At 41.7% G+C, this 576716-nt stretch overlaps 4 protein-coding genes across 20 annotated transcripts; 2 read left to right on the top strand and 2 right to left on the bottom strand.

The window, feature by feature from the left end:
- Positions 1–116462: 116462 nt before the first annotated feature.
- On the bottom strand, positions 116463–161545 carry Arl6ip6 (ADP ribosylation factor like GTPase 6 interacting protein 6). The gene is made up of 4 exons (XM_041631553.1): positions 160787–161545; positions 159493–159546; positions 145728–145860; positions 116463–117616 (listed from the first exon to the last, which is right to left on the bottom strand). The coding sequence occupies exons 1-4, from the start codon at positions 161184–161186 to the stop codon at positions 117523–117525; spliced, it is 681 nt and encodes a 226-aa protein (XP_041487487.1). The 5' UTR covers positions 161187–161545; the 3' UTR covers positions 116463–117522.
- A 502-nt stretch (positions 161546–162047) lies between these two features.
- Prpf40a (pre-mRNA processing factor 40 homolog A) lies at positions 162048–201722 on the top strand. Of its 8 annotated transcripts, none has more exons than XM_041631432.1 (26): positions 162048–162192; positions 163216–163347; positions 174675–174755; positions 175610–175640; positions 176781–176797; positions 184195–184305; positions 185191–185311; positions 185548–185601; positions 186902–186926; positions 187700–188053; positions 189889–189997; positions 190426–190490; positions 190846–191010; positions 191464–191572; positions 192144–192294; positions 193384–193517; positions 194132–194246; positions 194419–194510; positions 194601–194717; positions 194976–195113; positions 195514–195609; positions 197946–198032; positions 198113–198209; positions 198312–198373; positions 199335–199466; positions 200580–201722. In XM_041631432.1, exons 1-26 carry the CDS (start codon positions 162109–162111, stop codon positions 200670–200672), a joined length of 2772 nt encoding a protein of 923 aa, XP_041487366.1. In that variant the 5' UTR covers positions 162048–162108; the 3' UTR covers positions 200673–201722. The 8 variants fall into 8 exon arrangements, with proteins under 8 accessions (XP_041487366.1, XP_041487365.1, XP_041487368.1 ...); XM_041631431.1 differs by having other exon boundaries at positions 194407–194510; XM_041631427.1 differs by having other exon boundaries at positions 162070–162318; positions 194407–194510.
- Positions 201723–206038: 4316 nt separating this feature from the next.
- Positions 206039–453467, bottom strand: Fmnl2 (formin like 2). 10 transcript variants are annotated; one of them, XM_041631532.1, is made up of 28 exons: positions 452985–453467; positions 307082–307165; positions 287494–287574; positions 281627–281703; positions 272807–272890; positions 268940–269092; positions 256123–256231; positions 254339–254415; positions 252448–252541; positions 240026–240100; positions 237314–237424; positions 235037–235186; positions 232930–233031; positions 230747–231059; positions 229933–230142; positions 226266–226286; positions 224503–224627; positions 223799–224001; positions 221985–222219; positions 221037–221105; positions 220858–220938; positions 219501–219630; positions 217730–217893; positions 216794–216895; positions 213768–213866; positions 212835–212958; positions 209228–209274; positions 206039–207948 (listed from the first exon to the last, which is right to left on the bottom strand). In XM_041631532.1, the coding sequence occupies exons 1-28, from the start codon at positions 453099–453101 to the stop codon at positions 207910–207912; spliced, it is 3276 nt and encodes a 1091-aa protein (XP_041487466.1). In that variant the 5' UTR covers positions 453102–453467; the 3' UTR covers positions 206039–207909. The 10 variants fall into 10 exon arrangements, with proteins under 10 accessions (XP_041487466.1, XP_041487462.1, XP_041487469.1 ...); XM_041631529.1 differs by having other exon boundaries at positions 207815–207948; positions 209181–209274; XM_041631530.1 differs by lacking the exon at positions 209228–209274 and adding an exon at positions 210764–210889 and having other exon boundaries at positions 207819–207948.
- Positions 453468–526897: 73430 nt separating this feature from the next.
- Positions 526898–574677, top strand: Stam2 (signal transducing adaptor molecule 2). The gene is made up of 14 exons (XM_041631556.1): positions 526898–527269; positions 544884–544968; positions 545751–545826; positions 545930–546028; positions 547155–547301; positions 548966–549035; positions 549926–550112; positions 555801–555895; positions 558249–558331; positions 558450–558537; positions 560059–560113; positions 563134–563284; positions 566415–566584; positions 569181–574677. Exons 1-14 carry the CDS (start codon positions 527230–527232, stop codon positions 569407–569409), a joined length of 1575 nt encoding a protein of 524 aa, XP_041487490.1. The 5' UTR covers positions 526898–527229; the 3' UTR covers positions 569410–574677.
- Positions 574678–576716: the final 2039 nt, after the last annotated feature.

The raw sequence follows: 576716 nt of genomic DNA, 5'->3' as shown, positions 1-576716 counted from the left end.
AAATTACTTACTGCGTGGCCAGGAATATTGAAAAGGTGCTGAAGGAACTGGAATCCCCCTATCCTCTCAAGATCATGTACCCAATAACCTAAAGATCTCCCACTGGACCTGACCTCCTACTGGTTCTGACAAGCATTAATGGCACCAACCTGAGGAACAGTCTTGGCAGCCACAGCCAGTTTTCATTCGCAGCATTGAAATTCCCTGGCCGATCCTAGGCAAAATGCTTTAGAACAGAAGTACTTCAGACAAACCGAGATGCTCTTAGGATTATTCTGGCAACAGCTACCTTTCAGTTCATTTGTTATTTTTCTAACTATTGTTCATAGTAATTAATGATAATTTTTATGCTTTGTAGTTTAGCAGCTTCTGAGTGTGGCTCTGATTCTAGCCCGTGGAAAATTCTAGCCCTCACACTTCATTTTAAAAGCTTTTTTTAAGCACAATGTTGTTTCACGGAGACAACTTTGAAAATTCTGAAACCCTAATTATCTGGTCCATGTAATCTTGCTTTTGTGTTGAATCTCTTTGCACCTGTGGATTTGCTTTTAATTAGATGAAAAAGTTAAATTATATAAACTCGAAACTCCATGTCATCTAGAGGCTTCTGAGATGAAGCCCTGCTTGTTTACCACACGGAAATGCTCAGTGGGATGTGTATTCATTCATGGGCGACTGCCTAGATTACAGCCAAATTTCTCCTCAACAACATTATTCTATAGAACCCCTTTTAAATATAAACCCTTAGCTTTCATAGTCTACAGAGCCTGGCATTTGTTTTTCCTCTTCATTACTGAAGATCGAAATTATATGAAGACTACAGTTTGAAGGGGAGGGAAGAGTAAGCAAAAAAAAAAAAAAAGGTTTTCTTTTTCTAACTTACTTCAAATCCTATACTTTAACCTATCACTCAGTGGAACATTATATATAAATAAAAAAATTTAAGGAGTAGGCAACTCTGTAGGTAAATCCTAATAACATAAAAAATTGAGTTAGAGAGTAAATCTTGAATATTATATACCACATCTTTATATAAAGCTAAAACAACTGTAACTACGATATATCATTTTTAGAATTAGTCATATAAGCAGATATAGTAAAAAACTACACAAAAGGGGCCAAACATAGACTCAAGGCTGCTAACAACCATTTATGAGAAGGAGCTTGAAGATAGAATAGTAAGAGAACTTCATTATTAGGTAGAAGTTATTGCCAATGACCTGGAGTCAGAGAATAATTACAAGGATGCTTCTTACATTACAACAAAATTTAAAATAACTGTATCAGTCCAGATATCAGCCAGAATAAATTCATAATAAAGCAGAGGGAGACTGGAGAGATGCTTCAACAGGTAAGTGCTGTGGTACAGTCCTTTCATAAATTCCAAACAGGCATGGCCACCCACATGCAATCCCAACACTTGAAACATGACAAGGAATACCCAGAACAAGCTGGCTATTTCTGGCTGGTCAACTAAGTGAGCTCTGGGTTCAAGTGGGAGACTCTACCTGTCTTAGTTAGGGTTTCTTTTGCTGTGAAGAGACATCATGACCATAGCAACTAAAGGAAAATATGTAATTGAGGCTGGCTTACAGTTTCACAGGTTTAGTCCATTATCATCATGATGGGACATGGTAGCATGCAGGCAGATGGTGCTGGAGAAGAAGCTGAGAGTTCTACATCTTGAACCTCAGGCAGCAGAAGGAGACTGTGTGTCATACTGGATTTAGTGTTAGCATATGTGAGAACTCAAAGCCCACCTCCACAGTGGCACCTCCTCCGACAAGGGCACACCTACTCCAACAAAGCCACACCCCCTAATAGTGCCATTCCCTATGGGTCAAGCACTACCTTGACCTAGCTGCTACTCAGTTGGAAACTTTACCCCCTAGAGAATAAGACTCACAGTGCTGGAAGGTTCTACACATGCTATCGAAGGAGAAAACTAATCACCAATCTTGCCTAGCTAGGAAGCTTACAGGCTACAATAACAACCTTCCTGCGATATATGCCCACTTGTACAGTAGTAGCGTGAATGTTGAAGGAGTACCTGACCACTCTTTGATTTTAAGGCTCACTCCATGAGATGCAACCCATACCTGACACTGTTAAAGTGGCCAAGAACCTGAGATGAGATAAATCACGGGCCTAAGGGAAGCCTATTATGACTAATCTGCCAAATGACCATAGCAGCGATGATTCCTAATGACAAATTGCTATGCTCACAGATCAGTGCACCACTCACCCTTTGCCAGAGAAATTTCTTCTTTCACAGACAGTAATTAACACAGGCCCCCCACAATGGCACCATATCCAGAGAGTGAGAGACTTTACAGCACTCTAAATGGGATGCCTTTAATCACATCCTTCCTGTCAAGGATTGGGAATCTATGTGGAAGAGGGGGAAGAAAGATTATAAGAGTCCAAAGTGGCACAAAACTTCAAGAAAATAGCATTTTCCAGACATATGCAAATGCACGTAGGAATGTACAGACTCTGCTGGCAGCATGTACAAGACCTGCACAAGGTGAAGCCAAACAAAATCCCACATAGCGGAGGGTAAGTGGATGCAAAGTCCCACCCCTAGCCAAGGAGCTATTTGCAATTGACAGCTTCCGGGCAGTGGGGGAACCAATTGTCTTCAATGGAGTGACATTGAGTTTATCAACTACCCTCCAGGAAATGCCACATGCTCATGAGTACTTGGTCAACACAAGTTGGACTTCATAGTGTTTGTGTGTATACATGTACGTGTATTTTGTTAGTTTTGTCATTTTATTTTCATTTTACACACCAATCCCAGTTCCCCATCCCTCACCTTTTCCCACTCCCCCATCCACTCCTCAGAAGAGGTAAAGCCTTCCTTGGAGAGTTAATAAAATTCAAGCATACCAAGTTGAGACAAGACCAAGCCCCTTCTGCCTGTATCAAGGCTGAGCAAGGTATCCTATCACAAGGAATGGGCTCCAAGAATCAGTTCATGCACCTGGGATAAGCTCTGGTGTCACTGCCAGTCTCCTCCCACCCCACCCAACAAATCAAGCCATACACCCACATTCAAAGGGTCTATTTGGTCCCGTGCAGGTTTCCCAGCTGTCACTCCAGAGTCTGTGAGCTCCTACTTGCTCAGGTCAGCTGTCTCTGTGGTTTTCCCCATCATGATCTTGAACCTCCCTTGCTCGTGTGATTTCTCCTCCCTCTCTTCAACTGAACTCCAGGGACTCAGCCCAGTGCTTGGCTGTGAGTCATTGCATCTGCTTCCAGTTGAAGAGAGAGAGGAGGGATCACATGAGCAAGGAGCATCAAGATCATGAAATTTTATTTTTAGGAAACAGAAAGAACACAAGGTTTGTGGGTAGAGAGGTAGATCTGAGAGGAATTGGGAGAGGGAAAAGAATATGATCTATATATTGTATTACATTCTAAAAACTTTCAAAATATTTTTAAAAGTAGAAGAGAGCTGAGCACAGGCAAGCATGCCCACACTTACTCTTTCTCTGCTTTTGATGTGAGTGTGACAAGCTGCTTCACGTTTCCACTGCCTTGACTTCCCTGCGATGACATACACTACCCTGGACTTGTAGCCAAAATAACCCCTTTCTAATCTAAATTGCTTGTGTCGGGGTCTTTTTATCATGGTAACGAGAAGCAAGACGGAGATATTCCTACCGTCGCCAGAGCAGGAGAAAGGGTATTGCAGAATAACACAGCTGCTTTTCAACACATTTCCTCATACATGACACATCCTGCTACAAACCTGACTACTTCAAAGATGGAGGACAAACTGCCACTTTTTCAAGAATAGAAACTGGAGAGAAGGTAGGGACAGGAGTGATGCAAATTCCATCCTCGTGCATGGACTTCTCAAAAAATCCTAAAATTAAAAGAAAATGATCGAGATTTCCAAAGGAAATGAAAAATATGTGACATTAGAATCACATATTTTTAGTCAGACTAAGTCATGTGACTATGTCGAATTTCCAAGGGTGAAATGAAGGGAAGTCCAGCCATATACACAGAAGGCCAAACTACAGAAATGCTTGATGATAGACATCTTTACCAACTAAACAAATTAAGACAATTCTCTCATGAATGAGCAATCAAAATGTGTCAAAAACCCCAAATTACAATTAAGCCCATTCTGGGTACCTGGCACATAAAATAAAATCTACTGCAACATTGTGTCATGCTAAACCTAATGTTCCATGAGAGTCAGCACCCAAGAGAATTTAATGACTAAGGGTGCATGCCTGAAACATTACCTTTAACATCATGTAGCCACAGAAAACTCGCTGTTGATAAGTTTAAATAAAGCAACGTGTACAATGTGTGAGAGGCGGGTCCTGCGCATGAAAATGTCTCAATTATAATACAAGTCCTTTTGACGTGGCTATGAGTGAGGTCAGTGATTCTTACAGGTTTAACTTTGAAGTACCGCGTGCTACTGGTTGGCAGTGACTGGAAGATGGTGGTGGGGCATCCATCCTCCACATGCAACACCCTGAAGAGTGGTTCTAAGGTACTTCATGGGTCTCTGAAAAGGCCATGCTTTCGGAGAGGTTGCAGTCAGTAAATGTGTTGTAGCGCCTTTACCTTTGATGAGTCAGGACTCCCATTAGAAGCTCCACGTCTCTCTTCTGCCTGGCCATATTACTGAGGCACAGATCAGCATTGTATTTTCTAAAACTTTGCAGCTGAGCCTATATCCTTGAAGTACTCAGATACACAGACTAGAAGACGTTATATCCCTGCCAGACTTGCTAAAACAGGTCTCTTAGAAGAAGGAGGAAAACGTGGAAGGGCTTTCAATTCTCCATCCCTTCTGCTCCTCCAGCAGCATAAAATAGTAAGGCAATCTGGATTGGTTGACTTCAGGCATTGTGTTTATTAGCACAGTACCTGCTAATATACAATCAATCCAAACCCTTGCAGTGTGCTAGCGCATCTCAAAATGGGTCTCACCCAAGCAAGCTAAAACTATTAAATCCCAATCATAAGTCTGAAAACAGACGTGAGAAGTTTGTACACAAGGAGAGAAGCTGCAACAGCAGAGGGATGCTGACGCATCCTAGCAACTCCCAACCCCATCTCTAAAAATGCCAGGCCACTGTCATTCTCCGGCTCCTGTAGGAATATGCATTTTATGTAGCAATCCTACGGCATTATCTTTCTAAATAATTACCTTTTGGAACATTAGATGTTTCTCTGGTGCTACATTATTCAGGCATCTGGAAATGGTGGGCTGCAGAAACCTATTTCAAAGTTGCAGAGGAGGAAAGGTCCAGTTTGACTCATAAGAGAAAGTTTCTGGCAAGACTGGTACACAAGTCCAACAAAACAGTAGGAGGAATCTGACCTTCCACTTCTCATACCTGTTCTGCTTTATCTGACTTCATACTCAAATGGAAGTTTCCAGAGTGATAGAAAAAAAGGTACCAGAAGCTCTAGCTCCATCCTACCTAGCCAGGAGCCCCAGCAGAAAACCCCAAAGCTCTTTCCAGCAAGGGTAGGGTAGCAAGACCTTGTGGCCAAATCCTGAAACATCTTTAAAGACAAAGTTATGATCAGGATTGACCATAACACCTAGAATGAGGGTGATAAAGAAGATGAAAAAAAACCTAAGAAACTGATACAAAAGAAAAATAAAATAAAATGGGTCTACTATAGAAATGGTGGCTCCAAGCTGCAGTCAGCCTGAAGGTCTTCAAATAATGTCCAGTCAGTCTCTGAGAACCATTCAACAACACAAAATCGCAGTAAAAATCGTGACTATACAGCAAGATATTCATGCTCTGCCTTTTAATATAATAGAAGAAATGATGAAGGGATGATGGGATGAAAATGGGGAAGAAAATAGAGAAGGACAAACATGTGGGTCAACTTATGAGCTAAATGAAATAGATTCCAGGGGCTAGGAATGAAGAGACTATGCCACAACATGATAAAGGCTGTCTATGCCAAGTTGGTGGACAATTAAGGCTAAAGGAGGAAAACCTGAAATAATTCCTAAGAGCAGGAACAGAACAAGGATGTCTAAGTGTTTGTAGTCTTATCTGCAACAATAATACAGAAGAAGGAAACAAAAGGGATAGAAATATAAAAAGAAGCTAAAGTAATCCTGTTTGCAGATCTTCTGTACATAAAATACCCTAAAGACTCCAACAAAACAAAACAAACAACTTACAGCTGACAAATGCTTTCAGCCAAGTGGCAGGATATAAAATTAACACACAAAAATCAATAAATCTTTCTTATTTACCCATGAAAAACATACTGAAAAAAAATGAAGTCAGGGAAACAAATCTATTCACAATTATCACAAAAAAAAACATGGGATTAACCTAAGCAAAGAAATAAAAGAACTCTATAATGTAAACTTTTAGACACTGGAGAGAGAAACTGAGGAAGATACTAGATGAGAAGACCTCCAATATCCACGGATCAGAAGAATTATTATTTCAAAAGTGGCCATCCTACCTAAAACAATTCACAAACTCACTGGCATCTCAATTAAAATTCCAGGACCATTCTTCAGTTAAATAGAAAAGAAGAATCTTAAAATGTATAAGACAACAGAAAAGACAAGGAAAACTAAGGCAATCCTGAACAACAACAGCAAAAACACTGTGAAGGGTCATCAGTGTAACTTATTTCACACTGTGTCCCAGAGTCATTGTAATAAAAATAGCTTGATACTGGCACAAAGACAGGCACAAAAAAAAATCAATGTAATAAAAGAGAGGCTCTGGCTATAAGTCCATAAAACTTCCACCACTTTAATTTTTTTTCAAAGATGCCAAAAATAAAATACAAACTGGAGAAAAGATACCATTTTCAGCAAATGGAGCTAGGGAAACTTGATATCAAGTTTAGAAGAATTAAACTATATTCTTATCTCTCACTCTGCATAAAACCCAAACCAAATGGGTCTATAATGTCAACATAAGACCTGATATTCTAAAGCTACTGCAGGAAACATGATGTGGGATGCCCCTCTGTATGTTGTGAATGGTTAGTTACCATTAGTTAATACAGAAGCTGATTTGACAAATAGCCAGGCAGAATAGAGACAGGCAGGAAATCCAAGCAGAGAAAGTGGGGAAAAAGAAGGCCAGGAGCTACCGGAGAAGCAAGATGTGAGGTAGCAAGCCACAAGACTCACAGTAAAATTCAGAATACTGTAACTTGGTTAATTTAAGTTGTAAGAGCTACCTAATAATAAGCCTGAGATAATAGGCCAAACAGTTTTTCATTAATATTAAGCCTCAGAGTGATTATTCAGGAAATAGGAACTGGCAGGCAGGAAAAAAATCACCAGTTACAGAAAATATAGAGAGCTAATACTTCAGTTTATAAGCATTGATAAAAACTTTTAGAACAGAACTCAGATACCGCAAAAAATAAGACCAGCAATCAATAAATGTGCCTTGTGAATTTAAAAAGCCTTTTTACAGCAAAAGAAAATGTCAACTTAATGAAGAGGCAGTCTACAGAATGTGAGAAAAGTCATTGTCAGTTGTTTGTCTAACAAAGGATTAGTATTCAGTATATATAAAAAACTGAAAAAACTAAAACCTCGCTCTCCCCAAGGGTATAGAAGTAGTAAAGACAGTTGCTAGGTTTACAAGCTACCCAACCAGCATGGAGACCTGATCTCTCGGCCGCCAGGAGAGCCAACATTGGGGTGAGTTTCTGACCCGGCAGCACCAGCCCGGGACGGGGAACTAAGAGGTTCCTCGACCCCCTATCCTTCTTGGAATCTCTGCAGGGCCTCTGCTCCCTGCATGCTGCCTCGCTGCCTCTTTCTTCCTATCCCACCCAGCTTGCATCCTAAACCCTCCCCACTTCGGCCCCACTGTCCTCTTTTGACTCAAAACATCACTCAGCCCAGCCTGTCTGGGCACTGAGTCGGAGTCCTCGGGGCACCCAAGCAGGCGGGAATTCCTTTGTTTCTATAGCCTGCCTGCACCAAGCAAGGCAGGCGCTTTGTTTACGAGCTACCCAACCAGCACAGAGACCTGATCTGGGTGCCAGGAGAGCCAGCATTGGGGAGAGCCATCATTGGGCACGAAGATCTGATCTCGGCACCAGGAGAGCCATCACTGGGGAGAGCCAGCACTGGGAAGGTACATCAGTAGGCAAGGAGACCTGATCCTGTAAAAGAAGATCCATAAGGGAGCATTTGGAAGAAGAGATGGGCAGACACAAAGGCAAGAATTCACCCAACAAGCTGAAAAGCAACATGAAGCCACCAGAAACCAGTGACCTCACAACGGGAGGACATGAATACCTTAATCAAGAAGAAGTAGAAAAGACTGACTTCATGAAAGTGATTGACACCCTTAAACAGCATGTAAAAAATGCCCTTATAGAAATGGATGAGAAATATACCAGAAAGTTTGAAGAATTGAATAAATCAGTGAATGATACCCTAGAAAACCAAGGAAAAACAATCAAACAGATAATGGAAAAAGTTCAAGACTTGAAAACTGAAATGGAGGCAAAGAAGAAAACACAAACAGAGAGCCGGCTGGACATGGAAAATTTAAGTAAACAAACAGAGTCTACAGAAACAAGCATAATCAACAGAATACAAGAGTTAGAAGAAAAAAATCTCAGATACTGAAGATGCCATAGATAAACACAATGATCAAAGAAAACAGCAAGTCCAACAAACTCTCATCACAAAACATTCAGGAAATATGGGACACAATAAAAAGACCAAACCTAAGAATAATTGGAGTAGAAGAAGGAGAAGAAGTACAGCTCAATGGTCCAGAAAATATATTTAATAAAATTATAGAAGAAAACTTTCCCAACCTAAAGAAAGATATACCTATGAAGGTTCAAGAAGCATACAGAACACCGAATAGGCTGGATCAAAAACAAACATCCCCTCGCCATATAATTACCAAAACACAAAGCATACAGAATAAGGAAAGAATTTTAAGAGCTGCAAAGGAAAAAGGCCAAGTCACTTATAAAGGTAAACCTATCAGACTTACACCTGACTTCTCCATGGAAACCATGAAAGCCAGAAGGTCCTGGATAGATGTACTGCAGAAACTGAGAGGCCATGGATGCAAGCCCAGACTACTATACCCAGCCAAGCTTTCATTCACTATAAATGGAGAAAATGAAATTTTTCAAGATAAAAACAAATTTAAACAATACGCAGCCATAAATCCAGCCTTACAGAAAGTAATAGAAGGAAAATCACTAACCAAGGAGTCCAACAATGACCACAATAGCTCAGACATCTAGAGACCCTTCACCAACACAAATCAAAGAAGGGAAACACACAAACTCTACGACTAAAAAAGTGACCGGAGTTAACAACCACTGGTCATTAATATCACTTAATGTCAATGGACTCAACTCACCTATAAAAAGGCACAGGCTAAGAGATTGGATAAGAAAACAGGATCCAACATTCTGCTGTTTACAAGAAACACACCTCAACCACAAAGACAGGCACCTACTCAGAGTAAAGGGCTGGGGAAAGGCTTATCAAGCAAATGGACCTAAGAAACAAGCAGGTGTGGCCATACTAATTTCTAACAAAGTTGACTTCAAACTTAAATCAATCAGAAAAGATAGAGAGGGACATTTTATACTCATAACAGGAACAATCCATCAGGATGAAGTCTCAATCCTGAACATCTATGCCCCTAATATAAAAGCACCCATGTACATAAAAGAAACATTGCTAAAACTCAAGGCAGTCATCAAACCGCACACGCTAATAGTAGGAGACTTCAACACTCCTCTCTCACCAATGGACAGGTCAATCAGACAGAAACCTAACAGAGAAATAAGAGAATTAATGGAGGTAATGAAGCAAATGGACTAAACAGACATCTATAGAACATTCCACCCAAATAGGAAAGAATATACTTTCTTCTCTGCAGCTCATGGAACCTTCTCGAAAATCGACCACATAATCGGTAACAAAGCAAACACCCACAGTTACAAAAAAAAATTAGTAACCACCTGTGTCTTATCAGATCACCATGGATTAAAGTTAGAAATCAAAAACAATGTTAACCCCAGAAAGCCTACAAACTCATGGAAACTGAACAGTCAACTACTGAACCATACCTGGATTAAGGAAGAAATAAAGAAAGAAATTAAAGTCTTCCTGGAATTCAATGAAAATAAAGAAACAACATACTCAAACTTATGGGACACTATGAAAGCAGTCCTAAGAGGAAAGTTCATAGCACTAAGTGTCCACTTAAAGAAAACAGAGAAAGCACACATTGGAGACTTAACAGCCCACCTGAAAGCTCTAGAAAAAAAAGAAGCAGACTCATCTAGGAGGAGTAGAAGACTGGAAATAATCAAACTGAGGGCTGAAATCAACAAAATAGAAACACAGAAAACAATCCAAAGAATCAATGAAACAAAAAGCTGGTTCCTGGAGAAAATCAACAAGATTGACAAACCCCTATCCAAACTAATCAAACGGCAGAGAGAGAATTTGCAAATTAATAGGATCAGAAATGAAAAGGGGGACATAACCACAGACACAGAGGAAATTCAGAGAATCATTAGATCTTACTACAAAAGCCTATATGCCACAAAATTGGAAAATGTAAAGGAAATGGACACTTTTTTAGATAAATACATATACCAAAGTTAAACCAGGACCAGGTGAACAATCTAAATAGACCTGTTAGTCGCGAAGAATTAGAAGTGGTTATCAAAAACCTCCCTACCAAAAAAAGCCCAGGACCAGATGGTTTCAATGCGGAATTCTACCAGAACTTCCAAGAAGACCTAATACCTATACTCCTTAATGTATTCCACAATATAGAAACAGAAGGGTCATTACCAAATTCCTTTTATGAAGCCACAATTACTCTGATACCAAAACCACTCAAAGACTCAACCAGGAAAGAGAACTACAGGCCAATCTCACTCATGAATATCGACGCAAAAATCCTCAACAAAATACTGGCAAATCGAATCCAAGAACACATTAGAAAAATTATCCATTATGATCAAGAAGGCTTCATCCCAGAGATGCAGGGCTGGTTCAACATACAAAAATCTATCAATGTAATCCATCATATAAATAAACTGAAAGAAAAAACCATATGATCATTTCATTAGATGCTGAAAAAGCATTTGACAAAATTCAACATGCCTTTATGATAAAAGTATTGGAGAGATTAGGGATACAAGGGTCATACCTAAATATAATAAAAGCTATATACAGCAAGCCGACAGCTAACATCAAATTAAACAGAGAGAAACTCAAAGCCATCCCACTAAACTCAGGAACATGACAAGGCTGCCCACTCTCGCCATACCTCTTCAATATAGTGCTTGAAGTTCTAGCAATAGCAATAAGACAACATAATGGGATCAAGGGGATTCGAATTGGAAAGGAAGAAGTGAAACTTTCATTATTTGCAGATGATATGATAGTGTACATAAGCGACCCCAAAAACTCCACCAAAGAACTTTTACAGCTGATAAACACCTTTAGTAATGTGGCAGGATCCAAGATCAACTCCAAAAAATCAGTCGCCCTCTTATACACAAAGGATATGGAAGCAGAGAGGGAAATTAGAGACGCTTCACCTTTCACGATAGCCACAAACAGCATAAAATATCTTGGGGTAACTCTAACCGAGGAAGTGAAAGATCTATTTGACAAGAACTTTAAGGCATTGAAGAAAGAAATTGAGGAGGATACCAGAAAATGGAAGGACCTCCCTTGCTCTTGGATTAGAAGGATCAACATAGTAAAAATGGCAATTCTACCAAAGGCAATTTATAGATTCAATGCAATCCCCATCAAGGTCCCGTCAAAATTCTTCACAGATCTTGAGAGGACAATAATCAACTTTATATGGAAAAACAAAAAAACCCAGGATAGCCAAAACAATCCTATACAATAAAAGATCTTCTGGAGACATTACCATCCCTGACTTCAAACTCTATTACAGAGCTACAGTGATGAAAACAGTGTGATACTGGCACAAAAACAGAGAAGTCGACCAATGGAATCGTATAGAAGACCCGAATTTTAACCCACAAACCTATGAACACCTTATTTTTGATAAAGGAGCCAAAAGTATACAATGGAAGAAAGAAAGCATCTTCAACAAATGGTGCTGGCATAACTGGATGTCAACTTGTAGAAGAATGATAATAGACCCATATCTATCACCATGCACAAAACTCAAATCCAAATGGATTAAAGACCTCAATATCAGTCAGAACACATTGAACCTGATAGAAGAGAAAGTAGGAAGTACCCTACAATAGATGGGCACAGGAGATCGCTTCCTATGTGTAACCCCAGCAGCACAGACATTAGGGGCAACATTGAATAAATGGGACCTACTAAAACTGAGAAGCTTCTGTAAAGTAAAGGACACTGTCACTAAGACAAAAAGGCAACCTACTGACTGGGAGAAGATCTTCACCAACCCCGCAACAGACAAATGTCTGATCTCCAAAATATATAGAGAACTCAGGAAACTAGACTTTAAAATGCTAATTAACCCAATTAAAAAATGGGGCACTGAACTGAACAGAGAATTATCAAAAGAAGAAGTACAAAAGGCTAAAAGACTCTTAAGGTCATGCTCAACCTCCTTAGCGATCAGGGAAATGCAAATCAAAACAACTTTGAGATATCATCTTACACCTGTCAGAATGGCTAAAATAAAAAACACCAATGACGATAGCTTTTGCTGGAGAGGCTGTGGAGAATGCAATCTTGTGCAACCACTTTGGAAATCAGTGTTTCGGTTTCTCAGGAAATTCGGGATCAACCTACCCCTGGACCCAGCAATACCACTCCTGGGAATATACCCAAGAGATGCCCTATCATATGACAAGAGCATTTGTTCAACTATGTTAATAGCAGTATTATTTGTAATAGCCAGAACCTGGAAACAACCTAGATGCCCTTCAATGGAAGAATGGATGAAGAAAGTGTGGAATATATACACATTAGAGTACTACGTGGCGGTAAAAAACAATGACTTCTCAAATTTTGCATGCAAATGGATGGAAATAGAAAACACTATACTGAGTGAGGTAACCCAGACCCCAAAAATGAACATGGGATGTACTCACTCATAATTGGTTTCTAGCCATAAATAAGGGTCACAGAGTCTACAATGGTGAACCTAAAGAAGCTAAGTAAGAAGATGAACCTAAGGAAAAACATATAGTTATCCTCTTGGCTATGGGAAGTACACAAAATTGGCGGGGAGAAAATTGGGATCTTGGGGGTGGGGTGGGATGGGGGTAAGGGGAGATGGGGAGAGAAAAGGGAGAAGGGGAGGATGGGGGAAACTTGGGGAAAAAGGATGATTGGGATAAAGGAAGGTTTTATAGGGGAGCACGGAAGCACAATTCTTAGTTAAGGGAGCCACCCTGGGGTTGGTAAGAGACTTGAACCTAGAGTGGCTCCCAGGAGCCCAAGGCGATGTCCCCAGTTAGTTCCTTGGGCAGCTGAGGATAGGGAACCTGAAATGATCCTATCCTATAGCAATACTGACGAATATCTTGCATATCACCATAGAACCTTCATCTGGTGATGGATGGAGATAGAGACAGAGACCCACACTGGAGCACTGGACTGAGCTCCCAAGGTCCCAATGAGGAGCAGAAGGAGGGAGAACATGAGCAGAGAAGTCGGGACCGTGAGGGGTGCACCCACCCACTGAGACAGTGGAGCTGATCTATTGGGAGCTCACCAAGGCCAGCTGAACTGTGACTGAAAAAGCATGGGATAAAACTGGACTCTCTGAGCATGGCGAACAATGAGGGCTGATGAGAAGCCAAGGACAATATCACGGGGTTTTGTTCCTACTACATGTTCTGGCTTTGTGGGAGCCTAGCCAGTTTGGATGTTCACCTTCCTAGATATGGACGGAGGGGGGAGGACCTAGGACTTACCACAGGGCAGGGAACCCTGACTGCTCTTTGGACTGGAGAGGGAGGGGGAGAGGAGTAGGGGGAGGGGGAGAAGTGTGGGAGGAGGGGGATGGTAATGGGAGGCTGGGAGGAGGCAGAAACTTGGTTTTTTTTTTTCCTTTTCTCAATAAAAAAAAAGAAAAGAAAAAAAACTAAAACCTCAAGAAAACAGTTGAAAATTAGATTATGGAGGCTATATAGTGAGTTCTCAGAACTACAAATAGATAAGGAACTTTTTAAGTGTCCATTGTTCTTATCCACCAAGGAAATGCAAATAAGTTAATTGCATTTTTAAATGCAAATTAAATATTATACTTCACCCAAGTCAGAATGATCATCACTAAGAATATATATGCCAATGAATGTTGATGTGGATATGGAGAGAGAAAAGAAAACTTTTGCATGTTGTTAGTAAAGAGTAAAAACCAGTCCAATCACACTGGACTCAATATGTAGGTTTATCAATTAACTAGAACTAGAACTATCATATAGCCCAGGTATACTATTCAAAGGCATATACCAAATGGACTCTACATCCCCCTACAGAGACACTTGTACATCCATATTTATTGCTTCTTTATTCACAGTAGCTGGGAAATGGAATCACCATGGCTATCTATTAACTGATGATCAGATAATAAAAATTATCTGATATGGGTACATATACACAATGATAATTTATTTTGATATATAATTTGTAATTATAAAATTTTCAGGAAATGGATAAAACTGGAAAACATACAGAGTGAGTGATTAAGGCCCAGAAGTCAAATGTCACCTCTTGTCTCTCACATGGATCATAACTTTTGCTATTTAGATTCATTTAATCCCAAATGTCTGTAAGGATCTGGAAGTGGCAATAATGGTATAACTGCTATAGTAACCAGTTGATTTCTCTTTGAATCCAAGGCCAGGAGTTTGTGTATTGTACTATGGACCCAATCAAAGGCCCATGACAGAGGTCAAAGGTATCAGGCCCAATCTGCTAATTTTCTTTTCCTAATTGGACATGTCAAACTGTTGCTTAAATACTGATGTTCACACTCATATAATGTGTACACATTCTTGATCAAAGAAGCTCTTTGCAGCAATGGTTATATCAGAGATTCATGGCAGGTTAAGGAGGTGAGAACAAATAATTTTTGAGTGCTCAGCATTAAATGAGACACCTATATTACTCCCTACAAGGCTTAGAGAAAACCACAGTAAAACAGAAAGAAAGAACACAGGATTCACATGTGGAAGATCTATGTCTTACGGACATTATGTGACTGTGATATACATGAACTCACAGCAGCCGTGGTTTCCTGGATAGGTCCTGCACAACCTGAGCTCATATTCAGCTATAGATGTGGGAGGGGATCATGGGGTCCCACCCAATGAAACTGAGTTCAGAGAAAAGAAGTCACTGTCTTACATATTACAGCCATAGTGAGTTATAGAAGTTCTTGTGGATAACCCCACACCCATGTACCCTACAAATGGGCCTGGTTAAACCCAGTGCATTACAAGGCAAACAAAAGCAAATGAAATGACATGGAAGTGGAATGGGGTGAACGGGGGAGAATGAGAAGGTGACAAGAAAGGGTAGAGGGGTGCGTATAGCTAGAACACATTCTACCACTGTGTGGATCTGTCAAAAGCAAATTAATTCTTAAACTAAGTAAATAAAACCTGAAAAGCAAAAAATATGCAATATGAACTAGATTTTCAAAACAGAAAAAAATTATACAAAACCTAGAATTTTTTTGAAAAATATAATTTTGTGGTACCCTGGGAAACAGAAATGCCACAGTGTTCCACACTGGTGGCTAGAAAGCCATGTTGCAGAATGCTTTACCCAAATAGTGTATATACAACATTTTCCATGCTCAATTTTCTAGTGCATGTTAAGACAGGAACCACAATGTGCTCAAAGGAACTGATCACCCCACCTCTCCTCTACACATTTTTCTTAAAAATAAAATACTTTGTTGTAAATAGGAAAATTACATGCTTTGTTAAATGACTGAATTTACTGAAGACATTCCAATCACCATTCAAATTTACAAAATATATGCCATGTCTAATGAGTTTCAAACTTGAGAAACTAAAAGTAGCAATGTCAAACGTGCTATTCAGTTCATCTGACTTTGGCTTTAAGAGATGAAGCTTGAAGTCTGTAAAGACTGGAGAGTAAAGGCAGCAAAACAGAAATGAAGAAAGAATTCTTTGGATGGGCTTACTAGTGGACATGGTATAGATGATAAGAGCAACCATGACATGTGGTGTTTAGATAGAAACTTACCAAATTTCAAAGCAATGAAAAGAAAAAAGAGCACCGAAGAGCTATGGGACAGCTACAGAAGTGTGGTGCTCTTATAATGGGACTATCAGAAGATGAGAGAGAGAAAATATGGAATGGAAGAAACATTTGAAATGATAATGACTGTCAATATCCCAAAATTAATGTTAGATATGAAAACACAGATCCAGAACACAGAATGGATAAATGCCAGAAAACTACACCATGGCCTATCAGTATCAAAGAACAGAAAAATCAAAGTCCTGAAAGAAAATAGGTCTTGGAGTGCTATCCTACAGAGCATCAAAGATAAGCATTACATCCCACTACTACGAAACCATGGGAGCAAGAACAGAATACAGTAGGCAGTTTAAGTATTGAGCTAGAAAAGCAACTTAGGATGCTGTGACTGTGGCATCATCCTTCAAAAGTGAAAGAGAAAATCCTCCTCAGGTAAACAAAACTGAGTGACCTGAGTATATATCAGTATACCAGACTTGGAAGTGTCCTCTTTCTAAAGAAAATGTGTCAAAAGGTCAAATTTTAAAAATGAGGGTGGGTGCAGGCAAACACATATAAACACAGCTGAGGACTTGAGTTTTAATTTTAAAAGGCTCTACTTTAGAGACTAAGGAGGTAGGTCCATAGGTAAAGTGCCAAGCAAGCATGAGGAGTTGAATGTAGATACCCTACACTTGTGTAAGTAGCTGAGTGTGTGTTGTCGCGCAGGTCTGTAACCCTAGTGAGGAGAGGGGAGGGGATGATGGAGACAGGCGGCCAGTCCTTAGAATCAGAGCTTGCTGACTAGCCATCTAGTCAACTGATGCGTGTCAGATCCACTAAGAGACTTTGTCTCAAAAGACACCAGACATTCAACTTCTGACTGCTACATGTACACACATGCACTCACATAAACACACACACACACACTTAAAAATTTTAAGTAGCCACATACGTGTCAGGTATGGTGATCTCACACCTTTAATCCTATCACTTAGACAGAGACAGACTGATCTCTGTAAGTTCAAGGTCAGCCTTGTCTGCATAACAAATGTAGACATAGACTAAGAAATATTAGAATTAGTACATAGGGATATAGAACAAAGTTATGGATATTATATTCTGGACAAGGCAAAATATTCTTGAGGGTTTGGGGGATCATATCAATTTGTTAATTTCATATTCTATTCTCTTGGGTTGATGTTAACTTTATGTGTATTTTCAAAGAGGTGACAGTAAGGCAACAGCTAAAGAGATAAAAATAAATTGGTTAAATTTACAACAATTTAAATCTCACAAAAATGGGTGATTTCATGCTTAGGTTGATATCTTGAATAATATGCATGAGAAACTTGTATAAAATATGATATGTTGCCAAAAGCATTCTTATCACTCAGTGAACCATTTACACATGAAATTGAAACAAGCCAAAAAGGAAGTGAAGGGGATTTTGGCATGAATACATTTTAACACTGATGGAACTGAAAGAAATGAAATGGCATATTCGGTGTCAAATTTGATTTTCAGTTACAACATTAAATACAAAATTGACAAACGCCATCTCTGTCCCGGCATAAACATCACCACACTCTAAATCTTCAGAACACTTCAGGTTCAATTATTCACATAATGTTTTCAAAATGCCAAGTCGATAATATAAATATTTTATTTTTACATCACATATTCCACATTTTAAAAGTAGAATTGTCAACCCAATGCTTTGTTTCTGCCTGTTCTTATGGGAAAAGAAGACAGGATAGCTTACTTATTCCCAATCTTAAAAAAGTAGATTTTCCTAACATGAATCTCCAGATCTGAAAAGACCAGTCTTACAAAGAATTTGTAAACAGTTTTAGTAATGATGCATAGCACACCATTGTCTTAGAGATTCACAAGAAACATTAAACTTCAAAACCCTTTCAAGTCTAACAGGAGACACTCCTGCCTGATTCTGTGATATACTTCATTCTTGAGTTACTTTAGTATAAAGGTCACATTGTTTAAGGTTTATTGGTAGTATAAAGAATGGCTGCTTTTTTCAGAGCACATCATCAATGTTGCATCAAAGAAAACTCCATGGCTATCATGAAAATAATGGGGGAGACAAAAACCCAGGCGGATATCTCTTGACACAGAATACAGCTTACCAGGAATGAGTTACATCTAATTGAGTTGTTGGCCATATGGATCCTATGAGAATCCCCAAATAACCCACGCTGTTGCCAAGACAATAGGTGGTGCTTCACAAACTGAAGGCAAGGCTCCATTGATTACACAACTCATTGAACAGAAAATGAAAACTGGTCCCTACATAGAGCCTTCACTCCTACTTGATAGTGTCTTCGGTACAGGAAGATACTCTGCTTGCTACCAAAGGAGAAACGTAAACATCAACCCAGTCACAAGCCATCTGATCTACAATGCTGGGCTGCTGGCAAGATACATTAGTGCAATGGTGACCCAAAGCTTGTGGGAGTCACCACCAGGATCTGATTTGACTTAAAGCCCATCCCACAAGATGGAATTCACACCCAATACTGCATAGGTGACAAAGGACCTGAGACTAGATAGCCCAGGGACCTGGGTTAAAACCAAATACTACTATTCAATTAAAAGAACATAATAATAAAATGACATTCTGTACTCACAGACCAGTGCCATGTTCAATCATCTTCAGAGAAGTTCTCTCCAACAGCAGATGGGGACAGATACAGTGATCCACAGCCAGGCAATATGCAGAGGGTGAAAATCCTTGGAGCGCTCAGCCATAAACAGGATGTCTCCAGCCAAATCTCTCCCCCCAGGGCTCAGGGAACCCTGCAGAAAAGGAGGCAGAAACAGTGTAAGAGACAGAGAGGATGAAGGACACCAAAATACAAGGCTCTCTAAATCAACAGGACTGGTGCACATAACAACTCATAAGGACTGAGGCGGCACACACAGGGCCTGCACCAGGCAGACCAGATGGCTCCTAGAGCTGAAAAGAGAAGTGGACACATGTCCCCATCCCTAACCCACAAGTTATCTCCAACTGATAACCACTTACAAACGAAAATTTAGTTTTCTCCAAGGGAATCTCCCTGAGGAAACAAAGCACTCTAAAGGACGGGCTGCATGCCCAGCAGAAGACAACCGATAGAAAACTAACTCAACCATGACTTTGGAGGCTCCCAAAAGACAAGCTCATTGTCCTCAAGGCCTCAAATCCACTTGGAGATTTTGTGGGACAGTGCCGTCCGTGAGTGACAGCTCAGCAGTAATGAGGAAGTCCATTATTCGCCCTCACTGCTCCAGTCTTAACAGAAACTCTAGCTAAGCCTGGAACGCACTGCATTCCTAATAACAAAGAGCAGTCCTAACCGAGGAGTCAGCCTGCCCTAATGCAGTGGGAGGGAGCACATGGAGGGAGCACCTAGAGGCTGGGCAGAAGAAAACAGGAGGACGGTGGGGAAACCTTGGGAAAATCAGGATTCTGGTATCAGATCTCTGGAATGGTAGATGGCAGTCAGGCCTTCACCGGCTAGGGACTGACCCCATCACCTGAACTAAGTGCAAGATCTGGTAGCTCCAATCCTGAGGCCATGGGTTTCTCAACTCCTGGAACCATCTATTTCCTATGAGAGTGACTGCTGGCATTCCTGAGAACTCTGCAATTACTTGAGGATGCTTAACTCATACAACCTCTTTACTCCAGAATAGCAATTTTTTTTAACATTGAACAGGTTCTTTTTGGTTTTTGTTTCTAATTTATTTATATCCCAACTGCAGTTTGAACAGGTTCTTTTTGGTTTTTGTTTCTAATTTATTTATATCCAACTGCAGTTTGAACAGGTTTTTAATAGCAAGGACAGTAGATCTTATATACATATTTCAGGAATCAGTTTACTTCATCCACTCAAAAAACCAAAATATATATATATATATATATATATATATATATATATATATATATAAAATAAGCCGCCAGCCTAAGATATTTTGTTATAGGCATTTTATCAAACTGAAATAACTCTTAAGGATGATGGAGTTGTCAAAACAGAGACAACAAATACTAACTGAACTGAAACAGATTGAATTCAAACAGTATGCTTATTATGACAAATTCTAAAGGCAGGTGAGCCAGTCTGCTACCAATTTGGTTCATAGGAGATAGTAAGAAGAGGGATTCCGTCACGGGGTGGGAGGTTATGAATTCAGAAATTGTGTTGTTTGATCCCATTAGTTCCAGGCAGAAGCAGCTGTAAGCGTGGAGGAAAAGTACACCAGAAAGGAAAAGCATCTCATCTTGGTGACTTCACAGGCGGAAGCACTGTCGTCTATTAGTTCACAGAAGCCTCTGCACCTGGGACTCCTTTCCCTATGAAGTGACCTCCAGCCGTGAAAATGCTCTCCTGCCTGTGGTCGGAGCTCTGATCTCGGTTGTGCTGTGCCCACACAAGCAAACCAGCACGTCCCTCCTATTTTGTTTGAGAGTTTTGACTCTTCCCATGAGACAGTCCCCAGCTGCTGTGTCTGCAGACACCATTACTGCTTCTGTTAATGCCCTGGTTTACAGAATTACATTGGTTTTGAATATTCTCCCTAACTTCTGTTTTCTCCCGAGACTTGTTATTTTTAGTACATCATTTTTAAAAGAGATGTTTTCTAGGAACATAAACTTCATGTCCTATCAAAATCCCTACAGTTGCCAATTAATCCCTTTATAGAATAAATCAGAGGTGTGCGTGCCACGATGGTGCAGCTTGTTGCTTCTCTAACCCCAAGGACAGTGGAAGGATGAAGAGAATTAGGAGTTGGCTACTTAGTTATATCATGTAAACTATTTCCGTATCCGACTCGCTTGCTTTCATCTGGCTTTTTAAAGGTCTATTTCTAGAAAGTACCAAATTCATTCACATCTTAGGGTCTGCACAGATATTTTACATTTTATCTTTCAAATTTCAGCTTCAGGAAAAGGTTGCCTGGCCACTTTTCCTGAAACTTTTACTAAACTCCACTAAATTAGTTATTCGTGCCTTGCTGTGAACAAAATAAAATCATGGGCATGCTGTAACCAAAATAGAAGTAGAAAGAAAATAAAAAACCAAGATTTATTTCAGTTTCTAGGTTCAAAGGGCTTGGTTCATGATTGCCTGAGTCCATGCACTTGAGCAGAACATCTCAGTGGCAGGGACATGTGTAAGGGGACAGTTGTTTACACTGTAGCACACGGAGTGACTGACAGTGGCCATGCATAACACAGCCCCAGTCATTCCCCCGAGTGACATTCCTCCATCTACACCCTTCCTCCAGAACTTCCCAGAACCTCCCCAAATAGTGCTGCCCTCTGTGGACTAAGCACTCAAGTTACGTGTCAGTGAGGGGTACTTGGGCGTGACGATTTTTTTTATTGTTTCTAGACTTATTTTGTGTGTGCACTCACCTGTATGTGTGCACAGTGTACATCACTGCACATGTGTGGAGGTCAGAGGACACCTTACAGGAGAATTGGTTCTGTCCTTCCACCTTTACACGGGTTCCAGGGATCCAACACAGACCATCAGGCTTGGCAGCAAGTACCTGGACCAACCGAGCCATCTTGCTAGTCCCAAACCACATCTCCCACAGTTATTTTCTAGCATTTTATGTTTTTTTCAATTTTTCCTTTTGGTAGTACCTCATCTCTTTGTGAATGAAAGGCCAGCAAAGCATGGACCAGAACGCTATCAATAGAGTGAAGTGCATGAAGCAGAGATCTGCCACGATGGACACATCCTAACCACCACGATGGGCACACCCTAACCACCACAATGGGCACACCCTAACCACCACGATGGGCACACCCTAACCACTACGATGGGCACACCCTAACCACCACGATGGGCACACCCTAACCACCACGATGGACACACCCTAACCACTACGATGGGCACACCCTAACCACCACGATGGACACACCCTAACTACCACGATGGGCACACCCTAACCACCTATACAGTCAGCCTTTCACTAACACTGCTTTCTCTAGCAGACTACTGAAATAACCCTCACAATTACTTTTCTAAAATAGGAGAAACAGGGGCTGGAGAGATGGCTCAGAGGTTAAGAGCATTGCTTGCTCTTCCAAAGGTCCTGAGTTCAATTCCCAGCAACCATGTGGTGGCTCACAACTATCTCAGGCACATACACAGACAGAATATTGTATACATAATAAATAAATAAATAAGTATTTTTTAAAAAAATAGGAGAAACAATCAACAATCAACATTGCCTGATCTCAGTCCATCTCTTATCTCACCTAGATCATTGATTAAATTTCCAGAGTTTAGAATAAGTCCTGGCATCTAAAAGGAACTATAAAGAGTAATTCTTTGATATGACTTCATAAGAAAAGAACTAAGTGACAAATTAGTAGTCTTTACCTGGCCACTTAAAATGAACGAATAGCTAGGTATAGCTAGGTATATAGGAATAGCTGAAGCTCTCATCTCCCTTTATTGCTTTGTATTCATTGCCTTTCAGTAATACAGACACACAACCTATCACAGTTTCCAGGTCTGTTTGTTCTCTCTGACAGCCATCTCCAACTGTTTTTATCCTGTTAGCCTCAGTGTTTTATTTTTTAAGTATCATGTAAATATGATAGAGTTGGGCCTCTGGAAGCCTAAAACACTGTTTGATCACAATGTGTTTGAGAAAAAATACTGACTTTGAAAGCAATAATAGAGTTCACTATAGCCACTTTCAGAGCTGGTGTGCGGGCTGCCTCATTTGACCCCATATAATTAAAAATAAATTTTTCGCTGTGATTATCACAAAGGTGGTGTTGTTGTTGTTGTTTATAATGTGTTGTTTTGCTTTTCTCTTGATTCAAGATGCAATTTTTAACAATGGTTCTTTAGGGAAGAGAATGATCACTTATACTGTGTCTGAAAAATCAAAACTGGAGTTAGAAGTGACATTTGGATTGTTTTACCATTATATTTTAAGCATATTAGGTGTCATGCAGCTGCCATTATAGTGGTAGGTAGAAGCAGTGGTTGGGTATGGTTACTGCTGTTGACCATTCATCCAACTTCACTGAAGAATTTGAGTCAAAGATTAGAATGCCCAATTTAAAACATATGACTATTTCTGTTTTACTGATATCCAAAAATTCAGGCACATGGCACACTATTTGAAATCAACAGGGTTTTCCTACCCACAAACTCACACAGCTACAAAGTTGTCAGATTTTAATGGCACTATAAAGTTATCGCCATGATCATTGCCTCACACTCGGAAAGATACTTCTGTTCCTTTTTCACATAGTGTATAAACAATACCGTTAGAGGAAAACTCTGAGCTTAAGGTAGTTGTGAATAAAAACAAAACAACAAAAAGAAAACTAGGAAACTCAACGTTCTCACTAGGATAACAAATAACTCATTATAGAGGAAGCATTTTGCTATTAACTGGTATCATGGGAACTAGGCAGCTTGTCCGTCAAGAGATTTCCCATGGGGTTGTTAGGCACAAATCAGTCCATTGCTAATGAATCTCATCCTATTTACCTCACTTCTAAAACTATCACATGAATTTGTTCAATTCTGTGTGGAGGATTAGAGCAGTTAACAAGCTAAAGAGGAAAACCAAAAAGAGAGCTTGGTGCTTCCCCATGCTGGCAGGCAGACCCACGTAGAGACATATTTACCAGACTAGCTGCATAAAAATAAGTTAACACATGGTTGTTACTATTCTATTAGTATTCTTCTTTGATGGTGGTAATAGGTAGCAATTACAGAGCTGCCAGGATTTGTTCTACTCAGTGTGGATGCTGGCTCGATCTCATTAGACTCCAGCATTTTAATGAGTCAAAGAAAACAGAAAACTACACCTTAGAGAAGTTGGAGTTTAGAGCAATTAACTAACTCCTCAAGAAACTAGGAAACAACAGACCCTAGACTCCCTGTTCCAATCAAGTCTATCATCTCAAATACCATAAATCTGTAAGATTTCGTGGTTAAAATTTAAAATTCAACAGAGTCAAAAAGTAAGTCTCCTTCCAGCAATGCTGGGGCACGTACTCTCTGCTCTTCAATGACTCAGTCTCTGGAGCAGCCTGAGAAACAAGTTGTCTAAACATCTTAAGTTGCTTAAACTTTACATTTTACATAAATTGTGTGTTTTCTCTCAGAAGCGTGAAGTTTCAATGATCTCTGCAGCCCTTGCTTGTTCCCAAACTCTTCCTGTTGTTCATTGCAAGTGTGTTTTGCTATTAAAAAAAAAAAAATCAGTTCCTTCCACCAAGTCAGAAACAGAGAGCCTGCTCAGGAAAGTTTCAAAATCTATTAAAAATAATAACAGACCACCATTGTGCAAACTGGGTCATATCCTAAGCATCTTCTAAAAACACAGGTATTTTGATTCTCTTATGTTTTGTAAGGTATCCATATCTCCTTGTGAGTTTTCAAAACCCATGAGTCAAACTATAAGGCAAAACCTGGCCATTAACAAAGCCTGTATAAGGACCTGTAGGAAAGCCCAAAAAAGTTAGATATGGCCATGGGTCCCAAGAGTCATAGTTGTGGCCGAAGTCAAAGGTCTGTGACTACTGATCCATGAATATAAAAATTTTAGAAGGATTGTTTACAGAATGTTATCAAAGATTCTATGACACTGTGAACCAGATGTATCTTTAATAAATACTTTAAATCCAATAAATATTCAATTGTCACAGTGTTACTTCTTAGCTGAAAACCAATTACTCAATGTAATGCGGGCGTCTCACTTGGTCTCATTTACCTTGAAACATGGGGAGTTCACAAAGTCAGGATCAAGGAGATAAGACAAGCCTTTTCATTCTCTGTAGACGATAAGATTTTTAAAATGTGTCATATCTTTTTTTCTTATAGTCCAGTAAGTCCAGTTAGTACTGCCCATATGTGCCCATTTGTGGGTGTGGGACCATCCAATGGAACATGGAACACTTACCAGGGACCACACCCTCCATCTAGAATTAGTCTTCCTTCCTCAGAAACTATCCACCACCAATAGATCCTCAGTAAGGGATGTATCTTAGAGATTACTGTCCCTGACTGCAATGCTCATGTAATGACCCATCACTTCTAGAGCAAGATTTCTGGATATAGTCTTTTTAAATAATAATGATGACCATGTGGGAAAAAATTGAGGAAAGACACCCAATGTCAACCACTGGCCTCCATGCATACATGGCACAAACAAATATGCACGCATACACTCACAGACACACACACTCACATACACACACACACACACACACACGAACATGTACAGACATGTACATATGCAAAGTAGAGCTATGTACACATGGTGTATATTTTTTGTGTGTCTGTTTTCTTTTACTCAGCACTATGTTTAAGATTCACCCATGTTTATTTCTTTTCTTCCTCTGAGGCAACATCGTCATACAAGTCTTTGTTGAGTGATAAATGGGAAGGGGATGGATGAGCTACCGCACAGGAATGTGTTCAATGACAGAATATCCTGCTAAACGGTTCCCCTCTGTGTCTACACCAATCAGAATCTTACCAGCAACATATGAGTTCCAGTTGCATCATACATTTGACCATCTTATTGATTTTATGACTGGCTTGAAACAAAGACTTTTCTCAAAACTGCCAGTGTCCTGTATGTAAATTGCTAATTCCTCAAGTCCGATTACTGTCTTTGTTTCCCAGAATTAAAACAATGAGAAATGTTCAGACAGTTATTCTGAACATCAATGGACTCTTTTTTAAAATCAAATATTAATATTTTTTTTCTAACAGCAAATGTTCACTGGAGAGAAAAAAATCAAGACTTCTGTTGGATGCTCATACGCGAGCTTTACAGCGGCTTCTCTCAACAAAGTCTGTGTGTTTGAATAGGCTGGCTGCCAGCGGCTTTCAGCAGGAATTAAGCAATTAGATGATTCTATTTTTTCCTTGCAACAAATTTGCCTTTAGCCAACACAGTAGGGAGCGAGATGAGAGCTCCTCCTCCCCAAAGCACAGCCCCTCTCTTTCCCATCCGTCTTCATTAGCTGTCACAGAGAATAAGAAAGTTCCACTTTCAGCAATTTATTCTTGAACCAATTTGATTATGAAGCTTATGTATGAAAAGCCCATTAGTCACAAATCTAAAATGCACACGGTCGGGAGCACGATCTTGTGTAGGGAGTAGATAAATAATATATCCCTTGAAATTAACATAGGGACATCCATACAGTTCTCGCACTCATTTCAGACTGAACACAGAATGCCTTTCTCTAACCTTCTTACCAAAATGCTTTATTTCTCCTGACATGTCATAGATACAACAATCTGTGCATTATTTCCTTGTGAACATATTTTACCCTAGGCCATAACTAAATACTCTTTCTTGGGCAAGATTTTTGTGCTTAAAAAAAAAATAATGTACAATCTCACTCCCCATTCTCTTAGATGATGAGATGGCTCCTCAGGAACCTTCTTTATCTAGTGCCAATCTCAAAGAAAGTCCTTGTTGCTGAAAGGTCAAATATAACCTCATTAAGTTAGCAAAATATTCTCATGGACATGTGAACTTCCTCCCCTGAACCTCGTGAAAGCATCCACTTATAAAAATGCATTTTCAGGAAAGAATATGAAGTCGAGTGGATAGGACGGGAGGTATCTAGGAGTTGAGGGAACAGAAAGAAAATGACTAAAGTATATTGTGTGAAATATATTAATATATAAGTAAATATATAAATTCAAAAATACTCAGGAATTGGTTTTTATCCATCCAAAACCCTTTATCTTCTGTGATGAGAAAGCAAAGAAACCCATGGCTCTCTTTCCTCATCATCTTAGAACACTAAATTTTTAGCTTTTAATGTCAGGGTGTTTTCCCAGGCCTCTCTGCTCCATAATCCAGAGTTTGGGATCTATTTTCATAGCATGCTATCTAATTTCCCCACCTGTTACAGTATCTTTTCAGTTCTCATTTAAATATGCTAGTGAAAAAAATCATCTTTTTGGCAAAATAATTTAATAACTTGATCCCATCCTACAAAACCTCCTCATGGCCCTCTTTCTCAAAGAGTTGCTGGATTGTGTTTCTCACATCCTAGTCACCTCTCGAAGTTTCTATCCAATACATACATAGTAAATAAATAAAAGTTCCTAAAATAATGAAGTCAATTTCTACTATTTACTGTTGTCCTTCTAGAAACAGATTACCAGGCCCAACTGGAAATGTTGTTCAGCTTAGCAGGCACAAGACCCTGGACTCAGTCCTCAATGCTGCAAGCAGGGCAGGGGGAGGGAAGGGGCAGAAGCTGATCACTTCCCTCCCCTCTTCCATAGATTACTTGTTTAATTCCATTAAAAATAGAAAATACCAATACTTAATTTCTAAATAGCCATACCTTGAACATAAGGCCTACTCATCAAGAGGGAACTCATGCCTGATACTGTAACGCCAACCAATGACCCGTTCCTAGAGAAGTCAAAGGCCCCCAAAGAGAATCTACTACTGCCACTTTCCTAAACCAACATGACTTCTATTTTCAAAAGATGTATTCTTTTACCTACAGATAAATGTGGTTATCATACCTCGTCAAAGACGTTTGTTTTTCAATAGGCCGAGACTCTTACAGAGAATCACAGCTCATCAGAATACAGAGAATAAATGACTGTGGGGTAGCCAACTTCAACTGATAAATATGCAATGCAAACCTTATAACTAAGGCTCAGGGAAATCCAGAGGAGATGAAGCAGAAGGAGGACCAGGGTCTAATACTGCTGTTAGATTGTATCCCCTATGTATGACAGGAAGAACACACTCATGAACATGCAACAATATGATTGCATGAACAAGACCAATACAATGAAATACCAGTACATGCTGATGTAGACAGAAGACTTCTACATGGTCCCACTCTAGATGAAGAGCCACAGGAGGTCAATGCATGCTGTGAGAAGGAGGCTCAGTTGCGTCTAGGGGCAGGCTCCCACACAGATTCTCCAAACTCAATTGGTAAAGCCCCGGACATATGTGCAGATGAGCAAACCTAAATGGATTCAGTAGGTCTCTCTCTCTCTCTCTCTCTCTCTCTCTCCCTCTCTCTCTCTCCCTCTCTCTCTTCCCCCCCCCCTGTGTGTGTGTGTGTATCCATGTGTCTATGTATGGAATAATAATTAGAGGGAGAGGGGCAGACAGAAATGGTAGAGACGTGATCATTGCTCATATAGGACGTTCTCAAAAAACAATAAATATATGTTTAAAATGGCAAACTCTAAAACTGGGTGGTCGTTGTGCATGCCTTTAATCCCAGCACTTGGGAGACAGAGGCAGACGGATCTCTGTGAGTTCAAGGCCAGCCTAGTCTACAAAGAGAGTTCCTAGACAACCAGGGCTACACAAAGAAACCCTGTCTCTAACCCCCATCCCAAGATGGCAAAGTCCATACCTTATGAATGTCACTACAAACTGTAAAAAAGATGAGAAAGTTTATGTGGCTAAAAAATGTTTGTGATCTAATAGGCAGCAAGATAAAGTCCCAACCAGCAGAAAACACCACTAATTTTGTTTATATTATGGGAAGGTTTGATATAAAATAGAAAATGGTTATAAATTTATGAAATGGACATGTCAACAGAGATGATGAAAGTAGAGACAATCTACAGAATCTAAAAACAATTAGGGACTAACATACATATCAAGACATGTAAAGAATATGAGTAACACATGTTGTCTAGAGGAAAGGGAATGGTAGGGGATGTAGACAGACGAGAAATATGGTATGTCCCAATCGTGTTTGGGACCTGATCCCAAGGAAAGCACTGTATGCAGGTTGAACAAGCAACCATGTGTATCTTGAGCACGAGTGTTACTATTGGAGTTTCAGGAACAATTTCCACTCAGTGGGTGCAGACTAGATCAGGACACCAGAAGGGTAAAAGTCCCCACACTTTATCAAATCCAGTGAAAAACTCAATAGAAAGTTTACTTCTGAGAAAGAAAACAGAAATGTGGAGAATGGAGAATGTTCTAGATAGGAAGAAATCGAGCAGCATGGCCTCCACCCTTGAGGAGCTTCTCCTATCGTAACAAAGCAGAATGTGTGATAGAGATGTAAACTACCATGTGACCATGGGAATACAGAGTGAGAAAACAAGCAGCATCACCATGGTGACGCCGTTCTTATATCAGTTTGTGCTTTGCACTGTCAGAGCCAAACACCTCACGCATCAGTTGAAGGGAAGTGACAAAATTTCTGGGCACAATAGAAAAGAATTTCTACAATGCTGCAAATAAACAGGTTGTCTCTGGCTGAAAAAGAGGGAAATGGTCAAGAGACTGATCCACATAAACAGAGGTACAGAACCCCACACACCCACACACCCACACACCCACACACCTACACACCCACACCCCTCACACTCATGGTCACATACTCCCACACACCCATACACCCTTACAGCCACATACACACACACCCACACACCTACACACCCCTCACACTCACGGTCACACACTCCACACACACACACACACACACACACACACACACACACCTACACAGAGAGAGAGAGGGAAAGAGAAAGAAGTCAGGAGTAGATGCTTGCTTGGAAAAAAAATACATGTGTGTAGTTTTTTTACAGATTGAAGTTTAACTTTCCAGTGGGACACTCAGATAACATTTTACAAAAGGAAAGTGGAAATTCATACTAAACACCTAGAGTTATACTATTTAAAAACAAGCAAACAAATATTGATGTTGTTATTGGGCGCAAGAAATAGAAAAGTTGGAGAGTGACATGGGCCCTTTCTTGACTGCTCAAAGATACATCAGACATGATAAAACCTGGTGCTGGGAAGGAAAAACACTAAAGCTTCACAGTCTACTTGATATTTTTAAATGATCATGTGTCATGTGATTATAAAGACTGGAGATACTTGGGAGAGTAAGACAGGAAGATAACAACTTTCAGGTTATCCAGATAGAAATTCCCAAATTCTATTTTAAAGAAAACAAAGCTTTGGCACTATACACACAGAGATGTCTTGTCATGAAGATGATAAAGATGTGGATGAGAATACAGTTATACATTGGTACAATATAAAAAGCAAAATGGGGGTTAAAAGATTAAGCCTGAAACTTTCTTAGAAAATGAGCATTAAAAAACTCACTTAGGGGCTGGAGAGTTGGCTTGGCCGTTAAGAGAACTTGCCTGAATTCAGTTCCCAGTACCCATATTGGGTTGCTCACAAGCCCCTGTAACCCCAGCTCCAAGAGATCCAATGTCCTCTTTTGGCTTCGTAGGACCACATGTGACATACACTCACAAAGAAATAAAAAACATACATTCATACACATAAAAAAGTAAAAATAAGTCTTTGAAAAAGTCATTCTAAAACCTGAATTTATTTAATGACAAAAGGAGGAAATATTTGCCCAGTAGTATCTTATAAATACTATTCATAATTATATTTACAAATATAATACAAATATAATTAGACAAAGTATGCTAGCCAAAGACTTTAGAATTAAAGGGTGGGAAAGTCTGGAAAGGTAGGTATGGCTCTATCAGCAAGGGCATGCTGTGCAAGCGTGAGAACCTGAATTTGGGTCACCTGCACCCATGTAAAAGTCAGATGTGCTAGCACACACCTGGCACAAAAGGCAAAGACAGGCTGATCCTGGGGATGGCTGGCCAGGCAGTCTAGTCAAAATGGTTCTCTTCAGTGAGACACCCTCTCTCAATACATAAAGTGGAGACGTGATCAAGGAAGACATCCTGGCTTCGACCTCAGGCCTCTGCAGGTGCCAGCATTGGTGAGCACACTTCTAAACACCCACAAAACACAGGCACACCCAGTTTGTCTTTAAATAATAATAAAGTAGAAAGCTGTTGAGGAAGGCAATTCAGTATCAGTGTCTGTCTTCCACACAGGTAAGTGCGCTCATACTAAGATACATGCAAGCACACACACACACTTGCAAGCGCCATAAAAGGAACAGAATGCAGAGAGATAAGCCCTCAAAACGCCCATATACAGGAAAGTCAGGCCGGCCAGATGACAGAAAGAATGAATCTTGTTGTATTGCATCTGGTGGTTTATCTTTCATGTGGTTTATATCATCGGGAAGACAAAAGAAGGGTGTGCACAGTGCTGGGCTGGGTGAAAGCTTGAGAAGCTCAGACCTGTCCTGCTCTCATGGTCTCTACACAGGGAGGCTGTGAGGCTTTAGGATTGCAGCCCCTTCCCTAAACCCCGGAGGGAGCCTGCAAATACAGTCTCCAGAACACACCGTCCGGGTAACACTGGAAGGGAAAGACCTGTTGTGTTTGGTTAAGACTGTTGTCTCCTCTCTAATTCGCTGTCACCACAGATCTCTTCACATAGGGTGGGCCTGGAGACTGTCTGTGGGATCAGCTATGCAAAACTGAATCAATAATCTGTCTAGATCAATCGTTTAAATTCACCAGATCCATGTCTGGGACTCAGAATCATGTCAGCATGCCAAGCTCAAAGGTAAAAGTGGCATCAGAGATGCACACTGCTCCCTGTGCTGGTTAACTTAGCAAAGGCACAACATCCAGACCGCTGCTGAGGTCTCATTGTGAATGTTCCCTTAGATGTCTGGACTGAAGAATGAGGTAGTGGAAAAGCATATTTCTAATGTACAGCCAGGAATGAGCCTGCGGAAGAGGCTTCCTGTTACAGATGTGTGAAGCTGTAACAAGCTTAGCTGTCAATCCTACTGCCTTAGAAATATATTCCATAAAATATTACCTATAGTCATAACTATAATACATATATGTATATGTTTAGACTTTTATTATAGACATGCGAATGTTTGGTGGGAACCTTATAAAAAGAGTTATTCTGTTTTTATGATTCAAGCCAATAGCAGACTAAAACATATATGTTTTGACTTTTATTATAGACATGCAAATGTTTGGTGGGAACCTTATAAAAAGAGTTATGCTGTTTTTAGGGTTCAAGCCAATAGCACACTAAAACCAACAGTATTTTATGTTTGAATCAGATATTATATATACCAATAAAAAATTAAAAAGTCAAGCTTCCATTGATCACACATCCTAGGAAAAGTAATTGCCATTCTATCTCCCTACGGAAAACTTACTATGGAGTCACCAGGTCAATATCCTGCCTGATCCTTGCTCTGGAGGGAAAAAGGATCTACGCCATCCCAACTGTTTCTGGGTAGAGAGATACAAATATCTTCTATAGTACTTTGCTATACAAACATACTTGGAAGACAGTTCAAAACCAAGTTAGGACCTATGATCTTTAGACTTAAGAACCACAGCAAAGCCTTGGAAATATATCTCCTAGTATAGAAAGGAAATGGGGAGGAGGAGGGAAACTCTGTTCATGCGAAAAGATCAAAACATGGCTACCACATTGCATACAAGCTGAACCTTGCTTAAATCGTATTTCCTTCTGCTGCAGTTTTTTCTCAAGACCAGGAAGTTAGGGCTTCAGGCTTCTTCAGCTTCCAGGTTCTGCCTCCTTGGTTCCTACATTCATCCTTACCTATAAGGTCCAGGCTTTTGCAGGCCTCCTGTTTATTTCCTCTTTGTTTACAGTTGTAGAGCATGCACTTTCTGACTATAGAAAAGCCGTTCGCTCCTCCCAGAATCCTGGCAGTCATAAGACTCCCTTCTGCTTTCTGTTCATTTGAATATTAAATAACCCCCCAACTGTATTCTTTGGCTTTGGGAAGACTCATTTCATGGAAACCCAAAACTCACATGAGATTCTGTTTCTCTGAGAATTAAAATAATGGACTGGTGCTGAGTTATGTATGCGATTTCTTCATGCACCGAACGACTAAAAAAAAAACTGATAGAATTGATAAGATTCACAAAGAGAAAGCTTTATTATAAAATTGAAAAAAATATATAAAGCCTCCTAGCAGCTTTGATCACACAAGTCATTAAAAGTTCTTCACAGCAACTAAATTTACTTTTAATAGGTGTTCTCAAATAAGATCATAACTTTACAGGCCACAGCAGCACAACACAAGATAATCCCTAAAGTAAGAGTTGAGTCTCAAATCCATATTTAATGTGCCTCGTGAAAATGTTTGGATGTTCATAATCTTCTGGTCCAAAGAACAAAATGGTCCTCATATCTAAAATAATAACAGTGGATTTGTACATTTGTGCCTACTCAGTTTTACTGATACATAATTGACAAATAAAAGTTATATGGATAATGTTAAGGTATATGATGAATGAAGGTTTAATACAATCACATATTGTAAAGTAATTTTCACTATCAAGTTAATTCAATATTCATCACCTCACAGAATGCGGCCTCTTGTGCATGCTTTGAGAAAATCTGCAATCTTTTCTCAGCGATTTTAAATTATTCAATACAGTCTTCTTAACTATAGGAGAGCAACCGCACTTCTCATCTAAAAAGACACTGTCAACTCCTATTATCTTTTCTGCCCTTTGGAGAGAAGCTAAGAATGAAAAGTAAGCTTCTCTCTCCCCTTGAGGTAAGGGCAATCTCCTTCTACTGCAAGGCAATACTAATGGCTCCTGCCTACTGCACTAACCAGGTGCTGGACAATGCTCTAAGCACTTTGGATGCATTCGTCCCGCCTTTCAATAATCCCTGAAGCTATATCCAATTAGTTTCCTGTTTTAAAATTCTATAAAGGGCCTTGGAGAGGTGGCTCAATGATTAAGAGAATGAACTGCTCTTCCAGAGGACTCAAGTTCAGTTCCCAGAACCCAGGTCAGGCATCCAACAACTGCCTGTAACTCCAGCTCTAGATTAGATACCCTTTTTTTAGCCTTTGAAAGAGCCTATTCACACGCAACATACGTTTATATAAATATACATGCATACACATAAATAAATATGCATAAACTGAGGCAGAGAGGTAAACCAATGTGCCTAAAACCCCACAGCTAGTAGAACTGCATTCAGACTGGTCCTAATGTGTCTGTGCTTTGCAAGGACAATCCTAATAAGACTGACATTTGTTGAATACATACACTATTCTAATCACTGGGATAATGGTTTGCTGTACTTTGACTAATTGAAACCTGAAAACAACCCTGCTGTTGCCCTATTTCGAACTAAAAAACTAAGCCCTCAAGAGGTTGGCATGGATCATTTTCCTAGTAAATTGTAGAAGTCACATGGCTGTCACAACAAAGCCAAAAGCTGCTTCTCAGAACTAAGGTGATATGTACAAAGATGAGTGTGGGCTTCATAGGAAATGAGGACAGCTGCACTTGTGCCTGAGACCATTCCCACTCGAAACACAATTCTCTTTCTCTTGCCTCCACATTCTCATTCATGGGTCCTTTGGCAACTTAACAAAGTAGCAGAGTGAGGACATGATAGGCTTTTCCTCTGTGACTCAGGGGAACAGTGGCAATCCAAAAATCAAGCAGCAAGGCACTGTGAGAGAGGTGGGTAGAAAGGAGAAGGAGGAGGAAGAGAAGGGAGGAAAAAGAAGAGGAGGTAGTACCATGGAGAAATGAATGGATAGAGGCTCTGAAAGGAGAAATTCTTCTACTCTTCCTCAAAAGCCATTAGGGGTGATCGGGTAATGAAGGGGTTGCAGCTCTGACAGTTTTCACACTGGTCCCACATTATCCTTGGGTCAACCATCATCTAAAGCCATGGTTCTCAACTTTCCTAATGCTGCGACCCTTTATTATTTCTCATGTGTGGTGACCCCTAAACATGAAGGAATTTTCATTGCTATTTCATAACTATTATTTTCTACTGTTTAGAATCATAATGCAAATATCTGTGTTTTCTGATGGTCTTAGACCACATCTGTGAAAGGGCTATTTGATCCCCAAATTGGGTTGCAACTCACAGGTTGAGAACCACTGATCTAGAGGCTCGAGGACATATGTATTCCTGACCGAAACTGTGATCCTCTTAGCCATTTCTCTCTGAAGGGAGAGAGCCCTGAGTTAGAGAGTTAATGGATTCACCTCTCCACCCAGTCCAAATGTAAGTGTTTGCAAACACACACACACACACACACACACACACACACACACACACACAGAGCACACTGCCCCAGTTCTGAGACAGACCCACATATCCTCTCTATCTTGAGAATAGTCTATATTACCTGTGACTATGCCTGAGAGACACATACATATTCTCAGCTCATGTAAGTATGTGTGAATGTGTGTGTGCATGTGCATGTGTGCCTGTGTGTGTGTGTGTGTGTGTGTCTGTGTGTCTGTGTGTGTGTGCGTGTGTGTCCTGGAGGAAATGGAATCAGTGTTAGTGAGTCATGATGTTTAGTTTCATTGCGTCTTTTGAATTCCAATACTACCTCTGAGTCTCCTCTGCCAGGCAAGGGTCTACATCCCCTGCCTAAAAACTACATCAGTGTTTCCACTTCCGATAGTTCCACTCTCCAAACTTTTGACTCAGCCTATTTTCTCCATGTCCTGCTTCCACAAATATTCCATCCTCTTGGGTACCGGCCTCTTTTGAACTGGCCCACAGCTTCTTGATTCCTGTCCAGAAGGTTGTTCCTCTTCTCTTTCAAGCAGAGAGAGCAGATGCCTTCCCCTCACCATGAAGGTCCCCAAAGAGCCCATGGAAAAGTGCTGGCTGAAGTGACCATAACAGGAGCTGGGTGGTGTAGCATAGCCTGACTCATTGGCCCTTCCCCAGAATGGGAAATCTTTGCATTCGCTGGGCTGGGGTTAAGAAGAGGTAGAGGAAGAGAAAGAACAAGGCACTTACCAACAGCACACAATACGACTATTAACCTCTAAGGATGTGGATGGAAGACACTGCTCCGGGAGCCTCTCAAAGGTGGGTCGTTCTCTGACTCTACAGTGTCATATACAGATCTGTAGACTGCAAAGGGTCACGTGGTACAAAAAAGGTGGTGCCAATTAACAGACCTGTGGAAATGGCTTAAATAGCTCTGTGCAAGGAGGACTATAAGAAAAGATTCTGATTCTATAAAAGATAACAGTAATAAAACAAAACATCTTACCTATGGAGTGGGACCATGTCTCTAAAGTCACCCTGCTGTTTAGAAAAGACAAGGGAGTAGACAAAGGGGATGGCAGGCTACTGGGGGTAGATGTTGAAAGAGGGACTAGGACATCTAGGTTCTCAGGAGTCTCCCAACCCTCTATAGTAACCCAAAGTTTGTGTGTCTCACTATTTATAAAATCCCTGGAGTTAAACATGCTACTAAAATGTGGTTGCTGGTATAAAAAAACATCTTTTTTCTGGCACTCACACTTACGATTTTTCCAATCAACAACTGAGCCATCTGTACAAATTGCTGCTAGGCATTGGACCCCTCATCAGAGATGTAACTAGCTTGGCTTTCAGAAAGTAGGAGCCTCTACTGAGGAGCCGACACTGCAGCCTCTGGAAAAGTTTTGGGGTCCCGAATGTCCAATAGGAGCCAAAGCTAGATACCAGAGGAGAGCCTTGGTTTTCAAAGTCTCTAGTTCTTGATCAAAAAGGAGACCTTGCAAAGCTAGCCAAGGGTTGACGGTGATTCCAGGTTCTGAATTATTGGTAGGAAAAATGAGCAGCTGCAGACAGAGTTACTTCTGTAACTAGAGATTCTCCCATAGAGAAGCTCATTCATCATCATCATCTAGAAGGGACTATTGCTAAATTGTTCCTAGACAGCACCAAACACAGGTTCCTGGGTGTCTCTGTACACATTGCAAAGAATATTATTGCTTCTCAAATGACTCCGGTTTGGCCAGACTCTGTAATCTCCCTCGCAGCTAGGTTATAAGGCATTCCACCATTATGATTCATTAAAGTAAAGTCGTGGAATATGTATCCCTCATGTCCAGGTTCTGTTCCATTTTCTCCTCTACCTGGGGTTGACCACCATCATGTGGTACATAAGGTCAGAGATAAACTAGAGGGTCTCCATGATTAGCAAGAGCATCTCAGAATCGAACTTCAGCTGTCTCTACATCTGTTGCTCTAGAATCATAAAGTTGATGCTACAAGAAGCACAGCCCCAAACTATTTCTACCAAGCATGGCGAAAATGTTATGGAGGGGAAGAAAACAAATGACTAAATGTAGGAGATGAGCAACTCCTGGCAATTGCAACATAGTATAATAGGTACGTTCAGACTGGGTATGGAATGCCACAAGCATAGATGGAAGGCTCCTGACAGAATTTGAGGTGCTAAAGAAGTCTTACAGAAGTCATAGGGAACTTTGTAGAGAAGCAAGGTCTAGACACAAAGCTCTAGCTCCAATGAACTAAGGGGAAGTTGTTTCACACTGCAGAAAGGGCATGCACAAAGATTCTAGTGCTAGTAACCATCAATACACGAATGAGTAAAGAAATTGTGGCAGATATGCACAATAAGATATAATTTAGCCATAAAGAAGAATAAAGAGCCGGGCGGTGGTGGCGCACGCCTTTAATCCCAGCACTCGGGAGGCAGAGGCAGGCGGATCTCTGTGAGTTCGAGGCCAGCCTGGTCTACAAGAGCTAGTTCCAGGACAGGAACCAAAAGCTACGGAGAAACCCTGACTCGAAAAATCAAAAAAAAAAAAAAAGAAGAAGAATAAAGATCTGTCATCGGCAATGAGTCAATGGAACTGAAAGATACTATGATGGATAAAAATAAGCAAGACAGAAGAAGGCAAGCATTAAGCATTCTGTCTTGTATGTAATATGTAACCTCAACGTAGTATAGTGACGTCTAGAAACTATAAAGAGGGCATGAATAAGTACTGAATTTTATCAGCACATACCACACATATCTCCCTAAACCTTTCTGATATATGCAATTGTTACAAACTCATCAAAAATAAAATATTTTCAGTATGGGTGAGTCAGTTGAGTCAGGGTTCATGATGAAGAACACTCGATGACGTGTCAAGCTTTGAGAGGTTACAGATTGGGAAAGACCTTGCTGATCACCTAAAGGCACTGACATTGAATATCCTGAAACTACTGCTGAACTTTATGCAAAAGAACAACGTGGTTGGTGGAGGAGCACTCAGGTTACATTCTGACAACTACTTTCTGGATGGGCAATGATAAGACAGTTGCAGAAATTCAGTCAAGGAGGCAAGTGGCAGAAACTAGCAAAAAGTGGGAGGATTCAAAAGTGAATCCCAACATATTTAGACATTTCCAGGACTTGGTAATTGGTGGCACTGTCAGAGGAGGAAGCAGATGTCTAGCTTGGAAATCTATTCAAAGAGGAAGGAAATGAAAAAAAAAACAGTACATCTAACTGGAAAAAAAATAATTTACTTCAGTTCAGTTATTGAGCTGAGTGTTGTTCATAAGACATCTAGGGGGCAAGTAGCTTAATTAGTTACTAAATTGGAGCTAGAGTAGACCTGAGGCAAAGAAAACAGTCATTGGTAAATAGTAGCTCAGTGCTAGACCTGATAAAGGTCACCCAGAGTGAATGGAGCAAGCAGAAAGGTAAGTCTGAGTAAGAATTCATCTTTAGAGAACAAAAACCGAAAACTCAACTAGAACCTGAGTCCAGTCCCCAGCACCCATGTAAAAGACAAGCCTGTAGTCCCAGTGCTGGGGAGGTAGAGACAGAAAGTCTTGCCTGGCAGGCTCCAGATCTAATAAAAGACTCTGTCTTAAAACCTAATGTGGAGAAAAGAAGATAGCCAATGATGACCTGTGAACCTCTGGAGCTCCACATAGACACAAAGAAACGTGCATATTCACATACACACACATGAAATAAAAACTAAAACAGACAAATAAGTAAATAACAAGAAAACCTGTCCTGAGAGAAGAGATGAAAGCAAAGTGTGGGCATTCCTGGAGCCAGAAGAGAAGATCAAGAAGGAAATAGCCCTCATGTCTATTAGAAAAAAAACTTGGAACAAACTCTGCCAAACCCTAATCAAGGCTCTATGCTAAAACTTCAGCTCCTTCCTCCTCACTGCCATTGCTGAACTCAGTTGCCCACTGTTACCCATATCTGGATAGCTGGGATAGGGATATTTCTGAAGATAAAATGGTCTTGTCTAGACAAACTATTCCAGAAAGTATAGGCTTGTATGTAGTTCCAGAAGTTGCATTCGACTTTCTATTTCTATCTACCAACCTGCACAAAACTCAAGTTCAAGTGGATCAAAGACCTCAACATAAAACCAAACACACTGAATCTTATAGAAGAAAAAAATTGGGAATAGCCTTGAATATGTTGACGTGGGAGACAACTTCCAAACAGAACACCAATAGCACAGGCACTAAAATAAACAACTAAAAATGGGACCTCATGAAACTAAAGAGACTTCTGTAAGGCAAAGGTCAGGATTTGAATCCCTGCCATGTACCAGGCCTTCAACAAAGTTCTCAACATCTACATTTTACTTGACCTGTCAAAGGTTACCCAAAAATAACAATCACTTCAAATTTCATATGGAAAACCTCTGAACCCCAACAGTGGACCAGTTTAAGATATAAGTATACATGTCTACCAAACAAATGTATGTAGAAAACATGAGAATTAGTGTGTACCATGGGAATACAAAGAGAATATATTCTGATTTGGGAGGGGCAGAGACTCAGGATTGGGAAAGTGGAGGAAAGCTAGAGAGAGTGCCTGCTCTTTGAGCTGGATATTAAAGAAAGAGTTCCCCCATGAAGATAAAAGGGCAAAACTTCCAGGTAAGGAAGGACTCAGGGATTGACCTACTCATTCACTGGGGGCTGACAAAAGAGGTGAGCCTATGGTTTGTGTCAAAGGTATGACACTGGGTGACAAGATGCTCAATGGGTAAATGCACTTACTACCAAACCCGACAACCCTGAGTTTGATTCCCAGAGCACACAAGTTGGGAGGAGAAAATCAATAGGGTTCTATTGCTGTGAAAAGACACCATGACCACAGCAACTCTTACAGAGGAAATCATTTCATTGGAGCTGACTTACAAATTCAGAGGTTCAGTCCATTATCATCATGATAGGAAGCACGGTGGCATGCAGGCAGATATGGTGTTGGAGAAGGATCTGAGAGTTCTATATCTGAATCAGTGGGAAGTAGGAAGAAAGAGAGACACTGGGCCTGTCTTGAGCATCGGAAACATGAAAGCCTACACCCAGGGACAAACTTCCTCCAACAAAGCCACATTTATTCCAATAATGTCACATCTCCTAATAGTGCCACTTCCTGTTGATCGACATTCAAATTCATTCAAATCTGTGAGTCCATGGGGGTCGTTATTATTCAAACCACCACAAAAAGTGAAAGTAAAAAGATATGACAATAATAACAAGAACAGAAAAATTAACCACAAGAGAAGAAATCTCTGAAGAACTTGCAGAGGTTTCGCCTGAAAAAGGTCACAGTCAGGGGCACATGATTTCCATCTTTTAACATTTGAAGGAATGTCATAGAGCAAAGGGGTTAGTTCTTGTGTTTGACCCTAGACAGCAAAACACAGCCCCAGTTGGAGATTTGCAGAAGGCAGATTGTTTAACACAATGAGCTTTTTGCTAACAGTCTGAAAATGGCACAGGTTGACTCAAGAAGGCAATGTCCCAAAAAGTTAGTTCAACATGAAGCTGGGTAAGCATGGTAGTCAGGCAACCTGTGCAAGGATGCTGATCTGGGTTCTGACTCCAGCATTCTGGGGTTCTAAGTCAGCATCCTGCTAGGAGTTCAGTTTAGGGGAGTGGTTTTTTGTTTTGAGGATTTTTGTGGTTTGGAGGGTTGTATTTTATAAGCTTCGTTATTTAAAAATTTACAAATAAATAAAAACATCATCACACATTAGAACAGTACAATAATTTATATAAAATATACTTGATGTTGAGAGTGTAATATTTAATGTGAAACTCCATGCCTACTCCGACTGTATAGGAGTTCGTTGTGTTGCAAAGACTTTGGGCCTAGATTTTGGTGTGTGAATTTTGTTTGGGGGATTTTATAGCTCAACTTTGATCACTTCTGATTGATTTTTTTAAACTGACATGGAACTTATATACTTAGCTTTTTAGAAAAATAATCCATGTTATTCTACAAAAGTATTGTGAGGGGAAATCACATTCTGATACTAAAAGAGACTGTCACAAGTAGAAGGATACATTCACTGCCACTAACTATGTGCTCGAGGAAGAAGGGTTCTGAATATATTTGGCCTGGCATGCATTTTGAAATAATAAGTCCACATTCTTTTTGAAATCTTTTACAGCTCAGCCTTTTTCCTAGTCTTTAGTTATCCCACATTCCCTTGAGCCCTTTGCTTACAATCTCCCTTCATCTGTTCTGCATGACAGGAGGCCGGTCCACAGCATCTGTTTCCTGGGGTCCTTCAGTGATTGGCTTCTTGTTAGGTTTGGTCAATAGGAAGCAATAAAAGAGATTGGAAAATGAAAATTTTGAAGAGTGGCAAGGAGGATACATACACACACACACTGATTTAGATGGCATTTGCAGTAGCAGCTTGTCTCCTCCTAACAGATGACCTTTTCCATGGTCACAGCTCTCACCAGGCTGCCCAGTCCCAGAGTCCCATGCCACTATCCCTCCCCTTGTCCTACAGCCATAGGGCAAGGAGGGTGCAATTTCAGTTCATCCTAATCTCCAAGTTATCTTTCTGTCCATCATCCCTCCTCCTCCCCTTCTCTCCTCTTCTTCCCCTGCCCATTTAAAATATGCAAAACATAACCACATCCTCATTCTTTAGCTTCTCCAATATCTCTTTGGCTCTATACTTCTGAATGTCCCTGACTCATGGTACCCTATCCTCTAACTTAACTGAGGGTTTACTCAGTTCTAAACTGTGAGTTCAAAAAGGGAATAAAAATCACCAAAAGAAGCCACATTAATTTAAAGAAAAGCTGTCCTGCCCCTTGCTCTAAATCTTAAGTGACAGCTTTTATAGCCTCTTTCTGTGTTCCCTGAAATCTACTTTAAAGTCCCTCTCCACAATAAAAGAGAGGCCATTGCATCATCTGATACTTGAACGCTCATTACACCTTCAAGTGTTAGAGATTTCATCTTCAATTCTCTTATTAGATGCTAAATCCAATTGAATTAATACAAATCCTTCAATAACAAAATCTATTTTAAAAATCACTCACAGGAATCCCTTTATCTCTTATATTTTATTTTCTATCCTTGTTTTTTTTTTCTTCCTGCCTATTGCCTTTTTCTCTTTCCCCCACGGAAATAAAAAGCATGATCAGAGCAACATTTAAACAGCCCACCAACATGACCTCTATCTTCCTTCCTATCATTAAGAGGGAGAAGTTGCCATGGCAACACAGAAACAGACATTCCTGACTTCCCAGGCTGCAATCTCAGAAAGATCTAAGATATTATCTATCCTCAGGTGTGAGACCTCATATTGTTTTATATAGAATTTCTTCCTATAATGTGAGACATACATTTAAAGGAGAATGATGATAGTTAGTCCCCAAGCTATCAGCAATTTCAGGTGGTCACGATTTACCTCCAGAGTAATTTGTACTCAAGTGCATCTTGTGCTAATTCTAGGCTTGTCCTCCGGCCTGAAATGTGAGTTTTGACAGTCATCAGCTAGAAGCTTTGGATGAATAAAGCAATAGTAGAGAAGCCATCAAAGCCCTTCCCTCTAAATAGATGGTTCCTCCGGCAGGTCCCTTCTCTCTGACCACTGGTTCCTCTCTGTCTATGTCTCCCCCTTATATATCTTCTTAATACTAGGCTCACATCTTCCTATATTCAACTCTGACCTGAATTCATTCATCTGCTCCCAAATTGAGCACAGCTCGTGCAGTGAAAAGGACAGGAAACACTGAAGCCAAAGATTATCGGCACTTAAAGTCAGAGAAATCAAGAAGAGGTGATAACCCAGGTCCTGAAAGACAGTCACAGCATCTTCTGTACTGCATGTAGCTTACCCTTCCTTCATGAGTGCTATTTAAAGATCTGGAGATGATCAAGGAGAAGACAGTCACTCTAATGCAGCCCCAATTTTGTGTTGGCCTCCTCTAACAGTTAAAAATCACTCATGTCACACCTGATAAGCCTACCTCCCACTCCCTGTTTCACTTCTATTCTGGCTTCTCATTGTCCCCCTAGCTCTAAACTGGCAGGCAAGAGATATTAGTAATGTAGCCAGCATTGCTGAGTCCTTTGTGTACATTTTGCTCACTCATCTTCATGAAAGCCTGTTGACAGAGGTTTCTGTCCCGCCTGGTCCCACAGCCATTTGTTCTAAAGAAATACACAGAGGCTTAAATTAATTATAAACTGGTTGGTTGGCCTAGTAGCTCAGGCTTTCTTATTAACTGATTCTTACATCTTGAATTAGCCCATAATTCTTTTCTGTGTTAGCCACGTGCCTTGGTACCTTTTATCAGTGAGGCATTTTCATCTTGCTTCCTTTGTGTCTAGGTGATGACTGAAGATTGAATCTTTCCCTTCCCAGAATTCTCTAGTTCTCATTGCCCCGCCTCTACTTCCTACCTGGTTTCCTCACCTATAGTTCCTGCCTAGCTACTTGGCCAATCAGTGTTTTATTCAAATACAAGTAACAAATCTTTACAGGGTACAAGATCATTGTCCCACAGCAAAAGTCTTGTTATATAGACAGTCATCTCTGCTACAGGTATACTAATGAATTCAGTAACTTGCCCAAGGGCCCTCAGCTAAAAAAACCACAAAGGCAGGTTTGTAACTGAGCCTAAGGCTCTTCATGGGTACCATATTAAATCCCAGTGGGAAAATCTCAGAAGCTCAGCATGGGAGGAGTTTGCCCCGAGTTTCCTCCTAACAATGGGCATGAAGGAACAATTATGTGTTCACCTCCCTATCCCACAGGCTTCACACATCTTCCGTATTCGACTAGAACTTGGTGGAGGATGAATGAATTTATTAATTAATGTCCACCTCTCTCCTTTATCCTGTACTTATGTTACTACCAAAGCATTCACTGTGGCCTTTTTCTCCTGCTCTTGGTCACCTCTAATCAAGCTTTCATAGCCTATTAACTGGTCAATTTGACACTATTTCTTTACACTTGCCCAGTCATCCCCATTCAAGGATAAAATGCAAATTCCTCTTCCCTCACTTGTCCTTAAAATTTGGTCTTTCCCCCTCTACCTCGCATTATAAAACCTACCCCTCCAGTGCTTTGTTGAATTGCTAAGGAAGTATGATTGACTGGCAGCTTCCCAAGAATAACAAAGTTTCTTAACCCTTTGGTTATTTGTGTATGCAATTCCCTCCACCAAGAAGCCTTTATTTCCCCCATCTCAGGCAGAAATACATAGAAATGTACGCACTCACACACACACACACACACACACACACACACACACACAAAACACACCTTCTCCTCCTCCCCTGCATTTCCCAGCAAACACCTGTTCTGGATGGAAAATCATCTCAGGCAGTACATACTGGAGCCGTGGATTTCCACTGAAGAACCCAGCACTTGTGCTCCACCACAGAAACCACCCTTTTACCAATCTCACCACCTACCTCTCTACCACTCCATGAATGTCTGCTTCCACCTCCATCTCACCAGTTCTCACAGTAAAGATGTGCCACATCCAGCAATTGAATTGTCAAACTAACGGTACCGTTGAAAGGAGGGTTTTATCAGATGTTTAGACTCTGTGTGCTCGTCCTTCACAGTGCACTAATACTATTATCTACACAGCAAGCATTTTCACAGGAGTGGATGGCTACAGAGCATCTTTACCTTCCTGGACTCCCTCTTGCTCTCTTATAGGGTCTTTTCACAATGTGAATGCTCCCACCAGACACTGACATTCTGTATTAAAATTGTCCATCTGTGGCATTCTGTTATAGTAATAGAAAATGGACTACCATAGCTTGCTAAAGACAAAAACCATGTTTTTTCACCTTTGCACCCAGTACTTTGCTGTCTCTGGGACTATTTAACCTAATCAAAACAATACTTGATGGCAACCAGATCAGGAAGAAAATAAGAGAGGTATCTAGGTAGTTAGGAAGATTTTATGGTATGCTCTGTGATTGCAAGTTGTTCTTTGAGGCAAGGATAAGGAAGTTGTGGGCTTTGCCTAATATCTACTATGTAGGCATAGTAATAAGGGAGGAGAAAGTCTAAGCAGGGAAGTAACATCAAAGCAAAATTTCATTAATAAATGTTTTACCTATATCAGGTAAGTGATTTATCTCCTAGCCAAATAGTATGTCAACTCTTATGAAATCACTAAGTTTGTTTTGTAAGTTTCTTTAGAAATTCAAGTATTTTGAGTTATAAAATGATGTCTATTGCTAAACTGATGCTGACTTGTTACTATCTTCTCCTGTTACTAGTCAAGAGCTCAAGTACTAATTTCTTTGGGCCTGAAGTGTAAAATTTATTAGATTTAAAAAAGACATAAATGTAAAATGTTTACACTCTCTGGTTCTAGGTAAGAGGCACTAAATTTTGCCAGTTCTAAAAGGCTTGATTTCTTCTTGGCCTTTGGACTAAGATAAAGTAAATGAAAGTCCTGACCTATATTGTACTGTCTTCTATTTGTAGGTCTGAAAGGTTGAGACAAAACAGAATGTACATAACAGCATAAATCTTGTATTATCGAGTGAATAAAGGACAATTCATGTATAACTGATAAATACAGAAAAGATTTTTTCTTCATTCTTTGAGAATTTTGTACAATGTTTTTGATAAGATTCACCACTTCCCCCAGCTCCTCCCAAACACCATCTCTCCCAACCACCCAATTTTGTGTCCTCTTTTTCCTTTAGTATATCAATTACAATTGATGGTGCTCATGTACTATGTCATGTACTATGAGATATATAGTCTTCCACTGAAGTGTGGCCATCCTTCCTAGGGGCCCCACCCTTAAAGACAACTGACTCTTGCTGGGCATGGTGGCACATGCATTTAATTGGCAGAGGTAAGCAGATCTCTGAGTTTAAGGCCAGCCTGGTCTACAAAGTGAGTTTCAGGACAGCTAGGGCTTTTTCTTTTCTTGAAACAAACAAACAAACAGAATTTTAAAAAAGACAAACGACTCTTCCTCTCCAACCAGCTATCAAATGCCAATAGTTCCTTAGGTAAGGATGACCCTATGTTGGGATTTTATCTGGAATTAGCTTGTACAAGTCTTTTGCATGCTGCCTCAATGCTGTGAACCTGGATATGCAGCTACCCTGCTCTGTCCAGAAGATTCTGTTTCCTTATAGTCATCCCTGTCTCTGGCTCTTCAAATCTTCCTGCCTCATCTTCTGCAATGATCACTGGGCCTTGGGGAAAACTTTTTCTGGCTACTTTTAAAACTACTACTAAAGTGTAGAAAATATAATAAATATCCATTCCTCAACTCAACAGAATAGAGAAATAATATTGTCGTGGAGGACTTAGTAATAATTTATTAATTGCATAATAAATAACCTTTGGTTTTTATCAGTGTTATACTTTTGACCTTGTCACATGGTGACTGTATTTGCAGTTCAGTTAGAACCAGGCTTTCCTTAGTCTTCATTTTCTGGCCTTTTTGGATTCCCTTCAGAAAAGGGAAAGTGACCAGAGTATTGGTACAGCAAAGGGTATAGCTGATGGCTCAGTGATAATGACACTCATATACCAAGAATCTATGATATGTTTTTCCAATACTATTTCGGATCACTTAAAAGGAAATACCATCACTTCCTCTACACTAAAGCTAAAGTGTCAAATTTTAGTCGGATTAAGTCCTAGGAATCAGAGTAAAGCTTGGGACTCAGTGCTTTTAATGCTACACTGCTACACTCTGCGCTTGCCGCTGACACAGCCCTCTGCGATACTGTCGCTGCTCTGCACAGGGTGCAGGAGAATGTGATGTCTCCTTCACAAATACTTTTGAGAGAGAATCCCTTTTAGTCAAAGAATTGAGCTGGAGAATCCCATGTTGCAAATCCAAACAAGAATTTAAGAAGGAAAAAGCAGTGGTGTTAAGGTAAACTCCACTACCTTGTATTTCTAGAAAATGGACAAAACAATAATAAAGTAAGAAAAATATCCCATGAGACTGAACAAAATCAACAACCTTTTGTAGTAGATGGACAGGAAGCATGGGCAGGAAGAGTTGGTACCTTGGCTGCCTGAAAAACCAAAACTGAATTCTTTGTGTGTGTTTTTGTGAAGTGTAAGTTTGGGTAGGTTCCAGCCCTGTTTTACCTGGGGATTTCTGGGAAGAAATTCTGTAACGATGATTAAAGTCCGTAATTAATTTAAGCAGGAGAGATTATCCTTGATAATTTGAGTGGGCCTGATTTAATCACGTGAAAAGTTATTTCAGCAGTACTGTGGCTTCCCTGAGTCGTACCAGTAAAGAGTCACTTTAGCCTGTGCCAGGGAGTGCCAGCCTGTGCCAGGGAGTGCCAGCCTGTGCTATGGAGTGCCAGCCTGTGGCTTCCTAAGCACCTGTCCCACAAACTCAGACTTGGAAGATTCCACAAACACACAAAATACCTTCCTACAAGTAATCTCCAAAATAGGGATATAAACAGATATAGAAAGATAGAAAGAAAGAGAGGGGGAGAGAGAGAGAGAGGTCCTACCAGTCTACTTCTCTGTACCTTGAGTGACACAAGAAAGCTGGAAATTAGGACACAGCAAACTTGCCCATAAACAGAAATTATGTTTTAAAGTAATCACTTATTTGGTCATCCATAGCTCTTAAGCCCTTTGTGGCATGTAAAGAAGAGATTCTTCAAAGAGTCTACATGGCCAAGTGTCATTACACCATAATGTCCAATGGATTAAAAGTCAATGTCAGGCCAAAATTTGTCATGTTGTAAGTTTTAATTATACAGCCCTGATGAGTACACAGGTACACAGCAATTTCCTGACTATGCTGTTTGCATGATGAAGCCGCAGCTCCTTCAGCCATCAGCCTGCATGAGAGTTCATCAGAGACCCTGTGGCCACACTCTAATGAGAGGCTCCTGTCTACCCTGAGGCAATGCCCGGACATAGACTATTTATGAGCTGTGCCCAAGAATTCGAGGCTTGGAAGTTTACAATTGCTTTCTCTTATGGCAGTAGCACTTGTCTCTGAAGTATTTCACCCAAGCTACACAACCTAAACGCTACTAATTTCACCAATGAAGAACTCACTGTTAAATCCACCTGCTTTTCAATGGTGTGATAAAACCACGTGACCAAGGCAACTAATAAAAGAAAAAATTCAATTGGGCTTACAGTTCCAGAGGGTTGGGGCTGATGATGACAGAGCAAAGGCATGGCGGCAAGGGCCTGAAGTAGCAGCTGAGAGTACACATCTCAAGCCTCAACCAGGAGGCAGGGAAAGCTAATTCCAAAGGACTTTTGAGACCCCCCAAAGTCCACCCACAGTGGTACACTTCCTCTCATGCTAATCCTCCCAAACAACCACCAACTGGGGGCCAAATATTCAAATGACCAGGATTCATGTGAGACAGCAGTCACCCAAACCACAACACTGGTCCCCTCTTCATTTACCCTTCGAAAACTGACTTCTAAGCAGCATAATGCTGGTTAGTAAAATGTCATGTTGACTAGAAGTAGCCACCACTGGAGAGTGGCCACTCTCACCATTCCTACCCTAGAGCAGAACACCGACTAATAACCCCCACTCAGTGTTGTCTTGCTGGTGACAAAGAAACTTCTGAGGCAAGCGTTGTAAGTAAGGTTTCCTGAGCTATTAAGGTTCAAGTAGATTAGTGATGTGTCCCTGGTTCCCCAGCATGGTTCTACCATGATGTTTCAGATTAGTGATATGTCCCTGGTCCCTGAGCATGGTTCTACCATGATGTTTCAATTGTGTTTCAGACTGTAAAACCCACCAATAGCCTGAAAACTGGGCATATTTGGTTAAGCCTATATTGACATTTTTTTAAAGAGGAAAATTACTACATTGGGACCTTAGCTGACTAAGTATGGGTATCACATGAACCTGCTAAACAAGTTCAGACTGCCATTTTGTTACTAAAACTTGTAAGAATTTAATTTAGACATTTTTAGAGAAAGAAACCCTTAAAATAGTTTTCATACAGGAAAATGGAACCTATTAAATTAGGCCTCTCAGAGTCTTCAGGAAAATTGCTCCAAACATGTGGTTAACATGATGGTGAAGGGTCATAAAAATATAGCCATCTAGAGAAAAGGTAAGAAGTATGGAGGTGTCTTTCTCGCATTTTTTTTAATATGAAAAGGAGAAAGGAGAAGAACAAAGCTAGTCTGTAGTGGATATTGGCAGTTTTTGCCAAAATTCTCCTTCAAATGCCTCATTTGCTGTCTTTTCCAAAAGCAACCCTCCGCAAGTGGAGAGTGCTGTAATCCATCAAGCTTAGAGGACAGAATGTGGTTTGTTTGGGACAAATGTTCACAAATCATAATGTTAAATTATGAGCTTGGGTGCCAGGGAGCCAGACAGCTGTTCCTCCGCGCGCTCTTTTCACTGGTCATCAAACATTAAGTATGGATCTCTCCCCGGGAGAACAGCCCTGGCGCTGGCGGCCATTCCTTTCTCCGGGCTCAGGCGGCACAGTCAGAATGTTTTGGGCAAATATGCCACGGCTCTGAAGATTTGTTTGCTGGCTTATTTAATTAACATGTATTGAGCATATGCTATTTGGCAAAGTCAAGACTAATAGGTCGTAGCTCAAACATTTGTAAGACTAATTCTAGCTCATTCTAGCTTGAGGATTCCACAGTCAATTAGGGAAGATAAACGCAAAATGACATTAAATGAAACACATAACCACATGTGTCCCGGCACAAAGATATGTTTGACATGTAGGCAAAACAACCTAGAAACAAGTCATAACAGCTTCGTTATTTTGAGTATTATATCCCAACATATCTGGATTTGACGCCCAACAATCTGTAAAACACCCTTTTCTGTTATTAATTCGTCTTCACAGTTACCCTTTCTACTTCACATCAAACGTGCAATGCCATAAGACAATTTCTCTGACTTTCCAAGGTATTAACCCACTAAATTCCAATATTGCTTTAGAATTCCCATGGTCTTAGGAAAATTGATATCTATTAGGACAAATCTTAGATCAGCCCTTGTCATAGGGTAAGTTAGTGATATGGCCTGCTCGTATTTCCAGGAGATGAGGAACCTATAGCAGAAGCTCATGCCTTCAGATGCTCACTGAGGATATATTCAAGGTTACTCCATCTAGTCACCTATAGTAAGAGCTTATAATAAAACATGTATCAGACGACTATCATTCATCTTTTCTCAAAGTATGACACATTTTTATAGATGTATGCTCAATATTTCATACAACTATTTCCAGTTTCATGTGGAAATTTTCTATTATAATAGTTGCCTGTTCACATGTATGTGCTTGCTTCTGCAGCTACTTCTATGTTGAACGTGGTGCTAGCTTTGTGCCTTAGGAAAATAAGTATGAGCAACTGAATATATAAGTGGACAGCGTCTGACCACATATGGGAACAAAACCTCTGACCCACATTGCCAGCTCTGTCACCAACCCACTATTTCAGGTTACTTACAATGTAAAGCAACCTGTTGTCTACAGTCAGACTTACCGGAAGCTGGAGCACTGCCTCTATCGGTCATTCCCTTCAGCTTTTGTAAACAAGGGTCCCAAAGCTGCTGGGACTTGATTAATATCTGGGGTGGCTTGAAATAAAATGTCCCCCAAAGGGAGTGGCACTATTAGGAGGTGTGGCCTTGTTGGAGGAAGTGTGTCACTATGGAGGAAGGCCCTGAGGTCTCATATATGCTCAAGATACCATCCAGTGTCTCAGAGCCCTTCCTGTTACCTGAGCAAGATGTAGAACTCTCAGCTAGCTCTCCAGTGCTATGTCTGCCTGCATGACACCATGTTCCACCATGATATTAACAGACTAAACCTCTGAAAATGTAGGTCATCCCAATTAAATGTTTTCCTTTATAACAGTTGCCATGGTCATGGTGTCTCTTAACAGCAACAGAAACCCTAAGACAATATCTAACAGTTTCTCCAAGTTTTGTATTTACTTCCAGCTTGAGACCAAAGTTGAACCAAATTTGGCTTGATGGTATTCTTTCCTAAGTAATCGCATGGGGTTCTCCTCTATTTGATCAGCCTCCAGTTTCTCCGTTGCCAGTAGTCTCTTCTCAGTAGCATCTTAAGCTTCCCTTGTTTTTAGTTTTGTCTTCAGGGGTAGGCCTTGAGCCCAGAGTTGGGCACATGACAGACAGGCATTCTACCACTAAGCTATGTCTGCAGCCTACCTTCCTTATTTTCAATATTAGTTTGCTCTTGGGTGGGTGGGGTCAATGACATGATATTGTAAATTGGGTAAGCTTCAAAGAAAAGAGGTTTGTTTTTGCAAGTTCCAAAGGTTGACGATCAAAAACTGCATCTAATAATTGCCTGCCTGATGACAGAGCCCTGAGGTGATACAGACATCACTTACCCAAAGGCAGGGAGTGCAGGTGTGTGCCAGTGTTTCTCCTCTGAGCACTCACCCCTTTATAAAGCCATCAGGATCCAACCATGGGGCTCCATTCTGTTGGTGTTACACAATCCTAGGCTCCTCCCAAAAGCTCCAGTTCTAACTGCATAGACATATTGAGTTTCTACCCTCTTAATACTTCACAGTGAAACATTAAACTAAATTCATGAAGTACTGGGGATACTAAAGCCACACTCAAATCAAAGCAGCAGTCATTGGTTTCCACAAAACAAAACTCATTATCAAATGCATGTTCTTCTGGTTTATTTGTTTTTATTTTATATTATTTTATTCTATTATTTTTAGATGCCTGTTTTATTCTACTTGGAGAGAGAAAGACAGGGTATATCTCTGGGTGGGTGAGGAGGATCTGTGATGAATTGGGAGAGAGACTATAAACAGAATATATTGTATGGAAAATGTATTTTCAATTAAAACTACATGTGTTTAAAAGAAGAAATTAACTCATATAAATATAATTAAATAATAGTATAAATGATATGAAGATGTTATAAAAATTATCCCAGTGATACACAAATAAGTGCAGTTTGCAAATGTTGCATTCTGCACCGGGCCTATGCTAACTGTTGAGCTATGCCCAGGAACCTGAAGGAAACCCGGTGAGAGAATGAATGCAATGCCCATCCTCCTCCTTAGGCCTTTGTACTAGCTGCTTTCTCTGTTTGGCATGATTCTTCACATACCCACAAGACTCTCACCTTTCCCTCATCAATACGTGCTTAACTGCCTTTTCCAGGCCTCAGACAATCCTGTTTCCCAAAGTGACCGCCTGTCTCCCTCCTACACAAGCACAGCTCTTCCTGTCTTCTCTGTGTGAGTTTCATCACAACATTTAATCGTCTCGCAATTTATCTCTCACGTCTCTGTTTACGAGATATCTTCTTCCCTCCTCCTGAAATTACAGAGACTCCCCTAAAAGCAGGGGCAGGGACGTCCTTCAAGTTTTTCTTAACCTTTTAATACTGAATCTTTAATATCTGAAACAGGACCTTTCCATAAGAAGATAATAAATATTTATTTGTTCAAGAAATAAAGAGAGGGAGGGAGGGAAGTCGTCATCCTTGGAATCAGCTGACCCTGAGTTCACTTTCACCTGTCACTAGCTGAAATAGACACGGAGATGTGTCGCCAGAGCCTCTTCGGGGAGTGACATGCTGCCCCAACTGTCACCTACTCAGAGTTTGTCCCAGCTGCAGTCACTCAAGGATCTGAAAAGGTAGCTAAAAGCCAAGACTCACTGAGGTAGACGCCTAAAGGCGCTGCGATGGCAGCCCTACCTGACAGTGATGTAAATCGCTCTAGAGCTCCCCCTGCTGTAATCGTAGTCCAATAGCGCTTATAATAAATTCCACCTTTTCGTTCTCTCTGCCCAATCTAGCCTGCTTCTTGACTCCTCTTCTCCACCAATGTTAATAATTAATTAATAATTAATAATTGTACATGAAATTCCCTCCTGAGAGTCGTGAAAAAGCCACCCTGCGATGCTAGTAGAAATCGGTCTAACCTGCAACCTCAACGAAAACTCCAACTTTCCTAGGCTTCCTCCTTCCCCTAAACATTAGGACCCAGCTTGTTACTAGCGGTGAGTCCAGGAGCAATTTGTGCCTCCCAGCCAATTTACAAACTCCAGCAAATCTGTGTTTAGCCTGAGCCCAAGAGTCATCCTCCTGAGATAAGGTCTCACGGGATCCCGAGTTCTGCCTGATTGGCCTGGTTTTGCTGTCACCGCAGTGAAATACGGGGTCATTGTCCTCCTGGTCTCTATCTTCCTTCTCAGTCACCTCACACTGGATGAAAATGTTTGCTTTTATTCACAATGTCACCCTTCAAGGTATAATCACCAGAGGTGCCCTCATGACTTTATCCCTAAAGCTCGGAGAATGATTCAGGATGCTTTAATTACGCTATGTGGAATTAATAATTATTGTTACAGCAACTAACCATTACTTTCCATAGATCTCAGCCATTAGGAATGCGATAGGCAACGGGTTGCTATAGTGCTGTGTTCATTTCCTTTAGTTAGCTATACTAGGAAGCAAAGAATTGATGAGACAAACACATACTCAGGACTAAGTTCAAACAGGTTCAGCCAAGTGCCCTAAGCTAAGAAACCTAATACGCAATTAATGAATCTTATCATGTAAAAACGCATTATAAAAAGAGTATCTTTCATTGGCTATGTCGGTGTACACCTGTAATTACAACTCTGGGGTGGTTGAGGTATGACCACACATTCAAGGCTAGCCTGGGCTACACAGCAAGATATTATTTCCATACAAGGCATGAAAGAAAGAAAAAAAAAGAAGAAAGGGCATCGTTTAGACTTTAAAATATGTGCACCAAGCAGAAAAGAACAAGATAGTAGATGAGGGAGGAAAAACTGTGATCAGAATATATCATATAAAAAATACTTTCAATAAAAAAAAGAAAAGGGAAGCGTGCTTTTTAATTAAAGCCAGGTGGTTTGACTGATGCTCTCCAGATAGATCGGTCAGTGGAAGGTTATGACCGTTCCCTTGGCCATAAATTGAGAAAGCATCTGAATAAACCACAAGGGTCCAAACAAATTGGCCTCACAATGGAAATGGGACTTCAGGCAGATAAGGCAAAGGGTAAGATGCCTGATGACCTGAGTTCAGATCTCTGCTCCTCCTGTAAAAATCACAAGAACTGCAGTACACATTATGTGTAGTTCCAGCCCTCCTGTTGGGATATGGGAGATAGAGAGAGAAGGATCCCCTGGAAACTTGCAGAACCCTGCCTGGAGTAAGTTGGGAGGCAAAGACCAGCTACCAAGATTGTCCTCTGACCTCCATACATGTACCTGGGCATTTAAGTACCTATGCATACATTTTTTTTAAAAAAATAGAATAAAGGGGGATCCAAATTAACTATGAATAAATACTATATCCCCCGGCTTGGCAGAGTCCCTTGAGCTACTATTGGTAAGTTTCCAGAACCTCTCATTGGGTTAGCCATGATGTTAAATATCCTATGAATAAGAAGCTGGGCACAGCTTCTTGTCTCAATGCTCAAGGGCAGATACCTCTGTGCCCAGTGAGGAACTCTCCAATAACAATTAATCTGTTGACATTCATGAGCAGAATCGTGTTCCCTTTATGTTGTCATTATTTATGTTTCATGAGATCTTCCATTGTCTACTTCTGTCCCTGAGACCAGAAACCTCCCTTTTAGAATCAATCTGAGATGCTGGAGAAATGGCTTAGTGGTTAAGAGCACTGACTGCCGCTGCTCCAAAGGACCTGGGTTGGACTCCCAGCACCCACCTGGCATCTCACAACTGTCTGTAACTCCCCTTCCAGGTGATCCAACACACACATAGTTTACAGACACACGTAGACAGAAAATTCATTCACATAAAATAAAGGTTAAAATTTTTTCAAAATTAGCCGGGCGGTGGTAGTGCACGCCTTTAATCCCAGCACTTGAGAGGCAGAGGCAGGTGAATCTCTGTGAGTTTAAAACAAGCTTGGTCTACAAGAACTATAGGAACTAGTTCCAGCACAGGCTCCAAAGCTGTAGAGAAACTCTGTCTTGAAAAACAAAACCAACAAAAAAAGAGAAAATTTAAAATTGATACAATCTAGCAAGTTTGTACCCAAAGTTATTAACTAGAAAGTCATGGCATTCCAAGACAAGTGTTTCTCTTACCTTCGAGACTGAAGTGGGCAGAATGACACAGAACAGCATGGGAACAAAAGACTTAAGGGGACCACAGTGCTGTCAAAACAAAACTAAGTGTCTATCTCGATAACTGCTTACTTCTGAGAGGTAAATGAGAGGAACGAATCGTCCTGTTGAAAGTGCTTCTTAGAAGGAAAATAGCTGGCTCTTAGTGTAGAAGAAGCCAAGGTCACCTTCTAAATGCTGAGTTGAGATGGGCTGAAGAAAGAGAGCCTGCGTTCTGGGGACAGGGAAACAGATGACTGGATTCTCCTTCAGTCCCCATCCCCCACGGGGCACCAGTCATTTCCATTTTGGAGAGAGAGCCACTGTACTTCTGAAATGGAATACATTTTATTTTTGATTCCCAGTACTTAGGCTTTTCAAAGCGAAGATTTCAACCCATTAGTGAGTCATGAAATCAATTTAGCATATTCTAATGAAAACACAATAGAATAAAACAGAATAGCTCAGGAAGCATCGCACATGGCACAATTTCATTTGTGCACGTTGTTTCCATGATAAGTATGCATATCTGAGTGAAGTCTGCGGCTGTGTCTGTATATGGAGATGTGGGTGTTGAGGAATAGCGTAAAGAGTATTTCATGGGCCTGATTTTTTTTATAAGTTTGAAAGTCCCTGCTCTAAATTAAGTAAGAGACACTACTAGCCCTCACGCTTACAATCCCACACACATATCAGAACTTAGGCTTCAGAATGATAACTCTCACAGGCACAGGCACAGGCACAGGCACAGGCATCAGGAGACTTACAGAGAGCCCTGTGTCTGCACAACTCCTCGGAAAGAAGGGTCGTGACAAAGCCACTAGCTAATATGGCTTCTCACACTTCTTTTTTTTTAATTTTTTTAATTATTTATTTATTAAAGATTTCTGTCTCTTCCCCGCCACCGCCTCCCATTTCCCTCCCCCTCCCCCGATCAAGTCCCCCTCCCTCATCAGCCTGAAGAGCAATCAAGGTTCCCTGACCTGTGGGAAGTCCAAGGACCACCCACCTCCATCCAGGTCTAGTAAGGTGAGCATCCAAACTGCCTAATATTTGGTTTCCAGCCATAAATAAAGGACATTGAGCCTATAATTCGCCATCCTAGAGAAGCTAAATAAGAAGGTGAACCCAAAGAAAAACATATAGGCATCCTCCTGAATATTAACCTTCATCAGGCGATGAAAGGAGACAGAGACAGAGACCCACATTGGAGCACCGGACAGAAATCTCAAGGTCCAAATCAGGAGCAGAAGGAGATCTGAGAGCAAGGGCTTCTCACACTTCTGTCCCCTGGATTCAAACAGAAGTGAAGATAATTCTCCAAGGTCCAGGTACTCTCTGACACACCTGGAACTGAGGCAATGATCAAGAGTCCGTAAAGGTGGTCAGGGTTTGAACCGTGGATTCCTGCGCAGACGAAAAGGACTCCACTTCTGCACTGTGATGGGAGGAAAACCACTTCACCTTCAAAAGTGCACAGCTCATGGCCTTGCCTCAGGACAGAAGGAGTTACATCTTTATTTGCATGGATGTCTGATAAATTATTTAGCATGTGCCTCTACTATGTAGGACACAAATTTTCACAAAAATAGAACTTTGTCAACATCAGGAATTATCAGAACAAAACTCACAGCTATTTCATAGTACATTAGAGTTACTGTGACTATCTAGAAGTGTTATTTCCTTGTAATAGTGCTTCAAAATAAGGAACATATTATTATTATTATTTAATGTGCTAATGGAGATATAAATTATAATTTTTATTTTTTACCTAACTTTTGATTTAAAGTGCTTTTCAAGAAAGCTTAGTGATGGAGGAAGGTCATTGGCTAATAAAGGAACTGCCCTGGCCCATTTTATTGGTTAGAGGATAGGTGGGAGGAGTAAACAGAACAAAATGCTGGGAGGAAGAGGAAGTGAGCTCAGAGTCTCGACAGCTTTCCTCTCGGGAGCAGACGCCTGAGAGAGACGCCATGCTCCTGGCTCCTGGGCAGACGCACGCTATGAAGCTCCGACCCAGGATGGACATAGGCTAGAATCTTCCTGGTAAGCGCACCTTGGGGTGCCATACACAGATGATTAGAAATGGGCTAAATTAATATGTGAGAATTAGCCTAGAAGAGAATGGGCCAAGCAGTGTTTAAATGAATACAGTTTGTGTGTTGTTATTTCGGGGCATAAGCTAAGCTAGCCGTGTGGGCGGCTGGGGTGCTGGGGATGCAGCCCCGCCGCCCTTATTACTACAGTTGGCGCCCAACGTGGGGCAGCCTAAACCCACTTAAAAAACCTGAGAAGGCTTAAAAATAAGGGAGCGAGAGTTTAACACAGATTTTTGTTGTTTGTTGGTGGTGTGCTGTAGAGAGATTTCCTGATTCGGCAACAGTAGCAGAAAAAATGCTGTGTCATTTTAAAGAGCGACTTCCTGGGGCTGTGCCATTGCGATCTCTGTCTGGCTCCTGCGTGAGACAGAGCTTTTGAATAGAGCATTTGGAGTAAAGTGCTACGATTTGTTTGATGGCAACTAGACTCGCTGTGTTCTCAGGTCTGCTCTGCTTGTTAGAGGCAAGCAAGCGCCTCATCTAAGAGAGGCTTCCTGACTCAGCTTTAGCTGCAAAAGCCTGCAGCTCATTAAGAGGTCCTGCCACGAAACACTTAAACGGTGTTGAAGAAAAGCTGAATGCATGCTTTTCAGTTTTCAGCCTTAGCAGGAAAAAAGCTGCGCCGTTTAAAAATGCCGGCTTTCTGGGCTGTCCTGCCAGGACAAACTCTGACTCTTACGCAGGCGGTTTGTGCGGTTTGCAAACACAGGCTGCTGAAGCTCGCTTGCTGGCTACAGCCAGTACCTCAGCCATGAGGCTGGAAAGCTAAGGAATGGGCTGGATCCAGCCGGCAAAGCCACGCCTTTAATCCTACTGATATTGCTTGGTAAATTAAAGATTCATGTGGTCAGAAAAAGAGAGATATACAGTAAAGAGAGATTCAGAGACAAAGAAAATTTTTAAATGGTTTACAGTGTGTTAAAAATATATGCAGACTAAAAGTTGAAGTTCTTAAAGTAAAAAACAAAAAAAGGAAGAGAGTTGTTGTGTGTGGTAGCACACGCCTTTAATCCCAGTGCCTAGAAGGCAGAGACAAACAGTTCTCTGTGAGTTCAAGGTGTCTTAGCATACACCTTTAATCCCGAATGCCTGGGAGGCAGAGACAGGCGGATCTCTGAGAGTTCAAAGACAGCCTGGTCTACAGAGTTACTTCAGGTCAAAGATACAGAGAACCTATCTCAAAAAGCAAAAAGTTAAAAGTAAAAATAAATAAAATAGAGGTTAAAACAAAGCTACACAAAGATGGAAAATACACAGAGAATTTTGATACTGTATGCTATTATGCTCTCTTTAAATTATTTAAATGCTGAAGAAGGAGCAACAGCTGCTAAAAGATATTTGTTTATAAATGCTGCTGAACTAATCCAACATAGATACTTTGAAAATGCCTTAAATTTGAAATTTGGATCTAAAGACATGATACTTTGGAAAGGAGTTTCTTATTTTGTTTTCACAGAGGATGAGACGCTGTTCATTTCTTCTATTCCGATTTGGTATGATGGACCACGCCCTCCTGAAGGGTTGATATGAACGCCTTCAAAAAATTGCTTCGCTCAACTGCCAACTGAGATGAAACTAGCACACAGGTTATACCATGAAAGACCTAATTAACGACGCCCCCATTCAGCAGGAAGCAGTTTGGAGAGAAATAACTGCGCCCATATTCCCAAATAATGTTTATAAATGTTCTTTTACATTTAAAGGGGGATATGATATAGATATGAATAATTTGCATTAGTATAGATTTTGCTTTATTGATTGAGATTTAAGGTCAATTTTGTTAAATGTATATGTATTTCTGATCTTTATTAAGGTATTGTGATTGTGTAGTTCATTTAAAAATGTAATGTATATAGGTAGTTAATAGATAATCATAATAGTCAAGTTTGTAGTCATGTTAGTTAATATTTTCTAGATATATAGAGATATATTTTAGATAGACATTCTTCATGTCTTTCAAAAATTACAGAATAGGACATTTAATATTTTAATAACTGAGGACTTTTCATGACAATGAGACACTCTGCTCCTGGCAGCACCAATCTACTTCAAGAGGAAGATGGGCATCGAAGAGGATCCTTATGGAGTTTGATAGCCATTTGGGCAAGAAACTGCTCTTGCCTGGACTACTGCATAAACTGGACACAGAGAACCCGCAGAGAGAGGACTACTGAACTTGCCTAAGGTGAGATGATCTTTCGGGGTTCCTGATTCATGAAAGAGTCTGTGAGACATTCTGCAGGACACAACAGATAGTGACTGAACTGACTTTGAATTTTCCTGCTTTATGGAAATGTCTGCTGGATACCATGGGCCTGAAGGCTGAAGATGGATGCCCCAATGGTACAGAGGAACATTGGGTGACTGTCCAGGCAGCGAGATATCTCTGTCATTTCTAGAGTTTTAAAAGTTGCTTTTTTCTTGTTTGCTTAGGTAGTATTGTATCTTTCTGGAGTCTTTGATGGAGTTAAGAATAGTTAGTTATAGTTATAGTTTTCCTTAGTTATGATAAAGATTATTGTAACTTATACTTGATAACTGTTTTGTTATATGTAATTTTGCTATGTTAAAGTTAAAGCCTTTTTTTTTTGTTTAAACCAAAAAAGGGGAAATGATGGAGGAAGGTCATTGGCTAATAAAGGAACTGCCCTGGCCCATTTTATTGGTTAGAGGATAGGTGGGAGGAGTAAACAGAACAAAATGCTGGGAGGAAGAGGAAGTGAGCTCAGAGTCTCGACAGCTTTCCTCTCGGGAGCAGACGCCTGAGAGAGACGCCATGCTCCTGGCTCCTGGGCAGACGCACGCTATGAAGCTCCGACCCAGGATGGACATAGGCTAGAATCTTCCTGGTAAGCGCACCTTGGGGTGCCATACACAGATGATTAGAAATGGGCTAAATTAATATGTGAGAATTAGCCTAGAAGAGAATGGGCCAAGCAGTGTTTAAATGAATACAGTTTGTGTGTTGTTATTTCGGGGCATAAGCTAAGCTAGCCGTGTGGGCGGCTGGGGTGCTGGGGATGCAGCCCCGCCGCCCTTATTACTACAGCTTAGGGTGGTTTATGTATTTCGTAGCATACTCGGGAATCTACAGTTTTTCCAGATATGAAAGTGGTACAGGATATTCATGATGACTAAAGGGATTTCTTAGAAGGAACAAGACACAAAGTATAATTAGTCAACGTAATCAGCCACGGAGGATGATTGGAGCAAATTATGAGTTATTGAGTCTGTGTACACCGTAAGTACCTGGCCTACAGAGAGATTCTTAAGAAAATTTTCAACTGTCCCTCTAGTAAGGCTAACGGCACAGCACAGAGAAGAGACGAGTGTTTAAAGTCACTTTAACTACCTGAGACACAGGTCCTGGCACTATGCTTTCCATCCTGATTCTTTCCATTGCTACTAATTTTCTGCATGCCCAGATCAAAGGGGACATAAAGAGAAGCCCTAGCCAAGCTGTAAACTATAGCTGACACTAAAGTCCGTCTGGGGCACATATGGGCACCGTGTCTGCGCTCGGTGCGCTGGCACCCAGTTCGCGAGCTTCGGGCAAGGGGGCTGGAGGTTAAAATACACAGACACACACAGACAAAGAGACAGTGACACGGGTCATCCTTGAATTCCCCAAGAATGCCCCCTTTATTGTGTTCAGGGGCTAAAGAGATAGCCACGCCCCAGCCAAACCCACCAGAAATCATTCTACTGCCATCAGGAACCCCTGAGGGTCTCGTGCTCAGAGCAGCTGTAGGCACTCAGATCAGGGGAAAACAAGTTGTTTACAAGAAATTCAGAATCTGAGGTCTCACTGCTCCCAACAGGCACTGGCAGGGACTCAAGGTGCTCCTCAGCCATGTGGCAGACCCTGGGTTTCATGAGGGTTAGCATTCTATACTATAAAGGAAGACACCATGGTTACAGTTTTTATTGTTCGATGTATGGAGCGTATGTGTGTTTATATGGGTGTGTGAACAGGTAAGGGTGCATGCAGAAACAAGGGGCAGACAGTGGATGCCTCTCTCAGTCACCCTCCACCTTATATTTTCTGAAGTAGAGTCTCTCACGGAAGCTGGAGCTCGTTGATTGCTATGTCTATTGGCCAATGAGTTTCAGCTGCCGACCTGTCCCTAGCCCCACCCCAGCACGTATCCATACCCAGCTTCATGAGCTCTAGGGATAAAAATTGAGTTCCTCCTGGTTGTATGGCAGACACTTTACTGACTGAGCCATCTCTCCAGCTCTGTTTCATATGTTTTTTTAACAAACTTAGAGTTGGGAAGGTGATTTACTCTCTTCAGGAGTAGACTCAGACATGGATGCAGCCTATTCCCTACGCTCTGACAAAGTGACATCAAATCTTGTTGAATAAAACTGCCTACTTGTATCATGTGACTAAAGGCATCTTAATTATATTTTCCAAAATTCTTGTAGATGAAAGCTCAACTAAGTAAATATTATCTGGGAGGAACTGTAGGCGGTATTATCTTCTGGTCCTACAATTAAATCAACTTGGTTTCTACATCTAGACTTTCTCTTCCATGGAGACGAGTGACTTTAGAGAGAAAGGGTAGGAAAACAACCATATTCTGAGTAGTGTTCTGTCCCAGGGTGTATTGGGCGATGAGTACTGCTCCCATAATCCTTTCCACCATTTCCACAACAGCATCCATGATCTACACACAGACACTGCTGAGGAATGATGGCGGTGGTGGTCGGAAGAACTCCTGGGGATGTTCACTGCCCGGGGCCTCCTGAACTCTTAGCTCTATTTCCTCACCTTGTGGTGTCTGGCAAGCTCTACTTGGCTTCTCCCTCTCCGACCTACAGATTGGAAAATCAGCACAGCCAATTCAGGCAACTTCATGGCCTACATTTCCATCCTTTAGGAATTCTGCTCTGTCATGCCCGATGACATATCTCACAAACTGTTATCTCATATATTGGTACAGTTTACTATCAGTGGAAAAATTAACATTTACTCAAATTTTTGATCAAGTATCTTGTTAGATATATGCCACTAAAATCAGTGTCTTGTAATTTTACTATATTCTTTAGTGAGGTGAATTTTTTAGTTAGAACTAATAAAGCTACTTCTTTAGCAAGGTTGTTTTATTTTTTTATTCATTTTACATACCAATCACAGTTCCCCTCCCCTCCCCTTCCCTCCCTCCTTCTCCATCCACTCTTCAGAAAGGATAAGGGCTCCCATTGGGTTGTCAACAAACCCTGGCACATAAAATTGAGGCAGGACCAAGTCCCTTCTCCCTGCATCAAGGCTGAGCAAGGCATCCCACCATAGAGAATGGCCTCCAAAAAGCCAACTCATGCACCAGGGATAGATCCTGGTCCCAATGCCAGGTGCCCCACAAACAGACTAAGCCATACAACTGTCATCCACACGCAGAGGGCCTAGTTCACCCCATCCAGGATCCCCAGCTGTCAGTCTAGAGTCCATGAGCTCCCAGGAATTCCGGTCACCTAACTCTGTGGGTTTCCCCATCATGATCTTGACCTCCCTTGCTCATATCATCCCTCCTCCTTCTCTTCAACTGAACTCTCAGAGCTCTGCCTGGAACTTGGCTGTGGATCTCTGCATCTGCATCCATCAGTTACTGGATGAAGGTTTTATGATGACAATCAGGGTAGTCACCATTCCGATTACAGGGGAAGGCTAGTCCAGGCATCCTCACCACTATTACTTGGAGTCTTAGCTGGAGTCATCCTTATGGATTTCTGGGCATTTCTCTGAGTCACCAGGTTTTTCCCTTAACCCATAATAGCACCCTCTGTCAAGATACCTCATTCATTGCTCTCCCACTCCAACCCTCCACCAGCTCAATCATCCCATTACCTCATTAAGCCTCCATTGCCCAAAACAACCTAAGAGAATATTCAACAGAGAGGAAATGAAAAAGCATAGGTAGGCTGATAAAACCAACACTAACTCCAGGAGGAATACTTGGAATACTGTAGAGCTCATGCGACAAGCACATGCTGAGTCACACAGTCCTCTCTCTTCCTTCCAAGTCACTGCTGTCCTTCAGAACAGCTACAGCTGCTTAACGGGGACACCGAGAAGATAAATCTGGATCAATTAGTCCCATTGATGCTCTTGCTACATTATGAAAATTACCCCCAAATCCACGCTAATGATGTGCTGTGGAATTCAGAAGATGAGAGTGTCAACAAACAATATAAAAACGAGGGGTGCTTTTTTTACAAAATGTATCTCATTCAATTATTCTGTCAGGCAAAGTTGGATTCCTCTTATGTAGGACAGAGTGTTTTGTGGCATGATAGCAAAGCATATATTTTATGGGCAGCAATAAAGTCTTATTGGTATACAGTCTCATTACAGCAAATGATACTTAATGTCTCTTGAATCTGGTGACATTTCCATGCTTTGGGAAAGCCATAAGGGAGATGGATTGATCAAGTAAAGAGAATTCAAAGGGATGAGTCACGTCATCAGACTCTGCCTGGTGCCCAGTATCTATAGCCACCGTCCTCAGAGTCAGGGTCATCAGACCCTTGGCTTCAAGTCTCGTTACCGTTAAATCCAAACTCAGAAACTACAAATGCAAAGGAATTTTATCTGTGGCCTGATCATTGCAATTCAGGAAAATATCAATTCAGACAGCATTGAATGAGTATTCCAAAGAAGCTAGTTTGCTGGCTAGCTAATCAACAAGGCCCAGAGCAAAACAAAAGGGCAGTCCGATTCCCGGTGGAAGTCTCCCTTTCCTATGTGCCCATTTTCCCAGCATCTGGTAAAAAGGTTACCCTCAATGGTTTGCAGCCTACACATCAAAAAGCAATTAATCCAGATCAAAGGTAGCGGGAAGGCCTTCATTCAATAGCCCAGCCAAACCTCTGTAACATTGCCAACCCAAGAAACAGACTCTAATAGCTTCACTTACCCAAAATACTCTTCAGAACCAGCACACTGGATCCTGCTGGGATGCACAACAACAAAAGGCCCTGATCCCGCTTCTTCTTCCCCCTGCTTATACACCTGTGTGGCAAAGGTAGTGATAGCTATTGGGTGATAGAGAGTTTTTAGCAAGAATCTATAAATTGTTGTCGTTAGGATTTCAAGGCTATGATGAAACACCATTACCAAAAGCAACTTAATGAGGAAAGGGTTTATTTAGCTTACACTTCCACATCACTGTTCATCATCCAAGGAAATCAAGACAGGAACTCAAACGGGAAGGAACCCGAAGGTAAAAGCTGATGGAAGGGCCATTGAGGACTGCTGTTTAGTGACTGATTTCCCCTGGCTTCCCCAGCCTGCTTTCTTTTAGAATCCAGGACTACCAGCCCAGGGAAGGCACCACCCACGATGGGATGGACCCTCCCCCAGCAATCACAATCACTTATTAAGAAAATGCCCTCAGGCTTGCGTGAGACCCATATGGAGGCATTTTCTCTATTTGGGCTCCTTCCTCCCCAGTAACTTGTGCCACATGTCTCCTTGGCATAAAACTAGCCAACACAAAGAGGGAGGGAAGAAGTGAGAAGTGTGGTTTGCCATGGGCTAAGGCACCAGTCCTCAGAGCATGTTTTCTTGTCTTCTAAACCTTCACTTACAAAACACAACCTCAAACTTTACAATTTAAGAAATTCAAGAAGCTACTCGAGCATTAAATCCCTGCTGCACCACTATTTCTTAAGCTCCTCGATGCCACTAAACCCCTGAGACCAAACAGAAATGGAAACACAATACACCTAAACCTTTGGGACATTACAAGAAGGAGCTCTAAGAGGTGGTTTATGGTGACAAATGCTTACTTTCAAAAAGGAAGAAAGATCTCAAATGAACAACCAAAAGTTACTCCTCAAGAAATAAAAAGAACACACTAAACTTAAAATTACCAGAAGGGAGGAAATATAGCGATAAGAGCAGAAACATATTAAAGAGAGAATAAAGTTATTTTTTAAGCAGCAAAACTAACAATTGGGTTTTTTATATAAAATGAACGAAACGGACAAACCTTTAGCTATGTGACCTAAGAGAAAGGTTCCAAACAAATGAAATCAGAAATAAAAGTGAAGCCATTACAATGGATGCCTCAGAAAAGAACACTATCTATCATAAGGGACTGTTACAAACAATTATATGCCAACAAATTGGATAACCCACAGGAAATGAGTAAATTGCTAGAAGCACATAATCTACGAAGATTGAATTGGGAAGGCTAGAAAGGCTGAATAGATCAATATCAAATAAAGACACTGAGGTAGTAATTAAAAATCTTTTGACAAACAAAATGTCAGTACCAGGTGCCTTTGTGGAATTAATACCAGCGAATCCCTTTAAAATACTTATAAAAAATAGAATTATAAAGAATATGTGCAGTTTGTTGTAGTGGCAAATAACAGTCTAATACCAAAGCCAGAAAACAACACAACACAATGGAAAACTACAGGCCAGTATTTCTGATGTTGACGCAAAAATCTTCAGTAAAGTACTACTATATCAAATTCAACAACACAGAAAAAGCTGACCTATCACAGCCAACAAGATTTGTTCCTGAGATAAAAGGTTGATTTTATATTTACAAATCAGTTCGTGAATTACACAACATTAACAGGATGAGCAAAAAAGAACTTTGACATAATCACCTCAATATCTGCAGCAAAGCCTTTGTCAAAGTGGAATACATTTTCATGATTTAAAAAGAGAAAAGAACCTAGTGAGATGGCTAGGAGATGGCTAGGTGGGATCTCAATGAACAAGAGCGCTTTCTGTGCAAGCATGAGGACCTGAGTTCAAATCCCCAGCATCCGCATAAAGGGCAGGCATGACTATACATGCCTTGTAACACCAACATTGTGGGGCACAAACAAGTAGATCCAGGAGCTTGTTGGTCAGTCAGCCTAGTCAAAATGGTGAGGGATCCTGTCCCAAGGCATTAAGGCAGCAAACTTAAAGAAAAACACTTTTTTGTTTGTTTGTTTTATTTGTTTTTGTTTTTTGAGACAGGGTTTCTCTGTATAGTTTTGATGCCTGTCCTGGAACTAGCTCTTGTAAACCAGGCTGACCTTGAACTCTCAGAGAACCGCCTGCCTCTGCTTCCCAAATTCTGGGATTAAAGGTGTGCATCACCACCACCACCCAGCAGAGGAAAACACTCTTAGTACGATGCTATGGCCTCCAGGTATGCACACAAAGGGCTCATATACTCACATACTTAAGTGCATGCACCTTACACACTCACACACACACACACACACACACACACACTCACCACTCTCATACTCCCCCACCCTGACTACACACACACACAGAAGAAATCTTTTAACATACCAGGTGTTGAAAGAAATTTCTTCCACGCCATGAAAACCCAAGTATTTAGAACTGGCAATTAACATCACAATTGAAGGAGATAATTACATGCTTTTCCTGTGACCTAGAGCACAAGACAAGGTTGTCATTCTTCCACTTCTAATCAGCCTAGAACTTGAAGCGTGCAAGAGAATTCACACAAGAAAAGGAAAGAGAAGGCACCCAAATGCTAAATATTCCCCAAACAGAACAAATTCAAAAACAGAAAAACTGTCTGAAGCAGCGATTGAATTCAGTAAAGTTACAGGATTAAACAAAAAGCTACCACATACAAAAATAAATCGCAATTTTAACACCAGTAATTACCTTCCTGAAGAAAATGGTCTCATTTACAACAGTAATGAAACATAAACACAATACTTAAGAATAAACTTATTAGAGAAGTGAAAGATCACTGAAAGCAAAATACATCTAAATGAAAGAAACTGAAGAAGACAGAAATAGGTGAAAAGACATCTTATGTTCGTGAATTAGAAGAGTCAACATTATTAAGGAATCCATTCTACCCAACATAATATATACGCTCAGTATAATTCCTGCCAAAATGCTAATGACTACTTTCCCAGAAAACAAAAATAGCAATTCTGAAACATGTAATGGAGAGGCAGAGCAATCCTGATGTGGGAAGAAAAAGACAAAAACAATAATACTACAAAGCTATAGTAATCAAAACAATGTGGTACCAGAATAACAGCATACATTTAGACCAATAGAGCAGAAGAGAGAACCCATACATCAATTCAAACATAGACCAACAAAAGGCACCAAGAAGAAACAATGGAAGAAGGATGATCTTTAGTACACAGTCCTGGGGGAATTGGATATCTGAATGTAATGAAATTGAACTTGTACCTTCCATACAAAGCAACTAAAATTGAATTAAAAGCAGAAACATAAGACAGGAAGCCATAGAACTACTAGAAGAAAATGGAGTAAAGGATCTTTGCCATTGGTCTTTGTGATGATGAGTTTAGACAGAACTCCAAAACACAGATCATGAAATGAAAAAGATTGTGTCAAACTTAAAAGCTATTTTGTAGCAAAGGAAATCATTAAATTAAAAGGCACCTGATAAACTGGAACAAAATGTGTGTTATCTACATCTCTGAGAGGGTGTAGCTGGAAGTCTTTTCTCTGTCCCATCCAGCCCCCCTGGACCAGTTAACTCCCACCTGCCAGTCCCCGCAGCCACTTATGAAATAATCATTCAGAGGATTAATATTAATTATAATTGTTTGGCCAGTGGCTCAGGCTTCTTACTGGCTAGTTCTACATATAAATTTACCCATTTCTATTAATCTGCGTATTGACACATGCCCCTTGGCTAATTTTACTCCTCCAGTAGCTGCTGGCGTCTCCTTTGATTCTGCCTTCTTTCTCCCTGTATTCAGCCTGACTTCACTGGCTAGCTATATTCTGCCCTGCCATAGGCCAAAACGGCTTCTTTATTAACTAATGACAATAAAACATATTCACAGCATACAGAGGAGCATCCCACATCAAGAAGGATTAGATATAAAGTATACCAGTAATTGGCTGAATTCAATACAAAACATGAATAACCTCAGTTTTAAAATGGGTGAGTTACTTGAGTGGATATTTCTCCAAAGAAAATCATAAAAACACCCAACAGTTGTTCAACAAGGTATTTGTATCACTAATCATTGAAATGCTAAAGAAAAGCATAGATCTTGCCTCATACCTGTTACAATGGCTTTTATCTAAAGTACAGCAATATTAAGGGTTGGGGAAAGTGTAGAGGATAAGAAAATGCTTGTATATAGTTGGTAGGAATTCAGATGGGTGCAGCTACAGAGGGTAATAGTATAGCCGTGCCTACAGACATTAAATATAGATCTATAATGTGATCCAGGAATCCCCTTGGGGAACTGTGCCTAAAAGAAACAAAGTGACTACATTATAAAGAGATTCAGTGGAACCAGAAGAGTAAAAGGGGACCACTGGCATGACTGGGAGGTGGGAGGGCCTTTTATCATCTGATTCTTTCTGACGCTCTCTGCGTGTTTAATCCTGCTTCCCCCATGATTCCCTGTGCTCCTGTGTTTTTACTTCTCACAGAATCTGTAAATAACATAAGTCCTTCCTTGAAACTTTGATGCTATTGAAATAATCTTTAAAGACCATACACGGGGATTCTACTCATTTTCGACATAATTTTCTTCTACAAACTTTTCCACCCCCATGTTTTGCTTTGGTCTCTTCTATTTTGCTAGTAATCTGTTCTGCCTAGTTTTAAGTCAGCTTTACACACACTAAAGTCATCTGAGTGACGGGAACATCAACTGAGAAAAAGAAAATCACCATAAGATCAGGCTGTAGGCAAGCCTGTAGGGCCCAGTCCATTGTGGGCGGTGCCTTGCCTGGGCTGGTGGTCCTGGGTGTTATAAAGAAGCAGTCTGAGGAAACCATGTGGCACAAGCCACTAAGCAGAATTCTTCCATGGTCTCTGAATCAGCTCCTGCCTCCAGCATCCTGCCATGCTTGAGTCACTGCCCCGACTTCCTTCATTGATGAACTGTGACAGAGAAGAGCAAGTCAAATAAGCCCTTTCCTCTCCAGCTTGCTTTGAGTCATGGTGTTTTGTGACAGTGATAGAAACCCTAATATATAAATCATCTATTTTTTTCTAACTTATTAAAGATGGGATCTCTATAAAGCTCTGGCTGTCCTGAAACTCATTATTTAGACCAGGCTGCCCTCAAACTCATAGAGATCCACCTGCCTGCGCATTCCTAGTGCTGGGATTAAAGGCGTGAACCACCAAGCCTAGGTAAATTTTTTGAAAGTTCCTCTTGTCTAATAATTACACCACCAACCATAGTCATCATCTATGTTTTTCCTTTATTCTTGCATAGAGATCGCCTTCTTAATTGGATTATTCATGTGAGTAAACTATTATTTACTGGTTGTTATGTGTTACTGAAGGCTTAGAGCATTATTAAGCTTTTCTTATATTCTTTTATTTTAGTTTGGGTGTTGCTGAGTTAGATTTGAGTTCAGTGTTTTTGCTTTCTGGGTTTTTAATGTGTTTGTTTGTTTATTTTTGATTTGTTGTTGATGGTAGTGGTTAGTATGTTTTCTTTCCTTTTATCATTTTATAATTCATTAAAGTAAATATTAAGTTCCTTGTCCTCTAGTATTTCTTTTTTAATACCAAATATCATTAAATTCACATATATTTTACTGTGTTCTATTATTTAGACTTGCACATCATTATTTTCTTTCCAGTTTTTATATGCTCTATAATCAGAGACTAACTTATGAAGAAATTTTCAATTAAATTTGCAATAGTATCAAAAAGAAAAGAATACTTTCAATAAATTTGTCCAAGAAATTGCAGTATTTATATACTTTCAAAATATCACTGAACGTAATTCAGTGAGACAAACAAATGGAAAAACATTATTCTTCATTGGTTAAAGATCTTAACATTGTTGAGATGATAATACTCCTGAAGGTAATTAACAATCCCCTGTAATCTCTAGGAAAAATCTATTGACCCCTTTTGTAAGAGTAGAAAAGTAGATCCTTAAATGCATATGGAGTTTCGAGCAATTCTCAAATAATAAAAACAATAAAGTTGGGGGACTCATGCTTTTGGGTTTGAAAACATTACAAATATGCAACAATCAAAGCAGCATGATGCTGACATAATTATGGATATGTATATCACTGGAATAACATCCATACATAATCCCATACAACAGTGGTGAATTGATTTTCAACAGCAATGTCAAGAACATACTGTTAGTATTCAAGCATCTGTACTGTCCTGACCTTGGTGTAAATGTCCTCAGCTGTAGCCACTAAGAGCATTCACTCTGTTCCCTTTTAAAAGGGCCCTTCCAACCCCCCCTCTCTCCCTCTTTCTCCCTCTTTCTTTCTTTCTCTTTTCTCTCTCCTCTCTTATTTCTCCTTTCTCCTGTCTCCTTTCTTGCCTCTTCTCTTCTGTCCCCAGAGGCCAGTCTCCCCTCTCCCCTCCCCTTTTCCCATTCAGTTCCCCCATAAAAAAAAAAAAACTTCCACCTGAGCTCTTTCTCATGGCATCTTTCTCGCACTGCTTTCTCTAAATTACAACACATACAACTGGAAAAAAATAGTCTCTTCAAGAGGAAAATATATAGAAAAAATATTCATGTTCAATTTGGCAATGGATTCGTGTCTAGAGAGGACACCAAAAGCACAGGCATAAAAACCAAATATAGATAATGTAGCTTTGATAAAATTTAAAATACTCATTCAGTGATACTAAAACATAGGAAATGAAACTACAACCACCAAATGAGAGAAAATATTTACAAATAGTATGTCTCATAAGAAGCTACTGTGCAACAAGGGGAACCTTAAGAAAAACATATATAGATCCCCCTGGAAAGGAGAAATAGACAAGATCGCCTGACAAAATCGAGATCATGGGGCTGGGGAAAGAAGGGAAGGTGGAAGGGAAAGAGAAGGGGAGAACTGGGGGAGGAGAACTTGAGGGAACAGGAAAGTAGAGATAAAGGAAGGACAGAGATGAGAGCAAGGAAAGAGAAATTTTCATTGAGGGAACCATTATGGGGCTAGCAAGAAACCTGACACTAAAGAAATTCCCAGGAATCCACAAAGATGACCCCAGCAAAGACCCTAAACAATAAGAGGAAAGGGTGCCCAAACTGGCCTTGCCCTGTAGTCAAATTGGTGACTATCTTAAATGTCACCATCCAGCAACTGATGGAAACAGAGGCAGAGACCCACATCAGAGAACTGGACTGAGCTCCCAAAGTCCAGTTGAAGAGTGGGAGGTGTGAGAATATGGGCAAAGAGGTCAAGAGCATGATGGGTACACCCACTAAAACAGTTTACCTGAGCTAATGGGAGCTCACCATCAGAGAGCAGTGCAGCAAGGTGGGGGAAGCTTCATATAGGCCTAAGATACTATACAGATCTGATGATAATCTTTAGCTTTTGTGTAGATAAATATATTCATATACATATCCATACATGTATGTGTGTGAATGTATATATACACAGCCATATTTTGTGACATCATCCAGTTCTTGGAAACCACCTGCCTTGCTTTCTCTTTTCAAACTATTTCCCAATGTCCTGAGATGAGTGTGGCTAATCCCAACAGAGGAAATTATTATATTAACTTTCTCCTCTATTTAGGGAGACACTGTTCGGCAGCACAAGGTCAGAGCCATTCTGTCTTTCCTCCTGTGTGTTACAACTGCCTCTGCGCCCAGATGGTCTGAGTTACGGCCTTCTTCACCACACATGTTCTGTGCTGCTTCTTCTGGCTCTTTTGTTCCTTAAGAGTGCAAGTCACAAGATAAGTGACAATTTCTTAAAGGGTAATTAAGAACCTTTCTGCCTATGTCCTACTTAATTAGCTTCTGCCAACCTTAATTATACTCAAACTTTTAAAATTGCACTCCATTCGTATTTATTATACGTAAAACAAATATCATGAAATAACAGAGGACAGCTACTGTTCTGTGATCATCCAGACAATGACTGCTATATAGTAAGAAAGAAATTATGAAAATAACCTAAAAGCTAAGCCAGAGCCCTTTAATGTGTTTCTGCTGATGAGCTCTCACGGCTGTTGTGCATGCTTAAGGGCAAGAAGATAATTTTTCTTTGACATAACAATTTCCAGTGAGGTTATTTTTTTTAAGCGAAAGTGTCCAATGAGCAGAAAATCATATTAAATTTTAATAATTTCCATTCTGGGATGTACATAACGCACATGCGCAGCTTATAGAGATGCTGATTGCTGGTCCCACCTGTACCAGCACAACTTTTATTTTCATCCCCTGTCATGCAGAAAGACAGAATTAGGTCTACATTAAAGGTATTTGGGAGGTTAAGTAGACTGAGGACAACAAAAGAATCTTGGCACAATATCACATATGCAATGATGCATAGTTTCAAGAGTTTGATTCAGTGAATCTAGTCCCAAGCCTGAAATACAAATATTAAGAACAAGACACAATACAGATGAGTGGGGACAATCAGTGTTTGTCTTTCTAAGCCTGGGTCACCTCACTTGGTGAACGGAGGGATCTAGTAAAGATGATACTAGCAAAGTTCATGATTTCATTTTTCTTTACAGCTGAATAGCATTTCATAGTGGAAATGTACCACAATGTACCACATTTTCATTATCCATGCACCTATTAAAGGACATTTAGGTTGTTTACATTTCCTAACTATTGTGAATGGGGCAGCAATGAACATGGATGAGCAAGTATCTGTGAAATATGATGTCAAATCCATTGGGCATACACCAAGAAGAGGTATGACTGGTCTAGCAGTATAGTAGATTTACTTTTTGTCTTTTGAGACGTCTCCACACTAATTTCTTGGGTGACTGCAACCATTTGTATTTGCACCAATAGTGAATAAGGAATTCACAGCCTCATTCTATATTTCTAATCCATGCAAGAAATATGCATATTATTAGATAATCAAAAAATGACAGTATTAGCAGCATGAGTGTTAGTCAAAAGTCCTACACTAAGCACTTATTCTGTCAGTCCTTATGTAACAGTGAAGAACATTAGGTAGGATCTCTCACCTAACAACATGGGGAGGAAAGATATTCAAGAGTTTTAAGTTCAAACATACTAAGCCCAGAAGACTAACGCCGTAATCCTGTCTCCTTCAGAATGCAGAGTGGGCAGAATGACACATGTTGTGTGCTGTTCTAAGTCAATTTAAACAAGCAAGTGCACACATTAAATAAAATAGTTTCAAATTAGCCAAATGCGGTGCAATGAAGCATAGAATGAGGTTAGGTCTGGAAAAGTGGGACATCGTCATTGGTGAAGGGTGTTTTTACGGCGATCCAAGCTATATGTCTGAAAGTCTCAAGAAGTTGGAGCGATCTGTCCAAATCCTTCAGGCAGCAGCCAAAGAACAGGTACCTGAGAATGCAGATTAGCCAGCATAGCCACTTGAGATGGGGCTGGAGAGTGAAGCAGACAACAGGTCAGATGCGGCTCTGAGAAAAATTTGGGCATTCATCTGAGTTCCGTCAACAGTCTCTAAAGAGTTCTAAGCAGGGGAATTATGTGTCTGACTGCAGAGCTGAAGACCTTCCTGGCTCCAGCAACTGCAATTATATCAGAATAAACCAGATAAGCCGCCTTTCCTTCTCTTACTGATTTTATTATATTTTTGTTTATTTATCCTACAGTTTTCTGCCCTTTGTAAATTAGTGATGTAGCCTGAACCCTGGGACGCATAGCTGGAGGCCTTCTGAAGCCCATGGTCTTGAGATAGGTCTGAAATCAAATCATGCCATAATTCAATCTTTGTTCCCAGTAAGGTGCGCTACTTTGAAAGACTGTTTAGAAGCAATTCTAATCAAACATTAAAGTCACTAGAATTAGAGTTATATTCCTATTTCAAACCATGTAGTAAAGGCAGCTGGGAATCTGGGAAGCAACATTAATGGCTTATGGAGTAGAGAAAAAAACAACCTGATTGTTGACATCAACACTGGAAACTGTTATAGCATTCCAAAGGGCTATGGATCACCACTTGCCTGCAGCTCCCAGCTATATAGTCTATACCTCCACAATGTTCATTTGTTCCAATCCTAATCCCCAACAGACTGACTTTGGGAGGTGAGTAGACCATGAAAGGAGAGCTTTCATGAATGGGGGTCATGTCCTTATGAATGAGGCACAGAGAATTCTCTCATCCTTTCCTCCACTTGGGAACTCAGACAGCAGCTAATGGCCTACAATGAAAAAAGAGGGCCCTCAATAAACTCCAACCATGCTGGCACCCCAACTTCTAGTCTCCATAACTGAAAATATAAATACCTGCCTTTCAAACTATTTGAGTTATTTTATTCTATTTTAATTTAAGTATACCACGATCTTTTAAAAATATTTTATTATATCGTGTGTGTATATGTTTGTAGTGTGTGTGTGTGTGTGTGTGTGTGTGTGTGTGTGTGCCCTCAAAGATCAGAAAACAACTTTCAGTAGTCAGTTTCTCTCTCCTTCTACCTGTGGGTCCTGGAGATTGAACTCAGGTCACCAGGCTTGGTGGGAAAGAACCTTTACCCACTGAGCCTTCTCACCTGCTAACCAGACTAAGATCTTTAGAAAAGGGTTCCCTATCTTGCTTGGGTTCTACCAATGAGTGTCGGTTGCTTCTTCATACACAATTGTTCCTGCATAAACATTGAGCATGGGCCTCTCAGAATAATATAACTCACTCTGGGGAGCTGAGAAGATGGTTTAGAGGGTATAGTATACTTGTCTTGCAAACATGAGCACCTGAATTTGAACTGCAAGAACCCAGGGAAAGTCAGATAACACAGAACATATCCATGATCTTACTGCTCCCCCCAGAGGTAAGAGACACCCAGAAGCTATGCTGACACATGCAGCTAAGAACAACAAAAAGAAACCCTGTCTCAAAAGTAGAAGGCAAAAATCAGTGCCTGAGTTTTCCTCTGACCTCCACATTCAGACCAGGATACAAAGTTTTCCTGCAGTTACACACACACACACACACACACACACACACAGCCTCCACTCTATTCACCTTGATCATAGACACACCTTTTGGAATGGTGACAGTGAGCAAAGGCCCTCTAGCTACACACTGCCCAACCCCTTCTCTGGGCAGCCCTTCCAATAAATGCCGCATCCCATCATCTGGAGTCCTGTACATATACTCTGAAAAAAATGCCTGATGATTTAGCAACCCCCATCTTCCCAAAACAGGCACATTGCTGCAGTTTCTTCATACACAGGAAAAGTTGTGACTCCCGTGATTCTACTATGTCAGAATTCATCAGATCCCAAATGGACACCAATCTCTGGCTCATACATATCTTTAAATTGCAGATTAATGTCAAACATCCCCTCTTCTCCATAGTAGGAAAAAGGCTAAAAATGATGTTCCATCCACTCGCTGTCAACTTGGCTATGATGGAAGGATGTTCACAGACCCCTGCAATTATAGATACATAAACACCACACAGCCCCTTCCCCCTCAATGTCACGTTCAGAAGGCAGGAAAACAGAGTGACTATTTATCATATGTATACATATTCCTAGCTCTGTGTACAATATGCTTAAAGGACTGTCCCCAAACAGATGCAACAATATTCCATTGCCTTTCTGTTCAGAGGCAGGAAGTGCAATCTTCCTCTAGGAAGCTGAAAGCAGCCACTCAGCTTCCTTGGCATCATAAGCCGAACAGTCCATTCCAAACAGTGAAAGCCCTTGAGCATCCAGTGTATGTATGCACTCTTCATACATAAAAGGTAATCCCTGGGTATTTCTGGCCTATCTATACATCTTGAGCAACATTTGGAAATTTTCTCATGTTCATAATGCTAATTAACAAAGACAACTGAAGTCAATGTTGCCCTAGGGGAGTGAACAACTCATTAGTCATTCGAATGTTAACTGCTTTAGAAATATGTACTCCCAGGAAGGTACTTCAAATATTAACTAGCCACTCATAATGTCTGTGCATTAAAACTAATTAATAAGCATATATCATACTCTGTCAAGAAGAATATTAAATTAATTTTCAGATAGAGTAATGAGACAAGTTAGTCAGCTTTCCATTACTATAATAAATAACTGAGATAATCACCATACTAATAGTGAGGGCTTATTTATGCTAATGACTTTGCAAGTTTGTTTGTGGTCATGGGACCCCAATGCATCTCTTTATAATCTCCTCAGCTTGTTGCCATGTAATGGAAAACTCTTTCTTTAAACCTTTGCTACTGACATGATGTTTCTTATGAAATTCTGAGGCCTTCAACATACTTCCAATCAATAATTGATCATTTTCTGCATTACCTTGTACTAGAGGACCTGGCAGACCTGTCTGGTATTGGATATGTGCTATGTATATGGGACAGAGCCTATTCCTGATTATATCTTGAACCTGTATGAATAATGAAGTCAATTATGTATCATCTTGCATAAATTTAGTGGTTTCAATATGCAAAACAACTTTCTGCATATTGTGAACCAGTAACTATATTAAGAGGTTCTTTAAAATCCCTTAGTACCATGAAAATAGCTTATAATTCTGCCTTTTGGACAGAATTATAAGGGCTTTGTTCCACCTTACTTAAATCTTCTGATTTGTAACCTGCCTTTCCTGATTTATTTGCATCAGTATAGAATATATGGGTTCCAGTTATTGGTATGTCCCATACAATGCAGGGAAGGATCCAAGCAGTTCTCTTTATAAGGTTAATTCTATCACTTTTGGGATAATTGCTATTAATCTCTCCAAAATAAATTAGCACAAGCTCTTTGCCAAGGTTCGTTGTCTTTCTATAAGTTTTTAATTTCATCAAAAGTAAAAGGCACTATAATCTTTGCTGTGTCTATACCTGCTAATTTTTTTATTTTCCTGGTGAGACGTGTCCTCCACAATGACTGGGAATGACTGGACCACTTTTGACTTGGGGGCCTGCAAGAGGCCCCCCCCCAAAGAGTTTTGCAATGATATCAGGTTGCCTTGTCTATCTTTTGTTGATCTGCATTCATTGGTCCAATGGATCCTGCATACAAAGAACATTGAGACATTTGACTATAATACTGAATCTTGGGTAGGAGAAGCAATTTCCAAAGGTATGAGGAGACATCAAAATGTCAAATATTTTAATTGTGGTAGAATAGGATATTTGATAAAGGATTATAGGCAAGGAATTCCTAGGAATAATATCTCCTCTGGGAATGACAAGAATAAGAGGACTCTGCCTTCAGGTATATGTGGAAAGTGTGTCAAAGGCTGGTGGGCAGAATTCCTACAACAGCAACCTGAGACGGTCCTACTTACAGTGCCCCCCTTCACTCTCCTAGTACCTCAGTTTGAGAAAAAACCGTAAACATCCTATAGACCACTCTATGTTCACAGTTGTTCTCTGGCCATACAATTCAGAAGACATTAAATCATGACTGTATGGTTCATCACCCACTCTGTGGAGAGTAAAATGACAACCAGCATCTGATGCATGGAGGCTAGCCTCAGCTAGCACAAGGGATTCTCTTGGAGACCTATCTACTGGCTCAGAGGTGAAAGAACACTGCTCTCTCAGAAGGAAAGCAGTTCCCTAAAACCACATACCTTGATCCCTTGTGCCCTGCTTGAACTACATTGGAGGATCTGCCAGGTTTCTGCTGATTCTGTGTACAGCCCCTTGAAGCAGGACTGTCGGGAGACTCACCCGAATGTCTGGCCGCCTAGGCAGTCTTTCTTTCATCAGCTCCTGCCCACACTTTCCCAGAACACTGGGAAATGGAAATTGGATGCAATTTAGTTTCCAATTTGGCTTACAAACACTTTAGCCTCCAAATTTCAAGCAGGCATTCCAACTCAGTAGACTGCACCCTTATTTTATTCCTGGATTCCTTGTACCTGCTCCCAAAGAATAATTATTTAGAGGGATGAAGAATATGTCTCCAAAACATTGTTAAAATGCAGGTTTACAACCACACTTCTTCTCACCATTGGGGGTGAGTGTCATGTCCTCTTACTTTAAACAGTAGATATCTGATCAAAAGTGTGGTGGGGAAAATGCGGGCTTTGGTACGTATTCTTTTGTGTATCTTACCTGTGGTGGTAGTGGTATGAGGGATAGATTCACAGAGGCAGCTGGGTCATGGGGTTTAATCCCATCTATAAGGGCAACTGAGACCATCACAGGTGTGCCTCATTGGTCTGGCCAGTTTCCTTATACAGTCTCCAACATTGCATGTATTCATCTCTCTAGCCTCAGGCTCCCCGGCTACTGTTGTTATTCTGACTACTTTCCATCTGTATTTTTGAGCTGGGTGTTCAGCTTCATTAGACTGGAACATTTTAGTGATAGAAAGAACTATCTAGGTCATACGTTTAACTATGTCATTGAAGAAGTTCTGCGATATTTGGATGAAAGAATCAGGATCTCACATAGGAAAACTTGTATTCAAATCCCTATTAACCAGTGAGTCAGACCAAGATCTGAAGCAAGAAACTCCATCTCTCTGGATTGCCTCTTTAAACACTGAGTAACACCATCCAGAGCTGTTTGAAGGGATGGCTTAAGAAGCTGGAGAGATGGTTCGGTGTTTTAAAAGCACTTGCTGCTTTTGCAGAGGCCCCAGGTTTGGTTGCTTGCACCCAGATGGTATCTTAATAACCATCTCTAAGGCCAGTTCCAGAGAATCTGTCATCCCCTTCTGGCCTCCTCAGGTACTGCATGCACATGGTGCAGATCTATACATAAAGGCAACACACTAAAACACAGAAAATACATCCTAAGATAGTTTGTCTTTTTTTAAAAGCAAACAACAAATACATTTCTCATATGATTAAATGCTGGCACAAAGAACCTACATAAGTTATTCAATATTACACCTATTCAGGAAAGATATTCAGGAATTCTCGCTAAACTAGTGATAACTAGCATTGATTAATTACTGATAATGATTCAAGTATTGACCTATGCACCTTTAGTTTCATTTACTCTTAAAATTAATCTTAACACTGTTAGTAATCTACTCACTTCCTTGATGAATATACTATTAACCATCTTGAGATAGTTAATACGGTGGTCATCCCCACATGTGCAATATCAAAGGCAACCAAACCTATGCTTGCCTAACTAGAAAAACTAAGTTCTTTGGTTTTTTATTGATTTTTATTGAGGTCTACATTTTTCTCTGCTCCCCTCCCTGCCTCTCCCCTACCACCTTCAACCTTCCCCCAAGGTCCTTATGCTCCCAATTTACTCAGGAGATCTTGTCTTTTTCAACTTTCTACTTCCCATGTAGATTAGATCTATGTAAGTCTCTCTTAGTGTCCTCATTGTTCTCTAAGCTCTCTGGGATTGTGGTTTGTAGGCTGATTTTCTTTGCTTTATGAAAAACTAAGTTCTTATAAAGATGTCAGTTTTGTAGTAAGAAATGTATGGAGTGGGAAATCAAATTTTAAGTTCCATCCATAAGAGCAATTGGTTTCATTTAAAACAGAAATGCTTAACAAAGAAACTTGGACAGCCTGGTTTATTGTTACTGGTTTCTTAAATATGGCCGCTCAGGTATAGTATCTGGGTCCCCAAGGATGGGAATGAGAAGGACTGCAGGCAGGGATCAAGTGCGTGTCCAGTTTAGTGAGAGGTGGATCACCTAGCAAATGCAGCCGTTTTTTAGGTGGTGGGGATGGGTAGGCAGCAGCCATCCTCAAATATTTCTCACTAAGGAAAAGTTAACCTTTCTAAATTTCCATGCTGATATAAACACAGTAAGAGGTCTCAATTCTTATTTCAGCCTAATTTCTCCCCCTATGCCAAAATAAGTGAGAGGTTGGTAGGAGACCTATAACTCCAAACTCCCTCACAACACCGCATGCTGTCTCTGAATATCTGTTAGATTGCCCAGTACATGGTCTGCAGCCATCTGTAAGCTCCTTGCTCTATAGTACGGAGTGAAAGAAATTTAATAAACCCATTTCACAATAATGTGAATAATCCAAATAAAAGGACCGCTGCTCTGGAAATAGATTTAATTAACTGAGGGAATGGGTACTACAGTGTTCCACTTTCTATCTCAGGATAGAAGCATTTTCTTGCTCTACACTTGAAAAGACTGGTGACACAGTACACCCAAGATGCACTTCCTCGTGTGAGTCGTTGCCACTGACTACGTGTGGGAATTTCAGCTAGATATACACTATGCCCCCGGAATAACGCAACCAGGGATTTCCAGGGAAGGGGTATGGGGGGAGTGTTGTGACATGATGTCCTCTAGATCTGACCTGGCCCTTTCACTAAATATCCTACCAGCTATGCTTCCCTGCAAAAGAAGTTTTTTAATTTTTAAAATTGAGATGGTTTACTTACAGTTTCAGAGGTTCAGTCCATTATCCTCAGGATGGGGAGCATGGTGGTGTGCAGCCAGATGTGGTGCTGGAACTGAGAGTACTACATCTTGCACTGGGAAAGAGACTGACTGATGAACTGAGGGAAGCTTGAGCAAAATAGACCTCAAAGTCTGTCCCCTACAGTGACACAGTTCCTCCATCAAGGCCACAGCTCGTCATAGTGCCATGCCCTTTGGGGGCCGTTTTCTTTCAAAGCCCCACAGAGACCCTCTTTTACAAGAGTACGAACACAATCCATGATTGCTTGAGGCCCTCACGGCCTAACAATCTTCTAAACCTTGCCTCTTAACACCATCACATTAAGTTAGACTTCAGTGTACAAATTTCAGAGTACACATACAACCAGACCATCTTTTTCAGGAAATCCTTTTCTGGCTATGCCAATCCATGCTGATTATTCCTTGCTCTGACCTTCTACTGCATACTTAATATTCACCAATTTAGTCTTTTATTGATTTGTATTGACTTGCACTTTTAATTTGTCTTGGCACATGGACTGCAAAGACATCGAAGCAAGGATGTATTATCTTACAGCGTGTAGCATCTTTCCAAGAATTCAGGAATTGCATGATGATTTGCTTGGTTGACTGAAGGTATACCATGAAATCTTCCAATTATCCAAGAAGGAAGGGGACCTTCATAATTCTACATAAAATGTGATCTCTCAGGGAGAGTAAACAGACAGCTCTGTACTTCTTATAATGCGATCAGCCATGTGAGAATAGAAAAGCAGCAGCCATGCAGACCAAATCCTCAGTGCAAACACGGGCAAAAGCCCTACTTCCCGACCTCCCTGCAGAGAAGACAATCAGACTGAAAATGATTGATTAGTAAGGAACTAATTAGAGGAGAAGCTTCTTTAACATGCTCACTAAGCAAAGAATATGTTTAATTAGGGTGGGAAGATTTAGCATGCCATTGAAATAGATGTCCTGGTCACTCATTCTAACTAATTGGGTATAGAGCAAATTTTGTTTCCTGAGTGATGTTAAAGGACACATTTCAAAAGAAATCACTGTAATTGTGACTTTACACTGATTAAAAGGCGACCTCATAGTGAAAATTTTCTTTGGAGCTAAGAGTGTAGGTCAGAGATTGTGCACTTGTCCAGTATATACAAAGTCTTGGATTTGATCCTCAACACAGCAAAGGAAAAAAATATCCATTATCTTTAGCTCATTATTGAGATAAGAAAAAGATATTGCCATCATTCAAAGAATCCAGAAGAACAAATATAGTTATAGATAAGGCATCTAAGAACAACCTTAAAAATGGAGTCAAAGATGACTGAGTTTGTCAAGGGAAAGACAGTCCATGGAGTCTCTCAAGCAGAAATGTGTGTGCGGGACAAGCATTATTAGACTGATGGCAGTCACTCGTCCATTTCAGAGTTGTAAAATGGCTCCCATCATCCCAGAATTGACAGTGTTATAAACTCCCGGCAATTTACAAGGATTATCCTGCCCAAAGGGCCAATTGTCTTGTCATGGCTGGCCACTTATTCCTGACTTCTTTTCCTCGTTGACCTCTCTGTTACTGTGATTAAAAAGAAACCATACCAGAAGCACTTAGGGAGGCAAGGGATTATTCCGTCTCACAGGTTAGAGTCCATCATCCCAGGAGCCAGGGCAGACACTCGGCAGCAAAGGTAGAGGCTAAGCAGACAAGAGGGAAGGCCAAGCAAGCAAAAAGTGAGTGTTCTTCCCTCTGCCATGGGCTTCAGATATGGACTGCTACCAGAAAGCGCTCCCCATGCTCGGTGGATCTTCCCACCTCAGTCAAGGCAGTCAGGACTGTTCTGAAGAGCTGGGGTCAGCTGGTGAGGATCCCAACCCAGGTGATTCTAATTTGTGACAAGGTAACATTAAAACCAACCGGCGCTTCTCTTTCTGTCAGTTACGCATTACGGGCCCCTGGGAACTACAGTAAAACCTACCGAAGTGCTGGCTCTCTTCCCAGAGGGCCTACTGGTTATAATAGCTCATAATTGTCTCATAATAAACTCTTGCATACTTATAACCCATTTGATTTATGTCCATCTCAAATGTTGACAATTCGATCATTTGATGAGTTATGTCTATGAATATTTTCTTAGCATTTGTTTTGTCCCACTTTCTGGCATTTATTGTTACACTTTCTTTGCATTTTGAATTTTACTTACACTGTAAACATGACAAACTTTCTCTTCTGTTTTATTATGTCTTCAGATGTTTTATATTCTAACAAAATCCTTTAGCCTACTTCCTTATGATAATGTTGAAATGTCACTTTTTTTAGGTTTTCTTTCTTAGACAAATGTCTATATTCTATTTTGTATGTATATAGTCGCAATTCTTAGATACACTTTTAATGTTACGTACATTCAGTTTCCATTGTCATTCAGTTGCACTATCTTAAATATAACTCTTTATAAAATATTAGAAACTAAAACTGTCAACGGGAAAAAACTGAGAGATGCAGAAACCTAGCAAGTATGATAGTTTGAATGTAATTACCCCTATAAGTTTATAGGGAATGTCACTATTAGGTGTAGCTTTGTTGAAGTAGATAAGATGTTGTTGGAAAAAAGTTTGTCACTGTGGAGGCTGACTTTGAGGTCTCGTATATGTTCAAGTCATACCCAGTACCTCAGTTCATTTCCTGTCACCTTTGAATCAAAATGTAAACAGCACCATGTCTGCCTGTATGCCACCATGTCCTGCCATGGTGATAATGGACTAAACCTCTGAAAACGTAAGCCACTACAATTAAATATTTTTTCTTTGTAAGAGTTGCCATGTTCATAGTGTCTCTTCAGAGCAATAGAAACCCTAACTAAGACACATGTTTTGATAAATTTTTTGTGATGTTATTTATCATTGATCAGATCTTAGATTTAGCTGATTGGCTCTGAAAACCAAAGTCAATTTAAAGATGGGAGGGTAAATTAAGATTTTAGTCCAGGGAGAGAAGAAACCCTTGCTTTTTTTTTTTAATAAGATGATTTCTTCTATTTCCACTCCTATGTTTTGGCTGTTGTATTTTGATTTGCTGCCCAGGTTAAGGAGAGTCACCAGAGCTTAAGTGACCTTACTATCCAGCAATTCAGCACTCTTGAATAATCAATTGCTTCTTCCTCTCAGAAACCATGGCACAGAAGCTAAATAAGAAGGTGAATCCAAAGACAAACACATAGGCATCCTCCTGAATATTAACCTTCATCAGGCGATGAAAGGAGAACAAAGACAGAGACCCACATTGGAGCACCGGACAGAAATCTCAAGGTCCAAATCAGGAGCAGAAGGAGAGGGAGCACGAGCAAGGAACTCAGGACCGCGAGGGGTGCACCCACACACTGAGACAATGGGGATGTTCTATCGGGAACTCACAAAGGCCAGCTGGCCTGGGTCTGAAAAAGCATGGGATAAAACCGGACTAGCTGAACATAGCGGACAATGAGGAATACTGAGAACTCAAGAACAATGGCAGTGGGTTTTTGATCCTACTGCACATACTGGCTTTGTGGGAGCTTAGGCAGTTTGGATGCTCACCTTACTAGACCTGGATAGAGGTGGGCGGTCCTTGGGCTTCCCACAGGTCAGGGAACCCTGATTGCTCTTTGAGCAGATGAGGGAGGGGGACTTGATCGGGGGAGGGGGAGGGAAATGGGAGGCGGTGGCGGGGAGGAGGCAGAAATCCTTAATAAATAAATAAATTAAAAAAAAAAAGAAACCATGGCACAGTGTTGGCTTCAGCAGTACATGTATTAACGAGGGAATGATACAAAAAAAGATTAGCATAGTGCTTGCTCAAGAATGACATGCAAATTTGCAAGGCATTCATATCCCATACTTTTCAGTCCACTGGGAAAAAGGCATTTTATAGCCAGATATGGATTTTCATGTCATTCTCATAAAGCCTAAACTTTAACTAGAATAGAACCTTTTAATTATCATGTGAAGATACTGATTGAAAATTTTCTGGTTGATGATAAATACAGCTTCTATGCCTAGGAGTCAGGAACCCAAAAGATCTGAAAAGCCCCAAAGTTTCACATCTTAAGTCATGGCAGTGACTGAAGCTGGCATATGGAATTAGGGATGAGTTGTGGTTTCTGCTTCTGCCTCTGGCCTTACCTAAGTGTGAAACCTTTGAGACGACAGCCCCTTCATCTTCTATGAATTCAGTCTAATGAGTTCCAGATCTAGAAGCCTTCATCTGAAGTTGGCTCCCAACTTGCTCCTGAAAACTGACCAACATCATTTTTTAAGGAGCCAGACAGAACTCAACAAAATTTCCTTACAAGGGGAAATGGTTTCGTGATCTGTGCATGATAATTTAAGTGTTCAAATTATTGCTCCACTGTTTCACCCTTACCTCCCCATATTCCCCTGGCTACCAGCAGGCTTCTCATTAGCCATTATCCTGGAGATGGCAGCATTGCCGCAGACAAACCACTTCTTGAATGGCTGTCATACTTACTACAGATGCATTTACTTGCACAACATTTGAGCTATTGGGTTCAATGAACTGTACCAATTATTGAAACAGATTAAGTGAATGAATGGGCCATTACTGTTATGAGTGGCCTGAGTTAGTCATTAAGACTAAGTGGTTAAAAACTCAAGAGGCCTAATGTAAAATTGAGGAACAATTTTAAGACATTTAATGTACGGTGATATATCCATCATAAAAGATTAACTAACCAGAATCCTCGATAAATTTATTAGAAATTATGAAGACGGTAGAGATATGCTAAAATTAGTCAAAATACTTACACATTACAGGTCCGATGTAGTGCTTACCACTCTAAAAAGTACAAGGTGTGTAAATTATGATTCTTATATTTAACTTGCTTATAATTTAGTTGTAAGACAAAAATTATGTTTACAGCCGGGCGGTGGTGGCGCACGCCTTTAATCCCAGCACTCGGGAGGCAGAGGCAGGCGGATCTCTGTGAGTTCGAGGCCAGCCTGGTCTACAAGAGCTAGTTCCAGGACAGGAACCAAAAGCTACGGAGAAACCCTGTCTCGAAAAATCAAAAAAAAAAAAAGAATACTGTTTGTAACACAAGCATGACCAAAGAAATGCACTTCCTTTTTATTGATTTTTATTTTAGTACTGTTTTGGGGGATTTCATACATAAACACGGTATCTATACTACTTCTTCCCCTCCTTTCCCCCCTTAAACTCCTCCTATATGCCCCCTCCGATATGACCTTTTCTTTAATTATTACTGTTTCATATATATATAGAGAGAGAGAGAGGGGGGGGGGGGAGGGAGAGAGAGAGAGAGAGAGACTGCTCATTCATTTCCCAGCCACCCAGACCTGAATAATCACAAAGAAACTTTATTAGTTATAACACTGAACACTGTTTGACCAATAGCTTAGTCATATTTCTAGCTACCTCTAAAATCTTAAATTAACCCATTACTATTAATCTACAGATCACCACGAGACTGTGGCCTACCAGTAAGGTTCTGGCAGCTTCTCTCTCCTTCAGCAGCTACATGGTATCTCTTTGATTCTGCCTTCTCTCTCTCTCTCTCTCTCTCTCTATATATATATATATATATATATATATATATATGTGTGTGTGTGTGTGTGTGTGTGTGTGTGTGTGTGTGTGTATGTTTGGATTCCTCGCCTGTCTTTACCCTTCTAAGCCACTGGCTGAAACAGTTTTATTCATTATCTAATAAAAGCAATACATATGCAGAAGGACATCCCACATCACATATATATGTGTGTATGTGTATGTATATGTACATGCATACATAACCTTCTGCAACCATTTAGCAAACCACTAAGCAGTACCCCTCCATGGCCTCTACATCAGCTCCTGCCTCCAGGATCCTGCCATGCTTGAGTTCCTGTCCTGACTTTCTTCAATGATGAACAGCAACACTGATTGTAAGCCAAATAAACCCTTTCCTCACCAACTGGTTTTTTAGTCACAGTGTTTTGGCACAGAAATAGAAACTCTAAGACACTTACCAAACCAGTCATTGTGGATTTACAGTCGTTGTAGGCTATATAGCTGGATAGAACTACTGATTGCCTTTCTCTCTTAGCAGCCTTCATAGCACGTTTGGCTACTATGAGAATTAGTTCTCGGTGAGGAGTCTTTCAGATCAGATCCAGTTTCATTCCTTCAAGTCCTGTGTCCAAAGTGTGTGCTTTTTCCAGACATAGGTCTTACCCTCATGTTCTGGGAACTTTCGCCCAGAAATTATTTTTTTATTTTTTTTATTGAAAAAAAAAATTTCTGCCTCCTCCCAGCCTCCCATTTCCCTCCCCCTCCTCCCCCTCCTCTCCCCTCTCCTCACTCCTCTCCCCCTCCCTCTCCAATCTGAAGAGCAGTCAGGGTTCCCTGCCCTGTGGAAAGTCCAAAGTCCACCCCCCTCCATCCTGGTCTAGGAAGGTGAACATCCAAACTTTGCCCAGAAATTTTTGACTAATAGAAATGTTGATGTTATGGGTTCAATAATGATTTGGTGTTATTATTGTTTCATCTTATGCTAAAAGGTTTGGTTTTTGTAACAGGTGGAGACTACTACCAAGATCTACTACTGATCAAAATACAGAGAATTGACCATGGGGTGCCCATCTCCAGTTGGAATATTTATAATGCAACCCCTATATCTGAAGCTCAGACATGATTGCAGAAATAGTGCAGGTGAGCAGATCCTGAAGTTGTGAGTGTGGGAAAGGTAATCCCACATGTCCTGCAGTGTAGTTGGGAGAGAGATGCCCCTCCTTGCCCACCACCCCTTATTGTCTATAGCATTCAAGAGAACAGACCCTGAACCCCACCTGGGCACCATAGTAATGCCAGTCCTGCCGGTCGGGACACAGGTGAGTCTGCCATGAGTTTTTGTGAGTAGGACAGCTCGCCCTACACCCTTTGTCTGCCATGTGATGATGAGGAAGAGGGAAAGATGCCCTCCCACTCCATGACACTTGCAGCAAATGAGAGAGACAGAATTAGGGAGAGTGAGCCTTGCACCTTGCCTGGGAAACACAGTAGAGCTGACTCCATTGATGGAAGTGTGGGTGAGCTGGCCTCAAGAATATGAATGTGAGAGACCAAGCTCCTCCCCTCATCTACTATATGGTGGTATGGGCAAGGGAGAGAAGACCACCTCATGCCCATCAAGGCCTATGGTAGGTGAAAGAGCCATCTTTGTTGTCACTAGAGTGAGAGCTAGCCCTACCTCTCACCAACTAGGCAGAATGCCCTCTACATCTCTACAACACGGTAGGGCTGGCTCTAATGGTGTAGGTGTGGGCAAGCTGACCCTGAGGGCATGAAAGTAGGATAATTGGCCCCACCCCTTTTTGCTCACTATATAGGGTGAACTAGCCCGGGAAGTACTGGAGAGTTCACCCTGGTATTGAGAATGGAGAGCTGATGGACTGACAACCCGAGCTACCAGAGCTATGAGTTGTCCCATCCCATTATCTACCCCATCTGCTGGAGCACATGAAAGGGGCTGGTCCTGTAGACCCAAAGTTACAGCATCTCCATGACACAGGACAACAACAAGATATCCAAGAGGAGCCCCAGTGAGGGTCCAATGTTGATAATGTAGCAAAAACCAGAGCCCTAAAACCAGACCAATGACTCAATGTAATGAATACTTGCAAGTAACAAAATATAGACTATAAGACTGTGTGACACTATGTCACCCTACAGCTTCCACAATAAAATTTTTCTTTTTTTTCTTTTATTTTATTTTTATTCCTTTTCTCTTAAATTTTATCTTGTTTTATCCTGGGAGGAGAGCTGCAAGGGTAGAGGGCAGATGGTAAGAGAAGGGGAGATAAAAGAGATTGAAATGCATAATGTGAAATTCACAAAAAAATCAAAAAAATAAATTTGAAAAATAATAAAATGTAAATATAGTAAGTTCAACATAATTTCATTAATTCTGTAGTATCAATGTCAAGTAGACATTATTCTAGACACCCTAGGTAGATCATCCGTAGAAATTGTATCAATGACTTCTAAGCAAAGATAATAGATTACATAAATACATGTACTTTTGCTACCTCCCAAAACATCTTTACAGTAATAGCAAATAGGATTTTGTTTAGGGTTTTCTAATGGATTTATCTAGAAGAGAGAGGGAGAGGCATTGTAATAAAATTATGGAAACTGGGATGCTAACAGACAGGTAGTAGCCATCAAAGCATCCTGGAGACAGGTGATTTTAATAGAGAGTCAAAAGGGCACCCAGTTTTTATAACCGACCTTGAAGCACCTTAGGGCCGAGGCATCGGGAATTCCTAAGTGTGAGATGAAAGTGGAGCTAAGGTCAAGGCAATGCAGATCCTGTTTTAGAATAGCTCTCACCAGCTGTACAACTTTCCCTTGGATTGGAGCCTGGAGGCTCCCTCAGTGAGAAAGGAAAGAAAGCTTTGGACAGGTAATGCCAGGCAGAGTCAACGAAGGTTACAGAAGAGAAACCAAAAGGAATGACTTGAAGTTATAGCTTAATGTTTCTGGTTCTCTTCTCTCATTTAGATCTAGAATAATGGCAAACAAGTCTACCCACAGATCAGAGAACTTGAATAATTGGCAGAGATCAAAAAATACTTATATCACTTATATTGGAATTTTTCTAAATAACTAGTCCAGGCAGATTACACTACAGTGAGCTTACAATTAACAACACACACACACACACACACACACACACACACACACACACACACATCATTTACAATGTTGTACCACTCCTGCCAGAAGATTCAAATCTAAGGAATTTGCTTCACTGTGAAAATAAACCTGTACCTACTAGCCATCATGCTTTCGTGTTCTCTTGGAACTAATGATCTACTCTGAGTCTCTGGATTTGCCTAGTCTGGATGTGTACAATTGTTTAAGCAGTCATATTCTCTTCCACCTGGCTTCTTTTATGTAAGACAAGCATTTTTAAGGCAATGCACATTGTAGTATATACAAGCACTACTCCCCCTTTTCGTTTTTTTCAGATTAAATTTTATAACATTTCCCACTTCCTTTTCCTTCCTCCAAACTCCCCCAAACTCCATCAAATACCCATCCTTGCTCTCTCTTAATTTCAGGCTCTCTTTTCATTCGTTGTTATTGCATGCATATAAGTACACATATACATTCCTAAATGTAATTCTGCTCAGTCTGCATAGTGTTACTTGTAGAAATATTTTCAAGGCTGACATTTTAATATTAGATAACAAATTGGTATTCTTTTCCCTAGGGAAGACTATTCCTCCTAGTCTCAACATTCCTTACTTGCCAGTAATTTTTTGCGTATGGTTGAGGCTCTTCGTATTCTGTTATGTAGGTGTGCAGTGTGGTGTTTACCCATTAATCAGTTGATAGACAGCTGAGTTGTGTCTCTGTTTTGCTTATTACTAATAACACTGAACATCTGTGCAGAAGTCTTCGCATGGATTTACATTTTCCTTTTTCTTGATCATATACTCTAGGTAGCTTTTTAGTTACATTTTCTTTCTTTTGTGATATATACCGCCTTATTATCCCATATGAAGAGGAAAACACTATTACCCACTATGGGGGAAAGGCTCTAACAGAAAAGAGCAGGAACAAGCAAAGTTCAAAGCAGTTTTCATAAAACCATACTGCCCAACACAAAAGAAAAGAAACTCAAGACAGATGGAAACAGAGGCAGAGACCCACATTGGAGCACTGGACTGAGCTCCCAAGGCCCAGTTGAAGGGAAGAAGGAATGAGAATATGAGCAAAGAGGTCAAGACCATGAATGGTTCATCCACTGAAACAGTTTACCTGAGCTAATGAGAGTTCGCCAACTCCAGCTGGGCTGGGGAGGAATGAGCATAGGACCAGACTAGTCCCTCTGAATGTGGCTGACATTTGTATGGCTGGGGCAGACTGAAAGGCCACTAGCAGTGGCACTGGCTTTTGGGGATCCTGTTCTCTTTGGATGTATACCTTGCTTGGCCTGGATGTAGTGGGGGTGGGGAGGCTTGGATTTTTCACAGGGCAGAGTGCCTTGCCCTCTCTTAGGATTGGAGAGGGTGGGGTGGGAGGATGTGTGGAAGGAATGGGTGGAGGGGTGGGAGTGGGAATTTGGATTGGTTTTTTTTTTTAAACAAAACTAATTTAAAAAAGAAAAGAAAAGAAACTCTTACAGGGAGAAAGAATGAAGCAGCTTAAGAATGCAATGTTATTTGGAAAAGAAACATTTAAATCATTCTAACTTGAAACTTTTCAACACAACAGGGAAAGGTGAAAACCCTGTCCAGAACTTTGACAGATAAGTTGACAGTATCTTCTGAAATATAAGACAAAAAGACAAAGATGATAAACCAACCCATGTGTCCACTCATAGACCATGTTAAATGTATGCATGTACACAAATAAATAAATAAATAAATAAATAAATAAAATCCAATTAAAAACTTAAAACAATTATCATTGCATGTGGCCCTGTATCACACAAGGACATTTTCCTACAAGTATATATTGTATGTTAGGTGTGTTCCCCATTCTTCCCATCCATCTTCCCTCAACCAGTCCCTGGCAGTTTTGGATCTACTTTCTTTCCATATATTCTTAGATGATTTCATGCATCTGCATAAAATATATTGACCACGAATTAGAAGAATCTAGAAATCACAGATACCATGCAAAAATGTTGTTTGTCTTTCTAAAACAGTCTTACTCTGCTTAATATCTGCAGCTGCAAATGCTTTCCTGAAAACACTGTAACTTTCTTCCACAATAAAATTCCACATGTGTTGTTGGACTCATGAGCTGCTTCCATAGCATAACCACGTGTACAGTGCTGCAACAGTGACGTGCAAGTACGTCTGTGATACATTGCCTTGGAGTCCTTAGGGTGAAGGCCCTGGAGTGGTACATCTGGGCCATATGGCAGATACATTTTTAGCTTTTGAGAAACCTCCATCCTTCTTTCTGTAGTGTTCAGAACGCTTTACACCTCCACTAGTAGTGTTATTTTGTCTCTATCAGATGGGCAGGTGCTGGTCAAGGGATGAATCGTAGGAATTCCCCCACTCTGTGAGTCCCAGAGATGAACTCAGGTCATTAGGTTTGGCAGCAGTCTTTACCCGCTGAGAACTCTCAAGACCTTCTACAGTGAGAATTTAAGACAAAATTTTATGAGAGGAAAAACCTGGCTTAGCACTCAATTGGGTCATTCAGAATTCTCAGCAGTGTGGACTTCCTCAGAAAATAATCTTCTGAGGAGAGAAGTATGTCTTTCTTAGAACTAAGGAAAGTTTTTTTTTAATGCAAGACAAATTAAATCTGTTAATACATTTTATAACACAAATTGATTGAATGAAAGCATCTTGGGGAATACATGGAATCATCTGATAAATCTTGATTTCTGTTTATCAAAACATTCACATTCGCACAGCAGGAAAAGAATGCTTCCCAAAACTGGGAAAGAGTCCTCTGAAAAGCCACCATGAATGCCGCATAAATGATAAAATGTTGAAATATTAATGTCAGACTTATACAAGGGATATGGGATGTCCTTTTGTACGCATGTTGCTTTTATTAGTTGATGAATAAAGCTGTTTCAGCCAATGGCTTAACATAGTAAAGCCAGGTGGGAAGTTCAAAGACACAGAGAGAGGGGGGGAGAAAGAGAGAGAGAGAGAGAGAGAGAGAAGAAAGAGTACAGACAGTCATACATTAAAAGAATAAAGATAATAAAATGAATATTAAACCATAATAGAGTTTAAAAAGATACACTAAGATGGAAAATACACAGAGAGTATGGATTATGTATATTATTGTCTTTTAATTTTTTTTGTCTTTTAATTTTTTGACTGCAGAGACGCATTTGATTCTGGGAACTGATAAACTAAACCAATATATATATATATATTAAAGATATCTTGACTTCAAAATTTGAGTCTAAGCATATGTTACTTTAGAAAAGAGGTTCTGTTTTTGTTTCTGTAGAGGATGAAAACCTGTGGATTCCTTCCAGGCTAATGTGTTTTGATCAAACAAGACCTCTGAAGCAAAGGTCCAGGTGATACAACATCTAGAACAGCTGAGATGATACAGCCTTTAGATTATTACAACCAGGATTTGGCCATTTTCTGAGTTTTCTCAGGATCCCCATGGGATTGACAGCACCCCCAGTCATCAGGAAGTAGTCTAGAGAACTATGTCCAAATTCCCAAATATTGTTTATGAATGTTTGTTTTCATTTAAAAGGTGTTGGTTATAAATGGTTAATGGTCATAGTCAATTTCTTTCTCAAGAAAAAAAGATATATGATATAGAAATGGATACATTAGTATGGATTTTGGTTTATTAATACAAATTTAAGATGTTTATACTATATATATTTCTACTCTTGTATAAAGTATTATGTTTATACAGTTTATTTAAAATATAATATATAATTAAAAATTAAAGATTAATAGAGTCATTTATAATAGTCAAACTTGTACTTATGTTGTTAGGTTTTCTAGATATCCAGAGATATATTTCAGATGGATAGGTATTTTTCAAAACTTTCTGTCAGAAGCATTTATTATGAGCTATTGTGGGCCATGACGCAATTACAGCTTATAGCAATTGATAATTCAGATGTCAACCCACACAAAAAATTATTCAGATGGAGGAACCCTACCTGGCAAAAACCAGCAGGGCCACTGACTCTGAAAACTGTTGCTTTCATCTATAATTTTGCTTGTGCAATAACAGCTATGATATCTCCCCTTTACCATGCATTTTCATGTAATGTGTACATGTAATCTCATGATTACATCTCAATCTTATGGGCACACATATTTGTAGGTGGTCAAAAGGATGACTTCACTCTCTACTATGTTCTCCACATTATGGTGAGACACTTAGAAGCCTGCCCTCTATCATTAGCCTTACTGACAGAGCAAGTTGAGCAGACATGTATGCTTCTGGACAGATCATAAACGGAACTTTCACAAATTTTACTTATAAAATTGCAGACATCTGGTCTTGTAGGATCTAAGCCCTATGGAGGATTTATGATGAGTTAGGGTGGTAATGCAGGTATCTGTTCTTGTTCTATATTAGTCTTTCAAGAGACCAACAGCACCTAACTATGTCCAGATATTAATTACACTTTAAAATGTAAAATAACGTATTATTCTTTGCCTTATCCTTAGATCTCTCAATGACTTAGTTTTCCCCCTCTGTAACCTGTAGTGCCCCCTTTAAAAGGCTGCCAGGACCTCCTCACAGATGCAGCTGTGGTTAGCTACTAACTAGCCACTAAGTTTTGCCACATATCTTCACAGAATGCCTGTGTCCCTAAGAATTTTCTTTGTAGCTTTTTTTTATTACTAACAAGTTGCAAATGAATAGATATGTGTATATGTTTGGGAATTTGTAATGACAGAAGAAGTAGAATAAGAATATAGAGATGGAAATAAAAAATGTAGAAGGAATAGATTGAGAAAAAATAAGATGGAGAAGTAAAAGAAGAAAGAATATAGAGTAATTAGAACAAGAACAAATTAGAACAGAGCATTGTTGTAACAGGAGCATGGGTCCTTTGTTCTGTCCCAGCCACCTGGCTAGCTTACACCCAAAATAATCATACAGAAATTGTATTAATTAAAACACTGCTTGGCCATTAGCTCTAGCCTCCGATTGGCTAACTCTCACATCTTGATTTAACCCATTTTTATTAATCTGTGTTCACCAGGAGGTCATAGCTTACCAGGAAAGATTCAGCATGTCTGCCCTGGCAGCTCCATGGTGGCTCTGTCTCTGACTCTGCTTACTTCCTCCCAGAATTCAGTTCTGTCTTCTCCACCTACCTAAGTTCTACCCTATCAGGCCAAGCAGTTTCTTTATTAACCAATGAAAGCAACACAAATACAGAAGGACCTCCTACACCAGAAAACTGGAATTATAATTGGGACAGAGAATTAAAGCAAAGAAACTATAAACAATTAAGACAAAAGAATTATGACAGAGGTAGTAGAATAAACAGAAAAAAAAATAAAGAGCACATGAAGACAAAGAACATGTGAGAGAATATTCTTTTCCTAAAGTCATCAGCCTTTAGTTCCTGTGTTCACTGTGGCTTCTCTTTCTGAACCCTGAGTGCAAGTAATCAATGCAGACCCTTCCTTGAAGGTTTTCAATACCTTTAAAAGACCTTCAGAATATGGCAATGTTCTGTTAACTTAGGGCCTTTCATGACAATGAGACATATTTGCTCCTGGCAGCACCAATTCCTTTAAGAGGATGATTAGCATCAAAGAGTCTCCTTATGGGGTTTGCTAGCCATTTGGGCAGGAAACTGTTCTTGTCTGAATTGTTTGACAGTATGCTGTATAAACTTGGCATGCAGGACCCACAGAAATATAACTGCTGATCTTACCAAAAGAAGGTGGGATTGTCATTCAGGGTACCTTCTTCAGGAAAGACTCTGCCAGACACTCTGCAGGATACAGAAGAAAGTGACTGACAAATTGCTAGTATAGAGGCAGTCTTTCAAATTACCTGACTCACTGAATGTCTGTCAGATTCTCTTGTCCTGTAGACTGAAAATTGACGCCCCACCATTACAAAAGAACTTTGGGTGACTGTCCAGGCAGCTAGATGTCTCTGTCAATTCCAGAGTTTTAAAAGTTGCTTACAATGCATTTCCTGCTTTCTTGGGTACATCCTTCTGGGGTCTTCAACAAAATTAAAGACAGATGGTTATAGCTATAATTTTCCTTAATTGTGATAAAAGATAAGTTAGATATAAAACTTTAGACTTGGAAAGATAGAATAGATGATAGAGTATTTTTAATTTTGCCAAATTTAAATAGACTAAATATTATAACTGTAATTCTTGCTTAATAACTGTTTTGGTATATGTAATTTTACTATGTTAAAGCTAAAACCTTTCTTTTTATTTAAACAGAAAAGGGGAGATGATTTGGAATGTCCTTCTGTATACATGTTGTTTTTATTGGTTGATGAATTAAGCTGTTTAGGCTAATGGCTTAGCAGAGTAAAGTTAGGTGGCAAGTTCAAACAAAGACACAGAGAAAAAGTAGGTAGAGTCGAGGAGATGCCATGTAGCTGTCCAAGAGGCAAGATGTGAGGTAACAAGACACAAGCCTCATGGTAAAATATAAACTATAGAAATGGGTTAATTCAAAGTTAGAGCTAGACAGTAAAAAATTTAAGACATTGACCAAACAATTGTAACTGATATTAAACCTCAGAGTGGTTATTTCATAAACGGCTTCAGGAACAGTCAGGCAGAGAGAAAAAGGGTAGGGGACCAGTGGAACAGAGAAAACTTTCAGCCACGCACAAGGATGCTTGTCTTCACCAATACCTAGTATGGGAGTCACTACAAAATGAGGAACTCTATTACAGGATCACAGCATTAGAAAGGTTGAGAACCACTGTTTTATTACTTAAACTGGCAGAGTGGCCTAGCGAATCTGGTCAGTTTCATAACTGTAATTTGCCACTATTGTGAATCATAATGTAAATATCTGATATACAGGATACATGATATGGGACCCCTGTAAAAGCTCATTCGACCCACTGCAATAAATATAGCAAAGAAGATTCAGTCATGTCAGGCTGCAAAGAAGACTCTGAGACAAAACCAGCAGCCTAGAAGAAGCAGAAAGCAGCAGAGCTGCCTGGAAGAGGTTTAAACCAACTGAGGCATTTGGAAAGGACGCAACCTGTTGAGATGCCTCTTGCAGGCTGTGCAGTGTGCTCCAGGTTCCCACCTTTGTAGCCTGTCACCCATGCTGGGGTGGGCTTTAGTGATATAACTTTAAGTCATTTCTGTTCCTGTACATAACCCCTCAGGCAAATTTTTATGCCCATATTATGGAACCCAAATCACCACCACGAGACCAACTCAAACACGAAAACAAAGTCTTTATTTGCAAGTTAACTGAGGTCCCTCCGTTTTTCTGAAGTGGCAGCAGCAACAGCAGCAGCAGCAATGTTGATAGCAGCAGCAACAGCAGGAACAGCACAAGAGCGAGGCCCTGAGCAGCAAAAAAAATAGGGGCTTATATAGGGGCAGAGGCTCAGGGAATTCCAAGCCTCAGGGCTTGTGATTGGCTGGCCCCTAGTGGCATAAGGGGGAATTCCAGACTTCTAGGTTTGAGTTAGATTACCTCTAATGAGGTAAAAGGGCTTTCCAGGCCTGAGGGAAACCCAAACTGCCAGTAACTGCTTGAGGCTCTGATTGGTCCATGTTCTCTGCTTGGGGATTGGCTGGTTTTAGGTCACAAGCAGAAATGACTCCATTTCTGGGGCCAAACTGTGTTTCTTTAACTAGTTCTTTCTACCTTTTTAACCCTAACTTTGGGACCAAGGCAAATATCTTTGGTATATCCTGAATCTAGGGACTTAGTACCTTCTTTTGGTCCTAGTTTCAGGGTTTGGGGCTTTTCTCCTGCTCCAGGTTTGGGGACAAAATGTCAATTCCTGAGGTTCCTGTCACATTTTCAGGTTGAGTTTCTTTCCCTGGATTGGGGCTTGGATCGTAGCCATTTGGGGTCTCTGTGGGGACTATGGAACAGGGATTTTCTAGGGCCTGGGTCTCTCAAGATGTCTATGAGTTTGAGGCCAGCCTGCTTTACAGAATGAGTTTTAGGACAGTTAGGGTTACACTGGGAAATCCTGCCTCAAAAACAGAAAAACAAAACAAAACAAAAAACAAACATAAGAAAAAAATCATTGCTGGTATGGTGTGGAACAATGGTCTGTACTCTGCCAATTGTATTTTAATAAAATGCTAATTGGCCAGTATCCAAGCAGGAAGTATAGACGAAACAACCAGACAGGAAGTAGAGGTGGGTCAATGAGAACAGGAGAATTTGGGGAAGAGGAAAGCCCATTCCTCTGTAGTCGGGACTTAACGACTGTGGGAACCGGGCTGGACAGAAACCTCTGACAACACTGGTACTTCAGTATTTTTCAATGTTTTTCATTTATCCCTATTCTTGTCTCTCAAAATATCAGTAATGATAGTCCCATAAATGCTTTATAAGATAGAAGAGTAAATCTGTGGAGACCAATCACATAAGGGAAGTATTTACAATAAACAAATATACAACTAAATAATACAGTTTCACTAGTGAAATTCTGATTCTGATTTTGATGACTATAGTAATTCTACATAAGTAGAACCTTAGGGATGAGTTTCTTGAATTGGTTCAATGTTTTCTAGAATTGATTCTTTAATCTAATTTTATTTAAAGCACTAAAGAAGTTTTCAGTGATAACAGTGTACTTGTGGCCCATAGTGTGAAGTGGCAATAAAGAGATATATGTAAAATACCACCATTTAATATTCTTAATCAAATGCCTATAGAGTGTGGAGTTCTTGATAGCTATGCATTCAATACCTTGAACATTTCAGTTAAACTAAAATATTTCATGAGATTCTTCCTATATTTACTTAAGAAAGCATGGAATGAAAAGGATGAGTCCTGGGTTCAATTCCCAGTTTAAGTTCAGCAAAAGTGGCCTGAAAGTCTCAATACCTATCAGGATGAGATGTTGAAAATGGAACCTAGGGTTTTATTCTCCTGAATAAAAAGAAAACTAAATTTTAACCCCACTGGGCAGAAATGGGATTCTAATAGAATGGTGACATTTGGGGAGATCACAGTGAGGTTAAAGACTTTGAATTCCCAGGTTGAGCAATTAAAGGATCTTATCTATCTCTTGACTTGTAGAAATCAATCCTGCTTTGTCTGATGTTCCTATAATATATTCCTGAAGTAGTTGCCTTTCAACAGTTTGCTGATTCACTTTGGGAGCTACCAATCATTGACTTTTAGACTTGAATTTAAATTCAAGTCTCAGAAAGCTTTAACAAGTAGCCTGAAGTGCAACTCAAGTGTTTTTTTTTTTTTGCTTTTTATGGATTCTTTATGAATTTCATAGCATGCACCCCAATTCCATTCATTTCCCCATCCCTCTATATCTGCTTCTGCCCTTCCAACTTCCTCTAAAGCAAACAAAAAATAAAAATAATAAATTAAAATTTAAAAAAATAAAAATACAAATTAAAGAAAAAAATCTCACAGTGGAAGTTTCAGTGTGTCACCCCGTTTACCCTTTTTCCCAGACAGCTTGAATTGCAAATGTTGCTGGCTTCTGCCACACTATCAATACTGGAGCCACACTGGGACCCCTCTCCGATATCTTGTTGGTGCCCTGTGTCACGGAGAGCCTGTAGTTTTGGTTCTTCAATGCCAGTGCTTCACATGCTCCAGCAGTTCTTAGACGGCGTGGATGCTGGGGTGGATGCTGGGGTGGATGCTGGGGTGGACCAACTCAAAGCCCTGGATATGGGCCTGGCTGGGAGATGAGTTGGTGAGTCTGCCTGCTATCATATGCCTATGCCACCAGGACCAGCTCCCCCACTTTGTTCAGGTGAAGGACAGGGCCAGTTCTCCCACACTGCACAGACAAGGGAAGGGGCCAGTTCTCCGGTGCCCACACCTTTGGGGCTGGCTCAACAGTGACCACGCCACCAGAATCATCTCTACTGTACTGCCCAGGTGATGTGAGGGGCCTAAACAATGGTTATTCTGTTCAGTAAAAGAATCAAACAGTCTTCTTTTCTCCAGTTTTCTATTTTCATCCGATTTCCCAACTTATGAAGACATAAATCTCAAGAGCATGTGTGAGAATGGGTAGTAAACGTGAAACAGTAAAAGACTGACTGGGGAGATGGCTCAGTGGGTAATGCCTGCTGGGCAAGCATGAGGACCTGCATTCAGAGTACCAGCAACCGAGGAAGAAGAAGGTGTAGCAGGCATGCACCAAAAGGATGACCAGGGCTTGTTAGCCAGCCAGTCTAGCCCATCAGTGAGATCCTGCATCAGTGAGTAAGCATGTCTCAAAAAACAAGGTGGAGGACAATAGAGGAAGACATCCAGTGTTGACCTCTGACCTCCACATGCATATGGATATCCCACTCCCATGACATATCTGAAAACACACACATACACACATGGTAATTGTAGGAGAATATAAAGTTGAAAAGTTGGATTACCCCAAATTTGTTGATACTGATCTACAGGCAGAAACTTCAGACCCAGTAGCTTCAGTAGCAAAATACCTAACAGTTTGTTTTATTGACTGAAATGTGGACAACATTTCTTATACTAAACAGAGTGAAGTGCCAGAACTGTAGTGAAAGGCATCAAAAGGCTTAATAAGAGTAAGATATTAGAGTGTATTTGTCTTGTAAGACCTGCTCACCAAGACTGGAAATATGCAGAGGAGAATTTTAATAACTCAGAGGGCAAAATAAATCATAGTTACCAACAAGTCACTTTCCCCAGGCACTAGTGCTATTGCCCAATTAGATCATAAACAGTGTCCATTCTGTTCGGGATAGGGATTAGCTTCCATTCAGCAAGGCTGACCTGGCTATGGCAATTGCTGAGCGCTCAATCGCCAAGCAGTAGAGACTAGCCCTAAGTCCTTTTAATAGGATACCACTCCCTGCTGTGATCAGCCAGCCCCACAGTGGCAGAGTGACACGTCGTGTTACTTCCATCATTGAAGGGACAGTGTTCTGTTCAATTTTGAATAGACATTCACTTTGGATTTGCCTTCCCAGCACAGAGTTTGGCTTCTAGCAAAGCTATTCTCCCTGGGCTTCCGGTACACCTTACTCACCATTGTGGCATTGTTTGGTATCAAGGAACTCATTGCACAGAAAGAAAACAAAGACGTGTGACAGTGGGTCTGTGCTCATAGAATTCACCCGTCTTACGTCGTTGTCTGTCAATGTGAAGCAGCTGGGTTGACAACATGATGGAACGGCTAGTTGAAGACACTTGTAACACAAGTTTGGATATCATTCCTTGAAGGTATGATGACACCATTTCCAAAGACGCCGATGTGAGCTCCAAGTCAGTGTCTACAAATATGGTTCTTCTACAATCAAGCATCATGGATCCCAGAATTGAGGGTTTAAGTGGAAGTTAATAATTCACTACTGCTCTGGTAAGTCAGTAGCAAAGTATTTACCTCCTAGTCCCACAAGTGTTTCTCAGCCAGACTAAAAGTATTAGGTATAAAAGAAGATATTAAATGCCTAATTACTTAAGATCTTATTGCCTTTTACTGTATAAAAGTATAAAAAGGCCCTGGGGATTCAGCTGTTTCCACATTTATACTCACTGTTCTGTGTGAAGTGCTAAGTTTTTAAATATAGCACACACGTTCACACCACTTCCACAGTTTAAAAATGTAATAAGTTGCAAAGACTTTGTAAGCATTCTAATGATAAACTCCACAGTATTTTAATACAGTTTTAATCTACTATCTGGAAGTCAGAGTCCTATCCATCTCAAAGATGGTCCACTAATTAACCATCTCCCCAGTGATTGACACATCTATTTTTAGTCCTCTTTGACCAGCCTCAGCCAGCATCTACCACTAACAGAACCTGATGCCTGAAAGAAAGTTAGTGAACGGGTGCCTCTTGTTTCACAGCACTGGCCTTGGGTACGGCGCCATAAACGGGACAAACCAGTTCTATTTCACACTGTCCAACGCTGCCTGAAGACCACTTCCTGTTTCTCAGACAGTGCTGACACTCCAGCGCCACACAAGGGTTAAGAAATCAATTCTTGATTGGGGGAGGGGGAGGGAAATGGGAGGCAGTGGCAGGGAGGAGGCAGAAATCATAAATAAATAAATAAATAAATAAATAAATAAATAAAATCAATTCTGTCCCAGCATTTCCAAAGGACTCCAAAGATTTCATTGCTCCTGGAAAGTAATTTCCCTTTACCCACAAAAGAGGAGGAAATAGTCATCCCAAAGTTAATAGAAGAGTTTAGTTATGAACAGGACTCCAAATGACAAACAGCAGGAGACAGTTTGTGAGAATTTTCCTTCTATGTGGTTCCCTTATTGAATAAAATGAGTGTCCCTTAGCAAGAGAAACACTGTGTCTCTTTTGAAAAACAAAACTTCAGGAAAAAATTATATATATACTGATGTTGAGATGTTTTGATTAGCTTTCCCTATGCATCTTCTCTCCCTTGGGCTATGACTCTCTGCAGCAGTGTTAACCTTGCCTGCCCACTGGAGCAACTGAAGGGCCTTTAACACATGTCTGCCTTGTCTTTGTTTCTCCACAGGGATTCCAATTCCACTGGTCCTAGGTCTTTGAACTCTTCTGAAGCTCCCCAGAGGGTTTGAATCTAAAGCCAAGACCCTTCTTCACAAAGAGAAGATGAAATGGCACAGCCAGACCTTGGAGGGTTGCCTGCCTACCTTCAGAAAAGGTGGGAGTCAGATGAACTTTCAAAGAAACAGCTAGAAGGAGCATGAAATTATATATAATACATACATACATGCATGCATACATACATACATACATACGTGTGTGCATACATGTAAATCTAATGAAGGAGGGAGCAAATGGAGTAAAGCATAACACAGCTTTCCACCAAACCTGGATAGTTTCCCAGGCTCAAACCAGGATGAGTTTGACTGAAATAAAAGAGCCCTCTTTTCCTCCCCTCCTCTTCCCTCCCCTCCCCTCCTCTCCTCTCCCATCCTTTTCTCTCCTCTCCTCTCCTTTTCCCTCCCCTCCCGTCTCCTCTCCTCTTCTTTCCTCTCATCTTCTTTTTCTACTTCTTTTGTGAGGACTAAAGTTGAGTTTTAACTACTGTGTTTAAGAGACCTATAAAACAAAAATGCCTCTAACCTGTAAGCCCCATTTGCCCAAGGACAGATGACTTCTTAGAACACTAGGGGCTCTTCGTGTAGGATAACAAGCCACGTGTTTTCATTGCTGTAAACACAGTTGTTTGCCACAACTTCACAGCTTGTGCTTGATCACATGGAGGCAGGAGGTACATAGGCAGGAAGTATGTCGGGATGTGAGCTTGAGCTTATTGGATGAAGAAGGGAAGTATGTAGCCTTGTGGGTTTTGCCTGACCAACTGGCAGCCATTCTCTGGGAGTCCTGGGTATGGAGCTGGCCAGTGTCCATCCTCTTAACCACTATTTAATAAAGCTTGTTTCAAATTTGGCTCAGAACTTTGGTGGTGGTTTTATTCTTGCCTGGTGGGATTAACACTTTCTTCTCCTTCTCTACTCCTTCCTCCTATGCCTTCCCCTCCCCCTCATTCTCTACCCACTCCTCTCTCTTTCCCCAACCCAATCTTCTCTCTCTGCAATGAGAATAAGTACTTATAACTGTGAATCTTAGAATCACAACCTGTCCTAAAACTATATCATTTTTTCCTCAGGCAGCTGATTCCCATTAAGCGATCTTGAGCTCTCCAGCAGACCTCATAACAAGGTCACACTATTTGTGCTGCTCCTAGGTAATGACAAAGTGTGTGTTTAATCCAGACCATGGCTGCCCTATACAGGACTCTTCAAGAACTCATCTTTGCTCAGGACTGTCCCAATGTTGAAGTTTTTGTTAGCCTGATTCTCCACACACCTTACCTCTCAGAGGTCTCACAGCCTTTGTCTTTTTAGCTCTGCTCCCCCACCTTTACCTTTCTAATGCATTTCTCCTGCTTTTTTTTTTAACTTCAAAGTCGGTGTTATCTTCTGCTTCTCAGGATGAACCCAGATGAGATTTCAAAGAACCACCTAGTCTCAAATAAATTTCATCTTAGCTTGAAAAGCTAACATTGAAATGATTTACTGAAGGTCACATGGCAAGAAGTGAGAGGTCAGGATTAGCAAGAGGTTTCACAATCCATAGCCTGACGCTTTTCCTACTCATACAGAAAAGATTCCAAATAAAGATGGCTTCATTAGAAAACAAAAAAACTTAATATGATCAACATACATAGCATGATATTTTCAAGGAATTAAAGAAAACATTTTTAAAAACTAAGAACAGGTTAACAATAATAATATAAATAAAAATTTATGTAAATTGTACTGGGTAAGAGCACTGAAAAGATTAATGAGTTTCTTTAATTTTTTTTAAAGAAAACAAACTAGCTTTTTTCATTATACATACCAATCCAAGTTCCCACTCCCTCCTCTCCTCCCATCCCCTTCACTCCACCCCTATCCACTCTTCAGAGAGCGTAAGGCATGTTGCTTTGTGGAAGGTCCAAGGCCCTCCACATCATGGTCTTGACCTCTTTGCTCATATTCTCATTCCTCCTACTCTTCAACTGGACTTTTGGAGCTCAGTCCAGTATTCTGATGTGGGTCTCTGCCTCTGTTTCCATCAGTTGCTGAATGAAGGCTCTCTGGTGATATTTAAGTTATTCATCAGTCTGACCACAGGGGAAGGCCAATTCAGGCACCCTCTCCTCTATTGCTTAGGGTCTTAGCCAGGGTCATCCTTGTGGATTCCTGGTAATTTCTCTAGAGCCAGGTTTCTTGTTAACCCCATGATGGCTCCCTCAACCAAGATATCTCTTTCCTTGCTGTCATCTCTGTTTTTCCTCCATCCCGACTATCCCATTCCCTCAAGTTCTCCTCGCCCCTCCCCTTTCTCCTCCTCTTCTCCTTCTACCCTCCCTTCTCTCCTCACCCCTATATTCCCATTTTTTTCATGTGATCTTGTCTATTTCAACTTTCCAGGTAGAGGTATATAAGTTTTTCTTAGAGTTCACCTTGGTATTTAGCTTCTCTAGGATTATGAACTACAGATACAGTATCCTTTGTTTATGGCTAGTATCCACTTATGAGTGAGTACATACCATATTCATCTTTTGGGGTCTGTGTCACCCCACTCAGGATGGTGTTTTCTAGTTCCATCCATTTGCAAGCAAAATTCAAGATGTCAGTGGGTTTTTTTTTTTTGTTTTTTTTGTTTTGTTTTGTTTTTTACCACTGAGCAGTACTCTAATGTGTAAATATGCCACATTTTCTTTATCCATTCTTCCATTGAGGGACATCTAGGTTGTTTCCAGGTTCTGGCTATTACAAATAATGCTGCTATGGACATAGTTGAACAAATGCTTTTGTAGTATGATTAAGCGTCTTTTGGGTATATTCTCAAGAGTTGGTATTGCTGGATCCTGGGGTAGGTTGATTCCCAATTTTTTGAGAAATCACCATACTGATTTCCAAAGTGGTAAATTTCAAAGTTTGCATTCACATGAGCAATGAATGAGGGTTCCCCTTTCTCCACATCCTCTCCAGCATAAGCTATCATTGGTGTTTTTGATCTTAGCCATTCTGAATTCTGACAGGTGTAATATGGTATCTCGGAGTTGTTTTGATTTACATTTCCCTGATGCCTAAGAATGTTGAACATTTCATTAAGTGTCTTTCAGCTATTGGAGATTCTTCTGTTGAGAATTCTCTGTTTAGTTGTGTACCCCATTTTTAAAAATTGGGTTATTTAGAATTTTGATGTCTAATTTCTTGAGTTTTTCATAGATTTTGGAGATCAGTTCTTTTTCTGATGTGGGGTTGATGAAGATCTTTTCCCATTCAGTGGGCTGCCTTTTTGTCTTATTGACTGTGTCTTTTTCATTGCAGAAGCTTCTCATTTTCAGGAGATCCCATTTATTTATTGTTGCTCTCAGTGCCTGTGCTACTGGGGTTATATTTAGGAAGTGGTCGGCTGTGCCCGTGTATTGAAGACTACTTCTCACTTTCTCTTTTATCAGGTTCAGTGTGGTCAGATTTATATTGAGGTCTTTAATCTAATTGGACTTGAGTGAGATATGGATAGATATGGATCTACTTTTATTCTTCTACATGTTGACATCCAGTTATGCCAGAATCATTTTGTTGAAGATGCTTTTTATTTTCCACTGTATAATTTTAGTGTCTTTGCCAAAAATCAGGTTTTCTTGGGTGTGTGGATTAATATCCGGGTCTTCGATTCGATTCCACTGGTTAACCTCTTTGTTTTTATGACAGTACCATGCTGTTTTCATTACCGTCGCGCTGCAAGAGCTTGTCAGGGATGATGATGCCTCTGGAAGTTTATTTTTATTGTACAGGATTGTTTTAGCTATCCTGGGTTTTTGTTTTTCCATATTAAGTTGATTATTGTTCTTTCAAGGTCTGTGAAGAATTATGTTGGGATTTTGATGAGGATTGCATTCAATCTTTTGATTGCTTTTGGTAGGCTTGCCATTTTTATTATGTTGATCCTACCTATCCAAGAGCATGGAAGAGCTTTCCATTTTCTGGTATCTTCTTTAATTTCTTTATTCAAAGACAAAGTTCTTATCCAATATGTCTTTCACTTCTTTGGTTAGTGTTAACCCAAGATATTTTATGTTACTTGTGGCTATTGTGAAAGATGTTTCTCTGATTTCTTTCTTAGCTTCTATATCATTTGTATGTAGAAGGGCTACTGGTTCTTCCAGAGAACTGGAATTCAGCTCCCAGTAATGATGTCAGATGCTCATAACTGTCAACAATTCTAGCTCCAGGGGATCTGGTACCCTGTTTTGTAGTCCACATATACCCATAAACACATGGCATACACTCATAGACAACGCACACAAACAAACACACATGTAAATAAGAATAAAATAAATTGAGGCAGGGAGACACACAAAGAGCATATTGTAGTAACAGGCATAGGTTGCAATGATGCGTCGTACAGAAATTCAAGAAGAATTCTCCCCATGAATGCTTGCAGGAACATGGTCATGCTAGGCATTCGATAGTCACTTATTCACTGTATTTTTGCAGTTTTCAGACCACAGGTGTGGATCATTGTAAAAAGAAACTTCAAAAAAAAAAAAAGAAAGAAAGAAATTTCTTTGGTGAAGGCTGGGGCTATACTTACCTGTAGATATAAGGATAAGTAGAATATACTTAGAAGTTATTCTGATTTAGGAAGATGGTAGGAGTAGGTTTTCCTCTATGTCTCACCAGCCTCAGGTAACTGGTTAAGTTTACAGTTCAGTACAAGGTATGAATTCCCTCCTATTCAGTAGGTCTTAAATCCACTTACATGGCTGTTGGTTATCCCCATGATATAAGTGTCACTACTATACCCATGGGAGTAACTTGCTATGCCGGTCATTGTGATTTGTAGACTTTACAACTGGGTAGGTTTTTAATTTCTTTTCTCTCTTGGCAGCTGGCACAGCTCCTTGGGCAACTATGAAAATTAATTTTCAGAAAGGAAGTTTCAAGGTCAGTTCCAGTTCTAGCTCATCCCAGCATCCAGCATTTTGTTGCAATTTTCTTGATCTTAGCTGTTCTGATGAAAACTCAAAGCACTTTTACTTTGCACTTCCCTAATTGCTAAAGATGGTGAACACTTTCTAAGACACTTCTTAGCTACTTTTATTTCTTCTTTTGAGAACTCTGTTCTGAGATGTAGCTTTATTTTTTTAAATTGGATCTTTTTTCTTGGTTCTTTTTTTCCTTGGTATATTCAGATACTAATCTCCTATTGGATGTGTCCCTGGCAAAGAGTCCCCTAGTCCAACTTCCTCTTCTCTTTCCTTTGTTGTACAGAGTGTTTTAACTTTATAAGATCCCATTCATCAGTTATTAGCCTTGATACCTGAGTCGATGGAGTCTTACTCAGAAAGTTCTCTGCTCTACCTGTATCTTGTAGGGTACTGTTTATGTTCTCTGCTCTACCTGTATCTTGTAGAGTACTGTTTATGTTTTCTGCTCTACCTGTATCTTGTAGCGTACTGTTTATGTTTTCTGCTCTACCTGTATCTTGTAGGGTACTGTTTATGTTCTCTGCTCTACCTGTATCTTGTAGGGTACTGTTTATGTTTTCTTGTATCAGTTTCAGAGATTCAGGATACACATTGAGGTCTGTAATGGTCTGAAATAAAATGGACCCTAAAGGGAGTGGCACTATTAGGAGGCGTGGTCTTGTTGGAGGAAGTACATCACTGGAGGAGGGAGGGCTTTGATGTCTCATATATGCTCAAGAAACTGCCTGCGCACCTCCTAGTCACACCATGGTGATAATGGACTAAAACTGTGAGTCTCCCCTTAAATGTTTTCCTTTATAAGAGTTGCTGTGGTCATGATGTCTCTTCACAGAAATAATCATAAGACAAAGTCTTTGATCCACTTGGAGATATATAGTGGCATTTCAATTGTATTTTAATAAATAAACCCTGCCTGAAGAGCTTAGAGTAAAACTGGTCAGCCTTACAGACTAGGTAATACCTTTAATCCTAGTAGCCATACTAGTTTGCCATAGAAACTGGCACCGTGGTGCACGCCTTTAATCCCAGCCCTAGAGAGGATTATAAAACGGGAAGAAACAGCTCTCAAACACAGTCTCATTCTGATGTTCCTAAGGCAAAATCAGGTTGACATTTTCGAACTGGGGTTGAGGTAAGAGCTAGTGGCTGGCTGCTTTACTTGTAGGGTCTTCAGGTTGAATCCCAATTAATCATGCTTCAGAGTTATTTTCGTGCAGGGTGGTATTTTATCCTACCTTTGTTTTGACAAAACCAGAATTAAACAATGCATTACTTAACAACCACACCTTCGCTTAAAGCTATGTCCTAGTATTTTCATTTTTAATAGCTTTCAGACTTAACTCATTCTTCTTAATGATCACCTAATAATTCTATTGTGTAAATGAATAAAATATGTCTACTTAATCCTCAGTTGTCATACTAGCATGCTCCTTGCTATTAAGATAATTGTTCAGTGAATATCCCTGGAAGCATGGATAGGAAGAGGACTTGACTCTATGCATCATGCAACAATTTTTGTTATTATTGTTTAACAATAATGAAAGCAACTGGGATTGCTAGATGCAAACCAAACATCTCTAAATTATTTATTAAAAAAATCTAGTAAATGCTACAGAATTTTTATGTAACTCTCACAGTATCTGTTACATAGATAACTATTATTTCTATTTTCTTTAAATATATATTTTACATTTAAGAAAAATGTGCATTTATGGAAAATTTAAAAAATGTGAGAATCAATAAATAACACTTAAAATTTAACTGCTCAGAGAAAACTTCTATTTTAACAATTTGCCTTAATAACTTCTTTCTATGCAGCTATTTTACAATTCTTTAAACTAGCTTTTAATTTAAGTTTTTTGGAGACCAGTTCTTGCTTCACAGCTCAGGCTAGCCTTGAACTTGCAAAGTAGCCAAGACTGTCCTTACAGTCTAAATCCTATCTCAGCCTCCCACTGATGGAATGATAAGCATGAGTCATCAGCACTGTTTTATATTTAATATTCTATTCTATTCCTTCTGTTCTCCCTCCAGATAACCACTCCCTAAAATTCTGCATAATAGGCCTTTGCAGCTTGTACCATGTCATTGCTCTTTTGGTTTGCTGTCATTATTTCCTACCACAACTGTGCATTAAAAGGTTCTGAGATCTTGTGTACTTGGTATCAGGACTTCTTATTACACATGTTGCACTCGTGACCTTTTTTTGCCCGAGAAATTTCTAGACCATAGTATGTAGGTATATAAAACCAATATGAAAACCAAACGTTTTCTGATAATAAATTACAAAAATAAATTTAAAAGAATTTTTTGCTGTACATACAATTTTACTATTTACTAAAGATGAAAATCAACTTGCACAAAAATAAGATGGATACTCCTGTTTTTTTTTCCACATAAGAATTAGATCATCTGAATATTTGATACTTCAGTATGTTGAGAAGGTTCAATGTTTGTCATAGTCGGTTAATATTTTGATCAGTTGTGACTAAACTATCCTGTCTAAACACATAGTACAAAATGATGGAAATATGGCAATTCCAGAATTGTTCGAGTGCTGTTTGAAACCCAAGCCAAAATTCTTTTCTTTTTCATGAAATGCAAGTCAACAAATGAGTGCCTGGCTGTTTTTTAAATCAAACATCCCAACACAACAAAGTCCAAAGATGCATTAATTTAATACTTACTTGTTGAGAAATGATGCTAGGAAAATAAATATTAAGTCTTGGTTTTCCACAATTAAACCAACGTCTCTGTAGCCATAGAAAACTGTATACACGGTAAAAACACTGCAGTTCACAAAGTACATCATACCCTCAAATTTGAGTCAAGATGCTCTGGGTGGCTGTTAGCGCAGCATAGCATGAAGGCATGCCCAGTACAGAACGTGCGTGCTGTGCATTCATAGCAGAAATTGCTTGGTGCAACATGAGATCCAGACACTTCTTAGATTTGTCACATGCCTTATTTGAATTAATATTGGGTTGTTAAGTGTTCAGAAGCTTGTTCCCAATTTTATTTTTGCTACCCCTACATTTACTTATGGGGCAGGTTGAGAAGCTTTGTTTCATGTTACTTCTTTAGGATACATCCAAAGAAGTCAACAAAGGAGGTCAACAAACTGAATTCCATTAGTGACTTCCTGAACTTCTGCTGGGTCATCGGCTGCTGGGTCAAGAAACTCCATATTCTAAACTATAATCTTAATACACTTTAAGTTCTTTAGTTTGATAGTGGTGACGTCAAATTACTATGGAAGTTTTCCTTTTCATATATTATCAGAATTTTTTTTTTCTAGACAGGATCTCACTATGCAGCTTGGACTGTGGTGGAACGCACCATGTAGACCAGTGTGATGGCTATTTTTGATTGTCAACTTGACTATATCTGGAATGAACTATAATCCAGAAATGAAGGACACATTTGTGATTTGGATCTTGAGGCAAGATGACAATGTGCCTTTAATCTAGACTTTGAGGCAAGAAGACACCCTTTACTACTTCTACTGAAAGGACAATGGAATCAGGAAGAGGATGTGTTCGTCTTTTGCCTGCTTACCCCCGGATTTTCAGCACATGCATTTCTTCACTGGCATTGGAGCCTACTTCTTCAGAATACCAACATGTACAGAAGAACAGCTGAGACAACCAACCTCATGGGGCTGAGTAATTACTGGATTCTTGGACTTTCTATTCACAGTTTACCATTGTTGGTGTCTTAGTTAGGGTTTCTGTTGTTGTGAAAAACACCATGATGAAAAAGCAAGTTGGGGAGGAAAGGGTTTATTAGGTTTACACTTCAGCATTGTTGTTCATTACTGAAGGAAGTCAGGACAGGAACTCAAACAGGGCAGGATCACAGAGGCAGGAGCCAATGCAGAGGCCCTGGAGGGGAGCTGCTTACTGGCTTGTTTCCCATGGTTTGCTCAACCCACCTTCTTAAAGAACCCAGGAACAGCAACCCAGGTATGGCACCACCCACCATGGGCTGGGCCCTCCCCCATTGATTACTAAATGAGAAAATGTCTTACAGTTTGATCTCAAGGAGGCATTTCCTCAACTGAGACTCCTTCCTCTGATGACTCTAACTTCTGTCAAGGTGACACACAAAATCAGCCAGTACAGTTGGACTGTAGCCTATAAGTCATTCCAACAAATATTGGAATGGTGGTGGCAGTGGTGGCTCATGGCTTTAATCCTTGAGAGGCAGAGGCAGGAGGATCTCTGGATTCAAGACCAGCTTGGTCTACAAAGCAAGTTTCAGAAAAGCCAGGATTATACAGAGAAACCCTGTCCCAAAAAAACAAAACAAAACAAAAAAAAATGACAACAAACATATCACTACACCTAGTGATGTGGGATGTCCTTCTGTATATGTGTTGCATTTATTGGATAATGGATAAAGCTGTTTCAGCTAATGGCTTAGCAGAGTAAAGCCAGGTGGGAAATTTGAACAGAGATATATATAGAGAGAGAGAGTAGGTGGAGTCAAAGAGATGCCATATAGCTGCCAAAGGAGACTTATTAGTTTGCTACCGGAAACTTACTTGTAGGCCATAGCCTCGTGGTGATACACAGATTGATAATAATGGGTTAATTTAAGAGCTAGCTAGAAAAATGCCTGAACTATTGACCAAACAATGCTGCAATTAATTTAGTTTCTGTGTGATTATTCAGGTCCGGGAGACTGGGAAACAAACAAGCAGTTTCTGGCTACAACTTAGCTCAGAGAATTTTTTTTTAAAAAAAAAAAAACAGGTCTATGGGACAAGCTCCCTGCCACTGCCCTTAGTTGCTGGGTCCTGCTTGGCACCTGGCTGTAATTAAGTTAAACTTACTTCAGTTCATAGGTGACTCCTGTGTTCATATACTTGTCCCTGTGGGATTGCTCATTGGATGCTGTCCAGACAGGAAGGAAGATGAACAGCTAACTGCCTTCTGGAATAAGAGTGTGCTCTTTCAAAGGGAACTGAGGCCCAAGAAAGAAATAACTGGGAAGTAAAGACTGACTAAACCACAGAATGTTCACATTTTAAAAGCTATCGGAGAAATAAAAACATGTTTTTTTAAATTTTTTTTAAAAAAGTCAGGACTGTATGAGTAAAGACAATTATACAAAAAGTTTGCTATAATTACTTTTAAATTGACCTTTTGTTTTTCTGTTCATATTCATTTAGGAGAATATTTAAGATAAATTAATGTGTATCATTAATATAACATTATGGAGATGGGATGTTAATATATGAATGTATTCTATGTAATATATTGATACATTATATATTAAAAGAATTACAATGAATTGTAACTTACCTACAAAATGACAAATGTGTGTGTATATACACACAAACAAATATATATGTATACAAAACAGAATTCTAGCTCTTACTGGCAAACAGATAAACATGAACTATCAATGATCTCAGTTTACAAAATGAACTTCCAAAGCTGTCCTTCAGTCCTTTGCCATGACATGGAGTATAAAACTTTGTTTTCAATAAAACCTTTTAAAAAAAAACTTTCTGAGATTCCTCCTTGGTCTTTGAATTTAAAGAAATTTCTTGCATCAATTATATAAATTTCTTATTGGTGGCCTTTATGATACTCACTCACTCCGTCTCTCCCAACTTGAATACAAATGGAAATTTGTTCAATCTGAAAGAATGATTTGATGTAAAATTGATGTAGATTAAATGCCATGCTCTATATATTTTATATCAATATGAAACTCATAAAATCCAACACTGCAGGCACTAACTAAATGTAATGCCAAATAGAAAATGATACTGTCATTATGGTTTCAAATTCCACATGTTGACTTTCACCTTAGGCAGATTTATTCAGCATTAAGAATTATCATGGGTTATAACTTGCCTAGAGGCAGCAATAACTTTCTCAGTATTTAATACAAATAGACAAAGTCTTACATTTTTACAATGTGAGTTGTGCTGACAGGTTTTTTGTTTGTTTGTTTTTGATTTTTCAAGACAGGGTTTCTCTGTAGCTTTGGAGCCTGTCCTGGAACTAGCTCTTGTAGACCAGGCTGGCCTTGAACTCACAGAGATCCGCCTGCCTCTGCCTCCCCAGTGCTGGGATTAAAGGCGTGCGCCACCACCACCCGGCTGTGCTGACAGGTTTTTAACAAGGTAGCTTTCTAAGAGATTAAAATTCTAGCAGAGTCAACACCTATGAGAGAGTCCAGTTGGCCAGAATTCTGTTTATAATTTCAGTGTTTTCAGAAAGTCCTCTTTCCTCTGGCCTATCACAATGGATTGACTGTCACATCCACTGTGGAGCTCACCCCAAGCCTCCAACTTCTTAGGAGACAAAAGCTATGAGTGGTTTGAGTCTACAGTGGGATCATCTCAGCACTTATGTCTACATTAACAAGTGTAAAACAAAGATGCCTTCCGGGAATGGGAGAGGAGAGAGTGCTGTGCTGGTTGAGGTGCCAAGGAAATGGTGTTATTAAGTTTCATTGGACAGAAAAGGCTGCCAGGGAACACTGAAAGCTAAATAGTTCATCCAGTTCCATACTCTTTCACCAGTAATACAAAACAAATCTTCATTACTTTCCACGGCTCTGTCTGCCTAAAATGAATTGTCTCTCTGAAGCATCACCCCCTTAAGACTGCAGCATCTGTCTTTCATGGCAATACAAACTTTCATCAATGCTTTAGACTTAGCACAGAGTAGCTTCAGGTAGAAGCCCTATCTTATAAATTTGTAACTTACTGAGAAGTTTTAAGTCTAAGATCACCATTTCACTATAAGGAACCTTTATTATTCTTATGCTGAGAACTTGCACAAGACATTTTAATCCTATTCATTTTCTTTGCTCTTTCTTAAACCAGAGTGACTACGTTCCCTATATTTGATGCATACTTCCTGCAATATAATATGATGTGGGAATCCCCTCTGTATGCTGTGAATACCATTGGTTAATAAAGAAACTGGCTTGGCCTGATAGGGTAGAACTTAGCTAGGTAGGGAAAACTAAACTGAATGCTGGAAGAAAGGAGGCAGAGACAGAGAGAAGCCATGGAACCACCAGAGACAGACACGCTGAAACTTTGTTAGTAGGCCAGGACTTCATGGTGATGCACAGATGAATGGAGATGGGTTAAATTAAGATGTAAGCGATAGCCAGAAATATGCTTAAGCTATTGGCCAAACAGTATTGCAAATAATACAGTTTCTGAGTGACTATTTCTGGAATGTGGGTGGCCGGAAAACAAATAAGCAGTCTCCTTACAACAATAATGTTTTTGTTCTTCTATGAGGATTTCACACTCAGTGCCTTCTCTTACATTTTCAAACCAAGAATTTGTACTCAATAGAAGTCTAACTTTTTAGCATGGGTTTGGAGTGTTTCTTTTTCTTAAGGAGTAGTCGGGACTTTAGATCAAAGTGTGATTTGAATGTTTTTAGGGATCCTATGTACATAAGGAGTAGTCGGGACTTTAGATCAAAGTGTGACCTGGATTTGAATGTTTTTAGGGATCCTATGTACATATGTTGGATTTTCCCGTGTTATCATCTTTGTACTGTCAAACATCCGATATTTTTTCTACCAACTCTATGGCTTTCTGGGACATTAATATAAATTATTTTCAAATCCCAATATCTAGGAGAGTTTAATGGCATTTCATCTGGATTTTGATGAAATTTCTCACATTGTTGGATTCTTCTTTATACAGAGGAAGTGACTTTTTGTTTTGTATAATGTATGTCTTTACATCTTTGTATAAATTCTAAATAAAACTAAAATGCTTTTATTATGGATACTTGTTCTAAAATATTAATTTATAAATATAGAAAAAAATCACATTCTCTTTTCACTGATCTGCTCAGCCCAATGGCACTGCAAATGGTCAGATCCAAACATAAAGCAGGTTTTGTTCAAAATGCATACTTATTACACGTTACCTTTACCTTTCTGTATTTTAGGTTTATTTTATTCATTTATTTTATAAACCAACCAATCCAGTTTCTATTCCCTCTCCTCCTCCCATTCCTTCTACCTTCTCTCTCACCCCATCCCCATCCATTCACAGAGAAGGCAAGGCAAATTGCTCCAAGGAAGGACCAATGCCCTCCCCACTATATTCAGGTTGAGCAAGGTAGCCATCCAAAGAGAATGGGTTCCAAAAAGCCAGTACAAGCAGCAGGGACAAATCCTGATGCAACCACTACTGGCCCTACAATCTGCCCCAGCTATATACAACTGTCACCCACATCCAAAGGGTCTAGCTTGGTCCTGTACTAGTTCCTTCCCTGTCTGACTGGAGTTGGTGAGCGCCCATTGGCTCAGGTAAGCTGTTTCAGTGGGTGTCCCCATCATGGTCTTGACCTCTTTGCTCATATTCTCACTCCTCAGTTGAGAGACTTTTAATGACTGCTTCTATTTCATTTAAATTGTTTATCTGGTTTTGACTTAATTTTGGTATGTGGTACCTATCCAGAAAATTGTCCATTTCTTTTAAGTTTTCCAATTTTTTTGGAGTAGAGGTGTTTGAAGTATGACCTGATGATTCTCTGGGTTTTCTCGGTGTCTCTTACGTCCTCCTTTTCATTTCTTTTTCTAATTTGGGCATTATCTCTTTTGGTTAGTTTGGATAAGAGTTTGTCTTAATTTTCTCAAAGAGCCAACTCTTTGTTACATTGATTCTTTGTATTTTTCTTTTTGCTTCAGCTCTTTAGCCTTAAATTTGATTATTTCCTGCCATCTACTTCTCCTGGGTGAGTTTGCTTCTTTTTGTTCTAGAGTTCTCAGGTGTGCTGTTAACTCCCTAGTGTGAGACTTCTCCAAGCTCTTTATGTGTAGACATTTAGTGCTATGAACTAAGTACTTACTTCTCTTAGTACTGCTTTCATAGTATCCCATTATTTTGGGTATGTTATACATTCATTTTCATTGGATTCTAGGAAGTTTATTTCTTCCTTGCATTTTTCTTTTAGGGATTTGTGTTTTGTCTTTTGGTTTCTTTTCTCTCTGGTGTTCTGCACTAAATGGACAAGGGTTCTGGTAACTGAGTCTTCAAGCCCAGTAGGGTATTCTCTCTGGGATTTGGGGTGCCTAGAGTACCTAGATCTAGCATGGCCTCTCATAAAGGCTGTCTACAACTTCAGAAAAAGGCAAAATATATTATACAAAAAAGAGCCAATATGCAATAGAATCATTGTAATAGCCATAACTGATGGAACACTTAAGTCAAGGGATTGGGACGTAGTAAGACCCTATGTTCCCCTTCACCTCTTATTTTGCTTTTATTCATTCATTTATTTTATTTATTTATTTTTCTTGAGACAAGGTTTCTCTAGCTTTGGAGCCTGTGCTGGAACTTGCTCTGTAGACCAGGCTGGCCTTGAATTCACAGAGATCCACCTGTCTGCCTCCCGGGTGCTGGGATTAAAGGGGTACATCACCACCACCTGGCTCATTTTAAATTGGGATATTATGAGTCATTTCTAATTAAATGAAAATGACTTTTCCTATTCTTTTCCTCTTGAGAATACAGGGAGAATGTGACTATGAAAACAACAACAAAAATCTTGACATGACAAAATACTTAAGCACAAAAGTTATAAAAGTATATATATTACAATATACATATTAAATTTTAATTATATATACATGTACAGAATATCAAAATACCTTTTCTACTTTGCCAACTATATTTTTGAGATTAAAAATAAAACAGTTCAAACATTTCTACATAAAAAACATTCTGGTTTTCAATTACTAAATACAAAATAGTACAAGTTTTGCTGCCTTAATATATACATCAAAATAAATACTTTTAATCATGGAAAATAGAAATGGCCAACAGTCTCAAATTTCTTAACATTATGACAAATAGTTTACCCTGAATTTTCAGTATCTTTTTTTTAAAAAAAAAATACATTTATTTAACCTTAAAATTAAATCAATGTGCTTTAACACATTAAAAAAAATACTTAGTAAAGGACAAGTTGACACCAACTAAAAAACAAAATTTACAGTCATATAGGTATAAAATGTAACCATTTAAAAAACATAAATTTAATATTATGTAAATATATAAAACTCCTAGGTATACTCCATAAAAATTATAAATGTACATTTGCATTCTACTGATTATCAAAAACTCTGACGTAGTTGCTATAAAATGTTAAAGATAAAAGGCATTGTTTTCTTTCTTTTTTTTAAAATGGTCTCACTATGTAGCTAGAGGCTGGCTTCCAACCCATGGAACCTGGTTTAGCAGGTCAGCATTGTTTTCTTAATGTAATATAAAAATAAGAAACACTTCTATCTCAATCAGTAATATCAACATTTGTTAGCAAAAAAATGGATTATACATAGAAAGGTAGACATTATCCTGTATTCAAGTTTCCAAGTTTGATTTCCATTAAAATATTTTTTGGAACTGATAAATTTACATAAGCAAAAGTAAAAAGATGAGGTAAACATCTTTTCCTTTTAAGAAAGCATTTGAAAGTACTCAAACATTCCCATTGCCTAGTTTTTGAAACGATGCTCTATAAGGTCTTCCATAATAATGATGATAATGATATGTATCTGAACCACATTCCATAGTCTTCTGAGTAGGTAATGTTCGTCTCTGTTATTTTCAAACAATCAGGCCTTTTACTAACCATACTGCTCTATTGTGGGTTTACATGAGGCACCATGCCACAGTAAGAGCAGCTACAATGCCATTCAAAATTGCCATGCTATAGCCCATGTGGAAAGAATGTCCAGTCAGTTTCCTAGAGAAAAAAACAGAAACACAAATCAAATAAATAACATGTAATTTGGTATGATAAACTAGTAAGATCTTACTAAAAATGCTTAAGACATCACAATGAGTTTTCTTAAGGTTTTACAAATTAATGTATAAGATAAAAAAAATACTGGGCACTTGTAGGACTAGTACAGCATCATCAGTTTTAAATTCTTTTTCAAAAGTCCTCCTAAAAGACTCAAGAGATGGCTGGCTCAGTGGTTAAAAATACTGTCTGCTCTTCCAGTGAACTGCCCAGCACCCATATTGGGTGGCTCATTATTACCTGTAACACCAGCTCCAGGGGATCCTATACCCTTGCACCCAGGGGCACCAAAACAAAAGGCACAAAAGGAACATGTGCGGACACACACACACACACACACACTGAGGGGGAGAGAAAGAGATAAAAATATTTTTAAAAAATTAAAGCCAACAAACAAATAAGCAAAACTGTCCTGATTTGCTGGTGGTTATCTAGTTTGTACAAATAAAGCTTGCCTGAAGATCAGAGGGCAGAGCTAGCCACTAGCTAACTATAGAGGTCTGTAGGTCTGTACAGACAGAAAGGAAGTGATATGGCTGGGCAGAGAGAGGAAAAGATAAACTGGGAGAAAATAGGACCTAAGTCTCATTTCAGCTGGGAAGTTGAGAGGTAAAGCGGCCGTGGTTTTGCTCCTTCATCTCTCTGATCTCTCAGCATTTTCCCCCAATATCTGATTCTGGGCTTTTATTAATACCTACTAGAACTCATGGTACATATTGGTGCTCAACATGGGGCAGGAATTCACAAAAAGCTGCTTGCCTTTGGCTTTGCAGCCACCGGGATAGGCCAGAGATACACAGAACTCCAGCTGAAGCTGGAGTCAATGCCATACCTGGCTAGGTTTTCTTTTCTCCCTAAGCCTCTAAGATTTTGTTGTTGTTGCAGCCTCTCTGCAACAAATTCCACAGGCATCTGGGCTCCAAATACCATAGGACTTACCTACTGCCCTAGAATGGCTGGCTCTGCCTTCATGCAGCCCCCACCACGTGTGCTTTTTCCATACAATCCCTTATACTCTTTCCAGACAGCTGGCTCTAACTCTCCACGGTGGATTGTGGGCTTTCCCTATTCCACCTCTCCAAGGATAAAGACTATTTTACATAGACAGGTCATCTTCAGACACTTCAGAGATCTACAGGATATGGCATTTAATATGTTTTCATAACATAGGTTCTTTTCTTTTTTATGACGAGACATAAAAATTATCATGAATAAAGTCATTTCCTTAATGACAAGTTTTGATTTGTCAAACTTAAAGACATGGCAAGATTTAAAATAAAAAAGAGGTAATATGGTGTATAAAGTACAGAACCAGAAGTATAACTCTCTTAAGATTCATGTTTATTTCCTTCCAGCCTTTCTTTCTGGCCTATCTCATGAGTGCTCCAATGTATCTCATTCCCTGAACATTGTCTAGTTGTGTGTGTCTGTCATTTCCCACATACTACAAGAAGCAGCTACAGGGATAAGTCCTGCCCCTTAGGGGGCGTGTTCGCCTCCGGCTAACGTTGGCCTATAGATTTGGCAAGCATGCTCCCAGCCCCCAGCCGTCCCTTTCTGCTTTCCTGGTCTCCACGGGAACAGTGGTTCTGTAAGTCTATTTCGCCATTAAAGCTATATATATTTTTACAATCTGTCTGCATTCGTTTACGCCGTTACATTTTGGCGTCCAACGTGGGCTATTTTGCCCCTGACTCAAGCGGGTAGCCCGCTAGATAACACAGCACCCTCCCGGGTGCTGTTTTTTAGTTCGTGACTCTGGCCCCAGTGCCGAGCCAGAGACATACTCGACCACACAGGCCCATTCTGCCTGCCTTGGCTAAGTTTGCAGCGGAACCCCACTGCCTGAATTAGCAGAAGCTCAAGTACCGGTGGTTTTGCAACAAAAGCTGCCACAGCAGCAGATTTGGTCTGATACAAAGTGACTTGGCCGGGCAGTGGTGGCGCAACCCTTTGATACCAGCACTTGGGAGGCAAAGGCAGGCGGATCTTTGTGAGTTTGAGGCCGGCCAGGCAGTGGTAGTGCAAGCCTTTAATCCCAGCACTTGGGAAGCAGAGGCAGGCGGATCACTGTGAGTTTGAGGCCGGCCAGGCAGTGGTAGCGTAGCGCATGCCTTTAATCCCAGCACTTGGGAAGCAGAGGCGGGCGGATCTCTGTGAGTTTTAGGCCAGCCAGGCGGTGGTAGCGCAAGCCTTTAATCCCAGCACTTGGGAGGCAGAGACAGGCAGATCTCTGTGAGTTCGAGGCCAGACTGGTCTACAAGAGCTAGTTCCAGGACAGGCTCCAAAAACACAGAGACCATCACTGGCAGGAACAGATCATTGCAGGTAAAAAATTTTTTCTTTTATAAATAAAATGTCTGAACACGTTAGTATTCAAGAATTTAACAGTTTTTTTAATTGTACCATGTGGGAGATTTTACAAGAGGTGTCTATCACCCCACATCTATGGATCCTTCTGGGATTCGTAGTTTTCATTGGCACTAAATGGTTTGATAATAGAAATATGATAAAGTCTTTATTAGACGAATCCAGGATTCTTGAGGCAGAGATTGAACGCTTAAAAACAATTGAGAATCAGTTTGAAGTTCTCCAGGCTGATGTTAAGGAGAAATTCACTACTATGGAAGAGGGAACAGCTGATCTGGATTGTACACTTCAGTCTCTTTCTGTAGGAAATGAAACATTAACTGAGAGAATCAAAACTGCTGAATGTGACAATTGGATTTTGTCTAAAGCTTATGAGAGATTGACGGAAAGATTGTCAATACAAGAAGGCACGGTTTACGCCATAAAAATTATGTCCAAAGATGAGATGTTATCTCTAACGGACAAACTTCATACTTTAGAATCCTCAGTGAAGGCTTTGGAACATAATTCTGGACAGGAGATTCAGACATTGCAGAAGGCAATGGTGAATAGAATTGAAAAGATTGAGGAATTTCTAAATTCTGATGAAGAAGAGCAAAAGGTAGAAAGGCAAATTTTAACTACATCTATGGGTAAATCTCTCCGGGACAATTTCCACAAAGCTCTACCTACAGCTCTACCTGCCTTTCCAGTAATAACAACAGAGACAGTGATTGGTTCCAGAAACCCTAGGGTCATCAAGGAGGATACATGGGAGCCTGTCCGTATGAATGATATCAAGGAAATAAAACAGGCTGTCATGACTTTTGGGATGCAAGCCTCTTTTGTTAAAGAGATGCTAAGATCTTGGGCCACGACAAGCAGAGCAACCCCCTCAGACTGGCTCCGGCTGAGCTCTGCGGTACTCGAGAGTGGACCGCAATTGAAACGGAAATGCTTATTTAGGCAAGAGGCTAGACTTTTAGAACAGCAGGAAAAAGCAAAGGGAATTGACATTACCCTAGATAAAATTCTAGGTGAAGGGCTCTTTTCCGACCCTCAGGAACTAATTTGGATGAAAACACACTCTCCATGTGTACTACAGCAGCCTTAAGGGCTTGGGACAGGGTACAAGACCCAGGACAGAGAATGGAATCATTTGTCAGAGTTAAACAGGGTCAGAGAGAACCCTTTAGTGACTTTTTACAAAGATTAACTAAGGCTGTACAAATAGGGATATCTGACCCAGAAGCAAGACGTATAATGATTGAGTCTTTGGCTTATGAAAATGCAAATGTGGAATGCAAAAGGATTTTGGGGCCTTTAAAGCTCAGATCAGCGCCCTTGGAAGAATGGGTCTTGCATACACTCAATGTTGATACATTTGATTATGGCACTGAAGCATGGGTAGAAGAAGCAATTTCCAATGGTAAAAGGAGACACCAGAATACCAAATATTTTAATTGTGGCAAAATAGGTCATATGAAAAGGAATTGTAGACAACGGATTTTCAGAAATAATAATAATAATGCATCTTTCAGAAATAATAATAATAATGCATCTTCTAGAAATAACAGAAATAGGAGGACTCAGCTTTCAGGTTTATGTAGAAGATATGGAAAAGGCAGACATTGGACGAATGAATGCAGGTCTACAAGAGATAGACAAGGCAACCTGATACAGTCGGGAAACGTGAGGGGGGGGGGCCTCACAGGCCCCCATGGCAAACAAGGTTCAGTCATTTCCAGTTTCTGCAGAGAACGTGCCTCATCAGGACAATTAGGAAGCCCCATGCCTACTGTTACAAGCAATAATGATCAGAAAGATAAGTTACGTGTGTTTTGGCAAACCTCTATAAATGATCAAAGACCTAAACTGAGAGTGTGTGTAAATGGCATTTTTATTACTGGCCTGCTGGACACAGGTGCTGATGTAAGTATCATTACCCCAGAATCTTGGCATCCGTATTGGCCTCTTCAGAATGTAAATGTTCAGCTCCTGGGAATTGGAACCCTATCTCGAGTAAGGCAGAGCACGAGATGGGTTGAATGTATAGATAGGGCCAGAGGGACAAATAGGAAAATTAAAGCCATATGTAGCCAATATCGCAATGAATTTATAGGGTCGTGACCTATTACAACAATGGAATACAGAAATTAACATTCCTGCTACTTCTAGAGCCTATATTTCTGAGAATAATATTAAAAGATATTACAAACAGAGAAAACCGGCCATTCGGGCTGTACAAGAACAAGCAATTGATGTCCCTTCAAAGATACCAACAGCCTTGCCTCTAAAATCGTTGACTGAGAAACCAATATGGAGAAAGCAATGGCCTTTAGCTGAGGAAAATTACAGGCTTTAGAACAGCTGGTACAAGAACAATTAGATGCTAGACATATAGAAGAATCTACCATCCCTTGGAATTCTCCTGTATTTGTGGTTAAGAAAAAATCAGGTAAATGGAGAATGGTAACAGATCTCAGGGCCATCAACAAGGTTATTCAACCTATGGGCCCTCTGCAATCTGGAATTCCTTTGCCCTCTTTATTACCAAAAGGATGGCCTCTCATAGTTATTGATTTAAAGGATTGTTTTTTCACTATACCTTTGCAAAAAGAAAATAGAGAAAAATTTGACTTCACAGTGCCTACTTATAAGAATTGTTATAACAATTCTCAACCTTCGAGGAGGTACCACTGGACCGTTCTCCCCCAGGGTATGTTAAATAGCCCCTCCCTGTGCCAATATTTTGTGAACCAACCACTGCAAATAATACGCAAGAAATTTCCCAAGTCTATACTATACCATTACATGGACGACATTTTGTTATCCGATTCAAACATGGATACCTTGAACAGACTGTTTGAAGAAATAAAGATACTTTTACCTAAATGGGGATCGCAAATCGCTCCTGAAAAGATTCAGAAGGGAGATTATGTTAATTATTTAGGTTATAAAATAGGTTTGCAAAAAATTAAGACACAAAAAGCACAAATTAGGAGAGATCGCCTACGGACTCTTAATGACTTTCAAAGACTGTTTGTTAGGAGACATTTCCAGTCTACAACCAGCTATTGGAATAACACCTGATCTAATAATTCATTTGAACAAAACCTTGGATGGTGATAAAGATTTAAACAGTCCCAGAGAATTAACAGCTGAAGCAGAAAAGGAACTGACAATGATTGAGGAAAAATTACAACAGGCACATGTGGACAGGGTGAATCCAGAACTCGATTGTATTCTCGTCATACTACCATCAAAAATTTCTCCTACAGGAATTTTAATGCAGAGAGATGATATTATTTTGGAATGGATCTTTTTACCACATAAACCAAGTAAGAAACTGAAAACTTATGTGGAGAAAGTCTCTGAGTTAATTATAAAAGGCAAGCTGAGACTTCGTCAACTAGCAGGCATAGACCCAGCAGAAATTATAGTCCCTTTCACTGCTGATGAACTAAAGAAATTATGGGAAGATAATGAACCATGGCAAAGAGCTTGTGCTAATTTTTTTGGGAGACATTAATAACAACTATCCAAAAAGCAAGAGGCTTAATTTCATAAAGAGAACTTCTTGGATTCTTCCTCGAATCGTCCGTGATGCTCCAATAACTGGAGCCCGTACATTCTATACTGATGCCAATAAATCAGGGAAGGCAGGTTACAAATCAGAAGACTTGGGTAAGGTGGAACAAAGTCCAGCCGGGCGGTGGTGGCGCACGCCTTTAATCCCAGCACTCGGGAGGCAGAGGCAGGCAGATCTCTGTGAGTTCGAGACCAGCCTGGTCTACAAGAGCTAGATCCAGGACAGGCTCCAAAACCACAGAGAAACCCTGTCTCGAAAAACCAAAAAAAAAAAAAGAAAAAACAAAGTCCGTATAATTCTGTCCAGAAGGCAGAATTATATGCCATTCTTATGGTGCTAAGGGATTTTAAAGAACCTATTAATATAGTCACTGATTCACAATACGCAGAGTTATTTTACATATTGAAACTGCTGAATTTATACCTGATGATACAGAACTAACCTCACTGTTTCTCCAGGTTCAAGATTTGATCAGGAACAGGCTTTGCCCTATGTACATAACACACATCCGATCCCATACGGGTCTGCCAGGTCCTCTAGCACAAGGTAATGCAGAAATTGATCAATTATTGATTGGCAGTGTGCTACAAGCCTCTGAATTTCATAAAAAACATCATGTTAATAGCAAAGGTTTGAAGAAAGAATTTTCAATTACATGGCAACAAGCTAAGGAGATTGTAAAGAAATGCCCTACTTGCTCTTTCTATAACCAAATGCCACTGCCTGCAGGGGCTAATCCAAAGAGCACCCAAAGTAATGAAATTTGGCAGATGGATGTGTTCCACTTTGCAGAATTTGGCAAATTAAAATATGTTCATCACACCATTGACACTTATTCAGGCTTTCAGTGGGCAACTGCTTTAAGTTCAGAAAAAGCTGATTCAGTAATCACTCATTTATTAGAAGTCATGGCTATCATGGGTATACCTACACAAATAAAGACGGATAATGGTCCTGCTTATGTCTCTAGGAAAATGAAACGGTTTTTTGATTATTACAATATCAAGCATGTTACAGGTATACCATACAATCCTACAGGTCAAACAGTCATAGAAAGATGAAATCGAACTATAAAGGATATGTTGAACAAACAGAAAGGGGTGGAAAACACCCCCAGAAATAGGTTACATAATGCTTTGTTAACCTTGAATTTTCTCAACGCTAATGAGAAGGGAACAACGGCTGCAGAAAGACATTGGATAATGGAAAAGTCTACTGAACTAAATCAACCAGTTTATTTCAAGGATGTGCTGACCTCACAATGGAAGCCAGGAGATGTGCTACGTTGGGGAAGGGGTTTTGCTCTTATCTCCACAGGTGAGGAAAAATTGTGGATACCATCAAAATTAATAAAGGTTCGGTTTGAAGAAGAGAAGCCACTTGGAAAAGATAAATAACAATTCTATCATAAGAATGGTGAACATACTGGTGGTAAGAAATACAGATAGGTTGGAGGCAGGGTTCTTTTCTTATCTCCACAGGAAAATACTTGATGGAGGAAGGTCATTGGCTAATAAAGGAACTGCCTTGGCCCATTTTATTGGTTAGAAGATAGGTGGGAGGAGTAAACAGAACAGAACGCTGGGAGGAAGAGGACGTGAGCTCAGACTCGACAGCTCTCCTCTCGGGAGCAGACGCCTCAGAGAGACACCATGCTCTTGGCTCCTGGGCAGATGCACACTATGAAGCTCCGACCCAGGATGGACATAGGCTAGAATCTTCCCGGTAAGCGCACCTAGGGGCGCAACACAGATGATTAGAAATGGGTTAAATTAATATGTGAGAATTAGCCTAGAAGAGGCTAGATAGAAATGGGCCAAGCAGTGATTAAATGAATACAGTTTGTGTGTTGTTATTTCGGAGCATAAGCTAGCCGAGCAGGCGGCCGGGGTACTGGGAACGCAGCCCCGCCGCTCTTATTACTACAAATACTCATCTTCAAAGAAATTGAGGGACCCTGAATATTTAATTACTGATGGATGGACACATTTTGTAAGTATTAATTTATATATATATATATATATATATATATATGTCTTATTAAACATTTCTTTATAAATATATAGAGCTGGTTTTGAAGTTAGACTCTGGCTCAGTCCCTCTCCAATTCCAAGCTTGTTAGTAAGAGAAAAATCCAGAGTTTCTGGAGTTTCTGTCTCATGTCAAGAGCCATGATATGGGACAGAAAGAAATATGAGTTCAGAAAACATCTTTGCTTTTCTTCATATCTATCATACTTTTCATTGAATATATCTATCATGCCTTTCATTGAATATATATATGTATGTCTATATATGTCTATATGATTAATGTTTAAGTTTTTCACAATGAACAATGAGTTTTTCCTGAAGTGACATTTGAAGTTTCCAGGAAGAAGATGGGGCCCCACAACAACAACTCCACCTGGTTGATATGACGTCATGATACTGATAGCGCTACTACAAGACCTGTTTTGAATACCAGCTGCACAAGACGATCCCAACTTGGTTAGCTGAAATGGTGCACATCTTGTACAACATTCTGGCCAGACCTCCACAAAATACTCAGAGACTATTTGCAATTTTAATAGACATTGATCTTGAAATTTAACCATCATTTTACTTTCACAGGATCCCCCAGAAAGAACGTCGCCCCCATGACAGCTGGAAGTAATTCTAGAGGACGACGTCCCCTCTCCCAGTAAAGTTTACCACTGGGTTAGGGACATCATTTAGGGGTTGGGAGGTTGGGGGAGGAATTTTATAAGCTCAGGGATCATTTTGAAAAAAAAAAAAGAGGGAATGATGGGATAATAGATTTATAATTGTGAGTTACTGCTTTTAGACAAATATATTGGTATCGATTCTTGTATATTGATACAAAGTTAAATTATATTTACTATTGTATGCATGCATGTTTCTATGTCTGTTTAAAACATTTTTATGTATTGACATATATTGTATTGATATATATATTGTATATATTTACCATATTGCAGTGTACATTTCTACCTCTGATTAAGATACTTATATAATGTTTGTGTATTGATATATATTTGCCATATTGCAATGTATATTTGTACAGTGTTTATATTTGGAGGTCATTATCCTTATTTGTTACACAGTTGTTTATTGTCTTAGTCTTTAAGTTAGATAGATATTGAGAATTATATAGATAAATAGTCATCTTAGTTTGTCATTTATAATTAGACTAATCAGGTTCTCTAGATATATAGAGATTATACTCAGTATAGATAGATAATCTTCGACCTCTTCAAAGAGCTGTAGAAAATGGCCTTTAATCTAACTCAGAGTTTCGTGATAGTGAGACACTATTGCTCCTGGCAACACCGCTCTATTCCCGAGAGAATGTTGAGCACCAAAGACACTCCATCTGGAGCCTTTCTATTTGGCAGCACTGGCCTTTGGGCAAAGAAATGCCCATACCTCAACCACTGACAGAGATACAGAGCGTGCATCAATGGATAAAACAGGACTGTCATATCCTGCCAAGACAGGGTAAGATAGTTTTGAAAAGTTCCTTGCTTTTAATAATGGTATGTCAGTTATGTTAGGCCTTAGCCAAAATTGGTTGACTCAACGTTGCAAACGAGACTTTGGGTGATTGCCCAGGTAGTCAGTTGTCTCTGTCAATTGTTGCACATTTTGGATATATCTCGTTTGTTGAGTAGTGTTTATTCCCTTCTCAGATCTTTGATGGAGTTGAAGATTATATAATTGTAGTTACTCTCTACATTATTTGGACTCCTTGAGATAGAATGTTTAGCAAAGCTTTTGTTCTCAATATTGTTTGTTATATTTATTATTTGTTGTTATTGTATATAGTTGTATTTGGTTTAGTTCTGTCTTATTTAGACAAAAAAGAGAGATGTAGGGATAAATCCCGCCCCTTAGGGGGCGTGTTCGCCTCGGGCTAATGTTGGCCTATAAATTTGGCAAGCGTGCTCCCAGCCGTACCTTTCTGCTTTCCTGGTCTCCGCGGGAACGGTGGTTCTGTAAGTCTATTTCGCCATTAAAGCTATATATATTTTTACAATCTGTCTGCATTCGTTTACGCCGTTACAAGCAGCTTGTAAGGCTGAGGGATATTATAATCTATGAGTATGGCAGTATAGTTTTAGGAGTCATTTTATTGTTTCTGTAGCAGAATAGTAGTATGCTTCCCCTAGGCTCTTGACTTATCTAGACTCAAATTCTTGACCACTTTAACAGAGAGACATTGGAGCACTCATCCTTAAATGGGTTATCTTTATCAAAACCCTCAAAGCTTATGGATCTACACAGAAGAGAAGGCATTGAGATTTTAATAGATAACTCTATGGAACCTCATCTTACATAGAGACACAATAGGACTGATACAAATATGAACTCAGAGACTGTGAAAATACATACTCAAGACCCACACATGTTCAAACCACACAAAATTTCAGCACTGAGAAGAAATGGATACAAAGTCCCACTTCTAATTAAAAGATACCTACTACTGATACTGCTGACAAAGAGAAAAATCTGTTTTCTTCAATACCATCACTGGGTATGCTGGCTAGTTTTATGTGAACTTGACATGATAGAGTCATCTGATACGAAGGAACCTCAACTGAGAAAATACCTTCTAAGATCAGGCTGGAGGTAAGCCTGCAGGGCATTTTCTTAATTTGTGATTGATGGGGGAAAGTGCAGCCCATTGCAGGTGGTGACACAATTAGGCTGGTCGTCCTAGGCAAACTGAATAAGCTATTAAGTAGCACTCCTCCATGGCCTCTGCATCAGTTCCTGCCTCCAGGTTACTGTTAGGTTTGAGTTCTTGCCTTGGCTTCTGTCAATGAACTGTGATTCAGGATATGTAAGCCAAAAAACAAACAAAAAAAACTACTTTACTCCTGTATTACTTAGGGTTCTTTAGAGAAACAACTTATATTATTTTCTCTCTCTCTCTCTCTCTCTCTCTCTCTCTCTCTCTCTGTCTCTCTCCCTCTCTCTCTTTCTCTCTCTCTCTAACACACACACACATACACAATTAAAATGGTTTACAGACTGTGATCCAGCTAGTTCAATAATGGCTTTCTGTCAAGAAAAGGTGTTCATTCCACGAGGATGGATATCTCAGTTGGTCTTCAGTTTATGCTAGAATTCTAAAGCAGTAAGTGCTAATGCCAGTGAAGGAATGGATTTACCAGGGAGAGCAAACAGGCAAATAGAAAGCACGCATCCTTCTTCCATGTCCTTTATTTAGGCTGCCAACAGGTGTAGTCCATATTAAAGGTGGCTCTTCCCATTTCAGGTGATTTAACTAAAAAAATCTCTTACAGGTGAACCCATACACTTGGATTCTAGTCAGTTTTAGATGTAGTCACGTTGACAGTCAAGAATAGTCATCACAACTCCCTAAGTTGCTGTTGGTCATGGTATTCCATCATAGAAGTAAAAAATAACTAAGACACTGGGTGTAACAACCACACTCCAGGACAGACCCCATGATGAGGAATAGTTGGGCAACACAAAATGGATTCCATGTTTTCCCTTCACTTTGTATACTTTTGGTCTTTTTTTTTTTTAAGTTTTGTTTGTTTTTCTTTAGAGACAGAGAGAGATAAAGAGTTTTAAGAAGATGGGTGGTAGGGTACAGGGGAGGATCTGGGAGTTGTTTGGGGAGGAGAAAGAAAAAGATCAAAATATACTGCATGAAAAATTTTCAGATAAAAAATTTAAAAAGACTACAGTTATCAAGTAGAAGACATATCTTAGAAATTTTATGAATTTAGGATTCCTTCTAATTGTAAATTTCTATGACTATTTCAGACAGAATAAGAAAATACTTCAAAGTTACATACTTGTGTAGTTTTTTTCCCTACCAATTAAGAGGTTACTTACTAATATCTGTACTTAAAGTAAAACAATGTTATAGGGACAGTTAACTACATAATTTATTTGCAAAAAGTCAATCAAGGAAATTCAATAATAAAAATTACTGAATAAGTTAATTTACTAGTTAAAAATCTTCACATGATGGTTCATTTGACTATATAATGAGACAGAATAGGAAATTTAATGACAGAAGCAGATTGTTTCTAAAGTTAGGATCCAAAATGTGCATTCTATCAGGCTTAAATATATTTTCCACTACATTTCTGAAATAAAAATGGAAATAAGTGGGAAATGTTGTTCAATAAGAATAAAATGACTGAACATAGTTATAAAGATAGGACAACTTCCATGTTAGAGGACGAGTTGTAGAAGAGAAGCCATCTTAGTCTAGTTTCAAAACGTTTTACAACAATAAAGACACATACAATGAAGTGCTTATGTGATTCCCACCAGTGGTATGAGTCAAGCTCTAGGATTAGACATGGGTTTGAGCAACTCTTACAAGGGGTATACAGATAGAAACGTTGTTTGATCTCTTTGGCCTTTAATTTCTTCTATAAAATTGATGACAAATTTACCCTTATAAAGGTGCTGTGAGGACTACATATCTGTTGCATAACAAATAAATGTTAGTTATATAGCTTGGGAGGAAAAAACTCATTTACTGTACTGGCTGATTTTGTGTGTCAGCTTGACACAAGTTAGAGTCATCAGAGAGGAAGGAGCCTCAGCTGAGGAAGTGCCGCCTTGAAATCCAGTTGTAAGGCATTTTCTCTTTAGTGATCATTGGGGGACGGCCCAGCCCTTGGTGGGTGATGCCTTCCCTGAGCTGCTGGTCCTGGGTTCTATAAGAAAACAAGCTAAATAAGCCATGGGAAGTGAACAGCTACCTTCCATGGCCTCTGCATCAGCTCCTGCCTCTAAGGATCCTGCCCTGCTTTAAATTTCTGTTCTGACTTCTTTCAGTGATGAATAGCAATGCTGAAGTGTAAACCAAATAAACCCTTTCCTCCCCAAATAAACTTTTAGTCACAGTGTTTTGTCACAGCAATAGAAACCTAGCCAAGATACTTACAGAAGATGTTTTTTTTCTAACTTTACTTCTTCCTTCCTTTTAAGCAAACACCTAAACCTAAAGCACCACAGCCTAGATATCATATAAATAAGCCCAGGAGGTAGACTAGAGTACACTGGAGTCATTAGCCTATAAACATATATGTGATTTTGCTTAGCATTCTGGTCCTGCTTGTTCAAAATTACTTTTTTTCATTAAAATATACTACAGAGCTAGTGGCATGGACTGCCACCAAGCCTGACAACTCAAATTCAAATCAGTCCTACATGAAGCAGGGAGAGAACAGGTTTCTCCAAGTTGTCTGTGGACCTACAATTACATACACATAATGCAGGCATACACACAAATGAAATATAATAAAATTTACTAGTGAGCATATATTTCCACTGAAATTTTATACTGAAAGTAATTTCTAGTAAAACATTTCTATTAATGTTTAATAATAATGTGTAAAGTAAATATAGAATTATCTTTGTTATTTTCCACAAATGGAAAACATTTAAAATTCAGTAACTGGCAATTTAAGGGACTGTATTCTTACTTCTGAACCAGAAATCAGGGCACTGAATATTTATGCTATTTGAGCTTTGGCTGGAGTAACTACAGGAAGTACAAATTCCTACTTCAAAGACTTAAAATTTAAAAGAAAACACTGAATAACATTTCAATTATAATAGGTCTTTTATATCCCCACACCATCCTTTTATGTTATTGATCTTCAGATCAAAATATCTGGTGGGAGGGAAATGTCTCTATTTGACAAATAGACATTTTTCTCTTATCATCGTTCCTTAAACAATATAGCATTTAAATTTCAACATGCATTCTATGTGACCTAAAGTTGATTTAAACTATGAAGGAGAACATGCTTTGTGCAGCACCTAGAATTAGCAGACTCAAGAAGAAAGTAAAAGTATCAACCATTATCGCTGGTAATTTGATTGACAGGAATTGCTGATAAACAGTACTTTAAGGGAAAATGCCATTTCTCTCACTTGAGTTATTAGCCAAATAAACTATCCTTTACTAATAGGGAGTCACATTATTGGAGGTGCAGCCTTGGAGGAAGTGTGACTTTGTTGGAGGAAGTCTGTCACTGGTGGTGGGCTTTGAGGCTTCAGAAGCTCAAGCCAGGCCCAGTGTCACTGTCTTCCTGCTACCTGCTATCCAGATGCAGAACTCTCAGTTACTTTTCCAGTACCATATCTGTGTGCCACATTGCTTCCCACCATGTTAACTGATCAAACCTCTGATCTGAAAGCCAGCCCAAATTAAATGCTTTCCTTTATAAATTAGAGTGGTCATGGTGTCTCTTCACAACATAGAAACCTGACTAAGACAACTGCTGAACATACAAAAGGGGGTTCGAATGGTGTCTCTCAGTATTCTTGGTGCTGTCTGCACTATTTTAAACAACTCACAAATAACACAATAGCAGCACGAAAGTATAACAGCAAACAAGTGCAAAGCAAGCAATCAGCTATGAAACCATGTCATGAAAACAAGAAAACCAAGAATGAATGCTGACATCATTTCTTACAGGATTTTGTTTCATCTATACATATCTTTCACTCAGGAGTAATGGAATATATTTTATAAGGCACACGTGTATTTTAGCCTTAGTCTTCTAGAAGCCACATCTGCTACCACCAATATAGTTGTTAATATATTCATTGCAAGTCCCTAGTTAATGAATCTTCATGACACCAGATATCAAAGCCAAGCCCAAGATCTATTTCTTTTGTCAGTAGCTTTTCTCTACTACTGCAATTAGCCATCTGACATCTGTTTCATTAGTTCATGATAATAATGAATCTGATTCAACAAGAGGAAGCTTTCCAAAATCTGTATGAAAGATAAGAGTTAATTCATTGTAATCAATGTTACAGCTAGTGTACTTGGAAAAGAAACTTCTAATTTAAATATTACATCAACTTTTCTTGATCTACAAGGTTTATATTAATGCCCAAGATAATCCATAGCATGTTCCTACAATGCTGTACTACTCTACTCAACCTGTACTTTCTTAACTACAGTGTAAAGAGCAATGAGAAGCTGCAGAATAATGCTAGTAACACATTTAAAACAAACAAGGTTTCAAGGCAATATAAAAAGTACCATAACAAAGTAATGCCAACCCTAAAATCCAAAATTCTCCAGTAAATTTATTTTCAGTATTTTATTTTTTTCTACTGCATCCTATAACAAAAAGTAAAATAACACTGATCCACAAATTCCATGAAAATTCAACTGTCTCAGCATCTACTTACATACAGAATGTTTTCTCAAAGTAAAACATGTAAAAACATCACATGATTACAAAAATTATCAAAATAGTAAGTAGTTAAAAAAACAAACACAACCTTATAAAAACCTATTCTTTTCAAACTCCCAATTGTGTAGATTATAAGTAACATCTAGGGCGTATTTTAAAATACGAGGCATGTACGCTAAATTTAATAAAATTGAAAATGTACTTTCTGAAATTAAATCCTCACCAACTCAACATCTGATAGAGGACTGATTTGCAAAATAAAGAACTCAAGAAGCTAAACATCACAATACCAAATAATCCAATTTAAAAATGGGGGGGGGGAGGGTACAGAATTTCATCCAATTCTCAATACTTAACCATTTAGTTATGTATGTGAACTCTCCTTTCTTAATTCGGGAATGTAGCATTATATAGAATATTGTTCAATTTAATTTTAGGCCTTTTTAACATTACCTTTTTTTTTTTTCTTTTTTTTTTTTTTTTTTTGGTAAGCCAAGTGATCTACCTTTCAGCAGTTGTCTGGTTTTGATTCTCGAAACTGTGATTTTTATTTTAATTTTTACCCAACTGTTGTTAAGTATTTTGTTTCCTGGAATTTTGTTTTGAAACAAAAGTAAAGGCTGTGTTAAATGATAAAGAAAAAATGGGGTACAGATTTAAACAGAGAATTCTCAACAGAAGAATTTCAAATGACCAAAGACACTTAAGGAATTGCTCAACATCTTTAGCTGCCAGGGAAACGCAAAACAAAACAACTCTGAGATATCGTCTTATACCTGTTAGAATGGCTAAGATCAAAAACACTGATGACAGCTTATGCTGGAGAGGATGTGGAGTAAGGGGAACACTCCTGCATTGCTGGTGGAAGTGCAAACTTGTACTCTGAAAATCAGTATGGCAGTTTTTCAGAATATTGTGAATCAATCTACCTCAAGACCCAGCAATAGCACTCTTGGGCATATACCCAAAGGATGCACACTCATACACAAGGACATTTGCTTAACTATGTGCACAGCATTATTTGGAACAACCAAAACCTGGAAACAACCTAGATGCCCCTCAATCAAAGAATGGTGGTACATTTACCCAATGGAGTATTACTCAGCAGTAAAAAAATGACACCCCAAAATTTGCAGGGAAATGGATGTAACTAGAAAAAAAAAACCATCCTGAGTGAGGTAAACCAGAACCAGAAAGACAAACATGGTATGTACTCACTCATCAGTGGATATTAGATGTAAAGCAAAGAATAACTAGCCAAGAAGTCCACAACCCCAGAGAAGCTAGGTAACAAGCAGGACCCAAGAGAGAAACACATGGATCCCCCTGGGAAGGTGAAATAGACATGCTCTCCTCTGTAAATTGGGAGGGGGGGGGGACAGGGGAGGGTGGCAAAGGAGGAAGAAGGGAAAAGGGAAAGGAAAAAACATGAGGGAATAGGTGGTTGAATTGGAGGAAGGAAAGAGGAGGAGAACAAGGAAAGAGATGTCTTGATAGAGGGAACCATTATGGGGTTAGTGAGAAACCTGGCACTAGGGAAATTCCCAGGATTCCACAAAGATGACCAGCTAAGACCCTAAGCAATAGTGGAGAAGGTGCCTGAACTGGCCTGCATTATTATGGGAAATAAATATATTCAAGATGCATCTGAGGCACAAATTTGAGTCAGGTTATAAGAAGGCAATATGTTTTCTTGGTTTAGATAACTCCAAATAGTTTCAAAATTTGAGGGATGGCATTAGCACAAACTTAAAAGCAATCTACGAACATTTAAAACAAGCCTTTCTTTTTCTAAAAAATCAAATTTATTTATTTATTTTATATCCCAGCCACAGTTTCCCTTCCCTCCTTTCCCCCCAGTCTCCCCAACCACCTACCTCTGTTCAAACTGCAGGAAGACTAAGCATCTCCCCATTTACTAAGGCTGGGCAACGCTACTCAGTATAAGGAGTAGAGTCACAAAAGCCAGTAAAAAGAGTTGAAGACAATCCCTGTTCCCACTGTAATTCTTTTTCTTTTTAACAAATGTACATATTGTAAACAAAGATATTCAAGGTTATTAAACAGCATAAGGAAGAGATAATTTTTAGCATCAGGATCTCTAGTTCCAGACTCCCCTAGAATTTACTATGTAACCCAGGTTAACTTTGAACTCTCATTGGCAGGCCTCCTGCCTTTGCCTTGCAAATAGGCAAATTGTTAGTTGTGAAACTCAAGTTGAGCTATTATTACAAAAGGTGACTAAAGATTTATTTCTAAGAGTTGAAGTAATCTCCACACCTGCAATGCTTTTGACTACAGCCTGTCATTTCTTCAGTGTTACTCAACAGAAGCAGAAATCTATTTAAAATCACTTTCTTAGTTAAGTTATTCAACAATCTAAGCTTTAGATTCAATTACGCAATACACCAGAAATCTTAAACTTTTTAAACTATATTTATTTGGCTGGGGAGAAGTATACCATGGAATAAAAGTGAAGACAGAGGACAACCTGTGAGAGCTGATTCTCTCCTTCTAGGGAGTCAAACTCGGGTCACCCAGTTTGGCAGCAAGCACATTTACATGCTGAGCCACCTTGCTAGCCAAAAATAAATAATCTTTGATCAGCTTAAGCTTGAAAATTAGAAATCTCTAGCAGCACTTGATTTCCACAGTAGAGCTCTCCTATTGTAATTCCCTCGGAAATAAATCTTGATGTATAATCATAGTATAAAATAATTCATCTTTCTGACATAAGATACTTCCTTATAGCTGGGAATAGAGCTCAATGGTAGAATGCTTGCTAAGCAAGTGAAAGCCCTAGACTCAATGCCCAGCACTGGATGAAGAATAAAAAAAAAAAGGATTTTTAGTACAACTCGTAACAATGTTTAGGGCTAATTAACTATGAACCACCAGACCTATGTTTAGGCTATACAAATTGGTTATTTTGGTTTTATAACCCTACAAAGGTTATAGAAATAAAAGCTGTTAAATTTGACTTCTTACCTAAACAATGGACATTTTTTTCAAGTTAGCAACAAGATTTTATTTTTAAATTTTCCACTAAATTTATTACTAGTCTACAAAGTAATGTTTGTATTAAAGGTGAGATTGCTGGTAATTAAGTGGTTTTATCTTTAGCACGTGAAACATCTGCAAACCTGTAAACAGACCATTTACAACTAGATGGTGCCTGTACAGAGCTAATATAAAATGTGTGCAGTTTAAATCAGAAAGTGTCACTGACTTAGAGAAAACACAGAGGATGAGGATAGATGTTAAAAAAAAAAAAGTTGTTACTCTACTTAGTAACACTGCAGAACAAAACTGCCATATTACAAAAGCTCAGAGTTCCTTGTCAACAAAGTGACAATTAGTAAAGCTTCTATTGGTTTATTTTATAATGCAGAAGTCAGGGAGTTTATAGGACAAACTGAAAGCAGTCATATGCACTATGTTACATGTAATGAGTTGGCAAGTTGCTTCAGTTCTTGGGACTCGGTTTCTTCAGGTTATAAAACGGAAGAACAACACTAATGCTAATACCTATGGGTGGCTTAGAAACTTGGCTTCTCTAAGATCTTTATTTGGAACTCCTAAGACATTTCTTGTACCAAGACACTGGTTTAAAAGTACTTTTTGGGAAAATTCAACTTCAAGCTAGCTATCCTACCTAACTCTTCTCTAGTCATAAAACTTTGAGCTGGAGATAGTGATGAAATGATGGAGGAAGGTCATTGGCTAATAAAGGAACTGCCCTGGCCCATTTTATTGGTTAGAAGATAGGTGGGAGGAGAAAACAGAATAGGACGCTGGGAGGAAGAGGAAGTGAGCTCAGAGACTCCACAGCTCTGCTCTCCGGAGCAGATGCCTGAGAGAGACGCCATGCCCCGCCATGCCCGCTCCGGGCATGAAGCTCCGACCCAGGATGGACTAGGCTAGAATCTTCCCGGTAAGACCGGTTCTCACAGATTATTAGAGATGGGTTGATCGGGATGTGAGAATTAGCCTGTAAGTGCTAGAGCTAAAGGGCCAAGCAGTGCTTAAAAGAATACAGTGTCTGTGTAATTATTTTGGGGCATAAGCTAGCTGAGCTGGCGGCTGGGGTGCTGGGGAAGCGGCCCCGCCGCCCTTATTACTACATATGGCGCCCAACGTGGGGCTAAATCCACTTAAAAAACCTGAGATGGCTTAAAAATAAGGGAGAGAGAGTTTAACACAGATTTTTGCTGTTTGTTGGTGGCGTGCTGTAGAGAGATTTCCTGATTCGGCAACAGTAGCAGAAAAAAATGCTGTGTCATTTTAAAGCGCGACTTCCTGGGGCTGTGCCACCATTGTGATCTCTGTCTGGCTCCTGCAGGAGACAGAGCTTTTGAATAGAGCATTTGGAGTAAAGTGCTACAATTTGTTTGATGGCAACTAGACTCGCTGTGTTCTCGGGTCTGCTCTGCTTGTTAGAGGCAAGCAAGCGCCTCATCTAAGAGAGGCTTCCTGACTCAGCTTTAGCTGCAAAGCCTGCAGCTCATTAAGAGGTCCTGCCATGAAACACTTAAATGGTGTTGACGAAAAGCTGAACGCATGCTTTTCGGTTTTCAGCCGTAGCAGGAAAAAAGCTGCGCCGTTTAAAAATGCCGGCTTTCTGGGCTGTCCTGCCAGGGCAAACTCTGACTCTTTTACGCAGGCGGTTTGTGCGGTTTGCTAGCACAGGCTGCTGAAGCTCGCTTGCTGGCTACAGCCAGTACCTCAGCCATGAGGCTGGAAAGCTAAGGAATGGACTGGATCTAGCTGGCAAAGCCACGCCTTTAATCCTACTGACATTGCTTGGTAAATTAAAGACTCGTGTGGTCAGAAAAAGAGAGATATACAGTAAAGAGAGATTCAAAGACAAACAAAATTTCTAAATGGTTTAAAGTGTGTTAAAAATATATGCAGACTAAAAGTTGAAGTTCTTAAAGTAAAAAACATAAAAAAAGGAAGAGAGTTGTTGTGTGTGGTAGCACACGCCTTTAATCCCAGTGCCTAGAAGGCAGAGACAAACAGATCTCTGTGAGTTCAAGGTATAGTAGTATACACCTTTAATCCCGAATGCCTGGGAGGCAGAGACAGGCAGATCTCTGAGAGTTCAAAGACAGCCTGGTCTACAGAGTTACTTCAGGTCAAAGATACAGAGAACCTGCCTCAAAAAGCAAAGAGTTAAAAGTAAAAATAAACAAAATAGAGGTTAAAACACAGCTGCACAAAGATGGAAAATACACAGAGAATTTTGATACTGTATGCTATTATGCTCTCTTTGAATTGTTTGAATGCTGAGGAAGGACAAACAACTGCTAAAAGATATTTGTTTATAAATGCTGCTGAACTAATCCAACATAGATACTTTGAAAATGCCTTAAATTTGAAATTTGGATCTAAGGACATGATACTTTGGAAAGGAGTTTCTTATTTTGTTTTCACAGAGGATGAGACGCTGTTCATTTCTTCTACTCCGATTTGGTATGATGGACCACGCCCTCCTGAAGGGTTGGTGTGAACACCTTCAGAAAATTGCTTCGCTCAACTGCCAACTGAGATGAAACTAGCACACAGGTTATACCATGAAAGACCTAATTAACGACGCCCCCATTCAGCAGGAAGCAGTTTGGAGAGAAAAAACTGCGCCCATGTTCCCAAATATGGTTTATAAACGTTCTTTTACATTTAAAGGGGGATATGATATAGATATGAATAATTTGCATTAGTATAGATTTTGCTTTATTGATAGAGATTTAAGGTCAATTTTGTTATATGTATAAGTGTTTCTGATTTTGATTAAGGTATTGTGATTGTGTAGTTCATTTAAATATGTACTGTATAATTAAGAAATATAGGTTGTTAATGGATAATCATCGATAATAGTAAAGCTTGTAGTCATGTTAGTTAGATTTTCTAGATATATAGAGATATATTTTAGATAGACATTCTTCATGTCTTTCAAAGATTACAGAATAGAACATTTAATGTTTTAATAACTGAGGACTTTTCATGACAATGAGACACTCTGCTCCTGGCAGCACCAATGTACTTCAAGAGGAAGATGGGCATCGAAGAGGCTCGTTATGGAGTTTGATAGCCATTTGGGCAAGAAGCTGCTCTTGCCTAGACTATTGCATAAACTGGACACAGAGAACCCGCAGAGAGAGGACTACTGAACTTGCCTAAGGTGAGATGATCTTTCGGGGTTCCTGATTCATTTTGAAAGAGTCTGCAAGACATTCCGCAGGACACAACAGATAGTGACTGAACTGACTTTGAATTTTCCTGCTTTATGGAAAGTTCTGCTGGATACCATGGGCCTGAAGGCTGAAGTTGGATGCCCCAACGATACAGAGGAACTTTGGGTGACTGTCCAGGCAGCGAGATGTCTCTGTCATTTCTAGAGTTTTAAAAGTTGCTTTTTTCTTGTTTGCAGTAGTGTATCCTTCTGGAGTCTTTGATGGAGTTAAGAATAGTTAGTTATAGTTATAGTTTTCCTTAGTTATGATAAAGATTATTGTAACTTTTACTTGATAACTGTTTTGTTATATGTAATTTTGCTATGTTAAAGCCTTTTTTTTTTTGTTTAAACCGAAAAAGGGGAAATGATGGAGGAAGGTCATTGGCTAATAAAAGAACTGCCCTGGCCCATTTTATTGGTTAGAAGATAGGTGGGAGGAGAAAACAGAATAGGACGCTGGGAGGAAGAGGAAGTGAGCTCAGAGACTCCACAGCTCTGCTCTCCGGAGCAGATGCCTGAGAGAGACGCCATGCCCCGCCATGCCCGCTGCGGGCATGAAGCTCCGACCCAGGATGGACTAGGCTAGAATCTTCCCGGTAAGACCGGTTCTCACAGATTATTAGAGATGGGTTGATCGGGATGTGAGAATTAGCCTGTAAGTGCTAGAGCTAAAGGGCCAAGCAGTGCTTAAAAGAATACAGTGTCTGTGTAATTATTTTGGGGCATAAGCTAGCTGAGCTGGCGGCTGGGGTGCTGGGGAAGCGGCCCCGCCGCCCTTATTACTACAATGAAACACTGTGAGGGAAGAAGAGTGCGTTATACAAGATTGTTATATGAAACTGTAACCTGATGACAACTAAGGAATGCTGTTGATATTTTACAAAATCCAAACTTCTGCTTTGTTTTTAACAATGCAAATTCCAAGTAGCTAAGACATAGTTCTCCATGTAACTATTTTATAAGTTTATTAGAGCAAAATTTTCACTTTTACATAAGTACTGCTAGAAATAAAAGATAAAGGTACATCCCCCCCCCCCCTTGTTTGTTTGTTCGTGACAGGGTTTCTCTGTATAATAGTTCTGGCTGTCCTGGAATTCAATTTTTAGATCAGGCTGGCCTTGAACTCACTGATATCTGCCTGTCTCTGCTTCTCAAGTGCTGCTACTAAAGGCATGTGCCACCACCACAAGGCTTAAAGGTACATTTTCTTTTTTTTTTTTAATTTTTTAATTTATTTATTTATTAAAGATTTCTGTCTCTTCCCCGCCACCACCTCCCATTTCCCTCCCCCTCCCCCAACTAAGTCCCCCCCCCCCGCCCCTCAGCCCGAAAAGCAATCAGGATTCCCTGTCCTGTGGGAAGTCCAAGGAATCCCCACCTCCATCCAGGTCTAGTAAGTTGAGCATCCAAACTGCCTAGGCTCCCACAAAGCCAGTGCGTGCAGTAGGATCAGAAACCCATTGCCATTGTTCTTGAGTTCTCAGTAGTCCTCATTGTCTGCTATGTTCAGAGAGTCCGGTTTTATCCCAGGCTTTTCCAGACCCAGGCCAGCTGGTCTTGGTGAGTTCCCAGTAGATCATCCCCGTTGTCTCAGTGTGTGGGTGCACCCCTCGCGGTCCTGAGTTCCTTGCTCATGCTCTGTCTCCTTCTGCTCCTGATTTGGACCTTGAGATTTCAGTCCCGTGCTCCAATGTGGGTCTCTGTCTCTGTCTCCTTTCATCGCTTGCTGAAGGTTAATATTCAGGAGGATGCCTATATGTTTTTCTTTGGGTTCTCCTTATTTAGCTTCTCTAGGATCATTATAGGCTCAATGTCCTTGGTTTATGGCTAGAAACCAAATATGAGTGAGTACATCCCATGTTCCTCTTTTTGGGTCTGGCTTACCTCACTCAGGATAGTGTTTTCTATTTCTATCCATTTGTATGCAAAATTCAAGAAGTCCTTGTTTTTTACTGATGAGTAATACTCTAATATGTATATATTCCATACTTTCTTCATCTATTCTTCCGTTGAAGGGCATCTAGGTTGTTTCCAGGTTCTGGCTATTACAAACAATGCTGCTATGAACATAGTTGAGCATATACTTTTGTTGTATGATAGGGCCTCTCTTGGGTATATTCCCAAGAGTGGTATTGCTGGATCCAGGGGTAGGTTGATCCTGAATTTCCTGAGAAACCGCCACACTGCTTTCCAGAGTGGTTGCACAAGTTTGCATTCCCACCAGCAATGGATGAGTGTGTACCCCTTTCTCCACAACCTCTCCAGCAAAGGCTATCATTGGTGTTTTTGATTTTAGCCATTCTGACAGGTGTAAGATGGTATCTTAAAGTTGTCTTGATTTGCATTTCCCTGATCGCTAAGGAAGTTGAGCATGACCTTAAGTGTCTTTTGGCCATTTGAAGTTCTTCTGTTGAGAATTCTCTGTTCAGCTCAATGCCCCATTTTATAATTGGGTTGGTAAGCCTTTTACGGTCTAGTTTCTTGAGATCTTTATATATTTTGGAGATCAGACCTTTGTCAGTTGCGGGGTTGGTGAAGATCTTCTCCCAGTTAGTGGGTTGCCTTTGTGTCTTAGCAACAGTGTCTTAAAGGTACATTTTCAAAAAGATACTTAATGGACTTTGACAGGAAGACGGCTCCGTGTATTTGTATACTTAGCTAAATTAAAAGATATGTTGGTAGAGGGCAAGCTAGTTCAGCAGGTAAACATACTTTTGGTCAAGCTTGGAAGTCCTGAATTCAATCCTAGAACCCACATGGTGGAAGGCCAGAACTGACTCCTCTAAGTGGTCCTCCGACCTTCACATATGTGCTATGACATATGTGCATGCAGGAGCAGCATTTAATACAATTAAATAAAATGTAATAAAAATTTTGTTAAATAAAAATAAGTGACAAGAAAATTATTTCTTTTTTAGTATCAATCTAAACCAGTTAGTCAGATTGCTAATTTCATTAAATGTTTCACCTCATATTTACTGAATAGCAATAAACGTTACTTCATTTCATTGAGAAATTTGTTTCAGTAAAATGCAAGTTATAAAATAGTCTTGATTTTTTTCCCTTGAAATTATTTATTCTATCTTGTGACAAGGTCTCATGTATCCCAGGCTGGCTTCAAACTTGAATGGCCTTGAACTAGCTGGGATTACACACATGCACCACTATGTACTGTCCAGTGCCAGGCATGAAACCCAGGGCCACATGCACACTAAGTAAGCATGCTAGCAACTGAGGTACATTTATAAGGCCATTTTAGAATCTTTCAACAAAGAATCAGAATTAAGCAAGCAAGAAAAATGCTTATATTAACTTATTTTAGCAATGTAACATATAACATTATTATAAAATTATTTTTATTAAATCATTATATTATCCATTAAGGAAATATATCTGATTTCTAAGAAAACAGTCTGAAGAGTTCAACATTTTCATAAAGAGTCTATTTTCCTGTGCAAGGACTCACTCTACTGGTTACACAGAGAATATATTCTTAGACAATGTGAAGTAATTATTTTAATGAACACTAGAGGGCAATATTTTCATTTCTAAACTAAATATCACTTTGTGTGTTTATGTGTATACTTGAATGTATTCTTAGGTTTCACTTGAATAAACATACAATTTTGTATTTTAAATTTTGTATGAATACAGCATATTAAAATATATTTTATAAGTACTTTAAAACTTAAGATTAGACCACCAAGTATACAAAGTATGTGATTGAAAACTATTATTTTAATGACAAACATTCAACAATAAGGGTTCCTTATTTCTACTTACAATTTAATAAAAAGATTACTATATTAAAGCAATACAATATATTTAATTAAGAGATCTTTAAGAGAACACTAAAACTCTTTAATCCTCAAAACTCTTAGTTGCCAAAATAGCTGGAAATTCAAAATTAGCAATCAGGGAAGAAATCAAATATAAGTGAAAGAAAAATGAACACATTACACAAAATTTACAGTCTCTGTTTAAAGATACTGGTGTTAACAGGCAGCAAAATAATATAAATTTGAACTCTTTTTAATGTCTTAGCCAAATAAATTTTCTGACTAAATACTACCAAGTAATCTATAGTATGGTATTTAACTCTTAGATATAACTCTTAGAATATTTAATTATGAATTAAATTAAATATAACTATGCTGTGGGACAATGGTCTTGTATTGGTTTAATAAAATGCTGATTGGCCCGTAGTCAGGCAGGAAGCATAGGCAGTGCAATGAGAACAGAATTCTGGGAAGAGGAATGACTCAATTTGCAGTCCAGACACAGAGGAAGCAAGATGAGAATGTCTCACTGATAAAAGCTGCCAAGCCACGTGCCTAACAGACAAGAATTATAAGCTAATTTAAAGTATAAGAATTAGTTAGTAAGAAGCCTGAGCTGATAGGCCAACCAGTTTATAATTACTGTAGACCTCTGTGTATTTCTTTGGAACTGAATGGCTGTGGGACCAGGTGAGACAGAAACCAATGTCAACAAATGGCACCAACGTGGATAACTGCATCCACCATAAAACCTGAGTGAGCTTGAGAACTAATTCTAGACACAAAAGAACAGAGTTAAGCATGGCTTATTGATAGCAGCACTTTCTCAGGTGGGTTCTGTTTGCTAGAGGCAAGTACTACTCTCTTTTAAGAGAGGCTTCCTGACTCAGCTTTAGCTCAAAACCTTGCAGCTCTTTTAAGGTGTTTTTGAAATGCTGACAGCATGTTTCTTGGTGGTGCCAGGGACTTTGAAACTCCATAGAGTTGTGGCAATAAACACAGCTCCCACCAGTAACTCTGCCATAACACTAGACTCTCAGAAAGCAAAGGAATGGGGTGGATCCAGCTGTTAAAGCCTTGGCTTTAATCCTAGCCATATCGCTTACCAAACTGAAAATTCATGTGGCCAGAAAAACAGAGCTATACAGTAAAGATAGATTCAGATGAAGAAAACCTCTAATGGTTGACGATGTATTTAAAAATGTATGTAGACTTGGGAGAGAAAAGAAAAAGGATAAAGTCCTTAAAATGAAAGAGTAGCTGGAGGTGGTGGCACATACCTTTAATTTCAACACTTGGGAGGCAGAAGCAGGTGGCTGTCTGTGAGTTCAAGGACAACCTGGCCTATAGCATGAGAGCTAGGACAGCCAAAGATACACAGAGAAACCTAGTCTCAAAAAACCAAATATTAAAAATAAAAAAAAACAGAGTTTAATACAAAGCCACATAAAGATGGAAAATACATAGAGAATCTGGGTACTTATGTTGTTCTGTTGTCTTTGAATGGTTTGATGGCTGAGGAAGGAACAACAGCTGCCAAAAGACATCTGGTTATAAATGCTGCAGGATTAATACAACATATATATTTTGAAAATGCCTTGACTTCATAAATTTAAGTCAAAAGATATGTTACTTCAGAAAAAAGGTTTTGCTTTTTTTCCACAGGAAATGAGAGGCTGTGGATTAATTCTGGGTTAAGAAAAATCAGGTTTGATCAAAGACCCCCTGAGAAATTTCTGATAGAAGTGGATGGTCCAGATGTCTAAGTTCTACATCCAGAATAGTTTCAAGACACGGCTGAGATGATCAAGCCTCAGAGAAAACTCTAGTCAGGACTTGATCATAATTCTCATTTTTCTCTAGGTCCCCATAAGATTATCAGTACCCCTTATCAGCAGGAAGTAGTCTAGAAAACTACATCCACATTCCCAAAAAATGGATTATAGATGTTTGTCTTTGTTTAGAGTGTTAGTTACAAATTGTTATGAACAATGGTCAGGGATAAAGCTAAACAAAGGAAATTGGATTCAGAGTTCTTGTTTTGAAAAAAAGGGGGGGAGGGATTGCTATAGGACAACGGTCTTGTATTGGTTTAATAAAATGCTGATTGGCCAGTAGCCAGGCAGGAATAGGCAGGAAGTATAGGTGGGGCAACGAGAACAGCAGAATTCTGGGAAGAGGAACGACTCAGTTTGCAGTCCAGACACAGAGGAAGCAAGACGAGAATGTCTCACTGATAAAAGCTACCAAGCCACGTGGCTAACAGACAAGAATTATGGGCTAATTTAAGATGTAAGAATTAGTAAGAAGCCTGAGCTAATAGGCCAACCAGTTTATAATTACTGTAGACCTCTGAGTATGTCTTTGGGACTGAATGGCTGCAGGACCAGATGGGACAGAAACCCATGTCAACATAACTAAATTAAATATCTATCCATATCAAATGTAAATCTGAAGGCATACAAATACCATTTTCAATATTTTTTAAAATTACATTATTTAGATATGGAATTTAAAGTATTATTCTCCAGTTACCTAAAGGTGAGACCCAGATGCTGAAAAATCTTGTCTTTTTTTTTTTTTTTTTTTGGTTTTTCGAGACAGGGTTTCTCTGTGGTTTTGGAGCCTGTCCTGGAACTAGCTCTTGTAGACCAGGCTGGTCTCGAACTCACAGAGATCCGCCTGCCTCTGCCTCCCGAGTGCTGGGATTAAAGGCGTGCGCCACCACTGCCCGGCTTCATTTTTGTTTTAATATAGAAATCTAGAGCTTCAAAATGTAACAGTTTATTGATCCTTACTTTTGTGTGTTTAACAGAACTCAGATTTACACACACACCCAACACCTCAAACAAAAAAAAACAAACAAACTCAGAAGTACTTACTTGAACCTAGCAGGTGAAAGAGGAGTAGGTGGAAACATTCCTGGTTCAAAAGAATCAAAGTAAGTCACTGTCCAAGAGAAGCTGCAGCAGGAGAATCCAGCAGTTAGAGATAGTGTCAGCAGAGACCAGAACCCTTAATGGGAAGAAAGGAAAAAAATTATTAAAATAATTTAAACTAGATTCTTCATGTCCAGATGCTGATATAAATTTTATTGTGTTTAGCACATGCTAACTCACATAAAGAAAAAAATGAGAATGCAGTTAGGTTATTTCATTAACTATTTTAATGAAATTATTACATGTACAAGCAAAGACAAATTCTACCTAAAATTAGAAAAAAAAATGATTTATGACATTCAACTACAGCAAAAATAGTCAAAGCAATTTACTCTTAGCATGTCTTTAACAGTTCTCATTTAAATTCATGAGCAGTAGCTGGCATTTGCTATTGTTTTGTACTAAGTGCCTTCTTTCATTCCAAGACAAGAACTTTTTACATCAATCAATTGTACAATACCTCTTTATAACCTTCCTATGAAAATGAAATACTGATTCTTCATCCTTATTCAGTATATAAACTAAAGATGACTCCCAACTTACCAAGGAGTTGGGAACTCAAATTGGTCAAGTGAGAACTTTTTTTCTCACAGGAATCAAATCAAAAGTGTGGTATTATAGTGAACCACAGTTGAGGGATAAGGGTTAGGAAGCACTAGAAAGACATAAAGAAAAGTGACAGAACAGAGGAATAAACTGATCTGAAGATTTTTGGATTCTATTCAACTCATTAAGGATATTAAAGGAATAATGAGCTGTCTTTAATCTCATTCTCTTTAGTAGTACAGTTACATTTCTTAAAATTTTTTTCATTTCATGCATATGAAGGTTTTACCTGCATATATTTATGCATATCATATGTGTGTCTGGTACCTGCAAAGGTCAGAAGAGGTGTCAGCTCCTCTGGAACTGGAGTGAGAAACAGTTGTAAACGGCCACATGGGTGTTGGGCAACAAACCTCACTCCTTTGCAAGAGCAGCACAGAAAGTGCTTCTAACTACTGGGCCATCTCTCCAGTTCTCAGTTTTGTTGTTTTTGGGTTTTTTTTTTTATTTAAGATTTCTGCCTCCTCCCCTCCACTGCCTCCCATATCCCTCCCCCTCCCCCAATCAAGTCCCCCCCCCCCCATCAGCCCGCAGAGCAGTCAGTTTTATTTTAACTTCAAGGTTTTTTTTTTTTTTTCTTTTTGGTTTTTCAAGACAGAGTATCTCTGTGGCTTTGGTGCCTGTACTGAAACTACTAGCTCTGCAGACCAGGTTGGCCTCAAACTAACAGCGATTTAACTGTCTCTGACTTCCGAGTGCTGGGATTAAAGGTGCATACGACCACCGTGTGGCTTAAGTTCAAGTTTTGAATAAGTCTTTCATAAATTTAATTCATTACATCTACTCAGCAAAATACCTGTATTTGGTACAGTGCTAAGCAATGGGAACAAAACAGAAAATACATTGTCTTCACTGAGTAATTCTGGTGAGAAGAAAATAAGAGTATAAATAAATTAGTAGCTATAGATTGAGAAACATGTTTTTGAATAAATTTTACATAACCTAAGATCTCTGGGGAGATAACATCAGAATCTGATTGAGGCTGTGATTCTTGAAAGATGTTAATTCTAAGATTTATATATTAGACAATAATGTTCAACAGCAGACAACTACCAAATACTGAGTGCTACAGGACCTTGTATTTAAGAATTAATATGAACATATGGACCCAGAGGAATGAAATACAACATTTAGAAGAAAAGCCAAGTAAGTTAGCTTGCAACAGAGCAAGATCTCATAGTAAAAATCAAATAAATAAAAATGTTAATACAGGCTAGGAATGTAGTCCATTGGTAAAATCGTTGCATAGCAGATAGAGGACCCTAACTTTAGTTACTAGCAATTCCCCTAGCTAAAAAATATTTCAACACTATCTAGAATATGGAAAACTGGTTGAATCATATTCCACACTATATACAATAAATTCTAAAATGTATCAATAAACAAGGCATAAAAGGGTATGGTGATATAGACCTGTGATTTCGGGTTTTCAGAGACTAAGTCAGCAGGATCATGAGCCTGAAGCAGTCTTCACCTCAGCTACACAGGATAACCCGCTTACAAATTAAATCGAATATGGAGATGCATGTACTATATAAGGGCATATCCAAATAGAGTAAATCTATGTCCACTGTATATGGACTATATAAGAATGAATATATATTTAGATATTGATAAATAAAAAATCCCAGAGAAGATTGAGAATTTATCACTGGCTGTCCATAGGGAGAAAAAATGTTGAAGGAGAAGACTATTATGGGTATACTTCATAACTATTTTAAATTTTGATTCATGTGATTTGGGGGAGTGGTGAGACAGCGTCTTATCATTATAGTTCTCACTGTCCTGAAACTCACTACAAAGACCAGGCTGCTTTAGAACTCAGACATCCATGTGCCTCTGTATCTCTACTACTAGGATTAAAGGCATATGCCACCATGCCTGGACTCATGTGATTCTTTTAATCTATTAAAAAAATTTTGAGAAGAAATACAGCTGGGAATATAGTTTAGTTAGCACACTGCCTGTGTATCATACATGGGTCCATCCACAGTGATGGGGGCGCCTGTAATCCTAGCATTGGGGAGGCAAAAACAGAAGAATTTGAAGTTCAAGGTCATTCTTCCACATAGGGGAGTTCAGGGTCAGCCTGGGCTATACGAAACCCTATCTCAAAAATTTAAAAATTAAACCCAGGTTCCAAAATTATTTCTCTAGTAAGACAGTCTTTTCTAAACAGAAGGACAGAGAAATTATGCAATAATGCATGTTTCAACCTATTCTGACTGCTTTTTTGTTTGTTTTTTGAGACAGGGTTTTTCCCTGCAGCCCTGGCTGTCCTAGAACTCTCTAGACCAGGCTGGCCTCAAACTCAGAGATCAGCGCCTCCTGAGTGCTGCGATTCATGTGCTACCACACCAAGCTATTTATTTATTTGTTTGTTTTCGAGACAGGGTTCTCTGTGTAGCTTTGGCTGTGCTGAAACTCTCTCTAAAGACCAGGATGATCTCCAACTCAGAGATTCACCCACATGCCCAGCTCTGACTGCTTCTTGATAAGAGAAGTTCACCAAGGTGTATTCTTACTAAAAGCTTACGAGATGCTTTCAGAGTCCCGGAAAGAAAGACAAAGATCATCAAAGGATAACAAGAATTAACAATTTCCTGGCTACCCAAAAACGACTTAGGGAATATTTTACCAAAAAGCAGGTAAGAAATATGTGCGCTGAGCTGTTTATATATCATATGAAATTAATAACACTGACAACAATGCTGACATGTAGAGAGTAAGAAATGAAACAGTAAGAAAGTGTAGAAGTGTTTTAAAAGACTGGCCTGGCAGTGGTGGGACACACCTTTAATTATAGCACTGAGGAGGCAGAGACAGGCAAATCTCTGTGAGTTCTGGTTTACAGAGTTAGTTCCAGGACAGCCAAGGCTACACAAAAAAACCCTGTCATAAAAAACACACACACAAAGAAAAAGATTAACCTAAATGCTGATGGTTCCTCTTTTCCTGCCCCACCCCACCCCCCTTTTTAAAGTTACCCCATAAGAAGTCTGTGGCAAGGCAGAAAGGAGAAATACCTTATCTCTGACTTTTATGTTATATATAAAATTACAAAGCTAGTATACAGATATAATCAGTGATGGAAGGGTAAACAAACTTCTAGAAGAGAAAAAAAATAATGAACGTTTTGGAATACAGATGACTTGTTTATGTGGCGCACACAGAAAGATGTTCTACTTGGAATAAATGTGCTTGTGTTCGCACCAAACCTGAGATATAAAGACAGAAGAGTGCTGCTGGGCTTCCTGGCACAGCCATCCAGAAAAGGCGATACACTAGAAAGGAAGGTGGTTTTGTACCTGTTGGCAAATGGCTCAAAGATCACTCTACAGATACCTCTAAGTGGGGCACAGAAATAGCAGTGGTCCTATGATTTAAGTGCTACATCTAAAAGGACATCCTAAACAGAATGCAAGATGTTTCAACAGTAACTCACTTCAGCAAATGCCGTCAGAATTCACCTCAATTTCAAAACTCTGGCACAGTAACCAGGCTCTAGGATCTTAGCCCAACCTGGGACCAAGAATCACAATAAAGGCTGAGATTCAACCTTCTTGTTACCTAGTGAGAACATGGCAAAAATCACAAAATTTGTGAACTTCAATTTTGCAATGTTTCTACTGGCAAGTAAGTGTCATTTGCTACTTAAATATCTCCAAAGAGAGGTAAACATAACAAGAAAGTTTACTCCAAGATTAGTATAATTTACATAGTCTCTAAAATAAATGTAAAGAAAATCAATTATTACAAACTGTTATAACATGATGAAACTTATACATATCTAAAAAGGGCAAGGAAGGAACTATCATTTAAAACTCAGTATCTTGCTACTTAAACCAACCAGGCTTTTCTATCTCAGAGCTTTCAGAGCAAACCTGTCAAATTGACTAAAACTATTCTTGTGAGTAGGCATATCATTTTTCTCTACCTATTATTTATAAGTGACTTTTTCATGAATAGAGCTGTTATTCACACATGCAAAAAATATTCGACATTGCCCATTCTGATTATTATTGTACAATGTCATCAACAGACATTTAAATTATTTTATATTCATTCTGAAATAATAAAAAGCTGCATGACGAGGAAGTCATGTCATAATAATAAGGCTAAGGCTGCACTGCTATTGTAGTCTGTCAGTGCCTATGGTTCTGAAAATTATAAAACTCATCTACAAATAAGTAGGGGAAAAAAGCCAGAAAAGTAAAGCTCCAAAATGAAAGCTCAGTTAACATCATTAGTATGCCATCCCTACAGCTAACAACTCGGAGCTTGCTGGGATCTCTGTGCAAGCAAACAGACACAGGAAACATAACACACAAAGTCCTCGGCTGAAGTTATTTTCTCAATATATTGCCCAGAAGTAAGATTCTCACTTTGCTTTTGCATGGAGCAGTCTTTGTTGAAGGCTCTTATCAGTACACACAGTTACAGTCTTATCACTATTTCAACAATGTTGCAAATGACATAGCACAATATATAGACATATGTTCAAGACTTTCAGTGTGAACTAAGTACACACACCTATCTTCTCTTAAGCTCAACTTTTTAGTTGATATAATGATGATGAAACTTCATCTTTTCCACCAACCGAAACTTGGTGGACTCAGTGTTTTCAACTAACGCAATGGCGGGGGAGAGTACACATTTCCTACTCAAATCTTTTTGTTAGTGCATTTTTCACATTAGTTTCAGGGTATGGTTACTTTTCAAATAAATATTAGCAACTGTCTGAATTTCTATAAACTTTTTGCATTAAAGTTAAGAGGAAAGTATGATGAACTCATATGTGTGTTATTACTCAGCTTCAAACAACTAATGGCCAACTCTGTTCACTCTATGTTCTTTGTACCTGCTTCTTCAATATACAAAAGCAAACAGTCTCATTCATTTTTGGGGAACTAACATTTTGATGGACATAAAGTGGTTTAAATAAATTAGTATTTTTGGGATATTCAAGGTATGAAGGTTAAAACTTAAGAATGTATACTGTAAAATATACAATTTTAAGTCAATTTGAATTTGTGCTTTTTTTGTCTTATAGCTACAGGTTTTATAGACCAGGTTGGCCTTGATACTACTATGTAGCTGATGATAACCTTGAACTTATGATTCTCCTGTCTGCCTCCCAGCATGCATTACCAGGCCTCGCTAAAGTTTTTCTTTTTAAAGTATTTTTCTGCTTGATACATTTGATACGAATATTATTAAAAATCAGAAAAACAATCCATAATCCAAAACCCAGATAAACTGTCATTTTTGCTCCATCCTTCCAGTCTGTTTACTTTTCTTTTCCCTAGTTATTCTTTAATGAGGTTATACAAGTTTTTAAAGAGGGTACTGTAACAGATATAACTTATTAGTGATATTTATGTGAGATAATTTGTATTACCCCATATAGGTACAAAAAAACTGTATTTTTCCATATAGTTTGTGGGTTTAATTAAAATACACTGGAAATATCAAATTCTGAGTTTAGGTAATTTTTCACTCTAAGGAAAAACTGAGCTTTTCCTAATATCTATTTTACTCCGTGTCAGCTTCAGAACTTTGGCTTTTCTTTAAAAATTTAACCATATTTCTAAAATTTTGTATCGTAAAGTCATGATGGAAGGAGCCTCATTTATTCCTCTGAAAAAGAAAGTTGAAATTTTCAGTGATTTCACTTAAGTCTGAACCCAGTATTTGTCAATTATTTCTTCCCTGAACATGGGCAAAGATGTGGAAATTTGTTATGTATACAAACTATACAAGTAACTCAAAAACAAGAATAACTTGTTACTGAAAAGTCAATCTGGTCTTGGCCACACAAGGAAATTAATGTTAAATACCAAATGTTAAGGAATGATGGGCATGCATACACCACATGCATACAGACACATAAAATCATGTTTAGAAGCTGTGTATGTGTGTATGCATGTATATATGTGTATGTATGGGTCAGTTGATTGGTTTTATTCTGTTCTAGGACTCTTCCTATGTTGCCCAGGCTGGCCTCGAGCTCCTGAACTCAAGCAAACCATCATCAGCCTAAGCAGCTGAAGTAGTTATAAGGAACACAACAGACCCAATCCAGAAGCTTCTTTAGTCACTAAAAGCTGTCCATCAAGTCTCACAATAAAATTTTTGTATAAGCTATGCCATGCATATAAAAATACTAGCCCTACATATTTTAGATGAAGTATTTTCTGCTAAAGGCAATTCCAAGTACTTCCTTAAGTATTTTTCCAAGTTTGTATAAACTGAAAGGTTTTCACGCTACATGCTGGGAAACATTAAAGACTGCTGGAAATACCACAATGTTAGAAACAAGACTAAGTTGTCAAATGTGAGAAAATGTGGAAAACTAACAAGCAAAATGATATAACAAAATTTATGTGTTTAGCACAATCAACCTGGCCCGAGAACAACCTTTAAAGAGGATTGAGTGGCATGCGTATTAAATAAGTAAGTTTATTAACCTCCCTGGAAAAGCAAGTTCAAAGGGATGATTTGCAGAATTATTAAAAGGAGAGCCCAACATCTATAAAGTCTGCAGTGTGATCAATACCATCCAATACCCTGCCTGATTATGTCTGTAATACAGTTGTGCTATATTAATGCTATGATGTTAGTCAATCAGATCAACTAACTCTCCCAAATGCTTGCCTCTGAATTTGAGGCCAGCCTAGTCTACAGAGATTTCTAGGACAGCCAGGGCTACACAAGGAAACTCTGTCTCAAAAACCAAACAAAACAAAAACTGTCCTAACAAACCTTTTCATTAAAAAACAAAAGAGGCATACAATCACAATAACAAAATACAAATCTGTATACAAGCTTCCCATGAAGAATTTTTTCAGAGAAAAAAAGATGACTAAATCAACTTCAGAAGTAAGATTTCCTAACAGGTATTAGGGCTTACACTGCTCATTAATCTGTTACAAGTTACCTTTCAGAACTTTTTTCAGATCTTCTTTACATTGTTGATTATTTGTCTGAATATACGTTATGCACCATGTGCATGCCTAGTGTCTTTAGGTCAGTAAGAAAGCAGTGGATGCTCTGGAACTGAGTTATGGATTGTTGTGAGCCACTATGTGGGTGCTAAGAACTGAATCTAGTTCCTCTGAAAGAGCAGCAAGTGCTCCTAACTACTGAGTCATTTCTCTAGACCACCCAGTGTATGAGTGTTCTGTTGCCATGTGTATATGTGTATCAGTTGTGTGCCTGAAGAAAACAGAGGTCAGGTTACATTCCTTGACACTAGAGTAATGGACGATTTTGAGTCACGATATGGGTGCTGGGAACAGAACTGGTGCCCTCTGTAAGAGTAGCAAGCGCTTTTTTAGCCCCTACTTTCAAGGTTTAATACATTTTTTAAAAAATGAGCTTAGAAAGAAAAGTGGGGGAGGGGGGCACATGACATGGTCCTTTGAGTATCTGCTAAAAAAAAAATCTTTGGATCCAACCTTAGGCTGAATCATAATCCAAAGGCACTAAGAAAAAAAATGTGTATCAGATTGTTTCTTTCTTTCTTTCTTTTTTTTTTTTTTTTTTTTTTTTTTGGTTTTTTGAGACAGGGTTTTTCTGTAGCTTTGAAGTCTGTCCTGGAACTCACAGAGATCCGCCTGCCTCTGCTTCCCACTGTGATTAAAGACATGTGCCACCGCCACCTGGCTGCCAGACTGCGTCTTAGCCATGTCAAAACAGAAATGCTACTAATGCTGCTACATTCTTACCATACTGAGCTTTATCCCAGCACTAGATTAGGATTCAAAAATATCTACGGTACTCAAAATTTTTAAGTCTATAGGAAGAGAACTCTTCTCATGGTAGAGTACTTACTGTGTTCAAATTACTTTTCTAGGAAAACAAAATAAATCAACCTACTATCAAACCATTGAGGCAGTTTTATGATAAACTTTACATGTGTCTCAGTGAAATATTAAGTAGCAGATCTAATAGCAATACTTACTTACACTAAAAGACTAGTAATAAGAATACCTATAAATAATGTGAAATGATTAAATTATTCTCACATGAATGGCGCCCAGACGTGTGGATAACTGAATCCACTGAAAGCCTGAGAAAGCTTGGGAAAGAGTAAAGCGTGTTTTCTTGGTAGCTGCAATTTCTCGGGTCTGCTCTGCTTGCTAGAGGCAAGCAAGCGCTCTCATCTAAGAGAGGCTTCCTAACTCAGCTTCAGCTGCAAAACCCTGCAGCTCTTAAGAGGTCCTGCCACGAAACACCTAAACGGTGTTGACGAAAAGCTGAACGCATGCTTTTCGGTTTTCAGCAATAGCAGGAAAAAAAGCTGCGCTGTTTAAAAATGCCAGCTTTCTGGGCTGTCCTGCCAGGGCAAACTCTGACTCTTTTACGCAGGCTGTTCGTGCGGTTTGCAAGCACAGGCTGCTGCAACTTACTCACTGGCAGGAACCTTGAAATGACATAGAGTTGTGGCAGTAAACATGGCTACAGCCAGTACCTCAGCCATGAGGCTGGAAAGCTAAGGAATGGACTGGATCTAGCTGGCAAAGCCACGGCTTTAGTCCTACTGAGATTGCTTGGTAAATTAAAGACTCATGTGGTTAGAAAAAGAGAGATATACAGTAAAGAGAGATTCAAAGACAAAGAAAATTTCTAAATGGTTTACAGTGTGTTAAAAATATATGCAAGCTAAAAGTTGAAGTTCTTAAAGTAAAAAAAAAAAGGAAGAGAGTTGTTGTGTGTGGTAGAACACACCTTTAATCCCAACACTTGGAAAGCAGAGGGAGATTGACCTCTGTGACTTCAAGGTGTGGTAGCACACACCTTTAATCCCAGTGCCTAAGAAGGCAGAGAAAAACAGATCTCTGTGAGTTCAAGGTGTAGTAGCATACGCCTTTAATCCCGAATGCCTGGGAGGCAGAGTCAGGCGGATCTCTGAGAGTTCAAGGACAGCCTGGTCCACAGAGTTATTCCAGGTCAAAGATATACAGAGAATATAAAATAGAAGTAAAAAGAAATGAAATAGAGATTAAAATAAAGCCGCACGATGATGGAAAATACACAGAGACTTTTGATACTGTATGCTATTATGCTCTCTTTGAATTGTTTGAATGCTGAGGAAAGAGCAAAAGCTACTAAAAGATACTTATTTATAAATGCTGCTGAACTAATCCAACATAGATATTTTGAAAATGCCTTGACTTTGAAATTTGATTCTAAGGACATGATGCTTTGGAAAGGAGTTTCTTATTTTGTTTTCACAGAGGATGAGACCCTGTTCATTTCTTCTATTCCGATATGGTATGATGGACCACGTCCTCTTGAAGGGTTGCTGTGAACATCTTCAGAAAATTGCTTCGCTCAACTGCCAACTGAGATGAAACTAGCACACAGGTTATACCATGAAAGACCTAATTAATGACGCCCCCATTCAGCAGGAAGCAGTTTGGAGAGAAAAAACTGCGCCCATGCTCCCAAATATGGTTTATAAACGTTCTTTTACATTTAAAGGGGGATATGATATAAGTATGAATAATTTGCATTAGTATAGATTTTGCTTTATTGATAGAGATTTAAGGTCAATTTTGTTATATGTATATGTGTTTCTGATCTTGATTAAGGTACTGTGATTGTGTAGTTCATTTAAAAATGTAATGTAATAGATAATCATAATAGTCAAGTTTGTAGTCATGTTAGTTAGATTTTCTAGATATAGAGATATATATTACAGCTTAGATGGGCATTCTTCATATCTTTCAAAGACTACGGAATATGCTATTAAATATTTTAATAACTTAGGACTTTTCATGACAATGAGACATGTCTGCTCCTGGCAGCACCAATCTACTTCAAGAAGAAGATGGGCATCGAAGAGGCACTTTATGGAGTTTGATAGCCATTTGGGCAAGAAACTGTTTTTGCCTGGACTATTGCATATACAGGACACAGAGAACCCACAGAGAGAGGACTACTGAACTTGCCTAAAGGTGAGATGATCTTTCGGGGTTCCTGATTCATGAAAGAGTCTGTGAGACATTCTGCCGAACACAAAAGATAGTGACTGAACTGACTTTGAAATGTCCTGCTTTATGGAAATGTCTCTGGATACAATGGGCCTGTAGGCCGAAGATGGATGCCCCAACGGTACAGAGGAACTTTGGGTGACTGTCCAGGCAGCGACATGTCTCTGTCATTTCTAGAGTTTTAAAAGTTGCCTTTTTCTTGTTTGCTTAGGTAATATTGTATCTTTCTGGAGTCTTTGATGGTGTTAAGAATACTTAGTTATAGTTATAGTTTTCCTTAATTATGATAAAGATTATTTTAATTTTTACTTGATAACTGTTTTGTTATATGTAATTTTGCTATGTTAAAGTTAAAGCCTTCCTTTCTTTTTGTTTAAACAGAAAAAGGGGAAGTGATGGAGGAAGGTCATTGGTTAAAAAAAATAAAGAAACTGCTTGGCTCTCATAGGTTAAAACATAGGTGGGTGGAGTAAACAGAACAGAATGCGGGGAGACAGAAGCTGAGTAAGGAGTCGCCATGATTCTCCCACTCCAGGCAGATGCAGGTTAAGATCATTCCTGGTAAGCCAGCTCGTGGGCTACAGCAGATTATTAGAAATGGGCTAGTCCAGGTGCGAGAGCTAGCCTAGAAGAGGCTAGATAGAAATGGGCCAAGCGGTGTTTAAAAGGATACAGTTTCCGTGTAATTATTTCGGGTAAAGCTAGCCGTGCAGGCGGCCGGGTGCCGGGGACGCAGCCCCGCCGCTTCTATTACTACACATGTGGATTAGGTGTGTCACTGGAGGTGGGTTTTGAGGTCTCACATGCTCAAGCCAAAAGCCAATTCCAGGGCCCCACTCTCTTCCTGCTGTCCGCTGATCTAGATGTAGAACTCTCAGCTACCTCTCCAGCACCAGGTCTGCAGCATGCTGCCATGTTTCCCACCATGATAATGAACTTAACCTCTGAACAGTAAGCCAGCACAAATTAAATGTTTTTCTGTATAGGGGTTGCCATGATACTGGTGCTTCTTCACAGCAATAGAAAATCTAAAACAGTACACAACATTTTTCTTTTAATCTAGTTGAAAATTTCAACAACTTTATTAAATATTTACCCTGCTTCTTCACGTCTTCATTTCAAACTTTTATATCAATTATAAAATGGTTAAGGATATAATTCCCTAGGTGCTTCCTTATGGTAAGATAATAAATCATTTTTTTCTTGGTATCTTAATTTATCACCAATTTGAGGAAAATTTAATAGAGTTGGTCTATCCTTTTAACCATCCACTATCTCAGCAGTTTACTCAGAGGTCTACTATCAGTTCTGCAGGACCTGCTGTGCATTTATTCTCAAAGAGATTAACAAGTCAAGCTCAGAGTAATATAAGGACAAGCATTACCACAATAGCCTCAATTATCAAGAACTTAATAAATAACCTTTGCGGTGCTGCTCTGAAACAGGTGTTTGTTTATTTTGGTGGTGCTAGAGATGAGAATATGAGCATGCTAAGGAAACCACTACCACCCTGAAACAGATTTCTGATGGAGGAAGGTCATTGGTTAATTATAATAAAGAAAATGCTGGGAGGAAGAGGAAGTGAGCTCAGACTCGACAGCTCTGCTCTCTGGAGCAGATGCCATGCTCCCCTCTCCCAGGCACATGCGATGAAGCTCCGACCCAGAATGGACGTGGGCTAGAATCTTCCCGGTAAGCGCAACTTGGGGTGCTACAAACATTATTAGAAATGGGCTAGTCCAGGTGCGAAAGTTAGCCGAGAAGGGGCTAGATATAATGGGCCAAGCAGTGTTTAAAAGAATACAGTGTCCGTGTAATTATTTAGGGGCATAAGCTAGCGAGCGGCTGGGGTGCTGGGGACGCAGCCCCACCGCTCCTATTACTACAGATTTCTTTAAAGAATTATTTTTTTTGGGGGGGGGGGGAATTATGTGCCCATATACTACAGTAGATATACTTTCTACAAGTCAAACTATGCCTACTTGGTCCCCATGAATCTGATAGAATTAACCTATTACTCTATTTACTCTCCTCTTGATCAGAGGCTCAGAGGTTTCTGTCTTGGCATAGTTGTTTCTGCTGTTAAAATAATTGTTTTCCTCAGTCCTGATTTTTAATAATAAAATACGCCAAGTAGATAAACTCCTCAAAGCCATCTGTGAGAGAGACAGGTATCATAATAGCCCTCCCCACTGGAAAGCCATAAACTACATAAAGTATGACATTTTGGACACTAGAAACTTACCTGGACATTAATGGCAAATAATTCTTACTTTAAAATTTTTATCTCAAAAGAAACTGCTTACAAAAACATGTGAACATTAAATTCTTCTGAAGTCTGTTTCAGATACTATTTATGTTGGCTAAATCTGTGATCAAGTTTCTAGTTCTAAATTCCTGAAGAAGAATCGGAAGCCTCTCCCAAAGCATAATTAGAAACTACTTAATGATTTGCCAGATTTAAGTAACGCACAGTAATGTTGAATCCTGTACACACATGATGTGGGAGTCTGCTGTGTGCTGTGATTAACATTAATGAATAATCAAACTGTCTTGGCCTACTGATAGGACAGAACTTCGATAGGCAGAGAGACTGGACTGAATGCTGGGAGAGAGAAGGGCGGAGTCAGAGAGATGCCATGGATTCACTGGAGACAGATGCTGGGAATTTTACCTGGTAAGCCACTGCCATGTGGCGATACACAGATAAATAGAAATGGGTTAAATTAATATGAGTTAGCAAGTAAGAAACTAGAGCTAATGGGCCAAGCAGTGACTTAATTAATACAGTTTCTGTGTGCTGTGGTTATTTTGGGGATAAGCTAGCCGGGCCAGGACGAATAAGCGCCTGGCTCTCCTTGTCTCACACACATACACATTAGTGACCCATTATAAAATTATGGAAAGTATCTAAATGTCTATCTAAAAAGGAAGTCTAATAACATTTATAACAATGATATATATGAAAAATGCTAATGAATCACTTCCACATGGTATATATAAACGATTTTATCCCAAAGCATGTATAACTTAAATATAATTTAGGAAAACAAAAAATAAGTGATCGGATGAACAGGATGAACAGAATGAACAGTTCATACCTAACAGCCCAGTATCTACATCATCTTCATTTTTCGAATTTTCTGCATGCAGTTCTGTAAATACAAAAAGAGGTTTAGGTAGCAGAGTAGTACTTCTTCAAGACACGAATATCCAAAGGCTCTGAAGACACTGTTCAACTGTCAAAGGTAGCCTGAAGTCAGAGTGAACTTCGACTTCTGGTTTACCACCTTCAGCAAGCAAATACCTTTACAAGAATAATTGTTTATTTACAAGAATAACGTTTATCCCCTGGGTTGTGTTGAAGACCGTTTGTAAAAAAGAAACTTAAGAGCACAGTAGACTCTGACTTTAGTTCCTTGCTCCAGTCTCCAAAATACCAATGGCCTCTGTGATAAACTTGTACTTATGAGCATATAATTTTATATTGCAAAAGACAAACTGTGGGCACTTCAGGGTTGAAGTGAAAAAAAAACCGGTCAAAGGTGTTGACAGAGATTTGAAGCAATGGCAGTCAAACTTTTAAGACCCACAGTTAACAGCCCAATAACATACTATGAAGAAGTAATCTGTCTGTCTTCCTAACAAAAATCCCATCAAACAATGGTAACCTGTCAAAGGGCTACCTGCATCCCGTTAGGGGCTGGGAGAAAATAAATCAAAACTGGGATTAAATAGATTTAATTTTCAGTAGTAAATGTGACAAAGTGTTGAATCCTTTCAATACAAGATACTGTTTTGAGGTTTCTATTTAGCAATAAATTGGCAAAGTCAAGACTATCAGCTCTAAATTCAAATCTCTTTCCAGTATAATAAACACTAACCACACAAACTCAAATAGGGGAAGGGCTGAAGAGTGTCTTTGGGAGCGTTCCTATTTGGCAGAACAAACTCTGCCCTGCAACTACTCTACCTCGTTACAAACACAGAAAAGCTATTGTCTATAAAAGTAGACATTTGGGATGCGGAGAAGAAAGCCTTGTCCTTTGATTTCTCTACGGTCATTTGTGAATCAGCTTTAGAACACATACAGTCTATTTTTTCATGAAAAAAAAACACAGACTCTGATCAAATAGACGTGCTAACGTTTCAACTCAAGTGTTCAATGCCTCTACATTTCTTTAGAGTGTGGATTTAGTGAATGAAATCCTTTCGAAATGGCTCTCATTATGGAGCAGGGCTGTCCAGCTAGGGAGAGAAGACAAAAGGAGAAAAGAGCGAAGAAAGGTAGTTTCGAGGGAAAGCTTTGGGGGAAAAGTATTGAATGGGGGCGAGTGCTGTACTGGCTCGACTTGACCCTGGACAGACTTCCAAGGCCTGGGCTTCGGTTAGTACCTTTAACGATCAGGTAGGCGATGGCGAGAAGAAAGGCAAGGAGGCCGGCGAAGAGCAGCGAACAGAGAATGGAAAGGACCTGGACGGGCCACCGCCGAGGCTGGCTTCTGGCGGCCGCAGTCGCCGGGAAAATGCCATTGCGCTTCTCGGGCAGGACGGGAGACCCGTCCCCGAGCCGCTGGAGAGGCGGGGCCCTCCTGGGCTCCGACAACGCCCCGGCTGAGAACTCTGCCCGCAAATCGCGGGCCACTTGGTCGCACCCCTCGTCCTCGTCGACATCGCCCTCACCCCAGCCATCCCCCCGAGTGAAGTTGGAATTCCCCCGCCGAGTCACGGGGCCGGGGGTGACCTGGCGGCGCCGTCGCGCGGACGCGGACACCGCACGCTCCATAAACGACATGGCGGGAAAGACGGAGAGACCCGAGGAGGTCGAACGTTCGCCGCAGCCCCGCCCCGTCCCGGCAACGGCCAATCAGCGACGGCTGCCGTCGGGCGAGACCAACGCGCGCGGGGCCGCGGGGGCCGGCGCCTCTTCCGGAGGGGCTCCTGTGGAGCGCGCGCCCGCGGCCCGCTCCCGCACACAGCCGAACTTCCTCGGCCCTTTCGGGTCCCGTCGGCGCGCACCGCCCGTCCCCCATAACAGCAGCTCCCCGGGCTGGGCTCGGCTCGGCCGCGTCCTAACTGCCAATCGCTTTCTCCCTCCGGCTGGCCATCTCCGCCCCTAGAGCTCCCCGCCAGCGACGCGGCGCGCGCCGCCTCCCTCCGCCCGGGCGCGCGCTCAGCCGCGGGCAGGCGGGCGGGCGCGCGCAGAGCTCGAGCTCCTCCCCCCCCCCCCGGAGCACAGGACCCCTCCCCACGCACGCGCGCGCGCACTAGGCCGATAACGCTGGGTGCCGCTTCCCCCGCCCCCACCCCACCCTCGGTGGCCTCAGGTTTGTGGGGCGAACGTAACTAGGGCGGGGGGGTGGCGAAGGTGGCAGGACGCCACTGCCGCACCCCCAGCGGGGTGCGGTGGTTCGAGCCCCGGAAGCCGGGTCCCGGCCGTGTCCCCTTTCCTGGGGGAAGTTGGTGGAGTTTTCCCAGCTCAGCCCTCGACGCAGAAACTTCCTCCGTCCCCCTCCCCCCTCTCCATGCAGGCGACGCCGTGCGAGGCCGAGGCCGGGGGCGAATCGCCGCAGAGCTGCGTGTCGGCCGCGCGCTCTGATTGGACAGCAGGGAAGCCTGTCAGTTTATTGGCCCCGCTGATCCCGCCCCGTAGCTCAGGGCAGCCTTTACCCTTTGGCCCCAGCGGGCGCCAGCCACTCAGATCGCTGCTTGTTGGTATGTGCAGCGGCAGTGGCCGCCGACGGAGCAGTCTGAGCCCGACGATGAGGCCGGGGACTGGAGCCGAGCGTGGAGGCCTCATGGTGAGTGAAATGGAGAGCCAACCTCCCTCGCGGGGTCCCGGGGACGGGGAGCGGAGATTGTCCGGCTCAAACCTGTGCTCCAGTTCTTGGGTCTCTGCTGACGGCTTCCTGAGGAGACGGCCCTCGGTAAGGGATCGGCGGGGTAGGGGAAAGCGGCACAATGAAAAACCGAGTCTGAGAAACAGGAAGCTTTCTCCGAAAGGAGGAGAGTGTACCAGGAAGAGCTGCAGATGGTGGGCTGCGTCCCAGGAGAGAGGGCTGGAGGGCGGGAATGCACAAAGACGGACGTGGGACCTGGGACATTCCAGGGGTCTGGGCCTACACAGACACCTTCGGAAGGTGCCGTGGCAGAGCCCTAGGCCTGTTTTACCGTCGGGTGCCTTAAGTCCCTGGGACTTGAGAGAGAAGCTGCCATAGTTTCTTTTCGCCGGGAGTAGTGGTGGGGGATTCTGTTGGGAGAATTGACAGCGGGTGTTTAGTTTCGGGCGAGGAACAATGGACATATGTCTGTATGTGTACGTACATATATATATATATCATCAGAAGTTTACGAAACGGGTCAGTTTGTTATTTGCATTTAGTTTCTGGGACAGAATGACAGTCTTGATATTTTACCTGTATTAACAGATTTGACTTCGGAACTAGTATATTTATCTCTAAATGAAGTTACTCTTGGGTACCCACATTCTGTTTTATGTCAAAACCTTATCCAAATTAATATAATTTTAAGTAATATAAGGTGACTATATGTATAAAGGGGACAAAGTTGTGTTCTTAAGTTGGAATTCCATAGCCACCAAGGCTAGGCCGTCATTTAACATTGAGCAGATGAGGGGGCTGTAATCCGATAATGGATTTACTTTGTTAACTTTCAGATTCCTTAAAATAACCACTATAGTTTATTTTAAGATTAATATTAGTATATGCTAATATAATAACTTAACTTGATATTGTGCCATATAGGTCATTGATTTAAAAAAAAAACATTTACTCAGTGTCTTTTCATGTTTTCATATTTTTCAGATGGGGCATCCTGGCATGCATTACGCACCAATGGGGATGCACCCTATGGGTCAGAGAGCAAACATGCCTCCCGTACCTCATGGAATGATGCCACAGATGATGCCCCCTATGGGAGGACCTCCAATGGGACAAGTAAGAATATGTTCTTTATTTAGTTTTGTTCATTTCTGTTTTATTGTGTGGAGATTTTAAAATGTAGTTCAGTGCTGGACTTTAGCTATTGAAGGGTTAGTTTATAGCCACATGTTTTCAGACAAGTCATGTTGAGCATCACTGTGACCAAATTTTGAATGTAGTAATACTGTACAAAAAAATTATTTTCCTCAACAAAATTAAGATCTAAAGAATCTTAAGTTGGATGTGGTGGCACACACCCACACGCGCCTTTAATCCTAGCACTTGGGGAGGCAGTGGCAGGAGGGTCTCTTGTGTTCAAGGCCAGACTGGTCTACAGAGTGAGTTCCCCAGGACAGCCAAGGAAACACAGAGAAACCCTGTCTTGAAAATCAAAATCTTTAAAGGGACATTATATGTGTAGGCTCCTTGATTTAGTGACTTTCTAGGTTGATTGTTAATGGTCTAGGAGTAAATATATATGTATATATTTTATATATATCAAATGATTTTGGTGAACCATGTAAATGCGTAGCATCAGAAAAATAGCAATTACTCAGGATTTTCATTTAGAATGAATTTTATTCTTGGAATATCTTCCTTTTGTTGGGTGTGGAGGGATTTTATGCTCTATTACTAATTCTTCCCTGGACAGTGCGAGATAGGTAGCTCATTTTCTACCTGATTTTTAAAATGATACTGCTTCTGCACTCCTAATTGTGAGTTGCCCCTTGTGTCTCTAGCACAAATTGAAAATGGACATTCTGTGGGAGTGATTTGGATTGAAAGATTGTAGCTGAGTCAGTGACACTGGTAGACAGAATTTCTATTTCTAATTTAGAAGTGTTGAATGAAGAAAGGCCAGAGTTTCAGTTCCATGAGCAGTTGTGTCCTATGGAAGGTTCTATAGTACACAGATCCTTGGGCAGGCTGGGTCATCCCATTTGAATGTCTTGATAAGTCATGAAAAATTTTGGTTAACAAAATATTATGGAAAACCAGTTGTATATTTTCTTTTGCTAATGAGTACTGTTGACTTTGATAATGGTCTAGGCAATGAAGACTAAAGTTATTGGTGAAATTGCAGTGGAAACAGGAGCTTGTGTTTTCTGTTTTTATTTAAAGTAGAATGGCTCAGTGTCAAGTATATATTTTTTTTTATATTTGGAATATAGCCCTTAATTTTGTATAAATTTCTTATTCAGAGGCACCAGACTAAAAAGGTTCTTCCTGCAGGAGTTCCTTATGTAAAAGATTCCTTTGCTCTGTTACTCTAGAATATCAGTACCTGAAGCTCCCTAGAAGATGCAGAGACAGCTCTGATCCTCTTCTGTACCTTTCCATCTCTAAGCAGCACAAAGCCCTTCTTGTTTTCTTGGTAGAGCTGCTCTAACTAGATAATGAGCTTTTAAAAGATATTTATTCTTTAAATGCTCTGGTTCTTATTTAAAATTAGTTTCTTTCCACAGAAAGATAAAATAAAACAATTTGCTACTGCCAGATGCTTCTCTCTTTTCTGGGGCCTTCTGTTTCCATTGGGCCAGTCAAGGTAAGTTTTGCAAGGGGTTGACCTGCTTACCCTTGCTGTAATGGTGCTGTTGCACTAGCAAACCTGAGATGCCAGTTAGTCATTTTCACTACAATGCTGACTTTATTTTTGAAGTAATTGGCATAAACTGGTCACAGTTTGTTTTATGGCCCCTTCTCTTTAGCTGTGCCAGTGACTGCCTTCCTAACAAGTTTACTTGCTACTCAGATACTTCAGATATTCTGAAGTTTGCTTCATGGTCTTATACTCCTTTTTTTTCTAGTCCAGTATGTTTATGCACCATTAAGTACACCTGACTATTTAAATGTTTAGAATTCTTTCTCCCTCTGTTGGTTCCCTGTGAGGATAATGAATACTTTAGGATATTAGCTCTGAAAGTCTCCAGAGAATAGCCATTATTTCATTTTCTAGTACTCATCCCCCCACCAACAAATTTGAGTCCTAACTTTTGGTAAAGCTAACTTTTTTTCAGCTTTATGATACTAGGAAGGCATGATAAGTTGAATGAATCCTTAAGGAATCTAGGATTCTTTCTCAAAGCTTTGTGAACTTTCTCCTAATGATGAACTGATCATTTTCCTATATCATTTCTTCTATTTGCATATGCTCAGAATTATTAATAAATAGTAGTCACAATGCAGATATTTGAGAAGAAGTAGGGTGTATGGTTCATGGTGGTGAATATATGGTCTTGCCATACATCTTTTTAAAAGTTTACTTAAAACTTTTTAGATTTTGGGAATGAAGGCTATATAATTTTCAAAAATAGTTGACTGTAGCTATAGGGTTCTTCATCCATTGTTTGAACTAACTATAGAACTCGAAAAATACATTTTTCCAGAACACAGACTTTGCTTTGTTGTATTCCCTATTCAATATATAAAACAACTATATAGTTACCTATGTATAGAGCGTGTATATCATATTAGTTATTACAAGTAATCTAGAGATAATTTCAATTTACAAGATGTCCATAGGTTATATGCATGTATTGCGACTTTTTTTTATGCAAGGGACTTAAGCATCTGGATTCTGATATGTACCAAGGTCCTGGAACAGGTCAGTCTTCTGTCAAGAGATCTGCTTTGTTGACCACGTCTAAGTTATCTTTTCTTAGACCAACCAAAGACTAAAATAGAAAGCAGTCTGTATTGCTGAATGGTTATGGTCTTTGAATGTTACTCAATATGACAAATTTAAAGCTTGTTTATAAAATAGTATGCAGACTAGACGGTAGTGATCTTGGGTAAAACTGGGGTTGCAAAATTGAAATGCAGCCGGGCGGTGGTGGCGCACGCCTTTAATCCCAGCACTCGGGAGGCAGAGGCAGGCGGATCTCTGTGAGTTCGAGACCAGCCTGGTCTACAAGAGCTAGTTCCAGGACAGGCTCCAAAGCTACAAAAAAAGCCTGTCTCGAAAAACAAACAAAAAAAAAAAAATGAAATGCAGCTAGTCACTTCAAAAAGGGTTTTGTTCAGGGTTTTCTTCACTTAGTTTATAAGATAAGCTGGAATTCCATTTTCTCCATTTCAGGTTATTAGTGAATACCTAGAAATAGCAAATGTAATTTAATTGTAATATCTTTTAAATTTTATCTCAGTTGCTTATCATGTAGATTAAATTATCTCCTAATGCACCCAACTTTTTGGGAAAGTCATACTATACTTGTCAGTTCTAAAATTCGAAGATTGTGAAGAGCCTTAGTAATAATTGAACTTTAAATAGTATGCAAGCTTTTGGAGGGGTCTCTCTTAAAAAAAAAAAAAGTATAGCCGGGCGGTGGTGGCGCACGCCTTTAATCCCAGCACTTGGGAGGCAGAGGCAGGCAGATCTCTGTGAGTTAGAGACCAGCCTGGTCTACAAGAGCTAGTTCCAGGACAGGAACCAAAACCACAGAGAAACCCTGTCTCGAAAAAAAAAAAAACAAAAAAAACAAAAAGCTATTTACTAAATTTTATTTTTCCTTAGTAACCATATTAAATACTTTCCAGAAGAAACTTCTGTCAATATGATCGTGTATAAGGCTGCCTTCCTCCATATCCATTCAGAATAAAACATATTCTGTCTTTAAGATGTTTTCTTGTTCTCTTTTTCTTTTTGTATGTGCTTTTTAACAAGAACATTAAATTCTGTTGTCTTTATCAACTGAGTTTTGCCTTTGCCCAACAGAGTTCTATTAGCTGGCTCATTCTTAAGTGTTTATTTTACTCTTATTTTAATAAAAAAAAATATTTAATGAATTAAGGCTTGAGCTCCCTTCCAGGTTTAACAACTTATGGTATCTACTTTCTTTCATTGATACAGAAATAAAATTCTTCCTAATTAATTATTATGCTTTTGGGGGGTGAATTTTTGATAGTACATCAGTGAGTGATTACATTTTATAGCTGAATTTAATTATCTTATTTTAATACTGAGTAAGACAGACTCACAGATCTTTAACAGCCCAGGTTGTGTGCCGTTCCCATCTAGGAAGCTCATATGTTTTTGAACTGGTTTTCTTCAAGACTTCAATCTATCAAAAAATGAAAAGTAAAATATATTTCTTTGCTCAATAATCTCCTTTATTTTTCTCTGTGGTCTAGTATTTAAATTCCACAGCTTAAGTTTGAAAGATCATCTCTAATACATGCCAAAACCATAAGTGATGCATGTTCTCTTACTAATCTTTTCATGGTGCTTTAAATGGTTATATTAGTTCTTTACTTTAAGCTTATGCTGCTGTCTTTGACCTCTTGATTTCATGATCACTGTCACCATGACATCTTTGCTTGCCTAAATTATTTCCTCAGAAATAATTTTGAACAATGTTGACTTCCTCTTTAAGTAATTTAATACCTATTTGATATGCTTGGAATTTTTACTGTTTTATTTTGGCACTTAGTGACATTTTCTTTATTTTTTTCCTTACTTTTTTCTGATTTCCTACGTTCCTAATAAATAAAAGAATATAAGCTCTTACAGAGCAAGAACCAAGTTGTTCTTGTTAATAATTTTGTAGGTGCTGAGCACAATTCTTGGTGCATTGTGGGTGCTGAGTAATACTTGTTGAATGAATGAAACAAATAGATACTATTTGCTACAATGTAAGGTAGAAAGTAACTCATCCCTGTGTGTCTCCAGGTTACTTGTGACTTTACATTGTTACTGTGTTTAGTATCTGAATCATTGCCTTTTCATTTAGCAAAAACAGATAAAATCAAGTAGATAAGGGGTTTCTTTTTCTTCTTTCCTTTTATTTTCAAGGAAAGAAATCTGAGTACTTATTTCATTCAGGCTGCGTCATGTCCTTGAGAATGAAATTTTTACATATACGACTATAACATACAAGGTGATTGGTAATAGAGTTTTCCTGAGTTACCTTACTGAAATACTTTGTTTTTATTTTTAATGTTAGCCAGTCTTAAAAGCGGCACATAATAAATTCTCAAATCTAGGTAATATCTGTGTATTTACGTTTCTCAAGCAAATACTTTTCTTTATAAAGAATAGTAGCCTAGAACAAATGTTATCTTCACTTTTATACTGTGGTTAGATTTTGACATTTTTTACTAAGACTACAGATGTGCTTATTTCAGCTACATTTAGATGATAACATTTAAATGTGAATGCATTCAAAGCTTGAAATACAGTAATGTTTTGAAGTGTTTAATGTTTGGAGTGATCTAAGAAAACTATCTCATTTCAAAAGAATGGCTCTCTCCCTCTTTGAGATGCACACAATGCTGTTATTGGGAAGTCTTGCAGGCAGGAACCTTTTTTTTTTTTTTTTTTTTTTTTTTGGTTTTTCGAGACAGGGTTTCTCTGTGGCTTTGGAGCCTGTCCTGGAACTCGCTCTGTAGACCAGGCTGGTCTCGAACTCACAGAGATCCGCCTACCTCTGCCTCCCGAGTGCTGGGATTAAAGGCGTGCGCCACCACCGCCCGGCAGGCAGGAACCTTTTAAAACAGACGCTAAGTGTCTTTCCCACCACCTTCCACTAGGAGCTTCTTATTCATAAGAAATACTGCTAGCACTTGGTGAACATTCTAATACACAAGTGTACTAGCGGATTGCTCCCCCTCGTTGATGCTGTTCATAGTTTTTCATTTGGTTACCTTATACCTCCATATTTATTTTTGTCAGACATTTATGTCTCTTAAGAATGTTAATATAAATGTATGATGTGTAGATGGCTTTTAAAAGCCTCCATCGTGTGGAGTGGCTGGCAATACTGAGCGTTCCAGACTATTCCTGGAAAGGTTATAGATACGTCTTTGATTTTATTTTTTTTCATTAGTCAACTTAGCATCTGTTACTTTTCATCTATTTCAAGCAGTGGTTACTTCTAATTAATAGAGACATGATCATTTGCTTTGGTGGGCTTAAATCCATTGTTTCTTAGTGTGCTCAAAGTAGAAACTGACTTCTCTTAAAAATCTATAATGCCAGGGCTGGAGAGATGGCTCAGAGGTTAAGAGCACTGACTGTTCTTCCAAAGGTCCTGAGTTCAGTTCCCAGCAACCATATGGTGGCTCACAACCATCTGTAATGGGGTCTGGTGCCCTCTTCTGGCCTGCAGACATACATGGAAGGAATGCTGTATACATAATAAATAAATAAATATTTTTAAAAAAATCTATAATGCCAGAAATTCAGAACTGTTGGAGGTTGAAATACAGTTTGTTGTATCTAAGGCTCTCATTTTTCATTTAAACAAAATTTTATATGATTTGTCTTAAACTTTGGTTTTTTCAAATAAAAATTATTATTGTAAAAATAGGGTCATATTCATTAGGTCCTGATCTTCAGAACCTTAAGCTCCTTTTGACAATGGGTTTGGAATGGTGTATTTCATCATGTAGTCTAGGAAAGTTGCTGTCTCTGTAAATGAGACTTGATTAATTTCTGTGTGCTACATAATAATGTTTCAGTTAGCTTATGGCTGACTGCATGCATGATAGTAGTCTCATAAGATGAGAGTGGACCTGAAAATTTATGATTTACTATATTTTTTTACTATATACTTTTCCTTTATTTAGATAAGCAAATACTTGTATTACAGTTTCCTGTAGTATTCAGTACAGTAATGGCCCAGTGACATAGCTGTTTTGTGGTCATAGGAGAAAACACTGCTCATGTGTTTATGGTAATATTTTACGGTACCAGTCATAATAAAGACAAGTCATCTATAATACATAATACTTAAGTTAGTAATGATATTAATAGACTTGCTGATTTATATGTTTACTATGATATCTTTTTTTATTGGTTTAGAATGTGCTTCACTTACAAAAACAAATATCAGCTAGGATTGTGTAACAGCAAAATTATGTGTTGTATTTATCAGTGAGTCTGTCTCTACATGATGTATTTAATGTTAATAGATTACCCTTTGATACTAACAAAGTATAAAGATGCAGATAGGTGTATTATTGGTTATAGCTTGAAGAACGTGAAAAGGAGATTATAATGGTCTTCTGTCCCACCGGCTTTAAGTTATATTTTTTAGTATAAAATTTAAAACCCTTAATTTTGTAAGACTTAAGCACCACTATTTTCTGTTTCTCTAATTGAATTTAGAACTATCTTTAAAAAATACAATGGTATTCATTTTTATTCAGCTACATTTCTTAATTTATGTTGCCTGTTGTAAAGGATTATAAATTCTGTCTTCATGTCTATATAAACTTTGAGAAATTCATAATCCTTATTGAATTTAATCTCCCTTTCTGAAAACTAAATTGCCTATTAGTCAAGGGTACATTTGGTAGCTGGATGGTCTAGAGAGTTAAATGAATTGTACACTAACACTGCGGAGCCAGCATTAAATTTGATACTAAATCTGGGATGACTTCTTATTACATGTACTATTGATTTCTATTCAAGGTTATAAAAGAGTTCATGCTGTTTGCTAGATACCTTTAATGAAGAATATGAACAAAGCAAATGAGAAATAGAGAAGGAATGGCTGAGGAAAAAGTTAAATGAAAAGTTCATTCATTGTGAAAGGTTAAGAGTTAAAATAAAATATTGTTGGTTGATCTTTCATGTTTTTAGGTGCTGGTGCATGTAGATTAACCATTGACCATTCAAAAATATTTAGAGAAAGATTTGTGTCTATACTGAATGTGTTCTGGCATTTTTACAATTTAAAAACTATGTAGCGTTTGATATTTATTAGGTAATATAAGAAATCTAGATATTTGAAATTTACCAGGATTATGCATAGATTTTTATATAAATACGGTGCCATTTTATATGAGTTAAACATTTGGAGATTTTGTTAGCGATTATTAGGTAGTACTAGAACCGTGAATACTGTGAGGAAACTCTAGTGGCTGTTATATCTTAGCACTAATTTTAATTGCCTTACATTCATTTTTGCAATTGGTGGCTTAAAATAAGTCCTATCAGGTAATATTTTTGCTGTTGATGAGAAATTGAGGTCCAGAGAGGTCAGTGTCAAAGTGGTCCAAGTTCCCAAAGCTGTTAAGTAGTCAAATTAAGATAGGAATTTTGCTAGTCTGACTTAATAGCTGTGCAAGGCTGCTTCTCTGTGTAAAATTGTAAGATGTAATCAATTCAGTTAATCTCAGAGCATGAAGGGTAGATATAAAGTGTTTCTCTTATTAGGTATATGTGTTCCAAGATTTCCTGTGGATTCCTGAAACTGAACCTTATACATGTTTACTGTTTATTTTTATGGTTTGGGGCCATTATTAAGTAAAATGAGGTTTATTTGAAGTTGTACACACACACACAGTGTTGCTAAGCCTAAAGTTTTATGTAATATTTTCAGACCTACATTGATCATAGGTTACTGAATATGGGATGTGAAACACAGATTAGAGATGGAAAGAACTACTTTACTTACTTTAGAATTTCTAAGTTCCATAGGTTGTATTTAATAAACAAAACTAGGTATGTGAAATTGTCTTAGTAAATGTTTTCTTCGTGTTAACAAATTATAAAAACACCATTTACCTTTTTTTATTTAGATATTTAACAGAAATGTACTGTCTTTATTGTACTGTTTTTTAATTTGTTTTTGTTATTTTGATATGGGGACATCAGATCCCCTGTGTCTGTAGTTACAGATGATTGTGAGCCTCAATGTAGATGCTGGTTATTAAACCAGGGTTCTGGAAGAGTGGTCAGTGCTCTTAACTGCTGGGCCATCTCTCCAGACCTTGTTCAATTTCTGTGGCATTTATACTGCTTTTATTACTGTTCTTTTTTTTAAGTATGTAAAGTGGTAAATAAAACACATATCTACAACGAGAAACTATCTGGGATGCTAAAAGCAATTGAGTAGGTTGTATGTGGGCCTTTGTTTTACTCATTTATTTATTGTCCTCAAACTTGTGCTGCTTCTGAATATCTTATTCTCCTAGTACTGGTCACTGATTGCAAGACCTCGTGCATACTAGACAAGTGCTCTACTATTAATCTCACGTCTGCAGTCGTACTTTTATTTTTAGGGAATATTCTGTTGGGGAGATTGCCCATACTGATTATGAACTTTTGGTTTTCCTTCTTTGGCCAGTAGTGTAGTAACAGGAATTTATTTAGAGGGGTTATCCACAATACCTGGCTTGAATACATACTGATAATTGGCTTTAAAACTTTCTCCACTCCAGGGCTGGAGAGATAGTTAAGAGCATTGGCTGTTGCTTCTTGGTGTTCACTTTTCCTCAAACACTCTGTCTCTGGTCTTAATAACTAAAACTTATGGTTATTATAGTACTTTATATATTGGCCAAAGTACTAGAAATAGAAAAAGCAACATGTTTTGATTTTATAAAATGTATTATAATACATTTCATGTTAAGCTAATGTGAATGTCCATTTGTACTTAGAAAGTGGTGTGTTTCCTGAAATTGTTATGATACTATCATAGCAACTAAACTAAGAGTTTTTCCTTTTTTAGTAAACATTAACAATGGGAGGTGGTGGTCCCAAATAGGAAATCTAAAAGACTTTACAGTTAGAGCTAGGTAAACCACCCTCCATGTGAAGCAATATGTATGAGATACAGTATCTTATATATTGATGTTCTTCAGTTTCATATTCATACCATCACTTTTAGAATATTTATTTACATAAAATAAAAGCTCACAGATAGCTTTGTCAGGTAAAACAAATGTAACTAGACTCTGCCTGCCAGGACTTAAGAACTACAGGACTGTAGCTCTGTATTTCCTATCGGTCTTATTTTCTAGCCATAATTGATTTCCACACTCGTGAATAATGTTTTAAATTGTGAGAAATAGGAAGGACAGTGGGATTTTGTCTTTATGTTATAATCAATAGTTAACTGAAGTTATATTAGTTTGCTCAGTCTATTGATACTATGAATGGTCTCTTAAGTTAGTGAAGATTTTTCTTCTTACTCTACTTTTTAAAGTACTTTTTCCTCCTTAGAAAGTACTATTTTTCTTTGTAGGTTTTTAAACTTCCACTTCTAAAATTATCTTAGGGTTTTAGTTCAGAATGTAGTTTTTTATTTGTTTTATATATATATATGCCATTTTAAACTTTTCTGCTGTGCTTTTGAAGTGCTTCTCATGACAAGTTATCTGTTGAGTTCGCTGTTGTTTTCTAAAGCATGGTGGTGAGCATCTCTGAAGGGTAGATGGTTTTGGAAGCAAGCATAACTCTTCCATGTTTGCTGCTGCTTTTTTCATAAGATATGTTATTTCTTTAATCTCTTAGTTAGGTTTTGAAGATGTCCGTGCTTGTTTTCAAATTCTATGCTTTTTATAAAATATTATTTTGACCATATGTTCCAAGAATCATCACGTTCTTCTGCTTATAATTTCTGTCCAGTAGATAATTTTTATCTCTTTTTTTCAATCAGTTAACCCCATGCAAGCCTACAGGTGTTACAACCTGTTTCACTTTTAATTTTAACAAGTAATAAAACTACACATAGAAATTCTTCCCTAATTTTATATTTTTAGATTGACCAATGTGCTTATACTTTTCCTATTTTATAATTTATTCATTTAACTTGAAGCTTGAATAACCAGTTTCCTTCTTTAATACTCATGGTTATTACAATTTTTGTCCTCCAAGTTTCTTAGATCCTTTGATACTCTATGTATTAATGTCAAATTCTAATATAGGACTATATATTTTATTTTTTGTAATATAGATGAATACTGAGTCAAATTGTTTAGAAAAGAAACAATCTGATTTTTATTCATGCTTAGTATGTATTCAGATTTTAGTTCCAGTCATTAGTAGATAAAATTAAATTCTCACAAACTAGTATATGTTCAGGTATTTACGTACTTTTCTGTACTTAGGATTATTCTGTACTTAGGGTTTTTATTTATATATTATTTAAATCAGTGTTTAAATTTTAAGCACCAAAGATCTAAGATTATGAAAATGACCAGATTACTATCAAATTTATTTAGTACAGATAAGAATAAGAGGTGAAAATTATGAAAAATTTTTGTCTTATAGTCTCTTGTTTCAAAGAAAGGAGAATCAGTGTTCAATTGAATTGAATAGTCTCAATTTTAAGTTAGACTAATATAGTCTGTCTTCTTAATACTTATTTAAATTAACTAAGTAAATTAAATTACTTAAATATTGTTACCATACAAATGAATTATGACGTAAGTATTAGAGCAGTATCAGTATAGCATTCTTCATTCATTCAACAAGCACTTACTAAGCAAGCATATTATTCGTTTCATAAAGTAGCATAGTTTCAGTGGTTACATTGTTTCTTAAATTATACTTGCAATCCTGTAAAGTGTTTTGTTCCTACATGGTAACCATTTTTTAACTTTTATTTTAGATGCCTGGAATGATGTCTTCAGTAATGTCAGGAATGATGATGTCTCATATGTCTCAGGCTTCCATGCAACCTGCCTTACCGGTTGGTAATCTTGTGAAAATAATTCTTTTCTGAGTTCTGATTGCTTTCATATGTGAGTAATAATGTGCATGTAGTTTGTAGGACACCTTAAAACTAAAATATAACATGGAAATCATAATTGAGCATTACATTGCAACATATGTACATGTTCAATGATTAAATTAATTCTGTAAGAAACAAGGCACTTAAATTGTGAGAGAAAACCACTGTGGTAGTCTGTATTTTCAAAGGTGACATTTATTAAATGCTAGTAAAAATTGATATTCAACTTAAAAATGAGAACACTTAATTTGAAATCCCCCTTTTATTGAAACTTCAGCTATTACAATTTAACTTGGTATGATCTTGAATAGACTTAATTGTTATACTTAGGTAATATTTTGGTATATAAATATGATATTAGTATAAACTCCTGAGAGCTTACTGGTTTTAATTAATAGGTATGACATACTTAATTGGAATAGTAAGATTTTGGTGTTTTAATCAAATTATTGACATTTTTAAGATTTGCATATATTTACATTACAAAAATATCCTGTGGAGTCTTTGCCCCTATTTCTGATATGTTAGTATTGATAAGTTTCATTGACTAATTAATAAGATTTGGTTTTCAGAGCTTTGTAGATTTCAGAATTGAGAGGGAAGGCCTGTGGTTCTCTGTACAATTAATAACCATGTAGTATCTTAAAATGCTTTGAAACGTATAGCAAGCCTGAGAGTTGACCACTAGAAATTTTATGGTTGTTGAGTTAGTGGCTTATAGATTACACATGGAATTGATTCATTGTACCATATTTCTATAAAATGTAGTTTAAATAATTTGAATGGTAGTAATTTAATGTCTCTTCTTGCAGCCTGGAGTAAACAGTATGGATGTAGCTGCAGGTATGTCTACAGTGTATGTTGGACTCCATATTAGAACAACGAATGACAGTGGTTATCTGGGGCTGAAGGGTTCAGCACTTGCTATTTTTTCAGAGGACTTGGCATCCTTTCCCCATTCTCACATGGTTAACAACCATTTGAAATTCCTGTTCCAAGAGAATCTGATGCCTTCTTCTGGTCTCCTTGGGCACCAGGCGTAATGTACTGTACATCCATATATTCTGACAAACCACTCATATAAAATTAGTTTTTAAAATGATCTTTATGATTGGTTTGTATTTTTGCAGTTTTTGACGATAGACAGATGGCATTTATAATTGCATTCTTAAGTCATAACAACAAAAATGACTGTTACCTCATTGGTCTTTGTAGTCAACCTACTTTTCCAATGCTTTGGCTCTATTGTTGATATTTCTAGTCAGTTGAATGCTTTCCATATATGTGAGCCTTTGTTTTGTTTTACAGTCTTTGTTTTCTCTTTTACTTAAAATTTTAAGTTGCCTAGTTTCTAAAGTTAGAAATTAATTATTTATATGAGCTTTGTCACTAATAAACACCTGAAAATCCCTTATGCCATAAAGCTTTGTGTGGGGGGTAGTGTAGGACACTAACAAAACTTTCTGCAATGGTAGAAATATACTATAACCTATAATTGTTGTCATATAGTTGTTACTAGCTACATGTAATTGAGTTTGAAATGTGGCTGGTACAATTGAAGAAGTTATTTCATTGTAATTTAAATTTTAAGTGTGATATCTCATGAGTATGGTGCTATATGACAGCACAGGCATAAGATTAAAGTAACTGAGTTTGACAAAAGTTAGAGAATAGAGAGGCATTATTGTATTTTAATAACATATATAAGAAAGAAAGGAATTTAAGTGAGAGTGACAGATAGCCAAAGAGCAAGATGAATGTTTCTCATTTTGGCAGCTGACAGTTAACTTTGGAGATTGAAAACTCGAGTTTTAAAAATGCTTTATGCTATAGATGTTTCATTTGTTTTCTTTGTTGAATGGGAAGCAAGTAAACAGGAAATAAAGGACAACTCATGAGCTTTAATAAGAATAGAAAGGAAGAAATAAGTATTGGACCTACTGAGGAGCGTGTCATTTACCGCTTAAATGTTTTGTCTTTTAGGTGCCGCATCTGGTGCAGTAAGTACTATTGAAACCCGTTGCTTGTTCCTTACATTTTTTAAACATGTTACATTGATCCTTGTTTTCTAAAGATTATGTGCTAAACCGGTCCTCAGTTTTTCATGCCAAATGTTAAAGCTTTATTTTAGAATCTTTATTTTAGAGAGTTGGGAGAGATTATTTGTGTTTTATGTCACTATCTCAAAATACCAAGGCCAATTACTTTTATAAAGAAAACAGGTTTTTGGCTTTCCAGTTGCCCACCTGTGGTGGAACACTACCAACATACAGATTTTCATAAAGACCCTTATGGGGAAGACCATCACCCTTGAGGTTGAACCCTCAGATGCTATAGAAAAATGTAAAATCCAGGTTTAGGAAGGAATTCCTCCTGATTGGCTAAGGCTGCTCCTTGCTGGTAAGCAGCTGGAAGATGCCATACTTTGACTACAGCATTCAAAAGGCGTCTACCCTTCATCCTGTGTTGGGACTTCATGGTGGTGCCAAGAAAAGGAAAAAGTCTTACAGCATTCTCAAGAAGACTTAAGCAAATGAAAAAGGTTAAGTTGGCTGTGCTGAAACACACATTGAAATATTGTGAAAAAATAAGGTGGATGAAAATGCAAAATGAGCTGCCTTTGAGATTATCCTGAAGAATACGGTTGTTGTCTGAGGTTTCTGTCCTGCCCGGTTCCTGCAGTCATTAAGTCCCAAAGAAATCACACAGAGGTCTACATTAGTTATAAACTGATTTGATATGAATTGATTTGCCTAGTAGCTGAGACTTCTTATTAACTCTTATAACTTATATTAGCTCATTATTCTTCTCTATGTTAGCCATGTGTCTGGTACCTTGTTCGGCGAGACAGTCACATCTTGCTTCTTCTGTGGCTGGGTCACTACTGCCAGACTCCTCTTCCCAGAATTCTCCTGTTCTCATTGCCCTGTCTCTACTTACTGCATGGTCGCCCTGCCTATACTTCCTACCTGGCTACTGGCCAATCAGCATTTTATTAAACAAGTACAAGAAACAAATGTTTACAGGGTAAAACCATTGTCCCACAGCATGCGGTGCTGGAGATTGCATGGCCAGTCACTTTGACAGACATTACTGTGGCAAGTCGTGTCTGACTTAACTTCTTCAACAACCCAGAAGACAAGGAGTTGTGCGTGAGTTAATAAAAAGACAGGAATTGGGGGCTGGGGGGCGAAAAATGTTTGGAGCTGGAGAGATGGCTCTGTAGGTAAAAGTGTTTGCTCTACAAGCATAAGAACCTGATTTTAAATCTTTATTTTCAACGTACATTCCTATAATCGGAGCATTGGGGGCCATGACAAGAGAGTCCCAAGAGCTAACTGGCTAGCTGAACTAAACAAAATAGTAAACTTGATGTTTCCCTATGAGAGTAAAGCAGAGAGTGATAGACTTCAAAGTCCTTCTCTGGCCTGTATCTGCATTTGCAAAAATGGTGTGTTTATAATGTGCTCCTACCCCCATCTTCCAAAGGCAAGAAAAGAAATGTATATTTCATAAAGTTTTGAATACTGAATAATATAAGGTCTGATGATTATTTGTTTGACCTGTGGTTAGTGCCACTGAGCTATTTAATAGCATGACCAAAGACATTACCTTGCTGTACATGCAAGAAAAAATCAACATGGTCAGGGAGTAAGAAAGAGGTGAAGCCAAGGAAGGTTGAAGTAGAATTTTTACTGTTTTAGGCAGAATGTTATGTAATTCCTATAATGTCTCAGAAGCTCATATACTTTCCTAGAAGTGTTTATGCAAATCTTTGTTAGATTTTTCCAAAATAAACTTGTTGAATTGTACATATTCTAAGTCCTTTTAGGAGTCTCATACTTTTTAAAAAGTTGTGTTAACTTCTAGGAAAATTGCTTTTAATTTGTTTTCATGTTTTTAATAGTAGACATTAATATAGCAAGTTTCGTAACACTTAACTTGCATTATCTTGTGAAGAAAACTTTTCAACTGTCAGTATTTGACTTACTGATTTAAACTATTCATCTTACTGTAAACAGACAGAATATTAAAACTTTCTCCTTAAAATACTAGATTGGACAAAATCAAGAAAATGTATTTTTATTTTCATTAAATAATGGGTTTCATTATGATATATTTAGGTATGCATATAATAAACTTAGAATATATTTATCCTCCTTTGGTTTGTCCCTTTTTAAATAAGTCACTATTTTTATTTTATAAAAGTTCTCCAATATTTATAGGAACCCAGAATGATGCAAAACTTGTCTGTCTTGGAGGGTGTCGTTTTTAAATGTGAGTGTGCAGCACTCGCTTGTGCTTTGACTTGATTCCTTCAGAAATATAACTGAGAAGTGGTATAGTGAGTCCTAGTTTAGTTTTTTGAAGAGCAACAGTAGATGAGGATTCCTGTCTCCAACCTTGACAACATTTGTAGTTTGATGGTATTTTTTCTTTTCTTGATAATTCCAGTTTTGACTGCCAGGAGTTAGAACTTCTTTCTATTTCCCTCCTAGTTAAGGATATTGAGTTATTTTCTTATATATTTATGAGTCTTTTGTCATTAAGAATTGTCTGCTTTCTGGGTATGGTGGCCACATGCATATACAAACACTTGGGAGCCCAAGGCAGGTGGATCTCTGAGGTAGAAGCTAGGCTAGCCTGGTCTACATAGCTAGTTCTAGGACAGCCAGGGCTTCACAGAGAGACCCAGTTTCAAAAAGCAGCAAAATATTTGCTCAGTTCACTTATCCACATGTTGTTGGTGCTTAATTTTGGGTTCTTAATTTGGGGTATTTCTCATCTGTGAGATGAACAGCTGGCAAAGATTTTCTGCCATTCTTAGTCTCTCTACCCTGTTGCTTCTTTTGTTGTGCATAAGTTTTTAATCTGATAAATTCCTGCTTGTCACTTTTTGTATGATTTTCTGAAGTAGAGTCCTACTCAGAAAGTAATTGTCACTATCCTGAAGTGTTTCTTTTATTAATTACAGTAGTTCAGGTCTTGCAATAAGTTCACTTTGAGGACTTTTATGAAGTAAGAAAAAATGACCCAGTTTCATTCTCAGTGACTCACTACCCACCTAGTTTTCCAGGCATAATTTATCAAAGCTGTCAATTTACAATTTATTTTGTTAGGCCTACTTGTCAATCCAAATGCCTGTATACTCATGAGGGTTTCTTTGTTGCTTTCATCTTTTTTTTTTCTTTTTCTGTAACCTGTTCCCTCGGTTGTGATTGTCATTGTAAACTGAGCTTTATGGAGACTCGTGTAGAAAGATCGATGAGGTGTATTTCTGGGGGTGTCTGGGTAAGGCAGGAGGGTCTCTTGAGTTTGAGCCTAGCCTAGTTGACAGACTGTTTTAGGAAGCCAGGGATACATAGTGAAACCCTGTCTCAAAAAAATGAAAATAATTTATTCCCATTGTGTGAAAAGTCCTTCCAGATTCAGTAGAACTCTTGGAATGCATTTTCCCCGTGTTGCTGATTGTAGAAGTGTGTATTCCCTACAAAAAGCTGTCAGCATGTTTGAAGTAGTTAAGTTGGCCAAGTGATCAGATACTAGATAATGAACTTAACAACTCTTCATTCAGTTTTCAAAGTGTTGATTATATCATATGTTGTTAAACATTTTGGGGAAGGGTTGAGACCTTTCTGTTAATCATATCTAGCTGCAGGCTTTTGAGTATTTTAGTACAGCTATAAAAACTGCTCATCAGTATAGTGAACACACCTCTCAGATACAGTGGGTTCATAAAGCTGTAGTAGATCAGATTTACCAAACAGTGAACAGGACCATTTTTTGATGGAAACTTGACATTCAAAAGTACTTTGGAACTTCTGAGTCCAACCACTGAGCTGGTCGTTGCTGACTGTCATATATAAGCCCATTTGTTATAGCACATCATAATCTATTTAAGAAATGATTTCTTGGTTGTTGCATACAATAGGAGGAAATGGAGATTCTGGTTTTTTTTTAATTTTTGGTTAGTTCATGAGGTACCCCACCCACTTAAAAATCAAACTTTTTCAGGCCAGGTGGTGGTAGCACACATCTTTAATCCCAGCACTTGGGAGGCAGAGGCAGGTGGATCTCTGAGTTTGAGTCCAACCTGGTCTACAAGCTCCAAAGCTACCGAGAAAAACCCTGTCTCGAAATCAAAAATAATCAATTCCAATTTTCTTCAAATACCAAATGACTACTGAATATTCCATACTGAACTCTTTGGTCACTTTTTAACAAATGATCATCATGGATGCTTGCGCTCACTTGATCTTTATTAGCTTTGGATATCCAAGCCCCCTAGCTTCTCATCTTCAAGATTCTCCTCTCCTTTGCAGACTTCTCAGTTCTCCCCTGTCTTATTTGTATTTTTTTTTAGCAGTTCCTGAAACAAATGTAATGTTGATGTTTATTAGAGTTCTGTTTGCTGCTTTATCAACACTTGAAATTCAATTAAGAAAATTTACATTTTGTCTAACATTTCCATGGTATAAAGTATGAGTAATATTAGCAAAAAATGTGAGGATGCGTATTAAAACATTAATCACTTGTGTTAAGAATGTATTTGAGATCCTTGTGCGTAATGAAGTTGTCTCTTTTGATATCTTTTTTTTTAAAACATCACTTAAACTTTTCTAGGCTGCCGGCTGTGTGCTTCGAAGGTGCTGATTTGATGTATTTTCATTATCATTTGTCTGAATTTGTTATATTTTTCTCTGGTTATTTGGATGACTGATTATTCATTTAAGAAAGCATTGTTTACTCTCCAAATATTTGTTTCTTTGTCTCTCTCTCTCTCTCTCTCTCGCTCTCGCTCTTCATGCGTCCTGATGCTTCTTTGTCTCTTGATTGGAGTATTAGTTTATCCATAATATATTTTAGCTATGAGATTTCATTGTTTGTTCATAATTTGGAAGTCCTTTCTAAATGTGGGAGCGTAGTTGAAAACCCCCACTATTTGTTAGGACCTGTGTAGTCTTATCTTTTGGTGTTTGTTTCGTGGTATTGGGCTCTACTCCAGTATTGGTCCATAAATGTCTACAGTTATGGGAAATCCCACACTAGCTCAGAATTGAGAAATAGATGGTTATTTATTTAGGGGTAAACTCACAAATCAGAATTCTCTGCTTGAACAGAGAATAGAAACTGAACCGGAAAGAGAGCGCAGATGCATGCTCTACATTAGCCCCAGTGTGCGGGTAACCACTGGCCATAATACTTCCTATAGCACACAGTTATTAATCTTTGAATTATTTTCTCTATTAATATGTAGTGCCCTGATATGAAAATTCTTGGTTGTCAACTATATCTGATAAAGAAACAAAAAAACAAAACTAAAACTAAGCAGCTAGGTGTACTTGGTAGGAATTAATTAAATCATTTGAAGTGGAAAGAACTATCCTAAATCCAGATCTTAGGGTGGGAAGATCCATCTTAAATCTGGGTCACACCTTCTGGAGGTAGCCTATATAAAGGATATGGAAGAAAGATGTTCTCACTCTTTGCCTATTTGCCCTCATCCTGACTGACAAGTTCCTCTTTCACTGGTATCAGAGCTTACTTTTTGATGCTGGCATATACTTTGGAGCATTGGTGACATCCGGCCTCCTGGACTGAACAGCTGCTTGATTCTTGGACTTTCTGTTGACAGACAGCCATTGTTTACTAGCTGTACCACAAATCTAAAAGCCACTGTTTCCCTATTTGTTCTGTAACTTTCAAGAACCCAGACTAATATATTCTCTTTTTATTGCTCCTAATTAGCTTTGGCTTGAAGTTTATTTTGTTTGATACAAGGATAGCTCTGCCTGCTTATTTACATGGTAGTTTTTTACTTTTGATAGTAAATTTTTTGATCTTTGCTAGCTAAAACAATTGGCTCATCCAAAACACAGACTACAGATAATAATTAAGGAATAGGGAAGGAATTAATTGAAATCAAAACAAAAATATTCAAAATTGAGGAAGCAAAGCTGTATCTTTGAAAAAGTTACCAAGATTGACAAACCTTTAGCCAGTTTGACATAAAGAAAAGGGGAGCCCAGTGTGGTGACAGAGGCAGGAGGATCTCTGACTTTGTGGCCAACCTGGTATACACAGAAAGGAAATCTAGGACAGCTAGGCCTACATTAACAGACTGACTCAAAACAGCAGCAAAAAAAAAGGAAGGAGGAATAAGAAGAAGCCGCAGTTTTAAAAAGAAAACACTATTAGACATTACTGTGAAAATGAATAATCTGAAAAACAGGATAGCCCAGAAGAAACGGAACAATTTCAAAATCTGTATCACCTACTAAAATTAAATTCCAAAAATGTGAGTAACTTAAAGCAGCCTATTACAAGCAATGATATTAAAGCTGTGATTAAAAGTCTCCCCTTGAAGAAAAGCCTAGATAGGACCAGACTGAGTCGCTGTGAATTCTGTCAAACTCTCTAGAAAGAGCTCATTCCCATTCTTCATTTGTGCCATAAGATAAAAAGTGAAGGAGCAGTACATAGAAATTTATTCCATAAAGCCAGTATTATTTTCATACCAAAATCAGATAAAAACAGAAGAATGAAAGAAAAATTAGGAACAAGACAAGGATACCCACTCTCCCCCTTATTTGTTTGTTTTTTGAGACATGGTTTGTCTGTGTAACAGTCTGTAAACAAGTAGGTGATATCAGTTGTGTTTTATTTCTACTTAAGTGATGTGCATAGTAATCTATTTGAAAAAATAGAGTGTAGATTATTTTTAGCATCTCTACATAGAACATGGCTAAATTTGTTACCACTTAAAAAGCTGATGCCTATAAAAGAAGAACTTGTAAAACTCAAACAACTTAAATATCATACCTGAGGACTCATTTTCAAATTCAATAGACTATTGAATTGTTTGGGTAGATCCTTGATTGGAAATAGATTTATATTTATTATCACAGAAAAATCTTCCCCCCTTTTTCATCTTGGTAGTGCTTTTTGCAATAAACCATCTTTGCTTTTTCTTGTTTTACAAACTGTGTCTTTATAGGGGATTGATTTAGAAAATTGTCTGAGTCCTTGTTTGGCTTTTTTTAAAATTAGACTAGATAAATGCATTATTTATACACCTTTATATATTTATTATGTCTGTATTTACTTTGTGTATGTTGGCCATAGGGATAGGTTTATATTGCTAGAGGGTTATCTTGTTATGCAGAAAATACAATGCTGCTATTCTTCTGGGGCAGTCATATGTATAACGCTACCTTTGAATGATTTTTAAAATGTTCTGTCTCTACGTCCATTAACAAGTGAGTTCAGGTGATTTGAACTGTTAAAAAATTATTTTATGCTTAAAAGTGGTGTTTTCGTATGCTTGCTGCCTTGTAACTCATGTGAATATCCACTGTTGGATATTTTATACTTGAGTAATTTTTTTTTCCTTTAGAAATCAATGTGGACAGAACATAAATCACCCGATGGAAGGACTTATTATTATAATACTGAAACAAAACAGTCTACCTGGGAAAAACCAGATGATCTTAAAACACCTGCTGAGGTAAATGTTTGAAGACTGAGAGTCAGGATTGTTAGATAGCTTGAGTATAGTCCATAGAATTTTAAATTAAGCTATCCGAAGAACAGTTCTTACATGTGACAAAGAGTTAATAAAAAACTTTTGGTTTACTATTGTCTTATGTTCAAATATGTCTTGAAGAATAAATTGAAGGGGAAAGCAGTTTTTCTCAATGGAAATGTGTTTGGTTTTTAAAAATTATGTGAACAGTTCCAGTTGACCGTGGGGTATGATGTAATGCAATGAAACTGCCTATAAAATACTGTCTTGTCTTAGAGATAATATTTTCTCTTTGTGAAAATGCCTATGAAAGGGTATTTATTTTGTGTTATACATTTGACCATTAAAAATAGATAAACTATGACGAAGTTAAGTTTGAAGCATTAAAGCAAGCAGTATTGCATGTTTAGAAGTCAGCATGCTTAGGAACAGGTAATGTTTTTCACCGAAGAGTGTAAGTTTTACCCAGCCAGTGGTATTCCGTTTTTAGCTTAAATAAAGAACTTACGACAGTAACTGTATTTTCCCTGCACCCCCAAGTCATCTAAAGTACACATGGCTTGAGAAGGAAGGTTGTTAGAGAGCATTTTATTCCCTGTTTATTTCTTGTTCATATGCACACATGCTCACAATGTGTCTTATAAGTATATTTCTTACCTTTGACAAGTTACTTTCTCTTCAGGTAATATTGATTAATGGAGAAAATCTAAATTCTGTAGAGTTACTATAAAGGTTAAATGGTGTATTAATTTAATTGACAACTTTGGTATTTAGAGTTACACAGGTAGACAATGTTCAGTGAAAATGAGTGGATAGTCAGCAGTCCTGAACATGTTATTCTTTGCTGAATGTTTTCCCCTTCTTTAGCAACTCTTGTCTAAATGCCCGTGGAAAGAGTACAAATCTGATTCTGGGAAGCCTTATTACTATAATTCTCAGACAAAAGAGTCCCGCTGGGCCAAACCCAAGGAACTTGAGGATCTTGAAGGTAAGATGGGAAAACAACTCTATTGGGAATTGTTGCCTATATGCCAGTCACTTAGAAACAGCCCTTCCTGAATAGGGATATTTAAACTAAGGCCTTATTCAAATTGGAAAAAAAAAATTGTCTGCACATTTTAAATGATGTAACAGTTTTTTGGGCTCTTTATTTTCTTGTTGCTCTAGATCTCAGTTCTATAGATTTTAAATAGACTTTATTTGATTTGATTCCATTGAAACTAGGATACCAGAATACCATTGTTGCTGGAGGTCTTATTACAAAATCAAACCTGCATGGTGAGCTGCTTTGATAATTCATTTTCTGTTATATTTAACATTTAAAGTTTGTCACTAATTTTCACTAACCTTGAATGGATGAATCTGCAGTGAAAGACATTAATTCAAACAATCACTTTTATTTAAGAGTTATATTATAAATGAGCTTTGAAGTTACACTTTGTGTTGAACAAGTTGACATACAAACTCATTATCCTTTTGAATGTTGGTGCATACATGGAACATGTGATTAAGCTTAATAATGATAGTGGGTAGTAGTTGATCTTTAATAGCAATTATTTTGTTCATACATTATCAGTATACATATAAAATACTGATTTTGTTTTAATTATGAAATGTAATATTAATATGCTTTTTATCTAAAAGTTAGGGTAAATAAATATTTCATTTAGGGAAGGATAGTTTTAAACATTGTCAACTATTCACTACCTTTCAAAATTTAGAAAAGATTGTTATCTAGCGTAATACTCGGAATAAAATAGCGGACATTGTAATTAAGAACTCTTCTTAAAATACGATCTTTTATCATAAACTGATGTAGATTAGCTAAGCAGAAGGTTATGTGGGGGATTTTTGCATTTAGTTAAAATTTCAGAAATATTTTAATGAGTGATAACGTTTTTTAAATTATGTTTATAAATTTAAGCTTATCATTGCTTACATGGAGCGCCTCATTCCTAGTGATAAGAAATTAAAGTATGTGTCTTACCACCAAATTTAAAGTTTACCAGAGCCTAGAATGAAAACAGATATTGAGTGCTCAGATCTTTAAAGCTCTATCTAAACTGTCTGAGCATGAGTTAATAATGTTATCAATAGTATCCCAAATTGCTCACTTAGTGTCAAGCTCATTTCTGATATGACTACAAATTGTTGGTTTGCATAGCTGCTAATCTGCTTGTAAGTGCTAGTATGAAAAATGGGAAAAAAAAGAAAAATGGGCTCGAGTTTCATGAGTATGATACCAATTTACATTTTTATCTTTTAAAAAATAGTCTTATTCCTGGAGGCAATACTATTGTATTCCAAAATGCTGAGTATTTTTAGAGTGATTGCAAGGCCAGAAGCCTTTGAAGTATCAGCACTAGGAAAGATTGCTGAACTCTTGCTATTGGCAAGTTTTCATTGCTGTAATGAGGCCTTGAGGAAACGAAAGCAAACACTTGCTCTTTAAAGTGAGTTTTAAATTGTTTTTCAGGTGATAAATTCTATGAGATTATGGTACTTTCTCCTTTTAGAGTTTTGTTTTCAGTGGTTTTATTTAAAAACTAGTTTATGACTCTTCTTTTTTCTTTAATAGCAATGATCAAAGCTGAAGAAAGCAGGTAAGCGATTTTGAAAAACACTAGGGTTTAAAAATTTGGGCCTTTTCCATGACATTCTTATTTTAGTTGTCCTCTTTAAAAAAACTTATTTAACAGGATCAGGCTGATGGTTTGATGTGTTTGGAAGATTATGAGTGGGATAATATAAATGTGTGTGTGTGTGTCCTCCATTACACTAAATTTATTTTATGGTCTTGAGGAATAGACCCAAGGTTTTGTGCATGTTCGCCCTCAAATACTGAGCTACACAGCCCCAGCCCACAAAGTTTTCCTTTAATTTTTAAATATAGATTTAAAGTTCTTATTTTTGATATATGTCAAAGAAGATATTATGCAAAAGAACAGATTGAGATTTTCATGAAATAATTGAATGTTAGGAAATTAATTTGTATGGGCACTTATTTCATGTTACTGTGCAGGTATGCTAAATCAAATAATGGTAGAAGCTGGAAGTGATAACATATATAATACTAATTCCAGCTCTACTCAAGAAGGTCAGAGCCACATGCATCTGAGCCCAGCATAGGCATCATGGCAAGATAGTCTCTAAAACAAACATAAAATTAATATTATCTTTTTTGTGATATTTTTGGGTGATTTTTTTAGTTTACTATCAATGAATTTGTTTAGCCCTTTATTATTCCTTTAGTGTTATTATTTTAAGATTGGCTTTAGTTAATTTTACTGTTATTGAAATGACCATTTCTCTCTCTTCCTCCCCACTTCCATACCTTGTATTCACTCGCTTGCTGTTTCTCTATTTTACTGTGTAGCAAGCAAGAAGAATGTACTACAACATCCATAGCCCCAGTTCCTACAACAGAAATTCCTACCACTATGAGCACCATGGCTGCTGCAGAAGCAGCAGCTGCTGTTGTTGCAGCTGCTGCAGCAGCTGCTAATGCCAATACTTCCACCACACCTACTAATACTGTCGGAAGTGTTCCAGTTGCTCCTGAGCCTGAAGTTACTTCCATTGTTGCTACTGTTGTCGATAATGAAAATTCAGTCACTATAGCCAATGAAGAACAAGCACAGATTGCTAATACCACGGCTATTCAAGATCTAAGTGGTGACATGTCCAGTAGTGCTGGAGAAGAACCTTCTAAACAAGAAACTGTAACCGAGTAAGTTTTATAACTCAAGAGTTCTGAAAGTCAGTGCCTGACTTAACTATAAGAACTTGTTAATTTAGTCAATGAAATAAAAATCAAGGCAAAAATGAAAAAAAAAATCAGTTTACAAACTTCCAGTATTTTAAATAAAGGCTTGGAGTAAGCCCTGGTTAGTTTGCTCTTTAGAGGAATGTGTCTGTTTTCCTTCTCTGATTTATATGCTCTGTTCCCAGTGCTAAAGAAATAGTATAGATTTCTGTTGAGCACAGATGAGTTTTGGAAGGTGAAAAGCTCTGCCAAATAGAACAGAATTAAATTTGATTTCATTCCTTTTTGGTTATTGGTGGTGCTTGTTTTTAAGCTTATTGTAAATAAATTGAAAAATACAAACAGCTTTGTTGAAAAATGCCTCAGATAAGAGAAGGCACTCTATAGAAGAGTCACCAAAAGACACTCCTTGTAATGATTGCAAAACTGCCTTTTTCTACCATATGAGCCAAGATATACAAAAAAGGTAAAAATGGATGAAAAATCTGACCAAACACTATTATCCAGTTAATATTTAGTCATATTGCCTCCATCTTTACTCCTGTCCGTGTTATTTCTCTCCTGTTAATTTCACCAATAGCTGCATAATGTTTTAATACTGAGATAATTAAAAGGAAATGAAATGGTACATTAGGAGGCAATTAAGAGTAGAGGCAACATTTTCTTTTATTCTTTTTACCTTAACTATGCATAAATTTTAAGCATTTTGTGTGGGCGTGTACATGTGTGCATTTATACACATGTATATAAGATATTTTCTGTATCCATAAAGGTTAAATGATAGGACATAAGCTTCGGAAATATCATTCTACATTTTATTATTGAAATTTTTGAGCACCAAAATACTCAGATGCTCAAAATACCTTCTGCAACTTGGTATGATAAGTACATGTAATTATTTCAAATATATATATATATATATATATATACATATATATATATTTGAGTTACTTTTAATGCATAGTCTGTTGTATGTTGCGTAATCAAATTGCTTACAAATGATGAGCGATTTCTGTGATCATCACAGACGTTTTATATGATTACTTTTATTCTTTTTTTATGAATATGGAAGGCAGGTTAATTGATTTTTCATGGTTTTAAAAAGTTTTTTCCTAATAAACATTCCACTATAACTCTTGAATTATAATCTTTTAATGATTTTAATTAATTTCTATGTAAAGGACACTTAAAGAATGATATAGTGCATACATATTACATTCTTATAGCCATATTTATTGCCGTGTCATTTCCATTGTTTAAATTATTTTCAGTTCAGTGGACCCCAAACAAGTTGTTGCTAATTCTGTATTACATTAATTCTTTCTGAAATCAGAATTTAGCAGTCTTATGCACAACTTGTCAAATAATATTTAAGGTCTTCTGGTTTATAAACAATGATTTGGTGCTTGTGTCATAGTACAAAATCAGCCAAAAAGAAGACATAGAATTATTGCTAATTGCTATATTCTCTTAATACTATGTTTAAAAAATTAACTAAGCTGACTTTTGCTAATTGATCACGTAGATTGTTCTGTATACCCTTTTTAGCTTTCTGTGTACATGCAAAAATAACAGGTTTATTAGAGCACTAATATGAAACATGTGAATAAATATAATGAGTCATTTATTACCCTGGAGACTAGTGACACAGGTCAACTTAGTGTCTTCAGATAGTTGTATTTTCAGGGTTCATATAAGAAACTTTCTTCCAAAAATTGGCAAGTTTTAGGTCACAAACAGTTAAATGATTTTCTAAGCAGAAAATTATGAATAGCATGTTTAAATTTCTCTCTCTCTAGTTTTACTCCTAAAAAAGAAGAGGAAGAGAGCCAACCTGCAAAAAAAACATATACTTGGAATACAAAGGAGGAGGCAAAGCAAGCATTTAAAGAATTATTGAAAGAAAAGGTATTACAGACTTTTTAAGTAACCCTTAATAATTACTAATAAATGTTCATTTTGGTGCCTTTATTTAAAATACTAATCTGAACTTTTGTAACTGAAAACAAACTAAATTTGTTGTGTTTTTATTAAAGAATGCTTTTGGAAATTCAACAAGGTATTAGTTCACAGTCATATTTTTTGCCTTGATAAATAAGACTTTTTTATTTAAATTATTGCTTATCTTTTAGTTGGTGGTGATGCAAAAAATACTGTTTGAATTTCAGTGTGAACTTTCTTTCAGTCAATAACTGTATCACAAATTTGCTTCATTGCAAATTTTAGACTAAAAAAATCTGCAAAGGGGGGTGCTTGATACTTACAGTGAGTGTTAAACTTGCTATCCTATAATACCATTCTCTCTGAAAATTTTTTTTTTTTTAAATAATTTTCAGCGGGTACCCTCCAATGCTTCATGGGAACAAGCTATGAAAATGATCATTAATGATCCTCGGTACAGGTAATACAGCAATTTTTAAATTAACTTTACATTAATCTTAGGACATTTAAAATTGTGTAAGAGAGTATAACTTTGTAATAAACAGCTGTTCATAGCTATGTAATTAGCATAAATAGAAGTATTTTATGTGTGCTATGGCCTAAAGTCCAAAAGGCTTATCCTATAATTATAGCACCTTGTTCCAAATGAAATTAGAATATTTTAACACTAGAACTTGCTCTTTAGAATAATTTTGTATCTTTAATAAATTACAGACCCTTTCTTAATATATGCATCACTTTTTTTTAAAGCACTAACTAGCATTTGATTCTCCAGTCTTTATGTTTATTCTTGTATGATATTTTCTATTATTTAGTGCGTTAGCAAAGCTGAGTGAAAAAAAGCAGGCTTTTAATGCCTATAAAGTTCAGACTGAGAAAGAGGAAAAAGAAGAAGCAAGATCAAAATACAAAGAAGCTAAGGAATCTTTTCAGCGTTTTCTAGAAAATCATGAGAAAATGACTTCCACAACCAGATACAAGTAAGGTTTTTAATGATGTAGGCCCTGTTGTTCCTGTCATGCTTCTTGCTGTCTCATCCAAAATAGATGCTAATGAAAACAGCTGTGTAAATGAGGATGTAGCAATTTTATAAGATACCAAAAAATCATTAACTTACAGGCTTACTGAAAGTATTAATTAGGGAATGAACATAGTACATTAATGGTTACCTGTTTTATAGTCTGCAGAAAGTGGTGTTGGGGATAAGGGCTATTTACAATACAAAGCCTTACCTAATATGAATTGTTCTAAGAGAAAATAGAGGCTTTTGCTCTTTTTTAAATATTTTATTGAGTGTTATAAAGTTATCCTGAGTACTGTATTTGTGAGCTTATAGTGGAGAGAATGTCCATTGCCTGTCTTTGAGAAAAAAAAAAAGGTCTAAAATTATAGTGATACAGTAAGCTAGTAACACTTGATTTCATAATCTTTAGAAAAGCCGAGCAAATGTTTGGGGAGATGGAAGTTTGGAATGCTATTTCAGAACGTGATCGGCTTGAAATCTATGAAGACGTTTTGTTCTTCCTTTCAAAAAAAGAAAAGGTGCGTTTTAAATTACCAATGTTTCAACATTCTGCGTAAGATTTTTTCCTTATTTAAATTAGTAAAAGTTATAACACCAGTTTCTTTAATTTCTTACGTTGTATTTGTATGTTGTATATCATATTGATTCATTAGAAGCTATGTTAAGAGATATTAGTTACACATACTAATAAGTGATTAAATCATGGTGGTGCTGATTTATTCAATATTTATCTGTTAAGTTGTTTTGCATCTAGTATTGAAGGACACATAGATGAAAGTGCATGTGTCACTGAAAGTTGAGCATAGCTGAATTTCCATGTTGTGAGTGTAACCGTAGCACTCATGGATTGTATCTGTACTGCATGCTGGTAAGGACGTGTGTTTATGGAATGAGGATAGAAAAGCAATACAGGTTTTTGGATTCCATCTTCAAAGAGTGATGGAAAACTGAAGGTAAGGACTCTACTACACATTAAGAAAGAACAATAAGAAAATGAAGCATGTTACATTTATGTTAGAATATCTTAAGTAATTATAATTCAGATCCCTTGTTTGAATGTTAAAGGAATTATTCAAACATTTCTTGTAGGAACAAGCAAAGCAGTTACGAAAGAGAAATTGGGAAGCCTTAAAAAACATACTTGACAATATGGCTAATGTTACGTACTCTACTACTTGGTCTGAAGCCCAGCAGTATCTAATGGATAACCCAACGTTTGCAGAGGATGAAGAGTTACAGAGTAAGAACAATGCCTACATAAGGAAAATAGTGAGAAGCAGTACCCCTCAGTGGAACTGCTCTGACTTTTTATGCAGTTGCCAGCTCAGTTTTACACAGGATTTGTATTTTTGGGAAAAAATACTTTATTTTATAATGGGTTGTTTCAAATTGAATTTTGCTTTAGGGAAAAATACTTTTCTAGAGATCCAAGTTACCTTTAACAGATAATTATTGAAATATGTAATAAGTCAACCGTTTGTAGGTTACTGGTGTCTTCTAAACAAAGTAAAGCAGCTACACATAGGAATTCAACAGTGACTGTGGCAGCAATCACATCTGCATAAGGCAAATCGCAGCATGGAGATGGGTGTTGGCTGCAGTTTGCGTAGCTGTAGAATGTTAGCAACTACTGATGGCTGCTGGAGAGGGAGGCAGTTTTTTTCTGAAATATAGCTCCTGATAAATTTGACCACCCTTAAGTGGAAGACCCTCTATCCCAAGACATTGTTCTTTTTTTTTAATATTTATTTATTATATATACAATATTTTGTGTACATGGATGCCTGCAGGCCAGAAGAGGGCACCAGACCTCATTACAGATGGTTGTGAACCACCATATGGTTGCTGGGAATTGAACTCAGGACCTTTGGAAGAGCAGGCAATGCTCTTAACTGCTGAGCCATCTCTCCAGCCCCGAAGACATTGTTCTTGACTGGTTTAAATAAGTGTGGAGTGGTAGGGACCACAAAGTTAGCTGAGTAAGTGGAGAGTTTATCTGTGAAGAGGCAGAGGGATGAATATCATCAGAATACACACAAAACTCTTAGAACTAATAAAAATTTGTATCAGTAAAATAATGAAAATCTATTTGGGATTAAGTATAACATTGTTCTGTTAGTTCATTTTGTCATGTACATGTGCGCTTCCCTTTATTCTTTGTAGTGTTTGAAGTCTTAAAATTTGTATCATTACAAGATCATGTCTTAAGTTCAAATGCAAGTATTTTTGAGCACTGAATTTGAACTTGTAGAGTTTAATGCAAATCATTAAACTGCTGTCTTTGTTAATATTTCAAATTTATTTCTTTTTTATATGAAAAATACTTCAGACATGGATAAAGAAGATGCATTAATATGCTTTGAGGAACATATCCGGGCTTTAGAAAAGGAAGAAGAAGAAGAAAAACAGAAGACTTTATTGAGAGAAAGGAGGCGGCAGCGTAAAAATAGGGAATCTTTCCAGGTAATAGAAAAATGCCTTTTTGAGTTTAGTTCTGTAATATAGTTATTGAATTTCAACAAGGATCAAAACAGCTTTGAGATCCTTGTTTCCAGTAGACTTTGCTTTGAACCATATATGTCAAACTCTTGAATTTCTATATTTTAGAAATTGTTCTTGGATATTTGAGACAAGGCTATAGCAAACATTATTCTACTTGAAAATAAGATTTTAGCTGAGAAAAATAGCATGAGGGAAAAAGATGAATAATGAATATATGATTTCCAAAGAACATGCTATAGTACAGTTTAGGAGTGTAACAATTAAGCTCTTATGGGAGTTTAAACACTTTGAAAGTAGTGTATTTTTATGTCTAATTTTAGATTTATTATATATATGAGTTTACTTCCTACATGTGTGTATGTACCATGTACTTGCCTGATGTTCAGATCCCCTGGGACTGGAGTTAGAAGTGATTTTGAGTGTGGATGTTAAAAACAGAACCTAGGTCCTCTGCCTTTGTACCTAAAAATGTTGGATAGCACTAATAGAAGCATTTGTGATTTTATTAACAGGTTTTAACATGTTTCTGTATATTTCTAAGGATTTTTCAAATGTATTTATTTCCTCTTATACAGATATTTTTAGATGAATTACATGAGCATGGACAACTACATTCTATGTCCTCTTGGATGGAACTGTATCCAACTATTAGTTCTGACATTAGATTCACTAATATGCTTGGTCAGCCGGGTGAGATTCTTTTCTTTCCATACCTAAGCTGGTAGTTGGAGTGGAGTGGAGGGTGAGGGGCAGCGGTTGGTGGGGTAGGTGTGTGCCTTATTTTATGTTTGTTTTACAAACAAAAAGTAATTGCAGCTCTTGGTTAGAGCTAGCTTTTTGACTTCTTTAGTTTTTTCATTAGGATCAACTGCACTTGATCTTTTCAAGTTTTATGTTGAAGATCTTAAAGCACGTTATCATGATGAAAAAAAGATAATAAAAGACATTCTTAAGGTAAATAAGACACTTGTTCTTACCTATTTGAAAACTTTGATTCATTCCTTGGAGTTTTGTGTTACTTATAATAAGATTTCTGGTTTTTAGGATAAAGGATTTGTAGTTGAAGTAAATACTACTTTTGAAGATTTTGTGGCAATAATCAGTTCAACAAAAAGATCAACTACTTTGGATGCGGGAAATATCAAGTTGGCTTTCAATAGTGTAAGTTTGATTATCACACATCTAGATTATTCACCTAAAAATTACTTAAAGTTATAGGCTAGTGGGATAAGATACTGTGAATGGATGTATAAGGTAAAGTCAAACAAAATTTATAAAAATGATGGCTGTCTTACCTTTTATTGTTATAGGTCAAGTTGAAACATTTATAAATGATACTGCGATACTGCTTTTCAGAACAATGAATATTTGAAACAGGACTTACACTATCATAACTTATTAGATATGATTTTTTGATAGTTACTAGAAAAGGCAGAAGCCCGTGAGCGTGAAAGAGAAAAAGAGGAAGCACGGAAAATGAAAAGAAAAGAGTCTGCATTTAAGAGTATGTTGAAACAGGCTGCTCCTCCGATAGAGCTGGATGCTGTTTGGGAAGATGTATGTATACTAATAAATTGTCTGTAATGGGGGCTGTGCCTTGCAGTTGAAATACACTAAAATTATTCATAAACCATACTAGATATATCAAAGTCTTCTGTGATTTGAATTTTAGAGAGGGTTAAAAATTGTTTGAACAACCGCCACCACCTGGGGTCAGGGATTCTTTGGGGTAGCACCTGCTGTCTTGGGACTCTGTAGGTCAGGATGGCCTTGATCTCAGAGGTCTTCCTGATACTGCCTCCAGACATGCACTACCCTGACCTGCTAGAATTTTTTTGAAAGACAAAATACACACTTTAGGGCTTATCACAGTTTTACCTATAGCTCAGATACCTTTTAGTCGTGATAAGATTTTCTTGGCATTATCATATATTCATTCCATGTCATTGCTTTTCAGATCCGAGAGAGATTTGTAAAAGAACCAGCATTTGAGGACATAACTCTAGAATCTGAAAGAAAAAGAATATTTAAAGATTTCATGCATGTGCTTGAGGTAATTCTTAGTTTATTGTGACATAAAAGGTGAAACTTTGAATTTAAAATGGTCAAGTATATTTCTTAACATGCACTGCTATTTTATAATTCTGATCAAGGAGAGTGAGTGTTTTCTTTCTGTAGAATTGTTTCAAATGAAAAACAGATTTGCATGGCCTATATGAAAGCTAGCATCAGATTTGCTGTTTGTTTGTCAGCCACATAATAAGTTAGTAGCTAACAATGAGCCTGGGAATATCCTAACGTTTTCTTGGAAAACAACTAAAAATAAAACTGTTTCAGAAGCTGTGCTCTTATTAGATGTGTGAACTAAGTTCTCACAACAAGTCAGTGATGGTACAAATAAGCCAGCTGTGACAACTTGAAGTAACTTGCAGGAAAGGGTTTTCTAGCTGTGCTATTTGACTCAATTGGAGTTAAGGAGACAATTAAACAGGCATACTCATTCCCTGCAAGTGTAAGAACTGGAGTTCATGTGCCCCAACATGCATAAATTCAGGGAGGATATGATAGAATGCCTGTTATCCTAGTGGTATGGCTAGCTATAATATCAGAATCTTCTGTTTCTGGGTTCCAATGAGCTATATACCTTGCCTCGGTATGAGGTGGAGAGCAATCAGTGTAAACTTGTGAATTCCATGTATAGGCATGTCCGTTTGCACACACGTGCACCCACACAAACTGAGACCACACACGTGTAGACACGTTTTTTTTTAAAGTTCACTATGAAGTCAGTTCTAGACAACTAATGACTTTTAAGCCAAAAGATAGCATGCATTTATCATAGTATTGGTGTGATAGCACATGAGTAATAAAATTATTATCTATTTTTGACTTTGTTCTTGATTAACATCAATGTTAACAAATTGCTCTGTTACCATGAAGCCATATGACCGCTATGACTGGTCCTTGTTGGCCTTCAGTTGTTTATATACCTTAGACCAATAACATTTGTATTATATAGGATCCTCACAGAAATATAGAACCTCAGGCTCAATTCACATAAATCTTGCATCAGTTTTAATCATGCCCAGATTCTGAAACATTTGACTGTATTTGGAATTTTGAGATAGTGTGCACTAGAGAGTGTATTACCTATCTTTTCTTAATTCAGGAAACTTCCAGGTGCTGAAGAGATGGTTCGGTGGGTAAGAGTGCTTGCTGTGGAAGTATTAAAAACAGTTTAAATCCCCAGCACCCACTAAAAAGTAAAGCATGCATGGCTGTGTGTGCCTATAACCCAAGCACAGGGGATGGCCAAAAGTAAATCTTAGGTGCTTCGCAGCCAGCCACCATAGTCAGAACAAGGGATTTCTGATATAGTGAGAAACATGTCTCAGGAGAAAAGTTAAAGAAGATGCCTGTGTCCTCATCTGTCCTCTGCATGAGTCCACGTCCTCATATTCTCATGTATACATCACACACATAGGATCTTCAGCTGTGTGATTTTGGTGATTATGAACTAGAGCTAATGTAGTGAGGTGGTAAATGAAGCTAAAGATGATAGCATAGAAACGAGCTGAACACTTCCAGATTTTGAGACCAGTTAAATTAGGCCTTGAGACAGCATTCAGTGCGATAAAGTAAAGATGGGTTCCTTCTTAATCATATTTTCCATTTCTATTTGACCAAAGGTGGTGTTTTCTGATACATGGGTATAAGCATTAGGAATAAGCAGCTTTTACTGTAGCACCTCTCCTTTCTAAGTAACCTCATAAATATTTTATGATTGTGTATGCACATGTGTAAGTCACAATGTGCATTTGGAAGTCAGAAGTTCTCTCCTGCTACCGTCAGGGTGCGAGAGCTAGAACGTGTGTCTTGGTCTTAGTGGCAAGCACCTTCACATACTGAACTGTTTTGTAACTGTCCCCATGCCCACAAGTTGTTCATTGTTACGAACACAATTACATAAGTATTCCCTGTCTGAATAAGTAGGAAATGCTTCTCAGGATAAAAGAAAGAGAAATAGGTTTTGTAAATCTCATTAAGGATGCCTGTGAGGTTTTACCTTATATCAGTGCTTAGCTTACTAAACAAAATGCCTAAATGTATTATTACATCTAATCATTATGGAAAGAAGTTATACCTTTCTAGGATATAATACTTTTCCTTACCAACCTTTGACAAAAAGCACCTCATTTTGTAAAATATCTAAGGTGTAGAATAGCTAATAAGAATAAGAAAAACAATGATTTCTTATAGTCATTGGGCACCTTGTCCTAACAAGGTATTATTTTTTTTAAGATCTCATGTGTTGAACTTGTAACATTTTTGTGTGATTGGCTATGTAAAACAAGTGCAGTTCTTTAAAATTTTCTTTTGCCACTCTAGCATGAATGCCAACATCATCATTCAAAGAACAAGAAACATTCTAAGAAATCCAAAAAACACCATAGGAAACGCTCCCGTTCTCGATCGGTAAGGATGTAAATTGACTGTGACATTTTACCAAAATATTTGTGAGCATTATTATGAATGAATTTATGTGTATTGTTTAGGGATCAGAATCAGATGATGATGACAGCCATTCAAAGAAAAAAAGACAGCGATCAGAGTCCCATTCTGCTTCAGAACATTCTTCTAGTGCTGAGTCCGGTGAGTTTTTTGGGTCTTTTGTTTTGTTTTGTTTTTTAACTAAACCGTGACATTTTGATTTCCTCATTTTCTTACCTTTTTTTTTCTTTCTGTGCTCTACAGAGAGAAGTTATAAGAAATCAAAAAAGCATAAGAAGAAAAGCAAAAAGAGGAGACATAAATCTGTAAGAAAGTTTCTATTTCTTAACAATTGCTAGGCTTTGATCTAGAAAGGATTCATAGGGCCTCTCATCTAATTCTTTATAACCATTTAGCTTGGCACACAAGAACAGAATGTATAGGTCTTTTGCCTTAATCCTCATTAAAATCACAAGCTTCAATCAAAAGACATACACCAGCTCTAGATGTATATTAGGTTTACACAGGAGTCTTTCAAAAATGTTAGTGCTTGAGTCCTACCACAGGTGTATGCAATTAGATTGGCTGTTTTTGTTTTTTCTGCTGCCCACTAATACTTGCCCCAGTCTAACACAGAACTTTTATTTAAGCACTAATGTTTTAAATAACTTGTCTTTTTGTAATAATTTTGATGAAGAATTATGCCCCTGTCAAACTTGTACATGACCTAGTGAGCAGCTTTGTTAGCCTTGTACATAGCTGTATACATAAACCATAGTTAAATTTGCTTGATGGAAAATGCACATGAGCTGAGGGTGCATCTTATCGGGGTTGTTGGTTGGGAGGGGTGCCTGGATTCTAAGGAATAAGTAGTTACACTGTAGTTATTCTTACCCTGTACTTACACTATGATATAATCTGCTAGTGAGGCTTTTCATGGTGTTTACCCTATCCAAATGTAATCCTTCCTACTGGAAACACTGCTTCTAACTCTTTCCCATGACAATGGAGAAATTCAATCAAATCTCGGGTTCAAAGTGCCATATGGTGGCACCCACCTTTAATCCCAGCACTCAGAGGCAAATCGAGGCAGATCTCTCAGAGTTTGAGGACAGCCAGGGCTACACAAGGAAACCCTGTCTCAAAAAAACTTTAAAAACAAATTACATTTTACCTCTCTAAATACACCTAACCTAATAAATGTGAAATTCTCAAATATTGCCTACATAAATCTATTTTTAACAGAATGTTATCAAAATTCTGATACGTTCATTTTTATTTACATAGGATTCTCCAGAATCAGATACTGAACGAGAGAAGGATAAAAAAGATAAAGATCGGGAAAGCGAAAAAGACAGAAGTAGACAGAGATCAGAGTCAAAACACAAATCACCTAAGAAAAAGACTGGAAAGGATTCTGTAAGTACTTTGAATTATGTGTTTCCTGTATGCACAAAAATGAAAGAAATGCTGTTTAAAACAGAATTGTTTAAAGAACAGGCTCTTTGTCTTGGGTCTGCTAACATTGAAGAAAGGATGAAATTCTCTTCACTGCTCCTCATGAGCTACCATCTATTTGAGTCTTTTAGATTTATATTTCTTAAAAAAGAAAGTTAACAGCACAAAATATTTTTCGCTTTAACCCAGAAAGAAAGATGTGGTCTGAATGGTGCAGTACCACTAAGAAGTACATTGTGCACTTTGTCCTAGGTTTTCAAATTATCAGGGTTTCTCTGTGTAGCCCTGGCTATCTTGGATCTCAGAGATCTACTTGCCTCTGCCTGTTGAGTGCTGGAACTGAAGATGTGTGCAACTGTGCCTTGCCTTCTCCCTGTAAGATTTAGAAGGCTCAAATCAGGGTCCACAGTCATCTTGTTCATAACTCAATAATTTTCTACAATGTAATTTGATTATATCCAACACTTTTCATCAGCTCTTCCCAGATCTACCCCATTTTTTTTAAATCTTTTGAATGAATCTGTCATGACCTCCATAAAGAGTGACTTATTCTCTGTACTTACTTCTTCTGTGGCAGTCGTTTAAACAAAACATCTTACAGGTGCACTCCACTTTTCAAAGGGCGTATCTCAGAAATGATGCAGTATTAATCTTGTTTATTTAAATCTTTCCTGCTTATTTGCGCGTAAGATTGCAAGTGTTTACCCAAAATCTCTTTAAAATTATCAAAGAACATACTGCCTAGGAAGTGAGCATCTGGCTTCCATTAATTAGGATTGTTTCATATTTAATTGTGTGTAAGGAAAGAAACTAGTATATACAATTTTTCCTTGATTACAAATTTTAGCATAAACTGAAGTAGTACCATATATAATCCCAGTCTTTGAATTTTTCTCTAATGAGATCCAAGGAATACTTAATAACCCATTGTTGGGCTCTGGAGTTTTAAAACCCTGTGAAATGTGTTTAAGTGAATGAAACTCGATGTCTACTTTGAAATGTTTGTAGTTAATTTTTTTTTCTTAATATTTTCAGGGTTAACTTTAACTATAATTATGCTGAATGTCTTTGCAGGGTAACTGGGATACTTCTGGCAGCGAACTGAGTGAAGGGGAATTAGAAAAGCGCAGAAGAACACTTTTGGAGCAACTGGATGATGATCAATAAATTATACCAAATATATGTTTATAGTATGATTTAAAGTCTAATTCAGACCAGGGATTATTTTAAGTTCAATTTACAAAATAACACTGGGTTTTAATTGTGTCACAGGAAAAAAAGTGCATTTATGTATTGTTATTGTGGACTTTATAAAAGCAAAGGAAATTGAAAATAACTTGATTCTGTATCAAGAATCATATTTTCCTACAGTCATAACTGTCTTTCTGTGACCCTTTCCTAGGGCACTGCAGGATGGATTAAAAGTGGCAATTTACTGATAGCTGCAGACGTCTCTACTTTGTTCTAAGTCATGAGGTGATTTGATTTACTTTATAGAAGTTGGATTTTGACAATATAATGAACATTTTTTTTGATAATGTAGTACAAAAAAAGCACCAGCAACCCATGATTAGACTGCTTTTTTGTGCACTACTAAACTGGTTAAAGCCAACGTTATCTTTTATGGTGAGCTCTTAAAAAATGGGTGTTTTTGCTGGAAACTTGGTAGACCTTTACCTGGTGGTGCTAATGAGCACTGCTGTAATAAAGCCACCATTATTTTTTATGAAACATCTGAATACATTTTAAAAAAGGCTATGAGGGCATTATTTTGAGCATCTATTTTGAGGTGATGTTTTAAAATAGCTAACATCAAATCAAATTGTAAATTACTTTAAATATATTGCCTTAAGGACCTACTAAAGAATGTGCCACCGAACTTTTGAGTGATAGTTGAAATATCCTTGTTAGGGGGGAGAAAAATCAATGTTGACTGAAACATTTTCTTTGAATTTTTAATCCAATCTTTCTCTTTCACTTTTTTTTAATTCCATTGAGGAGGTTGTAAATTGCCTTCCTTATTCACTGAGAAGTATTGAATCCATGGTACACAGTCTAAAACATTTCTGATTTCAATATTTTTGTACATTTTTATCTATTATTAAACCTTCTCTTATAGTGTGCACTAGTGTTTATTTCTACACAAACTACTCAGCGTTAAGGAAATTGTATGATCATTTACAAGATAATAAATCCCTGAAATTTTGTTTCATCCTTCCCATGGTAGCAATATTACTTTTCTTTTTTAATATTTATGAACATGAATTAGTGCATTTCAGGTCCTTAAAAGTGTTTTCATCTATAAATTTCCTATGGGATATTTTAGAAAGGCAATGGCTTAAAGATAGAATACTCTGTACGTGCTAACTTTTGAAGGTTAGTAATGTCGTTTATACTATTTTCCTTCAGTGCAGGAGGGTGTTTTTGTGTGTGTGTGTATGGTTTTTTGTTTTTGTTTAAGTGTAATTTAGCACTTAGTCTTCTCTTTCATCTTAGGTGTTATCTTTGTTCTTTTCATTTGATCTCACTGAGATTGTCTCTTTCAAGCTGAGATTTAGATAAAACAAATTGTTTCATTAATTTAAGTGAGTTGGGACAGATCAGTACAACTATTTTTCCATCCTGTCCAGTGTTTTAATTAAATCTAGTGGCCACTCTTAAAAAACTCAAAAAAGGGAGATTCTTTGTTTCTAACCTTCTCCTTGCCATGTCATTTTCTGTTGTGAAGTAAGACATGACTTTGAGTAAGATCACTATCTTTGAGAAAACGTTAAATAATCAGATTTCTTGCTTGAGTTTAGTCCTTCCTCCATTGTATGTTACTCAAAATACCTAAGTTTGGCAACAGAATTTCCTTGGATTTAATTTTCAGAGGTGCCAGGTTAGCAATAGTCAAGATTGCTAATGAGTCTGAGCACCTGATGTGGAGGTCAGAGGTAGTCTTTAAATCATGCATATGATATTGGAGGGAAACCTATAATGTTTCACAAGCGAAATTAGAATCTGTAAAACTTGCTTTTAAAGTACAACCTTAAGTTTTTAATAAATTTGAATAAAAAGCTATTGATGTGTTTTAGCATGTCCTCAAAATAGATTTCTGTATTTATAATTTCAAATTTTCAGATCCCTATAAAGCATTATAAATTGCAAAATATCCCTGCATTAACCTATGCAAACCAGACATAGCAAAAAAAAGTGATTATCTTGATTAAACAGATTTTTAAAGGCAGTTCTTGTAAATATTACTGTGAACAGATCAATATCATAACAGAACCCTGTTGATTTAAATAGAAGTTTTATATCAGTGTACTGAATTTTTACTGTAGGAAACTGGAAATGTAATATCATTGCTATAAAATATGTAAATCAAGTCTATTCCATTGTCTTCTTTTAATTGTCCCATTAAACAACTTTAGTTGTTAGAAAAACTTAGTGTGAAGGTACTAAATCTTTGGATATTTTAAATCCAGAAGATCATGTTTCTAAATCTTAAATTTGGTAAGATATGATATATCTTTGAATACTTGTTCTTCTAGAATTGAATCTGACTTATTCAAATGGGGAAGCATTTAATTTGTTTATACATTTCAGTTATGACTAGGACTCTAATGTTGAGACCTTATTTTTCTCAGCATCACTATTAAGCTTGCTTAAAAATTAATATTGGGCAAAATCGTGGTCTCAGAATATTTAATATTCTTATTTTCTCCTATTCCATCAATTTTATGTTGGGAAGATTTGTAAGAGAAGTTAGTATGGCCAGTTCAGCATGGGGATCATTGCAGTCTTCCCAAATGAATTTAAATATGTGACTAAACTATGGATCTCATTTTCTTGCAATGTTACTATTTTTTTTTCAACATGTAAAGCTTTCTGTGCCTTCTGGTAAGTTTGATAAATGACTAGTTAAAATCACTTCATCTTTTCGATTTTTCTTAAGTGGGATCTGATGTTGAATAGCTATGAAATGAAAGAGGATGGTCCTAGAGTAAGGCAATCCATTTTGAGTGGTAATAGCAACTATCAAGTCTGTATATGGTTTTCTGTGAACTGTGTGTGGTCTCAGACTGTAGTTGACGGCTTTCACTCATTTCTATGCTTTACTAAGCATTTGCTGAATGCGCCTGCTTTTACTCCATGCTTAAAAGTTGATATGTACTCATTAGACATTTTGCATCCAGAAGAGAAAATTTGGATTCACATTTTATGTAAGCATTCTAATCAGATAATACTTAGGGAAGAGTTATGAAGAATGACTTTAAGATTGTAGAATTTTACCAAACATAATTTTTAAAGTTTTAAAAACAATCTAGAAATCAAAACAAACTAGACTAATTCCTTAAATATATTTATATATAATATTAAATATAATTTTCTTTTGAAGAATCTCTTAAGTACCAGATAGATTTTTAATTGAATGCGCCTTTCTCCTCTAGGTTAAACTATACTTGATTATTTACAAAAAGGGAAAGAAAAATAATGTTGTGGGGTTTTTTTTTGTTGTTGTTTTTGTGGAACTATGAGAGGCTTATGTTTTCTGCTGATGACATATCCCAGGCTAACAATGGTTATTCTGTTTAATTCATCATTTATTCTGATACCACTGGTAGTCACACAAATTCCTTACCTGGGATATATCTCTTAATTAGGACTGCACCTGGCGCATAGTAGGTACTTAACAAATGTGGCACATGTACTCATATTAAAAGGCTTAAACAGGCATCATTGCAGTTAAACCATAAACTCAGAACTGATGCCTCATTCAAAACTTAAAAATAAGCCTAGCGACTATGACTTAGAAAGTGCCCAAAGCTTAATGAGAACATCAAATGCTGACTTATAAGGTGCAAACATTTTAGGGTGTCTATAAAGAGGATGAGTCCTGGTAACATAGCACTCCGGTTACTGGATCTCACCTCAGATTAATAATAAAAGGTGCCACATTCTTTGCTTAGCTATCCTCCATTTTAGCTTGTTTTTCTGCTCTAATTTCCTTAATAAGATGCTATCCTTAACCCTGCTGTACTCACAGCTGCAATTGAGTGGATTGTAATTCAAGGTCATCTTCTGTAATTGATCTTTGACAGTGATTACCCTAGTGCAATTAATGTTTACATTTCAGAGAAACAGGCCAGCCCACAGCCCTGCTCTTCTGTCTGGGGTATGGAGCAGATCACAATCAAGCTAAGCCATTTTTTGATACTATGCTGTGATTGTTACTAGAATATCTATTTGTTACTGATAATTTTTTGTTTTTTTGATCCTGACTATTAACATTTTGGGTAGGTGTTAGTCTGCTCGCCTTCCTCTACAACTGAACAGAGGACTTACTCAAAAAGGTGAGTAATTGGGAAAAAGTTTCTCTTTTCTATGCAATCACCAGATTTTTACTTCTGTTTATATATTTTCTTGATGTAAAGGACCTCATAGCTTTAATAGTAGACCTTTTGTAAATAGAAAAATGGCATATTTTATTAAAAGTTGGATTTGTGTTGCCGTTTTTAAGTCTGCCCATAGCAGTTCTTTGCTGTGGGTTGAAATGCCCACAACTCTTAGTGCAATGCTCACTTTACATAAAAAGTTAAACCTTACTCTCCCCAAAAATCTATCAACACAACCTCGTGCTGGTTCTTTCTTCAAGTCTTTCTTTAAATCTTCACATCGAGAAAATGGATTCCAACAACTTTAAAGAGATGGAAAATGAATCCTGTATTTTACATTTGTATATCTAATAAAAACTAGAGTGAAAGCCAGGTGTGGTGGCCCACACCTTTAATCCCAGCACTCAGGAGGCAGAGCCAGGCAGATCTCCCAAATTTGAGGTCAACCTGGTCTACAAAGCAAGTCCCAGGACAGCGAGATCTACACAGAGAAACCCTGTCTTGGGGGGAAGACAAGATCCAAAACAGAAAGAACAGAATTTTATCATATACTGAATAGACTAGCATTCTAAAAGTATTCATCTGCTATTGCAAATTTTGCTAATTCTGCAGGAATTACCCAATTTTACAAAATGTATGTTGAACACCAAAAGCAAAGTTAGCAACCAGATACTTGTTTACATTTGTGTCCAGTAGAAATTGACTCAGATGGGTCATGGCATTACATTGATTTGTGTTTGTTTGTTCATGAACACTGGGTGAAAGCATACTTAATTCTGAGTTAGAAGTAGAGCATTTGCCTAACATGTGGGCCTTGGTTACATCCCCAACAAAAACCACTGATAACAAAATGCTCTAAATCTAACCAAATCTTTCCTGCCATAGTTAAGATGTGTTAACATTCTAAATGTGTGGAATGGTTAAGATATTTTAAAAATATTAACAGTATCCCACAGTCCTTTGACCACAGCATGTGGGAAACTGTATGAGAGGCTCATGTTCTCAGCTGGATGTAGAACGTTGTATTAAAGTAATAAAGCATATGAAGGAGTAGTTTTTCTAAATATAAAACAATCAGTTTTTAAAGATGATTAAAGTCTATCAAAAAAGTCAAAAAACACAATTCAAGGATTACTGCATATGACAGAATAGTAGTGTAAATAGTTTATTTGCTCAAATGGCATGAAAAGACCAGAAAAGTAACATGAATTGCTTTCATAAAACATTTCTAATATTGCTAAGAAGCAGGACCATTAATAGACAAAAGAATATGCCAACATTACTGTCCATTTTGCACTGGGAAATGATCAATTTTTAAGCAAATGCACACCTTTGGAAAACAGCTGCTTTATTTGATAAAATGTCCAATATTCTTATGATCAAATTAATAGTCATCAAAATGAATGTTGACTCAACAAAAAGACAACAATTTTGGCATGTTCTTTTAAAACTATACATTTATGAATGTGCCGGTGGGTGACAGTTTAAAGGGGTCTGTAAATAGGCATACTACTGTGAAATGTGGTAGCTGACTCTTAAAATGTCCTTGTAGTTAAATATATATATATATATTTAAAAAAACTATAAGTTAAAAGTAACATTCAGATTGTGTAGCATAGTCAGATGAGCATTTTTAAACAATATTTACAATATTACCCAGGGGCTTAGGTAGGAATTAAAGAGAAGTGTAAAAACCATAAAAAACTGCACCAATCTTATAGCAAAATATCTGTACATTTTAAAAGATCATATAACTACACATCCATGAAAAAGGGGACTTTCACCAAGGGGTTCACATGAACACAAGAAATTCAGTGGTTAAATACTATACAATAATTTTTACAATTAATATACTGATGTACCAACAAGATAAGCCAGAAGCAGAATATGTATTATGGGATAGTACAAATTTAGCTTCAGTCCAGTCTTTGACTTTGGAATGGATCAAAATGCCTTGCCAGTGAAGAAGTAAAAATAAGTGACTTAACCACTTAACTCTATCAATATAATTTAAACTTAATGTGAATTTTCTACAGTCTAATTGGAAATTCTCATATGTGAGAAATATACAAAGCAGTTCAGCCTTGAAAACTCAATACAGCTGTATTGAGTTTACAAAAGGAAAAAAGACCTTTCAATTGTCAGAAGAGAAAAAGGCCAGGTTCAAACATTACACTAACATGTAATCTTGAATGCTTAGAGCTTGTGGTAAATTCTCCCTGACTAACAAGGCACCAATTTCTATTTTAAGGATTGACCCATAATGGTAATTTTAGTGCTACTTAATATATTTGTGTTACTAAAAGCTGCCTCTAGCTCAAGAACAGTTTCTGCAATTAAGTCTTATACAATGTTTATGCCATCTTGCAGTCATACAAGTGAATGCCATTGTGCATGGTACCCTTGCACAGAAACAACATGAGACAAGACAGACTTCTAGTAACACTGCAGTTGCATCCGGTTTGTACTTTGCTGGGGCCAAATGATAGGACATCATCCTGTGACAGTTTCCTTCTCCCGTGTTACAAGTCCTTCAAAGTACAGTTGATGAGTATGGCTCGAGCACACAATTTCTTAGACTTCTCAGCAAAGGAAGCCCATAGCAGACACATCCCTGTTATTTACAAATTACAAAGAAACCAGGGTGGGTCATAAGGAACAATCACAATAGCAAATAATGAATTTAATATGAAATTTACATTTTGGTTAAAAAACAGTAACATACTGATGTAAAAAGATTTAAGTCAAATTCTATTGCTTTGATTAATCTGAGCAAGTTATTTCCAATTTTAGGCACTTGTTAACAGGGGTTAAAAGGAAATTCCTATGTGTTTACTAAATCTGAGCCCTTAAGGAAATTTCAGCTGTATTGAAGGCTGCAGCTAAATGGTAGCACATAAAGTTCACATCGGCAGTTTCATGTACACCCTCTCATGAAGGCTATTCTTGGGGTCACATTGTTATTTCTGCACCATTAATGGAACGCAGGTTCTGATCATCAAAGCGCCGCCTCACACTTCGTCTCACCGCATCGGCTCGTCTGTATGGTTGGTTTCTAAGATCTGTAAAGAGGAAAATGCCAATGAAAGAACAGCAGCTTCAAATATGTCTTAGCAAGACAAAGCCAGTTGGCAGCCAGTCAAAGCAGCTTGAGGAGAGTCAACTAATGGGCCCTTCAAACCAAAGACATTTGCCTTTAGTATTTACAGTTTAAATAAGATGTAATACTGGTAGGATTCTGAGATTTAGAGATTTTCTATCATAGTCAATATCTCAGCTGGTTGAAGTGTTTCTGAGATCAGAAGCAACTACTCAACCTTCATGAGGATCTTAAATATCAAGAATGATTGCAATAACTCTACTATAAAACTCAGAAATCAGACTGGTTTAAATTTGTAGTTTTGACAAATATGCCAGGAAGAACAGCAGAAACGGGTTCCGTTGTTTGCTTGGTAACTGAGAACAGGTTTTTATGAATTAAAATAATATCTCACTCCCTTATTAGTCTTTCCTGTCACCTATTATGTTTGTGCTCCAATCAACAGGGAAAATGGGCCCTAGACCGAGTCTATTGCTAATACAAGGCAGAATGCATGACATTTAAAAAGATAGCTATGAAGGAGTAAATGAAGCTAGTGCATTCTGGTTGAAAGAGACAGGGCTTTAGTGGGATGAAATGAAGTAACATGAATTTTAGGTTTACGCACTCTTAGTATGAAGGCATGCTTTCATGAATAAGGCTAGTCTAGCATGTAGCCTTTGATGAAGTGAAGACATGACAAAACAAAAAAGCAGGTTTTTAATAATTAATTAAAGGGAGAATTAACATTGTAGACATACTAGACCACATTCTATACTTATCTTTTAAAATAATCAACCTTTAAAAAATCTTAATGGTTTACATAGAAAACAATATGTAAACATTTCGAGATTGTGGCCCTTTCCCTATTCCCTCTCACTCTAACCAGTACATTCTAGTCCTTTCAAGGCCCGGTGGTTTGGGGATCCTCAGGTCAATTATTTGTAAAATTCCTAATCTTTCAAAATCTGTAGATCATCTTCCCTGGCCAATAGCCCCCACTGTACCCATTCAAATAAAACTATAGAATTACTGATTAACTTTAAGACCAATCAACTATTTTGCCAAGTCATCACAAAAGAATGAGAAAGCCACACGATATTAATGTGAGGCACAAAGACTGGTCAGAGTCTCACCAGTATTACCCTTAACCATAAATAAAAACCATTGAACTGCATATAGAAAGGAGGAAGCTAAGTAAAAAGTGATGCTTGCCAGCTCTGTGTATCCTCCACCACCGGTGTGCTAGAAGAAATCCTTACCCTCGAGTGAACATTTGGAAATTTAGTGATATTATTCTTCTTTAAGGCTAAACAGAAAACAAAAAACACAAAATGATGGTTAAGTAAAAATGGGATGAAAACAGAAAGCAACTCAACTTAGTGTTTAACATTGCTGGGCATGTTAGCTAACAGAGGGCATGGGTTTTACTACAGGTTGTGTTAGGTAAAACAAGGGAAGAATGAGTGTCTTTCTACCCAGCCCTGACCACCTAGTTTCAAGCTGCTTTGAAGATTGGCTCCAGAAAGATATGTAGTCCAGCAGCAAACAGCCAAGCAGATAACAGTTTGGTTTGTTAATTAGCACTGGTGGGTAAGTACACTGGAGAGCAAGGCAACGACAGTGACATCTTTTGATTCAAAAACAAGCACATCTAGAAAATTCACAAAACATACCCAGTTCCATGTCAATCTCGGCACAGAAGACAATGACTATTGACAATGGTACTATGTAAGCAACTATGCATAGACATATCTTTGTTTCTTTTTAAATGTAAACACTAAGCTCAGGAAATTACTTGGACAAATCTTACACCTTTCCCATTTTCAAGTGCAATGACAAGTTTTCCAATAGTGAGTGTGCCACCACTCTCTGGCTATGGCCTCATCACAAAAAAAGTACTCTGATTTGACATGGAACGGAGTTACCAATGAAGGGACACGAGAAAGACGGTAGGGAGCTATTTACTCTTTGCTTATACCTCCTGCCTTGCATCTGCTGCAATAGGACATGACAGTGAATAGAGGCCACCTGCCCGGGTCAGAGTTGTTAGGTTGTCAATTGCTGATGTCAGTGTTTAGAAGATTTTATGCTGAAAGGCTCCCCATCGTAAAGCTAATATCGAGTTACAGCATACCTAGGATTATATAAAACACCCGAGAAAGGCCTAATTTGAAGCTACATAAGTGTAGCTTTAGAACCTTTCTCGTTTTCATACATAGTATGAATGATTTGATTACCTTAGGGCGGGGGGAGCAATACGTGCCATGGTTCAGGTATGGAGGTCAGTGGACCATTTGCCAGAATTGGTTCTTTTCTTTCATCATGTGTGTATTGGGGCTCAGTCTTAGCAGTCAGGCTTTGTGGCAGGCATCATAACTCATGAAGCCATCTCATTGTTCCCTGCCTCTCATTTTTCTGACCACTTCTTTATGGAATATTTCATTACCATGTTAGCTCAGCATAAGGGTTGTGGTGTCTGTAAGCTTGTTAGGGCACAGTAAATACTCAGTAAACACTGACCTAGGTAGTTACTGCTTTGTCATTTTGCATTCCAAATATTAACCCCAGCAAGTGGTTCTATTAATTGTCACTCACATCCATATCATTGCAAGAATGTGGTATATACATATACTGCAAGTGGCAGTGAGTGTTTAGTAATGACAAACACAAACCATGCAGCATGAAGACAACACATGTAAAATGAAGACGATGGCATTCCATGCTAGCATTTGGTTGGTCCTAAGACACAAGGGCTTGGGGTGGAATAAAAGGTTTAAAAAAAAATCTATAGCAACCTTTTAATAGCATCAGTTGACAAAGACCAATAGTTTAGTAATGGTATTCCTCAGTGAGAACAGGTTCGCAGAAAAACCGAGACCCTCGCTTGGCGGTGCGAGCAGTAAAGGGCACAGTCTTCAGCACTGCATTGAGAATAACAGCCAGACAAGAAATGAGAGTAAAAAGCCAGGGTGTGTTGCATTAGTACATGGTTAGTGTGAGAGGAAAGATAAGCGAGAAGCCAGTATGTATTCCAGTTCACTAAACTCTAGAAGGAAATCTGGAACCTGAAGGGTGAGGAAGCAGGAAGTGAAAAATGTTCCAAGGCAAAACTCTTCTGGGATACAGACAAATACCAGATATGTGGCTCGTTTTTAGGTAAGGTGGGGGACATTTTGGTTCTTTTTGTTCTTGAGGCAGGATTTGAAACTCATTCTAGTCAACGATGGCCTTGGCCTCCTAATCTTCCTTCCTCCAGCCCCCTAAGTACTATGATTGCAGGCAGCCTATGTCCTGAGTTCTTACTGTATAAAGTTGGATGCTTCCCTAGTCTCAATTAAGCTTGCAGTGGCACTCAGGTATTTACCTTGATTGGACATCCATCCACTCCTACTCTTGCAGAGTAGAGCTTCCCCCACTGCAAAGGAGACAGGGGTGCCCTACAAGGGGTATTCGGCAAGCGACTAAGTACGGCATGCTGACACAAATACATGTGTATGTACACTGAGAACAGACTGCCATTTCTACTAGTCACTCGTGCTTTAATAACAGGCAAGGAATTCTTTATTGCTTTAAAAATCTAATCTACATATTTACTTGATTTCCCTATGTTTAAGATGGTCAAAATTCTGTGGTTTAGTTGGGCGGTGGTGGCGCACGCCTTTAATCCCAGCACTCGGGAGGCAGAGGCAGGCGGATCTCTGTGAGTTTGAGGCCAGCCTGGTCTACAAGAGCTAGTTCCAGTACAGTCAGAACTGTTACACAGAAAAACCCTGTCTCGAAAAAACAACAACAAAAAAAAAATCTGTAGTTGGTTTTTAGAAACTTGACATGCCTATTCACAATGCTGAGTAAGCTAAAAGAAAATTCAAGGGATTATATTTCTGAAAAACTAGAATTTGGGAAATACATTTAATAGTAAGAAATTGTTTAGTTATGTGTATGCTTAAAATGCAATGTGGTTATATTTTGGCTTTGTTTTTAAAAGGTGTAATTTTTCCAAATGAAGTTATAGTTATGGGAAATGCCTGAAAAAGACCCAGCGATTATATCCTAAGGTTAGCATGTACATGCAACAAGACTGATCGGTCACAGTTTACTGTTGAGGTGTATGAGGAACACCTGGACATATATCATACGACTGTCTACACTTTAACATATTTTTAAACCTTACCATATGAGCAAAATGCTTTAATTATCTTAGCTGATAAATAGCATTCATGTGCAAATGAAACTGAAGAGAAATCACTTACTGCCACTGCTAAGCAGGCCAGTGGCCTAAGTATGATGGTCAGTAAGAGGCTGTGTGAAACCCTGGAGAACTGATTCCAAGAGAAAACATGAAGCTAGAAAAAAAACTCAAAACTAGATTAGCTGAGAGCAGTCCTCAGTTCTGAGCTAGAACCCCATGGATACATCCAAACAAGAGTACAACTTCCTTTTCGCCTTGTTACTTTAAATTAGTAAACAGGTTTTTAAAGAACATGCCACAAAAAAAAAAAAAAAAAAAAAAAAAAAAAAACCTACATTGCCTGCTGGTACAATGGATTCTCCTACAGTATTCCTATTAGGCAAGCACATGGAACTGGCCACAAGGTGGAAAATAGCAAAGGATGTCAAATCAAAGCCAGTGGGAATCTGTTAGGGAAGATGACTTACGGGTCCCACAGGTACAGAAGCGCCAAGATTGTTCAGAGTGTTGGACAAAAATGTATATCAAACCCTAATTTACATCTTGCTGCATAACTCTAAACCTCATTAACCCACAGCTTGCCAACTGTGAACAAAAGGAGCTACAGTCTTTGTATGTGGCTCTACCTATGTGAGCAGTGTAATCACTACGGACCACAAAGACGAAATACCCTTTACCTGTGATAATGTCTTCAATGGCGCCATCTTTTCCCTCATATACATGTCGGTTATCTTTAACTTGTCGCCTTCTTAATTCCGCAATTAACTCTTGCTGCTGCCTCTTTGATTTATGGGAAGGAGACTGAGAAGAAAAGCAGAGACTGATGACACTCCAATACCCATCTAGACTTCAGTTTTATATTGAACACCAATAGCTTTGGAATTACAGGCATCCATTTATATATCAGTGTTAGGGATAAAACTCAGGTCCTGATGCATGTAAGCCAAGTTTTTTATTGCCTGAGCTCTCTCCTTGGTTTGATGTAGGCTAGGTTCTGTGGCCACAGAGATAGCTGATAATAGTCACAGACTTTTCTAACTTGGCGGCAAAAACCTGCCTTCCTTTATGGAATACTTCCTTCCAATGCTCCTAGCAAAGATGGCATTAATAAAGGTCAGTACCCATGGACACCATGGAGCATTTCCTGATTTAAAACCCTGATTATCAGATAATCAATCTTGTATGGCTTCTCTGAATATATAACTAAATTCTGTTTTGTTTTTTTTTTTAAGATTTATTTATTATGTATACAACAATCTGCCTCTATGTATGCCCACACGCCAGAAGAGGGCGCCAGATCTCATTACAGATGGTTGTGAGCCACCATGTGGTTGCTGGGAATTGAACTCAGGACCTCTGAAGAGCAGCCTATGCTCTTAACCACTGAGCCATCTCTCCAGCCCCTATAACTAAATTCTTGATCTCTATAAACTTGGAGATGCTTCACAGATACCCCTTTCATTCCAGAAGTAGTTGAACAAAGTAACAAAAGAAAACAATTTCTGCATGCCAGTAGACAGGGGTGATCAGGATTTCAGAGAGGTGAACTCATCGTAGCCCTCTCTACTTTCGCTTTATTCAGGCCCATCTTAGAAGCAGACACTTCTCACCTTTGGGTCCTGCTGTTCCATCAAGGCTTCTTGCTCCAGCAGTTTCTCCATGAGAGCTTGTTCTTGCTTTTTCCTCAGCTCATTTTCCTCTTCTGCTTGCTGGGGAAATACAAATTTAAAATAGACACTGACAGTCACAAAAATGGAAATAATGACAGTTAAGGTTTCTTAAAGCCATTTGAACAATCCATAGTGCTTTGGGAACAGAGAGATCCTTCATTCCGCTCCCATTCTGTGTTTCACTGTCTGCATATGACAAGTCTTCAGACTAACAGCTGAGCTGCACCTCAACTAGAAGAACTTTCTTGATGTTCCCTGTCCTGTACAAATAGTTTCTGAGCCCTAGCCCTCTGACACGGCATTCAATGATTTTCAACTGAGTCTCAATTTCTTCTAGAATCTGCCTACTTAGTAACGGCTTCTCTAAAAGAAGGATCCAAGACTGATCTATTTTTTGCTGGAAAAAAAAACAAAAAACATTTTGCTGGACTTATCTCCCATAAGGGCCATACCACAATGGGATTCTTGGCTTCTCACTACAACTCTCCAGATGAGTCAGAATGACTGATGTGAAGAGGAGAGAGAATGCTCTCTTGAAGTCTTCCTGCCCAAAAGTCTTCTGTTGAGCTATAAACTGATAGAAAGGTCATCTGTTTGGTTTAGGGATCGAGTATAATTGACAAGTTCCATTCTATCAGTAAGGTTTGCATTTTGATGTCTATTTCTTTTAAAACAAAGTCTGTCTTATCTATTCTTTGATGTGTGTGTGTGTGTGTGTGTGTGTGTGTGTGTGTGTGTTTCTGTCTGTTATGCTTCCTTTTGGCTCATAGGAAGAGGAAAAAAGGGCAGTGTTAACTTCCCAGTCTCACTGAATTTTCCATAGTTGCACCATGGTGAGCACCAGGCGAGAATGTTGTTCAGTGTCTGTAGAGCAAGGAAACTATTCTGTAACATGACTATCCATCCTTAGCTCAGCAGCTAGGAGATTGCAAGGAGAAACTGTAAGGCAGAGGAGCACATGTGTAAACAAGCTTGACCACAACATCCCACAGATCACTGAGGACAGAGCAGCTTCTTCTTGCCTCTGTTCCATACATGTCCCAAATGAAGCCTTTGAGAGCAATCCCAGCACTTCCCATGTTTTATAATTTTTACATACTATTTCTCTTCCGACCTTAGGCTTAGAAATTTCTATCTGAAGAAATGTGTTTATAACACCTCACAGGAGCCTCCAGGGACATCTCTGCAGCTCTTCAGTATGGCCAGACCCCCAGGGGACCACAGAGTACCAGTTAACAGCAGCTGGAGGGCAATGGCCTTCCTCCCATCCCATGCCTTGTGCATCCTTATGCTAAGGAGACTTTTCTTACATTCTCAGCTACCAGACTGACCATGATTAAAGGAAGTAACAAAATAATCTTAGAGTGATAGGCCTGGGGGTGAGGGATCTCCAAAGCCATTAATTATAGTCTCCACTCATTTTACAAAAATACTTCTCACATCTCCCATAGGTTTTTTTTTTCACAAAGGTATATATAAACTGCTCAAATCCTTTCTTTGAAATATTTTTCTTAATCCTACCAACATAACCAGTGTTAAACACAGAGAACTCCAGGGAATAGGGACTATTCTCAATATCTGGGTTCCACATTCAGAGTTTATTGTTTGGTTGCTGTGAAGAGACGCTATGACCAAGGCAACTCATAAAAGAAAGCATTTAATTGGGGACTTTCAGAGGTTTAGTCCAATTTCCTTATGGTGAGGAAAATGGCAGCACACAGACAAATGTCAGAGTCATGTTTGAGGCCTTTTTATCCTGAAGCAGAAGCAGAGAGAAAGAAAATCTGGGCCTACTGTGGGCTTTTGAAACCTCAAGGCCAGCCCATATTGACACACTTCCGCCATCAAGGCCCCACCTCCTAGCTTTTTTCCTGACAGCTTAATCAATTGGCAACCAAGCATAGAAATACACGAGCCCATGGGGGCTGTTATTCAAACCAACATAGGAAGGATTGGGAGATGTGACCTTGTTGGAGGAGGTATGTCACTGGGCTTTGAGGTTTCTAGGGATCATTCGCAGTGTGCTCTCTGCCTATTGGTTTGTGTATCTAGATAGGAGCTCTCAGCTGGTGCTCGAGCCTCCTGCCACCATGCCTTCTCTCTGTCATCATAAACTCCGGAACAATCAGACCAATTAAACTCTTTTATAAGTTGCCTTGGTCATGGTGTTTTATCACAGCAATAGAAAAGAAACTAATACACTTGGTGCATATATTACAACTAATTTAGAGACAAAATATACAGGAAGATATGCACAGGTTACATGCAAATAAGCCCTACATCATTTTATGTGAGGGAACTAAATATCACCGGAAGCAGGCATCACCACGCTGCTGAAACCAAACCTACAGGTACTACAAAACCACAATGCTTCCTAAGTGATGAGTTTCTAAAGTCTCCCTTGCTATTCTTTCCCAAAAGGGAAAATCTTGGAAAACAATTTATCTAGTCACGTGATTTTCCCAACATCATGTCCGAGGATGGGTCCAGATTTTAAAAAAGCCAAAGCTGAAGTCCTGTATAGCACCATCTTTTACTCCATAACACTGAATGCTAGTCTAAGAAACCCCACCACTCAAATCAGGTCTATAAACAGCACATAGGATCTCTTACTGACATGCCCGGGTTCATATAGAAGTTATTTGAATTCTCTATGCCCTTCACCTTGTCTGTATGGGTCAACAGTCAATACTGGACAACATGGATGAATGGGGCATCTCCCCTGCTCCAAGCAGGTAACCGGTTGCCTTGTCTTTTTGCTGAGAACCAGACATGGCTTCATGGAAAAATGAACCATCATGGGATAAGGGCCCTAAAAGCTCTCAGCCTCAGCAGGGCCAGAGTGATCACCCATATCTGCTGCCCAAGGCCAAAGAGGCCTCTGCAGAGGAGCCAAGCTACAAACATTTCTGGAGGAGGACACCTACTGGGAAAGTGGGCAGGGCTATGGGTGCTCTCCAACTTACCTTGTAGGCTTTCACAAACCGAACAAAGACAGGGAAGAACACGGAGGGTGGTGTTGTCTTGGGGTTTTCCCCAAAATACTTCACCACATCATCAAAGGCATCCTGGGAAGAAACACACTTTCCTTGAATCAAGACATTAGTTCTGCTACCAGGACTAGAAGCTCTGGGGTAGATAAGTAAAACAAAGATGCTTGCCTTGGAGTCTGTGCCCCTGTGGGCACAGAAAACATTACCTGTAATACTTCACTAAAGGCAATCAGGAAAGTACAACTGCTGGACATAGAAACTCATCTCTAAGAAATTCTGTTTCTTCCCTAAGTCCATTAACTCCCCCTCACTACACACACGCACACACAAAGAGCTATTTCTTTAATGAGTTTCCTATGGTCAAGACTCAACTCCTTAAACCACAAGGGCAGGAAGGATCTTGGAAGAAACTCTGGCTCTAAATCCCAAAGCTTTGGTTCCTACTCCTTGCAATATCCTCACAGAAAAGGACAGTGTCTTCTGTGATCTACCTCAGCGCCCAGATCTATCATGATCTACCTCCGGTTCCCCACACGCCACCTCCTTCTCTTTGCTAACACGAACTCTCTTCTTTGCTTGCTCATATATCAGAGGTCCTGGGGTGATAGAGCAGTATGAAGTCTAAGACCTACAGAACCTTATACTCCAGGGACCTTTCTTTGGGAGCCCAGGCCTGATGTTACAGAACTGAGTACAAACAGATCTATGCTGGAAGGAATTTGGGAACACAAGAGAAGGGACAAACAGGGATTCTACAGAATAGCACAAAAGGGTGCACTTGGAAAAGGTACTTTCAAAGACAACAGGGGAAAACTAAACAGTAGCTACATAAGAAATTGACCTAGTAACATTATTCTCCCAGCCCAGAGCCTATGCCTCAGACTGAAGGAGTTCACCCTCATGAGCTACCTGAGCAATCTTAGCATCGTCTTGCAGCTTCTTCAGCTTGCCCTCGTTGTGAAGAATGAACTCTTTCAGTAGCGTGTTGTGGTCATGCATGGTATACTCCCTCTTGGTTAAATCCATTCCCCTCTGCAGCTCCCTGACATCCAGCAGGACATTTTCCAGGGAGACTGATGGAGAGAAAGCATCGAATCAGGATCACATCAAGAGAGGCAGTTCAGCTGCTAAGCCAAGTTCTCGGGACTCTGTTTTACTCAGGACCCTTAGAGCTAATTCCCACCTTTAGTCACAGATAGCCTTTAATATCAATAATTCATGAAATGCCACTATCAAATACTACAATAAATTCTTCATATGCACTAATCCTACTCTTCTAGTAATATACTTTGCTAATGAGAAAAGGCAACATAAAGAGGTTCTGTGGTCTGCCATGAGTCACACCGTTCAGAGACAGCAGACGGGATGGGAAAACAATCCCAGAGTCCACTTTTTTTATTATTTATTTATTTATTTATTTTGTGTACAATATTCTGTCTGTGTGTATGACTGCAGGCCAGAAGAGGGCACCAGACCCCATTACAGATGGTTGTGAGCCACCATGTGGTTGCTGGGAATTGAACTCAGGACCTTTGGAAGAGCAGGCAATGCTCTTAACCTCTGAGCCATCTCTCCAGCTCCCCCAGAGTCCACTTTTTGCGCTGGAGACCAAGGTTCCGCCGCATTCAGCCTATTGGTTTAGTTGTAGATTCAAACAAGCCCAAGCCTCTTACTTACTCTGGATGCTATTGCACTCCTGTAACTTTCCAGCAGAGGGCAGAATTCTACCGGCTGAACTTCAGTTGTATAGCCCACTAAGAACTAAGGCAACGTTGGCTTTTTGTTAAGCCTTTCTTGCTTCAAAGAATTTGGGGTGAACCTTGCAATAGTGCTACCACCCAGAGCAGGCACACTCCTGGACTCTTATGAGCCACTCTCCCCAGAGAAGTTGGTCCCAGTTTTGTTTTGCTTGTTATTCATCTCTGCTCATGGATGGATTACAAATCAATGGGGTATGTTCTCCCCTTATTAGACCTGTACTGCTTTATTCCCAGGGCTTCCCCCAGGTTTGACTTAATACTTCTGACAATACCAGCTACAGAGAACATACTCAAAACTCCTGATAAGCAAAGGAGCAGTCCTACCTACATTAAGAGCATGTGTCAATAAGCCTGGGCACCATGGACACCAATTCATCCAGTGAGCATATCAATCTCTGTTATTATTTTTCCCCCACAGGCTTTTAATTTCAAAGAAAAATTTCCTGGTCAAACCATCTGTGCTGCTACTTAAGAAGGTAGTCTTGCTATTTGGTTTTCTTAATTGAGATTATATTTAATAACCTTGATTTAGGCAAAGGAAACCCATTCCATTCTGCTAGCTACATAAGTAAGCCCATGATGTGTCTTGTCTATTCCAGCCTGTTTGTAGCCACAAAACCATTTCTTCCTGCAGTTCAGACTCTATAGCTCATCATCGTATCTTATCCAATAGCAAGGGAATAGAAAGAATGATGGGCAGGCAATGGGTAAGGCATATCTCAAAGACCTGGATCTTTAGAGAGAAGGACGCTGACAGAAGGAGTCGGTGGCACCTTTACAATACATTCCAGCCCAGGAGGGCTGCCATACTGACCCTGCTTCCTGCAGTGGGTACTGAAGCGTTTTATCAGGGACTGACTCCCTCATAACTATGATATTAAACATCTCAAGGTAACACTGACAGCTGAAATTAAAAGTACCTGCAGCAGCCTTTTCCACATAATGAAGCTCGTTATAAAACAGAGTAACTTGCTGATACTTTTCTTTTACCACATTTGATATATAGTGCAACAGCGTTTGTTTCCGGTCTGTTGATTTGGTATCCAAGAGCTGGAAACGAAAGGAGACATGGGTTAGGTGCAAGAGCAAGGTGCAGGTGACCATAGTAAATAACCGAGTAAAACTGCAAAAAGCATTCCCAGCGGAGCCTCAAGATTCAATGGATTTCGTGCTCAAATAGCCTGCGAATGTCCTGACCAAGTATGTGCTAGGTGCCAGGGTAGACTGAGCTAGGAATACTTCAGATTTTCATCTTTCTTCCAAGAATTCTCCAAAGCCCTGTATCCGCCATCCATCTGCCTCCCTTCGCTCAGTGGGAAAAGACTCATCTAGGTGTTACTGCTTCCGGACATGAAGGAGCAGAACAGAGATGAATGGTGGAGCCGGCAGCTGTGTTGTGTCTGTGGCTCCACCCTTCTTCCCCAGCTCTGAGGACCCAAAGAGAGACAGCTGGCTCTGGGTCTGGGTATTCTGAATCTGTGACCTTACCAACCTCAGACAGAAAATGTTAAAGAAAGACCTTCCTCTGCACTGATTTGATTTTGTTTCTTGTAACTATTTGATACATAATACCTCGAAACAACTGCCTGCAATCAGAGCACTAGGCATTATAAATAAACTCAGTATGATTTAAAAGGTAGGGGGACATGCTTACACTATTTTTTAGAAAGGACTTGAGAATCTGAGATGTTTGGTATCCTAGAAGGTCCTGGGACAAATCCCACACATTGATCGGATTATGATGGGGGGTATTAAATCATTAAATCAATACTGACATGACACTATCAATTAACCATGTCTTCCTTGACTTGGAAGCCACAGTAGATCTGTACAGTCTGAAGAGGATGCCATGGAAGATGACTTTACACTTTGTCCATACAGAAAAAAAGAAATTAAATATGTGCAACTATAATTTTCTAAACAAAATTATCTATTCGTCTGAAGTCTTTCCAGGTATTTAAAAAGCTAAGTAGTTCCCTGTAGTAACTGTTATCTTAAGTCGTTTTCCATCATACTGGAACTTGAGATTATTGCTATAAAATGCACTATTCATAATTCAGTCTCTTGAGGAAAGAGTCATGGATAAGGGGATACTGAGTGAAAGGCTGTAAGTATCTGATCCTTCCTGTCAAATAGTGTTTCCGCAAATTTATACCAGCTCACCTTCCTGCACTAAGAGGATCCTACTCCAACCCCCCACCCTACCCCTGAGAATAGATCTCCCCCCACATCTCAGCCTCTGCAGCTGTATGTCCCATATCCCTTTAGTTCACACACCAGATCTAAACTCTGCAGTTTGAATCCATAAACCGCTCCTCGTTTGCTGCTATTCATATAGTTTCCAAGGGCCAAGATGATCTGGAAAAGCAAGAGAGAAAAGAAGTGTTCGTTAGGAAAGCATCCCAGGTACAGGCCAAGTCGGCTCTCCATGAACATAATAAGAAAACTGCACTTGCCTCCAGAATTTTCTTGAGCTTTTGAGATGACTTGATAGAAACAGATGCTGCTATAATTGCGTGAAGTTGCTGGATTCCAATTAGAAGAAGGAAAAACAGGGAGTAGACTGTTAAGAATGGCAAACTAATTGGAAGCTAAGAACTAACTATACCTTAGGTAACCCTAGCATTACATATGCTCGTCTGAAAAGCTACTCACAGTGACAAGGAATGCGGGAACCCATGATCTGCAGCCAACCCAGAAGCCAGGTAAGATTTCAAGGTAGGAGTTCCCAGTACGCCACCTCTAATCACACACAATTTAGACTTTTAAATCACTAGAGATGTCCAAAAATGCAAAGAGTGGGGTGTGGTGGAAGAGCAGAAATATAATGTTCTCTACAAGTTCTCAAAACACGTTTTGAACAAATATGCTACTGTAAGCAGTAATTAAGGTTTTTTTTTTTTTTGAGAAACAGAACCAAGGACAAACTGATCTTTCTGACATCCCTAAGTTTCTGCCAGACTAAGACAAGGAAAGAGATGGCTGACTAATGTTTATTTCTTACATCCCCACAATCTACTTCAGGAAAGTCCTAAGAAGAAACATCCTCCGGTAAAGTCAGTGCTCCCAGGAATCTCTTGAGCCTGCTGCTCACTAAGGATATAGGGTTGTTTTTAGAAATGAGAAGCACACTTCTAGTCTTGCCAACAAGGAACTGGGTTGTAGAGTACTCTGTACTCATCTGAAAAGCAGAGGATTCTTCTAAACACGAAAACGGTATTTGGGGTTAGAATGGTCACATATAGAGATTTGGATTCACACTGTGAAAATGGGAGTTAAAACCCAAATGTAATCTCTCAAGTTCTGGAAGGACTCATTAGAGCCCATATTAGATTGAGCATAATTCATAGAGATGTACACAAATGAATGGCAATCTACTTGTACCACTGTCCTGGTCAACTCACAGGAGTGAGCATCTGGATGCTTTCTGCAAAGTTCCCAATGAAAGCCATGATGGTCATCTTCTGCATGAGCCGCTCGATCTTACTGAACTGCATCATGAAGCGGTCTTCGTCTGACAAGTTCTCCACGGGCTTTCTCTCTCTCTCATAGAGCCGGAGCACTTTCACCTCATTCTCAGTGGGCAAGAACCTCATCAAACACTCAACAAAGTCAACCGGGAGTGTCTTCAAGTCAAACCTGAAACCAGTGCCAACAGGTCAGTGTTCAACCGCCATCCAACACAGCTCATCTACCACCACGTCACTGGCCTTGGATTCAGACAGCTGGACTGCTGAAGCCCCATTCTGGAGCTGGACCACACTGAGCGACAGTTATCCTAACTGATCACCTAGACCATGCTCAAGCAGGAGTGAGATCACCTTAGGGCTCCAGGTGGCTATAGCCATTAGAAATCAAGAGTAAAAAGCAGCATGCAGCCTTAGCCTGGAGCACAGGCTGGTAACGCAGTCCACGAACAGGGCTTTAGACTTTGGGAACAGCTGATGAGTTTTGTAAGATAGTTTTGTCATTACTTTGCTATTTCTGGAGACAAAACTCAGTTAAATTCCCATTCTATTAGATATTTTGATGCAGATACATATATTCCTTGAAGGAATATCAGTTCTTGGTAGTTCTTGCTCAGTTTGAACAAGGATTTGCTTAATTCCTATTTTATACTCCAGACAATCTTTATTCAACAAAACAATGGAATCAGCCATACATTAGTATGGCAAACAAGCCATATGAGATTAAAACCCAGATTGCACACCATGTTTCAGTGTTGGAAAATAGGAAAGATTGCAGAAGACTGTATTAAATTATGACCTTGACCAAAGACAACAAAATCAGAGCAAATAATCTCTTAGGGTTAGGTAAAAAAAAAAAATTATAAAGTATAAAATTATAAAAAGTGATTTCTGAGAATATAGTATCACTGTCTATAAGTAGACTGGGAAGATTTTTTTTCTAATAGATAAACAAAACCATTACCTTCTGGGCAATTTATAAATTTAAGAGAGAGAGAGAGAGAGAGAGAGAGAGAGAGGGGGAGAGAGAGAGAACGTCTTGTCTAAGATGACCAGGAAGTACTAAGAGCAAAAGAACTTGCACTCCTGTCGTCATGAATTAAAACACGCATCTGTATCATATCTGCAGCCAGCATTGGATTGTGTCATTGCAGGGATGCCATCAAATTTGGATTCATCAAATCTGGAGACCATCCAGATCCTCCAGGGAAAACCGCCACCTCTCCCTTTCCTCGGGATCTGCCCCACTCAGCCCTGCTCCCCTTTATGTGAGCACCACGTATATAGACCTATATATAAGAGCAGAGCCAAAATGATAAATGCTGTCTGTCCATGCTAGATGTTCTTCTAGACCAGTGGTTCTCAACCTTACTAATGTTATGGTGACCCCCAACCATTGTAATTTTGGTACTGTTAGGAAATGTAAACATCTGATATATCAGGATATCTGACATGTGACCTCTGAAAGGGTGGTCTGATCCCCAAAGAGGTCGCAGCCCACAGGTTAAAACTGCTCTTCTAAACTGGCAATGGTATGTGGATATGGCACTTCCCTGGGTACCAGCTGCTGCATTGCTTTCTGTTGTCATCTCTGCCCTGAGGAACAAGGGGAGCTCTGAAGTGTGGGTACCCAGAATTCCTCCGTGTTTGCACTTAGCTCTTGCCACCATTCCCATGATCTGCTGATTTGCACCCTTATTTTACTCCTTAGACGGAGCTCTCCGGGATCTATGCCCCTCCCAGGAACTTACACGTGAATGGCTTTGCATATCTCATCAGCTGTCTTCCCAGCTTTCCTTAGGGTGATGGCAAGATTTTTGGCTCTGTTTGCTTCTAATAATGTCACTTTACTTGATCCCTTCTGTGTTATTTTCTGCTTGCTTGAAGACAGATCAATGGCAGGACCTTGGGCTTTTGTTTTGAATATTTCCTCAAATTCATCCACATTTAAATCCTAAGGTGGAGAAGGATGACATTGGCAAATTGGATCATGCGGTAAAATCAAGTCATTTCCCAGTTAGCAAACACCTCATCAGTTGGACACTCTCTTAAGCAAAGACTTTCCTTCTGTTGGGAGCTTATTCCTGTATGGCTGGCTGTACTTCTTTTTCTGTTGGGGATACCCCATCACATCCTATCACAAGGCCAGAAGTGAATGTCCAGAGAAGACTGATCCTAACAATCCAGCTCAGCTGCTACTCTCGATAGTTGGTTTACACAGACATCTGCCATAGGCTTACACAGACATCTGCCATAGGCTAAAGCCACGAAAGCTGATGGTCAATACTGAGTCCTTAACCAGCATAGCTCAGTAAAGGCTGTCTATAAATACAAGGGCGGGCGGGTCTGTGTCAGGCATTTATTTTGCAGCAAACAGGCGAACAGGACAGCCTCCTTTGCTCCGCGGCAGATGCGCACTGGTGCACCTCTAGTTTATCAGCAAGGAGAAAGATACCTCTAGGATCCGCTCATCATCGATTTCATTGAAGACTGTGCCATTGATCTGATTGGGCTTCAGAGCAACCCAGTTAAATACTGGCATTCGGAACTTCGTCTTGATCGGCTTCTTAATTTTCACAGCTGAAGATTCAGAGACAATGAAATTAAGTCGCAACTAGAACCCCGTCAGCTGCAGGTACAATCGGACAACAGTCCTGCAAATGACCCTTTAACACTGGAGGAAGAGGGCAAGGGGGACCCAGGTGGTGCTAACTATGAAGGGCACCCGGTCCTGGCCACAGCCATTCAAGGCCCCATTTGGCTGTGTGACACTGGACTATTATAAAAGCAGATGTACACACAGACTAAGTACCCATACACATAAAATGCATAAATACATACTCTGTCTGTATATACATCTGCCCACCAGAAAAGGGTATCAGACACTTGTCAGCTGCCGTATGTGTTCTGGGAACTGAACTCAGGACCTTTGGAAAATCAGTGAGCGCTCTTAACCACTGAACCATCTCTCCAGCCTCCCCCTTCTCCTCTTTTTAAAGAAGTCAGTCATCTTTATCTAGACCTTGTCAGTGAAATGGTTAAATGTACTGAAACAGAGAGATTTATGGGATCTAACATTTACAGGCTAAAAAGAATGTGAACCCCTCTCATTTTTGGGAAAACAAGTTTTAAAAGACAATGGCTTACAAATTCTATAAATTAATTATACATCATAAACAAGGCTTTCAAACATATATGTGTGTGTATGTATATATCCATACATCAGGCTGTTCTGGGTCCCTCACTTGCCCAGTGTGAGCCCCAATATTCACCATTATTATCAGGAAGGGGGAGGACAGAAGAAAACAAAGGTGATAGCACCTAAGCTGTCATTTGGCAGCTACCTGCCTCCATTGATATTTACCAAATAGGGAGACAGACGGTGCCTCTCATTCCTCCAGAGTTACAAGGCCATTAAAGAGAAGGAATGTCATCAGATAAATCCACACAGAAGCATGCAGAAACACAGAGACACAGCTTTTGCAAAAACAGGCTTTCTGTCACCAAACGTGGCACCCTTGCCCCTATATCAACAGGGTCAGATTCCTGGTCATACTTACTTTTGGTCTACACTGCCCAGGAGAACCAATGTCATCAACAGACAAAGGCTTTCTCTAATTGGCTTTTCATCCACAACGGGTGGAGGGTATCAGTAAGGGAGACAGGTGATGGGACAGGTATCTCTTCAACCCAAGTAAGAAATTTTTCCTGACTTCAGCTAGGCATAGGGTGTAGTTGACAGCAGGGGCCTACAGGTGACCATGACATACACTGTGACCCCAGGACGCAAACTAAAGAAAGTGGCTTTAATTGGGCAAGTGTTCCACGCAGTGAGACACAGACAGTGGGGGATGTGGGTTCCTGGAAAGGTACAGCCAATGGTTTTCCCTTATTCTCCTTATTTCCTTAGAGCACAATTCTCTTCGAGTGGGAGGGTTAGAACTGAGTAAGAAATCTGAACCCTAAGAGAGAAACATTCCTTCTCTCAAAGGGAAGGAATGGATCACGGCCTGTGAATCTAGGCCCTGCCTAAAGGAGGAGCTACAGATTGAGCTGAAACAAGGGGGCAAACCTGGAGTCACAGTCAGCCAGATTACCTAGAGACACAATGTCAAACGCAATGACTCAAGGGAAGATGGAGTGGAGAGATGTCAAGGCACAGGGTGACCGACAGAACACACAGCGAATACTCAACACACTTGGTGAGGAGCAACCTACAGAAAAGCTTGATTGGCCCATCTTTTGTGGAAGCAGAAAGAACAGAAAATACAAAATAGATATATATGTATTAGATACGGTTAGAGTCAAGTGGCCCAGCAGCTCACACACTCGTAGCAGAGAAGGTCATGCTTCGTGGACACAGTTCAGCAGCACAAAGCCAAAGACTCATTCTCCTGCCTTTGAAGACTCACTTTGTGGTTTTGTTTATATTTCTGTATTTCCCCCTCTCTGGGAGAAAGAAAAACAAAACAACAAAACAAAACAAAACAAAACATTTATTTGTAATGGTCCAAAGCAGCCATAATGAACTGTACTGGCTATTCCATAGGCTATAAACAAGTTCCTAATAACACAGAACCAGTCACTGTTGAATAGTGACTGATTCAAGCTTAGCAGAGAGCAAAGGTCACCCACTGCACAGACAGCCTGCCCAGGTGACCAGCTCAGGAAATGGAATTAGACTTGGAGATGTGTTACACTTCAAGTGAATATTTCACGTGACTAAAACCAGCCTTATAAAACCCAAAGAATTCTCTCAACTAGTGCTGCTCTATTAGGACTTCCTCCTCTGTGACCCCACCATAATTCCCCAGTGGGACCACTCCTGCACAGTGCAGGATGGGGTATTCTGCCACGGTTGGCCTGCTGGCTCAAGGATTTCTCCAGAAGTAATGGCCATATCAGCTCAGCTCTGGCTCTTAGTTCTCCTGAGACAACCTGCCAGGCCTCTGCATTCCAGAGAGAGAGAAATCAGTGAACAGATGAGGAGAGTAACTTACAAAATAAGCTTCAGTTACTATGCACTGAAAGCCAAATTAAGGATAAATATTAGGGGGATTAGGGAGCCTGCAGAAAATGCCTAATCCCAAATCAGTAAACACTGAGAAGGGCTTTATAATCTTTTGAGACAAGATACATCTTGTAGCCACTTAATGAAATAAAGAGGACTTCTTCGATCCCACCTACAGAACTCTCCTTCGCTCAGGAACAGTAGAGACTTCTTCCTAGAAGGGCCCTGAGAGCAGCAGTCATACACTGAGCATAGAGCTCTGTACCATAAATTTAAGACACGTCAGAATCAATAAATTCTAGAAATGAAGGAGTGGTAAAAGCTTAAGACAAAACAAAGCGGTAAGAGGGAGCATGGCCCTTTGGAAGAAAGCTGCCTCTGCCTGCAGCTCATTCCCCTGCCAACAACATCGGAGTTCTGTCTCAGCTCATGGGAAAGCAAGCGGACCGCTGAGCCACATGTTAGCTTTTGCAATGGAGGAAGCAGCAGCTCCAGGTGAGGCACAGTAGACACATCTCACAGAGAACGCTCATCCAGAGCGACAGGGAAAAGCTTAACCAGCAGCCCAGGTGCACAGGACAGCAGTGGCATCCACAGTCAGTCACCCAGAACAGCCTGGCAACAGAACAGACACCCAGAGACGGTGTGAGGTTTGTCATTTACTTTCACAGTCTACCAGCTCCACGGTGACTCTCCTCCACCTCTCCTCTTCAGAGGCACTAAAAGCTCTAGAAGAAAGTAGTAGCAGGGAAGACCTTGAAGGAGAAGAATCAGCCAAAAATTTATCATGAAACGGAACAGGCATCGGATTGGTGTCCCTGATATTTTCTAGACGTCAGGGTGGCAGCAGAATCACAGATCTGACATGAACAAATCTGAAAGGGCTATGGACACGTGAAGAATTCTTGGGGGGGGGGGTAAGGGGTAGGGCAGGGATGCAGATAAAACTACAAAGCCTTTGCATGGATTGAGAAGAAGAAAGCTTTCTACTAAATGCTGGCATTTCGACTTGGATACTTCAGAAACAATCACAGCCTTGGAACTTGAGGCTAGCAGGGGAGGGACTCATAGTAACTGAGAGAGTTCAAAAATGGGTAGAAGTAGACCCAGTACCACAGGGATAGCCATTCACCTCAGAGCAGAGGGACCAGTACCACAGGGACAGCCACCTCAGAGCAGAGGGACCAGTACCAGAGGGACAGCCACCTCTGAGCAGAGGGACCAGTATCACAGGGACAGCCACCTCAGAGCAGAGGGACCAGTACCACAGGGACAGCCACCTCTGAGCAGAGGGACCAGTATCACAGGGACAGCCACCTCAGAGCAGAGGGACCAGTATCACAGGGACAGCCACCTCAGAGCAGAGGGACCAGTACCACAGGGACAGCCACCTCAGAGCAGAGGGACCAGTACCACAGGGACAGCTATCCTGGAGCAGCACTACATAGTGTCACAGAGACAGCCACCTTAAAACACCTAGTAGCCCAAAGTGGCAACTTCAGAGCAGTGTTAGTGTGTTGGATCATTTTTATCAACTAGACACAAATTAAGAATCATCTTGGAAGAATGAGCATCAGTTGAGAAAATGTCTCCATTACATTGACCTGTAGGCAAGATGCGGGGTGTTTTACTGAGTGATGATTCATGTAAGAGGACCCAGCCTACTGCGAGCTGTGCCACCCCGAGATCCTCATATAAGAAAGCAGGCTGAGCAAGCCAGTAAGCATAATTCTTCATGGCCTCTGCATCACTTCCTGCCTCTAGCTTCCTGCTTTGTATCCCTGCCTGGACTTGCCTCCACAATAAACTGTAAACTAAAATAAACCCTTTCCTCCATTTGGTGATGGTGTTTATCACAGCAATAAACAAATGCAAACAGTCCGCCTAAGAGGAAAGCTGCCTGGTGACACCAGGTGATGACCCAAGAGCAGGTTCTCAACAGGGACAGCCACCTCAGAGGGGAATTACTTAGCATCACGGGGACAGCCACCTCAGAGGGGAATTACTTAGCATCACGGGGACAGCCACCTTCAAGCAGGGTTCTCATTATTACAGAGAAAGCTACCCAGTATCAAAAGACGACAACGTCAAAGCAGTCCTCAGCACCACAGGACAGCCAGCTCAGAGCAGAGATTCCCCACAGCACAGGGAAGCTCCCTCAGCACAGCGCTGCCCTCTCTTAGGGACAGCCACCTCAGAACAACTCCAAACTCTCGGCGACACTCTAACTGAAATGGCTCAGTAGTAAAGAGTAAAATTTCATTTCCAAGGGTCAAAAGTAGTAACTTATTTGAAGGCGTTAGAGCAATTCTCTTCCCCTCTCGGACCTGTCTCCCTTTTATTTCTGGTAAAGCGGGCACACCTTTATGTCCTGGTGAGCAGGAAGACATGAATTACTTGGAAGCTTTTCAAATCCTAAAGAAACGGCTGTTAGTACCACTTCCCCTAGAAGCTTAAAACGTCTAGCAATTTCTGACACCTATAAATGTTCAGAAGGCACGCCTACAAGCCTCTGTGGGCATTTACTCATAATGGCCTGTTCTCTTTTACAGACAGCACTCCAAATACCTTACAAAAGAATAACACTCAATATGAGCGCCTGACTCCGAGCTTTCGCCACTGTGGGGAAAGACGGGGGAAGGCTGAGTGACGAGGTCAGAACTCCTACTAGGAAGAGTGTGTGGCAAAGGCTATGCAGAGGACAGCGTTGCTCGTGTATGACAATCTCCCCTTCACTGGCTATGTTAGCAGGGATGTCCTAAGGGGTGTGCACAGACAGAAAAGGATCTAGTCACTGAAAGAGCAGCTTTAGCTCTCCAGAGGGAGAAGTCAGGACTTCTCAGCCAAGTCCCAGCTTTCGCCCTGTGTTCTCACCTGCTAAGCCCGAGTTGAAAACTACGGTGGGTGAAGAAGTCCCAGGCAGCGGGGGTGCAGAGGGAGGTGGGGGTGGTGGTGGCAGAGGTGGAGCTGGCACAGTCTCGGTCGCAGGACCCGGGAGTGGTGGGGGTGGGGGTGGAGGAGGAGGGGGTGGAGGGGGTGGGGGAGGAGGCGGTGACATGGGCGGTGACGCTGGTCCGTTTTGCGCTGGAGAGAAGAACAAAATGTCATGTGCATATAAAGCATGAGAAAACGGGGCTCCAAATTCTCCAGGCGGCTCATCGGGGATGCCAGTTAGATCCTGGGAGCCCACATAAAAGTGGGGTGACTACTAACTCTACACAGGTGGCTTCTGAGTTTTACAAGCATAGTGTGCTATACACACACACATCGCTCATACATAACGCTAATAAGCAATTAAAATTTTAAAATAAAGCATGTGGAAGAAAAAAAAACTACTTAAAATGATAAACATTTCCTTACTGACAAATGGGAAAACATTATCACACGAGCGACATGAAGATTCACAGCCTTAATCTCCAATCGTAAACCTTTGTTCTAACTTATTGCATCTTCCTTATTACAGGCACACAAGGGCAGTGCCTACATAGGGCAGAGGCAACAGCAGATCCTCTGGAGTTGGCAGTTGTGAGCCACGCTATGTGGACTGAGACAAACTCGGGTTGTTGAGAAGAGCAGTGCCTATCTTAACCACTAACCATTTTTCCAGCCACTCAAAATATAATATTTCTTAAGACAAGTAAAAGCACACACGAAGGCACATCTCTACCCTGCCCCCAGGACACCTTACCTGCTTCGGGCATGTCTGATGATGGAGGTAGTGGTGGGGGAGGGGGCAGTGAGGCTCCCGAGGAGGTGGTCCCTGTAACTGGTCCTCCATAGTTACCCGCTGCTAGTTCTGACCCCATGGGCAATGTGCCAGAGGCCACGACTGGCAGTATGGCAATGTCCCCATCCCCTTTCTTCTGAATTTTAATGGTCCCTTGTTTCTCCAGTTCATGAATCTTTTTTTCCAGGGTAGACTGTCTTTGAATAGCTTCTTCTTTTTCTTTGACCATTTTCCTTAATGTGTGAACTTGGGTATTTGCATCTTTGTAGATTTCCTGCAAAAGAGATCACGGTCAGGATTTTTCCCCCTTTGGTTTTTTTTTTTTTTTTTTCAAGACAGGGTTTCTCTGTAACTTTGGAGCCTATCCTAGAACTAGCTCTTGTAGACCAGGCTAGCCATGGTCAGGATTCTGACTTCACAGGACATTCCCAGGTACACCAACTGCGGAAAACAGGTAGAGAGAGCACATGCACTCTGACATTTGGGGAAATCTCTAGAATTCAGCCAGAACATGTGGAGTCCCAGTAATTACCAACTCTAATAATGCATGCAATGTATCCTAGCATTGCTATTATTAATGAAGTCCTTTTCATTTCCTAAGTGGAGATAACTTCATAGGCAGAAAAGAACAGAGCAGAGATAACTTTATCCCCCAAACTGGATTTGGAACATCCCACGGGTATCCTGGCAGTTCGGCATACTCTTTCACTAATTATAAAATCTATTTAAAACTCCTGGATACACATTAACTAATAAGAGACAAAGGGCCCTAAATCAGACTTTGGGAGAAATAAGACTAGGATTAAAACCTCTGCAAATGCTGGCTGTGATGGCGCACGCCTTTAATTCAAGCACTGTGGAAGCAAAGGCAGGCAGATCTCTGTGAGTCTGAGACCCAGCCTGGTCTATGCAGTGGCTTTTCAGGTCAGGCAGTGCTACATAATGAGACCTTGTCCCAAGAAGACAAATAATAAATAAGCAAGCAGGCAACCTCTGCAAAGCCTGCGGTGATCCAGTCATGAATGATCAGGAGCTAGAGGCATGGCTGGATTTCTCTGGCCCTGATAAAAGCTCCTTGACTAAGTTTAGGACAGCGATGGCTAGAATATTTTTGCTTTGGTGATACTTTTAAGAAAACAATCCAAAGCTTCCCACAACTAATTACTTATCTTTCTCAAAGTTTAGAGAATAAAACAAAGTTAAATTCAATTCAAAGGCTGTCCCGGCTGTTTCTATGAAGCGTCCAGGGATATTCTGGTGTGAATGGCTCTGTGTGTGGAACTGAACTTTCCTGCTGGGCCTCGCATGTGTTATCTCTTCCACAGACCTCCAACAGACCTGGAAACGTTCTCCACACCTGTCTGTCATTGATAATCTATGTCTGAACTTGAATGGAGCCCATATGCCATATCAAAACTTGGTCTTGATAGTATGCCAGAAAATAAATATGCAAAGCTAACTGTAGGACGTGTCAGGATGCCAACAGCACACACAGCCATGATAACCATCACATAGAATGTGCCATCACTTTAACCAAGGTGTGAAGGCCAGCCATGTGCCTGAAAGGCCCCCAGGCATGTCGGTTGTATGTTCTACACGGTGTCAAACACATGGATGGTACTCCATATATGCCCGATACTTAAAGTAAAATGAGAGTAATGAAAATAGCTAGGATTGTCTGATAATTAAACAGCACTGGATTTTGTTTTTTGGTACCTTTAGGTCTACCCTGTGTGGTGAATTGTTTCCATAGTAACCAACAAATCTGGTTTTGAGTAAAAGCAAAGTAAATAAAATCAATGAAGTCGAAGTTCTAATAAAAATAAGCAAGTGGAATGAATGAATCCCTGCTTTTGCTTTTATTTACAACTGCATGGAGGACCTACAGAATCAACTCATCCTCCCCAAGATGGGAAACCAATGTTGCTCCCAAAATTTGTAATCGGGAAGTACTGAAGCTGGAGGTTTTGATTTCGCACACATGTGTACACATACCTTATGTGTGCTTTTGAGTGTCGCCTCTGAAATGGTTGCAATAAATACACTGCATCAATGCATTGCTCTGGAATGAACCTGCTCCACACTGGACCAGCCTCCAGCTGGAGCGCCATGCCGATCTGAGCAGCTGCCGCCAGCACACTTACCCGGACAACATCCAGTTCCTTATTCCTTTGCATGAGTTGCTTTTCCAGTTCAACAATCTTGGACATGGCTTCATTCTCCGTGTCCTGCAGCTTTTCAGATAGCTGTGAAATTGTGACGAAGAAACAGAAACATTCTAAGCAGGTCCTTAGGACTTTGGAATCACACATCCTGGCAAACAGGGGCCACTACAGTCTTGCATGTATTCTACAGAATATATAAATTCTACATATATTCTGAGAACATTAATTTTTTATTCTATTTTTATTTAGTTTTTATTTATTTATTTTGGTATTTCGAGACAGGGTTTCTCTGTAGCTTTGGAGCCTGTCCTAGAACTAGCTCTTGTAGACCAGGCTGGCCTTGAACTCACAGAGATCCGCCTGCCTCTGCCTCCCGAGTGCTGGGATTAATTGTGTGCACTACCACTGCCCAGCAATTTTTCTAAAACAGATATGGATGCTTTGATACGATCACATTTACAACTATTTGCACAGAGGAAACCCTAGAGAACGCAGTCCTCTGCCTGCGCTGCAGACTGCAGCTTCTCCCAGGGTAAAGGAACTGGGATGAAGAACACTTAGCATCTGGAGTCCCCTTGACGAGGAGAAAAGAAACAAAAGCAGCTGCATATTTTATCCCGATGCTTAGATTCATCTTCATTTTTTAAGTCCTCAGAAGAAAATCTTGTTGTTTGACACAGGCTTGGCCTCCAACTCATGATTCTCCTTTTCCCAGCATCCCAAGTGTGGGATTACAGGAGTGGACCACCACACCTGCTGTGTCTTCCGACAGGAAATTCTAAAGTAACTCATATACCGAGATGTAATGAAAGTAACTTTAACATGACTCATTAATTGAAATCTGAGTGAAAAATATCACTAACATCAATATTTTTGAAGTAGAAACGGGCCAAAGAATTTTCTATTTCAATTGTCATGTCTGATCCTTGTATTTTATTTTATTTTTTACAGCACAAAAGAGAGCTATTGACCCAGAGGGGCAATCATGGAATTGGGGGACTGCCTCTGGATCAGGCAAGGACTGAGAGCAAGCAACGGGTGTTGTTTCCAGCAGTGTTTTTTTTTTTTATTGGAACACTAATTTTTATACCATGATCCTGAAGACATTTGTATCTATCAAAATGAATAATGTCTATGTAGCCTCCATTAAACCAGTACAACAGCCCCTCCATGTCTGAGCATCACAGATCTCTGTGTGGACTCACAGAGATCCACCTGCCTCTGCTTCAAATGCTGGGATTAAATGCATGTGTCACCACTGCCCAGGGAAAATAATATCCTTACAAATAGAAACAATGCGTTTAATAATAAAGAACAATCCTAATAAACTCATGACAAGCATTTTGTTTTCAAGAGCTCAGAGCGGTACAATACTTCCTCACGTGGATGAGGATGAGGCCCAAGGTGCAGTCAGTACTGGGTGAGGGAACAAGAATTTAGGCCTCACAATGGCTGGGTTTTTAAGAAATACTGCTTTCTATTTGTTCTTGAATATTAAATATGTTAACATCTCAAAGCTTTTTGTTTCATATTAACTTGTGGTTAATAAATTTCTGTGAAAGAAAATCGGGACCCTGTCCCACTGTGCAGTTGACATTACACCAGGAGAACTTGCTTCTTCAAAGACGGGCACAGTTGACAAAGCTGAGCGCTTTCCTGTAAAATGTCTGCAGTTAAAACAAACCTGACTAGAACCTGAGGCATTCCTAAGGAAGGAAAGAGGAGTTCTGTATCAGAGACATGGGACAGTCCTGTCCCTCGGGCTTTGACTCCATTCAGGACAGATTCCTTTTTTCATAGCTACCACACCCTTACACCGTCAGCCACCCTACTCCTGTGTTGGCAACTAAGGAAGCCAGCGTGTTTGACATGGGGGAGATGGAGCAGGAAGGTAAGAGGGAACAAGGAAGGGTTTCTCCTGTAAGACCCATACCTTCCTTCTTTAAAGAACCCAGAGGGAAACTGAGGGTGCACTGGCCCAGAAGTTTCTCGTTCCTACACTCCAAATCCCTTCACTTCCTACTACAGAAGTGAGCACTAGCTCACCCTGGACCCCAGGGCACTTTCGTCTCTGAGATGCCCTTACGTGAGAGATGTTTTCTTCCAGTTCTTCCACCCGCTCCAAGGCTGCGTTCTTGGTTTCTGCATCTTCCAGCAGAGCCCCCACATCAAACACATTGTCTAGGTAAGCCTGAATTTGTACTTGCAGCTTATCACTCTCGGTGTGTTTCAGCTTCTGAAAAACAAAATGCCAGGACAGTACTAGTTTATTTGTGGACACAGAACGCAATTACCCAGCCCTCTACTCATTCCATTGCAAGGAGCCTACCCTTCCACATCAGAGTTTAACACATCATCCAGAAGAGAATTACAGCATATCCCTAATGAAGAAGGTATGACCAGACTATCTCCCAGATACACACACACATACACATACAAACTACATTATATATGTACATATAGACTAGACTTACCTCAATTCCTTCCTACTCTAGCCTAAATCATTCTTACCTAGGTAAAGTCAAGGCCACAGAGACATTGAAGGAGCATCTGAAATGGAATAGTTACAGGTCCTGTGAAAACTAAGGGGTGTCCATGGAGAAGACCGCTGTGGGGGACACCTTACCAGGATGGAGACTACTGACTGGGGGCAGAGGACAGTTAGCTAGGAGCTAGCAGTTGTAGTCACGCTTGCCTTTGGGTTGTTTTAGTACACATTACCAGAGCTCACCCTGCAGGATTCCTTTCCTAAGATAGCGCCTCGCATGAATAGCTCAGGGCTCCCCAAAGCATGAATCAGAAAGGATCTTCCAGTTCACTGGATCCCAGATGAGGGAGCCTGAAGCACCTCAGTGCGCTATTTCTCAAGTGACACTAGAGGCTGAAGAAATCCGAGCGTTCTCTCCTGAGAACCATGCGTTATGATTTCCTCTGGGAAACCATGGAGCTATCATAGAGATGATGCCAGTACGTTAACGAACATATCAATGACCACCGGCAAAGAAGGCTGCCTTAGTAAACAAAATATTTATATATCAGAGACATATAATATTGTTTTTCTAATGATCTCTGCCCAACAGAACACAGTTCGAGAAGTACAGGGCTGGGGGGTTGGTACCTTTAAGAGAAATTTCATATTACATAATTTTAAAAAAACAAACAATTTTTCTCTTAGGTTTAAACTGAAATCCTACAGTTTAACTTGTTTTAAGGAGAGTACATTGCATCTTAGTTTAAAAGTCAGACACGAGAAAAGAAATAAGAATCTAGAGCTAGAAAACAGTGAGCATCAGAGAAGCAGCTACATGTGCCTTTCCCAAGATTCACAGTCAATAATTGATGTGCACCAATGTCATCCGCTGCCATGACAACCTAGAGCCCAAAGCAAAATCTCACAAAACCGAACCTGCAACACTGATAGCAATTCATAGTCCTGATTCTTGTTCAAATCCGGCAACTTGTGGAGCCTGTGAGGAGAGAGGATAAACTAATTTCGAAGCCTGCCAGGGGTGGTGAGGGGTCAATACATTCTGCACCCCAATAAAGTGGGTGCAAAGTAGGTAGTTTCCTGGCTCCACACCTAACAAAGATGAGCAGCTAAACACTGGACACAGCCAAGGGAAGGCGTCCCCATCATCTCCACATCAGGAAACAGCCTGGAGACTTAGGTCAGCAGGCCCTGCCCCGCCGCTAGTGCGCTTCCGAATCCAACTGAACCGTTCTCGTGGGAAAGGGAAAACCAAAGCTATCTGACAAAGAGGGGTCCATCCAGTGGACACCAAGGTCCTGGAGGTCATCTATGAATACCACATATGCTTTCTGTTTCTTACTGAGGAACTTCAGGGAACTGGCCGGCACGTCTGTAAGGCAGCAAGAGAAAGAAACAACTCCTTCCTCCCAGGGAAAGCTCCAGGAGGACGGCTCTCGTGTCCGTTTCCTCATCACACTTCTATGCTCTAAGCACTAACTCATTCTACTGCACTCTTGGCTTGATCTTGCCTGCTTGAATGGGGTCCCAAGAGTGCCCCCAAATAATACTTTTTTCTAGTTTTGATAAAGGATGCAATGAGACTTGACCCAGACAGAGCTCGAAAGCAAAGTAAAGTCGCAGCAATGCTCCCAGAGGCTGTCTGACTCCAGAACTAAAGGCTGCAGGCAACGGACCCACAGATGTCCCGGGAATTCTGTAATAATCCAACTCTGCTGGCAAACCGCGCATTCAAATTGGCTCCCTTTAACTAGCACGGCAATTGTTAACCACACAATGCTTTAGGTATTTTGCAGTTACTATGGAAGAGAATCTCTGAGAACAGGCAATAAATCCATTTTTTTAAAAGACACCAAAAAAGATAGTAATACTCACGTCCAGGTATTCATCCAGGGCTAATTTGGTAAATTCATATTGGAGGTGAACTCTGAAGTTCATGTCTTCTACCGAATGAACTACAATATTAATAAACTGCATAGAAGCCACCTGAAATGAAATTTCCAAGGGGTTAAATCAGTTCAAACTGCTTTCTCCCAATTTAAGCATATCCAGAACATTTGATTTCACAAGTCTCAGGCTATGCCAATTCCTTTTTCTTTAGCATAATTAAATCTTCATTCATACACACACACACACACACACACACACACACACACACACACCCTGTGTATGAGTGGAGAAATCAGTAAGAAAACAAGCAAGCAAATAAGAAGGCCACCATCCATTGCTGACCAGCTATTGCTGTGATGTGATAGCTAGCTGCCTAAGGATTCTGCTGTAGGGGACTCTTCTACACTGACAGCTTATGACCTAGAATTGCAAGTCAGCAAAGCCACTTTCTGTCCTGGAACTCACGCTGTAGACCAGGGTGGCCTTGAACTCACAGACCTGGTTGCCTTTTGTCAGATCATTTCATCACAGCAACACCGGGAACTAGAAGAGTTGTGTGCTGGATAGCTTTGGAAGATGCATGAATTCTCTTAGTGGAAAGGGAACCCTCCTAAAATTATCTTGCCAGTTTTTTTTTTTCATTTCTTTTCACCTATGTAAAAAAAAAAAAAAAAAAAAAAAAAACACCTGGGGCTGGAGAGATGGCTCAGAGGATAAGAGCACTGGCTGCTCTCCCAGAGGTCCTGAGTTCAATTCCCAGCAACCACATGGTGGCTCACAAACAACTGTAATAGATCTGGTGCCCTCTTCTGGTCTCCAGGCAGGACACTGTACATATAATAAATAAATTATAAACTAATTAAAAAAACCACCCACAGAAAAAAAGTTTCATGCTACATTAAAGGGATTTGTACCATTTAATATGGGGAATATATTGTTTGGGAAGCTGGAAAGTTCAATGGAATTCCCAAGGAAGTTTATCAAAAGCCTCATTTTCTGGAGCGAAATAGAGTTGGACTGTTAACGTCTTTCCATGTTGCTTCTGTGCAGAAGTCCACATGATCTCCTGAGCTCCATGATAGCCGACGAGCCAAGAACAGCACAAGGACGCTACTGTGAACACAGCACCACACTGGGGGCTGTGAACAAGGCCCTTAGAACCTGGACACAGGAGGAAATGAAATGACAGGAAATGGCTTCCAGTCTGTTAACAAATGGCACAAGTGTTCTAAGGGACTTACGCTAATTCCAGCACAAAGTCAAATGACCAGGTCAGCAGGCATCATAAACGAGTGAGGTGGGCAATCCACGGCACAAGTTGCAGAGAGAGGACTTATCTTTTTAAATAAACAAAGGGGCACGGGCTCCTTGGCTGAGTAGTTAATACTCCAGCAGGCAGGGGGCAGCCAAGAGCCAATAGGGAGGTACTATATATGGTAAATATTATATAGTTGGGTACTTTTAACTTAAAAAAAATAGCAGACATCTATTTTCATGTACCATACCTAAAGATTTTCACAGAAGAAACGCGTGTATGAATAGGTGCACACCCTGGCTATGGGCTGGCCTCCGCCTCGGCTCTACCAGAACAAGAAAGTTCCTCTTGAGAAGTCATGGGAGAAAAGCTGGCAATGAGCCAGTGCCCAGGGCTCGCGACACCTGTCAACACCTGAGGCCAGCATTGCTCTAACACATCCCCAAATTCTAACAACAAGAATGAAAGTCACGGTAAAAGGGACACTTGGCTTTATACCACTCCACATCTTAAAAATGAAGTATTCACGCTGGAAAAGCAAGTCTCACATCTAAGGAAAGAGAAAAGCTCTCGAAAGGAGTTTACCTTCCTGAGTTTAGAAGGGGCTGAGGCTCAGATGCACACAAATCAGGGGGATTTTTCACACAACAGACCTACCGTGTCTACACACGCTACACTAGAGTCACTGCAGTGGTTCAATGAAGACATGACTTAGCATCCAAACCACAGGCTCTGCATGTGAGAACTGTTAGGACGCCTCTTCTAGAGGCGAAGTGATCTGGAGAAGGAGCTCCTGGATCCAGAAGTTTCCTAAAAAGACTGAACTAGGTCAAACCTGTAGACAGGGGTGCACTGGAAAGGAATGGCACGGGACGCCTCCAGAGCAATTCTGGCTCGAGCCCTGATCGAGGAAGGAGGTGGAATTCAGAAGTGCCGAAACACCCTGAGTGCCTTCCTAAGACTAGGGGCTCCTGCAGAGGCAGGGCCATCAGCGCTGTCCTTCTAGGGCAAGCCAGTGGTCTGCAGAGCCAAGCAGTCTAGTCTCTGAGCATGTGGTCTAGAGAGGGCACTGACAGAGGTCAAGAGCAAGGACAAGGTTCCATCTATCTTGGGACTCTACTCCGTAGCTCTGCTGGCAACTCAGCTTGGTGGCTACGGCCATTCACAGCAGGTACTAACTTCTTTACTCAACTACTTGACTTTTCCTTTCATTGCTATGAATTATTAGCATTCTGCCCTTTACTCAAATGAGAAAAACTTGAAAGAGCACCACAAAGGGAGCACACAGATAAAGAAAAACATCCAACAGAAGAGTACTGAACTCATTTTCCGCTCTCTGGAGTGGTCGATTTCAGTGTGGCATATCTTTTGGAGCCGAGACTAGGGGAGGGGGGATCTGAAAGTGAGTTTGCATTGGTGAACATAGTACCAAATGAACTCACCATAAAATCTATGTTATTGTCTTCATTTCTGAAATGCTCCATCAACTTCTCAAAGCGTTGCTTTTCTCCGCAGACCTGAAACACACATTGTTACTGTGCTTATGACGTCAGAAACATAAGCATTCCAAAATTAGTGACAGAAATTTTAGCAGTAACAATTATTTGCAGAATACATTTTTCTATCTCCCTTATACATTCCTTCCTTTTCTTCAAAGCTGGTTAGCTACCAAAGGGAGGTCTGAAGCAGACGATATGTGGGCCCTTGACTTCTTTTCCCTGTGGCTTTGATGTTATCAGATGTGTGCTTCCACAACTCAGTTCATAGCCAAAGGCTGGCTATAGAGTTCCTATGTCACCAAAGTCTTTAGACTCCGTATAAAGAAGACTGAGCACCCTCTCACGTCTGTCTGTCTTAAATAATCTGAGCATTGACACTACTGCATCATCACAACACAGTAATTATGTCACAAACTCAGGGAACGATTCTTCTTCATCCATTAAAGGTGGATAGAAATTTTCAGTCATCAATGAAGTTGCACCCCAGTGACCTGAATTATACACATTTTAGCTCAAATTAATATTTGCATTGAACGTGTGAAAGAAATTGGCAGAGTACTCAAAACTCCAGGGTCCCAGGGTGTGGTTCATCTACATGAAAGTTAAAGACAGGTAGTAAAAAACAGTTAAACATTTGTATCAAAATAATACCTCTGCGGGGCTGGAGAGATGGCTCAGAGGTTAAGAGCCTTGCCTGCTCTACCAAAGGTCCTAAGTTCAATTCCCAGCAACCACATGGTGGCTCACAACCATCTGTAATGGGGTCTGGTGTCCTCTTCTGGCCAGCAGGCATACACTCAGACAGAATATTGTATACATAATAAATAAATAAATAAATAAATAAATAAAATGCCTCTGAGGGCTCACAAAGTCAAGGATAAATCTTAATTCTGGCATTGTCCTTGGGTGGTTTTATTGAAACCAAACCCTATACCCACTAGTGAGTTCATTCTGCCTACAGCAAGTATTTACTTGAACTACAAGCTATATGTTAAATTAGGCTACACATGTTAATGACCACATATTCAAATTTCACTTGTGATCTCAGGGATACCTAGACCAATCCTCAAGAATTCTCCTAAAATGGCATTTCATAATGTAATAATGTAGCCATTTAATCCAGTCATGTCAAAATGGACATAAAGACAATTGAGAAAAAAAATACTACACTATCAAACATGTCATTATGTAGATCTAGATAATTCAATAAATCTGAATTTTCAAATGATCACTAAATATTGTTGCAAAATTATAAATTCAGGTACAAGACAGGCAAGGAAGTTTGGACACACTGTGCACGGTCATTAACATGGCTTCCGATCCACTGACCAGTATTTAGAAGGCATTCCTGGCCCTGTTACTAAAGAATACTGACTACGACCACATGACGCTGCTGAAACACTTCATGCTCTACCTCAGCGTAGGTGCAGAACTGGATTTCCTTCCCCTACTTCAACAGAAACCCAGGGGACTATGTGCAAAAGTAGGTTTAAGAACTGCACCTTTTCACCAGGCAGTGTTGGTGCACGCCTTTAATCCCAGCAGAGGCAGACGGATCTCTGTGAGTTAGAGGCCAGCATGGTCTACAGAGTAAATTCCAGTGCAGTCATGGCTACACAAAGAAACCCTGTCTCAGAAAAAACAACAACAAAAAACTGCACCTTTTATTAAGCTACACATTTTGTTTTGTTTCTTAAGACAGAGTATCTCTGTGGACTCGCTTTGTAGATCATGTAACCTCAAACTCACAGAGAACCTCGGCCTTCTAAAAGCTGGGATTAAAGGTACGTGGCATCACACCTGGTTTATTAAACTAGACTTGAAAAGATACAGAAGCATAGCAAACAGTGTGACTGTTAGGAGCTGAACTGTCCCTCGCCCAAGCGGGCATGCTGGCACTCGGTGTGACTGTAGATAAGGCAACTTCGGAGCACCACTGTGCAGAGCAAGGACATTGTGGGTACAGTTGAATGATTCCCATGGTTCAGAGCAGGCACACTGTGGGTAGAGCTGAATGAAGCAGTGCTTTAATCCCACAGGGCTATAATCTTCTTCATGAGGTCACAAGGGAAGGTGTGAAGACCAGAAAGTGAGTATGCTCAAAACCGAACCAACTATATGCAGGCACCCTGGTGTTGGGTTCCCAGTCTACAGAGCAATGGGGAAGTTATTTTTGTTTTATTAAGCACCCAGGGGGGGCTGGAGAGATGGCTCAGAGCTTAAGAGCATAGGCTCTTCTCCTAGAGATACTGAGTTCAATTCTCAGCAACCACACAGTGGCGTAATGACACCTGGTGCCCTCTTCTGGCCTGCAGGCATACATGCAGATAGAATACTGTATACATAATAAATAAATCTTAAAAATTATTTGAAAGATAAAGTCCATTGGGGTTCTGTTGTACCCCATGAAGATGAAGCCACATCTCTCAGAGGTTGCTAGAGCTTCCTTCTACAGACCAAGTACAACCCCACAATCCCTGGTTGTCTGAGAGGTGTCCACCCATATCACATGGAGGCTCATGACAAGACTAGATATTCTTTGGCCAAAGTTTAGATTTCCAAACAGGAAAATGAGTCCATGCAGAAATAATTCTCCCCACAATGGGAGACGCGGGATTCGCATTCCCAGTTTGGAAAATTGACAATTGACAAGCAGTTTGCTTTGTCCTGGGAGGCTTGATGTGTTACATGTTAAGAGTCAAAACCAAATACGCAAAGGAACTCATATTGCCCGTCGCCCTAACTGCATCCCTGCCACACACACAAAGGAAGCACCACTTACTCCCTTCCACCTATTCCTGGAAACAACCTCGGAATGAAAGGGCAGTGCTGCTCTTGGAGATGTCCCAGCAAACCTGGGAAACCACAGGAGCAGCTGGTGAAGGACTGGCGAGGAAGGAGCGCTCGTATTCCACAGCCAAACAAAACAGAGCCTGCAGCTCCTGTTACCACGATTGGCTATTTCCACCCTCAGTGACGCAGAGTCCAGGGTCAGATCTGCAAAAGACTTCCACCTCAAGACCAGCGACTGTTGGAGCTCAGTCAGGAGCTGCTGGGCCATTTTCTTCTGCTGAATGTCTCAATTATGAATGAAAACTAAATGTGACTATACCCTTGGCAGAGTGATTCACCGAAAGAGAGAGTTGACTCAGGTCCCATTGTCCGGGAAGGACAAATGGACGCTGAACTACCACGGGCAGCGCAGAGTCTAGAGAATAGCTGGGGGCAGGGCAGCAATAACATGACGAGTTTAAGCAATGCCTGCAAGGCTCAGTCATTCAACAGCGACACAAGCCAGCAATGCTTCCACCACAGAGAGGCACACCCAGCAGGCCCAGCTCATGGTTGCTAGGACAGAGAGCAGACATTGTAAATGTGACTTGATGCTCCTCACTCTACCCACACCAGGGTGGATAGAAAAGGGAACCAGGAACGTTCACTGGTATACTCTGCTGGAGGAGGGAAGTGGTGGGCCCCCAAAGGCATGTGTGCTAAAGGCCTGGTGCCCAGATGGGAGGATTAGGGGGTACTGTGGACTTCCAAAGGGTGGCTCTCAGCTCATTGTGGGTAGCCCCAAAGATGAATGCAGGAAGCTGGCCCCTCCCAGTCCTCAATGAGTTCACAGAGCAAACAGTCTGCTATCCTGTGTGGTCCCACCATGACACACGGGACTCAATATGGACAAAGAGTAATAGTCACCTGATCTTGGACTAAAATTTCCAGAGGCATGAATGAAAAGCAATCTGTTTCTTTTTATGATTGTGTCTCATCTCACATTGTCAGAACATGAAGCTGAGTAACACCAGTGTTAAGACAAGGTGATCTACTTTAAACTGTGTCAAAAGGCTCACACCTAGCCTTGGCCATGTGACTTCTGTTGTCTGTAAATAAAAGCACCTATTATTTCCACTATCTTGGCTAATTTTTATGTCTGCAGTCAAAGCAGCACTTAACTCTTTGGAATTATCATACTTAGGGCAGGCACAAAGAATTGTTTGAATATAGAAGCTGAATGCTGGGATTAAAGGGGTGTGCAGCCACCACCCAGCTAAATCCTGCTCCTCCCTTTTTAAAATTTTACTAGTAATTTAAAACCGCCCCAAGAATCTACCTTATCTATAACCATTCCCGTCATGTTTGTTTTTGTATGAGAAAATTAAGGAAAAATGTACAAACATGTTTAGAAAGTGCTTAGATTATGATAGCATGTTGTCATACAACGCTGTATTCAAACCCAGAATTGACTGTGACTGTTCTAGAGGGGAAGCTTAGTAGGATGAGGGCAGGTCCACTTACACCAAACCTCTCCCTCTTTATTCCTTACTCACAGGATATACCCAGGAACTAACAATATGCATTACTCTGGTGATTAGGTCAACAATATATACTCAAATTTTAATGACAGAAAACTTTCTGGTAATTTCTCTACTTTGAACTATGTGAGGATGAAATGGAATCAACAACTGTGTTCAAGTCTTTGTTCCAAATTACTTCTCATGATTATGAAAGAAACCAGGAAACAAAACCCTTTGATAGTTACATAAAAACATGCTTGTGTTTCATAAATGTTTCAATTCTAAACAAAATTGCAGCTCGACTCACAGGAAGTCAAGCTCATTACATACCTACTGGCATTCTGGGTTAAATTATAGTAAAAAATTGAAAATAAGCAAAATTTTTTAAGTTTGGAAAGTGTCTGTCTTCCAGTTGATCTTGGGGCACATCTACTCCTTACCTAAATCCCTATTACAGTCAGTCTTGCCTTTATCAAGGCAAAGATACTGGGTGGGACACCTACCATGCCTCTTATCGTCCCTACAAAAAAACTTCTCCACGCTGAGAAATACATATACTGGCTCAACAACTCCCTAGACATTTCCATTACCTCCGAGTTTGCCTAGTAGTTCCCAAGGAAAGGGTGGTGAGCACAGATATTAAACAAAGACCAACCCAACATCTGTAGGAATGAAAACTAGAGGTATAAAATGTACGTAGGGGACTGACTAGTCCTGAAACAGAAACCAACACACACCAGTGGTAGCAGGACAGCCGTGGCCAGTCTTGTCACTTTGCTTTTTTTAGAATTTAATTGTTGATCATAAAGGATCTTGACACAATTGTGCATGTATTAACACATACATAAGTATACACAAATATGACTTATCTTACCCTTCTTCCCAGAGAGCATGTCTAGTCTCTCAGAGCTATGACTGAACCTCACCAGCCAATGGAGCACTTGGCACTAGACTCTCAAACCATGAAAACAACTGGCAACTTACAGTTCGATGACACTTAAATTTTTTTTTCTATTTTCACATGATAGAAATTACCTTTAAAAGCAACTAGAACAAATCTGAGATGCAAAATCTCAAGAGAGACTATTTCTTTTGAGGTAAGGTCTAGACTAGCTTCAAGGTCACTTGGAAGCTTCAAATGACCTAACCTCTTACTTCTGGTTCCCAGTGCTAGAACTGTAGGCATGCATTGCCACACCCAGCAACTAGACAAGGATATTTTTAATGCATCTTTACCACACACGTCTGTATAGGATGAAGGAGAGGGAGGGAGGGAAGGAGGGAAGGAGGGAGAGAGGGAGGGAGAGAAGGAAGGAGGGAAGGAGGGAGAGAGAGGGAAGGAGGGAGGGAGGGAAGGAGGGTAGTATGGATACAGAAGAAAGCAAGGTGGCCCTAAAACAGACATTGAACATGGCTTTGCAGAAATCAAGACTGGACATGACTGCCAAGTTCTGACGAGGAGCTGAAACCTCCGTGCTAATGTTTCCTGGAGTTGATACTACCAAAGCTGTCCACAGCTTGGACTTTATGTTATAATGTACATACTGCGCTTCACCCTGTTCTCATGTCCTGTACAACCACAGAACACATACATCAGAGAACCAGTGCTGAAGGAAGGTTCTAGGCTTGGAGACTAGCACCCAAGCCTGGGGACGGTGCATGTCTCCAGCAGCACGTAGCTCTTGCTGCTGCTCTCAGGGCATTCTCTTTGTCCAAGAATATGAGATGGAGATGCACATGCCAACTGCTTTACAGCTGCCAGAGGGCACAGCTTAGAAGGTATTGTATGTGAATAAAAATACAAAGAAAGCAATGCCCTGGTTTTTAAGAAGCTGTTCCATTAAGAAAATGAAGCTCCTCTTTGTGTAGTATTGTACTCCTGCTAAGAAGGGTTCTGCATTAAAGTCAGGGTGAACAAAGTGCTTTCATTATTGCTAGCTGGGTCACCAGATAACCGGGAGCCTCCATGACTGCTAGCCAGTCACCGGATAACCGGGTGACTCCATCACTGCTAGCAGGGTCACTGGATAACCGGGTATGCCTCCATCACTGCTAGCCAGTCACCAGATAACCGGGAGCCTTCATGACTGCTAGCCAGTCACTGGATAACCGAGTATGCCTCCATTACTGCTAGCCAGTCACCAGATAACCGGGTGCCTCTGAGCACCTTAATCCTATCTTGCTTTCTCTTCTTTTTCTTTTCACTTCCCCAGGTTCACAGAGAAAGAAGGTCCCGCTGACTTCAGAAGTAAATTCAAACAGCAGCTGGCTGTGGGTATAGGAAGAAGCCCAAGGACTCTGAAACATCAATGACAAATTCTGACACAGGCCACATAGGCCAGCCCACACCTTGCCCCATTGGAGCGATATCATACTGGCTCCGTGACAAGGGGCTTTCAGTCTAAACCCAAGAAGAAAGTCTTTACGGATCGAGGCTGTTTAAACAGCCAGAGACTGGAAACCACAGTTCCTCCACTGCCCCTTGCCTTGAGGATCTGGAAACATGAAGACTGTGTTAGTAGCCATGGCCCACTTTGTGAACACTCCCCAATTTCTTCTCACGCATGGGGTACTTTACAAGTGGAGATTTGGGGAAAAATGCAAGTTCTAAAACTTCATTAAAAGACTACCTTGACAAAAAATGGCATCCTAAATTCTCTTTATCTGCTGTGTTGAACCAGGGTAATCATGTCCTCATACCTGGTACTGTGACTATGTAACTTACATGGGTTCCTGACAGAGTTCACTTAATGCAAATTCTTCAGTCCTTTAGACAGCAGTGTTCACTTCCTTACTAGAGGGTTAAGGCAATAATGATCACAACATGGCCATCACCAGGAAATGCACTGGGAAACCCTGGGCAACGTTTCCTTCCCCCACTAGGAAGACTCTCAAAACTACTCACTTGAAAGAAGCAGTAACCACCCTTCCCACTGTCAATCAAAAAGTTTATTAAAACGGACAGTGGTGGTGCATACATTTAATTCCAGCACTTGAGAGGCAGAGACAGGCGGATCGCTATGAGCTTGAGGCCAGCCTGGACTACAGAGTGAGTTCTGGAACAGACAAGGCTACATAGGAAACCTTGTCTTGAAAACAAAAACAACAGAAAAGGTTTATCAAACTTTTTATTAGGATGAGGAATCAATCATTGCCTTGAACAAAGAGGAGAAAGGAAGATGAAAAACAACTATAAATCTGTAGATAACTCTCCTCCAGCTACTAAGGCCAATGCCATGCTTGGTGCTGAGTGTCAACTTGCCTGCACAGAAAGATGTCTAGGCAAAGAAGCTCCGACATTGGATGTGTTATCTTGGAAGTGTTTCCAGGGGTGGGGGGAGGTTAACATGCGGGGGGCCACTGAGAGGGAAAGACCCACCCTTAATGTGGGGGGCACCATCCAATAGGCTGGAGGCAAAGGAGTTAGAAGAGGAAGCGTTTGCATGCAGGCACCGTTCCTTCTGAGTAAGTATGAAGACGGCTGCAGCCACCATCCACAGACATTAAACTCCGGCGTCTCCAGTTTTTCAGTGTGGACGCAACCCAATCAGCTCTCTAGGAAGCGCCAGACGCTAGCACCAGTTTGCAATTCCTGAGCCATCTGGCTTCACAGACTGACAACTATCAGATTCTCTGTCTTCAGCAGATAGCCAGTTACTGTTGGACTACTTAGTTCCTGCAATGATGTATCACCAACCCAATAAGTTCCCTTTATAAAATATGAATACATGTTATGTATGGTGTGTGTGTTTTCTATTATCTAACCACATTTTCCAAAAGCTATCCACAGCTGTCCCTTCCATTTCACCATGGACCTGGGGGGGTTATGAGGGTCTCACTGGCAACCCACAGGATGCAAAAGGAACACTGCATGACATCTCAGTCTGTCTCTGGTACAGGCTTCCGCGACGCCCTTCAAACAGCACTCTCGGTAGATTGCTAGGCGCCATGACCTGGGAACACTCTGGTTGACAGTCCCAGTTGAGCCAAGCTTTCAAGAAATCATAGACCCCAAACTAGGTGCCCCAGTGGAGAAGCCTCTCAGTCAGTTCCATCTTCCCTGAGAGACGCTAGATACAGTAAGAGTGGAGACAGCCTCAGAGAAGCCGGAATCCTGACCCACAGAATCTGAGAGCTGCAGCACCCACACACATCAATGAACAAAAACACATAGCATGTTAACAGGGCACACGACTTTGCTTCCCACACTCAAGAAAACAGAGCAGCCACGTGACCTGGTAAACTCGATAATCTAGTTCAAGGCTGGTATAATGCAGTACATACACACTCTACAACAATGGATCTCATGGCTTGAGAGCTGAAAAGAACTCTTCCTCCTGTGTTTAAAATGTTGAATACTTCCAGACTTAGCTGCATGGTCCATGCTGAATTTATAACCCCATGCCCTCAAACACTAATGAAGTCAATGAAATTAACTCAGAGTAAATCTGGAAACACCCAAGACTGTCTTTTTTTTTTTTTTTTTCCAGTTTGGACCACTGTGAATGACACTTGACAGGTGTGGTGGTTTCAACAGGGATGCCCCCCAGAGACTCATGGGTTTAAATACTTGGCCCATAGGGAGTGGCACTATTAGGAGGTGTGGCCTTTTTGGAGAAGGTGTGTCACTATGGGGGCAGGCTTTGAGGTCTCATTTGCTCAAGCTGCACCCAGTCTGGCACACGATATCCTTCTGTTGCCTGTGGATCAAGATGCAGAATTCTCAGCTACCTCTCCAGCACCGTGTCTGCCTGTCGCCACATTTCCTGCCATGATGATAAGGGACTAAATCTCTAAATGTTTTCCTTTATAACAGTTGCTGTGGTCATGGTGTCTCTTCACAGCAATAGAAATCCCAAGACAACAGGCTTTCTTTAAAAAAAAAAAAAATCAACTTAATAATGCATAGTATGAGTGCTTTCAGTTGCCCAGTAGCTAGGCCTAAGTCTTCTAGCAACTAGAGGAGGATAAGGGATACTGCCAAAAGTCTTGCATACAAGAGAGCTGGTGGCCTTGACTGACTCATTTTAGAGGGCTCTGTGTGTCTACACTTGGAAGTTCAGAAGTGGAGGGGGTAGGACCTTTGCTAACCAAGGGGGCTTTTATGCTCAAGCCAGATGTTGTCATTGCAGAAGCAGATGAAAATAGTTACAACTGATCTGAATCCTGAAAACGTTCAGGGATACATGCCAGCAGCCTGGGAGAACTGGTGGCTCAAAACCCCCAGGTCTTATCAACAGTGTTAACAACAAGCTCTTCTATGGCAGTCTTCTGGAACTCAGCACTTTTCCTGTAACCCAGTGAATGCTTTCTTTGCCGTGTTTTCAAAGTGTCTATTAATTAGGACATTTTCTCGACTATACCTAAGAACATAACGAAAGGAGGGAGGTTAAAGGGAGAGGATGGGAACAAGGTCCCGGGTGAAAACTTATGGGGAACTGACTAGAAACTGTCTGAATCTACAGTGAGGATTGGTCAAGACCCTACACAGTAGGCAGGGGTTTATGAGTCCATGGATTTCTAGGCAAGGTACATGCTGCTTGAAAGAAAAGAAGGAGCATGACCAGAACTCCAAACAGTGCTGAGGGAGGCTCAGCTCAAGGAAGCATCCGCCAGCTATCCATCCACAGGCTAGTCCCATCAGCAATGTCTGTCGTTCTCTAAGGGCCCGGAAACTGCTGCTTTTGATACAAGTCATAATTTCACGTTCATTGTCGCCTGCCAGCGACTGGGTACAGGAATTCCTTTTTCTTCAACTAAGCATGTGCCATCTCCTAAATAGCTAAAACATGCACAATTTTGACAGAGAAATCCTTGACATGGGAAGCTCTGACTTGATTCTGCATGTATCTGTGTGTCTTCTACAAATAAGTATGAGAAAACGAAAGTATCTCCTAAATGGAGAGCTTTAATTCAAATTGATACAATTTTAATATACAATTTTGCTTACAGTATGATCAAATGGTTATTAAACTTATATTACAGGGTATAAATCTATTATAACTATGGTCATTAATAAATGTGCAGTAAATGTTTCCAGTATAGACAAGATTTGGCATATGACAATGAAATATAGCATGTGATATTTTCAAGTATGGCCTCATGGTAAGGATTCTATTTAGCTTGTATTTTAAATTCATCCCCCAAATGCACTTATTTGTAGATGTGAAATGTATATATTTTTATACGCCATATAGACTCATACACAAACATTTATACATTCTTACCCCTGAAGTTCATTTGTTTTAGAAGCTAGATGTGAACATAAAGATTCCCTATTTTTCATTCTCCTCTTAGAACTCAGGAATGATTTCACTACCACTGAGGCTGTACATATATTTATTTTTAATGTCATTATTTGATGGGTCCCCCCGATTGGCATTAAGAGCACCATCTCCCCTCTCAAGGCAGTCAGAGGATAGCTCTGAAGTCCTGTCAAATTCACTATTTCCTTTATTCCCCTTAGAAGAGTCACAGGCATCTGAGAAGTTCAGAATCAGAATGAGTGTTGAACCTAGCATGGCCACTGATTAACCTGCCCATGTTGCTGTGGCTATACCAGCTACCTGAAATTCTTCTATGAAATTAAACCACTGAAGATGGTTTGCACTGGAGTTGGTAATGCACTGGTGCATGGTTGGTGCTCAAGAAACATGTTCACAACCTTTTCTAGAGACATCCAGCAAAGGTGACAGAGCTCCTCTGGAATTCCCTCAGGGAACCATATGTAAACTGGCTTGGTATGAACATTTATTGATTCATTGACAGGGACCTGATCTCTCTACACTACCCTGGCTATCACTGTATAGACTAGACTGCCCTGGAACTCACAGAGATCCACCTGTTTCTGTCTCCTGAGTACTGGGAATAAAGGCATGTACCACTATGCCCGGTAAGCCTGAGTCTTAATGCAGAAATGTTTGGAATTAAATAGTATTGCCAGGCTAAGGAATACCTTGGCTAAGAACCCTACCACCCTAGGGCACTGAGTGCCTTCAACATTCTCCCAGGGCTGTTTGGAATTCTCTCCAAAATGGCCTGAGGTGTGGCATACACAGGAGGAATATACAGAAGCAGTTAGTCAGTCTGCTTGGCCACAGCACTGCCTACTATGCCAAAGGAAAACCAGCTACTTCCTCGGTAGAGATGTCTTGATATTTCTTAGCAGACTCACTTGCACCTATGTTTAATGGCCTCTGTTTTGAAGATCAGTTTTCCCTCCCACTAGTGCAAGGACCTGAACCAAGGCTTTTATACACAAGAGACAAATGCCGCACCATCTCCCATGGATACACTGAGCCTTACCTCCAGTGCTCAGGCTGTTTCAACCAAATATATCCATCTTTTGTTGTTGTTGGGGATTTTTCTTTCGGGGCGGGTGGGTGGCACAAGACTCTCCTGCAGCCCAGGCTGACCTGGAACTCACTATGTAGCCAAATAATCATTTTACATCTTTTCTGCTCTGCCCCAGTGCTCGGAATTGCAGAACTGTGCACCTCCACAACCACTTTTAACGTGTGTGTGTGTGTGTGTGTGTGTGTGTGTGTGTGTGTGTGTTGAGGTGTGTGGGGGGGGGGAGTAGGTCTGTGGGGAGAGTGTTTGAGCATGCATACATGTGTATGTATAAAAGCATCTCTCAGAAATATAAAATCTTACAACGGGTGTTCCTATTTGACAGGTTTGCTAAGTTTTACATACTTAGCATCCAGCAAAACAATGAAAATAAACAGGACATGGGAGAAATAATTATAATGAAAGAATTCATAAAATTTATTGGAATTTAGACTACAAACCTTAATTCGATGATGTGTATCAAAGCCTGCTTGCTAAACGATGTTTCCCATGCTCCAAAGGAAAATGAATACGGCACACAGTGGTAATATGTGATGGGAATGAGATACCCAAAGAAATCTTCATTCAGCTACATAAGACACTTCAACTGAAACTCAGCCATGCTTCAAGAAAACTAGCTATCTATGCTTCCCTGGTCCTAGACTCAATGAAAAGGCAAACTGCTCTATTCAAAGATGGGAGACATTTGTGTACTCTTATCAAAACTATGCGTCCTACCTCCTTGAAGTTATCAAAAGCTGATAAAATTATTTCATGCCCGCCTCTGACAAGACAAACGGCTGCCAACAGTTCCAAGACAAGAGCCTTTGTTCTGTCAAAACAAGAGAAGAGAAAAACATAAATCACTGAAGGAGACATAATGAGTCGGCTGCTCCTTCCAGGAGGAACACCCAGGGGAACTGAGCGCCGACCCGCACACTCATTAAACCTTCACAAACTACAGGGCACCAAACGCATTCTGAGACCTTCCTAAGTACGCACTCTGCAGTGAGTGTGGACTGGGTTGGGGTGGTCAGCTTTAACGGTCAATAGCACAACATGACAAAATTTAAAAGCAGCTGGAATTAATGTTCTGCCTTTCACTTTTGGAACTGGAGCCATTGAAACTGCCACACAAGTTTCTAGTATTTCTTCTTATGTCGGAGACCAGAAAAGTGCCCAATTATAGCTGCAGTAATAGGGAAAAAAAAAAAACATTTTCTCTGACTCAAGAAAATAAAGTTGCATTTGCAATCATTTGGAAGAAGTGAGAGATGAATTCAAAGTCTGCAAATAAAACGAGAAGAAAGAAACAGCATTGTTTCTCATCATAAGACGACTTTCGCATTTCATCTTTGTTCCAGAATAAAAACTACTGCCAGCCTCTTGACAAAGACTGCTCTGAGACTCCACAATGTTGATTGTCTTAAGAAAAATGAATGACAGGGCTGGAGAGATGGCTCAGTAGTTAAGAGCACTGCCTGCTCTTCCAAAGGTCCTGAGTTCAATTCCCAGCAACCACATGGTGGCTCACAACCATCTGTAATGAGGTCTGGTGCCCTCTTCTGGCCTGCAGGCATACACACAGACAGAACATTGTATACATAATAAATAAATATTAAAAAAAAAAAAAGAAGCCGGGCGATGGTGGCGCACGCCTTTAATCCCAGAACTCGGGAGGCAGAGGCAGGCGGATCTCTGTGAGTTCGAGACCAGCCTGGTCTACAGAGCTAGTTCCAGGACAGGCTCCAAAGCCACAGAGAAACCCTGTCTCGAAAAACCAAAAAAAAAAAAAAAAAGAAAGAAAAATGAATGACACCGTCCCTGTGGCCGAAGTCAGAAACAAGGAAGCAAGACTATTTTGTATTTTAGTAAACTACAAAAGCAGTCACAAAACTAAAATATCCAATATGCATACGGGACTTTACAATTTGTATTCCCTTTGAAATTAAAAGGGACAATTTAGAATCAGAGTTTGTTAGGTTTTTTTTAAGAGCAATTAACAGTTTCTAGATAATTCTTCAGTCCTTAAAAGGGCATCCGATGAGAGAGTGTTCACACCTGAAATGCAGAAACCACTGTAAGACAAAATACTTTACAACAACCAGAAAGCAGACAGCGAGTAAAATGTCTACACCATGTGGCGCTGGCCTTGACAGCACACGTAACAAAGGAAACGGTGCACACACTCTTATTTGTGTGTGTGTTTCTTTTTCAGTTTTTAACTTAGCTACAAGCGTGAAGGTAACAAGAGACATAAGAGCACAGTGGGTTGCTAAGGTTTCCTGTTAGATGGTGTAGCCCAACCCTTAGCAATACTCTCTGGACTCCATGCCTGGGTGAACTGGCAACCTAATCCTGCCCATCAATGTTTTCAGTAGAGATTCAAGAAACCAGGCTACCCAGGGAATGCAAGGTAGAGAAAAGAGCAGGCGCTGTCACAGTGCTGAACTCTGTTCCCTACAATTTAACCAGGTCAAAGGAACCAACCATTCTACATAGGCAAGGGGTTTACAGCCAGTCTTGCTTGCCACTCTTGGATAATTTTCCATCCGAAAATGGGTAAATGTTGACTAGCCCTCTGCTTTCCTGGTAAGATTTAGACTTGAACATTACAAATGATGCTTACCTGGGATTCTTGTTGTTCAAACTTAGTGCGATCTCATTGACAGCGTGGGGATGAGACATGACCATGTTGAAACCATACTGAAATGGGGAGGGGAAAAGGAAAGCATTACAAGCTGAGTTTCAATGTTGATTAAAAACCAAACACTTGGGCTGGTGGTATAGCTCAGTGGAAGAGCCTGCCTCCCATGAGCGAGCCCTGAGATCCAGTCCCCAACACTGCCAAAATCCACTGACATTTCTGCTTCATGTAACACTTAATCCTCTAGGAAGGCAGATCAGTGTGAGAACAGACTTCTCCCCAAATTCTCAAAAGATGCCATCCATTTTAAAGGGTACTTCGCTCATGGGCATCCTTCCATTATTTATGAATGAACAATGTGTTTTTCTTTCTTAAACCAGTGAAAGGCTCTAGTGATTGGAAAATCATATACTCATTAAATCACCATGAAGCCCAAACAAAATCAAGTCCTGGCTGAATTCCCAAGAGCCACCTAGATCTGTTTACTCTGCATTTCAAAGTCAAAGGCCCGAAATGTGAATTTTCCAAGCATTCAGGATGACTCCACCATGCACTGGGTTGAAGTCCATCTCCCTAACACACCCCCTACCCCATCCCTTGGCAATGGCCATTCTGATGTACTCTTCCCCTGTCACTCATACAAACAAGCCAGTCCACATCAAGAATCCAGACACGGCTAAGTGAGCAACTCCTGGGCCTTGTAACCACCCACACAGCTTGATCATCCTCTCATGCTGAGAAAATATTTGCCACCAATGGACAAGAGAAAAAGTAAGAAGAAAAAAGACTTTTGAGACTGAGGCTAGAAACTGACATGCTAGAGGTCAGCATGGACCACACGGCAGGGCATCTCTCCAAAAAGCAAAAGCTAATCCACCTCCTCTGAGAGATAGACAGGTCTTCGCTCCAGTCTGAGCCCAGCCCCTCCGCTGGAATCCCTGACCTCACTCCCTCTCACCTACTCAAGAACATTCTATGAGCCAGCATGGAGGCACAGGGCTGTAACTCTAGCACTGAAGGTGGTAGGCAAGAGGATCAGGAGTTCAAAGCCAGCCTGAACTACCCGAGATCCTATCTCAAAAAGACATAAAATGTTCTGAAAGATTCGAATATACATAACAGAACCCTCGCTTGACCCCACAGCCTGTGTTCAGCTCGACCTTCCCATTTCCCTTCTGGCTGTCACAGCAAAGTCCCTTCAAAGAATCAAAGTCTAGCAGTGGTTTTCCCGTGTGGGTCTCGGCCCCTTCAGGGGACACCTGTCAGATAACATTATGATTCACAACAGTAGCAAAACGGCAGTTATGAAGTAGCAATAAAAATAAATTTTATGGTACAGGAGCTCACCACAACATGAGGAGCTGTATTAAAGGGGCATACATTGGGAAGATCGAGAACCACGGACTCCAGAGTTTTTATCTTACTGTGTGCTCTGAAAGCCATTCTTAAACACCCCCCCCACACACACACATGCTTAAACTGCTCTTGCCAATAGCACCGCGGCTATGCACTTAGCTAAAGATAATGTATCACTACATGATAAATTGTAAATACTAAAATATGAAGCCAAGGACCTAAATATTGAGCAATAGAATGAATCAGAATTTTCTGAATGGAATCTCATTAAATCATACTCGTCACTTTAAAGAATTATACAAAGACCAACACCCATATACATGCGCCAGAGAGAGAGAAATCTAAACCCGATATCACCAGACTCTTTTAAGGCACTGACACAAACACATACTTGACAATTCAACACATACCTGATAATTCATGATGGCTCGTAAACACATGATACAGACATGAACGTCATCTTTCTTACTCACTAATCTTGAATTTTTCAGGGTTCTTCTGCTTGGCAAAGTATTATATCTAAAAACAGGGCGAAAAAGGGAGCACTTTCATGAAATGACAGGCTCCAGTGAGCAAAAGCATACCAGAGTAAAACAGGTGCATTCATTCAAAGAGCTGCAGGCTAACATCACCAACACCAGCCACTCCAGAGGGCAAGGCCCAGTGGTTCTGTGATCCTATCACCAACCCTTCAGGCTGTATCCCCACTCAATGAAACTCAACCCTCCTTACAACACATAATAAAAGAGAGGGGGCGTGAGAAGTTGAAGTGATCCCAGGTCATGGTCAGTGGCCAGGCTAGGTGTGCTGAAGCACTCGAAGGCAGACTGTACTGGTGAACAGAACAGCACGAGAGGGACTGGACTTTAGCTCAGACCTTGACCTCCAATCACGTGACCAGATTTTAACCATTTCTTCCCGCTGCTGCCCACAAGTCTCTGCTTTAAGAATTTAAATCTAGGGGCTGGAGAGATGGCTCAGCGGTTAAGAGCATTGCCTGCTCTTCCAAAGGTCCTGAGTTAAATTCCCGGCAACCACATGGTGGCTCACAGCCATCTGTAATGAGGTCTGGTGCCCTCTTCTGGCCTGCAGGCATACATGTAGAAAGAATATTGTATACATAATAAATAAATAAATAAATAAATAAATAAATATTTTTAAAAAATTTAAACCTAGCCAAAGTCACACATTAGTAACTGTGGCTTCACCTTGGCAGACTAGATCCTGAAACCTCAGTTCTTTACAAATGTCCCCAAAACATGACTGATTCCTCACCCTAAGTCTGATACAGCAGCTAAAACTTAAGGAGAAAATATGCTAAATATCAGCGTTCGACTGCTTCTGTGTTATGATTAATTTTCTCAGTGCTCCATTATTTTATATTAGTTTACAAATAGTACAGGGCAGACAGTGTAATACCAGGCATATAAAACACACAATGCTAAAAGAGTCCGTTGAAGTTTTCCTTGGCAGGAACTCAGGACAGGCAACCTCTGTAACGTCGAGCCTATATAAAACACACTTCACATCTGTAACTACGTGGAGCTTGGAAGGAGGATGAAGGTAGAAGAGGGGATACTGAGAAAGGAAGAATACAATCGAGGGTCGAGGTCAACCCAAACTAGGGATGTATGACAAGGCCATAAGGAAACCTGCTACTTTGTAAGCTAATTAAAAGATTTTGTTTTTAAGTCTGAAACAGGTTCCATACATGTGAGGCAAGCAAGCTAGGGACTAACCTAGCAACCTAGGACCCTACGTGGTTAGGCTGCACATTAACTCCAGGTCAGTGAATGATACACTTCGCAGCCTAGGATCCCAACCTCTATCCAGCTGCAACTGTACCTGCTTTAACTATGGAAATAAGTTACTGCCCTTATCAGCGCCTTGAGAATGCCCTAGTTTCTACTTAGAATCTGCAAGGCAGATTTCAGTGTGTCTAGTGCAACTTACAACCACGTAACTTGGCCGTAACTGCAGCTAGTGTATGACACACTTCCTGGGGGTCTAACAGAAACCAGGTCAGTCCAGAGAACTGTCACACAGCAAGGCTGACCTAAGCACACACGATTGTCTCAGTTTACACTGAAGTTCTTCCCTGCTGTACGGCAAGAATTAACACAAAGAACTGTATGTGCAGCAGCAAGGACGAACCCTGAATATATTTAACTTTTAAAATACACTTATTATGGTATATCATATGCATCTCACAAATGTTTAAAGAGATATGGGAATAGAGCTCAGTGATAGGGCACTTGCTTAGCATGAACCGGGCCCTGGGATCAATTTCCAGTACAAAAAAAAAAAAAAAACGAAAAAACTCAAAAGCTCAAAAGTATAGTAAGATTATATATGTACGATTTCAGTATGTTAAATATTGTATTCATTGATGATTCTCTATGCTCTAGAGCAAAATATCTATTTTTTTTCAAAATGCATAGTACTGGCTTAAATATTAAAAATTTCCTTTCCCTAATATTTATGCAAAGCTGAAGTAGGAATGAATGAGAGAGAACAGTAGAATTTGTGTGTTTAAAATCATAACAATACAAAATTGTAAAACCCAACAGAACAGCCAATGATAACTGATCATAGTAATGATGACTCAGCAAATTGTATCACTAGTGCTAAAACTTTCTTCATACGGGAAGAGAACTGAAACTCAAGGAAGTTACATCACATGACAAGTAACAGACAGGAGACCAGACCCGGGGCTCTTCCCAGATTCAGGGACACTGTGCTCTTCTCTAGCAGATGCTCTCAACAGCAGCGTCATCAGGTGACATTCTGCCCCTCCAGCTCTTCAGGGCAGTTAGGACAGGCTGACGGTGTCCGTTCAGTCACTTTTAGGTCTCACCTGCTGCCCTCAACAGTACTGGATGTAGGATTAAGGTACAGTTTGCCCACAGCAACTGCATCTGGGCATCTCTTGAAGAAACCAGATCATTGCTTCCCCTCAGGAAACAAGGACTTTTCTGTTTAAATTTTGTCTTATACACTACATTTTAGGAAATGAAGTTGGTTTTGTTGTTGTTTTTAACTTTATGTGAAATTGTACTTTTCTATTGTGGAATTCTCATGCTAAAAGAATTTCCTTCAGTTCAATAATTGTAACCTATAAATGAACATACTTCTTTCATTTCTGAAAAATATAAGTATTTTCCAAATCTGTAAGGGAAGATTTTAGAGAATGTCATGGATTGATACGTACAGTTTTCTGTGTGCACATCTTATGGACCTTGAAAACTTTATAATTAGATTTCTAAGTTTATTTGCTTTAACTACTATCTCAAGAAATTACTGTCATTTTTGCTAAGTTTTAAATCAATTCCAATATATGATCTAGCTAATGCCATTTGATAAACAGTTCTCTATGGGGTGGGCTCTAACAGATGCCCCAAGATGACCCTCAAATCCCAACAAAATTGTGAATAAAACTCTTATGGTCAATTTACTTCTACAAGGCCCTGAGGACAGGGTAAGCAATCTAGTAGGACTGGCCATTAGTCAGGACAGGAAGCCAAACCAAATTTCTTCCTTCAGTTTCTTCTTTTCAGTTGCTTTTGTTTTGTTCTGTTTTTATTGAGGGGGGGGTCTTATTCTACAGCCCAGACTAGTCTGAAACTCACTATGTAGCCCAGGCTGCCCTCAGACTAATGGTAATCTTATCTTCTTGCTGCAGGTTCTCATGCTGGGATTATAAAATTGGCCAAGTTTCTGAGTGAAGGCAAGCCACCTTTTAAAGAGCCTACTGCTTATGCTAACTTCTGGTAAGCACCAATAGAAAACAAAAGATAAAGTTTTTATGTCTGAAGAGTTTAGGGACCAAAAGATAAATATAAAGTAGCAAGCTGGGAGGCCCAAGCCTGGGCATGTGATTGCTATCTCTATCGCTTTAGATTTCACCTGTGATGAACATGCATCCCTCCTCCAACAGGAGGAAAAAAGAAACACACTTCAAAACTTTTAGATGATCTCTATTTAAATCTACCTTAAAGAGTTGGAAAGATGACTAGTGATTAAGAGAACTCCCTGTTCGTGCAGAACACCTAAGTTCAGTCTTAGCATTCTTATGTGGAGGCTCACAACCACCTGTAACTCAGAGAACCCGATGCCCTTCTGGCCTCCTCTACACCCAACCTGAACATACACAGACATACATGCGCTCTAATGAAAAATAAATCTTGTTAACTAGAGACTGAGATCACCTAAGCACCCTCTGCATGTCACCTGGCCTTTACATAGAGATGCTCAGCTGGCCATGATTCACCCCGATGGGGCCAATAGACTTGCAGCTTTCTGGGAAGAAAGCAAATCATACGCCTATGACAAAGCGGTATGTATCATTAGAAAACCTCAGCTTAAAACACTTTAATTCCTGGTATTGAAATATTGACCTAGGTGTCAATAAGGTGCAAAAGAGTGAATAACAGTTTGCCCAGAAAAAGAGGAAGTGTAATTGACGAGTGCTAAGAATTGATCCACTTAGGGATAAAAATATAATGATGATCCGACAGCAATTAAAATTTCCAACGGCAGCAGGCACAGTGGCATACACATAGTCTCAGCACTCAGGAGAGTGACGGAGGCAAGAGAATGGTGATGCCAAGGACAGCTTTGGTGTCATATCAAGATTCTACCTCATTAAAAAAGGAAAGGGATGGGAGTGCGAGGTAGAAGCAGAGGCCAGCATATAAAAAAACAGACATAGCAGCCAAGTAATAACTGTGCTATATTGTAATCATGGCAGTACAAAGTAAATGCAATTCAATACTGTCTTTAGAGAGACAGATAGGCCAACCTACCTCTAATTACAAGCTATGCTGCCTTCTCTCACAAGCAGTGCTGATCTTTGCCCATTAGAATCGACCTCACACAGACTGGGTTTAGATTGAGTGGACATCTGGGTAGGAGGCCTGAGGGCTGTTGTAAACCACTATCTCTAACTTGAATTGTGCTACAGCAACACCTACAGAGAAACTGACCACTAGGGTACTTTGCTCCTGAAGGGCACCATGAAACTTCATTTCAGAGATCTGAGCAGCACTCACTCGGAGAGTATCCCTCCAGTTCGTGGTAGTTACTGACAAAAGGCCCCAACAAGATGAGGGACCAGATTAGCCATGGTCTCCCATGGATAAGCAGGCAAATTAGCTTTATATGGTATATGTAATATGTGATTACATATAATATACAATACATCTTGTTCAATCCCAGACTCTACCAACAGTTAGTGGCACATATGCCCCTTGATGGCATTTGAAATCGGCTTCTTTGACAAGTTTACACTGAGGCCTCCCTTCTCACAAACTGAGTTTAAAGGAGACAACAGAGGGAAGAGGGGGAAGGGAGAAAGGGAAGGATTTCCTGGTCTATTTTGCCCCCTCTAGGAACTACCAGGCTGAAGGTTTCACTCTTTGAAAAGCTGTGGTGGATGAAGAGAGGGAGACACTGGAGTCTGGCAGGAAAAAGAAATGGCACAAACTTCCTGCTCAGAGATTCCATTGTCATTTCCCAGGTTGACTCAAAATTTTACTGAAAAGCTTCATTCTGTCCATTTTTGCCTTTCTCTGGTGGGAGCATCTTCATGGGCAATGTCAATAGGCATTTAGAGATCACTGTCTGTCTGCCTGCCTTGCCTGCCTGCTTGCCTGCCTGTCTGTGAAAGACAGAAGTGGGATGGAGTCCTGAGATGTACAAACTGGAGAGAAATTACTGGAACAGCAAAGGGAAGAACAGGAATGTACCTGGACAATGTACCTGGACCACAAGGTTGGCATCTAACTGCCACCCTGACAGTCTCAAGATGCCCCATATGTAAAACAAGAGTAGCCCAGAAGAACAGCCTGGCTGCTTTCTTTGGAGTTCCTGCCATTTGCAGGGAAACACAAGAGAGGTTAGAGATAATTCTATAGTGAAAAGAAGCATCACGTTTCTCACGCATCACTTTTGAGGATTGCTTTGCCATCTTCCCAAGCAGTGAACTGCAACTGTGGATGCTACCCTAGCGATAAAGAGGAGATTCTGTTTTCAGAGAGCTGCCAATAGGAAGTCACAAGCAAACATACATATAGAAACAGATTATTATAAAACTGACTTAACATAGAACCAAACAGAAGGTAGATGTGGGGCTTGGAGTCATAATCACAGCAGAAAGAAAGTGGATGCTGAAGGATTAGGAATTCAGTGTTATCCAGGGCTACGTGAAATCCTGTCTCAACAAAACAACACACACATGGCAAACTGGGCAGGCAGGAAAGCTCGTGGAGAAAAAATGCCTGCTACATAAGTCTGACAACTTGAGCTCAATTCCCCGGAACTCAAGTAAAGATAAAAGGGAAGGATATCACACGTTGTTCTCTGCCTACACACACACACACACACACACACACACACACACACACACACACAAAGGACTTTTCAACTCTATTCCTGACACTTGCATCTCTGCATGCACACCTCACCAAGCTTCTGTAGCTACACATGTGTGAGAAGTCCTACAACAATGCTAACATGGACAAGAGACCTAAATCTAAGTAGCATCCGCAAGTGTGCTTTGCAAGACTGATGCAGAACGTGTCTTGTTTAGGACCACGATGATACTCGTCACCTGTGCCACCTACCTCACCAGTGAAAAAGAATCTCGAAAAGGGCGCATGGCAAGCACCTCAGCCTGCACAGCTGGTTCTTGTGGCAGGAATACACACATTTAGAAAAGAACAGTAGGTAATAAACTTGAGAATAAGTGACAAGCAGCGTGTCTATGGCGATCCTGAGTACAAGAAACAGCCTCCACTCCTGAGCCAAAGCTTGACAATAGACACTGCATTAGTTCAGACAGGTGTATTTAGAAAGCCCCAGACACTTAGTGAACATCTGGAATCCAGCCACTGCTCACCCAGTGGTGTCTTCAGGTAAGTCATGGCCCATCTATTGTCACAATGCATACATTTATTTGTATACACGTGAAGTTACTCCAGGCGGGGTGTTCAACATGTCCAGTGTCCTGGGTTTGGTCTCTAGCACACATATGTAAAAGTTAGTTTTTATGGGGTTGAAGAGATGGCTCCACGGTTAAGAGCACTGATTGCTTTTCTAGAGGACCTAGGTTCAAATCCCAGCACCCACACAACAGCTCAAACAACTGTCTTTAAGTCCAAGACCTGACACCCTCACACAGACACATAGGCAGGCAAAACACCAATGCAAAGAAAATAAAATTAAAAAATGAGTTTGTATGATGTGTAAACTCTGCCTTTCTTCTGTACTTCCATTGTCTAAGGACTGAATACGAACTAGATAGAACAGTAGCTGACTCTTGAACCAGGAAGTCCTAAAGTCTAGAGAAAGATTTTCAAAAACATTCTATGCAACTTCATTGTCAACAACTCTGGGATTCTTAAATCCAGCCTCTATTAACCGGGATGGGGGTATATATATTTTTTCTATTGTAAAGGCACTTTCAGCCTTAGACATCAAACTAGCACCTATCTGAAGTGCAGGAATTGGAACTGCCTTGGACACTAAAGGTTCAACCAAACAGGAACGCAGTCCCGCACCAGGATGTCACATCATTTGACAGGACTAAACCAACAACTGTTCCAAGGTCTGGGCCAATAGCACTTTAACCAAAATTTGGGGTTTAAGGTTTCCACTCTTACCCTTTAGACATGACGTCGCTTGGGCATTTTTTTAAATTAAACATAAAATATATGATGCTTAAAAATGAGCCAAGTACATTGCTAGTTGGATCCAAAGCCAAAAGAAACAAAGCTGAAATAGTTCCATGTAGACAGTTCAAAGTATAGAAAAGGGAGGTAGGAAGAGCGAAATGGAGACGGAGACAATGAGGGAGGGAAGGAGGGAGAAGGGGAAACGTCGTTTGTTCTTAATAAGGATTGGAATGTTCAGGGTATATTTCCCCTGGAGACCCAGACAACAGCTAGAACTGCTTCCCAATGGGACAGCAAGGAAGGTGTCAGCCCAGGATAAGAATGATAAGTCTCGGTTAACCTGCAATGTCTGGCTTCCCACCGTGTTTCCCTTGAAGGCATTTGTTGTGGGACAGCTAGCTTAGCGGCACATGGCCTAGAGAACAGTGTCCAAGGAAACTGTCTCATTTGTGACAGGAAAGTCAAAGCGTGTCCACTCATCCTAAACTACCCCATTCTCACACGCTTCCAATAAATCACCACTGACGAGCACAGCCTGGCCTTCAGAATATGATGATGTGTGTTCGAGAGTACGTCTGCCCTCCTCTAAACTTACTGTCCCCTGAATGGACCATAAGTACTGCAGTGACGAGGTAGGCACTTTCTCAGCTCATTTACAGTGTTTTTTCCCCTTTCTAAAGCAGGTGACAAAAATTCTTAATCACCATCTGCCACCTCATTTGGGGGCAGATAAAACCCAAGGTTAGAGGAGCATATTTTGTGAGTATTTTTCTTGGTAATGTTCCCCTTTTAAGTGGTCCTCTCGGCCAACAGTGAGTCAAGTTCTTCACTAAGTAACCTTATAGTTGTGAAACTTAAAACAAATGGTAGATAACAAGGAGAAGAAGCAGAAAAAGAATAAAATTCAGGTCGCAATAAAGAAAACCATAAAATCAGAATGATGTCCTATAATTTGGGTGTTTTGTTTGTTTGGGTTTTTTTTTTTTTTTTGGATTTTTCGAGACAGGGTTTCTCCGTAGCTTTTGGTTCCTGTCCTGGAACTAGCTCTTGTAGACCAGGCGGGCCTCGAACTCCCAGAGATCCACCTGCCTCTGCCTCCTGAGTGCTGGGATTAAAGGCGTGCGCCACCATCGCCCGGTGTGTCCTATAATTTGGGTGGGGGACAAGGGAATGACGAGCACTTCAGGGGACAGTCTCTCCTCAGTAAGATGGAGACAAGCAGCTGAGTTCAGCCTCGTGTGTGTGTGTGTGTGAGAGAGACAGACAGACAGACAGACAGGCAAACAGAGGGATACAGAGAGAAACTGAGACTCTACTAGTTGAAACTAAAAATGTGGTAATTCCTCCCCCCCAACAAATTCTAATTCTAATTAAAACATTACTTGCTAACATTTTAACAAAGGGGAAAAACTTAACTCTCAAATAGTCCTGTCTTGTAAGTGGAAAGACGCTGAGCTGGCGCTCCCATGCGTAGCATGAAACACCCAGTGTCCAGCACAGTGGGAAGTTTAGCATCAGACCACCTCACTGCCAGCCCTTCCTCCTTCTCTGATCACAGGCAGAGATGCTTAACCCTTAGAGATAATACTGGTGACACTGCCAACAGTCCCTATAGATCACAGGATGGTCTCAGCACAGGGCCAGCATACAGTGCTCATTTAGGAAACACTTTTCTCTGTAGTAAAAGTCATGATGATGCTATCTATGTCTGTGTTTTACACTTCTTCTTAAACAATGTGAGGAATGGGATGACTGGGTCAGAAGTGTAAACCATGAGCTAGGCCTAAACTCAGCTCACTTCTGAGTGCCCAGGTAGCAGGTATAATCTGTCAGCTCATAACTGTCTGTGAAACACTGTTCCACAGAAATGGCAGCCGGAGGGGTAACAACGAGCTCTCATTGAGGCAGAATAGTCATGTCAGAAGGAATGCTGATTAGTGGTTTCTATCCTAAAAGCAATGTGGATCACTATACCTTCACCCAAGTGAGAAGGCAGCTGGGGTGATGTCCATAGCATTGCCACCTTTGAACTCTGACCTCTCGCTACGCAAAACTACTTCTGTCACACCACATGGCTTGTACCTGAAAGGACAGACTTCTACTCCTCCTTTCTCAAACATGTCTGATTCTTGACACAAGGCTCTGTTCATCTCATGCCTTTTTACCTCTCCTCTGTGTGCAGTAGCTTTTTCTGTTTGTTTTTGTTTTTCAAGTGGGGTTTCGCTGTAGCTTTGGAGCCTGTCCTGGAACTAGTTCTTGTAGACCAGGCTGGCCTCGAACTCACAGAGATCCGCCTTCCTCTGCCTCCTGAGTGTTGGGATTAAAAGCGTGCACCGCCACTGCCAGGCACAGTAGCCTTTTCTTAACCTGAGAACCAACCCTACCCATCACCAACAAATCCAGTTTAAACCTGGCCCTTCTTCCAGGTCCAAGGTAGTTCTCCATTCATTTCCTTAAAAAAACTCAATATTTTGAGTCACTACTGTGTCTTATTCAAGTCTTAATAGCATTAATTTGTCTTAAAATTCCTTTTTTCATGCCTCTTAAGCACCACAAGGTCCTCAGCCATGAGGTGCACAGATGTGCAGGTCTCCACCAGTTAATGAAGCCGGATCTGCAGGCACCTTGATGGAATCCCTCTCCACTGGAGACAGACCACACGTTCTGGGGAAGGCATAAGCCAGGTTTCTGCTGCACTGACCTCAACACTTCTCCCGTGGCCAAGCTTCAGAGAGCAGCCAAAGGTCTAATTCAGGGCATGTGCTGTGCCAGGCCTGCTTGCCAGTCAATATGAAGTGGTTTAAAAATATCAGGTTGGGATTCAAGAAAGAAACTGTGCTAGTGTCGGGGCCTTGCTCAAAGACCTTGTATTTAATAACACAGCATTTCTTTTATCAAACTGTATTTATAAAATGTGTTAGAATTTCCTGAAATCTCATTCTCTCCAAGTTTCACCTATACTTTTTGGCAAGGGAACTTGTAAGAGTACGTATCTATGGTATTATCTGTAGCTGAGGCAGAGGAAACAAGTCTGTGTTTGCTATAAAGATACTTATTCACTAAGCAAAACAACTGGAAAACCAACAATACTTTCAGAAGAGTTTTAATATTAATAATAATGCACCCTACTGTAGAGAATCTGATTCTTGAGGAGCTATAATATGGCAACACATCAGAGTATACAAGGCAGCGGGTGACACAGAGACCACCATATCATAACATGGAGAATGGTCATGAGACCAGGCCGCCATGTGCTACCAGATCTCTTGGGTGCTTTCTCCAGTGGCTTACAAGATGTTCCCGTTGGAAGCCTCATCATCAGTGTGGAAACTGAAGCTGCTCCAGAGCAGCAGAAGGAGAAGCAGCTTGGCTGGCAATGGAGCCGAAGAGACCTGGCCAGGGAGGCCAGTCTGACGGTGATGTAAGAAATGGATAACACCGGAACAAGGGACAGAGGGATAAGAAAGGACAAAGCAGAGAAGATGATCAGAAGTGAGGTGGCAGCGTGAGAAACTAAAAACCAAAAGTTGAAGGGCTGCTGACAGCAGAGGAAGAGAGGGGAGAGGAAGACAGAATAAAATGTAAACAATCCTTGGGCATCTAAAAAGTAACAAGAACCAGACAGCTGTGCCCCGGCTGCTGCTGAATCACAAAAGCTAAACTACTATTGATATAAATTGTTTAGATCCAATAATTATGAATGAATAAATAATAAGATTCAAATCAAAGCGGCATGCAAGTCACCACCAGGCTGATTCTCTAATGACATTCAAGTGTCCCCTTCCTTGGGCTTTCAAACTGTTGACACACAGAATGGAAAAACATGGCAGTAGTTTCCTAGTCATCTTGAGCATGCCCGCCAGAGAGGTCAAAGGGCTCCCATGTCTCTCCAAATAACACTCCCATTATGCCTACCATGATACTTTTAGTGTAGCTTTCTAACTAAAAATGTAGCCAGGCAAGATCTACCTTGAGCCACTTAGGAAGCAGTTCAGTGTAGTTTTGATGTCCTTGGACCCTGCCTACTAAGGTTCAGAGCAAGCAATGAATTACTGGGGAAAAAAAATGAATCTGTGTTAAAGTGACAGCTCACCAGTATATACCTTTTACAAAAACAAAGATTAAAAACCAAATTAAACTGTACTGTATAAAATAAAAGCCTATATGTAATTATAGTTAAATAGTAGAAGGCATTTCTAAGTATGAATGCTTACAGAATTTTAGCTACTAAGTAAGTACATATATTCCTCTGCCCACGTGTGAAGCTGACACACACTAGCAGGTTATTTAGCCACTGGCCCACTGCAAACACCATGAAGTGAACTGCCACACTGTTCCTTATTATTTCTGAATCAATTCATCAGAAGTCCGCCAACATTTTTTGTTGTTTACTAACAAGCAAAATCTGAATGGTTTATTGGCAACAACACAGTCAAACATCAAATCCTTCAGCAGAACTGATGATCTTCATTGCAGAGAAGAAGATTCTCTTAAACATTCAACAACTTTTAAAACCCAAGTTGAAGGAATAAAAGGTAATAAATAGGCAACCAAATGTGCACTGCCTGGAAACCACAGACCCACGGGTTCCAACCTGACACGCGCACTCTGTGATCTAAAACCCACGGTAACCCGAAACACTTAGATGACACTGCCCCGCAGGTCAGGTCAGAAACACATGAGAAGGTTTTAGTAAGCTACAGAAATCAAGCAGGACTCGGGAATGAAGACGTCAACCACAGAAGTCTGTACTCGGGTCATGAATCTGCGAAAACTTCAACAATTTCATTTAGACAAGACTTCTATCTTTATTAGCCGAAGGGGTAACTTCCTTATCAGTCAGCTCTAAGTACAGTGCTTTGAAAATTATCAAAGCTAGTTCTCCACTCAGTGAGTGACTGCAGGTCGGCCTGAATGAACGGCCTGAGATCCCACCCATCAGGGATGCAGGTAGTTAGTGCAGATCCTCCGAGAGCATCCTGGCACTCCAGCAGGCACTGTAAGATGGAGTCATTAGTACAAAACGTCAAGCTGACAGAAAGCATGCCTAGCCAAAGGAGCATGCCTGGTGGCACTTCATTATAAAAATGTATCTCTCTAACCCTGTGACCTCTGAGTAGGGGCACACCCTGCACAGACACACACCTGAGCTACCCGTGGAGGAACAAGGCAGCACAGATAGATACGGAGTTACAGGGCTCCTTCGATGCTTACATGATAAAGTACAGCCTCTCCCCTGCACATGGCATTGACTGAGGTCACTGCACCAACATGCATCCAGGTTAAGAACTTACCTGCTAGAGACTATTTCACTGTTACTTGGTCCAAGCATCTCACCTTCTCTGCTGAATCACAACGTGGTCTTTCTAAGACGTGTTATGTAAAGCTCTAGAGTACTAGCTAAGGAAACAGACTATGAACACCTACGAAATGTTAGTTAGATTCACTGGAGAAGAAAGGTGCATGCGGAAAGACACAACGATGTCCACCCAGGAGGAGAAGAGGCAGGGAGGAGCCTGCGCTGCCAAAGCATCTCTCTCGTTAAGGCACTTACCGAAGTGCAGAATGTCTTCCAGAGCGGGACACACTGTTGCCCACAGGGGAGGGCAGGTTGTTCCCTCTGTGCAGGTCCTCGATGGACCTACTCCAGGGCTTTGATTTGTCCACTGTACTCTCCACGGTACTTTCCACACTTTCAAAGTCAAAACTAAAACAAAAAAGGAATGCTACTCAAAACTTAGAAACTAACTTTCAGACACACACGTGGACATTCGTGCCTGCTATTCCTTAAACTCTTCTTCACCACAACATGAGAAGTCTTTGCAGCCAAAGGAAATGCAAAAGAATCTCTGGGGTCCGGTCCTGGTGTTAGTTTGAAAAACATGAGGATTACAAACACAGGGTCTGGCCAAAGAATCGTTAACAACAAACAGTTAAAACCGGGTCACTGTACATTGCTGCATCTTACTTGTTGGCTAAACAATCACTACCACTGCTATTGCTGGAAGGAGGAAGGAGATCGTACAGCTGTCTTCATTTTACTTGAACAAGTCGGAATGTTAGGCTTATACTAATTCATTCCTATCCATCGATTTTTTTCACTGAGCGTTTTCTCCTAGTGTGTTAGCAAGTACTTTTCCAGCCATGTGTGATGCATTACTAGCGAGGCTATGGATTTGCTTTGATTTTGGACTCTCTTCCCCGATGTGGTGGTGCTCTTTAAAGTAAGGCTGTTTTTCCTCTGACATTTTTTGAGGCTATTACTCATGTTAACCATGTTGGAATAAGTGGCAAGTTGAGCTTCTCATTCCTGTGTAGCCTTAGGAACCGAGTCTCTAAACAAGCAGGCCTTTGTACCCCTCTCACTTCCTTACCCACGCAGTGTGTTACTCCGCTTTCTCAGAAGAATACTGCAGTGTTCCTACCCCTAGTTGTGCCTGATCAGACAGCAGGACAAAATGAGACGGCAGCTATGGTTAATATTCTCTGAAAGACTACAAAAGATCTTGAAGAAAAAAAAATAATGCAAGTTGGAAATCATCTCCAGATGCTTATAAAGCATGACTGCCAGAGGGGGGAAAACAAAAACACCAGAATGGCCACCTAAAAACTAGGGAATATTCTCTTACTCTTCCGGTTAAATGCCTAGCAGGGATAGGCGCACAGAGTCTGCACAGGGGTTGATGACAGACTTTTCTGTCACGCCCTTGGATGCAGGAGCAATGCTCAGGAGGAGAGGGGCAGAATGGAGCAGTCTAAGAAAGCCTGAAGTACTAAAACAAAAGGTTCTCACTGAAATGGAAGGGACTTTGAGGAACATAGGAAGAGCATTCATGGTATGGACATGCCACAAGCCATTCACCAAAAGCTCACGTCACACGTTCGTTCGTCTTATTCCTTCCCATGTGCACAGGACCAAAACAGAAGAAACACAAACTTTAGCAAACTGGTGGGTGCTTCTATTTCAGACCGATCCAGAACCTATTGTATTACATTCCATGCGCTGGAAAATTACTAATGCCGGGGTATAGTAAAAATTTTCAAAATAAAAGACAAATTATTTAACTTATCATCCAGATACAGCAAAACAAAAACAAAACCAACAAAGTGTTTAAAGGTAATGCCCCCAAACAAACCTAAAGACTCAAGAACGGGGAACACCAACTCTGAGTCGAGGTGTTTAGTTGGTTCTTGCCTTACACTGTAGCCTGCAGAATTCCTGCAAAGTATCCATGGCTTGCCTCCACTGGGCTGACAGGAGGCCATATTTGAGAAATCTGGCTTCCAAGCCCTACTGTCAAGTAAGTAAAGAATTTATTATACATAGTAAACAATTATGTTATTTCTCTTTTTTGTTGTTCCTGATTTTTCTTAGTCTTCCTCAAATACTATAAATATATCTATAGGTTTTTAAATTTGCAAGAGGGAATATTCTTTTTGTCATAATATATGATGCATCATGGGATTGGTTGACCTAAAGTAACAGAAATAGGTAAGAAATATTCTTGTAGCCAGGCGGTGGTGGCGCACGCCTTTAATCCCAGCACTTGGGAGGCAGAGGCAGGCGGATCTCTGTGAGTTCGAGACCAGCCTGGTCTACAAGAGCTAGTTCCAGGACAGGCTCCAAAACCACAGAGAAACCCTGTCTCAAAAAAACAAAAAAAAAAAAGAAATATCCTTGTGATGGACCATGGTATAAACACTAAGAATTATATTTCAGAAAACAATTTCTTCTAGTATATGAGAGGTATCAAAATAGAACCATCATCCCAGATTTGGTTACTATACACTAATCTGTAAGGCAAGAATAATTGTAGTTTCCTCTACATAAGTATTGGGTGAAGGGATAGAGACTAGAGAAAACTATCCAGCTGCACATTCAGACTCTTCGGAGTGAGAAAACAAAAACAAGTAGTTACTGTTAAAAAGAAGAATGGCAAAGTTGGAGAGAGGGCTCAGGGTTTAAGAGAGCCTGATGCTCTTAGAGAGGCCCTTACTTTGGTTCCTAGTATCCACAACACAGCTCACACTGTAGCACCAAAGGATCCGATGCCCTTTTCTGGCTACCATAGCATGGGCACTAAGCAAACAGGTAGTACACATATATTCATGCAGGTAAACGTCTATATACATAAGACCAAACTAAATATGTCTGCCTTGGAAAAAAACAGAGTGGGATGCATTCAGAAAGTGGACGCAGGAGGATTATCACAAGTTTAAAACAAGCATTGTGTACGGCCTGAGAGCCTGTCTTAAAACACATGCACACACTTACCCACTTACACACACTCTCACATAGACATTCACACACTCACACCCATCCTCACCACTCACCTGCACACTCACACACACTCACACACACCCCCACTTACACACACGCACACACATTCACACACACCACACACACACACACACACACACACACACACATACAACCACAGCAAAGAGAAAAACAAATATCACCGAAGCTGAAGCATGCTCCCTGTCTGATTAGAAACACAGCATTGTTCCGCCTCACTCTGCACATGTGGGACGACCTGTGGAGATTGGACTGTTTCCTGATTAAAGGAGAAACGCTGAAAAGAGAACGTCTCATTCAAATGTACACTTTGCAGCCCTGTTATAAACCATTCCAGAAGTCATGAAAATGGAGAACCGCGAGGAGTAACATAGCTAAGCCACTTAATTTTTTCCTGCCCTGCGCCAGGTTCTTTCCCTGCATGTGGCAGGAAACCAGAGACTGCAAATGTATAGACAATTTTTTTAAAAAAGAGAAAAAAGTGTTCCTTCCTCCTTGGCCACTTTGTTGGTGTCTAGAACTGCATCCTTATCTGTTCGTTTGCCAAAACACACATAAACACATCCATAGCATTTCCCCAATCAGTGCTGGGGTTGAATCCATGACCTCACACACGCTACGTAAACAAACACTTTACTACCGACCTCCACCCCAGCTGTCACACAGGGTTGGGGTGTGGGCCGGTGGTAGAATACAGGCTTAGCTTGTGCAAAACCCTACTTCAATCCCGAGCGTACCAAAATTTAATAAAATGCTAAAGAACATTTTTTTTGCTACTTCTTTTATTTATTCAGCAATGTACCATATATCACTAGTTTTCTACCACATAGACTAATAGACCTTAAGCCCCCCAGGAAAGCCATCCTTTGGCATTGTGGATATTGCTCAGTAGCAAGGCCAGGTCCTGGGTTTGATTCCTAGCACAGCTGGCAAGTCTTCAAGGTGATTTTAACTCACCTGTTTCATTTCTAATACCATTTACGGGATATGTTTTTAGCTAAACAATTTCTAAAATGTCCCCCCTCCTCTGCTTGTGGGTGTCTGCTTTCAGTATGTGATTCTACCACTGGGCTGCATCTGCTGGACCATGTGAAGCTGCTATGCAAGCAAAGTTTTACTTACGTGACTGCGTACTGTGCAAAGGATAGATACTCCACAAGAACATCGAGGCCTTTGTTGTCTTCATTCAAAAACTCTCTGACCCATCTGGGGAAGGAAGAAAGAATGGTTGGCGACAGCGATCACGTGGTTTATGTACAAGACATGGTGGGTAGCTTTGGCTTTTCCCTAAAACATCCAAAGTCTAAACGGAAATACAGAAGATGGCCCCGACTGTTTTCGTAGGGTCTAGGTACTTCTGGATGGGGCATGAAAACCACAGGTCGCTGTGTAAGGACACGGAGCAGAAAGTACTTGCATGTCATCCTTGCATTTGACCGTCTGAAGACTTGAGACGACGAATTTCAAAAAGGTTTCTAAGAAAAGGAATTTGTCCTAATGTACTTTCAACCGCACATCACCCCTAGCCTGGTTGCTGGAAGAGCCAAGACTAGACAAAGAATCAGGCAAACTGGGAACATGGTGCCATAGCCACTGCAAATCAGGCATGACTCCAAATCCATTCTCAGTTCCTCTTGGCACACCCAGTCAAAGAAACCACTAAACCACCAATGAGAGGCCAATGTTTATGGGCCTCTGGAAATTCAGTAAGGATAATGACTTGCTTATTTTTTTCCACGAGTATGAAAACCTTTAAAAGACTGCAGGTACCACAGACCATCAGCAGGACTAACACATGACAAGTAGCTTTAAAGATCCAGTCTTAAACCATTCTCTTTAGCTCGCTTTGGAGTGCTGTGTACCGGTTCACCAAGAAAATGCACACATTGTATTTGCCTTTCATAATGACTCCAAAAGACAAGGTGATGAATCGGTACTTTAAGGCTGAGGGTAAAATCCTGTCACCTGACTTCACACTCTTCCTCCTATGCATTCCTCATCAGAGACTGCGGATATCAGAAGGAACCTTCACTCGGTGTGAAATTCTACCAGTTGATGGGTACAAAGATCACTGCGGTAACACAAGATCCACAACCACACACTGCAGTCCAAAGTGGTTGTGTCCCTCTGGGAACATGGTGTCAAAGACTGCCTGGCTCTGGATGCACCACAGCTACTGTGGAAGCCATGGTTGCAAGCTATGAAAACAGCAGCGGGAAAATGGCCCATGTGTCAAAGGATGTACCTTGAGAGGTTTGTGTGACAAGAAGAATCTAGTAGACTCCAGATGCCTTTTCTGTTTCTTTGATTGTTTTGTTTTCTGGTTTGTGCTTTTTCTCCTGTCTCCTTGGTTTCATCTTGATATACAGGTACAGAGGAAGTGTGAAGAGTCAGAAGGCGGGAACTCAGACACCCTGATTTATATTCTTCTTCCAAGTCTTCAGTTACCACCAAAGCTATGCACTTAACCATAGCTGCATGTAAATACAGCATTTAAGAGGAGCCTGGAGTGGCAACATTGGCATAAAAAATCCATCGGTTGGGTCTCACAGAGTGGCTAAACACAGCTCACAGGACTGTGCACTGGTGGAGGCAGAAAATTCCAGAACAGTCACACACATGATCTCACCACATCTACTTCCAGATACTTTGTTTCCTACCTGTGCAACAAAGTCTCCAGTGACAGTGATCTCCTTCCCATCCCCGATACAGGGTTTCTCCGATACAGGGTTTCTCCGTGTAACAGCCCTAGTCATCCTACAACTCACTCTGTAGACCAGGCTGGCCTCAAACTCACAGAGAACGGTCTGCCTCTGCCTCCCTAGTGCTGGTATTAAAGGCGTGCGCAAACTGAACGTTTTTAAATGTAACTGGTGGGGGACTAGGGAATGCCTAGCCCTCCCTGTGAATGCTGGCAAAGCTGCTACTTACTGAGGACCTGAGTGTCTTCCTCTTCATTCCTCCGCTACACAATGCAAACTGTCCTGCAGAGATTGCTGTCTTTCTTTTAAAATGATTTATTTTTATTTTATGTGTGTCCATGGAGAGTGTAAGATCCCCTGGAACTGAAGTTATATACACAGTTGCGAGCTGCTAGGTGGATGCTGGGAATTGAATCCATGTACTCTGGAAGAGCAACCAGTGCTCTTAGCGGCTGAGCCATCTCTCTGGTTGGTGTCTTTTTCACATGAAAAAGAATCACTAAATTCCAGGCTATTCGGGACAGGCTCAGTTTCACATATTCTATTCAGTGCTCACTACTGTGGAAGTTCAGAACCACAGCCATTGAAGTTCTGCAGACATCTCCACAAGGAGCACAGATGCCCCAGGACGTCATGAGTACCTGCTACCACTCAAACACCGACACCTCCATCTCATATAGATAAAAACATCAGCCACTCGCATAAGCAGAAAACTGACCCAGACATGAGGAACTTGAACTCAGCCAAGCAGGAAATAGCCAAGGACAGCAGGTCCATCATCTTTTGATTCAGTGGGTAATGTGTGCAGTAGATTCTGATGCGGGAACACGGTTTAATTTGCTTCTTACTTCAACGTCCTAACCGATATCTCACTTGGTAACTATAATCAAAAGCACCAGAAAGATAACTTTCAAAGTGAGACAGGAACCTAATGCTTAGGTCCTAAAATAGCATGACTCGCCTCTGGTGTAATGTCACAAAGCAGATGCAGGATCCTCCTTGGTCGTTTGGTGTCACTCCAATGACATAAGGCATTCACCACTGATTGCCTTGCCTCCTCTATCAATGGCACTTAGCTAAGTCACCCCATAGTAAGGGTATGGCCTGTCAAGAGTCAGCCCTCTCTTCCCTCATCCTCTTAGTCACTACCCTTCCCTGACGGGGAAATGCTGCATGGCTGAGAACAGTCCAGAGTGATCATCCATGAACTGCGAGACTAAGGAAAGAAAACGGGTAAGGATGTCAGAAGACAAACGTTAAGGGAGTGTCTCAAAGCTCAGGGACTGAAAGGAACACGGGGAAGAGAAACTTGGCTCAACAGGTACTGCCCCCAAGTCTGACAACCTGAGTTCAATGCATGGGACACACACAATAAAACAAAGAAACACTTGTCTCCCACACAACCCTGCCCCCATACACACAAAGGATAGAAATAACGGGAGGGGGGTACTCCACGCTCTAAACACACATGTCTGATCACACAGTGAGTACGTCACAACTGCAGAGCTCCCTCCTCCTCTCTCCGGGCCTGCTCTGGACTGTTTCATGTGTTGCCAATGGGCAAACAGTTTCAAATTGGGTGATTATAAGTTTTGGAAAACAGAATTATTTCTGACTCTGACAGCATGGATTACTTCCTGAGTGCCTTGCAAACTCAAATGTGATTACCATATGTTATAAATTTGAATTTAGACAAATTCCAAATCAGATTCTTGGAATCTTGGAGAGACAGGGATAATGAGAAAAAGTTCTGGAAAAAAAACAAAAATTGTATCCAAAGAAAGGGCTTTGCAGGCAAATGCAAACAAGTCAGTACTGAAATGCAGGCCACTCACAATGTGGTTTCAGAGTTTTGTTCTCCCTGCCTCCCAAAGTATCAGAGCCGAATTTCTTCACACAGAAAATTAAGTCTGAAAAACCCTCCTGGTGTCCCAAGGACAAGCAAGATGGCAAGACACACGAAAGGAAGAAGGGACAGGTGTTACGCCTTTGCAGGCTCCTGTAGAGAAAGTCTGACCATTGGGTGGAGAGCTGGAATAAAAGATGCTGAAAAATTGGGGGTGCAGGGAGAAAAGTCAGCATCACCCAGAGCCTAAGCCATTACTGAACAGCGCAGAGATCCAGTTCTCAAAGTGTACCCCATCACGGCCAGGAGTCCTTGAAGGCCTCTCAGCATACCTCTAGGGTTGATCTAATTTCCTAAAAGTTTCTAGACTTGATACATGGAAAGCCTTGGGTTTAAACTGTCAACACCTAAACAAAGCCAAACCTTTGCTGAACCTGACCTGTGAAAGAGACCTGGGAAAACTGCTGAGAACAAAACAGAGATCTATTTACCACATTCCTCACTCTCTGCCATGATGGGGAAAAGGGCATTCCCACGGAAGAACAGTCAGGAGATCTGTTACTGCTCGATGCTCAAAGCACACATCTTTCTCATTTTCTTCCTGAGAAATCCACAGCCACAGAAAAACACCTGCTGCCTACTCATGCCCCTGGACAGTCTCAGGAGGGTCAAGGATGGAGCCATTTCTCCACAGGCGGCCAATTCACTTGTAAAAATGACTTACAAACTATGATAACATTTTGGGTATTTGAAAGGCATTTCCTCCAAAATTCATGAAGCTGGCCTGCTGATTTGGGGGAAACAGGCAGTATTTGTCACTAATGATCAATTTTCAGCTTCAATAAAAATTAAGAATTTAGGAAATGTGTGTTTCTATTAATTTGATAGCTTTATGTTAACTAAAAATGTATCCCGATGGCAGCAATGGTTATTAACAAAAATGATTTTTTAAAAACGCTCAAGAATGATACACTGGAAGAACAGAGTACCTCAGTAAGCCGGCTTCACAAATGATCAGGTCAGGACTCATACTCCGGTGAAAAACATCACCTCAGTGCCTAAGAAAGCACAATGGATTTGAACAGAAGACAGCAGGCGTTAGCGCCTCTGGGCATTGTCGCGCAGAGAATCTTAGTGTACTGCCAGAAGAATCTACACAATTATCTGAAAAGGCCACTTGGAAACTCCTGTTTTCCAAATGTTCTCATCAACACCAAACAGAAATAAATACCAAACCAAACTGACACAGGGTCAGGAAAACTCAGCTGCCTGCTATTACAAAGATAGGAAAGAAGATTCTCAAGAGTTTTTATGAGGAAATAACACTATTATTTACAGGGACTTTTTGCTGTTTTGTTAGTTACAGTTTACAAAAAGTTATTCGTGCTAATATTCACAGTAGTGGATATGTTTAATATCAAAGTTTGCTACTAAATATTACATGTTAAATAAACTTAAAATTTGTCAATTTTAATTTTTAACATGGCAAATGTTACTAGGTTCAATTCATATAAGCAACAACAATTTGTTGGAGTTCAAAACAATTAGCTAGAATGAAGGCGTTCAGAATGTCAAAAAGCATGGGAACTGTTAGTGTGGGCAATAAGCTTTAGATGTAGACAAATCATAGTTCAAGTCTCAGTGTTTCTAACTGGCATGGAGTGGAATAAAACAATTGGCAGCTGACCTTCATCCTTCCCTTATACATAACAGTGGCTCAGGGAACAGAGCAATAACCCAAACATTTTTATGTGAAGTAACGCAATTAAAGTGTCTAACAAATGCCAAAACACACACACACACACACACACACACGCACGCACGCACGCACACACACAATTTGTAAACATCTTAGGAAAACGCTGGCCACTCTCTTCTCTTTCTTCTTTGACCAGGTCCAGCTCCAGCCATCACCGGCCCACAAAAATCCTGACAGTCTAGGCAGTTTCTCAGGGCCTTCTCTTTTCTGCATTCTTCCCCAACCCCTGGCCAGTTTGCCACAATCTTCATGCCTGTTTTCTCAACCAACCACAAGTGAAGTGAACATCTTTTAGAACATCTGTGACCTTGCATTCAGACTGAAAAGCAATTTTCCATCATTATAGGCGATGGTATTAAAAATAAATCGCCTACACCGCAGTTCCGTGGAGTAAAACTAGCAAATCTCTCCGGCGGACCCCTCACCACCACAGCCGCTGCCCAGACATCTGACGCAATTTGGCTTCTGCCCACTCAGATCGCTTGCCAGGGTGCTGTAATGATACTCGGTTCTTTTTCAAGGGCATTTCAAGTAATTTCAGGGGTTTGGATAAGTCATAATCCAATTCTTCTCCAATGTTATAGCTCCTAACAGTAAGTGAATGGGATTATTCCCAGTCAAAGTCTTATTCAACATAGCTCAAAAATTAATTTTCTTTCTCAAAAGATTGCTCCATTTATGGAGTTTTAGGTTTATCTCGGAGCTAAGAAGAAACCCTTCATGACAGCTGCAGCTGAGAATGCTACCTCAGCAAAGCCCACTCACCACCCTAACCTTGAAGCCCATGCAGGTGCCAAGAATAATTTTTTCAGGAAAAATGGATTTCAAGTGGAATTTCAGCTTTTAATTTCTGGAAATTAAAATCTGCTAAGTGCTCAGGTCACTTTAAGTAGACAAAAATTACATTCTACACCTTAAGAATATGTTATATACTGTTGTTAATTTGTAGATATTTTCCTCGGTGAGCCTAAGAAAATTAAATATAAAAAATAAAATAGTTGTTGTCTATTGAGTATCATGCATCAGATCCTATAGTAAGCATTTCATTCCTACGAGCTAAGCACTGCTACTCTCATTTAACAAGAAAGATTAATTTAGGTCATATAGTACGTGCAGAGAGCTTGCGTAATTTAAACTTATCAAAGACGAAATTAATGAAAAGGGTCATGGCAAAGGTGTGCACTAAGTTCTCTTCATCATACAAACATGTGCCCAATTATCTTTCTATTATTTTATCCAGAGTACAAAAATGACCTGTCCATCACAGCATACAAAAATTCCTCATGGTAGTAACTGATGATAAGTTCACTAGCTAGTAATTCTTCAGAATTTGTTCCTATCAAATGAGGTGAGGCCAGTAAGCTGGAAGAAGGAAAAGCCTGGTTCAGATTAGAGTCTTCAAAGCAGGCAAGAGAAAGTCAGAATCCTTGAGTGTTTTCCTTCCATGTGAGCATGTGCGCTAGTCACCTGCATACAGACAATGCAGCCCTGGATTCTTCTGTAGCTATAGCCACTTTCCCAAGGGTCTCACATAAGTACTGGGCAAGTGGGGAATCTCAGCTGGTGAGGACATGCCTATTGTAGCACCGCCCACAACTCCCTCCAGCTGCTCACAGACTGCACAGGCTCATCTATTCCTCCTACTTTATATTAGAAATGAATGTCTGCTTTAGGACCTGGGGGCCTTTCACATCATCCCAGCAATGCCTGAAGATATGCTTTTCACCAGTTTGCAGAAATCCTGCCTGTAAATTATTCCACCATTTTCAGTTGAGAATTGCCAAGGCATAGAACTGGGCCGTCATCAAACAGACTATGGTTCCTGGTTCCTAAGTAGCAGAAGCTATTTAATCTCCTAGGTTTAGGGGCCCCATTGTATTAAACTACCACTGCCTTCATTTTGAGGCAGACAAGCCTTGCTGCTTTAACCCCAGAGCCCTGACTGCCTTAATTCTTTCAGAAAGGGCTGCTAGAAAAAGCAATGCAGAAAAAAAAAAAAAGAACGAACGAAGGATTTTTGAGCCAATGTACTGGCCAGATAGCTGTAGACGCTGCAGTCACACAACCATCTCCGAGCCTTAATTCCTTGAGTCTTGAAAATGAGCTTAGACAATATTTTCCAAGTTTCCAAATCATGATTTTATGATGTGTTTTTCTGTAGTTCATTTTTGGAGACAAAACCAAGAATCCATTAATTTTGTGAAGACTCTGTTCTCAAGGAGACAAGTATGGCTATGTAGCCTTTAAGAAATGGGCATTCTACCTCAAGTCTCCCAACAGGACCCTGCAATACCATTTCCTACTTAAATAAAAATCTGAAGCAACTGTGCTGATTAAACATCGAAATAGCTTATATCACTCAGTATAAAACAGAAGTAGATTGCTCTGTATGTCACACATCTATTTTACACACTACACAGGGAGCAGTATGCTCAATAGAGTATGCTATTGATATATAATTTCACTTCAACAGATCTGCAAGAAACATCAAAGGGAAACATTTGAAAAGTATTGAAGCCTATAGTCTTCAGTCTTCTCTCTCTCTCATGGTAAATCCACAAAGTCAAAATCCAGAAAATATAAATAATTTACCAATGTTTTATTATACTTTGCTCATGTCTATATTCCTAGCATTTAACAGGCTAACACGGAAGGATTGCTCTGAGCCCAAAGCCTAGCTACATAGTTGAGTTCAAGGCCAACCAGAGAAAGATTTGCCTATGAAAAAAGACTGATACTTTCTGAAGAACCAAGATTACAAAATAAGGTATCCAGTATCATCCAGACTTCAAGATAAACTACATTACTCAAAGGTCCTATTTATTATGCCATCCCAAGAAGTAGGGGAAATATAAACAAACTCCAATTGCCTGAGGCAAAGCAACCATATTGATGCTGAAAAGGAACTGTCAGAAATGTCTATCGCAGTGATGCTATGAACTTCATTTTCCCTGGTGGAATACTGCATGGTCTCAAGTGTTTAACAAGTAAGAAAGAGACTCAAAACTTGTCTCAAATGCAAAGACAGCAAAACACCACCCCGGCTTCCATTCTGTTGTCAATGGAAAGAAATCAAGGAAAGGGAAAGCAGCTTCAACTAAGTGGGCTGAAGGCTGAGAGTTCAAGTCTCAGTTTACACCATTCTTAAATGTTCCTCAGCTGTCAGAACAGACAGGATGTTCACAGTCACACATACAGAATGCCAAGCACTTGCCAAGAACTGTCCATATTTACTTCATCCAAGCAAGTAAATACAGAGTTGCTACGAATAGGACTGGAGAGATGGCTCAGAGGTTAAGAGCATTGCCTGCTCTTCCAAAGGTCCTGAGTTCAATTCCCGGCAACCACATGGTGACTCACAACAATCTGTAATGAGGTCTGGTGCCCTCTTCTGGCCTGCAGGCATACACACAGACAGAATATTGTATACGTAATAAATAAATATTAAAAAAAAAAGAGTTGCTACAAATACCCAAGTCTGCCCCTCTTGATCCTTATAATCAGCAATCAGGGGATTAAACCCCCTCATCTAAACCTTGGTCTTTCAGTAAATAGAGAAGCACAATTCTTGGCTATGATTCATTCACTTTCTAACATAAAATCTGAGTGCTAACATGTTGCAGGGGCACACTTACCCAATGTGGTTGGTTCTTAATGAGATTTCCAGTTCTCTTAGCACTTGTGTAGATTCTTGAACACGCCTCCTGAATTTCTATAATTCAACAAAATATGACCTTTAGTACCTGGTGCTCCTGTAGTTTATAATAAATTTAATGCAATACGAAAATACCTTTTCTTCTAAAGTATATTTCTCACGTTTCTTTTGTTTTATTCAAAAGCACACAAATCTTGATCATAAAAAAATTAACTTACAAGAAAGAACCAGAATGTTTATTTCCTGCAATCTCCTAGAGTTAACTATATTCCCTACCCCACATATATCATACTTAGACCTCTTGTTCAAGAACCCCAAACCATCGCCAGTTTCAATGATTCACGAGGATGAACAGACTCGAGCGAGACACACTCACACACGTGATGTATTGAAATGAAACATTAAATGGCAAAACCAATAAAAGGAAGAGGTGCGTACGATGATGTGAGTGTATAGGAAACCAAACATGCATTTAAGAGTGCGCTTGACCAAGCAGACATGAAACTCAACACAGACTTGGGGGCCGGGGTTTCATTAGGGGCTGACCTCATTAACACACTCTGCCTCACTCAGGCAGCAAGTCCAGATTCCAGCAATAAAACACAGCATAAACCATGTTGTTTTCATAAACGATTGAGGCACAGTTAGCTTTTTACAGAGAATACAAATGATCCCTGATGGCCAATTTGTTAAGTTGGCCCTTCTAAAGACAGCAGTCCTGGGCCTACCAGTCTCAAGTTGATTCTTCTCAGCCTGACTTAAATGTTCAAAACACAAACCTTCAGAGTTAGCCCTTCCAACTAGTCTTCACTTGGAAGGTCAGTAATGAAGGTTCATGTGCACATGCACACATTCAGGAAGCCCTTCTGCACTCTTGCCGATCAAGAGCCTACCTGTCTTTCTAGACTTCTAGTCTTTAATGACTCCTGTCATGATGGTGAGTGTATACATGCTTTTAAATCTATGCAGTCTTCTACATTCAAATGGGGCTGCTATGCCCATCAGTTCTCTGGAGATTTTTTCCTATCAGGCCACTCTGAAAGAAGGAAATTCGAGGTGTAATGCCTTCTTTCAAGAGGCCCGGGCTCTCTGTGCTGTTGTCCGCCCCCCTCAAGCTTCTTTGCTGTCTGGGAAAAGCTTTGTAAATTCCAGCTCAGGGTATGAAGGACCCTTGTCCTCTGCTGCCACCAAGTGCAACAAGAACAGAGGCCTCCACTTCCAGTCTACTAAGCACGGCTGCGGTTCTCCAGAGGAACAACACCCAGAGGCAAGAAGGAAAGGTTGGTAGCATGATTCCCAACTGAGAGTTGGTTGTGAGAGCTATGCCACAGGCAAGAGAAGCAGCAGCCCAGGGAGATCTGTAACACTGCTTGGCACAGGCAGCCTCCTGCTGCCCCTTCTCCTCTTCTCAGAGTCCCTGGCTTTTCGCAGTTGCTATAACTGTTGTCACAAACACTATAAAAAAAAAATCTTCTTGGCATTTTGTGACCAATATACAATGGGATATAGGAAATAAAAATATTTCAAATATAAAGAAAAAAATAAAGGTGTTCTGCTTCTGCTGCCGAGAAAGCCCTAATCAACAGCAAGGCCATTGATGGTTTGGAGGGATATCCTAGAACACCTCCCTGCAATGAGTGTACTAGGCATGGGATTAGGCAGAAAAGAGGGAGTGGGACAGGAGACTGACTAAAGGTACCAATGGTCCATGCTTCTTGTTAAGACATGCCAGACAGGTTCTCAGCGGTCCCTGCTGGTCCTGAAGCCTTCCTCAAGTCGAAGAAGTCATCCCTACACCCCCCCCCCCATGATCTTCTACAAAGAACACAGCATACTACTGAAAACATAGCACAGTAGTAAAGATGTCTGACTAAAGGTCATGAGAAGGGAGAGGAGGAGGAAGGAAGAGAGGTAGAGAGAGGGGGGAGAGGAGAGAGAGAGGGAGAGGGAGTGAAGGAGAGGGGGGAGGGGGTGGGGGGGAGAGAGAGAAGTGGACTGTTATGAATGCTACATACACATATACAGACAGACACACAGCCTAACAATGCAAGTAAGTCAAATGCTGAGCTAGAGCAACAAGCAGCAAGCAGCAGCTAGCATTCGCTCATCAGACATCAACTATGCTGGGCACTGTAATAATGTCTGACCCTGTGACAAACGAAGCTGACTTCACCTGCGTTGCATTCTCCAGGGAGCGGCTCTATTTTTGTTTGGATTTTGGAAGGCAGAGAAGCCTTAGCATCCTCTTTGCTGAGACATAAACAGTGCATGTTAATATTCTGCAAGTCCGAAATACATCCACAAGACTTTAAAGCTCTTTCAAGAGAAACCTTGAACCTATAGGGCCCAGCGGGAATGCAAGAGCCACAGAGGATCCACTACCAAGCAGTCTGCATCCTCTCTCTTTCCTGGCAGGTACAGGACGGCCAGCTATAGCCCAGGGAGGCAGCTGAGACTGGGTGAGCCACGCCATAGTTTTCTCCTCAAAAATGTAGAGCCGGCAAAGGATCAGACTCCTTTCTTCAGGATCTGTAACCTCTTTCCACGCAGACATGAACACAGCCTCCCCTGAGGCACAGGCTAATAACAGTTGGTATAAAATTAAGAGGCTGGTTTTAAGGAGCTCTGGGCTCAGAGATATCTAATTGAGACGCTTCCTTCCCTGCCCTAGGGGGTGTCATTTAAAGCTATTTCCAAACAGAATGTGCTTGGAGGTTTTGTTTTTTTTTTTTTTTATTTTTAAGGGCAAATTAAGTATCTTCTACTTAATTTGAACAAAAGATTAATGAATAAACTATTTGAGGACCCTGACCACAGTTAAAGGACGCCCCACTCAGCCTAGACAGTCTGGCTAAAATTTAAAGGCCTGATTGGAACACTCCCCAACCCCAGACCACAGCTGAGAATTTTAAGCTCATTTTAACTGAAAGTCATGCCTTATTCCAAACAAATCTCCTTTTTTTTCTGGGGCTTAAGCATTGCAATTATGCTGTGTGGAACAGATCTTCTGCTCCCAGCTCCTGACAGAAACCTTACTACAGCAGGGGGTTGGGGTGCTAATCCTTCCCAGTTCATTTCTCCTGAGCTGAACGACAGACCTTGAAAGACAGGGCACAGACACAGAGATCTGTCTACCTCTGCCTCCCAAGTGCTAGGATTAAATGCATGCGCCACCACCGTCCAGAGCCACCACCATCTAGCCCAAAGAGATTTTTTTTTATTGATTTTTATTGAGCTCTACATTTTTCTCTGCTCCCCTCCCTGCGTCTCCCTCCCCTTCAACCCTCTCCCAAGGTCACCATGCTCGCAATTTACTCAGGAGATCTTGTCTTTTTCTACTACCCATGTTGATTAGATCCATGTATGTCTCTCTGAGGGTCCTCATTGTTGTCTAGGTTCTCTGGGATTGTGATTTGTGGGCTGGTTTTCTTTGCTTTATGTTTTTATCTTGACAAAAGGAGCCATTATGCAGTAAAGGAGAAACCTGGTGCTAAAAAAATTCCCATGAACCCACATAGATGACCTCAACTAAGACTACTAACAATGCTGGAGAGGGTGCCTGAACTGGCCTTCACCTCTAATCAGATTGGTGACTTCCCTAATGCCATCATAGAACCTACATCCAAAATTGATGGAAACACAGCCAAGCACTGGGCAGACATAGAGAGTCCAGATGAAGAGAAGGAGGAGGAATTACATGAGCAAAGGGGGCTCAAGATCATGAAGATCAACTCACAGAGACATCTCTGGACTGATAGCATGCAGGTGACAGTTGTGTAGATTGAACAGGGCACGGACAAAACAAGGACATTCAGGTGGACACATAGGTGAGGACAGAGAAATCAGCCGTCCACTCGATCACCACCAGGCCCACTCCTCTTTTATTAAGTGATCCCCAAAGGAGGAACTGTTTAACAAGAGGATCCCTGGTTTCTTCTGCTTGGTTTGCTTTGTCTCCTCCTGAGGGTATGGGGCTGGGAGCCCAGGCAGCCATGTCTAGATATGTATCACATGCTTTCTTTCTAGAATGAGGGACTGTTTCTAGAATGAGCTGTACGGTGCATGAAGGAAGAGTTCCCTCAGTCTGTATATAATCGCTGCTATTTCACCACCCCCCCTCAGCACAGAACAAGCACAGCACTCATTCATCATCTCAGGTCTGGGGGTTTCTAAAGAACCAGTAGAACCCTCGCAGAAACAAAGAGCATAGCCAAAACTTCTTTTAAAAAATGGGATTTATATTTTTGTGTGTGAAACATTCCCTAACCTATAAAATTAAGGCTGCTCTATGCTCAGGTCAAGAGATAAATCAGAGAAACTAACAAGAATTAAACAGTTATTACTTTTTGAAGGGAGGGGGGTTGGATGCAGACCTTTTTACAAATGGCCATCAAATTACAAGCAGGCACATTGATAGAAGATGTGGGAAACCACGGGACATTCACGAATTGTATGGCATGGAACCAAAGTGAGGTTCTCTGTTTTCTTTAAACAAACACTTATCTTATGCATATGAATGTTTTGTCTGCTTGAAGGCATTGCACCACATACATTCCTAGTGTCCCCCCCCCCCCACAGGTAAGAAGAGGTGTTGGATGTCTTAGAACTAGAGTTACAGATGGGTATGAGTCACCAAGTATATGCTGGGACTGAACTCGGGTCCTCTAAAGGAGCAACAAGTCTGAACTGCTGAGCCATCTCTCTAGTGCCAGGATAGCAAAGTTCGAGCGTAATTTCTATTGTTTAAATCCCTCTTGCCTGTAAATAAACCAGAGGACAAAGACTCAGTCTCAAGAACCCTCCAGAGAAAATAGGAACTATGCTTTTTGCAGGACATTTCTCTTTTTTTTGGGGGGGGGGGGGGTTGGAGGCGTTTGGAAGCGGCAATATGAGTTCTAAAGAATTAGAACAAAATAACAAAAGAGAGAAAAAAGCTAGAAGGAGGAGGGCAGAGTGGGTAGAGAGAGGGTCAAGGAAGGAGAGAGTGAGCCAAGATCACTGGAAACACCTGACCAAGAGAAGCCTGCTTTTCTTTTCCAGGGGATCAGCACTGATACAACACAGGCAATTCAGCTTGAGAAGCCTTGAAAGCCAGAGTTGTTGCAGATCAAGGGGAAGACAAGCACTATCTGTTACAAAGTGTCTTTACCCATAGTCATCAAGGACAGCTCTGCCCTGAGCCAGCTCAGGGCTGACCCAGCCTGCGGGGCTGTGCCAGGCGACATGCTTAACCACAAGGCATCAGCTTAGGCCAATTGTGCATCTGCACAAAGCAGGGCTTGTGTGTAAAAGGGGAGATGGCTAAGAATGAAATCAGCCATTCCCTCTTTACCTTCCTAAGGCCAGGAGCTGGGCTGGGGTTGAGCCTGAAGCTGGTGCTGAGCCTGAGGGTGGGGCTGGGGCTGAGGGTGGGGCTGGGGCTGGGGCTGGGGCTGAGGCTGGGACTGGGACTGAGGCTGGGACTGAGGCTGGGACTGAGGCTGGGGAAGCAGTTTGAAACACCAGCACAGGATGTCAGTATGCAGCTGGGGAGGACAGCCGCAGTGATTTTTCAGGGTTCTAGAAGTGTTTTACGTCATGAAGGACATACATTGCATTTGCAAGGCCTGCTTTGCTAGAGGCCTAAGCGCCTCAGGCCTGGATTCACTACTCTGAGCAGTGGGAACTGACAACATCAGTAACCACCAGAGGGACTCGTTGAAGACTTTCTTTCCCCTTTGTCCTCTCCTGTTGATGGTCTCCAGCGCTTGTTTGCCTAAAGCGCTGGCAAAAAGAAAGTCTGATGCAAGACTCTGCCCACTCCTGAAGAAGCAACAACAGCCAAGAGTGGAAACACATCCACCTTACCTTCCTGGTTACAGCTGGATCCAGGTAGCCTTTGAGCTTCTGGATGTACGTATGGGGAGGGTTCTTCACCTGGAATCGCTCCTGCAGGAAACACAGCAGAAACAGTATGAAGGACTACGGCAGTCAGCCGCATGAACCACAGTCATGCCATTGCTCGTGACCAAACACACCTCAGCGAGAATGTGGCTTTGCTAATAATAACCAGCACGGGCTGACAGTATCTCGTCTTCATAGATCATGTGATCTCTTTGCACAGGAAGAAACCACAACTGGGGGTGGAAGGGAAAGCAGTATTCTCTTTGATAACACAGCTAGGGAGTGATACAGTGAACCTGAATCCATGTCCCCCAAAATCTAGAGGGTGGGCTGCTTCCCCTGCAGGCTGCGTAGCCGTCACCCAAAGGACTATGCTTTGCCCATTGCTTTTCAGATGTTCTGTGTATTTCTAGTGAATTCTTTGAGATATCTTCAATGTTAACAAACCCTTCACTGTGGAATATGTTACCCATTGTACTGGTCAAACTAAAGGAAGCAGCTGATGTTCTAATCTGCTTGATGCTAAGAGATGACAGCGAGAGGAATACTCCATGTCTTATAAAGCATCGTATCAGGGGAAATTCTGACATTAGCAAACACACAAAAGATGAGAAGAAAATATTGCAATAGTGTATGTAGACAGACGTGATTTACTGTATAAGCGTGCGCTGGCCAGGGGTGGCTGGCTTCGAGTGTAGTCAGAGTTCCGGGGAACTGTGGTAAACTGAAACACACAAACCCTCACAAAGCTGACAACTTATGCAAATAAAAGCTAAATCACACAAGTGGACCTAAACTCCCGAGGAATGAACAAGTACCAAAGTCCCCAAAAGAACATTTTTGTTTTATTTCCAAAAACAGTTATAAATGTCAGAGAAGTTGGTACATGGCACTGCCTGGTGCCATCTGACCATGGAGGGCATGGTGAGACAGGAGAGGACAATGGGGAAAATGAGTAAAAAACATCTTAAACAGTTACCTACTTGGTCTAACAGTTGATGAAGAAGTCAGGGGCCGTAGGACAGTGGTTCTCAACCACTGGGTCACGACCACTTTAGAGGGTCACATATCAGATATCCTGCATATGAAATGTTTATAATTCACAACAGTAGGAAAACTACAGTCATGAGGAAGCATAACCACCACATGAGGAACTGTATTAAAGGGGTCACAGCATTAGAAAGGCTGGGAACCACTGCTCCAGGAGAAGCCAATCCAGTCTTACAACTGTTCAGAAGAGCCTCTCAGGGCTATTAGACTTAAAAAGCATTCTGTAAAGGAAGCCCCTTCCCAGAATATTTTAAACCTCACTATCCTATTTAGACTCCCCATTTGAATTTATTCACATGAATATCAATTTCTGTTGGTCATATTATTCCTTCACTCACACATAATAGAAGACACTATGATTTTAAGACCCAGAGAGAAATCAATTCAATTCTTCAGTTCCAGGGTGTTAAATGTTGTCTCTCTGATAGAGTCCACAGAGTTATAATAAAGTTGACAATGATAAGAGCCATATGTGATCCTCCTCAGTTCAAAGAGAGGTGAGGCACTTTCCAACTGTGCTGATCAAAGGGATCTCCCTAGAGGAAGAGGGGTTTGGATTGAATATTGAAGAAGAGGCAACACAGAGCTATCCCGAGTCTGTGTGTGCAAGGCAGGAGACAGAAAGTGCTCCAGATGAGAGGGCCTGGGAACAAAGGCAAAGGGACATGGAATGTAACTTCAGGGGCTTTTAAAAAGCTGGGTCTCAGGACCTTGGTGTGGGAAAAGTCATGGCACAAAGAATCTCAGGTCAGCATTGAAGCAGACAAGAGAGGGTGCCAGACAGTAAGCTCAAGAAGAGCGGATAGTCAACAGAATCAAATGCAGAACGTTAACGAATAGAAAAACAAAAACATCTGGCTGAAACTGTGTAACTCTTTCTCTTCTCCCAACATTAAAAGTTGTTCTTTTGTGCAGAAAACTAGAACTGAAAAGTCAGCACGCCAGACTCCTTCCACAGCCATGGTTTCTTGGAGAGCTCTGAGGCATTCTTCAGCTCAGTAGGAAATCACTTTCCTGTTCAGGGTAAGGGGGGGCATTACAGCTCTCAGACTGAAAACAACTTTGATGAGGCTTTTCCAAATGATCTCTGTTATTTAGACTAGCCAAGGTTTCTTCTAGCGCGAACCAGTTCAACGGGGCTTTCTTGATCCAAACATTCCATAACTCATTTCCTAATATGTCAGGTTAATTAGGCTTGCTTAATCCATCCATCGTTCATCATTTCTTCTCAGCTGAAGGGTTCCCTCTGAAGTTTTTGATCTGGTGATAGAAGAGGCCACCCTGACAAGGTGGGGTGATGATTTCAGGTGGTCCATCGACCACCACGATGCCTGGAACACAGCGGTGTGCATCCTAAATGCTTGTTATCCTTACTGTGGATCCAGGAACTAGAAACAACAGTGAAGTGTCAAACTGGCACTGGAACAAGCTTTCAATTAACCTCCAAATTCTTCGCTCTCCTATTTCAACAGCCAAAGATTTCCTTTTAGATTGATATGTCTTAAAACATAAACAACCAAAGCCCTTTACCTAATACAAGCGGGGTGCTTTATTAAACGGCAAATTCTCTTTACCTAATCCATCAAATACCTAGGAATCTGCATTGACTTAAGTTCTCCATGTACGTCTCCTAGACAGCAAAGCTTATTCCACACAGCTGTACACCTTAGCTCTATTCCCAATTAATGAATTCCTCTCTTTATTTGCTCTGCAAAGTAAATGGGCAAGTGCTTGCCAAAGAAGATACAGGAAGATATTGAAATGTAGCTGATCTAATATCACTATAGTCTAGGCATTCATAAACACCGTATGAAATGACTGGGGAATACTATGGGCGTGGGGAGCCAACAGCAGAGTGCTTGTCTAGCGTATGAGAGGCTCTGGAGTAGACAGGCAGTACTGTCTGTTTTACAGCCTTGTTTCTTCATTTGAAAAGTGGGGCTATGAAACCTTCCATCCCGTTTATTACACAGTTCAAAAACTTTACTTGAGGACACATTCAGAGTGAGAATAAAGACTGGCGATCATTAAGAGTCTTCCAGAGGCGATCGTGTATCACAAAAAATAAAACACTGGGTAGCAGGAACAGAGCTCTCATGAAGATAGAGGGAAGGAGGAGGGGAAGAGGAAGAGAGGGAGGGAAAGGGAAAGAAGCATCTAGGTCAGTGAAGTGAGCCTCTGGGCATGTCTGTGATATCCTTTCCAGAGAGGATGAGACATAATGAATGGATTAATCCTTCAAGGATTCACAATACGATGTCACTGTCAGAGATGATGAAAGGAAGCAGGTCACCGTAGGAGCACACTAGGTACCTACACCTCAGCCGCATTCCCTCTCTTCCTCCGCTTCTGACCATCACTATGCGGATTGCTCTAAGCTATCCCCCCTCCCCATCACTGTACAAACATGACCCTAAGGGAGCATTTTCTCCCTTTCAATCATTTATGGCAGGTATTTTGACAGAGAAATGTAAAATTCTACCCATCCCACCCCCAAGCAGCCTCAAGCCTGGGTTTCTATCTTCAGATCACAAGATCAGACAAATAACAGCCTCACTCTTTGCTTACATAGTTAACATCAGTCATTAAACCAAGTACTCGGGGAACACTTAAGAAGGCCAGGTAAAACAGGGGTTGAAAGTAGGTCCTACCAAATGGCTCGCTGCAGAGGACATGCACCAGCTAAGTGCACCTCCACCGTGAGCAATGTCCATCCTACGAGACTGTAACAGACTTTGAAAGTTGTTCTCTGAGGAGAGCATCATCAAGAGCTGGGTAGTGATGTCACTGTGAAGGAACAAGCAGAGGCTTCCAGGACAAACACCTGAAGATGACACCTTAGTATCCTGAACTGAACTGACTTTACTTGGTCTACAACATTAAGCAGATGCTGACCTGGATTTTACTTGACAGAAACTCCTGCATCCCCATGGTGTTCTGGGGCATCCCCGTGGTATTCTGGTAACTGACAGTTGCTGCACCCCTTGGCCTTCTCCACGGCAAGCATTCACCATGGTGACGGAGAATTTAAAGTCTCTACCCCTCATATCAGTGTCCTCTTAGCAAACACCAAGCCATGTTACTATCATGTTCCCTACTGCCCAACTGCATCTCCAGTATCTGCGGAATCATTAGAAATTAAATCCAGGGCTGGAGAGATGGCTCAGTGGTTAAGAGCATTGCCTGCTCTTCCAAAGGTCCTGAGTTCAATTCCCAGCAACCACATGGTGGCTCACAACCATCTGTAGAGAGGTCTGGCGCCCTCTTCTGGCCTTCAGGCATACAGACAGAATATTGTATACATAATAAATAAATAAATAAATATTTAAAAAAAAAGAAATTAAATCCAGTAAAGCTGCTCTCCTCTATGGAAGCAACGTAAGTTTGCTTCATTGCTGCAGCGAGGACTCCAACCCTCTCCTTGACAGTTCTTCTGAGTGCCAGGTGACAGAGAGCGCAGAACTGAGAACGCCGTTTTATGTGCAGACTCCGTGAAGTTGAGTTTCATTGAAAGTCCTTGCGTACAACATCTAGCCTGTCACTCTCACAGGACCAGCCAACAGCAAACCGCATCCACTGGTGGCCCAGAAGCCATAATTACAGGGTGGTCTGAGGTCACCTGTTGGCAATTTTATCCAAGCACTGAAGGAAAAAACCCAAAACACCTTAACTATTTGCAAGACATTCACAAGTTATTTGAGTTTCCTTTTCCTTTTTTTTTTTTTTTGTTGTGAAAGATGAGAAAAAGACAGGTTTCCACTATCAAGACTATGAACTACACATCCAAGTGTTAAGACCAATATAGAGTAGTATTTGTACGCCTCTAAAATTCTTAACTAACATACTTAAATTCCCCAAAACGTACTGCGTATTTGGCTCTCATCTCAGTGGTACAGTGACTGCCAAGCATATGTTATGAGGCGCTGAGTTTGGTGCCTACCATCACAAACATAAATAAATAATACAATAAAATAAAATTTAGGCTGAAAAGCCACTTCCAGTCAAACATACAATACTTCAATTGTCATGTTTTCCATATCCTGTAACAGTGTCTCCAGGATTACAAAATATGTTTTTATAATAAAGTTTATTTCAAACCACATAAACAAGTAGTTTATTTCATGCCACATGACTAAGGCAATAAATTAATGTTGTGGTCCCTCCCTCCCTCCCTCCTTCTCTCTGTCTTCTTTTTTCCTAAAAGGCTGGGCGGACCCTGGCCTCAAATTCACCAAGTAGCCAATATCCTCCTAAGTGCTGGGATTCTACGTGTTCATTTTAAAGAGAAAAGAAATGTAGACTTCCATTCATATTACCAGTTACCAGGCAGGAAGGCAATCAATACTATGTGCTTTGGGGCAAAAGGAAGCCTAAGGCTTTGAGTCAGACAGTCACTGGAAGTCATGGATGCCAAACAGTCCTCCTGACAAAGCATTTGTGCCAAAAGACAAGTTCAGGAAGCGTTAATAAGATGGCAGCTCACCTGTTACCCCAGCACTGGGAGGCTTAGGCAAAAGCCTGGGCTGCTGAATTCAAAGCCAGTCTGGAATGGATTCTCTCTCAGGAAAAGGAAGGAAAAAGGGAGGAAGGGAGGGAGAAGGGAGGGAAGGGGGGAGATAGGGAGGGAAGATTGATACATTCCTTTCTCTTCAGGCCATTTCTCCTCCCTCTCCTTGATCCTCACTCTTGCCCTATGTGGAAGGCAGCACTGTCCCCCCTCTACAAAAGTCATAAGACAAAGGAACACTTTAGAAAAGGAAAGACACAAACTCAATTCTAAGAGCATAACATTTCCCGGGACTCCAGCAATACTTAAACTCAAAGAGCTTAAGCCCCAGGTCGCTGGCACCTGCTCCTTTGATAACTTCTCCAGGATCTCAGAAGGTAGCAGCTGCAGACAATGGACAGGGACCTGACTCTGGAAAGAAGCTGTAAGAAACCTGTCTTCTTGGCATCTGCAACTAAATGAGATTCAGCTGCTCAACTTTGCTGAGATTGGGAGACCTTAAGAAAAGATGGGCCCTTCAAGTCTCAAACAAAAGATAACCCAAGATAAAAGCATCTTTCAGAAAACAAAAAGAGTTGGCACAAAAGTAACTATGCTCCCTAATCAGTTCTTGCCTGGCACACTGCAGAAACAGAGTGTAGGCGAACTGATAACAGTAACCATTTTAAATATTTTCCCAACCCAGAGAATTACAACAAAGAACACACATCCTCATTTCTGCACCTCACTCTGCGTTCTCTGATAACTCACCTCCTGCTGAATTAATAGCTTCTAAATTTGTTTGTTTAAATTCTGGCGGGTTTGACAATTTCACATACGAGCACAATTATCTACGTCATTTCCACCCCTCTCTCTCTCTGACTTCCAACTCCTCGCTATATCCAACTCCTTGTCAAACTCATGAGCTCTTGTGTGTTAGTCTTCCTCTCTCTTGCTCACACAAACCACACACACACAACCACTCAAACACACATGTGCGCATGCATAAATACAACCTGCTAAGTACATTTGTGTTGCTCATATGTACATGTGTTCATGGCTGACCACTTGGGACAGGATAACCTAACAGGGGAGCTCATCCCTGTAGCAGCCCAATGCTCCCTTTCTCAGCAGCCATGAATTGCCTGGAGTTCTGCATCTGGTGGTGGGGCCTTGGGCGATTTCTCCCAAACACGCAGGTATGTCAGCTGGAGTCCCACTGTACTGGTTTTGTAAACCGTATTTTTGAGATTTCATGACTGTAACTTCCCTGTACTATAAAGACATTATTTCACAGCGGAAGTCCTAGTCCACTGGCTCTTATGACCTTTCTTCCACGACATCACCCAGGTCTTAGGTCTGGGGCTTGTACTGTTGGTGCATTGTTGAGACGGGCACACCACAGTTAGTCATCGTTCTTGACGTTCTGACCAGTTGAGAATTTCTCTAATATTCTCCTGTCTTCTCCAAAAGAAGCTTCTTGGATGAAGGGTAATGGTTGCATTTATTTGTGGTGTTGGGACCATTTGGAGTCCTGGCCTCCAGCTGCTCTTCCCTGCTAGAGATCTTTATTTTCCTTCTGATTTGAGTTACTAAAGGCTGTCAAAGCTTCACAAGCACGGTTTGCCTTGCCTTGAGGATCAGAGGACAGGGTTTTCACCTGTTGGCCCACCTGACTGTTGGGTACATAAGCCTCCATGGTGTTACTGAATAGAGGGCTTCTTGCCAGTGACTAGAGGTCTGTGCCTCAGTATGTTTCAACCTCCAGCCCCTTGCCCAAAGCTCACGAACTGTATAGTAGCGCATAGAGCGCAGACAGGCGTTGTGCGCTGCATTGTGGTATAAGAATAAATTTTTATAATACGGCTAGGGATTAGATATTCCGGAAAGCGCCAGTAGTAGAGTCTCCTCGAGAGTCCATGACCCCAACAGCAACGGCTAATTACCTAGGCTTACAGTCCCAGGTATGAACTCCCTCTTACAGAGGCCATACATCCAATTCAACAGCTGTTGCTGCCCCCACCGCTGCACCACAGGGGACATAGCCTGCCCTGCTGCTTGCTGTTATAGCTGGTAGGCCTATGGTCAGATTGCTTTTCTCCCATTGCAGCTTACATAACACCTTCAGATAGTATGAGAGTCAGCTAGTCCTCAAGGAAGGTGTCCAGGAGAGTTCCAGCTTGACTCCTGCAAGCAGTGTATCCACAGTATGTAGTGCCTTCTACAACATGGCCTTACCTGCAAGCTACAGAAGGCAACCACGAGCCATGATAATAGCCTATACTTTGGGGGAGTTTGGGAAGTCTCTTGGATTCCCCTGGCAATTCAAAAGGAGGTTTCCCATACCTGATACTAGGGATTTTGTTGTATAAATAATCATAAATGTTTCTCTATGGCATTTTCAATTATCCTTAGCATTATTTCTCTCTCTTCTAACCTCTTTTGCTCTCGCTTCCCCCTCCAATATTAAAGCACCCCCCCATCCTGCCATCTCTCCTTCATAGCACCTGTGTCCTACTGACCCCCTCTCCAAAGTTCCTTTCCGCATTTGTGGCCCTTTTTATTATGCTGGTATCTGTGGCTGCTCCTGTCGTATACTCATATCTAGAGATTCAGAGCTAGAATCCACAATTTAAAAAAAAAACAACCACCAACAAAAAAAAAAAAAAAAACATGCAATGTTCTGAGTTGGGTTACTTCACTCGGTCGACTGTTTTACGGTTTTATCCATTTGCTCGCAAATTCCATGACTGTTTGTTTCACTTTACAGCTGGATAGGATAGTTGTGTATATGTACCACATCTGTATTATCCACTCCTCTGCTGCAGGACATTTAGGTGTTTCCAATCGGAGAAATAGCGAGAAAAGCATCAGTCAACATGAACGAGCAAGCATCTGTGGAGTAGAATGTCAAGGCACATGCCGTATTGGGCATCTGACAAGGAGTGGCAGAGCTGAGTCATATCATGGACCTCCTTTCGGTTTCTTTGAGAATTCTCCACGGTGGGTGCCATCCCTGAGTGAATGGGTGTTTCCTTTTCCGCACAGCCTCACTAGCAATTAGTGCCAGCTCTTTTCTCGACCTTGGCTATTCAGATTAGGGCAAGATAAAATCTCAGAGTAGTTTTAATTGGCATTTCCCTAATTGCTAAAGATGCTCAACACTGTTTAAGGTTTGTCCAAGCTACTTTTATTCTTCTGAAAATTCTTGCTCAGGTCTGCAGTCTAATTTTCCAATTTCATCATTTCTTTACCTGACTCTTGTTCTCTTTTTCTTTATTTTTTTAGTTCTTTGTATATCCTAGACATTAATCCTCTGCCAGATATGTAGGTGGCAAAGGTTCTCCTCCACCCTATGGGTTTACTCTTCACTTGATTGTTTTCTTGGTTGTACAGAGGTTTTCATTTCTACTTGCCAACACTGGACTTAGTTCCCGAGTAAATGGAGTCCGGTCCAGAAAGTCCTCTCTTACACCTATATCTTCCAACATACTCCCTATGCTGCCTAGGAGTTCTGGTGTTTCGGGCTTCACACCAATGTCTTTGAGCCATCTGAAACTGATTTTTGTGCAGCTGAGAGATATGGGTCTAATGTCATGCTTCTACATGTCAACATCCAGTATTCCAGGCATCATTTGTTGAAGATGCTATCTTCTCTCCAGTGTGTATTTTTAGCATCTAGGTCATTTTGTTTTCTCAACTTTGAAACATTTATTTACTTAGCCAACCACCAGCTTTATATTAACTTCTCAGGAGAACACATCACTTATGAATAACCACAGAATTCTATGGAGTTCAGTGCTTATTCATGTAAAAAAAAAGAATTTTGTTATGAATTAAGCCTAAAATAAATGGGCCAACCAAATCTGGCCATCATGGCAGATGCAGTAGTTGCCGTTTCCTAAACATTTTCTTCTCTTTCCTGGACCTTCCACTCTCGTTGTTCTCCACGGCCTACTCAATAGAATAAGATAGCAAGTGTGTTTCTCTCTCTCCAGCCTCTCCCAAATGTCATCTCATAAATACATCCATCTGTCCACTGTGTCACAGGTTAGGAGATGCTAACCCCCACCAGGTGAAGATAAAGCTATATGTCCAAATTAGCTTCATGTGGGAAAATAATGACATGATTTTGCCCTTGATAACTGCCTCGATCACCGGCCAGACACAGAGAAAGCAGGATGAGAATGCTTTACTGAGAAAAGGTAACAAGCCACATTGCTAAATATAAACAAGAATTATGGGCTAATTTAAGTGATGAGGGCTAGTTAATAATAAGCCTGAGCTAACAGGGCAAACCGTTTTTAACTAATAATAAGCCTCTGTGTGTTTCTTTGGGACTGGGTGGGACAGAAACTTCCATTTACATAGTACCTAACTTTGGGTCTTGTAAATAAAAAGCTTATTAGAGAAATTATTACTTATCTTGGCATCAGAGGTAGGTTAAACTGTGTCCCCCTAAAGTTTGTGCCCATGCTCTGAGCCCCAAACTAGTGAAGATGATCATAATTGGAAGAAGAGGTTCTAGCAGATGTAATGAAATTAAGGATCTCAGCGTTGGACTATTCTAGTAGGCAAAGCCCTCATATAGAAAAACTAAGAAAAAGAATACAAAGAAGAAAAAAGGCACATCAAAATGGAAGATGTCGCACACACAGCCAACAGGCATGGAATACCCAAGGCCACCAGAAGCTGGAACTAGCAAAGTAGGCATCTCCTCTGGGAACTTTGGAAGGAGCAGGGCCCAATCAGCACCTCATTTCAGATTTCTAGTTTCCAAAACTGTGAGAATAAATTTCTGTTGTTTTTAGCCATCAAAGCAGATACTTTGGTAACACAGAAAATGACCAAGAATATGTATACATTGTTAATTTTATTAGTAGTGGTTTGGGTGGCAAAGGTATTAATGCTATGATTATGAATTTTTGTTTAGACATTTTATATTTTACTTGTTGCAGTGTTGGGGGACAGAACTCAAGGCCTCCTGCAGCTAGACTCGCACAATACCACTGAATGATATATGCCCTCACCCACAAAACCTTTTCATATTTTAAGAAAATAACAAATAATTGCACTAAGGTTAAGAATCACACATTTCAATAAAGCTGATAAATATCAAACCAAGGAGATTAGATTGATAATAAAAATTTATTTGGGGGGCTGGAGAGATGGCTCAGAGGTTAAGAGCACTGGTTGCTCTTCCACAGGTCCTGAGTTCAATTCCCAGCAACCACATGGTGGCTCACAACCATCCATAATGAGATCTGGTGCCCTCTTCTGGCCTGCAAGCAAACATCCAGACATAATGCTTTATACATAATAAATAAATAAATCTTTAAAAAAAATTTATTTGGAAATATCAGAATGAACTCATAATTTTTAGAATTATTTTCAAAGTACAAATGCAAGCTGGGAAGAAAATTTGCCCATTTCTTACCAATGTCACATTTTCATCTATATCATACCCCAGGAGGAGGGAAAAAGAAGGCTCCTTAGAGAAATGCTTGGTTTAAAGGGCAAGGAACTTACAATTTAAACCTAACATTATTTTTGTAGCATAAAACGATTTTTTGGGGATTGGTTTTGTGTCAAAAACATCTGCATGATTTTTTCCATCAGTCAAAGAAGCACTAAAAAAAAGTCTGAAAAATAATATCTAGATTGACACACAATGATGAAAATCCAAGAATTCTCAGTGATATTCCACAGAAGAAGTCAAAGAAACCTCATCAGTTACTTTTTTGAGTTATTCACTGAGCCAAATCGTTATTTTGAAAAAATGGCATCAGAAACGAAAAGGTCGGAAAATACTCCAGGGAGAATGAAGACCCAGCTGCAAGGGCTAGCTGCTAAGCATGATGGTTGTTGGCTTTTGACACAAAACAGGTTCATCTGGGAAACAGGAATCTCAAAAGAGGAACTGCCTCCACCAGACTGCCAACAGGCAAGTCTATGGGAGTATTTCCTTGACTGATGATTGACAAGGGATGGCAAAGCTTACTCATGTGAAGTGTCACCCTTCAGATGACAGGAGATGCTAGGTTGTATAAGAAAGCAGGCTGAGCAAACCAAGCAGAGCAAGCATACCTCCATGGTCTCTATTCATTTCCTGACTTGAGTTCGTGCCCTGGCTTCCCTTCACGATGGACTGTGAGTGGGATCTTTAGGTGAGCCAAATGAACCTTTCCCTAGCTGTTGAGAGCCAGACTGACCCATCTGATATGCCCTGATGATACAGCCAAAGAAACCTAGCTCTGTGTTCTTCCTTGCTCAGGAGCAGACTTGGCCTGGCCCAGTCTGGTGTTGGACATCAGGCCTTTGAAGAAGCTATGGTTTTGGTTGCTGGGTACTTGGCTTTTCTTCCTGAAGAGACTGGAGCCATCAGTCCCAAAGCCATTGGATGTTCCATCTGTTTTAAGATTCCCTGTGCCCCCTTTGTATAACATTGCTTTATTAGCCTCCCGCTGACTTGGTATCACTGTATAATAGTTTCTGCAGAGTCTGTCCCATTTCTTTCCTGGAAATAGAGTATAAGATGCTATACTTCTTAGTAAGCTTGTTAGGCATAAGACACAGCTTCTGCAACTCCTTTCAACACAAGCTTTCTGTCTTTTTCTTCTCATCTCCGGACTACCTCCCCTTTAGGACTCTGTCCTAAAAAGCAGCCTGCTCGTCTGGGTCACTGTGATTTTGGTTAGAATGCTTTATCACAGCAAAAGAAAGCAAACAAAGACACCAGTTTAATGTAGAAAGAAATTGGGCAACCATCAATTTGTAACACTCAATGAAATTGGTTGAATCAAAGATTATCAGTTGGGGGCTGGAGAAATGGCCCAGTGGTTAAGAGCACCAACTGCTCTTCCAGAGGTCCTGAGTTCAATTCCCAGCAACCACATGGTGGCTCACAGCCATCTATAGTGAGACCTGGCGCCCCCTTCTGGCCTGTAGGAACACATGGAAGGAATACTCTACACATAATAAATAAATCTTTAAAAAAAAAAAAGATTATCAGTTGGTTTTAAATTCACTGGGTATAAAACTGTTATGTAACTGGTTATATCCAAGAGTGAGACAAACTGACAGACAAAACTCCTTGCCAACACAAGGGAAAACACACTAAGACAATGGAGCAACCAGATCATGCCTGATGGACTGGATAACCTCGATGACAGCCAGGACAAATATCACCTCCTGCGATATTCTCAACAAAACATTCCATCATCCATCATTCACTAAAGCTAACTGTAGCACAAATAGTTAAAACCCAGAGACAGATGCTGGGGTTCAAGCTGAAGATCAGAAAAGCAAAACAGCCAAGCCACTAGAGGAGTCTCGCTCACCTCTACCAAGGCTGGGCGAATGCAGAATGAACCCTGAGCTCTGTTTCTTCCCTTTAGTGCTGAAATTAAGGGCATGTGACTCCCCAGCTCCGGGATTAAAGTGTGAGCCCACTACCACCTGGGTCTGTTTCTGCACTGATCTTGTTTAGTCAGGGGTAGCCTTGAATTCCATCTGCCTCTGTCTCCCAAATCCGGAGATTAAAGGTGTGTGACACCATGCCCAGCCTCTAGGGGCTTAGTTTTACCTTCTGAACTTTAGGCAAGCTTTATTTACGAAAACATAAAAAAAAAAAAAAGGGCGGTGGTGGCGCATGCCTTTAATCCCAGCACTAGGGATTAGATTGGGAGGCAGAGGCAGGCAGATCTCTGTGAGTTCGAGACCAGCCTGGTCTACAAGAGCTAGTTCCAGGACAGGCTCCAAAACCACAGAGAAACCCTGTGTCGAAAAAACAAACAAACAAAAACATAAATAAAATATCTCTACATCTTACTGTAGCCAATAGCAACCACAGGACGTAAGCTGCTGCGAGGTAAGGAAGCAACAGGCAAAAGTAAAAGATAAAAACTCCCAGTAAGAGGGCCTGCCCAGCATCGTCCCTGGAAAATGGGAGGGATAGGAAGTATTAAGGAGTTATTTCTTTAAGTCATGATGGTTTTATTTGAATGAGAGAAAACTCTGATTTTTAAGGCATATATTACCTTTCAAAAATAAACTAGAAAACAAAATATCAAAGGAAAATAACGCTGACTAATTCAGCAGTTAAAAAGGACTGATTAAATAGAGGGAGGACCAAAATGAAAGTTAGTAGACAAATTAAAAAGAAACAAGTCCCCAAGAAACAATGAGTGAAAAATAAATAGCATTTCGACACACTACAACATTACAAAAAAATATAGTAAAATTTAGCATCAAACAATATCAAGGTAAAGATGTCGGGGGAGGGGGGCAAAGTACAGAAGGCTGGAGGCAGACAGTTGCTCTCCCAGCAGCTGGGGAAGTGGGGCTAAATGTAGAATCAAAGCCGGTTACTTGGGTATCCTGTAAATACTGCTTAAAGCTGACGTCTGGGAGCAGCTGGAGATGGACCCACTCTTGTCGCTGGTCTCAGCCTCCTCCCCTCAGTCTCCGCTGCACTTCTGGCCTGAATGACTTCCAGAACAGACCCTGACCATGAGGCAGGTCATAAAGCACCATCCCTGCCCTGACTCGCCACTCACGTATCACCACTGGTGTTCTGGGGAGTCCCTGGTACCTAGAATCTGACACTCCACAGGAGAAAAAAAAAAAAAAAAAAGCTCAACACCCAGCATTTGCTTACTTGCCAAAGGCTCCAAGTGGTCCATGAACACTGGAACACAAAACCAGGGCTCAGTGAGTGGCTCACTAGGTCCAGGCAGCAGTTGCACAAGTGTGGAGACCTGAGTTCAAGCCCCAGAGCCCATGCAATGGAGTAGGAAGAAAACTGATTCCACAAAAATGTCCTCGGACCTCCACGTGTGTCACAGCATGCAAGCTCTCACGTACATTCACAATAATAACGAACGATTTTAAAAAAAAAAAAAAAAAAGAGAAAATAAAGTGAGCCCGGGGGGTGGTTCGTGCCTGTAATCTCAGATCTTTGGGGGGGCTAAAGCAGGATACTGCCACAAGCAACAGAGAGGCCGTACTCTACAGTGTGCGTTCTTGGTCAACCTGGGGTGCTACGGAAGAGCTTGCATAGTAAAACAAAAAAAGAAGGAAGGAGAGGGGGGAAATGGAAGCAAGGGGGTGTGAAATAAAGGGAATAAGGGATGGACCTTCATAAAAAGCTTAAAACATATTTTAAGTTAGACGTGTAAATTCTTCAGATCGTATTCCTGTGACAAATTAGCTTAACTAGCATGTTTGTGAGAAGCCAGGGGCACTGCACATCCGTATGTGTGAACATGGAGGCCCGGGGACAACCTTGAGTGTCATTTTTCAGGAGCTATCTACAGTGTTTACTGAGATAGTCTCTCTCACTGACCTGGAGGTGAAAATGTCAGTGAAACTGATTGGCCATCTGTCTCCCCTTTCCCGGCACCGATACTGATATTCCGAGCATCCACCGCTGGGACTCTCCTCTCCCCAAGGTTCTAGACTCAGATCTTCATGCTGTGCTTAACTGAGCCACCTCTGCTGCCCAAGTTGGTTAACTTGCTTTTCAAGAGCGCCTTGCTTTTATTTTTAAGAAGTACTATAAGCTTGTTTGCTTATAATAACTGTGAGTTTTGTTTGTTTGTTTTTGTTTTGGTAGTGTTAGGAATCAGTCCCAGGACTAGGTACACGCAACTAATGAATTAGATTCTCAGCTCCCACAGATAACTGTAATAGCGTATGCTAAATAGCCCTATCTGGTGGCACAGGCCTGGCTCATCTTTCACTGAGTGGCAGCAGAGCCTTTCCCTTCCCTGGGTTGGGATTCATGCCAAGCCTTGAGGATTGTTATCTGATCTCCCTGAAGTGCTTAACACAGGAAGCTGAGTTTAAGTAGGTATGATTTCCTGTAACCTTTTCATTCATCTTTCTTGTTAATCTTCTCCCATACAGTTCTGTACCAAGGAAGAAGTACTCCCATCTCCGCCGACCACCCCACCCCCACTCCCGCCGCTCCTTCCTCCAGGTACAATGCAAAGCAATACCCAGCTTTTAAAAAAGGCAAATTTGAGTCCAAGCCAGGAAAAAAAAAAATCACAGAAAATAATCAACCATACTACAAATAGCCCAGAAACCAAGAGGCAAGCATTCTAGCTCAGCTTAGGCACGGCACCTCTGGACCACAACGGACATGGAGGGACTTGACCCCATCAGCATGAGTCGCCTCAAATGGCCTGAATTTTCTAATGAAAATTTCATCATCTGCAGAGGAACAGTTATGAACCAAGTTCCTCCCTATCACCTGAGAAATCACAGAACAAAACTGTGACTTGCGGGGTTAGAGATTGTGACATCTATACATGACAGGGAAGCGCTACACATGGGATCTTAACAATATGATTGCCCAAGCGGTTGCATGACACCACCGTCGGCTGACATGCCAAATGGATGGGGAAAACCTCACAGGACCCAACCACTAGAAGAAGAGATACACAGACAATGAAGGACGACTGAGAGGAAGAATTGGTCTTCTCTGGGGGTGAGCACCCTGATAGGTTACCCAATTCCAAACATTAGCAACAGGGGCTGGAGAGATGGCTCAGTGGGTAAGTGCACCGGCCCACCCATAGACCCTATGGGGAGAGCAGCAGAGAACACTGGTTAAGACACAAAGGACAGTCTGTACCTTCCCCAAAGCCAGGCTGCCTACACCAGCCTTTTCACCACTACTTACGGGACCTTTGGCAGGGGCTTCCTCTCTGGAATGGGGCTTTCCCCTTACAGTACAGAGAGGCATTACTAAGAGCAACTGCTTCTGCCGGCTTTCGGCAATAGTAACCATTACTCTTAACCTGGCATCAGCAAGACAGCCAAGGCACCTCAGCATCAGGAAGCTGCTGTAGGAACGAACGGGGCCTGTGCGGAAGTGACTGGGGAAGGGCTAAGCATTCAGCATTCCAGACACCACCGTGAAGAGCAGCCATCTTACTGTGAGGACGGAAAACAAGAACTGCCACCTAATACCTGATAAGCTCCTCCCTGTCTCAAGATCCCCACCTCCCCAACATCGGCCCTATGAAGAGACTTTTAGTCTGAGAGAAAACCATGGCTGTCACAAATCTTCGACCACGACGCCCTTTCGAACATATCTGAGGCATTAAAAGCAATCATGAAATAAAGCTATAAAAGAGCCTGCCACCATACTCCCTGCCATGCTGATAATGGACTAAACCTCTGAAACCGTAAGCCATCCTCCAGTGTAATACTTTCCTTTAGAAGAGCTGCCTTGGTCACGGTGTCTCTGCACAGCAACAGATCAGCGACTAGAACAACTACATGCAGGCAGGCACCAACAATTTGTGAGAAAAGAGGTCACGGGTTTGAAGAGAAAGACAAGGGGCCAGACTGGAGAACTAGAGAGAGGGAAGGGGAAATGATGAAATTACATTATAACGTCAAAAAATTAGAGAACCTATTTTTTCTCTTAAAAAAAAAAAGAAACTATTTTTTACAAAGGAAGGCCTAGTTCCCTGTAATGTTAGTAATTTAGTCTACCTTTGCTGCTCTGTTCTCTGCCCTCCCCACCTTGGGTCACTGTAATTAAACCCTAGGCCTTGGCAGCCTAAGCAAGCACTTTGCCACCAAATTATATTCCCAGTCCATTTTAATTAGGTCAATTTTGTAAAAGGGTCCCCAGACAGAACAGGAACTTGAGATCCTCCTACTTTATCCTCTGGAGTGGCTGGGATTACAGATGTGAACCACATTCTTCACCAATGTCTTATCTCATAATGCAGCACACTGGAGAACAGGTAACTCTCTCTACCTCCCTTTAATCAATTTAGAGATTTATTTATTTTTAAGTGCGTGAGTGTCCTGCTTGAATGTATGCCGAGGCCCCATGTGCAGGCAGTGCCAGCAGAAACCAGAAGAGGGTGATGATCCCCCAGTACTGAAGACAGTACCAACAGTTGTGAAAACACCAGGCTGGTGCTGGAACCGGAACCTGGGGCTTCTTGAAAAGCAGCATATGCCTTTATGCTCTTGCTGAGAGTTGCCTCTCTGGACCCTTAATTTAATTACGTTAATTATCTCAATTATATTTTTATTTATTTGTTTGTTTGTTGTTGTTGGTTTTTCAAGACACAATTTCTCTGTGTAACAGCTCCGGCTGTCCTGGAATTTACTTTGTTGGCCAGGCTGACTTTGAACTCACAGAGGCCTGCCTGCCTCTGCCTCCCGAGTGCATGTGCCTTTATATATCTATTTTGGTCATATTCTTCTCCCTCTCAACTCGTCCCAAATGTTCCCCATTTTCCTATCTTAGATCGCTATTCTTGGTTGTCAACTTGGCTACAACTGAAAATGAACTAAAACACAAAAATAGGGCACTCCTGTGTGGGATGTTTGCCTGTCTACTTCAAATCTGAAACTTGAAGGTAGGAAGACACACCTTCAATCCAGATCTTTTGAGGTGGGAGGACCCACCCCTACTCTGGGCCACATCTTCTGCCGGCAGCCTACATGGGAGAAGGGATGAACATTTTGTTCTTTGCCTGCTTGCTTCACCGCCCTAGCAAGCCACATCCATTCCTTCACTGGTCTAGGAGACTGCTTCTTCAGGGTTCCAGCATACACTGAAGACCAGCTGAGCATCCAGCCTCGTGAAGGGAACAACACCTGGATTCCTGGACCTTCCATTCAGAGGTAATCATTGTTGCATTAGCTGGACTGAAGCCTGGAAGTCATTCTAATAAATATATCTAGAAAGAGATCCACTGTGTAAGATCTGTCATCACAGAGTAACTCCAAGTCAAAGGATCAAATGATTTTATTCTGACCTCCACAGGGACCAGACATGCACACGGAGCATACACGCATACACACACACACACATACACACACACATACACACACACAGATACAGACATACACACAAACACACATTCATACACAACTCTTGATAAAAAAAAAACTTTTCTTCTTCAGTTTCCATCTATTCTCCGTGTTCATACATAATATGGAATAAGCAGGTGATTTTACTATGTGCCCCCTAGTCTACTTTATTTGTTCCTAGGAACCTGAGGCAAAGCAACCTACATCAGGTGTTTAAAATGCTTCCAACAAACATCTTAGGAAAACAGAAACCTTTACCTGTGTTGAACAGAAAACCAATTCAGGTCACTGATAACATTTTATCCTCACAGCAAAAGACCTATTTCCCTATTTATAAGGTAACATTTCCCCTTGATAAAAACCACCAGCCTAAACAGAGAATAAGTACAGCAATGGTCACTGGCAAATGTATCAACACACAGAAGTGTGTGTGTGTGTGTGTGTGTGTGTGTGTGTGTGTGAGAGAGAGAGAGAGAGAGAGAGAGAGAGCGAGAGAGAGAGAGAGAGAGATGGGGGTCTAGGGGAGGGTGGGGAGGGGGAGAGCACACAAATATACTTGGATTATTAAAAGCAGAACAGGGAAAATAGCTATATATTTCTAGGTTTTATGCAAAATAGAGAAAAAACCTTTTTCTTTTGAAGTGCATAGCTCACACGCTGGCTTTATTAAGGAGAGGGCCCAGATGGATACTTTAGACACAGAGTAAAATTTGAAGATTAGATGAAATACAACAAATACTCTTATATTTAATTTCATACCCCTCAGAAGGATATGAGTTTGTTATAATGAGTTAAATACAAAATAGTAACAACCGGGAACTAGCTAAAGGAAGAAGCACTGTTCCAGGCTACCCCCATTTCCTTATAAACAATTTACCTCCTAGATGAACACACGCCAGTCTACAGTCCTATTAAAGCATAGGACCTGTGCCACGTGAGTGAGCACAGAGCAGGAGCTGCTATGGATGGCAGACAGAAGAGATGTCTCATTCTGAGTTATCCATTCCACCAGCTTTCCCAGAAGACCAAATTGTGAAATTTACCTTTTCCTCTGCAGATTAAGAAAGCCAGAGGTCAACGAGTCAGAGCAGAGGAATCCCCGAGACAAGCTCAACACACACAGGCGGACACTTGTTTTCTCCATAGAATACGGCTGCTCCTTACCTGATCGCAGATCAGCTCCCACTTTTTCTCATTGTCATACTGCCGCAGCAATCTGGCTTTGTCGGGAGGTAGGTTCATAGCATTCTGTGGAAATAAAACATAAAAAGTCTTGTTACAAACCACAGTACCTCCCAGGTAGAAAAGAATCACTACGGCCCTTCCACGCAATCACTGCAGTGACCAGCATATGATTCAACCAGGACAGCTGCAGAAGACATTCCCACACCCCTCTGTATTTCATTTATATATGTAAATATATAATAGCATATATATAATATTATAATATAATATATAATACATATTTATATATTTCCATTTTCGGTTGGTGAAAGGAAGGGTGGCCTGCTTTTAAACAACCAGACACGCATTTCAGCAAAAGTGACTCTGTCCATTGATTTTACAGTGGCCTCCCTTTGTAATCAATTAAAAGGTCAGAACTGGCTTTTCAGAAAGTATGGCTCCAGTTCAGACACAAAGACACCAACAGAAAACTTGATGGCCAGAATCACTGAAAGAAAATGTTGTTTGCACCAGGTGACAGTAGAGATGCTTTCTACATAAGCCTGGCAACCTGAGCTCACCCCCAGAACCCACATAAAAGTGAGGTGAGAACAAAATAAAGGCAGATAAATAAATAACAATAATTGTCTTCTGTGCTTTCTGTGAAAGGTTCCATTCCTTCTGGACTTGTTAAGACCAGCCAATTAATTCAAACTTCAACTGCACTTGCATATGAAGTTGAGCTTGCAGTGAGTAATCGGCACTAAGGTCAACAAGATATTTAGACATCAGCATCACACAAGTCCCTACGGCCACCACAACACACATGCTGCAGAGGGCAACATGAACTTGCCTGGATGCAGGCATGTGCTATGACCCTGGTGTCTCATATAACCAATCATACATATGATAAAGATCCTTAGCAACAGGACTTGAGGCAAAGTCTGAGCCCAGAAGCAATCCAGATCAGTCTGTGTCCTCCCTAAAGTCCCCATGTTCTAGACAATTGGGTAAAGTACCCAGTAAGGTATTATGTCTATTGATTATCCAGTCTCAAGCTTGACACATTACAGGCATCCTGTTCAAACCATGCAGCCTCTTGTCTAGGCCAACACTTAGGAAGACAGATACAAAAGTCTTGACCTGTCAATGCGCAAGACCCAACTCTCTGCAGGACTCGGTTTATAGCTAGACTGCTCCTCCTGCCGCAGGGTAAATGGAATTTAGTAGAAGAGGGCAAACTATGCTGACTTCACCGCAGGGAATCACCTGTGATGACTTCATAGGCCTAACCCTTTAAACTCAGCCTGACAATCATGATAATATTCCTAAAATAGATATCTACCTATTTGAACCTAAGCCATCAGATTTGGAATCTAGTTACCTGCCTTCAGAATTTTTTAAATCATCTCTTTTAATGCTTTCGCTACTTTTATGCTGACAGTGTATTCAGAAGAACAGAGGATTTCCGAGTTTTGGGAGCTACTACTAAAGCTTCTTAAATATTGAAATGCCTAAAAAATGGGGGGAGGGGTGATAGTTTCATGTAACCCAGCTCCTTGGAGAAGATACTTAGAATAGAATGAAAAAGTATTTAATTGCACTTATGACTCTGATAAACATAAGCAGATAAACAAAGTGAAACAACCAACCCTGAGATACAGCAAGGAATTCCAAGTATATCTTTCTTTGGGGGAGGGGAACAAGATGATTTACTGTTAAATAAACAGCCGTTCATTGCTTATTTGTACCCTAGAGATAAATACTTCCCTCTTAAACCAGTTCCTGACCCTCAGATTGGCACCCCTGGGTATGATTATGTGCAGCACAAGATCGCAGGATAAGTTAAATGAGTCCCCCCCCCCCCAGGCCCTCATTAATCTCCAGAGGGATGAAAGAATTCTTTAAATGCCTGAACCACAGTGTCCAAAGCAGCGTATTAGGCATGATGCATGTCTAATCTCAATCTTCTAGGCATAAATAAGCATGTGAGTTTGATACGATTTCCCCCAGTTACATGGGAAAACAGGCCTGGGCAAACTTGGCTAACTTGCTTAAGGCTGCGCAGATTCATAGGAACAAACCCTGTGAAGTTTCCAGGATATGTTCTACCAGTTCTAACCGAGTTCATTTTGCAGAAAAATAAAATGTCAAGTTACTTAAAACATTGTGCCAGCTCTCTCTCTGCTCAGCCCTGGTGCAAGCGGTCAGCAGTCAGAACTGGAAGGCCTCGCTGGTACAAAAAGACAGGTAAGGCACTGCCTCTGAGCTAACTTTTATTCTAATTCACAGTCTTCGGGTTTGACGAATGTTTATGCAGGACCCTCCCTGTACAAGTTTGATGCAACATGATGGGTGGCACTGGGGAAACCAAATACACATGGAGACGAGAGAGTCTTGTGTCATGCTGGGAAGCTTTTGTCTTCCCCCACTCCAGAAGGAAAGGTTATCAGAGGGTAGCTGGGATCCAGAGTGGGGAAACAGCTCTGGGGAAAGGGGGGACCATTATGGAAGTTTAAACATGAGCGGAGGTCAGACAAGTGAAGAGTGGGCAGAATCCAGTGGAGCAAAGCACACAGAAAGGAGGCTGTGAGACAGGATGTGGGGCACAAAGAGCTCAGAAACATCCAGTGTGGCAGGAGAGAGCCTAAGAGGGAAGGGAGAAAGGAAAGATGGGGAGTCAGAGCCACACCATTCTCGGAAATGCCACGCAAAGCCAGTAAGTGTGCTTCTACGCAAAGCGCAATATGAAGCCTATAACTGCCGACATGTACGTCTTTGAACTGCATACATGCAGCTCCTGTGGAGGTCAGAAGAGGGCATCAGATCCTCTGGGACTGGAGTTACAGTTTGTGAGTCTCCGTGTGGGTGCTGGGAATGGAACCTGGGACGTCTGGAAGAGCAGGTAGTGTTCTTAAGGGCTGAGCCATCTCTACAGCCCCTCAAATGCTTTTAAACAAGAGAATAAGCAAGCAAGGTGCTTTGCAAAGCTGCTGCAAGTGCTACATGAAGAAATGATGAGGAGCAGCAAACATGCAGGCAAACATGCAGAGAGACAGGGCAGCAGCGCATAGGAGTGGTGGTCATCACCGGAGAACAAGAGTGGGCTGACGAGAGAGCTGTGCAGCTGAGCTCTCCCTCATCAGCAGGTAAAGTACACAGGTGTGAGGACCACAGTTCAGATCTCCAGAACACAGGTCAAAGTCACCCGGGTAGGTCAGCATCCTTTAATCTCAGCACACAGGATGGAGGCTCAGAGAGCAAGCTGGCCAGTCAAATCAGCCGAAGACCAAGTTCTGAGTTTAAAGAGATTCTATCTTAGTCTATAAAAAGGAAAGCAATCAAAAGAAGACACAATGTCAACCTCAGACAACCACGTGCACCGTGTGGTGTGTATATGACCTCAGAGCCACTTGAAAATGGATGAACATATACACACCACACATACAAGCCAGAAAGAGGGGAAATGAGGTTCTGAGAGAAAAGTCCCGTGGAACCTGCCTGGAAAGACTTAGATAGCAAGAGGCAGCGCCTTAACTTTTGCTCAAGGTGTATGCTAGTCCATGGAAGGGGAGGAGCACACAGAAGCCAACGTCTGTGTGGAGGAAATAATAAAAACAAAAGCAAGATTTCTAAACATCCCTGTGTAGATCTGAGAACTTACAGGAAAGCCAAGAGAACAGTCAAAGCAGACAGACAGATCCATGGCTTTGGGAGGTTGGAGAAAAGGTCTACCTTGCCCTGAACGAAAAGTCTCTCGACTGCTTTCAGCCTCAAGGACTAGTTATTGTCAGGAGCAGTATCTTCAAATCAAGGTTAAAACTATAGGAAATTAAGTAATTATAATCTAAAAAGACAAAAGCAGTAATAGACAAAACTACACTTGCTAATTGTTCACCAAGCATCTGAACTACCTGCCCACCCCCTTGGTCAGGCCTCTGAAATGCTCAGGTAAGTAATTCCGCTGGGATCATGAGGACAACATCTAATTTAGACTCAGACACTTCACAGAATCTGGTAATAACCACTTGCTTCTGGGAGAAGGGAAGGTGTGAACGAGACAGATGGTTCATACAACCTCCTAGAGAGCTCCTCAGTTAACAGGGACGCAGGCTTTCTAGGAACCCAGCGGAAGAAATCAAAATTTTTAAAATATCAATTGTGAGGGCCTGAAAGATGAGTCAGATTAAAAACACTTTCTGTGCAAGCATGAGGGTAAAGTCAACTCCCCAGCATTCACGTGAAAAGCCAGGCGGGGCTTTGTATGCCTGTGACCCTAGCATCGGAGGACAGAGACAAACAGATCCCAGGAGCTCAACAGTCACACAGTGCAGCCAAAAATGCAAGCTTCTGGTTCAGTGAGAGACCCTTCTCAAAGCAGTAAATAAGTCAGAGGGAAATAGAGGAAGACACAAAGGTTCTCCTGGGACCTCCACACGTGAGTGTACCTGTCGATCAGTCAGTCTCTCTCTCTCTCTCTCTCTCTCTCTCTCTCTCTCTCTCTCTCACACACACACACACACACACACACAGAGCATATATTACATCATACAACTAACCACAAACAAAATGGTTAATTTCGTTGTAGCAGAAAAGCTAGTATTTACCCTCCTAGCCAATTTCAAGTTCCATGCAACTATATTCATCTTGCTGTACAAAAAAATTTTAGAGCCTTCATCTTTCAAAACTCTGTACCCACTGAACAACTCCCCATTCCCCTACCCTCAAAGTCATACGCTTTGATATAAACAAAAAAAAAGAAAGAAAAGAAAAGAAAAAGAAAATATGATGCTGCAACCTGGAGCTTGGGCATCAAGAGTGAACTTGAGGGGGCTGGAGAGATGGCTCAGAGGTTAAGAGCATTGCCTGCTCTTCCAAAGGTCCTGAGTTCAGTTCCCAGCAACCACATGGTGGCTCACAGCCATCTGTAATGAGGTCTAGTGCCCTCTTCTGGCCTGCAGGCATAGACACAGACAGAACATTGTGCACATAATAAATAAATAGTAAAAAAAAAATTTAAAAAAAGAGTGAACTTGAGGAGGCAGATGGGGAAAATGCAGTAAGTGTGTAGAACATAACTAGCTCAATCCAAATCCTGAAGCTCCTAAGAACTGAGGAGATATAAACTAGAAGAACGAAAAGGGGGACTGAGACGGACACTGACAATAAAGTACCGTGGCAAATCAGCCAACACCCAATAACCAAAAATGGAAGTGTGGAAGGAAATGTGAGGGCATCTGAAGGGACAGGGGTTCAGGGGATAAAGACACTAATGAGGCCAGAGCACCCTGAAACGGCACATCTTCAGAAAAGGGACTTTCTTCCTATGGATGGGGCCTGGTATGCAGGGACAGAGGCAAAGAGGGGCATTAAATGCTACAAAATAGTTACTGCTCACTGGACTCTGCAGATGTAACCATGACTCCACTACTCTTTGCGTGTGTGACTTCAACTAACTCTCAGTTTCCCCTCTTGTGAAATGGAGATGTTCACAGTGTGGCCATGATGGTGATAGTGGTAACTGAGGTGGCAATAATGCCAAAAAAAAAAAAAAAAAAGCCCGTCAGGTGATAATACATTTAAAATAGCAGTCAAGCACATGGGAACTACACCAGAGATTATTTATGCTATTGCTATTTTAGTCAACCGCGAAGTGTAAACAAAGGCAAGACTACAGGAGGAGGTAAGCGCTGTACTACACACAGAATGAACCAGAAGGGAATAGAGAGGTAATGTACCATTACTTAGCACGGACTCCAAACTACAAAGCTCATAAGTTACGGGAGAGCAGAGAGAAGTGCCAACTAAGGAAATGAATACACAGGAAAAGGAAGCTCCCATCAAAGTACTCAGAACACAACAGGCAGCTAAATCTCTTATGCTCTCCACGTTGGCATTTTCCCCTGCACCATTATTGGAAAACCAGGCAGTAAAGCACAGCAAAGGACTGCAGTCGAAGCGGGCAGCAGGGGTGTGGCTGTCAACTCAGCACGTGGCTCACACTTCTGTTCCTTTTGTTTTGCTGGAAAGCAGTCTGCCTCCGTGACCTCTATTCATGACTACCTGGCATCTGTAATCGTGAAATCTCACTAACCCAGTGGATGCTGGTAACAGTCAGCTTCTCTCTTGGCACATGATGCAGGCAGGAAGCCAAGGAGATCACCGCAGCCAGTCATCTTTCATTGTCACTGTGACTTTATCTAATCCTTGAGGATACCGATGTCATTCTGGGTAGCCCGGGAAGCCGACAGGGGTAGAAATGAGTCTCTCCCTAATCTGATCACATCTATAAAATAAAACTTGACCAGAAAACTGTCTTTTGTAGGGAATGAGGCATAACTCTGACCTCCCATTTCCATCTCAGCCGTAATCTGTTATTTCAGAACTCTTGCTTTCTGCCAGGCGGTGGTGGCTCATGGGAGGCAGAGGCAGGGGAACCTCTGTGAGTTTACAGTTAGTCTGGCCTACAGAGTAAGTTCCAGGACAGGCCCCAAAGCTACAGAGAAACCCTGTCTCAAAAGCAAAACAATAACGAACAAAAAAAAAAAGAGAGAAAGAGAGAGAAAGCTTTCTTCCTGCAACATTGAATAAAATATATACTAATCCGTTATCATATGAACACGATCAGTAAACCCAGAGGTAAATTGGGCTTCAGTCTGTATAACCATAATCTATCCATTGGGGAGGAGAAGGCAGGTAATAACTATGAGTAACATAAGGAGTTCTAGACCAGCCTGGACTACAGAGTGAGACCCCCTGACTCAAAATAAACAAAAAGGTACAGAGCTGAAAAGACAAGCTAGCTGGTGGTCCTAGTCCCGCTGCCCTTTCCAAGTGGCCAGAGGATAGGTCTATGGAAACGGTCATGGTCAGCTGAGGGAGTAGCGAGTTCTGATGCTGGATAAGCTTCGGATCTGGTGCACGCAACCAGCTACACTGACAAAAGGGCACCGCACACTGGAGATCCTGGATGGACTGAGTGGGAGAGCTGGTCCCTACGGTACCGAGGGCGGCCTTCCTGCACGCCATCTCTCTCCTTGCTCAACCACTATTGTATTTACGGTACCGAGGGCGGCCTTCCTGCATGCCATCTCTCTCCTTGTTCAACCACTATTGTATTTACGGTACCGAGGGCGGCCTTCCTGCATGCCATCTCTCTCCTTGCTCAACTACTATTGTATTTACGGTACCGAGGGCGGCCTTCCTGCATGCCATCTCTCTCCTTGCTCCTCGTTTCACCACCTCAAGTGATTAAATACCCGACAGGTGCCAAAACCACACAACCCCCTCTGGCCATACTCTCCGCTAAAATACAGATTCCAGGCAGGGAATAACAGAAGAATATATCCATACTCCAGAAACAGAGGTAGGTAGACCACTATGCACTCAAGGCCAACCTGGTCTACAAAGGGAGTTATAGAGTTATAGGCTTGCCAGTGGGAGGATCACTGTAGGACAATGCAGCCTAACTGGGACCCCTGACCTAACTGGGACCCCGACATTGACTAAGATAAAGAGGTTCTTTATTTTTGCCAGGCCCTTTTTCGGAGGACTTGAAGGCAGCTGCTGGAAAACCTACCAGTTTGTCTAAGGTAAATGAGGTACTACAATAACCGTGAAAAAAGAAACTGAACAGTGGTGGCAGTACTCAGGAAGACTAATAAAAGAGATCCTAGAGGAATCTCACAACAGTAGGTCCCAGGATAGGTACCACTCTACTTTAACTGGAAAATTTTGCTGTTTGTGGGAAGAAAAAAACTATTCACACAGCACATGAAAAAGGAATCACATGCATACTGTGGGGGGGGGGTAGTCCTCCTATATTGATCTCCTGTATTCTCAGCTGGGTAAACCACAACATGAGGGTAGGGGCAGCTCCAGGAGCTGAACTCAGGCCACCTACACAATGCGCTCCAGAGGCAGACATTCCTCTGCTTCCTTCCTACAAGGCAGTGTCATTTTCTCCAAGAGAACTGGTAAGTATTTGGAGCTATGCCAAGACACGACAGAGGCCATGAAATCTTTACATTACGTAACAACCTGACCCTTCTCACGCAAAACACAAGCCATACCCAAGTCGTACACACCAATCAATCCAGCCACCCCTCAACATTCAGCAACTGAATGATGAATCCCAAGAGTTGGTCAAGTGTGCCCTGACCCGGGTTTGTCCCCTTCAAAAGAGAAACTCATCTCCAGGTGCGAATGAAACACAGTTTGCCATTCGGCTCAACAACCAGCAATAGAATCACGAGATTTGACAAAGTACCTCTCTTCTTCTGAACAAGCCTTTTAAAACGGGCCATCTTGCCATGCCCTGATCTCAGGGTCTGCTGGCCTGGTGCTGCCACACGGTCATTCCTGGGCCAGCCGGCCACTGACAAGCAGCCCATTCATCCCCTCCCTCTCCTCTCTGCATATATTTATAAACGGCAGGCACAATATAGCCTCTGTTATTTCTGATGGTGGGCAATGGGGACATTATTTGATAGCGAGGTGCCATACATACCATGCATGGTTTCTAAGCAAATAGGATTTATTAAAGTTTACCCACCCAAAGCGTGTTATCCTAATCTCTCCATCTTGTCTTAATGATGAAAGAAAGATCTTAGAATGGCTTCTGGTTATCATGAAGGCAAGAAAGTTTAATCACCAATGTGGTAGTTAGAATCCTTCCTACAGAGCTCAGATTCTAATCACTTGTGATTCATTATGGAATGTAACAGATTTCTAAGCCACAATATTGTTATCTACAAACAATAACAACAACCACAAATGGAGACCAGCAAGAGAAAAACTGTCAGGATCCCTGTGAAACACTGAAAGTACTTCTCATGGCAGACATACCCGGATGTGGGTGTGGTGCCAGCAGGAGAGGCCATGGCAGAAGATGGTCTAGGCAGACTATAAAGTCAAATGACACACACGCACAAACATGCACAGACAGACAGACAGACACACACACACACCATATTTTTAATACATCCTAGGATAACTACCAGTCATATGTTGACTGGCCAATAACCTTTTAACCTTAGTTCCCTATCTGCATAGTAAGAATGCTAGTTACTACAAAGGGATTCCCAAGAATCCAGACATACTTTGACAATTAAAAATTAAATGAGTGGGCTGGAGAGATGGCTCAGCAGTTAAGAACACTGGCTACTCTTACAGAGGTCCCAAGTTCAATTCCCAGAAACCACACAGTGGCCCACAACCATCTATAATAGGATCTGATGCATATATGCAGAACACTCATACGTTAAACATAAATAAATAAATTTGAGAAATTAAATGATTGAGTACCTGAACGGTGTTTCATGGAGTTCACAAGTACTAGAATACAGACTGTAATACCACGAATTAGGGAGGGAGAGGGAAAGAACAGAGCCTTGGTCTTTGTGCCCTGGAGAACCCCTGCAGTGTAATAGAAATGTCTGCATCATGATTCCAAACCAGAAAGCTAAAAGCACTACCGTGATGTCAAACTCGGGGTGACTTTAAAGTTTTGAAGGAAATGGTGAGGAAATATGTCTGATTCCATGAAAACCCCTAGCCTACAGAAGGAGCTCTAGAGAGCAGGACTATGAGGATGCAGGAGTGGGTGGTGGCGGGTCGCATCAAAGCCAGACTACTGCCTTTGCTGGGTTCAGCAGCTACAGCAAATAAAAGGCAGGTACCAGGAAGAAGTCAGAATCTAAGACGCCCCAAGGGTACAGTGGGAACCGAAGGCCGAAGCTGCAAGGTACCAACAGGCAGACCTCTCATTGGCAATCACCAATTCTTTCAGACCAGTGGTTCCCAACCTTCCTAACGCTGCATCCCTTTAATACAGTTCCTCAAGTTTTGGTGACCCCCACAACCACAAAATTATTTTCGTGGCGACTTTATAACTGTAATTTTGCTACTGTTCTAAATCTTAATGTAAACTTCTGATATACAGGCAGGATTTCAGATATGTGACGCCTGTAAAAGGGTTGTTGAATTCCCAAAGGAGATGAGACCCACAGGTTGAGAACAGCTGCTTCAAAGAGAAAAAGGAATGAGTTTTTCTCATATCTATATGCACTTTTCTCAAATGATCACTGAGGTACTAGGACATGCCAAAACAAAACAAACAGGCTTACTTAAATAAATGCTTACTGTTTGGACATATGTGTTTAGAACAAGTGAAACAGGTTGTTCTGTTTGCCTAGAAGGAACTACATAAAATTATTTACATATTAACGGTCCCGTGACCTGAAGAGGTTTCAGACGCTAGCCTACATGAAAACCACCATCCTTTTTTTCAATCACGCTCTGTATTACTGTCTCCTAAGAAGCAGTCTAAAATAAAGCCCTTTAGAAAACTGAAACTTTCATCCCAAGTTATCTAAAATAAATTATTCTAAAGAGTTGGATGAGGCTGATTTAAGAAAAATAAGGGATCACACACATTTTCAACTAGATAAATAAAATTTTATCTCAAATATGAGATCACTCACACACACACAGAGGTTCTATGTAAACAGCACATAGCAAGCAACTTGCCTTGGTGTATGAACTCCAATCCAGACTCATTTTAGACTATATACACCAGGGGCATGGAAGCCTTTCTCAGGGGGGGGGGTGAAGAGGGAGGAAGCATAACTGTGTTTTGATTTTCTCTAACATATACAGGACAGAAATACAACAAAACTCATGCCATGTTTCAGTGTCTGGAGAATCACGCTTCAAATGTGATGGTATTTTAAGACCATTAATCTTGCTTCTTCCCTATAGTATTCTAATCCCAGAGCCACTGAGGAAGCAGTTACGCTCTATGTATGGCAAAGCCTGGTGTCTGGCACATTAGAACGGATCCAATTATCAGCCGCTCTCTGCGCTGTTAAGATTTCCCATGGGCAGTTTCCACTGAGCACTCTGAGGACGAAGCTTCACTCCTGTACCTGAGTGGGAAGAGGGTCAGATTAGCAGCCTCTTCAGATAAAACCCCCACTGCTGCCACCTTCCCCTACACACAGACAATGCAGCAACCTTTTAAAAACTCCACAGCCTCCTGACACACAGGGGGTTTGAGCACCCGGACTCTCTTGCCTTTGCAGGTCTAAAGTCCGTTTTCAGGCCTACTTGTGCATGGTAGGTCCAACAACAAAAACTGCTTTCATTCCCATGCTTGCTACAATACAATCTGTTACTAGTTTCCATCCAGAAAACTGTAGTTTACAAAACTTAAACCAGTAGAACATTTGGATCACATCCAAAAAATACGTGGTGTCTTGTTGTCAGTGTCTAAACCCTGGGGTACCCTGAGTCCATCAGAGAGACACTACAGTATACACATGCATTCCCAGGACAGGCTCGCAGACCGCCTCCTATGGGACGGAGGGGCAAGTAAGGTCTCAAATTTTGAAGAAGAAAAAAAAAGTGAAACAGAATCTCTGACTGGCTAATGCTGGGAACAAGTACTAACTCAGCGTGGGGGAACTTTGATTCTTAGGCATCAGGTCCAGCTGCCCAGTTCAACGTGAAGCCCTGCTCCACCAGGTAAATACAAACATGGCAAGGGGAAGAGACCTCCGTTCCCCTTTCCTCGGCCTACCCCACTGGCCACAGCAGTTCATAAAGAATCGAACCTTTAGCTTCTAAGACATGTCTTTTAAAAAAGTCAGAAATCCGTCTCCAAGTCATCTTTCGGGAGAATCATTCTTCAGCGTGGGGGGGGGGGGGGGGGAGAAGCTGATGCCACAATGGATTCATTTGGTAAAACTGAATATATCCATACGCCAACAACACAGAAAGGACAAAACTCTCAGAAAAAGACAGTCCTTCAAGAAATATAGCTCTACAGAAAGTGCCCGAACTCTGGGCCTCTTATGTGGTTTAATTACACATCAGTGTAGGCTGTTTTTAATTGCCAATAAGCATTTAAAACTGTCAAATGGCATGAGAAATGGGGAAGGTTTCATATAAGAATCCAAATTTTCATCTGATCGTGAAAACCTGGAAGCCTCACCACGAGGGCCTGCGCTGCCAGCATGGCCCAGAGCTGAGTGGCGCCTGCCGCACAAGTCTTTCTCTGGCTTGCCAAGACCCCACTAATCCCTTCTGTCTCAAATCCAAGCACATTTTGCTAGTTTAAGGGATTCGTGTTACCCTTGTAGTCCTTGAGTTCTGATCTCCATTTTAAGGCACAGTTAGGATTCTGCTGTGTGCTACAGAGTAGGAGGGTGTATGAAGAAGTTGGAAAACGACAGCTTAAGTGCTTTCTCGGTGGCCCAGAAATCCCCACCCAGTCTTATCATGCTTTCTCGATTTTCCTCTGGGTGTTGCCTACAACAACAAGTTCTCTTTTGGGATTCCCCCACCCAAGCTGTCCTGCTCTGAGGTCAGGACAGTCTCCTTTACTGTTCTGTTTTCTTGACATTGGGTGAGCTCTGAGAAGCATAAACTCAGCGCTGCTTCAGAGGTCAACACGCTGTCTCCCCACTGTGCAAAAGGGACGACGGCTAGGCTGACGTCCACCAGGCTGGGACTCAGGACAGTCAAGTGTGGATGACCCTGCAGTACAGCAGGAAGTGGGTCTTACGGAAGCAACACTGTACAACTCGAGTCTCCAGAACCGGTATCAAGAAAGCCAAAACAACAAAGTGCCACCATAACTAAGAAAAGGCTCCACATCCTAACAATCGAGAAATGCACAACATGCCTCTGTGGGTCAGACTGCTTCCAGGCTTGTGCCCCCTAAGAGACTCCTCTTAGAGTTACAAGTGTACTAGAAATTTGCCAGGAGAGACTCACTGACTTACTAGCTGTCTCATATGGAGAAGAACCAACTGGAAGGTGCTCTGGTGGCTCATATTTGTAATCCCAGCACTTGAAAGGCAGAGAACAGGGGGACTAGCATTTAAGACCAGCTTAGCCCACACAGCAAATTCAAGGCTAACCTTGGCTACATGAGACCTTGTCTAAATAAAACGGTTTTAAAAGATGCATATTCTAAAAAGAAAAAGAAAAAAATTCCTGTCCTATGTTGGCAACTATGCCTGCAAGTACATGGGAGGTCCACGCAGGAAAATCAGGAGTCCAAAGTCCTCTTAGATACATGGCAGCGTCTAAGCCAGCCTGGGTTACATGAGATTCTGTCTTACACATATGCACACAAGCACGCACATATTGATCACAACACCTGTCCTAGATCCTAGGTGTCCTGTAACAGAGCCAGGGAAGCCTGTCATGCTGGTCCTTCCTTTGATTCAAAGTTTGTGACGCCACAGTTATTAACTACCACTCCTAAATGTGAGAAGTTTGGGAATCATTTTGTATGAGAAGCCCGAATTCTCAGCTCTCCTGCTAACCACAAGTCAAAGGCCTACGAAGAGATGGAGCACAGGCTCTAGGGAACGAGAGAGCACGAAACCTAAGGATGCTTGAGCATACCTAAGACACCAACAACACGAATTTCTACCGCTTCACTCATTCATGCACAAGTCTCGTTTTTCTGGACCCCCAACAGCTCTTTAGCTGCAAAGCCCAATAAGTTCAGAAGAAGAGACTGCATATCCATCTTCTAGAATTTATTCTCACCGGTGCTTTGCCAATTGGCAGGCATTCTCTAACCAGGCTGCACAGCAAACAGTTCCCAAGTTTCTAGAGAATAAAAGTTCCTCCTTACCTCTCACTTGTATTTTAAAACGCCATTCACTCGTCCCAAGCTACTTAGGTTGCTGAAAACGAATATCCTCCCTTGCCCTTCACGTAACTGATTGGTCACACAGGCCACTGTGTTTACAAAGATGCCAAATCTCTCCACTGGTGTGCAGGATGCATTCCTTCCTTCTGCAACAGGAGTACTTGTCCTGTTCTCATGGATGCTAACTCTTAGATTATGCAGCTGACTCTACCTGTCAGGGTTTCGCTATGTAGCCCTGGCTAGCCTGAAGTAGCTATATAGAACTCTTAGAGATTCACCCAGTGCTGGGCTTAAAGGTGTGTGCCACCATAGCTGGCTTGTTTGACTCTCTTGTCTTTGATGGTTTCTCTTTTCTTTCTTCCTCCCTTCCTTCCTCCCTACCTCCCCTCTTCCTTTTTCGTTATTTGTTCGTTTCCAGACATGGTTTCTCTGTGTAGCCCTCGCTGTCCTGGAACTCACTGTGTAGACCAGGCTGGCCGCAAATTTACAGAGATCCACCTATCTCTGCCTCCCAAATGGAGGCAGGACTAAGCCACATACACAGCACCTGACATCTTTAATGGGTTCTAAAGGGGAAGGAGGCACACCCCGGCTGTAAGAAAGCAAGAATGTATTTTCAAGCTTACACAAGGCCACACCTTCACTAAAAGCTGAAGTCAGGGACATAAAAAATTCAAAGAATGATGTTGCATATTATTCACTGTGGTACTATACACCTAATACAACTAAAACTAATACAACTAAAACTGTAGGCTAATGGAGTGTCTGAGTAGAAGCAGACAGCCTAAGCTTACTGACCCAGAACAGGCAATGGTAACGGCTTGGTGAGGATCGTTCCTAACTGAAGACTGGTGTAATTAAAGTTATAAGCATTTTAGACATTTTCTAAAACAAAGAAGAAGAGTAACTGCTAGGACAGAATTCCACACGTTTCCAATGATTATAAATAGAAGTTTACTAAATCAAAGAGCCATGATGACAAGCTTCTCATAGTAGACTGAGCAGACCCGAAACCGTCTTCATGGAACTCTGCAAGACGGGCAAAGCACGAGCGAACTAACACAGCATCCAAGATGCCTGCATCTGGTGCACATGGTCCACACAGTATCTTCCTAAGTGTGGCAGGCTAATCATTCCATCATTAGTTACCTTGCCCGAAGCTGAAATTATTGGCTGGACTGGAGGTTATGGGTTGGGTTGCCCTTATCAAGTAAGCCCTGTAGAAAGTCTACTGACAGGGCGGCACAAACCTATAATCTCAGCAAAAAGAGGGGGAGAGACAAGGAGATGGCAAGTGTGAGGCCAGTTGAGTCTATTAAGGAAAAAACTGGCTCCCTATTCTCAAGCAAACAAAACAAATAAAATAACTTTTTTAAGGTTTATATTCAGAAAACACTTAAGTGGCAGAGGTACTTCTGGGGATCTTGAAAAAAGCTCCAAGGGGCATATGGCAGGAAGGGAAGGCTCCTGCTATGGGGCTTCAATCCTACAGTCACCAAGAACAAAACCATGCCAACACACTGTTTGGAAAAGAAGAGACCACATCCTCTATCAAGATCTGGCAGTAACTGAAGCTAAATTAATACAACAATATGAAGAGAAGCTGAGTATTCAAAAGTGTGAGCATCAATGTTCGGAACCAATCACCGCAGATTCCCTCTGATTCATCATGGAACCTCCCACGGTATCAGGAGCTTACCACTCTCCAGCACTCAGCAGTTGAGAACGTTTACCTAGAGTCTCCTGTCTGCATAGAATGAAGCATTTGCAGTTAGCAACTGTATAAAACAACATAGCTTTTTTTTCCTAGGCAACACAGTATTCATATAACACTTAAATTAGGCATAAGTAATCTGGGGATGATTTAAAGTATATGGAATAATCTATTTCAACCACCATTGGATTTATGATTCATGGATATTCACAAATGTTCGTATCCTCTAGGGGTACAAGAGGGTGTCGTAGTACCAATTCGTCACAGATATCAAGTAATAGCCTTATGTACATTTTAGAGACAAGCATACATAGCATAATATGTGTGTCCTGTTATCTTATTTAGGATGTAACATGAGTCTTGACTGCTTTTCCTCTGGCTCGTCATGTGACCTACAGAAAAATGGAAACACTAAAACTAAGAGAGCATATGCCCTTCACCCTATTCGTCACTGTTGTTATTTGCTTTTGACCTCCCCAGTGCTGGGATTAAAGGCATGGGCTGCTACACCTGCAGTGTCTCTATTACTTCAAAAGAATTAATAGGAATGAACGAACTCAAACATCCGAGTGACTCTCCGGCTTCCTGTTAGTATTACTTTTAGCTAAAGTTCTTTCTAGGAGGCCCAGCCTTCAAATTCCAGCGGCCAGGCTCTGGTACACACAGAGTAACAGGAGCAGTGAACAGGCAGGGTAGGCAAGCAGGGTGTTTCCCTGCAGGACCGCCGGGTGTTGCTTCTTTCGCCTTCTGTTTATAAAATTGAACCAAAACAAAAGAGTTGACTTTTGTGGGGTGGTCTACTGTGTTCCACTGTCAGCAATTCCATTTCCTTGCCTACGGACTGACTCTACCTGCCCAAAACATCTCACTACCACATAAACACAGACCCTTCAACAAGTGCGTGTAAGCTGAACAAAACCAGAATTAGATGCTGTTACTTCAGAGCCAGGAGTCCACAGATAGACTAGTAGTCCCTTCCCTACCAGTCTGATGACTTCAAATCTTCTCTACCAACAGCCAAAGTATACAGTCATAGAACCACTACATAGACTTTCTACTTGGAATCAAAGTTAAAGAATAACTTGCCAAAGGAATCCTGTCTCGAAAAAACAAAACAAGAATAACTTGCAATTATTTGGGCAAAAGCAATCCCCCACTATGATTTTTGTATCTTTTAAACATTCATTAACTAAATAAAAGCAATACTCTGATCAAATTTATCTGCTCTGTGTATAGTAAGAAAAAGAAACCATCTGGGGACTACAGAGATGTACGGGTGGTTAAGAGTACACACCGCTCTTCCAGAGTCCCCAAATTCAGCTCCCAGCGCCTGCATCAGGCTCCTCACAATCACCTTAACTCCAGTTCCAGGGGATCCGATGCCCTCTTCTGGTACACGCATGCACGCACACACATACACCCATTTAAAAAATAAAAATATATCTTTAAACAGAACTTTACAAGTCTCTCTGGTGGGCTGGGATTCAGTGTTCTCATTGCCACATCCTGGGTTTGAGTCCCCAGCAGGGAAGCCTCTCTTGTGTCAGGCATGTTGGCTCATGCCTTTAATCCCAGCACTAAAAAGGCAGAGGTAGTCGGATAATATGGGTTCAAAGCCAACCTTGTCTACATACTGAATTTCAAGACAGCCAAGGCTTTAGAGAGACCCTGTCTCGAAATAAAATATAATATGATAATAACGATGTGAGAGTTGCTCTTAGGCCCCGGCAGCAGCAGCAGCTGTGTATAAACACTGGAAGCACGTGAAGTATCAAGAACTGCACAGGAGTTCTGTGAACACTGCAGCATCCTACGGGGCTGCCTCCCTACACATTCTGCTCCCATCTAACTTTTCACAGTTTATAATCTTTCTCTTGCAATCAGGCTCCTTCTGAATTCAATTGTTTTCTAGCAGCTTTGTCCTCGGTTCCTAAATCTTTGCTGTTTTGTGTCAGATCCTGACTATGAAATATGAAGCACACTGACACGAAAGGTCAAGGGGCTTTCATAAAACACTAATCACACAAAAGCAGAGTTCGCAGCTTCCTGGAGATGACAGGTCTTCTCTGGCTGCCCTAATACAAGGGTGACCCCCGAGTATCCTTTCACTTCTAGAATTCCCGCCTGGGTTGGCTTTATCCTGCTGTGCACACATATGCACACATGCTGGGAGGGAGGGACAGCGATCCACCAGGAAATGCTGCTTGCCAACTACGCATGTGCATTATGTCTTTGTTATTAATTAAGACATGCAAGCCATGATTGGTAATGTATGACTGAGTTTAAAGTTTCATAAACTATCCTAAAGGCTGGCTATCCTACCTATAAAATAAAGAATGGCAGAGACCATGTATCTAATCAACATCTTGGTTTGTTCTTTTCTTTATTCACACTTCCTATAAAATTAGGGTGGCTGGTTTACTTTTGTTTGTTTTGGTGGAATTTTTATGTGGTTTTTACTGTTGTTGTTTTGTTTTGAGACAAGGTCTCACTCTGTAGCCCAGGCTGGTCTTGAGTCTGTGGCAATCCCCCTCCTCTAACCTCTCAGATGTTGAGATTACAGGTAGGGTTTCATGCCCAGCTGGGATGAATCAGTTTGTTATTTTTTTATTTCTTTAAATTCCTCACATCTTCCCTTCTATATCATTGTCGGAATTCTGAAGTTCATTTTTTTTAATGTTTATTTATTTATTTGTTATGTATACAATATTCTGTCTGCAGGCCAGAAGAGGGCACCAGACCCCATTACAGATGGTTGTGAGCCACCATGTGGTTGCTGGGAATTGAACTCAGGACCTTTGGAAGAGCAGGCAATGCTCTTAACCTCCGAGCCATCTCTCCAGCCCCCTGAAGTTCATTTTGTAAAGAAGTCAATGATTAAATTGTAACCCTATCAAATGCTGAATCTAAACAGGGACAAGTTTGGTATGAAAACAGTTCAACCTCCCCTGCTCAGAGACACTTCATGCAACTGCAGAAACATCTCTTGCTTCTTGAAATTGCCACAGCTCTTACTGGAGCACACCATTCAGAAGTGTTCCTCACAGTACCAATCTGATCAACCGGTGTCTCAAGATAAACCTCTCAGGACACAGCTCGATTAAACGGTGTTTAACACAAACAAATAGACATTTGCCTTGGTTACAGGTGGCATCAAACTGGGCAGCAGTAGGTATTAAGTTCTTATCGACTGTATAAAAACTGTTGCAACAATGAGACAGTGGAATACAGCAAAGGGAAGAAGCAGCTACAAACATAGCAACTGTTTTCTTGTGATCATAATCCATGAAACCGTTCAACTTCCAATAAGAAAATTTAAGGATCTCCGCTGATCTTCTCTGGTCCTATGAAAAAGTGTCAGAAAGAAAACACACACACACACACACCCCTCTTTAATCCCAGCACTTAGGAGACAGAGGCAGGCAGATCTCTGTAAATTCGAGGTCAGCCTGGTCTACAAAGTGAGTTCCAGGACAGAAAATGATGAAGAAGAGGAGCCTTTCCTGGTCCCCCACTGTTCTTGCAGCATTCCCGACACACATGGCTGCTGATGAAAATGAAGAAAAAACTAACCCCAACGAACTTAACCTAAAAGATGCTGCAGCTGACAGAGTTGTGCGGACAACAGAGCACATTTCCTGCTGAGAAGAGGGGACAAAGCCAATGCTGAGCACATTCCTCCACCAGGAAGCATCATGAAATAGCTCTGGTACCACGTTGCTTGGGAAAGGTATCTTTGTTGTTGTTGTTCTTTGGGTTTTTTTTTTTTTTTTTTGAGACAGTGTTTCTCTTTGTGACAGCCCTATCCTAGCTGTCCTGGAATTTGCTCTGTAGATCAGGCTGGCCTTGAACTCACGGAGCTCTCAGCCTGTCTCTGCCTCCCAAGTGCTAGAATTAAAGGTATGTGCCACCAAGAATGACGAGAAAATGATCTTATGAAGGGAAGTGCCTGGTTCTGTCGTTGTTGTTGTTATTTTTAAACAGGGTTCAATTTATCTATCCCAGTGAGTTTGGGAGATAGGGATTTCTCTAACGTAAAATTACATAAAATAAGGAAAACGTTCTAGGGGCAAAGGGCAAAAGACAGAATGAACGGGTGTCAGTACCCAAACTTGTGTGACCCATAAACTCCTTCAACAAGAACAATGTTAAAACCAAGTCAGCCATGCTTGTACAGGTCAACTTTTGTTTTTCATAAGTAACTGGGTACTTGAGAAGCTAGAGCGACAGCTCGGCAATTGAGAACACTTGCTGCTCTTACAGAAAACTGGGGTTCAGTTCCCATTACCAACACGGTAGTTCACAAACATCTATAACTCCAGTTCTGGGGAACTCATGTCCTTTCGGGCCTCCATGGGCACCAGGTATGCACATGGTACACATACACATATGAACACAAAACACTCACACACACACATACATTTTTCTTAAAAACGTTTAAAGATATTCTTTAGCTTAGCATCCTTTTGTCGACTGCAGAGTTTGTTTTGTTGATACTGTTGGCTTGGAGAGTTTTGTTTTGCCTTTGAGCCAGAGTTTCATGTCGCCCAGGCTGGCCTCAAACTCCCTATGTAGCCAAGGATGACCTAGAACTGATCTCCCACCTCTGTTGGGAATATTATTTTAAGGTGTATTACTTCTGTTTATGTTCCATCTGTTTAACTCTATGAAACGGTGTTTCTTTGCCTGTCCAACACACCTGATTGTCTGATAAAGAGCTGAATGGGCCAATAACGAGGCAGGAGCAAGGACAGTCGGAGCTGGCAAGGAGAGAGGACAAGGAGAACCAAGAGAACAAGGAGAAGAGGACGTCAGAGGCCACCCACCCAGCCACCCAGCCAGCCACGGAGTAAGAAGGAAAGACATAAAGTAAGAAAAGGAAGAAGCCCAGAGGCAAAAGGTAGTCAGGATAATTTATGTTAAGAAAATCTGGTTAACGACAAGCCAAGGCCAGGCATTTATAATTAAGAATAAGCCTCCATATGTGATTTATTAGGCAGATGGGTAGCAGGCTCCCCAAAAGAGTAAAGAGTAAAACAACCACAACACCCCTCTCCCTCCTGAACACCAGGAAGTGTGTGCCAACACCTCTGGTTTAAGCAGCACTAGGGATCAAACCAGGGCTTTGTGCAAGCGCTTTATCAACAGAGCTACATTTCCAACCCTCTGGTTTCTTTAGTTCAGCCTTTTGCAGGGTGGTGTTGTTACCGCCTGGAGAAGTCAAGTGACTTTGGTCTCCACCATGTAGCCCAGGCTGACCTCGAACTTCCAGGAAGCTTCCTGCTGCTCAGCCTCATGAGCATCAAGCCATATTTAATCTAAAACCATCTTAAAGGGAAAACAGAAGTTTATCTCACACTACTGACTTAACTTCAAAAAAAGCAAGTTACTGAGGTAAAACTGAGGGCAGGAGCACGCAGGACTTAGCAGACTGAAAATTCTCATGGCCAGGAAGGCTACCTCTGACTGGTAAACAGAGAACAAGCGCTCCTGGCCAATTCACACTCCGTGTCCTTTCACAAAACGGAGTCAGGAAGTAATAGCATCAAGAAGCCACAGGCTCAGCTGACACTGTTTATCTGACCCAGGCTGGAACCCGAATGGCCCCACCCACCGCAGACCCCTGGCCCCGGAATAACAGTGCAGCAGGACTTCACAGCCCACCTCATCCCCAGTTCATATTAGAATGAAAAGGACAACGATAAACCCAGCAAACTTCCTCCTCCAACCAAGTTTCTCGGCCAGATGTTCATTTTCACTGGCTTCTTTCCACATCTTTCCACAGTGGAGTGGGGCAGGGTACAATAAGTAAACCCGCGATTTCTCAAACAGCCACGCCAAGAGCATCGCAGGAAGGTACAGCTAACAGCAAACCTCACTAGGCGAGAGGGTGAGGCTGGCCGGGGTGGGGGGAGCTGGCAAGGGAGCGGTTCTGCTGGCTCCGTTCACGGCAACCGTGCTGAGAGGCTGATGGAGAACGCCGTCCAGATGAGAGGAACACAGAGCACTGAGGCCGACTGCTTTCCACTTGGATACAGCAGATGTTTCTTGGCCAGCTGCCCAGTAGATTTGCTTTTCCGTCCCCACCCATCTATATTTTTCCTTTTTTCAATCAAACATCCTGTTCACACAATGGTCCATAAACAACTTCTTTGGAGTCTAACTATTTTCATGTTGGTTAACATTTTTTTTTATTGCCCTATGAACTGTTTCCTGAAAACGGACTGTCTGTTAGCCAATATGAAAGACAAAGGTAGACACGGATCCCAACTGCAACCCACAGCTCATCACCATGATATGGTATCAACAGGCTTGGTAAGTTTATCACACATATGTACACACATACACTCATGCACGCACGCACACGCACCCTGAAGAAAAGGCACACGGGCTATACATGTAGCAGAGCTAAATTCTTGGCTCACACACAACAGTCAAAAAGTCAGTTCTGAGGCCAAAGACATCCTAGAAAGTTTATATCCAGGCGTATCATAAACTGTGGCAGGAAACTCCAATCTTCACACACTCTGCCTGAACATAGTGTACTAAGATTTGGATTTAAAAAAACAAAAAGTAAAACTATATATATATATATATATATATATATATATATATATATATATATACCTCGCTTTAGTTAGGGTTGCCTTCGCTGTGATGAAACACCATGCTGAAAAGAGGTTTGCAGAGGAAACCTTCCACACCACAGTTCATCACTGGAGGAAGTCAGGGCAGGAACTAAAAAAGGGCAGGAACCTAAGAAGGGCAGGAACCTGGAGGCAGACGATGCAGAGGCCATGGTGTTGGGAGCAGTGAGACCCCAGATCCTGAATTTCTTGTAATTTCCTGATCTGAGTGCCTACAGCTGCTCTGAGCACGAGACCCTCAGGAGTTCCTGATGGCAGGAGAGTGGTTTCTGGTAGGTTTGGCTGGGGCGTGGCTATCTCTATATAATCTGCCCCTGAACACAATAAAGGGGGCATTCTTGGGGAATTCAAGGATGACCCGTGTCGCTGTCTCTCTGCCTGTGTGCGTTTGTGTATTTTAACCTCCAGCCCCCTTTCCCGAAGCTCGCGAACTGGGTGCCAGTGCACAGAGCACAGACACGGGGGTGCGGTGCGTGGCACCATGGATTGCTGCTTGTTCAACCTGCTTTCTTTTCTTTCTCTTTCATAAACACAATAATCCCTTGGCATCTTCATTTTTCTAGACACTGACTTACCCACTTCCCACAGTTCTCTATCCCAGTGAGCTTTCTCTACCAGGATCTCATCACCCTGTATTTGGGCAGTACTATTGGTCTTGCTGTAGGAGAAGGTCATCAATGCTTCCAAATTACATTCAGGTACTACACAGTTGAGCAAAATCTGCTTCTACCATGCACTTAGACAGGCGTTCATCTTGTAAAGAGGAGAGAGCTGTTAGAATCAGTTCCTGGGTGTGAGGCTATTTGCACAAGGCAAAGAAGAATGATGATGTTAAAAAAGTCCCCCAGTGGCTGTTATTTAACATTGTTTGGAGGGCTTTTTATGATTTTTTTTTAATCTTAATCCTTATAACAATGTATATCATTATTTTTTCTTCTGTCCTGTTGAAAATGATGAAGGCCCCAAGCTAGGGAGGACAGAAGGAGAAGCATTCTAGCCCTGACCCATGCACACTTGAGTACCATGCTCGGCTGTCTTGACGTGTCACTGTATGCAGAAAGTGCCATGGCTTCTAAGGCTTGGACTTCGATGCTCAGCTGGCAGATAGCAGACGAGGATTCAATTACATCTTGAGCAAGATGTCAAGATCAGTGACCCCTCCTCCTTCTTCTCCAGCCCCTGTGGTAGTCAATTGCAGTGGGAATAATCTTGACCACGCTCACCGGTCTGGAGACTCAGAATAAACCATTACTTTCTGCAGGTGTGTGTTCTGCTTTCCTCGGGCCACTGCTATCAAGTCACCCTGTTCTCCTGCCCACTGACTGGGCTGATGCTCACCATGGACCCTCTATTCATTGATGCAGCTCTTGGTTCACCTCTTTCTCCATCTGTTTTTGCCTCTTTATGTTGACTGTCTTGACTTTCAACTCTTCCTCCAGAAATTCAGCTTCGGTTATCACTTTGCATACTTATTTATATGCATATATTCTCCCCATCAACTGCCTTAATGAACCTAGTCCTTCTGACCTTTGAAAGTATTGGAGATAAAAAGAGCCCGGGAGTAGAAGAGAGAAAGCCTGAGGTCTGCAGAGACTTCCAGGGGACTCTTCTCCCAATGTTGGCCCTCCCCTCCAGCGGCTGCAGAACCTGTCTAGTTGTATGTGGATGCCCTCTCTCGCCTTTTCCATGCCCCAGGTGCCATTAATGTCCAGCAATCGCCTCAGCTGTCCTATTAGCTAAAAATCTACACTCTGGCACCTGAAGTGGAAAGGAGGGAAAGAAATACACTATGTAAAGGAACTGTTGATATGAGCATTGCCTTCTCTTTCTCTTAAGTCACCCATATCTCAGATAAAATTAGCATTCTAAGCATTAATTGGGTATTTGAATGGAATTCAGACTCCACTAGCCCAGGAGAGGCACTACCCACAATGGGCTGGGGCCACCCACACTAATCACTAATTAAGAAAATGCACTCCAGGCTTGCCCGCAGCCCAATCTTATGGGAGTAACTTCTCAGTTGAGGTCCCCACCTTTCAGATGACTCTAGCTTGTGCCAAGATGACATAAAAGTAACCAGGACAGACCTGAAAATGCATTGTCCTTGTCTTGCCACACACAAGCCCTCTCTCTCCTTTTCAATTCCTTCTCCACTGAGACCCTACCTGCACCCCTACTCGCCTAGTTCCCTCCTTTATTTCCCAGTGTCTTTTTCGCCCCTGTCATCCCAGAGGCTGCAGAGCACCTGTCTGCTTGCCTTGGTCTTCCTCTCCTCAGCTATGAGATAAGATCTGCTGAGCTAACCTGGGTACGGTCTCAGTATGGGCTCCTCCCTGAAATACAGACTCAGTGGCATTCAAATGACATAAAGACAGAATTGCCCCAAGCTGTAAGTGACAAAGGCTATTGCCTATGCCATAAAGGCATTTCCTATTTAATACACTACCCTTCCCCCCTCTGTCTCCACGACTAGAACTTATTTTATTATGGCTGCTCATGTGCCTAAGTTTCCAACCCCAATTCTTTCCACTACAGGGAAGACTCTGCCATTCCTCCAAGAGTTTAAGAAAAATTCTTCCCCAGGTTTTAGCCCAAGAACATAAAGCACCTAGCAGTTCTTCACACTGTAAGGGTGAAGTAAGCCACACCCAAATTCCACAGGTGTCTCTGCCTTCTCCATCCTAGTGCCAGGTTCCACACATGCTGATGTACTAAACACTGGGCTCCACTTAGAGGCCCTGCCTCTTCTCTGGTGACCTCACCTCCTATGGGAAGGGCTCTCCTGAGAAGGGCAATCTGCCCCAGCTGTCCTATTAGCTAGGAGTCTACTCTCTGTTTGGCACCTGAACTGGAAGGGAGGGAAAGAATTACACTATGTAAATACACCCACCCTACACAAAGGTGCCCAAGATCCCTCTTCTCAGTCCCACCATCCTATTGGCCGCTATTGCACACTATTTCAAGCCAAGCAAATGGAACCCTCACGTTTAAGGCTATTATTAGTTTAGGAGGCAAACTGTAAGAGGCCAAATACATGCTGCAAAAACTGCATACATCTCCATGTTTGTGCATTCGGATACAGATATACAACCTGGCCCCAATGAAGCTAATCAATGAAATTATCTGATTATAATCAGTATGATGAATATAATTAATATCTCCTGCATAACTAATATGCCCTGGAAGAACAGCAAATATTGCCTGTGTGGCGCCAGTAAAACGTGGGGCTTTAGTGGTGAAAAGAAAGTTTTCTGGCTTGCCAGCTCTCAGGGTTCTTCAACAACCTGATTTCTCTCCAGCCCTTAACGGTCAACCAATAAGATAAGGCATGCTGCTATCCCACAGCAGGCTCTTCATAAAGCCCTGAGCGTGGCAGGCGGCTTCATCTCCAAAGTGGGAAATTCCTTTAACATCCCCAAATCACCAACCCCAGCGCTGCAGAGAGGCCATTGCTTTCACAGAACTAAAATGAAACACTTCTGCAGATACATAAACAAGCCCCTACGAATCGAGACTTTAAGGCAGTTAGTTTCCATAATCTGGACCTACTTTTTCTGTTAAATCCCTTGCCATGATTTCTTCAGGTTTTTCATGTGCTTTTCAAGATTAATTTCTTGTCATCACAATTTGGCTAGGCCAAGAACAAAATTCAGAAGGAAAAAAATACTAAAAACAATTGGCCCCATCCTTATTATTAAGACAAAATATCTAGAAACTGGTAGTCTTCTTTACTTCCAAGTATCTTTAGGTCTCATTAACATCAAGCTGATAATATAAACTCTTAGAACAAATTCTTAATGTCATATTTGGTAGTCAATATTCAAAATTAACTTATATAAAATTAACGCATGAAAGGTCCCTAGATATAATCAAGAAATTTTTCTGTATTTGCAACTGCTATAGTTTGTTATTAGTGGGGGAAAGAACCCATGATTTTAACTTTAGAAATGACATTTCTGTGTTTTTTAAGTACTCAGGACAAAATAAAAAGCCTGGAAACCTTACAACACATACAGTACCCATTTCTAACACAGACACCAGAAGCCTCCCAGGGCCAAGTGTCTGCTGCTTTTAAACAATACCGAGCAAGCAAAGTCTCATAGAGAGAACAAAACAGTAACTAATTTTTATTTTAAAAAAAAAAAAAAAGTCCTGGTCAGAATTCCAAAAGCCAAAGCAACACTGTTAACAAAAAAACTGGGGAAAGGGTAAAATGTTTAACCTTCAAGAGAAAATTCAATTAGCCAGAAACTGTCCTTTGTCCAATTAATCCGGTTAATTAAGGTTTTGTTATATAGGACAGCTCATAACAACCTTAAAAATCTATTTTTGAAGTCTAAATGCCAACCACTCAGCTCTGTTGAGCTCTGTTCACTGGCCCCAGCTATGTAAATAGCTTCTGAAAGAATTCAATATTGTTAGGAGCATAAAAAGTTCTTGAATAGAGGGTGGCAGGAAGCTGGAGTCGTGTGACTGTGTACACAGCCTGCAGTGTGGTAGGGGAACATCCTGGAACTTACACTGATTTTACAGTCTTCCTTTAGATGATCCAGGAAAAAGAGCAGAAACCAAAGAGTGGGAGGGTGACAAGAATACCCTGGCACAGGCTTGTCAGAAGGTCACTATCCACTTGAGCACAACTCCTGGTAACCATAGAGACCAGAAGGATTCCTATTTATCTTTGACCGCATGATATCTGTGTTGTGGTGATTGCCATAAAAAAAAAATCAAATAATTCCTTCTAGAGATGAGCGGTTTGTTCATTCTAATAATAAAACCCTTCTTTCCAATTTTATTTTCAAAAATTACATGCTTCATTGTACCCACACATCATCAGAGTGTGGTGTAATAAATACATACTTGTTTGGGAGCCTTCTTGCAGGAAGTGACTCCACTAAGCTTTCCCTCAAACTACTCTCTTTGCCTGCACAACAGGCAAGGATCTCGTCTCTCTTCTACTGAAGCCACTAGGTGAAAAGGACTTTAGGAAGAATAATAAATCTGGACCATCAAATAAATCTGGCTTCCTCTTCGCGGAGTGTTTGAACTACGCTACATACCAGATGTCCTCTCTCTCGCTCCACACTACTCCTTTGAGGCAGGGTCTCTCACAGAAACTGGAGCTCACCAGAGGTGTGTGCCTGTGTGTGTCTGTGTGTATCTGTGTATGTGAGGGTATGTATGCGCGTGTGCATGCACAGGTGTGTGTTTCTTCCCCAGAAGTCCAGAAGCCCAGCAAACCCCAACAATTCCCACTTCTACCCCCACTCAGTGCTGGGGCTGCAACTGTGTGGGACCATGTCTTGTTAGTTACACAGGTACTAAGATCCAAACTCCAATCTTTACACTTGCATAGCACCAAATTATCTCTCTCTCTCTCTCTCTCTTTTTTTTTTTTTTTTTTTTTTTTTTTGGTTTTTCGAGACAGGGTTTCTCTGTGGCTTTGGAGCCTGTCCTGGAACTAGCTCTGTAGACCAGGCTGGTCTCGAACTCACAGAGATCCTCCTGCCTCTGCCTCCCGAGTGCTGGGATTAAAGGCGTGCGCCACCATCGCCCGGCCAAATTATCTCTCTTCAACACTCAACCTGACCCCCGCTTTTTAGATGAGGTCTCACACATTTCAGACTGGTCTCAAACTCTTCATGTAGCTAAGGATGACTTTGAACTTCTGATCCTCCCGCCTTCGTTCCCATGTGCTGAGACTGCCAACCTACACTACACACATGTTTTCGAACATTTTAGTTACTATTTAAATACTAAATTATAAAGCACAGAATTGTTTTTTAAAATATAAGCCGGGTACAGTAGCATGTACCTGTAATCCCAGCTACTTAGGAAGCTAAGGCTGGAGGATTGCTTCAGACGAAGCAATTTATCAAGAGCTAGTTTCAAATATATGAATAAATAAAGTGGAAAGTAAACATCAAATACCAAGTCTCCAAGCAGTAGTAAAGTAACCTTGGAAATGGCCCTTTGCTATTTATAAGAGTTCCTGTGTAAACCTCAGCATGCTGGTGTGTCCAGCTTTTGTCAAGACAGGAAACATCATGTAGCAGACACAGCAATCCCCCCCCCCCCCCCAGCATCTATTTGCCTGGAGGAAAGAACAGTTCTTGTGTATTTACTGTATGGTAGGAGCCTTACCCTACCCCCGGGTGCTACTTCATGTCGCTCAGATGGGTCTCCTGCCTCAGCAACCTGAAAGCTAAGATTATAGGCCTGTGCCACCACGCAGATGGCATGTCTTTTTAACTCAGCTCTTTGGCTGAGAAAATGCCAACGTGGACTTTTTAAGTCAGGCAAGCAAGTCAAGAGGCACCAGGTGCTAAGACCTTACATAGGGACAAACATTTAAAGTCAAATGTTAGGGATCTGATGGGAAAACTGAGGAGGCTCCACACTCCCACACTGGGGGCACTGCCGTAGCCTGCCTTGTAGGAGAAGGATAGGTCAAAACAAGCCACAAAGAGATCAAGGCCACCAAACACACTTTCTCAGAAGTTTCCCGTAAGAGTCTGAATCAACACAACTGACCAGTGTAACAGGTCCATCCGGCCCATCTCTGTAAATACAGCCACCTAACACCTGCACGCTGGGCAAACATATCCTACCCACACAAACTGCGGCTTCCTGACAGGCGCAGGATCCCAGTTGTTGCTGTTTCGTTCTTCTCTCCATGGAAACTACGCACATTTCTCTGGTTCTCAAAAGGCATCAGATGCTGCAGCTAAAAAGATTCAAGAGGTTCTTGTAGCAGTCTCGGCACACGTGTGTACAGTTACAGGACAGGAGCCTTGGCAAGCTCACTGCAAGTAAAGACGGCTGGAGAGCAAGGACACAGAGATGAGCTGTTAAAATGAGTAAACCACAATCAAGTATCCGGCAAGGGATGGCAATGTGGAGCCTTTTCATGGGACGATGGAGGGAGTGTAGAGACAAAATGAGAAGACAGTGAGTGGTATTGGGTTGCCCCTCGCTGGTCAACCTGCCCACTAGGAGAGGGCTGAGCTTCTATCGCTGGAACTGGGAAGCCTGCAATCCATGCCACCTGCAAACACAGATGATGTGGGATGTCCTCCTGTAGATGTGTTGCTAATGAATAAAGCTGTTTGGGCCAGAGGCAGGGCAGAATAAAGCCAGGCAGGAAATAGGAACAGAGATAGAGAGAGAGAGAGGAGGCAGAGTTAAGGACTTGAGACACCATGTAGCTGAAGAAGAAAGACACTGGAACTCTTACCGGTAGGCCACAGCCTCGTGGTGATACACAGATTAATACAGATGAGTTAATTTAAGATTTAAGAGGTAACTAGGAATCACGCCTAAGCTACCGGCCGGACAGTGTTATAATTAATATAGTTTCTTTGTGATGTTTCGGTCTGGGTGGCCGGGAACGAAAGTGCAGTCTCCCGTTACACTGACCCAAATGAAAGCCATCATCAGCCGACAAGAACAATCCGGTACAGTTCTGTCACTTTTTTAATGTCTGTCGCTCGGGTTCTGGAAGTAGCTGATTCTAATTATAACCGGCACCTACCACTATTTCAGCACATTCCTCTGGTTAAAGGAAATGATGACTTTCCAGCCAGAGACGCCCATGACACAGACATGAACTTGGACACCTCAGCTTCTAGTTTCAGCCACTGCAAATGTCTTTGAGTAAATTTAGGTTTTTTGTTTTTTCTTTCTAAATTACTGTACCGCGGGGGGGGGGGGGGGGGAGATGTCTGGTCTTCAAGAATTCCTATGGCGATAGGATTGTTCTATTAAAATTCATAGTAAGGGCCAGTAAGATGGCTCAGCAGTCAAGACACCACCAATCCTGACAGCATGACTTCAGGCCTAGGAACATAGGGAGTGGAAGACAAGAACCTGACTCCACAGGCTGACCCTATGACCACCGAACACCTATCATGGCAGGCATGGATGCACACACATACACACAAAGGAAAAAATGTTTAAAATGTAAAGAAATCTTGGCAGCCTCAAACATACAGTACAGCTGACAGACATAATAGCCTCATGTCTCCAGACAGTACAGGTGGCAAACACACCAAAAACTTTGCATCAAGAATGGAGAGAACTTTCCGTGAATAAAAAGAGATTGTTTCCTACCTTCAGGAATCCAGTAACCATCAAGATATCCTTTAAAAATCATAAAATAGAAACCCAGGGCTAGAGAGATGGCTCAGTGGTTAAGAGCACTGGCTGCTCTTCCAAAGGTCCTGAGTTCAATTCCCAGCAACCACATGGTGGCTCACAACCATCTGTACTGAGATCTGGTACCCTCTTCTGGTGTGCGGGCATACATGGAGACAAAATGTTGTATACATAATAAATAAATCTTTAAAAAAAAAAAAAGAAGAAGAAGAAGAAACCCCAAAGTAGACTAAAAAGGGGCTAGGAAAGCTGAGCCTTTATCTTAATGATTCGCCAGTGACCTTGGTCTCGCTAGTGTTCTGACACTGGGGTTCCTACATTCCAGTAGTCCAGGACTGATAAGGAAGAGCTGATGCATCTCAGAGTTCGAAAACTGCCCAGTTTCTAGAACAAGATCCAGGATAGCAAGATATTCATCAAAAAACCATGACTCAAAAAGATTAAATAAAAAAGAAAACAGAAAGGACTGTTTCCAATTGAACCCTAAGACAGAAATTGTAAAGAGCATCAATGTACATACTGAACCATGCTGGAAATATGCAGTATAGAAGATGCAGCAATGTCTCAGTATGTATGAGGCTCATGTACCAGAGGACCATGGTCCAGTTCCCAAACCCCCCAGCATGGATGAGAGGAATGTGTAACTCTACATCCAGGGCACTCAATGCTGTTTCCAGCATGGATGAGAGGAATGTGTAACTCTACATCCAGGACACTCCATGCTGTTTCCAGCATGGATGAGAGGAATGTGTAACTCTACATCCAGGGCACTCCATGCTGTTTTCAGGCACCTTTTGGCCCTGCAGGTGCTACTCTGAGATGTTTGCAAGCAAAAGCTCCTTACATATAATCAAAAATAAATGTATGAAAACAAGGGAAATATAAACTAGAGAGCTCATTAGTCTGTCTAGGTTGTATATGAAGAGTAGTTGATCTGGTGTTTTGTTCTAAACTATCAATTCCCAAATTCCAACAGAAAAGCAGAGAGCAGAGGCTAAGAACAGAAATCAGGCATAATACCCTGCTGAAAATTCCTAAAGAAAGTTCTAGGGGGAAGGCCTGGTGAAAAACCCAAGAGGAAAATTCGAGCACCAGGGCCAGGAGGAAAACAAAGAATCAGGAGGAGCAGAGGTGGGTGAGCAGGTTGGAACCATGGTGGCACCACCAGCCAGCACTGAGAGAATGCCACAACCAGGACAATGGTATAAGTAAAACAGATTAGATTTAAAAACAAAATGAAACAGAAGACACCTAAATTGCTAAGCCTCAGTATGCGGTCCATGGGAAGTCTGCAGGCCTATGGATGGTTGTTGAGTCTGGAAAGTTAGTGTCTCCTGAGAAGCTTTAAAAGCTAAATACCCACACCGATGATGCCAGACTCTCTAGGAAGACACTCAGGAGTCACTGGTTTCTGAAGCACCACATGAAACCAGGAGAAAGACGTTTCAAGAAAGCCTGAAACTTGTTTTTTCCTGTTGAAAACTTCCTTCGTAGAAGGCACGAGCAACATCATTATGTAAAAGGAAAAGAATGATCACGAAAGGATAGTGGGATGGAACTTGATCAGTCAAAAGTATTTTAAGAAGCCACCAGACTGGACAGCTTCAAAGGAATAATCTACTTTTGGATCTACATTTCATTTGTAAACTGGGCAAGCAAAGAACAGATGCGGACACAGCTAGAGATATTTACCTCATTCTTCATATAAATCTGAACTGTTTGCATGGCTAGTTCATTTTCTTTAGAGAATAGTAAATGTCCATGCAATAAGTTAAAACACCACCGCAGAGTGACTACATACATGGGCATACATACGTGCAAAATCTGCAAAGTAGCATGGGAGGCAACTGAGTGTGTGCATATATGTAGCTTGCAAAATACAGCGAATGTGCACAGAGAGACTTTGAAACTATGCCCAACACAAAGCCTGAACTTTTTTTTTTCTGTTACACTCAAAATGAGTCATAGGCAAAGAACACCAGGCTTCTATTCATAGGCCTTTGGAGGTCTCAATGGAAAAATGAACACTGCACGCAAGGCTGGTAATACATTTTTTACTGCGTGCATCTGGTTTTCATGTATGCTGTATTCCTGAAAACGCCTACTGTCAAGAATCCCAGGTTATGGCATGGCCCGGGACACATGGTCATTATCTCTAATGTCAGTTTTCATTTAAAAATCACCTGACCTGTCTTGAATACAACCCCTTGTTCTGCTAATCCAGACAAAAGAAAAATAACAGAAATACAACTAGACATCTCTCAAGTTAGAGCTGTTAGGCCACGGGAGTTTCTGTTTGATGCATCTTAAGGACTTGTAGCTGGCTAAAGTCCCCTCGGGCACTAACATCCAGAGATCAGGCAGATGAGGCAACGGCTAGCTTGGGTCTATTTTTCTCACAACAGTGAGAGGAAGACCGAAGTCTCACTGTGGTTACTGCTTTTGTTTGTATCATATGCGCTTGTATTCTTCCATTTGATACTTATATGACCAGGCAGGTTACAGGCTTAGACCCGTATCCATAGAGCAGAAAATGTACTTCATGCAACTGAATTTGCAAAAGGAAAATGGAGACACGAAAAGAGTCAAACCGTCCACCTTCATGAATCCACCGTCTGCTACTTACATACTTAAAAAGCCAGTGGACTTTTCTCTCCAAATAACTACGTGTGACACCAGGTGAAAATTTCCGAAACATTAACTCGGCATTTTACCACCATCTTGAAATGCCAGCACCTGGGGTGCTGAAGGAGGAGAATCACAAGTTCAAGCCAGCTTAGGCTCTATAGTAAGACCCTGCTTCAAAAAAAGTAAAACATTGGAGGAAGGGGAAGCATGCTCATCAATCATTTATTCTGAGAACTGGAGAAGAGCCAGGGACAGTGCTGGTGACACGGAAGCAGGTGATGGCAAAGACAATTGTTTTAAACAAAAATGCATTGTGAAAACAGGGCAGGAACCAGGCCTTTCTAATATAATGTTATCTCTATGTAATGGTGATATTCCTTCAGTTGATCGATGTTCTCAGAGGGTTAAGCATGCATACTTTGTTTTTGGATATTCTTCTTCAGAATCTAGAATCCTGACTTTTAGGGATTGCTTTACGTGGTGGTTTGAAGGAGATGTTCCCCATGGTCTTGGGCACTTGAACACTCGAATCTTAGTTGACAGTGGTGTTTGGCGAGGATAGGGTGGTGCAGCTTTTCTGTTACTTGGGGAGGGCTTAGCAATTAAAACCCCAGGACTCAGGAGGCAAAGGCAGGTGGACTGCCTTCAAGGTCAGCCTGGTTTACAGAGCAATTTCCAGGAAAAGGGTTACAAAGAGGAACTTTGTCACGAAAAGTCGAAAAGAAAAGAAAAGAAAAGAAAAGAGGGAGGGAAGAAAAAGAGAGGGAGGGAGGGAGGGAGGGAGGGAAGAGAAAAAAGACAAGTTAAATGCTTTGCCTGGTGGTGAACACATTTAATCCCAGTGCTTGGGAGGCAAAGGCAGCAGATTTCTGTGAGTTCAAGGCCAAATTCTATCTACATAGTAAACAAACAAATAAATAAAAAGCCTCAACTACTTCTGCTTCTGCTTACTGAGCTCTCAGCTTCTGGTTTATAACAGGCCTGCAATTGGAGACCAGGCCTCTGTTCAGCTACCAGGTACTCTTAACCCTCTGGAACTGTGAATCAAAATAATCTCTCTTGCCCTTAGCCGTGGTGTTTTCTAGAGGCAACAGACAGGTAACCAATACATCTCCATTCAGGCACGGGCAGCTGATTTGAAAGTCGCGGGAGTCACAAGCTTTGCTTCTTATCAGCATTGGTCCTGACAAACATTTTTAGTAAAGCACACTTTTGACATTATAATGTTCTTTTCCAGAACACAAGGCAGGTGGCAACTTTCCTGTAATTCAGCTTTTCAATTCAATCTTGATTTAACAGATGTTGGCAGTCAACCAGCATTCACAACAGATGATTCTCAAGTAAGCAATTGGGTCCCACTGCACCACAAACAAAACCAGATTTCACCCCTAACACTTGAAAGTTTTGTTATGTTTCTATCAAATTTTTGAGCAATGTAACTCATGTCCCCAGGTCCCCTGAAGGCCCCAAGGGAGCCCAGGAAAATAGCACTGTTTGGCTTTTGTTATATACACTGTGGTTCTCTGCAAGTTTTAGTTTGGGATACAAGAATTCACTATTTAAAAAAAAAGTTCCAGGACAGGCTCCAAAGCCACAGAGAAACCCTGTCTTGAAAAACCAAAAAAAAAAAAGGTAAAAAAAAAGTTCACCACTATTTGTGAATTATCATCGGTGTTTAGATGAATTTAAGCAAAGACTCGAGCGTCTGGATGCTTGCTTCAGTAGGCTGTGCTGACTCATGAAAAGTGGTATGTGTTGTGTGGGGCAGTATTATATTTAGTAGCTGCTGGGCTCATGCATATAGTTCTTGTGTATATATATGTACATCATGTCTTACCTCACTCGACCAGAGACACCTTAACTGGATCCATGTCAGACCATAATTATAAAGACTAACACATTTTTATACCTGTGTTGCCCAACCTACACTCAATGTCTATCTTCTACTTCCTCTGTTGTTTTAATTTGCTAGTGTGGAGTTATATATGAACCTCGGCAATTTAGACTGGCCAGGACCCAAGAGACTCCAAATGGACAAACACCTAAACAATCATCAGCCATTTGCTTAGACTCCCGTCTAGATGGCTGCTGATCCTCAGACACCCATTTTCATGATCTATGAACTCCACCAAGCTGACTAGAGGAATGGAGAAGGAAGAAATAAGTTCAGGAAGAAGCCAGACCAAAATCCAGATACCCAGTCATTTGCATGCATGTGCGTGTGTGTGTGTGTGTGTGTGTGCGTGCGTGCGTGCGTGTGTGTGTAGCACACATGCACATGAGCATGACGTTCAATGGTTAATTAGTGGGCACCTTCCTTGAGTGCTCTCCTCTTGAACACAGAGTTCGCAGACTCTGCTCAGCTAGCTAGCCAGCTTGCTCCCTGGATCCTGCCTCTATTTCCCAAGCACTGGCATGTGCATGGATTCTGGAAAAAAACCCAGTTTCTTAAACAGTAGGCTTCAACTCCATACAAAGAGTCAAAAGATGTGCCAACATGGAGAGATTCCTGAACATACACTGAGTGAAACGCTATCCAAAATCAAAAGAGCATGAATGAGCTGTTCTTAGCGGCATTTGACTGTGCTGCGTCACACGGCCGCACAGCAGTCTTTCTTGGTTCTGAAGGCACAGCTTACTCATTCCATGCTGCAAAACACGCCATGCAATGTCAACAATAGCTCTGTCTACAACACACCCGCTCAAATTTAACACCGCTACGTTATAAACTGTAGTGTTTTGACTGTGCATACAATGTTCTCTGTTCTTACAAAGCACAGTGGCTTAATTATGAGAAATTATGAATAATTATGAAAATTATGAAAAAAAAGTCTTTGAGTCATGCCAAAGACTGATAATCTTTGGATTTTATTGGGTTAATTCTGTTGTTGTTTTTGTTTATTGAGACAGGATTTCTCCGTGCAGCCTTGGTTGTCCTGGAACTTTCTCTGTGTAGACCAGGCTGGCCTCAAACTCACAGAGATCTGCCTGCATCTGCTTCCCAAGTGCCGGGATTAAAGGTATACGCCAGCACCACTCAGTTTTGTTGCTGATTTGAGATACAGTTTTGCTCATTTAGTCCATGCTGACCTTGCTGACCTAAAGGAGTGTTGGGATTAGAGGTCTGAGCTGCCACTGCAGGCTTCCAGCAGCAATTTTTAAAATTAACACAATAAACCAGACAGTGGTAGTGCATGCCTTTAATCCCAGCACTCGGAAAGCAGATGCAGGCAGATCTCTGTGAGTTTGAGGCCAGCCTGATGTGGGGGGAAGGGGGGGAGTGCACTCCAGGATAGCCAAGCCTACACAGAGAAACCCTGTCTCAAAAAACAAAATCAATCAAACAAACAAAAAACAGAAGCCCTAAACCCAAATCCCTCACTATTTTTCATAAAGAAAAATGGCAATCCATTTACAAAAGCATTTCTAATTTGCAAGTTATTCCTTCATCCCTCCAACACCAGAATTTACTGATGGATCTGGGTTTCCCAGCAGAGGTCATTTAAAGAACACCAATGCCTTATGATGCTCCATGGGGCCATTTAGACTCAATTAAATGGCACCTACATCACCAACAACAAAGCCCAATCTAAATTTGTAGGTGAGAAGTTGCTGAGTACTCTTAATGACACAACCTTACCTCACTTCCTCTTAATAAAAATGTTCTACATTTATAGGTGAAACTGCTTCAGCCAACAGTCCCAACACAATCCAGACTCCCAGAGCTAAGGGTCTTTACTGACGTCACGGGGCACAGGGTTAACTAAAAGGGCTCGAGTCCACGGAGCTTACCTTATCACTTCCTCAGTGAGGTTGTCAGGCAACCTGAGCCATGATTAAACGAACTGCCCAAGGAACAGAAATCCAAAATGCGATAAGCTACACAAATATCCTAGAGTTCAAGAAGCTTAGCATAAACCTTTAGTGCAGAGCTTCCTAGCAGAGAAAATGTTGGCCCTGTTTTCTAGAGTGGTCTCAGTACTGCCTCTATTTGTGCAAAGTGAAAGAGTTACGGCAGCCAGGAGTGGTGGGGCCGGCATTGAATCCAGGAACTTGAAAGGCATAGGCAGGTGGATCTGTGAGTTAGAGTCCAACATAGTCTATATATTAAGTTCCAGACAGCCAGGGCTACGTAGTGAGACCCTGTCTTTAAAAAAAAAAAAAAAAAAAAAAAAGTCACAGAAGCACCTGGGCTCATCATCAGAGATAAAAGAAGTCTTTGTTTGTAGGCAGGCTTTTTCTTTGGGGTACTGGCTCACAAAAAAATGACACCGAGACTTATATTAATTATGAAAGCTTGGCCTTAGCTTAGGTTGGTTTCTAACTAGCTCTTATAACTTACACTGACCCATGTCTATTAATTTACTTTCTGCCTCATGGCTTTATTACCTCACCTCCCTACTGCCCATCCTGCTTGCTCTGTCTCCTGATGTCTCCACCTTCTTCTTCCCAGTGTCCTCTCTACCCAGAAATCCTGCCTCGCTATTGGCCATTCAGTTTTTTATTAAGCCAATCAGAGAGACATATCTTCGTAGTGTACAAAAAGATTATTCCACAACTCGTGTGTTTTTAGATTATGTATTGAAGAGGAACTTTCTCAGTTCTTGGATTTAGTGGTACACACAGGTGGAAACTGTTCTTGCTGCAGAGAGCAAACAGAAACATTTTCTCATAACTAAAATCCCAGTCATCATCCCTTTCTGTTTGCCAGTCAGTCCCACAAAGCAGGGATTGTGATCAGAGGACACATAAACAAATCCATAATTATACAGAAACTTTTCAGAAGTCCCTGTTAATGGTCACAACCCTGGCCTGGAGGAGCTCTAGCGTCAGCTTGGAGAGAGACCTCTAGGCACAGCCACGGGTGATTATCTTGATGAGGTTAATTGAGGTGGAAATGTCAGTCCACTGTGGGCGGCACCATTCCCTAGGTTTGATCCTGCCCTGTATAAAAATGAGGAAGTGAGCTGAGCACAGACACCCACAACTTATCTTCCTCTGACTGTGAATGCAAGGTGAGCAGCTGTCTCAAGTTCCTGCCTCCATAACTACTCCACCATGATGCCCCATACCCTGGAACTGTGGCCCAATAAACCCTTCCTTGCTTCCTTGAGTTGCTTGCATCATAAGTGTGTATGTGGGGGGGGGGGTTCACTGCTATAGAAAAAGTAACTAAGATGCCTTTACTTGAAAAAGTACACCACTGTTTTCCTAGTATATAATTTACAAGGTAAAGAGGTCATTAACTTGACCTTGAAAAAGAAACGTAAAAACTTGTGTCACTGAACTATAGAAAGCACACTTACTTGCACGTACGTGTATGTGTGCACGCATGCACGCACACACAGAAACACACCCATACAAAGTTGAGACAACAGTGTTCTCGGCCCACAACATTGCCAAGACTTCCTCTGAAACTTAAGGCCTACCCTAGCCACCAGTTCTTCTCAGATTAACACCTGGGCCACTAAAGGTCCACAGGAAAAACTTCGTCATGTGCACAGCTTCCTAAACACGCTGTATACATTATTTTTTTTAGACTTTTCAGTTTGCGCCACTTTATAGACGGGAAAGTATGGATGAAAGAGTAAATGACCCTCAGCCCCATGTGGCAGAGCTGAAGTGGACTGTAAATGAGACAGAAAAGCCAGCATAAGCCACGACACAGACCCATAATCCCTTATCAGAATTGCTTTGTGCCTGATGCCTTCCACATTGGCAATTCCTCTTGAATCTGAGCCAGGAACAGACATGGCATTACGGTGTGTTCTTTTGAACAGTGGCATCTACAGCGGGTATCTCACAGGCAAAACTCAAAACCCAGGAATTTCTGCAGTAAAGCAAATCGGTCTCACTCAGTGAGACAAAATGAGTATTTTCTGTTCACCAAGGCCATGGAGTACAGATGTAGCCAGGCTCTGGAACCAAATCAATTATTTTTGATAAGAGGCAGGGAGAGAGGGAAGGGCAGAGGAGATGGGGGAGAAAGAGAGTAAGAAGCTTTTTAGTAAGAAATACAAATACAGGGTTGAGACGTGAAAACAAAAGGCACAAACTGAGACATAGCATATTGGAAGGGGCTCACAAGAGCATACTGGATATCTGGAGACCATGAATCTCTGGGGTAACTTATTAATGGTGAAGAGAAGATGCATCAGGCCACCACTGACAGACAGATCGCTATTTCTATCAAGGCAACTCACGACAATGCTTGTCTTACCAAGCCCTGACTACTAGAATATATAGAGTAGATTAATCAGAGCAACAACACTGCTCTGCTTGGACACGGCGTCACAGCCAGCCAGAGCAAACAGTTTCCCATCACTCAATCACACCACTTTAGGATGTGAACAAATGCGTTTTACCTACCGCTCCTTTGCGGGTAAGCGGGGGGGGGGGGGGGGGGGGGGGGGGTGTATACACCAGGTTTAGGAGTACGGATCTAGTTACTCTTCTCAGTTCCTCCTAAAACTGGACTCCTCTCAGGGACTCGGAAACACCCCCAGGCTCCGATTCTGCCAGCATGGAGGTGGGGTAGGGGGATGGCCTGGCTTGTGGAACTTTTAAAAGCACTCACAAAGTCTCTGCAAAGCAGCCAAGTTTGGAGAGTTGGGCTGAAAGGCACAATAAGGTGGACCCCCGGGCTCACAGGAAGACAAGGCTGTAAGCAAAGAACACCATTGTCCCAAGTGCCATCCTAATCCCAAACCCCAAACCGACCAAATGATAGCCTTCCCGGGGCCCTCTAATGAGAAACGACTCCTATTTATAAAGCTCCAGGCCTGGCTCAAAACTTGTCAATGTAACCACAAGGAAACGAAGTTGGCTCCATCTAAACACTCAGGCACTTCCCAGCTTGGCCTGGGTTTGACTGAGAGTTCATTCTTTTGGCTTATTTTGGGTCCTTGCTTTTAAGGCACCCTGTATTCAAGTGCTAGGTACAGGAAATGAAAGAGCTTTCTGGTAAATAATTTGGCTTTCTTTGTCAAGAAGAATAAATATATCTTACTTGCTCAATCTAAATGGCTTCTCCTCAGGGAATCAAAACCTTAACAGCCTCCCTGTGTTTTATTTAAAGGGGGAAGGGAAAAGAAAACACATACACACACACACACAAAACCGATTTGTAACTTCTTGGTCCCAAATGGCCAAGTGAGTTCTCCTAACACTCTTGGCTGTTCACGTAGTACAAAAATCGCATGTAAGGCCCTTGTCAGAGAAAACTAAGAAACAACAGTCTGTGTGTAGGACTACTTCCCTGCTCTTCTCTGTGGCACAACTCTGAGAATTAAGTCTTCCCAGCAACTTGAGATTGCATCCCTTGCCTCTTTAGACACAAAGAGAAGGCCTCTAATGTGAAGCCAAACATTCCCTAACACTTCCACAGAACAGGGCTTGGTCACAACCAAGAGAAACCCAGAGCAAGACAGTCAGTGGCTAGTAAGAGGCCAAACCTTCGCCTTCCAAAACCGAATAGCACAGATGTAATCTGAGAGGAAGGAACTTACTCGCTCACACAGGAATGGAATAGGAATCAACAGAACTATAACCCAGATCTCGTACACCCTAAATACTCTGCCTCAGACACCATATTTCTCTAAATCAAACAACACAGTCCTCTGTGAGCGGAAGGGGAAGACTATTCTTGACAATCAGAGCTACTTCTTAAGTTATTTTTATTCTGTGTGAATGTGTGTTTTGCCTACATGTATGTATGTACAGTACATGTGTGCCTGGTGACCTCAGAGGTCAAGAAGAGGGCCTCGGGTCCCCCAAAACCGGAGTGGTAAGTGGTTGTGAACCACCGCAGTGGTGCTGAAAGCCAAACCCAGGTCCTCTAGAAAAGCAATCTATATCTTAACCATGAAGCCATCATTCCAACCCATGGTTTGAAGTTGTTAAAGCAATAATGCGCACAAAACTCAGGAGAGCAAGGGTGGGGAAAGGAAACAGGGCACATCAATAATATGTTCATTTGCATCCTAATGTTTCAAGTACATGGTATTATTTCAAATGCGATGGCAGGTAAAGGACCAGAAAAGTGAGATATAAAACCAATCATGGTACACTAGAGGTCTGTTTCTCTCTGATGGAGTAACACTTATTGATACTCTCAGGGCCCAAACAAAACTGCCCTTTCACACAGGGAGACAGGGAAGAAATGAAAGCAGGAGGGGAGACCAAGTGGAGAAACTACACTTATTTCCTGGTTCTTATTGGCACGATTGATTAGACACAGAAGTTTGGGCTGCTGGCCTCTCAAGCGGAGTAGGACACACGGGTCTCGCCAAACCTCAGGCAACAGGGCGCTGAAGCCATGAGAATCCATATGAAACTCAGGAAGCACACCAACAACAAGGATGGCGGGAGGAGGAAGGCTGCCCTGGGGACCTGCATTTAGGAAGACATCTTCCCACTCTTCTGGGGACTTTTCTAAACTTTGTGTTTCCCACAGTTTCAGCTACCCACTGTCAATTATGACTCGAAAATCCCACAAACAATCCATATGTTTAAATTCTGAGCAGGATACTGAAATCTCACATGGTCCCCTCTTTGTCCTTCCCAGGACAGGAGCCATCTGTTTGCCCAGCGTATTCTCACTCTTTAGTATGCTACCTGACCCCTACATCAGTCACCCAGTCCTTTCCGGGCTGTTAGGTCCGCTAAGTGCATCACCGCAGTGTTTAGACCACAGTGATTTGACTTAGTGAGAGTCCCAAAGCGACATGGCTGCATTGTATTACAGTAGATTATTATCGCTGCTGTTGTTGATCTCTTACTAGATCTAACGCAGGTCAAACATTCTGATAGATCCGTCTGTGTGTGCGTATAGAGAAGAGCACAATACGCATACAACATGACAGTGTCCTTGGTTGCATCAGCTGGGTCATCCCCATTGCTGAAGCAGTCAGACTAATAAAGAGTGGTTAGGGTGGATGGGTGAGGGGAAGTGTCAATGAGAGTCTGTGTCACTCACGCCTTGGGCTTGTGGTGCTCTGAGGCAACGGAGATACATGCAGATAGCACACGTCATGACAAGAAGCACCAGACAACACGTACATGTTCTCTCAACACGAGAACGGCGAGCGCCAGGTGAGAAGGCGGCCTAGCAGGCGCTTCAGGCACCTACATGCAAGTCCCACCCAAACGAAGACAAAATGAGCCAGATGCTTCACGGGAGTCCAACTCAGGGTAGAAACAGGAAACTCATCTTGAGCAAGACGTTAATTTCCTCTGACTTCACTTTATCACACGATCCCCAAAGTGGTCATTTGTTGAAAGAGTTTGGAAACATTGCGTATGCAATACGCAGCCTTAATAGTATCGTGATTCTGAGTTCACTTGGATTGTAAAATAAGTACCGATTGAGAAAAATGAACCAGGTCCCATTAGCCTTCCCACTGAATCGCTTCCCAAGATTGCCGCCCACCTGGCAAGCAGGCCTTCAGCGATGCTCCACAGAGCACCTGCATTAGCACCCTGCTGTTCTGTAGGGGAGGGGTCACATCCACACTCCAGCCCAGAACGGCCAAAACCAATTATAATGTGGATCACACAAAGAGCTAAATTTTCTGCCAGGCAGTATAGTGACAAGTGCCTTTCATCCAGGAACTCAGGAGACAGAGGCAGGCAGATCTCTGTAAGTTCAGGAACAGCCTGGTCTACAGAGCGAGTTCCAGCCAGCGCAACACAAAGAAAGCCTGCCTGGGGGAGGGGGTTCTAAGAAAAATCTGATTTCCACGAGTTAGATACATTTGTTTAAATAAGGTATTATCGGGGATGTAACTCAGTGGTAGAGTGCTTGCCTCGCATGCACATAACTCAAGGTTCGAATCTCATCACCCCCCCCAAAAAAAAAATCCCAATAATACAGCATATAATTTAACATGTAACAAACTTGAAATTATCAATTAAATAACAGGAAAAATGCAGTTTTAAAAATTGTATTTTACACTCATGGCACATGCTAAATTCTGTCAAATAGAATTTGATTTATATTTAGATCTCAGAAAATACATAACTAAAATATGAGTTTATACTCTCAGGTTATCCCAAGGTTACAAAAAAAAAAAAGCCTATAATAACTGATCTCAGAGGCAGGCGGATCTCTGTGAGTTCGAGACCAGCCTGGTCTACAAAAGCTAGTTCCAGGACAGGCTCCAAAACCACAGAGAAACCCTGTCTCGAAAAAATAAATAAATAAATAACTGAACTCAGTATCTGTTTTGATTTGTTTATTTAAATTAGTGTCATGAAATAACACTAAAATTTCCTTCCAGTTGCCATAACCCAAGTGTTGCCAGTCACGAGGCTATGGTTCCTGGAACCAAGAGTGTGGCTCTAGACCCATTCTTTCTTGCTACTAAAGAAGTGCGGATCTCAACCAGGCGGTGGTGACACTCACCTTTAATCCCAGCACTCGGGAGGCAGAGGCAGACAGATCCCCATGAGTTTGAGGCCAGCCTAGTCTAGAAGAGCGAGTTCCAGGACAGGCTCCAAAGCCACAGAGAAACTCTGTCTCAAAAAACCGGGGGGCGGGGGGGGGGGGGAGTGGGGATCTCAACCAGGCCGTGATGGCACACACCTTTAATCCATCGCTCGGAAGGCAGAAGCAGGTGGATATCTGTGAGTTCAGGGCTAGTCTGGCTTACTGAGCTAGTTCCAGGACAGCTAGGGCTGTTACACAGAGAAACCCTGTCTCAGCAAACAAAACAAACAAACAAAAGAGGCAGGGATCTCATCCTGTATCAGGTAAATCTGCTTCTTAACCAGACCTTCCAGCGGGTAATAGGAAAGAGTTCTTCTCAACACCGAGGACGGGGACTTAGCCTGGCATCTGAAGGAGTCCAGTCCAAGGATCAGGAGACCAAGGGCCTGGGAGGACTCTGGAGCCTCTCTCTCCTCATTACCAAGTAACTCTGCCTTGCTCTACTCTAGATTCCTCACCGATCCAACAGTGATCCTCACAGCACCCAGCCAGCCATGGTAGCTCACGCCTACAAATACCAGCACTTGAGAAGTTGAGGCAGAAGGATCGCCACAAATATTTGGCCAGCATGGGCTGGAACAAGAACCAGTCTCAAAGCAAACAAACTGCATAATGGTACCCACAACACCAGATTATTATAACCACTAATGAAGTGAGTAAACCCAGGTATAACTATGTGGTGGCTGGCACACAGCAAGCGTTGAATAAACAAAGCAGCTAGCTTGTACCTCCAGCTGACCAGGCTTTTTCGAAAAGCAAGAAGTGCCGCTCACCAAAAACTCACCCACACGCCCATGCTCTGTATACATTGTAAAAAATCAAGCAAATTCACCTGCACATGGACATCCTCACAAAAGAATACACACACACACATGAGGTTCTAAAGAACAGCACCTCCTATCCAAGCAGGATACACAGCTGTAGAGAAAAAAAGAAAAAAAGAATCCAGGGCCTTGAGTTGCTGGAGGAGGCAGCAGCATCCAGAAGACAAGCTGTTCCCCTTCATCTTGAAGAAGCAGCGACCTCAGAAGAGGCAAGAGAGCAACTTACCAAACAGGATGAACCAAATTCCTAGTATACATCCAGATGGTATTTATTAAGTCTAGGGGTCTGGTTACATCTGTTTTGAGATCTCTACTTCATCTCAGTTTGCCAAAAGAATGGCAACTCATCAAGAATTACCCCTAAACAGGTTCAGCACGTAGAGGAAACATGCTCGGACTTCGAAAAAGGAAGGAGGTGGAGGAGTTTCTGGGGAACAAAGCAGGATTGGTGATTCTGACTCTATTAGGTTTTGATTTGGCTTGTTTTTTTGTTTTTTTGTTTTTGTTTTTTGTTTGTTTGTTTGTTTTTTGCCTTTAGATCAGCAAGAAAGAGATTCTTGCTGGAACTGTTGTTGGGCACTGGGCTCACTCAAGGGTTAAGGTACAGCAGCATCAGTCCAAGGGAATGAAGCCAAGAACACCGGGGCTTGCCTTATTGCCCCCCTCCAGCCCCTCTGGCCTGAAACGAGGCTTCTACAACGGAAGGGAGAAGCGAGAATATCCACCACTGTGTCAAAACTTCAGCCCACAGCGTTAAAGAGATGGCTTAGGGGTAAAGTGAGGAGATAAGTTTGAATTCCCCAGAACTCGCATAAAAAGCCAGGCGTGGTGACACACGCATTTGTAATCAAGAAGCCAAGAAGGCAGAGACAGAAGGCTCTGTGGCCAGCCATAGCCTAGCCTGCTTGAAGACGCTCCAAGCCAATGAGATACCCTCTGTCAAAAAAAATTAAAGAAAAAAAAAGTCAGACAATATCAGAAGAATGTCTGAGGTTGTCCTCTGATGTCTCCCACATACAATCACGCACACATGCGTGCCCACACCCATAACACCAAAACAGCAAGGAAAAATCTGTGAAGCCTGACATCCTGGTAAAGGCGCAGCATCTTGGAGCATCAACCAAAACCCCACTTGTGAATACTATCCCTGGCCTCAGACTCACAGTTCTTCTTGGGGATTAAGGAGGTTACCATTGCCCTTGGAATGGAGCAGAGAGAACAAAGAAAATTTACTCTGCAAAGTCCAGAGAGATATCTACTCCTGAGAATCACAATGCTTTGGAGACAGCAAACGGAAAGCCACATTTAAGGGGCTACGTATAATGCTGCCTTCTCCCTCCCCGCAACATCGAGGAAAACCTAAGTCATTTTAGGAACGAGAAAAGGAGGTCACACATTTTGCATGGCACAGCTTCAGCTCAAGTCCTCTTCAGGCCAAGCACCAAGTCAGGCCGTCTGACTGATTACTCAAGCCCAAAGTGGCCCAGAGTGTATCCAAGGGGACCAAGAAGAGAACGCCATACACTTGCTAGAAATCAGCTAAGAAAAGCATTAAAGAAAAGAAATAAACCAAAGAGGAATGTCTGGTTCTAGCAGAAATGTTTTCCTCTAGGTAAGACGGTGAGCTGCATTACAGTGGCTCACTGAGCAGCAAAGGAAGCTCCTTCCTTCAGAGATGCCTGGGCCCTCCCAATAAAAGGATTTCACATGTCTACTGAGCAGTCTCTGGTCATGGGGTTCTGAGCCCCCATGAAATGTTCTGTGTCCACCAGCCCACATGGACATTCTTTGGAGTGTCCCAACACCGCTTGCCTTGCCAGCCTGTTTAGGAAATGAAGTTAGGGTACAGCAGAAATCAGACCGCACATTTCCCAAGTCTCGTCCAACGCTTTTTTCCCCTCAACATGCAATCGCTTCTCGAAAATAACAAACTGCTCTCCACTCAGCAGGCTTGCTATCGCCACCACAAACTGATGCCTCCATTAGGGCTAATGTCACTGTCATACCGGTGTGTTCACCCAACAGAAAGGAAACTCGAAGGAACGCTTCTCTTTGCTCTGGGTACAGGGCCACTCGGGTCCTGCAGCCAGGGAACCAAGTACATTAATATCATTCTCCCATGGAGAAAAGCAAGGCTTTCTGTGTGTGATTCTCAGCCTTCTGTTCTCCATTCATGCCAACAGCTTAGCTTGGGCAGGGCGAGAATGGGCCCACTGGCACAATCTGGAATCATTCCTGGAGCTGAAGAGCAACAAATTCTTAAAGAAACAGCAGCAAAGCCAACTGAAATACAGCTCCGTACGCGGACTCACACCTGAAAGCTACATCAGTTGAATGGAGGCTGAGCATCGTTGCCTCTAATTTTAGCACTTGAGAAGTAGAGGCAAGAGGATGGGGAAGTCAGCCTGGGATGTTTAAGACCTGGTCTCAAAAACAAAAGAATCCAAAGCAGGGAATGGCAAGATGACTCAGGGGGTAAAGGTATTGCCATGCAAACCTGGTGACCTGAGCTGGATCCTTGGAAACCACGTGAAGTTGGGAGGAGAGAACCAGTTCTACTAAGTTGTCCTCTGACTATGTGTACACCATAGCACGTGCACGCATACTATGTACGTACATATACAAAATTTAAAACACATACACACACTTAAAAGGGCCATAGCCTTCCCACCTCTACAGGGTCCTTCCCATGCCCATGCCGTCTGTCTTCTTTGCCCAATAAGTCCCACTGACCTAAAAACATCTCAGCAAAGTATTCTCAACTCTGGCTAGTTTTACATCCCTGCTCTTAGCTCTTCTACATCTATTGTCCACCACACACACACACACACACACACACACACACACATACACACACACACACATACACACATACACACACATACATACACACACACATACACACACACACACACATACACACACATACACACACACATACACACACACACACACACACACACACACACACACACACTGTTTTTATGGATTCCCCGACACATTATACCATTTTATACCTCCATGCCTTTGTATGGGGTGGCCTTGTCTTCAAAATCATCCCATCCATATTGGAAAAGTTCTGGTTGGTTGGTTGGTTGGTTGGTTGGTTGGTTGGTTGGTTGGTTTTGGTTTTTTTAAGACAGGGTTTCTCTGTATAACAGTTCTGACTCTCCTAAAATTAGCTCTTGTAGGCCAGGCTGGCCTCGAACTCACAGAGATTTGCCTGCCCCTGCTTCCCAAGTGCTAGGATTAAAGGCGTGCACCACCACCGCCCAGCTGGAAAAGTTCTTAGACTACTCCCATTCCCCTGCTCCCAAAGCCCCTCTGACTTCAGTGAGCGATGCGCAGTAGAAACTACAAGAAGCACCCTACAAAGAGGCACACTACACGCAGTCTTTGCTGTACGGTTTGGTTTCAGAAGCAGGCATTACCAAGACCTTGGAGGAAAAGGCCTTGATTCTAACCGCAATTCTCTGTCTAATAGGATGTGTGGCCTTCTGTAACTGACTGACCTTGGTTCTTTAGTGAGACAGGCCTATCTCTCAGGACTGCTGAAAGGGTTGGGTTAATTCATGTCTGACATATGGGAAGTACTCGATATTGAAAACTGTTATTTAAGGAGGGCCAAGAAAAAAAAAAGCTATACTTTCATTAGTATCTCAGGGGCAAGGAAAATTTGCAGAGGGATCAATGCTGCTCTGTTTCCCGGGACAATGACAACACCCCCCACCCACACACACATCAATCCTTGAGCTTACAGGGCAGGCAAGTTTGCCAACCTTTGAGTCGGAATCTGATGTGCAAAAAGTGGTAATGCACGGTCACCAAGATCATGTGTTATATCAGGAAAAGAGCAAAGATCCCCCACTACCCAGAGCAGCACTCTTTAGAGGCCCGTGAATCTGCTGGACTACAAACGTCGGATTGTTAACGAGATTTCCCCCCCCCCAAATATCAAAAGAAACATTCTTTATAAATCCAAGCACAAGGGCTCTATTATGAAGAGCGAGAAAACAAGCCACGAATTGGAGGAAGCTGGATACTCTATTTCTCTGTTTATGTGGTGGCAGAAACAAGAGATTCTGGTTCAAGACAAGCCTCCAACACCCCCAGTAGCGTATCCTTTAGTAACTCAATTAGCCTTTGAGTTTCTTTTTATTAGCCAAATGGGTTGTTCTTGCTCCCTCTAATAACGCATGGAGTGTGGTCAAATAATAATATATATGTAAAGTCGTAGGAACCTAGAAAACAAGGTGCCATTTATTCCTTCTCCAAGTATACGCATTCCTAGCCGGTATGTGAAACAAACAGCCAGTGAGTGGGTCTCTGACAAATACATGGATACAATCACAGATTTGTTCCCAAATTTGCTACGATCACCTCAGCTCTGTAAAAGTCTATCGATGGCCATCAACACTGCCAATGAAGTCTGCAAGCTGCAGCCAGGCAGATGTTTGGTTTTTAACCCCCACTTTAATTCCAGTGCACACTGATATCCAGAAGCCCTGGACTATGCTGCCCACCACTCAGTGATAATGCTTTACCTTTTCTCAGCCAGGTACCAACTTAAATTTGAACCAAACAAAACTGAATTTAGTTCCTAGTCACGGAACGAAAGGTTCAAGGGTCACCCAGGGCAATCTCCTGCTTGACGGAACCATGCTCATAAGCATGGTTTCCATCGCCGGAAGTTGAACTGGACAGGGCTGCTTGTCCGCCGAATTTCACCGCAACATACCATCTTGAGTTAAATAGCAAAGGCATAGGAAGGTTTGCTTCAACATCCAACCTTACACTATTTGTTATTTAGCAAGCAGCCACAGGAAAATCCAGAGTGGCCAAGAAATTGCCCAGGGAACAATTTTCAGGAGATGGGAAGGAAAAACTCGAAGTCACTCTTGCCCCTGAGGCTTCCCTTCTGCCTTTGCGTTCAGAGGCGCCATTCTGCACGCTCTGCGGTGGAACGCTGCGGCCATCACCCAGGAACGCAAACTGGTATGAGACACAGGCTGCCTAGTGGGCCCCTCAGGCCGGCTTCTGTCCACACACCTTCTCCTGGTTCTCTCATTTGTTTGGTTAGCACCCTCCCTTTCTTCAAAAGCATTCATGGGATTGGCTTCTACTTCCTTGCATGTTCGCTGTCTCCCTCCTGCCCTGTTCCCTTGTTCTTTTAGGTAGCTAGCCTCCACCCCCACGCTCCTGAGAGCACTTTCTCTTCTGCTTCCTGTTCTCTGTTCTCTGGTGCTGGGCTTCCCCTCGCCCTCCCTTCTTCTCTCCCTTCCACACGGGAGAGTGGCCTCCTAAGTCCAGGGTTCCGTGGACAGTAAAAGGTCTAGACGGGCTTTAAACCTTGGGGGACTTCCCTGTGGAGTGGGTCCACAAAGGCCTGGGCATGCTTCTTGTCACGTCTGAAGCAGCATCTCCTGGAGACTCCTTCTGCATACAGCCAAGGTGGTGCCCTTCCCTTTGTGCCCACTGCCCTTGGCCCTCTCTCTAATGCATTCAATGCCAGAAACAGCTTCTGGGCCCTCCAGGTTCCTGTGACTCCAGGGTCCTTGGAAATAAAGCTGGAACTTAATGAAGTGCTCCTGGAGACCAACCCCCACTCCCACTGCTACCCCCAGATGGCCCCATTCTAGGGAGGCAGAAGGGTTAAGGGAAGACAGTCAACACCATTCCTGAGTCTTAATGGGAGATGAACCAATCCTGTGCTTTTTATACCCAATCTGACACCAGTGATTCAGCTGGGGGAGTTTAACAGCTTTCTCAACTGCAGCGTCACACCACACAAAAGCTATTTCCAGCTTGATGTGTGAGATTTTCACTTGTCTCTGGGAGCTACTAAGTCTACAGGCTGAGCTACGGTACAGCAGACAAAACGATGAACAAAAGAATGGAAATTGGCCATCATTATCATGTTACTGCATCTCCCAACTGTGCACATGCGTGTAGAAATGTACACATGCATACATACACACATACACAATACCATTTATTTACTCCGCATTTCGGCATCCAAACTATTGAGGCTTTATAAAGTATTTACCATTTCGGCTTTTTCTTGTTTAGGAAACCAAGTTCTCGGCTACACAGAGGCACATTTGGGGCATGTTGTTTCCCCTGTCTTTCTGGTAAGCTGACTCCCTTTCAGCACTCTGCGCTCAAGGCCTCCAGCATGGCGGACAGTCTGGAACACACCTTCTTCCTTCAACAGTTCAGCTCTCTACTTCCCCACTCCTTACTCACCTGCTCAGTCTTCCCAGAGAGCTGCTAACCCAGACGCCAAACCAAGAGTTAAAGTTTAGCTCCCTTTGTTTCTTCTGGGGAGAAACAAAAGAAGCAGAAGAGGGGTAGATGGCGGGGAGAGCAGGGGAGGAGAAAGACAACCCCCCCATCCACACACTGGTTGGACATCCCACCCCCACAGTCCCCAGAACCAGGGCTGAGCATTTCGCTCTGCCCGTCGCCACTCATCTCACCCAGCCAGCTCTTAAACATATGGGCCACAGTTATTTCTTAGTCCGAATTAAGGAATCTGACAATCATCACGCAGGGTCAGCAGTCACCCCCAATCCACTCCTGACCTTTCAGCCAAGGTTTCCATCTAACACAGCACCATGCTGAGGCTAAACTTGGTTTACTCTTGGCTGTGATGCTGAAGAACCAATCATTGCATGAGATTAACCGGTCTCTGTAGCTCCCCTGGCAGGATGCCACCTCCTCCTGTGACCTTGGACAAAGAGAGGCCAGGGAGCCTCCTCCACTGTGTGGAGGGACGTGCTGTCTTTCCCATCCAGCCCCTCTTGGAGGGGGAAAGAATATATCCCAGTGGGTCTTTAAGGGAATCATCTGAGCATCACCTTTGTCCCATTGCAAGGGGGTTTCTTGTTTTGTTTTGAGACGGGAGGCTGGACACCTTGTAGCTAACCCCATTTATTTGTTTATAAATAAAATTTAATAAGATTTTGCTCCTTCAGCCCACTGTGGTTTCTGCCAGAAAAAGTGACAGCCCTGATTAGCCCTCCAGTGGGAATTCCTGGAGGGAAACTGCGTGTGACAGGAAGCGGGAAGGCTTTGCTAGGAGATGGTAATGAAGACAGGAGAGCACACAGGCCTTGCCGTTGGCACAGCCTCTCAGTAAGCCGTAAGCCGTATTCCAGAAACTCTAAAGCAATCAACCCAGAAGTCCCTCAGAATCTGTCCTGTGGCCCCTCAAGGGGGTTTCAGGAACAGGAAGCGGGAAAGAGTCTGATAGAGGTCTCCAGTGACCAAAGCCACAAATGTAGTCACTTTGGAACGAAGAGTGAAGGCAGCCGGACAATTAGGTCAGGGTGACTGTGGGTATTGTGGAACACCACACAGGCATATAAATGAATCTCTCCAATTGCTGACGGTCAAGGCCAGGGAGCCTGCAAGACAGAGTCCTTTGGGGCTTGGGGATTTGGGACCTGTCTCCTCTCTTTTCTCCACTAGTGATCCTTTCTCTCCTGTTCCAATCCTCATTTTACCCACTCCCAATTTACCCCATAAGGTCCTAGGTTATCCATATGGTGAGGTCACATTCCTCCCCAAACCGAAAAGTTGAACCGGTGAATGTAAGTGACAGGTGGCTTGCTCCAACAGCTGGCTGTGTGGACTCTGGGGGCAGGCCGTGAACTTCACTGGCTCTGCCATTTCAAAACGACAGAATCCTATGCCCCAGCCTACTGGGGTCAGTACCTGCTTTAATCAGGTAGTAATTAAACACATTAACATACATTAAAGATTTAGCTCACTGCATGCAATAAGCAGGGGCTGACCAACTGCCCAACTGTGAGAGACTCCAGCTCAGACACACACCCGGTCTATGTTGGAACAATACTTCTTAAAATTCCTAAAGCAAAGCAAAGGGCCACAAGTTCAAAGTTAGCACCTCCAACAGAACACAGGGGAAGGCCCAGCATCTTAGCAGTTCTAGGAGCCTTTGGCTTTCAAACTTTAGTTTTCAAGCCCCGGAACATTTTGTACGACACAGCTTACAGGACGGAATGAAAGCGTCCGGGCTGGGTGAGAATGTGGACAGGAGATGGTGGCCGAGTGGCCAGCCACACTCGGGAAGCCGTGCTGAGACAAGAACTGTGGGCCACAGGCACACAGTGCACACACACGCTCTTGTCCCACCTCTAAAGACGACAAGGCCAAGTGAATTTGAACGAGTGGTTGAGCCAGAGGCTGGTGATGATATTTCTGGGGGAGTGGGGAGAACGAAGAATAGGGAGAATGAAAGACAGGCAGCCAGAGACCTGCCTGAGGAGAGTGAGCCGGAGCTGACCTCCCCTCTGCGTCTGCTGTCAGGTACCCTGGCTACTACCCGTGCCTTTTTTTAATAGAAGAATTGTAAGAATACTTTTTAGAATAATTAACCTAGTTGAATACAGAAATGCTTTTAAATTTTATTCCTGAACATATCCCCAAATGTTTAACAGGTTTTATCTATTGTAATTATAATATATGAAAATCAGATGAAAAGTTCAGATACCTTCAGGTACTGCCAGCTCACTCCACCGTAGAGCACCGCAGCAGGCAGTAAGGAAGCTGCCTGTGCCTTTACCTCATTGTGTTATCCAAAACGCAAGCCATGCCAATTGGTTGAGACTTTTACTCCAGCTATTTTGTGCTTGCCTCATCACATTAAGAAAAGAAACACCATGAGTTATTTACAAGTTCTGATGAATAGAGGTATCAGGCATTTGGTTTTGAGGTGTATGTACTTTTTCCAGAATGTATTTACTTAATTGATTTTACTACTATAAATATTAAAATCCACTTTAAGTACTTATTAACAGAAACTCCTGGGAAGCATTTTTTTAATTAATTAATTTATTTATTTATTATGTATGCAATATTCTGTCTGTGTATATATGTTTGCAGGCCAGAAGAGGGCACCAGACCTCATTCCAGATGGTTGTGAGCCACCATGTGGTTGCCGGGAATTGAACTCAGGACCTTTGGAAGAGCAAGCAATGCTCTTAACCACTTGAGTCATCTCTCCAGCCCCAGGAAGCATTTTTTTTAATGTGATTACTTTTACATAGTTACCAGAGAGGGAGTCACAGCTATGGGGTCCAGACAAGAGGAGAGAGCAGAGAAGGACAGTGGATAGTGCAGCAGGATGTGGCTGCTACCCTGGCAGTCTGTTAGAATAAAAAGTTCACCATGGCAACGATGTGCAAACATGGCAATAACTCTTGCCATCGCTGCAGGAACTCAAGGGAAGAAGATGTGAACCTCCAAACAAGTGACCACGCTGGTACTTTAGCAAATAGGTTTAGCATAAGAACAGATAAACATTTTATTTATTTTTTTCTAAGTTAAAAGAAAAGCTTCTAAATAATTTAGTAACTATCTTTCTTTTTAAAGTCACAGCTCCCATATAAACTTGCTTGTACCAATCAGGGGCAACAGGCTTCCAAGTAGGAAACCATTTCTTCAACTCCAGGGTTCAGCGTCAATAACATGGACTTCAGAGCTAGCCAGCAGCATGGGTTTTTAGAGGGGCATTTACTGTGAAAACCTTGACTTCTACACTAGGGTAGGAGGACCACAGCCCTGCCAGAGAAGCAACAGGCTTGCAGGGGGAAAGTGCAGGTTTCCACTATTAACGAAGTCTGCATAAATTCATTCAATGGGAGGAAAGTCCCCAAGGAATGAAACAAAATCTTATAGCCTCAGGCTTTCAGAGTCTAGTCCTGCATGTAAAGACACAGAAGCCGAGTTTAGATTTCACTAATCTAAGGGGCTATCACATTATAAAAATCTCACCTTTCAGATGGAGCAGCTACGAGGCACAGGAGTGTTTACAAGAGAAACATGTGACTCCTCTGATCTCGTAAGTTCCACTGTGCCAGTCTTGAGTGCAGAATACCATCCTACCCAAAGACATCTGAGGCTTCCACAGGCCTTTTAGCAGTTTAAGTATGAGTCTCTCTGTCTTGGTCTCTCATTCTGGGGTGTGTGTGTGTGTGTGTGTGTGTGTGTGTGTGTGTGTAGCTAAAAAACATTTAACAATCCCATGCTGCAGGGGCTCTCCTGGGGTGTGTGTGTGTGTGTGTGTGTGTGTGTGTAGCTAAACAACATTTAACAATCCCATGCTGCAGGGGCTCTCCAAGGGCCAAGAGCAGGAGACGCAGTGGGTGGAGAAAGGGTTGAGAATTTGAGGTCAGTCTGGACTACTCTGTCTCAAAGGGAAACATAAAATCTCATGTAGCTATACAAGACTGAGAAAGTGTACTTTTCATCTCATTCACGCTGAATACCATTTCTACACTTAAAACAAAAAAGAACAAAAACTAAAAAAACTAAATTCAGTACCCAGGAGAGTCAAAGTTGCCCACGAACACCATTGCCATGTCTTTACCTCTTATTGTAGCTTTTTTATTAAAATGTTTGTAACTTTCTTGTATTCAAATGCAAGAATGCTTTGGCACATCAGGATGGACACAGGTTATATTGGGAAGGCTTGAATGAAGAAGATAGATACTATCACTATGAGAGGAAACTGGCCAGGGCATATTTCCCTGACATTAATACGACACACATAGAAGTTCCTGGTCTGTCTGTCGGTTCCTCCGCATGAAGAGTGGATAATCCACAACAGTTCAGCATTTGCTATTCTTCCACATATTATACATTGACAGTTAAATTAAAATCTCTCGTGGTGATTTCCCTAGAGTAAAAATCAACGACTTTCATTTTCAGCTTCAACTATCTACCTGGCACTTCACAAAATGCTATATTTAATTTTTCTAAGAGCATGGTTTTTTTTAATACATAAGATTTCTAGCAAGCACAAAAGCAGAGTGAATAGTATTCTATACCTGCATGCATTTTCAGTAGCATTCTATACCTGCATACATTTTAATAGTATCCTACACATGCATGCATTTTCAATAGTATCCTATACCTGCGTGCATTTTCAATAGTATCCTATACCTGCACGTATTTTTCAAACATCACCAGCACTTTGTGCTTTTGCCTCTTCTTCCCTCCATCGCGCAGTAGTCAAAAAAAGAATCTCAGTAAGCATGTCATTTCGCCTGGAGACCCTCTGATTATCTTCACTTGAGAAAGACCTTTCTATAACTAATTGCCAATGAAATAGCACTACTTACTCTAGAAACACGTATTAGGTGGCCTTTCTGAATATTAAAAATAGCTTCATGATTTGCTTACAATGTAGTAGTAGTTAGAATGTAGTTTTGGAGACTCTCCAGTTGAGTGAATGTAGCCACTGCCTAGCCATATGATCACTAAGATAAGGTTGGCAAAGATGAAATCACTCCCACACAAGCACGAGGGCTCCCCACTCCCGCAACTGTAAAAGGCTGGAGGTGGTGGCTCACCCTGGCAACCCCAGCACAGAGTTTCTAGCCTGTCACTCCGAAACCCACTGCCTGTCTGGCTTCTGCTTCTTCCAAGCCACTGAAAACTCTTCCCCCATGGGTGAGCTCAGTGTCTAGCCCAGAGCCTGGCCCTAACCAGGCTGAGTCAGCACTGAGTAAAAGCACACTGGACCGCGCCCTGAGCACAGATGAACTTCCTCGGTGTAAAAAGACAGTCATTCGGGCCCTGCGACGGCACCGCATATTCCGCTGCTTTTCCCATGCTGCCCCTCCCAACCCTCTGATGATAACTGGCAAAGTAAAATCAACAGATTCGCTTGCCGCCTCGCTCAAGGCCAGTGTTATAATTGGGATCTGAATGCCACCCCCCCAAAGCCCCAGGTTTACTTGGCTAAACTGGTACTAATGGAAGATGATGGAACCTTTAGGAGGAAGTTGGGTGAGCAGCTGAAGATAATATTAAGACCCGGGCCCCCTGTTGACTCATTTTGTTTTCTGGACACCAGGAGGTGGGTAGTTTTCCTCTATCTACTGCCTTGATGTTCTGCCTTATAACAGGGCTCAAACCAAAGGTCAAGGTACCACGGGCTGAATGGAGGAGCTTAAACAATTTAACTGAAACAAGGAGCTTAAATTAACTTTCCTTTTCCTATGAAGTTGGTTTTCTCTGATATTTTGGCATGGCAGTAGGAAACTGACTGATACAACCAATACTCCAACAACTGTGTTAGGCGTGTCAAAAGCACACAATACAATAGTATGAGCATCCTGGTCCGCGGGCCATCACAGAGAACCTGACCGTTGTTTGGGGGCTTCTTACTCCAGTGGCCGGAACCAACATCCTCCTGCTTGCCCGTGCGAGACACCGGAGGGTCGTCGCTTCTGCTGAATTTCTACCAGCTCGTCAAACACCATCTTTAAGGAGCTCTCAACGAGACCCACTTTCCTTACCTTCCATATCATTTTTGTGGCTGCTCTGTTGAAAACAGGGCCACACTACATAGCACTGACCTTTGAACTTGTAAACTTCAGACTCCTGAGTGCCACTATGTATGTCTCCATCCACTCAAAGAATTCACTCTCAACCGAAACACTGACTGCTTCCTAGCTCTTTCTCCTGCATGCTCACCCTCTGCCCCCTCCAAATGCAGCCTAGGAGATTACTCCCAAGGACCAGGTTCTCGACAGATGACCCCTGAGAGTAAGGGTGGCAAGTTGTGAGGCTTCCCGCCAGACCCACTGGCTCACAACCCCTGCGAGTAGACCAAACAACTTGAGGGTTTTTGTTGTCAGATGTTTTTATTTGGGGAAAAGAGGGGATTACCATTGTTTGTGTTTGAGACAAGTTCCCGGCTATATAGCACAAAAAGGCCTCAAACTCAAGATCCTCCTGCCATTAGCCTCCTTAGTGTTGGGACAGCAGGAGGCATCCAGCCCCTGCCTCTCAGTTCTTATCTTATTTATTCATTTATTTATTTATTTATTTAGAATTTCTGCCTCCTCCCAGAAACCACTTCCCATTTCCCTCCCCCTCCCCCGATCAAGTCCCCCTCCCTCATCTGCTCGAAGAGCAATCAGGGTTCCCTGACCTGTGACAAGCCCTCCAGACAGTGATACACAAAAGAAGTTCAAGAACCAATGTTTTTTTTAAAAAAAAAAAAAAAAAAAACTGCTCACAGCACTGCCAGCTCAAGGTCTTCATTGATGTGTCACTGTCCCTCCAACAAAGGTCAAGTTCTTAGATGTCACCCACTGATTCCAGCAAGGATGCTAGAGAGAGTCCATAGGGTACAGACAAACAACTGAGCAGTCAGTCTCTGGGTGGGCTATGGAAAAGGTGCCGGCAGCGACAGCAACGTATCACAGTCTGAGGTGAAACGTGGCTCACTGGGGAAACTGATGATGGGGAGATAAAGCAAGTGCTGGACGGTGGTGGCGCACGCCTTTAATCCCAGCACTCGGGAGGCAGAGGCAGGCGGATCTCTGTGAGTTCGAGGTCAGCCTGGTCTACAAGAGCTAGTTCCAGGACAGGCTCCAAAGCTAAGAGAAAACGAAGGAAGGAAGGAAGGAAGGAAGGAAGGAAGGAAGGAAGGAAGGAAGGAAGGCAAACATGCAAGCAAAGGAGCTTCTCTCTTTCAGGTTCCAAAACTGCATCCATTGCTTACCCTACAATCCCACATACACCCCTTTGCAGAAATCCTCCACAACAGACATTTAACACAGAAAATCCCTAGCTACAGAGTAATACAATAAAAGCACCACAGGAAACACAGGGGCAAGTACTCTCACTTTCAGTATCTGGTCCTTTGGATTACACTCACTTCAAACTGGCCTGCAAGGTTCCATGATCAGCCACTTGCTGAGGCAGATCTCGTCTAACTGCACTGCCACAAGCCCCTCGTCATTGACTGAACTCAGTTACAACCACATCTCCGCTTTGAAATCTGTCACTACCACCAGGTGGGGGGGGGGCATGCCTTTAATCCTAGGACTTGGGAGGCAGAGGCAGGTGGATTTCTGTGAGTTCGAGGTCAGTCAGGTTTAGAGTCAGTTCCAAGTTAGCCAAGGCTGTTACACAGAAAAACCCTGTCTTTAAAAAAAAATAAATTAATTAATTAAAAATCCATCACTACCATATAGTAGACCCTTCTCTCTCTATAAAGCCCCTGTGTGTGTAAATATTAACATCCAGCTACATCATAAAACTCAACAAATATTAAGACTAAGATGCTTTACTTTCAGAGTAAGTGTGTCAAATAAACTGATAACCAGTTCAATTCCAGTTCTAATACCCCATGGCTTATCATCTCAATTGGCAGTCTGTATATATATTAGACAATCTTTAGACGTTACTCATTATAACACCAGCCTGAGAGCCAGTTAGTCAAGGCTAAGGCTAGAGTGGGCTATACAAGACCATAGATAGATAGATAGATAGATAGATAGATAGATAGATAGATATGAGATAGATAGATAGATAGATAGGTAGATAGATGAGACATAGATAGATAGATAGATAGATAGATAGATAGATAGATAGAGACAGACGGATGGACGGACAGACAGATAGAGATAGAAGGATAGAGAGATGGATGGATAGATAGCTGAGACAAAGAGACAGATGATAGATAGATAGATAGATAGATAGATAGATAGGACATAGATAGATAGATAGATAGATAGATAGATACAGACAGACGGATGGACGGACAGACAGAGATAGAAAGATAGAGAGATGGATGGATAGATAGCTGAGACACAAAGAGATAGATGATAGATAAAACAAGAGAGCTCCAAGCTCACATTTCCAAATCATACCAAGAAAATCTTGCCTTCTTTACACCTCCCTCCTTAAAAATGTCAGAGTGGAGGAAGTTTTTCTTAGATTCCTACAGTTTGTGCAGGTTTAAACTTTAACCACACTGTGCATGCTGACAAGATTTAGTCATATTTCAGGCATAAATATTAATTTAAAATCTTTTGATATAAGGTTCTTAACAGTCTCCTAGTTGTTACAGTGTGAACAAGTTAATGAACACTCTCAGAAGAAAATAATGCCGATTTCACCTGTTTTCTGACACCGACTCTTAGGTACAGACACACAGCACGTACAGGAACATGTTGTCTAAGGATTCATCCTGCTTTATTTTGTAACCATGGTCATCTTTATAAGCCACAAGATGTACATCTAGAACGACTTCTGAAACCAACTCATCCCTCAAGAATGAGCCCTGGGGAGACACCTCAATTCCACGTTCCAAGAAAACACAACTTTTCCTCCACGGCCCAGCAAAGAATCCCTGACGCCTATGATCTAGCAAAGCCCTCTGTCCCCTGCCCTTATCAGCGGCTGTTTGTCAAGGAGCAGGATGAGTTCACACTTAAAGACCAGACTGAAAACCAAGATCTGTTGCAAGCATGAAGTCACAGCATGTTCCTTTAACAAAGTTCTCTCTTGTGTCTTCCCACGTGCACGCAGCTTGCAAGAGCAAAAAGTCCTGACTTTTAACTTTAGATCAAGGCAGGCTGACTCTGGTCTCTGAAGTCCGTACACTCTTTGTAGCTTTTCTTAGATGTGCCCCGTAGAAAGGGCCACCTGCCTGATTAAAGCACCAGCCTCAGACCCAGTCTGAGGACAGACTGGGCTATATGAGACCCTGCCTCAATCAATCAATCAATCAATATATAAAACAAAAAAGAGCCCCAGGCTCATACTTGCACATTACACAAGGGCATCACTGATGTTTCCCCAGCTGTGAGGGTGCACACCTGTAATCCCCCGGAAAGGACGATCACAGCTTTGAAGACAACCTAGACTCTATAGGGAGATCTTAGCTCAAAACAACAAACAAACCCATGACCAAAATGGATGGATGGTGTACCCACTGTCACCTCCTGCCACTTCTCTGCATCTTACAGGGGCCTCAGAAGACACAAATGCTGATAAGCACCACCATCTCAGGTCAGTAGAGCCAGTTGGTCCCCCAGGATGCCAGTGAGAACTCACCAGCTAGGATCACTATGGCAGCCTCTTTAGGAGGGTGTGCCCCGACACTTCTCAGGTCAGGCAGTGGAGAAAGGATGGGTGCCCATCACCCACCAGGTACTGCAGCAAAGACACGGTATTGTCAATTAAGCGAAGGACAATTCAGGACTGGGAAGGCAGATGAAAGGCTCTGACTGATAAGGGTCATTTTAGGGCTCCAAAGACTTTTTAACATTAAAGAAGAGTTTTTATTACATTAAAGCTCTAGTCTTACTTAGTTACCACTGTTTATTATGTAAAAGAAAAAGAATCTTGGTTTAATTTGATTTAAAAAATAAATAAATACAGGCTTCTTCTCATGGAAGAAATCAATGTTAAAATGTACCAAAGCACTCAGACCCTGACTTCATGGTGGGCTTTTCAATCAGCAGCTTATTTTAAATTCATATGAAAACTTGTCATATTTATAGGGAGCCGTAGAGGATTTCAATAGATGTATATATTGTACAGGTTCAAATCAGGACAAACATATTATCTCCTTAAACATTTATCCTTTCTTTCTGGTGGCAACATTCAAAATCCTCCTAGCCTCTTGGAAATATCAACTGCTTTTAAACAGCCATTCCCTCTGATTACATTTCAGCCTTGTCAAGGTCCATGTGTTACTTGTTATCTTTAGTCCACTTTTTACCCACGAAGCCAAACTCCTGAGGAAAATAGGGGCATTAAATCTACACTCATGTGCCGTGGCAACACACACACACACACACACACACACACACACACACACACAGAGATAGAGACAAGGACAGAGACAGAGACAGAGAGACCTCCATTCAATCTGTAGGACAGTCAAAATTCAAAATTTCAGTTTTCTTCTCAGTAGATGAGAGATTTCTCATTTGGTTATGCTTCCAATCCCAAATGAATTGCTTTTCCTGTTTCATAATATCAACAACTGGAAACACATATCAACTACATAGGTGTGGACAACTGAAAATTCAAGCATTTTTATAAAGTAAATAAAATTCTAGTTTAGGAACGAGTATTAAAACACACCAGGCTCTCCATCTGGCCCTTCTAACCCTTCGCTGTAAGAGCCACAAAACGGCACTGGTCCCTGACACTGGACTACAGGAACTCTATCCAGTAGTCAGAGAGAGCACATGCAGCTAAGACAGACCCCTTTTGTCCACCCCATACCTAGAAACAAATACGCCTGCCATTGCAATTCACATATAGACCACACCCAGTGTCCCCAGAAGGAAAGCAAGCAGACAATCCAGTCCACACAACACCGCAGACTAACATGAAGCTAACCTTAAAAATCGCACACATCTCAAAAGAAAACTGCCCTAAAATCACTTTTGAAGGCCAAAGAATACTAGTTCCGCAAGTCTTTCTAAAGAGAAAGTATCAGTTTTCACCCTTTCCTCCAAGGACACATTAGGCCATCTGCCACTCCACCAGAGACACACAGTCATCTACACAGTCTTTGGGGCCTACAAAGGCAAGGTGACCAACTGCTTTCAATCGTAGAATAACCATCCCTAGGACACCATTTCCTACATAGGGTCTGTTAAATCCAGGGCTAATAGGCCTGCTTAGGTCTCATTTAAAGGCACCCCCCACTTTTCATCCCAAGTTTCTTTCTCTTTACATGTCACATGCTGGCATTTGCCTTCTTTCTCATTTTGACATTAGGAGAAGATAGCCCTTAAGGGCACATTTCTCTTAAAAACACCTTCCAAGGTTTCCATGCCTCTTAATTTATCGTGGCCAAATTGAGGACAAAACACCTCCTGCTTCAAGCATATCTCACAAGGGGGCTAGTTTCTATTCCCACACACATTCTAATTTCTTTCACAACAAATGTGAGTGAGGCAGGCCAGAATAAACAGCTGAACATTGGCCTTTGAGAATATAAATCTAAGAAACAGCCAGAAGGCAACGATGTGCCAAAAAATCAGCTGCATAATTCGTGTAAGAGGTGTTTTAAGAATAGACAAACTGGAGGCTAGAAGCTGGTCCAGCAGTTCAGAGACTGCATGCTCTTTCAGAGGACCTGAGTTGGATGCCCGGCACCCACCTCAGGAGGCTCACAACTGCTTGTAACTCTAACTCCCACAGGATCCAACACCATCTTCTGGCCTCTGGGGGTACCTGCACTCAGATGCCCATATCCAGACACAAACACATAGAAATCTTTTTTTTAATCTCCAAATTGGATGGAGTGGTCAAGTTCAAAGCCAAACTGAGCTACATGGCAGATTCAGGATCATCTTGGGTTGCCCTCATTCAAGAAAACAACCTCCTACCCACTAAAAAGAGTAACAATTGAGGAGGCGCCTGGTAGATAGAACAAGAAAGACCCTGTCACAGAGAGGAAAACTATACTCCCAGGAACTGGCCACGGCAGAGTAGGCTTGTGATCCTAGCTCTCAGGCAGCTGACACAGGTACATCACCAGTTGGCCAGCAGCCTGCGTGACACAGCATGTTCCTGGCAATACTGAGCACACTGTGAGACCCTGTCTCAAAAATTACCCCAGAGAGACTCCCTTTGACCGTGTGGTTTAAATCTGGCGTTCTTTCCAAGGGTCTCTGGATCTTTGCTATGGCAATCACTGGAGTCATCCGTACTGTTAGTTCTGTTAGTTTCAAGCAGACAGACCCTCAGGGTTGGGCGAGCATAAACCTGTTTTCAAAACCAGCAGCTCTAAATCCATAGCCTGGTAGTGTAGACCAGGATCAAGCTCATAGACTCAATAGTATAATTTCCGAGCTTGGACATCTTTTTCACTTCAAAAGCATATGTTACCCTTGTTTTACCAGTGCTTGGTGGCTAATTCTCTTCTCCTTAAACTACTAAGTCATCTCTATTTGATATTTAGAGCATCTGATGAAACTAAGCATGGTTGGGGAAAAAAGACACTCCAAGAGGTGTGCTCCATATCAGACACACATGGCTACACAATGCCTAGCCCCCCCCCCAAGAGGTGTGCTCTATGTCAGATACACAATGGCTACACAATTCCTGACCCCGCAAGCACACAATGTTGTCTGATAAACCCATGTGTGTGCCCTGCTCCAAAATTCAGGTCTTTTGTGACTTAGGTTCAATAACAAGACTATCACTACCACGAAAACCAGGAGAATTGATGTACATAACCACCACCCTCCACAGACCACAAAGAATGTGTACGTGGTCTCCTGTACATATACAAGGGTGGCTTCAGGGAACACCAAGGTACCCATAAGACAGAGAAATCGTTCTTACCCACCAACCAAAAGACACTATGGATGGAGCTTGGAGAGATGGCTCTGTGGTTAAGAGCATCTTAACCACCTTGCAGAGGACCCAAGTTTGATTCCCAGTACCCACGTGGTGGCTCACAAACCGTCTATAACTCCAGTTTCAGGTGATCTGATACCTTCTGGTAAATGGGGTAGCCACACCATTTACCTACATCCTACACTGCCTATCTTTGCATGAGAAAAAGCTCTATGGTCCCCTTCCAACATCTCTGCATCCTAATGTACTTATAGAAGCCAAAAACAGGGTTCTTCCAGTTTCTATAAAGTCTCATGCAAGAAAATGTCAGGGCACCTCAGCAACTTAGTATTTCTTACCAATGCAGTGTGATAAGATAGTTTTACTGCTCACCCCTTAACAACCAAACTCACTGTCTCTCATTCCTACCTTACTCACAAAACAACAACAAACATGTTAGAATCTGCATATTTCAGCATGACACTCGAGAAGACCCTTCACTTCCTTCTCCCTCTTCTACTGACACAAAACGCACCATGACTTAGTAGGGATTTTTAGCCAATTTTATTTGGCCTCACTTTGGTTCTGCTTATATACAGTGTGCATCCCACTGAGCATACAGAAAATCAGCTCTTCAATCATAACACTCAGGTATTTGTCCTATGTGGTACATGCCCTACACACAAGTGGCAGAACAGAAGTGGTACCAAACCACAAGAGTGAGAAATACTAGGGGTTGGGGATTTAGCTCAGTGGTAGAGCCTTGGGTTCGTTCCTCAGCTTCAGAAAAAAAAAAAAAAAAAAAAAAAAAAAGACAAAGAGTGAGAAATACTTCAATGGTACCGAACTACAGTAGTGAGAACTATTTTTATTATTACAGGTGCATACAGAACTTCAATCCCCAAAGCTTTTTAAATAGTCTATCCCATTTGTCTTTAAAAGGGTGTATGAGGAAAGCTTGAGGAATATATGCATGTACAGACACTTGGGTAAGGAAATCTAATCCGTGTGACCCCCAACCCTCCAGAGAGGCATGACATATAAGAACACCTTCCAGAATGTAGCTCTCTATCTTCTGAACCTTGGGTGTGGACAAGTGACCCAAAGCTCCCAGTCCTTAAGAGCACAATCCAGAAGCTGAATGCTAGAGCCTGGTGGGCATTACTAAGCATGTGTTTGTGGATGTGGAAAACAAGCAATCAGGTGTTCAGAGGGGCCGTCCTAGGGATTAGAATCAAATTAATGCTAAGCCTGCAGCTGGACTGACCAAAGAATTCCCACCCAAGTCCAGGCCCTAGCATTCTGAATAAGCAGCTTATGCTTACCCAAAACAGCATAAATAATTCAAGTGGCTCAGCCTGCCTGCCTGGTTGGCCAACAACAAAAGTCATCTTCCAAAGGCAACGCCAGGCCCTCTGGACAGGTAGGAGGTAGCCCAGTTAATCGGCACACTGTTGTGTTCAGCAGGGGCTCTTCGGGCTTCGTGAAGACCCTGAAGCTGAAGCAACTCCTAGTCAGCATGGTACCACCTAATTGTTTCAGGAAAAAAATGCAATCTAAGGCCAGCCAGGGTCCAGATTATGCCAAAGCTGAGGAAAGACTAGAGTTCCTATTACCTGATAAAATCCAGGAGATCAAATGTCTAATTCTCATAATATACCTAGTTTGGTTCAAAGGGATTAAAATCTCAAATTCTGATTTGGCTGCGCGCGGAAACATGAGCCCCCAAGCTGGCACTCTTCAAAGGGCCCACAGATCATACAAGACTCCTCGCGCCTCCACCTACCCACGCCCACTGACATTTGTGCATCTAAGACTGGCCTGGTCTTCTGTGGAAACTCACTGCCCTTTTCATGCCTCCCTGCTACAGAACGCAGACCATAGGAAGCGCCACATCCTTTCTCGGTCACCCTAGAGCAGGGTGTTTTTATATATGGAGTCTGTGATAATTAGCCAACCTCCAACAGCTTGAAGAGTGCCTCTCAGAAGCTCAATAACATTGTCACAGTTAAGTTTCCTACTCCTCGGCTCGTCCGTAGTCGACCAGTGCCCCCTCACAAATGTCCTTCTGTTTTTAATCAAAATGGGCTTTCTCCTTACATGACCATTAAACGGTACCCATTTCCTCTATCATGTTAGGAAGAATGCATTGTTGATCTTGCCTTGGAGATTTTCAAAAGCCAATGGAAAATAGGGTGGAACACAAATTTTCTCCAGACTACATCAGACTAATTCTCCCTCATTGCTGTCTACAGTGATTCTTCCTAAGCTGTGCGGGAGGTAGCTGTTGGGGAAAAACTAGAAGACAGTAGTGAGAGGGTTAAACACTGACTCTAGTTGATCTCTGCCCCCTGAGCACAGCTAGAGAGCAGCCCAGGCTATCTTCAAGGACAGCCCCTCCACACACCCACCCAGGCTGTTACTGTGTCCTCTCATTGACTTTCTCCAAGTTTCCTCCTGTCTCTCAGCCATGTTCAAACCCATTCCCCTCCAGAGCTGGTCCTACTTCGGTATCTTCAGCCTGCGACCTTAAGGGCTGGCTCACCTCACAGGATGAAACAAGACTTCTCTGTCTCAAACTGAGCCTGCTGGTAGAAAGAGAAGGAACAGTGGGTTTATCTTCTACCTCCCAGAAGACCTGCACCTGTCTCTCTCGTCCACCTTTGAGCATTTCGGACCATGAATATATGAAAATCTAGGACATCTTCTATAATATGAGTTGCCACAAACAAGGATATACTTGGCGACCTCTGTACTGTCAGCCAGCAATAGTTGAAAAGCACAGAAAGTGCTGAATTAGACAGTGGACTGTAAAGATGGCCCCATATGATTCCTGGGGTTCTTTTTCTGATACTGTCTGCTGGCATACTCTCTCTGTTTCCTGAGTCCCTGTTCCCTGTCCTTGGATACAGACATTTAAGAATGAGCCATTTGTTGAACAACTATTAATAATGTCCAAGAACAGGAAATAATAGTAATGTTTAAATTACACCACAGAATACAACAGACTGAATCGATCTCTTCATCCAGGCCTCATACAGTGCTAGCAGCTCTGCTGCTATAAGATCTGCCCATGCACAACCCAGCAGAGGCAGAACACAAACCTGCCTGCCTCTGAAGCCCGTGCCCTCGTCTGTTCTGCAGCCTGAAAACTCCTTTAAAGGCCAAATCTAAGCAGAGGGGTCCCTAGATTCTCCTGTATTAGCATGTGCTGCAGGACCCCGGCACTCTTGAGGAGCACAACATTCTTAAAACTTGCTACAGTCCCAAGAAAAGCTGTGCCTAGCTGGAAGCCCACTGTGCTATTTAAGCCTCAGGAGGAACAGCCACAGAGTTAAATTTATTCATAACAAATGACAAAAGGTCTACAAGCAATGGCCAGGAAGTTTATCCGCAGAAAAGAGTTGCCTTTCTCTGGGCTAAAGGTCACACAAGGTACAAATTTAGAGCTTTGGACCCAGCCATCTGCTGAAGCATCTGGAGACAAAGGGAGGAGACAGGAAAGGAACAAGAGGCAGCCAAATGGCACAGCTCGCTCGCTCTCCCTCTCTCTCTCTCTCCTTTCTCTCTCTTTCTGTGTGTGTGTGTGTGTGTGTGTGTGTGTGTGTGTGTGTGTGTTCTGGTAGATCTTTCAAACAATACTGTAAAATACGATGGGAGTGTCCGGTCTCAAGAAAACTGTCATAATTCTCACAATGCTTCCCTTCCACTTTAAAATATTGCAAAATCAGAATGATTACATCATGGTGTCAGGCTTGAACATGCTCAGTGAAGACGAGCAGAATGAGAGTAAACTGGAAAGAAAACTGAGTCATCTGAGATTTCAAAAAGTCCCAGCCACTTGTCCCAGTTCATGAGGAGAGAACACATCCTGTATGAGAGGCCCCTTTTCCTTCGGCATAGGCATTAGCCAACACCAGTAACAAGGTAAAAATCACAGCTCATAAAATGTTGCGTGCATATAAACACATAGGTAATAAAGAAGGAGAGCGAATCTTTTCTCAAAAGTATTCAGGACACTGTCATATTTAACCCTTAGTTTCCTGAAATAATTAGAAAATGGTATATTTGATATTTAAATGACTGAAGTTCAAAACTTAAAGGGATCCAAAAACTTGTTGTTCATCTGCTGGAGGAGGTAGGAGAAGACACATACATATAAGAAGATGATCCAAAACATATCCACCGGCCAAAAGCTGAAACTCTTGGGTCACCTGTGTGCATGCAGCAGCTTGGTAGACAAAACACATTTTCACCAGGTGGTAGTGGCACACACCTTTAATCCCAGCAGAGGCAGGTGGATCTCTGTGAGTTCAAGGCCAGCCTGATCTACAGAGTGAGTTCCAGGACGGTCGGGGCTGTTACCTAGACAAACCCTACCTCGAAAAGAGAAAAACAACAACAATAACAACAACAGCAAAAACACATCTTCAGCTTTGGGTTGCATGTCGAGAGGTGACCCTGGAGCACCTCTACAAGTCGCACTCCGTCCCACAGGGCAGGAGCACCATCTGCTCAGGAAGCCACCAAGATCTGACACCCGTTTAGAAGGAACCCCACAAGGACAACCCTGTGAAGTAAGGGTTATTTTCTTCATTTCTGGAGGAAATCACAAAAAAACTAACATTCAAGGAAAACGATTGAAGACAGCAGTTCCAAAAGGCAACTTCTTTTTCCTTCATGTAACACAGGAAATAGAAATGGACTTTTAAATGACTGCTAGTTTCCCTATTCTTGCAAAAGGCTGAACTGACTTTTTGGTGTCGATGTTGGAGATCCAAGCTCAGCTTTGCCCAGGGAGCCACCTCCCTTCCCAAAACAAAGTTTCTGAATCACAGGGACAAAATGACAGAGAAGACACAGAGGAAACTCAACAGGGAATGTTTCGAGAGAAGACAACTTGCAGGAACTGAAGCAGTTGGCCACGGCTCTGTGGTCCTTTCCTGCAAGTTAAACCCCACACATTACAACAGCTGCTCCCTTTGTTTCCACAATAAACCTGGACATAACTAATCATAAATCGTGACCTATTGACTGGTTTGTCCCTCACTGCCATGACTAATTCACCATTGCCATGCACAACAGAGCACAGAATCCAACACACAGCCATCACGTAGAACACTCCAGGAGCGACGGTTTTACCTATTAGCGGTCTAGTTTGCTGTCTATGCTGTGATAAACACTGTGACCTAAAGCAATTTGCAGAGGGCAGGGTTGTTGAGTCGTCTGTTGTTGTTTTCAGCTTTGTTTTTGCTTTCTGTTTTGTTCTTTAAGCTTACAGGTTCCAGTCCCTTATCAAGAGAAGCCAGGACAGGAGCTCAAAGCAGGAGACAGAAGTGGAAACCATTGGAAGGATGACTTTGTTCCCAGGCTCACGAGCAGGTAACTTCCTTCTCAGCCTGACCCAGGGCTGACACAGAGGGCACTGATGGTGCCTCTCACAGCAAATCAGCCAACAAGACAAGGCCCTCGCGGGCCAATCCCTCAGCTGAGGTCCCCTTTTCCTGGGTGTGTCCGCTTGACAGCCTAGGTTAGGCATTACAGTCAGAAAACATCCTTCTCTTTGACCAAATGCAAAGTTGTCTTCAAAGAGAAGAGATGTGAATATTCTCAAAGACTGTTATAAGTCAGTATTTCTCCTTTTCTTTTCTTTTTTTTTTTTTCTTTTTTGATTTTTCGAGACAGGGTTTCTCCGTAGATTTTGGTTCCTGTCCTGGAACTAGCTCTTGTAGACCAGGCTGGCCTCGAACTCACAGAGATCCACCTGCCTCTGCCTCCCGAGTGCTGGCATTAAAGGCGTGCACCACCACAGCCCGGCTTTCCTTTAGTTTTTTGAGATAGCATTTCTCTGTAGCTTTGGAGCCTGTCCTGGAACTAGCTCTTGTAAACCAGGCTGGCCTCGAACTCACAGAGATCTGCCTGTCTCTGCCTCCTGAGTGCTGGGATTAAAGGCATGTGCCACAATCCCCCGGTGTTAGTATTGACTCTTAAAGGAGGGCTTTAACAACATCCATGATCCTCATAAGAAAAGAAAAAGAAACCGTTTCCCTAATATATGTCTAAGACAAAAGGATAAGATACACGGAGCCATACATTGGGTGTGATCTCATTTTGTTCAAAAGCAGTGTCAACTCTGTAAACAGGACAAGTATATACGACAAGGAAGTGAATGGGATATACTGTACAAAGTGTAACCCAAATATCATCCAGGTATATGATGTCATGAACCCTGCACAGAAAATTCTCGAACGACTGAAAAAAAAAAAAAGAAAGAAAAACCTTCAAGAGGTATTTCAATAACACTGGGGAAAGAAATTCTAGCTCCCTACCACCCCAACGCCGCCAAAGCAGGAGGATGCACTCCTCCCCTAGTAAGGTGGCGGGGTGGGGGGGGGGGTATAGAAAGCATCAGGCTTGCTCTTATTACAAGGGACCTAGTGGGGCAGAGTCCGGAAGGCAAGGCAAGACGCATGCCCGTGTGCTGTGTGATTGATGTTTCCTTTCCTCAGAGGGATCGGCTGTGCTTAAAATGCCCTGTTCTCGCAAACAGCTTCTAGGCTTCGTAGAGACCATTATCTAAAAGAACAGGTGTTGGACTTCACTGTAAGGCAGACTTCCTTGTGGTAGCTCAACTCAACAACAGGAATGGAAAACTTTCCTAAACCAATCCAATAGTGCAATAAATAAAATACACTGCTGTTCTTTAGATCTCTTTGTGTTTAAGAGAAACACACCCCAGTTTCGGCTGCCCACCCCAATCTGGTTCTTACTACTTAAACCAAAAACACTGTGCTGTTCAACTAGGATCAAAAGAGAGCAATTCAGATTAAGGTTGAGTGCTTAAGTCTTTCTGCGACTTGACAAAAGATGAATTTAAACTCATGCGCAGAACAATCTTTGACTATCAAAAGTTAGTGGAAACGTTGTTTCTCCCTTGAAGCTAAACTCTAATGGGGGACAAAATAAAGTAAGCAATGCAAGACAGTGACTGAGGGCTACGGCAACTCTAGTCCAGGGGGATGAGGCTTTATGTCTCTTTCTACTGTCTATCAGTCTAGACTACTATCAAGGTTATACAATACTTCAACATACACAAATACCAACTGGGACTGGCATCCCCTGTATGCCCATTGCGACACTCCAGAGGCAGAGAGAAGAGGATCAGGAGTTCAAGATCATCCTTGGTGACATGATCCAGAGCGGGAGGGGAAGAGAAAGAGAAAACTGCACATATGTAATAGCATTCTTTTATCCCAGATGATGGTGCTAAGTCATATTTATATATTGATTGTTTCGAACTCTGGTCAAAAAAATTAAAAATCACTAGAAAGAATGTTAAACAGTAAATAGCACATTTCTATGCTTCCATTTACATAAATTTCACACATATTTCTATTGCAGGCGTTCAGATAAGAATCCTTTCGTCTAAGCTTGTGCTAACCAGAAAGCTCACAACAGAGGGCAACTATCAGACTTCCGTGCAGTGTGGTAACCTCAGGGAGCTGTCTCCAAGATTCCAACACTGAGCACACACAACTCCTGATGAAGCAAGGTCTACACCTGCTGCTTTATACACAAATGTAATCCTATGGTGGACCTTGGGGGGGGGTACAGAAGTCTATGTTGGGAAAGTAGACTTCATTTAACCCTTTCAGGACAACCACTCAGGCTTCATTGCCTCCAAAGATAAATATAGCAGATGGATTCTGAAGGCCTGGCCTCTTCTAATTTTCAACTAGAAAAAGAAAAGCGGCAAAACCGAAAAGTTAAAGGTGGATAAACACCCAAAATCAGCATCCTCTCATCAGCGCTGTCATTTGGTCACAATTGTTCTCAGTACCTGAAATACGGCACCACACACTGTGGGAGACAGAAAGGAATGTCTGGATTCTTTTTTTAATTGATTTTATTGAGCTATACATTTGTCTCTGCTTCCCTCCCTTCCTCTCCCCTCCCCTCCAACCCTCTCCCATCATCCCCATGCTCCCAACTTACTCAGGAGATCTTATCTTTTTCTACTCCCCATGTAGATTAGATCCATGTATGTCTCTCTTAGGGTCCTAATTGTTGTCTAGGTTTTCTGGGACTATGAATTGTAGGCTGGTTTTCTTTGCTTTATGTCTAAAAGTCACTTATGAGTGAGTACATACATTTGTCTTTCCGGGTTTGGGTTACCTCACTCAATATGATGTTTTCTAGATCCATCCATTTGCAAATTTCAGGATGTCATTATTTTTTTTCTGCTGTGTAGTACTCCATTGTGTAAATGTACCACATTTTCCTTATCCATCTTTCAGTGGAGGGGCATTTAGGTTGTTTCCAATTTCTGGCTATGACAAACAATGCTGCTGTGAACATAGTTGAGCACATGTCCTTGTGGTACAATTGGATTCTTAATCTCCACAAACTGCTAAAGATAACTTATAAATGCATTCGCATGTGCATAAACTGGTTAAGTCAAAAGAAGCCAGTTAAGGGACTAGGGTCCATATGGATTTCACAGGTGAAAAGGAAGATGGGTGAGAACCTAGGATCAGAAAGATCAATGTGTAAAATTCAGCAGGAAGAAGAATTATTTCCAGGCCCATCAAGTACCGGAAACACCACCGCTGCTTTAGTAGCTCACAGCTAAAATGTCACAGTGTAGGAGGAGGCTGTCACCACTGCCACATGACCGATGCTGCCCAGAGCGCTGATAAGGAATGTCCACCCTGAAGAAACAGTGGAGAACTTATCTAAACAGTGGCTTTTTGTACTACTAAAACTGTCTATGTACAAAGGGCAAGTATCAAGACAATCTCTCCAACTAGGCATCTCGGCCCTAAGACTCAAGAGCTTCCCGGGCCCTGTCCCATCATTTCTTGGACATAGCTGTTACGTATGAGCCAGTACAGCTCCACAAAAGTAAACCATACAAGCTGCAAGTGAGTCACACCAATGCTTATCCTCAGATAAAGAAGCTCAGAGAGACTGGAAAATCCTGACTCGAAAGTCACACTGCCAATGGGTTATTCCACAGAGCACAGTCCCTTGGGCGCGCTTGCTGCAGGAACAAGAAGTACCTCTCCATCAGTAATGTTGAAGAACATTGTTCCTCAGGCTCAACCACTGAAACACACCTAAGCTAGATGAACAGGCACGTGCACACACATTGCAGGGGTCAACAGAAAGAAGCTGATCAAAAAGAAAGGCTTGACTGGTAACGCCATAAGAAAGAAAGGCTTCTTTGACTTGTGAGTCAAGTCCAAGACACAGATGTCCAAAACAGTTGTGGTTGTTGTTGACCTTATAAAAACTGATGCTGCAGAACCTTATGCCTGATTTTTACTTTGAAAAGTACGTGATCCCAAACTAAGTCACAAAGTTGCACAAGTAAACCAGTGGTGGGATTTCAAATTTAGCAGTTTTCTAATCTCTCATACAGTCCTGCGGGTCTGACCCTGGTCCCAACAAGGCTCGCTCTCACTTGGGCAAGATGGCTGTCATGAAGGAGGCTCTAAAATGGATGAAAATCTGCCTGAAGCTAAGATTTCCTTTCTGACGAGGATTAAACCCATCAGAAAAAAAAAGGTAGGGGCGTAAGGAGCAATTAATTAATTAATACATTGCAAAGACCTATAGATCAAATGCAAAGAGTCAGATTTTCCCGGAATATATGAACAAATATTCAGTAAATGCTACTGCAGTTTTCCCACAACCTTCTGATGGCCCAAGGACCGAGAATACCAAGCAAAAGCTTCTGTGGTAAGTTTTTCCTCTAGGGGCAACAAGGAACTATCAGAATGATGCCCATCTTCCAAATTCCCATCTCCACTGAGAGTTAGTTCGATCTGCAATCATGCACCTTTATGAGATAGGATGGATTAATTGGATCATTGATGAGGCTCTCAGAAGGCCTCCTTGTCAGACTAGCTCAGCTCTCCTCCCCAGATGTCTGCCATCTGCCGGGTTCACTATGCTTTCTCCCCGCTCATTCTGGTCTCATTTGGGGGGCTCTGGCATACTCAGAATCCCACGTTCTGCTTCCTGACTCGTCATTACTAGCCTATGGCAGTAGCCAAGTCAGCTAATTTGCCTGCCTTTGTATTTCCTCATCTGTAAAATATCCAAAATAAATAATAAAAGTGTACTCAAAATGGGGGCTTCTCAGGTGAAACAGGGCTGGGGTCTGGGGACTTAACCCCTAGACCTTAGGTCCTGGGTTCTGTCTAGTAAAACGGGAGCTGGGTAAGTGAGAATATGAAACATACTTATTTCAGAGAGTACCTGAGTTCAGGAATTAAATGAGTTAATATTTATAAAATATTTTTTTAAAGTGCCTAATATTAGGTCAGTAATTTGATAGTTGATTAGAATAAAAGGTAAGTTTTGAAATGGTTTCTTCCTCTGACAATAAATCATAGGGCACCATAAAAGTCAAGTTTACAAATGAGAGCCAAGCCGGGTGTGGTGGTGCACACCTTTAATCCCAACCCTTGGTAGGTAGAAATGGGAGGATTAGGAGGAGTCCGAGGCCAACCGTGGCTACATATTGGGAATTTAAGGCCAGCTTGGGTAGGTGATAGCCCATCTAAAAAAGAGAATGAAAGAAAAGAAGGAAGAATGAAAGACAGGAAGGAAGGTTAAAAAAAAATAGTCACAAAGTTTCTATGGGGGCAAAGAAACCATTCTAAAATTAGATTGTGGTGGTAGTACACAACTCTATAAATCAATTATACTTTAAAACAAGTGAGTTTATGACAAAGTATACTTCAACAAAGCAGTTTCCAAAATAAACACACTTTTTAGTCATAATAACAGGAATCAACATTCCAGTTTTAGTTGGTGTTAGAATCCACTGTGCCAAAAGGCTGCTCTTGCTGTGCCTTTAGGTAACAGCACGGTCGTGATGGCCGTGGGTGTGGGACACAGGAGGTCTTTCCACACAGGGCACCCAGACTCAGCTAGCAGCAACGTGTGGGGGACAAAAGCACACCAAGGAAGCTCGCAGCTCCTGGGAAGGATGTTTCACTCAGCCATAAAACAATGTAAGAACTTGGTAGCTAAGAAGACATGCCTCAACAAGAGTGTACTTTCCCTGAATTTCCTAAGCGTCTTCCTCAGAAGACGGGAGCAGTGGAGTGTAACCCCCATCAAGAAGAGCTCAAATCATGTGAGATTGGTGGTAGTGATTTCAAATCTGCCCCATAGAGCCAACAACAGCTTCCTTTCACCTCTCCGCCACCTATTTCCTCCGCAATAAAACTACCTGTTTTCCAAGTGTTGCTAAGTACATGGTAGGCATCCCAGTTCAGGTGCAGTGACAACAAATACTCTATGCTGTAATTATATACAAACATAAAAAGCCACATGAAGAGACCAGCATGCGAAACGGGAAGGCCACCAACACTTTTCGTTCATCTCTGTTCTCAGCTCTCCCGGGACAGCAATCCCTGGTAACACTGCCCGTATTTACTCAGTGCAAAGGGAAATTAGCTCCACCGCAGTAGCCACGGTTCAACAACAGGAAAATGAGTCGACAGAATTCAACCACCCCATACTTGTTCACGTTCCAAGAGGAGTCTGGTATTCTCTGAGGAGAGGTGTTTGAAGCGAGCCACTTGAAGAATTTGGGAAATCTGAATGTGAGAGCCCCACCCTTTTGCAGGGCCTATGGACAGTTCCTGGCATCTCTGAATTATGGCTTAGTTTCTTGAGGCACGTCCGCACTGATTTGATGACCTCACAAGTCTGAAGTTAGTAATTGTCCAGAGACATAATCACGATGCTGTGGTGCCCAGGCTACATCTCCATCCCCAGCACAGGTCACAGATGCAGTAAGACAATTGGTGGTTGGTCAAGTGCCTGAAATGACCAGCTTGAAAGTGAGGCAAATCATGGCAGGGTCCATAATAAACCAAAGATGTATTATTAAAATTCCAAAGTAGTTCATTCACACTACTTCCTAGCCAGACATTTATGGTAGCTAGCCATGCGCTGACAAGGTTCCTAAGCAATGCTAAAAGAGGGGATGGGGCAAAGAGACGGCTCAGAGGTTAAGAGCAATGGCTGTTCTTCCAGAGAACCCAGTATCTACATCATGACTCACAACCAGCTATTAAAGTCCAGCCTCAAGGGACTAGATGTCATCTTCTGGCCTCCATGGGTACCAAACATACGCGGTGAACCGACATGCATGCAAGCAATCCCTTATACACATAAAGTATGTTTTAAAAAGAGGAAATGGGCTAATATGAACATAACTATCAGCTCTAAACCGGTCAGCTTTAACACCAGGACTTCTAAATGCAGTGTTCACATTATTATATATTTACAGAACATTCACACACACACACAATGCATCTTACAGGAAGATTAGATAACCAACAGTAGATATCTCCAGGTTGTTGCAAGAGAATGGATTCTAGAACCCATATTGTCTTATTCCTGGTCTTCTGCTCAACCTCAGGCTGCCCTTAAAGGAAATCCAGCCTGCTCCCTCTGCCAGCCGATGTCCATGCATTTTGCAGTGCTGCTTGTCTGTGATCCTATTTGGGAGTTGGAGGCAGCAGAATCAGAAGTTCAAGGTCATACTCAGCTACAATCACAGCCAAGCTAGCCTGGGTTCTGTGAGACAGAAAAGTGGGGAGTGGCAGGAAGAAGAAGGGGGGAAGGAAAGAGAGAAAGGGAGAGGGGAGGGGAGGGAGGATTAATTTTCAGTTAGGTACTGTCATCAATTCCACCATGATGGACTAAGCTCCCAGAGTCCGTTAATTTATTCTTCTCTTTGTTCTAGTCACAAATCACCATGCAACCAACTAAGATAACCTGGCAGCCCAGAGCTGTGTCTGTCTGGCATTTGGGATTCAGATGCATTTGGTCAGCTCTATCTTGAAAGCTTGATGAACTCAAACCATCACCCACGTGACTGCATTGAACAGAGCCCTCCTCCTCTCTGCAGTGTGAGGTAGGCATTGGTTACAGATCTTTCCGTCCTGAAACTTCAGGTTAAAACCTATTCAGAGAGCAAAAAATTCTTTTCCCCCTACTTGGATTTTAAGTAATACGTAGCTTTTATAACTCAGTTCTACCAATAATTCACTCTTTGCTTCTAGGCATTCTATATACTCTGAAAGATTCTCCATAGGATCAAATTTGTCTTTTCAGAAAGCATTCTTGGGCCAGAGATGCCTCGGCAGCTAGAGCACTTGCCACCAAGCTTGGCAACTTGACTTTGGTCCCCAGGACCCTCCTAAAAGATGCTTTCTACCCTCCATAAGAATACTGTGGCACACTCTGGCCATGATGGTGAGCAAACATGCAAACAGAAACACATGTGTGCACACACGGAATAAATAAATGTAAAGACAATTAAAACAATCATTTAGCAAACGTGCCCTCTGAGATAACTGCAGATGGGATTTTTAAGATGCCTTTTCAAGGATCTTTCACACAATTGTTGCTTTAGCCTATTTGGTAAAATGGCTTTAACACGAGGGTTTATGGGGCAAAAGGTTTAAAATTATGCTCAGGCTTTTCCTACCCCTTCGAAGTTCTTCCTAACTACTTAAAAATGTGTGAACCTCAGGGAAAGCATGAGAAACTGAATGGCTCTGTGGTCTGATGCCTGGTTCTAGCCTTAGACTAATCCATTCCTGTCTCTCCAGAAACTTGCCTTCTACAGCCAGACACTAGTCCAGATTTCATAGTGCCCAGCAAATACGCTCACTACAAAGCTCCTTAGACGCTACAGGAAACCCCAGGGTGCCTGCACACTTTACCCTATCCTTGCCTTTCAGTAATTAAGCCCATATTTGCATGCTTGGTTCAAATTCTAATTTAACGGGATGACTTCAAGATGGATCCCCCCCCCCAAAAAAATCTTTAGACAGTCAATTGAAAGGCAAAAAGGGAATGATGATGAAGTACTAACAGAACAAGAACTAACATTCTTGGATCAGCAAGGTGCTTCAACAGTTAAAGGTACTGCCAAGTGCCTTTTTCAGTCCACGCACAAATACAAATCGAAATGACGCTAATATGCCACTCCACGCTCAGTAGGGTGGCTTAAAGGAAGAGAGGGTAACAAGTGTTAGAAGTATACAGAGAAATGGGAACCCTCCACACTGTTAGCAGAAACGTAAGGGGTCATCACTGCTGTGGGAAACAGAAGTTCAACAGAAGTCATTGAGTGGCACACACCTGTAACCCTAGAACCAGGGAAGAATGGTCAAGTTTCAAGACAGTGTGGTCTACATCCCCACCCCAGCACCAAAATCTAGACATTGAACTACTTTGATTCAGCAACTCCAGTTGCAGAATATACTTGAAATACTGAAAACAGAAATTTAAACTAATTCTTGTATGCTAGTGTTCACAGTTGTGTTGTGTAGAATAGCCAACCAAAGTGTCCATTGACAGAAGAACGTCTGAACAAAGTGTGGTCTATCCATGCAATGAAACAGCCTTCAGCACTGGAAAATAACCAAGTTCCCTTACATACTACAACATTGATGAATCATGCAAAACAAATCATATGCAAAGGATACAAATGCTCTATCCTGCTCGCTCTAGAAAAAGCAGAGTGATAGAGATGGAGGGACTTGAAGAGAGGGACAAATGAGGAGCTGCTGTTCAATGGTGAGGGAGCCTCTGTTTGGAAAGACAGAAACATTCTACACGCAGATGGTGGTAGCAACTGCAACAACATGAACAGGCTTAAAGCCACTGAACCGCACTTAGGAAGCGCTATGAACTTTATCTACTTACTTTTCACCACAGAAAGAGAAAATACTACACATGGCAAAAAAAAAAAAAAAGGAAGGAAGGAAGGAAGGAAGGAAGGAGAAAAGAAAAAAGGGAGAAAAACAAAATCCCCCAAATTAAGCAATGGAAAGCTGAGAGTGACTTCCCCTGCATTAACACTTCCTGAAGAGCACCTAGAATTTCGAAAACTGGACACATTTACACTTACTGATGCTCAATGAAACACGCATTGCAGGTCAAAGGAATGGTTCAGTGTCAACAGAATTCTTAGCACTGACAAAATGAGGCACATGGAAAATGAGATTATATTAACACAGGCCAGATTTGCTCCGTCAGATTTGCATTCCCTCATGAGTGAAGAACGGCAAATGACAGAACAGCAGTGTTCACTGCCATGCAGAGAGGACAATATTTGTCCGAGTTACTGAAGCTGAACTGCAAGATCTTCCATCCAAGTGCAATCTTGTTCCTGCCCGTTAGAGGCACACTGTCTATCTGGACCAGCGAGCGTTCACACAGATGAGAAGGCACAGCCTGCTCCAGCATATTACCTGAGACACTCCAGTAAATTCAAGGAGTTACTATGTTGTTTAGTTTTCATCCTTTTTGCTTACTTGATCCACATGTCATGCATTGGCTGTATCACTTGGGAAATTAAAACTTATCTCAATAAGGTATAATTAGATGTTAAATACACCTGCTCAAATTTAATCTCATTTCGAGCCTCTACGTCCTAGAGCTATCACAATGTGAGCTTGGCTAAAAATCAGCAGGACAACTGTGGCTTCAGGAACTCCCAAATGTGATGCATTTGTAGAGGCTGCAGCTGAGGAACATCAACGAATCCACACCCATTGGATCTCATTCTAGCTTTGGTCCTTCAACTGTTACACAAGCCAAGACTTCAAACATGCTCTTCTCAGCACTCAGCCAGCCCTCTCTAGGGAGAGCTGAGGCTAGCATGGTTTCTTACAGACATTACCAAATAGATTCATTCCCCATGAAAGCTGGAGACCAAACCTAGTCACTAGTTACTGTCTTGCTTTGATAAATAAGTGAGCATCCCTCTCTGGCTGATTCTAGGATTGTAATAAACACCCCACACTTCCCTGCTCTAGCCTAGAAGGGCTCCTTCCATTCTCCAGCATCCACCTCCTGCTTTCTGAGGAGCCCCAGAAAGATAAGGGTTCTTCCTTCTTTCACGCCACTGGGGAAACTATTTCTAAGTGTCTCTGGGGACTGAGCAGGATGTCTATAAAAACTTCCCCTCCACTCACCATCTCTAAGGAGTGTTGCAATCCTAAAAATCCTTATTCCACCCATGCCAGGAGATGTTCCAATGAATGGGGATTTCTCCAATTGCTGGCCAGACTAACACTGACCATGTTCGAGACTTCACAGGAGCTGGCAGCAAGAAGAGGGCATCTGCATTCAGCTCTTGCAATTTTCCGGATCCTGCTGTTTCTGTCATCCCTGGGGACCACACTCACTTCAGCATAAAATGCTAGGGCAAATATTTCTCTGGAGAGTCTACTCATAACAATCAGGCATCTTTGTTTAAGTAAGTAACATCTTAGTATTTATCTTGAGAAAACTTTTCTCTGGAAGTCTCCAAAGTTCTGCAGTGGCATTATTACTCCATCTGGCTTCTATTGTATAAAATGGAACTCAAAACTGGCTCACTTGAAACAGACTTGATACCATTAACAACAAAACAAGTTGGCGTGAGAAGGTAAGCTCTCTTAAACTCGATGTTGGTATCACCCACCTCAAAAATAAGCAAGCAAATTTGCTGTCTGCGTGACCCAAATGAGAATGTCCAGGAAGAGCAAAAAGAGCATGCGAATCACATTTGTAGAGTGAATCACTCTACAAATACATGCTTAGGATTTTTGCCCCACAAGTTTATGAAGTAAATCCAATGTTACCATGCCCACAAAAATCAATCTCAAATGATATTGTCCACCCAAACCTACTCAGAGTATGCCAGATCAGAATGCAAATCCAAGCTGCAGCTCTAAGAAAAGAACCTACACAACTAGCGATCCTTCATAACGGCTAAGTGGATGTCTGAATTACATGAAGGATCTCTGGGATTGCACGCACACTCACGGCAACAGAACTGACCACAGCAGCTACATGGGAACGCGGCTCACACCCCTACTACAGGCTTCTTTGGGACATGTCAGAATGACCAGATGATCCTCGCCACAGCTGAATCCACTATTATGTACTTCGATTTTATGACATTTTCTATGCCTAACACACACACAAAGTTCAAATCTGAGACGACCTCAAGGTCCTTGGACATGATATTCCCATCCTTGTTTCTCAGAGGTCCCTAAGAGCAAAGGCAGCCACTAGCTAAGTAAAAGCTAACTGTCTGCAAATAGGATTAGAGGTGACAACCAGCAAGAGTCCAGGTCTACAGTAAGTGTGAATCCGCAACACCTAAGTCAGGAGAAGAACAATCCTCGTTCAACAGCGACAACCCTAAGAGATGGCAAGAGCTGCAGCATAGGAAGGACTCAAATTTAGCAAAACTTAAAAACTCCCCAGCTCTCACTCCGACCTGAATGGGCCCTCCATCTGGTTTAGGAAAGCCTAGTGGTCACGCTCTCCTCCGACAGGCTCCCAGAGAGACAAACTGCAAGGTGGCGGAAAACATCCGTCATCACGTTAAAGGTAACCACTGGCTGAAACACTAAAGAAAATAAGAAAGTGCAAAGGGGCCATGGAGAACAAAAGCAGAAAAGAGCCCAGTCACACTTCAACACCATGAGAGTGGGCAGAAGCGGCCACTGGAGTCTGTCTTGCTGCCTGTGGCGGGTGTCTGCCAAGCTAACGCTAAGTCTGGGTCCATCAGAGTCCATCACTTTCACAACTCACTTGTTAGACTCCACACACGGTTAGGAAAGCAAATGACTTTATTGGAAAAGACCACAGAAGATTCTGCCGTCTTGCTGGTTCTTTATGGAGAAAGCCCTTGTTCCTCCCGGCTAGAAATGATTCATTTAGTGCATCCTTGCATGTACACATCGGGCTGGCAGTGTGTCTAGGGCGCACTGGCTTACTGGAATCGGCCTAAGTAGTCTTCTGGGCAACGTCACTAATTGAGGCAAGGGACTCACTTATCCTGCCCACATTCCTAGCCCCTCCTGTTCCCTTCCCCCGGACACTCCAGCCTCCAAGTACCAGGCTCCATTAGTACAGTAATAAAAACACTACTGTTTGGTTAGCAATAATGAGTTCTAGAAGTATCAATAGCGTGTTTCACGAAGAAGGACTATTGTTAGGTGCAGCATCAATCAGGGACAGTAGATACAGCAGCTTTTTTTTTTTTTTTTTTCCAAAGCATGTCAGGACTGCAAGGAAAAACAGCACAAACCAAGCTCCTCAAGGACAGCACAATGTAGCCTGGACAACTAAAGCAAGTGACCAGTGAACAAATGCTGTCATGGCCACAAAGCTGTCTCCACTGTACCCTCATGTTAAAATCCAGGGGTGACAGTTTTGAGAGAGGGCGTTTCAGTTGTCTTCTCTGCCCACTTCCCAAAAGTCACCCAAACTTGCCAAACTCCTTTATATCCTTAAATTTACTAATGTTTCAAAAGAAAAAAAGAAAGAACATAATTAGAGAAAATAGTTCCCTGTCTACAAGTTTCAAGGGTAGAAAGTAGGTGAGTTAGCTGCTAACCTTCCTGGGTCTATTTCCTCAGCAGGTACTGTGGGTTGAAATGTGAACTTGATGGTTTGGGATAGATAATAACAGCAAGTTCATGTGGTCCAAATTCACTGCAATCAAATCAATACACTTGGTCACTTGGCTGAGAAAGGATACTCAATTTCCTATGGAGCTAAAAATGACTGAATTCCTCCTGATCCTGCCTCCAGACTATAGGCATTTACTACCTACCATACCCAGTATAACAAATTATATCTCTAATATAGTTATCAGCTAGAGAAACATTCTGGTACCTTCATCTTTAGTTAATACTAAAGTGTATCACATTTTTTCACTATCCGGTATTTGTTTTCATTGAACATACAGCCAAATGCATGCTAGACAATTAGTCTAGATACTGAACCACATTCCTAGCCAAGGGTCTCCAATTTTATCTACCAAAAGGTCTTCCTAATTATCTCTTGGTGGTAGAGGGTTTGGGGTAACAGTTTTTGTTGTTGTTTTTTTAAATAATATAAGGATCCACTAACCTATAGACGAAGAAATACCAAACATTCCCCATGCACTCCCTGATGGTGCTGCCTTCAGGCTCAGCACCAAGCCTGACCAAGAGCTGTCTCTGCCTTCTGCACAAAAGGGACTAAGGCGAAAGGAAACAGAAACAACACTTGTTTCTGGTGCAGAGAACCAGCAGACATGAGAAGAGAAAGGAAAGCTGGTGGAGGAACATTGTCTAGGCAACGGTCTTTCTTTCCATATTTATCAATATTGGAATGGCTATTGTCAAACTTCCCCCAACTGAGGGGAAATCGAATTTCTTCAAACAAATAGTAATCCACCCAAAGAAGAAATCTGTAGCAGACTTATACTGGGTGCTCTTTTCTTCTCTGGATTTTCCTGCATTAGCAGTCATGCCTCAGTATCAGGGGCTCTAAAAGGAAAAAAAAAAAAAAAAAATCCAGGAGAATTGAAATTACAATCAATCAATTCAACAGAACACTGGCAACAATTTTGTTCCACACTTTTAAAAATAACATGTTATATTTATGTAGGAGAAAAAGGAAAAAAAAGGAAAAACAGAATCAGAAAGTATTCTACCCTAAAGGGCAGTAAAGGGAGATTCCCACGAGAGCTGCACATTCCCCTGTCCGCCCTAGGACTCCACTGACCTCTACCCTGGGGAGGAGTCTAACTTTCGGTATTCCTGTTGTGTGTTACTAAGCTTATAAGGAACAATACAGAAATACAGCCTTCGGCAGCCTCCAAATGCCACCTGCCCAATAAGGAACAATACAGAAATACAGCCTTCAGCAGCCTCCAAATGCCATCTGCCCAAAAGTTCAGTACTGGAGAGGAAAACAAGTTTTATTTATGTAGCCCAGAGAAGGAGTGTTTCTTTTTTCCTCTTTGCAGTGTTAGGGTCCAAACCTTGAGTCACACCCCCAGGTCTAGAGAGCGCAGACTTCAATGAGTGGTTACATGATAAAGGAAATGCTCGCTCAGCACTCAGCTGCTAAGGACTCTTGAATACAAGATCTTTGGAAGAGGAAACTGAACTGAAATAATTATGTGACCTAGCATTTGTCTTCCAGGTGACACTGGGGTGTTTTTATTATCCTAGCTATGTGACCATCATAATAGAGATCACCTCCCCTGTATCACAAAAACAACACCCTCGGGCTAACACAGACGCCTGCTAACTTAAAATATTGATTGGAAAATTAGTCATCACACGTCCACTGAAAGACCACAAAGTACAACAAAGGGCATCTGACACCCAAATAAAGAGGTGCCATGTGGGGCTAGACAGCTGGCTCACTGATTAAGCTCATGGGACGCTTTTGCAGAAGACCAGGTTCAATTCCCAGCACCACACAACGGTCTGAAACTCCAGTCCTAGGGTATCCGGTACTCCCCAAAGACACAGATTTACATTCAGGCAAAACACCCAGACACATAAAATAAAATAATGATAACAATAATTTAAAAATTTTAAGGTGCTGATGTGGGACTGTCATATATCAATCTGTTGATTTCATTGGTTAAGTAATAAACAAGCTGCTTGGCCTCATAACTTAGAACATAGGTGGGCGGAGAAAACAGAACAGAAGGCTGTGAGAAAGAAGCTGGGTCAGGGGGTCGCCATGGTTCTCCCACTCCAGACAGACGCAGGTTAAGATCATTCCTGGTAAGCCAGCTCGTGGGCTACACAGATTAATAGAAATGGGTTAGATCAATATGTAAAAGCTAGCCAATAAGAAACTAAAACTAATGGGTCAGGCAGTGTTTAAAAGAATACAGTTTCTGTGTAATTATTTCGGGTAAAGCTAGCCGGGTGGCGGGACACAGCCCGCCACTCCGCATTTCAACAAGGTGCCATGTGTTCAGCATCCCAGGAATTTGGACACCAGAGAGTCATCGAAGTTAAATGCACTAGTCAGAGTGTGGAAGGTGGCCGGAAGAGGAAGTTGGAGGTGGAAACTGATGAAAATTCGCTGAAAGAGGAAGACAGAAAAGACAGATGACACCATGCCCAAGCTAAGACGGTGATCAAATGACCAGGCCTTTTGCCCAATACAGTCGGGAACATGTTCTGATACCTTACATAATTTTTGTGTCAACATCACAGAGGATACTTAAACAAACCTCGACAATATGGGTCAACCACTGGACATGGCCTCTTAGCAAAGTCAAAAGATTGGTAAACACAAGATACATGAAGCTACCACCAGCCAACACAACACGCTGGTTGCCATGAAAAGGGTTTTGGTGTTGCTGTGGTTTGCCTGACTTGGAAGAAGCACATTTTAATACAATAAATAGTGCAACAACAGCCCAGACTAACAAAATCCGCCACGCTCATGATCAACATTGTATACTCAGGACACATGGCTGTCTGTACTACACTTTTACCTAACAGGCAGGGTGGTTGACATCAGCATCAGTGTGAAGACATGAGATGCCTGTAACCCTGGGAGACAGACTGTTACAACTCATGGTTATCTGTCATTCTTGTGCTCTGTTGTTATGTTGACCGTGATTGACTGAGCTAAGCAGTGCTATGACCCTGTTCACAGTAAGGAGAGAGAAGAACTGATGGGCTCTTTATCTAGTCCAAGGTGGGCTAAAATCCTCTTAGAGAATGGAAGAGAGTTTTTTAGGATCCACTTCACACGCCACTTCTCCTTTCCTAAGAGTATTGTCGAGGAAACGTGTGTATAATGAGCGGGTTTTTTCTGCATAACAATCCTGGCTGTCTGTCCTGGAACTCACTTTGTAGACCAAGCTGGCTTCGAACTCACATAGATCCACATGCCTCTGCCTCCCAAGAGCTGGGATTAAAGGTGTGTGCCCGGTCCCTATGGATAGATTTCTAAGAAAAGTAATATGCTTCTTCAGAGAACACCTACTTCTCTTTCTATGGCATGTTTGGTGGTATATACTCCACTAACATATATTCCCCAAATACAACATCCACTCCTATTTCTTCAGGCTTTTGTTAGAAATTATAACTTCACTTCCCCCTATTAAAAAGTCTCTTTTCCTCAACTCTTGTCTGGTTGGTTGGTTTGTTTGTTTGTTGGAGACAAATATTTACTGGGGCAAGAAGGGAGGAAAAAAGTAAATGGTTCTTTCACAGTAGTGTGTGAAGTAAATCAGAGAGCAGGTGGTTTGTTCTTCTTTAACTAAAGGTAATTAACAGTCACTACCACTGCATTTAGTGGCTTTAGACAAGAAACTGGAGGCATAATTCTACCCAATGAGACTTGGAAGGGGTCCCACAGCTAGGGCAGTCAACAGAAGAGAGGACTCACCCTTTCACTAGAAGTATAAGCTTACATAAAATGAACAACTGCTATCCATCCTGAAACTGGTGGGTTTGAACCACAGTGTCTTCAAGTGACATCTCAGGAGCCATGTTTTGCTATGACCACCACCCTACTGTTTAGCACACCCTCTATCCCAAAGACAGGTCCTGAAAAATTAGAATTCTTCTTTCCCAAGGTAGGGTCACAGAAACCCAAACCTCCTTTCACCACAGCTAACCACAAAATCTTAAAATGCTAACTTAACTTTACCTTTTCTGAGTAAAAATTTCCCAAGAAACTAAGACCCTCATTCATTCCAAAGATCATGTCTGTGCCTGACAAGGAATGATAAAACTGAGAAGCCAAAAAGACTGACTACCCTTGCCAACTTTACCTCTCCAGACCACATCATACATTCTTTTGATTCATTCACACTTCTACATACCTATCCATGCTTCAATGAACATAGGCTAGTATGTATTATTATGTAATACATGATATATTAATATATATTAACCTAATATACAATATATTAACCTGGTATATTAATATTAAATACAATTTTAACTTAATATATTAAGCTAACATAAATAAACCTAATATATGTGACTATATATAATATATCAAACGAATATATGTATATGTATATATATTAGGCTGGCAAGATGGTTCATTGAGTAAATATAGTTGCTGCCAAACCTGATAACTTAACCCTGAACCCTAGAACCTACATAGTGGGAGGTGAAAATTGAATCCTGAAAGATGTCCTCTGACTTCCACACATACATCATGGCACATGCATGCCACACACATACACATAAATGCACACAACAGATAAATACATGATAGGTAGGTAGGTAGGTAGGTAGGTAGAAAGAAAGATAAATACATAGATTTATTTTTGTGAATTTTTAAAAAGAAGGTTTAAAAAGATACTGCATTTGGAGGTCCTCGTTCTGAAGACTCTCCTGTCAAGAAACACTCCAGCCAAATACACTCCTAATGATTGTCTCTTGGAACCTGTCCTTTGTTATGGAGTATCAACTGTTATCCTATGTGGTGACCAGAGAAAGGATCACCCTTTTTCTATGCCCAAAAATCGAAAAGGCACAGTCAGACATTGAGGAATTCAGAGAAGGAATAAGGAAATGAGGTTGGGTCCCTCGTCTGATCTACCATTGAAGTAAGGAAATTCAAGAATTATCTTATTTCCCTCCAAAGTCTGGTCACCCTTGCTGCGTGGCCAAGTCAGAGAAGTTGGGGTCCTAACAATCACTTTCACTAAATTAAAGTATCCTTTGCCCTGTCAGAAAACTCACTCCCCTCTCCTAATCACTTTTTGAAAGTTCTAAAACAGCTCTAGCTTTAGCATAGACCAGGGGCTATGATTTTAATATCTTCCTTCATGTCCTCACCCCAAAAAGCAATGTTATCAAGAATTAATGAACAAGCAACATTTCCTAAACATTTTTAAACTAAAGGCAGTTCTGGCGGCCACCATTTCCCTAGCCCTGAAAAAAAAAAATTAAAGCATTATACAACACAGCCAGAGTTGGGCAGAAGCCAGCTAGCTCAAAGTCCTGACAGCAGCAGAGTACCTTGTTGTACAGATGGGGCAGGGCACAAGAAGAAAGCTCAGGCCAGCACTTCATTAAAGGCTTGAGAAGAAAGCTAAGAAGTCAACTCCCGTTCCTCATCCCCCTTAACCACTGTCTGCTATTGGTTTAAGCATCTGCTGAGGGTTAACTTTGGAAATCAACACACAGGGAGTGCCCACTTAACCAGATCCTCAATCAGACCATTTCACGAAGAAAACCATGCAGCAGCAACTCAAAAGATAATTCCTGAATTTCACTTAATTTTACTGTTAGAGTCAACACCTCGTTTTTTTTAAAAAGAAAGAAAAGATGAAATGATAAGCGAACAGTCTGACAACAGCAAACTCCAGATAGTCTCATCTCAGTTCTCATACTCCTGAGGCTTGAAGCCCATAAATGATTCATAAACCAGTTGCCAACATTTGCTAAGTGGATGACAGCAAAGTCACAAAGGCAACCTTAGGCTACAATGAAGAACACAAGGCAGAATCACATGACTTCGGGGTGCCAACAGCCCACACCAAGCACAATCTCACGTGGGGATCAGATGTGGGTTCTCAGCTACTGCCCCAGCACCACGCCTGCCTGTGTGCTACCAGGCTTCCCATCCTGATGATCACCGATTAACTCTCTGAAACTGTAAGTCCCCAATTAAATGCTTTCTTTTAAGCCATCCTGGTCATTGTATCTCTTCACAGCAATAGAACAGTAACTACACTAGTCACCTAGCCTGGCCTGGAACTCACAGAAATCTACATCCTTCTGCCTCCCAAGCACTGACATTAGAGATGCAAGTCATCAAACCCGGCTCCAAAAAAAAAAAAAAAAAAAAAAACCCTTTCTTGATACTAAATTACAACAGGAGCTCCCACACCTCGGGAGATTCCCTACTTTCCTCCATTCCCTGAGCTTCTGATTAGCAACTCAATGCATATCATAGGCATATCAACACTCCAGGGGAGTCTAGAGCAGAAGGAACAGCTCAGGAGTTGGATGAAGTGTTCTAAACCATCCAACACTGTGAAGTCAAGGCCAGCAAACTCAGAATCACAACAGGCACTAGCCACCAGGGCTCAGCTGACAGATCCAGCTCCTCCGCACCTAGAGCTGTATCTAAAAGCATCACAGTGAGTTTCCAAGCATCTCCCACACCTACAGCCCAATCTCTTTGCATCACAATGGACAAAGGAAAAACCAACACAAGTCGCCAGGGGGCTGGGACAGCGTTTGCACAGAACATTTACTTAGACTATGCAAGGCTCCGTCCCATCCTAAACGCACACCAAATAAATAAAGAAGAAAGGGGAAGTGAAAGAAAAGGAGAAAGAGAAAAGAAAAACCAGGAGAAGAACACAGAAGGTTTCACCTAAAGAAGCCTACATTGAAACAATGTTGGCTTTGGGTTGTTGTTTTTTTTTTTTTTCCACAGATGTGAGCGCTAAACTTTCCAAAAAACAAACAGTTCTCTCTCCAGAAAAAGGACAGGATGCTGGGGATGAGTCATTTTGTTGACATCCTAGGTACTGGGCAGTTGGAGGCCAGGAACCAGATCAGCTTCCTAGAGAGGACAGATGAAAATGTCACTCCAGAAAAGATCGTAGCTGGGGACATAACTAATGTCAGAAACAGTTCTGTGGCCCAAACCCATCCTAATCTAGACCTTTGCTTAGTGATAATGCCCAGCTCACTTTGAAAAAAATGATGAAGAAAATTAGTCCTATAACCCCAGAATCCATAAAATAGCGACATGCTACGGTTAAAACAGCTTCCTAATACAAAAACATCAATCATGTACAGCCTCAGTCTCCACTCCCAGGCATAGACACTTTCCCCACAACAAAGTAAAAACATAGGAATAAAAATATACATTCCAGCACCCTAGCCCATCTCGCCAAGTGTGAGGTTCCATGCTGTCTCGGCTTTTAATACCACCATCCCATCTCCGTATAAGCGCTTGCTACAGAGGTCTATGCAGACAAATTACGTGAAAGATGATTCTTGGGGGGGGAGGGGGGTTCGAGACAGGGTTTCTCTGTAAAACAGTCCTGGCTGGCCTGAAACTCTGTAGACCAGGCTTGCCTGGAACTCACAAAGACCCACCTGCCTCTGCTTCCGGAGTGCTGTGATTAAGGGCGCCACTGCTGCCTCCACCACCACCAGCCAAAGATAATTCTTCTAAATCTATTATCTGAATCATAATTCTATAAAGTCACAAGCATGTATCCACTCATCCATTTATTTATCCCCACTGGCAATCTAACATTAAAAACTCCTTTGTAAGTAATAGAGATAGTTTAAGAAGAAATGGCATGATCGCTAAACCTTTTTTCCTTTAAACTTTATTTTATGTACATTGAGGTTTTGCCTGCATGTATGTGTGAAGATACCAGATCCCCTAGAACTGGAGTTGAAGACATAAATTCTTACTGGAAGGGAAGGGAGACAGGGTCTCTGTAGCCCAGGCTGACCTTGGACTCACAACCTAGCTGAGGCTGACGACCCTCAACTTCTGACCCTCCCATGTCCATCTCCTGGTGCTAAGACTACAGGTGTGTGCCACCACACCAATTTAATAAATGAATGGAGAAAAGAGACAAATGTCCCAGGAAGAAGAAGTCACTCCTAAGGAGGGGGCAAAGACCCCAGTCACTAAGGACGCGCTGCACAAGGACGGTCTCGAGGAATGCAGCGCACAAGGGAAGGACAACTCTTGATGGTTTTTTTAAGTGGGAAAAACCTGTCAACCATAACTTCAGGCAAGTGACTGGGGTGACCCCCTGAGTTCAGCACTTGCACTTGAGGGGATGTGAGGAAAGCAGATTTGACCTCTGAGACTGTCCTCAAAACCCACAACCTTGCTCTAAGAAGAAAGACCTGACATATCCCCGCCGAGGGACAAACTACAAATCCCCGACAGAACTCCTGACAAAGCCGTCAAGGAGGAAAGGAAAAGTGAGAGGTTACTACAGCCCAAACCAGCACAGAACACACAAGTAAAAATAACCAGCATCCCTCATGGGAGGCAGGAACAAAAAAGGGCATCAGGTGAACCTGAAGAAGCATGAACAAAGTACACATTCACTAATAATGACATATCACTGACTGTGACAAATGGCACTAACAAAAAATGCTGGTAAGATAAACTGACTGCATGGCTCTGTCCTATCTTACCAGGCCACAATAGAGTTCACTGCAGAAAATAAAAATAGAAAAGTCAAAAGGGAGTAAGAGCTATATACCAGGCTGCAGTGGATAACACTCTTACTATCCTTGGCAACTAGGAAGTCGTGAAGGTAATTCAGCTGGGGTCCTTACTGTTTGCTTCTGTTAAAAGCTGGAGCACTCCAGGACAGCCAGGAATGTTTCACAGAGAAACCCTGTCTCAAAAACCAGAAGGAAAGAAAAAAAAAAGCTGGACTGCTCGTAGAGTCCAGATTCAGTAGACAGATTTTTGGAGAGTTCTCTTTATGAAGATAGAAACAATACTTACAGTCTGCATCTGCCCAATTAATACGATTAGAGGAAAGAAAAAAACTGCTTGGCCTGCTGAGAGAAAAGGCATCTCCAGCAGGCTAAACTCTACACACACGCACACGCACACATACACACCCACCATCCTCTGACTTGAGGGCCCCTCCATTCAGTACTGCTTTTGTTTCGCTACAATTTTTAAATGAGAGCAACTCTAAGTACACGTTGACTTTCAAAGTCTTAAACACAATGCCTGAATTACTTCCAAATAGTCCTACTTTTTCCTTTGCATCTCTTTCCAGCCAGTTTCTTAAGACCTATAAACACAGCATTGAGTAAAGATGATAATAGCCGATTATTCACCAAGCACCTGTCAGAAAGCAGCCTGAGGTTCAAAGCCAAGGGGGGGACCTGGAGAACAGTCTCTCAGACAGCAAAGCCTCGACCTGCATCAAGATCCTCCCCCTGCTCTCCTGGCGAGCACACCAAATCCATGGCCAACCCAGAAGGGGACTTTCGAATAGAAACATGGATGCTGCTGTTCTTTGATACCTGGCAGAGATGTAAGCTAAGGGTTCTTGCCTTAGAGCACTGCTCCCCCTCCCGTCTCAAGATCAAAGGAGAGAAACTCCTCAAGCAGGAATGACAGCCAGGATGTCAATTCCATTCAAATAATTCAAGAGCAACTTGAAAGAGCAACTGTGAATCACAGTGTACTAGGGTACGAAGTCACCAGAACTGTGTTTCTAGAGGGAGTCCATCTGTAAGACTGAGCTGCTGAATGTAGACAGAACTTGCAGCAATTTTTTGAGATTTTTATCATTTTTAATTGTGTTTATGTGTTCGAATGTGGGTGTTGGTATGTACACAAGTGTCACCGAGCCCAGAAAGGGTGCTTATATCCTCTAGAGTCAGTGGTACAGGCAGTGCTGAGCTACCCAGCACGGGTGCAGAAAACCAAATTCAGATCCTCTGCAAAAGCAGTACCCACTCAACTCCTGAGTGTCTCTTGAGCATGTATGTGTGTGGGTGTGGGTGTGTATATGCACACACCCACACGCACTCAGTTAAATACACATACTTTTCAATCAATGGCTCTTCAAAAACCCTTGAAGAATTGTTTAGGGACTTCTCTAAGATAACGTTTATAAAACTGGCAGATGTCTCTAATTTTCAAAGCTGAAGTCTGCTCCCCTCCCTCCACACACACATCGCTTTACACCACCACCCATGAGTGTGGTCATACCACACGACTAAGGCATGTTGGGACGGAGCTGAAAGTCCTCCAAGTCCATACTGCCTCTAGTACAATTTCCAACATCTTGCTATATGTCACTTTGAAAACTAGTCACAGAATGCTTATAAACTATCAACCCTTTTGTTGATACTATCTGTCCCTTAATTCCTCTCTAGGTAAAATACTCATGGAGAATTACAATCCCTAGAGCAGTGGTCCTCAATTATAGGGACTCCTGCCCCTTGCAGGCCAGGAGTCCCTATAAAGCAACAACTGCATTCAGCAATGTGTAGACATTTTGGATCGTCACAACAAAGAGGAAACAGTGCTATCCTAAGCCACTCACCAGAACCCATTCATTGCACAATGCCCAAGGATGCCACCTAAACATCCTGCAACGCACAGGACACCCCTTGGGTCATCAGCTGCTTGACCTGAGAAACCCATTCTAAAGCTGTCGAGGAAACCTGGAACCTGCATGAGAAAACAGGTAGGCGTCAAGTCATGTTGACCCCCATTCTCCCCACAGTACCTTCAAAGCTTCTGCTCCCCCAGCCCTGACCCATGTTACACTGATTCACAAGGCCTTTCCCACTTGAAGTTCTACACTGCCATTCTTTACTTCCTGATCCTCTTTCAAACGCTGTTTGTCACTTATCTTTTAAACCTCTCAGAATGTGGGAAGATCTTACACATTAATTGCTCCAAAAGTATCGGTCAAATATTGGTATGGTTACAAAAAAAATTACAATTATTGAAAGTGCATTCCTTGACGATCTACCAACCAACTGTGTTTAGCAATACAGACAGCACAGGGACATTTTAACTCTCCCATTGCTTTGAACTAGAATTTATTCCTATTTCAGAGATGAGGATCAGAGTGACTAAGAATTTTGCCTCAAGCTATATAACTTGAGTAAATCCAAGAATACTCTTCTTTCTACTTCTGCAATTGAGGTGTTTATGTTCATGAGACATTAAGGTAACCAAGAGGCTACCTACCACAGTGGGTTAATAAAGCAGAATGCCTCTTTTGTAATTTTTTTAAACCAATTCCAATGTTGGCACATAGGGAAGAGCCTCCAAGAACTCAGGCTTGTATACATTTCCTTTTTTCTTTTTATGAAACCATGGATCGTGTGTTCTAGGCAAGTACTCTACCACTCAGCTATATCCTCATCCTTTTTCATGGGTTTTTCTTTTTTTTTTTTGACTGAGACAAGATCTCATTAGCTCAACTGTGCAGGCCTTGAAATTGAGAACCTTCTGCCACAATTCCCAAGTGTTAGAATTACAGCCATGCACCACTATAATTGGCCTGTGTCCACTTTTCTTAGAAGAACTGGATCTAACAGAGAGAAGCATCGAAATAAGGCAGGGTAAGGGAACAAAAGTTAAAATGCATACATGCAAGCATGCATGCATTCACACATCCAAGCACACATGCAATGTTTTCACCACAAGTTCCCCGACATTCACCACCTGCAAGTATCACTTTCACTATGTCTCATTTTATTTTCCTGTATCATACCAGACAATTACATTTTTCCCTCTTAATTTTTTGGAAGGTACATAAACAATTCCAGCAGATAATTACGATATTCCAAAACCAATTCCTTTCTAACGATCCAAAACATAAAGGAACAAAGATCTGATTTGTCCAGATATTTACCCTAAATTCTCCAACATCTCGCCCATCTGGTTTCCTCGCAAACCAACCATCTGCGTTTGTGATGTTCAGTCCTTCGAATCAAAGTTACTCCGTTTATTAGGTTTCTTTCAAGTTTCCCTTCCTGTATGGATCAACTCTAACATCCTCAAACGGAGCAACACTAATTCTAAGACACAGATAACCCTGATATGTCATTTCCCATTAGTCAATTTTATAATAACATTGTGATTTTTAAAAGAGTGCAACTTGTTCTGTATGAACCAAAGGAGTAATATAGTTATTATTTAGTCTACAAATTCATAGAATAGTGAATGTGTCAAGTGTCACACTCCGTGGTCTTGTGATTCACTAAGCAAGATAATCACTTAAAGAACTTCTAAAATAACAGAGAAGGGGCATGCTTACCCCCATGAATTTCAGGTATGTTTTGCTCTAGGTTTTGGCTTTTGTGGGGTTTTGGTTTTTGTTTTTGAGCTGATGCATTTAAGTAACAGTCTTGGAATAACTGTTACTCCCAACGCCAAGTAGAAATGTCACAAGCAGGAATGTAAGACAAGAATGTCTACACAAAAAGTAATTTCCCAGTTTTTGTTTTTGTTTTTTTTAATCTTCCTTGAAGAGAAGCCTGGAAATTTTCAATAAAACTTAAGAGTTAACATCAGACTAAAATGAAGCCATTCTTGTTCACTGGAAAAGAAAACAAAATGTTTAGATTCCAAAACACTTTCAAGGGTACTGAAATGTATCCCTGTTCAGGTCCCGCCTACAGCCAGGGCCTGTGATCCTCTAGATACTGTTATCTTCCAAAATGAGAGAGCCTGCCAGGAGCCTGGGATTCCTCAGTCAGCTGGGCCTGCAACAATGGCTAACCAACAACAATGTTGCTCACTGCATTAGATCAAGAAATCTGTTCCCTTAGCAACTACTCTCATTCCTGTTGGGGTTCTTTCTCTTTGTTTTCTTTTTCCAAGCCATGTAGATTCAAATGGCAAACATAGTGGACGACTTCTGATGCAGCTAAGGAAAAGTAATTCCCTCCTCTAAAAATCATAACTCTATCCAGCCAAGTTCTTACAGTTTTCCAATGTGGAAACACTTAGCAGGGGCTGTTCAAATGCTTAGTCTACATCTAAGACATGAAAAGAAATCGGAGAAAGCAGAGAAATGTGGGCGCGGAGCTTCAGTTCTGCAGAAATGCCATGATTAAACGGCAAGACTGACATTTATAGAACCACATTAAGGACTTCAGAATCCTACCCACTCTCCACAGTGACAATGCTTAAGCAGAACCTTTCTGCTAACATGCAGGGGCACTGAAAAATGATTTGAAAAATAAAAGACCCCACATGACTTTTATGCTCATTTTAAAAGGAAAAAAAAATATCCATTTTCTTAATTTCCCTATTTCATTTCTCCTATTCATCTCTAACTGGTCTTTGGCTGAAGCTTATTTGAAAGACAAAGACAAAGCCCAAGCCAATTATCCCAAGAACAAACAGTATTCTGGTAAAGGCTTATAAAAATAAATTTGGCCTCCAAAGAAGAATTCAAGAATTCCACATTGTCCTCTCATCTCCTGTGAGCCTGTTGATTTTTTTTTTTTTAACTCATTACTACTTTTCTCCAATTTCCATACTGGGAAGAGACGTTAAACAAAATCTCTACGCAATTCACTGTAGTCTAGTTACACAGACACGGGTTGCAGGTTTTAAATCAAAATATTTGCATGGTAATTCAGCAAGAGTAATTTTTGGTGATATCAGGGAACAAAAGCGCTACAGGTGTTCTTTATCATCAGCTGAACTGAGAGCAGACATGACTGAAGCCGGCTGGGACGGCCACCCCTCGAAACCTAGCTTTGGAGATTAAGGTTCAACAGGTTTATTCTCAAATGATAATTTAAATCACTTCGGCATGTCTCTGGTACAAATAATTAATTCCTGCAAAGGGTTACAGAGTTACCTATCATAGAAAAGTTATTGTGCATATAAATTTGAGGTATGACATATTTCAAAGAGGGGGGGGTCTTTTTTTTTGTGGTTTCCAGAGTTCCTACTTTAAATGACTGTGATTGACTTGCATATGTGTTTGCCTGTGGGACTTACTATGCACCGTGTGTGTGTGTGTGTGTGTGTGTGTGTGTGTGTCTGTGTGTCTGTGTGTGTGTGCGAGCAGGAAATCTCTGCGTCCAGAGAGAGTGCAGATTCCTGGCGCTGGGATCACAGGTGTGGTGAGAGGTCCCACAGGTGCTATGAACTGACGTGGAGTCCTCTGCACGAGCAATTAACTGTCTTAATGGCCTTATTGGTTTATTTTTGAGCTAGAGTTTCACTCTGTAGCCCAGGCTAGTTTTGAACTTACAATGATCTTCCTGCCACCATGCCTGACTGATGTTGTAAATGTATTATTAACTACACACGGTTTCTTTACCTACAGAATCTGGTTGTCATTCTTAAAAAAGGAAAACAAAATGTATTTTTTAAATGTAAGGGCTGGCAAGATAGCTAAGCAGATAAAGGTACTTGTCATCAAGCCTGATGACCTGAGTTCAATCCCTAGAAAACAGGCAAAGATGAAGAGACAGGCTCCACAACGGGCTCTGGAAGAGAAGCCTAGAGCAGAGAAGGGCAAATCTGACCATCCCAGGATTGTTCAACATTTGAAAACCTGGTTCTAAGGGAGCTTCAATTAAACCTTACTTTACAGAAGGGCCAACCTCTAGACAGACAGGAAGACCTTGAAATGGCTTTAAAAATCAGCAGTCCTAAGACGAAGCACTCAGTGAGCTGTGATTCTTTAGAGCCTTCTAATTCAGGCAGACCACAGGCAAAAATGCCTCCCTTGATCCTTTTCTTGCTCACTTTGGCTTCCTTAAACTCAAGAGCACAGCATTTCTCTCCTTGGAGCTCTCACTTTTTCCATCTCTAAACCAGGACGCAGAGAATAAAGCCCACAATAATCCTTAAGGATTTCTGTTATCCATGAAGAGCTGGTGAAGCAGGTACTGACTGATTCTTACATTCGCCTCATTCCCACCAGGACAAGCAACACTCCTCCAAAAGCCCTAAAACATTAGCACAAAATGTGCAAACTCAGTGTTGCAAAAGGAATGCGGCTTGAGGGCAAATTGCCATGATGACTTTGAAGGGAAGGTCCCAACTATTTGAACTGAAAACAACATGGAAATCACACCCTTGAGTGTCTTTAATGACACGTCCAGGTGGGTTCTGGAATCCCAGAACAGTCCCTGCACCTGTAGGTATAGAAAATTAAAGAGAAAATTAAAGGTCCCTGGTAATTATGATCTACGGCACCAGTGACCCTGGCAGGTCCCAGGGCAAGTGGGGGGCCGCAGCGGGTAAGGGACAAACACTCTATGCAAAGAGAGCTTGGGTATGGAGAGTTTATTTAGTGGGTATTGGGAGGGAAGGGGGGGGTGTGAGAGACAAATAGAAGGACAGAAAGAGAGGAAAGTAGGAGAGAGAAAGAGAAGGGAGAGAGAGAGAGAGAGAGAGAGAGAGAGAGAGAGAGAGAGAGAGAGAGAAAGAGAGAGAGGGAGGGAGGGAGGGAGAGAGAGAGAGAGAGAGAGAGAGAGAGAAAGCTGCCTCTTGAAAAGAAGAGAGAAAAAGGGACAGAGAACAGACCAGTTGGCCTTGACAGGAAGGGGGAGATTGGGAGTGGGCGGAGATTATCTCTGAAGGGACAGGGTACTGACAGGGAAGGCTAGCCAAAATTATAACACCTGGATTTACTATGATGGTTAACACCACCAAGTTTATTAGGCAGGTAAGCACCAGATAAGAATCAAATACAGAAGAATCTCTTTTTGGACCAGCATGGTGGACACATTCATGTCATCTCAATTTCAGGGAATTGCCGCAGGAAGAAAGTTCAAAGCCAGCTGAGCCACAGCGGGCAACCGCACGCTGTCAAGATGAAAAGCTGGGAGGCTGGAAGGGAACCTACACCAAGGTATTCCTAGAAATATGTGAGCTGCCACTGGGCTCAGGAAACTTTTCCTCTCTTCGTGTGTGTGTGTGTGTGTGTGTGTGTGTGTGTCCACTGGGCTCAGGAAACTTTTCCTCTCTTCGTGTGTGTGTGTGTGTGTGTGTGTGTGTTTGTGGAGGAGGATGGGGCGGCTGAGAATGAAACCCAGGCTGTTCGGGGTTCAGGCTAGGCAGGAGCTCAACCACTGGGCTCTACCACACCCCCTTCCAGAGCAAAGGAGCCTTTTTAGTGCATTGCCTCCTGCTCTGTTAACCAAGCCTCCACTTGATAGCGTCCATTAAAAAGTTTTAAAGCAACCACAGGAGTTGAAAGTCAAAGCCTCAGCTACTACATGTGGTGGGAAGAGAATACTCAGCCTGTCTTTCGTCAGGCACGGTCATCCTCCCCGAGGCTTGCTCCATCGATCTCTTTTATACTTCACGGATTTTTAGAAAACATAAAAATTTTGTATTCTTTAAGTGATTAAATAATAGGTCTCAATGACAACAAAGAAGGCTTAATGTAATCCTACGTCACGACTTCCTAAGTCACCAACCAATTAAACTTAACAAACATCTATCAAAACCCTACTACAAAGCAAGACCATGGGCTATTACCTGTCATTACAAAGGAGTCTAGGAGGGGCGATGGCCCCGCAAGAGCAAGATAAACCACTCTGGGCCCCAGTGTGGGTTCCTAACACCTGCACTTTCAAACAGCACAGACTACACATACCACTCAGACTTCAGGATTTAACCCACACCCTTTCTGATTTAATTCATTTGAAAATATAATTTAGTTACATTTCTCCCTTCTCTTTCCTCCCTCAAAACCTTCCCAGATACCATATACAACTCTCTTCCCACTCTCCTTCGAATTCATTGCCTCGTTTTTCAATAACTGTTACTGCACGTACATACGCATCTGCATATACATATATGTTCCTGTGGCAGCATGTTCACTGCTCAGTTCACATTCGGGAGGTCACGCTGGTGAGACTTTATGGATGTAGTCTCTGATGTTTCGAGAAGACACAATCTCACAGCAAACTTCCCGGCTCTCTGGCTCTTAGAATCGTTCCGGCCCCTCTTCCACACAGGGTTCCCTGAGCCGTAGGCATAAGAGCTGTTTTACAGATGTATCTATTGGGACTGGGTGCCACAACTCTGCATTTGGGTTGGTTATGGTTTTCTCTTGTGGTCTCCATCTGTTAGAGAAGTTTCCTTGATGGGGAGTGAAGACTGCCCTTACCTGTGTTAACCCAGACCTTCTCATCCATAGCAAACACTCATCTCCCATCTACAAGCGATGAGGAGCCCTTACTTTCCCGTAAGCTCGATCCTAGACAGGCCATTTTCATGGAGCATCTCTTAAATCAGCCTTCTATGCTGTCCCATCATTTCTCAAGCTTGGGGGACCATGCAGTGGAGAATGCAGAAGGGAAGATAAGAAACTTTGTGAGCTCCTTAAAAGCAGCCAAGGTTTCTGTAGCTACTGCTTTTGACCTGTGGAAGCACAGATGCAGTCTGCAAGGCAGAGATGCCACCAAGACCGAGGTCCCACATCCAGGAGGACAGGAGAGGGGTCAAGACACTGCCCACAATCTTTGTAGTTGGGCAGCCGGCCCGGTAAGGCACCGTTATGCGGCAAAAGCGATCACTTGAAGGCAATCTACAGCCTAAGAATACAATTTAAGTCATTCTGAGCAAGCATTTAGATAGTTCCTGTAAGCTGCTTAAATAAAAACTTCATGAAGAAAACCACAAAGCACATGAACCAAAAACCTCAAGTAATAGTAATAACCAATAAATTCAAACATCTATGGTAAGTTTCTTCAGAGGCCAATCAGTCGAGTACACCTCTGCCGGCACAAAGATCTGCCTTTGCCTTCCCCTCACCCCGCCCCCAAGGAAACACACACACGAGGACAGCAAACATTCTGTGACCATCCGATCTAACAATGTACTGCACATTCACAGGCATGGTTCTAATTACGGCACAGAGTCAGCCACCACCACAGATCTCAGCAAGGTGCTCCCAAATGAAAGAATTCTGTAGTTTTTTTTTTTATTTTCAGAGTGCTTTTATTGGAAGCGTATTTGTGAAATCTCTGGAAGAAGAAGAAAAAAGAGGTCTCTGGCCTGAGCTCACCGCCCCCCCCATACACCCCTCCCTCCCTCCCGGCCGGTGTGGCTGAGCCCTGGAAGAGAGGAGACCTGCTAGCTAAGGTCAAGAGCGTATCACACAGTCCCGTTTAGACATTGCGTCTCGTGCCCTGCGTGTTCTTAGCACCAAATGCCTGCTTCCTTGCCCAAGGGTCACTGTCAATTCTTTTAAGAGAGAGACACGAACAGAAAGAGCACAGCAGAAGTAATCCCACCCCTCGCTCTGGACTACAGTGCTCACTGAACCGGTTGCCCAGATATGCAGAGACCACAGCCTTCCATGCTCCCTGCTTTAAAAAAATAAAAAAATAAAATAAAAGCCAAGGCCTAGAGAGATTGCTCAGCCATAAAACGCAGCTTTTGCAGAGGACCTAGGTTCAGTTCCCAGCACCCACATGGCAATTCACAAAAATCTGTTACTCCAGTGTGCAGATTAACAGCCTCTTCTGTCCTCTGTACAGCCTGGGGTACACAGGAGCTAATTCAGGCATCCACACATACATGTAAGTGTAGATTAATTAATTGCAAGATTAAGATTTTTTTTAAACTGTCTCAGCTTTTTAAATTTAAGGTTTATTTATTTTTATGTGTACTGGTGTTTGGCCTTCTTGTAAATCTGTGCTAGGTATGCAAACAGTTCCCAAGGAACTAGAAGAGGGTACTGGACCCTCTGGAAACAGAGTTAAAGACTGTCAGCCTCAGTGTGGGTGCTGGGAATCAAACCCCAGGAATCTGGAAAAGCAGCCAGTGCTCATAACTGCCAGGACTTCTCTCTGGCACACTGTTTTGGCTGGACCCAAGAGGTCTCTGGTGGCACCCAAGAGCATCCTGGTGGTCCCCCAGAGCAAGTGCCTGACAAAAGGCCACAAGAAGGAAGTCAAGAAGAAAGTGATTGATCCACTTTCTAAGATTGATAAAATGTGAAGACTCTGGCTATCTTCAGGATTAGAAATATCGAAAAAACACTAGACACATGGACTCAAAGAACCAAAGTCAGATCTGATGGCCACAGGGGTCCTGTGTTTGAAGTGAGCCCTGCTGGCATCAAAAACTCTCTGAGGATGACCCTGTACTTCTGATTCTTCTGCATCAGCTTCCCGGCTGTACGCAGCGCTGGGGATCAAACCCAAGGCTTTGTACATGCTGTGAAGGTGTGTACCTCAGAAGCACTGAAGAGGATCCCCCAGAGACTTCTAAGAAGAAAGTTCAGGCTACTCAGGACATGCAGAGAAGGAAAGGCGTACTCTCATCAATGGGACAGCCCCTTCCACCCTGGGTTCTGCACGTCCACAGAAGCAGAAAGTACAGGTGCTTGCCATAGAAACTGCCCCCCCCCATGCACACACACACAACACAAAAACATAGTCACGGGCATGAGGCAGGGCTCAGCAAGGGAAGGGGCTTGCTGCTACGTTTGATATGACACCAGGCAGAAGGGGGGAACTGACTCTCATGAGCTGTCCTCTGTCCTCCATATGCACTCTGTAGTATGTGACTACTCACAAACAAACAAATACATGATAGGGATAGAGTCACAATCTTAAGCGTGAGTCATTTCCAGCAGCATGTGTAAACAAAGCGGCAAGCACTGGTATGTAAGGAGACATTTTGCTATTTTTCCTGCTAACTAATAAGGAATATTACTGTTTTCTTAAAGTGGCAAACATAAAGGACTACTGCATTATTTTCATTACTTTGTTAAATTGCTACAGCAGGGGATGTAAAACAGCTCATCAGACAAAAATCGAGTGACCTGGGTTTCTAGGGAAGGGAAGACAGAACTGACTCCACAAAGTAGCCCTCCGCCCTCCACACTGCACCATGGCACATGTGCCCCTCTCCCATGTCATGCACACTCACCACTACTAGTACTACTACTACTACTACTACTACTAATAATAATAATAATAATAATAATGAGCCAGGCGGTGGTGGCGCACGCCTTTAATCCCAGCACTTGGGAGGCAGAGGCAGGCAGATTTCTGGGATTTCGAGACCAGCCTGGTCTACAAGAGCTAGTTCCAGGACAGGCTCCAAAACCATAGAGAAACCCTGTCTCGAAAAACCAAAGTGATGATGATGATGATGATGATGATGATGATGATGATGATGATGGAGAGAGAAGGGTCCTGACGCCCCAGTCCTGGCTAAGGAAATGCTGGCAGCTGGTGGCTGCTAGAGGGAGAATGAGCCATTTTCTTTTGAAGTGTGGCCACTGGTATGTCCCCTATGCACTAGTAGATGGTCATGCCCATGTGCATATATATGGGCTGAACTAACTGGACTTGGTGGATTTAATAAATAAATAATTATAAAAGGAGGACAAGAATTTGTGGGGAAAATGAGATGGGGCTTCTGGGGAAACTCCGAGGGGGCAGTGAAGGATAGGCATGATAAAGACACTGTATGCATACAGGAATTTTTCAAAGAATAAAAATATTTTTAAAAAACAACAAAAAATTGTCACAGCAATAGTGCTCAGTATCCAAGAAGATCGTAGGACATATTTTTTTTTTTTTTTGATTTTTTGAGACAGGGTTTCTCTGTAGCTTTTGGAGCCTGTCCTCTTGTAGACCAGGCTTGCCTCAAACTAACAGAGATCCACCTGCCTCTGCCTCCCAAGTGCTGGGATTAAAGGCGTGCGCCACCACCACCTGGCTTGTAGAACGGTTCTTAAATGGTCATCTTAGAGTCCAGAACAAAGGCTGCCACTTGTGTGACACACCCACAACAATAAGACATATTTTGTTCTGACTTCTAGTAAGTTCTCTGCTGTGACCAAAGCTACTAAAATTTCACAACTGCTGGCAGAGAGCATCCCTGGAGACCTGGCTTTTCTTCTGAAAGTGAACATATGTATGAGTGTGATGTCACATGTAGGAGTGTGATGTCACATGTAGGAGTGTGATATCACATTATGAGTGTGATGTCACATACATGAGTGTGATGTCACATGACTGTGCTGTCACATGTGTGAGCATGATGTCACAGGCTCCTCTGCTCAGGGATGTTCCAGACACCAAAGGAAGATGATTCCAAAGTGCCACTGAGGATTTTCGAAGCCTCCTGCTCTCATAATCATTTCTACTTCCCGGGTAACCTATCTTTTGTAAACTAAAATCTAAGCGGAGACTGTGAGTCCTTCAATAAATCTCATAGCAACTTTAATGAGACAGGTGTTGTCGTCACACTGAGGTGACAAGTAAACAGCAATCAATATTCTTGAATGCTACCTGACAAAATTAGTAAGTCCTGATCTCAAGACAAGCCTCGCTTTATGACATTTGCAACAAAGAGAAGGAAATGCTCATGAGGCGCCTAGTAAGAGCAGAGAGACATTTTTCAAGTTTTCTCTCTTAATCATGCTAAGATCTCATTCCATGTAGGAGAAAATTAAAACTCAGTTAAAAAAACTCATCATAATTGCAGTTAATAGCTGGTAAAGCCAACAGTCTTGGTTGTGACGTCACTAATCTTCTTTACTAGGGCAGTTTCACGGGCCCTGTAACAGCCTCACTCAGCAGACACCATGCCCTACATATCAACAGCATGGAGTATATAACAGAAACAAGAACGCTTCTCCGCTACTTCAGGTGTTAATTATACACTGAGATCAGCTACAAGTGGTTATATAATCTCAAATCTCCAATTACGAAAGTCACAGGTGGGGGAGGGGGAGCAACACCTTTATTCCCAGCATTGGGTGGCAGAGGCAAGAGGATCTCTAAATTTGAGGCCAGCCTGGTCTACAAAGCAAGTTCCAGAACAACTAGGGCTATTACACGGAGAAACCCTGCCTCAAAAGACCAAAAGAAAAAAAGACGGGAAGAAAGGAAGGGAAGAAGGGAGGGAAGGAGGGAGGGTCACAGAAAAAAAAGAAAGGTAAAAAAGGAAGTAAGGGAAAGGAAAGGACAGGACAGGACAGGCGGGACAGTCCTGTCAAGGACTCAGAGGATGTTCTCTGCAGAGAGGAGAACACCAGCAGAGCAGCAAGACTGAGAGCGCCCAGGTGTGTGGGACAAGTGGCTCCTTCAATTCCAAGACAACTTCCCGAGGACTGTGGCATTTGTTACAGTTACAAAGACCTCTGAAATTTACAAGAAGTCACTTCATCTGGCTGGCCCCGCGTGGTTACACTGGTTACACTATCCTGAACAAAGATCAGAGACAGTTGTTTCACTTTTTACTTGGGATTTCAGTTGCTAGGTCACTCCCTGGGGAAGGCTTTCCAACTGTTGCCTAAGGAAACCACAGGCTTTCACTCAAACACTTTTGTACCACTTTGCACACAAATGTTTTGTCCACGCAGTCAATGTTTACTGAATGATTTCTAGGTATCGGATTCTGTGCAGGGCAGAGAGACAAAGATGAACCGAGTTCCTGGATGCTGATGTACAGCAGTAGATAGCCACCTTGATTACCACCAGATAGAGTAATGGAAAAAGTATAAACGGGCAGGGTGTGATGGTGCAGGCCTCTACTCCAGGAGGGTGAGGCAGGATTCCTGAGTTTGAGGCCAGCCTTAGATACGTAACAAAACCGTGTTTCAAAAGGGTGAAATCAAAACATAACAGATAGTAAATGCTAATAATAAGATAGGAGCATGCTGAGGAGGAGGCACTAGGAACAGGTTACACTCACAAATTTGCCTACATCTAGACCTATTTACTTTGGAGACAGTGTCTCAATATTTAGCCCAGAAAGGATTTAGACTTGTGGTCCTCCTGCCTCTGCATCTCAAGTGACGGGATTACATACCTGGTGCAGGCCCATCTTCCATCTTGGCGGATCTACGGTTATAATTTACCTTTATAAAGTCACTAAATTTCCAACCATGGCCTTTCTAACTCTCAATCTTAATGCTATTACGCAGAACAATAGCGTGTAAGACAGACAGGATCAGGTAAGAGCGGGTCCTTGAAGCAACGCTTTACCCCACCTCCACAGCCTCGCCACATCCACGTGTCTGACTCTTTATAAAAGTCAGCTGAAAACTACCCAGTCAGAACGCCCTGCAATTCTCCCAAGCATCTAAGTTCCCGGTGGCTTTTCTCCTGCCTGTGATACGGCACTGACCCAGCCCTGCCTCGTCTGCAGGAGCATTCACACACCTGAAGCACAACATCCTACAGACACTACTGCAAAATGTACTTCAGCTTAAAGGCTAAGAAGGAATAACAGAAAAACTCATAAAAACATACGGTATCGCCAAACTTAAAAACAACTTAAAAGGACCAAGACCTAAATAAGCAAATAAGAGAATAATTTGAACACTCTGATATGCCACTTCACTGAAAACACTGAACTATTTGAACAACCCCGATTTCTGAGAGCTGTTAAATGAAACAAGGCAGCATGAAAAGAACTTTGGGGAGCTCCGGAGAAGGATGAGCAGGTGAGGTTCTTGCCATAAAGGATGACAAATGGAATTTCATCCATGGTCCCACAAGGTGGAAGGTCAGAACCAATTCCCACAAGATATTCTCCAACCTGTGTGTGTGCACACACACACACCACTCAAAAGGGGTTACATCAAAAATTTGCTTCATCATAAACCAATCAAAAATATTTAAATATGAAATTTGCTTCACCACCAAGCACCAGTTTTGAAAGGGACTGCAGATGGATTATGCACAATTCAGTGACCAAGTGACCAACAAGCCAACACCATGCTATCACTGTGCCTCACTGGTTCCCACATGCCAGTACTGCCCTAAAGTGGCGCCTAATTTCTGATCTCTTGGGCCCCTGCCTTATACATTAGACACCCTGCATCTACCTATAAAATACCATGAGTCTCTAAAGCCAGCCCCTCCTCGGCATCAGTCCTACATGACAGCATCTGAAAAGACAGAGACAGGCGCTCCCTGCGCTCTCCTTTCGCTCTCCTTTTTCTCTACTGCCCTTTGTGTTGTCTTGTTATTTTAAGGCCACTCCAGTCCTTCTATGGTCATCCCTTTCAGCACCTGGAAGGCTTCTCCTAAATCACGTGCTTTAAGACACACCTTTTACCACTCTTGAAAAATCCCTCCGGAAAACTCATTCCGTAAAGGCTCTTGCTCATGGCCCACACTTCCTGCTAGCTTGTTAAAAGGACGTCAGTAATGTGTGCTCAGGCAGCAAGCATGTCTACACAGCATTTCATACTAAGCGTCTGCTAAATCCACCAACAAAGCAACCAGGCAGCAAGCCATAGATTACTGTCCCCATTTACTACACAAGAGCCCCTGGGCAGAAGCCACTGCGATCGCTTCTGCAGGCTCAGCAGCTCACACTGACATTGCATAACAAATAAGGAAGCAAGGAAGTGGATACGGGATGGGTTAAAGCCACCCATACACTGGCCGTTAATACAGTGCCCTGGGTACAAAATGCAGGGACAAAAGTTAAACATGAAACAAAAGACATATCACAAATACGCAATTATGTATATCCAAATGGAACCAGCCAAAAAGTTAAAATGGTTCAGCAGGAGATAGGTGCTTTGCTGCCAAGCTTAACAGCTGAGTTAAATACTGGGACTCCCATGGTAAGAGAGACTCCAACCCTGTGGGCTGGCCTCATTTACACATACACACTAAATGGATTTCTGCATCTGCATTAGGGTGTGGATATACAGTCCTTCCAGAAGTAACTTCAAAGTCAGACTGGACTACACAGCCAGATCTTCTCTCTCTCTTTAATGCTTATCTAAGAATTTTAATACTAACAAGGACCTTCAGGAGCTAATGAAGTCTCCCTGACCAAGATCAAATAAACACCAAGTTAGTTATCAGTTAGGTGGCTCTGTATCCAAATCTCATTCAGAAATGGTAATTTGCCTAGAAATTCAGCAGTGAGCCACATGAGAAAGGAAATTAATAACAAATAGTCTACAATATGTCGGGTTCTGTGAGGGGTTCTTTATAACCACTGTCATAGTTTACCCTCACAATTAATCTCTATGATCCCAACTGAGTAACTTTGAGGTCAGGTGAGGAACGATGTACCTGGTAGGCCAGCAATTGCAAAATAAGAGGCAAGAGTGTCAGGTCAAGATCACCCTCAGCTAGATACTTGGAGGCCAACCTCAGCTCTAAGAAACTCTGCAGAGAGGAGAACATCAGAGTTCTAGCCCAGAACTCTACAGCTCTGCTACTTCAATGCAACCACATCGCCTCCTCTGAGTGGAGCCCCTCTTAAGAGCTGTCACCCTCAATCTCTGGCTGAAGTGCTCGGCCACCTGCCTCAAAGTTTGCGGCTTCCAGTGATCTCTGCTGAGGATACTGGAAATTAACTGGAGCCTGACCAGGCACAGGCAGCCTCTCCTTTCCAAGACAGCGATGACAGCTGCCTTCCTCGGCATCCTTACAGATGTCACTACCTTCACAACACCAGAGCGGCCTCTATGCCGACAGTAGCGAAAAGCAGAGCTCAGCACAGCCCACAGTCGCTGAGTCATCCCTGGCGTCTGGAGGTCACAGTGCGAGGAGTACACACAATTCAGGGCACCCTTGAACTTTCCCCTTCCTCAGAACCCTGACTCAACCTCCTTTTTCCGTTCCTCGAGTCAGCTGATCCACTGGAGAGGAAAGAAGCTTCGTGACTCCAGAGGGTCACTCCTCACTCCTAAGGGAGGGTCATGCCCTCCTGGAAGGTTCTCTGCACTGGGAGCCTTGGCTAAACACCTAGTGAGATGCTAAGAAAACACTTCAACAAAACCTCTATTCAAGAATGCTTAGAAAACCAGGTGTGGAGAAGCACAGGTGGGTGGATCTCAGAGTTAAAGGGAACCATGGTCTACAGAGTGAGTTCTAGGACGTTCAGGGCTATACAGAGAAATCCTGTTAGAAAAAAATGAAGAGGCTACTCAGAGTAGCCCTGCTCAGCTGAGTTCAAGAATGCCCATCAAACGATAAAAGAAGCATAAAACCTAGCACACACCTCAGAATCTACTTTAAAAGAATAATTCCAGTTTTGATTCCAGTTATCTGCTCATTACACAGACCGCCACGGAAAGTCACCTGACACAGTGTTCCCCAGACTCTCTATCGGCAACTGACAGAAGACCAGCAGTCACTTATCTACCGCTGTCGAGTTACTGTCTGATCAAAACAGTGCAAGTGCTGGAGATCAAAATAACTGATAGTCGTATCCTGTCTGTAAAACCAAAATATTACACAATCCTAACAGTCACGAAATCTAGACTGTTTAACTCTTTTCCAGGTCTGAGATGGCGCAGTGGGTAAAAGTACTTGCTGCAAATGCCGTTTATGATCTCAGATAAAGGGCAGGAGCCCAGAATGGATGCGGCCTGTTCAAGGTGCATTTCGACTGCTAAGAAAGCCAAACGGTGGGTTTTCCAAGAACCCTCCCTAAATTCAGCTTAAGGCTTCACAAACAGACTGTTATTGAAAACTAAAAGAAAAGTCAAGATCATCTCAAAGTCATAGAAAAGGAGGTCAAGTCTTAGGCATACGTGAGAGTCTAGATGATTCCCATAGAGTAGAGCATAAAATTAAAATGTGGTGGGGAGGGAGAGGGACAGCCAAAAGCCTCAAGAATCCTTCCTTGTCTGAATTAAGCTTAACACTCGTTCCTCGTTACCAAACATAAGGGGTGCAATTATAAGGTGAAGTGCAGTGTGGTTCTGGGGACAAAGGAATTACTCTGCACACAGGGACCGGGACGTCTTCAAAAATAAACTAGCAGCCAGTTATCAGTCTTGCCTAAATGCCAATGTGAACAATCCCACCCAATTCTCCCTGGTTCTAGTCTTCTATTCACACTCCAACACCAACTAAACCCTCCCCAAGTGTAAAGAGAGAAACTCTTCTGTAACCATACAATCCATAAGGGATCACTACACTTCTCCACTGCCACAAAACAACCAAAACAACTTCGTCTAAGGTAGAACCTTCAAAACACTAAATGTAGGGCAGTGGCAGCACACTCCTCTAATCCCAGCACTTGGGAGGCAAAAGAGAAGCAGGAAGATCTCATTCCAGGCCACCCTGGTCTACAAAGTGAGTTTCAGGACTACTCAGAGAAACCCTCTTCTGAAGAAAGACTAATCTCAAGACATTTCTCACCATTTACGAGGGCAATGGAAATCTTTAGAAGAATTTTAGAGACATGATGGACATTTAAGAAAACTTCAAATCTTTTTTGGGTCAGGACATTGATACAGAAAGTCAACACACATTCCCAGTCACACAACTTGTTTGTTTTAAGGCTGGCACTAGCACACCCATCTGTGACTTGGGTCTCGGCCTGTTTGAGCTTTTATGTTAGAGCTATCCCAAAGACACTCGGTTTGTGAGGACAGAACCGTGTCTTCCAGGGTTCATCTCAGTGAAGTTCTAAGCCCCTCCCTGCTTCCAAAGAAGCACTGGCTTCTTCCTCCGAATTTTATCAGCCCACGGAAAGAGGAAAAGCACTAAAATAGTCTCAATGAAATGAGAGGAAGCCACTATTCTCAGATTACAGGAATGCGGGCCTTAATGACTAGCAATCCACCGAGGGGAGAGGCACTTGCCTGTAATTGGTATTAAACAGCCGATCCTCCAACCAGAGAAACAGAGGAGTTCTGAGTCCAAGGTCAGGCCAGGGAGGTTTTGCCAAGGTTAAAGTACAAAAGGAAAGTTCAGGGCCTTCATCAAAACAGTGGGCCAAGCACAGTAAAGGCTCTCTACTTACGTGCAAAAAGTATCCCAAAGTCGTTGGAAGGGATGAGATTACCAACATGAGCCCTGTGTCAAATGCAGTGATGAGCACTCTCTCAGAGAGCCCCAGGTCCAACTAGAATAAACAAATGACCCACAATTTCCAATTAACCACAAAAAGAATGACTATCAGCTCACAGTGGCTACAAGTGATCAACTTTCCCAAAGACATCTTCACATCATGAGCACACTGATCCACAAATCTGACACAGCCTGGATCACACCGCCCTGGTAGACCACCATAACCCTCCTCCTCCCTGCAGCGTGCACTCAGTACTCTGTAACACACGCCAATCCGTAATCACATCTGTACTGACTAAAACATTTCCGTTCTTGACAGCAAAGTCCTCACCCTGAGATGGATGATTACTCCCCACTGATTAGATGGTTCTTCTCCCATACACTATCCTCCATTTGTGAGCTAGGAATTGACGCCGGGTAAGTTAACGATGAAGCAAGGCATTTCAGAAAAAAAAAAAAAAAAGAATCAAGGGCTCTAATGAAAGCTGGCACCACAGACCGTCCTGAGACCCTATCCTAGTGTCTGGTCGTCTTTCACAGTCGATCATGACCTATCTGTGTTGCAGAGTACCACATGGTGATACCTGTGGGTCGAGCTATTTGGCTTTGGGGGTAAAATGACCCTTTCATAGGCTCACTTAAGACCATCCACATATCAGATACTTACATTATGATTCACAACAACAGCAAAATTACAGTTTTGAAGTAGCAGCAAAATAATTTTACGGTCGGGGGTCACCACAGCATGAGAAACTGTATTAAAGGGTCGCAGCCTTAGGAAGACTGGGAACCGCTAGGCAGTATCCCTCTTGCTGCTTCCGAGTGCTCACTCTAGGGAAACTCAGCTGCCATGCTATATTAACAAGAAAGTAGTCTGTGGAAACACGTGTGGAAAACCACTGAGGCCCTCAGTCAAGAGGCAGTGGCCACGTACCAACCGTGACCAGAAAACACATCTGAAAGAAATCATCCCGTGCAGTCGAGGCTTCACGACTAACTGCAACCTCATGACAGGACCTGCGGCTGAACCACCCACTTCCTGACCCACAGAAACGGTGACTGGTGTCGACCACTGGGTCACACATGAGTGGATAACTCGTATACATGGCCTGGTCTGTGCAAGCCTCAGAGTACGAGGGGAGCATCTCCTACTTCAATGATTTAAACTTTGTTCTTTCTGTGGTTAAGTGATGCGGATCACTTCTTCAACTCTTCCCACAAAGCCTCTAGCATTTAAATCAGCTACCTTGGCCAAGAAAGGCTGGAAGTTATCTCAGAAAACCTGACTCCAATGGTTCAATCAATACAGTACAACCTGATACCAAAAAAAAGAAAAAAAACTGTATCATTTGAAGGGATGCAAGGGACTAAATTTCTGTACCTGTCCTTTCCTGTGTTGAAAAGGCCTAGTCTTGGTTGGTATGGTCGCATTGGCTATGGCTAATAACCCAGCAACATGGGTTAAGCAGGATAGGAAGAGAAAATTAAGGGGACAGAGCAAGGGAAAGGGTCCCTTACCCAGGAGTCTGACTTAAGACTAAGGGTTAAGAATGCTGACATAACTCACAAAGCAGTCTTTGAAAACCCTCGTTTCTCGTTTTTATCGGGACAGCAAACAAGGTGACTGCAATGGTGAAGAAGCCTAAGGCCAAAGTGCATGTGACTTAATTTTAACCAAACTCCCTCCTCACTGGAACCCTGTAATTTTCCCACAGTCTCACAACAAAGATCAAGAACCTTGTTTACAGTCAAAACACACATCTTCATCCCCTTATGCCCCGCATTTGAATCCTTTCATGCTTCTGACTTAGCAGTTTTTGTCTTATCGACTGTAGTCATGCCCATATGCCTCAGGAATCACCCTGAGTTCATATACCTGTTTTTCAAAATTCCATTTAATAGGGTCTTTGTAGGTTTTAAGTTTATTTTATAGGCATGAGTGTTTTGCTTCCATCTATATCTGCGCTCAATGTGCACCCCTGGTACCCTTGGAGGTCAGAAGAGGACACTGGATCCTCTGGAACAGCGGTTATGGGTGGTTGTGAGACACCCTATGGGTGATGGGAATCAAACCCAAGTCCTCTGCCAGAGTGATCAGTGCTCTGAACCGAACCATCTCTCCAGCCCCCATCCTGGCGGACTTTTTTAAAAAGCTAGATCTTGGGTTGCAAGCCTGAAATCACAGTTATTTGGAGAGCTGAGGAAGGAGGATTCCCAAGTTCAAGGTCTGCCTGTGCTACTAGTGTTTAAAAGCAGCCTGAGGAACTCAGTAAACTGCTGTCTCAAAAGGAAAAAAGGTAACCACACTTGGGCAAATCTTAGATGCAACTCTGTCTTAGAGAAAGCTATACCACAGTCTTGGGTATATTATACTTTCCTCTGGGCACCTCACTTTCTCCTAGCGCCTGTGGATAAGCCTATATTACAGTTTTAAAAAAAAAAAAAAAAGGTGATGAGCTAAAGATGCAACTCAGTGCTAAGGACCTGTCTACCATGTGTCAAGTCATTCATTCCTCAATACCACCACACACCCACATAAAAAGTCCTTTCAATAACATTACTTCAGAAGAATGACATGGTATCCTAATGGCTTTTGTGCTGGCTAGTTTTGTCAGCTTGACACAAGCTAAAGTTTTATGTCAGCTAAAGTCATCTGAGAGGAGGGAACCTCAATTAAGAAAATGCACCATAACATGGAGCTGTAGGCAAGCCTCTAGTGCATTTTCTTAATTAGTGATTTGTGGGGGAGGGCCCAGCCCATTGGGGGTGGTTCCATCCCCAGTCTGGTGGTCACAGTTCTATAAGACAGCAAGCTGAGCAAGCCAGGGGAAGCAAGCCAGCAAGCAGCACTCCTCCATGGCCTCTGCATCAGCTCTGTCCTGTCCTGATTACCTTCAGTGATAAGCTGTGATGAAGAAGTGTAAGCCGCATAAACCCTTCCCTTCCCAGCTTGCTTCCTGTGGTGGCTGGAATAGGTATAACCCCCACAGACTCAAGTGAATGCTTGGTCCATATAGAGTGGCACTATTGGGAAGTATGGCCTTGTTGGAGGAGGTGTGTCTCTGTGGAATGAGTTCTGAGGTCTTGCATGCTGTGTACATAGCATATAAGATTTTAAGCATGTAAGTGTGACACACAGTCTCCTTCTGCTGTCTACAGATCAAGAAGTAGAACTCTCAGCTACTTCTCCAGCCTGCATGCTGCCGTGTTCCGCCATGATGATAATGGATGTAAGAACTGCTGGCTCTTCACAGCAATACGAACCCTAACTAGGACACTCCCGGTCACGGTGTTTCATCATAGCAATAGTAACCGTCACTAGAAATGCTTTCTTTTTTTTTTTTTAATTTTTCGAGACAGGGTTTCTTTGTGGTTTTGTGTCCTGGAACTAGCTCTTGTAGACCAGGCTGGTCTCGAACTCACAGAGATCTGCCTGCCTCTGCCTCCCAAGTGCTGGGATTAAAGGCGTGCGCCACCACCGCCCGGCTAGAAATGCTTTCTACTGTGATAGAACACTGACCAAAACCAATCAGGAAAGAAATGGCTTACAGGTTGCAGCCCCCCATAAATAGATAGCATGGCAGGAAAGAACTCAAGACAGGAGCTTGAAAGAAGAACTCTGCTTGTTGTCTTCCTCTTGTTTCTGTCACCTTGCTCCTTGTACCACCCAGTAGAGTAGGCTAGGCCCTCCTCCACTAATTAATTGTCCATCAGGAAAATGCTCCTCAGGCATGTTCATAAGCCAGTGAACAATCTGATGGAAGCAATTCCTCAATAAGGTTCGCTCTTCCCGTGGATGTCAATGTCACAACCACGTCTGCTATCACATGTGGCTACTGTTAGTCTTTTGACCCTTCTGACTTAGGAGTTTGTCTTTTCCACCCTAGTCCTGTCTGTGCACCTCAAAAATCACCCTATGACTTCATATACCCATTTAAAAAGTTCTTGACCGATTCTTTTACTAATTTTTAGATTTATTTATTTTAAATATAGGAATGTTCTGCCTGCATATGTCTGTGTGCTGTGTACATGCCTGGAGCCCGTGGAGGTCAGAAAAGGGAGTTGGATCCCCTGGCCCTGGAGTTACAAACAGTTGTGAGCTACCATTTGGTTTCCAACTTCTCCAGAAGAGCAGTCAGTGCTCTTAACAGCTGAGCCATCTCTGCAGCCCCCCTATGCAGCTACTGTAATACTTAACTGCCTGCGGCTCTCTTGCAAATCCTATATCCCCTTTAGGTGTATTCTGCCCTGCATCTCTGTGTCTCCGTTAACATCCCCGCTCACATCGATGTTCTTGTGTCATTTTGCTTTGATTTTGGAAATAAGGCCTGCAGTAGCCTAAACTGGTCTTGAACTCCCGATATAACTAAGAACGACCTGGACCTGATCTCCCCCAAGGCTTCTACCTCCCAAATGCTGCGATTACAGACAGACGTCACCACACCCAGCCTTAAAATCTTTTCTTAATAAACACTAACTCTGCTTCAGACTGACTCATCCCAAATTTTTCTGCCGTGTAGCCAAAATTTTGAGCCTCACCCTACCTGACTGGAGGGCCCTGAAAAGAACTCAGGCTGTCATGAGCAGTAGTGTGTGACAATGATGTCTCTACTTCCACTCAGACGGCCACAGGCAGTAGTGTGGGGCTATGGTGTCTTTCTCTGCTTCCACTAAGGCTGCTGCTGACTGGGAGGCTGAGGCAGGAGGATCTTCAGTCTTGAAGCCAGTCTGAGTGGCATAGTGGAAACCCTGTGTCAAGAAGGAAGGAAACTCTAGTCTCCAATGTGATGCTTTTGGGAGATGAGACCTTGGGGGGAAAACTAGGTCTTGAAACTGTAGCCTTTGTGAGTGGAATCTGCACCCAGCTAAAAGGGCCCCATCTTTTGATTTTTTCCCAATGTGGTAACAGAAGAAGTAAACAGTCAAAAACTTGGAAGGTCCTCCCCAGAGCCAGAGTGTACTGGGTGGCATTGACAGTGGACTTCCGGCTTCCAGGACCAGGGGGACTGTGAGTCTCTAACCTTGTGCTCACAAGCAATCCTTCCTCGTCAGAACTTTTCCTTGTTAATGTCGGTAAAGTCATGTGTTTCTAACATCTCCTCCCTCCCCTGGTCTCCACCCTCTGTTCACGGCACATAATACACAAGGAAGAAGCTAAAAACGACTATCAAATCCCAAGGTGCGGTACTTAGCCAGCAAGCAATCAATCCACTCATTACAAACCCCTTATCATCATCACGTATTTATTAATGGTTTTTGTTTCCTCAGATGATGAGCCTGAAATTGGAAAGAAAAAAGACAAAAGGGGAAAGAATCGGGGCAATGGCTGCTTAGAGAGGACAACAGAAGCTTGCAGAACAATCCCGAGGCCCTTATTTCCACATCCGTGCATTCTTTCACACCAAGTCAGGCCCCAAGTGCCTGCCTTGGGAAAGAAATGCTTTCATTTTAATTACCTACATGTCCAGTCTTGGAGAGCTGAATTGCATGTGTCGGTGGCCCAAACAATCAGCGTGCAATGTTTGCACAACCAGCCTCCACCTTCTTCACCTAACATCTCACCTGGCTCACACATTTTGAATACTAACAGGAATACAAAGAAAATCAATAAAGTGAAATATTTTTTTGAAAAGAACAACAAACACTTGTTTCGAAACAATGAAAACTGTGTTGAAGGTAAGTAGACTGGAATTTATTTCACACCCGATACTTGTGCCAATCAACCACATTGCGTACAAAAGTAATAATTTGATTTAAGATAAAGATACCCTTCGTATTCATTAAATTGCAACCCAGCCAGGTAATGCTGACCCTTCAATTCTGCGTTAATGTAAGAGTTACGAAATTAAACACCTATTGTTCTCTCTATTTGTGGCAACTGAACACAGGAAATGCTGGCCTTCCCAGGGCTTCTCCAACTCTTAATGTTCCAAATTACACAACTGGAACACTTTCTTTGGAGGAGGGGGTAGTAAATATTTTAAATTATTTGCAGTGATACCACCTGGACGACCTCCCCTCTTCCAAGTGGAGCTTCTACTAAGGCTCAGCTCACTCAGCACTGACACTTACACCAAACTGCCAAATATCCAGACTACATTGTGCACAGGAAATGCACCTTTGGGGCTGTTACTACAGCCTTACCAAAATGAACTTCCTGCATGAACAAGAGGTAGCTAAAAATTCTGACACTTGAAATTTAGGTGGAAAAAAATGTTAATTGTTCAGTGGCTTCTGATGTGGGAGTGTCATATATCAATCTGTTGATTTCATTGGTTAAGGAATAAAGAAACTGCTTGGCTGGCCCTCATAGGTTAAAACATAGGTGGGAGGAGTAAACAGAACAGAATGCTGGGAGGAAGAGGAAGTGAGCTCAGACTGACAGCTCTGCTCTCTGGAGCAAAGACACCATGCTCCCTGCTCCTGGGCAGACACACGCGATTCAGCTATGACCCAGGATGGACGTAGGCTGGAATCTTCCCGGTAAGTGCACCTTGGAGTGCAACACAGATGATTAGAAATGGGCTAAATTAATATGTGAGAATTAGCCTAGAAGAGGCTAGGTAGAAATGGGCCAAGCAGTGTTTAAATGAATACAGTTTGTGTGTTGTTATTTCGGGTAAAGCTAGCTGTGCAGGCGGCCAAGGTGCTGGGGACGCAGCCCCGCCACTATTATTACAACAGGCTTCTCTTCTACAAACCCCCAAGTCAAAGATCCCTGGTCAAACAATCAGCTCTTCCGATCCCTCTGCTTGGGTCATCAGCCTCATCCCTTCTCCTTCCCACTCCAGTCACTGTGGTGTGGACCCTTCAAAGACAGCCAGAAAGAGTTGATCCTTTGCGTGCACAAAGTTCTAGCAATGAAAATTCAGCTTCTATATTTACTGCCTAAAATATAGCCTTTCAAAATGAAACAAAAATTAATTATATATAAAGAGAAATAGAATTATATCTTAAGAGAAATAGAAAACACGTAGTAAGATGTTTGTTTAAAGAGCAGAAATTAAATGTATATTTTGCCCATTTCCGATTTCTGTCTTTTTCAGCACTGAACCCAGGGCTCTGTGCATGCTAGGCGAATACTCTATCACTGAGATATAATCCCAGGTCTATTTTCTTTCTCTCTTCCTTTCTTTCTCTTCTTTAAAATTTTGAGCTGGGGACTCACAATATAGTTGACCTGGTTTGTTTGTTTGTTTGTTTGTTTTGTTTTTTAATCAGGTCTGTTTAGAAAAGTCTGTACAAACACTTGCAAAAATCAATTTTCCCTCAGTCTCTGAACTCTACTAGAACACAGGCATTTGCCCGGCAATGATTTTATAAATTTTTTTAAGCCAACTAGGAAAGAGGGAGCATAATGAAATAAAAAGCTGAAAACCTGTAATCTCAGGTAAACAAGATGGCACAGGAGACACTTGCTGCCAAGTCTGTAACATACGTTCAATCCCCAGAACTGGCATGGTTGAGACCTCTGACCTCTACCCATGCTCAGTAGCACACGTGCACACATGCAAGCAAACACACACACACACACACACACACACACACGGGCTCTTACAGAGGCCCCAGGTTCCCTGCACTGGCATCAGGAGGCTCAATAGCTGCCTGTAATTCCAGTTCCAGGGAACCCAACACCGTCTGGTCTCCTGGGCACCTAAATATACATGGTACACATACATCCATGCAGGCACACACATACAGACAAACAAAAATAATAAAAAAAATCTTTAAATCTATATAAAGATAACCTGTTATGAGAAAAGAGATTCTATAAGGTTTAGTTTTGAAGCTTAAAAAAAAAAAAAAAGCTAAGAGGCATCTACACATCGCTTCTCTTCAGTTCTACGCGAATCACACATGAAAGATGATGAGCAGACAGGTTTTCCCCAATACCTCTGATTGGGAAGCAAATGTGAAAACCACAGGATCTCAGCAAAGTGGTTTTGTGAGCTCACCTGACAATAACCGAGAAACTAGTAAGCTTCAGACGCCAACACATATATGCAACACTTGTGAGTTCTTGTTAATATGTATTCTGTAGGCCAAGGGCAAGAAAATCAATCTGCAGTTCTAATATGTAGCAAGGGGGTGCCGGTGTTCCTTGTCCTGAGACCACATTTGCAAAAGGAAGCAGACCTCAAGCTAAGTGGTGGTGCATTGAGGAAGCCAGCTCCAGTGAACAGCACCAGTCCAGCGAAGGACCCTCGCCCTCACCTGCACTGATTAGGAAACTAGTCCAAAGCAAGCAGATGCTAACCAGCTCCCTCACTGATAAGCTTGAGATGCAATCACAAAGAACTGAGAAATGACTGATACATACCAGAGAACAAAATCTCTTTGAACCAGGTACAGTCAGCTTCCTGGAGCCCTGAGGTGTGGTTTTCACACAGGTGAGAAGAGGCAAGATGAGATGACCTCATACAGGAAGGCAGCAGGATTTCACAAGCCCTTCCAACCTGCCTTACAAATTACCAGTGCTCCCTCGCTTGCTCGCTCGCTCCTGGGGATTCATGGAATTCTCCAGGTGAGTCCTGTGATGCAAGTTACTACTAAAAACCGCATCGACTGGAATGAAAACCTTTCCAGATCGAGGCATTCGGAGCAAGAAACCGGCTCCTCTCGTCTCAGTGAGGGTTTCAATTAGTGTAATACTACACCACGGCCAAATGCAACTTGGGAAAGAAAGGATTTGTTCCAGCTTAAAACCCAGGCCACAGCCCATCATCAAAGAGTCAGGAAGGAACTCGGCACAGGGATGGAGGCAGGAACAGAAGCACAGGCTATGGAGGAGTGCTGCTTACTGGCTTGCTCCGCTTGCTGGCCAGGCACCATGTTTGATATCAAAGTATCAAATGCCCCCAATAGAGTCTTTGAGAGACTCTTTGAACTTCCCTCTGAAACTTCACAAGCCAGGTCTCCATGATCTGCTCTGCGCTCAACATTATCAACAGATTCCCATAGGACCTCCCACTGAGTTCTGAGCACACAATAGCTCTTCCAGCCCGAAGTTCCAAGTCTTTCCACAACCTTCTTTGGGATAGGATCAGGTCCATCACAGCAATACCTCCCCCAACCTGGTTCCAATTTCTGTCCTAGGGTTTCTGTTCCTATAATAAACAACTCGTGGGGTAAAGTGGTCCTTTCAGCTCACAGTTCCGTATCACAGACCCTCACTGAGGGAAGTCAGGGCAGGAACTCAAACAGGGAAGGGATCTGGGGGCAGGAACTGAAGCCAAGGAGAAAGAAGTGCTGCTTCCTGGCTTGCTCAATCTGCTTTCTTACAGCACCGAGGACCACCGGCCCAAAGCTGGCACTACCCAAAACCCCCACATCACTATTAAGAAAATGCATACAAGCTTGTTAACATGCCAACCTTATGAAGGCATTTTCTCAATTGAGAGTATCTCTTAGCTTGTGCTGAGCTGGCAAAACTGGCCAGCTCACCCCTTTAATCCTCTTTTTTCCCACCCTCGTTCTGAGTTATCTGCAGCAGTTAATCACACTTCCACTTAAAGAACAGGAACATAAAAAGACCTAAAGTCAAGACTGAAAACACAAGAGAGATGGTAGCCTCGTACACTAAACAAGCAAAATGAAATCACTGCTAGAGGGCTGGGGTAAGTGTAGCTCAGGCAGTATATAGTGCTTACCTACAATGCATCAGACCCTGGGTTCATTCCCCAAGCACCATGCAAACTAGATTTGGTAGGACACTCCTATAATCCTAGGACTCAGGAGGTAAAGACAGGAGGATCAGAAGTTCAAGGCTATCCTCAGCTACATAGTGAGTTGAAAACCAATCTGAGCTATATAAATATAAAAAAAAAAAAAAAAACAACACGTTGCTAGGAGCAAGTTAAACCAGGACACATTTCCTGTGAAACTGCCAGGGTTAACATTTATCTTTGTGTATATCTACCCAAGTATATATCACCATGTTTAATGCAGAATCAGCAGAGTATATGTTTAGCAAACACAACAGGGACATGCACTGCCTCTATTCTGATGGAGAAATCCCTCTATCTCCAAAATAGAGCTGATCTTAACCTCCATGACCTAACTGAGCAGTGTACTGGCTATATCATTCATCTCCCATGTTCCTAGGGTCCGAGAAACACGGGGTTAGTGAGAGTTACCCTTTCTTCTGCTCCATTACACTGAGGAGGGGTTCTGAACCTTTGATAATCTATGATCTCCAGTAAAACTTCACACAATGAACAAATCACACGTCAATTATCTGGCACAGACTAGGTCAACAACACCAAAAATAGATTTTAAAGTCTTCAGAACCACATTTTCTCCACCTTATACCTCAATTTCATGAATCCTCGACATAATAAAAGATATTACTTCGGGTTTCTGGGTTTTAAAAAATGGGAAGAAAAGACGCAGACAAGAATAGGTTTTGTTAATAAATTTTCCTCATTATAGGCAAAAATACTGAACTCTCAGCACTGAAACAGCCAACAACCCAATAAAAACTTTCTTGAGGGGCTAGAGAGACTGCTCAGTGGTTAGACGCACTTGCTGCTCTTCTAAAAGACCAGAGTTCAGTTCCTAGCATCCATATCAAGTGGCTCACAATCACCTACAATTCCACCCCAGGGGATCGATCCAACACCCTCTTCTGGCCTCCACAGGCAGCACTCCTACACATGTGGTATACACACATATATACATATAAATGAAAAATTTTAAAGATCACTTCTTAAAAACTGTCTTTAACAAAGCTAACTTGGCTTCAGATACTAAGCAGAAACATCACTGAGGAAACTCATTTACTTAAGATCAAAGACATAGGCTAATCCCAAGATCTGGGCTAGTCTCTGGTCGCACAATTTACCATTTTGCCAGGAAAAGAACCCACAGTGTATCTAAATAGATTAGGTTATTGAAAATACTAGTCGTAGAATTGCCTCAGAAATTCTGCCAAATTTGCTCTCGCTGCACTAGATTGGTTGAAGATATGTTTTATGGCTTGTGAATGTTTTAGTTTAAAACCCTGGCTCTCTGGCTATCATCAGGACAATGAGCAAGGGAGAGACAAGCAAGTCAGAGGACAAGATTGCCAACACCCCTGCTGCCATCTGTTTAACACATCCATGCATTTGGGCCTCTCTTTAAAGTAACTAAAGATGAATGCATGTACATCACTTAGAATAGAACCTAGTAGAAGAGCAACTCTGTAGCATATGGTAGGTAGATCCTGAGTTTGATGCTGGGTTCTTGTCCTAACTAGCTTTTTGTCAACTTGATACAAGTCAGAGTTATCTGAAATTTGAACCTCGATTGAGACAATGTCTCCATCTGATTGCCTGTAGACCAGTCTGTAGGGCTTTTTCTTGGTTAAAGATGCCATGAGAGGGCCCAGCCCACTGAAGATGATGCCACCCTAGGCGCACTGTCCTGGATAGTATAAGAAAGCAGACGAAGCAAGCCCTGAGGAACAAGACAGTAAGGATGTCCATGGCTTCTCCTTCAGTTCCTTCCTGAGTCCCTGCCAACTTCCTTAGATGATGCACAGTGATGTGGAACTGTAAGCTGAAACAAACCGTTTTCCTTCCCAAGTTGTGTTAGGGGATATTCAATCACACTGGGAACCCCAAGTTAGCATTTGCATTAATTAAATAAAATTAACCTTAGGTCAGACGGCTGAGTTAACAACTAGTTGACAGAAAGCAACCGTACAGCATTAACAGAGATAAAGAGATGTACCAGGAGTAGTAGGGAGGGATTTTGAATGGTGCATTTTCTGTTTTGTTTTGTTTTGTTTGTTTCCCCTCAGAGGAGTAGAAAGATAGGCTCGTTAAGACATACCAGCAAGGAAAGAAGGGGAGCTAGTTGCTACTCAACCCCTCTGAGCTAGCATCCCAACCTTTGAATCTCGAGTTTGATTTATAAATAGAATCATAGAGATTTAGCTAAAGCTACCTTTAGTGGCAGCAGCAGAACAGATGACCGAGGGAAGAGAATTCCTGCCAGACTACAGCCTGCGTGGCTAGAGAAGCAGGCCAGTAACGCAGAGTCGCAATTGTTGGCAGAAATAGCAGTAGAATATAGTGCAGCTGCACCAAGATAAAAACAACATTTGGCGCCCCATGTGGGGTACCATATGTAACGAGTCTTTCTCTGTCCCACCAGCCCCCTCCCAAATAACAACACAGAGACTTCTTATTAATTATGAAAGCTTGGCCTTTAGCTTAGGTGTGTTCCTAACTAGTTCTTATAATTTAAATTAACCCATTTCTACTAATCTACATTCTGTCATACCACCTATCCCACTTCTTCCGTGTCTCCTAGCCCCTCCTCCTCCTTTCCCCCCCCCCCCCTCTCTCTCTCTCTCTCTCTGCCTGGAAATTGCACCTATAATTCCTGCCTAGCCATTGGCTGTTTGGCTTTTTATTACATCAATCACAGCAATACATCTTCACACAGTTTACAAATATCCCATAACAACATTGATTTCATCACGGTGTTTATCTCAGGATTAGAAACCTTAGATAGCTCTGTGCACACAAAAATTACTCATTTTTAAACTTAATGCCTACCAATTTAGTAAAAATTCCTAAAATAAGTACAATTTTCACCAAAAATTATAAAATATGCTCTGCATTTCCAAGGGACCCAATTCTTATCCACTACTACAGTCCCTGCAAACTCACCGCTCCATAATTAACACATGAAAGGGGAGGAGATGTGCAAATGAGCAAGTGGTGTCAGAGCACTTCATCAGTGTACCAAGGCAAACACAAAATACTCCAGTACACCCATCCCAATATGAACAACAGTAAAGGCGGGACCCATGCAAGGTGACTCAAGTCTGTAATCCCAGCACTTCATGAACTGAGGCAGGAGAATCACCATGACTTAGAGGTCAGTCTTCTACACAGTAAGTTCCAGGCCAGCCTGAGCTACTGAGAGAGACTCTATCTCAAAGACACAAAGTTATAATAATGATTAGTGACACAACTCTGACTCAAGGCTAATTCTCCTAGCGCCTACTTTGTTGTTTTCAACACTCAGCTCTGTGCCTTTGAGCTGTATTTAACATCACCTTAGAAAAGGATCCGATGCTTGCCAAGACTGCTGTGAACCTTAGGAGTCCAGAAATATGGAACTAGTTAAATTTTGAAATATCCGCCAGTATAACGCTGCACAAACATTCAAAAAAAAACTCTAAGTAAAAAATCTAAAAAGCATGTTCATGCACATGCATAAAACAAAACAAAACCATACTGGAAGAACATATCACAATACTAACAGTGCTTATCTCCATGAGTAGAACCAGTCATGTTTCTGTCTGTTTCTCTTCTCCATTTCAGGTTCTATCTGGTACCTTTACACTAGGAGAGTGAATGTGTGCATACCTCCTTCCACATATCATCACTAGAACGATTTCCCCACCAAAGCCCTTTGCAGGATGCACCCCATGGCCAATGCTTCACAATGGGGTGAAGGGCACGCTGCTTTGCAGACGGTGGGATGACAGTGGAGTGGTACTAGAGCAGTGTCAGCTAAAGTCCTAGGGTGTCAATCACCCCAGCTCTCCCAGCTTCACAGAACTACAAACATCAGGCCAGGAAATGAATGTGTCTAGGAGAACAGTGATATCTCCAGAGGGCTAGGGTGCCACCATTGAGACTAAAGCATCAAACTACTTTTGCATATGATACTATTTTACTACTTGATATCAAGAGGGTCAGATGTAATTAGAAACAGATCCAATACACCAGGCTAATGATCGACAAGCTCTCCTCAATGTTAAATATGTATACATATATATTCATACGTACACATATATATTCATATGTTAACATATAGCAAACAAGGCAAAAAGCCCAGAAATTACCCACAAACAACCTAAACACTGAAAAAGGCAGTCTTGTACTTTCAAGTGTTCATTCTTAGTTTAGTGGAAGCAATGAGTGAAAATGAAAATGAACATATCAAGCTAAATTTCAAACAAAGCCTATAACAATCTGACACAATTATTATGCAGATTCTCAACACTTAGACTAGAGAGGTTTGGTTTGTTTTGTTTTGTTTTGTTTTCCCCAAAATTTTCCTTTAATCGTGTAGTGTCCTTCAGAGAAAAGCTTTTCTAGGTTGAGAAATGAAATAAAGTTCATTATAGAAACATGCCTGCTCTAATTAGCATCTTCTGTTCATCCTCTTACCTCTTAAATCCTCGCTGTTTCTTCTGAGGTCAAACACTGTAAAAGGCAAATGTTTTTCATCTCTGCACGACCACAAAGCACAGTTACTGGGATGTCAGCGTGAGACCAGGGTACTCCTCAGAACAAATCTACAGGGGAAAACGTTCACACCAAAGAAGATATGGTCTCTGAACAGGTTACTTCAACCAATACGCTACTAATTGTGGGAGTTAATTATGTGCTCTGTCTTCTCCATCTACAGACAGACCAGGGCCGGCTAGAGGGCACAGCAGGTGAAGCACTTGCTGCTACCAAACCCTGATGATGGGAGATCCAACCCCAGGACCCTCACAGCGGAAGGAGAAGCAACTTCTGAAAATTGTTCTCTGAGACATGCCCCATGGCAGATGCACAACCACGCACATACACAGAAAAAAATAAATGCCTTTAAAAATATAAAGTAAGAGCAGCATGCTTTTTAAAAGACTAGAACAGTATAGGAAATGCAATGCCTTCCATTTAGCAAACACAAGAATTGCTGTTTTTACTCCGCCTTTGGATTTATATATCATGTATGCATATATATTTATATATAGTATGCTTATATATTATGTATACATCAGGCCATGAATGGGAAATATATTTTAGTACAGGCTGTAATCAGTTACTCTCAAGATGTAATCCCAATTCTTTCAGGATAGGCATCAGTATTTACTACAGAAGATAACGTATGATCTTTAGTTCGTAATACAAAAATGACTGAGTCTCAGAAATGAGGCAGTAAGGGTTCCCATTTGTTCTGCTATGAACATCTCATTAATCTTGTTACGAATGGGTAAGAACCATCTGAGTAGCAAAGATGCCGCCTGTGGCTTTCAGAAGCCCCTGTTATGCTTTCATTGCATTTGCCTTCTCTAGCAGGAAAAGGGTAATAGAACAGTAGCGTTCCATTTCGGTGTCTGATCTTTGGGGTTAACAACCTAGTATGTTGCTGAGATGTCATCTTCTAAACTGCAGCCACGGGCATCCACCCTCACTCTCACACAAGCTGCAGCCACGGGCATCCACCCTCACTCTCGGGCAAGCTGCAGCCACGGGTATCCACCCTCACTCTCGGGCAAGCTGCAGCCACAGGCATCCACCCTCACTCTCACACAAGCTGCAGCCACGGGCATCCACCCTCACTCTCACACAAGCTGCAGCCACGGGCATCCACCCTCACTGTCACCCTGTATCTTCACAGAGAGAGTAGTAAAGCCATTAACTGTGCTAGAGAGTCACAGGTATGAACCCACACCCCGCTCTACCGCATCGTAAGGGACACTGTGAAAATACCTTCACGCTGTCCTGAGAAATACATAGAAAGCCTTCACACTGGGAAAATATCTTCACACTATCCTGAAAAATACATATGAACCCTTCCCACGGGGAAAATACCTTCGCACTGTCCTGAGAAATACATATGAAGCCTTCCCACTGGGAAAGCCCTTAAAAGATGACAGAGGTTATAAACTCGACTCTTGTAGAAGTCAACTCTTCCTTGAGCAAAGGACAGGCAGAATACAAAGAAAAGAAGTTTCTTCCAAATTCTACTCTGCTGAAAACTGCAAGATATCAAACATCAACCGAACGAAACCAAAGACTGGCTGGACAACCAAGACCCTGGTGAAGACAGGCTTCTATGTGTCTTTTCTCACCACTGTTCTTGGTTTTACCAAAAAAAAAAAAAAAAAAAGGGAGGGGTGGTAAATAAAATCATCTCCACACTTACTTCCTGCGGCGTGATCTCTCAAGTTCCCTAGGTTATTTCATTATATAAACATTTTTAATTTTTATTAGATTTATTCATTTTATTTTATGTGTGAGTATTTTGCCTACGTGTATGCCTATGCACCATGTGCATACTTGGTGCCCAGGAGGTCAGAAGAGAGCATCAGATGCCCTGGAGCAGGAGTTCCAGATGGATCTGAGGTACCGTGCTGGTGCTGGGAAGTGAACCCAGGCCCTCGGCAGGAGCAGCAAGTGCTCTTAACTGATGAGCCACCATCTCTCCACCTCCCTATATACTTCTCCAAAAAAGAAAAGAGAAAACTACCACTTAAGCCTTCTGCAATGTAAAATTCAGTGGTAAACTGAGCTATGTATAATGCAATGATTAAGACCAAGAAGAGCTCAAGAGCTGAGAGCTTAAGTTCCAATTCCTGAGTGCATCACTTTAATAACTGGGTGACTGGGCAAGAGCAGCCAAGCCTCTTTGTACTTCAATTCCCACTTCAGTAAACTAGAGGCAGAATATCCACCTGCTTAGGACATTTCTAAGAAAAAGCACAGATGCACCAATCAACCGCAGCTCAAAGGTAAAACTCAGGGAATATTGTCTGCCATAATTACAATGTTTTCCCCTAACATTTCCAACCTAAGTTCATCTTGTTCATAATTAAACATTAGAAAAGCAACCAATTTTTTTAACATTCAAAGTTTTACCACAGAAAAATACACTATAAGTTCCTGCATAATAGCTCACTGTCAAAACAATTTTAGTACCAAGGAAGCATTAAGAAATATCTGTTAATTCATTAACATATGACCCTGATCTGTGCAGAATTGAGAGATACACTACACTTACTTTGACAACATTGGGCGAAAGCATTTCAGTGGCCATTACTTCGGGTGAAGATGAATGTAATTTCTAAATATATAACTTGGAAACTGACCTATGTGCATCAGGGGAACTAGACAAGTATCTTCATTGTAATGTTACACATAAATAACTTTAAAGAGTTTTTGATTGTTCCCTCTTCTTGGCTCATTAGCAGTGGTTACATTCCATAGAGTTATCATGTACACAGTCTTATCTAACAGTAGATCAAAGCCCCTAAGCAAAATATAGTATTGGGTACTATCTACTAGGAAACCCCAGCCATATAGCATCTCTATTGACTGACCAATATAGGAATCAGTACATAAGTCTGTTTTGTTTTGTGTATTTGTTTATTAGACAACACACAGTAGATTCATGAACTCAGGACCAATAGTATTATAAATCAAGGACACTTGCAGCCAAGATTAATGATCTGAGTTCCATCCCCAGAATCTATAAGGAAGTAGAGAGCCAACTTCAGCAAGCTGTCCTCCAAACTCCTCCACGTATGCCCATGCCAAAGAAAAACAGGCACTAAAAAAAAGCATAGTCTGACCAAAAAAAAAAAAACACAAACATGATTTAAAAAAACAACACTAAAAGTGAAAAACCTACTGTATACAAAGTGCAAACTGTAACAAGGCAGCTGAGAGTCGGTCACAGTTTTAATCTGTGTTAGTGACTCAACCTTCTCACTGTAGAGTCCATGAATACACAACTATCGATCTGGTGTTGCAAATGGGCAAACTCAGACGGGAGAGATGGCTCAGCAGTTAAGGGCAGTACTGTTTTTTGCAAAGGAGCCCCGTTGAGCTCCCAATACTTACATTGGACAGTTCACAATTACCTGTAATTTCAGGTCCAGAAGAGCCAACAACCATTTCTGGGACTCTGTGGGCACCTACACTCAGACATGCACAGATCCACAAAGAGACACAAAGATAAACACACAACTAAAAATAAAAATAAATCTTCAATAGGCAAATGGACAAATCCAGAATCCTCAAAGAATGAAAATGGACTCAAAACAATGTATATGTAACCCATTCATTCCATGAGCATGATTCAAAAGTCACTGAGCTGGGGCTAGCCACATGCACCCCATAAACATTTCTCAGATAGATTACCAGAGCCCAGCTATAAATTCAGAAACTAAGTTATTTCTGACATGTGTGCACAGAAATGGCAGGTGACAACTGAACAGCTTACTTCCAAAGGGAAGGGGGAAGAAATGAGACTGGGGAGCTTGAGGGTCTCTGTATCATTTCACCTCTCATACTGCGTGGTACTTTACCCTGCTGTTCTATCCTATTGGGATACGCCATCCAGAATATCTGATTAAGATACAGAGGCTAGTGCTTGTGAGGTCAAGGCAAAAGGATCAGAAGTTCAAAGACATCCTCAGCGACAAGTCAAGTTTGAGGCCAGCCTGTGCTACGGGGGGCAGGGAGGACCCCTGAAACTAAAATCTGTCCACTAGGATTGCTTCTTGGAAGAGAAGGCGTACATGGCAGAGCACACACGAAGTTCTTAAATTAAAACAGCACAAAGGGAGATTTCCTCATAAAATAACAGTCTACATAGAACACTGTGAGAAGCTATACTCTTATGAAGATCTGTATAAACAGAAGGAAAGAAAGAGGTGAAAAGGCGAAAAGGCAAGAGAAAGGGCGACATTTTCCTGTCCACGCACACCCTACACATCTGCGTCTCCTTTGAGATGGATGGGAATTTCTTTGTAGAGCAGCGACAGCAGAGAACAGACGGACCCACAAGGAAGCTCGGTCCTGAGACAGAGAACAACGTGAAGATGAGCCGGAGACTCCTGAGATAGAGGAGGAGAGTGGGGTACGGTTCTGAAAGCCAACACGGGGACCCTGGCGACAGCAGAGGACTCGGGATGGCCAGAGGGAGCTTTCCACTGGACCAGAGCTGGAATCCAGTGATAGGTGGAAGAAAGATCATCCTTTAGCTCCCAAAGCTGTTTTTGCTCAAGGGAAAAAAAAACAAAAAAACAAAACCAAAAACCCAAGTGTTTGTGACGCCGCCGGTTCATTTATAATCGTCCTCTTTGTTCAGTCTTGGCAGCCGCCCCCCTGAGCATTAGGGTAAAGTCTAGCACCCCGCCAAAAATACCAGCATTGCGACTGATGTGTGATTCAAAAAAGCTGTCAAAATGAACACTCCAAGAGGAATGAGTCACGGGCTGGGCCAGGCAGGCTAATATTTTTGTAGCATATTATAATCCTTTTCATCTGGACTCTCTTGGGGGAGGGGAGACTATTATGTCCTTTCATGTAATTCTAAACTAAGTGCTTCAGCAAGTGTGCAAGGGGCATGACAGAATGGGTTCATACCTTCGTTAAAAAATCTATATCTTAAAATTACACACACACACACACACACACACTACACACTACACACAAGATTCAATCCATGCAATTTTAAGAACCCTCAAAGGTCTAAAAACATGGACAATTGTTATCTCACAGTATTCTAACGGTGTTGTCAAATATTCTTTTATCCCACTAACTCAATAAAGAAAACTCAGGGCAGCCTCACCTGAGAGAATGAGGAGTGTGTCTGTCTCAGAAATGTCTAGACTAAGTTCTCGATGTCGGCGGAGCTTTCATGTGATTTGGGACGGTAGCCTTTGTTTTGCCCGATTCAGCAAGATTGGTAAAGTGTTCTTCCAAACAGATTACCGCAGAGCATTCTGGGGGGCACATGACAAGAAGTGCCCAGGACACTGCAACTACAAGGTTGCCCTTCTCTGCTTTGGAGAACAAGCCCAGTGGCTCGATATTCTTGGTTGGCAGAAATGCCAAGGGTGCTCTTATCTCAATCAGAAGACCATGTAGACACAAGTCACACAAAAATCCAAATGACTTCATTCATCTCGACACAGAGCTGGAACCCGCAGAGTCTCTTCTGTCTCGACGCCTGTGGCCTCGTACTTTTCGCATGGGAGCTTCACCGCTCCAGTTACAGAGACACGCTGACGCTTCCATTAAGCCCTGAGTGAACTGACAGTGAAATTCCTGGCACTCTTTCTAATAGCGCAAAACACACAGGGTCAAGATAAAACAGCCAATTACAGGCTACCTATGTAGACCACAGTTTAAGACATTATTTGCATATCAGAATGGATGAGTAAATGCAATCTTAAGGCAAGAACAGCAAGCTCAAGCTACCGTCCATTCACTTCTGGGCATTCTGGGGCCCCCTTCCTCTCTCCTCCCGCCACACTGTTGCTGTTTGGTTGTTTGAGAGTTGCTCTGGTTTAGGTTTGCTTTTTGATGCCAGGGTCTCATGAATCTTAGGCTAGCCTTATTCTAGCAACCAACCACTGCTACAGCTCCACTTCCTGAGGGCTGAGGTTACAGGCATACACCAGGTTTACAGGGGGTTAAGGATCAAACCAAATTCTGTGTACACACTAGGCAAACACCACGTGAACTGCATCCCACATTCTAACAAACCCTGCCTTACAAGTTCAGTTAAAAGCCTGTCTTGGCTGGGAAGTGGTGGCGCACACCTTTAATTCCAGCACTCGCGAGGCAGAGGCAGGCGGATCTCTGTGAGTTCGAGGCCAGCCTGGTCTACAAGAGCTAGTTCCAGGATAGGCTCCAAAGCTACAGAGAAACCCTGCCAGAGGGGGGTGGGGGAAAGACTGTCTTGGAAGGTTAATGCCAATGCAGAATTCTTACAAATATGCTCTGTTAAGACTACAAGCTTTCCAGCAAAGCGGGTGTGACTGTTTGCCCACTTCTGACACTTGTCACCCACAAGAGTGAGCCCCCTGTCCATCGCCATCTGGGGTCCAAGCTCCTCCCCCATGAAAGCTGTCCCTGACATGAGTACTTTCCACCATTTTCCAAGACCCTGGTACAGATAGAGACACACACACCTAGTGCTTTAACTGCTCAGGTACAGCGCAAACTCACTTTCTCTAAAGATTATGTGTTGCAGAACTCGACCCAATCAGTTACGAACATTCATCAGCATAAACCAAAAATGTTCTGAATCTTTAACCTGGGCGTGTACTTGTGGACCGTGCATGGCATGGTTCTGAACCTTTAACCTGAGCGTGGTGCACAGCACATCCATGTAAGATCCCACCATCTCCACCTCCATGCCTCTCTTCCGCTAGTGGTTACCACCTTAAGGAGAGAGTATTTAAATCTTTACTTAGCTTTATTTTCTGTGTATGAGTGTTTTATCTGTATGTATGTCTGCGCACCACAGGCATGGCTAGTGCCTGCAGACGCCAGAAGAGGACAAGAGATTCCCCTGGACCCAGAATCGTAGATGGTTGTGAACCATTCTATGGGTGCTGGGAATCAAACCCAGGTCCTCTGTTCTTAACCACAAAGCCATCTTTCCAGATCCTCCATGCTTCTTTGTGATTCCTTATTTGGTAGAATTTGCTGTTAAAGATATATAATCTCCTTGCCGTTAGTTCCAGCACACGGGAGACAGAGGCAGGTGGATCTCTGAGTTCCAAGACAACCTGGTCTACATACAGAGTGAGTTCCAGGATAGTTAGGGATACACAGAGAAACCCTGTTTTGAAACATACATGTGTGTGCGTGTGGGCGCGCGCGCGCACACACACACACTGCCCAGCATAAGAGTGACTAATACTAAACAATAAGAGTTGTTTTCCCACAAGGAAGTTCAAGTCTATGAGTTATCACTAGGGGCTGAACAAAAGGCTTGCTACACAGCCCACGAGGGTAACAACACAGCCATTTTACTAGCGACAAAAACAAGGTTCCAAGACGGTTATCTGAAAGAGAGCTTTGAAACGGCCGGAGAACAACTGTTGCTGGAGAGAAAGCCAATTTGAGCACAACTTTCCGGCCTTTCCTATTTCTACAGTGGGCTGCGCCTTATTCATCCGCTCCTTATTTGATCTCTATTTATAGAGGACATACCATAGCTTCAGGACATACAAGATGAATATAGGCTGAAAAGATGCTGAAATAACAGGGACTTGGCTCCGGCTAAGCATCTGTTAGAGCTGTACTTTATTTTATATTATCTTTATTGGAACTGGAGGTCACCATGGCACCTTAAGAGCACAGCTTTCTACTTAACAAATTTAGATTCTCAGGTGCAGAGGGAGCTTTAAGATACCTGCCCAAGCGGGCGTGATCTCTTATACTATAAATGCAGCTGTAAAGCCTGCGGGGGGCCTGCTCTCTCTCTCTCTCTCTCTCTCTCTCTCTCTCTCCCTCTCTCCCTCCCTCTCTCCCTCTCTCTCTTCCTCCTTCCCTCCCTCCCTCCCTCCCTCCCTCTCTCTCTTCCTCCTTCCCTCCCTCCCTCCCTCCCTCTCTTTCTCTTTCTCTTGCTTCTGGCTCTTGCTTCCTGATGTTAGGCTCTGTTCCTGTTCCCCATTGATGCAGAGGACTATGATCTAGGACAATGATCTGTGACTCTCCCCAAAATAAATAACCCTTTATTATATGTAATTCTGAACTGGTGTGGGATTATTTTGCAACTTCCATCATCACTCAGTTATAACATCCTCAGGCAGGCCCCTTTAGTCCCGGGTTTCTCACAATTGAAAGCTTCCCAATTTCCCAAGCTACCGTTCACACTTGTCCAAAGAAAGGCCACAGGCTGGGCTGGGGGTGTAGCCTGGTTGGTAAGGTGCCCCCACCTGGCAGGCATCAAGCCTGACATACCCACCTGTCATCTCTGCAGCCAGGAGGGAAAGACAGGAAGGTCAGAAGTTCAAGGTTATCCTGGGCTACACAGAGAGTGAGCCCAGCCTGGGATGTGTAAGAGTCTATCACAATCTGGGGGAGTGGGTGAGAAACAGGTCAGAAAGCTCATTAACAATGTCTGTGGTTATCACTGGAGAAATCCTTGTTCAACTCCAAATGGCACCCAGAAAACCACAAACTATGTATATGTGGAACACTTAAGAGGGCTGAGGCGGCAGAGTCCCAATCCTAAATTCCAGGCCAACCTGGGCTACACTGCAAGACCCTATCTCAAAAGGATGACAAGAAAGGACAGTGACATGGGTCAGTGGGTAAAGAAAGGCACTCGCCACCAAGTCTGACACCCGGAGTCCAATCCCTGGGACTCCATGGGATGGGATGAGAGAATCAACTCCTGCCAGGTATGCTCTGGCCACACATCCCTACACATAGATACACATACACACAAAAATAAATCACACACATCCCCACACAAAGATACACATACACACAAAAATAAGTAATGAAATATTGAAGGCGAAAAAACATGTATAGTAAGTGACCTATATGGTATTATTTATTTGAACGTTGACTTAAAAATTCTCACAAGAAAAAAACTAGTACTATTTAAAGACATTATACCACTGAATAACATTTAAAGGCGTTGTGATAATAAATAGCATCTACAAAATGACAAGTAATATTGTATCCAAATGAGTTCCAGGTTCTATGGCTGAATGTCAGTGTTATCCTGGCACACATACATATATTTCTCTTGCAGCTTCTCCTTTAGCCAATCGCCAGGGCTCAACTTTTACACAAAATTACTTTCTGGAATTATTTCAATGCAGAATTACACATGCTGTACTTTTATGGTCAACTTAGAGGATTTTAGGGAGATTTTAACTATATACAACTTTTATTTTTAACTTCAGAATCAAGTCTGTATAAACTTTGTATATGTCCCTTGCAATACATTAGTTTTTGAAATAAACTTTTAAAAGTGCAACAGGGTACAAATCTGGGCCAGAGACTAGAAATTATAAATGCAATCTCTACCTGGAATGCCCAGGACCACGTGTGGCTTCAAAAAGATGAACCATGCCATTCTGAGCATCAGCCTTCGTGCACTAACCCGTCCTCCCTTCCAAGCCTGACATTCCATGGATCTAGAACACTCACAAACTTGAAATTATCATGCATTTACACATCACACAGATTTAACAAGCAAAATGGTGACTAGAAGACACAGCTGCCGGGACAGTCAAAGCCATGAGCTACTCAGCCTCCACCGTAGGGAGCTAAGAAGGTTGAGTACATCCCACAGGCCCGTTCCTACACTACTTTCAAGGCCTGTGCAAGGCCCTTCTGAGCCATCAGGGGAAGAAACAGATCTCTTTCAGCCTGAGGGCTCTTCCATCACCCCAGAGAGGCTACCTGCTTCATATCCCACACAGCTATCTAACAGAGGTGACACCACTTCACATTGCTATTTTACTTCCGGCACCCCGGCTATCTCATTTCCATGTCTGTGTGCCCTCCCAGGTCTAGCTGACCTCTGCCCCTTCCCACTTAACTGTAAACTCCTGGATGGCACTCCAGGAGTCTGCCTCACTCAGCATCCTCCAGTGCCAACAGTACTGCCTAGCACGCAGTAAGATCTCAATAAATTCTCTGGACTGCCCCATTAAAAGTATACACTTATCTTACACGGTGCTAAAGAAGCAAAAGTGCACCGTATAGAATTAAAGCTTTAGTGCAGGGTGACTGAGATGGAGCTGGGCTCTCAGGAGCATCTTCTGGCTTCCTTCCAAGGAAATCAAACACTGAGAACCCAGTGCAGCTTTCTCTCTAACCCTTGAAGTTTAGTCTAATTGTAACTATGCTGATTATGAAGATCTCTGGGTTAGATGACATACAAGATGGACCCTGTATATACATAAAACAGTTACTGCACAGAACAAAGAATGAGCAAGCATACATTTCATGACACCTTATGGTTAATTTAGGAAAAAAAAAGTCACACCATACAACAGGAAGAAGCTGGTTATCAGACAGGCCTGGGTTCAAATCCTGCCTCCAGTGTTTTGTAGTGGCCACTATGACTCTGAAGCCCACTATCCCATTAGCGAGAGGAGGATAGCGCTTCTCTGGAAGGATGTCAGAGGCACCTGCCATGAAGTAGCATGAGTGAGCAGTCCCCTAAGCCTCGCCTTTCTTTACAGAGGAGTGTTCTCTGTAGTTTTAACACAACAGAATTGGATGGCAAACTTCAGTACTTCCAGATATAACTTCAAGCCTCAAACTCTCATGCCCCATTTCCCTTGTTTCTTTAAAACCCTTACTACTACAAGCAGCAATCAGAAAGCATTCTACAAACAGATGTGGCTCATTCGAACATACTTTACTTCAAGTCAAACACACACACACACACACACACAGGACCTGTTACTCTTAGAAAGCCGTTCACTACTCACTTGACAACCCTATGACACAAACCAAGCCTGGCTTAAAGACTGTAACAAACCCCTGGTTGTCTCCTGCCACAACCGCTGTCCTCTTTTCTACTCCTAATTCTTAAGTCAAGTGGAGCTTGGTGCCAACTTCTTATCACAGACGATGAGGTCATGTTGGGCACTTAACTGCCATCCAGTAACATGGGGAATCCCAGGATGAGTAAGAGCCCATGACAACATTTCAGCACAAAGTCAAGTGTGTGCAATTAACCATCAGCTCAGTGTGGTCTGTTCAATGGGTTCTCGGCAGCTACTCCAATTCACTGTCTTCTTCCGGCCCACTGGGTTGCCTAATGAGAGGGTCCCACCCTCTCAGATCAGGCCTTTGCAGAAGCAGCTGCCAGGACCTTGCCTTCCAGGAGTCCCAAGTATAAAACAGCTGATAAAAGAAAGATGTAAGTAGGTGGCCAAGACTACGAGAAGAAACTACAAAGCCACATATACAGGCAGCCCGACCATGCAGCCGCACCTCACAAGGGTGCTGTTTACCAAGTGCCTTGTGAGTAAAGGCTGATTCATACAATAAAGAGATCAAAGCACAGGGAACTGTGTTCCCACCTTCTCCAAGATGATATGAGCCTGGAAAGGCACACAGAGAGCACAGGATTCGGGGGCCCCAAGAAGGCTACATGCGTGTCAGTACGCAGAGAAGCTGGGGGAATGTCTTCCATGCTGGAGAACCAATAGCTGAGGAAAGTTATAAGGAAGAGAGAAGCGAATGGAGAGAAAGCAAGCTGCAAGTGAAAACAGGTCTGACCTAACCGTGGTCACTGGGATGAGAAGCCTGGCAGAACACAAGTTCTGGAAAGCCGAGTAAGGAAGCCTGACCACCACCAACAAACAGCCATGGAGTGCTGGGTGTGGACTTGATGCCTGGAGTAACCGGGGCCTGGATGAGAAAAGCCCACACAACAAAGTTCACAGTCAGATCTTTTCATGTTTCAAGAATTATCAAGAAAGACAGTTTAAAAAAAAAAATCAAAGGCTACAACCATGGCTTGGGAGGGGAAAGAAATATAAGGCCGTAAGCAACTCTAAGCGCCAAAGGCCCCAGCATACACTTGCTGGCTTTCAGTCTGTAAGTCCCTCCTCATGTATGCTTTATTCATGGAGTACAAATCAAAATGGCCTCTTCTCAGCATCACAAAAAGCAAGAGCACTATCTGGCACACCTCTAAAGTGACTGGCAATGGAATTACCCAACAACAGGAAGGCACCTCTGTCCACAATGCTTAATGCTTAAAACGCCATCCTGGACTGAAGAGATCTCTCAACAGAAGTGGGAACCTGACAGTTACAGGCATTTAGAAGCACCACAAGGTACAACCCTGTGGTCAGCTTTTCTCCACTCAAGGGTGACCATCAGGAGAGTTGGCTCAGGCTGTCTGGGAGACAAAGAGTCCAACTTGGCTTGAGGAACAACTGGGGACGGAGGTAAGAATCCAATTCCTGATCTGGGAGTTGTGATACAATGGTGTGTTCAATCTAGAGATAATTTTTCAGTAGATGATTAGGCATTGTCAATCCAAAGAACAACACAAAATCATTTTTAATTTTTTTTTTTTTTTTGGATTTTTCGAGACAGGGTTTCTCCGTAGCTTTTGGTTCCTGTCCTGGAACTAGCTCTTGTAGACCAGGCTGGCCTCGAACTCACAGAGATCGGCCTGCCTCTGCCTCCCGAGTGCTGGGATTAAAGGCGTGCGCCACCAACGCCCGGCTTCATTTTTAATTTTTAATATCAGCATTCTCATTAAAAATAGGAAATCAGCCTCTGGATATCTGGTAGTTATCATTAATTTAAAAGTCAGGTGGCTATTATTAAAGGACGACGTCTTTAAATGAGGCTTGGAGCCTGTTTTGATTCACAGATGATGGGAGATCTCTAAGCCAAACAAATGTTTTCCAAGGAAACAAACCCTGAGACTGAAACATTCTATGAAGGAACGGTGCTCGAAGGCAAGCTCAAGGTTTCACAAGCCCAAGGGGCTATGCGGTGACTAATGGTCTAAGTTTACACCTGGATGGTCTGACCAGTGGGCAGCAGACAGGTTCCTGGCATCTTGGATCCAACATATTAAGGCCACACTGGCTTCCTGGGTCAACCAGGAAGAAAAGAAGACCATGGGAATAGTAAGTACCAACTAGTCCAGAGCCTGTGACCAAAAGAACAAAGTTCTACCAAGAGATCACCCGTGCCGACCGTCTCAGAAGCCGAAAGAGCCTCAATTGCAGCTCACCGATAAAGCTGATCCCCTGCTCACTGCTCTTCAATGCCGGTCCCCTAGATTTCATAAGGAGATTTGGCAGGATTGACCTCACCGGACAAACCGAGTGCGGCTGCTACCACCGTGTGAATGGGAACATCCAACATCCAACCTCTGCTGCCTGTTATCACAACACTTCCTTCTATACGAAAAGAAGCAACAGGACTCAGTGCAAGTGCCGGGGCTAGGGGTGCAGCTTGGCTGATGGAGGGATGTAAATCCTCACACTCTGGAGGTAGGAGAAGGCTACCATTGGCTGTTTATATAGTCAAGTTGAGGCTAGCCCGTTACAGAATACCTTATCTTGAAAGAAAGGATTGAAAGAGAAAGAAGGGAAAGGGGGACGGAAACTGTTTTTTTTTGGGGGGGGGGGTGAGAGTTCTGCCATTGTCAAAATCATCTTCTCTACCTTCCCCAACAACAACAAAATCATATTTTTATAGTCCTGTCCAAATTCAGACCTTCTTTAACTCTGCTCCCAATTACTAGAAACTTTTATCTGATCAAAGAGTCACCTACATACATTTCCTTGGAAGAACTGCATTTTTAGAAGAAAATGAGACACTAATTGCTTCTGTCCTCCCAGTTCCAGGAACAGCACATATGCTGCCCTCAAAACCGAAACCACAAATGTGACCAATTACGAGTAAGAGGAATGACTATTTGCTTACACTATAACTCATAGAGGGATAACTAGACTCCAACACTGAGAACAATCAGCTCATTCTTGACCTAGCATCCTATTTATCTTTCTATTCTCAAAGCTAATTGCTTATATAAGCATGCCAATTTGCCTTGATTATAGGATTCTTAATAAATGAACGCTGTTTACATTTCACAAGTGTATTTGAATTTCACTCCAGGAAGCCAAGCTCATCAAGTCTTTGTGAGTGGGAAAGCCAGAGATCAAAGCAAATGGTCTGCGTTGAACCAACAAACAATTAGGCTTGAGAACATTGGCTCAAGGAAGGCAGGAGCACATCTCTGCCTCCTGCCCTCCAGAAGTCCCTCAGAACCACTGCTCAGTCCTAACCGTGGTGTGGAGAGCCTTCTCTGCAAATGGCCATTTGGGTCACCCCACGGGCATTTCTGAAGTTAATAACTGTACCTTTCAACAGGTTTTTATTCTGATCTTCTGTTTTCCCAAACTTCCTGTTTTGGGTTGAATCAAATATCTATCTTCAGGGTTAGTTTTTGATTGTTTGTTGTTTGTTTTGTGTGTATGTATATATGTATTTGTTAGTTTTGTTTCTTTTTTTTTTTTTTTTGGTTTTTTCGAGACAGGGTTTCTCTGTGGCTTTGGAGCCTGTCCTGGAACTAGCTCTGTAGACCAGGCTGGCCTCGAACTCACAGAGATCCGCCTGCCTCTGCCTCCCGAGTGCTGGGATTAAAGGCGTGCGCCACCACCGCCCGGCTTAATTCTTTTTTTTTTTTTAAATATTTATTTATTTATTTAGTATACAATATTCTGTCTGTATGCCTGAAGGCCAGAAGAGGGCGCCAGACCTCTTTACAGATGGTTGTAAGCCACCATGTGGATGCTGGGAATTGAACTCAGGACCTTTGGAAGTGCAGGCAATGCTCTTAACCACTGAGCCATCTCTCCAGCCCCCGGCTTAATTCTTAACATTGCCTGATGCTTTCCTAAAATACTCATTTTCCCCCCCAATGATTTTAATTCTTAAAGTTTGGGCTTGAAGTCGAAAGAATAAAATGAAACACTCCTTGAGCATAGTAACTTTCAAGTAGGTACTATCAGATCCCACTTGACTCTTAAAAATCCCAGTGTCCACTCACACATAAGTTCACCAAAATGACTACTAGTGAGATTCACATCAGTATTTTTTAATTCTCTCTATTAGCACATTAATTATACATAATAGAAATAAGTAGAATTTTTTTTTACTTTGAATTATTTGTATGTATGTTTGCCTGTGCATGAGTGCAGGTGCCCAGAGCCCAGAAGAAGATGTTGGTCCCCTAGAGCTGGAGTTACCAACAGCTATAACCCAAATTTGGATTCTCTGTGAGAGCAGTATATGTTCTTAACTGCTGAACCATCTCTCCAGCCCCAACACAAGCACTCGTGAAGCCCCGCATAGTATCAACACACAATCAGGTTTGTAAACTAGTACTTCAACTGATTCCTTTTTAATAGTTCCATGAAACTTCTGCAGGAAAAAGGAAAAGAAGTGAGTTCCCAAGCAAACATGCAATGTGGACAGATCTGAGCGCCACCATTTTCAGATATTATTTGTAGCTTCGTGTCCTCAAAACAGGTACATTGCCAAAATGTGAGCTGTATGACATCTTCCTCAAAGCCAATAAGTTTTAGAATAACCAGGACATGGGCACCAACAACCTCCCACACTCCCCCATTGCCCAGATAAGATCTCAGGTAGCACAGGAAAGTCTTGAGCTAGCAAAATCGCCCCAGAGAAAGCAGGGTCTGCACACGCAGGCTGTCTGCTTCTCTAACAACGGGTACAGGAACTTAGAATCACGAACTCAATGACAGATACACAGGAAGACCTGTGAGGGGATCAATAAGAACTTCAGACAGTATGTCCTAGAAAAATAAAATTCAGGCCACTTAAGGGGTCCACCTGGGAACAGTGAGGGCCATGTATTGTTTTAATTTTTCCTGTGAATCTAAAGAGAAAATACAATCTATAAGCATCACATACCATGCTATTCCCACGTACAGACCTGGTCTTTCCATACTTTTAAGGATTCCCAGGCTTCCTGACCAAAAGCTATGGTCCTTAAGTGAATCGACCCCTGATGAAGCACTCCAGCTGCCAGCTCACCCCTAGAAAACAGCCCGGTGCCTGGTGTTCTGTTCCTAGACCGGGTGCATGGGGTGTGGGTAGGGACAGGAAGATCTCCCTAAAACATAAGGATTCTCAAAGGCATGCTCTCTCTCCACCTCAACTGTGCAAGTAGGTAGAAACCAAGATGATGAACAAAGCCTTTCGAAAGATCATGAGTCCAAAACCTGGGGACACTTGCTGACCGGAAGGGGGGGATTCCACAAAAGTCACTCTAAAAGAAGGCCTCTGTTAAGCAACTGCATAGTTCGACCTCCTCTTCCCTCTGAAGGCCTTGCAGTGTGTTCTTTGACAACTTGCTACTCTGTTCCTAAAAGAATTCCAGGCACCAGTGAGTGGCCTCCTACAAAGGAAACACCTATATAATCTGTGCTTGGTTTTGCTTTGGTTTGGTTTGGTTTTCTGGGGGAGGGAGCTGGTTTTTATTTTTTGAGACAGGGTCTCACGTGACGCAGGCCAAGAACGATCTTGAACTTCCTGTCCTCCTGTGTCTCCATCCCCAGTGCTGGTATTACAGGCATAAAAATCATGTTCTTAGGCAGTGCTGGGCAGCAAACCCAGGGTTTCATGCGTGCTAAGCAAGCACGCTACTGACTGAGCTAAATCCCCAGCCCTGTGTTTCTTAGTCACTTCCTGACACCTGTGCTCTCTTAGTCCTTTGGGCAACCTTTCTTAAAAGCCAAAGAATCGCCACAGGAAACATGGGTCTAAACATTTTCCCTTCTTCGAGTCCAAGAGGGATCTTCAAGGAGCTCCTGCCCAACTCTCGGGTGCCAGATTGTGTGCCTACAGCCTGCTGGTGATGATCCACCTCAAGCAGGGCATCTCAGGGCCAAGTGCTGGAATGTCAAACCACCTAGTAAGTGGGGTGGGAAGGATCTTCCTGCCACATCCTCTTCACACAGATACTGTGTGCACAATGTCAGTAAAAATATCACTCTCAACTTTTTGGACAACTCTAAACATTCAAACATTCCCCCTATTTTCACCTGAATGTTGGTCACTGACCTCGGGGAGTTTTATTATCCAGGCCATATGGAATCATTACAAAGGTTTGTTGTTGTGTTTGTTTTTGCCACGGGGTCTCAATTCTACAGTTCAGGCTGGTTGGCATCCTTGGCTCCCCCAGTGAGGGATGAGAGATCTCGGGCACCACACCTGGCAGCCTAAACAGCTGTCTATGACAAGAGGGCAGCACTAACACCAAGCAGAAAAGAATCACAACGTCTTATGTTCTACTCCTTCAAAGCGCTGTAATTTCCCTCAATTATCCTAAAATCTAGGCCAAACTTAATCCCTACCCACAAATGAAGAAAAGCAGGGGCTATGCCAAAAAACTCCAGGAAGTAGTTCCCCTCTTCCTAGCGCAATGCTTTTCCTAGATGATGGGGCAGGGGTGAAACAAATTCTTCTCCCTTGAGGATTTATTTATAGGCACCCACACAAATTGCATTGCCTAGAATCTATCCTAGGCTCCAAACATGTACACTCTGAACACCCTCTGGTCAACCGGTACCTCACATATCCACTAGGGAAATGCATACGTGTTCACAACGATAGTAGGAATAGCATCTCCACTGCAAGGGGAAGGGCACAGCTCCAGGATGCTGCTACCCAGGGTGAAACCGTCATGTTTCCAAATGACGACACTCTGCCCCCTTCCACACTCTTTCCCTCACACCAGGGGAAGTGAGAAAACAAACAGCCTCACTACACTGCCATCACCATCTTCTCCACAGACCTCACCCAAGCACTGTTCTTAAAGTAGAGCATAGTGGGAAACAAACCTAACTGTTGCAACCCGACTGTCTGTGTCCCCTTCACAGAGGTGCATGCATTCAAGTGACAGTTGGCTGTTGCCTTTGGTTTGCTAAACCCTAAGCTTTGGCCGGGTGATGGTGGCACAGGCCTTTAATCCCACCACTCAGGAGGCAGAGGCAGGTGGATCTCTGTGAGTTTGAGGCCAGCCTGGTCTACAGAGGAAGTTCTATGACAACTAGGGCTTACACAGAGAAACTCTGTTTTAAACACACGCGCGCACACACACACATACACACACACACACTTTAGTTTTCCAATGCAAAATGTTTCACATCTGCCAGGAAAGAAAAGCTAAAGAGTACATTTTTGAGCCACATGAAGTTTTATCTCCATGCCTGGACATCCGAGAGCCAAGCAGATGCCACAAAGTCGGGCACCTAGAGGGCAGCCTCAAATGCACCTCACTGCAGCCACTTCTGAAGACTTTCTGCCAACTGTATACAGTTTGAATCCGGCACTTACCAGATATTAGAATGTCTTACTGCTCTTCCCAAGCTCTTTTTCTCCAAAGTTTCAGATTTGAGAAATCATGCCATAAGAGGGAAGCCAGGAGAATGGGAAGAAGACATCCGAATTTGATTAAAATCCCAGGCTGGTGATTTAGTAACAACCACAACGTCAGGTGATTCGGGTAATCAGCACTTACACATCTCTAGCCCTGCGGATGGGCAGCCTGGCAGCAGGCACACACAGAAAGCGTGTCGTCTTTTACAGTAGGCACTCAGAAGGGTTCCTGAGTGCCCCCAACTCCTCCCTAAGGCTAAGTGACTAAATCCCCTGGGGGAAAGGGAGGGGGGGACAAGGAAACTGACTCAGATGAGTCTGAAACTAAAGAAGTTCCCAATTTCAAGGCCCTTAAACCACTACTTCATCTTTCTTTCTATATCTGCTCACAGAGCCGTGTGACACATATAGAGAGACTCAGGCGACCATGTCAGAAGACTTACACTCAAATCATCCTTTTCCCCTGAAATTCAAAGAAAGAATCCTTAAAACAGCTCCTCAACAAAGGCGACGACTTGTATTCTGCATCTGTAAACAGTGACTGGCACTGAAAATAAACAGTATTACGGAGCGCCTACTGGAAAAGTGGTATTCTTGGATGGACCGCTGCATGCAACGCCCACTGAGAAGCTGCCTTCGCAGCATGCCATCTGAATACGAAGAATAGAAAAGGATTTGCTTCTGTGTGAGCCCAAGGACTAGACAGGGCTTAATCAATGCGACAGAAAGCCACACGGGCACGGGGTCGTCAATGCGTGGGACCAAATAATGCAGCCTGATGTCACCTATAAATATATATGTATCGATCGAAGACTGAAGGAGATAACTGAACTCATAACTGAAGACGGCTTTCGCCGACCAGCAGAATGGAAACACCACAGGTGTGGGATCATATGTAGCCGCACACACGAAGACACATCACCTATAGCTCTACTGAAAGGTAGATACAGAAGGTCAAATGAACATTGAGTCAGTGAACCTTTTCCCTAAACGTAAGTCTGCAACCACCGTTATAGCAATCCTGAATAAAACCTCGGAGAGGGAGAGACTTTCCTTAGAAGAATTCTTGAAATGTGGATCCAGTTTTTAATAGGAACAGTTTACAGGACATTTTTAAATTACCCCTGCTGATCTTAGTCTGGTAGTTGGTGCGTGCCCTCTTCTCTCTTCTTCCTATTCATAGCCGGTTTTGTTTTTTTTTTTTAGGTACGTACAACTCAACTCACACAAGCTGCTGGGGTAAAGGCTATGGTCACCGAGTAGATGTCTAATCTCTGAAATAAGATGGACTTGTGTCACTTTAATTTTTATTTTTAGGTTTTAAGTATTCTAGAGCTAGAGGTTGAGATGAAGTGCTTTTCTAACCTGAAACAGCTTGTTAATTGTTGATGTAAACTGTGCTTACAATGAGGCGCTTGTAGACTTTCCTAAATCTAGTTTCCTTCCCAAAATCCCTTGTGATCTTTATTATATAAGGAAGTGAAATGGATCTGGTGTGGTGGCACACACATAAGCCCAGCACGCAGGGGGCTAAGGTAGGTAGACAGAAGCCTGTGGCCAGCCTGGGTACACGGCGAGGTAGAGGTGGGAAGGGAACTAACATCAATAATGCCAACGTGTTTCTCCTTACTCCAGGATGGGAAATCATAAATACATGCATATATAAAAGTACTATCTCATAAAAAATCTCCCTCCTAAAATGTGTCCTTTAAGCTTAATGTCCAGGATTAAGTATTTCTGATGCCTCCAGCAACTCAGGAAACTGAAAGAAAAACAAAGCAGAGTACACTGAGTCAATAACCTCAGGGAGAGGGGACAGGAGAAACCAACAGCACAGCGGATGGGATGATCTGGGAGGGTTGCCTTCAGCCTGCTTCACACGCCTCTCAACAGCAAGGGGAACTTAGACGAGTGTGTAAACATCAGCCATCCAAGTATTTCCCTAACACAAGGAATCCAAAAGTCTTTTAACTTTCAAAAAAAAAAAAAGGGGCAGCATATTTTCTGGTTTTGTTTTTTGTTTGAGAAACTAGACTACTCTAAACAGCTTACAAAAGAATTGCATCCAGTTAACTGTGTGACACACGGTGGAGGAAAAGTAGCCACAACAAACTGCAGACACTGACACCCCAAGGAGCCTGGGATTTACAATCATAAAAGTCTTCAGACTTCACTCTGTGACCTGCTGGACTCAATAGGAGCACAAATCCACCATGTTAATGAAGGGCATTATTTTCCTAAAGATTAATTCCTACCATGTGTTATTAATCAGCAGAGTAACTGAAAGCTCATGCAAAAAATGCTCTCCCAGTTGAGTAGAACTTAATTGCATTATTGTTATTAGCATGACTGCTGCACAGCCTTCCCTGTGTCACAGGCTCCCCCGCTCCAAGCTCCAAGTACTCAGTCTGCCTCTGTCCTTCTCTCTCTCTCTCTCTCCCTCCCTCCTTCCCTCCCCCCCCCCTGGCACACAGAAAGACAAGACAGACAGACAGACAACATCACACTATGAAGAGAAAAGAAAAGCAGCAAACCCAAAGAAAGGCCTGAGAGGCCATGTCTGTCTGTCTGTCACCAACAGTTTTTTCAAGAAACACCGTTTGTCTCTGGAAAGCCAGGTCAAGTATGCACCAGACTGCCTTGAGAAGTAATTACGCTTGGGCTGTTTCATTTCACAGCGTCCCATCTTGCATAACGTGGGAGCAGCTGTGGGAGATCACAGACGATGCAAAGCAAAACAGGCAACCACATCTTTCTCCCCCGTGTTACCAGCAATTTCCAGGGGGCCTAAAAAGGCTGCAGCCTCTGTGCTCCCTGAGCGCACAAAGCCAGCCTGCCATCCAGAACGCGTTCTCGGTATCAAAGCAGCCCCTTTTCAAGGGGATGAAGAAAGGCAGTTCCAATGTCCCAGTCAACGGTCAAATCTCAGAAAACCAACTTTTGATCCAAGGCTTGAGACCTTTCCCAAAGTTCTTAAGTTACATGCCAAAATTCTCTCAGGTAGACACGGGACTTGGCCGCCTCCATCACAAGTTCCTCTAGCTCTGGCTGCCTTGCCTTGCAGGGGTTTAGAAAAAGGGAAACAGAATGTGAAGTCTAGAAGCCAGGCGTTCGCCCACCCCACCCCCACTCCCCATTTCCTTCCCAACATCCCTTAAGAGAAGCTGGGACCTTAAGTGCAGGAACCAACTGCACTTGAGACCCTTGCTGGGGCAAGGGAAGAAGCGTCACACCCTTTTGAGTTCCCAGTAAGGCAGACTCCGGTTGGGAAGGGCCCAGAAACTTAGTCGCGAAAGGAAACGGAGAGGATTCCAGTCTTTGGTTGGGAAGCTGGAACGGGAAGGCTGAGAGACGGAGAATGCGGGAGGGAGCCGTGGACTCAGCTGGAAGAACTGGGGTCGCCCGAGAAGTCAGGACAGCTCTTAACACGTCCCAGCCAAACTGCACATTTTTGTGGTTTAAGATTTAAGACCAAAGGGAACACACTGAGGTTCTCCCCCGCTCGGGGCGCTTCTCCCGCTTCTGGGTTTCAGATGCCTCCTCCTCGCGGAGGGACCCCGGCGCCACTCTGCTGCCGGCCCCCTCTTTCTCTTTCGGGGGAGCTGTCCATCTGCCTAGCCGAGATGTCCACCCTCCAAGTTCGCCTGACCAAGTGCGGGCGCGGCGCCTGCGGCCAGCCACCTGCGCGCGTCTGCTGCAGACCCCGCAGGCCCAGAGCTGGGTGTCCAGGGGATGCTGCGCAGGGAGTCGGGGTCTGCTGGCTGGTTTTCATTCTTTAAACAAAAAGCCTTAGCTGCTAACCGCTCATTCGTCCCCGGCCAGCCACCTTCCCTTCACACCCACGCTGCACCTCCCGGCACACGCGCTGCGAGGTGCCGCTCCCGCCAGACAATGGGTTCGTGGCCGGCGGGGTAGTCCGGCCCACGGCCCTCTCCCCATCCCAGGACCCGAAGAGAGCGCAAGGAGAGAGACCGAGAGAAGCGAGGCAGGGAGCCCACAATGGGGAAGGTGCGAGCGAGCCTCGCCCTCAGGACGGGAGGATTGGGTCCAGCTGCGCCGCCTGCCCCACCGGGGCCCCGCCGCGTACTCACCAGCACGATGGCAAAGCGCTCCTCCAGTTCACCTGGCTCGGGCATCGGCAGCTTCAATGGCACGTTGTGCGCCCTGAAATCGGTCTGCTGCGAGTCCATGCTCCCCGCGTTGCCCATGTCGTCTGCGTGCTGGAGCCCCGGCTGGCTCCCGGCCCCTCGCGTCCGCGTCCGAAATGCCCACAGCCCCGGGCGCTCGGCTCCCGCCCTCTGCCGCGTCCCGGAGAGCGTTCCGCTCACACCGCTCCCTAGCAGAGGTCCGAACCCAGCCGGTCCCCAGCTGCCCTCATGCTCCCCGCCGCCCCGGCGCCGCCCCGGCCTCTGTGCCTCGCGAGGGGTCTGCAGGGCGCCGGGCGCCGATCCGCATGGTGCTCCCGCCCGCGCCCGCAGCCGCTCGCGCGGTCCTGCTTCTCGGCCTCACGCCCCGGACCGCAACCGCTCTAACACCTCAGCCCCGGCCCCACGGCGAGCGGATGATCGCGCACCGCGAGCCGACACAATGCCCCCTCTCGGCCCCCGCCCCCGGCCCGACTCCTCCCACACGCCCCGCGGACTGCCGGGACACGTAGTTTCGGCCCAAACCGGCCACGCGCAGAAACTGCTCGCGCTCCTGGAGGGCCGCGCTGTGGTTGGGCTGTTTGCAGCAAGGACCAGCTGGACGCGTGAAGTGGCTTTTGTCCCTTTTGACTTGACCTCCCCCAGTTTTGACTTTAAACCTCACCTCTGCCTGGTCTGTGTTAAATCTGAGTCTTCAGCACTTTTGAGAAATGATTGAATGAATCCAGTCAATCAGAAAACGCATGATTTAAGTTTCAGAAGAGTATAACAATGTCAAAAGATATCAGTAAATAGGACACACATACACACAACACACGGTACATGCCCAACTTCAAGAGCTGAGGGTGGAGGCGTGGTTCAGGTTCTTCGGTATCTATGTTGTATGTTCTTTGATGTGGTTGAATGTTTCCTAAACTAATATGTGATTTATGTTATATGTAGTCAGGGGTATTTCTTAATCTCTGCTGTACATCAATCTCACTTGGGGAAATGGGTTAAAACGGCATACACCTTGAGTTCTGCCATGTATCTCCCTAAACTGAGAGATGGAGCCTGGGTAGGTGTAGGTACTAGTTTCCAGGTGACTTTGGTACACAACTTGGGCTATTACCATTCTGAAGGAAATGTCAAGAGTCAGGGCTTTTCCTTAGTAGCTTTGACTACCTGGCCCATGGTCCCCCAGTGTTGAGACTGCTGAGGGATGATTTTTAGGGTAATTGCTTATCTTTGCCTCAGTTTCATCATCTGAAGAAAAATCATAATGTCTGTGCCTCTCTTACAAGGTTGGGTGCGGTCTCACTAGAGCTGTGCTGTTTGGATAAAGAACTCAGAATAATAAGTATGGCTATATATTACTGCCATTATCATCATCCTTATCATCTATTAATCTCAGCACTTCCTATTTCTGCCTTCGTACTTGTGATGGTTAATGTTACGTTGATTTTAGTTAAGTGGACTGGACTAAGGGCTGCCCAGAAAGCTGAGGGGGAAAGAACCATTATTCTCTGGTATGTGCATTTCATTCAGTCGTCTCAGTAAAGAAGTTCATCTTTGCCACAGCAGAAAGGCAGCACCCTTTCTTCCGAGGTCACGAATAGAACAGGAAGTTTGTTCTCTGCTCTGTCTGGGACATCACCTATTACCTCTCTCAGGCATTATTAGTGCTCCTCCTTCTGGGCCTTTGGACCTGAACCAAGACTTAGATCATTGATACTTCTAGGTCTCAAGGCTTCTAATTCAAACTGGAACCCCATCACCAGCTTCCCTGACCTCTAGCTGTGGAGGCAGATCATGTGAGTGACTTCTCAGCCTTCAACATCACATGAGACTATCTTTCACAACAAATCTCCATATATGTGTACAGATATGTATATATAAAAATCTCTATATATGTGTATACACACATATATGTATGTATATATAGAGGGGGGGCAAAGAGAGAGAGACAGAGAGAGCAAAACACCTGGAAAGGAAGCTCTGTAACTTTTGCCACAAACATATGGAAGAAATCCTCATAAATGTATTTAGTATGCTAAATGAACCACTTCTAATAATCTTTTCAATGTGTTTATGTTTATTATTTTGTCTGTCTATGTGTTCAAACCCATACAGAAGTCAGAGGGCAACATTCAGGAGTGGGTTCTCTCTTTCCAGCATACAGGTTCCAGAAATAGACGTCAACCCATCATGCTTGACCAGAGACAAGCGCCTTTGCCTCCAGCTCATCTCACGGCCTCTCTTCCCAAATACACACACTGCTGTTGTTTATATCTTATTATTATTACTTTATATGTATGAGTGTTTTGTCTGCACATGTGTATATGCACCACACACAGCCCTGGAGAGCTGGGTGGTAACAGAGGGTATCAGATCCCCTGGAATCTGGATCTACAAATGGTGATCCATCATGTGGAGGTTGGGAAGCAAACCCAAGGTACTCTGCAAGAATGACGAATGATCTTAACCAATAAACCAACTCTCCAGCCCAACTTCTAACTTTTTAAAAGAGATCATAAATAAATCAGCCTTTAAAGTCTCAACAAATGTGATCTGTACTTCTGAAGTATTGTCTCAAAGTCAAGGGCAAGCATGCTGTAAGAGAAGAAAACAAAAGTATAGCTACAGACACCACACTAAAGAAAATGAGCAAGAAAGCAGTTAGTCCAGACCAGGTGAGGCATTTCTCACGCACAAGCGTATTTATTTTATTTGAGATTTCTCGACATATATCCTCAGTCTGACTGACACGCAGACTCAGCCCACCCAGAGAGCTGCCCGTCTGGATGGAAAGGCTGGAATTTGTTTCTGCAGTCAAGAAATCCTTTCTATTTCATTTATGACTTCCTCTGGCCGTATTTCTGCCAGGGCCCAAGACCTTTCCCTCCTCCTCGGTCTTATCACATCTAGTCTCTCTCACAAGCTCTGAGAGGAGCCAAGGACAAAGTGTGCACATCCGGGAGCCAAAAGGACTTTCTGCTGCTTCAAGGTTTGCCATCTCTAGCGTTTGCTTATTATTTATAACATGTATTAAAAGCAATTCCAAACACCCCGTGGGTTTGTACAATTTGTGTGGAAATGCCCATCAGCTGCTCAGGAATTTTTGTTTAAGAATTGCATAAAGAATGCTTGCTTCGGGAGCACATATATACTAAAATTGGAAGGATACAGAGAAGAATTGCATAAAGAGAAAGGATTGTATTTGCGTGCGTGCGTGCGTGCATATGTGTGTGTGTGTGTGTGTGTGTGTGTACTGGTGTCCTCAGAGGCCAGAAGAGGATGTCAGAACCCCTGGAACTGGAACTACAGATGTTTCTAAGCCACCTACAGAGGCTGCTGGGAAGTAAACTCCAGTGTGCTTACGACTACCGGAGTGCCACAGCGGACTCCAGTCCATCCAGACTGAGGCCAGAAAGAAGCTACCCATGCCACTTAAGTTATTCCTGTAAAGCAGAGGCTCACTCAGAAATACCAGGTAGCAAAGTGTCTGTGAGTCTTCATTCCCCATGCTGGATCACGTGACAGGCCTAGAAGCAGAAGACGCCGGTGGAGAAAGATGAAACTCACGCCAGAAACATTCCTCATCTGGAGAGCATTTGAAATTCTAACAGCGAGACTGGAGAGGGAATGGTAGGAGGGGCCAACACCCCCTCTTTCTAGACCCCTCCCCATGGCTTGCATACTTTAAAAAAGAAGCTCAAATCTCTAGTGTTGCCAACACTAAACAGCAAAGTGAATGCCGCTTCGAATTCTGCACATACTGAAGAGGATACTCGGAGGATGCTTTAGACAGCTTTCTCTAAATGCGGTCTAAATGTGAATTGGGTGGACGTGCAGCACACACCTATGATCCCAGCCCTGGGGAGGTAAAGGCAGAAGGATCAGGAGTTCAAGGTCATCCTCAGTTGTGCAGAATTGGAAACCAACAACGAAATAAAATACCAACTATCAGCAATGATCCAAGAAGCAGCAGGCTGGCCCAGGAGATGACTTAGCAGGTAAGAAGTATGGACCACAAAGTTCACACCCCACAGACATCAACAGTAATAATAACTGTTTTAAAAAGAAGCAACAGGAAAAAAGCAACAGGCAATGTAAACAGCTCTCTTATTAATTTGGAATATAGAAAATGTAATTATCTTCCCACAGAGGGAACTACAGGCCCAGACAATTTCACTAGATATTATATCAGATAATAAATTGGAAAAGATAGAGTCTCTCTGTGTGCATATCTATGTCCGTGTGTGTGTGAGTGTGTACACGCGTGCAGGCGCACGAGTGTGTGCAGGTACACACACCACAACTGTAGTAGTGTTTCTTTCAGGGATTATGGATCACAAAACTATGATTTGGGGGGGGGGGGTTCTCAGCTTTGAAAATAGTTTATTTGGTTACAGAAATCTGGGTTGAAAATCGCTTTTCTTTACATTCTGAAGATGTCGTTTTATCCTCTACTGACTGGGATTGAAGCTGAGAAGGCTTCACTTTTGTTCTTCTGTTGTTTTTTTAAGGTTAATTTTTATATTTTAGGTACATGTGTGTTTTTGTCTGCAAGCATGTGTGTGCGCCACATGCACACCTGTCCTGCCTACAGGGGCCAAAAGAGGGCATTGGATGCCTTAGAACTGTAGCACGAATTCTAATTGGTATTCATAATAAAAACCTGGAGTCAGGTCTAAGGGTTAATGCTGAAGATCAGAGAAGCAGTGCAGTCAACTGCTAGAGAGACCTTTCACCTCTACCAATGCTCAGACTGATGGGGCCATCCTGTCCTCAGACCGCATCTGCAGGCTGCTTCTGTCTCCACCAAACCTCAAACTACCCCTGAGCTTCTGTCTCCTCCTGCCTTATATTCCTCTCCCCACCCAGCCATGTCGCTCCTGTCTCCACTTCCCTAGTGCTGGAATCACCTTTGTGTGAGCTCTGTTTCTCTTTTAGACAGATTCGGTCTTGTGTCACCTAGGATGGCCTTGAACTAAAGAAATTCCTCTGCCTCTCCCTGAGTCCTGAGATTAAAGATGTGTGACACCATTCCCTGGCCTCTAGTGGCTTAGCTCTGCACTCTGATCTTCAGGTAAGCTTTATTTTTATTTTATTTTTTTTTATTTTTTTGGTTTTTTGAGACAGGGTTTCTCTGTGGTTTTGGAGCCTGTCCTGGAACTAGCTCTTGTAGACCAGGCTGATCTCAAACTCACAGAGATCTGCCTACCTCTGCCTCCCGAGTGCTGGGATTAAAGGCGTGCGCCACCACCGCCCGGCTTTTTTTTTTTTTAACACAAATAAAATATCACTACATAGAACTGTAGTTACTGACAGTTTTAAGCCACTTTGTGGGTTCTGGGAACTGAACCTGGACCCTCTACAAGAGCAACAAGTGCTCTTACCCAGTGGCCATCTCTTCAGTTCCTGGTTTTGTATTTTGAGATAGGATCTCACGGTTGTAGCTCTGGCTGGCTTGAAACCCACTGGGCAGACCAGGCTGGCCTCAAACTCATTGAGATCTGCCTGCCTCTGTCGTCCAAGTACTGGAATTAAAGGCATGCATCACCACACCTGGCCAATTGTCACTTCTTAAATGTACAGATGTTTAATCTTCTCTCTCCTTTAAAGATCTCTGTTCTTTATGTCCAGTAGTGGTGGTACACGCCTTTAATCCCAGCACTTGGGAGGCAGAAGAAAGTAGGTATTTTGTGAGTTTGAGGCCAGCCTGGTTTATAGAGCCAGTTCCAGGACACCTAGGGCTACAAGGAGAAACCCTGACTCGGGTTTTTTTTTTCTTTGATTTTTCCACAATTTTGCTTTGGTGTGTCTATTTGTCTTATAAACCATTTTCCTTGCTCAGGACTAGATGTCTTAGTTTGTGTTTCTTTTGCTGTGAAGAGATACTGTGACCGCAGCAACTCTTTTTTTTTTTAATTTATTTATTATGTATACATATTCTGTCTGCGTGTATGTCTGCAGGCCAGAAGAGGGCACCAGACCTCATTACAGATGGTTGTGAGCCACCATGTGGTTGCTGGGAATTGAACTCAGGACCTTTGGAAGAGCAGGCAATGCTCTTAACCACTGAGCCATCTCTCCAGCCCTGCAGCAACTCTTATAAAGGAAAATATTTCATTGAGGTGGTGGCTTTACAGTTTCAGAGGTTCAGTCCTTTATCACTCATCGTGACAGGGAGCATGGCAGCGAGCATGTAGACATGGTGCTGGAGTAGTTGAGAGTCCTACATCTTGCAGAGAACAGGAAACCAATGGAGACACTGGGAGGTTTTCTGAGCAGAGAAAAACCCCAACGCCCCCCACTCCGCAGTGATGCACTTTCTCCTACAAGGCCATCCCTATGCCAGCAAAGTCACACTCCTAATGGTGCCACTCCCTATAAGATTATGGGGCCAATTGCATTCAAACTACCACACTGGTCTTGCTTCCTCAATTCAAACATTTTTACTGTTTTTGATTTTTAATTCAGAGACATCCTTAGCCACTGTTTTTCCTTCTTCACCCACCTATCTTCATTTTAAAACGTAGATATTGATCTTGATTGCTTTGGTCACTGGATTAGCCTCTCAGGTGTTTCGGGTTTTATCTCCTTGCTCTGCCTGACTTCCTTAGGACTCCCAACACAGAAATGCTTCGGGTGAGTCCCCGTTTTTTTTTTTTTTTTTTTTCAAGTTAGTCTCTCTCTTCTTTTCCTCCTCCTGTTTTCTTCCTTTCTCTCATGCTTTCTTTAGACAGCATCTTGTCATATAGCCTAGAAGGGCCTCCAACTCACAGCTCTTTTGCCTATTTCTCCCAAGGGCTGAGGTTATAGGCACCCCACCCCCACCCCGCCGCTGTTCTCTCTTCCTGCTTTATTCTATTTTTATGGGTTACAGTTCTTCTTCCTATGATTAATTTTCCTATAATCACAGATTTTGGGAGAGGAACATATTGATATTTATTTGCTGCTCTTTGTTTTCATGGTTATTATGAATTTTAATTATATATTTTTTTAACTAAACAGTACTACTCTTATTGTAAAATCTGCGTGTAGACTCTGACCTCTAACATTGTTCCGAAGAGTTATTAACTACTGAAAAATCTAAACATCTCAGCCCAGCCTGAAGGTGTAACTCAGCGGTGGAACGCTTGCTTAGCATACACAAGGCCCTAGGTTCGACCTCCAGCAAAAACTGTAGTTCTGAAATATCAGCTTGCCTGAGCCCCACAGAACATACCATATTACACAAATGTATCTCCCATATTATTTAGAAAGAAAATTGATACAGGGTCTCATTAGGTAGCCCTGGTTGGCCTAGAACCCACTATGTAAACCAGGCCGACTTTGAACTCACAGAGGTCCACCTGCCTTTGGACTCTGAGTGCCGCTGAGACTGAAGAAGTATTCCACCATACCCTTCCATTTTGTTTTAATTTAATAATAATCACACTACAGCTTAATTTATTTATGTTTTGTTATTATTGTTTCATGAGACATGGTTCACCACATATACTTAACTAGCCTTGCTACAGGGACCGGGTAACCCTGAATTTCCGAGAGCCTCCTTCCTCTGCCTAATCAAGTGCTGGTATCACAGGTGACGGCCGCCATCTCCAGCTTTAGTTTTATTTAGATAAGTTTAATATACATTTGTAAATTAAAATATATTGTGAAGGAAAACATGAAGGTCATTTTTAAAACAGCTAAGATGTCAAATAGGCATGTTTCTGCAGGAATCCAAACACGTTAATAATTATAAATCAAAGGCAAAGGAAGAAAGCGATGCAAAGTGGGCCTCCAGATAGGCTTTCGACTATGCGTGCTTACCTTGTTCCTCCAGACAAACAGTTTAAAAATGACCGAGTTTGGTGACGACAGCCACTGGCTACCATAAGGGTCAATCTTGGTTGCCAACTTGACTGGATTTGGAATCAATTAAGTGATAAACCCCTGGGCACACCCTATATGGATTTCCTGGATCCTGTTATTTGAAGTGGGAAGACCCATCCTTAAATACAGATAGCATACCTTCCAGAGGCAGTAGACGAGAGGGCGTATGAAGAAAAAAATCTTTGCTTTATACTTGCTCATCATCCTGTTGCCTTTCTGCCGCTGCTGGTGTCATTCCTCACTGACCTCGGAACCCAGCTTCTTTCAGGCTTCCCACATGAGCTGGAGCCAGTGGCTCTCCAGGAATCCCCTCTAGAGCCAAGACTCGAGCCCTTGGGTGCCACTGTAACAACTGAGGTGCCCAGCCTGATATGCTGAGCAGCCACCAGATTGGCAGCCTTTTCAGTGTGAAGACAGCCAGAGTTGATCTCCAGGTTGTATTGTAAGCCAACCTAATAAACCCCCCTTAAATGTCTACTCATTCTGTTAGATTATGTTGCTCGCTAATGCCGTTATATTCTCTATAAGTAATTTGGCAGGCTCTAGAAGCTACTTTTATGCAAAAACCAGCAGCCAGAGATATCACAAAACCCAGAGAACATTGATGCCAATGCTCACCCTCATGCTACATTCCTGGGGTGAACTCCTTCTCTAAAAATCTCCATTTTTTTCCCCACACAGGGTCTCCCTATGTAGCCCCAGTCTCAACCTCCCTCTGTAGATCAAGGTGGCCTCAAACTTTTGGAGATCCTCATGCCTCTGTCTCCTGAGCACTGGGTTTATAGGTCTGGGCTACCACATGTGACATCCAAAATCCTCCTTAATAAACTCTTATCACAGTATGCGTGTCACAGCACAACGTGTGGATGCCAGGTCTGGGCTAGGCATCGCCACACTTGCCCAGCAAGCCTTTTCCCATCTAAGCCATCTGGCCAGCCCTGTTATTTCTCTTCTCCCCCTCCCCCCCAATTTATTCTATTTTGGGGTATGCATGTCTATCCTAGAACGCACGTCAGAGGTAAACTTACGGAATCCCCCCTTTCTCCCCCCCTCCCCATGTGGATCCCAGGAATCAAACTGGAATTATCAGACTTGGTGGCAGGTGTCTTGACCAGCTGATTTGAGCTACTTCCAAATGACTGGCTGGGAGCCTGGCATGTAATTCTGTGGTAGATCATCTGTCTGGTGTGAAAAGTCCTGAGTTCAATCTCAGCACGACAACAGACCCTCTACCCAAAACCTCCAACTGACTAATGGCGGCATGGGAGGGTCATGGATCCTGCTGTCTTAGCAGCAATGCCTAACACGAAAGAGCATGCCGCAGACTGTAGTGTCTGCCTTCACTTCAGAGGTCGTGGGAAGCCTGGATTCCCATCTGCACCTGGCCTCCCGTGCAGATAACCAATGCCGTCTCAAGGCTATCCATCTGGCAACCCGCAACAGTTTCCAAGTCTAACAAAAACAAATTCTTTAAAAGAGAGAGAGTTCTTAGAACAAGGGCACTCAAGAGGTCATTTCTGTTTCTGACTGTGAGCGCTTCAGCTAGAAGAAACCACGCAGGACTAACAGGACAGAGGACCCATTTCAGCCCAGTAAAGTTTCATGGTAAAGTTTCACGGACGGTTATGATACCTGCTACTTTCCTTAACTTCCGTCTATCTTCCTCTCTCATTCGTCCTTTGAGAGAGTCAGTTTTTACGGTGGAACCATTGGGCTCTTTCTGAACTCAAGAAAAGGAGGCTTGTTATTCTATCAGAGTTAATACTAAACCTTCTGTCTCTGTGTACAGTATATAAGAAACAGGCTTTTTTGTGTGTTTGGGAGTTGGGTCGGCAGAAAACTCTGAGTGAAAAAAAGAACAAGCCTACAGTTCTTCTGACTAGAGAATAAGAATTCCTTGGCTTATAATTTCTACTCTGCATTCTAAGGGAAGGACACACACCTTGTGGGTCTGAGCACTGAGTAGTCTCCTGCTGAGTGGATCCTGGAAAATCCTATTGACCTCTTTAAGCTACAGTGTCTGCGCCTAGAAAATTGAAACAAACACTTGCCTGACGAGATAATTCCTAGGAGTAAAGAAGTTCATTCGCACCTGCATTCGGCTCATGTCTCATGTGCCTGTGCTGTTCGGGAAGAGATGCTTCAGCATGCTGGCAGTGAACTGAATCCCGGGTGTGGTACCAAATACGATAAATGTGCTACAGTGCCTATGTGACCGGGTGAAGGCTGACCATGGGATCTGCTGTGAAGTAGAGCATGCAGTAGCGTACAGCTCCTGGTACTTCCTCTAGCTGCTTGTTCCAGCGATGACGCTGCACACTGCCCACTTGTATGGCAGTAATCAGAGTCAATACCGCTGCCAAAGTAATCCATGCAGGCCACATTATTTAAGTATCTATCCATCTATTTATTCATTCATTTATTCATTCGTTCATTCATCTCTCTTTTCTCTCTCTGTGTCAGGTGCATGTGTGTCTGTGCACATGCATACATACACACACACACACACACACACACACACACACACACACACACACTAGAGGCTAGAGGACGACTTGCCAGAGTTGGTCCATGTGGGCCCATGTGGGTCCATGCAGGTCCCAGTGAAGGAACTCACGTTCCTTGGTAACAGGTATCTTTATCTACTGAGCCAGCTCACTGGCACCAAAGTACCATTGTCCAATCTGACTGATGATGCTATCTACCTGGGATGCTGCTGAACACACATTCTCATGTGCTTCCCTCGGGAATTTTGACTTCCTAGATCCAGGATGAGACCCAGAAAGCTGTGTGTATATAACATCTTAAGTGGTTCCTATTTCAGGCAAGTTTAGGAAACGGTGATTAATCGCATGAGATTGGGGAAATGACTCATCTGCAATTAAGTAATAATGCTCTGGCTTAAGGAACAACGCCAAGTTATTTAAAAGCTATTGAACAATTATAGTCTCTACGCTGCTTTAAAAGCTAAATTAGCTGTTATTTCAATCAAGAGACTTGTTCCTCTTAAGATAGAATCATATATAAAAAAGTAAAGTCTTAAAATTTTGAACTGTATCGATTCCATATTAATTTTAATAACCATGTGCATATTAATTAGTATTTGCATTTGCTTTGCTTTTTTAAGCTTTTGAAGAAAAATAAAGCCCCTTGTATTTGGAGTTTGGGTTTAATGGGTTTAATTTGGTATATTATCCAGTTATATGTGCCTCAGCTACAGGGAAACTTAACCAGAGGGAATTTAGTTATTCAGGGCTCTTCCAGCTCCCTCCTCAACTCACATAGCTACTAAAAAAGATAGGGTTCCAGTCATTCATGGCACATGACTAGAAACCCAGGACGAGGACGAGGACATCTCTTCAAAGGCATCAATTAAAGGTCATCCTCAGCTATATTGCAAGTTCAAGGCCAGGCTGGGCTACAAGAAACCCTGTTTCAAAAAAAAAAAAAAACTGAATAGATGCCAAAAGTTATATTCTATACAGAAGAAATCAAATTACCCACAGCTATTGAATGTTACTTAGACGATTTTGGCTTTGCGAAATTAATTTTACTAACGAATGCTCATTGCATTATAATGTTCTCATTGTAATCATTTCCTGTGCAATTACGATCAAAAGGAAGTTCCCTGGTGAAGGAAGAGGGAGAGGGTTAGGCAGCTAATTTGCATGAGTGAATGCTCCCTTCAAAGAAACAAGTCCTTTGCCATGTCTAATCGCTACTCACAAACACCTGTGGAGCACTTCTTCCAGGGGTCTGCACTCCATGAACTTCAGACGTCCTCGTAAGAAAAGTGCGGAACAAGGGGCCAGCCAGCCTGTCTTAGCTCTGTCTCTCTCTGCCCATTTGTTCTGCTAAGTTAAGGGAATAGAAGATGTTTTTTAAAACTCTTTTAAGGAAGAAGAAGAAGAAGAAGAAGAGGAGGAGGAGGAGGAGGAGGAGGAGGAGGAGGAGGAGGAGGAAGGAAGGAAGGAAGGAAGAAAGAAGCCATTTAAAGTGGGAACAATATGGTTCACTGGGTAATGGTGTTTGTCTTATAAGCCTAGTAACTGAAGTTCAATTCCTGGAACCCTTGCAAAGGGGAAAGGAGAGGACAGACCCCACAGAGCTGTCCTCTGCCCTCCACACCCCTCCTATGGCACAGAGCATGACCCCACCTGCCCACATATGCACACCCTGTATCCATTTTTGGACTTTGAAGGTATCCTTTTACCTTCTCTCATACGCCTGAAACTGTTTGCCATAAAACTCAAGTGTGATGGGTGGGTGTGGGGTTCTAAGTCAAGAGCAAAGTAGAAGGCATAGAATGAGGCACAGAAACAGGAAATGGGGAAGACCTATCTGAAAAGACTGGGGAGGGGAGGGGCAGGGAATCATCGTGTGCACTATATAGCCCCAGATGGCCTGTAACTGGCTGAGTAGTCCAGGTTGATCTCAGCCTTGCCTCCACTCCCTGCTTCTGTCTCCTTCATGCTGGGCTTGCACACTCTGCCACTGGAAAGCCTTTTGATGGAAGAACAAGGCAGTTAGTAAGGTGGGCTCTGGTTTTCAAGTTTTCTGAGTCTCAGTCCCCTTGTATGTAAAATGAAAGCAATTGTAGTGCTCACTTCTGAAGGCGTTTTTGAGGAATAATCATAACTGCTACAAATCCTAGACTCAGCACATGGAAAGAGACAGACCAGTTGCTATCTCGGGCCCGGAGCAAGCACACTGTGCACAGCAAGAATGGGGCACGATATGCTGTGGGAGAATATTTCCAAATTAAATCGACAGGAACTGGAACCCCAGCAAAGGGTCAGAAAAACCCAAAGTATGGGAAGGAGTGACTGCGTTGCTCAAGAAAATGCTAGGCCCTGTGCACCAAGTGGGCCAGGCAGGAAGCTGTGTGATTTGCTCATGATATCTGTGAGTTATTTTAGTCCTCATTGGCAGATGCGGAAATGATGGACGATGTTGACCTCTGCTGCCCAGAAGATCGTTCACTGGGAGCCCATGCTGTCAGTACCACTGAAGGAACTGGTCAGTGATGCCCAGAAGTTGCATCGTTATCCTTCTCATTCCCTCTGCTGTAAGGCATTTACCAAGCAAGAGAAACGGCCATTAGCACACTAAAGACCTTTCCCCTCCACGCAAAGAAGCTCAGTTCCCTTTGCTAAGCTGCTTTTCTCCCGCCTCTGTCTGAATGTGGCTTTGCTGTAGCTGGCACTCAATGTTCCACGTTTTCTCTGCATTGCTTCCTGTTGCTTCTTGTAAGTCACCCTCCGAAGGGCCTCCCCTCCCGCAGGAAGTGCGCAAAGAGCTTGGCACAGGAGACTCCACATTAAATCAGGATTTCTTTCTAGTCCTGTTTCAGCTGTTGGTTCTGATTGGGCTTTAAGTTCATTCCCAATCATCGCTTGGCCCTGGCTGGGGCCCTACTTACCTATGATGGCAGCGTCTTAGAAAAAGCCAGGTTCATTTGCAATCCAAAGAAGCACACTCTCTTGCCAAGGCATCCTTTATCCTATCTGCCATTCTACATCCTCGACCTGTTGCCACTTAAGGTCCTGGTATCATCACCAACCTATGACTTTTTCCAATCTGGAAAAGCATGTCTGACCTCCCATTTACCAAAGTTCTCACCCTGCAGCTATGCCCCGCTGACATCCCTTTCTTACCTTCTCGTGTGCAGGAGGCCACCCTGCCTTGATCTAAATTGTGGCTATAGCTTCATGTTCTGACTCTCTTCTCGGGAACATTCCAGATGGAGGCTCTAGAACATCGCATCAGTTCACCTTGCAATCACACCCACTGCTTCCCTCCGTTCCTGGGAAGACCTCGCATTAACTGGGGTCTCCTCACAACGGTGCAACAGTGCGCTTAGCAAGTCTGCAGGCTTCTGCTCGCCACGCCGTTCACGGATGGCTGCTTTTGTAAGGCCTTCTTTTCTCCTCTTACCTTTCTGAAAGTAAAGCAACACGTTACACCGCCTTATCCTTGAGTGCACTGTTGTTGGGGTGCTGTGCGTGCGTGCGTGCGTGCGTGTGTGCGTGCTTGTGCGTGGGCGCGCACATACTCATGTTTCATCTCTCCAAGGCGCTTATAGATGGCGGCTATAGACACCACTCATTTCACAGTGTGATTCATATTCCATCTGCCCTTGAATCATCTGGACGGCTCCATAATGATTCCCTCACTCGCATGAATCAGAATTTCAACGGTGAGCCCTCATTGCACATTATGGGGCCGCTCGGGGTTCTTACACATGCAGACTTGGGGACACGATGCATAGGAGTGGGATGGTAACATTTTTTTAATACCACACTTACCTCCGGCTCTGCGGTTGTGGGACTGGCCCAGAGAAGATTATCACAAGTTGCTTCTTGGATTAAGAAACAAATAAACATAGCTTTAAGCAGAAAGCCAGTCAGGGGAAATCTGTACTACTTTATGGAAGTGTTCTCAGTTTTTGCTAAATGCATGTGTCACCAACTTCAGTTTCTACAGTGCAAACTCCCTCGGGGAGTCAAAGTCCTTAAGTCTCTCTTTTTGTTGAGACAGGGTTTCTCTGTAGCTTTGGAGCCTGTCCTGGAACTAGCTCTTGTAGACCAGGCTGGCCTTGAACTCACAGAGATCCACCTGCCTCTGCCTTCTGAGTGCTAGGATTGATTAAAGGCGTGCGGCACCACCGCCCGGCAGTCCTTGTGTCTCTTTTGCACTGCACTTTTTTCTGATATAACGTAATTTTAATTCACCTTGCTTGTGATGAAATTTAAAAACTCCTTTATTTCAGCTTAGACCTCCTTAATGTAAGCTGGACATTTCTGGTTATAATCAAAAATAATGCTAAAATGATATTATAATAGCCCAGTAAATACTGTTATGGGGCTATTAAAACTTTTAATATCCTGAGCTACAGATAACTTGACAAACATTTATAGCCCTTGCATATTCAGATAACAGGAATATTAATATTTTGATTTTTTTTTTCAGTGTCAGGACTGAAACCCAGGGTCTTATACAAACTCTTCCTAACCCTGAGTGACATTTCCACCCAAATATTTTTACTTCTTCATTCAGTTATATTTGTAGGTCCTTTCTGCTTGCTATTTCTGACTCACTTAAGGCTGAGTGGCCCCCAGATACTCGGTATAAGCTTCAATCAGCACTCGTACACCTAAGAAGTAGCAGGGCCAAGACTTAAAGTAACCATTATTTGTGGTGGTAGACTTGAGAACACAGGTGCCCAGAACTAGCCTTGGGGTTTCTTTAGCAAGAAGAGAAATGTCTTCATGCTGCTATTTAATAATTCATTTTTAAAAAAATTAGACATAAGCAAATGTGAGGAACTGAGGAAGCCCTGGGTGTGTGAGGTCGCGAGTGAACGTGTGTTGTTGACACGGTCACAGTCTTATCAAGGACTCCAAAGGCACAGCTTTCCTCTGGTCCATGTGTGGGAGTTGATAGTATCTGCAGAAAGTGTCCACCATAGCTTTCTTCCCTGGATATTTCTAGCCTGAATTTCTTCCCTATGTAGCCTGTTCTTATTGACTTTAGCTAAACCTGTCTCCTTGATCCAGCTCTACACCAGAAACCCTACCTTCCTTGTTTATTTGCAGGTAATAATCTCGCCTCCTTGTTCAGCTGTAGGCAGTAACTCTGTCTCCCTATCTAACTCTATATAAGCACACTAAGCTTCCCTGGGGCTGCGGGGCCTATAGGTCACCAAGCCTGGCTTTCCTCTGTGCATCTGTCTGTCTGTCATTCATTCTTTCTCTCACAGGCCCGAATCAGGTGGGTCCCTGAAGCCATTCCTGGACTCAGCAAGCAGGCTTCCTGACAATACTACTATGACCCTTGTTGGATTTAATACATATATGATAGCTACACACAGTGTGTCTGCCTGCAGGTGTCATGGTTTCCAGTTCTCAACACTCAAGAACCACCAAGGGGGTCCTAGCCTGTCCTTCCTGCCGCCATCTCTAATCCAGTAGACACAGAGGAGATTAGCCTGTAGGAGGAATTAAATAGAAAGCTTTGCTCTTAATAACACAGGGCTGAGCAACCTGTTTTTTTTTTCCTCTGTTGGAATGAAATCTTGAAAAGGAAATATAAATAAATAAGTCAGATAACATCAGGGCTGCTTTCCTGAATCTAAGATAAGAAAGGAACTGTTTCCCTAACCTCTTCCAGCATAATTAAAGCTCTGTGGCCGGAACTAAAGGCTTACAAGAGCTGACGTCATGGCTGCTGTTTCCTTGGTGGAGAGTGGAAATGGACCTATCTCTGGGGGTTGAACCAGCACAGCGAAGCTGTTGGGGACTGGTTTAAATGTGGCGATCACCTGAGATGTTCCTGTGTGCGATTATACTTGACCGAGGTAGAATTCAGACCCATCTCCTGTCAAAGGAGGGAAATGGGCCACATTGACTAATTAGAGTTCACACGGACACACTCACAGTGACTCAGCCTGGCTGCTTGTCTACTCGGAAACCTTTTAAGTGTGCAACAGCAATCAGAAGCACGTGCTGGAACTTCAGGTTTCTCTGTTAGTGATGTGAGCCTCAGCCTTGCTTGGTCGCCCTCTCTCCTTGTCTCTTGTATGGTGCTTTTGATAGAATGACAGGTGGGCTTTTATTCTTTTCTTTTTCTTTTCTGTTTCTTTTATTTGGGAGGGGGGGGTCAAGATCTCTGGAATTCCAGGGTAGCCTCAGATTTGCTTTGGTGCCAAGGACAGCCCTAAACTTCTGATCCTCTTGCCTCCAACACACAATTGCTGGGAATACAGGAACATGCCAACATATCCAGTTTAAATGAGTTTATACTCAGACTTTTTCATCAGGGCCATCAACTCCCCAATAATGACATGGAGACTTAGTATTAATTATGAAAGGTTGGCTGATAGCTTAGGCTTGTTTCTAACTAGCTCTTATCACTTAAATTAACGCATGCCATTTAATCTATTTTCTTTTACATGGCACGGTCACTTTTACTTTATAATGTCCATGCTGCTTGCTCTCTAACCCTGGTGTCTGCCCTTCTTCTTCCCAGGGTCCTCTCTGCCTAGCTATTGGCTATTCAGCCTTTTATTAAACCAATCCAAGTGACACATCTTCACAGCGTACAAAAATATTATTCCACAACAACAGTGTAATTTGTTTTTATGTGTATATGTGTTTGTATGCATGTGTGTCTGCGTATCACATGTGTGCCTGGCTCCTGAAGAGGCCAGAAGAGGGAGTCTGATCTCCTGGGACGATTGCAAACCATTATGTAAGTGTTGAGAATCATACGAGGGTTCTCTGGAAGAGTAGCCAGTGCTCTTAACCACTAAGTCATCTCTCCATACTCAAAATGGCAGTTTTTACAAAAGCACAGAATTTATCTTTCAACCAGGGAACTCAATAGAACTCTAATAAATAGCAAACCTGCTCTATTTGCTGCTGGCAATTGTCCAGGCTTTAGAGCGCTCTCTTGTCTTTAAGGTAACCTGCAAACTGATGCTGTCATCCTCAACCCCTCAGCTGACAAGAGGCTGTCGTGAGCTGTCATCCCGGGCCTCCATTCTCTGCATGCCCCAAGACTGTTTCTCATATCTCTAGTTTCTTCATTTCCTTGTGGTGTAAGGGGTCCAAAAGGAGCGGATGACTTTTCAGACCTCTCCCTAATAGGGCTTCCTCGTTAGGATTCTAATTGACAAGGATCTGTGGGGGTCCACTTCTTCTAATGGCCTGTTGGCCACCAGTCCACAAGGACAAGGGGTGGAAGCATGACAGAGAGCTTTGTTCAGCCTGGGAACACAATGGAGATAGCTCTCCCAGAGACAGCTTTGGTGAATCTGTTCAACTTTATTCCAGAGTATGGGGACTATAAAGAAAGGATTAGGAACGGTAGCTGGGAAAACTACCTACTTTACATTAAACAGCATGCTCTTGTCATAACACCTAGTACAAGTGTTAGTTATCATCTGTGGAAGCACCGTCCTGTTCTAATATTCCTAGAAAATGTCCAATTACCATATGGACAGCAGGGGGAAAGTTTCTGCAGGGAACTGCTTCCAGGGTCATCCATACAAGAGAGAAATCAGGCCTGTGGGCCTAGAAACAGTCCCCAAATAAGGTTAGATAGAGAAAAGGATGCCTTCCGTCAGGAGGAAGGAGTTGTCTATGTTGCCAAGCTTGGAGAAAGCTGCCACACCATGGTAGATTTCAACCTCTGATCAGCAGGGCCTCCCAGCAAAGATCTGCCCTCCTCTGTCTCCAAGTGCTAGTATTAAATACATGAATATGCCCTAGTGGGGCTTTCTCTTGGTTAATGGTGGATGTGGAGGGCTCAGTCCACAAGCTGGTGCTGCCTCTAGGCTGGTGGTCCTGGATGCTATAAGAAAGCAAGCTGAGCAAGTCTGAGGAGCATGCCAGTAAGCAGCACTCCTATAAGGCCTCTGCTTCAGTTCCTGCTTCCAGCATCCTGCCTTGGCTTCCTTCAGTAAAAGAGTGTGATGTGGAAGTGTAATCAAAGTAAACCCTTTCCATCTCCAAGTTGCTTTGGTCATGGTATTTCATCACAGCAACAGAAACTCTTACTAAGACAGCAATAGAATGCTGCGTGTGGGGGCATATGCCTTTAATCCCAGCACTCAAGAGGCAGAGGTAGGTGGATCTATGTGAGTTCAAGACCAGTCTTGTTGCGAAGTGAGTTCTGGGGTAGTCAGTGTTGTTACACAGAGAAACACCGTCTCAAAAAAAAAAAACCGAAAAAGAAAAAAAAATTGTTATAGTAAACACAATCGCTCATCAATAAATTAACCAACTAAACCAGTTTGATCTCTGAAAGGTGAAATTAGTTTTTCTATTGTAGAGAATGAGCTAAGATTGTGTAGTTAGGGAATGGGAATGGAAGTCAGTAATGGAATGCTTGACTCAGCATGTGCAGAGGTCGGGTTTCTATCCCCAGTACAAGGGAAGTGGGGAAGATTGTGTTACTAGATGTCAAAGCTCAGAGTGGTCAGAGGTCACATCTTCCCATCCAGGCAACTCTTTGCAGTAGGAAAGACTTGTTAGCAAGTTTTCTGTGCACGTATAATAACAAGAAATGCTTTGCTGTCTGTGCTTGCTTCGTGTGGTTGTCTGTTTACTTCTGTTTTTCAGAATACTGCTTTATGACAGTTCTAGGTCACAGCAGAAATAATCAGAAAGTACAGATCGTTCCCAAATACTCCCTGCCTGCACCGCATATGATTACCGTTTCACTGGGGTTTTTCACAGCATTTTTCAGAACTACGTGTGCCTTTAGACTTTATGCTTTACAACAAAGGAATCTTAAAGATCAAGACGAAGTTTCCAAGTTTCACTTAGTGGGGATCCACTTCAGGAGTCCGCTATAGCCGTGGGCTGCGCATACTTTATTTCTTAGTGTTTTCTTTGAATTAACTCATTGTTTTTACTTTGATGTATCTATTTAAAAAAGAAGTTTTGCCTGTCCTAGAGATATGAAGGCGATTTAAAAAAAAACAGATTTAGAATCATTGCCATTAAAAATAAGTTTGCAGAAGGGATGGGGATATAGTTCTTGGGTAGAGTGTTTATCCTGTATGTCCAAGACCCTGGGTTCAATTCTAAGTTAAAGAGAATTACGTTGGGGCCAGGCATAGTAAAAGATGTCTGTAATGGCAGCCTTGAGAAGGCTGAGGCAGAGAATTGCCACTTGTTCAAGGACAGGCTGCTTTAAATAGTGAATTACTTGCCACACAAGAGCTGTGGAAAGTCCTTTTGTTTACTGCGAAGGTTTGTTGCTGTGATTGGTTTATTAAATGAACAATAGCCGAAGAGGATAAAGGTAGGTGGGAAAATCCGACTGAGAATGATGGGATGAAGGATGGAGTCTGGAGTGGCAAACAGACGAGAGAGAAGCAAGATGGGCATGCTGTACTGAGAAAAGGTACTGAGCTACAGGGCAAAGAATAGGTAAGAAATAGGGTCAATTTAAATGTAAGAGTTAGGTAGTAACAAGCCTGAGTTATTGATTATCTATAAATAACATTAAGCCTCTGTGTTAGTTATTTGAGAGCAGGCAATTGGGACAAGAAAGCTCATCTACATATGGTGGCCCAACATGGGGTAGGAATTTACACATAAGACCTAAAAAAGCTTTAAAAAGGATCATAAACACACAAAGAGTGAGCCAAGCGCAGCTTCTTCATAACCTCTTTTTCTTAGGTAGGCTTTGTTAGCTGGCAGTGAGCAGAGACACGGCTTCTTTAAGGGACAGTTTCCTGGCATGGTGCTAGGGGCAAAAAATGGGAGTTGATGAGCAGTAGGTGACATGCTACTTGGGTGGCGGCATAAAACCAGAAACTTCCCAGAGTTGGGACAGTAAACATGGCTGCTAGAGCTGGCAATCAACTTGCCTCCACCATGGGACTAGACTCACAGGGAACCAAGGGGGAAGAAGCTAGCACCAGCAAGTCATGGATTAAGTTACACAACAGGATTTTTTGCTGCACTTGGCTTAGTGGATAATGGCACTCTCCCTTAAGGCTGGTGGCCAGAACCCACATGGTGGAGGAAGACCGCTCCACACGTTGCGGCACACAACCCCTCACCACCACCACAACTACCACCATAAATAAGTTTTTTAAAGAAAATAATGGAGAAAAATTTAATAATGTATATTAAAATTAAAAGTGTTGTGCGTTCATTGTGAGTAGCATAAAAATTTAATTCTAAACTATTATTCAATGAAAAAGATTACATCACTAATGAATGAATGAATGAAGTCAACACACATCATCCTGCCTTTTTTTTTACTTTTTTTTTTTTTTTTTTTGGTTTTTTCGAGACAGGGTTTCTCTGTAGCTTTGGAGCCTGTCCTGGAACTAGCTCTTGTAGACCAGGCTGGTCTCGAACTCACAGAGATCCGCCTGCCTCTGCCTCCCGAGTGCTGGGATTAAAGGCGTGCACCACCACCTCCCGGCTCATCCTGCCTTTTTTGACAACTTAATTTTATTGTTATCATTAGTGTGGGAGGTCTGAACATGGGCATTCATATGCTAAACAGGTGGAGGTCAAGGAACAATTTTCAAGAGTCCGTTCTAGCTTCCACCTCATTGAGGCAGGGTCTTCTTGTTTCTGCTGCTGTGGAGTGAGCGTCTGTCTGGAGTGGGAGAATCATGGCGACTGTCTGACTCGGCTTTCTTTCTCCCAGAATTCTGTTCAGTCTACTCCGCTTACCTAATTTTCTGTCTTATTAAAGGGCCAAGGCAGTCTCTTTATTTTTTTTTTTATTTTTTTTATTTTTAAAGATTTATTTATTTATTATGTATACAACATTCTGCCTCGATGTATGCCCGCACGCCAGAGGAGGGCGCCAGATCTCCGTACAGATGGTTGTGAGCCACCATGTGGTTGCTGGGAATTGAACTCAGGACCTCCGGAAGAGCAGTCAGTGCTCTTAACCTCTGAGCCATCTCTCCAGCCCCCAGTCTCTTTATTTAACCAATGAAATTAACACAAAACAGAAGACTCCCACATCAGATGTTAATCTTCAAAACGAAAGCCAGCTAGCATGTTTCCAATCATGCTATGTGAGTATAGTTGTACCACAGTCAGAGTTGGGACTACGTCTCAGTGAGGGTTTTGTTAAGGAAGGTTACAGGAAGAGATGGCAATATAACCAAAGGACTGATTATAATAATCAACCGTGAAGGACAATTACAATGGGTATAAAAGGAAGATGTGAGAGCTGTGGGGACAGGACAAAGATGCCAGTGGATTATACAATGTGACAGGGATTGGAGCCAAGGATAAGAGTTGTTGTGTGACTACCATAGGCACGAGTGCTGTTGAAAACAATAAAAGGGTCAGATATGATAGCACGTGTGTGGAATCCTAGGTGAAGGCAGGAGGATATGGAGTTACCAGTCACCTTTAGCCATGTAGAGTTCAAGGCCAGAGTAGACTACATGAGACCCTGCATATATACATATATGTATATGCATATATATGTACTAGGTATGAGTGCTCCGCATGTATGCCTGCATGCCAAAAGAAGGCATCAGATTCTATTATAAACTGCTGTGAGCCACCATGTGGTTTCTGGGAATGGACCTCAGGACCTCTAGAAGAACAGCCAGTGCTCTTCACCTCTGAGCCATCTCTCCAGCCCCCTACTTAAAAGAGAGAAAAAGAGAGAGAACTGATACAAGTGGACCAAGATATTTGGGGGTGTGTTTTAAAAGGTGGCAAGACACAAGCTTTGTGTAAAGGACAGAGAAGCACTAAAATGGACCAGATGAAGGATGGGGAGACAAACCATTCCGAGTTGGAGCAGAGGTGATGAGGGCATGAAGCCTTCGCTCACAGTAATGGCTCGGGAAATCCTCAGAAACCAGACTTCCTAGGATAGAACGGTGGGGAGGGAGTGGCAGGATACACATTTTCCTAAGTGTCTCTAGATTGTGAATCAAGTGCCAGGAGATCAAAGACCTGCCACCTCCCAAATATTCTGAAAGCAGTCACACCCTACTCTCCCGTGTTTACTGCTGAGTGTGAATACAGCCTCAGCAATTCCAATCCGTGCTATCGCTCCTGTTTGAAAACCTTGTCTTGCCTTTGTAGTACTTTTTCTTCGTGGTTTGGACACCTTTTATTGGCTCCATATGGTGAACTCTTATAGGACTCTGTGCTCAATGATTTATGTGCTGCTACAGTTGACAGGAGAAAGAGATGCAGTGTGCAGTTTTAAGCTCCCAACAGCATACCCTAAAATGTCCAACTGCATAGATTTACATGGTTGACTTGGTGTTAGTTAGGCATTGGCGTTGCTAACTCCCCAAGTGACAAACGTTAAATGGCCAGTATCAGTTTTTCCTGTTCCATCTCATTCATTCATTCATTTACTCAATGTGAGTAGTGACCAAACACCAAAACAATAGTAGCTGATAGAGATATAGAAATCAAAGACAAAGGGCTTACCCAGGCTAGTAGACAAACAAGTAAAAGATAATAAGGGTTCTGATGAAAGTAAATACAGAGGTCAAAAGGGAGATGTTCCCTACCTGGAGCCTAGTAGGAAGTCAGGAAAATATCCGAGGGCCATTAGTATCTAAGCTCAGTTTCAAAATCCTAGCTGCAGTAGGTTCCTTAAAGTCATAAAGTCAAAAGTAGAGTTTAAGCCAGGCGGTGGTGGCGCACTCCTTTAACCCCAGCACTTGGGAGGCAGAGGCAGGTGGATCTCTGTGAGTTCGAGACCAGCCTGGTCTACAAGAGCTAGTTCCAGGACAGGCTCCAAAACCACAGAGAAACCCTGTCTTGAAAAACCAAAAAAAAAAAAAAAAAAAAAGTAGAGTTTAGATACAATAGATGTCCTCTGAAGAGATTAAGAGTCTTTGCGAGGAATTTAGCAATGTGGACCTTGGGGTGGGCCAGGCAGCTGATAGACTGTTGCAGCACCAGATACTGGTCTGGGATGTCGGGAGTCAACCCAAGATGCTGGTAGAATTTTAGCAAAGGATAATACTACAGAACACAGAACAGAAAGATTATTCTGATGGCAGGACAGAAAGATGGAGCGAGGATAGTAGCGTATGATCACAGAATTAGTGATCTTGCTGCCACCAGTGAGACATGATTAAGCAAAGGAACACACAGCATATACCACAGTTATTGCATAAATAGAGTCCTTAGATAAGGTGACCATCAAAAGGACAGGAACTGAGTGACGAGTGAAGTTTTTTTCTTCCCCAGGCACGCACTGTACCAGCTGAGCTACACGGCAGCCCCGTATTTTCACACTAAGAATCCATCCCCATGTGATCACATTCCAAATGACAGAAAGATGACCTGACTGGAACCATTTTCCCTCGGGTCCGGGCATGACAGGGTCTCACTGACACAGCCTAGAGACAAGAGTGCAGGGACCAGAAGTCACGAGACAAAGAAAAGAAAAGAATCTGTCACAAAAAGGAAACTCCATAAAATTCCAGTGTTCGGGGCTTAAAGAGAAAGCTCAGGACACACAGCTGTGGGAAAAGCGGCTTCAAGTCACACTTCCTGTCACGCTGCTGCCAGCTGAATTCTGCTGACTCAGCTCCTCTCTGTCTGCCTCCCGTGGCTAACCTCAGGCAAGCAGCTGCTGTGAGAGGTGGGGAGGGGTTGGGGAGGGTGCCGTGTCCTGATGCCACACAGATGTCCAGAATAAGCGCAAAAAGCGGAATCGGTGTCTTTGACTGAAATGTCCTTTTTCTTATCTAGGGCTTCTGACTTTTCCTTGCGGCCCAACCTTGAAAATGCAGCGTTGTTTTCAAACAACGGACAAATGCCGTAAGATGAATATAAAAAAAGAAAGAGAAGAAATGCATAAAACAAACTTTGCAGCACGAATTCTAGTTAATCTTAATTAACCAAAACCCAGAGACAGATACAGAGGTTAAAGCTGAATATCAGAGAAGCAGAGCAGTAAGGCACTGGAGAGACCTTTTCCCTCTACTAATGCTCAGATCAAAGCAGTGATCCTCAGCCTGCCTAGACTGCACTGTGTCTCCACCACACCTCAGACTCCACACTCGAGTGAGTTCCTGTCTCTTCCCCTTTAGAGTTCCCTCTCAGCCCAGCCACATGGCTCATGTCTCCACCTCCCTAGTGCTGGGATCAAAGGTGTGTGACTCCCAAACACTGGGATTAAGGGTGTGAGCCACCTCCACCTGGATCTGCTTCTGGATTGATTTTGTGTATCCCAGGGTAGGCTTGAGCTCACAGAGATCTGTCTGCCTCTGTCTCCCAAGTCCTGGGATTAAAGGTCTGTGCCATCCTTCCCTGGCCTTTGGTGGCTTAGTTTTGTGCTCTGGTCTTTGGGCAGACTTTATTCATTAAAATACAAATAAAATATCACTACGAAACTTGTCTCTATCTGAAGGATCAGTTGCTACTAATCTGTTGCCTGATCTCTGAGCCAAGTGATGCAAAGTTTTGGTATAGTTCTCACCATCTTTCACATGTGACATGGTTCTAGTCACAGCAGGCCTGGCACACGTAGGTACTCACAGAGACTGTGACAGCGTGCATAGGACCTGCATGGATCTGCACCAGATGGGATCTTAGAGCTGAAAGAAGTGGACACAAGCCCCATCCCTAAGCCGGGAGTTATCTCCGATTGATAGCCACTTGCAAATAGAGACTTAGTTTTCTCCAAGGGAGTCTCACTGGAAAGTAAATAATTCTTAAAGGCAGGCCCCATGGCCAGCAGTAGATGACCAAAATGAACTCAATGGCATCTTTGGAGGCTCGTTGTCTCATGTTGTTAAGCCAAGACATGTGTATGTATGTATGTATGTATGTATGTATGTATGTATGTATCTATCTATCTATCTATCTATCTATCTATCATCTATCCGTCTATATCTATCTATCTGTATCTGTCTATATCTATCTATATCTGTCTCTATCTATCTATCTATCTATCCATCTATCTATCTCCCTACAAGTCCTTTGCATGTATATTATAGCTTCCCGTTTTATGTTTCAACAGGATCCTGTGTGTGCATAAACATTTGAGTCTCTATGCATTTCTTGTGCTTTTTCTTTGGGTCTTTTTCTTGTTTGCTTGTTTTGTCCTATTTTGGTTTGTTTTTATTTATCATACTGTATTTTACTTTATCTTATTATGATTCCTTAGATGCCTGTTTCTTTTCTAAGAAGAGACAGAAAGGGAAGGGAGAGGAGGTGGGGAGGAACTGGGAGGAGTAAGGGAAGAGGAAACCATAATCAAATTATATTGTATGAAAAAAGTATTTTTAATTAAAAAATAGAAGACTGTCATGGAATTTCAAGATATATTAGCATTCATAGATTTGTTTTTTAACCATTATTAACCCTTTGACTTTTCCATGAAACATTCAGTTGAACTTCAGAATTACTGTCTTTGCCTTATCCCACTTACAGGTTAGGGATGATGGTAATTAAACCTCTCCCAGATAATGGTGAATAAGGTCATCTAAGGTGCACGCATGCATAAATGAAAGTGATTAACCTGGCTTCACCGAGGCCACAGATGTGTCTGTCCCCACTCTAACCGTAGGATAGTCTGAGAAGATGCATAATTCCCAGGGGAAAAGGATAACTGATTCTGAACTATTGACAACATATTGAAAATCCATTTCCTTCCGTTTGGCTCTCAGAATCCTGACCGTGTTTAGGTATCCATCCTCCTCCACAGGTTTATGGACCGCAGGAATGTTGAAATAAGAGCGGCGGGGCTACGTCCCCGGCACCCCGGCCGCCTTACTAGCTTATGCGCCGAAATAACAACACACAAATTGTATTCATTTAAACACTGCTTGGCCCTTTAGCTCTAGCCCTTACTGGCTAATTCTCATATCCCGATCAACCCTCATATCCCGATCAACCCATCTCTAATAATCTGTGAGCACCCGGTCTTACCCAGAAGATTCTAGCCTACGTCCATCCTGGGTCGGAGCTTCATGGCGTCTCTCTGAGGCATCTGCTCCCGAGAGGAGAGCTGTCGAGTCTGAGCTCACTTCCTCTTCCTCCCAGCATTCTGTTCTGTTTACTCCACCCACCTGTGTTCTAACCTATGAGGGCCAGCCAAGCAGTTTCTTTATTTTTTTAACCAATGACCTTCCTCCATCACAGGAAGAGGTTAGCGATGGGCTGGCAGCCAGGAAAAAACGAAGAAGTCATCATATTCAGAGACAATGTGGACAGCGTGCCTCGGCCCAAGTGTGGAGAGGGGAACAACTGCAGAAGGAAGAGTGGAGGTGGCTTATGGGAGAACGATTGCCTATAGGGAAGAGGTCAAAGCGGCAGAGTGTTACAAGTGATCAGTGCCAGATTGCTCACTGTGGAAGAAGAGAGTATAGCTGCAAAAAGGTGAAAAGTGGAGAACCCTGTGGTGTTGAAGTTCAATTGAAGACAGCGTGAACTCACAGTTTTCTGCTTACACACATGGGGGAATCAATACGACTGTTGATATTTGGGGCTCTCTCCATGATCACAGATTCAATGAACTGTATATATCACTTCTCCATAGATGCCAAGGGTTATGGCCTGAATATGAATTGTCCCTGTGGATTCAAGTGTTGAACACTTGGTACTGGTTTTGCCATTTGGGCAGGTGGTGGGAAACTGAGGAAGCAGGGCCTACCTGGATGAAGTAAGTCAATGGAAGTAGAGTGTTGAAGGTTATACCCAGTCCTTTCTCCATCTCCCACTTTCCAACTGCCACGAGATGAACAGCCTTCTCTTTCACATTCCCCTAGCTCCATGATGTCCTGCCTCTCTGTGACATTGATCCCAGAATCAATGGACACGAGGATTGTTGACTGAAATCTCTGAAACTACACACCCAAGAAAACCTGCCTCTTTTAGAATGTTCCCAACACGTATTTTGTCATAGCAACAAGAAAAGTAGCTGAGGGGCTGGAGAGATGGCTCAGTGGTTAAGAGCATTGCCTGCTCTTCCAAAGGACCCGAGTTCGATTCCCAGCAACCACATGGTGGCTCACAACCATCTGTAAAGAGGTCTGGCGCCCTCTTCTGGCCTTCAGGCATACACACAGACAGGAAATTGTATACATAATAAATAAATAAATATTTAAAAAAAAAAAAGAAAAGTAGCTGATATGTCAGGGAATGGCTATGCATTCATATACGTGTACGTACACATGCTCACTGTCTACTTAGTTCTGAAAGAACTCTGCAGCCCGGACTACACCAGGGCTGCTTATGTAGTACCGGAAGGTAACGCAGTGTTCTTTGATTTAGGTGTTTGGCTGTTGTTTTTTGAGACGGGGTCTCACTCTGTAGTTTAGGTTGGCTTTAGACTTGCGGTGGGGAGGAGGCTGACCTCTTGCCTCTGTACCTCAAGTACTGGGATTACGGGAATGTGCCACCACATCTGGCCTAGAGCCAACTCTCAGGGCTCATCTGACTAACATGGGACATGTTGAACAACAAGATAATCTTAACAATAAATTGCAACGCGAATAAAATAGGAACTTGTGTTCAGACTAACATAAACAAAAGGGACAGAAGAGGAAAGTCTCCTTTACAGCAGGATTCCAACGGATAAATCCAGAAGGATTGGTGAAAGGAGGGAATTACCCTTTGGCAAGCACTACGCTAATAATTATTCCAGGCAAGAATCACCAGTGCATGCTACCATTAGAGAACAAAAGTGTTACAAATTTTTGCTTAGAGGGCCTCAAAATATCTTCCCATAAGCTAGTTGCTCAGTAACCGAGTGGTGGAACAAACTGGCAGGCACCACTTGAATCAAGGCCTTGAAATTACGATCACCAGGAAATAGAGCATATGAGGCACCGTGGGCACCGCATCACTTCTATTACGCTGAGCCCCAGATACACAACCTTAACTGTGACAGAAAAAGGAAAATCACACGAACTTCAACTGAGAGCCGTGTGCATGATAAAAGGTCAGGGCTCACCCGAAATATGAAGGCCAGGAAAACCAGAGACTGTCCCAGACTGAAGCAAACTCTAGACTAGTTTTTTACATAGAAAAAGTTAGCAGGACAATTTTAGAGAAGAGACCAGACATTTGCATAGTTAGGGCATGTTAAACAGTTTGCAACAAACTGTTTCTTTTTATCATCCTAATAATGTTAGTAGTGGATTTTGAATTACTTAGTGCTGTGTAGATCTGTAACGTCTTTTTCGCCTCCAGGCTATTCTCTCTGAGAAGCTGCCTAAATCTGGAACACACCCTGGGGCTTTACCGGGCTAGGTCCTGAGTCAGAAGCATGCCTCAGAGCGATGCATCTTGTCCAGCTGCCCTGGAAAGAGCCTCTGCAGTCATGATTCTTGTTCATCTAGAGAGTAGAGGCCTGCGGACGCGGCCTCACGCCATCTTCCAGTAAGAGGACTCGGGCTCATTAGTCTTGCATTTGTCACAGCCAGTCTTACCACAATGGGGAACCAAGTCTAGGACACTTTGCCAGGCTGTGGCCGTGGAGCCTTAGGAGCAGGAGAGCCACAGGGATGACAGGAACAGAGGGTATTCCAGGCTGAACTACTCAGGAAAGGAAAGCATTGCCCGCATTCCTCACGCCCCGCCCCCGCGCTTACTGGGTTAACGCTTGTTTTTGTGCCTGTGGAGAAAACAATCTCTAGGGTGCATCTGGAAGCCCAGGTGCTGATATCTTTGAAGGAGGTCAAAGTTTTCTAGACAGGTGAGGCAAATCTGCTACAATGAGCAAACAAAAAAATATTTTTAGATCACCACGTGATTTCACAAGGTCTAATGTCAGTCAGTTTGTGACGGAAGACTTAGGTAAAGAGGTAGTCAGGGAGCGGAGAACCGCCCCATTGGTCTAGCTGCTCAGCTGTCAACACTTCCAGAACATCTTCAGTCATTTTCATTCAGGAATTAAGAGAACAACTAAAGGAGTATATTTTCTATATTTTTAATTGTGTAAAATGATATACACCTTACCATGGAGCAATTAAAAGATAGATGTGTGTATAATATTCTACAAAGAGTAATAATTTGGTTACAAACAATAACTATTTGGTTTTTTTAAGACAGGGTTTCTCTGTGTGGCCCTGGCTGTCCTGGAACTCACTCTGTAGACCAAGCTGGTCTTGAACTCAGAGATCCACCTGCTTCTGGCTCCTGAGCTCTGAACGAAAAGCTTGCACCAACACTCAGCTAATAAAAATTATTTTAAAAGGACCCTAGAGTTGTAAATTTGAGGGTTTTGTTTCTTGTTAGTGTGTGTATTGATACAGCATTTGACTACATAGCTCAGGCTGGACACTAACTAACTCATGATTCTCCTGCCTCAGTCCCCCAGCTGCAAGAATTACAGTCGTATATCATCATACCCAACCATACCTGTAACATTTATCTAAAACGTCTATTTTGTGGGATGTTATGTTCAGTGAGTCAGCATGCCATGGATTTAAGAGTCAAAAGGTCAGAGGTCAAACTCCTTGTTTGAGTTTCTTGTTTGTTGGGGAAAAGACGGAAGGAATCTATATGAAGAAGAAGTTGATAAATCCACCCCGCACAAAGACAAACCAGCCAAACAAACTGCAAAAGCAAGTGAGTATCTAAGTTTACAAAATGGTAGAGAATTTTGTTAGATCTTTGCCTGCGGTTTTAGGGTTCTGGAGAAGTCCCTCAAAAGACCACCATCCATGTATGCAATCAGCAAGAGTTTTTTTTTTTTTTTTTTATTATTCCATCATGCTGGGGTGTTGTCACACACAGAAACAAGATAGAAAGACCCGCGAGGGACTCATGGTCTCCTTTTAAGCACAGCAGAAGGCGGTTAGGTCATCCTAGATGTGATTGGCTTAAGCAAGTGGCAATCATAACATTGTGTTCTAATTGGCCAGAGCTAGTCAGGGGCTGATCAAGGCTACAATTTTCCATTTGGGGCAGACCTGGACAAGTCCCAAGCCTTGTCCTTGAACTGCTGACTGAGACTCAGGCCCAGGCTGGTACTGCATTATCAGGCCTTCTCCTTGTTGTTGGGGGCACCTTCAGAAACTGCCTGCCTAGGCTCAGGAAACTGAAACTGAGGCCTGATCTCTGAGAGAAGAGGGAACAGGCTGTTGTGGTGTGGCTTCGTCTTCTCAGTAGAGAAGTCTACTTTCATTATCAAAAAGCCTTTATGAGCAGTGCATAGTGGCACAGGCCTTTAATCCCAGTACTGGGGAGGCAGAGGCAGGCAGATCTCTGAATTCCAGGACAGCCTTTGTCTACAGAGTGAATTCCAGGATAGCCAGTGCTACACAGAGAAACCCTGCTTCCAACCCCCACTCCCCTTAAAAAAAAAAGTTTATACATGACTATTAGGTTGATGATCTTACTCAAGTTTTGTCCTACATCAAAAATGTCCTATGGGCTTTTGAATTAATGTATGCTTGTTTCAGATGTTTGATGGACTTGGTTTTAAAAAAAAAGAGAGAAATTTAGGCTGCAGAGAAAGCTCAATGGTTAAGGGTATTTGTCACTCTTGCAGAGGACTTAAGTTTAGTTCACAACATGTTGGGGGCTGAGTTGCCTGTTGTTCTAGCTGTAGAGGATCCCTGCACATATGTATACACACACACATACACACACACACACACACACACACACACCATAAAAATAAATACATCTTTAAAAAAAGAAAGCAAAAAGAAATGCCAGGCATAGTGGCACATACCTTTAATTCCACCCGGGGTAGCAGGATTACTTGGGAGTGTGAGATCAGCCTGAGCACTATAGTGAGACCCTGTCTCCTAAGAAAGAAAAAGCCCAGGTATATAACTCAGTGGTAGAGTACTTGCCTAGCATGCGTGAAGACTTGCCTTTAGTCCCCAACACTACAAAAAGAAGTTAAGACCTAACAAGCATAAATCTCAAACTGGAATTTCTGATGTCCTGTGTGCTTGAGTTGAGTGGGCTGACCTTGGATTAAATTTGATCACTAAATCAGGTCATTTGCTAGAAGGCTTTGGACTATATTACAGTATCATGCCATCTATTGGCTATCCACTGTCCAACTCTTCGTACCTAGACCATCTAGGCAGATAGACAAACCATTCAGGTTTTTAGTCACACGTTTCTAGAAACCAAGTTGTCCAGACAGTCAATGGTAGTAAAGGCACAGGACGGTGATCTGTTGGCTATTTACTTTTCTCCTTCCACCTAAATCCACGCCGTTCATCTTTGTTGGCAGCAAACCTGAGCAGGAAATCACCAGGGAAACTTCTGGAATTTTTGTGCTGAGGTAATAACCCTTCTATCTTATAGCCACTGTCAGTGCAGATCTGTCGCCGTCACCGCCACCGAGAGCCTCTTCCTCTTCAACCAAACTGGGAAAGCCCTGCTTGCCTTTCGGGCTTGGCCTGGTGCCATTCTTCAGGGCGGTTTTGGTTGCCCTAGAGTCCTTCCTGCCAGCCAGACCTCTCTAGGATGCTGGCGTGAGTGCTTGGCTGAACTCCACTGTGGTGAAACTCTCAACAGAGCAAAGCCAAGGAGCTGGGACTACTCATACTAGTTCACAGGACTAACGACTGTCTAAACAAGATTTTATTTCTGTCTAGTGGGTGTGGGATAGATTGGTGTTGTGTGTGTGTGTGTGTGTGTTTCTGTAAGATCTATACAATCTGACCAAAGTCCCAGAAAGCTTACCTAGTAAGATTACTTTTCCGCTGTGTCCTCTGGAAGAGATGCCAGGCAGAAGTCCTTTCTTCCAGAGTGGATTCAGTGCAGGAAGCAGCAAGCTGACCTTTCCCACCCTTTCCATTCACAGAGTTGTTCCACAGAGAGAACCTACTTTTGTTCTTGGTGTCTATTCAACCCTTGCCCTGTCCACAGCGACTGCCAAGCCTACCAATCAGTGTCCGTAACTGTGGCCTGAGTCAACGGCTTGGACACAACCACACCACAGAGGATGGATTCGTTTCAGGACCTAGACTGTGCACATAGAGCAAGAGCAAACAGATTACAAGGGTACATAATGACCTTGAGGACTTAGAGCTTCAAGTTTGGAAATCTTTTATGTCCAAGTCTTTCATGACTCATGGGCCAGCTTGTTTCATAGGCTTCAAATTTTATTTGCAACAATTAAAAAAGCATGAGGGCTAGATGCCTATTGATAAATTTTTATCCAGTTGAAAAAGGTACCTTAAGATACTTGAAAATACTTGCCTATGTTTAAGATTCTGGACTGAATGAAGGTAAACTCATTAAGAAGCTGACAGTTCATCTCATTTTTTTTCCATTCGGCCACTAGGATGTGTTTAGTCAATACTATCCGAAGATCAGTTTTCCCTCCAACCTGTACAATCCTGAGGATCAAGCTAAACATGCTCTATCATCAAGCCAGACCTTCAGTCGCAAAGCAAAGATGCGGTGATTTAGGTTAAGTAAACGGCAGAGATGGTACTGGTCACTAGCCATGATCTCCAAGGTGAAACACTTTTAGGCGTCACGTTTAGGACGGAAGGACTGGGCATGGGGTCACATGCAGCAGCCTTCTGTCATTTGAGTCTTAGATGACTACCTTGAGGGCATGCTACTCAATTTCTCTGTGCCTCAGTTTCCCTGTCTCCAACTTACAGGTTTGCTATGCAGGCAAAAGGAACTAATTCAATTCTAATGTCTAAAAAGATTTATATGATCAGTGCTACACAGGCATTCATTAAACACCAATGGCCATGGAGAGGTAATGGATTTATGCGTTGCGCCTTATCTAGTTACGTGATTGTAAAATGATTTCTCAGAAATTAATTTGTACAACATTCAGGACATTGGGTAAATATTAGAGACCCTGGGTGGCAGTGCCTAGCTGCTTGTCCCACAGTGCTGGGGCGGAGTTATGATGTGTAAAGCCCATTGCATGGTTCCCAGGCTCATCACATAATGTATTGCTCACCGTAATTACAACAGGGCTTTCGTTGCTCTGTGCTAATGAATATCTTATTGCATCCTTGGATTGTGTTTTTGCTTCAGAAAATGGGTTAGTACTTTTGAAATTTTAATTCAAAAGGCAAGGAAGCTCTTTTTGTATTCAACAACATATTATAAAGACGTGGCAGTTATAGTGCTCTAAAGAAGCCCACATACATGTTTAGTGTGCAAATTACATGTGAGAGGTAATTCAAATGCAACACACAGGAGTCCAACCCTTCCTTTCCAAAGCTCATGTCAGAAGGCAATGAAATATTTATGTCAACACATCATAGACATCATATTTCCACATTATATTCTGTAATGAGGAGATAATTTCCATACATATTCATGCATAAACACATCTGTACATGAATATAGAACAATACAGTTTTATTAGTACTATATAACAGTTACCCAAAAGAGATATAGTGGGAAATACTGTAGAATTACTAGGTCATAATCAAAGGAAATTATCCAGCTTAGGGTTATATCCCTAACCTCCAATGCATTATTAGTTTTCTTCAGAGAGGGTTTCTAGTCCAGACTGGCCTCTGTCTCCCTGTGTAGTTGAGGATGATCTTGAACTTCTGATCCTCCTGCTTCTAACTCCGTGAGATTACAGCCTTATGCCATCACTGCCGGTGTGTGCAATGCCAAGGACTGAACCACGCAGGGTTTCATGCATGCTAGGCAAGTACTGCACGAACTATGTTGCATCTTTAGCCCTTTGATTTATATTTCATATTCAACCTTTTTTCTTCGTTTTTATAGATATTGCCTTGATTGTTAATTACAATTATATTTCTTAAAATACAGAAAGGATCCAAAGATAGGTAGGACAGATTGTATTAGTGCCCCATAAGTGCCTCTACAAGTTACGAACAGCTCTTTTTGTTGTGGGAGCTGAGAACACCGGGAATTTCAGAGTGCTGTGTGCTTTTAGTTAATATTCCTGGGAAAGGGAGGCTGTTTTAGTACTCAGTTAAAACAAACAAACAACAAAAACACATTATCTTCCTCTCTCCCGTATTTTCGGTGGATGAGCAGGAAGGAACCAAACCAAAACAGTGACCTGGAGCAGTGCGGCAGGTGGGCCAGGCCTCTGGGAGAGGAAGACTCAGCAATGCAGTGGGCAGGCAGCCAGGAAGCAAGGGGAGGAAGCCACAGCAGCATCGTAAGCTGTAGTGACAGCAGTGGCCTCCGGAGATTGTCTCTGGAGCCTCACCTGCACCAGGAGGAGCGACCATCTGAGTCTTGATCCCATAGGCACCTGGAGGAACAATTACTGGAGGCTCTGCCCTACTTACACCTGAAGGAGCGTTCAACAGAACCACAGCCTGCAACTACACCAATTAGAGGAAAAAGGACCCCCCCCCCAGAAACACAGGCCCCATCTGTTTCATTTGGAGGAAGAGAAGGGTAGACAACAGAGTAACAATACACTCAACAGCATAAAGAGCATTACAGCACCACCAGAAATTAGTAGTTCTACAACAGCAAGACCTGAACACCCCAATGTAGATGAAACAGAAGAAAATTACCTTAAAAATAACTTTATGAAGATGATTGAGGCCCTTAAAGAGGAAAGGAAAAATCCCACTAAAGAAGTGGATGAAAAGACCAAAAAAAAAAAAAAAGGAAGAAATCAACAAATCCAACTAAGAAAATGAGGAAAAAGCAATCAAGCAGGTAAAAGAAAGGTTCAAGACTTGAAAACTGAAATAGAGACAATAAGGAAAAAAAAATAAGGGGACTCTGGAAATGGAAAATCTGAATAAGTGATCAGACACTGCAAAAGCAAGCATAAAGAACAGAATACAAGAGACAGATGAGAGAACCTCATGAGTAGAAGGTACGATAGAGGAAATAGATTCATCGGTCAAAGAGAATGCTAATTTCAACAAATTCTTAACATAAAATATCTAGGAAATCTAGGATATCATGAAAAAACCGAACCTAAGAATAATAGGAATGAAAGGAGAACTCCAGCTCAAAAGCACAGAAATTATATTCAATGAAATCATAGAAGAAAACTTTCCAAATCTAAAGAAGGATATGCCTATGAAAATACAAGAAGCTTACACAACACCAAATAAATTGGACCAAAAAAGAAAAAGCCCCTAGTCCCCTCACCACATGATAATCAAAACACAAAGCATACATAATAAAGGAAGAATATTAAGAGCTGCAAAGCAAAAAGGCCAAGTAAGATACAAAGTCAGACCTATCAGAATTACACCCAACTTCTCAATGCAAACAATTCAGAGAAGGTCCTGGTCAGGCGTTATTTAGACACTAAGAGAACACAGCCTAGGCTATTATACTCAGGAAAGCTTTCAATAAATGTAGATGGAGAAAACCAGATAGTCTATGACAAAACTAGATTTAATCAATACTTATCTTCAAATCCAGCCCTATAGAGAGTACTAGAAGGAAAATTCCAACCCAAGGAAATTAGCTACATCCACAAAAACACAGGAAATAGATCATTCCACACCAGCATATCCTAAAGAAGAGAAATGCACACCCAATACCACCCCTACACAAAAACAAAAATAATAGGAACTAGAAATCACTAGTCATTAACATCCCTTAGTATCAATGGACTCAATCCACTATGAAAAGACACAGGCTAACAGATTGGATATGAAAACATCATCTGTTTTTCTGCTGTATACAAGAAACAGCTCTCAGTTCACAGACATGTGTTTCGTAGTGTTTATCTGTTTATTTGATTTTTAATGGAATGGTTTATGTGGAGCATTGGAGCCAGTTCTTCTTAGAAGGCTTGGCAGAATTTGCTGTGTATTCTGGACTTTTATTTGATGGTTATTATTTGCTTCAATTATGTTGCTTTTCTTGGTTGTTTAAATCTTCTTGATTCAACTTTGGTGGGCCACACATGTTCAATTTATCCATTTATTTCAGATTTCCCCCAAAGTTTTTGTTTATAGAAGTTTTCAAAAATATTCCCGATGACTCTCAGAATGTCAGTGGAATCTATTGTAATCTCACCATCTTTGTCTAGTTCTATTAATTTGGATCTTTTCTCTCTCGTATTTGGTTAGCATGGCTAGAGGTTGTTTCTTTTTATTTCATTTTATTTTTAAATAATTATCCTCATTTTATGTGCATTGGTGTTTTGCCTGCATGTATATCTGTGTGAGGGTGTCAGATCTTGGAGTTACAGACTGTTGATAACTGACATACGGGTGCTAGGAATTGAAACTGTGTCCTCTGGGAAAGCAAATAGTGTTCTTAACCTCTGAGTCATTTCTTCAGTCCCTCTTTTTTTTCTTTTTTAAAAACGAATTAACTTTGTCCTTTTAGTATCTGTTTCATTTATTTCTTCCTTGATCTTTATTAGTTTTGTTGTCTACTACCTTGGGGTTTGTATTATTCTCATTTCCCTAAGCTCTCAAGATGCATCATTAAGTTATTAATTTGAGATATTTCTAGTTTTTAAAAAGTTAGTGAAATTTGTTCTTTGCCAACTTTATATGTGTATTCAATGCATTGTAGCTGCAAATTTTCCTGTTGGGGTTTCCTTAGCAGCACCCCAAAGGTTCTAATAAACTTTCATTTTCATTTGATTCTAGGAATTATTTAAGTTTCCTCCCTAGATTCTTTAATAACCCTTTGCTCATTCAAGACTATATTGTTAAGTCTCCATGTATCTGTATAGTGTTCTGGGCCAGGCAATGGTGGGACGAGCCTTTAATACCCAAACTTGGGAAGCAGAGATAATCAGATCTCTGTGAGTTCCAAGACAGCCAGGGCTACACACATAGAAACCCTGCCTCAAAAAAAACAAACAAAAAAAAAAGCTTTTTAGTCCCTTTTGTTGATGTTGTAATTGAACTCTGAGGCTTCTCTGCTGATTTTTATTTGGATTATCTATCTAAAAATCAGAGTGTGCTAGTATGGAAGTTACCCACTATTACTCTATCAGGACCTATCTGGCCCTTTATGTCTATTAGTGATTATTTTGTTTCTTGGGTTTCTTTTGCAAATTTACACGTCTCAACATTTTGTGCATATATTTGCAGTTGTTACATATTCCTGATGGGTTGTCCCCATTATTAATATGTTCATGATCACATTGGCTTCTCCCACTCTACTTGACACATGTCTTTCATGTTTAACTCTCAGTCAATAGGTGTTTACACCAATGAGATGAGCCTCCAGGAAACACCAGGTAGTAGGATCTAGTTCTGTAATCTAGTCTGGCTGTCAAATACTCTTCTTGAGTTGAGGCCACTTTTACCTATAAGGTTATTACGGAGGGATAATTATTGTAGTTTTGTTAGTTGGAATTTTTTTGTTTTTGTTTGTTTGTTTGTTTGGTGATTGTCCTTTTCCCTTCATAATATTAAGGGTTTGCTTGTTTACTGTGTAGGACATGGTGGATTCCTTCCAAAGCCTCCTTTGTTCGTCGTCTGTTACTTTCATGAAGGTTATTTTCTCCTGTGCTCTCACGATTGAGACCGATTGTCCTCCAGGGTTAGCATTCCTTTAAGGATCTCCTATAGCGCTGAAGCTGTGATCATGAACTGCCTTCGTTTGGGATTGTCTTAAAATGTTCTTTTCCATTAATTGTAGATGATAGCTCTGCAGGATATGACCATCTTGGTTGGCGGTTATTTACTTTCAGGGCCTAAAAAATATAATCTCACATAGCCCAGACGCTCAGGGTTGATGATAAAGAGCTGGTGTTATGCCCAAATGTTTACTTTGAGAGTTTGAATTTTTTTTCTTTCAGCTTTCAGTATTGGTTTCTTTTCTTTGCATTTCTGACATCTTGACTATAATGAGTCATGGAGAGTTTCTCCTATCGTCATGTCTATTTAGAGTTTTAAATATCTCCTGAATTTGGCTAACAGCTCTCCTGGACAGATTCCAAGAAAAGGTTGTTTGACAGGCTGCAATATGTCCCCAGGCCCTTTGTCCCTGACATCTCCTACACACTTGAGTACTCCACTCAAAAATCACATGCAGTTGCAGGTGGGCATGGAGGGGAGTAGATGGTGAAACCCTAGGTGAGGATCTGGTGATGCCCCCTTCTTCTTTTTTTTTTTTTTTTTTAGTTTAGTTTTTCGAGACAGGGCTTCTCTGTAGCTTTGGAGCCTGTCCTGGCATTAGCTCTGTAGACCAGGCTGGCCTCGAACTCACAGAGATCCGCCTGCCTCTGCCTGGGATTAAAGGCATGCGCCACCACTGCCCAGCTACTGACGTCCCCTTCTTAAGGAGTACTAACACCCTCATTGCTGTTACTGTAGAGTTAGTTATCACTATGTTGTTTTGTTTATTCCATTACCATGACTACAAGGTCAAGGTCTACTCTTAGGTCACCACGGCAGTTTTGGCTCCCATGTGGCGTGGCAGGAGGTCATCTCAGGCCTGGAGGAAATGACCCTTCTGCAACATTTCCCCTCAAACACCTGACTGCTTAGAGACTCTTCCTGCCTCTTTTAGTCTCTCCTAACATGCTCACTGTGACCTCAGATGGCTCACCACCACAAAAATACCAACAAGGGGACTGGAGAGATAGCTCAATGAATAACAATGCTTGTGTGCTGCTCTTGCAGAAGACTGGATTCAGTTTCCAACATATATGTTGGGTAACTCATACTGCCTGTATTTCCAGTTCTAAGGAATAGGATGCCTGAATGAGACAAAGAATTATAAAAGGAAGGACATGACTGCTCCTTGGTAAGGTGGAGAAGAAAGTTTATTGTAGACAAAAAAGGAGACTATAGCCAGAAGCAGGGACATCTGGGAGAGTCCAGAGTGGACAGGACCCTGAGCTGGGCCATGTAAGGAGACGGGGCAGAGAGCCAGTACAGTAAAAGGTAGAAAAAAGGCTGGGTAATCAAAATGGCTGGGAAAGGCAGCTGGGGAAAGGGCAGGCTGCCCCTGGTCTGGACAAGTTTAGGGTAGGGGGTGGGGTATGCCAGTCATGCCCGTATAACAGGTAGGGACTAAGGGATGCTGGGAGGACCTGGTGGTCAGGTCGACTTTGATACGTTAAATAGGCACCTCAGTTAGTCATTTGTCCTGGGTTTGAGACCTAGCAATTCCCTCTTCTGGCCTATGCAGGAATCTACAATGCATGTGCACATAAATACATGTAAATCAAAAATAAAATAAATATTTAAAATAATTCAACAAGGGAAAACACTAAAAAAATGTAAACATTGCAGAAGTTATTTATTAGCATCTCCAGGTTGGTCCCCTAAATTTCACACCTCCTCTCTTCCGTGACCACCTGTCCTGGAACTAGAAATTGTTCCTAGAAAGCCCTATTTTCTAGTAGATGAACCCCAACAACCCCAATAACCATGTTAATATGTCACCATTATTTTGTATCTGTATTTAAAAAAAAACCAAACTCTCTTTAGATAGATCCAATTATAGAATCATTTTGGTTAACAAAGGGGGGAACATGGCTTTTGGTCAGAAAAGAGGGTATTATTATTAGTCTACCGTATGGCAATGAGGAACCAGAAGAAAAATGCTATTTATTTATTTATTTATTTAGGCAAAGTCTCACTGTGTCCCACACTGACCTTGGAGTTCACTCAGTAGACCAGGCTGACCTTGTACTAATAGAGAGCCACTTGCCTCTGGCTCCAGTGTGTTGGTATTAAAGGCATCAACCACCTTGTGCAATAAGCATTATCTCTGTTTCAAACGAACAAATGAAACAAAACAAACAAGAAGCATGCATGTTGAAATAGCGGCTCCTGGCTGCCCGCTAGCTTATGCCCCGAAATAATTACACGGAAACTGTATTCTTTTAAACACTACCTGGCCCATTAGTTCCAGCCTTTTATTGGCTAGCTCTTACATAGTGATCAAACCCATTTCTAATAATCTGTGTAGCCCACGAGGTGGCTTACCAGGAAAGATCTTAACCTGCGTCTGTCTGGAGTGGGAGAATCATGGCGACTCACTGACTCAGCTTCCTTTCTCCCAGCATTCTGTTCTGTTTACTCCACCCACCTAAGGGTTGGCCTATCAAATGGGCCTAGGCAGTTTCTTTATTAATTAACCAATGAAAGCAACAGATTAGAAAGAAATCACCCCACATCAGTACACAGGCCTGTTTATGGGAAAACGCTAGTAAGTCATACTTCCCAAGGAGAGCTTTCTGGTAAATGAGCTTATATTTTACTTGTTTTCCATATCTGGTGTTGGAGGGAGGCTGCTCAGCCCCAAACTAATCACAAAGAAACTCTTATTTAAAACACTGCTTGACCCATTAGCACTAGCTTCTTATTGGCTAACTCTTACATATTAATTTAACCCATTTCTATAAATCTATGTATTGCCATGATGCTGTGACTTACCGGGTAAAGTTCCCAGCGTCTGTCTCCAGTGAGGGGGGGGGGCTACATGGCTTCTCTCTGACTCTGACTCTTTTCTCCCATTCAATTTAGTTTTTCCTGCCTACCTAAGTTCTGCCCTATCAACAGGCCAAGGCAGTTTCTTTATTAACCAATAGTATTCACAGCATACAGAGGGGAATCCCACACCAATCTGGTTTATTGTTTGATTCCTGTTAGTTATTTAACTAGAAGCTACTTGCTTACTAATGAAAATAAAGTAAATTTTATTACTCTCAGTGCTAATAAAATTTGATGCTGAAAATCGACAAAGAAAATAGATAGTATGCCAAGGCCACATGCCTTGTTTCCTGACTCTGGAATGTTTTATAGTTTGAAGCAATTGATGGTTTATATCAGACACAAGAGAAACTTCAAATTGATTCTTTTTGTAAGAAAAATGGAGGGCACTCTCTGGGACTCAGGTCACTTGTCTATTATAATTCAGGATGGCCAGATGCCAGGCTTCAAACCTGCAAATCTGTCTAATACACACATTAACCCCTGATTCATCGCTAGAGTTCCCAGAGCAAGTCACTCCCCATTTCCTCATGCAGAATCTGATCCTGAAGGTCCAGGGTGGAGTCTGGGAATCTGTCTCTAACCTTGCCTAATTGAAGCTTAGACCTCCTCAGGGCAGCAAAGCTTTGTGGCATCTACCCCGTGTGCAGGCTCAAGCAGCCATGTATTCTGCACAGTTCATCCACACAAGAAAATGAATTGGTGAGAAAAAAATTTTCAACAACAGTGTAAATGGAAATTATTATTAGTTGAGGTGGTAGTTCTTCACTTCTGATTTGTTCTGGGGTCTTGTGCAATCCAGGCTGGCCTCAAACTTACTAGGTTGCAGAGGCTGACCTTGAACACCTGACCCTCCCATCTCCACCTCTCAAAGACCGTCTCACAGGCGTGCATCACCACGCCTAGTTGCTTCTGGGTTTGAAACAGGTCTCACTGTGTTGTAATACGAGCAGCGGGGCTGCGTCCCCAGCACCCTGGCCGTCTGGCTAGCTTATGCTCCGAAATAACAACACACAAACTGTATTCTTTTAAACAGTGCTTGGCCCATTTCTATCTAGCCTCTTCTAGGCTAATTCTCACATATTAATTTAGCCCATTTCTAATTATCTGTGTAGCACAGCTAGGTGCGCTTACCGGGAAGATTCTAGCCTACGTCCATCCTGGGTCGGAGCTTCATCGCATGTGTCTCAGAGAGCAGAGCTATTGCATCTCTGCCCGGGAGAGCGGAGCATGGCGTCTCTGCTCCAGAGAGCAGAGCTGTCGAGTCTGAGCTCACTTCCTCTTCCTCCCAGCATTCTGTTCTGTTTACTCCTCCCACCTATGTTTTAACCTATCAGGGCCAAGCAGTTTCTTTATTGCTTAACCAATGAAATCAACAGATTGATATATGACACTCCCACATCATCACTGCAAAGCTCAGTCTAGCTTCAAACTCAGGACCCCTGCTTGACTCCCTTGCTGTACTTCAATGTTGAAAGAAGCACATTGCGAAAACCCAACCTCAAAAAGGTAGATCAAATGTGAGTTAGCTCACTTTTCTTAATAGTTCTTTAATATTTAAGAGATAGTATGGTGGTATTCAATTGTTCACATCCCCTAATGATTTTTAAGGAGCTTGAACACTGAAAAATTACATTTAGTACATGAGCAAGTATGACAGAAAGCTTTATCTGCCAGTAATTTATTACAACCTTAGATATTTGCAGTTAGATTGTACTTAATTCCTAAATGATCGCTCGGTTTCTGTCTGCCTAGTTTAAAGTCTTTACTCAAAGAAACATTTCCCACCAACTGGCAGCTGCCTCTGTGAGCGGGGGCCACACCCTGGCTGGAAGAGCAGAACTGACGTGACCAGAGCAGGCGATGACTTGGAGAGGTTTCTGTGAGCTACAAAGACAATATCTCTTTGCCTGCCTAAAACTTTCCTTACATCATCGTTAAACATTGTTAAACCTGTACCCAGTTCATCCTGGGACTTATTTAGAGACAGTTGTAGTAAATACTTGTAAACTATTGGCTCATAAAAAGCTAGTCTTACTATTTGGGAGGCAGAGGCAGGTGGATCTCTGTAAGTTTGAGGCCAGCCTGGTCTACAGAGTGAGTTCCAGGACAGCCAGGGCTACACAGAGAAACCCTGTCTCACAACAAAACGAAACAACAACAAAAAGAACCGAAGTCTTTAGGTTGTGTGTGTGTGCAGGCACATGAATATGAGGCACAGATGTTGCCAAATCTTTATTTCTCACAAATTCACATTGACCTAGTAGGACTAAGAATGGAGGCAGAGTGGGGACCATTTGGGCTGGTAAGCAGAGAAACTACACCAAAATTATAGATAGCTTGGATGATGAATGAGGACCTGACAAGATGTATTTATGAAACTGTAGCTAAAATTATATCATCAATTTCAATGACTTTGAAATAGGACTGTTAGTCAGAAAAATTCATAAGTGAAAATGAGTTCATCAGAGTGTGAAGAAATGATGTCCACAATTTGTAACCTAAAGAAACCTATATACATCTCGGCTACCCTAATTGACCCAAATAGAGATTCTCAGGCAATTTCACCCTACCCTCTGCTGTAAACAATCAGTTGGAAACATTTTAGCATCTCTGACTGATGGTAATAGCTCCTTGTTTATATGACTGGATGTGATGGCGGCATTGGCTACAAAGGCTTATCTTGGATTCTAGTTTTAGACGTACTTGTTTACAGTAATGTAGTAAGGATTAGGAGACGCTCCATATATTTTCTTGATTTATTGAGTAGTAAAACCAGGAACAAAGAAATGGGAGAAATCAAAACTTTGATGACAGTATAGAGGCTTTGATTGAAACCAGTTCAGGAAAGATAGTCAAATGCTTGCTAAAGTTTTTATAAGAAGTCTTGAGCCTAAGTTGTGCGTTTGAGTCGCATTTGACTAGATATGGATAACAGTTTGATGCATAACACATGTTCACAGCAGCTCTCTTCCTGACAGACGAAAGGTAGACGCAACCCAGATGTTCGGTAGAACAATGCAAAAGGATCTGAAGGAGACACATCCAATGGAATATTATTCGATCATAAAAATAATAAAACACAGACACATACTGCGATGTGGAGAAACCTCAAAAACATATGCTCAGTATGTGATGGTTTGAATAGGGATGGCTCCCATAAACTCATATGCTTGACCCATAGGAAATGAAACTATTAGGAGGTCAAAGTAAGTATGACCTTGTTGGAAGTGTGTCACTATGGAGACAAGTCTCATATATGCTCAAGCTACACCCAGTGTGCCATGCAGTGTCTCCTTCTGCTGCCTGTGGATCAAGATGTAGAACTCTCAGCTCCTTCTCCAACACCATATCCACCTGCTTGTTGCCATGCTGCTCCCCATGACGCTAATGGAATAAATCTCTGAACTGTAAGCCAACCCCAGTTAAATGTTTTCCGTTATAAGAGCTGCAATGGTCACAGTGTCTCTTCACAGCACCAGAAACCCTAACTGAGACCCAGTGAAAGACTAGCAAGAAGATTCCATCTCTGAGCAATGCAGAATGTGCAAGTCCAGATATAGAAAGCATACTGATATTTAAGAAAGGCAAGAGGAGTGGAGAAAAGAATTGATAATTATGAAATTCCCTAGAGACCGGAAAGAGGTGGTAGTTGTATATGTACCAAATACATTGAATTGTTCATGTTTTCTGCTTGTTTTTGAAATGGAAACTTACTCAGTAGCTCAGGTTAGACTGGAACTCACTATGTGGCCAGGCTAGCCTCAAGCTTGTAATTCTCCTGCCTTAGCCTTCCAAGTCCAATGAATATAAGCATGTGCAAAATGCCTGGCTAAATTATTTTCTTTAAAATGGACAATTTTGGAGTCAGTGAGGCCTCATTGGGTAAAGATGTTTGCCGCCACAAGCTTGACAATCTGAGTTTGATTGGCAGAACCCAGAGGATGGCACTGACTCCCCTAAGTTGCCCTTTGACCTCTACATATAGGTACTGTCTCATGCACCCCTACACACACAAAAAAATTTAAATAGTTTATTTTTATTTGATGTGCACTGGTGTTTTGCCTGCAAGTATGTCTGTGTGAGGATGTTAGAGTTACAGACAGTTGTGAGCTGCCATGTGGGTGCTGGGAAGTGAATCTGGGTCCTCTGGAAGAACAGTCAGTGTAAGTGTTACAGCTTGGAAGGAAAGGTATCCTGGCAGTCAGAAGTCAAAGAATACCAAAAGGTCACACTGCACAACAAGCCTCACACAAGAGAGCTATTGGGAAGGAAAAGCCAGGAGGATGGCTGCCTTTGCTTGGGCAAGAAACAGCAGGGAACTGAGCAGAAGACAGGGTTTATACAGGTTTCCTCGGGGTGTGGGATGGGGCAGAGCTTTCCAGAGTAGGGATTGCTGGGATTTCAAGTCCAGAGAGAGCTAGGGCTTTTTACCCTGTAGGACAGGGACAGGCTCCCACTGTTAGGACAGTTAGTGTTCTCTAGGTGGAACCTGGCAATTGGAGGTCCTCAGAGGAGGGGCTTACAGTTAGTGCTCTTAATTACTGAGCCATCTCTCCAGCCCCGACAAAATTTTTAATCGTAGTAAAAATTTGAATATTTAAAATAAAATGGACCTTTTTCTTAATCATGCGAATTTCCCCTCAACTAAAATAACAGTTTGAGAATGAACACACACACACACACACCCCAAAAAAAAAAAAAAAAAACAACGGATGTAGCTAATGAGCACCTCAGGCCTGGTTAGCATCCTCCTGGAGAGCAGAAGGCTCCCAGAAAACCCTCCTGGGGCCATGATGAATAAGACTGTAATTCCTTCACTGAGTCTTTCCAGAAAGGCATCTTCCAGGTATTTGGACCCCTCCCCTATGGCTACTTACCTCTAACTTGACTAGACTTAAAATCAATGTAGAAACAGAAACATATTCCTGGTTGCGCCTACCAATGAGGTTGTTCCTAGAAATACTGAACAGTGGGAAGATGGGGAGAAGCATGCTGGGTAGGCAAAGCGCCATCCTGGTGAGTGGAGTCTCGGACTGAATGAAAAGAGGGGGAAGAGCTGTCCTCAGCATCTTCTCTCTGCTTCCCAGTTGCAGGAGCAGCACTACCAGCCTCCTCATGTTCTTGCTGCTCCTCGGTGATGACTTAGACCCTCCAGCCGCGAGAGCGAGTGCTTTCTTTAGGTATTTTGCCACAGCAATAAGAAGTCCCCTCCTAGAAACAGTGGAACCAGAAAACAGCATTAAAATCAGAACTTAAAACCCATTCCATATATTACTTTATGGGGGTATGTGTGGCCTGCACAGAGGTCAGAGGACTGACTCGCAGAAACTAGTTCTCTCCCTCCACCGCGTGGGGCCCGGGATGGAACTCAGGTTTGTACGGCAGGCACCTTTACCTGCTGAGCCATCTTCCAGCTCTTAAGTCAGAATTCAGAAGGAAAGGGATGCTAAATGACAAGTAGTCTAATCTTATTTTACGGCTCAGAAAGCTCCGGATCACAGACACGACCAAGCTTAATGAAAAAGCAATGCTGGTTAATATCAGCTGTAGAGTAAGCCTGAGGTCCAAGCCTCCCAGCGCTCTTTATTTCAGCCTTGACCCCAGTCTCTGGAAGGGTGGGGACTCTGGAAGGAAGAGTTGGCCAGACAACAGCTGTCCTTGTGTGGACGAGGACCATATTTGAGTGTGAAGGAAACACAGCTGCACTAAGAGGACGCAAGCAAAGTGGGTGGTAAATAACTTATCAAAAGTCTGAGACGCCAGCATCCCATCGCAGGATGCATTTCCTCTTCCCGGGGGCAAAGATCTGCAGCTACAGCCGCCTTTCAGAAGGAAGGGTTTTCCTTGGAAAGCCAAGGAAAATAAGGACATGTGCTCCTCGTATAAATTTTCCCTAAGTATTTGAAATTTGGTAGAATTTTAGAATCAAGATGGATTTCAGGGAAAACTGGCCAACAGTAGAGTTTGTCCTTGTACTTTGTAATTTGTTTGGATAGGTGAGTTAATTTTTGATTCCCTACAAAGATACTCCTTTGGAATTCCAATTAGAAAAATATTTCATTGTGAGGGGAATTTTCCTCTAACACAGGCCAGCGGCAAGATATTGGAGTTACCATTAAAAGGAACAGTACAGGATTTCACATCTTTTTTTAAGTGCAGTGAAGGGGAATGGAGCTTTTAAAGTGTGTGTGTGTGTGTGTGTGTGTGTGTGTGTGTGTGTTTTAGTTCCAGGACAGGCGCCAAAGCTACAGAGAAACCCTGTCTCGAAAAACTTTAAAAAAAAAAAAAAATGGTGGTCTTTGGTGTCACTTCACAGAAACTTCCACTAAGAAGGCCACAGATCCTAATCATTTGAAATAGTGCCATTCCCTATGAGCCTATGGGGGCTATTTTCATTCAAACGACCAAGGGTTTGTGTGTGTGTGTGTTTTGCAGTTCAGTGTAGGTGGAAATGTGCCAAGGACGGTGCTAGTACTTGCTGGCTTGCAGCCAAATCTCGCCTTGGGTTTGGAGAAGGAAGCAGCAGCCAGAATGCTGTCAGTACTGGGGCGATGTTATTTGAAGCTTTGAGAGGTTCAGCCTATTTGATGCCCTGGAGCAGAAAGAAACAATGGTTCTCTGATAATTAGGATAGTCATCCCAGCAAGGGAGACCATCATCTTTGTTTCTCAGGGACTGAAGCATCTCCAGGCTGTGGCTTCATCTTTCTAGTACTTTAACTCTATGAATCTTGGTTAGTGGCAGCCCCTGCCTGCTTTCTCAGCAAAGTCATCGTAAAGATAGAAAATCAAACCTAAGGCTTTGATCATTGCTCAGTACATCTTGTAGCAAAAGTACATCTCGTAGCATCTTGTAGAACCACAGAGGTAAACATGGGCATCACTGTTGTTATTGCAGCCACTCACATCTAGACTTTGCTCATTCCAGATGTCCTTGATACTTTGGCAGGGCCTGAAGTCTCCAGTGGGACAAGCTAAGCTTTCTATTGCAGATGCTTTTCTGAAGCACATTAACAACACCGTGGTGGGCGGGAGGAAGCCATCAGAGCAGAAGCAAAGGTCAGTGGAAAATCTTGGAAAAGCAACTTTAATGCAACAATTTGTGTATACAATGAGCAATAAGAGGATACACTTGAGAGATACACTGTTTACATTGTGAAGGCTGCTGGACTCTATGCATGCCTTGCATTTAGGCCTTGATTTGTGGGGACCATCTTAGTATGTTCCACTGTGTGAGTGTGTGAGTATGTGTGTGTGTGTGCGTACACATACTTCTGTGAAAGCCAAGGTCAGTATTGGTTATTTGCCACCATTACTCCACCTTATTCTTTTTCAGATTCATTGAAAAGGCCTTTTTAATATTATGATGATGATGATTACAAGCAAATTAAATTCTGTTTTTAATGCTTGCAATCTTTTTGTTGTTGTTGAAATTCTTTTTTTCATGAAGTATATTCCGATCACAATTTCCTTTCTTCCAAGCCCTCCCAGGATGGTAGTTGCTTAGCTCAAAAAATAGTCACACACAGTATGTGACCATTCACAGTGTTTTATGTGGGTGTTGAGGCTCAAACCCAGAATCTCCTGCACACATCTCAGGTACTTAATTGACACATAACCACCACACGGGTTCTTTTCCAGCCAGGAACACATATATGAACTCTTTATTTTTAAATGTATCATTATTAGTAGTATTTTGTGTGTATGTGTATAAAGTGTGCATGTGTGCATGGGTGTGGGTGTGTGTGTGTAGACATGTGATTCCGTGTGTGTGGTGTGTGTGTGTGCATGTGTGTGTGTGGACATGTGATTCAGTGTGTGTGTGTGTGTGTGTAAAGTCTGAGAACAACTTCCATCGATCAGTCCTCTACCTCCGCCATAGGTTTCCAGGACACAACGCAGGCTATCAGGATTGAGTGGCAAGCACTTTTGTCCACTGTGCTCGCTCTGCATCTGTCTGTCCTATGAAGAAGAGGACAAACTTTGGGGATTTGCAGAAACGTTTTTGTTCCAGAACATCAAGTTACTTTAAGACACAAAGTCAAAGATGTTTTGCAAGAAGAGACACTAAGCCTAGAGAAATGATTTTCAGTGACAAAAAAACAAGTTAGTGCCAAGATAAATCTGAATTTTAGGTCTTGGATTATTTCAAAATTGACATTTAGTGAACAAGATACGGAGATGGCAGTAAAATGCTCCCTCCCCTCTCCCACCAGGAGCATCCTAATGAGTGAAGCTTTACTATGCACATAGACTCAGTTAAGTAGACACAGATTCTAAATAATGCAGGCAGGCAAGATGTGACAGCTAACTTCATGTGTTAGCCAGATGGGGTTAAGGAATATTTAGAGCCTGTATTACATTTTTCTCTGGGTGTGTCTGTCAAGGTGTTTCCTGAACCTATAAGCTAAAATCTGCTTTCCCCAGTGTAGTCTGACATTACCAGACCTGCGAGGACTCTCTGGACTGCCAAGGGCAAAGTATGCTATCTTGGTTTTGTATTTTTTTTTTTTTTACTTTTTCGAGACAGGGTTTCTCTGTGATTTTGGAGCCTGTCCTGGAACTAGCTCTGTAGACCAGGCTGGTCTCTAACTCACAGAGATCCGCCTGCCTCTGCCTCCCGAGTGCTGGGATTAAAGGCGTGCACCACCACCGCCCGGCGTTGCTATCTTGGTTTTGATAAATACATTACATACACACAACACACACATTCATACGCATTTTTCATAAGCACTACTAAGATTTTTATTAAGATTTTATTAAAGTATAATTGTATACAAAACTCATACAACTTTCTTTCTATAGCACAACACTGATTAATATTTAAACTTTTTAAAAAAGACTTATTTGTGTTTTATGTGTATGCATGAGTGCCTGCCTGTATATTATTGTACCATGGTAACAGACCCCCGGACCTTGACATAACTGACACCATGATGTAAGTACCATTCAGGCCTTGACATCTAGCATATAGACAGCAACTCCTACCACAACGAAAGCAAACACCTAATCCATCAGAGTTCAGAGTTCTGGGAAAGTCCCTAAATGTACTAACCTTGCTTTTGGGCCTCGTTAGTGCTGTTTCTGGTTGACTGTTCTTGCTAACTGAGGTGTGTCAACCTAGGGTGTGGGTTTTGTGTTTAAAAGCCCGCTCTGAGAAAGGCTGGGTACTGCACTTGGGTCCTGAGTACCCAGTGTGATCCCCAGCTAGCTAACAAAGACTTTCTATTGGCTTGAATCCATGTTTAAGTAGTCTTCTCTGATGGATACCTCGCAACACCACATCTGTGCCTGGGTCCCCCAGAGGCTAGAAGAAGACGTTGTAACCCTGAAACCGGTGTTATAGGTGGCTGTGAGCCTTCTTGTGGGTACAAGGAACTAAATTTGAGTCTGTTCATCCCTATAAGGCCACTACCACAATTTGAGACAAATCTGAAGCAAACTTCATTTTTTTTAATAATGGGGTGTACCCAAGAACTGACCAGTGAATGCCTCCTAAATCGGGATAAAGGAACAGCTCCGAATCCATCTCTTGGGCCCCTTTTAAGGAGTAAAACCATGACTGAAAAATTTATGCACCCCTATAATCCAAATCAGACCAAATCAAACCAAATTAGAAAGATCCCAGGTTTAATAGATACCATGCTCCTGGATGACTTTCAAGCCTCCCCCAGCACCCCTCTCCCACGAGGAAGAAAGACTGGAAAACCCCATCCTTTGGGGGCAGTTTAAATATCCTGTGGGAGTGGTCTTGAGCATCTCTGGGAAAGGGTCATGGTTTGGCAGACTTTCTGGGGAGCGGAGTCTAGACTGAGGCAACTCTCAGAGGAGGGGGCTTGGGGTGGAACTTCCACCTGAATACTCCAGACTCTTTGGATATATATGGATATATGATGCCAAAGGCTGAGGTGAAGCTTCCACCCAAACAATGAGTAGTTTTACAGAAGGAAGACAATGGGCGGGCAATAAAGAAATACAGGGCAAAAAACATCCAAAAAAAAAAAATCATGTGGTCACCGCGTGATTATGGAGGGTTCAGGGAAGGAAAGGGAGGGTAAGGGTAGTCTTAAAAATAAATCAAGGTTGGGGCGGGAGAGATGATGGCTCAGAGGTTAAGAGCACTGACTGCTCTTTCAGAGGTCCTGAGTTCAATTCCCAGCAACCACATGGTGGCTCACAACCATCTGGTGCCCTCTTCTGGCATGTGGGCATACATGGAGGCTGAACACTGTGTACATGATAAATAAATAAATCTTTAAAAAAAATAAATAAATCAAGGTTATGGGTTGGGAAAGGTCAGGTCCTAGGAAAGATTCAACTGTGACGTTTAGGGTTAGCGTTAACTGTCAACTTGATAGAATTTAGAAACTTGATAGAATTTAGAATTTAAAACCACTATGCCCAGCCAGGCAGTGGTAGCCCACACCTTTAATCCCAGTACTCGGGAGGCAGAAGCAGGCACATCTCTGTGAGTTTTATACTAGTCTGGGCTACAAGAATTAGTTCTCCAAAGCAACAGAAAAACCCTGTCTTGAAAAACAAACAAACAAACAATGCCCACCCATTGTAAAGGGAAATCTTGTATTGCATAATGGGAAAAAGAATAAGAAGGACAAGAAGGAGAAGAAGGAGGGAGGAGGGAGGAAGGGAGGAAGGGAGGGAGAGGAAGAAGAAAGAGGAAGAGGAGGAGAAGGAGAAGGAGGAGGAGGAGGAGGAGGAGGAGGAGAAGGAGAAGGAGAAGGAGAAGGAGAAGAAGAAGAAGAAGAAGAAGAAGAAGAAGAAGAAGAAGAAGAAGAAGAAGAAGACGACGACGACGACAACATTCATCTTTCTCTGCCTGTGGCTGTGGCTGCAGCGGGTCCTTTCCTGCAGCCATGCCCATCCCTTGCTGCTACCACATCTTCTTAGATGTCACTGTATCTCCTGGAACTGTGAGCCAAAACAAACCCTTTCCGTTTAGATTGCTTTCTTCTGTGTGTTTTAGCACTGCAACAGAAAACTATGATAATCCTATAGTCTGCAGAAGGGAAGGGATTCCTGTATGTTCTTAATACCTCCTTAACTCTCAAATACAAGGCCAGCAAAAGCGCCATGAAAATGACATTATCTGAATTGTCCTCGAGAGGCTAAGAATGGAAAAGAATGGAAACTAAAGACGAGAATGGCATTCACAGGGGAGAGGAGACACTTGTGCGATTATGTAAATGTGTAACACAGAATAATCTTTCCTTAACACACACTGCAGATGGAGTGAATTACTAATTCAGTGTAAATGAGCTGGCTGTGTAACCAGTTTACATGACATTTGGTTATTTGGCATGTTTAATTCCACCTTATTATTAGTTAAGAGTAAAATGCACAGCATTCAGTATTTCTAATCTAGCCATTGTGGAAACAATCAACTCAGAAATAATGATAAGATGGCAAAACAAAAGATATAAAAATAAGCAGCAGTTATTTAAGAGTTTGGTGATCTACACGAGTTACTGACCCCTGAAGTGATTTTGTCAATAAAAACTCTTTTGCTTAATCAAATATGTCTACCTATTAAATGGATTCTATATCTCTGTATTCAGTACATGCCTAATTGGTGAGTTATCTACTATTTTATTAAACTCAGTGTTACCTTAATGCTTACAACATGTATTTTTGGTTTATTAAAAATCCAGTGTCTATTGCAAAAATTACCTTCTTTTCAGAAAATGCTGAAATATTAGAAAAATTAACATTCCTCCCTTTTAATATATAATTGTTTAGAATTTCCCCAGATTTCAAAATAAAAAGCTATTAATATTATTGTCTATACAGTAAACACTCTTAGATGTATGATGTGTTTATCTAATTATTCTTTACCAATAAAAACTCGGGGGCCAGATAGCAGAGTAAGAACCTGAATGATCAGAAAAATGACAGAGAATCAACCAGTAATCCCCCTTCCCTTCCTCCCCCTTTCCTCCACCCAAGAACCCCTCTAAGTGCCTCCCTACTACTTCCTGTCTTTCTATTCTGTCCTCGGTCCTCCATAACCTCTGTGGTTAATTTTAGTTAGCTAGTAGCTAGCTCAACCCTCTGATTCAAAGCAAATTTTTTTCTTTTTTTTTTTTTTAAATATTTATTTATTTATTTATTTATTTATTTATTATGTACACAATATTCTGTCTGTATGCCTGAAGGCCAGAAGAGGGCACCAGACCTCTTTACAGATGGTTGTGAGCCACCATGTGGTTGCTGGGAATTGAACTCAGGACCTTTGGAAGAGCAGGCAATGCTCTTAACCACTGAGCCATCTCTCCAGCCCCTCAAAGCAAATTTTATTGACAGTCTTGGGGATGTCAAAATCTGATCAAAATTCCACACAGCGGATTTATCTGAATGCTTTGTTTTTATTGCTTTTGTTGCATAGCTCTGCTTCCCATCCCCCTCCCCAAACACCTCTCTAGTGAGCCGTGCAAGTGACTAATTCTCTTGGTTTTTTCCATTGAAATGTTTTCCTTCATTATTGAAGAAACCTTTCACAGCACAGAGATTGTTACTTTGATCATCTCGCTTTCAGCTATCAAACCATTGTTTCCTGGTTTCCTTTGTTTCTGATCAGAAGTTTGCTCTTGGCTCTTACTGAGCTAATCATGCGTCACATAATTACATTCCAGGTCAATGATCCAGAACATTTGTGGTGGTACCTGAGATGCTCATGATGTTTTAACTGTCATCACAGCACAACGTTGTTTTTTTGGGGGGTGTGGGGTGTGGTCATATTGGTGGAAACTTATTGCACTGGCCATTCCATAGAAGTATAGCACCAGCAGCTACATACAATACAAAAATCAATATTTAGTAGCTCATGATGGTAATGTCTATGTTGTTGGTGTATGTACTTAGGACACTATACTCTTTATTTTACAGTGTGCGCTTTCTGCTCCCAATACTTTAAAAAAGTTAACTGAAGTCAGATGTGATGGTTTTTGTGATAAATCTAATATTTGTGAGAGGCTCAGGCTGGAGAATTAGGGGTTCAGAGCCAGCCTACACTATGCCCTGAGTTTGAGGCTAGCCTGGGCTATACAATGAGACTCCGTCTCAAAAAAAAAAATTAAATTAAATAAAAAGGAAAGAGTTCGAGGCCAGCCTGGTCTACAAGAGCTAGTTCCAGGACAGGCTCCAAAACCACAGTGAAACCCTGTCTCGAAAAACTAAAAAAAAAAAAAAAGGAAAGAGGAAAGAAAAGTACCATAAACTACCCCAGGCAGGCCCAGCAAGATGGATCATTGCTCCTATAAAACCTTCCAGTGGGACTAGCCCAGGAGGAGACAGTGGTGCTGGTGACCTTGACCCTGTGTAGCCTAGAATACACTTCGTTTTGGTTGTTGGTTTGTTTTTTTTGTTTGTAGACCTCGAACTCACAGAGATATACCTTCTTCTGCCACCCAGGTGCTGGAATTAAATGCATGTAATTCACTACAGCCCAGCAAGTACATTGGGTTTTAACTTTAAAAAAAAAAAAACATAATTTTTTAATTGATTTTTTTTTGGAATTTCGCATTATGCGTCCCAATCCCACTGATTTTTAAGTTCCTCCATACCTCCTGCCCTTCACCCTTGCAGTGTCTCTCCCCATGAAAGAAAATTTTAAAAAGTTAATCACAAATTAACAAAACAATAACAACGAAACAAAAATACACATTGATCCCCCATCTTCCTGCCTCTCCATCACTTCTTCATTCATCATAGTAGCATTGGGAGATGCAGTATATCACGCAGTAGACGCGCTTGTACAAACAGTTTCACTTTCAAATGTTTATTATAATGAGTTATTGGTCTGGTTCAAGGCCTCTGGCTTCTCGGCCCTCACCAAAACTCCTCTCAGATCTCCTCCTGTTACTCCGCATTGTGGAGATCCTGCAGCTATGGTTCCACAACACACTACAGCAGGTCTTCGATGGGGTAGATGTTGGGGCCGGTCAACTCATGGATGGGATGTGGGCCTGGGTGGTAGCTGACTTGGTCAGTCTGGGCCTCCTCTAGGACCGCCCCTCTCAGGTGAGGGGCAGAGTCAGCTCTCCATGCCCAGACCCTTGGGATCAGCTGTCCTGTGCTCAGACCATGGGGATCTGCGCTTCCACCTTCATGGTGAGGGCTGGAACCAGCTCTCCCATGAGGGGTAAAGGGCAGGGCCAGCTCTTCCACGAGGGATAGGACCAACACTCTCGCTGCAGTGGCCAGTGAGGGGGCAGAGCCAGGTCTCCCAGGGCTAGTGAAGGGTGGGCAGCTCAGCACGGCCTTCGGATTTCAACACACATGGTTCATGTGGCCCCTGGTGGTAATACAGACTACAGACATCAACACAGACCTCAGTTGCAGCAGGACCATGGGCAGACATAGCCCTTGGCAACAGCTCAGGCCTGGATGTCACCATGGCCCCCCGGGTGGCAGCACAGGTCATTCAGATAGGCATGGCCCAGGAGGCAGTGTGGCCCTTGGGTACCAACATGGCTCCAGGTCATGACCTAGACCCCAGGCATCTTCATGTCCTTTGGTTGTAACAGGAGCCATGGGCATCAACACAGACCCTGGCTTGTTTTTTCTTTTGTTTGTCTTTTGTCGGTATTATAATTACATCATTTCTCCCTTCCTTTTCCTTTCTGGTTTTAGCTTTTTAAGAAGAAAAGCTTCAAAAGTAAAAAATATAATAAAAATAGATAAAAGTTTACATAGTAAATATAGAGATGAAATTCTCAAAGAATTAATAAAATGTTACAAGATCCACAGATAAATGAATTTAGTTTTATAATATGTATACCATATAATATATAAAATTTATATAAATATAAAATATAAAATAAAATGTAATTATATTTATTGATAAAGTATTTTGTGTTTTAAGCTAAATATTACAAAAAGTGTTTTTAAAATCACAGAAGTTTATGGAACAAAAATGTTATAGTAAGCTAAGGTTAGTGTCTTAGGGTTGTTTATTGTTGTGAAGAGACACCATGACCTTGGCAACTCTTACAAAGAAAACATTTAATTGGGGTAGTGGCTTACAATTCCAGAGGTTTAGTCCATTATCATCATGGCAGCATGATGGCTATATCTTGACCAGAAGGCATCAGGAAGTCAACTGACTGTCACACTGAGTGAAGCTTGAGCAAAAGAGACCTCAAAGCCTGCCCCCACAGTGACACACTTCCTCTAACAAGGCCACACCTCCTAATAGTGCCACTGCCTTGGTGGCCATTTTCTTTCAAACCACCACAATTATCTTGTCGTTGAAAATAAAAAAAGGGTTTTGTTTTGTTTTGTTTTTGTTTGTTTTGTTTTTTAATGTAGCACATAGCAGCAGCAGCCTGGGCAGTTCAGAAGCTGTCTTCTTGTGGATTTGTGAATGAGAAGGGTGGGGGTACCAAAGGACAGACTTAATTCCAAAGACAGAGACAGGAAGAACATCTGGGATTATGAAAGAGATAACAGGATCACAGAAAAGCATGCAAAGGAGGAAGGTTGTGAAGTCTTCGCCTGCCCTAGCTCTGCAGATTTATCACGTGCCTGTGACCTAGTACACATCCTAAGCACTGGAGCGTGCTCAGGGCTCTCATCACCTCCCAGGACAGGAGAGCTCCGACATGCACAATCTGTGCACCCAACTCCAAGCCTCTGCTTCCACTTGGCAAAACTAACTTCACCTTGAATTTCTTCACAATTTTCCTGCTGGCAAAGTTCCAGCTGTTAGAGACAATGAATTGTGTGTGTGTATGTGTGTAATTTATATTTACATATGCATTGGTGTTTAAGGGAGTCGGACCCACTAGAACTTAAGTTACAGACAGTTATGAGCTGGCATGTGAGTGCTGGGAATTGAATTTGGGTCCTTTGGAAGAGCAGCCAGTGCTCTTAACCACTGATCCATCTCTCCAACTCCCCCAGATTTTCTTTAGCAATGGTATCAGCAATATTCAACAATCAGAACTGATCAAGAGTCAAGAGTCAAAAAATCTATGAACCATAGGTTAGAGGTAGTTTAAGTATAAATAAACAGCATAGAAAATTTATTCAATGAAGTTACAGGAGAAAATTGCCCCAATCAAAGGAAAGATACGAGCATCCAATGAAAAGAGACATTCAGAGCTTCACAAAGCAAATAAGAATAGAGCCTCTCTCACATAATCTAATAGTGTCCTCAATGTTGTCTAAGTTCTCTGGGATTGTGGTTTGTAGGCTGGTTTTCTTTGCTTTATGTTTAAAAACCATTCATGAGTGAGTACATGTGATAATTGTCTTTCTGTGTCTGGGTTACCTCACTCAAAATGATGTTTTCTAGCTCCATCCATTTTCCTGCAAATTCAAGATGTTATTTTTTTCTGCTGTGTAATACTCCATTGTGTAAATGTAGCACATTTTCCTTATCCATTCTTCAGTCGAGGGGCATTTAGGTTGTTTCCAGGTTCTGGCTATGACAAACAAAGCTACTATGAAAATAGTTGAGCACATGTCGTTGTGGCACAATTGAGCATTCTTTGGACATATACCCAAAAGTGGTATTACTGGGTCTTGAGAAAGGTTTTTCCTAATTTTCTGAGAAATCACCACACTGACATCCAAAGGGGTTGCACCAGCTTGCATTCCCACCAGCAATGCAGAATTGTCCCCTTTTCCCCACAGCCTCTCCAGCATAAATTGTCATCAGTATTTTTGATCTTGGCCATTCTTACAGGTGTTAAGATGGAATTTCAGAGTTGCTTTGATTTGTATTTCTCTGATGACTAAGGACGTTGAACATTTCCTTGAGTGTCTTTCAGCCATTTTAGATTCCTCTGTTGAGAGTTCTCTGTTTAGGTCTGTACTCCATTTTTTAATGGATTATTTGTTCTTTTGATGATGAATTTCTTGAGTTCTTTGTATATTTTGGAGATCAGACCTCTGTCTGATGTGGGGTTAGTAAAAATCTTTTCCCATTCTGTAGGCTGTCGTTTTGCCTTGCTGACTGTCCTTTGCTTTACAGAAGCTTTTCAGTTTCAGGAGGTCCCATTTATTAATTGTTTCTCTCAGTGTCTGTGCTGCTGAAGTTATATTTAGGAAGTGGTCTCCTGTACCAATGCATTCAAGTGTACTTCCTACTTTCTCTTCTATAAGGTTCAATGTGGCTGGCTTTATGTTGAGGTCTTTGATTGATTTGGACTTGAATTTTGTGCATGGTGATAGATATGGATCTATTTTCATTCTTCTACATATTGACATCCAGTTATGCCAGAACCATTTGTTAAATATGCTTTCTTTTTTCCATTTGATTTTTTTTTTGCTTCTTTATCAAAGATCAGGTGTTTGAAGATGTGTGGATTGATATCCGGGTATACTATTTGGTTCCATTGGTCCTCCCGTCTGTTCTTATGCCAATACCAGGCTGTTTTCTGTACTGCAGCTCTGTAGTAGAGTTTGAATTCAGGGATTGTGATGCCTCTAGAAGTTCTTTTATTGTATAGGATTGTTTTGGCTATTTTGGGTTTTGGGGTTTTCCATATGAAGTTGAGTACCGTTTTTTTAAGGACTGTGGGAATTTTGATGGGCTTCTTTTCTGATTTGTATCTCCTTGATCTCCTTTTATGGTCTTACTTCTCTACCCAGAACTTCAAGTACTATATAGAAAAGACATGGAGAGAGTGGACACCCTTGTCTTGTTCCTGATTACAGTGGCATAGTTTTGAGTTTCTCTCCATTTAGTTTGATGTTGGCTGTTGGCTTGCTGTATATTGCCTTTATTATGTATTTAGGTATGTTGCTTGTATTCCTGCTTTCTACAAAACGTTTAACATGAAAGTTTGTTGAATTTTGTTGAAGGCTTTTCAGCGTCTAATGAGATGACCATGTGTTTTTTTTCTTTCAGTTTGTTTATATGGTGTATTATTACATTGATCAATTTTTGCATGTTGAACTATCCCTGCACCTCTGGGATGAAACCTACATGGTCATTTTGGGTGATTTTTCTGATGTGTTCTTTGATTTGGTTTGCCAGTATTTTTTTTTGAATAATACATCAATGTTCCTGAGGGAAATTGGTCTGTAATTCTCTTTCTTTGTTATATCTTTGTGTGGTTTGGGTATCAGGGTAACTGTAGCCTCATAAAAAGAGTTTGACAATGTTCCTTTTGTTTCTAGTGTGTTGAACGATTTGAGGAGCATGCATTAGTTCTTTTTTGACATTTTTTTTTTTGGTTGGGAGACTTTTGATGACTGCTTCTATTTCCTTAGAGGTTATAGGCCTATGTAATTTGCTTGTCTGGTCTTAATTTAATTTTGGTATGTAGTACTTATTCAGAAAGTTGTCCATTTCCTTTAAGTTTTCCAATTCTGTGGAGTACAGGTTTTTGAAGTATGACCTAATGATTCTCTGAATTTCCTCTGTGCCTGTTGGTATGCCCCCATTTTCAAGTCTGATTTTATTAATTTGGATATTCTATCTGTCTTTTGGTTAGTTTGGAAAAAAGGTTTGTCTATTTTGTTGATTTTCTCAAAGAATCAATTCATTGATTTTTGTATTGTTTTGTTTCTATTTTGATTTCAGCTCTCAATTTGATTTTTTCCTGTCATCTAGTCCTCCTGTGTGAGTTTGCTACTTTTTGTTTTAGAGCTTTCAGGTGCTTCGTTAAGTCGCTTGTGTGAGATTTCTCCACTTTCTTTATGCAGGCATTTAGTGCCATGAACTCCTTCATTGTGTCCAATAAATGTAGATATGTTTTGTGGTCATTTTCATTGAATTTTAGGAAGTCTTTAATTTCTTCCTTTATTTCTTCTTTGACCCAGTGGTGATTCATTTGAACATTGTTCAGTTTCCAGGGTTTGTGGGCTTTCTGTAATTAGTGTTGTTTTTGAATTCTAACTTTAAGCCATGATGACCCGATAAGACACAGGGTTCCAGTTGTCTTGTATTTGTTGAGGTTTGCTTTGTTATTGAGTATGTGGTCAGTTTTAGAGAAGGTTCCATGAGGTGTTGAGAAGGTATATTTTTTTTTTGCGTTTGAGTGGAATGTTCTGTAGATATCTGTTAAGCCCATTTGAGTCATAACATCTGTTAGAACGCTTATTTCTCTGTTGATTTTCTGTTTAGCAGATCTGTACAGTGGTGAGGGAGGGGTGTTAAGTCTCCCACTATTAGTGTGTGGGGTTCGACATGTAATTTAAGATTTAGTAGTATTCCTTTTACAAATGTGGATGCCTTTGTATTTGGGGCCTAAATATTCAGAATTGAGACTTCATCTTGATCGATTTTTCCTGTGATGAATATGAAATGTCCTTCTTCATCATTTTTGACTAATTTTAGTTTGAAGTCTATTTTGTTAGATATTAGAATAGCTATACCAGCTTGCTTCTTGTATCCATTTGTTTGGAAAACCTTTTCCCAAACCTTTACTCTAAGGTGATGTCTGTCTTTGTATTGAGGTGTATTTCTTGTATACAGCAGAAGGACAGATTCTGTTTTTGTATCTAATCTGTTAGCCTGTATCTTTTTTTTTTTTTTTTGGTTTTTCGAGACAGGGTTTCTCTGTAGCTTTGGTGCCTGTCCCGGAACTAGCTCTTGTAGACCACGCTCAAACTCCCAGATATCCGCCTGCCTCTGCCTCCCGAGTGCTGGGATTAAAGGCGTTGAATATATTTTCTGTGTCTTTGAGCTGGATTTCTACTCTTTGTATTTCTATTATTCTTAGGTTTGATCTTTTCTTGGTGTCCCAGATTTCCTGGATATTTTGTGTTTGAACTTGTTCAATTTAAAATTCTCTTTGACCAGTGACTGGATAGTTGGGCCCAGATGTTCTCTTTTTTCTCTTGCTCCTCTTCTCCGGTGTTGACGGGGCTGGAGAGATGGCTCAGTGGTTAAGAGCATTGCCTGCTCTTCCAAAGGTCCTGAGTTCAGTTCCCAGCAACCACATGGTGGCTCACAGCCATCTGTAATGGGGTCTGGTGCCCTCTTCTGGCCTGCAGGCATACAGACAGAACATTGTATTCATAATAAATAAATAAATAAATAAATAAATAAATAAATAAATATAAAAAAATAAGCAGTGCTTAAAAGAATACAGTGTCTGTGTAATTATTTTGGGGCATAAGCTAGCCGGGCAGGCGGCTGGGGTGTTGGGGACGCAGCCCCGCCGCCCTTATTACTACATGTGGCGCCCACGTGGACAACTGCTTCCACATAAAGCCTGAGACAGCTTGGGAAGTAATTCTAGAACAAAATGAAAGCATTGTGCCTGGTTTCCTGGTAGCAACAATTTCTCGGTTCTACTCTGCTTGCTAGCAAGCAAGCGCCTCATCAAAGAGAGGCTTCCTGACTCAGCTTTAGCTGCAAAGCCTACAGCTCATTAAGAGGTCCTGCCACGAAACACTTAAACAGTGTTGACGAAAAGCTGAACACATGCTTTTCGGTTTTCAGCCATAGCAGGAAAAAAGCTGCGCCGTTTAAAAATGCCGGCTTTCTGAGCTGTCCTGCCAGGACAAACTCTGACTCTTTTACGCAGGCAGTTTGTGCGGTTTGCAAGCACAGGCTGCTGAAGCTCGCTTGCTGGCTACAGCCAGTACCTCAGCCATGAGGCTGGAAAGCTAAGGAATGGGCTGGATCCAGCCAGCAAAGCCACCCCTTTAATCCTACTGATATTGCTTGGTAAATTAAAGACTCGTGTGGTCAGAAAAAGAGAGATATACAGTAAAGAGAGATTCAAAGACAAAGAAAATTTCTAAATGGTTTAAAGTGTGTTAAAAATATGTGCAAGCTAAAAGTTGAAGTTCTTAAAGTAAAAAACATAAAAAAAGGAAGAGAGTTGTTGTGTGTGGTAGCACACACCTTTAATCCCAGTGCCTAGAAGGCAGAGACAAACAGATCTCTGTGAGTTCAAGGTGTAGTAGTGTACACCTTTAATCCCAATGCCTGGGAGGCAGAGACAGGCGAATCTCTGAGAGTTCAAAGACAGCCTGGTCTACAGAGTTACTTCAGGTCAAAGATACAGAGAACCTGTCGCAAAAAGCAAAGAGTTAAAAGTAAAAATAAACAAAATAGAGGTTAAAACAAAGCTGCACAAAGATGGAAAATACACAGAGAATCTTGATACTGTATGCTATTATGCTCTCTTTGAATTGTTTGAATGCTGAGGAAGGAGCAACAGCTGCTAAAAGATATTTATTTATAAATGCTGCTGAACTAATCCAACATAGATATTTTGATGCCTTGACTTTGAAATTTGGATCTAAGGACATGATGCTTTGGAAAGGAGTTTCTTATTTTGTTTTCACAGAGGATGAGACGCTGTTCACTTCTTCTATTCCGATTTGGTATGATGGACCACGCCCTCCTGAAGGGTTGGTGTGAACGCCTTCAAAAAATTGCTTTGCTCAACTGCCAACTGAGATGAAACTAGCACACAGGTTATACCATGAAAGACCAAATTAACGACGCCCCCATTCAGCAGGAAGCAGTTTGGAGAGAAATAACTGCGCCCATATTCCCAAAAAATGTTTATAAATGTTCTTTTACATTTAAAGGGGGATATGATATAGATATGAATAATTTGCATTAGTATAGATTTTGCTTTATTGATAGCGATTTAAGGTCAATTTTGTTAAATGTATATGTATTTCTGATATTGATTAAGGTATTGTGATTGTGTAGTTCATTTAAAAATGTAATGTATATAGGTAGTTAATAGATAATCATAATAGTCAAGTTTGTAGTCATGTTAGTTAGATTTTCTAGATATATAGAGATATATTTTAGATAGACATTCTTCATGTCTTTCAAAGATTACAGAATAGGACATTTAATGTTTTAATAACTGAGGACTTTTCATGACAATGAGACACTCTGCTCCTGGCAGCACCAATCTATTTCAAGAGGAAGATGGGCATCGAAGAGGCTCGTTATGGAGTTTTGATAGCCATTTGGGCAAGAAACTGCTCTTGCCTGGACTATTGCATAAACTGGACACAGAGAACCCGCAGAGAGAGGACTACTGAACTTGCCTAAGGTGAGATGATCTTTCGGGGTTCCTGATTCATTTTGAAAGAGTCTGCGAGACATTCTGCAGGACACAACAGATAGTGACTGAACTGACTTTGAATTTTCCTGCTTTATGGAAATGTCTGCTGGATACCATGGGCCTGAAGGCTGAAGATGGATGCCCCAACGGTACAAAAGAACTTTGGGTGACTGTCCAGGTAGCGAGATGTCTTTGTCATTTCTAGAGTTTGAAGTTTCTTAGTTCTTGTTTACTTAGGTAATATTATATCTTTCTGGAGTCTTTGATGGAGTTAAGAATAGTTAGTTATAGTTATAGTTTTCCGTAGTTATGATAAAGATTATTGTAACTTTTACTTGATAACTGTTTTGTTATATGTAATTTTGCTATGTTAAAGCCTTTTTTTTTTGTTTAAACCGAAAAAGGGGAAATGATGGAGGAAGGTCATTGGCTAATAAAGGAACTGCCCTGGCCCATTTTATTGGTTAGGACATAGGTAGGTGGAGTTAACAGATCAGAACGCTGGGAGGAAGAGGAAGTGAGGTAAGAGACTCGAAAGCTCTCCTCTCGGGAGCAGACCCCTGAGAGAGACGCCATGCCCCGCTCCCGGAATGAAGCTCCGACCCAGGATGGACATAGGCTAGAATCTTCCCGGTAAGCGCACCTTGGGGTGCTACACACAGATGATTAGAAATGGGCTAAATTAATATGTGAGAATTAGCCTAGAAGAGAATGGGCCAAGCAGTGATTAAATGAATACAGTTTGTGTGTTGTTATTTCGGGGCATAAGCTAGTCGAGCAGGAGGCTGGGGTGCCAGGGATGCAGCCCTGCCGCCCTTATTACTACATACTTCTATTTATACTTTCTGCCTGCCAGCCCTGCCCATCATTGTTCCTGCCTTGTCATTGGACATTCAGCTCTTTATTAGACCATCAGATATTTTAGAGAGGCAAAGAATCACAGCTTCACAGAATTAAACAAATGCAGCATAAACAAAAGTCACACACCTTAAAATAATATTCTACAACACTCCTGGAGGTTGGCTCAGTGTTTGACTTGTGTGTGGGTCTCTGCATTTGCTTCCATCAGTTACTGGCTGAAGATTCTATGATAACAATTAGAATAGTCAGCAATCAGAATACAGAATAAGGCCAGCACAGGCACCTTCTCCACTATTGCTGGGAGTCTTAGCTGGGGTCATCCTTGTGGATTCCTGGGATTCTGTGAAATCCTTGCAATTTCCCTGGCACCAGGTTTCTTTCTAATCCCATAATAGTCTCCTCTATCAAGATGTGTCTTTTATTGTTCTCCCTCTCCACCCCTCCCCAACTCTAACATCCCCATCTCTCATATTCACATCTCCCATCCACCCCCTCTACCCCCATGTCCCCAGTTGACCCAGGAGATCTCATCTATTTCCCCTTCCCAGGGAGATCCATGAGTCCCTCTTAGGGTCCTCCTTGATACCTAGCATCTCTGGGGCTGTGGATTGTATCATGGTTATCCTTTGCTTTGCATCCAATATCCACTTATGAGTGAGTACATACCATGTTTGTCTTTCTGGGTCTAGGTTACACTCAGGATTTTTTCTCGTTCCATCCATTTGCCCTCAAATTTCATGATGTAATTTTTTTAAACTGCTGAATAATACTTTATTGTGTAAATGTACCATATTGATTTTATCCATTCTTCAGTTGAGTAGCACCTAGGTTGTTTCCAGGTTCTGGCTATTATGATTAATGCTGCTATGAACATAGTTGAGCAAGTGTTCTTGTGGTAGATTGAGCATGCTTTGGTATATGCCCAAGAGTAGTAATGCTGGATCTTGAGGTAGATTGACTCCCAATTTTCTGAGAAACCGCCATATTGATTTCCAAAGTGCTGTGCAAGTTCACATTCTGACAAGAAGTGGAGGGGTATTCCCCTTACTCTACATCCTCTCCAACATAAGATGTCATCAATGTTTTTTTATCTTAGCCATTCTAACATGTATCTCAGACTCATTTTGATTTGCATTTCCCTGATGGTTAAGTATGTTGAGCAATTCCTTAAACGTCTTTTAACCATTTAAAATATTTCTGTTGAGAATTCTGTTTAAATCTGTACCTCATTTCTTTTATTGGATTATTTGTTCTTTTGATGTCTAGTTTCTTGAGTTCTTTGTACATTTTGGAGACTGGTTGTTTAGCATAAGAGGCATGCCCACAGGCATGCTTCTTGCTGTCCTTATGAACTGGACAGTTCTACAAAGGGCAGGCCTGCCTGGGTCTGGCAAGGTTGTAACTTATGAAAGCATCATATTGAAAGCGAAAACCATGATTAATAGACCCCTCAGGTTAGTTTCATTGCTTTATCATAACATACATATTCTTTTTTTTTTTTTTTTTGGTTTTTCGAGACAGGGTTTCTCTGTGGTTTTGGAGCCTGTCCTGGAACTAGCTCTTGTAGACCAGGCTGGTCTTGAACTCACAGAGATCCGCCTGCCTCTGCCTCCCGAGTGCTGGGATTAAAGGCGTGCGCCACCATCGCCCGGCTCATCATTAAGTCTTATATTTTATCCCTTTGAACTCTTATCATCCATCAAAAACTGAGCTCCAAGTGCCTCTCTACTTTGAAGACTTTCCTAATGATTTGTTAACCGTATATATATATTTTTTTTTTTTGGTTTTTCGAGACAGGGTTTCTCTGTGGTTTTGGAGCCTGTCCTGGAACTAGCTCTTGTAGACCAGGCTGGTCTCAAACTCACAGAGATCCGCCTGCCTCTGCCTCCCGAGTGCTGGGGCGTATATTGTTTTTCAACCCTACTTACATACATTGTTTGTCTCATAGAGTTATTTAACTTTACGTGGTATAAGCCATGTATCTCCCACTATACAGTTTCTTAACATCAGCAACCTCATGGTGTACTGTTCAAATCCTTCAAAGTGTCTGTCTTTATTGGTTATATCTGCAACCATCATATAGGAATATCCCTCTAGCTTTCTTGTTCTATCTTGAAGCCCTGCTCCCATCTCCCTGGCTCTTTGCTTACTTGGTTGTCTCTGTGGTCTTTCCCTTTGGACTAGATGGGTGATTATCATTGCTCCTTTAGTGGTGATATCCTTCCTTCTACTTCTTAGTTAGATTCTACACTTGTAATAGCTTCTGATCACACTGGCCCCACACATATTCTGAACTTGCTCCTCAATTTTCCTTTGAGTTGTAGGAAGAGTTAAAAGATACAGAATCTAAAAAAATAAATAAATAAAAATAAAAAAGGATACAGAATCTGTTTATTGTGAACCTCATACAAATTTGTGTGGAATTATGGCTTCAAAGTCTTTTTAATCAGTTTTTGGTGCTTTGAAAATTCTTATACATGGTGGTATCATTGAAATAACCAATATTTTAAAGGCTTTTAATATTTTTTAATTATGTGTATAAGTGTGTTTGTGTGTGGGTATGTGCATGTGAGTGTAATGCCTGGAGAGGCCAAAAGAGGGAGCTAGATACTCTAGAGCTGGAGTTATAGGCAGCTGTGAGCTGCTTGACTGTGGTATATGAAGTCAAGCGGGGTACAGGGCAAGAACAGTTCATACTCTTAACCCATGGGCCATCTCTGTATAGCTCAATAGTCAATACTTTAAAGAGCTTCCTCAGAGTTTTTTTTAACTCTCCTTCTGTTGTAGTAACTTTCTAAACGCTTTGCTTTCATTGTCTACCATGTCACATAAGTCTTTTTTTTTAAATTTTAATTTTTTTTTATTTTTATTTTTTTTCCATTTTTTTATTGAGAAAAGGAGAAAAAAAAACAAGTTTCCACCTCCTCCCAGCCTCCCATTTCCCTCCCCCTCCTCCCACCCTTCTCCCCCTCCTCCCACCCTTCTCCCCCTCCCCCCGTTTCATAAGTCTTTGATTAAAACAAACTCGAGTACTAAGATCACAGCTCAGTTATATAGTATTTACCTAGCATCCATAGTTCCTGTGAGGCCCTGAGTTTATTCTCCAGAACCCCATTTCCCACTTCTGTAGCAGGCTTTCTTGGACTGCCAGCCCCAAATCATGACACAGAGACTTAATATCAATTATGAATGCTTGGCATTATCTTATGCTTTTCCCACTAGTTCCTATAACTTAATTCAATGTGTTAATCTTCATCTATGCTTTGACTTGGGACTTTTTAGCTTTTGTTCATTCTGTATGTCCTATTTTCCTGCTTTCTCTGAATCTGTCTGCCTGCTGGCTACCTAGCAGGCTGGACCTAGGCATCTCCCTTTCTCCTTTGTTGTCTCCGGAGCCTAGATTCTTCCTACTTATTCTTTCTGCCCACCAGCCTCAACTACCTAGCTATTGGCCTTTTAGTTTTTTTTTTTTTTAAGACCAATCAGGTGCCTTAAGCAGGCAAGGTTAAAAAAAAAAAAAGCAACACACCTTTACATAGTTAAACAAATGCAGCAAAAACAAATGTAACACATCTTTACATAATTAAACAAATATTCGATTCCACAACAACACCCCCCAAGAAGGCTTGAAATTCTTCTCAGCTTTATTTTATTTAACTCAATGAGTCCTACTTAAAAGAGTACCATGAACCAATTGTTGAAATCTCACAAATGTCATAACTAAAAAATGTAGCAACCCAAAGATTATTAGTTAGAAATTGTCTTTTCTTTAGCTGGTTCAGTATTATAACTTGATTTGTACTACAGTTAGAGACAGTTTATAGAATTTTTTTTTTTTAAAAAAAAAAGGTGTGCAAAGGCTGTCTAAAGAAAAGATTTTTTTTTTCATTTGCTTAAATCCCAGATCCCTTTATGAATACAAAAATATAAACTTTTTCTCTGACAGGAGGTAAAACCCAAAACAGGTGTTCAGTGTGTTCATGTGCTTCATCATTTATGTGACACACTTGCGGTTTTTATGTTATTACTATTATTATTAGTGTGTGTGTGATGTGGGGGCTGTGTGTGAGTCACATCCTATGTGTAGAGGTCAGAAGAAGACTTTTGAGATTCGGTTTCTTTCTTGCATCTGGGTTCTGGTGATGTAATTCACACAGCCCAATTCTCTGACATTTCATTAGCAAAGAGACTTATTGGAAACTATTTTTGATGCTCACTATGAAAGACTGAAATTTGTTATAGGTTGGAATAATGGAACGGTGTATTATTTATATGGCTTCATAAAGTAGATAAAGTGATATTTTTGGCTAAATTAGGTCTAACCCGAACTTTGTTTCAAAGTTTGCTTGTTTTTTTAGTGAAGCTAATTCTGGGGTGAAAGAATGTCGCCACCCACTGTGAAGATTGTGGTATGACAATGAGCAAAACCATTTTTAAGTTAACCGTGAAGAATTAAGCTAGTCCACCAACACATTATATCCTTGATTTGACTGGCAGTAAAAACTTACTGAATTAAATCGACCTGCTCTTCCAGGAGTCTAGTGATGTAAGATCTTTAGGACTGTAACAGCAAATTCCTTTAAAGTGTAGATGAGCCGAGCAGTAGCAGCACACGCCTTTAATCCCAGCACTGGAAGACAGAGGCAGGCGGATCTCTGAGTTTGAGGTCAGTCTGGTGTACAGAGAGAGTTCCAGGATGACCAGAGATACATAGAAAGACCCTGACTCATAAAAATAATAAAGCATAGATGAACATATGCACACATACGACTTACTGAATTTACTTCTTTGCCAGTTCCTTTAACAATCACTTTTTTTTTTTTTTTTGGTTTTTCGAGACAGGGTTTCTCTGTGGCTGTGGAGCCTGTCCTGGAACTAGCTCTTGTAGACCAGGCTGGTCTCGAAATCACAGAGATCCGCCTTCCTCTGCCTCCCGAGTGCTGGGATTAAAGGCGTGCGCCACCATCGCCCGGCTAACAATCACTTTTTAGCAGGGCATGGTGGCATACATCTCCCCGCACTTGGGAGGTAGAGGCAGGTGGATCTCTGTGAGTTCAAGGCCAGCTTTGTCTACAAGTGCTAGTTCCCTAAAGCTACAAAGAAACCCTGTCTCGAAAAAAACCAAAAAGAAAGAACTGGCCCCAAAGCTACAGAGAAACCCTGTCTCAAAAAACCCAAAAAGAAAAAAAAATTATTCCAGCCTGGTCTACAAGAGCTAGTACCAGGATAGGCTCCAAAACCACAGAGAAACCCTGTCTCGAAAAAACAAAAAAAAAAAACCAAAACAACAACAACAACAAAAAAAACCAAACAAACAAAAAAGAAAAAAATTATTTCTGTTCATTCTTTACTTTACTTACCAAGCCTATATTTTCCCAAAGTGACTATTTTTTCCTACACTACCCTGCCCATCGTCACTTATTTACTTTTGTGCTTGTGAGACGGAGCACACAATGTAACCCAGACTGATTTAAAACCTGGAATTATTCTGCTGCAGCCTTCTGAGTGCTGGGATTATTGGCATTCTCCCCGGTGCCCATCTTTAAGTGATTCTATACCAAAATATCATCGCTCTATTCTGAGGGTATACATAGGCATTCCCCTTATTTCTTCTTTGTATTCTCTCCTGGTACTTACATAAGTCATTCTCTCCTTGTCTGAATATAACTCCTTGAAAGCAGTAATTCCGTTATTTATTTTCATGCCCCATGGATCCGTGGTCCTCGCCATTAGTATTTTGCATTCAGTAGACAGTGTGCTGTGTAGCAACAGTGAAGCTAACACAAAGCAAAGGGGGTGGGGGAGTAGCTATCTCTGTGCTGTTTGCCTCCCTTCATCCCACTTCAGGTGAGCAGTGATGGGGACTGGGTGTTAGGAGGAAGGAATCTGCATCGAACTGGACTTGGGCAATGTATATGTGTCTGTCCAGGATGTGCTAACTAAGTACCAAAGTCTGGGCGTCTTAAAAGCAACATGCTCCTTACCATGATTTTCATGAATCTACTACTCTCTCCAAATTAAATGTGAGCTCCAAATTAAATGCTTTCTTTTATAAGTTGCTTTGTTCATGGTTTCTTATCATGCCGATAGAAAAGAAACTAAGACATCTAATTACCACCCAAAGGCCCCACTTTAAATTTTCCTACTACAAATGCAGGGTGTGTAGTAGTCTAAGCACTGGGTTCGTTGCTTTTGCAAGAAGGGACATGGAACTTACAAAGCACACTGGTCCTGGTGTTCTGCTTCTGAGGTTACAACATACACATTTAACACTAGGTGGTTCAATACTGACTGCAGGTGCAAAAAAAAAAATGGTTCAGTTAAGAGGGTGACCCATAGGCTGGGGAAGATGAGGTGGTGAGTGAGTTCTTACATTTCCAGATGTGAAAAATGAAGACGTAAAAGGCAGATATGGAAAGCAAGCAAAGATGGGCTTTTGGAAAGTGAAATATAAAACACGAATTATACAGGAAACACTTCCATTTCTCCTTCACCTGTTTTCCACAGTGATTCACTATCCCAACCACTAATCACATGTGGGTATTTAAATTTAATAAGATGAAATCCATTTAGTTCAGTTCCTCATGGGTAAAGGATGAAACTATAGAATCCAGAAGAGGCTGTCTGGATGGATAGCCTTACTTAGGACTTTGAGCTGCCAGATTTCCCTTGATGCTATGAATGAATACAAGTGACCTACTTCCTTTATCTAGAAGACAATGGCTTCCTTTGCCTGACGACCCTGCAGAAATTGCACCCGAGAAGATATCTTCTAATATGCTTCTTCCTCTTTTAAGATTTAGCGCACCTCTGGGTGGTGTGGTGCCTAGCACTCAGGAGGCAGAGGCAGGTGGATCTCTATGAGTTTGGGGCCAGACTGGTCTACAGAGTGAGTTTCAGGGCAGCCAGAGCTAAACAGTGAAACCCTGTCTCAAAAAACTCAAAAAACAAAAACCAAAAGATTTAGAACACCACCTTTGGTGTTTCTTCACCAACTCAACTTTTGTTATAGTGTGTCTGGGGAAACACTATTCCTGTTGTGGAATAATAAGGGCAACTTGAAAAGCATGCACTGGCAGAATCAGAATATCTGAAGATGAATCTTGGTGCATACACGAGTAAGTGGTGTAAGGTAAAGATACCACAGATTTGTTGATCATAAATCTAAGTAACCAAGAACAGCCTAGAAACTGGATTCATCTGAAACTGATCATATTTCCTGTCACCAGGGAGGTAAGTACTCAAGAGATTGCATTAAGAAAAATGCAGAAGTCAAATTACTTTGTACACCAGAATTTGCAGGTTACGTCAGACATGTCTTAAATGCTCAATACCTCCCATAGATGGAGTGGGGATAAAACCCCCAAAATGGTGCATCTTGCTGTTGCTAACACAGGGTTTGCTCCTAGTCACTGCTGAAACTGTGGTTAATCAGAGGAACTCACTAACTGACTAGTCCTAGCAGGTAAATACAGACACTTGAGTATGCTCATTAAACAGCAGGTGCAGACAGCCTCTAAAATGGTGATTTCCAAAGGCTAAGCCTCGACCCTTCGACCCTTTGCTCTTAATAGAAGTGCTTCTAAATTACCTTGCAAAGTGTTTGAGTGCTTTGATAGCATCCCAAACTGTCTGCGATTCCTCACTCACATGTAAATTGATGTCAGATTATATTCTAATAAATACCAAGTGCCTTATGTGCTAGAAGCAAACTTATTTAATAGGTTCTGCCTCATTTCTAGGTAGCTTGCTTTTCATTCTAATCCTGAGCCTTAACCCTAAAATATGTCCAAATATATTCTGAGCATTCTAGATTAAGATGCTTTGAAAAAACTAGCTCATTAACCTGCAAATGTTTCCTTTCTTTTCTTTTTATTTTCTTTTTCTTTCTTTCTTCCTTTCTTTCTTTTCTTTGGTTTTTTAAGACAGGTTTTCTCTTTCTCTAGGTATGGCTGTCCTGGAACTTGTTCTGTAGACCAGGCTGGCCTCGAACTCACAGAGATCCGCCTGCTTCTGCCTCCTGAGTGCTAGGATTAAAGGCGTGCGCCACCACTACCAGTTTCCATCTTAACTTTACAGCAGATAATGCGTTCACCACTCCAGATTACGCCACCTATGAGGATTCTACTATCATTTCCTAATACTAGAGGTTGGAAAATAATTTTTGTTTTTTTAAAATCGTAGATATGAAAGGTAATCCTCCACTGCACAGGTCAGCCTGTCTCAAAAGTGAAACAAGAATCCAAACATAAATAACGAAATGTTGAAATAATTCTCAAAACTTAAAAATCATTGAAAAACTGGGAGGCCTAGAAGAGCCCACATTTCAACAAATGGTTGAAATTTACTAGTGGCTGCCAGTTTTAGTTTAAAAACATTTATTTCAGGGGGCTGGAGAGATGGCTCAGCGGTTAAGAGCATTGCCTGCTCTTCCAACTTCCAAAGGTCCTGAGTTCAATTACCGGCAACCACATGGTGGCTCACAACCATCTGTAATGAGGTCTGGTGCCCTCTTCTGGCCTGCAGGCATACATGTAGAAAGAATATTGTATACATAATAAATAAATATTTAAAAAAAACATTTATTTTAATTAATTTACTTGAGACAGGGTCTCACTGTGCATCCCTGTATATCCATCACTATATAGATCCACCTGTCTGTACCACCACACCCAACCCTAAAAACCTTTTAAATTAAAAAAAAAAAAACATGTGTGCGAGTCGGGGTGTCCTCAAACTATTGCGTAAGACCGAGGTCAGAGGACACTTTTCTTTCCTTCCTCTTCCTCTTCTTTTCTTCTTCTCTTCTTCCTCTTCCTCCTTCTTTTTCCCCCTTTCCTCCTCCCCCCTTCTCCTCCTCCTTTTCCTTTCCTTTTCTTTCTTTTTTTTTTTTTTTGAGACAGGGTTTCTCCATGTAGTTTTTGGAGCCTGGAGCTAGCTTTTTTTTTTTTTTGGTTTTTCGAGACAGGGTTTCTCTGTGGTTTTGGAGCCTGCCCTGGAGCTTTTGTAGACCAGGCTGGCCTCGAACTCACAGATATCCACCTGCACTGCCTCCTGAGTGCTGGGATTAAAGGAGTGCGCCCACCACCGCCCTACTTCAGAGGACACTTTTCATGAACTGGTTCTATCCTTCCACGGTGGCCTCTGGGGACTGAACATCAGCTCTTCTGGCTTAGGGTGGAAGGGCTGTTACTGCTGAGCTATTTCATTGGCTCAAGGCGCCAGCTTTAGAGATGTGTTTTTCAATTCAAAAATAGGGCTACATTCTAGAAGTATTTACTGACCACCTACGTTTCCAGATACTGTTTTTAAGACCCTGGGTTCACAGTAGCGAACAAAATTCATGGATATATTCAAATCAAAAGAGACAGGTATCACAATTAGTTGTTCCTTAGAGAATAAATGATATGAACAAAATATAAAGCAGGGTAGAGAAGTACGGGGCATGTTTTGCAGGAAGGGGGTTTGCACAATGACATTCATTTAAACGCCTGGCTAAATTCTGTGTGAACCCGAGTTTATGACTCTTAATAACAACCAAATCATAAATGTTTTTGCACTATAAAACTTGAGCAAGCCAAAAGCAAGAGTGTACTTTCACTCATCTTTGGAGATTACTTAGATCCATCTGCCTCTTGCCTCCAGAGTGCTGGATTTAATGGAATGCGCCACAACTCCCAGCAGAAGAATGTGTAATTATGTTTCTGAATGTGGGTGTGTGAACGTGAGTGTTGATGCCAACCAAGGCCAGAAGAGGGTGTCAGGTTCTCTGGAACTCAGTTACCGGCTGTTTTACCCTTGTCCCCACTCCCCCACCCGCCCCGCCGACACTAGAACCGAACTTTGCCAACAAGCGCTCTGAAGGGATGAGTCATCTCTCCACCTCCTTCACTCGAATTTGTATTCCATGGTCCAAACTTTATTTTCATATAGGAGAGATGAGAAGCAAAGCATCTCCCCGCGATCGCTTTCCCGAGTGACTATTTCGGCTTGGTTAACCGAAGAATCCAACGAACCACAGCAACACAGCCGTCACCGACAGATTCTCAACGCCTCCCAGAGGCCGGCGGTCCCGTTTCCATAGCAACCGAGACGCGCAGCACGCACGGGGTCCTGATGGCTAAGACGTGACCTGGTTGGTAACCGAAGTACTCGCGTGACAGAGGAGCCACTGTTATAGTCTGGCGCAAAGGGAACCACATCCTGGGACCGCGCACCCAGCCTCGCCTCGGGGACTCAGCCAACTAGCCGGCCACCGGCGTCTCCAGCTGCGACAACTTCCGGCCTCGAAGCTTCCCCCCGCCCCCGTGGCTCGCCCGGGTCCTCGCCGTGGAAAGGTGACCGTGGCTGCCGCCGGGCCTGAGCAGGCGTCGGGCCAGGGTTTGCCACGTTAGTAGGTGGGCGATGAGGGAACTGCGGGGTGTTTGTGCTCGGCCAAGCCTCGTGCGGCCCCGCCGGCGGCGCTGGAGCGGAGGACGGCCAGGCTCAGGGCGCACAGGCGCGCGCGGGGCAGGCGCGGAGGCGGAAGTGAGGGCACGGCCCGGCGAGCCGTCTAGGAAGCTACCGCCGGTAACTCAGCGGGAGCATTCGGAGCCCTGCCGTACCGTCGCGATTCAACTTCGGATGCCGGCGCCATGCCTCTGTTCAGTGCCAACCCGTTCGAGCAAGACGTGGGTGAGTGCGGTGCCCGCAACCCTCGGTGCAGGGGAAAGTGGGCGGCGGCCCAAGTGCCTGGGAAAACTGGTTTAGAGCGAAGGGGCGGCGCCGCTCTCGACGGCGGGGGGGGGGGGGGGGGGGGCAGCCTCGGCGCGTCGCTAGCCGGGCCACCTCCTACCTGTCGGAGGTTGGGGTACCTAGCTGGGCTGTTCCCGTCACCCAGAGCAGGAGTGGGGAAAAGCCAAGTTCGCTGGAGGCTCAAGTTGCTGATACAAACTTCCTGCTTTCTCCAGACATGGTTAACACCCTTCCCCTTGGTTGAAGGTGCAGCGGTGACCACCCTGCTGCCTAGGGGCAGTCCCGAACTAGAGACCTGGACTTAACAGGGTTAACTCTCGTCGCTTCCGTCTGCACACACACATTCAAGCAATGATAGTTGCAGTTTCAGCTGTATTTGTTGACTGTTTTGAAGGTGCTGCGAGATCTAGTCTCAGAGAATGAACAGGAAAACTCGTAGACTCTGTAAATAGCCCAGAACAACCAGTATTTGTTGGAGTCAACGTTAGTCAGGTCTTTTCTGAATGAGAAAAAGATGGACGGGGTACAACTTACTTATAAATAAACAGTAAAAGCAAACTGGCTGCCAGCGTTCTTGAAACAGTAGTTAAGAGGCTCCTAGCGACGTTATAGGATTTAGGTATTTTGAATCAAACAAAATGCTACATATTTGAGCAGTGAGCCACCAGTTCAGTTGAAATGTCCTGGTTAAGAGAAGTCTAGGAAGTGCCTCATTTTGTTTTGTAACTCTCAAAGTCATGTTCATGTATATGAGAGTCTAATTATATAGGAAGCGTGTTGAAGATTAGTCGGTGTTTTGGAATAATTAATTATTCTTTTGTTACATTACTTATGTGAGGAATTGCACTTTTTAACTTTTATTGAATTAATTTAGTTTTGACACAGTAGAGTCTGTGTATAGTCCATGCTGGCTTCAAATTCCCCAAATCTCCGTCTTAGCTTGTAGAATTCTGGGATTCCAGGCCCGGGCCTCCCCCAGGCTTGGGACCTGTACTTCTTGCTGTGAATGCTTTCATTTTGCTCTAATGAAATGAGTCAGAAAAAGCAAAGCAGGAGAGGTTATTTTATTTTTTCTTTTGTTATGTGTGTGGATGTTTTGTCTGCATGTTATGTTCGTCACTTGTGTGCTGTGCCTGAGGAGGCCAGAAGGCCATGTCAGGTCACCTGGAACTGGTGTTACAGAGGGTTCTGAGCCACCATCTGGGTGCTGGAAGAGCAGGGAGTGCCCTTAACTGAGCTCCAGCCTAACACCGAGTACTTAAAATATAAAAACCTTTGAGCTCTCTCTTCAAGGAATCATTTCCTAGAAGCCCGATGTTTTCAAATTGAAAACTTGTCTGGTAGCTGTAGTCTGGGTTGCTCGGCCCAGTTTATTTTTCTAAACTTTTCCCTCAGTGGTTTCTGAAATCCTTGCATCACAGCATAGTGTAGTTTTCTTAGGCTCACATCGAGAGAGAGAGAGAGAGAGAGAGAGAGAGAGAGAGAGAGAAAGAGAGAACCTGTGTAGATTATTTCATGGGCTGTGTCAACCAGAACTTGAAGTGTTTATCCATTCGTTCATGACTGAATTCAGTTTCCAAGATGTCAAGGGTGAAAGAGTGGGTTTGATGGAGGCCTACTTACACAGATATATGCAACTAAAAAAAAATGGAATGAAATTCTGAGGAGCTCAAATTGGTCAGAAACTTACATCAGTGGAAAATTATGTTTTATTTTTCAGACCTTAAGGACTCTTAATGTGAATAATACAAAGCAAGGCATTATGTGCCTTGAGCATTACAGCAGTGTTCCTTTACAGTGTCGCTTTTTTATTTATTTATTTATTTTTTAAGACAAAGTTTCTCTGTGTAGCCCTGGCTGTCCTGGAACTCACTTCTTAGACCAGGCTGGCCTTGAACTCACAGAGATCTGCCCGTCTCTGCCTCCAGAGTGCTGGGTTTAAAGTCGTGCGCCACCAGTGCCCGCCTCTTTTCAGCATTACTTTTATTTCTCTTTTCTCTTCCTTGCTCTCTCTCACCCATGTTCACTTTTTTTTAATATTTATTTATTATGTATACAATATTCTGTCTGTGTGTATGCCTGCAGGCCAGAAGAGGGCATCAGACCTCATTACAGATGGTTGTGAGCCACCATGTGGTTGCCGGAACTTGTATTCAGGACCTTGGGAAGAGCAGGCAATGCTCTTAACCACTGAGCCATCTCTCCAGCCCCCCCCCATGTTCACTTTTTATTCACCAAAGATTCCTGGGGTGATCCCTGTGTATCAGGCATCATGTTAAGTTCCATAGAGACAAATTGAATAACTATCCTGAGTTCTTGCTCCCAAGACACTCAAGAATGAGGAAGGATGCATGCTCAAGTAGATAGTTGTTCTGTGCTGTGATTAATGCAGTGTGGAAGCCTGAGGAATATGTAAGATGGCATAAAAGTTATTATCATCTGTGACGCCAGGACAAGCAATAGTGTCAGGTAGGCAGTTCCCGGGGTAAAGGTCACCCTTGTTCTTCCCCTCCCTCATCTTCCTGACATCATGTCTTCAGTAGGAAGCATGCCCCTCTTAGACTCTGTCCAATAAGACGTGAACTGGAGCATTTCCAAGGAGCAAGTAAACACGGAGGCTGAGGTGGGCAGATGGGGGGCTTCTGTTAGAGGGAAATCTACTGGCATGCAGACCTCTTCCTGTCTGCAACAGTCTCTGGAGAGGCAGCTGTCAAAATAAAGTTCAACCCCTTTGTGATTTCTTACTGAAGCAAGAACTGAAAAAAGGCATTTCAGTTCACCTTCTCACATTCGGAGGAAGATGATGTTTTCTCCCTTTCCGAAGAGCTGAGACAGAAGTATAATGGTTGGTCTGTGCGCAGTGAAGGGATGATGGAGTTCAGGTTGTATGAGGACAGTACAGAGGTCCAGAGTGGCAGAGTGGTCCAGGTGTACAGGAAAAAATTTGCCGTCTCCATTGAATGGGTACAGGGAAAAGGCTAATGGTCCAACTGTCCGTGTGAGCATCCATCTCACCAGGCTAAAACTGGACAAAGACTGCAGCAAACAAACAAATAAGAAAATCCTGGAACAGAAAGCCAAGTTTAGCCAAGGTGGAAAGGAAAAGGGCAATACAGGGAAGAAAATACTGAGAAGACACAGGAGTAGAGGAATTTGATATACAGCTTACTTTAGAGGCTGCTTGAATAAGAAGGGTGGGTGTGCGCTATTTGCTTGTATTCAGTAGCAGGCTGTTAGCTCGGGTGCAGAGTCATTGCTTGGCTGTTTTATGCCCCTACCCCAGTGCTTGTTGGTGTCCTCTTTCCTCTTTGCTCAAACCAGGCACCTTTTTGTCTGATAGTCTGTGCTCTGGACTATTTATCATCTCTTGCTAATTGTTTGTGCTATTTTAAAAGGTTACATATTATTGTGTGTTTGGGTGTGCATGTGCCATGCGGACCATGTAGCAACAAGGCACTTCCTTGTTGAATCAGGTCTCTTGTTTCTGTGCTGTGTTCTAGCTGGCCAGTGAGCATCCTGGAACAATTTTTTTGCAGGACTGCTAGGTCTAGACCACTGCATCTGGCTCTATACATGGCTTGCAGAGTTTGAACTCCGGCCATCAGGCTGTGAGGCAGCTATTAATCTGCCCTTAATTTATTTTACTCTTGAGATGGGACCACACTATGTGTCCTGATCTGTCCAGACACTCTTGGATAGCCGAGGCTGGCCTTGAGTTTGAGATCCGGCCTTGGCTTTCTGAGTGCTGGGTATTCAGGTGTATGCTGTCATATCTGACTGTAGGTATTTGCCTTTTATAGGCCAAATCCATCCATTCATAAAGACATTTGTGCCCACAAAGCTGAGTTTTGATTTACTTCAGAAAACTGAGAAGGCGGATTCATGTGTGAATGTCCCTCTTTTTATTTTTGTTGTTATAAAACTTGACCAAAAGGAACTTAAGGCTTACAATCAGGCAGTTTTATTTCAGTAAAAATTAGTAAGAAATCTCAGTGTAAAAATAGAAGCATTTCAGTAATACAGATGGATTTTGTACAGTCAAATTTATAACATTTAATTTAGTCTTTGAACATATGGTTATTATAATTTTTGTAATTTTTTAAAAAAACATTTTGGTTATGGGTGAATATGGCTTTTTGCTGTTGTTGTGACAATGTATTTTTTCCGTACCTTATTTTGTTTGCATGGTTCCAGAAATGCTAGTACTTTCAGATATTTTGAAAGTTTAATTAATATCTTTGAAGTTTTCTTTAAAATATCAACTATTCTGAGCATAATGTATAAAACGCAACATGAACTCCACCCCTGCCAGCCACCCAATTCTGTCAGTTTCCACTACCAGGACACGTTTGATCTTTCTAAAGAAGAGAACATTCACAACACTGTGGAATGTATTCTTAGCAGCCGCTTTTGCCATTCTTCTCCCTTCAGAGTTAAATACTCTCAAAAAAAGAAATTTCTATTTTTAAATTAGTTGTAAATGTATATATTACATATAGAAGTACACTATATACATTTTCATGTGTTTTCTTTTTTTCTTTTTGTTTTTTTGAGACAGGGTTTCTTTGTGTACACTTTGTTTTTGTTTTTATTTTATTTTTATTTTTTTGAATTTTCGAGACAGGGTTTCTTCGTAGCTTTTTGGTTCCTGTCCTGGAACTAGCTCCTGTAGACCAGGCTGGCCTCGAACTCACAGAGATCCACCTGCCTCTGCCTCCCGAGTGCTGGGATTAAAGGCGTGCGCCACCACCGCCTGGCTTGTTTTTATTTTTTAATTATGTAATTTTTTTTTTAAAATAGGATCTCACTGTGTAGTTCTGACTGTCCTGGGAATTCACTGTGTAGACTAGGGTGGCCTTGAACTCATAGAGATCTGCCTCTGCCTCCTGAGTGCTAGGATCAAAGGCGCGTGCTACCACTGACCAGCCTAGTAGTGTACACTCTTAACTTCTGAACATCTCTCCAGCCCCAAGTAACAAAGATTTTGATTGTAGTATGGCTTACAATTCCTTTCCTAAATTTACCACAAGTGTTAACCAATGTTGTCAGCTTCCTTTGCTAAAACAAGCATTGTTCTGGGGGCTGGAGAGATGGCTCAGAGGTTAAGAGCATTGCCTGCTCTTCCAAAGGTCCTGAGTTCAATCCCCAGCAACCACATGGTGGCTCACAACCATCTGTAATGGGGTCTGGTGCCCTTTTCTGGCCTGCAGGCACACACACAGACAGAATATTGTATATATAATAAATAAATAATATTAAAAAAAAACAAGCATTGTTCTGGAAAGGAGACATTTGGTATTGCCTATACATTCTTTCCCCTTAGCCTTTCTTTAATTTACTTTGTTGGTTTTAGTTGTTTGAGATTTATTTGATGTGTATGAGTGTTTTGCTTGCATGTTTGTGTGTGTACTGCTTGCATGCCTGACGCCTTTGAAGATCAGAAGATCCCTTGGAACCAGAGTTAGGGATGCTTGTGAACCACCATGTGGTTCTGGGAACTGAACTTGGTTTCTCTGCAAGAATAACCCATGCTCTTAAACCCGAGCCATCTCTCCAGCCCCCATATTTTGTTGTTTGGAGATAGGATCTTGTGTATCCCAGGATAGCCTGGAACTGGAGAGTAGCCTTAAATTTGCAACCATCCTCTCTTGCTCCTTCCCAAGTGTGCGATAATCTTCACCCTACTCATCCTTTCTGGTGTTTGTTTGTTTGTGTATTTTGTTTTGTTTTTTGGTTTTTCGAGATAGGGTGTCTCTCTGTAGCTTGGGAACCTGTCCTGGCACTCACTCTGTAGACCAGGCTAGCCTCAGACTCACCGAGATCTGCCTGTCTCTCCCTCCTGAGTGCTGGGATTAAAGGCATGTGCTGCCACCGCCCGGCTCATCCTTTTTGTTTTAAGACTGAGTATCACCTTGTCCACTGGCATCTTCGGCTGTTCCAGGCGTTGTAAATACTGCTTCTTTGTAAACTGCCTTAACATTCTCTTGGTGTAACTGCCAGTGAATGTGTGAAGGACAAGCACTGCTTCCCTAGACCGTCCCATGGAAACAGCCCTTTAGCTGTAGAGACCGCTCAGCTAGCACTGCTAGTCTCGGGAGGCCTTCATTTGATTTGCAGTGAAGGGATGTTGAAAATGGAGTATCTTGTAATGTAGTTCTTGCCGGGACTGGCAGTTGCTGCAACTCAGGGGCTGTTTACTGGTTGTGACATTTAAGAAGGCGTGGGCATGGGGTTATGACCCAGTAGATACTGCTTTCTTAGCAGAGTCACGTCCTATGTTTGGTGCACAGCCCTGCCAAACGGAAAAGGCTTGAAGGAAGCAATACTGGTAAAGGTTTTTAAATTTTGACATGTTGTCTCACTGTGTTTTAGCATAGGCTAGCTTTGAATTCCAGGGTCCACTGATCTTTCTGAGTGCTGGGACTGTAGGTCAATGCCAAGATGCCCAGAATTCGGGAGGAGGGAGGCAGCAGCAGCAGGGTGTGTTTTGAGGCAGGGGCTTACCATGCTGCTTAGACTGACCTCAGACTCACTGTCTTCTTGCTTAAGCCTCCCAAGTAACTGAGATTATAGGCATGTACCACTGTGCCTGGCATGTTTAATATAATTTCATTTATTTATTTTTAATATTTATTTATTTATTATCTAAACAATATTCTGTCTGTGTGTATGCCTGCAGGCCAGAAGAGGGCACCAGACCCCATTACAGATGGTTGTGAGCCACCATGTGGTGGCTGGGAATTGAACTCAGGATCTTTGGAAGAGCAGGCAATGCTCTTAACCTCAGAGCCATCTCTCCAGCCCCTATAATTTCATTTATTTCGAAATTAGGTCCTGCAGTGTAGCCTAGGCTGACTTCAGACTTTGGATTCTCTGACTTACCCTCCTGGCTTCTGGGATTATAGATGGGTGCCACTTCAGCTTCCTCTGTAATGATGAAATGCGTTAGGGAATGTATACTGTGACACGTACTGTAATCCTGGTACTCAGGAAGTTGAGTCAGGAAGACTATTTATATTTAACCCATGAGTTCAGGGCTAGCCCAGGCCGCAATACAGCAATGATGTATCCCCTCCAAAAATTAAATAAGGACTATATGGACAGTGAGGTGGCTCAGCTGGTAAAGGTGTTTGCCACCAAGCCTGCTGACCTGAGTTGCATCCCTGGAGCTTACATGGGGAAAGGAGAACGCTGGCTCTCTCATTGTCCTCCAACAACAACAAACCTGCTGAAGCTCAGGTCTACCCCAACCCCCAGAAAGTATAAATAAATGTGAATTAAAAGTGAGACTGCAGGGCAGAGTTGTAAAACCTTTATCGTTGCCATTGTTTCCTTCAAGCTTGTATTCTCTTCCAGAGCTTACCCTCTCGGCTAACCCATAACCCCCATGAACGCTCATGTGCTCGCTTGTCAGTCAGCTGTATGAAGTACTACTTAATAATTCTCATTTGCACATGTGGTTTATAGCGACTGAGAAGTTTACTTCATTCACATGAAAAGGGATATTTATTCTTATGTGGAGAAGCTTCTTCTGAAAACCTTCATATAGCCAGGTGGTGGTGGCACAAACTTTTAATCCCAGGACTTGGGACACAGAGGCAGGTGGATCTCTGAGTTCAAGGTCAGCCTGGTCTACAGAGCGAGTTCCAGTACAGCCAGATCTGTTGTTAACACAGAGAAACCCTCTCTTGAAAAATCAAGGGGGAAAAAAAAAGAAACCCTTCCCATGTCATGAGTTATAGCCCATGTAAAATCCAGAATATTAGACTTGACGTCAATGGGGGGTGGTAGTGCTCATGGATGTGCAGTATGTGTGTGTCCAGTGTACACGCCATGCTCAGATAGAGGACTCGGTGTCCTGCTCTCTTATTCCCTTGAGATGTCTGCACTGGAGATGGTTTGTGTCAACAAGTCCCAGTGATCCTCCTGTCCTCTGCCCCCAACGTTACAGGTGCACGTGTGGCCCCATCCTACATTTTATGTGGGCGCTGAACCCAGGCTTCATCTCTCTTCAGCCCTGACTTTATTTTACAGTTACTATTTTATTAGCTCTGATGTATTGCTTAATAGTGAATAAATGTTCATATTTTTAATATAGGAATTGAAGGTCATTGTGACAAAACACAGGACACAGTCCTTTGCCCCTGAAGTTTATTGATATTCTGAGATAACCATTTACTTCATTTAAGATTGTTAATATCAGTTTCATATCAGAAATTTGTTATTGCCCAATGGTGTGGTTTTGTTATTTTAGTTGTTCAAGTCGTATCTCATTGTGGTTTTATTTATCCTTGAAGTTATTTTTTGTTTTATTTTTTCAAGACAGAGTTTCTCTGTGTATCCCTGGCTGTTATAGGATTCTCTTTGTAGACCAAGGTGACCTTGAACTCACAAAGATCCTCTAGTCTCTGCCTCTCAAGTGCTGGAATTAAAGGCGTGTGTCACTACCACCCGGTAGTTAATTATATTTTTGCTTATTTTGTGTATATGTATGTGCCCATGTCTGCACCCATGTCTGCACACGTGTTTGGAAGCTAGAGGTTAATGTTAAGTAACCCCAGTTGTCTCTTACCACCTTCTTTTTAATATGGAATCTCTCACTGTGTGTAGAGCACATTGGTTAGGCTAACCTGCATGGCGAGCACGTTCTGGGTGTCCTCCCGTCCTGCTCCACGGCGATGGATTGCAAATGGAACCCTGATGCATTTGGCTTGTATTGGATGCTGGGGACTCATTTACTTACGCTTGCATTACAAGCAGCTCACCAATGGAACCATCTCCCCTTCTTCCTTTATTTGGTTTCTTGAGATAGGGTCTCATGTACTCTCAGGCTGGTTTCAAACTGCTGTGTAGTTGAGGCTAGCCTTAAACTCTTGATGTTCATGTCTCCTAAGTGCTGGATATAGGAATGAGCATATTTATTTTCTTGGGTCCTCACCTAAGAGTATTACAGAATGCATTTTTAGCAGAATTAGCCCAAATGTCAGTGAATCTTCATGAATAGGAGATCTGCCTCTGGATTCCTTTTGATCTTAAGTGATTTAATTATAAAAGACAAGAAAATGTTTTTTGATTTCCCCCACTTTTTCTCCTGTATGCCAAACTCCTTAGTCCCCCATGGGAAAAAAAAAATGTTGGTCACTGGATGTGGTGGAGGATGCCTTAGTACCAGGACACAGGAAGCAGAAGCAGGTGGATCTCTTGAATTTAAGACTAAAAAACCAAAAAAAAAAAAAAGACTAGCCTCATTTATATAGTGAGTTTAGGTCAGCCAGGGTTGTGTGATGAGAACTTGTCTCAAAAAAAAAAAAAAAGCGAAAGGAAGAACCAGCAGAGCAAGCAAGAGGTACTGTTTGGTTTTGTGTGTCACCTTGACACAAGCTAGAGTCAATCTCCAGGACTGCTCAGACTGGGTATGGTGGTGCACAGCTGTGATCCTACCGCCAGGGAAGTGGAAGCTAGAGGACTGAAACTGAAGGTCATCCTTGGCTATGTATAGTTTGAGGGGCTGGAGAGATGGCTCAGAGGTTAAGAGCATTACCTCTCTTCCTAGAGGTCCTGAGTTCAATTCCCAGCAACCACATGGTGGCTCACACCATCTGTAATGGGGTCTGGTGCCCTCTTCTGGCCTGCAGGCATATACACAGACAGAATATTGTATACATAATAAATAAATAAATAAATAGATAAATATTTTTAAAAAATATAGCAGTTTGAGGCCTACCTAGATTATTTGAGACCCTATCTTTTATTTAATGCATTAAGAGTACTAACAGTACATAATGTCTAACGTTTCCCATTTTAATAGTTTATACTCATTTAATGAAAGATTTAAACCATGAATTATTGTAAAGGCAGTCCTTACCATCTGGTCTAATATATTTGTATCTAATTATAATGATTTAGTTAGGCAATACCAGTACCCTAGCAGTAAGCCGTTTGCTACCCTGGGCATAAAATTTAGGAGAACTTGGCAGGATTTTAAACTGCAGAACTATTAGCTAATAGTATATAAGATGTGTTTGTTTGTTTGTTGGGTTTTGTTTTGTTTTTGAGACAGTGGCCTGAACTCACTACATAGACCAGACTGTCCTTGAACTCGGATGCGTCTACCTACCTCTGCCAGTAGTGCTTTAAATTGTCAGTTCGTTCTGTGTTAGTTTAAAAGCACAGTTGAGGTTCTGATTACTAACTTGTTTTTAAAAATATTATGACCAGTATTCATATTTCTTTTCTTTTCTTTTTGTTTTGTTTTTTGAGACAGGGTTTCTCTGTGGCTTTGGAGCCTGTCCTGGAACTAGCTCTGTAAACCAGGCTGGTCTCGAACTCACAGAGATCCGCCTGCCTCTGCCTCCTGAGTGCTGGGATTAAAGGCGTGCACCACCACCACCTGGCCAGTATCCATATTTCTTAATTCTGTGTTTGTATTCTTAACTCTGCTTTTTAAGTCAGAGGGGTTTTTGTTGTTGACTTGTTTTTTTGTTGTTGTTTTCTGTAGCGTTGGCATTTGAAGTTGGCACCCCACATGCGCCATGCAGGTGCTCTACTACTGAGCTGTATTCCATTCCTAGCCCTTACTGAGCTTTTCAGTTGATAGACTTTACTTTTTAGTTAAGAAATTCCATTTTTATATTTCTGGCTTCTGCCAAACACTTGCTAGTTATTCTTATTACGACCATCTATAGTGGCATATTATTTGTGTTTTAATAAATAAAGCTTTCCTGAAGATCAGAGGGCAAAGCAGCCACACTAGTCAGCCATACAGGCCAGGGAGTGATGGCACACTCCTTTAATCCCAGGAGATAGAGGCAGAGGGATCTCTGTGAGTTCAAGGCTACCCTGGGCTACACAAGATTGATCCAGAAACAGATCCAGGTGATGGTGGTTCACATCTTTAATTCTAGTATGTGGGAGTCATTTTTAATTACTTTTAATCCCAGCACTAGGGAAATAGAGTCAGGAGCAATATGGCTGGGCAAAGAAAGGGGAAGAGACAGGAACTCACTGGAGTATGGGGTCTCAGGATTCGTGGAGACAGGATCTCACCCTTTTGGTCTGAAGATTTGGTACAGGTAAAAGTTCTCTCTAGTGGCTGACTGCTTTGCTTTTCTGATCTTCAGCGTGAACCCCAATATCTGTCTCTGGGTTTTTATTATTTATGCTACAACCATCTTTGCTTTGGTTCTTAGAAATGTGTATGATTACTTTGGATTATGCTGACATCTTTTATTGACCCCTGTTGTATCTGTGAAGTGATCATAATGTATCTGCTGCCTTCTTATATTATGTTCAACATTGTGTTTATTTTTTGTCAGGTAGTTATATCAGTAGACCATCTTGAAGGTCTTGTTAGCTTGGTCATAATTTTGATTTTGAAATTTAGATTCTAAAGGACTCTTCTAAGAAGTGGCCTTTTGTGAATGTATCATGTATTCTGTTCACTTTTTCTTATTGGGTAGGCTGCCACAACAAGATGCCATAGTCTGGGTAACTTAGTAGAAATTAATTTCTCAGTTCTGGGGACTGCAAGTCCAAGGTTAAAGTGCCATGTCTGGTGAGAGCTCTCCTTGGGTTACAGACAGCAGTTTTCTAGTCTGCAGTGACTCTTCTGGGAAAAAAAAAAGGCACTCACCTTGTAGCGCCAGGGCTTCATCCTTGGGACTTTGCCACATCTCCAAATCCTGCCATATTGGATTTAGGGCGAGTTACATAGGAATTACGGGAGTGAGACAGAACATTCAGATTTAAAGGCAGACAAGCCCCAGCACTGTAATGCTTTGCTAGATCACTGCTGAATTTCATGGAGCTCCACCTTCCTGAGGACCTGTGCTTGAGGTCTTTTCTCTCAGTTCCTGCCTCTTGACTTCTCCACTTGGGCTAGTCTTGGCTTGGCATGTTCGTGCACAAAGTTGGGGCCACCATGTGGCTCGGTCCCCATTTCTCCTTCATCACTCCTTCAGAGTCCTCAGAATTGCACAGCGTATTTCTCATCTCCCACACTGCTCGGCTCGTACGTTCTGTCTTACTCTAGCGCGGTTTGGTAGAGTAGCAGGTTTCTACCAGATCCTTTGTCCTGTTGGAAGAGAAGACCAGTCAAAATGGATTCTCATTTCAAACAGTAGGAGAAGCCTAAACGACGAATTGTTTGGCGAAGCTCTTCTTTTATATAGTTCGTTTTCTATTACCGATACAGCCTGTTGTATTAAAAGTTTTATGGATAGACTTGGATGCTTTTCCAATCCATGCTGTGAACATAATGGACTGTGTGGAGAAGACTTTGTTCCTTGTCGGTGTTGAGGAAGTTGGTCTTAGGATATTGTTAGACTCTTTGTGCGCTCTTTCATGGTGTATTTGAGGTTTTCTATGTACAGTAATCAAAGCCTGGTGATGAAGTGTTATGACTTACACCCACCAAACTCCGGTAGTTAGCATTTAGTCCCCAGGCGGGATCTTTGAGCTTTCCCTCTATGTGCTGGACCTGGGATAATATAAGATGCAGCTCTAGTGCTGGGCAGAGTGGCATGCTGGAGAAGAAAGGCTTTTAATTATAATATTTAAAATTTTTCCAGGAGTTTAAAATACTCCTAAGTACATAATTTAAATGTTACTTAGTTCACTTGAAAATGAAGTCCATTTTGGCAGGCCATTATAAAGTCTTCACATTTTATACATTTTAAAAGAATAATTGTGAGGGGCTGGAGAGATGGCTCAGTGGTTAAGAGCACTGCCTGCTCTTCCAAAGGTCCTGAGTTCAATTTCCGGCAACCACATGGTGGCTCACAACCATCTGTAATGAGGTCTGGTGTCCTCTTCTGGCCTGCAGACATACACACAGACAGAATATTGTATACATAATAAATAAATAAATATTAAAAAAATAAAGAAGAAAAGAATAATTGTGAGTCCTATATTTATACAGAGTAAACTAGGCCTGATGGAATATTCACATCAGAATACTTCCATTTCCAATGGGATTCAAATCAAGTAAAGAGTATTTTCTTTCTGTATTTTTGTACTATGGTAGGCTTTTGGGCTGTATCAGAATAAGCTCTGTACCTGTTTGTAGCACATGGCCAAAAATGAAAAAATAATCATGTAAAGTTGTGTTCTAGCAGAATGCGTTAGATCCAAGGTTAAACTGATCTATTGATTTGTCGAGCAGCATATGTATTATATATAGAGGTAGTCAACAAAGTAGATAATGATAGTGCTAACTTTTCAGATAAATGAGAAAGGATAGATTCTTCTATGGGATGGTCTTTCTGTACTCTGTGAGTCTTATTCCTCTCGTTAATAACAAAAGCTGTTTGACCAATACCTAGGCAGGATAAGTTTAAGTGGAACAATCAAGCGAGAACTCAGATGAGGAAGGGCAGAGTCGGGGGAGGTGACAGCCCTGCTGCCGGAGCAGAAAGATGTACTAGATCACAGCTAAAGCCACGAGCCATGTGGCGATACAAAAATTAATAGAAATGGGTTAATCTAAAAGTAGGAGCTAGTTATCAATAAGCCTGAGCAATAGGCCAACCAGTTTGTAATTAATATTAAGCTTCTGTGTGATTGTTTTGGGATTGGGTGACTTTTTTGTTTGTTTTCGAGGCAGGGTTTCTCTGTAGCTTTGGAACTTGTTCTGGAACTCACTCTGTAGATCAGGCTGGCCTTGAACTCACAGAGATCTGCCTGCCTTTGCCTCCCAAGTGTTGGAATTAAAGGTGTGCACCACCAAGCCTGGCCCTAAGAAAGGACAGATTCTTAATGTTGGAGCTGCTTAACAAATTTTGTGACAGTTTCTATTCCTGGCTTATACTTTATACTAAATAAGGTTCAGAATTGCATATGACCAATATACATATAAGTCAAACTCATATGTATATACATATGACAAATATGTATACATATAAGTCAGACTTATATGTAAGAAAGAAATAATATGCATACAAAAGAGAATATGGGTAAAATTTAATTTTTAAGTAATTCAAACTTCATGGCATATTATAAAAAGGAAGAGTGGTCGGTTCTGTCATGGCTTAGGTGAGTAAAACTCTTAGGCAGAGGAAGGCTATTGTAGTATGTGTGATTTAGTTTTCACCCTGAGGATAATGCGACATACATGAGAAGTCCTTTGCCCTCTGAGGCCTTGCCTTCTCCACTTTGTCACCTTCATGAGTTCACAAACAGACCTGGAGCCACAGAACCCCAGTACTGTTGCCTTTTGTTGCCACGTGATATTGCTGTTGAAGCTCCGTCTTAATTGCATACCAGTAAAGCTCAGGGTAATCTAGGATTCCGCTAGGGCAGTTGAGCGTTATCTTTAAAGCTCTTTGAGTTTGTGTTCTCGTCTGCAGCTGTGTAACACGTTGTAGCATCATAGGCTATAGAAGAGCATCCAGCATACACTCGTTCATTCACGGGATGGTGTTGATATCTGCTGCGGGCCTTAGGTACTGTTTGATGTGCTAGAAATAACGATAGAGAACAGGAAATCCTGCCGTAATAGAAGAGGAGGTAAAAGGAACAGACAAAAAATAAGATTTATTCTCTTAAGCAGCCATAGAATGGCCTATGTATGATGTCCTACCAATCTTTTTCAAATAGGATTTCCCAGGCTGACCATGATCTTCCTGCCTCAGCCTCCAGAGTGCTGGAATTATACACAAGTGCTACTATACCTTTTAAATGGTAAAATTAAATAAAAAATTTTAATCCTTTTCATTTTAATACTTGGTTTATGTGGGGCATGAATATGACCAGTATCCATTGCATAGCAAAGACACTGAGTACTGGATAGATTTTAAGCCACCCTTTGCTGATTTATTTATTATTTATTTATGCATGTACTCTCTACCTACCTCAGATTGGCATGGAACTCACTTTGTAGCCCAAGATGATCTTGGCTCTTACCCTTCAACTTTAGCCTCAAAGTGCTAGAATTATAGGCATGAGTCACCATGCCTGGCTTACTAGCCACTTCGCCTACCTTTTTTAGGGACTCTGGTATCTGTCTGCTTCACCCCCCTCTCTTCCCCTTTCTCTTCCCCCTCTCTTGTGAACATGCACACACATACATAATGGAATATTATGCAACTGTTAAAATTATGGTATAAGATAGTCCCAGAACAGGGAAGTGGGCACAGGATCCCATCCGTAACCAAGATGCTATCTGCAGTTGATACCTCCTGCAATGGGAAAATCAGTTTTCTTCACTCCATTGTCACTGGGTGTATCAGCCACACTCCAGGGCAGGCCCTATGCCCAGGAGCCAACATATATAAATTCCTTGTTTTTTGTTTGTTTCTTTTGTAGATGTTGTTCAGTTTTGGCCTTTTTTTTTTTTGTCTTTTGCTTGTTTTGTGGGTTTTTGTTTGCTTGTTTGTTTTATTATTTTGAGAGAGAGAGAGAGAGAGGCAGAGATAAAGTTGGTTGGGTAAGGAGGTGGAAGGATCTGGAAGGAGTTGGGGAAGGGGAATTATGATCAAAATACATTGCATGAAAAATATTTAGTTAAGAACAACTTTAAAAAATAAAATGTTGGTATAGATGTATATTTATGAACATGGGGCGATTTATTTATAACTGGAAACTTAGGAAAGTTCTCATTAGCCTGTTCATGATGCTAATGACAAATGCTTTGCTGGGTCTTCGTTTCCAGGAAGAGGGTGCCATTAGTACCACTTTGTGTCTCTTCTTCCCTTTCTCTGTTCTCTTCACCTCTGGGGCTCGAAGTATCAAGCCCACAGGACCAGTGCACTTAACGCTCCTACTGGTATCAGAAGTCATGGCATTCTTTGTAATGCTTCTCTTGCTTATAACATAACTAGTGGGTAAGTGTGAGAGCAGCCAGCTCTTCTTGAACCATCTTACCAGAGTCTTGCCTGAACCACGGGGTACTTTACTTCTCTGTACAGGCTTATTCCTGCAGGGAGAGGTCTGCTCTTGGCTCACGGTAGCAAGCCCATGCACCTAATGCTCTTCAGTGCTGCTGGGGCTCAACCCTGGGGACCTGCACATGTTAGGCAAGTGTTCCACTACCGAGCTGTGTCCGCAGCCCTTGCTTTGGCTTTTTGAAACAGGCAGCTCACTCTGGCCTGGGACTCCTGAGTACTCCAGGCTGGCCTCCAGACTTCTGCCCTAGAGCTGAGGTCACAGGTCTGCATCAGCACACGTGTCACAGGGTTCTTTAAAGAAAGTTCCAGTGATTAGCTGAGGTGAACTGGATTCTATGTAGTTTTCTTTCCTACTTGCAAAGTAAAGCTGCCCTCTAAGCCTGGTGCTTTTGTCTTCTAGAAATTACTCCTTGTAAAAAAACCTACTCTAGAGTCCCTGCTGTCCTTCCTGCTTATTACTGTGGCACCTGGGATGAATGTGTGTGTGCTAGTTTTGAATTATTTATTAAAAAGTTCGTTAAAATCAATCGTTCTCATTTTGGCTACTGAGGATGGAGTCAGGGCCTCAAGCATGTTAGACGAGACCTCTACAACTCTGTTCTGTACTGTCAGCCCATAAAATGTTTATAAATTGTGAGCTTTTGTATTTAGTTACTAGCAAAAAAAAGTTGTATGCTTCCCTTCATATTGAAATTTTATTAAAATTTTATACAGCCTGGATGTGGCAGTTCCTGGTTTAATCTCAGCATTGGGGAGGCTTTTGTAAAAATCATTAGTTTGAAGTCACCTGGACTTGATAGTGAGGTGGTCTCAGGAAAAAGTTAATATAGTTAAGTGTGACTCAGCCATTATTTCTGAAGATGTCTTTAGTCAGATGGGGAGTTTAACTTTGCTTTCATCATGAAATATTCCAGATTACATAAAGGACTTTGAGGATAAAACTGGTCCTGTTCATGTCATTATAGTTAAGTTGGCCCTGGCAGCACATGTCTATAATCCCAGTTCTTGGCAGGGCGAGGCTTTTTAAAAACATTTTTTCCTTAAGATTTTTTTTTTGCTTTAGATTTATTTATTTTATATGTCTGAGTGTTTTGCTTGCTTGTATGTCTGTGTATCGTGTGCTTCCTGGAACTGGAGTTAAAGACAGTCATGAATCACCATGGGGTGCTGGGGATTGAACCCAGGTCCTATGAAGAATAGTGAGTGCTCATAATCACCAATTACCCGAATTCCAGGCCAGCCTGGGTTACAGAGTGAGAGAACTTGCTTAAAAATAAAAACAGAGCAAGCAAGCAAGAACCCAAACCTCAAGGGCTGGAGAGATGGCTCAGAGGTTAAGAGCACTGCCTGCTCTTCCAAAGGTCCTGAGTTCAATTCCCAGCAACCACATGATGGCTCACAACCATCTGTAATAGGGTCTGGTGCCCTCTTCTGGCCTGCAGGCATAGACACAGACAGAATTTGTATACATAATAAATAAATAAATATTAAAAAAAAACCCAAACCTCAAAAATAAAACTGAGGTTAGTAGAAGTGTGCTCTTTTCTGAAATTCTTCTGTAGTTCTCTACCTTTGAGTGGAGAGGAGGTAAATTCTTAACTATTGTCCTTCATTGGTATCTTAATGTGTTTTAAAGATATGTTCTAATTTTTATTTACTATATCTTACAGAAAAAGCCACAAACGAGTACAACACCACAGAAGACTGGAGTCTGATTATGGACATCTGTGATAGGGTTGGAAGCACTCCCAATGGGTAAGATGGTCACGGGTAAGCAGCTTGGTTAGCTTGTGTCTAGACAGTGGAAATTGAAAGGACATTGACAGGCTGGTTTAATGGTAGCATTTATTTAAATTTGCTATGTAACTGCTTACTTAACTAGCTATTTGGTTCAGGGAGATAGAAATAAAGAGATCAGTGGGCTAGATTTTGTATTGACTTTGTCCTGAGAAACAAAAGCCTGATCTGCATTTAGATGTAGGTAACTAAAGACTTTAACAGCAGGGCCGCATGCTAACCAGGAAAACAGTGGCTATGGGTGGGGGTGGATTTCCCTGTGAGGTGGACTTTTAGGTAGCCTTTCTAAATACAATACAAACTTGTGCGAAAAAAATGCTTTTGTACAGGACACAGCTAGTGAGCTGCGCCTGTTTTCTCCAGCAGAGGGTGTTTGTGCAGTGTGCTAGCATCTGCTTCCATAGCACATTCACGCATGTGGGGAGCCTTGTAAGACGATGTGTCGCGCTAGCTCTTTTCACGATGAGAGTTTGCTTGTGGACAGCTCAGTCTGTCTGGAGAAATAGCCTTTCTATGGTACAGTTCTCTATGTTGACTAGCTTTGTGGTGAAATGATGTTTCTCTTATTATTGGAATACACAGTTTTATAAGATTTGTGAGCCACAGTGTACAAAGTCACAGAGGCTTAATAAAGATGTCTGTAGCATTTTATTTTTAAAGCTGTTAGTAATACTTCGTATTTTTAAAATTTTAATTAAAACTCTCAAACAATTCTTAACTTTCTCCATTTTTATTTTAAGAGCAAAAGATTGCCTGAAAGCCATAATGAAGCGGGTGAACCATAAAGTCCCTCATGTCGCTCTGCAGGCGTTGACTGTGAGTGGATGCCATTTCAGCTGACCCTGTTAAAGTGCTTTCACTTCAGTGACTGAGTCAGAACATTTGATGTTTATGTATTCATTTTTATTTTAATTGATAGCTTCTTGGGGCTTGTGTGGCAAACTGTGGAAAGATATTTCATTTAGAAGTATGTTCCCGTGATTTTGCAACGGAAGCTCGTGCTGTGATAAAAAATAAGGTAAATTTTAAATTAAAAAAGAAGTTTAAGTCATTATACAATAAATGTACTGTGCATTGTTTTAATTCTGTGTAATAAAGTTTCATTACTAATGAAAGCACTATTAAATAGTTAAAGTGTCTTGTCCTTGATTTTTGATAGTCATAGCGCCTAGGCTGTTTGTTTTCTTTCATATATATGTGTGTGTGTGCATATATGTGAATATACAAAGATCCATCTTTGTATATCCATATTCATGTATATGTATATACACAAATACATATACACACACATACACACGTATATATTATGGGTATGAGCTCATCTTGGCTAAGGCCTGGTCACTGCTTTGACCATTTTTTGTGTAGACCGCCTTGTGTATTTTTAACTATTCTTGAAGCTTGGCTTTGTCAGGGTCATACAGATAGAAAGTGGTGTAGTTGGGATTCAGATCTGGGTGCCTGTGACTCTTGACTCCAGACTTTGCCACTGTTCTGTACTGATTTCCACTGGAGTTGGTGAAGAAAGGGAAGCTTCATGTGAGAGCAGGGTGGGTGCCCCTTCTCTGCAACACAAACTCTGAAACACTGTTCCTCAGGTTGATGTGAAAATCCTAATCTCATAGTGAGAATGTTGAGATAACAGAGCGAATAGCCTTTAGTACACAGAAGTCTTTTGAGTAAGAAGTATTCTGAAAGGGTGACTTTTTTTTTTTTTTTCCATGAGGCTATTCTATCTGAAAATGTGAATAAGAGCCTGTCAGTTGCTCAGCTAGTTCAGAACTTACTGCTCTTAGCTGGTGTTTATATACTTAAAGAGAAATTCAGTGGTGATTCTCTGTTAATAAAGTTCAGTTGTTTTCATTTATTTTTTGAGTGTATGTGTGTGCATGTGCTTACTTGTTCATACCACAGTGTTTGTGGAGCTTAGAGAACAGCCGTGGGAGTTGCTTCTCTCCCTTGACAGTGTGGTCATGGGGTCAAACTCAGATGCCAAGCTTGGCAGCAAGCACTTTTATCTGCCAAACTATCTTGCCAGCTCGCTTATTAACTTAAGTCCTTACTTTAGCTACATGGGAGTTTTTTGTTTGTGTTTATCTTTTTATTTTTTTGGTTGCTTTATTCCTTTTTCTTTGCCACTTTAAAAGGCTCATCCTAAAGTCTGTGAGAAACTGAAATCTCTAATGGTGGAATGGTCAGAAGAATTTCAGAAGGACCCCCAGTGTAGTCTGATAGCTGCAACTATTAAATCTATGAAAGAAGAAGGAGTGACTTTTCCTGCAGCAGGGTCCCAGGTGAGAGGCTCATCCAGACCGTGGTTTTCCTCTGCAGAGCTCATAGAAAAGCCAGCAGGGAATGTGAGTTGGTGTGCGTGTGTGTGTGTGTGCACACGTGCGTGTGTATGTGCGTGTGCACGCGTGTGTGTGTGCGCGCACACGTCTGTGTGTGTGCGTGTGTGTGCGTGTGTGTGTGTGTGTGCGTGCGTGTGTGTGTGAAAGCAAGGGAGTAGGAGAGTGGCGGTCAGAGGACGACTTGTGGGGTTGGTCTCCTCCTTCCACTATGTGGGTCCTGAGGATATAACTTCCACCAGGCTTACACCTGTCAGGCTGGGCGGCAGGTAAACACCTGCTGAGCCATCTTGCTCTTAGCAAGGAATATCTTATTGTCTGCATCCCTTGAGAGCCTACTTATTGTAGTACTTACGTAGTATACGTTTAGTAGACATCTCGTTTTTCAATAATTTTCTTCTACATATCAGAAATTTCTGAAGTAAAAATACAAATAATATAGCTAGTGCTCCTCTAAAGTCTGGAATCTTGTGAGAAATATAGAATGTTCCGGTCAACCTTCTGTTTAAGAAATAATGATAAGGGGCTAGAGAGATGATCCATGGGCAAAATGCTTGCTTTTTTGTTTTTTTTTTGGGGGGGGGTACATACCTGATATGGCCTGAGTTCAGTTCCAGAAACCCATGTAAAAATGGAAGACAAGAACCAGCTCACAAAGTTATCTTCTGACTAACACACTAGCACACATGCACCCTCAACCCACAAGTTAAATGTTTAAGAAGAAATTTATGGTAAATTTGAAAGAAGGCCATATACGTAGAACAAATTACTACTGGCTGATGGATGATGACTAGATGCTGTCTTAGCACCAAGAAGAAAGCAGGACTACAGATTCAGACAGTGAGGACATAGAGAGGAAGAATTTTGAGATTTGAATGTGTTGTGTTAGATAGGGTGGAAACAGAAGAGATGGTGGGAAGGGCTGCTGTGAACAGATTTGTGGAGTTGAGCGTGGCCTGTTAACAAGTGAGCATGCTGGGGTTGACACACTAATGTGCTTGGTAGAGCTGCAAGACTGGGACTCATCTGGAGAGGTAAGGGTGGCTGAGTATTCTGGTGAGTCATAAAGAGCAGGCAGTCTGTCCTTCTGCGTGTCATTCTCAAAAATGGGTGTTAAAGAACTGTTGGTGTCCAGAGACCTGGACACCTGTCTTAGGTGCCATCAAACTCAACAGGACCCTCTCCAGTCTTCTGCTGAGTCTGCAAGGTTGCTCCTCTCCAACCATGGGTATTCTTTTCCTGTCAGAGCTCTGAGCTAGTAGCTAGCACCCGAGTGCCTCTCCCTGAATAAGAGACCTTCAGCATTTGAGGCCAGGAAGAGGTATCTGTTCGTTCTGTAAAAATCATCGGTACTTCCTTTATGCCCAGTTCTGTCAGATACTTAGATTGATGTAAAATATTAGTCATCTTGTGTGTTTATAATGTTTTCTTGAAAACTGATGTTTAGTGTTAATATTTAAAACAATTGCTTAAATGATCATGAAGAACCTCACTTTTAAGTGGAGCTCAGTTATCAGTATTATCAGTGTTTTAATTAGCATTGCATGTAATTATAGAGCTTGTGCTTCTTTGAAAGGATAGTTGTGCTCATTTTACTCGTACGCTTGCAGACTGTCGCGGCTGCTGCCAAAAACGGTGCATCATTGAACAAAAACAAAGAAGATGAGGACATAGCTAAAGGTAAATGATAAAACGCGATAATTTGTGCTGCTCAAAATAGCTTTACCAAGATATTTTCCTGAAAGAAAAATTATAAAAAGACTATAGACTTAGTTCTACCTCAAATCTAAAAGCTGTAGGGTCTTTTTTTTTTAATATTTATTTATTTATTATATATACAATATTCTGTCTGTGTGTATGCCTGAAGACCAGAAGAGGGCACCAGACCCCATTACAGATGGTTGTGAGCCACCATGTGGTTGCTGGGAATTGAACTCAGGACCTTTGGAAGAGCAGGCAATGCTCTTAACCTCTGAGCCATCTCTCCAGTCCCAAGCTGTAGGGTCTTAAAAGTCAGGAAAACCAGTGACATGACACAAGATGAGTCTAATTCATTTTATTTTTCAGTAACATATATTTAATATTCTACCTTTAGAGAGTTACATTTCACCTTTTCTTAATGCCAAAGTTATGACTCAAGCACAGAAATATGTTCGTGGTTTGTCCTATATGGAAAGCTACCCATATTATAATGTCACAATCTGTTTGCTATAAAAATAATAGCTGCTGTATATTACAGGCTGTGATAATAAGGCATGAGCAGAAATGTTATTTTAAAAATGTTATGTGTCTCTGTCCCCTCGTGAATTTAACCACTTAGCATTTGTTTGGACAGGCTTGATGGCATATGCCCAGAGTCCCAGCATCTGCGAGGTGGAGATGAGTACCAGGAGTTAAAGGCCACTCTCAGCTACTTAGGGAGTTCAAGACTAGATGAGACCCTGTCTCGATAAAATGAAAATGCTTGCTTGATTTATTGCTAAGTATAAAATTGTTATCTAATATTTTAAAACATCTTTAGATGTTACAATTAATTCTGGATGTGTTTCCTATTTAATTTTTCCAACTAGCTATTGAACTGTCATTGCAAGAGCAGAAGCAGCAGCATGCAGAGACAAAGTCTTTGTATCCACCTGTAGACATTCAGTTAAATAATAAGACTGCGCAGAGAGTCAGAGCTTTATACGACTTTGAAGCTGTTGAGGACAATGAGCTCACCTTTAAACATGGTGAAATTATCACCATTTTGGATGACAGGTATGTTTTATATGTTTATTTGTGGAACATTCTTAAAACAGTATAGTATCTTTAGCTGAGAACCAGGAGTATTTAGGTTTTTACTTTTAGTCAAATAATCCAGTCTTCTCTTCCTCGTTTCTTGAAGATTAGACTAGGTAATGAGAACCTTGATGAGAGCCGTTGAAAGTCACGCTCCATCAAAAGTCTTCACATACAGCTGCTCTATTCCTCCCACAATTCCTTTATCTTTTAAAATTTTAAGGAATAAAATAGATTGATCTGTCTTGAGCCTAAATTCCATTCTTTGGTTTGTTTTTTGTCTTTTGAGACAGGTTCTCACCGGGTAGCCTAGGCTGTCTTGGCCTCTAAGGCCTCCAGTCTCAGTTTCCCAAATGTTGAGGTTCTAGAGAGTGCAGACATGTCTGTTTCTGTGTGTGTGTGTGTGTGTGTGTGTGTGTGTGTGTGTGTGAGAGAGAGAGAGAGAGAGAGAGAGAGAGAGAGAGAGCGAGCTTTACTTTTAAGACAAAGTGACCTGGTCTGCTGAGTTGGCTCAGTGGTCGGAGCTCTAGTCTTATGACCTGAGTTTAGTCCTTTGGACCCACATGCTGGAGGGAGAACTGCCTCTTGTAGGCTGTCCCCTGACCTTCCCGCACACATACACAAATAGATAAATAAATGTAGTTGACGAAACTTTGCAGCAGTGAGACCAGACAGCTGTGAACAGAGTTGGCACGTGTAGCTGCTTTCCATTCTAAATAACACATTGAGGATATACTAGTCAAGGAAAGATAGGTAGTTTTCATTTTTAAGTAAATTTATTTGTGCGCATGCATGCATGAATGTGCCCCCCCCACTACCACCACTGTGTGCACGTGGAAGTCAGGACAGTTTGCAAGAAACAACCTTCTACCATGTGGGTTCTGGGATCGAACTCAAGCTGTATGCTTGACTTTAACCTGCTGAGCCATCTTGCTGGCCCTAGTCTAGCCTATTTTTAAGTGGATAGATACATATGGTTTTGCTTTGCTGCTGTAAGTATTTATAGAGAAAATGTTATGTAATAGACAATTTATAATAAAAAATGAATGAGGACACAGTTCTGTTTTTGTGAAACTTAAGGGAGTTAAAATAACTGTGTAGACAATGATATGCAGGACAGAACCTGGTGATACCATGACTCAGGCCATAGAGAATCAGTCTACATTTGGTGTAGATTTGTGGTTTAGGAGGCCTGCTCAGGGACCACTTTACTTCAGATGAATCTTAATGGCAATTTTTTGTTGTTGTTCCATGTTTTTCATTACCAGAGACTGAACCCAGGCCTCATACAGTCAGAGTAGTGTTTTGCTACTGTGTTGTATCCCTAGCTCCTTGGGTTGACTTTGAAAAAGTTTGTAAGATACTGAAAGGAGTCTGAGCATTAAATGGAAGGGTTGATTAAAAAGTAAAAACGAAACTTTAAGAAAAAGATTGGTAGTGCACACCTTTAGTCCCAGTACCTGGGAGGCAGAGGCAGGCAGATTTCTGTGATTTCAAGGCCACTCTGGTCTGCAGAACCAATTCCAGGATAGCTAGAGCTACACAGAAAAACCCTGTTTTGAAAAACAAAAAGGAAGAAAGAAATGGAGATGATTGGGATATCACTGCAGTTCTGGGTTTATTGCTTAATTTTTCGTGGTAGACATAGTGTTCTCTTTTGTTCTTGTTATTTTTGTTTTCTGAGACAAGGTTTCTCTGTGTAAGAGTCCTGGCTGTCTTGGAACTATGTTTGTAGAATTCTCAAATCCACTGAGATCCGCCTGCTTCTGCCTTCCAAGTGCTGGGATTAAAGGCGTGAGCCATCACCGCCCACCTAGACATAGTGTTCTTCATGGTGACTCTACTCATCACCACCTGACTGGACATAGTGTTCTTCGTGGTGACTCTACTCATCACCGCCTGACTAGACATAGTCTTCTTTGTGGTGACATTACTCATCAAGGACACTTCTTCCTTTTGCCATTGTCACTACAAAAGCCATCAGGAAAGTTGTCTTGGGTAGTGTTCATAGCTGAAGAGAAAGGCTGAAGTTTTTCTTGATTCTGAGACTTAAACGTGTTTATTTCCTTATGGGGAGTGGGGCACGTGTGTGCTGTGTCACATTTGTAGTGGTCAGAGGACAACTTTCCTTCCACCATGTGGGCCCTAGGGGTCAAACTCAGGTTGTCAGGCTTGGGAAGTGCCTTTAACTGAGTAATATTGCCAGTCTAAGACCTAGAACTAGATTGGAGAACCTTAATCTCTCTTTTAAATCTTAGAATAAAAAGGTAGGTTTTTATCTGTGTGTTTTATTTTCTTGTTTTTCCATCACGACTGTAAGAAAATGTCATTTTTATTTCAACAGCCTAATTTCTCTTTTGTCTTGACAAGTGTCAGCTTAGTCTTCAGAAGGGAACTCTTTCAGTTGCTTTTCTCTGCTGTAGCCTGACAGATACAAGTGGGGAAGCTCCCCGCGAAGAGTGAAGAAATTAGCATATATAATATCTCAGAACTATTGGAACTATTGATACATCATTTTCTGATCTTAAGAATTTAGGCAATAGATAGCTCTTTTATATCTTCTTGAAACTCCGTAAATGAAATGTTCCAGAATCTCGGAGATTAATTGATCATTAATCCTAAAATTCTTTCTTAGTGGGCACCTCAGTGTTAAGAGTTTGTGCCTAGAGGCTGGAGAGATGGCTCAGTGGTTAGGAGCACTGACTGCTCTTCCAGAGGACCTGGGTTCAATTCTTGACATCCATAGGGCAGCTTTCAACTGTCTGTAATTCCAGTTTCAGGAGATCTGACACCTTTACACCAATTCACGTAAAATAAAGTTAAATTAATTATTAAGAAAAAAGAAAAAGAGTTTGTGCCTAGCATTAAAAAAGCTTCAGCTGTGGTGTCTAGTCCTACCAAACAGAAAAACAAACAAACAAACAAAAACATCCTTAAGAATGGCGTTCAGGCCGGGCGGTGGTGGCGCACGCCTTTAATCCCAGCACTCGGGAGGCAGAAGCAGGCGGATCTCTGTGAGTTCGAGACCAGCCTGGTCTACAAGAGCTAGTTCCAGGACAGGCTCCAAAACCACAGAGAAACCCTGTCTCGAAAAACCACAAAAAAAAAAAAAAAAAAAAAAAAAAAGAATGGCGTTCAGCACATGAAATTTCTATTAAGTAGGAAAAAAGGGGTAACTATGACTGTCCATGTGGAAAGTCTAAGACAGTCAGTGGGCAGACTATTAATAAACAGCTAAGTTTATGTTAGGGTTATTAGATATAAACTTAATATACAAAATCAGTGGTATATTTAGAAAATGTAGTAAAAAAGATATCATTCACAATAGTAACAAAATTTGCCCTCAGCAGTTATGAGGATTAAGTGCTTTTGCAGGGAGCCTGGGTTTGGTTCACTGATCCAACGTGGCAGCTCACAACCATCTGTGACTCCCGTTTCCGGGAGTGCAGCACCTCTTCTGACCTCTTCGGGCTCCTGCGTGCGTGTGCTGCACATACATAACACTCAACACACATGCTTACATGTAAAATAAAATAAATACTTTTAGAGTTTTATAAGTGATATAGTACAAAGGTACTTAAGGCCTTTATGGAGAAACTATAAATACTTTGAAAGTTAAGAAATAATAAAAATATATTTATAAATGTACAAAAGGAAAGAGATATACCTGATATAAAAAGATGAATCTTAATATTGTAAAGATTTAGGTTTTCTCATGTCACATAAGTCAACTGGATTTCCAATTAAACTCCTTTTGAAATTCTTTTTCCCAAAGAATTTGAAAAATACTTGTATTTTAATAAGGAAATATGAAGGTCTGCAATAAATGAAATAAGATGACAACAGGAGGGGCGTGGACTCTTCATGGATGCATTGGACAGAAATGAGTCACTTCCTAGGCAGATGACATAAAATTGAAAACTTATACATTGTTATACAGCTTTTTTCTTACTAGTTTTAGACCATGATTGACTATAAGTAAGTGAAACCCAGGAAAAAACCCCGTAGATACTGAATTCCTCTCCTGACTATTGTAATGAAGTAAGATTCTGAAATAGGCTCATGAACAGATACAGCTGCTGTTTGACAGTTAGGGAGGGCTCACAAATTCTTCTTTTTTTTTTTTTCAAGGATGAACTTTTAATTATTTCTGCTAGATTGATTAGCTATTCATCTAATAAAATGAAGTTTGATTTACACAGTACTTTATGTTTGACTTCACATAAGTTAGTGACCTGTACATGGGAGATGGACAAATATGAAAATCTCAACTATCAGGCAAATCTGTGGGAGAACAGACTTAGTAATACAGGGCAGAGAAAGATAACATGTAAAACGGAGAAAAGATTGCTGAGTCAGTTTGAGAGCGGGGATGGGCTGAATTCAGACAAGCTGCTGCTATTCTGAGTGCATAGAGAACTACAGTCCTTGAAAAAATGTCCGTGAGCCAGCAGGACAAGCTAAAGGGCAAGGAGAAGAGCAGTCTGTGGAAGAGGCCATAGGCGGTGCTTGGACAGTGCAGGTGAGGTGTCAGGCGCAGGCGTGGACAGTTACCAAGCACAGGAGAAAATGACTTCCTCACGTGCATCTTGGGAGAGAAGGAACGCATACTCTCTCAGTCTTTTCTAACGAACATTTGACATATCTGTAAAACTGAGCGTGCTTATATCCATGAGCCAGTAAGCTGTTTGTGTTATCTCCCTCTCCCCCCATTCTCCCATTTTGGGGAGACAGGGTTTCATTGTTTTGCCATTTTGTCAAGACTGGCCTTGAACTCCTGGGCTCATGTGATCCTTTCCAGGTAGTAAGAACTATAGGCATATGCATCACACCTAGCTTGCAGGAACCTAGAATAGTTGTTCCTTATGGGCCTTCTAATCCAGAATTGTTGCTATTCAGTCTTTTGTTTGTTGATTTGTTTGTTTATTGAGACAGGGTTTATCTGTGTACCCCTGGCTGTCTGGGAACTCACCCTGTAGACCAGGCTGGCCTCAAATTCAGGGATCCACCTGAGTCTGCCTCTTGAGTGCTGGGATTAAAGGTGTGCACCACCACCACCCTGCACTATTCAGTCTTTTTATTGTTGAGAGATTGGGAATGACCTGGAATGACCTAAAAAGTCCATCTTCACAGAAATGAGTAAATTAAATATAATGTGTACTTCAATAGAACTTTGAAAGGAATGAGCAGGTTCCAGAAGTAGTAATCTATAAAGTTTTAAAAACTTTTAAAAAACTAAAATCTAACAGTAGTAAACTAAAAGGCACTCTGTGGAGTAACACATGTCTCCTTTTGAGTGTCGTTTAGCTGTCTGCTTGTGAAAGGGTGGAAAATAGGTGGGGGGAGCTGCTATCTAGCTTGGATGCTGCTACTGTAGATGGAAGGATTTTGGCTTGGGGCTTAGTCATGGAAAACTGCTTTAAAATTTAGTAAGGGGATATAGATTTTCTTTGATTTGTACTTTTTTAAAAATATATTTTCATTAATTTGAGAAGAAAATTATTTCTGCTGTGACCGTGCAGGTATTACAGGCATACCCCACTGTGCTTCTCTAAGAGAACAGCTTGTACAGCTAGATGTGAACTAAGGTGTAAAATACGACAACTGTTTTCAGTTTCCCGTTGACAGGATGCAGAGCCAATGACCGTTTTCCTGCTCTGTTTTCAGTGATGCCAATTGGTGGAAAGGAGAGAGCCACAGAGGAATAGGACTCTTCCCCTCTAACTTTGTCACGACTAACTTAAACACAGAGCCTGAGCCAGGTGAGTTAACAAAGGGTCCTGCTTCCTCAGAGACACCTCAGTCTGTTGAAATTGTTTTCCCTTGACTTGTATTATTGACACTGAAGAGTGGATGAGAGCTGGGCGCGGCAGCCACACCTTAATTCTGGTACTCGGGAGGAAGAGGCAGGCAGATCTCTAAGTTCGTGAACTACATAGATAGTGAGTTCTGGACCAGCCAGGGGCAAAAGGAAAAAGAGAAAAGAAAAAGAGGAGTAGTATTTAGTATTTACTTTCCTTTTAATTGTTTGTCTATAGGTTTTGCAATGTAATTTAACTAGATTAAGGAACTAATTTGGCTCATGTCAGTTCCAGGAGCCCTTACTTTGTATTTCAGGTCTTTGAGTATTGGTGAGTATAGTGACGATTGTGTAAAGTAAGTATTTCAGTGAAAACTTGAGAAGCAGTTTGATGTGATCTGCACAGACGTGTTTGCGAATCATAGTGAAGGTGGGACCCACACAGCCAGGCAGCCAGTGCTGAGTGAGACAGTGGGCTTTGTGGTTCTTAAGTTTTACATTTATTCCACCTTGATTTGATTGTTGGTCTTCATCTGCAGCTATAAACCGTGTAGTCAGCGTGCTGGCTGAGAACATGGCATTTGTTCTCCGGGCATGCTGTGGAGATCTGAGGTGAACAGAAGCAGCTTAGAGTAAGGCTGGTTCAGTCCTTCTGTGCTCACACTGTTATGAAATCCGTACTTCCGCTGCAGGGGGAGGAGCTGTAGTGAGGGATTGGATTTAGAAGCCTCCAAGCTTGCTTACAGTGCATTTAGACAGCTGCTGCCACACAGCTGCAGAAAGCGCATGCACTGAAAACTGCAGCCATCGTGTACAGCTTTGGTATGCGGCTAGCGAGTCCCTCAGAGGACTGAAGTTGGGTGGGGGGGAGACTTAACTTGTGTGTTTGCAGAGTACATTGCTTTCTCTCTGGCTTTCTTAGGGAGTGGGAGCCCTGGGAACTTTTCAGATAACTTTGTAAACCATTGCAGACATCCTATACAGTGATTTCCCTGCCTTGGCCTAGTTTGAAGAGTCTGACCTACTGTTTCAACAGTATTCAGCTGGGAGTATATTTCAGTAAATGATTTCCCAGTCCTAGCATGTGCAGAGCCCTAGGTTTGCTCCCAGTCTACCTTGAGTAATATTACTATATTTATAGTAATAATACCTTTAGTAAAAGGTAGTCTTGATCCTCACCCCTGTGTTTTGTTGAGCTTTCTTTGTGTATAACTCAAAGTTAGCCAGATACTTAAATTGGGCGCCTGCTGGACTCCATCCTTTGTTTCCATTGCTTTTTATAGTAACTTGGTTTCAGTCAAAATTTAATTAAGTGCATTTTAGCACTGCTCCGGGGAACTTGTTTGTTTTTTGTTTTTGTTTTTTTTTTAAATTTATGTGCAGTGGTATTTTGTAACTCCAGTACCCTAGAACTGGAGTTACAGACAGTTAGGAGCTGCCTTGTGGGTGCTGGGAATTGAACCCAGTCCTCTGAAAGAGCAAACAGTGCTCTTAACCACTGAGCCATTTCTCCATCCCCGTCCAGGGAACTTGTGTTAGATAGTTTTCAGGATATGTATTTATTTCCTTCCCTTCCCCTTCCCCTTCCCCTTCCTTCCTTCCTTCCTTCCTTCCTTCCTTCCTTCCTTCCTTCCTTCCTTCCTCTAGCTCTTGTAGACCAGGCTGGCCTTGAACTCACAGAGATCTGCCTGCCTCTGCTTCCTGAGTGCTAGGATTAAAGGCGTGCACCACCGTTGCCCAGCTTCAGGATATGTATATTTATAAATCATTTTTCAACATCCTCTCTATGAAATACTTTTTTGTTGTTGTAGCTTTGTACTATTTTAACTATCAGAGTTAGGTTAAAACAGGTCTATATTTTCTTCAGATAGGAAATACAGGTTGGGCTTTTTATTTATAAATATAGAAGGTTAGAGAATAGATGGAACTTAACAGTTATAAGTGAACTGGCGTAGGGATAGAGTCTGTTCGCTTGCTTGTGTATTTCTTCGCCCCGGTGGTAACATTCAGTTTTCAGCTGTAGTGACAGCGCCTGCAAATGCTGCTCACTTTCCTACTCAAATGTAGGTCCATGAGCACGTGATTCTTCTGTCTATTAACTGGTGTGTGCATAAGTACTGGGAAGGAGGTTTAGCACACTGTGAGTGCTGAATAAATATTGTGTGTGATGAATGACTGTATGTGATATCCTGATTATGAAGTGTGATGACCAAAGAGCCCTTCCCACCCATGGATAATAATAGACCACTTAGAAATAAATGACTACATCACCAAAGTAAATGTTGAAGAACTTATAACTCACTTTGTTTCCATAGCAACGGTGGACAAATTGAATGTACTTGATGATGAAGTGGAGGAAATTAAGAAATCAGAGCCTGAGCCTGTTTATATAGATGAGGTAACACCCTTTTGTTTAATAAACCACCAAGATTTTAAAGATGTATTTATTATCTTTGAGGGTGTCTGGGCACAGTGCTTTTCTGTGGATTTCTTAGTGTCATCTGTTCCTTTTTTAGGATAAAATGGATAGAGCCCTGCAGGTTCTCCAGAGCATAGATCCGAAGGATTCAAAACCCGACTCCCAAGAGCTCTTGGACTTAGAAGGTATTAGTTAATACCGCTTGACATATATATTACCTGTTTGTAGTGTCTTGAGGTTTTTTTTTCTGCCTCCAGTTTGCTTTCTGAGATTTGAAATTCTGGTGAAAAACAGACATGTGTAATAAAGTAGTGAAAGCATCACTTAAGGCATCGTCATGGCCATTCACAAAGGGAGTCCTTGTGTTCCTTAAGTCATTGTGAAGTTGGCCACAGAAAGGGAAGAGTTAGAAATAACAACCTACTAAATCAATCAAATCTACACCTAACAGTGCTTGTTTTGTTTAATGGTCTCATGACTGTGCATCCTTTTATCACTAAGAGATTAAAGCAAAACAGATATTCTTTTGTGTTTTAAGAATCCTTCTTGGGTTTCTACACCAAAACCAACCAGCCAACCAAAAAAGCAAACAAAAAACCTGCAGTACTTTGGGGATCTGGGGATAGGAGGTTGTACATACAATTCTTGCATGAAGAAAGCTAAGGCAGGATGGTTGTCATGAGTACAAGGCCAGTCTGGACTATGAAGGGAGACCTTGTCAAAAAACCCACAAAAACCAAACAATTTCCTTTGGAAAAAATACAGTACATAGAGAAATCTTAATTTTTTTGAATAGAAGGAAGCTTGGCTCTGAATATGGAGCTTTTTCCCATTATATTTGTGTTTTTATCGTTTGGAAATATATGAAGTACTTATTTTTTATTAGTGTTTTTATATGTTTTTATACATGTGCATGGTATATGGTGTGGGCTAGTATCCATGTGCACATGTGGGGTGCAGAGGATGGCTTTCTGCCGTTACCTCTGTCCCACAGGAGGGTCGTTCCTGGAGGTGCCTGTCCCACAGGAGGGTCGTTCCTGGAGGTGCCTGTCCCACAGGAGGGTCGTTCCTGGAGGTGCCTGTCCCACAGGAGGGTCCTTCCTGGAGGTGCCTCTGTCCCACAGGATGGTCCTTCCTGGAGGCGCCTCTGTCCCACAGGAGGGTCCTTCCTGGAGGTGCCTGTCCCACAGGTGGGTCGTTCCTGGAGGTGCCTGTCCCACAGGAGGGTCCTTGGGATCAAGCTAGGTCACCGGGCTTGTGTAGCAGACTCCTTTATCTGCTTAGGTATCTTAATCAGCCTTGCATTTTAAAAAGTCTTAAATAAATGAAAAATGCTCCTATTTAATGTGCATGCACATGTGGACATACTTTATACAGTGTAGGTCAGGTTCACTGTACTTACCTAGTAGTTCTGCAGATCTCTTCAGACTTTGGGATAACTGTCAGTTACCCCTATAAACTTGGTTAATGAGTCCAGGAACAAGATGGGATTTTGTTCTAATCTTGACCTTGCCTTGGTCTGCGATAGTCTTCTACAACAGTAAAGGTGCTGTAAATGTTGATAAGAATAGATCTTTTATTATCTCTAGCATAAGTTTATTTCTCAGTATTTTATATTATGATGCATGTTCTCTTGCTTAAAGATTGTTGAAATGACTTGAGCTGCATTAAATTTCTGTGTTTGTAATTATTTCTGTTATTTACAGATATTTGCCAACAGATGGGTCCAATGATAGACGAAAAACTTGAAGAGATTGATAGGTGAGGTTTTTCTTGCACTGGAAAATAGTATCATTTCCATGTTTGCTTGTTGTGAGTGAGCTTCCGGCTGGAGACAGTGCTTCTGGAACTGTAAAATCTATTGCAGTTCCTATTTAGTTGCCAGAGTCTTACAGCTAGTTGCTGTGTTTATTCTGAGAACATTCTTTTTCATCAACGGTAGTGTCTGATGTGCATAGAATAGTGGACTCTTGCATTGGATCGCACCAGTCACTTTGTTTCGGGGCTGGAATTGAGTAATTAAGAATAAAGTGAATTGAGGACAAAATGCAAATGAGAGTTTTAGACAAGCATTGACGTGCTACACACCCAAAAGAGACATCTGTGTACATTACAAGGAAAATTTCTCTAGTTTGAGGAGCTAAATGCAATGTAGCGACTTTTCCTGTTTTCTCTCGTGTCTCTGTGTTGCTGTTGCCCTTTCAGATCCCCTGTCTGGAGAAGGGGCAGCAGCACTGGTGGGTGAGCCGGCTGTCAGCCGTCAGGCTGAGCCATTCTGCCGTTTGCCAGCTCTCTCTGAACTGGAAGGAGAAAGTTGAGGACTGGAGTCCAGGGGAAGAAGTTAGTCTCCATTCTTCTCCCTTTCCAGCCCCTAAAATAGTACAGGAAGGAAAGAATTAAGTTGTTTAATTTTCTAATACACTTTTTAAAGTAGGAATAGCAAACCTGATGATTCATTCAAAGAAAAATAGTTTTGTTCCATAGAGTATTTTTAAATTATTTTTATTTTATAAGTATTTTGCTTTCATGTATGTCTGTGCATTATGTATGTGCCTGATGCATGCAGAGACCAGTAGAGGGCATCAGATCCCCTAGAACTGGAGTTATAAGCTGAGAATCAAACCTGGGTCCTTTGGACGAGTAGACAATGTACTTAACAATTGAACCATCTCTCTAGCTCCTCCATAACAAATTTATACAAATCCTTTGTGTTTTTACAAAAATGAAATAATCAGTGGTATATTAATCACAGGCCTACTTACATGTCTTCTATGAAGTATTAGTGAGTAACCAACTGGAAAAGTTGAGAAAGAAAATGACCAGATTGCCATAGGTGTGACTAGGAGTATAGGCATACATTTTCTTGGACCGTAAAATCACCCAAGCCATTTAAAGTCCATACTAAACCTGGGGAGATATTCAATGATCAGATGGTGTGGTATACAGCACAGTTATATTTATGACTATAAAAATGCAGCTAACTAAAATGCCTTTCAGTGTGAGATTGGTTTTCAAGATTAAACATTATGTATTTCATAGTAGAAATCATTGCCATTGATAAATATTTGTTGATATGGAATGATGCCATATGTAAGGGAAGATATGACAGTGTAACCTTATTTTTGTTCAATAAAAAGAATGTCACTAAAGAAAACTTTGTAAAGGAATTAAAGCTCGGGATACCTGTCTCTGAATCACCTTCATGTAGGTGCTTTAGACCATATAAAAAGTAGCCATTTAACTGGTAAAAATTGGTCCATTGTAAGTTGCCATTTATTACTTCTAGGGGACTAGACAGAATTGTACTAAATCAAAGGATTTTTGCTGTATGTTCCCTGGGCCATGTTTAGATTTGTTGTTTGTTATACAATAAGATATCTGGTTTTATTTTTACTTCCTCAAAACCACCAAGTGAATAAAGAATAGTGGGGACTAGCATGTATATATATATATTGATTTTACTTGTGTTTTCTTGGTAATACTTAAATAATTTTTTATTTTACTTTTATTGATTCTTTGTGGATTTTACATCATGCATTCCAATCCCACTTATCTCTCCATCTCCTCAAATCTGCCTTCTGCCCTTGCAGCCTTCCCTGAAATCAAAACTAAATTTAAATGTAAAACAAAACAAACAAACAAATAGAAAGCCTTGTTGTGGAAGCTGTAGTGTGGCTGTTGAAGCACAGTTTACCTTTTAGTCCGTTCATCTTTACTTGCAAGTGTTCATTGTTGCTGTGATTGGTATGCTTTGAGGACCTGGTTCATGCTACACTATCAATATTGAGATCTCCCTGGGGCTCCTCTTGGTTATCCTGTTGTCCTGTGTCATGGGGATCCTGCTGCTTTGGATCTGTAGGTTCGTCCTCTTCACATGCTCCAGCAGTTAATAGATTGGGGTTTGGGGGGTGGGCCAACTCATAGTCTTGGTTCTGGGCCTGGATGGTAGCCAGGTTGGTAGCTTGCTAGCACTTTTCCTCATCGTCACTACCCAGATGAGCTCTCCAGCACTGCCTTGGCTAGCTCACCATGCTATAGCATGGGGCAAGGCCAGCTCTACTGTTTTACACAGGCAAGGTCCAGGGCCCTCTCTCCTGATTGTTGATTGCTGTAAGGGGCATCTCTCCTGCTCTCACACCCTCGGGACTGGCTCTCCTGCCACCAACAGGATCAGGTCTAGTGGGGAGCAGGGCTCTTCTGTGTGCTGCAGCTGATGTAGGGCAGGGCTCGTTCTCTCCCTCTTCTGTTTGAGTGCCGGGGTCAGCTCTCATGTCTACCACAGGTAGCCAGGGGTGGAGGGAGGGGGCATCTTTTTCTCACCCATGTCTTCGTATAGCAGAAGGGGAGTTAAATAATTCTTTAGTTGACCTTTCATGGATCTAAGCAAGTTAAAATGTGTATGATTTTTTTTTTCCCATTGTGCTCTTGTTTAAGTCACAGATGCTCTGGGTATCACCTGCACACTGTGCTAGTGAGATTTATAATTAAGGCTTAGACTTTTACTGAAATGGGACTATTTTTCTTTGTAATTAAATTTTCAACATAAATCTATAATATATTAAAGCAAATTTTGGTACAAATTATGAATTGATTTCCATTATGAGGTAGAGACCTAACTTTCCCGGCTGAGCTGTTGACTGAATTCAATAGCTTCTCCTCTCAGGTTCCCTCTATGACTGTCCTTTCCTTGCGTATGAAAACAGCCTTTTGAAGTATGAATAGAAACACTAAACTCAAACAATCCTGCACAATTCTGTGGCAATACCTTTCTTCTCTCCCAGGCGGCATTCCGAGCTGTCTGAGTTGAACGTGAAGGTCTTGGAAGCGCTGGACCTGTACAACAAGCTGGTTAATGACACGCCTCTCTACCCGGTCTACTCCAAGCTTCACCCAGCGCACTACCCATCCACAGCAGCTGGGCTTCCAGTGCAGGTGAGCGTTGCTTTCCAGAAAGTAGCCAGCTTTTTAAAGTTAAATGTTTAAGAGCATAATATTAAAGATCTATTGCCCTTCAATAACATTATAAAACTCGGGTTGGAGGGATAGCTCTGCCACTAAAGGCTAGGCTTACAACCCAAAGAAATTTTAAAGTTGCCTGGGTCAGCTTCCCTTCCCTGTGACAGAATACTAGAGAAAAATGGACTGAAAGGAGGAGATTCCATCGCCTTGGGCCTGGAAGAACGGGTGGAGCACAGCCACTCCCTCCTCACGGCAGCTGGGAAGCGGAGCAGTGAAGGTCTGGGGCCGACCTAAACCTTCAAACGTTCTCAGTAACCTGTTTCCTCCAGCAAATCTTCATGTTACATCCCAACAACCTGTGGGGTCACTATCACATTGATCTGTTCGCTGGTAAAGTTAGCTCTCCAGCACCAAGCAACTGGAAGTCAAACCTCCCAGCATACAGCCCAGCCTTTAGTGTGCTGTGTAAACCCGCTGGGTGAGATCAAGTATTTCTTTCAGAGCTTTCTTCAGGATTTGTCCTAGGTAATTGTTTAAAGATTAGTTAATGGGTGCCTTCTTTTTTCATTTTTCTTTATTCTTCTCTCATATATTACATCCCAACCAATTTCTCCCTTACTCTTCCCACCTCATCCCCAGAATCTCTTCTCTCCCCCAGATTCACTCCTCCTTTTCCCTTCAAAAAAGGACAGGCAGGGATATCAACCAAACATGGCATATCAAGTTACAATTAGACGAGGCACATTCCCTATTATGGCTGGACGAGACAACGGCAAGCAACAGAACCAGAACATATATACAGAAGACCTAGGTCAGACCGTGAATGTTGCATCAGTCTCTGTGAGCCCCTATTAACCCTGGTTAGTGTGGACCATTTTCTTATGGTCTCCTGACCCCTCTGGCTTCTACAATCCTTCCTCCCCCTTTTCTTCAGGATTCCCATGCTCTGCCTAATGTTTGGCTGTGGGTCTCTGCATCTAAGAGCTCCTCTTTTTCTCAGAGCATGCCTTATATTTTCTTAGATTCATGACTTCAAAATTTTTTTTTTAAAAAAACAAAAACAGGCAGTGGTGGTACACATCGTTGAGAGGCAGAGGCAGAGGCAGGTGGATGTCTGAGTTTGAGGCCAGCGTTGTCTACAGAGTGGGTTCCAGGGTGGCCAAGGCTACACAGAGAAACCCTGACTCAAACAACCAAAAAAAGTCTGTGTAATAAAGCTTTGCTGCAGACCCCTGGGGTGCATCATCGTAAGCTGACCATTAACACCAGCATCACTTTCTCGTGCTTCCCATGTTTTTGTGCTTGCCGTCTGACATTAGAAAACTTAGGTTTTTAAATATCCCCAATTCTGATATATTTTTCAAATTTTGGCCAATTAAATTTATATTGACATGGCTGAGCAAAATTCGTGTTAATTTATGAAAACGAGTAGTGTGTGTGAAGGAGATACCAAGGAGAAAAGTGGAGTGTGGGAGCACAACTCAGGTGATGTGACACAATATAATTGCTAAGTTTTTTTAAAAGGTTACTGTGGTAACTGTCACACTAGAGAAGCATTTATCATGCTGTGCTGTGAAAATTACGTATGAGCTTAGAAAGGATTTCTGGGTGCAGAAAGACTCCTGAAGTTTACCCACTGTTACTTCTGTTTTCAAAACTATATTTGTTGCTTCTATGAAAGTGGAGCGGAGTAGAAATGTCTGTCCCACAGTAGACTGTGTGTCTGTGAAGGGTGGCCATTCCTGTGCCAGGTCTGTCTGCAGTCAATGCACAGCTGTTCTTTTTTGCCTTAAGGCTTCCTAAGGGTTTACTTTTTTCACACAGCCTCTAAGTATATGAACTCATGTGTGAATTTATTTAAAGTATCCAAAAATTCCCATTCTGTTTTGAAAAATGTGTCTACTAAGAGTAGATGGAGTTACAGCACCATTAGTTATGTCTGAGAGAATACTTAAACCATGAGCTGCTCATCAGTGCTTACAGTCTCAGCCTCTTAGAGGTGGGCTGCCAGTCATTGCTAAAGAGAGAGATAATGCCATTGGACTTAATGTAGTTTATGTGACATGCCTACTATTCTAAATTTTAATGTGATCTTTGCTTTAAACAAAACTATACCAGTGATTACTACTGTATGGTATTTATTAAACATATGAATTGTTTTGAATGCTGTTTTGAGTAGACTGATAGACAGCTCCTTAGGGAGCTGTCCTATGCAAATTGCATAGATATACATAAGAATCTGGTGACTGGGGTTTCCTAAGGATGCGTTTTGTCTTATCCTCACAGCTTCTTTCTCTTTTACCTTCTGAAGGCAGGTAGGTGTCTTAGGCTTTATTTTCTGTGAAGAGACATCATGACCAGGACAACTCTTACAAAGGAAAGCATTTCATTGGGGTGGCTTACAAGTTCAGAGGTTAAGTGCATTATCACCATGGCAGGAAGCATGTGTGCAGGCAGACATGGTGCTGGAGAAGGAGCTGAGAGTTCTACATCTAGATCTGCAGGCAGCAGGAAGAGAGAGTGACACTGGGCTTAAATCTGAAACCTCAAATCCCCAGTGACCAATTCTTCTAACAAGAACACACCCCCAGCAACGCCACACCTCCTAATAGTGTCACTTCCTGTGAGCCTATGGGGAACATTTTCATTTAAACCACTGGAGCAGGAGATGTGGTGCACAATGCAGAGAGGGCTTGGTCCTGGCCTCTCTTTGAACCTTCTGTTCAACAGGGAGGAGCTGGAGGAGGCATCCTGGAACGAGAGTGCCAAGACTTGTCATTATCGTGGTGGCCTGGAGAGGTCAGGGAAGGCTCTGCTCTGGCAAGATGTAGATAGAGTCCAGCTTTCTACTTTAAAATAGTTTCCATTTTTTCCTTCAAAACTGAAAGTCAAAGAACCATTAAAAAAAACATTGTAAATGTTCATTGATTAGACACCTTGAATTGGAAGTTCTCCACTTTTTGTTCCAGTGTGGAAAGATTGGTAGAATCAGATTGTTCCCCAAATAATTAAAAATTTTATTTCCTTTAAGTCTTACAGTTTTGCATATGTTTAGTGAATGATTGAGAGAGCAAGGTATCATTTTTTTCTCTTTGATTAATAGACATATCCAGTTCAGACGCATGGTGGGAACTACCTGGGTCATAATATTCACCAAGTGTCTGTTGCCCAGAGCTATGGCCTAGCACCTGATCCTGTGGGCTCACTGAGATCTCTGCCTCCAAATATGAGCTCCGTAGTAACAACACATACTGTCCAAACTCCATATTTAAGGTAAGTTTTAGAGAGCTGTGTTAATTTTTCTTAGTTTTAGATTGAGAACCTACAAACTCTTGTTACACTAAGTAATATTCCTACTTTTTACTTTTGTTGTTGTTGCTTGTTTGTTTGGTTTTTGAGACAGGGTTTTTCTATGTAGCCCTGTCTATTTTAGAATTTACTGTGTTTACCAAACTGGCCTTGAACTTTGAGAGACCTGTCTGACTGTCTGCCTCCTGGATTGAGGTGTGTGTTCCCACACCCACTCTCAACATTCACTCTTAAGGTGGAGTTACTGAAGTTCCCACTACTGCTCTCACCAAGTAGAATGGTGCTACCTTTACTTCAGCGAATACCTTGATAGTTGCTAAGATTTAAACACATAATTTAAGATCCTAAACAAAAATCTTTTTTCCTTTTCTTTTCTTTATTTTTATTTTGTTTTTTGTTTTTGTTTTTAAGGACAAGGTTTCTCTGTGTAGCCTTAGCTGTCCTGGAACTTGTATTGTAGACGAGGCTAGCCTAGAACTCACAGAGATCTGTCTGCCTCTGCTTCCTGAGTGCTGGGGTTAAGGGTGTGCACCACCACTGCTTGGCTCCTAGAAAAAGTCTTTATTTTGTATGTAGTTGTCCTTCATAGGGATTGATGCCATGGTGTTCTTAACACAGGCTGTGGTTAGTTAGCCTAATGAAGTAATGTCAGGATACTTACTTGTATGCACTCCTAAATGTTTAAAAAAAAAAAAGTTACTGCTTCATCCATAAAAGGAAATAAGTTTGAATGATGGACTTTAGTTTAATATTTTTATACAAAAATTTCTCTGATAATCATATTTTAAATCTTCCAATCTATTTACTCTATCATAGAAAATATGTATTCAGTATTATATGTAGTTACCCTCCAAGGTCCCTTTTCAACTTAAAGTTCATGAGTAGGAAGTTTAAAGACTAATGAACTGTGTCTGTGGGTTAAATGACAGTTTTATTATTCTGAGTGACAGTAGAAATTATGAGAAAAAGCTAATGTAATATCAACATATTAATCCTCTGCTGTAAGGAACATATTTGGTGTGGTTTAAGATCAAATATGTTTTTAATAATAGGAGAAAAGCAAAGTCTTGTAATTTGGTATGGTTTATTTCCCACTTAGAGTGTGAGTCAGTCTGGCTGTCTAAGTGATTGATCCATAAAGTTCTATGCACAATGCAGGGTACACGGTTGGGCAGGTACACGGTTGTGCAGGTTCACAGTTTCAGGGTACACGGTTGGGCAGGTACACGGTTGTGCAGGTTCACAGTTTCAGGGTACATGGTTAGGCAGGTACACAGTTGTGCAGGGTACACGGTTGTGCAGGGTACACGGTTGTGCAGGGTACACGGTTGTGCAGGGTACACGGTTGTCCAGGGTACACGGTTGGGCAGGGCACACGGTTGGGCAGGGCACACGGTTGGGCAGGGCACACGGTTGTCCAGGGCACACGGTTGGGCAGGGCACACGGTTGTGCGGGGCACACGGTTGGGCGGGGCACACGGTTGGGCGGGGCACATGGTTGGGCGGGGTACACGGTTGGGCGGGGCACACGGTTGGGCAGGGCACACGGTTGGGCAGGGTACACGGTTGGGCAGGGTACACGGTTGTGCAGGGCACACGGTTGTGTGAGTACATAGTTGCTGAGATCTTGTCAAATAAACGTCTCTTTGGGTGTTTCAGGATTTCTCTTGCCCCTTTGGTCACTTGATCCCTCTCATTTCCTTTTTCTTTATTTGTGTGTGCAGTGTGGGTGCATTTATGTGGTTGCATTTACCTTTCTGGTTTGCTGCCCATGTGGACATGTGTGGAGGCCAGCAGTCAGGGCATCTTCTTCGGTCTCATCTACACCAATGTTTGGTTATTTATTTTAAATTGTGTGTGTATGGTTGTTCTGTCAGTGTGCATGTCTGTGAACCATTTGTGTGCCTGATGCTTTCCAAGGCCAAAACAGATACCAGATCCCCAGGAGCTTGAGGTACAGATGATTGTGAGCTGCCATGTGGGTGCTGGAAATCAAGCTGGGTCTTCTGGAAGAGCAACCAGTGTTCTTAACTGCTGAGCCATCTCCCTAGCGCCATTCACTTCTCTATCTGTCTATTTATTTATTTTGAATGCATTCCCTCACTGAATCTGGAGCCAAGCAGTCTGTTTTGGCAGGAAAGCTGCCTCTGTCTCCCGGTCCTGGGTTAGTTGAGGCTCCAGGTTCAGGTCCTCGTGCTTTCACAGTGTGCACTGTCTCTACTCTGAGTCAGTTTTCCAGCCCTGCTCTTCTCAGTAAGCATAAAAATCACACCAGGCAGTGGTGGCACACATCTTTTAATGCCAGCACTCACTGGGAGGCAGAAGCAGGCAGATCTCTGAGTTCGAGGCCATTCTGGTCTACAGAGAGAGAGAGTTCCAGGACAGCCAGGACTGTTACACAGAGAAACCCTGTCTCAAAAAAGCAAAGAAACAAAATTTTGTTAACAGTATCTGATGACTACATAAGCTTGAAAAGAAGATGGAAGAGAAGTGTTTGTCATGATGCTCTGTTGCCGTAATGTAACCTAAATGTCATTTCTGTGTGGAATTCCCTTGGCAGCCCTGCACAGGACACTGTTTCCAGCCCTTCTTACGGGAACCAGAGCTCTCATCTTCAGTCAGCGGCAGGTCTAACGGCTTACACACAGCCCGTGAGGATGTCAGCAGATGTGTCCTCTTACCAGAACACAGCATCCGGGCTGCCACAGCTGGCTGGCTTCCCAGTGGCAGTCCCTGCACCTCCAGCCGCACAGCCGTCCCCCAGCTACCACCAGCAGCCTCTCCTTTAGAGACACACCAGGGCTGTTGGAGTCCCTGGATGTGTGTCACTCAACCCAGAGGGTTCTGATGGGAAATACTAAGACTTTCCCCTCTCAATCAGAAAGAACCATGCATAATAAAGCACAAAACCCACCTTACCCTGAAGGCCATAAAAGGGTTGCTTTTTTTTTATTTTTCAAGTCCAGTTCGCTTGAAGCTCATCTTTTGATCAGAGGCAGCTTACTGATGTTTCGGGTTAGTTTTGCTGTACGTTTTGGGGCCTCAGTGAATAAGTAGCCTTATAACACTACAGTGGTGTAAAATAGGAGTTGAGACTTTTTCTTTAAGGAAACGACTGTTTCCTTTCAGATGTGATTTGAGGAGCACTGAAGACCTTTAAGTGTTTTTGTCTGCGTTTTTTTCCGAATTTCCCCCACCCTATTACTTTTAGTGTAAGCCTTTAGCTCGCCAGTGTATTTCCTGTGGGCTCCTTAAATTACAGTTGTGTTTGCAGCGCTGTCGGTTCTGCTCTCAGTGTTCTGCTGAGTAATAATTAGCATCTAATTGTCTACAGAAGCAGGAGCAATTTGGAAGGAACAAAAGTGTTCTCTGTAACCAGCAGTGAAAGCCAATCAGTGCAAATGTGGCTAAGCAGCTAGCCAATCCTGTAACAGCAGAGGGCCTAGGAACGCTCCGTACAACATTAGCCTTCCCTGAGGAATCCCTGTCTTTAGGATTGCCACTGTTGGCCTTTTCAAGTGACTTTGGCCTTGTCTCATGAAGGTGCTGTCATTTGGCTTTCCTTCCTGCCAGGAGAGTATACTTCTTAGGGAGACTTTCTTCCTAGTCTGCCGTGGTAGAAACCATCCTGGGTGTGAAGTGCGAGGTGGGTGTGTTACCTTCTTACAGAAGTGACTGACATTGCAGTGGTAAGCTGCTGAGGAATTGTGTGTTCCCTCAGAAAGAAAGCTGAGCCTGTGCAGAAACTGCAGGCAGTGATTTGGTAGAAAGGGTGTGACTGACAGGAGAGGACAGGCTGTCTTTCTGAAGTCACATTTTAAATTAGTGCATAAATTAGTTCATTAGATCCTACGTACTGTGGGAGCTGGTGATAACTAAAGGGGTGTTCTCTTAAAACTTTGCACACTACTCTATTGTACCAACTTTTTACATAGCAACAAACTAGAAAACACAGATGCACGGGCTTCAGATACATTATACTTAGACTACGAACGTGTTCCAAGCTTAATTTTTTAAAATAAAAATTTTTGCATGAATGCATTTCTGTATATTTTTAAGCACTTAATCTTTCTATTAAAAATCCTTTGGAAGACAATTTGTAAATTTTATCATTACTCTGTTTATAGATATTTGATTACAGATATGTTCTTTTTTCAAAGAAACTTTATTCTAGAACATGCTACTGCATAAAACGGCCCACACTGAAGAGAACAGTCGGTACCTGCAAGCCTGTGTTCTGTGAGTGTCTGATGTTAGCACCAGAGACTGGAAAGATTTTCAGCCTTAAGCCAAACCCCATGTTCTGTTTTACATGTCGCATTTCCTTTCAGGTGAACTCACTTATGTACTTACAAGAATGTACTGTAACATGGCACCTTACTTTTTTGGAAACAAATCTTGTGTTCTTTAACAATTAAGGGAATAAATTTTAAAGTATCCAGTGCTGCTCCGGAAAATGTTTGCATAAATGACATACCTTACCTTTCTCTTCCGAGCTGTTTTTATAAGCTCATCCCAATGTTTGTGCATTCCATGTTTAATTCTTGTCTAAATTATGAAAGCTTTATTCAGTAGAAGCCTTTAAGTCATTGTGAATACTGCATACCCACTAAATGGGGACCAGACAGTAAAGCGCAGCTGTTCTGGAATAATAAGACATGATCTGTATATAAAGAGTATATATTGGTGTATGTGAAGTTTAATATATGCAGAAGTTTCTTCCTCCTCAAAATGATTTTATTTTATCCACTCATAAATTTGTGTTGCGGAGTTATTGAAAGCATAAAATGATATTAAATCTGTATTGATCTGGTTTCAGTATTAATACAAAATGTAAAGATATATTTTTTCTTCCCATGATCCTATGAACTGTACTTAATTTAAGATGTTTGTAGTTACTTATTTTCTGCCAAAGGAATAGTCTACCTTCATATTTCTACATTGGGTTTATATTTAATGTTTTCTAACAAAAATTTTCATTTTTCATATAAATCTTGATATATTTGAAAAATCCTTTAAAAAAAGAATTTTATGATATAAAACATCCCCTAAATATTAAAGTGGGGTATGTTTGAAAAATGAACCGTCAGCCAGCATTTTTTTTATTTGATAATTTGTTTACAAAATTATCTATACATTATCTTTTTATTAGCATTTAAAGATGGATTTCCATTATGCTCTTTTAAGTACTTGATATCTGACTAATGATTGTAGTATAAATTGAAGATGATAATAAAGTTTCATCCACATTTTGAAAGCTAATGGTAAACATGACTGGGCTAGGGATATAACTCAATGGTAGAGTTTGTTCTTCACATATGGAAGGCTTTAATTTTTATCCCAGTGTTGCAAAAAGGGTGAAGAGGGCCTTAGGGATCCTTCTCTCTTTTAAAAATTGTGTGTGTTGTATGTATATAGGTGTTTTGTCTGCATATGTCTGTGTACCACATTGCATGCCTGGTTCCCCCAGAGGCCAGAAGAGGGCATCAGATCCCCTCACTGGAGTGAGAGAAGGTCGTGAGCCACCATGAGTGTTGGAAGTTGAACTGGGTCCTCTAGAGCCGAGCCATCTCTCCACCCCTGGAATTGCTTTTAAAACTTTTTCTAGGGAAAACAACATGCAAGACCCCTGAGTTCTAGGACAGGGTTTGTTGAATTGTTATAGTGTGGCCCCAGTGGTTTTTGATTTTTTTTTGTTTTTGTTTCATTTTGTGTTTTTGAGTCAGGGTTGCTCTGTATATCCCTGGCTGTCCTGAAGCTCACTTGAGCTCACAGAGATACATCTGTCTTTGCCTTCAAGTGCTGAGATTAAAGGCATGGTAACAAAGGTTACCAATGTTGGTTTTAATGCTAATAGATTATAAATAATACATCACTGACTTAATGATTCTACCAAAAGGTAGTTTTCTTTTTTATTGACATCAACTTTAGCTCATAGATAAAGGGAGCACTCAGTTTGATTTTGTTGGCTTGTTTGACTTCATATTTTCTTTATAAGTTTCTGTTCCCCACCCCCCACCCTGGGAAATCTTACTATAAATTTGTGAAGCTAAGATTGAATTTGAGAGTTGTTTTTTTTTTTTAACTGACTCTAAAGGAATGATGTGGCTTACATGCTAGAATGAAATGAAGTGTCCCTTTTACCTCAAACCCATGGCTACTTAGAATGTCATAGGTGACCTTACTTGGAAATAGTCTGAAGATAAGGTTAGTTAAGGATGTTGAGCAGAAACCATTCCAACACTGGATGGGTTGTAAGTCTATGACTGTGTCTTGGATGGAAAAATGGAAAGGCAGGACTGTAGTGAACTGGACAGGATCGCCATTACAAGATGGTGCCGACATCCTGTCTTGTTGGAAATAAACAACTCCATATTTGTCTAAGCGTTTGAGAGCTGCGTGTCCCCCGCTTCCCGCATGCGCGGTGGATAAGGGTCCCTGGGCCTGTCCCGATGCAGTCTAGTGTCAGCTGTTGGTGGCAGCCAATCACAGGGCGACCCGTGTGCCATTTCCAGATATAAGCAGCTGCCTTAGGGCTCTCGGGCCCCCTTTGCTTCATGCTCTCTCTCAACCAAGGGCACTCCAATAAAGCGTGATCTGAGAAGAATCCTCGTGTGGTGGTTGTTCTTTCTCGCTGGTCGAGAAGTCTGCCGCACAGGACCCAGTGAATGAAGCCCCATGGAGGTGGAGACAGAGGAAAGTAAGGACTGCCTAGAACCACAAAAGGAACAGGGAGGGACAGGACTTCACCCTGAGCTGTTGAGGGCGCATGCTCTGTGAGCGCTGCAGGTGCAGACTTCTAACCTCCAGAGCTGGGAGAAAATAAGTGTCTGTTGCTTTAGTTAATTAAGCCTCCAAAGTTATAGCACTTGATTACAAAGTCCTGGGAAATTAGCACATAGCCAGTTCTAGGTAACTCTCATTAACATTAGTAGGTTTTCTGTCCTCCCCCCTCACTAATAGGTTTCTCTGCCAATGCAATAAGATGAATTGAAAAAGTATAAGAGCAGCTTTATTTGGGCAAAGCAACGCCCAGGTGGGTTCTCCAGACCCGGAGATGGAGGCTGGAGAAGCCATGCCCACAAATGAAAGCAGGGAGACTTTATAGGTTGTAGGCTAGGGGTGATGATGTAGCAACCTGGATTATGCCCACGTATAGTCAAAAGCTGAGCGCTTTAGGGGGACACTTGGGCAGCTGGCTACCTGAGGGGAGGAAGCTATAGTAGCCACTAAGAACTCAGAACTGGGCCTTTTGGTGCCATATTTTTGTTTGGAGACTGGGTTTTGGAGAGATACACAGGAATGGGGCTTTCTGGATCCTGCAGGGAGCTGGAGGCTCCATCCAGACAAACCTTGACACAAGAGTTGTCAAAGATGCATGCAGTCCAGTGGGCTAAACCACAATGAAAGTGCATGATGATAGATGAATCTAAAACCCCTATTAACCCATAATCCATTTTAATAATTTGTTTCCCCATGTCTGTATTTAAGTATTTGTTCCCTTTATGTGAGAGATATTGACAGGTAACAAGCGCTGTTGATTTGGACTTACCGCCTACTCCTCAGCCCATCATGAGTAATGAATAAATATTAAAAGGCAAACAAGGAGCACAACTGGGTAGAGACAAAGGCTACTAAACAATGGGGATTAATGGTAAAAATGAAGCTTTTAAAAATAAAAATACTTTCAAAGCAAAGAATTAACAGTACTTGACATTAAGTCTAGGAAGCAGTGATTTTTTTAATTGATATTCACATTATAAAATTAACCATTTTAAAGCAAATAATTTTAATGGGATTTACGTATATACATTCACAGTTCACCATGAATTTGAAAACCAGACAGTTTTGTGTTTGACTCTTTCACTGAATGACTTTTACTTAACTTGTTTCTGTTTCTGGTGACCAATTCTAAAGCCTTGTGTTTGTCAGGCAAATGTTATACCTCAGAGCTATGCTTGATGGGTTTGCTGTTTGTGGTCTTCCCCATCCCACATGACAGGTTTTTCATGTAGCTTTGTAACCTCTCCTAGAACTCGCTCTAGACCAGGCTGGTCTTGAACTCACAGAGATCCACCTGCGTCTGCCTTTGAGTGTTAGGATTAAAAGTGTGTGCCGCCACCGCCTGACTTGCTGTTTGTTTCTATTGCAGCATGTACTTCATTTTCTTTTATAGCTGAATAATGCTATTATGTGTGCATATACTGCAATACATAAACACACCACAGCCAAGACGATTTCACAGTCAAGCTCCTCCCTATTCAGCCTCTAAGCCTAGTCCTGAGAACTTGGTAGCACGGGATGGGCTCAGAGATTGTATGGTTCTGTCACACAGAGTAGGTCCAGCACCAAGGAACCAGGAACTCAGGCAGGTATACCCAGCACTGTTTTATGAAGAAGTAGAGATGACATCAAGGCTCATTTGGTATTGAGTATAAGGGGGTCTGTATTGAAGCAGATGCCTGTGTTTCTCCATACCATTTAAAGGTACCTGGGGGTGGGGGGTTAGAGGGTAGGAGGATCCACTGTGAGCTCAAGCCTCTGTTGCATTGAATCCCATATTGCAACATTGATCTTTCCCCTTTTTCCACTCCTGTGTGCTAGACTGACCCACAGCCCCACATTGCTCATGCCCCAATCATTTGGTTCTGTTACATTTTTTCCTTAGTAGAATGCTTTTGCCCATTTAATGAGTTAAATGATGTCACTGGCCCCAAACAACGCTATGCTTTTGAATCAGTTCCCACTTGCTCAAATTCTGTTCCAGTGTCTCTCTGTAGTAGACAGTATAATTTGTTTTATTTAATATGCATTTCTAACTGGTCATCTCACTTAAAGAATTCTGTATAGAAGTCAGAAGTCAGTAAACAAAATATTGGTGCCTGCCTTCCCAGACTCCTTTGCAGTCAGAGGTGATCATTTTTGATTCAATAAGATCAGAGGTCAGAGGTCTTGGGAAGGTCTTCCTAGGAGGAAAGTAAAAGGTTTTAGAAGAGAAGCTTTTTGGCTTAGTGGATCCCATGCCAGATCATAAAGCAACAGTGTTGTGACCCTGCGGGCTAAAGTCCCAATGGCTTAGAAAGATAACATCTTTGACTATCTGAGTTCTAGTTTGGATTTTATAAGTGAATGAAAATTAAAGATCTTATCTACCAATTTATTGGCCCACTTGCTGTTGGGTAGGGTTTTGAACTGTGCCTTAATTTCCTAGCCTACATAGGTCTGAAGAAGCCTTTAGAACTCTGGGGCATATTTTAGTTGTATTCCTGGTGCTTGGCACAGGCATGTAATCTAAATGAAATGAAGACGAAACTGAGTTTAGGCAAGAGCTGCATGGCACTTTCTTTGCTTTCTTTTGGGGTCCTCCTTACCCTCTTTTGGGCATTTTTCTTTCTGGCTGCTGTCCCCATCCCGATTCTCTGCCCGCATCTTGCATTTGCCCTCTTCAGCTGTTTTCAGTGAGTTGATCCCTGTTTTCATTTTCTAAGCCCTTGGTGAGCTGGAGCTTTCTTTCCTAACCCAACATTTACTTTTTTTTCCCGTTTGTCATCCTGGTTAGGAACTCTCCATTGTGACTCAGTTCATCCTGGTAGCTTCACATAAGGGCTAACCACCCAGGAGGTAGAACCAATAAAGGACCCTCGAACTGGCCTAACAAGCCGCAGAAGTCCCTCCCTATAAGCAGCATGCTGGGTCTGCAAACATTCCCTTTCTCTTCAGTCCTTGTCCTGGCACAGATGCCCTCGCGGCCTGAGAGACGGGATTGCTTTACGGCTCTCTTGCTTTAACAGAGTTCCCACCGCTCTTTGGAGTGTGGGCTGTTGGACTTCCTCTTGTACCAGTCTCTCTTCTCAACTAATCCAGCTATGTGTTAACCGCCAGTTAAGAGCCATCAGGGCGATGGCTGGTCTCTTAATTCATAGAAAAGCTTTGACCTCTCAACTGTGGTTGAATCCCCTTTCCCTTCTGGAACTGGAACATTCTCAGATGGCGGCGACTTCCACTAGCTTGATCCTTTTCTCTATACCCCATCATGGTCCTAATTAGAAAGGCAGCTAATGAGTCTGGCCCCGAGCCCCCTTATTTTGAGTAGGTA

The sequence above is a fragment of the Microtus oregoni genome, unplaced genomic scaffold (assembly GCF_018167655.1).
Source record: "Microtus oregoni isolate MIOR12 unplaced genomic scaffold, Mior012 000037F_ref0000500, whole genome shotgun sequence".
NCBI classification, from domain to species: Eukaryota; Metazoa; Chordata; class Mammalia; order Rodentia; family Cricetidae; genus Microtus; species Microtus oregoni.
This window is presented reverse-complemented; position numbering and strand designations above follow the sequence as displayed.

Coding starts and splice junctions, on each gene's coding strand:
- Prpf40a (XM_041631427.1), top strand. CDS start 162,109: ATGTGCAGCGGCAGTGGCCGCCGACGGAGCAGTCTGAGCCCGACGATG. Junction 162,319..163,215: donor TCCTGAGGAGACGGCCCTCG/GTAAGGGATCGG, acceptor CATATTTTTCAG/ATGGGGCATCCTGGCATGCA. Junction 192,295..193,383: donor AGAGGATGAAGAGTTACAGA/GTAAGAACAATG, acceptor AAAATACTTCAG/ACATGGATAAAGAAGATGCA.
- Fmnl2 (XM_041631528.1), bottom strand. CDS start 453,101: ATGGGCAACGCGGGGAGCATGGACTCGCAGCAGACCGATTTCAGGGCG. Junction 307,166..452,984: donor AGCGCTTTGCCATCGTGCTG/GTGAGTACGCGG, acceptor TTATTTCCACAG/AATGCTATGAACCTACCTCC. Junction 226,287..229,932: donor TTTCAACTCGGGCTTAGCAG/GTGAGAACACAG, acceptor CTTCCACAAAAG/ATGGGCCAATCAAGCTTTTC.
- Stam2 (XM_041631556.1), top strand. CDS start 527,230: ATGCCTCTGTTCAGTGCCAACCCGTTCGAGCAAGACGTGG. Junction 550,113..555,800: donor ATCACCATTTTGGATGACAG/GTATGTTTTATA, acceptor CTCTGTTTTCAG/TGATGCCAATTGGTGGAAAG. Junction 560,114..563,133: donor AAACTTGAAGAGATTGATAG/GTGAGGTTTTTC, acceptor CTTCTCTCCCAG/GCGGCATTCCGAGCTGTCTG.
- Arl6ip6 (XM_041631553.1), bottom strand. CDS start 161,186: ATGTCGTTTATGGAGCGTGCGGTGTCCGCGTCCGCGCGACGGCGCCGC. Junction 159,547..160,786: donor CGCCTACCTGATCGTTAAAG/GTACTAACCGAA, acceptor TTGTATTTACAG/AACTGCATGCAGAAAATTCG. Junction 117,617..145,727: donor CTTTCACCTGCTAGGTTCAA/GTAAGTACTTCT, acceptor TTTTTTCTCTAG/GAAACTGACTGGACATTCTT.